We start from the raw sequence: 461,719 nt of genomic DNA, 5'->3' as shown, positions 1-461,719 counted from the left end.
GAAACAGCAAGCTCAACCTGGCTTTTGTGGCCTACCTGTACAACATGCATCCCACTCTGCAGACAAATAAGCTTAACACCAACGGCATAGAGACCGCGCACATAGTGGGTAAGAAACCAAGATTAAATACTGACTCTCACACACTCAGTCAGGAGCATCGTGTGAATATACAGGGAAATGGACGCTGGTCATTCAGTTCACAGGCAAATAAAAAGTGTAAATGAATGGAGGTTTCAGGGTGTGACGGGTTACATCTGCCATAAATCTATACCAACTGTATGCAGGCAATAACTCAGTGGTGTGAGAACAGCACGTCAGAAATGTTCACAGTCATCTTGTCTTTTCAGGTGAGTCCAAAGAAGAGAAAACATTCCGCAACTGGATCAACTCTCTGGGCGTCTCTCCGTATGTGAACCACCTGTACTGGTATGTTACACATCAGTGTGATCAACTTTGTTGCTGAAAAATATGTTTTTTATATATATATATGCATGTTTGTTGCTTTATTCAGGATTGTTTTGTTTGGACTTTCTCTTTCAAAACTGAATTAGTTTTGAAAGGTGTCAAATATAAATAAAGAATAATACAACAATTATTGAAGCAGCAGCAGTGATAGTAATAATAGCAGTAGCACATTATTCTATTCAGACATTTAACAGTGAGTTAAGTGTTTTGGTCAAAGTTTATATCTGGATGTTATCACTTTTACAGCTGCACGTATCAGCCTCCTGTTTGAAGTGGTTATTGCTTAGTTCATCAGAATTAGTGATACAGAACCAAACCTACACAACAAAGTAAAAATGGAACACCGGTGGCAGCCAGGGGCCGGAGGCTTTATGTTTTTCAGGTTGTCGGTCTGTCCCACTCTTTCTTCAGATTTGGTATAAATTATTTGGACTCACAAGTTGTTTTTTTCTTGTATATATATATATATTTATATACATTTTTTCATTCTTTTTATTTGCTACTGCTGCAGTGATGGTGGGAAAGTTGGTTTATAAAGACGGAAACATGAACTCCTGTACCTACAACTCCAGTTTCAGAATATTCTATCTTAAACTCTGTTCATGGATTACTGTTGTGATCGTCTTCACAGCTCCTGAGAGATTTACAGATTACATACAGGTTATGAAGTTTTGTGTGTGTTTGTCTTTTGCAGTGACCTGTGTGATGGTTTGGTGATTCTGCAGCTTTATGAGAAAGTTAATGTCCCTGTTGACTGGAAGAAAGTCAACAACCCCCCTTATCCTTTCCTGGGGGCAAAAATGAAAAAGGTACAACAACGTACAAACACACTAGATCAACACAACATTAAAACATTTTAGTTGTTAAATTACAGATTTTTTCATACATATTTTAGCTGGAGAACTGTAACTACGCCGTGGACGTGGGCAGGAACATAGCTCATTTCTCTCTGGTTGGTATCGGAGGACAAAACATAAAGGAGGGCAGCCCCATGCACACCCTGGCACTGATCTGGCAGCTGATGAGGAGGTACGTGAGTCACGGGACATTGCAACGGTTGTGGAAATGTTTTTTTGGAAAAACAGACTGCTCACTCCTGCTTGTTGTCTTTCAGGTACACAGTGCTGGTGTTGTCAGATTTGGGCGATGGAGAAAAGGTTGAAGATCATATCATCCTCAGCTGGGTCAACAAAACGCTGAGCCAGAAACACAAGGACACAGAGATCAGAAGCTTCAAGGTGTGTGTGTGTTTGTGAGAATATATTTTATTGTAAAGAAGATGGCTGCATTTAACCTCATTTCCCTTTTCTCTGCAGGACAAACTGATCAGCACCAGTCTGCCAGTGATTGACCTGATTGATGCCATCGCTCCCGGTACAGTCAAGTGGGACATGGTGAAGAGAGGAGAGGAGAGAGCAATGAAGAACGACGATAAACTCAACAACGCCAAGTAAAAAAAAAGTTCTAATTGTTGTTGTTGCCTTTTCTCTTTGCATTTTTCACTCAATCATTGTCTCCTAACTCCTCCCTCTTCCTGCTCTTCTCAGGTACGCAATCTCACTGGCCCGTAAGATCGGAGCTCGTGTTTACACGCTGCCCGATGATTTGGTGGAGGTGAATCCCAAGATGGTGCTGACGCTGTTCGCCTGCCTCATGGGCCACAGTTTGAAAAAGGCCAGCCGCTGAAAGAAAACCAAAAAACACACACGAACAAGCCTGGGAACCAAAATATCAATATGATTCATTCAAAACATTTTATTTCCATTCTCTCTTTACTCTTTCCAAATCGTTGTCGTTGACCATGTTGAGATCACACAACAGTTTGTATTCTGCTCAATTTCAAAATAATTTCTCTCCAACAAACCCTCTGCATTTGTTTATCTGTGATTAGGCTTCTTATTGTTCTTCGCTGAATCACATTTAATACGTCATGACATCTTCTTTCTGCTGCAATACACATACATGACCCTCTTCTTTAAGTCTGTTGTGCATTCATTGTTGCTATTTAATTATTAAATGTTTTAAAAATGTTATGAGTATCATTGTATATGTGTGTTACTTGAACCTTTAGAGGTTTATAACATATGTCAGTACATAAAAACATAATTGATGCCATGTGTCTGTAAAATTAGCTCATACAAAGTTTCTTACACAACAGGCACAGTTCACCTGAAAATCTAATCAATCTCTTGCTTAATTTTATTTAAACAGTTTGTTAATATGTTGTTCTGCATTTGGACTGAATTGTATTTGTACTATGTGGTGTGAAAGCTGCCAGTCGATTTTGGTCAATAATGCAAGTTTAATGACATTTTTCCCTGTTTGAATAAAGAAAAAAACATTTGCTAATGTCAATTAAAAAAATCTCAACTGCTTTTAGAAAGGAGGTGTGATCTTTGGTCCGGTGTACAAATAGTTTTGTGTATTTGCTTGCGTTGTGACGTTCTGCAGCTCCTGTGTCGTCAAAGTGATGAAGCTGTTTTCTTAATTTGCAGGTTTTTCTATTTATATGTGTCTTTTCTCACTTGCACGTTTTTTGTGTGTTTTCTTGATTTGCAATTGAGCCTCTGTTGTCACATTAACAATTACATATAACATATAAATGACAAAAAGGCCACAAAATATTTGACTTATAAATAAGTCGTGGCCAGATCGCGTTTGAGCTGTTTTGACCCTCGCGGGCTGCCGTACCAAAACCGAAACGTCACTTTGGAGCGAAAGTTTTCGAAACGCTCGTCAGGGTCGCGTGCGGATGCTCGCGGACCTGCAGCTGTTTCACTGGGGAAAGTTACCGGACAGATCCTCAAAGACAATGTCTTGAAGAAGTCCTTCAACTACCGACGCACCGAGCTGCCGAGAACATGGAAGGACTCGAGATGTCCGCGATGATTCCGGCTCTGCAGGAGCTGGCGAGGTCAGTATCCCCCGGGCTACACTTCGCTAAGCTAATGCTAACAACATGTCAGAGGCTGCTTCAGGTTGACACTGAGCTGCTGAGGTTGAATGGACGTGTGGTTGTGTTCTGCAGCTCCAGCCCCGCAGAGTACGAGCAGGCGGTGCAGAAACCTCGACAGATCCTGTGTCAGTTCATTGACAGGATACTGACGGATGTGGATGTCGGTGAGTGTCAGGTTCACAGACACGGTGACAGGAACAGCTGAGATTCTTAAAAAAACAAAAACAGTATATATATAGAATTCAATTCAGTTCAAGTAATAAAATATACACATAAATGATAAACTAAATAATGACTGAGTGTCATTTAGAAGAGTTTGGCTTCTAATATTAATTTGAGTAATTACCAGAAATATATTTTTCTCCCATTTCTAATCTGGAATCTAGCTTGTGACTGTTGTGAGAAAGCCCAGATCTCCAGATGAGAATAACCAGTTTGATAATCGGATGTGTTGTCTGTATTCTTCTTCCAGTTGCTCTGGGTCTGAATAAAAAGTCCAGTTCAGAACCAGCCTGCGTGATGCTCCTGGACTTTGTGCAGCACATAGTCAAATCCTCGTCTCTGATGTTTGCCAATCCTGCCTGCCAGCCTGCGGAGTATCCAGACACCACACAGAGCTGTAACGGTAGGAGAGCTGCAATATTAAGATAAACATTTCTGAGGTAAAAATGTTCATAGATAAAAGTGTGGTTATTTGTTTTTATTTCTTCCTTTCCCCGTTTGATTCAGACTTCAGTAAGTGGGTGGCTGTGCGTTTGCTTCGTGTGGCAGCAGCTCCGGACTGTGACGTCATCCACGGCCGCGTCTCTGCCGTGTTGCGCTCTTTGCTTCACACTCTGAGAGTCCGAGCACCGTTCATCTTCAGCCACCTCACTCAGGAACTCATATATCTGGCCCAGGACCTCGGCAACATTCTGTACGCCCACGTCGTCGCACTCTCCGGACAAGGACACTCTTTGGGTGTGCACGCACAGAAGCGATGGCCCGTAACACTTAAATGCTTCAGTATCTCCCCCGGTTGCGCTTCCTCGTACCTCACCCCTTCTCCTCTTGTTCTCTCTTCGCCCGCTGCGCTGGAGTCGCTGACTGCCGTGATGATCGGTATCATTACTGACGCCCTCAGGGGTGTGGTTTCTCGTCATGACCTGAGTGCGGCCTGGGAGACGGCTTGCTCCATCCTCGCCAACGGCAACACGAGGCTGAGAAAGCTGTCCATGGTGATGCTGAGGCGACTGGTGGAGCTGGGAGGGTTTCCTGAGAGGCAAGGCCATGAGTTCTTCACAGCCTACCTTCAGCTGCTGGAAACACACGCTACAGCAAACACAGGCTCAGATGAGAAACAACCCTATGGAGGGGAGCTGCTACACCTGACTCGCTGTGTGTTTCAGTCGTCTGGTGCCTCTCACACACACTTTGAGCCCATCTACCTCTCGCAGATGTTTGAGTGTGTTTGTACTCATGGAGGAACAGGCGTCAAGTTAGGGACAGAGATGACCGAATCACTTTGTTTGCTGTTCAGCTTCTTATTGTCTGTTGCCCCAGTTTATGAGACTGTTGCGTCATTAAGGAGGCAGCGAGTCACGGAGGTCTGCAGGATGCTGGCACGCACCGTTGGGACAGAAAATCAAGCTGAAGTATGATTTAGTTCTTTGAGTTTATCTATTATTTGTCACAACTCTTTACAGTATCTGTTTTTCATGTGATCTGCAGTGCGCGGAGGGATTTCTCCGAGCCGCACTAAAGGCTGAGACAGCTCTGGTGATGCAGAAGTCAGGAGACGGAGAGTCCGCTGCAAAGAAATCCTGCAAATCAGCCACTAGCTCTGTCGGTAAAACAACGAAAACATCATCACCGTAAGTTCAGGGCTCCACCTTATTATATAAGATGCTATAGTGCATCATATCATATCGGACTATAAAATAAAACAAAGTGGATTATCCTCAGGTGGTTTCGAATTTCCTGATTCTTGTGATGTAGATGTGAAGAGGCCTGTTTGTGGCCACGGTATATTGTGCCACAATTCGTATAAAGTTTTATATGGCATAGATTTTAACCATCACAATTACAATTAATAGGGTTTTTTCAGGCAAAAGCAAATGAAATGCTTTTGTGTATTTGCTCTCATAGTGTTAGTCGGAATTGTCACTATCATAAATCAACACACCAGCTTTCCTCTAAAGTTCTTTACATTTAATACACTGTGTGTCTCTGTGTCCTAAGGGAAGTGGACATGCGTGTCCGGAGCGAGGTGTGGGCTGTGGTGAACAGTCGGCTGGAGGAGCTGCTGACGCTTCTGAACTCGGACTCTGCTGAACCTGAGGCCCAAGAGACTCTCTGTGCTCTGGAGGGACTCGCCCTCACCCTCCACCTGGCAGCCCTCTGCTCCTCGCCCACCAGGTCATACACCAACATTTACACATTTCCCACTCTAGTGCACTTTTATTTTTATCTTTTGTCTCAGAAAAAACAACTTTCTCTGAAGTGACTTCAATGAATTTTTTCTCTTCCTCTGTCAACAGTTCCTCTCCTCTGCTCTGGGTGTCCACTGAGACTCTGGGCAGAGCTCTGAAGAGCTGTCAGTCAGTGTTAGAAGGAGGATCTCAACCTGTCACAAACCAGAACTACTTTCAATCTGTTCTCCAGACGACTGTTGAGGTCCTGGACTCTATCGTGTTCCTTAAGAGTACGGACAGACACATGCAAAACACATGTTAAACTTTTCTCGTGGATTTATTCATTTTATGTCACAATGAAAACATATTTTCAGTTATTTGTACCAATAATATCCAACATTGACTTTACGCTCTCTAAGCTCTAGCTTTACTTTTGTCCGCCCTGCTGTGTATGTGTGAGTATAGTGAGCAGTCAGAGTGAGGACGGACTCCAGCGACGTGTGTGTGCTCTGTTATCACTTCCCTGGGTGTGTGAGAACAAGTCTGTCTCCATCTACAAGAGTTCAGGTTTCCCCTCCTGGCTTTCTGCAATGGCTCAGAGACTGAGCTTCTGTTACTGTGAGTATTTCTTCTGCATAACAATACAATTTTAGATTAGTTTGTTGTCACCTGTAGCTGATGTCTCAAATCGATTTAACAATCACTCATTAAAATACAGATTTTAAATCATTTTAAAAAGCCATGACATCAATGTGAAAACCTGACGTCAAACCGGTTTGTCTCTCCAGCACCTGAGGTCCAGGTGGACTGTGTGTCGCTACTGGCCCTCCTGCATCGTGGTGTGTGTGAGAAATGGCGCGTGTGTGTGTTTTCCAAGGCGCTGCAGAGTCCAGAGGAGGTGGTGAGAGCGGCGGCAGTCAGGGCCTTCCCTCTCCTGCTGCACCACCTGGGAAACACGCATCACAACCTCATCAGCAGTACTCTGCTGTAGGTAAACTCCCAAACTTTTCATTCTTGAATTTATCTTTCCGGTATGATTCATTTCATTTTATAAACATTTCCAGTTCCAGGTTGGACGACAGTTCGGAGCAGGTGAGGAAGGAGCTTGCCAGGATCATTGGTCAGCTGAGCTGCATCCAAACAGAGCTCTCCCTGCTCAGTGACACTCAGGTGGCGTCCACCTCTCCTCCCAGAAAACTTTGCCTCTGCCTTAGCCTCGCAGCAGAGCATGCTGGGAATGCTTGTCCATCCCTCAAAGCAACTTTTATCAGACCCTTTCTGCCATTGCTCAGAGAGGAAACTCCAAGTAGTGTCAAACAAGGTATTTCAACTTTTTCCATTTCATATTTTTATGATTTGAGTCTATATAATTATTCACAGTAATAAGCAGTACCACTGAACACTGTTTGTCTATTATTTAAAGCTTCATTTTTAATGATGCATTTCACTGCCCCAGCTTTCCTAGAAGCTCTGCCTCACCTCTGCCAACATGTAAATCTGATTGGTGGAGACAGTGACTCTCGTGCAGTTCTCTGTGCTCTGATTGGTCTGATGGAGGACAAGGATCCAGTGGTCAGAATACGTTTTAGCCAATCAGTATGTTTCCTGCTGATGGAGAGCAGCAGAAACTCAGAGCAGAGCTCTCTGAATGAGGTGAATAATATGAGTCTGTGGTTGACACTCGGTCATTATACATATATTATAATGAACACAAAATATTCCGTATAATTTTACTTTTGGGACTTTAACCATATAAATACTTGACAGTGAGGTTGATTGTGTGTATCTTGTGACTGGATCAGCTCCTGGTTGCTCGTCTTAAGGAAGCTTTCAACAACGCGAAACTCAACAGAGATGATGACCTGCGCAACACTCTCATCCTGACCACTGGAGAGATTGGCAGGTATAGATTTTATTATACAGTATTATCTTGAAATACCACATTTATGAAATGACTGGTTAAATAAGTTTGTTCAACAGTTTTTCCGTCCCTCTCCTCTGTCAGAGCGTCTCAGGGTAGTTTGGTGTCGTTCTCTCTGCTGCGGCTGCTTCACTGTCTGCTCTCCAAGTCGTCCCCGGTGTCTGTGGCCGCTTACGCTCAGATCAGAGCTCTGGCCTCTGCCAAAGGCCTTAAACTCCAAACTCTCTTTAGTCAGTACAAGAACCCAATTTGCCAGGTATAAAATCAGCTCATGTTCAAAGCAGAATTTACTATTGGAAAGATTTGAGATCCCAACAGCAAGAAGTCCAAACTGTAATCAACATCCTGCCAATAATTGTCTGTTCTCCTCTGTATGTAGTTCCTGGTGGAGTCGTTGCACTCACGTCATGCATCAGCCCTGCGGAGCACACCTGACCAGGGCAGCGAGTCAGCCAATCAGAAAGAACTGGCCCTGGACATCCTGGCTCAGATCGCTCACGCTTTTGACTTCCCAGACCTCCACCGCTTCCTCACAGTATGTGCAGTTCATGCATTATAAACATTCTCACAGATACAGTTTGCCTGAATGTTTTTATGTTTATGTGTATTTGTAGCGGACGCTCCAGGTGCTGCTGCCCTACCTGGCAGCAAAGGCGAGCTCTACAGGCTCCTCCCTCATCCGAACATTGGCAAATGAGCTTAAGGCAAACAGGAGAGAGATCCTGATCAACAACTTCAAATACATCTTCAGTCATCTGGTGTGTTCCTGCACCAAGGAGGAGCTGGAGAGGGCCTTCCACTACCTACAGGTGTTAATAACACTCAACTAAAGCATTACACAACTGAACCATAATCCAAAAATTGAGATCCAAGAGTATCAATCATATATAGTTATACTTTAGCAGTGTTGTATGGCTTTCTCTGATAATGTTTTATAAATAATGCAAATATTTCCCGATGGTTGTCCTCCATAGTAATTAATGTGATTGCTAGACTGATTTATATTTGTTTCCCAAATGTTCTCCAGAGTGAGACAGAGATTGAGCTGGGCTCCCTGCTCAGACAGGACTTCCAGGGCCTCCACAACGAGCTGCTGCTGCGTCTTGGAGAGCACTACCAGCAGGTCCATAAACGTTTCCCTTCAAATTCAACCTTTTTCAGTCTTGTTGCATAACTAGTACGTACAAATCAGTGACAGTTTTTTAACTAAACATTGTTAACCCGTATGTTTTTACATTTCTACGTACTGTAGGTATTCAATGGTCTGGCAATCCTGGCCTCCTTTGCATCCAACGAAGACCCGTACCAGGGCCCCCGAGACATCACGACCCCAGAACGCATGGTATGTTCCCATAAATACAGAAGGACAGGAGTATTTAATTTAATTGAATCCATTTTTAACAGACACGGTCAAACTTAATAATAAAGGAACCCCACCTTCCTCTTTTTTTACTATATTTTTCTGTATGTTTTCCTCACTTGTCTTTTCTTTGTGGCAGGCGGACTACCTTCAGCCAAAGCTGCTGGGAATTCTTGCCTTTTTCAACATGCAGCTGCTCAGCTCCAGTGCAGGAGAGAAGGATCGCAAAAAGCTGGTGAGTCACCCACTGCTAATTAAACAACTGCAAATCAAAGAATGTAGCTCTAGTAAATAATTTAATGAGGCACTGAGAGATAATAATATATATTTAGTTTTACTGTGGAAAATAAATGTTTCAAAAACAGCACTCACCTGTTTGTTGGTTTCGGTTCAGGCTTTGACAAGTGTGATGGCTCTAATGCGACTCATGGGCTCCAAACACATCAGCTCTGTCAGAGTGAAGATGATGACGACGCTCCGCACCAGCCTCCGATACAGAGAAGACTTCCCTCTGCTCTGCTGCCAGTCAGTACACACACTTTTGTCACATCAATGCTAACCATCCTCTCAGATCTTCAGACCCTAACTTTTACCACATCAAACCTACACTTATACTTGACTGTAATGCTTAAATGTCTTTATTAATTTTTATTACACCCACAACTGCGTAAAATGACCAAATATAAGGAGTGTTTTACTACGTGCTGTCCTCCATAAAACCTTGAACAAATCAACTTTCTCTCTGTCTCACTCGTGTGTGACCAGGACGTGGGATTGTTTTGTGAGGAGTGTGGAGCCTGCACACCTGGGTCCTCTACTGAGTCATGTCATTGTTGCTCTCCTCCCACTGATTCCTCTGCAGCCCAAAGAAACGGCTGCTATTATCCGCTTCCTCATCATGGACAACAGGTAAAATGCACAAACACAATTGTACACAGAAAGTTAAACATAAAACTAAGTCAGCTGAAGACTAAGATGTATTTTCCCCTTTGTTGAAATACTATCGATCCAGAAATTATACAGTGACCTGTGGCTGCATAAACTGTTCGTATTCTCCCTTTTTAAAATTGATATCATGAAATACAGTTATTCTGAATACAGTAAAAAGGCTTTCATCTCTCTGACAGACTGTTGTGAATGTGTGTGTTAAAGCGACTTGTACTGAAAAGCCTTTTGAGTGGTCAATCAGTCTGGGGAAAGTACTATATAAATACATCGCTTTAGTATTCTAGAAAATACCTTACTTTTATGTAACAGCTGTGATTTAAGAGAGTCAATCTATCACAGGGAAGAAGTCAACGACTACCTCCATGAGATTTACTTTCTACCAGATCACCCAGAGTTAAAGGACATCCACAGCGTCCTGCAGGATTACAAGAAGGTCAGTATGGACACACGGTCATGATCATGATAAGTAGTAGAATAAAGGATGGTGCAACAAATGGGGAAATGTCATGTCTGACTCCAGCTGACAGCCAGCAGCAGCGACCTGGTCGCAGCTCTGCAGCTCTCGATGAGAGCCGTCCAACATGAAAACGTTGACGTCAGGATTCATGCACTCACAAGTCTCCGGGATATGATGCACAGTGATCAGGTACACAAACTCACCGACACACACACTGTTAGATGAGGTACACTTGTTGATTGTATACCACTTGCATGCCTGCAAATGTTAATTGAGCCGTTCTGTGCAGTAAAAGTTTTTTGTTTGCGCTGTGGACTGCAGGAGTGGCTGCTGCGGCAGGTGTGTGCGAGTGAGGCGGTGGAGCCAGTCATCTCCAGCTTGGTGTCGGTGCTGCTAAAGGGCTGCCAGGACTCTTCCCCAGAGGCTCGGCTCCTCTGTGGGGAGTGTCTCGGGGAGCTGGGAGCTGTGGACCCGGGACGTCTGGACCTGTCTCACACACACACCCATGGCGACCGCAACACATTTGTGGTATTCTTCATTCTTCTCTATGCCATTAATACACACATAAAGAGTTTATTTAAAGTTTAGTGTATTGCCCAAAAAATAAAAAAACACTTCTTGAGAAAACCAAACGTAAATATTGATTTTCCGTTAAAGAGTGGAGTTGATGATCCCAATTTTGCCCACGACCTGCTGACTGAACTCACCAGAACGTTCCTGGCTTACGCTGATGATGTGAGAGCACAGGACTCTGGTGCTTATGCAATTCAGGTACACACACATACACACGCACATGTGCATGCTCTTACTTTAGAAATTCATTAGCTCTGATTTGTTTGTCAGCTTTTGTGCCCTTTGCTTTGCCTCTCACTTCCTGTTTATGCTTTCATGTGCACTTCAGGAGCTGTTGTCCATCTTTGAATGTCGTGAGGGGCGGAGCGACTCTCCAGGTCGTCGTCTGTGGAGGAGATTCCCAGAGCAGATCCAAGAAATACTGGAACCTCACCTCAACAGCAGGTATTCAAGTTTAAAATCACTTGACTCAAAGTTACTGTTCTTCCTCTTTTATCTCCCCCCTCCCTTCCACTGTGTTACCTTCAATCAACAATTTATTTTTTTATTCCACCGTCTCCTTTTCTCACTCCTTTCTTAATTTCCCACTCCATCTTGTCCCCCTCCACCTGCAGATATAAGAGCAGCCAGAAGGAGGTGAACTGGTCTAAACTGAAGAAACCAGTGTACTTAAGTAGCAGAGGCAGCAGGTTCTCTGATTGGTCAGCCACCTGGGCTGGATATCTCATCAGCAAGGTTAGCAGAGTTTGTTTTGCATAGAGCAAAACCAAATGGCTGCTCCTTCATCTTAACAGCGACGTGAACTTTTCCATCATGTCTGAGGTTTTAGGAGCTGGTTCTGTGTTTTTCCAGGTGAGACATGAGCTGGCCGGTAAGGTGTTCACCTGCTGTAGCTTCATCATTAAGCACGACTACAAGGTCACAATCTACCTGCTGCCTCACATTCTGCTGTACATGCTGCTGGGCTGCACACCTGCAGAGCAACAGGAGGTGAGCACACGTCTCACACACACACACACACACACACATGTACATGTACAAGAAATTAAGAAGTTGCTGCAATAATAACACGTCTTCATCCAGGTAACGGAGGAGATGCTGGCCGTACTGACGGAGGGTGATGGTCGAGGGAGGGTGTGTGTCCAGGAGACGGCCTCCAGCCTATCGCAGCTCAGCATTCAGACTGTGTTCAGCATGTTGTCTCACCTCACTCAGTGGAGTCGCCACATCCTCTACTCCAAACCAAAACACAATGGTGAGACACACGCTCACACTGATCTCTAGTCTGTGAGGTTTTACTGAACACAATATTTTATTTTAAATTATTAAACCCTTTTGTTTGTTTTTGCAATTATGTAAATGAATCTCCTCCATTTTCCCAGAGAGTGGAGATTATCAGCGTGTGGTGGCCTTCCTGAAGGGTATTCCACAGGACGTTCTGGCTAAGGCCTCTCTGCGATCCAAAGCATACACTCGTTCCCTCATGCACTTTGAAGCTTACATCCTGGAAAACAAAGAGAACATCCAGGACCATCTCACCTTCCTGCAGGTCAGTCACTAAAAATCTTCCTTTTATTTTGAAAGTTTGACCGAGTTGTGGTTGAAGTTGAATGTTTTATTAATTGGCTGCTGCAGACGCTGTACGCTGCGATGCACGAGCCCGATGGAGTGAGGGGGGTCAACGCCCTGAGGAGGGAGGAGCCTTCACTACGGGAGCAGATACTGGAGCATGAGAGCATCGGCCTGCTCCGAGACGCCACGGCCTGCTACGACCGGGCGATACAACTGGAGTCCGATCAGGTACACACACACACACACGCAGACACACACACTTGTTTGTATTTTTCTGGAAGTCTTTCCCTGTTTGATCATTTTCATTCTGCCTCTGTGTATAGATTGGTCACTATCACGGGGTGATGACTTCTATGCTTGGCCTGGGTCAGTTGTCCACAGTCATCACTCAGGTTAATGGAGTACTGGCCAACAAGTGAGGAACACACACACACACACACACAAACACACACACACACACACACACACACACACACTTTAAAACAAAAAAAACATTTTGTTGTGGCCCAGACTCCATGTTTGTCATCATGCTCATGTTAATCAAAAAGGACATGAACATACATTATTGTGCTGAGCCATGAAACTCGCTGTGATATAACTAACGTGTTCACACTTAGGCACCAGTGGAAGTCGGAGCTTAACACTTACAGAGTGGAGGCAGCCTGGAAGCTGGGAAAATGGGACCTGCTGGAGGATTACTTACCCTCGGGTGAGAAAAAAGCAGTTTGAGTTATCATTGCTGTTGACTTCTTTTAACACAAAGCTAGAAAATGATTACCTTTGTGTCTGCAGACCGTCACTCCAGCACGTGGGGCGTGCGGCTCGGCCAGTTGCTGTTGTCGGCTAAGAAGCTGGACGCTGAGACTTTCTACGAGAAGCTGAAGCTTGTAAGGAAGGAGCAGGTCGTCCCTCTGTCTGCAGCCAGCTATGAGTGTGGAACCTACCAGAGAGGATATGAATATCTTGTCAGGTCGGTGTGTTCATTCATGGAATCCAAAATATGGGGTGTTTAATTTGTCTTAGCAAAGATTTGTGATTCTTAAAAACTGTCTGTGTGTTTAGGCTCCACATGCTGAGCGAGTTGGAGCACACTTTTACTGAGCTGCAGAAACAGAGAGAACGCTCTGCCCCCAGTCTCAGCCAGCTGCCTCCCCATTGGTCAGATCGTCTGGAGATGACCCAGAATTCCTTTAGGGCCAAGGAGCCAATCCTGGCTCTCCGTCGTGCTTTGCTCAGCCTGGGATCAGAGTAAGCACACAGCAACCTCTGCAGGAACCCAGACACACATTAAGAAACCACAATTTATTTCCGTCTTGTGCATTTTTTCTGACTTCTTTTCTTTTCTGTTGAGTAAAAGCTGCCAAAGCTCCTGAACATAATCAGTGTCAGGTAGTATCAGGCCTCAAACCACAAACCTGGTCCTTGTGTTCGCTCTGCAGATCTGTGTGTCAGGAGCTGGTCGGCGAGTGCTGGCTTCAAAGTGCCCGAGTGGCCAGGAAGGCAGGACACCACCAGACCGCTTTCAACGCTCTTCTGAACGCAGAGAACACACATCTGGCCGAGCTGGTTACAGAGAAGGCCAAGTGGCTTTGGTCCAAGGTATTAACAACCTTTAATATATATTCAATCATACAGAGTACAGACCAAATTTTCAATAAACAATATTTAATACTTTTATTTTACTGTAAACTATGGTAATGGAACTTTTAACACATTTTGAATCTATCAGTATCTAGTGTGTCTAACTGACCCTGTTATGTACCAACGTTTGTACATAAATGCATGTCCATATATTAACAAACACTAATAAAGCATTCTGTATTCTCAGGGCGATGTGCACCAGGCTCTGATCGTCTTGCAAAAGGGTGTGGACCAGTGTTTTCCCGACGACGAGTCCCACACAGACCCCCGCAGCCTGCAGACCAAAGGCAAGGCCATGCTGCTGGTGGGACGCTTCATGGAGGAGACGGCTAACTTCGAGTCCAACGCCATCATGAAAGCGTATAAGGTAACAGTCCCACACAGGAAGTTAATGCTGACAACTCATTACCAAAAAGGTCATCATGCATAAGAACGCTTCATGATCTGCTGAGTCGTGCTTTACCCACAAACAGCAGAGGCAGTGAATATTACAGGCCACCGCTCATGTTCATTTTTAGATAACAAAGTATTTTAAGTGTGTGTATTGTGTTTTTAGGACGTGACAAACCTTCTGCCTGAGTGGGAGGATGGAAACTTCTATCTTGCCAAATACTATGACAAAGTGATGCCAATGGTGACTGACAACAAGCTGGAGAAACAGGGGAACCTGATCCGATACATTGTCACGTACTTTGGAAAGTAGGAACAGATCTAATGTTCATTTATTGTGATAGAAGCTGAATCAGTGCCGTTCTAACTTTATTCAACTCTCCATCACCCATTTCATTTGGATTGTTTCCTCTCCAGAGCTTTGCAGTTTGGAAACCAGTACATCTACCAGGCCATGCCTCGCATGTTGTCTCTCTGGTTGGACTTTGGAGCCAAAGTGTGTGAATGTGAGAAAGGTGGGCGTGATACTTCCAGTCTTTGGCTAACTCACTTTAGCTTTTCATTGACTGTTAACGACGATATTCTACCCACACATTTCTTCACCTCAGCGGGCCGAGCAGACAGACAGATGCGACAGGAGCTGAGTAAAATCAACACGGCTGTGACCGAGCACTGTGCCAACCTGGCACCGTACCAATTCTTGACTGCTTTCTCCCAGCTCATTTCCCGGGTGTGTCACTCCAGCGACGAGGTCTTCACTGTCCTCATCGCGATTGTGGCCAAAGTCTTCCTGGCGTACCCCCAGCAGGCCATGTGGCTAATGACTGCTGTCTCCAAGGTGTGTGTGTGTAACACAAACTGACAAGACAACTAATTTGCTTTTCTCAAAGTTATTACATGAAGTCCTACCTGTGTGTGTGTTTGTTTCTTCAGTCTTCCTACCCCATGCGTATGAACCGCTGTAATCAGATCCTTAAAAAAGCGATCAGTCTCAAAAAGTCGCTGGAGAAATTCATTGGAGACGCCAACAGACTGACTGACAAACTGTTGGAGCTCTGCAACAAGCCGGTATACACACACAAACACACACACACAGTATATATTAAAATGACAGTTACAATTACAAACGGGTTATTTGACCCTTATGAAAGTCAACTAAACTGTAGGGTTTATAGATTTAGAATAATTAGAAATCTGTAATTATTGTCAACATGGATAACTGTGTAATAAAATTCAGAATCTCACTATAAAATCTATATTCATGATTGAATGCGGAACAAAACATTTCATTGGTATAGACGATATTCGATTCGATTAGAAGTCTCTGGTTTTTAACTGTGTCCTCCAGGTGGACGGTAACAGCAGCACCCTCAGCATGGGCGTCCACTTCAAGCAGCTGAAACGTCTGGTGGAGGAGCCGACCTTCAGCCAGATTCTGATCCCACTGCAGTCGGTGCTCATCCCCACGCTGCCCTCGACGGGGGGAGCAAACAAGCAGCACGACGCCTTCCCCGGACACTGGGCCTACCTGGATGGCTTTGAAGACATTGTAAGAGAAAGAGAGCGGAAGTGTTGGTTATATATTTTGGTTGGAAGGTGTCTGAAGGCAAAAAGAGTTACAAAGGCATTTTTCAACAAAGGTTTACAATCACAAAGATCATCTTTACATTTGCAGCGTAACTCTAGTCTCTGCTGTACGTGTAGGTGGAGATCTTGGCCTCCTTACAGAAGCCGAAGAAGATCAGTCTGAAGGGGTCGGATGGGCGAAGCTACACCATGATGTGTAAACCTAAAGATGATCTGAGGAAGGACTGCAGACTCATGGAGTTCAACTGCCTCATCAACAAGGTGTGTGTCCCATTTCATATTATAATTGTATTAAACTGAACAGTGACAAACAAATTAATCAAGAAAGAAAAACAATATACAAGAATGAATACATAACTTTACGTATAGTGTTCATAGCTAAATCTCTCAGTTCTCGCATGAACAAAACCTGAACAATACCAGAGTGGTTTTTGTACAACAAGTGTGTCTTTGTATGTGTAGTGCCTACGTAAAGATGCTGAGTCGAGGCGGAGGGAGCTACACATCTGTACCTACGCTGTGATTCCCCTCAATGAGGAGTGTGGCATCATCGAATGGGTCAACAACACCGCTGGACTTCGACACATTCTCACCAAACTGTATAAGGAGAGAGGTACGTGAATCCTAAAAGTCAGGGTAGATGTAAACAAACTCTCTGTCTTATAAATATCATTGATTCACATTTGTGTTTTTAGGAATCTACTTGTCAGGTAAAGAGCTCAGGAAGCTCATTCTGCCAAAGACGGCTCCCTTTGAGGAGAAGCTCCGAATCCACAAGGAGGTACTGTGTGCTCGACACCCCCCTGTCTTCCACGAGTGGTTTCTCAGGACCTTCGCTGACCCCACGTCATGGTACGACCCGACCAACCACTCTCTTACAGTCACAAGTGAAAGGGCCACATTTTAAAAGCCATGTCTGAAATCTTTTTACGTTATGTTGCCACTTTTGAGAGGAGAAGTTTTAGTTGTGGAACATTTGTTTGGTTATAAATTTGATAAATCACATGTAGTTGTTTACAGGTACAGCAGTCGCTCCGCGTACTGCCGCTCCACTGCTGTGATGTCAATGGTGGGATACATCCTGGGTTTGGGAGATCGCCACGGAGAAAACATCCTCTTTGACTCGTTCACTGGGGAATGTGTTCACGTCGACTTCAACTGCCTCTTTAACAAGGTTTGTCTGTGAAGAAAATCTGCTACATTTAGTGAACTGATGTCTGTGAGTGCGTCAAATTCGGTTCAGCTTTGATTGAATTTAAGGTTTGGCCTTTTATACATTTTCATGTTTTTCCGACTGCATGTCTCCCTCATGCTCCTTCTGTCCCTCTCCACTAGGGGGAGACATTTGATGTGCCTGAGGTTGTTCCCTTCCGTCTGACCCAAAACATGGTCCACGCTATGGGACCCATGGGCACCGAAGGCCTCTTCAGACAAGCCTGCGAGGTCACACTGAGGCTGATGAGAGACCAGAGGGAGCCGCTCATGAGGTTTTGAATCAAAGCATCAATTAACAAACTAAATTTAGATAATAGATCATATTAAAATCAGTTTTTATCATTTACTTGGCACTTGACTCTTGATACAACATTATTTGTCGACTCTGATCAAGGTTTCTAAACTCCAGATGTCTGTATGTATTTCTTCCTCTAAGTGTGCTCAAGACCTTCCTTCATGACCCGCTGGTGGAGTGGAGCAAACAAGCAAAAGGACTTTCCAAAGCTCAGGCCAACGAGACTGGAGAGATAGTTAATGAAAAGGTGTGCACATCAGGGAGTATATTTATATGCAATCACAGCAGCGCGCAGGTCCAACATAACCCATTTGTCCCCCTCTCCTTCTGTGCCAGGCTAAAACCCACGTGTGTGACATCGAGCAGCGTCTGCAGGGAGTGATAAAGAGCAGGAACAAAGTGCTGGGTCTGCCTCTGTCCATAGAGGGACACGTCCACTACCTCATACAGGAAGCCACAGACGACAAACTGCTGTGTCAGATGTATCTGGGTTGGGGGCCCTACCTGTAAAACACACATCTACATTTACGAAATGTAAGAGCAGCATTTTGAAGATCGGGAGAATCAAGGATTCTTTGCTGTGATTAAGTTCTTGTAAGTACATAGAAGTATTTGCACATGTTTTGCAATAAGAGCTAAATATTCCCTACGTTAAATAACATAACATAATAATTCATTTGCAAGTTTCCTGTTTTCTGGAAACCAAATGTTTTTGTTGCACTCCTGTACAGTCTCTTGTAATAAAATACGTTTTCCTTATTTGATTTTTGCAGCTAAATGTGTCTGTAAGTCGGGCGTCTTCTAATCTCCTTAGAATCACTGAAGCAGTCCGACTGTCAGATGAGTGTTTAATCCCCCCCCCCCCCCCCATATATATATGTGTTGCTCTCTTGAACACTCACACTCGTCCAATCCGCTCACCTTTTCCACACAAGAACCAATTAGAGCCAAGTGTTTGCTCGTGAAAGCCTTAAGAGGCTGAAGACGGCTGGACGCTGACACCAGTGTAAAGGAAGTCTTCTTCGCTTAAGGGATGTGTTCGTCCCTCAGTCATGAGTTCAGACAGTCAGAGGGTCGCTGTATTTCTGATCGTTATTTTTCTCCTTTTTGTCAACACTTGGCTTATGTTGGAACTTGCTCTCGGATAGAGGCCTTCGATACTGGTTTGAGATCAACGAGAGCTTTCCAGGCTCACACTTTGGACACTTGGCTTTTCTGTGGCTGGAAGGTAGCGGTCTGACTTCACATTCTGCTGCACGATTGTCTTTGCGTGCTTTACTATGGTGGGAAAACACCTGACCAGTGAACTCTACAACGCTTATCAGAATATCCACTTTATCCTCTGATAGATAAAAGGCATTAAAATTTTACTACAGCTGTTACTACCACAGCAAATTGCACCGGATAGTATTAGTTTGGACTCTGCAGCTAATTAGCTCATTTTTCCTGCACGTTTAGTCGCTGAATTGCACAGGCGTGTAGAGAAGTAAAGCTTATCTCCTCAGTGTCGAGAATTTTTACAATTTTATACACTATGACATGAGAGCTGACTTCCATATTTTGCCTTTTTCCGTTGACCTTCTTGACTGTTTTCTGTATTTCGTATTCTGCTACAAGATCAAGAAAACTACCGACCTGTGAACTGTGCAATCAGAAAATCCACTTTATTACTATAGTTATCACCACACAAAGTGTGATCAGCTGTATTTTGCCTCTGAGTTGCTGTTTTTCTGCAGGTTTTAATCGTTGAACTGCGTGAGTGTGGAGATTATGCTTTTATTTTGAAAACCGGAAATGAAGGGTAATCTTCTCTTTGCAGAGATTTTAGTTTGTTTTTGTTTCTTTTCGCACGATCTGAAGAGAACTGACGACCATAGTTAACCTTTTAAATTGATACGTAGCTGTTTAACATTTCTATTTGGAAAAAAACGAATTGAATGAACCGGCAAAGTCAAAGTTTAAATAAAGAAAAAAGGGATATTAAGTCACCGGAAGCGAGAAGCTGTGAAGCAGTAAACACAGGGAGCTTGATGGAGGAAGCTGTCAGGAACATGGCTGCGGGATAAACCGTCAATAAGACGACAGAGCCGGTGTTAGAGGACCGTGCCCGGCCTGAGGGTCGATGGAGGCTGGAGGCTGGAGGCTGACGCCTGTGGACCGTCGGACCGTCGCTGGTTGTTCACCGGGCCGTTGACGGAGCAGCACCGGGCACAGAGCGCGACCTTGGCGGACGTTGCCATGGATCTGACTCGCTTTGCGTCGGATGCTGGTCAGTTCATCAACAGAGCGATTCAGGTAAAAAAGAAAAACACATGAAGTCACGTTAATAGTGATGATGTGTTAGTGTTGATTCTTTTAATTTAACTGATCTGTTCATTAACACTAATGAAATCCAGTGTTTTATTAGGATCCTCGTGAACTCATATAATAATGATAGTGATAAACACTAAGACTTATTTATTATCTATAAATCTATCGATACATCTATATTGAGTATCTATCTATGTATCTATCCATCTATCCATGCATCTATAGTTATTTACTATCTGTACTCTTATTCTCCATCCATCCATCACATCTATCTGTCTGTATTTATATTTATATATCTGAACCACTCCCCGAAATGTGTATGCGTTTGTATTTATATCTGTGGATTTGTTTAGTTATCATTATTATTATTCATCCAGAGGTAAATTTACTGTTAATAATGATAATGATGTTAATAATGCAGCTCTCATATTGAAGGTAGGCCGGTTGCATTAAGGGCCGTCTCTAAGGGCCACCAACATCAAACCACATCCCTCTGTGTGTGTATGTGCATCATGGGTCCTTAGGCAAGGCCTCAAATGCTGCCAGTCTACCTCCGACATGAGTGAGAATATATATGTGTGTATATAACTGTGCGTGTCTGAATGTGTCTATTGCTCCACTGTTATCAATGAAGAGGCTTTAATGGCTTTCTGTTTGTCCGCTCCAGTACACAGGGGAGACTATCGGCCAGGCGGACAAGACAGATTTGGACCCTGGTCTGGAGGAGCTGCTGTTACTGGCAGACGCCACCAAGACCTGCACGGACAAGATAATCTCCCAGACTGAGGTTTTACTGCAGCCGAGCACCGGTGAGACACAAGTGTTTATTTATATCCAAGTCGGTCTTTGTGTGACTAAAAGAGACGCGGTGAAAATTCAACACTGAAAATTATTATTGCAGTTTCTTTTCTTTTGCATTTTATTCAAGTGTTTTATAAATGGCTACCATCACTGAAAAAATGTATTGTATAAACTTCTCTTATACTTCAAACTACTTCATACGATACTTTGTGGAGAAAGAAATAAACTTGTATTCATGCAGAAGTAATTAAATGTAATTCTTTGATTTCAATGAGGATTCATATCATCACATTAAAACCAAAATATAACCTGGTTATGTTGTTGGTGTACGAGAAAACTGCAAATATAGATAATTTACTGCCCAACTTCATTCTGAGGCTCTGTGGTTAAACTACTGAATCATGACCTTGAATATTTTCATCTGGGTCCATACTTCAGATTTATTTGCTCTCCCACAATCCATCTCTCTTGTGCCCTTCTGTTTGCCCTGACTGTTACTGTCCTGCTCAGATGAATAGGTCTGGTTTTGCTTTTGCCTGTTTGAATCCAATTACCTCGGCTAATGGAATTATGAGTGGACGTGACCTGTAATCTATCAAATAATGAGAGTGTTCAGCTGCCAGAAACAATAATCATGCACATTGTTTATCTATCGACTGAGGGCTCTTAGTTCTTCTGCAGAATGCTTTTTGTTTGCTTTACATTCACCTATTATGCATGGACTATAGGAAGGACCGGCAATTTGCAGGAAGCTGTCTATTGTTCTGCTCTTCAGGTTCGGTCAGTTTGATATTAAATCAGTGAAACTACTTTTAATCATAAGTGTCAACTTTTATATTTAGATCAGTATAGAAAGAAATGTACCATAAAACCTACTGTCTAAAGTATCGGCATCCAGAAGTCACTGGACAGATCAAACAAGTGTGGACTCTTGAGAGACTCTTTTAGGTTTTCTTTCACCTTTTTTTGAATTATTTTTAAGAACTCGAACAACACAGAAGTTTGTTGGATTTTAGAAATGAAAACCCTTAAACCCGAACTGACCCCTGACCCATGATGAACAGGAGCACGGCTAGAGGACCGGCTGTATGAGCATCTTGAGTGGAGCGCTCCACCTCGGCCTCGTGCCCTCGAGGTTCTGGGGAATGAGATGTCCCAGGCCGGGCTGGAGATTGGGTCCAACAATCCCTATGGTGAGTGCAAATTATTCTCAATGTTGTTATTATAAAAAGTTTTATTTTTACACACATCTACTTAGCGGTTAAAATGATGCAATATATTTTCCTAATCATGTGGTATTAGCTGGTTGTCTCTTTGTCAGAGTGTGTAATCTTTTAAACTGCAGTGTGCTGTGTATTTAGGAACGGCTCTGCTGAGGTGCGGAGAGGTTCAGAAGCAGCTCAGTGAAGCGGAGAGAAAGTTTGTCCAAAGCACCAACATCCACTTTCTCACCCCTCTGAGGAGTTTCACTGAGGGAGAACACAGAACCATACAAGTGAATCACACAGATGCACACACCCACAGTCTGTATAACCTACTCTATATCTCTGCTCCATGTTTGTTTCTGTTGTGTGTGTGTATGAAACAGGTTTTGTGTGTTTGTTGGTAGGATGAGCGCAGGATGTTGCTGAACAAGCGTCTGGACTTGGACATAGCTAAAAGTAGACTGAAGAAAGCCCACGAGGCCGATCAACAGTCCAGAGTGAGTGTCAGTGATTGATTTCAAACTGTACCCTTCAAAGTACGTATCACTCTCCTTTAATAAGTTGATGACCTCCAGAATGCAAAACCCAAACCAAAACACTTTTCTTTTCTTTCTTTTCATCAGAACCTGAATGCAAACCCGCTGGACGATGACTACATGTCTCATGTCTCCTACATGTTCAGCTTCCTGCGTGTTAAATGGCTGAAGGTCAGTGGTTGGATAAAGGACACAGAGATAGACGTGCTGAACATGATGTTTGGTCACTGAGTACGTTTCCTGTTCTCCTCTGTCCCTGTCCTCTAAACAGGTTTGGGCACAGCAGATCACGCAGGTCAGTCACGTTCATCTTTGTTTGCACGATCCGACAGAAATAGTTATAAATATATATGTAGCTTGTGATTCGCTGGCGCCCGGAGCCAATCCTGCCCAATGTCAGCTGGGATTGGCTCCACGACCCTGGATGGAGAATTGAAAATGGTCCTGACAATTGCATTAACATTTTACTTTCTATTGTTTAGTTGATTGAGATTTTTTTACTGCTAATGGGAAATTTCCAAACACAAAGCTTCTAATATGAGGATGTAATTGAAAAGATGGTGTGTGTGTGTGTGTGTGTGTGTGTGTGTGTGTGTGTGTGTGTGTGTGTGTGTGTGTGTGTGTGTGTGTGTGTGTGTGTGTGTGTGTGTGTGTTTGTAGGCTGAGATGGAGCTGAGAATCTGTCAGAGTCTGTTCGATCGACAGACAGAAATTACAAGACAGCTTCTGGAAGGAATCAGCAGCACTCATGTATGTACACACACACACACACACACACACACACACACACACACACACAGACACACACAGACACACACAGACACACACACACACACACACACACACACACACACATACAAGATTGGAAAAGAAAATTCTGTTTTATTGCCCTCTTCATTTTTTCTAATATGAACTCTATACACACACACACATATATATATATATGTGTGTATATGCATATATAAAAACACCCAATTCCCAGTGAAATTCATTTGGAATATAAAAAGTTAATATTTAAAATCATGGAGATTTATGTTTATGGTGGTTTCTTTAAAACAGCTTTAGAACCCGAGCACCATCTGCCTCGTGTTTTATGTGTCCTGCTTTGTTTTTTCAGACCAACCACATGCGGAGTCTGACTGACTTTGTGGAAGTTCAGGCTTGTTACTTTGACCAGTGCAACCAACATGCTCAGGAGCTGCAGAAGCAGCTGTCCAGGTCTGAATGGTCCAGGTTTACTTCACCTTAAAATAAATCTTCACACAACTCAAGTCTCTCGTTGATTCTGCATCCTGTTCGAAAAAACGTATCATGGATTTCAATCAATGTTTTTTATCTGAATTGGGAAAGAAAATGAATTACTGACATTAACGCCTGTTATGATTTTGTTTGTCCTCGCAGCATCCCAGCAGTCCTCTGCTCCAATAACTGGCATTCAGAAATAAGTAATCAGCCCTCAACAAGTCACCATGTCGCCAACGAGCCCACTGGATTAAATCAGGTCACTCCGATTCCAGTAGTCCAACAAATTCCAGACTTCGATCAGGACTCGTGGACTGCACATCCATCATCAGACACACAAAAAATAACAGCAGGTTCATCTGCACACACCGAATCACTGGACCCGACAAATAACAACAACAACAACAACAACAACAACCACCACTCAAGTGACAGCCATGAAATCAGTAACCATGCAGCGGCCAGTCAAGCATTTCACAATGTCCGTGCTTCAAATTCCGAAAATCACACAACAGCTCAGCCGTCAGCGGCCGACAGGACAGTCAGCACGCACGTAACAACCAACGCAACGACTGCTGTGTCTTCAGCCACAGCTGCAGGAGCCAATGGTGCAGGTCATGCAACAACAACAACGTCGTCTCAACCTTCACAACTCAGTGCAGCTGTGTCTGATGAAACCATGACAACCGGCGCCGTGGCTGATGAGCCCCAAACAACCGATGAAACGGGTCATGATGAGCAGCGCGCCGTTAATGGAGAGGACGTCCAGGAGTCGTCATCGTCAGCCAGTCAGGATGTGGTTGAGTAGAGACTGATATCTGTTGTGGGCTGTGACGCCGGGCTCGTCAGCTGGGAATCACTGTAATGGAGGTTCGGCTGAATTACACCAGTGGAAACTGACGTCGCAGAGCTGAGGATACAGACGCTATTAGAATGATGCAGATACTCGATTATTATCACGTGTGGTTGAAAATAAGAAGCTTTAATTAATCCCATAGGGTCGATTCTGCAAAGTGGTTGTAAAAGTGCTTATTTTTCTAGTGCCACAATAATTTCAGCCTGTAGGATCATTCATATATTATTAACGTTGTACGAGCATAATGACTGTTGAGTGTCAGTCCTGTGTCGTCGTAGTAGAGGTAACTGGCCTCAGGCTGCAAGTCAAATCAATATTTATAAAAATGTTGTCTTTATTTTTCACATTCAAGTGAACAAAGAACAACTAATCTCTCTCCGTGCCAAGTGTGTATATTTGTTTGTGTGAATATGTGAATTCATGTGTGTGTGTTCATGTCTGTCTGTGACCAGTGTGCAACCCGTCACTTGTGTTTACAGCTCCGCCCCGAACATTCAACACCTTTAGAAAGAAGTGTGTGTGACTTTGTACGAGTTGAAGTCATTTTCCATATGAAAACTTGTGTGTGTGTGTCGCGGAGCCCAGCGAGGCGACAAAACACCCGGACTGAACAGGATCTTTATGCTTTGGCATGATGCAAAATATTCCTCCTCGTTCCTGCTCTGGGTGTGTCCCCTGTGCACATGTCAAATCACACTCTCACTTCCACCCCCCTGTGAGTCTCCGTTAGGTGAAATGGGTAGAACTTTCCGTGGCCAGATGTTGTTAATTTTCTCAGTGAGGGCAGCCCCTCTTTACTGTGGCGTGGATCCACTCTGGAGACCCTGGATGGAAACATGTTGCTGTAGCGTTGGCTCTTGACGTAATCACTGACTAAGCTCTGTGCTTTTGTCCCAATTTGTAGAGATGTGTGTGGGTTTCTGCAGAGCTTCAGTGCTGCTCTGTGCCAGTTTTAAACTGCGCAAGCATGCAGTCATGATCACGTTGACGTCAGGGCAAGTATTGAATGTATGCATCTGAAAATGTGCAAATAAATATGCCAACAGTGATGTTACGTCCATTGAAATCAAGAGTGGGGTCTGTATTTCTTTCCCAGTTGAGGTTTCTGTGTTGTTTTCTCGTTTAAATCTTCTGCTTGTCGTTCCCTGATATTCTTTCCAACCAAACCCGTCGTCACACAAACACACACAAATTATATCCAGGTTAAGGTCAACTTTTGTAATATATCACATCTCACTAATTAACACCATCCCCACACTGTAAAGCTTGGCACGCTTCACTATTATAACCACACAACACTTTATGATGTCTGGTGGAGTATGATACACACCTCAACCTCTTTAGCTCATTCACACACATTGAAACACGACTCCGAAAAACACTCTCAAAAGTGTGATTCTACTGTTTCCTGCTCTCACTTCCTCACCTCTCTCCAGTCCGAGGCTGTTAAAACTGAATCGATCGATAAAGCGCAGGTTATGTGATATTGATCTCAGTAAAGTCCAGAGGCCTGTGCTTCAATATCTTCATAAACTCTTATATTACACCACTATATCAGCGCCACGTTTTTTCGAGGGGCCTCACAGGAGGTGCAGTCAGTGCTTAGAGACAGATTCAACTGTGTTCTGTCCCCGCAGCTTTCCCCATGACTCAGCCAAACAAGAATAGATTCTCCTCCGATTCCGTCCCTCGCTGCTCATCAGTGTTTTTCTGCAAATGCTCGTTACATTTCCGTCTTTTTAAAAAATGTTTTTATCATTTCCAGGAATCTGTCAGTAAATGCGGCAACTCTCTCTCTCTGGTCCTCGTGTGATCCAGGAAGGAAGGGGAAGCTGGAGTCGTGTTTTGCAGACTGGTTGAGATGAGTGAGTTATGCGAGAGCTAATAAATAGAGCTGGGAGGCTTATAAATACATTTCTATACCTGAGGGGACACAGACACATATATAGATACAGTTTATTGTTTTATTTTAGTTTTATTTCACAACATCCATTACCTTAAGCGGTTTATTTTAAGGTCGAGGCGACTTGCTCAAGAGATATGCTCAAGACAGCAGAGTAAATTAAAACCATGATAATCACAACTATAACTAACTTCTCTGTATAAATAGGCCAATAAAAGTTGTCTTGGATTCAAAATATCAGTTTGCATTCCTTTTGCAAACTATTCCAAATGACTGAAGAAGAAAATGTGGATGGTTGTTGTTATCTCTACATATCTACAGCCAGAAATAAGAACAAGTCTTGTGATCTTAGAAAAAATATGTTCTAAAAATAGTATTAAAATGTCCTGAATGGTTTTATAATAGCTTTAGAAATAGTCCACATCAAGACTGGGGTAAAGCCTGATATATGGGTGTCAATACATTTGAGTTGTTAAGCAGTAGAGAAATTGAAATGCTGATCTGATGATGGCACCGGATAAAAAGTTATTAGATAAGTTAGTATTCACTCCTTTTGCCTTAAAAAATAAAAGCAGACCAAGCACAGAGCCTTGTGGAACTCCATTTACTACAGTAGAGCAGTTTAACATGTGCTTACTGGTTTCTACTGTCGAACAATCAGAGGCCTTACTCAGCTGTTCTCAGTAATAGATTGGTAATCAGTAATACACCATTTATGGACTGATATTTATACAAATATTTCTTACAATTACTTTTTTGTTTGGCTGTTTGCTGTATTATCATGTCTCCATAGTTTTCTCTTCTATATTGGGGACAAAAAAGGGAAACACCCAACACTGCCACACAGTTCTAGTGAAGCCTGTGTTTGCTCACTTTATAGCATCAGAGTCAGTCTGTGGTTTGTTCATAAGTGAAGTCCTGTTGCTGTTTTAAAGCATCTGTTTTTTAGCCAGCGTAAATTCGAATGACTACACCCACTGTCCCAGTTGCATCTCTGGTTTCATCAGGACAACCCAGAAAACAAGATCTGTTCCCTCTCTGGTCTGATTAAAGCTAGTGGTGTACTTTCCACAACACCCAACTTATATCACCTCTACCTCCGTCTTTTCCCTTCCCATCCTCCTTTCTTCACTTGTTGTTTTCTTTTTCTGTTCATCTCAAATCACTCCTCCCCCTCACTGTCAGCTGCGAGTGTTTTTTTGTGTGTGACAGACAAAGTGTACGTGTGGTGGGCAGGTTGGTAAACAGCGTCTGGCGGCTGCTGATGCATTTATTTTTTTCCCCGTCTTCTTCAGTTCTTTGAAAGATGTTAGGGATCATTGACTTCTAGGTTTGGAACCCAATTAAAGTAATTAAAGAAAATTTAAATCTGGATGGCAGAAAATGTATTCTTCAGAACAAAGAACAAATGTAACGTGATGGGTCTGCAGACTCAGAGATCTCTTCACACTGCATGCTCCTCCTGGAAGGATGAAATATTGATTGACACAGAATTGTCTGATTGGTCTAAATGTTTCCCAGTCACCTCTGAAGGGGTTGCTAACAAAACAGTGAATTATCTGAGCTGCTCGTTATCAATGGGAAATGCCGCTTTGACCCAATTGGTCTTGAAATGCAGCCTCCGAAGGACGCAGCCCCTGAATTGAGGCACAGTTTACTGCCTCCTCAACCGACCTTGAAAGATATCAGACCTTTAATGATAATTACGAAAAATATGTAAGAGGGGCACCGAAGAGCAAAAGATAAGAACAGCTTGTGACATGCACCAGATTTTACACTCTGTGCACCTTTAAGTTTTAATTAACATCTATAGCTTTCATGGAGGGATCCTGATTCCATTCATGTCATGGAGTTAAGCCATGGAGATGCACACACACGTGCACTGTGGGGTATTTTTAGTGCAGTGAAGAAAGGAAAATGTACGCAGATATCCTCTTTCCTTACCAGTGTTAACAGTCCAGCTCTCCATTCCCATCCCTCCCTCTTCCTCTGCAGGTTCTCCCTTTTTCCTGAGATAAACCTGCCGGCTCTCGCTTCAATTAGTCCCTGTGCTACGATTATAGCTCGTCAGAAGGACAACATCAGACATAGTTACTGGCAGACTGCTGACATGTGCTGTTGGGAGCTCAGTCTGGACGTCTGCAGAGAGAAGGAAGGTCAAGGCTTTTCCTCTGACCTTGACATGTCCTATTTCTGCTACTTAACCCCAACACCTGTTCACCAGAGCACCGTTGTCCGTGAATGAGATCATTTGTCCTAAATGAGACGAGGGAATCTGCTGAATCATCTTTACTGAATGTCTAATCAACAGTGTTACCAGGCAGCAGAATACGATGACAGCCACAGAGAACATTTACCGTGTTGCTATAACAACTGCATTTCATCTCAAGTGGTAAAAAACATACTCATTGCAAGATTAACATTTAATCCTGACTCTGCGATGTTGCAATTTATTTTTCTCTTTATGTTAAGGGATTTGGTTTCGACCCACAGAGCAGGGAGTGACTCTGAGTCATCAGTGAAAAGGTTAGAAAGGCAGACTGAGCTAAAGTGGTAATTGAAATGTCCTGGAAACAATGTAAATGCGAGTGGACGTGACTCTGCAAATACAAAATGAAGGTCGGTACAGTGGTCTGCTTCCAGTAATGCCACAAAAAGGTCCCATTTGTAGGGATTTTTAAAGAGAAATTAATTTTATAAAGCACATTTGTGGGTGGGCTTCTAATTTAAATGTTATATATTATGTTATTTTTTTCAGTGTTGCTTCTGCTGAGGCATTTTTTCTTATTCTCATTCTCTAATTTCTCCTTTTTTTAATAAGCTTATATAGTATGTATTTCTTTTTCTTGGTATTATTTTGTGTAAAGCATGGAGCTGAATTTTAATGTGTTATCCCGTCTTGTGTCTCAAAAATAGAGCACGTACCTTGAACTCATGAATCTCTCTGAAGCACAAAAATCAAATTACATATAAAGTGAAAAATAGAAAAAAGAGATTTATTAGAGTGAAGGTTTGGTTACTTTACAAGTCGAATAAAAATCTCTGGAGTAATTTTAAGCGTTTCCCCTGACCCTGAGTGAATGTGAGTGGAAAAGTAAAAAGTACGTTTGTGCTTCTGTTTGTTTTTGTCAGTATTTAACATGAATTCTTTTTAAAGTTCCCTTTATTCACCCCAGTTCTCCCAGTACCCCTGTAATTCTGCCTCTTTCCTCACAATGCCCCTATTTCCCATTCAGTTTGACTTTTGACAAAGTACCTCCACTGAAGCATTACTCACCCAACCTACACAGCAGCACCCCCACATCTGTCCCACCCTCCCTCACTCACCCTCCTTCTTCCCTCTTGCTGAGTTTATAAGTCAGCACCCACAACAGTTGGCTCAGTGTTAAGAGCTTTACATCCAGTGGAGGGTCAGAGAGGACATCTGATATTATTCACAGAATATTTTTGCGATATTCTTACCAGGCACGCATTCGAAGCTTCATCATGCATGTGTTCAGGGTCTGTCACATGCTGTGTGCGCTTGTGGCTGCGTCCTTATGTATGAACGAGGTTGAGTATGAGGGGAACTACGCAGACGACTATGAAAATGAGATCTCTCAGGACCAGCAGGAAAGTGAGTTTTCTTTGCCTGTTCTTTTTCCTGCTTGTTCAAACATATGGCTCATTGTGAAAAACACTGTCTCTGATTTTCCTGCCTGATTTAATCAAGCCAATTTTTTTATTTTTATGTTTTGATTCAAGATTCATTCAAAGTGCTTTATTAGAGTTTGATGGTAACGCTGGTGTCCCGCAAGGCTTTATTCTTGATCTACTTCAATTCTCTGTGAAACAAAGATGCAAAATCACTTTGTAATGTAAATTTTTTGTGCAGATACATCTTTATCTCCCAGAAAGGGTTTACTCATCTAAAAAAGGTCTCTGCTCTCACACCAAATCACTTATAGTGTACATTTATGGGACATTAAAGCAAAAACAAACCAAGCTATGGGGAAATTAATTTGTTTGTTTTTCGCAAGTTAAAGTTAGAAAACGCTTTAAAATCACAAATCCAATCACAAAGATTTAAATACTATCCTCAATTATATTGAATGCCACATGGAATAGTTTTCTTTAATGTGAAACCATTGTATTGTGTATGTAAATTGTGTCTTGAGAATTTCTGTCTTATTCCATGATTATACTATACACAGTATAGTGTACTATATTCCAAAAATACTTTCAATAAACCACCGATGAGATGATTTCCAGCTCTTAAATGTATGTGTATGGACAGTGGAAGAAGGACATCAATGGGGACTATGCTGTTTTGTGTATTGTACCTTTTCCATAACTTAAAGAATCTCATGCTGTAGTCAATCCAGAGAACATGAGCTGGTTGGCTAAATCACTTATAGTCACTGGGCTACCATTTAACTATGTGAGTTTATGAAGTAAATATTTGTACTCTATGAAGAAGTACTAAAAAAAATTTGTTACGTATGATTCCAAGATTTGTATAGTTCTCTTCAATTTTCCATCACCAAAAGTACTTTGCTGCACCGCAGTATTAGTGAGTTCCGCTGTCTTGGCTCTGGAAACATTTGTTCTTTATGACCATAATCTTTTGTTGGTTTACAAGAATATCTGTGTTCAAACCAAACTTTTATATAAAAATGTTGTATCCTTGAAAACATTGATTTATTTCTCATTTCCTCTAAATTATCATCCACTTATTACCTGTTGTCTTGCTTAATACATTTAAGTACCAGAACCAGTTACTACACTGATAGTATTTGATAATATTTGGTTTACATAAATGTTTATAACCTTATAGTTGTCTGTCAGACTTTATAAGTGACGCCTCCCTGTGGTTGTTGTCTACAGCGGAGTCTCAAACTGCTCAATGCCAGCCTGCAGATTTCTCACGCTGGGACAAGCTCTTCATCGCTCTGGAGGACTCACACATGAGGCAGAACATGCTGCTGGCGTCTCTGGAGCAGTGTCGTGGAGGAATGGTCTCTCTCAGGACCCAGGTGGAGAAGATGGCCAGGGGGACGTGCCAGCAGTGTGTACCCAGCGTGGAGTCAGCGTGCAGGGCCCAAGCGGAGCAGGCGAGTCTCAGTCTGCAGCGAGGTTTGGTGGAGCTCAGGCAGGAGGAAGCAGAGAGGGAGAGGAGGTTGAACGCCACCATGCAGATGCTCCTGCACAGCAGCCGCGAGGAGAACGCCTTGCTAAGGCGGCCTGAAGAGGGCAGAGGTCACAGAGGGGTGTCATCAGGGCCGGCAGACACTAGGACCAGACACCAACCGACACCAAGACCTGGAGGTTTGGGGGCAGTTTTCAGCTCGGGGACGAAGCCTTACCCATCTGGCCTGAAGGAGCAGGAAATAACTCCACCACTGGACATGGCCACGATGGAACGGGCCCTGGTCGCCATAGCAACAGAGCTGCAGAGGGTTCACCTGCAGCTGAGCGAAGTGATAGAGCAGGCGGGAACGTCGAGGAAAAACAGTGGAGACACATGAATCCACGAGAGGGGAAGAATAATGGAAATAGACTGGGAACACTGCAGTGATATTGATTTGCACATTCTCATTTTTATGTTGTTTTTCTTAATGGCCTTTTTTAAAACAATACAATTAAATTGTGGTGAGTTCATTACAATGAATAAAAGCTGATTAAACCACCTAATCAGACACATGGAAAGGTTTCCTCTCTCCTCCCACACACTATTCAACTGCATATTCTTACACTGTCCACACTTTCATTTGTCTCAGTGGGTGCATGTGCTTTGCAGAGTTTACACCATCGCCTCAGAGTTTGTGTGGTTGTGGTGATTGTCTGCAAATAACTTCAACCACAAGTGAGTGTGTCAGAGGATTAGCACACTGTTTAATTCTGGGCAGGTCTCTCTCTCACTTATTAGCTGCTTTAAGAGTCTGAATATAGGAGACCACGACTTACAGTGCTCTGGGTGTTTATGATTTATGAAACCATGCCAGAACCGCCGCCCGTCTCCCCTGCAGCCGTGCACACACACACACACACACACACACACACACACACACACACACACACACACACACACAAGCACACATATACTGTAATAAAACACATAGAGTGGCTCGTCTTGACCAGAAGTACTTTCCATATATTTTACAGTTTCTGTAAAATGTTGAGCTGGAGCTTTAATTTAAATAAAGTAAAAATTCTCCATTACAAGTATTATCAGTAAAAGTTACTTCAAGGTTAATGTGCAGCAGAAACAAACCTGTCAACGACATTTTATATATTACTTTATATTTATTACTGATGGAATAACCACAATTTTAGTCTCAAACCGGGTCAAAGAGGAGCTAATATCAAATGATTCATATATTTTTAGTTTACATAAATCATAACTCTATGAACTCGACCTAGTTTTTTATGTAAAATCTGTATCACGGGAGCATTTGTTTTCATTAAAAGTCTCCATCTGTGAGGATTTTAATGAATGGGTGCTTTGTCGTGTGTTGCTCATTCGTTTTAATGGAGAGACAAAGCAACAAATGGTGAAAGCAGGAGGCAAATGATGAGGAGAATAGAGGAGGATAGAATCAGGTACTATCGGACAGGTATAGTTATTACACATAATGACAGTTCCCAGAGTTCAGAACAGGGTTTTTATCAGCCAGCTGCCCAGACACAGCCGCCATCACTCTCGCTTTCTGCTCCCTTTCCATTCCAACCCCCTCTTTCATCCCTGTTTCGTCATCTGCCATCACTCTCCTTCCCTCCCTCCTTCTTATCTGTATGCCAATGCCATCATCTGCTCGCTCTCTACCCCAATTTATCTGTCGACCAGCAGCCGAGCAGATAGCATCAATCCTCGGCCAAACCTCAGCTGGCTGCTAGAAAGTGACCGATATCACGCTCCTGTGAAATCTTGACTACAAGTGGCTTCAGGAATGCATTGTGTTCATCAGAGAGATTTTAATGTCACATCACATCGTCACTAAAACAGACAACACAATATTGGCACTTTCCCAAAAGCAAAAGAGGACGATACAAAATAGATAAAGCTCCGATCATGAGTATAGCAGTCTCTTATGTACACTGGAAATGATCTGTTGATGGAGGGAGTGAGAAGAAGAGAACATGGACGTGTGAAGAGAAGAGAGACGGTGTTCATTTGATGGGCGAGTCCAGAATCTCTTCATATTCCTCCCGCTGGCGCCGCCCGCCCCCTCGGGAGGGCAGCAGCTTCATCACCACCAGCCAAACAACGCTCAGTATGACCATCACGTTCCCGACGACCTCAGGTGCAGTGGGAACCAATGGCAGCACGGCCAGATGCAGCAGCATGGCAATGGGTACCTCCAGGCTCTGAGAGGCGGACACCAGAGCCGGATGGAGGCGTGTGAGCGCGTGCGTCATCCCCAGGAAGGCTGCTACCGAGCAGGCAACCAGGCCCAGGACCAGGCCCCAAGCTGTGGCACTCACGGGCCAGGACCAGCCCTCCTGGAGCAGAGCCAAGGAGGCTGGGGCGAACAGGCAGCCCGTCCAGCTTACTGTGAACAAAGCTGTGCCCACTCCCACCCTCTCCTTCAGGGAACGATACCCGACCAGTGCCAGCGCCATCCACAGTCCTGCGAGCGCAGAGAGAGACCAGCCAAAAGCACCTCTCCAGAACACAACCGGGTCAGTCGGTGAATCTGAGTTGCTCTCATCTACTGTGGGAAGTAACACAAGGCCCAAACCACACAGCCCTGCAGCTATGGTGATCCCATCAGCCAATCCCAGCCTCTCCTCCAGGAGCAGGAAGGCCAGTGTTGCCGACAGCGCTGTGGTCGCCAGGCGCCAGGTCGTTGTGGCGTTTCCGGGAGAGACGAAAGTTAAGGATGAGTAGGCGCAGCAGAGGGAGAGCGAGTAGGCGATGCCGTAACAGAGCAGCCGCAGGCGGTAGCCCTCTGGTCCGAAGGGGTTCTCCCCCTTGTGCAGTGGTACAGCCACAGAGAGGAGCTGGACGATGGATCGAACTAAGAGCAGAAACAGGGGGCCCAGGCTGAAGCGTTCGGAGGCCAAACGGGTCAGAACAATCAAACAGCCGTGAGCCAGAGCAGCACAGAGCAGCCCCACCCAGGTGAGGCGAGACGCAGACACAGACGCCTCCCCAAAACTGGCCAGCTGTTCCCCGACCCCTCTTCCAGACCCCTTTGCTGCTTTGGCCGCCACCTCGCTCCCATCTGCCCCCACGGCAGCCTGAGGTTTGTGGGCCGTATCCTTGTCTTTGTCTCTGGAGCTAAACAGAGTCAGGGGCCACCTCCTGCTCTCCGTCAGCTGTTTCTTGTCTGACGTCTCCTCCAGGAAAGAGCCAAAGTCCTCAAAAGACGGGGCATCGTCATAGCCATCGTCCCCGGGTTGAGGGAAGTGTGTGTGCACCCCAGGCTGAGGGGAGTACGGGGTGTGCGTGGCGTATTTGGCTGTGACAGTGTGAGGGTGGATCTTTACTCTCTTCTTAGAGCTGCCCAGGAGGTGAGTGGACTCCATTTTGAAACGTCAGAGAAGAGAGACACCTGTGAGGAAAACAAAGAAACATGTTTTTAGAGCGACATACAAGATACGGTATATTTGACTCATGCTCCCTCTGGCAGTGTGTCTCTCTGGGATGCTGCTTGGTATCTCATTCATCTTTAATATCCAATATAAGAATAGCAGGAGAATGAAATGTACACAAGCTCTGAGGAATCACAACTGGTCTTTTCTGCTTAAAGTCAAATCAGGTCCATGTCAGGAGAAACATATGGAACATTATGACAGATGCAGCAACGGTATTATCCGGCCTTTCAGTCTGCTGGGATGCCAGAGCCTCCATGGGCGGCGTTAGAGACCGTTGTCAATGACAGTTACATAACCAATGGCTTCCTGGCTAATTTGTCTTTTATCGCTCTCCGTCTCGTCTCTTCCCCTCCCCCTTTCTCACTCCATACACCCAAGCAGGGAAAATAGAAAAAAGAAAGTCTCTGTGCACATCAGTCTGTCAAATTTTACTTTTCTTAAAACAGGTTCATCTCCCTCCTCCTTTCTTTCTCCATGCCTCCAACTTTTCTCCTCAGGGTCCAGCTCCACGGATGAATAACTTATAACTGACGTGGTTTGAGCTCTGCAGCAGAACAACATGGCCGTGCAGGTGCTATAAGGCAGGCTGCTGCATTAGAGGTTGTAAAAGGCTCAGCAGTCCACTGGTTACTGTGCAACTGGAGGATAATTTCACATGTCGTGGAGTTCATTCACACCAAAGCACATTCAGCATAGTGCTCAATTATTTCCCGGGTTTTTCTAGGTATTACTCAACAGTCATTTTTCTTTTTCATCATTAATCTTATTGTGTTAACGAAGAATTATACATGTGGAACAAATATGCAAAAGACAACACTTTATTGTCTTTGATCAAAATTGGATGACGAATGAATAAAATGTCTTATTGTTGAGATATGTTAGTCTATGAATAAAAAATGTCCCCAAGTCTAGTTTCTTGAGGTTCTTGACTTTATTTATTCATCAGTTATAATACCAAATAAGGTAGTAAACAGAGGCTAATGATAAATCTTACCTATATTTTACCCCAAAACTTGGTTGAACAAATTCCTATTCTCATGGTTTCACTCATCATGCCACCCAGCCTTGACAATTATCCCACATGTATGGAAAATGTGACTGATATCAGGTTTTAAAAACATCATTGCAGGTTTGTAACAGTTAACTGAGCAGTTTAAATGTCTGGGTGAACGTTCTGACTGCGGCAGAATTAGCGGCGGACTCTGCTCTCTCCAGAGATGTGAAGTATTCTCACTTTTAAGCCTGAATTGCACCGTTGCAAATTACAGCAGCGAGGAGGGTCACGGTGCGAGTGCTCTCTGCTGTGAGCTTCTCTCCGGTAAATGGCAGGTGCTTATAAATTATTTATTATAAAATGGGCTGTAAATACCTGGCTTTAAAGATATAGACTCTGAGGATATTATCTGTGGATGATTTAAAAGTGACACTTTCTTTCACTTCCTCAAAATGAGACCTAAAATGCATGAGATGTGAATCTGGATTTGGATAAAATGCTAAACTGCAGCTTTATAATTTCACAACTTCACTTCACTCGTTCATCAGAGCAGGGGTAAATAGCCAGAGGCACAGGAAAACATTTGAGAGGCTCTATTCATCTACTTTCACCAAAGATCAGATGAAATCTGACCGGCTCAAAACACAAAAGGGCGAAAAAGGGATCAGGATGTTCCTGTCTGGCTCTTCTCCGTCTGTAAAATTTACTGTTGTGGCTGTCGCCTGCCTCTGCAATGCTGCTGCTGCCACTGCTGCTCCCCTCAAAAGCTGGTTTCCACACCTTATGAGCCGTTAACACCCAAACCCCCCCCCCGACCCAATGAGAGGGTGAGATGCAGGAGATAAAGCTCAGAGGAGTGAGGATGCTCTCACTATCAATTAAACAGTGGACAATGTCCTCCCTGGGGTGTCCACATGCATCTTCTACTATACTTATTTTATTTTATTTATATTTTATATTTATATTACTATTAATACGAATGGTTATGTTAACAATTGAACAGTCTGATCACGTTAACTGTCAGTGCTCGTACATTTCAAGTTGATCGGAGCAATGATGCTGTATAATGTGTTTTTATAGACGAGAAACCTGTGTTTATCTTGCTGGAGTGATGTTACATGGTATTATATAAATTTGATGTTGGTGTGTGTGTGTGTGTGTGTGTGTGTGTAATGTTATTCTCAAGGTTATCTGGGTTCCTCTGTGACGCCAGAGTGGTAGAAACACACACACACACACACACACACGTGCTGCATATGTTGCCACATTGAGATACAATCAAATAATCGTTTTACATCATGGAACATCATATTGTATCAAATTATATCATAATGTATCTTATTGAATCATAACCTATTGTATCATATCAGGTTGTATCTTATCTTGAACTATCCTATTGTATCGTATCATATCGTAAACTATTGTATTGCATTATCATATCGTATCGAATCATCTATAGTATTGTATCGTGACTAATCATATTATATCCTCATCTATTGAATCATATCGGATCGGATCGTATCGTAACCAATCATATCATACAGTATCGTACTATTGTATTGTATCGTATCTAATTGTATGTTATTAGAGAGGTTAAATTAGCCTCCATCATGTGTGCATGTATTATGTTGTAACCCGTGACCCATGCCCAAGTCTTGAATGGAGGGAGGCGCGCACTCGCTCATCCTGGAGCCGTGCGTCAGTCATCTGAATCCAGACGGTTCCTCAACCAGTGCTGTGCGTAATGTCGTGTTTTTACATGTTATCCAACCAATAAACCACCAGTTATTTATAGCACATGTTGTGTGTAACACACAAACACACACGCACACACAATGTCTCCTCTCACCTGCTTTACGCGCAGACCAGCCGATCCCACCGGGTTGAACCTCACTTTCTCCGTCAGCCCCAGTCATTCACCGAGCATCTCTCCGGCGCTCCATCGCCTCCTCTCGTCCATGTATTCTCCTGCTGTCTCGTTCACCCTCTCCTCCTTTATTCCCCTCTCCTCCTCCTCCTCCTGCTGCTGCTGCTGCAGTCGGGAGTGTCCCTCCTCAAGGGCACCGTGGCGCGCCTCAGCCCGGCCAGTCAGACCCGACACCAGCGGTCACCACAGGCTCTCACCCTCTCTCTCTGCTGCTGCTGCTGCTGGAGGAAGAAGATGTGTTTTCACCGCCTCCTGTCACACTGAGCTCTGATACAGATGCTGAGCCGAGAGGGAGGGAGCGTGAGTGTGTGTGCGTAAGGCACAACTATAATATTAGGGATGAGCATGCGTGGCAACCCCTGAACACCAGCACTTATCACTGCATGTTACCTTCCTCTTATAGACCTGCAACAGTGAACACTCCAAATCATATCATCACGTACACATTCCTACAGTCTGGACCACTATTCCTTATTTTGAAATAAAAACATAAATACAAAGTATGTATTCTGTGCAAAACTTATTTCAAGAGGTGAATGCACCCGACACACAAAGGTTATCTTAATGTCTTTTACTGTTTAAAGAGATACTGCACTTCACTGTGTTTTTGAGCTGTAAATTTCAAATTATATGACCATTCTTCGATGAAATACATTAACAGTGGTTTAAATGAACAATTATTACCAAATTTAAAATATATCTCCATCTATCGGTTTCAAACGGCTCATATCACCAACTACAGTGTCTCAAACTGTCTTGCACCTTGCAGGGCATCAACTGTTTGGGACATCTTGATATTTATCTACATTGAAAAGGTTAACACCTTCTAATCAAAGGTGGGTGGCCCGCCAGCGCCCGCTCGTGAGTGGGAATCTGGAGAGCTGTGTTAATTTTCATATCTGTCCAGAACTAAATCACAAAGGGAGAAGTCCAAAATGGATGTGGCCCCCAGACTGGGAGAGTGGCACCAGCTGATTCGGGATACAAAACTAGAAGTCTGTCCGGAGGAAGCAATCTGAGGAACATGTATTTATATACATGGTAAGAGTCTCAAGAAGAGATGAACAATGCAGAGGCAGCTTTTCAAGAAGTTTCTCTCTCTTTGTCTGAACCTCTTTGTCTCACAAAACCTCAAACACTTTCATCTCTTGACAGCCCGACAGTAATTGCCTTGGCATTTTGCAGCCACGAAGCCGGTGTGTGCTGCTCTATTTCAAGCTGTATTAACCTTTTGCCAGTTGCAGCTGCGTTGGCTGTTGTTAATCTGGACCATCGCACTGTCCAATAACGCACATCCGGCTGCTGCTGCTGCTGCTGCTGCTGCTGCTGCTGCTGCTGCTGCTGCTGCTGCTGCTGCTGCTGCTGCTGCTGCTGTGGTTTGAACAGGAGGCCGACTCTTCTGCTGGGACTCTGGGAGATGCTCGGTGGTCAATAACAAGTGTGTGCTCATGAGGATATGATGAAAAGCTAAAGACGTCTCTCCGTGTTCCCAAATCGCCTCAAAAATTTTGATTATATAAATAATACAGTCTATAAATATCCACACCAATCTCTTGGGTGATTTCCTTAATTATCTTTTTGTGAAGAGGATGTGCCAGACTTGATATCTTCATAAACCAGGACATTAGACACTTGCAAACACTTTCTTGGCCTTTTTCACAGCAGATTTTTTTACTGGTTAAATACAGATGTCACTAACATCATCACTCATATTCTCATCTAAAGTTAAGGACAATAACTGAGAGGACTATTTTTCAGGGGAACTTTTGAGACAGTCTGAAAATAGAAGACAATTCAGCAACTTACTCACCTCATTTATTTTAGAAAAACTAAATCTGTGTTCTCACATATGATTAACCTACTTTAAAACTTGTTTTTAAACTCTCTCTACTTTCATGTGTCACAGGAACTGAAATCTTTGATTTAAGTGGAGAGTAAAATTCACATTCATGAACCTTTTAGCTTTTGTGGATCTAAAAACAAAAGACAGAAGAAGTATAGTCGTATATTTTTCAGTTTTTGATGGTTTGGCAGGTTTGAAGAGTTTGTAATGGTTATTAAACAAAGCCATAAATTCAATAGGTTTGTGTGAGTTTTGCCATGAAACCCTGTTGATAAACTTTGGTGCACAGTTGAAACTGTCCCTGAGGCTATTTTTATAGTGGACAGTTTTTCTTTCTTTCTTTCTCTCTCTCTCCATCCCTCCATCTAATCTATATATTTGCTTCGGGCTATTTCTCTGAGGACGAATATCTAGTGTTTCCATGGTTACAGCGAATACATCGGACTCAGCTATTTAGAGTCCCATCACCTACTCTGCAGCCAGGTTTTGGGAACATAGGTTCATCATATTTTGGTGGAGTTGGTGCGTAGCTGTGATAAGAATATGCTGAGAGCAGCAGAGCTCAGCCGACAGCGGGGAGGACAAGAAGAAAAAGGAGGGAGACGACAGAAGCGTGAGGAGAGGCAGGGAGGGTTTTGATGAATTCAAGTGTGCGTCAGAATAAAGAAGCGCTCCGTACTTTCTGCGACTCTCGCTCCATCTCTGCTCGAGAAGAGATGAATTATAGAATATAGACAGAGTGGCAGCAGAGTTGAATTTGAGTGGAGTAAACTTCTTCAGCCTCGTCTCTCTTTTCTCCTTCTCTCTCTCAAACACATATTCTCTCAGTGTATTTCTTATTTATACTTGTATACACAAAGAAACGCCTATTTCACAATTGGATACATCACCATTTCCAGTCTGTCAGTTAGATATTACCATTCAGACACAGTTTATTTAACAGTTTATTGATTTTCAGAACAAATAATATCCTGATATCGGTTTCTTATTGGCATCAATCCATATCTGGGTCTGTGTACATGGGCCCGGTTTGGGGCACTAGGTGTTTCTGAAGTATTAACAGGATGTCATTATTCAAAGCTCGGGGTCCTCGGTTCTCTGAACGACTTGTTCTCATTACAGCAGGAGCTGATGAGAGCAGAAATAAGTGAACCGCAGCCGCAGAAGGGACACATTCATCACCAGGCATCCATGGTGGAGGGGGAGAGGCGGGGGAGTCCAAAAAAGAAACATGGGGGAAAGTGCTGAGATTAAGATGGGGTTTATGATGAAGATCTGTAACAGGAAGTGGGAGCGTGGGCTGCATGGTGGTGTATGACACACACATGCACATTGCACCCAATGTGTCCACCATCTGTGTGTGTGTGTGTGTGTGTGTGTGTGCGTGTGCGTGTGCGTGTGCGTGTGCGTGTGCGTGTGTGTGTGTGTGTTCCAGAGAGCCCATGTGACAGACGATGACTGTCTGATTCACATGTAAGCTTGTGATAGCCTCTAATAGTTTTTTTTCCCTCCCGCTAATAGGACCTCTCATACATTTTTCAATACCTCAGTGGTGAAGAGGGAGACGGGGGGGAGGGAGAAGCAGGAAGAGATGGGGGGAGGCAAGAGAGAGGTTGCAGAGAGTTGTCAGAGAGGTAGCCGGTTAAATCTGAATGAGAAAAATCCTCCGGAGTGAAAACATTGCAAGCAAGGTCAGAGGAAATAAAAAATAGATCAGGCGCACAGACGTAAAACAGCCACATGAAGCCTCTGTGTTAGTCAACAGCCTCAGAGATGTGAATGAATAAAAACCTTTATTGCGTAACCAAGAAGTCAAATGATGTGTTTCAGGCTAAATGAAAAAAACAAGGTTTCATATGAGTCCATGTAGCTGTCATCAAAGCTCCTGTGAAGTCCCTGGGGCCTGTGTTTTCCCACAGATGGAGAATGTTTGACTGTTGCAGTAATAACCTGTGATTACTTTGACTCTCTAAAAGTGTTTGCTCTGGCTGATGGCTTGCCAGACAGCCTCTGTTTCCATGGTTACAGCCCTGGGAAAAGTTTTTTATACATTAAGCGGTGATGTGCTTGCAGCCAAGTGCGTCCTTGTTTGCGTATGTATACGTAGACAGTTTCACTAAAGGTCGTATCACTCTCTAAATTGGGGCAATAGGAACACAAAAAAAGGATCCAGAACAATTCTGACGCAGACGCCGTAGAAGTCTGGTGGTTATGTAAGTCAGCACTGCACCACGCATACTTAAAGAGGAAGGTGTAGTCTCGGGGAAAATGACTCCGTGAGCGTCAGTGCTGGGCAGAATTTAAAAGAGATGAACCTGGGCAAGTGTCTGCAGAGGACGACACTGTCAGAGGGCTGTGAGGGAAAAATAAACCAGAACAAAACAATGTAATTGTAATAAACTGTAAGCACCTGAACTGTTTTTCTTATGAATGTGGTTGAAAAGAATTCAACGTGCTAGACAAAAGGATAACCAAGCAGACAGAGATTTGAGCGTGTTTCATGGCTTGATTGTGTAATAGCATAAATGCAATCGATAAGGGAGCAATGTAAAAGGTTTGAAATGCAAAGTTATCCAATTACAGTGTTCCCTCATATTATGTATCTACGGTTCAGAGAGCTCATGCAATGCAAATTAAGAAAACACATGCAAATTAAAAAAGAAAAAAAGACGATAAATAGCGAAAAACAACACAGGAAGTGTTTCCAGGGGACCCAAACAAGTGATGAACCACCGATCTTGATGAAAAACAAAATTAGACATGTTTGGATGACTGATATTTATGAGTGTGTGCAAACACAATGTGGATCTAGTGAATTACTGAGTGCCGTTTTAGTTATCTATACAATACTCATGTTGTAAGTCAGGATGTGTGAGGTATATGAGAGCAATGATAACCTCAAAGTCCTGAATTTAGATCGTACAGTATATAAATAATTGAACGCACTCAAATCCTGAGAGGAGCCGTGACGTAAAATGAACTTTACAGTTTTATACAGGTCAGTAACCTGGGTATCGCTCTGACTCAGCACAGACGCACTCCCACAGTCGTACATATTTTACTCTGGTGTAAATAAATACATGTAAATGATTCTGACGGCATCGTTTGTGGAAGACTAGAAAACAACTAGATATTCTTCTTTCTAATCAGTGATACTCTGACATGCACCAGATCCTCCTACAAGAATAAGATTCTATCTATATTCTCTTTCCATGTGTTTTGAGGACAGAGACACAGTTGTTCCCTCCGTCGTCTGTATACTGCTCTGACCTAGTTTTTGCATCTTTGACTGATGCAGGTGATCTTCCCGAGCACACAATACCTTTCTGTTGAACTCACTGTAATTGGATTTTTGTCAAGGTGCATCGACCACGAGACGGCAAAATATTCATGAAAAACTAAAAAGACAACAAGACGGCACAGGCTTCTAATTAACACATCATCCAGGGCGTTGACCTCTGACCTCCTGTGTTGAGCTGTGTGAGGTCGCTCAATTACTGATCTCTGGCCTCTCTGGAAAATACAGTTTTCTATGTGTGGATCAACGGTGAACCTAAACAGAATTGTTCCTGGTGCTTGGATCTCCAGAGCAACTGTGGATGGGGACTGAAGTGTCACTTTAGCGAGACACTAATGTACATGTACGACTCAAGAGCATTCTCATGTGGGAATGTGTCTTCTGTGTGTGTGTGTGTGTGGAGGTGAGTATGTGTACACAGCAAAAACACAATAACCAGGAATAACACAAAAATGATGATGATTATTATGCTCACATTCTCTGAGTGTCACTTAAAGCATGTGTTGGGACAAACAGACGAAGGAAATGTGTTTGTTTTTCCCTGTTTTTAAAAAATGTAATAGGTCAAAACATTTCAGCACAATTCAAATTTCACAAATTGTTCCTCTGAACAACTATTTCAAAAACAATTATGAAACAATTGGGCTTCTTTGTTGTTTGGATACAAATGGCACCTGCATCATTACACCAAACATTACAGGATGATAACGCCTGAATATATGTGTGTGTGTGTGTGTGTGTGTGTGTGTGTGTGTGTGTGTGTTGTTGTGCAATAACCCTAAGGGGAGGATCTGGCAAAGCTTTTATAGGCAACATGTGCTGTTGCTATGGCAAACAACAATGCGTCCATCAGATAAAAACACCACCCGGTACATTTGTGTGTGTGTGTGTGTGTTTGTGTGCGTGCATCTCTCTTGTAGCTATCACAAAGATGCAGAAACACACAAAATGATTTTTAATCATTCTTTTTTTCTGCACTCGCTCATTCTCTCTCACATACACACTCATGTCTGATTCAAGTATTTGATATCCTCAATCGGGACTAAAATAATTAACCGACGCCACTGCGTCTCCTGCCCACCCCTCTCTCTCTTTCTGGCATTATCAGGCCACAGCGAGCAGGAGTAAGTAATCCCAGTACACATCCAGCCTCTATAATTGGGTTTATGCACCAACCGATATCAGACCACGGCCTTCATGGAGATGCATGGCTCAGGAGGTCAGGGCCATGATGTGCACACACTCACTCTCACTGTGTCTCGCTCTCTGCCTCAGGCAGAGAGGTAGAGGTAAATAAAGAGGGGGGTGAGAGGTGGAGAAAGCATCAAATATAACCAGAAGGTCAAAGGTCATCGATACATTCTGAGCTGTGTGACTCAGAAAGTGACTGTGATGTTACTCTAAAGTACAAAACAATAGTTATAACCAACATACACTTCATAGAAGCAGGATTTAATACAGGATACGCTACATGTACCTACAGAGAGTGAGTGTGAGTGTCAGCGTCATATCTACGCAGCTTTCAATCTCCAGCTGTGTTAGAGAACTGTTTTGTGATACATTTGAAGTCCTAATGATTGTTTTACATTTAGTCTTGCTGTAATGTGCATATTCCTCCAAAATGTAAGTATTAATGTATTGTTTTGGAGATTTGACACCCAGCCTAAAGCTTTAAGAGAACGGTTTTAACAGACACTGTCAAAATAAGATGTGGTTCTGGTTAAGCATTAGGACTGGAGTGCTTCAGTTATGGCTACAAGTACCTATAGACAGGGATATGTCATATTTATTCTTTTTTTATATTTTTGTGATGCAGTTTAACTCATACAGATTGCATTACATTTGAATGTATTGCTGTAATATGTATATTCATCTAAAAGGTATGTTGTGTATGTGTTGTTGGAGAATTTAGCTTTAAGAGAGCTGTTTAATCTATATAGTAATAGTCAGTTAGTTGACACTGTACCTATAGACTGGAATATAATGCACCTTCTAATTTCCTGTGGTGTTGTATAAGCATTTTTTGACATTGCTTTAGTTTTAGCTTCATCCACATATGAACTGGAACATGTGGCATTTATTCTTTTGGTGTTATATAAGAATTTAGCGATGCATTTGAACTCACAATGGTTTAGTTGCATTTGAATGTCTTGATGTAATGTGTGTATTGATCTAATGGACAGTATTTGGTGTTTTGTTTTGAAGAATTTAAATCCTGCAGAACGCTGTAAAAGCACTGATTAGTCTATATGAACAGTTAATATTTGTATTTGAGCTCATACTGGTTGCATTGCATCACTATGCTGTGATGTGTGTATTGATCTAAAGGAAAGTATTCATGTGTTGTTGGGGGAGTGACTCTTGTTAAGTCTGGATAGTAATACAAATTTAAAAGACAGTATACCTATAGACAGGAATGAATCGATTAATCATTAAATAATGATTTACATCCTGCACAAAACTGTAAAAGTGCTGTTCAGTCTGTAGACGGCTAATACACAGTCAAGAGACAGTCTACCTGTAGACAGGAACATGTCATATTAGTTCATCTTTTAGTTTCCCGTGGTGTTAGATCAGTATTTTGTGATGTGCAGGGTTTAATTTGAATCTCTCGCTGTAACACGTGTGTTGATCTAAAGTATGTGTTTGTTATTGGAGGGTGTTACATCCTGCAGGCAGATGTATAAGCTCAGTTCTGTCTCTACAGTAACAGACAGTTAAGAGACAGCGTGCCTACAGACGGGAAGAAGTCACATTGATCGATACTGTGATCTCTGGTGGTGTTATAATCCACGCATCCTGCACGAAGCAAGGGTCTCGTCAAAACAAACAGGGGAGTCCCTCTGCTCTCGTGCGCGTCCCCGTGAGCGCTGTGCTGGCGGGCCCCTCCCCTTCCCCGTGCCCGCCCGCCCGCCCGCCCGAGGCGCGCGGCCGCCTCGGCGCGGTGTGTCCGCCAGGGGGCAGCTGTGTGTCGGTCTGAGGCTGCGCCGCTCCCGCTGCATCACAGAGACGGAAAAACCACCAGATGGCGGTTTAGGATTGCTGCTCTTCTCCGAAGGCGCGGTTCCGCTCGCTCGGCCAATTTTCAATATTAAAATACGCACGATATTATCACGAAAATCGATTAATCGTTGCGGAGGGCGCTAATCGATTCGGCGATGGTCGCTGAAGGTGAGTGCTCGGGGTTTTTGTCGTGTTTTGTGCGGCGGGCAGGGAGACGGGGCGCAGATTAAAGATGGTGGACGCAGACAGGGGAGGCTGGCTGGATGGGGGATGGGCGCTAGCGGCTAACGGGGGTGAATGTGCTTTCTCTCCCTCCGCTCAGTTACATTATAGCCTAGCCGGAGCTGTTAGCATGTAGCTACCTCTCCTGGAGCAATCCGGCAGGGCGACCCGCCGGAGGGGCGAGCGGCTGCCGCAGCGCCGGCCCCCGCTTTGCCCGCACGTCCCCGCCCGGCGCCGGGAGTTGGGCTTGTCAACAAATAAAGAGCCATGCGGTGTGACGTGTTTTCTCGCTCTTTGCAGCGAAGCATCCACAGCATCACCTTCCCTCTGCCCTGCTGTGATCGCCCTGCTGATTTAGCTCTTGTCACCTGCTCACATGAGATTGCCACGTTGCTGTTCGACTTTTGTTGTTTTTCTGCCTCTGGCACTTTCTCCTCTCCGCACATTGTTTGCTGCGAACGTGCCACTTTTTTTTTCTCTCTCTCTCTCCCATCATCCCATCTTCCTCCTTCAAGTTTTGAACAGTGGTGGTGACTTTGCACGCGGCCAATGAGCCTGTTTGTGTAATGAACGACAGCACGTGGATGCATTTGTGAACGTGCTTGCAGGACGGACACCGTGCATGTTTTTCAACAACAACATTATGGCGCTTCTCGCTCTCTCTCCCCCTTTCCCGCCCCCTTCTGTGCGGGAAGCAGGCAACACTGAGCGGGGGAAACATGAGTCACATCAGTCTGGGGGGGATGGGCTCCACCAGCCAGCCCCACAGGTTCTGGCTCCTCTCCCGCCCTGACCTGCATGTAGCTGGGGGGCAGCTGATTGTGGGTCAGCCTCCTGTCAGTGTGCAAATTGTTGCATAACTGCTTTGTTTACAGTCAGCCATGTGATTTCTCACCTGGGCTGTCTCTGCTGTGCTATCTGCAGCTCGCGTGCCTTCCATTACCATATATCCTGCAGAACAAGTTGAGCAATGCATGCTTAACATGGTGAGGATTGCAATTGTGGATGAAGTGTATGAAGGCCCTCGTTCAGAGCTTTGCACTGTTCTTGCCTCTGTTGACATGTATGGCTTCTGTCTTTATATAATGAACACGTTCAATCTGCGAGTTCACATCTTTGAATGAATGAACCATGAGAACATTGTGAATGCACGTGTGAAATGCATTGCAGAGCTGCAGTTTCTATAAGGTGTAGATTTGTTACAGCTGGAACCAACAGTCTCCTTCATATGTTCAAACCCAATACTTAATCATTATTTCTTAACGTGATGTTGCTTTCTATTTTCTATTGCTCCACACAAAGTGGCCTTGAGGGAACACTTCTTCTGATCGAGCTTGCTCAAGTGGCTCCAGTCCATCTACAGAGGTGGAATTAATTAAATCTTCTTCTGTTCTATCACACCATCAACTGATATAGTGATATATGTGTATCCTTGCAAACCAATTAATCTTGGTTGTCTGCCTGTTTTGGTGAATCCAATAATTCAAAATCATTGATTTCTTACAAATTTATGATGTCTTGCACAATAAATCAATACATTTCCTCCCCATAGCAACATGTATTGAGTTTAGTTTTCATGAAATGTCTAATTCTACATGAAATATTACTATGTGAACAATCTCAAAAATGCTATTAATAATTACAGTGGTGCTACAGTCAGTCAAGTGCAGTGTGTCATCTACTACTGTTAAATTTTAATTTGGTGTAGCTGATGATGAACCAGTTGATTTCATACCTAGAGTTTATGATGGCATCTTGAAACACAAATGGATGTGTGGTTTTATTGGAAATAAATTATAAACTGCAACTATCAGATGTTAGATTTGAGTACATCCCCACTGGTTGTCAAATTGTGTAAAAGAGATGAACAGAAAATATCATTCCTTTCTTTGCTTCATTGGGATCATTTGGTTTGTTGTGTTGTGTAATTTGAGCTCCTCAGCCACTGCAAGCAAAACATGCACACACACACTCAAACACCATGACCTTTGGCTCTCGTCCATGTGAAAAGTCACCACAGGCCTAATGCACTGATGCCAGACTGCGTTGTGGTCAGCTCGGACTGTAGAGGTTGTTCCAGTGAATAACCATATCCATTGCTTTAGTTTTTTCACTCACTAAAACACATAATTACACTTATAATCCAGGTATCTACAGAGAAATGTGCATCATTTTCAAACTCTTTCAAACTGTGTGGCTGGTGTGGAGAACATGTCACATTTCAAACCTTTACATTACATTGACGGTTAACAGGAGTGATGACTGGTCCCTCCTCCTTCCTGTAGCGTTTCGATTGCTTGGCTCTATGCCCTTTCTCTAAAGGCCAGAGATCCACATAATGTTTCTCATTAGTGATAGTAATACACGTAACGTAGACTGTTATTTTACAGGTGTTCATTTGAAGCAATGAATATGGAATGATTGTTTGTTTTGAGAAGAAATTTGTTCTGTTAAGAAAACCAAATGTCTTGTCTGCATTTACTTCATAAATGTATCCTGATGTTTGAATTATTCTCAACATCCTGTAAAGCTGAGCAGACATGCTTTCTGTTATTAATTGCGTCATTTAATGGTTCCTAAGCCAGAGGCTCTAACCGCTCAGTTGCAGTGTGCTTTGCATTAGAGCTATATGCTTATAATGACACAGCTCAGGAGATTATGTAATGGCTTTGACATTTGTCATAGCCTATTACACGGTGACCTTGATTCAAGATGTGGGCTTTAGAGGGAACGTTTCCCGTGCTTATTGTTGTCCAGCCTTTTCAGAGGGTTCAGCACAGCCAGAGGGAAGTCAAGAGAAAAAATATTACTGCAATCTGCCTTTATTAGTCTGTTTAAATGTGTGTGTTGAAAATAAAACTTCTTGAAGCATTACAATACTCAGTGTAAGATTAATCCACTTTACAGTTTCATTCATACTTAGGTCTATAAAAATAATAAAATCAGGCAGAGGTGCATTTACCTCAATGTTCTGAATGCATTTATCGTACCAGAAGTCCCAGGGGTACCCCATAATGCATTATTAGTCCATATCCATGCATTTAATTCATGTATGCTTAAATATTTCACACCTTGCAAGGAAAGGAAATGATGGTGCTACAGTAGTGTTCAGTGTGTTTTTGTTGTTTTTTAATAAGGGAAGCCCTCCAGTCTGTTCATGTCTCTATGCAAAAAATCCTGCATAACACTTTGTAGAACAGTTTTGTCACCTCTGGCTGATTTAAGGCTTTCATTGTGATGTGGTTTCCTGTTGTGTGAATCTGTTTACTCAACTGTAGACTTGTGCTGGAGCAGAACTGAATATTTTGTAAGCCTGTGAATCAGTAGAGTCACTGTGATACTTGTGACGAAGCAACTAAGGAGAGAAAATAATAAAGATAGAAATGACATTAGAAGGATGATAAGCACATTAATAACTTAGAACGGCAACTTGACCTAAATCATCACATTACCCTGTTCTGTTTTTGGACTGGTTTGGTCTGACTTGTAGAAGCAAGTCAGTTCTTGCCATTTAAGGGATATCTTGAAATGACAGGACTGTAGAGTCTCTGGTTGCTGTGGTCGGACCAGAGTTATTCGAGACAGTTTCCCAGCATAGTGTTACCACTCAGGGATAATATTTAGATTCACTGGTCATATACTTGCAACAAAAAATGATATTGCAGCCTTATCACAGACATTAAAGTTGTGTCAGCTACAGTAGTTTGTAGCAGGGAACAACAGGAAACTTAAATGTTGATTGTTTGGAAATGTCGTGCAGAATGTAGCGTTTAAAGATGAGGAGCTTCTGGCCAAGTGTCAGAAGTTTGCAGCTTGGTGGTATCAGATATAGTAGTATCTGAAAATAATCATATGCAGTGCCAATAATGGTTCTACTCTAATTTCAGATGCCAAGCAGCTGTAAAGACAAAAGGCCCATTCAAAATGAATGATATATGATGCAACATGCATGAGTTATTGTCACTCAGTTATCAGTGTTCAGCTCAGGAAGATAAGAGTACATAGAGCCTCATAGACCTTTAAGCTCCTCTCGGACATACACTGAACTCCTGATAATCTCCTTTAATAAATTATCCAGAAGAGTTGTATGTGAGGAAAAAATTTCCAAGTCAGAGGCTCTGGATAATCTCCGAAGTCTTTCTAGTAGTAGAAACACTACATCATGTCCAGATGATCTAGAAAATACAGCATTAGATTATTGGGAGTATTCACTGCGAGGGGGACGCAGCGATGATGTTTTTATGACGAGATGGACAGTAAAAATCACAATGCTAGCTGTGCTTTATAGTCACCATTAGCATGGCTAATGTTTTACTTCCTGTTGGAAATGTCCAGGCTAATTTATCAAATAATGTGATGCCAAGCGGTTGTAGTTCCAGCACCATGAGGGAGGTTTCCTCTGCATTCAGAGGGTATTTGATAACGTGATGCTATTCAGCTGTCGGAGGGAGCATTAATGAGACCAGGTGCGTCATGTCGTGCGTAGTGTATGTGTGTTTTGGAGGTGTGTGATTTCTCTCTGGTATTCCTACACGGCTCAGTGGTTGCTACGCTGAACAAGCAGCTTCTACCTGCAGCTGAAGCACAAGTGTGTTTGCTGATGCAGGTTATTGACTGGCTGTGGCTGTTACTAGTTTATTAGAGAGTCAAGAGTGTGAAGACGACACCAAGACTTTACTTTCCAAGATGCTTCTTTCCCAATGTCAGCCCACTGCTTTAATGAAGAGTATCTCGGTCTCATCTTGGATCTGACAGGAACATACTTGAATTTTTATCACAAATACAATTGATACCTTCTTTACAAAGAGCGGACCCCTTGTTTTCTTCCCTACAGCATACAGTCATTGCTTTTTCATTAAATGGTGTGAAAGACTGATCACTTGGCTTTATACTGATCTCCCTGGAGAGGCTCTGTACTCAAGTAATTGTGTAAAATCAGACATTTATTTCAGTGCATGTCAAAGCTTTGACATCTCAGGATTTATTTGACAGCTGTAATAACTAGTCACATAGTACATGAAGGTTTTATATTTGAAGCATGAGCTCATAAAATACAATGGAGTTTGTAGTAGAAGCCGTTTGTAGAACATGTAGATCTGCTGCACCATAAAAGTAACTGCCGACATCTTAAAACAAGTTAGAACTCTTCAAGGAACATTTTGTTACGTTATACTTCAGCATTTTCCGCACAAAGTTTCTGCCTCTCATCCACACACAAACGAGCTTTTTCCCAAATGCCTTCCAAAGTGTAGATTTTCAAAAACTCTGGTTTGTGTGAATGCCTGAGGATTTGGGAAAGGATGTCACAGCTTACTTTTTACACAAAATCTCACAGTTGTAATTGTCAAACGTTAGAAACAACAAAAAAGGCAGCTACACATACTAGTTGCTCTACGTTTAGCACTGCTAGGGCTAACTACAACTTTAGCAAAACCTTTTTATTCTGATATTTAACACACATTGATGTCAACTATTTAAATAATGTCTAACTCCAACTGTGGCATGTAAATCGAGGGAAATGCAACACAAAAGGAGCGATTGCCTTCATACTTGATGTTAACATAAGCTGTGATAATTAGTTAATTTGGTGTCTCTTCTCAGTCCAATTAAATCAGCATTTTAATTGGATCAGTCCAATTAAAATGCCAAACCAGTCGTATTCTTTTATAGTTGTGTTTGTATGGTGGAATGAGATAACTTCTATTACTGGCCCACTTGCATTAGAAATATGTTTTTTCCTAAAGTATTTTTCAACAGATTATAAATTTAAATGACTCATTATTGTAAAAACATTGCAGTTTGGCATCCACCTCATTACCCAGTATATTATAGGTGTTATATAGATGTTTGGATGGATGTGTTGTTGTCTGCTTTCTAATGTGTGGACAGTGAGGAACTGCTGCTCCCACCTGCTTTGGAATTGCCTGCACTGTTGATACTGACAGCAGTTCATCTTTACACCCTTGCTGCAAAGCAGAGCGTTGTAGGCAGGAACACCTTATTAAAGACTGAGCCTTAGACAGTCGGTTAAAAAAAAAAAGATCGCCACCAGCACTTCACTCACGCTGAATATAGGGCCACAGTTTAAGGTTGCATGAAGTAGCAGATGCAGGTCCCTGTGTGTTCACATTTTTGCAAGGATATAAAGCCGACATCAGAAAAAACTGTTTCCAACCTCTCTTATTTAGCCCTTAAAAGATGATGGTTTAGCACTCTGATGTAATTATAAGCATATGCATAACTCCTCATGTGAGGCACTCTTTGGAAATAAATGCTGGATGACAATATAAAAAAACCATGGTAACATTATATACATTTTGGACACAGGGTCTGACAATAACAGGGTTCAATGCTGAGACTAATGCACACAAGAAATAAAATGAAGTTAGGATTTATTGAATTAAACAAAGAATAAATGAATGTACTAGAGGGGGCTCGGAGAATGAATACCTCTGCCAAGGCTAATGTCTTTATCTCGTCATGTTAAAGAGCACCTTGATGGAGGAAATGACATAAAAAAATTAACACAATGAAATAAATTGAAGTAAACGATGGCTATAAGACAGCGCTAACATTGTGAGTGTCTGTGTAAAGAGCTTTACACTTTCATCTGCTTTGAGTCATGGGCAAGAAAACTAATAGTTGTCTCACAAAATAGTGTACTTTTGTCAGTTTCTTGATTCTTAGGGGCAAAGAATTTCTTTTCGGGGCATTGACCAACTTTATGGTAGTAAAATAAAAGTCCTAGATTTGTATGAGCATTGATTGAGAGATTAATTTATATCTGTGTCCTGCAGGAGTGAAGTCCGTAGTTTAGAGAGGATATGATACATTATTGATCTCTTTATGAGGCATTTAGCTTTGCCTCCAGTTGCAAAGGCAGAGATGGATATCCTGCTCATAGAGGCTTGGAGGGTGGTTGTTTGAGGGATAAGATAAATTCTTGCCTTAGCCTGGTTGGGATTTGAGTGGTAATTTGGAGTTTATGTCTGTTCACGGCTGCCAGATCTAAATTTGGCACCAGACCAGACCCGCAAATCCTTTAGGTGTCATTTATACAGGCGAGGTTAACAGCCTGCTCCAAGCAGCAGCAAGTAGCACCCCCTCAGCATCAGCTGTGGCAGTGTGTGTCTCAGCGGTCAGTTCTATTTGTACACACTCTTACTTAATATTGATTCGCTGCCCCGTGCCAAGTCAATTCTGTGGCTGCACAGAGCGGGAATGAAGTAGCTGCAAATGGGTGGAAAGTTTGGCAAATGGGAGCTCACGTAGTTTGCCAAATCTTTATTAGCATTGGCAACACACATCATGACAATGTTCTTGCCATGACACAAAATGATAGTCTCTCTGAACAGTCTCTGAAAACAAGGTCTGGAAAAATATTTTACAATGTAAAAAGTATAAGTAGTTAGAGAGTTTAAGCTAGATATTGATTCTATCCATTTAAATATACAGTTTGCATGGATTACCCTCATACAAGTGGACATGTGACGGGCTGGATTTACTGATCTTACATATGTTTTGATTTTGTTCAGTCATTAATCCCATCTGCTCTCTTGGCCTATGCACAGGGGATTAAAGGGTTTCCCTGCCTGCACCGCTTTACTGCGACAGATTATTTACCCATAATCCTCCCTCTTTATCCCCTACTGACTGCATATTATCTTATCAGCTTTATCCACAAAATCAAACAGCTCAACACAGTATCAGACACACCCAGTGCAAACTGCTTCCTAAAACTGTTCATTGTTTGCAGTCAGGGTAAGTGGACAAAAGCCCTGTTTGAAATCATAATTGCCTTTTATACAACATTATCATAATTTACTTAAGTAGAGAAGTAATGACCTTAGTGTACCACAACCAATTTACCCATTGAATGGAAGCCTCTATGGTCATTTTTCATTTAAATCATAGTACTTGTTGCCAGTGTGTAGTTGTATTTAGTTTTAAAATACATGAATACAGTAGTACAATATTACAATTTTCTGATCCTTAAGGATTTTATTTTGTAGCCTGTTAAATGTAATACAGTGCAATGCAAAGTTTAGTCATTATCATGGCACCATTGCTTTGGTACACCCATAGACTGTATATAAAGAGGGTACACCACAAATTCAAATTCTGAGTACACAAGGTGACATCACAGAATGACCAAAAGTTATTTAATTTAAAACGATAACAAAAACCAGCAAATCGTCACACCACTAAAATGTTGCACTTTTGCCTGATTAAACAAGTCCTTTGCTTTTTTCTGTCCATTGACTCATCTGTTAATGAACTATAGATTCTTGATGGCAGCATTTGCTTCTTTTGTCAACAGCCATTATTTATTTCCATAGCCTCGCAGTAATTTTGTCTTCCCTACTTTATTTTGTGTGAAGCAAAAGTTTTTATTATTTTATTACTGACATAGATTACGAAACTATTATAACATTTTAATCAATTACATGTTTCTGTAATTTGACTAATGGCTGAATGGAAATCACACTCAGAAGTGATGCTTTGTTTTTGTGTCGTCTAAAGAACCTTAAACACTCCCCAGTAGACAAAGCCATTGTGCATCCCTCAGCAGGATTGGTTCCTCTTATGTAAACAGTATTTAATGCACTTTATTCTCCTCTGATTCATTGTCTTCTCTTTGTGTCTGACACCTTGCTGGGATCTGCATACACCAGCTCTGTTTTAAATTAGCCATCTGCCTCTGTCAAAGTTCAACAGCCTCTTTCTTCTGACTCCCTCAGCCTCAGTCTTTATCTGAGCAGTCATTATTCCCCTCGGCTGCCTGTACTTTATGACTACATAACGGCAGGAGTTTTTTTTTGCTTTGACATCTGCCTTCTCAGATTAGCCGGCCTCTCCCGCTCCAGTAAAAATCCTCGACGTGCCACAAGATCATTAGGAAGTAATAATGGGTGTGAGGGGACTAATAGCCTCCGCAAGGGGTGTGTGTCTGTCTGTGTGTGTTTCTATGAGTGTGTGTGTCCTGCCCCGTCCTTCACCGTCCTCCCTCCCTCTGCTCCTCTATTAGAAGTGAATATGTGGCAGACTCACAAATCTGGGCCAAGGTGAGAGAAGGAACACAGACAGATGAGAGAAGAACAAATGAGTCTTTTTCTCCTCCTCTCCCTCCCTCCCTCCCTCTCTCTCCTGCTGCCCTCTCCCCCCTCTGTGCTGCTGTCACACTTTCTCCCTCTCTCCCCCCTCCTTCTATTTGCCCCTCGCTCCCACCTCAACACCCCACACTCTCGTCTCCATTTTGCGTCAGCTGCAGCCAAGCAGGCAGCCATTGCACAGAGAGGGGGGGAGAAACATTGCCTCCTCTCTGCTTTATTCTTTCCACAGCCTTGCCCTTTGCTTTTTTTTCTTATGATCTATTTATCGTGTATTCACAGAGGTAGTTCTCAGGAGATAGCGTAGAAAGAAATATATTTTTCAGCCGAGGTCTTATCAGATTGTGCAGTTCACACATCATCCTTCTCCTTTTTGCAAGGATCAGGCTTTGTGTGCTGCTGAGAAAAAAGTGTACAGTGGCAATAACAGATGGCTGTGCGTGTGTGTGTGTGTGTGTGTGTTCACTGGGTACGTGGCTGTGTCTGACTCTGACTTTTGTGTGTCGGATGGGTAATCTCCCGTGTGACATAATCATAATCTGTTTAAACCAGGCAGCCACAGTTGGCCTCAAGGCTGTTCCACATTACAAGGCCATGGCTCTTTGGTCTCAGTATGTATGGAAGTTGGCAGCATGATAAAGTGCAATTACTCTTGTGGTGGTTCAGTTCGTTGCGGTGGCCCAGAGGGAGTGTTTGTGGTTCAAGTTCACAAGTCATGCTCTGGTTGGTCTTCAATGTTGTGTCATTTTTAAAAAGCCTCTTCTTGTTCTTTCTTTGTTGTTGTTTCATTAAACAGTTTCATTAGATTCTTGCTGTTTTTTGTGACTTTTTGTGAAAGTCCCTCCTAGTTTTGCAGACTTTGTATTGATATTGATCAGAGCGCTCACCAAAAGCCCAATAACAATAAGATATTTGCCTTGGTTTTTCATTAATTTTTTTAATAGTTATTCATAATAGTATTATAAAAATTATTATTAGACATTGCGCATTTTCAATCTGTATTCCAAATAACATGCTGTACTGACAAGCCTGAAAATGCAAATGACTTGACACCACATACACTGGATATGCCGTAGCTTTATAATCTGCAGAATTTAATTGCAACTGTTGCAAAGACGACAAGGTCAGCAACTCTTGTATTTGGTTATATTTTGCTCTCATTGATCCTTATGCTGTTTGTAGTAGCTGAAGAGTTGGTGGAGCCCAAAACAGAGTTAACATGACAGTATTTATATAGATAATAAAGTGATTGGGTGATTGTAAATCAATTTTGTCACTACGGGTAGTTTCTGCAGTCCCCAAAAAATCTAACAAAACTACAATATTGTAGCTAAAAATTACACTTGATGAATCAGTTATTACAATTTCTGCCAATGACTTTACTATTGATACACCTGTCTAGTAGTAAACAGGATAGTGTTACAAATACTTGTTTTTACAGGATGAATCTTCTTCACACCCCCTAACTGAAGGAAAAGCACATGTGGAACTAATGACATTAACAGCTCTGTTCTATTCAAGGGTCCCGGTGAGCTTCTATGCACAATACCAGGAATCCAGGATATTATTTACATCTGTGATCTTTCCACTGGGACATGTTGAAATCACTATTCGGTGGAAAATGACCTATCATGAGATCTGATCCAAAAGGTTTCAGAGAAATGCAGCTCTGCACATGTTTGTGGAGCTTTCAAGTGGCCACACACCGCTCATGAGAGCTCAGACACTTGAAGATAATGTAACGAAACAGTTCCCACTTCAGGCTTCCAACGTCATAAACAAATTCAGTGTTTCTTTTTAGCTTGCCTCTCTCGTCTCGTTAAGACGAGAAAGCAGTCGGCCACAGGATCGTTGCAGGAGCAGAAAGTACCGTTTTTATGTGTTATTTGAGGTAATAAAAACTTTTTATAATGTGGCTGATGCTGGGCTTATGGTGATCTATGAAGTGTGCATAATAGAATGTAAAGGAATATGGACGATTAACCTATGGCTGACATAACACTATGCCCCAAAGCTTTCTTTGAGTCAGTTTTAACGATTCCATTTTGAATTGTGCAGAACTCAAGGACATGCATTTCAATTATTTTTTTGTCTTGGGTTGCAAAGGCATTGATGTCACTTTATTGCCATTTTCATTGGAGCTGGCAGGTGCTAGATTGAATACATTATCAGACCAAGTTGGAGCTTTACCTCCTCTGCCTTTCTGCATTTGCCAAGAAAGAGCGTCACGTATAACCGTATGTATATATATATATACAGTATATATCTGGTGAGAAAGAACTAAAGACATCATGGATTTTAGGTTGCGGTTAACTGCCACACTACAGTTGTATGTTGCTTAATTGCTGAGGTTAGAAAAGATACATACTGTCACAGTCCTAGCATATGCTTGCCATCATGCTTATTTTCATCGGGTTGTTCACAGTAAACAAGAGCATGCAAATATATTGCCTGACTTTTTGAATGGAGGAAGAGCAGCATCTTGCCTTCTTGCTATCTACCCATCTTTGCTGCCGTGGTTGGTGTTACATTGTGTTCAGGTACAAAGCGATTCCATAACTTGTTCACTGGCTCCATCGTCTGTTTAATTGTTCTATAGACGTAAAACTTGTGTATCATTGGTAGTACCCACGTTCATCAAGTAAAAAAACTCTTCACTGATGCTACATTTATAAAGTGAAGGTATTTCCCCCATACATCAGCAGAGTTACATCAGAGTAGCAGATTTTTATCACGTGACAAGATGAAAGTTGACTGACAAGGAAAAGGTTTAAGTGTCAAAGGACGCTAAAAACATTATGGATGTTTTGACTGTTCACCAACTGAACAACAGCAGGGTCTATGTTTTTATAGCGGTGCAGAGTTATGCACAGACATCTTTTATGTTGTTATGAGAAATGTAAAAAAACCTTTTACATCATTATGTCAATGTGTCTGAACAAATTAGACTCTTGCAGACCGACTCAGTCTAATTAGGCTAATTATTAATGTCTTGTAAAATATCTGGCATCACAAGTAAACTACCAGATGGGAACATTTCCACACCATTGCATACATACTCAAAGGTGAACACTGACCTTTCAGTAATTCAGAGGCGTCTCTGTGTGTCTCTGGTTTTCCTCTGAGTGTCAAAGCCTCTAAAACCACATCTGAAAGATACTCTTACTTTTCCCTCTGCATTTGTCCCGCTTTATGATTTTTTTCCTCCCGCTTCCTCTCTGATGTATTTTGCAGATCTGAACTGTGTCTGTTTCAATCAGATACCAGCATGTAGCGTGAGCGCTGTCCTATCTGATGCAGCAGGACTCCTGGCTGAAGTATTTTCAGCACAGATGTCGCTGGTGTGACAAGGCAGACAAAGGGTCCCAGATGACTGAAATATTTAAAGTTGACATGTTTTACTAATCATATTATTGGCTGGACCTCGTTGCCACTGCAACTCAAGAATGTTCAAACCAAGCAGCTTGTTCAGAGTTGAGCTGTTGACTGGATGTTGGCCCTGCGCCAGTGTTTTACAGAACAGCAACATCCTCTGATTTATTTTCTCTAGTGGTTTGTGATCACTGGCAGTGCTACTGTTATTTTTGATTGTAGAAGTAAATCATATGTAAGTCAGAACCAATCACAGCAATCCCAATCCATTCCTGTGAGTGCTTCTCCCTTAATTATATTTGTGTATATGTACTTACAGCTTCTCACTTAGTTCTGCATTCATAATGGATGTGACTTTAAAGAAATTCATTATATTTTTCTTCTTCCAGTGTACGGCATACTAAGAGATGTTAAAGCTTTTATGATTTATGATAATAACTATGACAATAAAACTATAATTATTGTTATTGTTGATTAATCTGATCGTTATTCTCTCCGCTTGTCTGGTAAACCAAACATATCTAAAGTGATATCTAAAATCCCATAAAAGATTTGTTATGTCACTCAGCCTTGATCACAGCCTGTGCGTCTTACTTTCAGCTTCTGCGATGAACTTTATGACACTTGAACTGTAGATGCCTGCAGGGCTGCATGAAATCTAACCAGGTGTTGCACACAATTACTCATATCCTGTTTTATATTCTGTCAGCTCTCCATTCTGTCATTTGTAGGAAACCACTAATTCCATTCTGACAGATATTATTAATCTTTTTTATATTTTAAAGCACCTTTTTGTTCACACTTTGGTTAAGCATTGTTTTCCCTTAAAACTCAACAGCAATTTAACATACATTACATATGCATTCACTCACAGTACAGTCTGAGGTATCTGTTCAGTTGAGTTCAGTGTATTCAGGATATTCTTGTCAGTCACGGGATGATCCCTCAAGTCAGCAGGTCCACCAAGTTTCAAGTTAATTGAATCCATTTAAATTCATCGTGGCTGAACCGGTCCGCTACCTTCGGGCGCCCTGTGTTCACCTCTGACACTTCAGCTGTACAATTTGAGAACAAACCACAGATTAGTGTAGAGATAAGACACCTCTCTCTGCCACTTCCTCCTTAACCTCAAAAAAGTGAAGTGGTAAAAGTACACTCCAGTCATCAGTTTTCGGAACACTTAGCAAAAAACTGCTAAAACCAATCCACTCTAATACAACAGTCCTGTTATAAATCCTCCCTTGAAGGCTATAAATGTATTTTTGTTCTCAGCTGCATGTGTTTTAGCTAAGCTGCATCCATATTATTACGTCTTCATTTTAAAATATCGTTATGAAACTAAACTGATCTCTGGAATGTGTTTGCTGCTTTGAAAAGAGGAAGTAAAAGGTACGAAGAACGAGGAGAAAATAAAAGCATTGCTTGCATTTTAAAATTAAGACATAGTCGTGTGGATGTCTTCTGAGTCTACCTATTAAAGTGACAACTGAGTGTACGTTAATGAGGAGACCACAATCTGTTTGGGGAAGAGAGGAAACAGCCTGGTTTATGCTCACTGATACAGGCTGAGGCTAATAGGCAGATTCCTCAAAAGCTCAAAACCTAATTATATATATATATAAAATTGTTTTATTAAAGATAAGAGCGGTAAACAGCCATTAAACAGCATATTGCTTATTTGAGGTCTGTACAGGGCATGTTGCTAAGGGAACTAGCCTCGTAAAGAAGAGTTAACATCTGTTTGTGCAGACAGAACCTTCAATCAGTTTTTGCCTTCCACTCCTTATTATAAAGACCAGTTGTGAATGCAGTGACACAGATATAAAAAAAAAAACAGTGTTAAAAGTTAAGCCACTTCAGTCTGAGCTCAATGTAACATCAGCTCCGCAAGTCAGAGGCTGTAGAGCACAGAGCCTGCAGAAACAAAGTTAAGCAGCTTTAGCTTGTGCCAGTGAGTTGGAGCTCTGCAGTGGTTCATGTGCTGAGCCTGTGGCTGTAGTGTAAAGGGAGAAGAATAGGTCTGCAGTTTGGGCCGGTCACCTCTACTACAATGTCTTATTGCCTTGTTTTGATTATGGACTTATCAGCTCATTAAGAGAGAGGATGCTTTTCCCTTAAGTGGCTTTACCCAGCTTTTTATTTACTTCAAAGCCAGCAATATTATTTTATTACTGAATTTTAGTCTAGACCTACATTTAGAGTCTGCCTATCTTATTGATGGTGGGGTAAGTACACCCTCTCATATTAACTCTCTATTAATTAGGTAGGGAGATGGTTAGCTGTTAAGAAAATGTTTCATACTAAATTTAAAGTTTTCAGCGGAAAATAGTCTGCACTTACTCTCCCAGCCACCCTGTAAGACTCTTGAAGTTACTTCTGGAGGACTCAATTGTTCATAAATGGGTAGAGTGGGGATCATCTTCACTCAATTATTAGTTATAATTCTGGCTCTAAAAGCCATTGCACGTATTCCAGGAGGAACATTAGGGAGCACCCACACCCTACCTCACTTTCCTGTGTCCATATCGCCCCACCTTTCTTTCACCAGCAGCTCACTTTGATTCTCAGCTTTGTGCCAGACACCTACCTGCTAACTGGCTCCACCGACACTGGATAAACAGGTTCAATTAGCATCACAGTAAAGCTTTTGACTAGCAAACAGCTGGTAACAGGTAGACAGAACAAGTCCTAACCAGCTGTTTTATTAAACCTCTACACACCAGCACAATCACAATGATTTATATTAATAATGCATAGTGGACTTCAGAGCATTGGGCAGTCATTCATCTCTATCAGGTCTTTTTCCTGCTAACTTTGTTCTGACTTAATCCCATTTCATACTTTTACATATTCCTCTCATAGGTGGCCATAGTGGGACTTGTTAAAACCCAGCGTTCCCCACTAGCATCAGATCACTGACTCATATCATATAATATTGACTTCACACATAAATAGCACAGAGATCTCATCTGGATTTATTTATGGGACCGCATAGGACATGTACAGTAACGTGGGGTAACCACCCTTTTTTAAATTCATTGCTTTTTCCCACCTGGTATTATTAGTTGTGAAACCAGTCTTGTGTTGTTCTGCCTCAGAGGCTGAACAGTTGTAGCCCTCAGTGGTGGAAACGGGGGCTGACTACACTGGAGTCTCTGGAGATTGTGGCCAATTATAGCAGATGCATCACAGGTTACTGTTGTAAGGAGAATCAGAGAATCGGCCAACAGGGACCACGACAGCAGGGAAGGTGTGTGTGTGTGTGAGAGAGGGAGAGAAAGAAAGATTTAATATTTGCAGAGAAAAAGACCGTGCACAATGCAGGTGAAGGCAAATGTCAACCTGTTAAATCCTCGTTGTGTTGCTATAAGCAAGTGAATGGAAAAAGTGTTGAAAACCAAGTGCAACTCTGCATTAGAGAGTTGCTTCAGGTGTTGTTTGTTAGTGCTGCAAACCCCGTTTATTGTGTCATATCTGCCATGTGGAGATGTCTCTCTGCTGTATATGAAGCTGATGAACAGGTGACGCTGAATCATTACCAGCACCAGTGTCACCATCTCATTTCCCTGTGGAAGAGCAAGGGGGGGGGGTTTGATGGTCGTAGCATGTAGTTTTATTGTGTGAGCATCTTTTATAGAGCGCGACATTGACCGGCCACTTTTAGAGCAGCTCTGGTTCCAGAAAGAAGTTTCCCATTCATTCTCTCTGTTATCGACGTTCCAGAAACTCCTCGTAAAAAGAGTTTTAAGGTTGGAACCAGGCCGACCAGCCACAAGATGGATCTTGAATATAAAACATTCGATTCGGACTTTGCAAAAAGGCAAATATACAAGACTGTGTACAGAATTATTTGAAAATTGGCATCCCAGAAATCATTGAGAATCATCCCGTTTCAACGACTGTTGTGACTTACGTTATTAATGTAGTGTTTCATTATATTGTAGTTTGGTTCATTTATGTATATAGAGTTTCATACAGTGTGCAGTATAGTGATCTGGGGTAACGCTGAACAATCCGACTGTAGCCGACATCGTTTGATGGGTTCATAGATGTGGTAAACATTTCCAAGATAACAGTGAGCTCCCCCAACCAGTTTCTATGACCCCTGAGGATTGTGGGTAGTGTAATACTTCTTGACCATTTGAATAAAACACTTTTTTCTTAAAAGCAGTTGATATCATACAGACTTTTCTTTTCTACAATAGCAAACCACATTGTTTGACAATCTTGTGGTAACCTTGGATATATACAATATTACGGCTGATAATCAGAATCTCTTTTCATAAAATGAATGGGATTTGTAGCTATGCTGTTGAGCTCTGTTGTTTCCATTGTTAGGTTATGTTGTAATAGTATTCTTTACAAAAGAGTCATTTTCATAATTGACACATTTGCTTGTGGGAAATTTCTGCCTTGAGGCAGGAGCAGGTTTTTTAATTTCATATTTGTGAGAAATGAGAAAGAAAGAAGCTGAAAAATAATCTGATCGGCTGTTTTTAGCCCTCAGAATCTCTCTCTCAGTCGAATGAAGTATGAAGTGATCATGAAAGACATTAGCTTAGGTGAGAGGTGGTGATGGGAACTTGATTCATTTTCTATCAAGGTGTTTTGTCTGTCTCGCCACTAAAGCCTCTGGCATTGGAACTGATTTATTACTTTGCACACTATTGCATCAATTAACTGTTGCAGCACCACTGCATCGCGTGGGTACATCACATTATCAGGTTGTGTATTCATCCATTGAATATAACCTGCATAATTCTGTTTATAGCGCAGTGATGTAACCTGGTGATAAAGCTTCGACTTTGGAACTTGTTTTTCTTTCTAGAGAACAAGTTGTATATTGTATTGTAATAACATTTCTGTCTCTGGTGGTGAAGTGACCATAAAATTTGAATTTTTCTTGTGTTAATGAAATAAAAATTACTGAGCATTTTACAAGAGACCGATTTCTGAAAATAATTGGTTGGGCATTGGTGAGTACGCAAATCAATGTACTAGTCCGATACCATGTCAAGTATATTAGTTTCCCCCAAATAAAACAGGAAACACTTCTTATTGGCCACTTCATGACGGCAGTTGCACTTGTGTTGCGCTGTATTGCCACACGCATGTGCTGCTTTTACAGTGGAGGAAGCACAGCAGTGTTTCCGTAGTGTAGCGTTAGCCAGAGCTAGCTGAAATATCACAATTTGTCAGTATTTCACTCTGGAAAGTCAAGTTAAACAGGGACATATGTTGTTTGCAAGACTTCAGTTTTCAGAGGGTTGTTGCCAGTTATGAAGCTAACAATCTCCTAAACTGAGTCAGACCAGGCAACAATGATGGCCATCATTGCTTATAGGTTACATTTTTGTATTGTTACTGAGCACGTTGAACCAAGTAGGCAGCAGTGACAGATTATACTTTATACGTTCATTCTTGAGTGTTTGGCTCAGTTGGTGAGGTTCCAGCATCTTTCTGATGTCAGGATTTCTTTGCCATGGAAGGAAACACCACAAACTGATCTGATGTAAGTCTGTGAGGAGAATCCAGACTGATGGATTAGGGAGGATGAAGCTGATCTGAAAACTTTCACCAGCATTACAGGGGTCCTGTAAGAGTGTGCAAGTCAGATTTCATGATTGGATCTGTTACTGTCCCCCCCCACCTCGTAGTCCCTCCTGTCTCCACTCAGCCAATCAAATATGCCGTCAGCGCCGGTCTTATGACCCACACCAGTTGCTATAGCAACGTAGGCCTGCCTCCTCGAGAACATGTCATGCATGTTAAGTGGTTTTCAGATGCTCGCTCGTTGTCTTGCGCTCTCTCTTAAGTAGACATACACACACACACACACTCTTGCTGTGGCTGAAGTGATGTCGCAGACCACTGATAGTTAACATGAGGGTTTGTCTCAATGCCTCTGACGCAGCCCTCGTAACGACATGGCCTTGACTCTGGAGCGCAGCTCTCTTTAAAAAAAGTGGCCACCGTTATGTATTGAATATCTCATCACTAAATAAATGTTTTACCACCTAGAAAATAAAGTTTTGTGGTTGCAACTTGAATTAAACTCAAACCCAGGACATGTTTATAGGTGTAAGCAGCTCAGACAATGATGAAGTCACAAAGCTTAACAACCAGCAAACTGAGAAATCAGTGCATGTTGAATTTTATATGGCCACTTATTCATAATGTTCCCCATAAATCAGACGGTTTCAGTTTGCCCAGTTTTTCTGTGGAGTGGCCTAATTACATTTTATTATTCTAACTGGGCTGTGAGTCAATTTTATTTATTTTTGAATTATTTGATTTGGTGTCAGTCCGCAGTTGAAGTTTTCAATCATTTGGATAAGAGATCGAGTTCTCCTGATACTTTTTGACGTCTTGTCAGAAGAAATCTACACATGCAGAGAGTCTTGTGGCAACATCTACAATGTCTGGGCTGATGTTTTGAAATGATGTAGGGCAGCTTCCCTCCAAGCAGCCACCAGAGGAGTAACAGCCAATCACCACAGTAAAGCAGCCACAGAGGTCAGGACATTTCCTTGAAATTTGAAAGGACGGACTTAATGTTCACATGCTGACCTGGCAGCTCCGACAGTAAAATATCCAATAGAGTCAATGCTATACACTTGGAAGATGTCAACCTGGAAAAATTGCAATATTCTTGAGTTTGACTCGCACAAACTTCATGTCTGCTAAGAAAAACAAGACCGTTGTTCCTTGTGTTTTTTAATGAGGATAGTTAAGTTTTCATTATTTCTCCTTACTCCTAAACACTGTTTCAATTAATCTGGGATCTCCACACCACTGTATCAGCTCTTCACCAGCTGAATGCAGCGGCTGCTTTTCTCCTTTGCAATAATGAAAACTGGTCCACTTGCCAAAATGAAGAGCTGAAAAATGCACTCACTGTTTGAAGTGGATCAAGAGTGAATCAGAAAACATGGAACTGTCTTGTGTTAGATTAGAGCAACATAGTCTCTTAATTAATTGCTCAACTCACTGGTTGTGGCATCTCCACTGTGAATCTCGGGCTTCTCTGATAGTAAATGTAATGCCTCTGGGTTTTCGGCAGCTAGGTAAACCAAGCATAAGCATTTCCTCTTTAACCTGCATCACCACACATGCTCAGCAGTTTACAGTGACGCCACAGCTCAGCTGCCATCTACAACCACGTTATCATTGTACTTTTCTTCTGCTGTGAAGAAGCAATAAAAGAAATTCACATGATCACAGTTCAAAAGAGCAGTGTATCGAAGTGACTGCAAACAAGAAAAGACGACATGTATAATTCATAGTTCTGCTGTTTTAAAATTGATATTTATTTAATGGGACAGTTTATTTTCATTCTTGCCGTTGAGTGGAGAGAGGAAGGGACGAGAGAGGTGCAAAGTAAATGCATTTGGCAGCTTCTATCCAAAACTGAGGAAGAGTTCAGTAGATTCGCTGCAAATTATTCATAGCCTCCTGTTGAAGCTGCTTCAATCTGTGTGTGTGTGTGTGTGTGTGTGTGTGTGTGTGTGTGTGTGTGTGTGTGTGTGTGTGTGTGTGTGTGTGTGTGTGTGTGTGTGTGTGTGTGTGTGTGTGTGTGTGTGTGTGTGTTAGAGAGAGAGAGCCAGTGTGTTGACAAAATGAGGAAAGTCAATGTGTATTGGGGATAAATTTAGCTGTTGGTCAGTAACCGGTCAGGCAGGCTCCATAGCTTTCTCACACACACACACACACACAGCCTTTTCCTGTTCCTCTATGCGTAGATCAAGACTGAGAAAAAACATCTCAATCTGTCAATGAAGGGAACATAGATGCATGTTGGTGGGAAAAATAAGATGAGATATAACATTGTGACATGTACAGAGGGATGATGGTGGAGGTTGGGTCTCCAGAAGCGGTCAGTGTTCCGTGGCAGCTGAGAGTTGCATGCTCGTTCCGTGCACACGTACATAAACATGGTTCCGTTCACGCTAAAAGGATGGTCTGTGTCAGTCTGGAGTTCCACACATGCATACCTGGTCCCACACTCCAGCTGTACAACTGTGGATTAAATCCAATACCTTTTGCTGTGATTGCTTCTCATTTATCGATTTATAAGTGCTGACTACAAGTCTCAGTTATATATGATCGGAGGAACAGTATGATTTCACTGTGCTTTGTTGTCATCTGGAGCTGCTTATTTAAACCACATGAATTAATTTTTATTGGGAATGAACCGCAAATGAACATCACTCAAGATAATTACAGACAAGATTAAACAAGGTGATGACACATTAACATCTCTGGGAAGTGAAAGACTGTGAATGTAGTTTATAGTTGACAAAGACCAAACATCGTGTTTTCCTTGTGGTTTGTTTTCGACTCTATTTCTGTTCAGACCCTCTGGCATTCCCCACGTGGCCCTGTCTCCACATTGTTTACCTTCACTGTCTTTTTTCATCTGTTTGTTTATTTGTTCAGAAAACATCCCTATGTCCCATAATCCTCCATTTTTTATAGCACTGTGTCTTTGCCCCCCCCCCCGGCTATGTACTGTATGTACTGTGAGAAAAAAAATTTCAGCAGTCAATACTTATAAAGTACTTTTTTGTTTTACATTCTCAAAATGTTTGAAAAGTTATGTTGCTATTTTCCTGTTCTATTTAACATTCAATATCTTTAACCTTAGAAAGTGCTGTTAAACAAAAGCCTGCATGGAAGATATTATTCACACCCACTTTATTTATACATTTAAAACCTTCATTTGCATGTACTTGAACATATAGTATATTTATATGGTATTTAAATACTGTAATTTTCCCCATATTCCAGCATCTAAAGCGGTTGTATATTAGAATTTGCACATTAGTCGAAACGGGCCTGAATTACAGCAAAGTTTCTCCTGGTTCACCCTGTTTTGCAGATACATCCCTGCTCCCTTTGTATTTCTGACACCCATCTTATTCATGCAGAAAAACTCCTTAAGGTTGCATGAAATCACTTGTCAAGCAGTGATCCGCCTCTTTCGAATGCTGTTTTAAGCCTGGTCAGCAGTTTATTTCCCTCACCATTCGTACAACATGTGCAGCTGCGTCTGCACAGTCTTGCCTCTCAATGCTTTTGCAGCTTTTATGTCTGTGCATTGATATCAAGTGCCAATACTCATCAGAGGCTTAGATGTGTGCAGGCAGGTGAAGTCCCTGCTGTTTACACCTGTTCAACCCGTTCTGTGGGCTCTGCTTTCCCACTGTGGAGCCTCGGAAAAGGGCAACTTCTGATTTGATCAAATATCATTACAATAACCTAAATATCACACAGGCTTTCAGACCTTAAAAAGAAACTCTGGGCTTGTAATGACTGAAAAGCCTGAGTTGACTTTTTTCCCCCACAGTCCTGTCATGTTTTCAAATGATGGGCTGGCTGTGTGGGAACAGTGTGTGTATATGTGTGTGTGTGTGTGTGTGTGAGAGAGAGAGAGCATTGTGTGTGTATGCCCCTGCTACTCCTCAGTACAAACACTGTGGAAGAGAGTATTTAAATACACACTCTCTTAGCCTGCCCCCTACTGTTGCCCAGACCTACTTTCAAACACACACGAATACACTCACACACACTCTGGGGAAAATAAAGCCCTGAACCACTCGTCAAGTGAACAGAACTGGACTGGAACTGAGCGCTGACTTTAATGAGCGTTAGTTAGAATTTTCTAATCCCACTCATCCCAGTTAAAACCCAATTAAGCAGTTTGCAGATAGGCTTTGGGCAGAGGACTTTGTGGATCATACTGCCTCTTGTGGTCAAGAGCGGCATTGCTCCACCTCTGCTCTCATTAGCAGATGAGCAGGTCAATAACTAATGTTATAATTATCTTTGATGCCACTTTTTAGAAAAATAAATTATCCACATTTCCAGCAATGGCAACAAGGCATTGTGGGATTTTTTTTAAATATTTTGTTGCATCATTCCTGGCACCTGGGATTTGTTTACACTTTGGGTCATATTTTGCCAGGAATCATGTTAAAAGACCATTTCTCTTTTTACCCAGCGGGCAATTCGATGAAGTCACAGCGTGTCTCTAATTTTTTTATCTACACGTCTACTTTTACAAAAATTAAAATAGTACAACGGACACTGGAAATTAAAATTGTTTAATGTCACATGTTGAAATTTTGAGTAAAACTATATGAACCTGATCATGTTTATGATGCATTTGTAAATGTGAGTGTTTTTGAAATAATGTGTCAACAACTCTCCTGTGAGCCAATCCTCTCAATATTTTTGCTGTTGTAGTTCTCAAAGCGACCAGTTGGTGTCCTCCTCTCCCCACTTTGACCTCCACAGACTGATCCATCACAGTGAAAGATTGAGCTTCTCTCTCTGCTTTTTGTGACATTTCACAAATGTGACACTGACATCAATACGAACTTTAAAGTGTGTTCTAATGTGTAAAGCATGCAGAGGAATTTTTTTTTTTTTTTAAATTGTGAAATCATCAGTTTTAAATTTAATCCTCTTATTCTCTGTTTTGTTTTGTTTTTTTTTACCTCAGGAGCTGAAGAGAGTTAAGTGCCAGTTCTGAGTGTCGTCCGTCCTGGAGTCTCTCCTCCCTGCCATTCCAGACCTGCCCCCCCCCCTCCCCCTCAAGTGATCTGCCATCTCGCACGTCCATCTTTGGACTGGAAACACACTCAGTCCTGAAGACGCACACAACCACAGTCACACAACTCACCACCTCCCCGTCCAGCCAGGATGATCACCTCGGAGCTCCCTGTCCTACAGTGAGTGAAACACATTGTCTCATAATGGGCAAGTTACTGTATCCATATCCTGCCACTGCCCATATTGTACTCATTTAAATAAAAACCATATCATAATATGTTAAAAATATATAATAATTATAAACAATAATATTTAATGGCTATGAAATAAAGTCTAGGACGTGTTAAAAGGGTCTTAAGTTTTAGATTCATGTAGAATATGTAGATAATAGAAAATTCGTAACTCCTGTGGCCTTTATTGAAACTTTCGTTATAACCAAAACCTTTGTTTTAGATTTTGAATGGTTCTCAGATGTGTGTGTGGTCGAGTTAAAAAATTTTTACTTTTGCAGAATATGTGAAAACATGTGTTTGAAGATAATCATCAGTCATTTTGGAGCTGATGGAGCTCTGTGGATAAAATAAAGCTTTGATCGCACATGAATCATTTGTGTTTTGCTCTTTCAGGGACTCATCCAATGAGTCTGGGGCCACGGACACAGTGGGCTTGAGTATGAGCATGAGCGAGATAGAAGATCCAGAGGTGAAGGGGAAGAAGAAAAGAGGGAGGCCTGGAAAACAAGCCGCGGTATGAGTGTGTGTTCGGACAAAGATGTGCGTTGGCAAGTGTGTGTTGGAAGAAGCAAGTAAACAAGCTCTTACACCCCCGCTGTGTAGAAGTCTGTGTTTGTGTATACTGTGTTTGTTTGTGTATATATGATTGTCATTGTGAACATGAGTGTTTTCATTATTCATTCCTTAGTGTGTAATTGGCATTTCCCTCCCCACAGACATCCAATAAGAAGCCTCGAAAGACGCCAGCGGACAAAACAGTGGGACTAGCGCGAGGGCGAGGGAAAGCCAATGGTGTGGCTCAACATAATGGAGACAGCGGAGACCCTGTTACCCTGTTTGAAGTGGTCAAACTGGGAAAAAGTGCCATGCAGGTGGGTGAACTAGTCGTGTTTGTATTTCCAGAAACATACAACGTTAAAAGTTTGTCCTGACAGTGGATGTTTGTGTTTGCACCTGTTTGAAGTCTGTTGTCTCTCCAGTGTAGCAGGTTAGAGTTTGTGAAAAAGTTCTTCAGCGGAGAAGGAAACCTTTAAAATTCTCACTGTTGTGTGTTCGTTTCGTGCTCTGTGTGTGTTTGTGTGTGAACAGTCTGTGGTGGACGAGTGGATCGAATCGTACAAACAGGACAGAGACTTGGCGCTGCTGGACCTCATCAATTTCTTCATCCAGTGTTCGGGGTGCAAAGGTACGACTACATCAACTTCTGCAAGCTCAGTGTAACTACGATGGTGCTTCACTGTAAACCATCTCTATGTGTGCATGAATAACAACTCTGAGTCTGGTGTATTTCTTTGTAACCAGGTACTGTGAGGATCGAGATGTTCAGGAACATGCAGAACGCTGAGATCATCCGCAAGATGACGGAGGAGTTTGATGAGGTAAACGTCTGCCTCTGCCACAGAGAATCATCAACATTCAAGTGAAAATAATGTCAGGTGTTGCAGTATAGTATTCATTAGCTGTCTAAATATATCACCTGTCTGTCCCCGGGGTTCAGACTTAGCATTAACATCCATCAAGTCTCAATGCACTCAGATGTTCTTGATGCTTAATGCCCAAACCCTGACCACATGTGGAGAGGTGGTCTGAGCGAAGGACCACCTACACCGCTGACATCACCTACACCACAGTTTCACAATGATTCAAACGTATTATTTCACTTCTCACTGCCCACTCACCCCCACATGATGATATGAAATTATACTTTTCTTAAATAAAATAAAGTTAAGTATGTAAACAAAATCTCTCTTCACAGCACAAGATTTATTCATCTCCTCCTGACTCCTCTCTACCGCTACCTTTCTCTTACATGGACACACACACACACACACACACACACACACACACACACACAGTGACAGCAGACACATCTGTAAATTCAAACTGAGTAAAAACAACATTATTTGGTTCCTGATTCCTCAACACAAGTGTCGCACTTGTTTATTTGCATATAGGGAAGGGAAATTCTATCCTATCACAAGTGGTTACTCCGGACACATTTTAAGTGAACACACTTACTTAACATTGTCCACTTGTGGTCCGATCTCTCAGGGTCTGAACAGGGCCAGTGTGTTCTGTCCTCAGGTTCTGCTCACAGCAAGAATTAATCCTCTCCAGGATTCTCCAAATGGGTTCAATACTACTTTGACTATTTCAGACATGCAGCTATAATCAGTTGGTTAATACATTCAAGGTTCGGACAGAAAACATGTGGAAAAAAAAGGATATTCAATAATTAATTCAAATCACTCTCACATGAGTTTTGATTCTGCACGTTTTTCACCAGCTTCTCACCACATGACACATTCCAGGCATTACGCTACAAAAAAAGCACAAAGAATACCAAACAAATAGCAGCGGTGGAGGAGATGAAAGGGACTCTAGTTTCCTTCATTGGGAACAAATGTGATCCCATCCCAAACAGAAAATTGTAACAAGGAGCCGCAATGAGCAACAGTGTCCATGTTACTGAAAACATTGTCCCTACTTGTGAGCATCTGTGCCTCTGAGAGGATCTTTATTTCATGGTTTAATGGAAGCAAATTATGAAACAGTCTCAAGACACAAATCAGATTAGATCACTTGTAAATCAAAATCTGAAACTCTTAAAGTTTGAATTTCTTCAAAGCAACTTTGACACTGAAGTAAACGATGGAAAAAACATTCAGTTTGGGTCAAAAACACTTCAGCAGGATGAGGAACCAGATGAAGGTGGACACAGCCTCTCTGATCCTTTTTGTTTTCGTCAACAGGACAGTGGAGATTATCCTCTCACCATGCCGGGGCCATTATGGAAGAAGTTTCGCTACAACTTCTGCGAGTTTATCAGCGTTTTGATTCGTCAGTGTCAGTATAGCATCATCTACGACGAGTACATGATGGACACCGTGATCTCCCTCCTCACCGGGCTCTCTGACTCCCAAGTGCGAGCCTTCAGACACACCTCCACGTTAGCAGGTAATGGCACCAGCTATTATCATTCAGCTCTTATCAACAAAATTTTTTTTTTTTTTTTGACAATTGATTTCACAATTGTTAAAATTAAACCACTAAATCGTATTATTTTTATACTGTGATTTAATATTTAAAAAATGTCTGAAGTGTGTGTATTCCTTTTTTTAACGTAGCGATGAAGCTGATGACAGCACTGGTAAATGTGGCGCTGAACCTCAGTATTCATCAAGACAACACACAGAGACAGTACGAGGCGGAGAGGAACAAGATAGCCGGCAAACGAGCCAACGAGAAGCTGGAACTGCTGCTACAGAAGAGGAAAGAGGTGGGATAATGTTGGATGTGACTCTATTCAGATTTGATTATTTAATTAAGGGTGTTTACAAGTGTGGTGAAGAACCTGCAGTATTCTTAGAGTAATCTTATTGGTTCATCAGCAGCAAATATAGAGTTGAAGTTGAATGTTTTCATGACCTCGGTAGAAAATGCTTAAATTCTCCAACAAAATGAGATGCTAATATTGAGGATTATCATATTCTTAGCCTGGATCTTGGAGCTCTGCTTTGCATCAAAAACATTTGCAAGATTTGCTAAAGCTTGTTTGTTTTTCTCTTTTCAGCTTCAGGAAAACCAAGATGAAATAGAGAACATGATGAACTCCATCTTCAAGGGAATCTTTGTGCACCGCTACAGGTTTGTTCATTCATTATTGATGTTGCAGTTTCTAAAAGTTGTGCTTTTGCTGTGGATGCTTGTAGTGATGCGTCACAGCAGCCTGCTGTTTTACACTGTGCCAACTATTCTCTTTGATCGTGTGGAAGTAAGCCCTGTATCTTATGCTGAATAAAATAAAAACTAATGGTCAAACATGTCTGCTTGATTCTTCTCAGGGATGCGATTGCAGAGATCAGAGCCATCTGTATTGAAGAGATTGGAGTGTGGATGAAGATGTACAGTGACGCTTTTCTTAATGATAGTTATCTGAAATATGTTGGCTGGACACTACACGATAGGGTGAGTCACACAACCACGCAAACTCAGAACACAAGGTCTTTTATCCCACCAGGGTTTGCTTTGGTTGGAAAGGTTCTTAATCGTCTCTCGCGTTTTCAGCAAGGAGAAGTGCGTCTCAAGTGCCTGAAGGCTCTGCAGAACCTGTACACAAACCGAGAGCTGTTCCCTAAGCTAGAGCTTTTCACCAACCGCTTCAAGGTAACACCTGCTAGAATGAAAATTTGATTCATGACTGAGTAATGATTTGATTTGATCTTTTCTTATCAAGCTCATTATTCAGTTTCTTAGTCTGAACACTTGTGTCTGTTTTGACAGGACCGCATAGTTTCAATGACGCTGGATAAAGAGTACGATGTGGCTGTGGAGGCCATCCGACTGGTCACACTCATTCTGCAGTGAGTAACTCTTTTCACATGGATGCACATGGAACTCTGGGGTATTGCACTTCTCTCTTATTGGTTCATTTGGGCTTGATCTAATAAAGAAAGAGAGAAAATGGTCAATCGTCAACTTTCTCTGACCTTTTAGTGATGCGCTGCGTCGGCTGTATGTAACTCGTATTGATCGTCTGTTTCAGGGGCAGTGAAGACGCCTTGTCCAATGAGGACTGTGAGAACGTGTACCACCTGGTCTACTCTGCCCACCGGCCTGTGGCTGTTGCTGCCGGAGAGTTCCTGCATAGGAAGTGAGTCTCCTTGTCCTTGAAGTGTTGAGGGCTTTACTTGAATCCATATTCTTATTTTTAGAGATGTTGAATGTTCGAGGTTTCTGGTGAAACAGTTCTGATCCCTCTCTGTTGTTAAATTCATGTGTGTCTCTCCTCTGTTCTGACTCGCTCTTTCAACCTCTCCCTCCCTCTGTCAGGTTGTTCAGTCGTCATGACCCACAGGCAGAAGAAGCGCTGGCGAAGCGCAGAGGGAGGAGCAGTCCAAATGGAAATCTCATCCGCATGCTGGTGCTCTTCTTTTTGGAGAGCGAGGTAACACTCACAGTTTACTATTTACACATGATCCAGACTGACTCAGCTCTAACTCTTCTCACAATTGCCACAAAAACGCAAATTAAAAGAATATGTGTGTGTCTTTCTATGTGTGTGTTTAGCTCCATGAGCATGCAGCCTACCTTGTGGACTCGCTGTGGGAAAGCTCTCAGGAGCTGCTGAAAGACTGGGAGTGTATGACTGAACTTTTGTTGGAGGAGCCTGTGCAGGGAGAGGAGGGTAAGACACACACACACACACACACACACACACACACACACACACACACACACAGATCCTGAGGTCTTGGCTTTGGGCGTTCTTCATGTCAAAACACCACTTCACCACTCCAACTATAAGAGATGATGTAATAAAATCTAGTTTCTTGAAACTCTGCCTGTTTATGAACTCTCTCTGTTCTCTTTGTATCCTTCTTACGATCTCTCCTTTTCTTCTGTCCGTCCTCGCAGTGTTGTCAGACCGACAGGAGAGTGCGCTGATAGAGCTCACGGTGTGCACCATCCGACAGGCAGCAGAGGCACACCCACCTGTTGGCAGGGGCACCGGCAAACGGGTAGGTCAAGTACACACACATACGCCGTGATATTCAGTGATACATTTTTATAGAATATGAGACACCAGGTGAATGTAAACCTGCCAGCACAAGCCTGGAGCAATACCGCACACTTCCTGTTCAGATGTAATTTTTTATATGAATTTCTGTTCGAGGGCCAAACTGGGTTATAGTACAACCATATTATTACCATTGATCCAGTTGAAATAGGGGTGAAATGTGTGAATATGACATCCATGACTCTTTGCATGACTCAGACATCTGTTCTGACTTAAACACAAGCCAAGAGAAAAAAATGACATCCTGTTTATTCATGGAAAGATGTCAAATCCAAAAACACATAAAAGACTCAGGCCTTGTCTCTGATAACGCTCACTGCAGATATAACCTTTCTGATCTTAGAGGAAAGGGACATTTTTCTTTTCACACAATCAGTTTTATTTCCTTCTCTCCTTCCTGTATTTTACATCCCAGCAACATTTGACCTCAGCTGTTGTGTGTGTGTTTTGTCCAGGTGCTGACAGCAAAGGAGAGGAAGACCCAGATAGACGATAAGAATAAACTGACAGAGCACTTCATCATGGCTCTGCCCATGCTCTTGTCCAAGGTAAGACTTTCCCATCTATCTATCTCAAGCCTGCAGCCGGCACGGGGCCAGTAACGGGCACTGATAGATGAGTGCCAGGGTGACTGATCTGTTTGTCGAAAATAATTGATCCAAGTATTACTTATGTGGTGTAATTGAATATATTTCACTCTGGACTAGACTGCTGGCTAAATACTTAAAATGCAATTGACCGTTTCACTAACTGAGAAACAGAAACAAAGCATCGGCTGTTGATTGATGAGTCGTTCGTCTGCTTGTGACTGTTTTTCCTCATGTCTTCTCTGTCTCTATCTCCTTACCCACAGTATCAGGCAGACTCAGAGAAGGTAGCCAACCTGCTGCAGATCCCCCAGTTCTTCGACCTGGACGTGTACAGCGCCGGGCGCATGGAGAAGCACTTGGACGCTCTGCTGAAGCAGATCCGTCTGGTGGTGGAGAAGCACATCGAAACCGACGTGCTCGAGGCCTGCAGTAAGACCTACAGCATCCTCTGCTCCGAAGAATACACCATCATGAACCGCGTGGACATCGCCCGCTCGCAGCTCATCGACGAGATGACCGACCGATTTTCACACTCGGTGGAAGAGCTGCTGCAGGAGGTATGATGGGGATGACTTTTTGGTGATAGAGGTGGCATGCTGAAGAAATTCTGTCTCAAAATGCACAGAAAAATAATAAGAAAAACACAAGACACATACATATAACCACAACATCCCAGGTTAGATTTCAAACAAGCCGAACTCCTTTCCTCCCATTTGTCATTTTTCTCTCCTTTTTATTTAAAAGAAGATAAAATACCCCAAAATATGATTTCTATTGTACATAATTTAAACAAGGCTTTAGTGGAACCGGCCGGCACACCTCCAGTTCCCCACACACTGTTCTCTAAACATCTGATAACTACATGTGATGGCTGTCAATCCAAAATCAGGAAAATGGAAATGTATGGAATTGAACAGGTTGTGCGGCAGTGTTTGCTTTGGAGTCGTTGTCTAGTACAGTTCAGTACTTGTCCAGTCTTCATGCACTAACTGGTGTTTGTTACACTGCAGGCTGAGGAGGCAGATGACGATGACATCTACAACGTGTTATCTACTCTAAAGAGACTCACGGCTTTCCACAAGTAAGACTCACCTCACTTTTTACTTTCAGTTTGTTCGGGGATGAACGTAAAGATGATTTTAATTTTGACCAGACGTTGATAGTCTTTGTCTGGCCCCAGGTGGTGTCCCTCCTGAATCTTTAGTCTACCTTCAGACCTACCTTCAAGACAAAGAAAAGCAGCAAATGTCCACAGTTTTAAAGATGAGAGGACACAATGTTTTGTAAATTTACAGAAACAATTATTTAATTAACAAAATTATGTTTTTGTTACATCAGCTGTACATCTCACACAATATACCAATAGAATAAAAGATGATTTTGAAGTTTTGAATTCAAATCTCTCTGTGGCAGCACATGTGCAAACATCCTGTCTGAAGGTGCTACAAAGATGAAATCTCTGGATATTTCACTAATAGGATTGATGGATAATTGAACTAACTCTGTGAACTCTAATGTGTTTTCCTCTTGTTTCCCGTGTCAGTGCCCATGACCTGACGCGGTGGGATTTATTCGGGAGCTGTTACCGGCTGCTGAAGGCGGGCATCGAGCAGGGCTCCATGCCAGAGCAGATCGCCGTCCAGGCCCTGCAGTGCTCCCACTACTCCATTCTGTGGCAGCTGGTCAAGATCACAGAGGGCGCCCCCAGCAAGGTGTGGCTCTCCCTCACTGATGGAGCGTTAACTCTCAGATCCCAGGTTTATCTTTGGTCGGGGGCTCACAGTTAAGGCTGCCATGTCTTAGCATCAGTGGCCCAGAGGGACTGAGGCTTATCTGTAGTTCTGCAGCTTAGGTGTAGAAAATCCATTTTGCTATCGGATGATGATGATTACACCTGATCCAGGGGCTTAGCTCCAGTCTATCTCATTTCACTGAAGCCTAAATGTCTAAGACACATCAGAGTGTCTATTTCCCACAGTGAGGAGTTTAAAGTCAAAAGCTCAAGATCAGGGGTTCTGCATAAATATTTTCTAAATTGATCTATAAATGCTATGAATTCCTATAAATACTAGGTTTGTATGTATAAATCCAGCTCATTAATAGTTTTTATTATACAACCATGATTCATATTTTAGAAGCTCAGACCTGTGAGTTTTCTTTTGCTTTGGAAAGTGATTTTCATGAATGATCAATTTTCAGCGAAACTTTTAACACAGATTCATGTTTTAGTTACATGTTACATCCTGTGCAATGAAATCAAGCTATACCCAGGCTATTGATGATGAATATTTCAACTCTGCAGATTGATTTGAAATACAATCCTCTGTCCTGACAATGTGTGAAGAATAAAATGAGACACCAAACACAATCATCAATAGTTTATGAGTCTCAAATGTCTCGCTGTGCTCTCTGACCTGCTGCAACACAAGAGTATTGATTCTCATGCTCCAATAAAGGATGTAGATGCTGAATTGTGTTTCTTTGTGTGTGTGTGCGTGTGTGTGTGCATGCAGGATGACCTCGTGGCTCTCAGGAGAGTGGTGAAGTCTTTCCTGGCGGTGTGCCAGCAGTGCCTGTCCAACGTCAACACACCAGTCAAAGAACAGGTAACAACACACACCTGATGTGACCTGCTCCCACCTTCACTGTCGAATCTAACAACGTGTTCTGCTGATTGTGTCGACATTATTGCAAACGTTTTCATACTGGACAACAGACGTTTGAAATGGTGAAAAGTGAGCACAGTTTTGTTTGTTTGAACAGCATCCATACAAAAATTGATGGAAACATTTATGTAAACAATCAACCAGTACAGTCCTTCACTCTCAACACCAGCTAACTTCTCAAAACACAAGAGTGATCTTGACATGATGCTTAGTTAAGTAAATTGTCCTCTGGTCCTCAGAAAATGTTATATCAAATCTGCATCCCTCTGATTTCTCATTGAAAAGTTAAAACGGTCTGTCTCTCTGTTTTCACCTCTCGCTCAGGCGTTCATGCTTCTCTGTGACCTGCTGATGATCTTCAGTCACCAGCTGGTTTCCGGTGGCAGGGAAGGCCTCCAGCCTCTGGTCTTCAACCCAGACAGCACTCTGCAGAACGAGCTGCTCAACTTCGTCCTGGACCACGTCTTCATCGACCAGGATGATGAGAGCCAGAGCATGGGTGAGACAGACAGAGAGAATCAACTTATGTTTTGCACATGGGATAAATGCCGCCATTTGTTAAATTTAATCTTCTTCGTCCATGCACCTGCAGAGGGAGACGAGGAGGATGAAGCCAACAAGATTGAGGCTCTTCATAAGAGGCGAAATCTGCTCGCAGCTTTCTGCAAACTCATCATCTACGACATCGTGGACATGCCCGCTGCTGCCGACATCTTCAAACACTACATGAAGGTGTGTGCTCATCTGTACCAGACAAAAACACTGATCTGTCTGATATTAAAGATCTTCTATGTTATGAGAAGTGTGTCAAATCTTGTAGAATCACAATATATCTGATGTAGGATAAATTGTACTATGTCAGGCTGCCACAGTCGAGGTTATTAATGAGATTGAATTTGCTGAATTGTGTCGTGTTTTCTTTCTCCACCTCAGTATTACAATGATTACGGAGACATCATCAAGGAGACTCTCAGTAAAACCAGACAGACGGACAAGATTCTCTGTGCCAAGACACTCATCCTCAGTCTGCAGCAGGTGAGGGACCAACACACGCCACCTACATGCTTTAATAGTGCCTTCTACATGTCCACACCCACAAACACTCACTGTCAATGTGCGATTCCGTGTGTGTTTGTTTCAGTTGTTCAACGAGCTGCTGCAGGATCAGGGTCCCAACCTGGACCGAACATCGTCTCACGTAAGCGGCATCAAGGAGCTGGCCCGTCGCTTCGCTCTCACCTTCGGTCTGGACCAGATCAAGACCAGAGAGGCTGTGGCCACGCTGCACAAGTAAGAACCATGACGACTCAGTTCTCTTAGTGATACCGAGCTAACAGCTGGAATAAAGATAGGAAGGAGGCGAAGCAAAACTGATCTGAGGTTAAAGACGCCGACTTATATCAGGTCAAATTAAATATCTAGTATTATTATGTAGCAGTTGTACATGTACTGTATGTCATCTCTCTCTCTGTCTTTCTTGTGTCTCTGTCTCTTCTTTGTCTATCAGGGACGGAATAGAGTTTGCATTTAAGTATCCGAGTTCTAAAGGACCAGAGTTTCCTCCCACCAACTTGGCCTTCCTGGAAGTCCTGAGCGAATTCTCATCAAAACTAATACGCCAAGACAAAAAGACAGTGTAAGTACCCGGTCATATAATCCCACTGTATTGTTCGCATCTATCTATTCCTATCGTGTCATTGTAAGATATTCATGAAAGAACGGAACAAGTATTTTCGATGCTCTGTGCCTGCGCAGCCACTCGTATCTGGAGAAGTTCATGTCGGAGTCCATGTCAGAGCGTCGAGAGGACGTGTGGCTGCCGCTGATCTCCTACAGGAACAGTCTGCTGACGGGAGGAGACGAGGACCATATGTCCGTCACGTCAGGCTCCAGCAGCAAGACCGGCTCAGTCCGCAGCAAGAAGGGACGGCCGCCAATACACAAGAAACGTATCGAGGGTGAGTGGACAGTACGGAGGGTTACTGGGTTTGTTTAGCTTGGGAGACGTGTGCATGGTTAAATAACATCCTGTTGCTGATGTGAATCGTCTCTGTCTGTGTCCAGAGGAGAGCAGTGTGGAGGGCTCGTGGATGTTGCGTAATGACACTTTACAGACACCGGGGGCGCTGCAGACTCCTCAGCTCACCTCAACAGTCCTCAGAGAGAACAGACCAGCAGAACACATGCCAGATCCGGACTCAGAACCTGGATCAGAGAATGACTTCGTACACAAGTTAGTTCATTGATATTCACACTGTACATATACATGTACTGAAATACTTTTTACATTCACACAGGTCATTACTTTATACTACATTCAACAGAATAGTTGTATGAAGACATGGAGCATGTCGACCTCTGATCCTCTTTGTGTCTCCAGTCCTCAGATGCAGATGTCGTGGCTCGGACAGCAGAAGATGGAGGAGGTGAGCAGGAAGGACCGGACGGGCATGAACTACATCAAGTCACGCAGCAATCAGGGCGTCCGGCAAACTGTGTAAGTGTGTTTCACTTTTAATCTCGAACAACAGACCTGTGACGAAAACTTTCTCAGAAACTGAATCACTCTTCGTTTTAACCTGAACAAGTAACAAACTAAAAGTACTAAACTTAATTATTCTTCTGCCTCCTCTCCTCAGGCGTGGGTTAATGGAGGATGACGCAGAGCCGATCTTTGAGGACGTGATGATGTCATCGCGAGGTCAGCTGGAAGACATGAATGAGGAGTTCGAGGACACTATGGTTATCGACCTGGTCAGTAACGTTACTTCCTGTCGCTACATCTGAACTGTTCTTTTCCACAGGGGGAACTGAAGGTTTAAGAGCCAGTTCATCATGTTTTATTTTATTTTACGATTCTTCTTTGTTAATCGTTTTTTATTCGGGGTTTCCTTCCAGCCGCCATCGAGGAACAGACGTGAAAGAGCAGAATTAAGACCAGACTTCTTTGACTCTGCAGCAATGATTGAGGACGAGTCGGTAAGTTAAATACTCATTTAGTTGATTTATATAAGTAGAGCTGAAAACATGAGTCCTTCAGTAGGTGAGTCATTTAACAAAATATGGAATTTCATACTGAAACAACACAACATCTAAAATATGAGTTGTTCTGTAGCCTTTAACAGTAGAAATCTGCTATTTATTGGGTTTTAAAGTTATTTAGTGCTTTACAATCTGCAGATTAATCTACAATCACCAGTTACAGCTTCAACAGTCAATCTCAGTTGACAAACAAGACTGATGCTGTTTGAAAGTGACTGAAACTAAACGTTCACACGACACTTTAAACTGGCTTTATGTGTCCATCTTTCTTCCTGACATTGTCTCCTCTCTGTTGTTCCAGGGATTCACCATGCCCATGTTCTGATGGAGAAAGAGGCAAAGATCCTGAGATCAGGATCCTAATCAAGAGTAAACAGATGAGGGAGGGGGGGGTGTTTGGACGTCTGATCACCAGATCACCTGCCAACCAAACTCTTAAGAAGAAGAAAAAAAAACACATAGTTGAAGTACTTTTCTCTTTCTGTAAGACGTGATGGAAGGATGTTTTGTCGACTGACGGATCCCACGTCGGCTGGATTTCACCTGGAAGCACTGAGCGAGCCGCCGCTCTGTTTTTATCAGACGGGCCGGAGGATCCAGAACCTCGTTGGCTCGTCGTCCTGCTCTTATTCTTCCTCCTCTTCATCCTGTCGGTTCAGCTCTTCTCAGTGGTCGCTCTGGCTACGTAATCCTGCAGCCAGCCTTTGAGCACCTGCAGTTTTTTCCGGTTCTCTGTTAAACAGATGTATAGTTGTTTGTTTCCTGGTGCGATCAGCGGCACAGAGCGACATCACACTCTGTACAGCCCCACCCACCTGCCCCGCCCCCTTCTTTTGGTGTCCCAATTCAATTCGTCTGGTTAAATCTGACATGGGGAGGGTCTCAATACTAAATGTTCTGTATCTTTGCTCTTACTACCACCCAATGACCCCCCCCCCTCTCTCTGTTCACCATCTGAGTCCTGTGTGTGTGTGTGTGTGTGTGGTGGTGCTGGTGTGGTGACGTGCGTGCTTGCGTGTGTGTGTGTGTGTGTGTAGTGTTGGTGGCGGTGACGATGGTGACAAGAAGCCACACGTGCACACGCAGAGGTCAACAGGCGTAGTCCGACCTGCAGGAAGTGATGTAACTTGTCTTATGTGTGATGTCGAAGCGAAGCGAGTCATTTGACAGCGAAGCCACGCCCTGCTGACCGACCTCAGACAGAAGCCCCGCCCTCTCCGATCTCAGAAACGTTCACATGCACACACCTACTCACACATTCTGAATAATGGCTTTTTGAAGTAAAAAAAAGTTTTTAAAAAAAAAAGACAATAAACATATTTTGAATTCTGTAGCTTTAGTACTAAAGTTTTAAATCAAGTGTGTTTTTGTTTTTGTCCGATGTTTGTACAGCTTTTTCTTCGATATGTATCTTGTTCGTTGCCAAATTGTGGCCTACATATTTACAGTATATTCCAGCCCCTCCCCCCTCCACCTGTAATTCATATCTAACGGTTACCAAGCGCTGAGTGTTGCCGTGGGACACCAGCTTTCGAAGCGCTGTATGGTCTGATTGTAGTTGTTTCACGGTTCAGTATTACAGCAGTTATGTTTGGTTTGTTCATCTTACAGGTCAAATCAAGTTTGTTCTTTTACACCTGCTAACAGCAGTGTTTACTGATGGAGATTTGTTGTCATCATTGTTCATATCCAGTGCAGTGATGGATCTTTGTGTCTGACAGATTTGTTTGAATGTGTTTTTGAATGTGTCCAGCCATATTTTCACTCACGCTGCTGTCGGTTAATCAATCATTTACGTTTCCTCATTGGCTCGTCAGTCGTTCATCGGCCGGCTCGTCAGTCGTTCATCGGCCGGCCCTTCAGTCCTCCTGTGAGTATCAGAGACAATTGGATCTTTTCTGCAGTGCAGTTGACATCAGTTGCCCTAAAATGCTCTAAAAGCCAGTTTTTTTTTTTTTCTGTGAACCTAAATTCTTTTTAATAAAATAAAATCTGTAATCGATTTATGGACCAGTGGTTTGTGTTGTGTTCATAACAGGTGCATCTTTGTTGAGTACAAATTTCGGATCTCCTGCTGTGTTCTCATGTTGAATGCTGACTTTTTACTGACTCTCTACTAGGAGGCCAGACGGAGAACCTGCGGAGACATTTGCGTTCACACAGGCACGTCCTCCAGAGAAAATACTTCGTGTGTGAGTATCTGCGTGTCTGACAGCAGCTTACAGTGATCATGCATAGAGCGACAGCAGCTTATTTTCTGCTGCGCCACATTTGCAATTCATTAGAAGTGCTTCAATATTTAAGACCGTATACCTTCAAATCTTCACACACACTGTGGAGAGAGCAGCCATCCACTTTCAAACCATTTTATTTTAGTCTTAAAATCAATTTTCATTTATAGTTCTTTTTAAAACACTGTAAACTGCTGCTAACATAAAATGCTGCATTAGAGGTAAATAAAACGCACATGGGGATGATTTCATGGTTTATTTTACACATGGCAGAACAAAGTCTGCCGGAGAGAGAAGGCACAGTTCCAGGGTGAGAGGGCGACTTTTTCTTCACCTAAACAGACAACGACTAAGACAAGTGATTGCGTCTGAAAGTGCAAACTACAGTACAACCGAGAAGAAAACTAATTTAAATGGGACATCAAAGGGTTTGGAAACAGACCTGCTTAAACTCTAATGTTGATGGTTGCCTGCATTTTCTCAGATGCTCAGCAACATGTAATCTGCCCTTTAAACGCAGCCATCTTTTATCAACATCAGATCATCCCATCAAAAGTGACCAATATGGTCACTACTGACATGACAATCTTGTAAAACATGTTTCGAGGTGTAGTAAAATGTGTTCTTGCATATAGATGTAAAAATACTGCACTCCTGATTTTGTTCACATTTCGCCCAAACCCAAAAAACATTTTCCCACAGCTGGAGGTTGATGCTTTTACAGTTTTTACAAAAAATAAGCTGTGCGCTTGGAGGAAATTGGATTTGGGAATCTGGAGCCACTTTTAAAGCATGAACAAAATCAGGGAGTGTATCTCTGTGCTGCTTTTAGCGGAGTGGAAACTGACAGTTTTAAAATCAACAGCAATGAGAAACAGCCAAAAGTGACGACTAACATCTGCTTGGCGGGCCACCAAAGTCGTCATCACGGGGAATCGCTGCATTTATGTGCAAGTTGAGTCGACACACAAGAAGAATCCCACAGCGAGTGCCTTTAATAGTGTTAATGTGGAAAAGTGTCTGGGTGTGTTTTCACAGAGGAATGTTGGCGTGTTTCTTCCAGGGGTTGACTTGCTTCTTGCTGGCCAACACGTCCAGATCTCTGCAGATCTTCCTGCGAGTAGTCGACGGCTCGATGATGTCATCGACAAAACCTTAAAACAAACATTTTGGATGGTGGAAGCGTGTAATGTGTTTATATTAGTTTTTTCGTGACAGCAGAGTTTTGGGAAAGCTGTGAAGACACTGGGAGGTTTACCTCTAACAGCAGCTGGGAAGGGGTTGGCGAACTTTTCCACGTATTCAGCCTCGGCCTCTGCCTGGTTCTCCTTCCCTCTGAAGATGATCTGAACGGCACCCTGGGAAGAAATAAGAGAAACGGTTCTCACACAAACTGTCAGGTCAAACAAAGGGAGAAAGACTCAGACAAATAAAAAGAACAAGAGTTTGTACCTTTGCACCCATAACAGCAACCTCAGCTGTGGGCCAGGCGTAGTTCACGTCTCCTCTCAGGTGTTTGGAGCTCATCACATCATAGGCTCCTCCATAAGCCTGACACACACACACACACACCAAAACCTTAACCACAATTCATATCTTAACCAGGACCTCAGACCATTAAGCCTCTTTAGACTGGGCTTTGGTCCACATGAGGTGTACTGGTCCTAACAAGCGTCTCGAGTACACACACACACGCACCTTTCTGGTAATGATGGTAATCTTTGGGACGGTGGCCTCAGCAAAAGCAAACAGCAGTTTGGCTCCGTGTCTAATGATGCCTCCATACTCCTGAGCAGTTCCTGTTGACAAGCATCAGAGTGACATCTTATCATTCGACCCTGTGTTTCAATGCAAAGAGAAATTTCTGCTCCACAACGTGTTGAAAGGGTTTTTTCTGTATGTATGAGCATCTCGTATCGATCCTGCTAACTGTTTATTGATAAGTGCACAGTGAGAGCCAGAGGGCAACATCTTAACCTGACTCAGATGTAAATTAGAGTATGTCCGACAGCCAGTGAACATGCACAGTGGGATTTTGGGGGATACCTGGCAGGAAACCTGGAACGTCCACAAAAGTGATGATGGGAATATTGAAGGCGTCACAGAAGCGTACGAAGCGAGCGCCTTTCACTGAGGAGTTGATGTCCAAACACCCTGATGCACAAGAGACAAATTAACCAACATTCAAATACACCAGAAAAGTAAAGAGCAACCTGAAAGTAATCTGATGAAATGGTGTGTTACTTTTGTCCCTTCTGCTTTTTTCTTTTCTTTTTTTTTCAAAACTCACCAGAAGCCACTTTGGGCTGATTACCCACGATGCCCACAGTGCGTCCGTTCATACGGGCGAACCCCACCACGATGTTCTTGGCATAGTTGGGCATGATCTCGAAGAAGTCTCTCTCATCCACGATCTGAACAGAAGCAGTGAAGTAAAATATTTCTACTTGCAGAAATGAAATGGGATGTAGTTGCACTGTGTGTGTGTGTGTGTGTGTGTGTGTGTGTACATACTGACTGAATGATGTCCAACATGTCATAGGCTTTGGTTGACTCAAACGGGACGATGGTGTCCAGTGATGGTACCAGACGATCGCTGAAAAAACGACAGAGGTATCAGACAAGTTGAAAATAAAAAGATCTGACAAAGAACATGGTTTGGAAGAAGCGGGGGGGGGGGGGTTAACCTGGGGTCGTGGCATTCCCTGATGGGGGCGGGGTCCTGATTGCTGAGAGGCAGGTAGTTGAAGAACTCTCGCAGGTTGAGGAGGGCTTCAACGTCATTCTCGAACGCGTGATGAGCGACGCCTGAGGGAATCAAAAGACAAGATTCTTTTTCGACAAAGTTTGAGTTGAAGAATTGAAGAAGTCGCAGATGAGCCACGGCAGGATTTACGTGTTGATTTGACAAGTAATCGTGGATCAGAATTCACTTTTTATTGTTAATGACATCCGGCTGCTGCTAAGGCCAGACCCTGATTTTGTATGTGAAAATATAGCAACAAAACAAAATGAGGAGAGATGAAAGCAAACTAACCAGAAACAGAGGTGTGTGTTTTGGCTCCACCGAGCTCCTCTTGAGTAACATCTTCGTTGGTGACAGACTTCACAACATCAGGTCCAGTGATGAACAGGTACGATGTGTCCTAAACACACACACACACACATTAGAAAGTGGCCTTTTGGAAACACATTGCCTACTTTTGCTGAAATATTTATTAGATTAAAAAAGCAGAACAGTCCAGGATTATTTGTGTAGCTCTTTAATACCTTAACCATGAAGGTGAAATCTGTCAGAGCGGGGGAGTAGACAGCTCCTCCTGCACAGGGACCCATGACGAGGGAGATCTGAGGGACGACTCCGGAAGCCAACACATTCCTCTGGAAAAAGAAAAGACAAAGCTCCATATATAGAGATGTGTATTTCAAAAAAAAAAAAAAAAAATGCAAGGTGCCGATTGTGGCAAACTACTTAAATCAAAGTTAAGACTCAGATCTTGAGGTTTTATCAGTGTGATTTTAGATATTGAATTTTCAGTGACCACACCAGGAATATATCTGCATATCCAGCCAGAGACTCCACTCCTTCCTGGATCCGAGCTCCTCCAGAGTCGTTCAGCCCGATGACTGGAGCTCCCACTGTCATGGCCTGGTCCATGATCTGAGCACAGCACAATGAGAGGAGGTGAATTAAATAAAATACAAGAATGTGAGGAGCCACTGACAAAATGTAAATACAGCGACAGCCATTTTAGTCTCAGAGCGCACAAGGAAGGCAACAAGTTTAATTAAAAGTAACTGAGCATAGTTTTAAAAACACATAATTTAACACATATTTCCTGTGGTTTCACAGACCTTACAGATCTTTTGTGCGTGAGCTCCAGACAAACTGCCTCCAAACACTGTGAAGTCCTGAGAGAAACAAAGAGAGAAAATAAATATTACACAGGTGAAACAGCTGCATTTAAAATCCCTGCAATGTAATTAAGTCTTGTACCTGACTGAACACATAGACCAGCCGGCCGTTGATCCGTCCTCGGCCTGTCACCACGCTGTCACCTGGGAACTAAGACAGAGACAAACTGCTCAAACCAAAAGGGGCATGACCTGCTACTTAATGTGGACAACGTGCGATACGTGCCGTTACCTTGTTTCTGTCCTGCTCCATGCCGAAGTCGGAGCAGCGATGCTCCACAAACATGTCCGTCTCCACAAAGGACTCGGGGTCCAGCAGCAGCTCCACGCGCTCCCTGGCAGTCAGCTTCCCCTGAAACACACACAGGTGGTACAGATTCACAAACACCGCCGTCATGCAACATAACACAAAATATGAAATTCAGCTGCAACATAAATCTTCACCACTAGATGTCACTAAATTCTACACACTGAACCTTTAAACCTGCGAGCTACAGCATTAACTTGTAACTTAAACTGGCATAATGAGCCACTGTGGTGAAGTTCACTTTCACGTGTGTTGAAAGTGAGAAGTGACACTCCAGCAGCAGCCACTGACGCGAAGCCTTGGAGCCAGGCATTTCCCCCGTCCACCACTCAGGCTGCCACAGTTGTCACAGCAGATTAAACTGTTTTAATACTAACAGCAGATTGAAACAATGATAGTCAGGGTTGGCTCGTTTTACCCTCTTGTGCTGAGCATCTATTCTCTTCTGACCTCCACCGACCAGCGCCGCCTGCCGCTTCTGGTCGATCCGCTCCCTCACGGAGAGGTGAGCGACCGAGTACCAGCGTCTGTCCGGCCGCAGGCTGGTCCGCGGCACCGAGGCTGCGGCTGCGCCATGTTTCACCTGCGCCAGACCCCTTAAAGAAGTCCGCAGCCCGGTCAACAGTCCGCAGCTGTTACGAGCCACAGTGAAGGCCGCCATCTTTACTGCTGCTGCTGCGCGTGTCTGAAGACAGGAGACAAGGGGGGGGGTGACAGGCAGACGTTTGAGCCAATGGCGAAAGGGGGGCGAGTTCTCTCAGCCAATGAGAAAGAAGGATTTTCTATCCTCCCAGTTCAATGGGCGGGGCTTGGATGGGATGAGATTCCCTGTGGTTCACTGAGGCCTTTATTCTGAAAGTCACGGGGTGTTTCTGCCCTGGATTTGGTTTGTCAGGTGCAGCTGCGATCAGACAGGCGCTAAACTCTGCAGATCATCCGGACTTTCTCCGGAGGGGCTGTATGTCTGAACGCAAATGTCCGAGTGAGAGCCTCCGGACTTGCTCCTGACTTTCTCCGGCCAGTTCCCCTGGTAAAATATTTCTTGTGGCCCAGATCTGGCAAACAGAAGCCAAATCAGCTGTGCTTTGTTCGCTATTTTCAAATCCAAACATTGACCTAATCGCACATCTCCTACGTGGAAATGTGTTCTAGTTCATGTTGCGAAACAGGATGTTTAACATGACTAACATGATGATATTGACTTACACAAGCACACATGGATATAGGTGACCGTTCGAGTGACATAGTGTTTAGAATATAGAGCCTGACTTATATATCGGTTGGCTGACGATATCAGCCGATATGAGCCTTTCACAGACATATGGTGTTTTTTCTGTGCCAATATGAAATTATTTATTTTACAGAATAAACAATGCAGCAAAGTGCATTTATGTCAACATTTTACGTGAAAGTATGTGTTACACATTTTTTAGTATAGTACATATATACTATACAGCCAACTATATATACATTTAGTTGGTTGTATTTGTTTTTTCTTTTCATTTAAAGTTATTTATGGTAACTGTTAAAATATCAAGTCTCAAACACATGTCATTTCTTTGCTGTAAGGTTTTGATGATGACACATTAGGAATAGATTGTTAATCTGGAAGAGAAGAAGATGATAATAACAATAATAATGATGCAGATGAAGACTTGTGTTACTCAGACTCGGGGTTCAGATAAAACACAACATAGTTAAACTCAGATTAAAATAAAACAGTTGTTTAGCAAAGGAAGTGATCGCGGGCACGAGCAGACGCTGTGCAGCCCTCGCGCACTACAGTAACCAGGGTAACTGGGGGGGGGGAAGTCTCGCGTGGTTCTCGTGCTCGTCGAGAGGGGTTGACGCGAGGAAAAGTGGAGGATCGAGTGTTTGATGCATTTCTTAAACGACCAGTTCGCCATGTTCCGGTCACCGCTCGTTAAGTTTTACAGCAAAACGTATAGAAACCGAAGGATTTCACGTCGCTGCTTCCGCTTCCCTCCCGCGTGCGACGCATAAGGCGGCTCGTTGATATGCTTGATTCTTCGCTCGCTAATTGTGGCTAGCCATGCTAACGCTAGCCGCTTAGCTTTGTTTACATCAAGTGCGCGCCTGTGATCTGTTAGCTGATTGCTAACCAAACACATTTGCGATCTTAGCAGCGGCTCGTCGCCCAGTTTGTCACCGACGAGGCCGAGGCTGTGCTGGGGATAAGTTCACCGGCCCTATGGCCAACATCCACCCTCTCTGCTCCCCAACGTTTGGCTGATGCCGTGAGCTAACGCTAGCTACATAATGCTAACCGTTTTTTAAATCATGGGTCGTGTGATCGTTTGACTCGCCGCAGGCTGTCGGGCACCGTGGGGGGATAATGTGAGTGATTGCAACACGGGGTCCGAATTCACTTTATTCGTGATCTGGGGAATAGCTAACCGGTGGTGCTTTCTGTGGTTAGCCGCTAGCCAGGCTAACAGTGTGCGCGTTTACCGCTTCACCATGTCCGCTGTGTGTTATTGTGTGTGTTGTTGATTCGCATGTGTAAAATGACACACCGGAGCGAGTGATCGCTGCAGCACCAGGTCGGTTCATATTTCCTCCATCCTCCCCTGTGACCTCGGCTCTCTTTAGCTGCATCGTAGCCAGTGGCTGGATTATTTTTTTTTTCTTCTCCCGGGCCGTGTTTCCCTGAGGCTGCGGAGTGCACCGCTATGAACCCGGTCAATGCAACCGCTCTGTACGTGTCCGCCAGCCGGGCCGTGCTGCAGTGTGACCCGCGGCAGCCTCACACCTTCGCAGAGATGTACACACTCCTGCCCTTCTTCCGACAGTCCCTCGCATGCCTGGTCTGTGGTAAGCATCCTGCAAAAAAACAAAACACCAGCGTGTGGCAGCAACACGTAGCACCTGCTCTCGTGCTGCTGCGTTGTGTTGCGCCATCAGTTTCCCACCGCACCGATCTGAATTCATCGCTTTTACTATTCACATGGACCGGAGTGTGTCCGTGGGCGTGCGTGTGCTCGCAGCAGTTGACACGATCTGTCGTGCTCACCACCGTGGTCTCCCGTGGCAACCGAGGACGAGCCCCAGTCATCTGTCCCCTCGTCAAGACAGATGACTCCTCTGTTGTTGTGCCTGCTGCAGAGCCATGTGTTTGCTATTCACGCTTTATGTGCTCAGCTTAGGGGCATCATCCCATTCCAATCAGCACCTCGAGATGGGAACAATCACGTTGCTTGTATAATTGTGTTTGTGGTTATTTTTGATTCTTTGTACAATATTTAAACAGGACTACAGGTTGGATAATGTAAGCAGCTGAAACCAACACAGTGAGAACATTAATTCAGAAGGTTCTGTAGGAGGACAGTTCTGCTCCTAAACCTCCAGATGATTGATAAATGATGTCATTAGTCTTTATTGATTTTCTCTGTATCAGTTTGGTACATGGAGCAGAAACAGCGAGTTCATCAATTATTTAGTCACTTCACAGAAAAGTCTTTTGTCATTTGTCAAGCAATCATTACAACAATTATCTGGTTGCTGAAACTCTTGTGAGCATCTGCTTCCTATCTGTTTTTGTCTGTCACTGTAAACCTCTGATATTTGAAGACTTCTCTTAAATCTCTGGTGAAGCGTGATAGGCATTTAAATTTGTTTTGTAATGTTTAAAATTCCAATGTTTAATCCAGGAAATAGGGGGTGATTTAAAGGTAATTACAACAGTTTGCACAGAGGTGTGGTGGGGAATATAAATGGCCTTAAATGACTCTAGTCCAGCTACATTATTGATTGTCTCACATTTGCTTTGCTTATGTGCAAAGTGGATAAACAAGCGGATTAACAGCTCCCTCTTGTTTTTGTCTCAGGTAAACTTCTTCAGGATCCCATTTCCCCAACACATGCAGAGTGTCAGCATTACGTGTGCCTGGGCTGCAAAGGCCAGCAGATGCAGCTCCGGCCGTCGTGCAGCCGCTGTAAGGACTATTCCTGTTTCCAGGAGAATAAACAGCTCTCCTTGCTGGTTCAGTGCTACAGGAAGCTTTGCCTATATGTAACTCATTCACCGTTGCTGCAGATGGTCAGCAGTCACGTGGGAGGATCTCCAGAGGTTATGGCCTTGTTAGAGGAAGTGCTAGTGTCACACGAAGAGGATATAGATACAGAGGACCCAAGCCTAGCGCAGGCGGACGTGAATCCTTCTGCGCCTGAGTCACTTACCCCCACTGAGGCGCCACCTGTTCCTGCAGAGCTCTCGGCTGTACCCCAGAGTTCTTCCTCAGACCCTCCCTGTTCCAATGGACCGCAGGAATGCAATGGAGAAGTGCTGGAGGATCTAGATCCCTCTTCTCCTGAGCTGGAGGTATGTGAGCTGGTAGAGGAACAGCCACAGGGAGGCCTGTCTGTCTCCAGTACTGGTTGTGGTGGTCTGGAACTGAGTCTGACCACTGGACCTTTAGCTCCAACTCCAGGCACTGTGTGCTCTCTCAGGGATGGGGAATCAAGCAGCAGAGAGCTGGAGGAGGGAGAGGTGTTGCTGCTCAGCATGGAGGAGGTCTTACAGACTTTGGATCCTCTTCAGCCCAGTCGAGATCCCTCTCACACACTTCCAGACAGGACGCACACTCATACGCACATAGCCACTGACAGAACGCACACTCAAATGTACATTCAGCTCGATGCTGCTCATAACTACACACAGATTCAAACAGACAGGACTAACGCAGTGGGAAGCCATGGTGCTCATATACACACATCCTCCTACAATCCTCCTCCAACCACAAAGCCCCCACCTGTCCGCCTTAACCGCAAACGATCTCGTTCAGAGAGTGACAGGGAAAAGGTGAATCCCCTCCCTATCACCTCCATCCTACAGGGCTCGTCCTCACATTTACACACTCCAAACCCCTCTCATCTGCTGCACACACAACCACCCACACCCTCCTTGACTGTACCAGCACACACATACTCATCCCTTCCCAACGGGGGGCCTCCAAAGTCCAGCCGACCTGCCCCCATCCACAATAAAGGTGCCAGGAAACATGTCGATCCAGCCCACAAGAAGCCACATGCCAAGGCCCGCAGCGGTGGAGGCTCCAAGACCAAGGACCGAAGCAAAGACCAGCGGTTGATGACAGGCTGCCTGGTGCCCCCAGCTCCTGCCAGGCCTCCATACAAGAAGCCAGTGGAGAAGAAGGGCTGTAAGTGTGGCAGGGCCACTCAGAACCCCTCTGTGTTGACCTGCAGGGGGCAACGCTGTCCCTGTTACTCAAACCGCAAGGTGAGACAATGATCACTGCCTGGATCAATTGTTTAATGGTTTCTGTTGTTCTGTTTAATCGGCTCTTTAAAACTGCAAGGTAATATTATGAGATTGAATATAGATTGTTGATGTAATATTTTTATGTAGTGTGAGTAAGCACTACATGATATTTTTAATATGAACCTCCGTAAGAGAATTTGATGCCAAGATAACTCACAAATAAACACGCTATAAATTATAAGACCATTCGTTGACCTGTTTTAAAGCTTTGATTTGAGGTAAATACGTCTAAAGGCTTATTTAGATTCCTATTCATTCCGGTCGACAGTCTTTAGTTGCAGATTTCATGTGACATTGGTGTGATGCATATCTCCTCATCTATTCTCTGTCACCTCTCTCAGGCATGCTTGGATTGTATCTGCCGAGGTTGCCAGAACTCCTACATGGCCAACGGTGAGAAGAAGCTCGAGGCCTTCGCCGTGCCGGAAAAAGCACTGGAACAGACGCGGCTCACGCTCGGCATCAACCTCACCAGCATCACGGCGGCCGCGGCGCTACGCAACCCGCCGACCTCCAGCATCCGAGCGAACACCCTCCTCAACGTGGCCACAGCGACGGGAACCCCCGTGACCACAGCCTTCCTGTCCCCGAGCCCCCCACAAGAGCCCAACTACGAGGACAGCCTGGAGCTGCTGATCGGATGAGAGGCTGGGACTCCAGAAACAGACAGCTCTGTGCTGAATGAATGTGACAGCTGATCTTTGTGTCTGACAGACAACCCCGTACCTCCCACCCTCCGCAGGGGAGGCAATCTAAGGCAGCTATGGGTCTGTCCTGTCATGTAACCTGCTCTTCTTCTGTGTTGGAAAATGCTGAGTAGTAAGACTAGCATGGGTGTGCCAAAGCCTCCTGTATTGTGCCTGTGTGCCGGTGTGTGTTGTTGCCTGTCTGTAGATTAACACTTATACTCGGTTCCACGGCTGTTCTGTACTTCAGAGGTGCTTTTTTGTTTATGTATCACAGACACACTGTAAGAGGCAATAGGAACCCATACCAGGTTTTGTGTTTCCTGTGTGTGTGTGTGCGCATGCATGAGTGCGTGTTTTGGTGCGTGACGGCATCAAAGACTGCATCATCATATCTCAGTTACTTGTCACAGCATTTTTCCACGAGTATTACTCCGTGTGTGTTTTTAAGAAATGCATAATTGGCATCAGGACGACCCTTACTAATCCTCAACCGTGTGTGTGTTCACACTTGAAGTCGTGAATGATTCTTGTGACTAATCAACGGAGAACTTCTCACATAAGACTGTATGCCTTTTTCTATCTCATCAACTTACTCGATCCAAGTACTGTTGGCTGTAAATGAAATTGTCTTAATGAACTCGACTGATGCAGACGTTGTACAGGCAGCGAGATAATGTCAAAGCACTTGGCTGGCTCCACGGTTTCCCTGTATGTTTGTATGAGTGTATATGTGTGTGGGTGTGTGTTTATGCTCCTCCAGAGATTTACTGTAACGTCAGTGGGGATGCGGATGGTCGGCTGTGAGCACTTAGTCTAATTGATTGGCAAAATTACAACTAAAACCATTATTGGTTACCATAGCAATAGGAGCACCAATGAGGAGCCTCTCCTGTAAACATGCAGTTGTTTACAGTATCGCCATTAATCGACTACAACTGTCTTCTAAAAGAAATCACACCGTTATGTTTTGATTGTGTGTGTGTGTGTGTGTGTGTTTAGATAAACTGAAGCCATAGGTTGTCATTAACAACACAATATAATCAGCGTATCCATTTTTCCCCACAGGTGTATGTGTCATGACTGATAAGAGACCAACTCAGAGACTATTTTTGATACCAAGTGTTTGAGATTTGGTACCACTGTCTTTGTGAGTGTGTGTATGTGCGTTTTTGTTAAAGCACCTTGAAGCCCTCCTATAACCTACGAGGCCGTGTGTCATCTGTGTTTGTGTTTACAGTCTCAGCTGTAAGTTCCACGTGTTGTTCAGTTCAGTCATGGCGACCAAAAACAGACTGAAGGAGAGAGCGAGAGAGGGGCGGGGGGGGGGGACTCAGACTGACCAAACTAACACCTTGGTTCTCCGCTCACAGACCAGGAGGTAGAAGGTGGATTACAGTGTGATCGGCTAATATGATCTATCTTCCTGCAGCGTGTGTGTATGTTTCAAAATGTATTTCTTTTGGGCATTACTTGAACCCTGATTAGTTTTTGGTATTGTTTTTTTTTTTTTAAATGTAAAAACTCTTGTTTGAGGAGTGACTCTTATTATTGCTGAAACATTCACTGCCATAATATGGAAACATGTAATACAACATGAATTAAATGATAGTTTTTTACTTTTTCAGTTTTGTGTCGTTATTTGTGTAGAGGGGGAATCCAACTGGTTAAAAACCTGCAACACAACATCCTGTAATTTGTTGGTTTTTTCTTGAAGATGCCAAAAATCCAAAATGATCAATTATGTTATTTGATTATTTTTTTTAAATTAAGAGAATTATTGTTTACCTTAATAAATGTGTTAGAATAAGAACTGCAGTCACCTCGCCACATGTTGATCTCAACAGTGAAGTTTTTATGATATTAAATCTTGAGTAAAGCATTTGGTTATAAAAGACATTTTGTTTTTTTAGGTATTATGAGTGGAGAAATTTCAAATTAAAAGTTGGGAGGAGTAATTTTTACACACCATGACATGTCAGGCTGATGGGGGCGCTACAGGACAAGTCGGGATGATTTAAGTTATCATTAATCATCTGGGGAGTCATCTTTTATTACTATCATTGACCTGGTGAAGTTTTCTTATCTTAAATCTGTATAGAATCTAATTGTGAATGATTGAATCCAAAACTAAAACTGCAGAAGAGTTTCTGTGGAGGAGTTTGCATTTCAAGAATGAACTGGAAACATTGAGAATCAAGTCAATCAATCAAATTTTATTTGCAAAGCCGAATAAATTACAATTTGCCTCTCGGGGCTTAACATGGTGCAACATCCTCTGTCCTGAACCCTAGACTAGAGTTCAGGGGGAAAATAAACCTTTTAAGAGGATTTAATCAAATTATTCAACTAAACCAGAGGATTTTTTTGGCATTAAAGTGGAAGTGGTGTGAATAAAGTCGACTCCTCTGCTCCATCACATCAAGTCAGAGGATCAACAGTTTTCTGTTCAAAGCCCAAACACTGATCACCACACTGTTAATGTCCTGAAAGAGAAAGAATTTCCTCGTTACTAAAACTGATTCTGAAGAATAATTTCACCAATCCCTCTAAACAACGTATTTTTCTCATATTCGCGAACATCAGTAATTTGATATATTCTTAAGCTTATACCCAAAATTTTGATTTCAATTTTAAAGTCAAATTTTTATTCTCGATCTGCAAAATTAAACAAAGAAATCTTCCTCTTCTTGTTGTTTTTTACTTTTCCATGACCCTGATACTGAAATTATCTACTGGACAAAGGTAGGTTCATGTGTCACAAAACAGTTTTAATATTTCACATTCATTGTCACACCACAGATTTATTCAAGAAGTTGCACAAAGAGAGAATGTAACAATCTTTTAACATCTTGTGGCATCTATTCACTTTTAATAAAAACTCCATTAAATGTCATTTAGTCAACACGGCTGTCTTCTCTCAACATTTAATCTGCATCTATTGTCCTCCTCCAAATCCCTTGTGCCCTGAATGCACCACACAATCTGTTTGCTGTGTGTTCTGCTCTCCGCAGTCTTACAGACAGAATAAATATCCTGTGTGAGGTTTAGCTGTAATCAATTAACTGGTCACTGCTGGAGTAAATACACCCCAAATGGCTCCACTTCCCCCGTCGTACCAGGCCGCTGTTGGTCTGTCTGGTTCGATCACATCCCTGCAGCTCGGGTCCCACTCCCCTGGTCTGTCCGTCTCCAACCCTGCATCCTCAGACAGCTTCCTCACATTCACCAGAGCAAACCCTGACATTTTGGTCAACTTCTGTCAGTGTCTAATAAAACAGTCATCCCAGTGCTGGACTCCTCCGCCCAGGCCTCTCTCTCTCTCTCATTAGCCCACGAGGAAGGCCCCGAAGTAGCTCGCCCTGCCGTCCATCTCCATGGCGCTGGCGTTGCTGACCGTGACAAAGAGGCGGTCAGCAGGCTGGAGAAAGGCAGTGCCGGCCTGGTGCAGGGAGAAGAGGCCGGGCTCCTGACCCCGGGGCCAGCAGGCACTGCGAGACGACTTCATCAGCAGGATGGGCACCGTGTAGGAACTCATCTGAGGGCCCACGCCACAAAAAACAGATCACAACTTTATAAATCAAATGATAAAGACTTTTTTTTAATTCAATCTGAAATCAATAACTTTATAAATCAACTCTAGAGCATTTAAGGACACGCTGACATTTGAGGATTAAGAGTTCACTTGCACTCACAAGTTGCGTGTCATCAGAAACATCACTGCCCTCGGCGCAAATCTGAGTCACCGTGTCCAGTCCTGACATTGTGTTCACATTAGCTCATTTCTGTTTGGTTTTTTTTTCTGGAGAAGTTTTGTTTCGTGTTGCCCTGACCAATCAGTAATGAGTCACACACTTTCCTCCCCCCGGTGGTAGGGAAGACTTGGAAACCCACTTCCTCCCTCGCTGCTGATGAAAGTAGCCTGTGGTTGTTTCACTGGCACTTCCTCTCTCTTCATGACACCGGTTGGTTCTGCGGCTTCTTCTTGCTCCTCACTGCAGCGGTAAGTTTGCTTCAGGTAGAAGCTGCGTTGTGATCAGGTCGATAACTGTGGGTACTGCTGAAGTTTCTTTACCCAGATCTTCCACTGGTGCTTCCTGTTTGTAACTCTGTTCACGTGGTGCTGAGCAGGGCCTGGACACCTGGAGGATATTTCTTCTTGCATTGTTCTGCTGCTTCCCTTTTAATTCAAGTGCTTACCAAACATGTGTTTTAAGGTTTTAACTTTAGACACTACTTTTTAGGAACAGTTTAAAATCAACTCTCCAGCACTTTGATGAATTGTCTTCTTTAATTACCTTTGTTTGTAGTTTCCACTTTCGTTTTCCGTGGTTAAAGTGCTGCTTTAGAGTTTGTTTATGGTTCAGGTTGATTTTGTTAATTTAGTTTTATTCACTTTCACTCAGTATGAATTGTTTTGTTTTTATTGGCCCCTCTAACCCAGGCTGACAGCACACAGAATAAAGTCAGAGGAATATTACACATATTTGTGTTAATACGATTAATAATAGAGACAGAGGACACATGGTTTGTCGAGATGAGCCTATGAGAAGATGTATTTGTCCAACATAGTGGCACCATGTGAAGACTAATGACGCGTTGCCACTGTGACTTCTGAGATTATGATATTCCTTTTTGTAAGGACAGCTCAGGTGACGACCACTGTTGACTTGTTGACTGTTTGCTGTTAAGTAGTATTAAGGTTGCTGTGATAAGTGGCATAGAGTAATTGGTGGATATTTGCTTGGTGCTCAACTGTGGTTCAGTCTTTCCTTGGATCAGGAGGTTGCTGTCATCGGGAAAGACACAGCGTCCACTCTGGACACGTCCAGTCTGACATGAACCTATTCTCAGATGTGAACTTTGGAAAACTGAAATCCAGACATCTTCCAGAGTCTGTCTTTCACATATGAAGAACACAGCAGGAGACTGTTTGTGTTCGACAAGCTCATGACCACAGGAAAATGTCAGCAGCTCTAGAGATAAACAACCAGAGTCTAATTAACCAAAGCAACATGTTTGTGGGGGGAAGGCAGAGAACTGGGCACTTGGCACAGAAAGGCCCCAGATGGGTTTGACCCAGCAACCTTTTTGCTCTGAGTCGACAATGCACATGCTGCAGATAAAGTATCTCTCAATTCCAAGTATTGTCCTTTAGGGCACACAAAGCCTCACCTTCTTGTAGATGTACTGCACAAGCTGAGCTCCTTCCTCCTCTTTTGTTTCCCCTGTCTCGTCCTTTGCCTCCGTCTCCATCTCCCCCGTTGAGGGCAGCCTGAAGTAGGTTTGTGCGTAGATGTAGTAGAGGCCAGCTGTGGGCACCAGCAGCTCGCCTCCCCTCAGCTCCATGTTCTGCAGGAAGGACAGACCCCTGTGGCCCTCCCACCCTCTGATACGCTCCCCCAGGTACCCCCTGCTGCTCCGCGCGCCTGCAATCACACAAACAAGCAGAAACACATACATGCTCAACATTTAAGACCGTTCGCTGTGACGCAAGAACTTTTTGAGATTGCACTTTGAGTGTTGCTGAGTTTAAACAGTCACTGCAATTCAAATGAGAAACAAATGTTTAAAGAGTGTGTGTAAAGTAAATAATGCTTACAGATGTGCCCGCAGCGGCAGCCCAACAACTGCTCCTCTAATGGATTATAATAAACTCAGCTATGTGTTGCTTTTCAGAAATGTTTTGTTTTCTTTCTGCCATGGTTTTTAGTTTTCCTTAGTTCAGCAACGACAGCCACATGTTGATGATCTCCTGCCTCCAGAAAAGGAAAAGATAACAGGCCTTTTTTTAGATTTGTTTTAAGAAACCGGATCCTTATGGACAAGATCCTTGAAGCCAAAGCTAAAATAAATGTATTTGCCCGAGATATAAAAAGTATCAGAGCTATTTACGCTGCAACAACAAGAATAACAGAGAACGACATTGTTCGTCTCATCATCAACTTAAAGCCTGTGCCAGTTTTAATTTGGACTGTTTAATTTGATCAAACAGAAAAATGTGCAGCATCAGAAGTTTGTCCAGTTTCCAGCGGCTAAAAACAAAATGAATCTCATGGAACAGAATCCGTGGCTGATTCCACAAACTCTAAATAAAACTTCACAGATCTAATTGTCCAAACTTTTTAAAGATTTGCTGGAAAAAAAAATCTGTTAATTTGGAAATTTTGTTTTGCTTCCCCTCGAAAAACTTTCAAGACCAATCCAGACAATATACTGACGACTCTCAGACGTACAAAGATTTAAAACATCTCAATAATATTTGGGTCTAGTATCCTACAACTAATTAGAACTTACGATAGAATCGTTATCTGCTGGTGCTATGCTTAAGTAGGTGAGATTCTGTATCATCAGAGCCGTTATAGAGGCTGTGGATCAGGAGTTAGAGCGGGCTGTCCACTGACCATAAAGTCGGTGGTTTGATCCCCGGTTCCTTTTGTTCTTTTTGGGCAAAATACTGAACCTTACATTTCCTCTGGCAGCTGAACCAGAGTGAGTGTGATAGAAAATGCTCAGCAAATAAGTACAGAGTGTGAATGTGGCTTGTAGTCGAAAAAAACCCTTTAAGACTAGAAACCTGCTATAAAATACACTCCATACAGAAAAGATATATATATATATATATATATATATATATATGTATATATTTGGTTTTCTACAATTTCTACTTTATGTCTATGTTCATCTTTAGACTCTTTGGAAAACATTCTATTCTTCGGTTTTGTCCCTCGTTCTCTTCTACATGTATACTTCTACTCACTCTGCGATGGAGCGAACTATTTTAAAGAAGGAGGCGTTGTACTCCGGTGACTGTATTGTCCATTGTGACTGTGGTGATGTATAATAGTTGAAGTGGCTCTGAGCTCAGCAACTTAAAAGAACTTTGCTCAAGGCCCCGGTGAGGTCAGGACCCTCTCTGAGAATATTGGGACAAATCCTAGTGGGCCTCTGGATTGCAGATGGACTGTCAAAAAAAAGAAGTCCTCAAAAAAGCTCTTCTCTGCGGACCTGTCATCTGGGTTGCATGTGAGAGAGCATGTTGCTTGTGAGGTCCAGGAGTGGGCTCGTGCCAAAAGTGGCCTGCGCTCATTTGCTGGACAGTGATTAATTAAGACAGTGACTCATCCTGTGCACAGCAACTACAGGACGCTCCAGGTTACGCAAAAGCAGCTGCACATCTGCAGGTCCTGACAGACGTGTAGGGAGACGTTATTGAACCTGAAAGCAGCCTGGGAAGCCTCGAAGCACATTCCTCACCTCTGGCACTGGGAAGGTGCAGGTGAAGCAACCTAAGCCTCATCATTAGACCCTTGTCTATACACATAACATACCTATTATTTTGTTATTTAGATTTACAGTCCCACAGATGTCCTTTAATCTGCTTTCCAAGACGATAACCTCAGAACGACTGCAGATACTTTTACATTCGACTCCTGCACTCACCCTCTGCTATGGGAGAGTCTGTGGAGGAGACTACACCCGTCACATGGGCTGCGACTTTAGGAAGAGCGACCCCGGGGCTCAGGATGGGCAGCGCTCCCGTCAGCTTATCTGCGAAAACACAAGCAGATAAGAAAAACTCACTGGACATTTTTAGTGGGAAAAGTCATACTTTAAGTCCATTAGAAGCAATTGACTGTCAATGGAGGCATTGTTCTTACTTCTCATAGTGGACGATATCTCTTTCTGGAATCTGTCCGCCATTGTCTGAAAGAAAAACACAAAGAGAAACAGAAAAAGAGACGAGGGGAGAAGGGAGGGAGAGAGAATGGGTCAGTCGGTTAATATATCTTGTCTTTTACCTTTATTCTGACATTTGTACGCATCTTTAAAATCTAAATTAGAAACAATCAGTAATTTATCCTGTCACCCTGAGAATCCAGTCACTCCCAGTCACCCTGGCTCTACAAATTTCATGTGTTGACTTGTAATAACGGTTTTCCCCTTTTGGCTGAGTCAGCGTTAGATCATTTTCCAATTTTTGCCGGTGACGTCTGAGTGACTGCATGTGAAGTACGATAGGATCACTGATTACTGCAAATAGAAACATTTGGCCTCTGGTGGGTTTTTTTTCTCAAACACCAAATGAACCTTGCACCAGATCTGGGTTTCTTTTCTTTTCCACACAGAATTATGTAAATGAGACAAAGAGAATAAATCAAAACCTTCTCTATGTGGTAGTGGAGCTGTTGCGTGACTTGCCAGCAGGGGTTGCGTTTTCTGTCCTCGGCCGTCGACTCTTCGAACTCCGAGTGCAGGTTTGCGTTTATCAGACAGGAAACGCTGCTGCGGGAGAAACTCTCCTGCATCTGTTAAGAAGAATAGATGCAAAACAAATGATGTAAGGCTGAAACTAAATGATCGAATGGTCTGATCTGACAAGGACTTTCTTTAGCAACAGTTTTTTCTGTCAAATGTCAAAGTGAAAGTTGTCTCCTCATAAGTGAGGGAAAATAATTTGAGGTGAATATTTGCAGATATTTGGTTTGTTTCTTTGAAGATCACTGAGGAAAAATGATTTTAAAGATTATAATTGATTATCAAGTTAGCTGCAGATTAATAATAACTCACCTGTGACTTAATATTTGAACTCTCCAAAGCCAATAATAGTCCAAATGTATAAATATTAAATTGTACTTATGTACTTATTGTACTTATCTAACTTGTCATATTGTAAATATGTTAGTTATTTTTTTACATACTGTATATTTATGCTTATGCAGAAACATACCACAACCAATTACTTGTATGAGTAAACCCGGAGTCTGAGAAAAATCAAACTCTTTTTAATAGTATATTTTTATACATTTATTTAATCTGGGTCGATTTAATAACCAAAAAATATGCTTCCTCAAAGTAAAATAGTCCCTGGTTACTTTGCTAAATATCAATTATGCTATGTTCATTCATCAATATGTGATCACAGTTCATATTTCCATTCTGCTGGACTTGTTCATGTTGACTTAAAAAGTGAAGCTCGGAATTTATTCTGCTTTTAGAAAAACAATATCTTTTCAACTTTTAACAATATATTCTGGACAAACATCCAAAAATCACATTTTAACATATTTGTAATCAGGATTCATTTGAATCATGCTTCCTCAAAGTAAAACATTCCTTTGGTTAATTATAGGTTTAAGTGAAGGTGGTTATCTATTAATGTGTTGAAATGCACTTACAGTCACTCGCAGGTAAACAGCGGGTGTTTCCTGTTCCTCAGCCAATCAGAGCTCAGGAACAGGTCTATCAACTTTTATAAACATGTTTTATCAGTTTTTATTGATCAGGTCTGAAATGATAAATGTTGCTCGACGGTATCACAAACTCATTCATAACTAGTGTAATGTCCTGACATAGTTTAAACAACTTTCTCTTCTCCTGTCCAATGGAAAATTCCTGCACGATTTATGAAGGACACTTTCTTTTTTCTAAAATATTTCAAATGTATTTTTATATTGACGGTCCAAATAACAAAGAATGTATAGAAAATAAATAAATCATGTACCCAGCAGTATATAAAGTAAGTCAAATTGTACTTTAATGATACTTTAATAGTATTTTAAAGAGGATTTCCACTTCTGATGCCTCTGTTCCCTGCAGTCTTACATCTCTGTGGGGAAATAATACGTCTGTAACTACTCAAATGATGTTATAATGTTATTTCAAGGCAAATTTAATCGTAAATTAACTTTTACTTGAGCTGCATATGTTTCTGTGCCAGTTCAGGATGTTATTTTAATGTTGTCCCAGTCCTGTATCCGTACAGAGTCGGTTGTAAAATTGTTTCAAAGGTCTTACATTCCTCTGAAGTTGATCTCAGATCACTGTGAAATTATGATAAAGAGAATATGTCATCATTTAAAATACATGTCCCCAGTTAGAAGTCAGTTAACTCACTGTGCTCAGGACTTTGTTGAAGTAGATGAAACTGATGGCCACGGCGATGGTCTGGATGAGGATGGCTGCAAGTATGATGAGCCCCAGACTCTGCAGGGAGATAGAGATGGCCATGTCACAGCGGCGTGAGAAAAGCACCCAAATAAAGTCCAGAAGAGAGAAGAGAGAGTGTGGAGAAAATGCTTCCAGCAGTCAGGACAAGTCAGATCAAGCTCTGCCGCATTTCTGCTCTGGAGGGGGAGAGAGAGGAGGAGGAGGAGGAGGCCGGAAAACAGAGCAGCAGTTTGTAGGTGGAGCAGAGAGGAGGTGTGGAGGATTACAACAGCCTCAAGATGTCACTGTTATTAGACAGAAATAAGCAGGCAGATTTAATGCAACCCCCGGGTGCCTTCAGGGGCCGTCGAAAATAAGGAAACTTCGAGGTGCTGCAGGCAAATGTATTTGATCTTTGCTTTGTTGATATTTAGCTGTAACCTGTTGCAAAGATGGTCCAGAGTTTGATTAAACTGTCAAGCAGATTATTTTCTTGACAAATTAATTTCAATTCAAGGTTAATTTATTTGGCAGTTCTGGAGCTTTTGATCAACACACATGAGCTTCATTAGCAGGTAGAGATGCTCAGATTTCAATTATCTCAACTTCTTGTTCACTCAAAGCGTTGTTAATAATAATAACTTTATTATATAGCACATTTTAAAGCAGCTGTTACAAAGGGCTTCACAAAGAGGATGGATGAAAACAAGAATACAAATCATGAGACAACAAGGATGGATAAAATAAAATAAATCAAAAAATAAGTCAAAATCAAAAACAGCAGATAAACTAAAACAACATAATTTAAAAGTAATGACTAAGGAGAGGAATAAATGAGACACACGTAATAGCCAAAAAGAAAGAAAATCAAGTAATCTATTCCAGAGGAACGGGGCATCGACAACAAAGGTCCCGCGAGCTCTGGTCTTCTTTCAAGAACATCTTATCTTATCCTGATATTATTGATAAGTTGAACAAAATCAAATGTAAACGATATTGGAATGAAACTGATAATCGAAAGGCTGCAAAGCATATTTGACTTTATATGAAAAACATATGTTGAGTCTAAAATCCCAAAACATCTTATTAGCACGTGGTGACAGGACTTTGAAAAGGAACATAACAGAGACCGTTTTATTTTATGAGACCCTTTTAGTTACTGTGCTGCAGGTTAAAGGTGCAACTGTCTCCTTCTTTCTGCAGTTCAAAGTAGCTTTGGCGACATTTTAATCCTGATTTCCAAACATCAGCCAAAGTTTTGTTATGGGCTTTATTTCTTTATTACTTCCAGCCAGGAGCACTTCAAAAGCTTCACAAATGGTTTTCACGACTTCCAGTCTCCCGAATGACGAGCGAGTGAAGGCAGCATTAGATAACTGTTGGCTGAACGAGGCTTTTAAGAAGAGCACAGAGCCTCTGGAAACAATAAATCTCAGCAGTTTAACACCGATGAAGATATTTGAGCTTTTTCTTGGAATTAAATTCCATTTTCACTTTGTTCAGCTTCTCTATTTTAACAGTAAAACACCTGTAGATAACGTTAATATAATACATTTTATATCGCAGTTTTCAGCCTTATACATAAAGAGCTTTGCAAGTATGGATTAAAATGAAAGCTCTCTTGTAGAACATAAGTCTAACATGACAGCATATATATATATATATATAGATATAGCTCCACCAAGCCCATACATAATCAAATGGATGCACAAGTATTATATTTTTATAAATAAAATAAACAAAAGACAATTGGGACCAAAATTATAGAAATGAGATCAAATGTGGCTGTAACTAAACATGCTCCATTAAGTTAGGTGGAATGAAAATAAAGGAAATGACAATATATAGTGCAATTATTTATTATATACTGTGTATAAAATGAAAAGCACAATTGAATACTGTGTATTTGTATATATGTTTGCAGATAGGAGTACCTTCAAAAAAAGATGTCACATTGTCATTTAACCAAAAGCACTTAAGTGTGTAATGATTCACACGAGCGGAGGACACTATAGCTGTGGCGCAGGAGGTAGAGAGAGTTATCCACCATCCAGAATGTCAGTGGTTCAATCCCAGTGTATGAATGGTGTGATAGAAAAAGATCTGCATGTAGAAGCAATGGGGTGAACGAGACTTGAGCTGTGAGCGCTCGATAAGACTGGAAAACCTCTATTCAGACCATTTACCACGAACGCAGCATCACTGCAAACTCAGCGTCTGAAAGCCAGATAAAGAACTTTTTTTCTCTTCTCTTTCCTGCTATTGTGAAATGATCTGAAGAGAATGCTCGCAGATTAGTGCCAAGTGACCCGCCATTGTTAGTGCAGCAGCGTAGCACCGAGCAGGATTTGTCACAGGGGAGTCATTCAATCTGCACGACTTAACCTTGAGTGATTCCTGTACTTTCATTCCTTCACCTTTCACCCCGGCTCCATTGTCAGGGTGAGGAAGTGGGACGACCCTTCCAACTACCAGAACCAGCATGCACGCAACCAACAGAGTCATGCATGTGCACCGTGAATTCCCCAGCAGCTCTCACAGACGGATGTATGTGTATGCAAATCACTCTGGAAATGAAGTCGTAAGTGCGAGCGTCACGTCTCGAGGAAAAGAAGTATTTACTTTGTCCCCATCGGTGATTAAAATCTCAAAATGCGGAAGAGAAAGTGATAAGAGTTTCCTGCGTTCCCCTGAAGTGAATCAATTCCCAGGCTCGCAGAGAGGGAGGTGGAGTAGGTGAGTGATATATTGAGACAGTCTGGCCTCAGGCGGGGAAGATGACACCCTGAGAGAGATGCCTGTCTACAATCCCATGGCAAGCAGAGAGAGAGAGAGAGAGAGAGAGGGACCATGTGTGAACATGTGTTTGGGGAGTTATTGTGTGAGTTGATATCATGCCACTTGTTTTTCTCCACCTATTTCTTCAGTCCAGTCAGCTGTTGACCTTTGACCTCAGCAGGTTTTAATCACAGATGTGTAAATGCTGCTGCCACATTGCACCGGACAGGACTGCTCAGTAAACAACTGTATGTCAGCTCTGTATGTCAGATGTGTTTTATATTTAAAACTCACAAGCATAAAAAAAGATTGGCGAGAGGGGCATCTTCATTACCCAGAGTGCAGTACTGTGGGGAAACACCAGGGGGCAGCAACTTCGTGACTGCGCAGTCAGCGTAAAAAAAAAAAAACACTGCAAAAATTGAATTTTTGTTTACTCTGCATTTTTACAGAAGAGCAACGCCCAGGCCACATTTCTGACGTCACAAAGTTCTGAGTGTGTAGTTGATACTTTATGGTTACTGCCAAAAAATGCAATAGGATCAAAAAATCTATTTCATTTTGTAACTTACAAAATTCCTTTTGTTTTACACAAAAACCTTCCGAACCTTGTGTCCCTGTGTGGAACATGTGCACAGTTGAGCTACTGAAACTTTTATACATGGTGACTCAAAACGTGAAGTTTGGAAACAATTGGAAACAGGAAAGCATGAGGAGAACTGCTGCTGCTGCTGCTTCTCTGGGAATGAGAGCTGTTTCCCTCTGAAGCAAAGGGCTGGAATTATACCCTGAAGACATAAAATGGCTTAGAAGGATGGATCACACTCCGTCCACCTTCCTCCGCGTTCCACTCCTCTTTTCTCTCCCTCAAGGCTTCTCCTCCCAGCGTTCCACTCGCTAAAGTCATGGAATCTCCCTAAATTCCCGTCTGAGTTTTACAGCTGCTCATTGTCTCCTCTATAAAACAGCCTGATGGTGAAACTGCTGCTGCAGCACAAAGCACACACACACTGTCACCAATGACTGGGCCTGACAGTGGGGGGGTATTTCCTTGACAGGAAACTACACAATGTGTGAATGTGAGAGCACAGAAATGTTTTTTCATATCTATCAACTTGTAGACCTGTAGACTTTCTTTTAAATGTTATGCTTAAAATCAAATCAGTACCAGGTATTCATTTAGGGTCATCATGAAATTTACATTTATGTGTTAGGAAAGGATGAATTAAAATAGCGTATATAATATTTTATATAGAGATTTGATAATATAATATGAAAGCAGAATATCCCAAACACAGGGGACGCCATCTTGTGCTGATGACATCATTCGGAGCCAGATCCTGCGTAGTGGATTATTTAAAACCAAACTTATAAGAAAAATTTACAGATGCACATAAACCAACATGTTTGTCATTTTCTTTTAAGTTTGGCCCATATACAGTATATATATAAAAGATTGGATGTTGCAATGCTGCAGCCAGCCACCAGGGGGTGATCCAGATCTTTCAAGAGGCTTCACTTTAGTGAGCTGTCTTCATATAGAGTCACTGAGTTAAAGTAGCAATGAAATAATCCCTGCATATACTTTTAACTGGATGAATGGATATAGCAGCAGAAATATCTCACTATATGAAATATAAAATATAAAAACTCAAAAACTATACACAATATAAAGAATGAAAATATAAAAAAATACACATATTATATGTATATATAGAGTGAAACGTACAATACATAGACTATAGATATACACTTAGAGACATCAAATGTAAAAGTATATTACAGCATTTGTCATGCAGACAAATGGGAACTATATGTATTATTAGTATTTCATGACTATGTTTTATTATTGCATCTCTAAAAAATACAACATTTACATCTGAACTATTAAAAATAGCAAAAACTAAAAATAATCACGTAGTATTACGGTTTTGAAGTAAACCGTACTTGAGTACTGCTGTTATCAAACCACTAGAGGACGCTGCTGTATTGATTTTCGATGCTGCTGCGTTTAGTGACCCAGGAAATCACTAACCCCTCAGGTGAGAGCAGAACATGAAAAGTGTGTCTGATCATAAAAACTGAGTGAAGCTGATGCACCTCTGAGCGGGTTTGTTCTCTACACAGTAATTATGTATTTAGCAGCTGCGTCATCAAAACCACAGTGACTTCCCTTCCTGTGTATAAATATATGTATTTTAAATGTAGGTGTGTTTGAAAGAGGCCTGAGGTTAGATACCACTAAAGATTTGTGATTGGAAGAAAATCAATTAGCAACCCACAAGTATGTTTATGTATTTATACATAAATCTTTAAATGTGAATCAGCTAAAGGTGACACATGAGAACTGTGGTTGGGTTAAACAATGAATTTTAATAAAATATCCAGGACACAATCATTAATTTCTATTATTGACATCTTTTAATAAGTTTTATCATTTTAATTCTTTGTATAAATTAAAGTTTTGCCAGCAATCTAACTAGTTTCTCGCCACAACAATAAAAAATCAACCACTGCCAACATGAACCTTTTGATTTGGGGATTTTATCGTAACTTTATAAAAAGTATAAAATCATTTCCAACCCCTGTGACACAAACTAAATGTATGAATGAACCAGCTGAATGTTTTATGGAAAGCTTGTGACTGTGGTGTGGACGTACATGACAGCCCTGAGCTCAGATCAGATATTTTAGCACAAAGAACCAACGTAAAATCCCTTAAGCAAATCTATAAGTCTCAAATAAATCAGAAATGCACCCATTACTCATTTACACAAACACACTCACAAGTTGTTCTGCAGCCAGTGGAGGTAACCCTTGACTGCCCTCCTCCCCACATCAAACTCTACTGGCCAGACTATAAAGCTGAAACATCCGTGGAAGCCGTCCTCATAGTGGTCATTGGTTACTGTGACCCCTGCGTCCTGCAGGCGCCGAGTGTACATGAGCCCATCGTCCCTCAACACGTCATGTTCGCACGTTAGGATGTACGTCCGGGGGCATTTGGCCAAAACCTCTGGTCCTGCCAGCAGCGGCGACGCCCGCACATCCAGCAGCCCCGGCACCTCCTTCAGAAGCCCCGGTGAACCTTTACTGACAACGAGAGGCCTGTGGCTCCTCTTGTATTTCAAGGGCAAGAGCACAGTCCAGTCTGATCGCGCCCTCACCTCTGGGCTGACAGCCGAGTGGCGTGAGGAGCTGTGGTTGTTCACGAGCAACTGGGGCTGCAGGGAGAGGTCAGCGCCGAGGTACCGCAGCCAAAAATGAACCATGAGGGGGCGGTAGAGGACGGGTATGTCCTGGTTCTGCACATAGGAAGGTGTGTTGAAGTCCAGGGCTTGGAGCGCCGGGTAGATTAAAGCCTGGATGCTGAACTTCACACTCACAGTGTCGTCAATGGAAATCTGGAGAAGATACAGAAACACATAATTCCCTGCATTGTATTTACATTGTGATTTCTACAGGCGACCGCTCCAGTTTACCTCCTGAGCGACTGCAGCAGCCAGGTTTCCTCCGGTACTGGCCCCTGACACGGCCACTCGCTCGGGGTCAATCGCATACTTGGTCAGAACCTCTGGGGACAGGAAGTGTTTGGCAGCAGCGAGGCAGTCTAAATATGGAACGGGAAAGTGCACCTCCGGATAAAGACGATACCTAAAAGACAATGGTTGCACATGTTTCAGTTCATGAGCATGCAATTATATCCACACTCTGTAGTTAGAGGGGAACTCCAGTCACAACAGCATAGCACCAAACCTGTCATAACACTTCCATAATATCTCATGTGGGCCTGAAGAAAACTTTCTTAAGTCTAATGTAGATCAGCATTAGCAGTTGGTCTCATTCCTTTATGAGCAGAGCAAACGTTGAGAGAGTTGATCGGTGTTGCAGGAGACAAACTTACTCAACACAGACCACAACAGTGTTGAGCTCGTCCGACACCATGTGGCTGAGGGCATCGCTTGAACGTCTCTCTGAGGAGGTGAGAGGGAGAAAAAGAAGGATGGAGGAGTGTGGAAAAGCCAAATGAACAAAAGTGATACGCTGTATTCACAAACTACACTTGATTTTGAATATGGACATGAAAATACAATATTTCAAACAGTTTTCAAACAATTAACCTCCTTAGCAGAAAACAGAGTTAATAAAAAAGCTCTTAAAACTAGACTTTTTTTAAACAAAAAACTGAGCGAATAGCACGAGAATACAGGGAATTGATTAAGAAAATATTAGCATATTGTATTACCGACACTGTTGAAACTATCTGCACCTGTAGTGCAAAGAAGGTTGCACATTCGTGGTAAAAACAAAAGCCTGGTCTTTCTGTATACCCTCGTTATTCTACATTAAGACAACACTGATGTCCGTACTCACCTGTGCTGCCAAGGGCCCAGTCTCCTCCATGGAAATACATCAGCCCTCTCCTCAGGTGACCCTCCCCTCCAGCCGGGGGCTCGTATACTCTGACCGGGATGCCTGCGAAAGTGATGTCGCTGACCTTCACTCCGGGCACGACACCGCCGCCAGACTCGGAGCTGTCCCCCACCTTGGACGTGCCATGGAAGCTCTCCGAGGGCCACCTGAGAGACTTGAAATAAGAGTCGCAGCCCAGCCAATCCCTCAGAGACGCCTGAGGACAGAGACAGGAGGAGACGTAATGTTACTAATTTGAATTAGTGAACCCATAACATATCTCCCGACTGGCCCTCGAAGGATGTTATAAAATTGAAATGGACCTTGATAGCTCTCGGTGCGCGACAGGGCCTGTAAAAACTTTATGGATTTTTTAATGAACCTCCTGCTATGTTATAGTATTAATAATTTAGCATGGCTGAATACTTCCCGATTATTATTTACATGGACATTTACACTGCCAACATTTTAAATGTAATATTTAACCTGTAGTCAGAATGAATCCATTAGTCCAGACTCTGATCGTTGCTGCAGCTGCACCGCGCTGCATTCACGTGTTTCTGATATTTACAACCATGCATTCACCAGAGTTGACTCCATATTTACCATGAAATCATTTCTCTCTTACCAGATGCATCGATGTCCTGAAGGCAGCAGCCACCAGCATCAGCCTCCACGGCTCCTGGATGGAGTCGGGCAGCGGGATGTAAACGTAATAAGCGAGAGTCACCGTGAGAGTCAGTGTGAGAACAACCGGCCGCAGCCTCATCTTGAGCCGGAGGAGAGAGCAGCACATCTGTCTGCAGCTGGAGCCGCTGATTGGTCCCTGCAGGTCTGAGGAGGACTGGATGGACCAATCAGAATCCAGATAAGATCCCCGATCAAACACTTCCCTTACACATCTTCAAAATAAAACGCATTAGTAGTAGTAGTAGTAGTGGTAGTGGTATTATTATACACAGTATGTTTATATGTTTTAATTAACTTTCTTCTGCCAAAGCTTCTGAAATGTTTTCATCATTTATCTATTTTAGGAAATTTATTGCGAATAAATAAATGTGGAAAAAGTAAATATGGTTATTTCAATTTACATACAATATGTAAATAATATATTTTTTTGTAATTATGTTTTCTTCTTCAGTCCAAAGCCTAAGGATACGTTTTCACTTCAGAAATGTTTACAAGATTCATGCTTTTATTTTTAAAGTGTAGTATAGTTGTTTTTTTGTGTGACAGCTGTTGGTGGGTCCAAAGTTGTAATACACACGTGTGACCATGATGGGGCAGTGTAGAGCTGTATGATCTATATACAGCTGTTAGATTTTGTGAAAAGATTAAAACCTCTTCAAGTCCTTTTTTAAAAGCTCTGAACAGGAGAGTAAATTATTGAGCATGAAGTAAGTGTTAAACCAAGAGAACTATTTTCACTCACTATTGATCACTTTGTAAGTGAAGACAGTCGATGCTGGACTGAAGTCCCACTAAAAGGCTTCAGTGATGCGTGTTACTGAGATCAGACTCATCTCTCTTCTCAAGGTATTGAACCGTCTACATCAGGGTCAATCTTTCTCCTCTGTTTTTAGATAGAAGATTTATTTTTCTTTCGGGGCTGACGGGTCCAATGAAGTCAGCAGTGTGGAATATTTACACTAGGCCCAGAGTATAGAAAATAATTAAACCTGAGTTCAAAGATAGAAAAGTGAGTCACTGCGAAGAAGATCAAATCCTTTGAGCCGAGGACGCTGTGTTAACACGGTTTACATCTCAGACCACAAAGGCTGCAGTGACAGGTTTTAAAGATTGGTCTGAATCCAGGTCACAGAAAAGCAAAGACCAGCACATGACAGTCGACAGCGTCACATCCTGGAGTGTAGACAGGGAAGAGAGTCTCAGTATCGCTGTCTCACTCTCTCTGGGATATTCATCACCCTGTTTCTTCCCACGATTCCACTTTTAAATGGCCACTGTCTGTCCCAGGCGGCCGAGTGCGAGAATGTAAACAATCATCAGAGCCGATGAGGATCTGACCTCTGCACTGTGCTGCTTTTCCAAAACATAGCAGGCCGAACCACTAGACCATGTCAGATTAGCCTCATGGAAGAGTGGGGTTCTCAGGAGGACACAAGGCTGCAGAAAGTCACAGCGATGCAAAATCAAAACAATGAATTGTTCACATGTGGTTGTATTGGAAATTGAAAAGCATGTACCTCTGTGTTGTTGTCGAGTTGCCCAGCTAAAGTTGTGTGGCACCATGACCTCACACTTAAACTCCACATGGCCGTCAAGACTTAAATTAGCTTCTTAACTCTCTTGCCAAGAGTAAGATGAGAAGATTGATGCCACTGTCATTGCTGCGCATTCAACACAACAGTATCAATCTCCTCATGCAACTCTTGGAAAGTTGTGATGAGGACATTTTCTGAAATGTAATGTCATTTAGTGCACTCTTGTGTTATCTGTTTTGATGAGGTTGAACCTTTTCTGATATTTTCTTCTCACGTTTTCTCCCATAAGCATCATCAAAGCTTAGATCTTATCACATGGGGTGTGGGTGCATTATGGAAATATATCCTAATACACAGATTTATGCTTTAGATAATCCCACTCATGATATAACCTTGTAGAAGAGAGATAAGAAAAAAGACAAGAAATTAATAAAATAATCCTTTATTAGTCCCACTAGAGAAATGTGCAATAATAATACTGACGTGTAAGAAAATATAAAAAAACTAAAAAAATATGAATGGAATAAAAACTAAGATACACACAATGATGCATATTATGGTCGAACTGACTCTATGGCTGAACAGCCTCCTGCTGCAGAACTAGTTTGGACAAGTGCCACTCGATGCTTTTAAAGTTTTTTGCAGTCATCTTCGACAGGGGTCAATGTTTTACTCTGAAAAGATCACTTTGATTCATGCACAGATGCCATACATGCTTTCTAAAAATCCTAGGGAAGCTTAAATGTGACGTTAATATGATATATGTGTTTTCGTGTGTGTGTGTGTGTGTGTGTGTGTGTGTACATGTGGTGTAAAGATTGTGCATTAAAATTCCATCTTCCTGCCTCCTCCCTCCCTCCCTCCCTCCTGTGAGTGTGTTCGTCTGGCGTCTCCCCCCAGTCTGTGGTATGGAGGGCAGAGAGAGGGCCCCTCTCTTGTGTCGCTGACTGGAATTACACTTATGGTCATTTAACATGACTAAACGCACGAGGCAGAAGTGGAGGTTTTCTATTTCAGACGGGCCTGTTCTTGTTGATCAGCATCTTTCTTGGCACAGAACTTTTAATGAGCAGATCATTGGGTCGAGTGTGGTAAGAAATCAATGAACAAACCACAAATAACAATAAACACTTTACGAATAGAAAAAAAAATCCCACCTTGAAGTCGCGTCTCTGCATCTGGTTTTCTGATTTTAAAGGGCGCGCAGTTAAAACTGAATTAACCAGGACTTGGATAAAAATAGATTTTACAACATCTTGCTGAGTAGAAATGACAACATACAGACTAATTGCCACAGATGAAAAGACCAAACGTGCACACAGTAGTTTTACCACTTGTGTCTGTTACCGAGCACAGTTTGGCCAATTAGCTCAAGCATGACATTTTCGTCTTCACTCCATTTTAATCTTTTGAATTGGTTTCAGAAGAGATGAAAACTCCTTTTGCACAATTAATGACATCACGTTGATGCAGTCACTGTGCATGTAAAATCAGGAATGTTCTCCTTGAATATGTCAGCGAGGACGAGACCCTTCAACTGGGCAGCTGACAGGGGGGGGGGCTTGACGAGCTCGAGAGCTCGGGGATGAAAAGAGGAGAAAATGAGAAGAGAGGTGAACTTTCATCAGCTGTGCCCAGGTTAAATGTTTTCATTTATTCTTTGAAATGTCCATCACACTCTGAACTGTTGTTCTGACTTATTCAACCTCTTTTCAGGTTGTTACTTTTGGAGAATCACGGAGAACATGGAGAGATCATTTTAACGTCTGCGACTGGAGCTCTGAAGTTTGGCACGATGGGGTCAGATGTGTGGCTCCTTCCCCAGTTGAAACCACAAGAGGATAAAGGGACATTTCAACTTCAATCCAACTGACATGAATTTGAGTCGACCTCAGTTTAGATCCAAATAAAAAAAACGGATCTGGTTGATTTAAATATGGTTTCCTTAGCGGACTGTTGAGCTTTGGTGGAGGTATGACTGACTGGAGTGTTTTTAAACTCTTCTGTTGTCACTTTTACTCTAATAAATCTCTCCACTGCTGCTGGGAAAAGGCTCAAACTTCAGAAACTTGCATTTTCCTTTGCATTAGAATGCAGTGATGTTCACAAAGTCAGGACAACGGACAGAATCTGTGAGGAAACACATATTTATCCAGGTTTGATCAGATCTAATTCAAAATGTTGATTTTAACCAGTTCCTGTTTTATAATCAAATGCTTGACATGTTAAAAATGTTTTAATTGTTCTTTTAAACAAACTTCACAGAGGGACACAGTGTTCAGTGTGACAGGACTCACACACACACACACACACACACACACACACACACACACACACACAGGGTGACAGTGACAATAATGTATTGTGGTATTCAGGAATGTCATGGACAGCGGGTCAGCTCGTATCCTTCAGCTCAAACTCAGACTCTATTTCTGAAATGACAAACAACCTGTTGTTATTTGGTTTTCTGCAAAGCAAGGTGTCACATCTGAGAGAACAGGAACACGCCGGCTCAGATTTGTACGTTTTGAGTGTTGTGCTTTTGTTGATGTGAGACGTTCAAGTACGCAACGCTCTCATTTGGTTGAAGGGTATTTGCTCTGCTGCCGATGAAATTGAATCATCTTATTCTTCATTCTTTATTATTAATCTTTATTACGACACTTACTTCTCTGCTACCACACAACAGACTTTGTCCTCTATAGTCTCGACAGCATTATGGTGTAATGTTGCTAATTTGAACAGTTCATGGGAATGTGAGTATTCTGAGATGGACTGTGAACTTAATTCCTGATTGTTCCACTCCATCTGAATCATACACACAAATGATTCAACCCAAGTGGCCCCAGGTTGTCGCAATTGCTGTTGCACCATGGGCAAAAGCTTCGTTCCCATGTCGGCGAGGAAAAGAGGATGTGAAACAGAGTGATAATGACAATCTCTTGGCCTGAATCCTCACATGATGCTGAGCTATAAACACATTTGTAACTTGGCTTTCATTTCCTTTATTGAGAAGTCGCACTCCCAAAGAAAAAGCCAGTGACGTGCACAGATTCCAGGAAAGGACCGTCATCTGCAGGTTCACACTGTTTTCTTATTGAAATGTATTGACAACCATTGCATGGATTGCTATGAAATTTGGCAAAGAGCTTAGCTTAAAGCTTAAAGCACTGCTCTGATTAAAGATAATTCAATTCAATTCTTAATTAAAATACTTATAATCAACAAGACGTATTATATATTTTGTTGACTTGTGTTTTTCTGTTATCCAAAAATGTTCCAACAATATTCAAACCCAGAGAAATCCCCAATTCTACTGTGTTTTAACGGGACGTTTTGGTTTTGGCCTTTTAATTGTGTCATATCTGTTCTGCTTGTGGCTTTGTCCGTCTGTGCTATAAACTTTCACAGGAGAACCAGGTGACCCAAGATGAATATGAGACACGAAATGGTGGGTGAACTCCCATGATCCCATGCTGCTTAACAACATCATTGTGTAAGTAAGTAAGTGACCCCTAGTGGCCAAGTTACATATTGTATGTTTAAGTGGCGACACACAGAGACGCTAGGAATGGCTAAAGACTGATTTATTCTCCAGAACATATTTAACGCCTTATAGCTGTTTGTTTTTCAAGGATAACTCTATGAGTTAATTGTTAGTCATAATTCACACACCAGCTATTTTTCGAATCTCATTTACTTTCCTGAATGCCCACGCAAAACAGCCCGAAGCATAGACAGCCTCTGACTAATGTAATCTTCTGGAATGAGATAAACCTTTCCTTTAAGTTTATTACGTGTGGAGGAACATTTAAAGTGAAAAGGCATTAATAGTTGTTAGAGGAAAAGTTTTCACATCCTCTCCATCCCCAGTTTTGCTGTTTCTTTCCTCATTCTTTCCATCAAACTCCTCCCCTCCCCTCCCAACCAAATCTTTCCAGCTCCATCTCAGAGCCAGCTCATATCTGGTTGCTGTCAGACTCAAGTTTTCCATCGGTCCCCTGGTGATCCCACCACTGGACTTCAGAAGACAAATTGTATAGACCACGTCCACATGTTGCCGACAACACATAAGTTTCCTCAGTTTTATGCATCCCACAGTTTGGAAAAAACTGCAGGCTGGCAGCCGGCCCAGGCGGAGAGAGGTCAAAGGTCAAGTGTCAGATAGGGACTGATGTGGTCAGCCGCATGCCTCAGCTTTGACCTTTGACCCGGAGATGCAGGAGGACAGTGCTGTACTGTTCTGCTGCTGAGGACAGAAGCACAAAAACACACAAACACACACACGCTCGCACACAACCTCAGAGTCTTTGATGGAAACGGTGGCAAATACAAACAACCACATTAAAGACAATATACACACGAAACATGCAGATGGACACGCTCACGCACACACATGACCTCCCACTTCCTCCCCGACATACTCAGCCGACACCCTGTCCCGCTCCCATGTGCCTCTCCATGGTCTAAATGGGATCCTGATGTTCTGTTAACCAAACCCCCCCATCCCCTACCCCTCGCCCTGCGTCCCCTTCGGCCAGAACCACGGCAGTTAAACGCGATTTTGCACTCCTCCCTTCACCCTCAGCTGCTGCAGAGCAACGCTGACAAGAGGCAGCTGTTGCGGTTGTGAGAGGGTGTGAGTGATGCGGGAGGCAGCGACCAAAGCAGATACATAGATAAATAGGCAGATACTCAGACACATGGCGGGGGGGGGGGTTAAATCCAGCATGTACGTCCACATTACACTGTAAATATGTGAGCTGTTGCAAATTTATTAGCACTCAAGTCTGTGGTTTTTGGTTTGTGGGGATGCTTTTAGCTAATTTGTAATTCGAGTGCTTCAAAGATGTGAGGATGAGAACATATGGACACGAGAGCAGCGGTGCAGGACCGTGAAATGTTGAGGCCGCATGTGTGCACATACGCTGCAGAGCCTGGAGGGAGCACAGCGACAGAGTGTCTTGGTCTGGAGAAGGGAGCCACTTCTGACAGCTGGTATCACGTAGCGCCCTAATAAAACTCTTCCTCTTTTACAAAGATTTCCCTGTGGAGATGAAACCCAAACTAACAAAGATGCAAAGTTCAAGCAGCCTGCTGATAGTGAGCGCACACACACATGCACACACTACACACACACACGTAAACAGGCGACCTCACCTTGTAAAAATGCACATGCAGCCAAGGGTTTTATTGACTTGGGTTTGGTAAGAAGCTCGGCTCTGTCTGCGAGATTAAAACCTGCAAACTGAGCTGTGGTGTGAGAGTTTGAAAGTGAATATGATTGTGTGACCTCGTTGTCCTTGGTTCTATATGTGATGCTGTATTTCTGGCATCTGTTGCTTTCAGCAGAAGCTCAGATCCAGGTTGCATGTCCTTAAGGCAAAGCTTGCATGTGCAATATGCATTTGTGTGTGTGTAGTGTATGCACATTGGTGTGTGAGGTGCTGAGTGGCACTCCCTGTTCCATTTTGTCAGGATGTGTCAGCACCCTCATTGCTTTTCCTTTTTATCCCTCCAGCCTTCTCTCCTCCGACTCTTTTTCACCTCTGTGCTGCAGCTCTCTCCAGCTCAGAGCGGCCTGGTCTTTGAATTTGAGTCAATGTATGTTTCTTTTTTGGGGGAATAAATATGCGACTCCACTCCTCAGGCATTTCTTCTCTCAAAAGGTTGTTTTGACACATCATGAAATAAAGTTAGCCTACCTCTGCTTTTTGGTTTAAATGTGCGATGGTAACAATTAGTTTTAATTTTATGCTCGACGTTAGATACATTTGGGAACTGGACGTTTTCTGTCCGTTCATTTCATCCGTGTGTGAGCATGTCTTCTAAAAGCTTTCGGATAAAGGCCAAATAGACAAAATGGAGCAGTGCCATCTGAAATTGTGGCGCAGTGTCTTCAATAGTTCAAGCGAGATGACCACAGACACGAGGTACTACAGGCTTCTATGTAATGATACTTTAGCATGGCGTAGGGAAGAAGTCTTTCTTAGGTAAGACTTGTTGTTAGAAACTCTTGTCTCTGCACTGCCCTCTAATGCATGAATGGCTGAACAACAATTCCAACGTTGACGACCCAGATATATATATGAGATATGTGTGCAGTTTTTTTGTGGTCATTTCATTTGACGGTAAGCGTGAATTGGGAAGAGAGAGCAGGAAGACATGCAGCAAAGGGCCAGGAGGATTCCTGGTTGAATTCCCTGTGAGGAAAAAGGCCTTAAACCGCTGGTTCAACCAAATCACAAAAATATGTTCTCACTTAGCCCATGAGGAATCACATTTTGGTTTTATTTGATCCAAAGTTTAACACATAGGTCTCAAAGATTTCTGCAGTCAAAGCACTGCAGGGTATTTTGTTTGTAGCCAAATGGAAACATTTTCCAATGTGCCCTGAGCCCACTGATATCTTGCCATTAGCTTGTTTTACCATGCTCGCTAAAATTAGCTGGCTACTCTGAAGAAACATGATTCTGTTTGCAATTTCGGTTATGCATAACCAATAAAAATTATTTCAGTGAAATGAAATTTAAGGTTTCACTTTATTGCTGCTCCTCCCCGGGTGCTCACCGTATCTGGGAACAAAATTAGATACAAGGGTAAAACTGTATTCCGCTCTCTGCTGCCATCGGGGACCAGTTACGCAAGCGGTCTAAAATGTTTGGGCGATTTCTTGTCATCCCTCTGGCTGGTTTCCTAATGCTGGGTGTTACTTGAGTGTTGGTGTTTATTTTTACTCCTCGGGCAGAACAAGGTACCGTCCAGGAGATATGTGGATGCACATGTACACACAAACAGGCCCCTCTTGTCATGTGATGTGGGCCTTGTGATAGTTAATGTTGTTATAGGAGACACATTCCTGCAGGATTTGGAGGGGGATGCTAGGTGTGAGTCGGTGTGTGTGTCTGCGGAGTGTGTGTGTGTGTGTAAAAAGCCGGTGTGCTTTAATTTAAATCCACTGCACATCGTCCATCAGCAGGTCTTACTCTCACTCATCAGCATGGTAACTTCACACCGCCAGCGATGTGACCACAGACCAGATCCCATTTTAGCTGTTTTTCCCCCTCCCGGGTCATCTGCTAAAACTGTGGTTTAAAGTCTATGATCAAGTGGCGCCGGCGTCATCGCCGCCTCTCATAACATCGATGGAGGACACGGAGTCCCACACACCATTTGATAGCAGCGGTCATGCATGTGTAACCAGGGAGGGCTCACGTCTCCATAGGGCAGATTTAGCAAACACAGAAGAGCAGCGTCTTCCACCTGAAGTCATTGTGTGGGTGTTATTTGCAGCCACATGTCCAAGTGAAAAGAAAATCTTATCTTCTACTATCGTAAACTCAAACTGTCTCATGATCTGCAGTCCACGCTGTGGCCGACTACCTGGTCTCCATAGAAACACACATTTCTAGTACAGAGGTCTTGCACTTCACCAAATTATTTGTTTAGTTAAACTACACACGCTGCTGTTTTATCATGTATAATTTATTGATCACTGAAGGAGGCCCAGGGCATAAATCTCACTCAGACTGTGGTTGTTTTATCTTGTTCAGTAATGAACACTTCTTCTGGAGGCTACACTCAAAATTATTCATGGGCCTGGAGAAGCTGCACATTCGAGCTCAGGCCATGAAACAAGATATTCTGTTGTTGATTTAGTGTAAAATTGAAGACAATGTCTATAATGTACATTGAGAGAGAACACAGGGAGCGAGTTGTCATCATTCTTCTTCAGATTCTGAAACTGAAAGAAAGGACATAGGCAGGTGTGAGAGCAGCACATTAACTGACCCCTGAAACGTCCCCCAACTACGAGAACCAGTTGTACGTCCTTCACACCTGTCATTATTCTGGAATACTCAACAGTTTATACCCATGAGTCAGGACCATATGTTTATTCTATTTAAAACGAGGTCGCAAAACAAACTTCTACATTTGGCTGAGTGCAACATTTCACTGAAGCATCCAAAACATTTCACAAAGCAAAACATGTTCCTTCGCCTCTTTAAGATGTTGTGATGCTCAGTAATAATAAGTGGGTGAAGATGTATTCGGGTTAAATTGCAGGAACACAAATGTAAATATATACAAATACGGCTGAAAAGTTCAAATAAATTACTGACAGAAATGTTCAAAATAACCTGAAACCTAAACAATGTTCATATTTGTAAATTTGAGATCATTTTTTAAGCATAAATTCCACAAGCCTCCACTTCTAGCATCTCAAATGTGAATATATGCTGATTTTATTCATTTTCTATGATGCTATGTTCCACAAAAGCATTTTAAAGATGTCACCTTGGGCTTTGGTAAGCTGTAAATGAATTAACCTTTTTTAACATTTTCTTTTCAAGAGAACATTCATCACAAATAATCACTTCTATGTCCTTGCAATTTATACACCACGTTATATAAGTATAGAGTGAATGGCTGATATACAGTATATATATATATCACACAACAAAACGTCGGTAATGATTCTTCTGATGTCGTTGAACCTGTTCGACAAATAAATGGAATCGAGGCTTGATATATTCCATATAACCACACGTGTTATTATAAATAACTATGAATAAACAAGTTTAACCAAAATTATAACTTTTTTAATGTAAAATGTAAATACTGTGTTGATCAAATTGACCCCCCCCCCCCCCACCCCCGTGCAAGTTGGGGCCCCCTGGTTCAGAAGAAGCCTCGATCCGCCCCTGCAGCATCTAAACACATGAGCACAGTTTCACGCTTCAGTGGAAGAATCTGCTTCTGAACATGTGCTCGATGCTTCTTCACGTCCAGGACACACGCGACCTGCGGAGCTGGGACGTAGTGAAGCCCGTCACTCTGCTCCAGCCCCCGCCCCGAAGCTCTGCTCGACGGGAACTCCCCCTGAGTTCCCCCGGTCCTCCTGCTCATTCCCTCCACACACACACACACTCACACTCATACACACACTCACACTCATACACACACTCACACTCACGGTCACACAAACACACACAGGGAGTAAGCTGCATGTTGGAGCATACGTCCGCGCTCTCTCCCCGGTAACAGAGGCTCAACAGCGGCTGTTCAGGCTTCGCAGTCTGCGGCGGAGCTTCGTCGTGACAGAGTTTGGAAGCGGCTGGAGGAGGAAGAGGAGGAGGAGGAGGAGAAAAGAAAGGTAGGAGATGGTGTCTTCTTCTTCTTCTTCTTCCTCTCGTGTTTGGAAACTTTACCGTGAGCTGCTCGTCTTCTCCGCCGGAATTCGTGGGCGCGTCGTGGTCAAACGTCCCCGCGGAGCTGCAGGGTTTTACTGTGATGATGAACCGGGGCGTGCGTGTGCAATGCTTTTCTGCTGCTGCTGCTGCCGTGCATGTATGTGGTGCGTGTGTATGTGCCAGACCAGTCCACATTAGAGGTAGTGGTGTGCGTGTGCGTGCGTGTGTGGTGTTGGTGGTGGTGGGGGGGTCCTCCTCCTGTTGTGTCAAAGGAAGTTTGGAGCAAATCACTGCAGGAAACAACCTCATGTGAGTGAAGTCTGTTTCATCTCTTAGAATAAAGGTTTGTCTTCAAACTCCTCTTGTTAAACTTTAAACTCTCAGTGTATATTTGACTGGATGTAAGATTCTGTCTCATACCTGCCGAAGAAGTCCTACAAGTCGTTTGCTTGGATACTTGGCTTCTTTTTTCCAGTGCACCTTCGGTGCAGGGTCATATCAATGTCTCTAAGTGTCCAATATTTGAGATAAGATAAGATAAGATAATGCTTTATTGGGCCCACAACAGGGACATTTGAAGAGGAAAGTCAAAATATAGACACGAACCAAGTAGTCAAACGCAAACATGCAACATAAACACAAGGAATATCAAATCAATTATTCTTTAATGTCCCATTGGGAGATTTTTCTCTATAAGTGCCACAGCAGCTGCAGAACAGTACATTGTGCAACAACAACAACAGACAACAGAGACATGTAGGACCCAGAATAATAATGACGCTGAATAAAAGGGAGTTGAATATTTCACCTGCCTGAAAAAACACTGAAAGGATAAAATAAGATGAAAAACAAAAACTGGCATTAAAACCAATGACAAAGGGCAAAGGTTATTGAGATACATGGAAAATATATTTAAAATAGAAATAATGAATACAGTGTAAAGAGAATATAAACAGTGAAACAGATGAGCCAATGAATTGCACAGAGGTGAATAGTGCAGTTATTTGACTTTAAAGCAGTTTAACTAAGGCCTGGTGAAATTATTCATGAGGTTTATATGAGACAAAGATTAAAAACACAAGAAACAAGATGAAAAAGTCGACGGAGGTTTTTCTCCAGCCGACACGCACACACGTGTGTTGCCATAGTTTTGCTGCGTGTCTTCTGTGTATGAAGGGGTGTGTGTGTGTGTGTGTGCGTGTCCAGTTGGTGATATCTTGTCAGATCCTGTGAGGTGGGGGTCAGTCACAGGGTCTCCCCTCTGGAATTCTCCTAGAATAGATGTAACTTGCGCGTTCACACACACACACACACACACACATACTTGGAGCAACATCTCCTGTCAGTTCAATGTCTTTTCTGTTAACGACGCCCCGTAATGACCTCCGTCCTTCTGAGCGGTGTAAAAGCTGCTGTAGCCCTGAAATCCTCTTTTATTTCAAAGCTTCACAAACAGCCCGACTATAATAAGTGTGTCACTGTGCTCTTAAGTTGGAACTCTCTCTTCTCTTTGATGCTGACACTAATTTAAGTCTCCTTCCTTCATGCATCTCTCTGTTTCATCATTTCATTCCACTGCCTCCCAGTTAAGCCTCTGACTCTGCAAGTGCATTTATCCCCGTCTGTGTTTTTTTTGCTTTCTGAGCCGAGTTTTGGACATTGCTGCTGATTCAACTCATGACTTCATCGCTATTTATGTTATTTTATGTTATTTTCCGAACGAGACTTCGTCATCTTCCTCTTCCGAGCACAGAGGGCAGAAGGACGCTGTGTCGGTGCAGATAAACCTGGGATATTGGGCAGATTCTTTTTCTCCGTGACCATTCATCCTCTGCTCTCACAGACAGTGTGGAGTGACAGGAATGAGTCAGACAGGACACGTCAGAAGAGCAACAAACCACAATCTCTGGTCGCTCCCCGGGCTTGTTCAGGAGATGTGTCTGGGAGATGATGGATGCTTCAAAGCGAGTGTGTGCGTGAGCGATAGAGAGAGATGGAGTGAGAGAGGAGGAGTGAGAGGATTTCGCCTGCTGTAACTCGAGCCTGGCTGAGCACACTGACTCCTGGAGGAACACAAAGACCTTGTTGCATGAACTGTGGAGAATGTGGAAGTTGTGTGTGTGTGTGTGTTTCAGTGTGAGCGGTAGTGATGCTTCATTCTCTTGACATCTATTCTCAGAATCAAAAAGTATCATCATGATTTCATTTCGCAAACAGTCTACAACCACAGTCTATTCTTAATTCTTACATCAGTATTTTAGATTGTGAGTTGGACAAGATGCCACCCGATAAATTCTGAGTTATTTTGTGTTATACAATAAACAATCAATCAATTAATCGAGACTATAATTGACAAAGTCACTAGAATGGCACTCAGGAGAAGCAAACTTCCGCCAAAGCTTAGAATAAAAGGTTTGTCTTGAAGTGCGATCAGGAAACTTCATCTTGTTGGAGCAAGTCCCCTCATATCCTTCATCTTCAAGTGTGATGGTGGTGATGCTGCTCTGACGTGACGCAGGAAACTGTCTGGTGCAGGTCAAGTTTGTTTGGATACTTGGCATGGAAAGCAGAATTCTCCACTAAAAACTCTCTCAGTAGTTATTCTCTTACCGTGCACTTTTGGCGTAGCTGGCAAACCACACAGCATCATGTCAACGAATCTAAGAACCTGATATTTAAGATAAGATAAGACGAAGGCATCGACTGCAGATCTGGTGACGTGTGACCGACACCACTTTCTGACATTTCACACACAAACAGATCAATTAATTAACTGAGGAAATGAACAGAGAAACTAATTGATAGTGAAAAGTCTCATTAGTTGCCATGTGACATCTCAGGTCAACAATAACAACAGATGGTCGCGACTCAAGTGTCTGTGTGTGTGTGTTTGTGTGTGTGTGTGTCTGTGTGTGTGTGTGTGTGTGTGTGTGTCTGTGTGTGTGTGTGTTTTCTACCTTCCCCTTCAATTTGATCAGAGACTTTTTGTACGTCACAACCTGCGTGTTCCGCTCCTCGTCGCAGACAGACCGATGGAGAAGAAAGCTTTACTGGCGTGAAACATGATGTTAAAGTAGCTCGGGGCCAGACATGTTCTCCACGTGTAAACATATCCAGGAATCTCAACCCACAGGGGGAAAATTAATAAATTCACACTTTAGGAGAGAGAGTGAGAGAGAAGGAAGATGGGTGGGTGGGGGTGTTTTACATTCTTCCCCCAGTGATCATCGCTGGTTGTGGTTTTCCTCTTTGGGATATCAGCCCTCATCATCTAATCTGAGCCAGAGCTGCCGTTCTTCATACAGAAAGAACAGTTCACGAGAAGATGCCGCCTCCTCCTGTCGGTATGAATTTTTTAAATGGCCACTGATACCGAGTTAAATGGCAGGAACATTTTAATAACTGTCTTCCATTTTATTTGAACACCATTAATCTCCCTGTCAAAGACAGAGCTTCTCCTCTCTCTCTCGTCTTCTTTGCGGAGGAGGTCGTTTTATGGTGTTTTTCTTTTTTCAACTTGTCGATTTGCTCTGTGGGCGGACGGGTGGGCGGGCTGGGTGACAGAGTGTGTGCGTCCGTTTTGGAGCAGTGTTGGTGTGAGCTGTGGTTTCTCTCAGTCCCTCACAGATGTGCGTCTTTTCACAGCTGCTTGTTGTTCCCCAGCTTTGTGTGTGTGTGTGTGTGTGTGTGTGCAAAATTAATCTGGGTTTTATGCACTTCTCACATAGGTGTGCAAGGACAGCAAGTGCCTAGCAACAATACCCCATTGGAATAGATTTGTTGGGAGTGTCCTGAGGTAATTTGGCTGTGGTGGTTTAGTTCAGACAGATCTAGGCTGGATCTGTGGGTTGAGTCATGAACTCACAGCATCTTCCCCTCTGTCATATCTCTGCTTTAGAGAAAACGCACAAAATAATGTATTATCTCCATGAGAATAAGACAAACATGACAAATTGATCAGGTTTATATGAGGTGATTGGATTTTTAAATGAGACAAGATTTCAAACTAATATGTTGATTTATGTTTAATTACCTAGATGTCCTGGAGAGTCATTGGTTTGCCTCTTTCTTTATTAGGATCTCCATTAGCATAAGCTTTAGCTATTCTTCCTGGGGTCGTAACACCTCACCCTTTTCTTTCACACAGCTAAGTAATAAATCTTAACAAAAACTCAATCTATCTGTTTATCTTTATTCTGTAGAATTGCAACACTCGTGGGAAATAGCCTGTTTTCACTTTTTTAGTCAAGGGAGCAAAAATACTGAATCTGCGAATGCAGCACCAGCACAGACATGCAGGATTATTTACAATAGGAGCTCAGTCAATAAAACAGTTATGCAATAGCAGCGTGACAGAAGTGTAGTTGGAACTGAAATGGACAGACACACACCTTTTTGGTTAAGTCGGAACAACTCCCTGACTCTGTGTTTAACTCAGCTACTGAGCAAGAGTGTGTGTGTGTGTGTGTGTGTGTGTGTGTGTGTGTGTGTGTGTGTGTGTGTGTGTGTGTGTGTGTGTGTGTGTGTGTGTGTGTGTGTGTGTGTGTGTGTGTGTGTGTGTGTGTGTGTGTGTGTGTTATGTGAGCAGAGTGATAAAAAAACAAAAACAAAAATTCAGAATCCAGTTGAATCCCAAATTTTAATTATGTTTCATTTTTGGCTTTCTTTCATTTGTAATTACGGGCTACATCATACCCACACCCTAACTGTGTGTGTCTGTGTGTGTGTCTGTGTGTGTGTATCTGTTGGTGTATGGGTGTGGTGTGTCAGTAATCAAGCCGGCATTAAACTCTGTACCTCCGACTGCTGTAGGACTTCTCACATTTATGCTTTCTAATTGATTCAGAGTGAGATTTATGTCCCTCTCTGCAGCCACATGTGCCAGCCTGCCCTTCACTGCACAACATTCAACACACAAACACACACATGGACACGCAAATACTTTGAGTTACTCATCACTGCAGCACAAGGCAGTATTGTATGGGTCGTCTTCAGTGCACTTTTAGTGACACAGTCATTCACATTTCCCAGCAGCGTGCTTGTGTGTGTGTGTGTGTGTGTGTGTGTGTGGGTGGGTGGTCGTCTCATATTCCATGTAACGCTGCCGGCTGCTAAAAATGAAGACGTGACAGGGAAAGTGTGAGTCTGATACTAAGAAGTGTGTGTGCATGTGCATGTGTGTGTGTGTGTGTGTGTGTGTGTGTGTGTGTGTGTGTGTGTGTGTGCGTGTGTGTTCTGGTGGACACACACAGGGCGGCATCTCAATAAGCTGAGATAAATGCTCTGCTTGTTTATTGTGGCATTTTGCCATCAGGTGTTAATGTCTGCTAGATATGTTTCTACCTATTTATCACATTAATTAAATAAATGTGATTCATTGAATGTGTCAATTTAGCATTAAATGTTTATTATTTTTTATATATGCTTACTTATGTAATGCTTATACTCTCTAAAAAGCGAATCTACATTGAATAGTAATTTTTATATAATTATTCACTTGTAACCTTCACATCACAAATCTCATTTTGCCATAGAAAAAGCTGTTAAAGTTAATATAACATCAACAGACACAACTACTTTGACCTGAGTTTTAATTTTAGAAGGCAGTCGACTTTCCTCTCACGTTTTCTCTGAATTTTGAAAGCTGAATGAAAACGTAGGAAGTCAGTGATACAGTGAGGAGATACCCGAAAGTTAAGTTGTAAGAAGTTCACCTTTTGTTTTTGCACGCTGTGGTTTGTGGTAAACCATAAAGTGGACGACTCTCCCGGAGGAAAAGGTTGGATTAGGTCGACGACTCGATAGTTGTGGTGGCGGCCTGAAGCTGGTTTGAGGCTTTTCCTTGATATTGATATATGATGACATTTACTTTAACCTTGTAAAAAGTAAAAGTCGTTGGCATCTCATTGAGATAAGTGTCTTACTACAACATTCAAACTCAATAGTTCAAGAGAAATTCCATTTTGTTACAGATTTATTGTCTGAGTCATTCATCTCTATGTATATCTATGTCTATATAAAGTTTATAGGCTCTGCACTTATCACACATTAACAGAAGCAGCTTTATAAAACAGAACTGAGACATGTTTTAAATATGCTTCTCAGGAATTGAAAGAAGGTGTAATTACCGCCCTAATGAGGAAGTTCAACCCCTGTAACTGATAAAGAAATTAACTCTGTAAGATGGGAAGAATAAGACTTTGTGTGACCGGTTGAAGTCGGAGTGAATAGGTGAGTTAATTTGAAAAGAAGAGGTGCAGACATCCTTCTTTGAATTACATTTAGTACAAAAAAGCACATGTTTTCATGTTGCGAGAAGTCGAGGAGCTCACTGGCTGCGAGGATGATTCACAGAATGAGAGCTCGCACAGACATGTTGCAAACAAACCAATGTTTCCTCTTCGCACAGGAACATTTTGATCATGCACAGATACAGTTGTCAAGGAGGAACCAGGACATTTTCAATATGCAGTTGGAGCAATGATTTTACTTTTTAGGAAATATGTATATTGTTGTGTATCTGCTTGTTTTTTTTGCACCCTGTAGTATTTCATTAAGATATGACACTGAAACGGATGTCGTTAACATTTCACTCATCATTTATTAACAGTGCAGTGCCTGTTGTAAACCTGCCTGTTTGGAATGAGCTGTTTGTTTGGCCTGTGGTGATGAACTCTGAAGCTGCACCACCGCTGCTGCACAAAGAGCTGTTCACCTGTTTATTCAAAGTTCGCTGAAGCTCGACTCAGTTCGCAGAACTGTGATCGACAACGTCGCCTACGGTGATGAGGCTGCAGCTGCTGCAGAGGTCGCCTGTTTAAAGTTTAGTATTGAACGTATCACATGTTCAAATCGCACCGAATTTGACACAGCACTTCCTTGCAGCCTGAACATTACACATGCCAAGTATGAAACAGAAAAGATTAAAGATCCTTGAGGTACGTGAGCTACAGACAGACAGACAGAGAGACAGACATGACATGAATAAGTAAATTGTAGTCATGTAAAACCTGTTTCTTCATTTATTAGTGCTCATTGATGTGAATACAATCCAATGTCATGTACGCTGAAACTGAAAATATGTCCAAAGACGTGCGTAATCTTGCTGGGAATCACCTCTGGATGACTTGCGTCCTTTTTAAACATGGGCTAGAAATAAAAATAGCGATAATAATAACTCACTGGGTAGTTGCATGTGGTCGTCAAAATAAAGCCCATAAACAGAGAACTCCCAAAATCTAAAGCAAACCAGTGTCAGGAATCGAACCCTGCCCACAAAGGGCTGATTCATACATGAGTGTGTGGGAGGGGGACTGTGCCTGATGGCCTCGCTCTTCTCACCACCTTCAAGCCGAGCGCTTTGATTCACGGATGTCCCATGGTCCTCTGCTGCTCATTGACTGGCTCCATTGTGGCTGCGCTGATTGGCTGCTTGGGACTGAATGTCACTGCTTCTTGTCCGTGGACACTGGAATTTGTGTGTGTGTGTGTTTGTGTGTGTGTGTGTTTGTGTGCCATGAATTAACAGCTACACATTTAGTGGCTGATAGTGCTCTGTTGTCCACACTGGCACTCTTTATCTAGATTCTACACACACACAGACACACACAAGTGTATATATATCACAACTAAATCTGAACCAGGCATTCCTCCAGTGGCCGGGCACTTGCCAAGGGAGAAAGAGAAAGGATGAAAGAAAGAGAAAGAAGGAACAAACTCACTAACAGTGCCATTCAGAGTCATGGTGGCGTGGTTCTCCTTGGCCCCGGTTTGAGACATGAATGAGTCTGAAGCTAAAAATATTTTATTGCTGCTTGTTACTCCTGCTGCTCTATTCATTACGTCTCTCTTGTGTTTTTCTTGCAGATGAAGCCTGCGCTACGTTAAAGGGATAGTTCACCCAAAAATCAAAATCCACTTATTATCTACTCACCGCTATGATTTTTAGGAGTAAACAGTGTTGCAGCCAAAATCCAATATCTATCTATATATATGTTTTTAGCCATGTTTGAGCCTTAATAGGCTAAAAACATGATGTAAATGAAGCCGTTTCATGCATGGAGGCATTTTAAGAACAGAAGTGAGATGTGTCAGTGTTTGTATTTAACCCTTCCTGTTCTGGGTTGTTATGGGCTGTTTGTTTGGCCTTTGGTGAGAAACATGAAGCTGCGCCACTGCTGCTGCTCAAAAAGCCGTTCACCTGTTTATTCAAAGTTCAGAACTTTATTTACGTTGAGTCCCAGCCGTTGCTGCTACAGACGCTGGTCGTCTGGTTAATTAATATTAGTTAATACTGCACGTCTTAAGTTGCACCAATCGACATTGCACTTCCTCAGGCATTCAGCAACACCAGTGTCAAATTTGAAGCCAACAAGATGAACGATGCTCAATGATATTCGAGCCACAGTTAGACGGACGGATGTTTGAGGAATCAGCAGATTCAGTAAATAGCAAAGACGAGGACGACTTTCAAGAGAGGTCATGAAACAAATCCAGACCTGTGACATCACAAGCAGACAGTCTGGGATGTCCTGGCCTTGCAGTGTCCTGAGCTGTATAACAGACGATCTGACTAGATGACAGAGGCGAAGGGCTGCTGTTTTATTGGTCAGTGTGGGTAGACCATGTGTCTCACTGCCCACCACAAAAAAATGGAGAAATGACGAGATACAGCAGGAGGGAGGAGTAAGGAGACATGAAAGGGAGGCGGCACGGAGACAGAGACTGACGGTAATCCAGCAAAGCTCAGAGACACAGAGAAGTAGAAAGACAGAGATGTGGGTAAATGATTTGATCCAATGCTGAGAATTAGCTTTACCACAGAAATACCTCCAGTGCAGCTTGGGAAATGGGGGGAAGAAACTATTTCAGGCTCCGCTCCTGTTTGTTATGCCAGCCGGCATCTCGGGGCAGAGCGAAGGTTTTTTGCGGGGCTGTAAGTACATTAACATGTGATGTGGGAGGAGGCGGGGAGGTGGAGGGTAGCAGTGTCTCCCAGAGGGGGAAATAATGACCCTATTGCACTAGTGTGCCCTTGTCTTGTTGTTTTATTTAACCCTCCCTCTCTTGGTTTAATCTAAATCCATTCAAGAAGCTTTATTGGCAAGATAAGATCGTCGTGACAGTGCCAAGGCTTAAGTGCATCTCTGCCTCTTTCTGCTTGCACGGAGGAGGACGTAGGTTGGTGGTGAGAGAGGAATGACGGCCTTTATCTCGGTCAGTAAACACAAGCCAAGGGAGTCCCTACATTGTTTATATTGTGTCTTCAACTCCCTCCTCCCATACATACACAGTTAGAGGACAGTGTAACACAATCGCTAACACAGAGACACACAGTACATGTGGATACAGAGGCCTGTGGTGCACACAAATACCCACAAAAAGGTCACATGGATAGAAGACATAGACATACATGTATGCACACAGTCACACACACACACACTTGCAAGCTTTGGTTGGACTGAACCGTGTGTGTGTGTGTGTGTGTGGGTTGTTGGCTGCCAGTATATGGTGAACCGGTCAAATCCCAGCACACTCGAGCTTCCCTCCTGCCTGCCAGTCTGACCACTAGTGTGTGTGTGTGTGTGTGTGTGTGTGTGTGTGTGTGTGTGTGTGTGTGTGTGTGTGTGTGTGTGTGTGTGTGTGTGTGTGTGTGTGTGTGTGTGTGTGTGTGTGTGTGTGTGTGTGCGCGCTCTACAGCACAGCAGAGTTCAGTGCGACTGAATTTACCATAAACCAGGGATAATTCCATTCAAAACCTTCCTCACCAAGTGGTTCTGCTCTGGATCTTTCTGTTGCAGATGCTAATTTGGAAACTTTCTTGACAGTTGTGGAATATTTGACATGACATGCACAGATTTTCTGTGTTTGCAGCTTCTTTCAAAGTCAGACATGCTGAAAAAAACTAATTTCTGCTGCTGTTGCATCTCGATAAATTCTGTCTCCTTGAAATATAACAAATGTGTCATCGTGGCCAGATCATGTTTTCTGTTAAAATGAATCAAAGATGGATCTCTTGTACCTGGAGCACGCGAAGTCGACATGCAGTCCTTGGATGGATGACAAAAATTACGTCACAAGAACCAGAGCGGACCTCGGTAATCTGATGGACGCGGAAACTATGAATTCACCAGTGTGTGCTAGTAGCATCTTAAAGTCACGGAGACATTGTGGCATCAGTTTAACAGCAAAACATTCTTCAGTGACTTGAAACGTGAGGAATGATGTGTTTGTTAAAAACATCCACAATCCAGTGCGACTACCTCCCTGCGACTCAACAGGGCGAATGTAGCACAATTCATTAAACCACTCATTTGTAGTTGCCACAATAAAAAACAATGCAGATGTTAATGTAATTCATAAGAGACACACGTGCCTCAATTGTAGGTCATAACCCGTCTCTCAGTCTCTTTTTCTTTCTGTGCCACCTTCTATTCCCCTCTTTGCCGTCTCCCCCGTTATCTGTCTTCTGCTCGACCAAGTGAACTTAATCCAAATTATCCCTCTGTCTCCACACAGGCTTGTAACAATTTGGGCTTGACTCATCATGTCTGTAGTACAGTGCAGTTTATTACCTTTGGCCCTCGTTAGATACGGCAGCCCACGTTCACAGCGTTTTAATGAGGTCGTCTGGAGTGATGTGAGAGGGCATTAAGTTTAATCTTATGTAACATACGTACATGGCATGAGAGCTAATTAGCAAATGAGGCCTCAGTGGTTGGTATTTGTGGCTCGGAGTTCCTGGGAAGAGGTTTAATGTTGGGTCGCAGGAGCCATAGGCGCAGATTCTGTATATGTATTGACTTGTTCAAACTACCATAAAGACGGAACTACAATGGTGAGGTGTGGGTTTGTGTAGTTTTTATTTTCAGGTTATTATTGGCAAGGGGGTTGGGCATTCAACCGAGCACCCGCTTTCATCTGCGCCCATGAGTGTAGCTGCTGGTTTTGGCTCCTAAACAGAGGATTGAGGGTTTGACGAAGGTATAGACATAAAGTCAATAGGTCACGTTGCTCTTGAGCAGCATGTTGATCTCAAACCAGCTCTTGTGCTGTTGCTGCTTCTCCGACAGCAGCAGACGTGTGTGGGTGTGTTGATATGAGGCGAGAAGCTGTTCACCATGAGCTCAAGTCTTTTCACAACTACACAACAAAGTCCTGTCAGGAAGATGATTTGCTATATATTTTATAATATGCCTTCCACTTTCTATGACTGCTAACGCGACATCCTTGTGGTTTCCACGGTTACAGGCAGGTCTGGATCAGTGGGGATCAGACACCAGACAGATGAGGGTAGCTTCGACTGGTCATTAGAGCAGAGTCGTGCTGAGACCGAAGAAATCCTCAAACAAGGGTCTATTTTTTTTCTTCTGATGGAGGGTTGAGAGACACCAGAGAAGATTTCCCTGTCTGAATTAAAGCAAGGCTACAATTTAGATCAAATCTTCACGATCACGCAAAACATTTTTCCAGCTTTAAGTGGATTTGGTTTAAAATGTGTTTAGTCACCAGCTCTGTTTCTACACAGCCCGCAAATGTCTTGAAGTGTTGTCAGACTCTTTGAAAAACCTGCAGGAAATGTCAAACCTGTTGCTTTTCCACTCTGTATGTATCAGTTTGTGCATCAGCATTTACACATTTAACGTTTTCTTCTTCATTTGGATGAAATGTGGAACATTCTGTGAAAATGATGGACAATAACAACTTGTCTCTTTCCATTTGCCCTGTGGGTTTTTTTCCAGGAACTCTTTTTGTTCGTTTCAGCCCAGTTATTGCCAGTGTGGCATTTTAGCATTTTTTTGTGACGTTTTCAACATTTACCGAACATTTCTTTGGTTGGACGGAAACACAGCTTCTTTTTTTCTTTTCTTCTGGGTCTTAAACATGACTGAGAGGACCACGTGTTAGAGGAGCAGCAATTTCTACTTTTCTGCCCTCACCTCTTCTTTCTTTCCATTTTCCGTATCTACTTCTACCAGCTTCTGATCTGCTCTGACAGCCCTGACAGCACTTTCTTCCTCTCTCTCTGCCCCACATATCATCTTCCTCCTCTGTCTTCTCATCTGTCCAGATACAGGCCCCTCAGGGACCAGACACCAGAGATATGAGAGGCACCGTCTATGATCCAAAACCGAATGACTGGATGTGTGTGTGTGTATGTGATTATAATGCTGATATAAATATCTTAATTCTCTCACCATTACTCTGAAGATTATCCTTTCTCCTTTCCTTGTGTGTGTGTATGTGAGTGTGTGTGTGTGTGTATGTGAGTGTGTTTGTGTGTGTGAGTGTGTGTGTCAGTGCCCCATGCCCGGCAGAGCTGAGATGTGATAGTTTGATATCATTGGCGTTCTTTCATCAGTGAGGTGATTCTCTTGCTATGCGTTTGAACTGCAGTGAATCAAAGGCTGCAGCTGCGGACACATCACCTGCACATTGAATCCACTCACTCTTTATTTTCTGTCTCTTTCTTCTTTTCTTCCCAACGTTTTCTTTTCGGTTTTTTTCTCTTCAGCTTTCTGAACTTCGTTTATATTTTTTTGTTGCCTCTCATTTTCCAATGCTGAGTGATGTGGGCCTCAGAAACAAAATCTGGGCCGATCGCTCTTTAATCTCCACAGTTAACAGGCTGTACACAATGTAATCTGTCCAGTGTTATAGATACAGATGTGTTGAGCTACCAGTTCCCTCTGTGTGCTAATCGGGGGGGTCTAAATGGTTTGGCTTCACTTTTGCGGAGCAGTCGTGTCATCCATCTTTATAAACAGTCTATGAGGGACATAGTTTATAGATAGTGTTTACCTGCTGAGTCATGGTAGAGGCGTAGCCACACAAAATGGGAATGATGAAACATAAATGCACAGAAAAAGTGTGTTTATGTCCCCAACTCTGAAATCACCTCAGAGAAGTCAACGAGGACAAAGTCTTTTTTCCGTATGGGACATGTGAGTATTATTTTAAGACTTGATCAGCGGCGCTGTGACCATTAATTGTTGTTATAATTGATTATTGTTCGATTCTGTCTGCTGATACTGACCTCTGATCTGATACAACCACTCCTTTATTTCTCCTTAATCAGGCTCCACGCCACATTGTGGTCTCTTTCATGTAGGATAACTCAAGGTCATGGGTTGTTGTTGTTGTGGTAAATAAAACTGTGTCAGCTGTGTAGTGTAACTGAGGAAACATCATTGGTGGCTCGTATTAACGTAGTTAAAGATTAGGTTTGTGATCGGTTATCTCTTATCTGACACCTGATCAGTCGGTATCAGCACCACATCCGACCTGCTGCACCACATGAGTGTATCCTTGAAAGAAATGCTTGAGCCTGTAATGTGTATTTATGAAGCTTGAAATCTTTTTTTTTTAGCAGTTGGAGTTTTGCAGCAGGAGAGACTATAACTTCTTCTTGATCATTTACTGATTCATCGTGGATGCTCGAATAGCTTTTTGCTCATGAAGTGGCTCTTTTCTCTATTTGTTATGTTTGTTTGTTTTTTTCAGACTTTCAGACATTGTCCGGACATTTAGCGTTTTTAATGTAACGCAGCAGGAGATTCTCAGGTTAGACGTGTCGCCAACAACAGGACAATCTGGGGAGAGTTCAGTTGAAAGGTGGCGCCTGTGTAGAGCGGCAGGAAGCAAGGCATGACGTATAAATTCCTGAGATATTCCTGAGTCATTCTCCAGAGGTTTCACTAGGAGCCTGGCAGGAAAAATTCTCGAGATTCTCGGGAGCCTCTGACTCGGACATTTATGTTTTCAGTTCCACCCCTTTCAGATGATTTCAGGAGATTATCAGGAGTTTGGAAACAGCTCAAGTCACTTGCTGTTCCCTTTTATTTCTCATTACAAGGGTGTGCATGCTTGATTCCTGAAGATCAATGATGTTTCCCTGCTTCCCTCACTATGAACTGCACATCAGTTTATTTTAATTAATATGCAGAAAGATTTTTTTCTGTTGGGATTTTACACTCATACATCAGTGAGTAGAGCATAAAGTTATATTCAGAAGTTACAGTGGGTGTAGTGAGACAATATACTACAAGGTCAAATTAGTAACTATCTGTACTTTTTAATTGTATCCTGATTAGAGACTGAGTTTTAAAGCATTCATCTCAGGAACAGAGAAACTACTTAGATGTGGTGTGTGTGTGTAATGACACTGTCATTTCATCATTGTAACGCTGTGATTAAACAGCGACTTTCTGGTTTATTTGTAGCGACATTGTGTTGAGTGAGAGTCACAATAGAAACCAACACAATCCAGTGGCAGGCTGAGTGGGCCGAGCACTCATGGGAACCAGAGTGGCTTTTAGTGTTCATGTCCTTAGGGACGGCCGCGACTGTGTGTGGTGTTGTTGTTAATAAATGCGCTCCCACAGTTCTAGAGCCAAAATACACACACACACACACACACTCACACTGGAAAATCACATGCCATTATTGGGTGAAAACTTAATGTAATGTCAGGAAACTAAAATAAAAAGTAAATGGCTGTGTGTTTGCACTCGGACACACACCTCCCATGTTTTCGGTAATGATTCTGTTCACATGGCCCCAGATACTCATCAGATACTGCATGTACTGTACGAGTACACACACTGTAAGTGCATCAAAACACATGGACGCTGAAGTTCAGAGACGTGGATCAGAGCCAGGAAAAGTACAACAAACAGACCGACTCTTCCTCCTCCGTCATCCCTCCGTCAGCTGCCCTTTCAGTCGCACAGGGAATATTCTGCAACTCTGTAGTTCCTCATTTTCTGGATTTCTCTTTTTGCCTCCTCGTTCTCTCTCTGGTGGTCTGTTTACAATCAGTAAACAACCTCAACCAGATGTTTTTATTCTGCAGATGATTGTATGCAGCCGTCTCTCACAACTTTTTTGGCTAGTAGCGATGGTACAAGTGGCATTAACAAGTGATTTTCTTTTTCCATCTTGCTGATCATCTCACACATTTTTCTTTCGACTGCCTGATTGAACCAAATAAAAAAATAAATATCAGGGAGTTCCTCACCTACTTTGATTTAAATAGTTTTCTATAATTATATGTAAAGGCTTTTGGACTATTGCTTGGAGAAAACAAGACATTTGAATGTTGCTTTGCAGTGAAAGAAACTGTATTTAGTTTTAAGCTGTTATTTGAAAGACAAAATGATTCATTCATATGAAAACTAGAAATCAAACATCCTATCTCACCATGTCACAGTTCTCTCTCTCACACAAAAACTTGTCTTTCACTCTTGAGCCCGTTTGCTTGGAATCTGTTAAGCGTGAGAGCGACGCCCCTGCACCCCTGCTCCTGGCATAAGTTGCGTTCTGAGTGAAACGCTGCAGAGAAAGAAAAACAAAATTCCAGGATCCGTCCATTTATTCGGATCCGCACCAAACTTTAACGGGCTCTTCCCTGACCCATACCGCATCCTTCCACCAAGTTGCATGGTAACACATCCAGTAGTTTTTGTGTAATCCTGCAAACTAAAACCAAAACACAACCTCTTAACTGCCGTAGGTGCAGCTGCTTCCTGAATATGTCCTTCTATTCCCTGTTTTCTAAATTGTATGATGAAAGGTCGTCCACTCACATGAGATCACACACAGGGATCAGGTGGCACATTTTCTGGCACCCACAGTTATTGGGGGGGGGGCAAAGGAGGTGAAGATGGAAGTCTGGTGTTGAGATTCCCCCCGAGGGCGGCTGTTAAGAGACGAGAGAGCGAGGGTGACGGTGAGGGAAGGTATCTGAGGTATCCATCATTGGGGCTGAATCAGGGGAATGCAGGCTACTTTACCCCCAGGCGTCATGGCTTATATATAGGCCGTACACCTCAGCGTGCCAGCGTTGCCCTCTGGATTCCCTCCCTCGTTCTCCTCCTGGACTCACCATACACCTCCAGCATATTAATCACACACTGAAGCCCTGTCACACCGTGCTCTCATGTTGTAATGCCCTGCCTTTAAAGTCTTCTGTCTTTGTTTTCACCTGGAATCCAAAATCTGTTTTTTTTGTCATGATGAAAAGGGGATGATGATGGATTGCAAATTTGAAGATGGTAAAAAGAGAAGCCCTTCTGAGGTGAAGATGACAAATCTTTACTTTTTTCTTCCCCTTTTTTCCTTCTCTCGCTCTCTCGGTCTCGTCTTTCGTTCATGTGGATGTGTGGCTGGCATTGTTGGCCCTGAGGATTTTTCTGATTTTCGTCGAGGGATGTGTGTAGCTATAAGGATGTTTTCTCTGCAAAATGTCAGAATTTCTTTCCTTCCTTTCTGTATTTTTAAGAATGATGGACTTCCCCAATTCCACACATTTAATTCAGAATATCTCCTCTGCTAAAACCCGGAGTCTTAATCCCAAACAGTGCAGTGTGTCACTGGGAAAAGGAGAGTTTAGATGATGGGAAGCTGCAAAAAAAAAAAAAAGGACTCGGACTGATGCTTTTGAAATGAGCGAGCACTTCCCAAAAGGAGATACAATCTCTGGATTTAGTTTAACACAAAGGCCCAGAGGCTTTTTGAATAGATCATTATAACCAGAGGCTCCTCTCTTGACTTTATAATGAAGCTTTTCGAGAAGTCGCTCTTTAGCTGCAGACTGAGGGGTGGAGACGAAGCCAATTTCCCAGAGGTTTACTGACTCCTGACTTCAAAAGCCCAAACAGTCAGACTGTCACTGCTGCTGGAGCTGCCAAATCCTGAGGGATCAGACGTGTGTGTTTGTGTGTATTTCCAGTCAGGGAATTACATCTTGAGATGTGATGCTACTTATGTCAAAATGGCAAATATACAGTCAAATACGTCTGACTTGTTTTCTGAAAACCTGAATTTCAGAGATGAGTGAATAGAATGATCATTTACAGTCGCCCACAGACATCTGAGTCTCCCTGCAGCGGCCCCGGGTTTGGCTCTGAAGTGGCCCCCTGCACGTCTTCTTTGTTGTCCTTTTGTAATCTTTTGCCTGTTGTCCTCAATAACAGCAAAATGACCCCAAGTAAATCTTTAGAATGACTATTGAAGATATTCTGGTATTATATAGATTTATGTGGAGCCAGTTTTAATTGTTGCAGCCTGGTGCTAGTTGGTATTTTTAGAAAAATGTTATGACATCAAGTCAAGTACATGTTATTATCTGTGCAAATGAAGAAAAACTTTGTTTGTCGTTTAGTTTTATACATCTTCAAGAACCTTGAAAATGATGCTGGTGTTCAAGCATTCAGTCTTTTTTCTTTTTTTTAAACAAACTAAAATAATAAACCTCATTTATCCACAAAGAGTTTTCAGAGTACGCACAGTTTTCCTGCAGCTGTGTGGGTGATCGTGTAGGATGCATAGACCTTGCACCCAAACATGCAAGTGTAGGTGTCGAGAGTGTCTGTGTTTCAATGCAATGGACAATACATACTGTGTGTGTGTGTGTGTGTGTGTGTGTGTGTGTGTGTGTGCCTTAGTGTGCGTCACAGCAGACAGATGTGGAAGATCTGGCCGTGTACCTTCGGGATGACTGTGTGTCTGTCTTCTATGTCTGCCAGGAGCTCAGTAACACTAACTGGAAAATCTGGAATCATCAGCACTGCCTGCTCCTTTTATATGGAAACACACACACACACACACACACACATACAAACACACACTCTGTCTCATTTACATTTATAGTATTAGTTGGCAGCTTACCGTAAGAAGAAAGACACCCACACGCCTACTTGACATAAAGCATTTACTGCCTTTTCAACTTTTTGGGGAATATTCACACACACTCACACACACTCACACACACACACACACACACACACACACACACACTCACTCACTCACTCACTCACTCACACACTCACACTCACACACACACTTAAGTTCTGAGATATGTGCCAGTGACACATCCCAGCAGTATATGACATGCCGTCATACCAAATAAATTAGGGATTTGAGGAAGCTGAGGACTTGGGTTTAGTAAGAGAGGGGCTTCGTCTTACACTGTGTGTGCGTGTGTGTGTGTGTGTGTGTGTTTGTGTGTGTGTGTGTGTGTGTTACACCACTCCAGATAAGGCAAGGCTAACAAGACTGTTGGCCTTCCTCTGACCTAACTTTCTGCAAAGCATCTCATATAAACTCACAGGAGAGATATCCAGTCTATTCTTTTCCAGACTCACCTCAATGTAACTTTAACTCTGAACACATTTATAATGTAGAAGTGATTCAGTACATAACAGCACAACCAACCATCTGGGATGTAGCTCAGTAAGATATTGTAATAAGGTTTATTTTCTTTCAATGTTTTGGTGTTTTCCCTGTGTTGAATGTGGCTGCACAGTTCAGCCTCTTCTAGTTTTTGACTTTACACGGTCACTTACTGATGATCCAGTAATAGTCTGTAATTGACATCACTGTTGGCAGTCAGCATGGCCGTGTGTGGGTGTGTGTGTGACTCGCTGGGCTGTTGGTCAGTGTGTTAGTATGATAAATAGTGACAGTAGTGACTGTGATGGTCCAGGCTTGCAGCCAGTTAGAGCCTTAGTAACAGCGCAGCGTTCCCACTGTGACTGTGATCTGCTGCTGCAACGCCGCGATAATGAGGGAATGCTCTTTTCTAAGCCTAACCCAAGGGAGGCTGTGTGTGCATGCTTGTGTACGTGTGTGTGTGTGGGGGGCATGGTGAGTCATACAAGCTGTGGCCATTGTCTTTGTACTTTTGACATGCTGCTCTTGTTATTTTCTTCAGGTGACAGAAACAAACCAGGAACAGTGTGTGTGTGTGTGTGTGTGTGTGTGTGTGTGTGTGTGTGTGTGTGTGGGTGTGTGTGTGTGTGTGTGTGTGTGTGTGTGTGTTTGCCTCTGGGTGGATACTTTCCACATATACAGAACAGTCTCACATGAGATCACCATGTTGGTTCTACTTTGTAGACTGGGCGGCCTGTGCGTATGTGTGTGTGTGTGTGTGCGTGCGCACGCACGTGCGTGTGCATGTGTGTGTGCATGTGTGTGTGCATGTGTGATGACAGCACAGGCAGGTAGGCCCCTCCTCAGCTCTCTGTTAAGTCCTGGGTTTGACATTATTGCAGTCTAATAAGCTTCACTCGAGTCAGCTCATGTAGTAAATCTTTGCCATTGTGCTGCAATATTACAAACAGATGTGCACACACACACACACAGTGTAGATACACATAAATGCAGCCTGCAGCTATATTTGGAAAGCAGCAGAAAAACACCCTGTGCCTCTCCTTCTCTTCTTGTGTTTACTTTGAATCTGTGGTGAAACCAAACCCAGTTTTCTAACCTGCGCAGACAAACGAGCTCTTTTCATTCCATCGTATTATATTATTCTCATTCTACATGTGCTTTTGTTCTGCTTTCTTATTTATTTGCACATTAACCGTCTTTTCATCATCCGCCGCTTCACCTGTTGCCTCTGGCCTTAAAACCTGAGCTTCCCCCCATTTTATTGCTCACGCTGTTTTGTTTTGTTTTTTCTTCGGCATCTTTCATTTTTCTCCTTTTGCTCACCTGAATTGAGTTGCTTCAATTATTCTGAAATCCATCTGTCTGTAGTTGTTAATAAGTGTTATAAATACTGTTTTATAATGTTTTAGCTATTAAAAGCATTTTTAATTTAACAGCTGCTACAATTAAGTGATTCAGTGAAAATAATTGAATCATTTGAAGATGTAACGACCAGATTTCAGAATTGGGATGATATCGCTATTTAGCCCTTTAGTCATGTGAGTGATATTTAGTTTAAAGTAATTAATTATTAAGAGCCAGGTCATTAGAGAGATAACGTTACTTCCTTCAGTACGAGTAGATACTGCAAATACCTTATATTTCATCAGTCACAACTCACTGAACAGGTTTAAGTAGGTTGACTGAAGAGGAGTTGGTGCGACCAGCTCGTGGCCGGATGTTGAATTGTTCTGAAGCACTTATAAATGTCTCTGTTGTTATTTGTTTTCAGCACACTTGCCCACAGATGCAGCGATGTAGATTCATGTATGTAAAATTCCAGACTCCCACTGCGGCATGCTATACAAGCAGGCTGCTTCTCATTAGGAAAGTCTAGACCTAAACCCTCGGCTTATGCAGCTAAACCCACATCCCAGCCAAAGCCTGTATATGCGCCTGGCATACGCTGAGGGTTTATGGGTAAGGGAATGAAAAACCCTGCTGTGCGCTGATGTCTCAAACAGATGGAATTAGATGTCAAGTAAGGGAAGAGCCAACATGAGTACACACCAGAGGAGAGTGAGGGGAAAGATACTGTTTGTTTTTCATGAACCCGAGGGGGGGGGGGGTGATTCCCAGGATGAATAAAGCAGGATGAAATAAAATAGTTGAAGTGCTGATTAAGGCCTCATCTACGCTACTGCGATGTTATTTCAACAGATATTTTCCCCTCTGTTTTAAAAAACCTCTCATTATTATTACACAAATAAATAGTGGGCATTCTCAAAGTAAGCTGTGAAATCTGATTTTGAAAATCGGAACTTTGGAAGACAAACGGAAAAACGTCTTTTGGCAAAATATCTGACCCGTGTGGAAAGGGAGACAAGAGATGAACGAGGAGAAATGGTCAGATACTGGGAGGAACTGGGAGTGAGTGATGGCGCCAAACGTGTCAAAAAAGGCCCCTTCACATTGGATAAGGTTGTTTCTGACGCACACAGAGACACTGAGACCCACAGAGACATGTGCACACATACGTTACCCTGACATGAAAAGGCAGCGGGAAATTCGACCGTGAGCAGCCACCGGGGTCACATGCACAAACACAACTCCGAAAATAGACTCTAAACACTGGGGAAGAAAATAACCCAGTAACAGAGGATGTGGCGTGCGTGTGTGAGTGTGTGTGTGTGTGCGAGAGAGAGAGAAAGAAAGAGAGGTTTGTGTTTTTCATTCCGTGTTCTTGTGTGTATTTGTGTTGATGCATTTATGTGCAGGGTTAACTGTGCTTATAAAGAAACAATCCAGTTACTTTCTATTAGAGCTTCTCTTTCATCCGTAGCTGTAATAAATCCCATAAGCTGTTTATTATCTACTAAACCTTTGTGTTATGTCTTTACTGTTGTTCCCACAGAGCTCCCTCCACGCTGAGGTTAACGCACAGCCGCACGTTTAATAGAAGGACGGAAGGAGAGTTGAGGCAGAGGTGAGCGTGGTCCAAGTTTATGGTCTTGTTTGTATGTTGGGTTGTAAATAACAGGCTTTTAGTGACAACTGGTCCCGTGTGTCACGGTCGCTGCTGCTGCTGCTGCTGCTGCTGGAATCGAACCATGCAGTTAAGACACGGCTCCCAGGCCAGTCAATGAATGAGGCCTGTGGTGGAGAAGTACAACAATAACCATATATTACAAGGCTCTGAGTCAGGGTCCGTGAGGGGGAGAAAATCCACTAATAGCAGGGATCACTTAGTGGACTTCTGGGATGATTGATACCAAATTACCGTCCCGGCACACATCATGGAAGTTTTGATTACAGGGTTGGTTGGAGCCAATGGTCAGTAAATCGTGGTGGTATGAGGTGTCTAGAGTTTCAGTCTTGACCATCAATCTTGCGGACTTATTTGAGCGGCTTTTAAGTTTTGATCGTCAGCTCCACATTTAGGATTAAAATCCCAACAGAGATACCGAACCCGCCACATCACGGCAAACGAAGACAGGAAACTCCAGATCTGACTTCTCAAATATGATGATGTTCAATTTTATTTATTTATTCTATTCCATTTTCTGTGGATTCATTCGGAAAACCATCAGTATTGATAATTAAAGCATTATCATTGGTTGCAACACTTATTTAGATGATGGCGTCAATTTGTGGGGGCTTAAACTGATACGACTGGTCGAGATGTTCGGGCCGGAGAGGGGTCGAAGAAGAACATGCTGCACCACAAAGTCCTGATTTAGATGTGGTTTTCGGTGTGTGTGTGTGTATGTGTGCGCGCGTGTGTGTGTGTGTGTGCACATGGCGGCAAGATAAGGAGGGATGAGTCAGTGGTGGATCGGAACACGATGACTCTCCTCACCGTCTCCGTGACGATGGGCCATGGCGACAGGGGTTTGCGGTTAGAAACCCTAATCTGCTCCTCATATGACCCTCTGATGGACAGGGACAGCAGTCAACTCACACACACTCACACACACACACACACACACTCACACACACAGATAGATGGCCCTCAGACTAGTTAGTCTGGCCTCAGCGCTCCAGTCTAAACATGTTCTTATATGGCTTTCTGTAAAATCTGGATATCTCTCCTCTTTCTTTCATTATAAACAATAAGTCCTGCAGCCTACATGCAACTGCCCCGTGAGCACAGACCCGTCTGAAAAGACGTCAAGCTTGGACATTTTGAACGTCGTTACAGGAGTGAGAACGATTTGTTTTGTCTTCCCATGACATTGGAAAGATGTCTGTAAAATGTTGCTTTCAGACATTCAGACATTACATTTCCAGTGAGGCCAGGAGATGGTTCTTTAAAATGTAATTGTTGAGTGTAGTCTTGCTTTGGTTACTTACCTTGATGTCTGGTATCTGGGGAATGTCTGCGTCCAGAACTTTGACCAGCATTGAGTCTGGGATTGGATCTGGTTCATTTAGTTTACACATCTTCCTTTTTGGAAGTTGTTTAAGTAATTTTTCACTGCTCAAGCTGTGACATATATAACTAAATATAAATTAATATGCAAGGCTGATGAGATAAAACCATTGCTCGAGCATTGGTCGCCAACAAATCCAAATTCGACACTCTACTTCCTTGGACCTTTAACTATGCACAAGGTGATAAGATAACCGGGCCTCAACATATGCGATCCAAACACAGACAGAGATTTCTAGAATCAGCAGATAGAAGTTACACAATGAGTCAGATTGGCTGTGTCAGTTGTACAGTCGGCTGATATGGAGCTAAGTGTGTTGTGAGCAGCTGCAGGAGAAGATGAACTTTGGCTCAGAACTAAGTTTTGGCAGAATCTCAGTTTTAAAGTATGATGTGGATCAGGGATCTAGAGAATCGTTTTTCTGAACAGACGTCCAGTCAGAACCACTGGCTGTGATGATTATTTCTTTTCTCACGTCTTAGACAAACAAGTCTATGGATTTTTTATTCTGCTCAGTCTTACGTGCGCTGAATGTTTGATGGATTTGTTTAGGGAAGTGCATCGTCCTCCGTGATGATTCATGCTTTACGCTTACTGCACAAAACAAACTTCTCCTCTCTAGATGATTTGCTCACGCTCGTGCATGTATTGTGCGTGCACTCAGCTGCTGCCTGGTTGCTGTGGTTGGTGGAAGCTGGTTGCCTTTGGGGTCTGGGTTGTAGGTGGAAGCAGGAATGAACAGTTGACTGACTGAAATCAGGTCAGCTGTCTGTGCGCATCACAATAGATTTATTTGTGCATCCTTCGTCTTCTGTGCAAGCATGTGTGTGTTTTTGTGTGTTGTCTGTGTCCTAATTGTGTGTCTCCAGAGAAGAACATGAACAGAATCATGACATCACCCAAAATGTGCTTTTTAAAAAAAGGCATTGGGTCATAGTGAGCCACAGGCAAGGCAGGATGGAGTGTGTGTGTGTGTGTGTGTGTGTGTGTGTGTGTGTGTGTGTGTGTGTGTGTGTGTGTGTGTGTGTGTGTGTGTGTGTGTGTGTGTGTGTGTGTGTGTGTGTGTGTGTGTGTGTGTGTGTGTTCTGCAGGTTTGAATGTATTGAAGCCAATGCCAACTTTCATTATCATCTCATGAGGCAGACAGTGTTGTGTATTTACAGTATGTTTTTGTGCTCACTGCAGAGGAACAGCAGGATCTCTGAGCGTGTGTGTGTGTGTGTACGTGTGTGTGTGTGTGTGTATGAGATCAAGATTGTGTGTGTTAGCCTTATAAGGTCAAGCTGTTTTGACCAGGAAATATTTAAGGATAAGAAAAGATGTGAGTCACTGTTTTTCCTCATCTGCTCAGAAGCACAAAAACATCCTCTATGCTGCCCTCAACACAATCCCTCCGGGGGTGTATTGTGTTTTTTTTTGCATTTGAGTGTACATGCAGGTGTGTGTGTGTCTGTGTGTGTGTGTGTGTGTGTGTGTGTCCTTGTGGTCTGTAGTTACTGTTTTGTTCCTGACGAGGTGCTCAGCTATTCACACAGCCCAGTTTCCTGAGACATGAGAGGAGCACCGAGGGGAACAGCTGTTACAGCGCTGTAGGTGTAGAACCGTGGTGGAGTTCCTGTTCCATCTCAGCCTGTAGAGTCGGAGCGTGTGGCCAGTTACAGACGAGGAGGAAAGAATAAAGCAAAGACAAGAGGGGGGAGAGGTAAAAGAAGCAAGAGAATAGAGCGAGTTTTGCTGTTGAATCTTAAAGAGGCCACAAGACTAATCACATCCTTAATTACATAATTACCAAGGAAGTTATGTTTTCGGCCCTGTCAGATTATGTGTTTGTCAGCCGCATTAAACTGTGACTACTAAACAGATTTCCATGAAATTTGGTGGAAGGACAGGACATGGGTCAAGAAACAACCCAGTAAATGTTGGTGCAAAAATCAGTGTTGTTATTTTTCGCTAATTCTAAATGGATCTTGATGAAAACAACCAGGCATGTTTAGAGAACTGATATCTACGTGTTTGGGATTTGGTGTGGCTTGATTGAGTTAGTTGACTGTTGGGCCTTGGCGGTGGTCTACTCTGTGTTTTGGTTTATTTCATAATTTGCTACATTGCCGACTTACCTGATATAAGTCAGACCTGAGGAAGCGTGTCATGTTAAATGTGGGGTTAGCCTAGCTTAGCTCGATTTCATTCAGAAATACTTCAAGGAACTGCACAATCATAGCTGCAGCATATGAGCATGAAATGTTTTGTTGAATAATGACACAAAACTAAAATGTTGCACATACGGAGGTTGAGGTTGTAGCACAATTTTAGATAAATTGATTTTTTATCAGATCAGAAGATTTGTTTTTTGTTTCTAAAGATGACCACTTCTCTAAACAATGTGAGTTGACCTGTGGCATTCCACAAGAATCCCTTTTAGGACCACTGCTTTTTTAATTTATGCATGTGTCCTCTGGGCAGTGTCTTAGGGAGGCTGGAGTTTGTTTCCTGGTTGGAAAAAGTAATAGAAAACACATTCATCAGCTTCTGTCACAACATCAAGATGAATATGAACCGTACCGATATAAATCACCTCTTTGTCCCGTGTTTCGTTCTTTGTTTACGGTGAAAATTCCTTCACAGTCGTTTCATAAAACTCTCCCTATAGAGGCTGAGACCCGTTTACCTTATTCAACCCTGACTGCTGTTCTGACCTATAAAGGGTGGTGCCATTAATGTGGTGTGTGCTCGATCAAACCTGCAGACGTGATTTCATCATGAACAGCTGTGTGTGTGTGTGTGTGTGTGTGTGTGTGTGTGTGTGTGTGTGTGTGTGTGTGTGTGTGTGTGTGTGTGTGTGTCTGTGTGTGTGTCTGTGTGTCTGTGTGTGTGTGTGTCTCTGGAGTGCAGTGATTTGTGCTCTCAGCCTAGGTCTCATCCAGACAATAAGTTTGGCAGACATAACCAGAGATCCCCCAAGTCTCTGCCAGACACACACACACTCCCCCCCCCCCTCACCCCTGAACAGTCTTTCAGTTTTCATAACCAACATTAACTTCTTCTTCAAGATCCCACCCTTCATTATGGAGTTAGTGTGCATGTATGTGAGGCTAAACATACGACCCATTGGCCTCATAAATATTTCCTGTGGTCTATGAAATGAAACCATATGTAAGAAAATGCATCAGCTGCAAACCTTCTAGAAGGGCCTGCCCTCCGTCATTCTGCAGATGTTCTCTGTCCATAGATGTATGATGTACGTTACATATTTTATTTTTACTCGAGGGCTTATGAACATCTGAAGTCAACCTCAGTTGTGTCTCGTGCACACGTTTTTTTCCACTGCCTGTGCTTTGGCCCATGTGCAGATGTCTGGTTTGCAGAGCAGCTCTCTGCTTCTCGCTAAGTGAGACGGACCTGCCAGGGCTTTTTTTTTCTTGTAATCCAGACCCCCAAATCTCCAGCCCTTCTCCTCAAGATAGACTCATGACCTTGTGCATCTGGCACATCAACAGAGACCTCCTTACTTCAGGCTCTACTTGATTAGACGTCATAAAGAGGAAAATGAGAGAGGAGATGGAGGAGAGAGGGTTTTTGTTTGTTGGATTCAAACCTGGTTTAATGGATTGGACTTCACTGATGTATCTGCTGAATTTAATTTTTTTTGCAGTTCTTTTCATTCTCACAAGTATGACAATTGTTTCTCCTCTTCCTGTTTTGGACAGTCTGACTGCCAGCTTGGCCATTTTCCTCCTTATTTCTCACTCTGATTTTCTCTGCAGCTGCAGCTGACACACAAAATGATTATAATTGAAGTGTGGCCCATGCAGGCTTGACAAGGACAGAGCTGTTAGCCAGAGCATCCCTCTGTCTCTCTGTCTGTCTGCCAGCTCGACAGATGATTGATGCCGAGCTGATGGACAAATTCTGCAGCAGAATAAGTTTGACTCAATTTTCAAGAGAGTGAATGTGTCAGTGTCGTGTGTGTGTGTGTGTGTGTGTGTGTGTGTGTGTGTGTGTGTATGTCAGAGTAAATAATTCATATGGCGATTACACAAAGAGGCAGAGAAGTGGGTCAGAACTGCAGTTAATTCATATTAAGATCAGAGTGTGAGAAAAAATGTGAGAGAATGAGATGATTAGAGAAGGAAATGGTTTAAAACTGACATTGTAAACAAGTGATGAAATGTATTTATGCATTTGTTGATGATACTTTGCATTTTGTTTCCACCAGACTGTGTATTTGTGTGTTTCCTTGTGTGAGTGTGTGTGAGTGTGTGTGTGTGTGTGTGTATTTGTGTGTGTGTGTGTGTTCTCAGAGGAGAGTAATGGTGCATAAAGCCCAGTAATCCCTCTTTTATAGCTACTGTTGTCCCTCATTGTGGGGCAGCAGTCAATTCACAGAGCTGCTATGCTCTCTCTCTCAGCTCTGTTTAGTATGTGCATGACATAGCAGAGCTTTCTGTTCTCGCTGTGTGATCTCTGAAGTTATGCATCAAGCTCTGTGTTTGTGTGTGTGTTTGTGCATATACAGTGACTGGGTTTAGACCTGTTCCCACTCTAATGTTTGGGGTTACTATTTGGACCCTCTTCCTCACAATGACCCACTTCCCCTGGTGGGCCCCCCTGGCCCCTTGATGTGTTCCCTATTGACATACACATGCACACACTTGCATGCAGCATAAGTTGCAGAAACTACACAAGCTCCCTCTGTGCACATTTGCAGATGCACACACACACTCATGCACATGAACCAACATACTTTTAATGGTTGGTTTGGAAGTTGTGACAGAGGTGGCCCCCAGTGATTTACTGCTTCCTGGTGAAGGTCAGCTCGAAGGCGAGATTTTTTTTAGACTGGGTAAAAAGAACGCAGGGTGGGAGGAAAGAAAGGGAGACTTTGGGAGGATGGGAAGATTAGAGGCGAATAAGGAGGTTGTCACAAGTAATCTCATTTTCTCTAACAAAGTAACTCAGGAACACAATCAACCAATCTACCTTCACTTCTCTCCTGTTGTTAAATTGATTCAGCGCAAAGAGAGAAAGTAAAACTTGACAATAAATAAATAGAAATAGAGAAAGCAAAGTATTATCACACAGATGGTGCCCCGGAATTCACAGTCAAGGAGGTTTGGTCAAGGGTAAAGTTCAATCTGAAGAAAATGTGTCTTTACTTGGAGTTAATATGTAGTTGTTTTTTTCTTCTGCGTGTCTTTTTCCTGAGAATGCAAAGACCTCGTAAAAATAAACCTACATTTTTCAGGTCCAGAGACATTCCAGATTTGGACCTAAAGCTTTGACTTGTTGAAAGTGAAAGCTGATACCTGCTCGCATTCTCATCTGACTCGTCCATAAAACACGTCAGAGGAGAGAAAAAACAAAACGGAGCTGAGCTTCACTAAATCAGGACAGAGCCTGAAAACACACCTCAGAGTGTGTGTGTGTGTGTGTGTGTGTGTGTGTGTGTAGGTTGTTGAGCATTATAAACACCAGTAGAGCTGTTTACATGCTCAATATCACTGTGGGAAGCTGTCGTTTACTATGATATATACACGGATACTAAGTGCGTGTGTCTGCTACATGGAGAAAGATGTGTGTGTGAGAGTGTGTGTGTGTGTGTGTAATTGTTATCCTAATAGGCTATTTCAAACTATCTGTTGAGATTTCAAGTGCAGCTTACCAGGAAGTGTAATTTCCTGCTCAAGAGACTGATTCAGCAGCATCCAGCTGTTGTGTGTGTGTGTGTGTGTTTGTGTTTGTATTTGTGAGTGTGTGTGTGTGTAGACTCTACACACACACACACACTGTAGAGAAAGCAGAGAGAAAGCAAGATGAGGTGTCTGCCTGTTGTTTCCATAAAAACTCCTAATAGTTGTTTTTCCAGGTGCCACAAAACCCCTCTCCCCACCTTTCCAGCTGCTCTCCCTCCACCCACCAATCATCCCTCCCCCTCCTCCCCCATAGTTGCTCTTTTTCACACGTTTAAGTCGGAAACTCCGGCTCCATAATTCCTCCGGAGATCCCTGCACAGATCATATGTCTGCGCCCGTAGCCTAAGTTGTAATAACCTCAGTGTTATTCTTTCTGTTCCAGTGGTTATTGTGAGGATCCTGCAGCCCACAGCTATGCATTCCTGAACTTATATAAACTCATCAGCTGTGCGTGTTGTGTTTGAGAACTCTTAAAGTGAACTATTTCAGGGTAAGATCTTGGCCCCTTTAGACTAGAATCTACGATGTTTGTATAGATAAGACTGAGATAAGATTAAGTTTAAGGTGGTTGTTGCTAAAGCAGTATAAATGGAAATGCATGTGTAGGAAGATACAGGCTTGAAGAATCTGCTGTTTGTATGATGGGAGACTTAAAAAAGTAAAACAGGGAAAAAAGAAACTGGTAAGAAAGACACAAAAGCATCTAAAACTAACATAGAGGGAGAGAGATCTAGATAAATGAGAAAGAGCAATACTGGAAAAAGAGAATGAGAGAACTCCCATGTTGAATTCTTTTCATGCTTTTTCACACCTTTTAAATAATTTTACTATTCAGTCACGCTCGTAGTGTTACTGCACACAGTGTTTACCTTCCTGTCAGGCTCTGTTAGCTCCAGGTATGTTCCACATTAGTGGTATTTACATATTGTCTTAAGTGTATCTACAATTCATCGAAGCTTGAAATTCTTAATCGAAAATTATCAACACTGAAATAGGCACCGTAAAAACTGGAATTCAGAAACATGCTTCACTGTATGTTTGTTTTCAGTCGTACAGATTTAAACTAGAGGTGAATCTGTGGGTGCTAAAGTCAGATGTTAAAGCCCCAGAAGGAGAATTTGTTATATCTTAACATATCATCAAGTTCAAGTGAGCTCTGAGTCACAGTGTTCTATTTCACAATATTTGTCTTTCACTCTTTTTAATGTGCGTTGGTCTGTTTCATTCTTTTCTGAGTTGAATTGACTCAAACATACGTTGCCTTTACAAACAGAAAGTGTGTCGGAGCTTTGGACAGAAATGTGAAAGCAACAGGTGTTTTCTCTTTCGTAAACACCTGCCTTTTATTTTTAGTCATGATTTCTCAGCAGGGTCTGAGACGACTCTTTGTAGATCTGCTGTGATGAAAGAGGGAGTCACATCCTTTTTCTGCTCAGCCTCTTTAACCCTTCACTCTTCTTCTATCTCCTGCTTTTTATTTTGAACATGCATCATGTTGGATTTGAGGTTGATATGGTAGGAAGCTAAGTGCAGTTTGGAAATTGTGATGGTATCATTGCACGCACATGCTCCCTCAGCACATCACTTTCACAAGTATCAACCGTCTTAATGATTTACCTTCTCTTTCTCTGTTTTCCTTTCCCCTCATTCTCACACTCTCTCCTCCCTCCCTCCCTCCCTCCTTCTTTCTCTGGCTCGCAGGTGGTGTCCTCCTGTCAGAAACACAAGCTCCGTCTGACACATGGTTGACAGTGGGAGACGGAAGTGGCCGAGAGAGACGGTACAGGAGTGACAGAGATCCAGACAACCACTCAGAGAGAGAAGGAGGCAGTCGGCCATCTGTGGTTGGTCCCCTGCTATTCTGCAGCTGTGCCGGATTTCAGCTCCTTCTACAGTTAAAAAAAGACACAGTGAGATAAAGGGGTTCATTCTACAGCTGATGAGCCCAGACTGGGGCAATGATAAGGTCTCAATGGCCTCCAATTAAGCCCCTGAGGCTGCTTCTGTTGAGGGATGGGTGATACCCCAGCTGGATGTTCCGCTGTCAGCATCCTCCACAGCTATCATTAGTGGCTAACGAGCTCCTGCTACAGAGGAAAGGAAGAAGGTGCCTGTGGAGAGAGGAGGAACCTTACAGCTGTTGTTAAGAGGCCCGGAGATCAGACAAGGAATTATTTACCTCTGCAAGAGACAGAAACCCTTTAAAGATTTTTCTGGTGCAAGAAAGGATTTTGACTTTGAAAGATATAGCTACAGACATTTATTTTCCCGTTCCAGCTTCTTGTGTTTTTGCTACACCATTGTGTATACTGTACGTTGTGTAGTTAATCGTCACTATGCAGAACATCATTACTTCTCACGTGAAGGAGTTTCAGAAAAACACTATAATCCACTAGGTTTTTTGTTAAAGTTATATTATTGTTTTACACTTTGACATTATTTTGACCTTCCTATGCCCTGAAGCACTTGGACACCATGGCAGCAGCCTATCGCGTAGTGGTGAGCAGCGTGAGCTGCTACAACAGTGTGGTAGTGGACCGGCGCACTCACTCCCATGCTGTGCACTACTGCTCAGGGCCATGTGGAGCGCTGTCCCAGGGACTGGACTGTACTGTCGCTCACCGTGGCACCTGCTCTGAGCTGCTTGTTGCACCTGACCTCGTTTACAGTGACACAAATGACTCACCCATACACTCTCGTAACATGATCACTCAGCAACTGCCTAACCATGGTAAGATTAGTGTTTCTATGGATACGAGTTATAATGGTGGTCTAGAGAGGGCGGGGAGCAGTGGCAATTTGTCTTTAGGGGAGGACAGCCCCACATGGCGGGGTAAAAAGACCCAAAGTTGTGGAGGATTGATTGGAAACCTGAGCTCCTCAAGCAGTCTAAAGGACATAACTGAAGAGGCCATCAATCTTGCCAGTGGTAAGCTCAAAGAGTTTTCTTTTGACAAGCTCCGCCTCTCGTCCTCCAGCCACGTTACCTTCCGGAAAGGTCGTAAGGTCCGCCCAGACTCTTTTAGCCGACGCTCCACTGACCTGGAAATCATCTATGGCCACTTCAGTTCCAACATTACCGCTAACGGAACGACTAATGGCATGACAAATGGCACCGCCACTTCTAATGATGAGAACGTGCCACCATTTATGATGGGGAAAGGGACAGGACTGGAGGAGACAAAGCTAAAGGGCAACTCCGGCACCATGACAGCCATCACTAAAGCAGGTGCTGGCTCAACAAGCAGCCTGTCAAGTATTGGGTCATTAGACCAAAGTCTGAACACAGTGGCCTCCCTGTACCTCAGCACCCTTGGAGAGGAGAACCTGATTGCCCGGCTGCTGGAGAAAACACGAGCAGAGGCGGGCACTGGGGGAGCAGGCGGTGAGGACATCCGCGCCTGCCTCGACATCTTGCTTAAATGTTCGGAAGACCTAAAGAAATGCACTGACATCATCAAGCAGTGCATCAAACGTAAAGCTGGTGGAGGGCCAGCGGAGGGAGGGGCCAGTCCTGACAGTGTGTATCGAGCTGTGATGGCCAGACTCAGCACCTACCTGAAACGACTGCCTCTGGATCTGGAAGGGATTGGGAATTTGGGTAGCAGTGGGCAGGGGGGTCAGGGTGCACCTGGGAGTGGCCACAGTGATTTGGCCGAGCTGGTAAATACCCTTCACTCTATCCAACAGGGACCTTACTCTCCAATATTTGGCAATGAGCAACCACCTCGCTATGAGGATGTGGTGCTGTCACCTCCCATCCCAAAGACTGTTCCTCATTCTGGATCTTCTAATCTGTCCTCTGTCTCACCTTCCTCCTCATCTTCCTTAAAATCAGACTCCATACATACCAAACCAATCCAAAGCTTCCCATCCAAAACCAGTGCCCTTACCAATGGACTACAGCATCCAAATTCTTCGTCTATCACACAACACACACTCTCTCCCCCCTCTGTGACCTGCACTTCCAGCTCCAGCTCTTCTCCAACACATTCTCCCTCCCTTCTTCGTAACTCCCCGACCCCACCATACGCACATACTCCTCCAGCTTCCCCCATGGAGGCTCTTTATATTGAAGAGGAGGAAGCAGATGTGAGTAAGACTCCAGAACAAATATCACAACAGACATTAACTTCAACCAGAGGGATGAGCAATATCCAGAACAAAAATGGGACTGTGTTAAGTCAGTCCATGAACCTATCCCAACCATACACACTCCACAATTCTTTAAACATTTTGCCAGCCAGCACAGGCTACATCCCCACTGCTTCTTTAACAGTCTCAGCACCCAAAGCTGTCCCCCACAGGAATGATGACATCGACAAGCTGCTGATGGACTTAGAGAATCTGTCTCAGAGTATGAGCCACCCCAGAAATATTGAGCCTCCTCTTCCAGCCAAGACCAGGAAGAGAGAGGGCAGCCAGGGGATGACGTCCAATGACGCCCTCACTCAGCAGAAAATGTCCCAGTTCAAAATCCAGAAGCCACTTAGCCACTTGACCATGAACGGCCCTAGCTCAAGGACCTCTCCAAGTCTCACTCCTCCCCAGGTGGAGAACACTGAATCTCCAGTAGGAGAGGAGGAGGATGGGGCACTTCTGCTGAGGATCTTGGAGAGCATTGAGAGTTTTGCCCAGGAGCTGGTGGATTCTGGGGCGGGAAGCACAGGGAGTGCTGAGAGAAAATGTGGAAAGGAGCGGGAGGTGATGAGGCTTCTGCAGGATACACTAGCCACCACCGGCAGGGCTGATACCCCACCTGCTGCTCCGACTGCTCCATCCGTGCACATAAATGCAGTCCCAGCGATCCCACCAAAACACTCACCGCCAAATACAATTGCAGTTTCAATTACACCAACACCTGCTCATTCAACATCTGAAGCTGTGTGCAATGCTACACCCGAACCTACCCCTAAACCTACACCAGAGGTTGTCCCCAAACCTCTGCCTACACCAACACCTGAGCCTACAACAGAAGCAACAGATGAAGAAACAGAGGCCTCTACGGATCACATCCCTGATTCTGTAACATCTGCACCTACCAGCTTGCATTCCACCGCACACTCCACAACAGTGGCTGCACCTGAAGCTCCAGCACCTGTTGCCGTCCCAGCTGCAGCAGATATAAGAGATGCTGACATTGCGGTTGCTGACCCTGCTACTGTTAGAGATACCGGCTCAACACTACTCATCCAGCAGACTCCAGAGGTGATCCGAGTAAGTGACACACACCTTAGAACAATTTCACTTCTAGTATGAGGAGTATGGTACCTTACAAAGTCATGCAAATCAGTGCCTTGAGTTGGAAAGGATCAGTGGCGGTGGGACATGTGATTTTGGATTTTCTGCAATATTCACATGTGAGTTGAGACAAATGAGAGGTTTGATGTTGACAATTTGACACGAGAGTCTCTATTGTTTTCAGTGTGTGTAATATGAAGTGTGCAGAGGAGGATTGCTGTGACACAGCAGGATTGATGTCCCTGTAACTGAGGGGCGGTGATAAATAGAATTCAGTCACTACAATGAACACACCGATACAGTTTCCCTATCTGTGCTTGAATATAAAGGCTTGTGCTCTGAATCATGGAAAAGAACAGCTCATTGTGTTAGGAGTGGCTCTTTGTTGACTTTTCCCGGATTCAAACTTGTGTTTTGTTTTGTGTGGGTGCGTGTGTGTGTGTGTGTGTGTTTGTTCTACTTGCTTCACTCTGAAATATTTCTAGGTAATTTAGGGTTATGCTCCAGAGGGTGAGACAGAGAACTTGTGTGTGTGTGTGTGTGTGTGTGTTCACGACCTTTTCCAGCATAAACACTGAACAGGACCAATGGACCTCGTGGGGACCAAACCTGAGGCTAAACTTAATTTTGAATCGTCACGGTCAAGGTTAGAGATTGGTTAGGGTTAGTTAATCAATTAATGAAAGTCAATGCAAAGTCCTAATAAGAATAGCTGTTCAAACGTGTGTGTCTGTACAAGCTCAGAAAGGGGGTGTTTCCTCAGTCTGTCTGTGATGTGGCTGTTCAGCTGTGGATTTATGTAATTATGCATGACAGACAAACACATTAACACTGGCACCGAGTATCAAATCATTACTGTTGCCAGTTTCTCTCTCTCTCTCTCTCTCTCTCTCTCAGCCTCACTCGCTAATTTGCTTACTTTCTGCTCTCCCTCCATCTCGTCTTCCCCTCGACACTCTCCTGCAGCAGATTGTGTGTTTGAGTGTGTGTGTGTCTGTGTGTGTGTTTATTTACTGAGCTGTGTAACCTTATGCCCTGCTGATATGTAGGGCACCTATTTATGAGGTTACCATGGCAGCTGCCATAGTCGGAACAGAAGAGCCAGCACCCGAACACATCATTACACAATCTCATTCCTCCTCCATCCTCTGACTGCTTCTCCATCCCTCCATCCTCTCTCTTTTAGTTTTTTTCTCCTCCCCCTCTACATTTAATTTCTTTCCATCTTTGCATCTTTTATTTGTTTGCTTCAGTTTTTCTTTTCTTTTGTGCCTCTGGCTGACTTTTCGTTTTTCTTCCCAGCGTCCTGCTTTCACCTGTGGTTAAGGAGGTGGTCTTCGATGACCACTGCTCCTCTTTCCTGCCCTGTGATTGGCTGCCATGTTATTTTTGGAGCAGGGAATAACAGTTGTTGCTGTGTGCAGGGCAGAGCAACCCAATAAGAGGTGCTGATTGGAGCACAGCAGGAGGATGGTTGAAGGGCGGGGTGAGGTTAGGTGGGGTTGTGGGTAGGAGTTGGGGTGGGAGCGCCTGTTGGCACACTGAGTGTTAATGGTATCGTTACCCTCCACCCTTGGCAGAGTTAGGTGTGAGGGAGACCTAAATCTGTCCACCCCTCTGTACTATGGCATCCCGCTAACAGACGCACTGTCGCCACAGTGTAAATGGACCTGCATGTGTGTGTGTGTGTGGATGTGTGTGAGGAAATGTGTGTTCGTTGGCGTGTTGTGCGTCCATCCAGGCTTCCTGACATGTCCAGATGTTCATGCATATGTGCGCATTTACATACGTGTCCATGCACTTGTACATGCATAAAAATGTATTCATACGGCGAATGTGTGTGTGTTAGAGGAAGCGTGTATGTGTGTGTCTGCGTTTGTTGGCCTATGGGTAAGTTGACTCCGTGCTACTGTGGGTCACAGCTGAGTTTGGGAATAGCTCTCTGACACCCAATACCACCTCTGGCACTCTGGGAATTATGCTAATATTCCTCGGCGCCAACCCCGCCCCCTGCCTTTGTTGCACATTAAACTGCCAATCAAACTGTAAACAAGACAAGCCCCCCCCCCCCCCCCCCCTCACACACGACCACTTCCATGCTCCACCTCGAAGAGTTGTAGCCGTGTTTCATTTGGCCCTGTTTGGACTTTGATGGGAAGTTCTGCTAAGCCCCTCAGGCGACACTGGCACATCCTGATATGTGTGTATGAGTGTGTGTGTGTTTGTGCGCACACATGTTTATTGTTTATGTTGTTGCTGACAGACTAATACAGGCATTTCTACACCTCTCAAAGCAGAACCATTAATCTGCATAGAGACAAGGAGGCCAGCTGATATAAATCCACAACAGTCTCAGAGCGGGGCAGCAGTGATGATGGGGGGGGGGGGTCGACTAAATCTGCCTGTGGTACTTCAGGTCATTGCCTTCCACTGAGTGCTGGTCTCTCTTCCTCCTCCCCTCTCTCAGTTTTTGAGAAACATGAGACCAGAAATTTGAGAGCACCTAAATTTGACCCGAATGTTTTTGTTTCAGAGCAAAGTGATTTTACCCGCATACACTCCTGGCTGCCATTCTGATGGCTTCATTAACCCACTGATGATTTGAGTGTGTTTGTCAACTGCTGGGGACGTGTTTCTAGGCCACAAAAGCACTGGTGGGTTACGTGGTGCATGATGTCCTCTGGGAAACTGCTGAGGATGTGGTAGAACTCCCGTCTTTACTTTGTCAATAAAAAATGCATAAAAACTGTGAAGAAAGAAAATGATGTGCTCAAAATACTGCAAGACATCGGGCCTCCCTGGCTGAAGACGCTGGTCGCACCCACGGAGAGCGCAGGCAGTCGGGTCAGTTAGTGACAGACAGGTACAGCAGCCAATCGTGTTTATTAAAGTCCTGCAAGAGCCACAGGCACCGGATTTCAACAAATAAGATGAAAACTGTGCCAGAAACAACTTACCAACCCTAGCTTAAGCAAAGTAGAAAGTCTCCACCTGAGTGTGTCTCAAGGACAGTTTCATCCATCAGGCACCTAAAATAAGCATCACTTTGTGGCTATGCCGTCATTTCACACAATGGTGCAATTTCAGTTTTCTCCTCGTCACACCGAAGTGAACTGCTGATCTCTAAGAAATAAACCTGCTACTTTTTTGGCACAGAAAGTCTTGAAAACAGATGGAAGCCGCAGTAAAGATAAGTGTGGAGACAGAGAGGAAATAGCAGGAAGACAGAAAAGCCGAATGAATTAATGTCTCTGCGAGACAGCAGGAGAAGTCGGCTCGGAGAAAAGAGGGATTCATTCAGTGATTTGGAGAAGAAGAGGAGAAAAGAGAAAGAAAAAGAAGTCATGGTGCTGTGTGTGTGTGTGTGTGTGTGTGTGTGTGTGTGTGTGTGTGTTGGGGGGGGGGGGCAGTTGTTGACTCTGGGTTGAGTAAGGATGATGTCATTCCTCTGAAGCCTCCACAGGAAATAAGGTCACAGTAGGACCCTCAGCCAAGCACAGAAAGACGCCCGTTTCAGCCTAGGTGCACAAACAGACAGATGAATACGCACACACACACACACACACACACACACACACACACACACACACACACACACACACAAATGCACTCTCAGACAGGGACTGGTGTTGCTATGTGTGAGAGGAGTTTTCCAATACAGCTCATACCATCCAAGGTTAGGCTGGACAATGGATTATTCACCACCCTGCCCTGTGACATGCACACTCACACACACACACGCACACACACACGCACACACACACGCACACACACACACACACACACACACACACACACACACACACACATATACAGAGAGCGAAATGGTGGAGTTGTTCATTAACTTCACAATTTTGGCTGGGAGATATTTTCACACACATCTACACACACAGCACTTTTAAGCCATTGACATCATAATTCACCACTCCCGGTGCAGACTGGGATATCATCCAACTGCTGTTCCCCGTGTGCTTTGTTCACACACACACACACACAGGCAACAACCTGACTCTTTTATGCAAGTTACTTTTTTTTACCTCACTGCTGAGTAACTCCCTGGGCCTCCCTCTGTGTCACCATGGAAACCACCACAATATGTTTATTAGGAGTAGGTGTTCAGTGGAACTCCCCTACCCCAGAATGTTGTGCAATCTGACCGGCTGATGGGGGCTCCGTTGCAGACTCACGGCACCAGGGGAAATCAAATGGAGACTGGACGTGTTTTAGTTTTTTCATAATACAGAGTACGTTGAAGGAGTCGTGGCTGCTTGTGCGTACGTGTCTGAGTTTTGTGCGTGTGTGTTTTCCCTTCCAACAATCTCAATACGGTTGTTTCCTCGTCTAACTCCGCCCTCCCCTCCTCTCTCCCTTTGAACTCACCCTTGACCCAGCTCCACCCAAACTGAGCCGGGGGTTTTCCTCCAGAAAACTGCCTCAGCCTCTAAGATGCTCTCACCAAGCCTGTCAGGATTTACCCCCTGAAACTATTTATGTGCTTGTGTGAAGCTGCAAGATGTTTGAAGTGTAGACCTTTGTTTTTCTTATTTCTTGAACAAATGAAACTTTAAACACTTCTTAAAACATGTATGTTGGTACAAAACTGATTTATGAGGCTGGGATTCAGTCGTCTGTGAAAAATATATAATCTCTATCAAACATGATTTTGTCAGCCAAGGTGATTTCAGAATTTTACCTGTTTTGAGATGAGGAATCTGAAGTTCCAGCATCTTCTTTCAGATCCAGACTCACCTGTGTGTCAGACCGGTCAGACACAGTAATATGCGGAGAGCTGCTTCCCTCTAGTGACTCTCAGCGCCCCCCATATCACAGGGCACAACTCCTCTTGTTTTATATTAAGAGAATTAATAGCTCCATCTACAGGATGATTGTTGAACTAACACTGATTTAAGAGTCAGTTTGATTTTCCAAGCAGGTTTTCACTTGAGATTCTGCTTCATATATTTATTACTTGCTTTAAATTAAGTCGTCCACTAACCAGAGGGTCAGTGGATCAGTCCACGTGCCGAAGTGTCTTTGGGCAAGACACTGAACTCTAATGGCTGCACCGGCAGTGTGTCAGTGATGTGTGATAGAGAAAGTGCTGCACATAATGCGTGTGTGTAATTTAAAGTGCACTGAGTGGTCATCAGAATGTATAAATACAGAACGTTTATATTTAACATCTAAAAGCATTTTTATGTTGTATGTTGGAATAACATATTGTTTAAGAAAGGATGATGCTTGATGCTTCTGATCTAAGTGGTAAAAACCTGATGGATGCAACAGGTTCACCCTTTTTTAGCTTCAGTACAATCTCCTCCAAGGATTCATCATGTATATCATGCATTTTGCAGCAACATGGGAATCCCTTGTGCAGAGGGTGCTTATCAATGTCGACCCTTCTCTCTACTAACATTCCTGCCAATCTTTGCTCCTCCCTCCGGAAAAGAGAGGAAGCGGAAGTTGAGTCTCTGTGTCGTTGGCTGTGTGGAGTCTCTTGCTGCACTCTAGTGTCAGCTCTCACACTGCAGCTCCAGGCTCAGGGCCGTCACTGCTGCTGATGTAGGATGAGCTCACTTACTCGAAACACTGAGATAGCCATTAAACAGTAATACAAAACTAGCACAACCTGATAGGCGTGTGTATAAATATAAAAATGTCAGGCTGGCCAAGTGGAGTTTGTTGTTATGAAGCATCACTTGTCGACAGGCTGCTGTTCCCGCTGAGGGAGATGATTCACAGGGAAATTTTTTCTGGTGATGTCGCCGGGCATCGCTCCCAGAAATAGGCAGTAAAGTGATACCACAAGTACGTGTATCTACAAAGAAAGCCCCCCTTCGTTCTTAAAGTGAAGTTACATGTTTTCAGAACGACTTCCTGTGCGGGTGGGGTGGAGGTTGATATTAACAGCTGATATCAATCCCAGATATTGCAAAATTGGTGTGTGTGTTGGCAAATATGCACAAATAATGGTGGAATTCTTGTAGTAACTTCTTTATCAATTCAAATTTGACATAGTTACGTCCACCAAGAGGATTAGGTCTGGATGTGGTACGGGTTGGTTATTTTTTATGAGATGGAGATCGTGCTTCAACATTTTCCTTGATTTCTATTGGTCTAAAACATCCAGTACCATTCAGGATCGTATGTGGAGTTTCAGTGGCTTGATAAAAAAGATGGTACTGTTGCTGCTGTGGCACTTGAGCCTGTGACAGTTTTACTACAGCGCAGCCTCTGTTTCCACCCAGATGTCCACAGCAGCAGCAGCAGCTGTGTTTCTGACTGTTCCCATGTTGTCCTCCTCGGATTCGGATGTGATGTAGACCATGGCCAGCAGTGATCCACTTCATCAGCGGAAGCAGCACTTGAACTGCGGGTTCATTCTCCCCCAGTTTAGAGAGGAGGCTCCCAAGGCAACTGTGTTTATGTGTGTGTGTGTGAGTGTGAGTGTGTGTGTGTGTGTGTGAGAGAGAGTGTGAGTGTGTGTCTTTCTTGAGAGGAAGTAAGACTGGGAATAAAAAATAGCGCAGCAATGTGAATTGCGTTTCCTGCTGTTGGCACGGTAACCCTGGGAGCATTCCACCCTCCACTCAATCCAGGGAAAGGGTTATTGCCATGGAGATGGCATTTGGCAGGCATGGTCTAAACTCTAAAGTGAGTTTGTGTGTAATAACAAAGAAGGGGTGTGGGTGGGTGGGTGGGTGCAGCTTTTTGTCGTGTGAAATGTTCAAGTTTAGTTTAGTTTTCTTCATTGTTTTAAAAGTATTTCTGCATCACAGAAAGTTTGTATATCAGACTGTATGTGTGTGTTTGTTGTCACGTGTGCATCCATATGTGTGTGAAATCTGCCTGGTGCCCGAAGCAGAAATAAACATGAAATCAGTGGCTATATTTACACAGAGCAGACAGCCAATTTCACAGAGCAGGTGTGTGTGTGTGTGTGTGTGTGTGTGTGTGTGTGTGTGTGTGTGTGTGTGTGTGTGTGTTTAGGAAGTTGTCATGTTCACACTATTTAACTGCTCTGAAAGTCTGGAGGCAGCAGTTCCTGTTAAGTGAATTCAACGAGATACGCACATCACACTGACTTACATAGATTATCTGTAGACTCTGACCTCAACCATAGTTTCTTCTTGCCTAACCCTAAATTTACCCTAAATCATAACCTTAAAACATATCTTAACCCTAACATGTCCTTTTCCCTCAATATGAGTAAGATCTGCGCTACACACACACACACACATAAATCACATGACACATTTGACACATGTGCTTGTGTGCTAATTAAACCCTGTTGACGGGCCTCAACATTTATTTAACAGTTAGATGAAGACAGCAGTTGTTTGACAGCTGAGCCTCTGCCTCCGTCCCTCCGCTCTTCCCATCATGCATTTAGTGGTCAAAGTAATGAAGGCTGCTGACTCACCTGTTCCCGTAGCAGCAGGGTTGGATTAGGGTTGTGCAGTGAGCGGAGTACTTTAAGACATTACACACACACACACACACACACACACACATACACGCACCTGTTGCTGACCACCTAAACCCTCCTTAAATTTCCATTAGCACTTCTCCTCTTCCGTCTTTAACCTTTTCTTTCTGTCCTCTCTCATGCTTAACCCAGCATCACAGGGAGATTCGCATTTTATTCATCATTGTTTTTGTTGAGTTTTTTTATTCATATAAATTACAGGTATAAGCTCATAATAAGGATTTAAAGTGGCTTAAAAACTCATAAAGGTTTGTGCTTCTCTTGCTTTTTAATTTTTCAGCTTTAGTACCAAATTATGTCTTTACACCGTACCAGTCAAATCTTCACTGCAGAGAAAGCTGAGATTATCCAGAGGAAAGTTATATAAAACACATCACGACGCAGTTTTAGGTCCACTTAGGGAAACAAGACCTTGAGAATCAAGTCATAATACAAAAAGAATAAAATTACATTCTTGTCATATTCTAACTTTATTTTCTTTTTTCTTTTGTAAAACTGCCCTTAAACCCCAGTGTGTTAAATATCATCTGTTGCAAAAAGGAAAGGCCGTCAGTTATTCTGTCTTACTCTAGTTTATCTGTAGTTTATTTGTCTCTATGTTGTGTCTTGCACCAACATCGAATATTATGTCTTTATCTTGCTTCACCAAACAAAGAAGGATAAAGAAACGATTTAGGCCACAAAAAAAGCAAAAAACAATGGTTGCTATGCACGTGTGTGGCCTTGGAACTGGCCAACACATCAGTGCTTACCTTATGTGAATCTCCCAGTGGGAACAGTCTGTCCCACTTGTTTTTCCTGAGCTACTCACCCACATGCTATCGTGGAACACCTGAGAATCTCTGAAGGAGCTGTCTCCAGTTGTTTCTGGAAAGTCTCCATCTTTTCACAACTTGGTAAATGAACTTGTTTTTCATTGAGGTGTTTGAAAAGCATCGTCAGGAAGACGTGGCAGGTTTTAGGACCGAGTGGAGACAGTCTGAGGGGGCGGGGTTTTACACATGCCTGTCAGTCAGACAGGAAAAGAGCACACAGCTGCCCAGTGGCATCTGCTCTGGCTCACACACACCAACGCTTACATGCACACGCGTACATCTCTTTATCCAGAGTTCTATGATATCACAAGTGCATCGCCGCAGTCGACGAGGTCGTGCAGAGTGAGAAGGGGGGGGGGACTAAATCAGACTGAGGGCAGCGAAGAGAGAGAAAAGAGAGCGAGGAGGGGGGAAGAATGAACATGGCATGAGCTGCTGGTGTGAGGGCAGTGGTGCGCTCCCAAGATCATGTTCATTTGTTGATCGACATGAGATACTGTTTGTATTAAGTTTCCCTCTGCTGCTGGGAGGTAATAAGTGACCAGAAGTGTGTGTGTGTGTGTGGGATCGGTACGTGACCTTGGGTTCAGTACAGAGTCCAGTTGTTCCAAAGAATTCAGTACAGGGAGCTGAGAGGAGTCATCCTAAAACACAAGGTGACTCACTTATTTTTCTGAAAAGTCACTCACCCACTCTCTCACACACACTCTCACAAGACGTCATGTGTGAGGAATCCCTGTTGTTCATCTTTCACACACACACACACCCACACATGTTAGCATTAAAGACACACTCCTGAAACATAGGTCACAAGGACAAAGGTCAGATCCAGATCAAGGTCTCCAAAGGATAGAAAAGAAGGGGATATGCATCGATATCAAAAAAACCACTGCACCAGCATTTGTTATGTTTGTGTTGGGGAAGAGTTCATCAGTATTTATGGCCCGTTAAGATCTTTGGCATCTTGAAAATTAATTTCCTTAGTTTCCATCCCATCCACTGATGCATTTCTACTCAAACATCTCCCTCTGTTTTAGGAGTTTAATTGCTCCTGAGGCCCAGTAGATGGCACTACACTTTCCATCTGTGCACCAGCAGATTCTGAGAAATCAACAGTTTCCTGTTCTTTGACAGCAGCGAGCGTCGGTTTAAAGTTCAGAATGTGTAAACAGTGAAATGGAGTAGTACTTGGAATAAAATAGGCCGCTCCTGATCCCCTCTCTCAGGTCGCTCTCTTCTTGGCACTGAGGGGGAACTGGTCTGATTCGGCTGAACTGGGATTTAGGGCCGACTCTTGGCTTCCTGGCGGATGAAGGATGTTGTATGGTATTTGCACCAATTTATTCTGGCAGTGGGAGATAAACATAAATTCTTATCATTGTATTTAAGTCCAGTCATTGGTGCCAATGATTCAATTCAAATCTAATAAACAAATTTAATAATCAGATTGTTTGCTCCTGGTCTCCAGCTTCTTGAATCTGAGGATTTTCTGCAATTGATCAAGAGTTTATAAAGTCATTTTAATGTTCAGAGGGAATGTAACTTTCCATCAGTGAGCTGCAGGTCCAGTTAAATGACTGTATGTCAATGGATGCAGGTGCTTTACTCGCTGATATATCACTCCATCCTGAATTAACTCTACGATAATATAATATAATAATAATAATATAATAATTTAATATCAGCTTACTCCACTCACACCGAAGCACCGAACGAAGCTTGCTGTCTGCTGTGAAAGTATTTCTATCAGAGTTGTAAACTTCCCTCTTTCGTCAAAGTCAGGGACCCGAGGAGTGCTCGGGTCCCTGCAAAACGCTGCACACAGATATGCAACATGGCCGAATCCCCTCCCCACCTCAACCCCCACCCCCAGGACAGCCGGTTCACTTCGTGTGTGTTGCCAGACCCCGGCGTGGCTCATGTTTCTCTCCATGCAGTTTGTCAGAGCGCACCAGTGAGAGGACACCAAAATACATACATCCAGAGCTGACAGGGGGAACACCGGAGAGTCTCTGCCTCATATAGAAGCTGCCGTGCGGGGGCTGCGATTTGCCATTAAACAGCACACGGTACCATGGTGCTGTCGTCCGGCCCTCACGGTTGCACGGGGGTCTCGAGGAACTTCTCTTTGCACAGATACGCTGCTGGATTACTGCTCTACAGGACCCTGATTTGGGAGTCGGTGCATTCAAGTGGGATCTGGATGTGAGATTTTGTGAATGTGTGTGATTGCCAAAGGACGTTTTGAGTAAAACCCCCCCACATGCTGGATACTCTGTCACTTTCCCGAGGTGATCGGCCGTGTTTGAGTTGCTGAGCTGTTGGACTTATTCTCCTCAGCCCGCTCGATATCCTCTCACTGGTTGTGTGGTTGCTGGGTGAACTGGTCCACCTGTAACCTCTGCGTCAACACCCGCACCGGTGGCCCTGTCTGGTGGGGGGTTACAAGTCTCGGCCCCCACCATGATGATCAAGGAGACGTCGTTACGCCGAGACCCTGACCTGAGGGGGGAGCTGGCCTTTCTGGCCAGGGGGTGTGACTTTGTCCTCCCCTCGCGATTCAAGAAAAGAATCAAGTCCTTCCAGCAGCAGCAGGTCAGTCGGTGCAACAGGCAGGAAGGACGAGGAGAGCGAGACAAAGAACTCCCAAACTAATAAATCTCATTCATTACACACGTTCATACATGAAATATACACATACAGTACATGCAGCTTGTTGCTCTCACACACACACACACACACACACAGTGACATGCTAGGGACGACTGTCTATTCTGAGGCAGATACCAGCAGTGTATTAATAGGGCAGGAGGTGCAGGAATAGAGTGATAGAATGAACGCTGTGAAGGAGAGCGACAGGGGGAGGACCACCACAGCTGTCCTGCTCAATACACACACTTTGGAGAACACACACACACACACAAGCACAAACACACACACACACACACACACACACACACACAAATACCACAACAGGCAACAGAGAGTGACTGGTTTTTATTAAAATAGTTTTAATAGTATTTTCTTACTTTTAAAAAAAATCAAATTTCACATCTTTTTTATCATCCCCTCTGTTTCTCTTGGTTGATCGAAGATTACTCTGCATGGTGGTGGATGAAATTAGTACGAATTAGAGTTACAGGTTAGATAATTAGATAATTAAATTCAGATAATAGTAGTAGAATAGTATAAAGTGTGGGGATAAAATCACTCATTAAACATTTGATATTTATGTGTGTGTGTTCTTCATGCAGCAATACTATTGAGTGAGATCGGGACGGATTAGATTACTGCTTTTTTTCTTGCCACAGTTTCAAATCAGTTGTTAAGCGTGGACTAACTTTGACTCACGGACTGTAACACCTCTCTCCGTTTGTCCGCTGTGTGTTAACGACTCACTCAGAGTCTCCGGCACATTCCTCACATCAGTGCATTATCCTCATGAAGTGAAGTCGAGTCTTGTTGTCAACTCCTCTGGGGAAAGTTAGCTCTTAAAGTGAGAAAATTATGGACTTTCCTGCACTTTAAGAATTCATGTTAAATTGGTGCAAGTGTGGTCTCGGTTCTCAAAATGCAGAGCGAGATAAGTGGTGTCAAACATTCCTGGATTGTGGTGTCATGTGTCTGTCGTTAAAATTGCAGGAATAGTTTCTATCTTTCATTTAAGATTCAGTTCACAAATGAAAGTAAATACATTTTTATTTAAAGCAAGAAAATATGATGAGGTGTGATCAGGTAATCAGCCCGGGCTCTGCCCCTCCACCCCCACACCTGACCTCCCTCCTCTCTTTTCAGGTCCAGTCCAAACCAGGCACGCCACCGCCAGCCCCCGCCACAGCCCCGGCCACACCGACCCCAACGCCGCGCTCGCCCAGCCCTCCTTCGTCTCCGGTGATCATCACCCCTCCTCCCCCCGCCGTCAACATTCCCAGGTTCTACTACCCCCGTGGGCTCCCTGCCCTGGGCCCGGCTGCCAACCACGACTCGGCCATCGCTGCCATTGAGACGGCCTTCACAGAGTTCGAGGAGGAGAAGGCGGACATATATGAGATGGGAAAGATCGCAAAGGTAGAAAGTTGAACAGCAGATGTTATAATGTCTGAATAACATCTCCAATCTCAATATTTACTTGTTAACATCAGACTCTTCATCTGCTAAACAGCAGGAATTTCCAGGAACGTTTTCTTTTTTCTACTAATCACTGCACACACGGTCCCACTCCTTTCTTAGCAGTGTCATCACTAATCGTAGGAAACACACTCCTGATGTCCAGCACACAATCATTCTTGAAGTTTAATTAATGGTTTTGTTACTTGTGTCTGTGCTCAGGCTTGTGGGTGTCCTCTCTACTGGAAGTCACCCATGTTCTACGCTGCAGGAGGCGAGAGGACGGGATTCGTCTCGGTCCACTCCTTCATTGCAACCTGGAGGAAGTAAGACAGGCGTCATCTTCATCTGACTTTTCATTGTCATTATTGTTTTGTCTGTCATCAGGTTGTGAAATTGTCTCCTTTATCGTCTTTTATTTTCTTGACTTTCTCCTCTTGCCTCCTCTTCCTCTCCTCTCCTGCAGGTTGTTGCACAGTTGCCATGACGATGCATCAAGGTTTATTTACCTGCTGGCCAAACCTGGCTGTAACTACCTGGAGCAGGAGGATTTCATTCCTCTGCTGCAGGTAAATGTCACATCAACGTTGATTCTGTAGTTTTCTCTCTGACTTCTAATATTCAGTCTAAATTCAGATTTTTCTGCTCCTTCCTGTTTGTCTCGGTCTGATTAGGACATAGTGGATACTCACCCTGGACTCACCTTTCTGAAGGATGCTCCTGAATTCCATTCCCGCTACATCACAACGGTAACTGGCATAAAAAATGATAGTAGCTTTAAATGTTTTATTTCATTTCATTTGTTTATTGTATCTTTTACTTTTCTATGTATATTTAACAGCTTTAGCTTTACAAATGACTGATTTTACAGATGTTTCATTTAATTGATTGGTTTAAAAATATAATAATGAAGATTAAACTTTCCAACATGTATAGAATGGTTTAAATAAATCCAACTTACCTGATTACAGACATAAAATCATCAGGTCAGTATTCAAAAACAATAACCTCCTGTGTGTGTGAATATGTGTGGATGGGGACAGTTGGTTGAGGGTTTGATGTGTAGAGGAGCAGAGGTGTAGAGGAGCAGAGGTGTAGAGGAGCAGAGGTGTAGAGGAGCAGAGGTGTAGAGGAGCAGAGGTGTAGAGGAGCAGAGGAGGCCGTGCTGTGGTTGTCAGTGTGAAGTGACATCACGGAAACACTGATGCCCCCTACAGCCCACTGCAGCTGCAGCAGGGGCCTCGGCCTCTGGCATGTCCATATTAAGACACTTCCTCCAGTCTGGGCCTGCTGACCCACTACTGTAGGAGGCATTAGTAGCCCAGGGAGGTCTGGGTACCAGGAAATAGGCGCTAATCTGCTCTGTACTGAGTTTAAGTGTTGTATGTCAGGGACAGGAAGTGCAGACCAGACAAAAGTATCAGTTGTGGAGCGTTGTTGGTCGGTCCAGCTCCGTTTTTAAACTGGTTAAAACCAACTGAACTAAACCAAACATCTGACATCAGATGGATCAATTCACAAGCCAAACTTAGATTCATGATCTTTCAGGCATTTTTTATCTGAAGTTAATTTGGTTGCCTCCTGTAAAATGCACTCATGCAGGTGATCCAGCGGATATTCTACGTGGTGAACCGTTCGTGGACGGGACGTATCAACATGATTGAGCTGCGCCGGAGCAACTTCCTCCAGACCCTGGCCCTGCTGGAGGAGGAGGACGACATCAACCAGATCACAGACTACTTCTCCTACGAGCACTTCTACGTCATCTACTGCAAGTTTTGGGAGCTGGACACAGACCACGACCTCTACATCGACCCCAAAGACCTGTCGAGATACAACGACCACGGTATGAACAACTTGAGCCGAGGATTTGTTGAACTGAAATTCATCGATGCCAGATGCATTGGGGACTTTTCTATAAAACACTTTAAAGAAAGAAATCAGACCTTGAGGGGAAAAAGGAAAATTTGATTCCAAAACATGAAATTTATGGTAAATGACAAGAAGTGTATAAACTTTTTTTTAATACGCTGATTTAATATGAGTTGGATTTCCAGTAAAGATCCAGAATTCGAAGCAGACAAACTTTGGTTTTGCTTATTTTCCATTTGTCTGGCCTCCACAAGCACTGGTGCAAATAACAGCAGCTGTTTGTCCTCGACGCAGCATTTTCATGCTTTCAAATGTGAAACAGCATTAAACTGTTAACTGCATTATATGACCACTCAGCCAAAGTATCATTCACTGATGTGAGTCACTACTTACACAAGTGACTACTGTACTTGTGCTTGTACTTGTCTCTGTGTATTTGAACAAAATCACATTTGCGTATTTAGTATGTATTTAGTGCTGACGCCTCGTTCTCTCTTCTGGCAGCATCCTCGAGCAGAATCATTGAGAGATTGTTCTCAGGCGCCGTCACTCGGTACGTGGAAACAAAGAAAACACAGACTAGCTGATTACTTCACCGTAATGGCAGCACTAAATGTGAATGTCTCTCTTCCTTGTTTTCAGGGGTAATGCGGTGCAGAGAGAAGGCAGGATGAGCTACGCCGAGTTTGTCTGGTTCCTCATATCTGAAGAAGACAAGAAGAATCCCACCAGGTAACAGTCGCTCCGTTCTGTGTGACTGAGCAGGTGTTTGTGCGTTTTTAAATCTTACTTGTGTTGTAACTTTACTTCATTTCTCTCTTTAGTATCGAGTACTGGTTCCGGTGCATGGACGCAGATGGCGACGGTGTCCTGTCCATGTTTGAGTTGGAGTATTTCTACGAGGAGCAGTGTGAGAGGATGGAAAGAATGGGCATCGAACCTCTGCCCTTCCAGGATTTGCTCTGCCAGATGCTTGACCTGGTCAAACCTGAGAGCTCAGGTTGTCTATTCTATCCCTTTTATAATCATGTTATCTTTTATTGCGTCTTTTTTATCCCCCTATCTGAACATAACATAACCACCTGTTTGTGTTCTCCAGGTAAGATAACTCTGAGTGATCTGAAGCGCTGCAGGATGGCCTACATATTCTTTGACACCTTCTTCAACCTGGAGAAATACCTGGACCATGAACAGAGAGACCCGTTTGCTGTGCAAAAGGTGTGAATCTGCAACACAGTTATCTTGAAGCAGACGGTTAGGTTTGCATGTTCTTCTCTGGTAACTCCAGCTTCCTCCCACAGTCCACAGACATGCATGTTACTGTGTGTTAACTGGTGACTGGTCAATGTGAGAGTGAATGTCAATCAGCATCAAACAGTATCAGACATTAATTGGGGCATTTACCTTCTTCATTAGCATTAGATAACGATGGGATACTGGTTTCGGGTTCCCAGAATTATGAGCATCTTCTCATTCTCACGTATTTAACTTCTCTTACCTCTTGTGTTTTTGTCTTCATTGCCTCATGTTTGTGTTGTGGATGTTATGTTGCAGGACATTGACAGTGAAGGTCCGGAGCCATGTGACTGGGATAAATACGCCTCGGAGGAGTACGAGATACTGGTGGCGGAGGAGACTGCAAACGAACAGCTACATGAGGGGTACAACACACACGCAAATGTGTTTTTGCTTGTATGACAATGAACTGAGGATTATTTACAGAGCATGGAGGGCAGAGAAAATAAAAGTATAACGTATTTGCAGCCACAACCAGTTCAACTGTGTGTGTTTGTTCCAGGTCTTTTGACGACGACTATGAATCTGAGGAGCTTCAGGTCCCCGGAGAGATTGGGAATAAAATGGAAAAACTGGTGATATCAGATTTGACAGCATAGAAACTTTGTCCCTGGAATTCCTGGGCCGTACATCCTGGAAAACAGATGGGGAGCGAGTGACAGACGTTCCCCTCAGGATGGATGGACCGAAAGATGCAAATGGATGTAAAATGATTCTGGCATCTGTCGTACGATGACTCTGGAGTGTTCCTCAGAACGGACTCGTCAGTTTTGTTGTGTGTGTGACTGTAAACCAGTACTGTTCTATGTCCGGTGCAAAAATAATGCACCTGTATTCATGCAGGAAACAATGTCACTGCCTCCGAGAGAACAAAGCCAGCGATGGTGGGAGAAATAAGCTCTAAGCAAACCTTCACTGTAAAATAATGTAATTGTGAATTCTCCACTGACAATCCTGCCAGACGACAATCACTTGCAATCTCAGTCAATGCTCTGCTGAGGGCGGACTGACACTGTACCACAAATAGACGGTTGGAGTTGGCAAACGTGCACACGGAGACACTGCAGATAAGGATAGTGATATGCATCGCCTTCCAAAACCCCACAGTCACAACAGTCAGCTGCTCAGTTCTACCACACACAGACAGACACTGCCATCAGAGACCGGCTGCCCGAGCATCTCGCCCGTCACTGTTTTTTCTCGTAGAGGAAGTCGTTAAAACCTCTGTTCTCTTCAGGGAGGACTCACGTAAAACCCGTCCGACAGGTTGCAGCAGCACCTCTCTGTGGCCGGCCCGCGTTACTGCACGTCATTGCTCGTCGTGCACGGCACGTAATGACTGGCTCAACCTTGCCAAGAGGGAGCTCAGTTCACTGCACAGCCTGAGCTGCTCTATTCTTAGAGAGGCATTATCGGCGCCCCACCTCTGGACTCGCTTTGAAGTCGTCTCTTAACCCTGGAAAAAATGTCTCCGACTGCTCGGACCGTCATGTTCCGGCCGCTGAGCTTCAGCAGGGCAGAGGGAGAGACGAGAGAGTGAGGCGTCTCGACAGACATAATCAAACTCTCTGGTAGAGTTGCCCACACATTTCCACCTGTAACATTTGTAATTATATATATGCACATAATAAGAACTGTGAGCCGTTCCTGTCCATCTCATGCATTTGTCCAGCACATGGTATGTATTTTATCTGGTAACTATTTCATTTGTCTCTGTCGTTTATGCCAAAAATGCAATTTTTCTGCCTGGAAGTCGATGTTATTTACATTTTCCCTGTAACACACACACCCCTGAGGATGCCTCCAAATGAGAAAAAAAAAGATATCAGTCCAGCCTCCATCTTATATAGGAAACATAGGAAAAACAACATCAATGTTTAACGGCAGCCTCTCTGAAGCAGTGCCCCTGTTATGCTAAAACAAACCACACAACACACTTTGAACAGTTTCCACTAGGAGCTGCTTTCTATCGAGGAAACTGAGGTTTGTGGACAGTAACGGGACACCGCGTCTGACAGGACGTGATGCTGTTGAATTTCTGAAATGTAATTTCGTTTTTTCATGCTTTCCACATGAAATCCCACTCGCTCACCATTGTACCGAGAGGGGGACAGAAATCCTCAGCGATAGATTTATGTTAAAATGCAAATTGAATCCATTAATTTGATTGAACCGATCCTTCACCTCTTGTTATTTACTGTGCAGGTGCATGTGTGTACACTGCCCTCACTGCAATAGTTCAGAGCGTGTCTTGGCTTATACATCACTGATTGAGCGTGTTTTAGGGACGTGTGATCTGTTGCTCTCAGTTTATATGTCCTAGTCGTTGCCATGGTGATGATGTTCCTGTGTTTTATGTGTGTATGTAATGTACGCAGACACACTCGTACGCACACCATGTGATAGTTGCAACTGAAAGGGAGAAAGAGCTCGTGGATGACCTTGAGTTTCCCTCCTCTGCTCCACAGCCATTGTAAATGTGCCTGACTGTATTAAACTATATTATTATTATAATAACAGTGATAATGAGCCATTATACATACAATGGCTGTTTTCTTTTCTTTTCTATGTTGATGGCTTGTATTGCTGTGCCACTGTGTGGCTCGTGGGGCGGGGGGGTAAATTATGTTAGATGTGTGTATGTTTGTGTGTTGGATCCACAGTGGATTTCAGTGGGGGGAGGGGGGTCCTCTGAAGCTCCGACCACCTGACAATCAAAATATATGAGATAACGTGTCATATAGAGAACCTCTGAGACTGATGCTTCACTGCTGTGGTCACAGACACACTCGTGGAGACGTTTTCAACCAGACGTTGAAGGTGATGGGACGTCTTCCTGGCTCTATGCAAAGTGTCCTGATGCTCACATGTGCAGCATCGGGGAGGAGAGAAGCCATGTGGGACTTTTACTTTGAAACTATATCTCTGCTGAGACGTAGAGAAGAGACTTCTATTTTGTGTACTTCCTCTGTGCAGAGAGATGTAACGCGAATCCAGAGGGTTACAATATTGGCATGGTTTTCTTTCTCTTCATCACTTTGTCTTTCTTTCTTTCTTTCTTTCTCACTTTCTTTCTTTCTTTTATTTGTCCTGTTCCATGTTATTTGTTGCTTTTGTCTGAAGTTCAAAAGTTTAAATAAAGATGTTTCAAGAATATTAATTCTCCTGGGAAATTCTTTATGGCTGCTCGCCACCTGTCTCTCACACACACAAACACACACACAGTGTATGTACGTCATCAATCCCTCCTTGTGTACACACACCATGTCCTGTAAGTGTGTTTGTATGTGCCAGTGTTCAGTAGTGTGTACTTTATTGTCTTTGAATCTGCTGAGTGTCTGAGGCTCTGACCTTTTTACCTGGCAGCTTATACACCTAATAAAAACATCTCTTCTCTTTTTTTCTGACCAGCATTAAGCACAACTTCAGACTTCAATTATCTGCTGTGGATTTTTAAACAGCTGAGCTTGTTTTCTCTTCGAAGACAGGAAATGAATTGATGCTGGTTCACTTCATAGCTCTCAGACCCACATGGCTTGGACTGCGACTGGCATACATGATGCAAGCAGCTCTGTACTGAATCACTGTGACTGGCGTCACTGTTGTCATGACAAACATGGGCCAACACAGGAAGTCCCTGGTGAGTGTGGCACATTGTTTATTGTTCCCCAGAAAACATGTTCAGGAGTTTCCCAAGAAAACCACAACTGATCATGATGACGATAGAATCAATCAGTGCCTGGAGCTGATCGGATTCAGTGACGTCATTTGTCTTATTGCATTGTCATGTCGTAACATTTCAGTTGTGTAACTTTCCATGTGGAGCCTGTTTGCCTCTGTTTTCCCAGCTGGGGAACATGGTGCTGGTTGCAACACCATTGCAGTTAATGTGCCAATATGTGCTATTATATGACTGTGTAGCCTGGATCTCTGTGCAACCATTCCAGCTTTGGAGTTGTTACCACTGGATACACTCCCAGGCTGCTTTCTAGCAGTGACCTCCAGTGGTCTTAGCCCAGCAGGGGCCAAGTGGTACCATCTGGCATTACTAACCTTTTCAATTGTACCATTTGTCTTCATCCGCTCTCTCTTTTTTCCTCACTGTCCTCAGTCATAGATGAGATGAACAACATGACAACGACCACATCGACCAAACTAGAAAGTCAAAATACAAGTCAAGTACATTTTTCTTAAACGTTATTTCTGCAATATTAGGTAGCTCTTATTAGAGTGCAGCCTGGGAGGCAATTTTCTGTCCAAACCCATCCAAGCCCCAGAGAAAAGCATCTGAACCGAACCCGGCAGGCATTACAGTTTTTGAGTCCGAACCCGACCTGAGCCTGATGTTTTCCCACAGTCACTTGCACGGAACCTGAACCAAACACAAGCCTGGAGGGTCCCACTGGATCTCGATTGGATCAGGTTGGGTATCCGCACCTTGGTTCTTATCTCACTCATGTCCAAGTGTTCATGTTTAGAAACTCAAAGCAAACCAAACATGATTGTTGCCAGGTTTTTTTGTTGCGGTTTGCTCTGAATGTAATGGTTGTCCTGAGTGGTGTAATAGTTGGCATTCCACCATGTTGTGATTTGTACTTGAGCAATTTGCCTCCACTCGAAGGTCAGAGTTGACTGGTCATTGTTTGAAATGGCACTCTGCTTGTTTTCCTCAAATGTCAGGGACAAAGTCATCAGCCAGCCAGATCGCCCTCCCACCTCCCCACCTCCTTGAGTCACGGACATTCCACTGCCATGATTGCCCACACCCACCACCCAATGGTGATGGCGGTGGTGGTGGTGGTGTGACCCGGCAACCATGATGTCACAGGATGGGATGTCAGGATTGGAAGGTGTTGTCTCAGTAGGAACACATGACATGATTTATGTTAGAAAACATAGATCTGTCCTGAGCGCAGAGCTTTAGATAAGGCTGCTGACTTTAAACCCCCTCCCCAAAAAAGTAGCATGGAAACAACTGGAAACAGATTCATCTTATCAAAGAGCGGGGAGCAGCGACAGGGTGAAGTGCTCTGGAACCTGAGGGACTTAAATTATGTGGAGTTTCTTGCTCGTCCCAGACAAACTAGTGATTCCAGAAACATGTGCTTTGGATGAAGCTGGCTGGAAAAGTCCGGAAAAGTGCGAGAGAGGAAGCAACTGGAAGCAATTCATCTTATCAAAGAGAGACGAAGAGACGAGCTGGAGCACAGAGGGATTTTGAATCAGGTGTCCCGCCTGTTCCAGACATACCAGAGATACCAGATCAATGCCAAATAAAATATTAAATATCAGTAGCAGATATGTAAAGTCGCTACCTGCAGACTCTTGAGCCGTGCTCGAGGTGCAGCTCCAGCGACGGCAATGTTTCTCAGATGGTTGGTCAGTTCAGCACTTTGGCCCAGACTGAAATAATTACTGGATGGATTGCCTTGGAATTTTGTGCCGACATGCATGACACCCAGAGGATAAATTATACTGACTCTTATAATCCCCTGACTTTGCTCTTATTTCCAGCCTGAGCTTCATTTCTTGTGGCTGTGGTGAAATATCTCAACAACTGCTGTATTAGATGCATTGTTGTGGGATTGAATACATCAGTCCAAGGACCCCAGATAATTAATCCTGCTACATTGTTGATGTTGGCTCTGCCACCACCACCTCAAAGATTTCACTTTTACAGTAAAATATCTTGAGGTCTGTTAATATGATGCACTCTTTGTGATTTGGGTGTAATATCTCATAATGATTTATGGGAATTAACAGGGTGGAACATTCTGACGCAAAGCAGAATGAAAACATGATATGAAATATACATATCAGCAAATTCTGTGACCTAGCGACATTTAGCAAGGTTTTGAGCATGCTAGCAACTTTCCGTTGAAAATAGTTCTTTAGAGTTTTTCCAACTACTTCCTAGTTTTTCAACCACGTCCCCAATTCTGTATAATAGGATTTGACATTGTCTTGTCAGGTGACCAAAGCATATTTGTAATTTTTGCCACAATGTTATTTTCTTCACTTTACCACTGGGGGGCGCCAAAGGGAGAAAACTGCAGTTCTTACAGTGTAGCTTTAATCAAGAATAAAATTAATATAAAATTGAAATCATAATAGTACGACTTTTTCATTTACAGTGTAAGTTTATAAACTGAAACTCTAATGTTCATGGGAAAAAGTATGTGTTCCTTAAAATGTGCAACTTACTTAAACTATTACAGAGGAACATAATGAATTCAGTGCATTTTACTACTGTACTGTATCTTGTATATATATACAACTGTAATTGTATTCTTCTTCCCACATCCATTTTCTTTTCATGTCTCTTTTCAGACAACACACGTCTGCACCTATGGTCTACACACATATAAGCCCCTATCTATTCCAATGAAATGCAATTGACGACATGCACATACAAACATGCACAGACACACCACAGAAACAGGCAAAGTGTTTGATGGTCCAACCAGCTGCCTTGCAGAACTCGAAGAAAAAAGAGAAAAGGGGGTCGAGAGACGTTGACAAACAGACGGGAGAGAGGAGAGAAAGAGAGAGACGGAGACAGAGATAAAGAAAAGAGAGGCACGTCTGCTCTTGTTGGTGTGCTCAGATCTTTGAACTCATGATGAGCCAAATACATCTACTGGAGGAAGAACCTCACACACACACACACACACACACACACACACACACACACACACCCCACCAAATTCCATCCACCTTTTCTCTCCGGCCAGACATCCGTTATCATCAGTCACCTGCATATCTAGCGTTTCATTCCACTTTCTAGTGAACATATGCACACACGCTCTTATGTAGACACAACATGCACACAACTTTATAAAGAAACACATACACACACACACACACACACACATGCAAGTCAGAGTGGAGCGAGGGCGTAATTAACATCTAGAAAACCACACTTATTCCGCTTTCTCTTCTTTTCTCTGCACTACAAGAATATACAGTGCACACTATCATATGGCTGGACATATTCCACTTACTTCAAAGACCTGTGCTGAACTGAGTGTGCATGATTACAGGGAGGACTTGCTTTAAAGGGCTTTGGAGAAGAGAAAAAATCTGAGAGGGAGAGACGGGGAGAGAGAAGGGGGAGACAGAGAGAGAGAGAGAGAGAGAGAAAGCAGCTGGGTTGGTGGTAAACATCTGGTGGCTGTGGAGGCCTGACCCTGACATACAGGGGAAATAACTGCATCGCCGTTCTAAGATCGGCCTCCTTTAGTTTGTCCTCCACTGATCCGATGGAATGTGACTGGACGTCTGTAAAAGTGGTAAAGATATATGTCACGTAAGGCTGCTCCACTGTGGCTTTGCTTCCATTCATCCAAAATCTATAATGTTGTTTAATTCACACACACAAATGTACAAAACTATTACACAACATATGAAATATTTTCAAATTTTCTGTAATATCAATATTAAAAGTTGTTTCTGTATTTTAATCAAACAATCATATATTAGACAATTAAAACGTAATGAATATGGATAAATATTGGATAATACTCATTCACTGCAGTAGTTCTGCAGTTAGGGGGCTCCACAGTCTGTCTGTGCCCACTGTGTTTAACCTGACTTGTGTTTGAGGTGTGAGAGCAGGATGTTTTCTTTACCTGTGATATCAGCTGCCTCTTTAAGATGATTTCTAATGTATTTAAATTCAACAGAACTGAATTGAATTCCTCGCTGACACACCATCCTGCTGCAGGGCCACTTTTTTTTTTTTTACAGGCTTAGAATTATACCAGTGGCTGTTTTCTCAGAGCAGTTGCTGGAATGTTTGTGTGTGGGTGTGTGTGTGTGCCAGCAAAGAGAAATCTAGAACTCAAGGGCAATGAGTGTATTTGGCTGAGTGTACTTACAAGGGAAGAGGTTGATTACAGCTGAAGACGAACAAGTACATAACGGACGGAAACACTGCTGCTGCTCAGCTTGTTTTCGTATCACTTGCACTTGTTCTTTATGCTGATGTCAATCAAAACCATGATCCAGAAAACTCACCAGGTTTTAAATCAAAACATCCAAGTGTGGTTCAAGCTTTCTGTCAATGGCTGTCTTTGTTTTAGAGTTGATTTTAAAACATAGCGCTTGCATGGCTTTGGTCTGCTGAGCTACTAAATCAGTCCTGACCAGCCCACAGCTTGAGATAAAGCCCCGCCAAATATTCCTCAGTCAGGCTGAAGACAAAGGGGGACAGGGCCTCTGCTGACGGAGCCCTAACTGTCTGGATGAGTTTATCTGAGGAACTCGGAAAACTCACTTTTACAATGACTTTTACATAAAGGTTTGTATGTGTCCCTTTTGTTCTTCTCTTTTCAGTGTGTTTTGCGTCTTCTTTGCCTTTAAAGTTTATTTTTTCACTCTTGAATTTCGATAATTTTTTCGTCTCTGTCTGTGTCAAACACTTTGTAACAGTTGTTTTGAAATGTGCTGTAAAGATAATTTTATAATTATGCAACAATTGCTTTGTCATTTCAGCTGAAGGATTCTTTAAATTCTTCAGTCTGGGACCAAAATCAATAAACTCCCATCTGGAGTTCTCAAAAAACCAGAAGCTGTATGAATTGTAAATGATTCACTTTCTCTTGAATTCACCTCATCGGTCTGAAATCTGAAATGCATTCAGTGTGTGGTTATGTGGCAAAACCTTTGTACTTGATGTGAAATATTTCTAAATTATAAAGCATCTGATCTGTAATTTTACTTCTGGTTATTTCAACAAAAGTTTTTATACGTTTGTGATGGAACTATTTAAATTATGCATTTGGCAAGGGGACACTTGTTGGCATTGATAACGCAACACACCCAAATAATCTCCTCCTCAGATTAAACTGTTCATCCATGCAGCTGTGCAGCCAGAGGGGGGGGGGGGGGAACTGAATGTATGTAAAGGTACAAACCCAAACACAGTCGAATATTTGTATTATCTTCTATCCTTGTGATGCTTTTCCAAACCCCTACATGGAACAGATTCACTCCTGTTTAGCTGTTTTGGACCTTGATTCTCAGTTTTTGACCTAAACATTTTTTTTATCTTAAGCACCAATGTCGGATGTGTGACCTTTGGACCTGTCAGCTGAGGGATGCCAGGTTTCAGTGCAGCCAATAGAGGGACTTTGCTCTGTTGTCCGAGTTGTTTTGGTGGCTCTGCATGTGATGAAGCTTTGATTCAGCTCAAAACCTGATACAGGCAGATTATTCAGAATTATCAAAAAAAAAATCACTGTACTATTCTATAAAAAAATATATTTATCCCTCATACACACTTTTATTGTAATAAATCTTTTTCTTCTTCAAGTGCAGTGAACACAGATAAAACTGAAGTAACCGTTTCTGGAGACAGGAAGGAAGCTGGAAATCTTGGTGTAGTCACTGACTCAGACCTTCAACGGCCACATTAACACAACCCCCATCTTGTTGCAACCTAGACAACCTATCGAGGATTGAGGGACTAAAATTAATGTTCTGTCCATTTATCTGCAGCCGACCTGATCATAAGAACTGCGGAGGTTCTCACTCTGACATTTACCTTCACACATGCACCACCTCTGGAGAAAACACGGAGGATCTGCAGAGTCCAGTGCATTTCTGAAAGCAGCTTTAGTTCTTTTAAATCAATACTGAACACTCTCTGTTTACCACGGCCTTTCATCAAATCAAATACTTACTCATGTCTTACACTGCACTGTTATTTTGACTCTTTTATTTCTTATTATACTTCCTGTGTGTGTTTATCTCTTTTAATAATCTTTTTCAATATTTGTTTTGGTATTGTCTTATGTTGCTCTCACAATTTGTCATGATGCCTTTGGTATTTTAAGTAAACTTTGAATTGCCTTGTTGTTGAACTGTGCCAAACAAAATAAGCTCAAGCCCGTTGTCAGTTACCACCAGTAATCCACTGTTTGTTCTCTTGCTGTAAGAGCGGATAAGTGACCGGAACACACTCGGGGACAGTGCAGGTAATTTGCTGCTGCAGGTTCTGACATGAATGATCCTCTGTGGCCCCCACGATGGATACATGTGAAACCGGCCTGGACTGGATTCAGCCTTAATTTGAACAGCTCTTTATTGCAATGACTAATCCACCAATAGAGAGAGATTCAATATTGACACATCATGTTAATAAATCACAAAACAGCAAAATGAGATGTTGCATGTAAAACACATAAAAAAGTCCTTCTCTCTCTCTCTCTCTCTCTCTCTCTGTTTTGGCTCTCCGGAGGGCGCACGGTGTATTACGGTAATACAGATTTTTTTGGGGGGGGGGGTGGATTGGAAGGGGGCGGGCTCTAACGTCCATGTGCGTCGCGTTTTGATTGACATGGCGGAGTCTCCCAGTACGCGTCGCGCCGCGCCAGCAGACAGGCAGGACCCGACCCTGGGAATAAAAAAACGCGCAGCTCCGTCTGTTTGAAGATTATTTTATTGCAGCGAGGTGAGTCTCCTTTTATCTCTTCAACACGACAACTCACAGACCCGCGGACAAACCGAGGGGAGAGAAGGTGGAGGGGGACGGGCGGGGGGGGAGAGACGGGAGAGAAACGGTGAAAAAGTTTTTTAAGAAGTGCGTGCGTGTTTGTGTGTGAGAGAGTTTGGAGAGCTGACGCCGGCAGTCTGGGCCACTTGGCGAGCGCGGAGGAAAAGAGAAAAACTTCCCGCGGAGTGAAGGAAGAGGAGAGAAGCGAAACTTTATTGTTTCACTGGCGAACTCGGTTTATTTTAGAAATAAAAAGCGTCTCATTAGTCGTGTTCGGATCCTTCGCAGCAACAGAGACACTGCGTCGGCCCGTGCGCCTCGGAGCCCCGCTGCCTTTGTGGTCCCGATTCCTCAGCTTTCACGAAAGAATGTGTTTTGTCTCCCGAGGACTTCAGATGGAGCGAGTGCGCAACAGCAGAAAAGAAAAAGGCGAAACAGGCTTTTCCTCTTCTCTCCTCTCTTCTTCTCTCTTCTCCTCTCCTCTCTTCTCCTTCTCTGGCTTTTCTGTAACAAAGACGCGCCAGTTGTTGCGAAGTTTGCTTCTTGAAATAGTCGCTTGTGTTGTGGCTGCGCACAAAGTAAAAAATCAGGAAATGGCCACTTTTATCGCTTGAAAAAAAAAAAATCAAGTTGGAAGCGAAGATGCTGAGGCAGTCAGATTTGACAGAGGAGGAGGAGGGGGGGGGGGGTTGCGAAATCATTGAATTGATAGTATATAGATTGGGGAATGGTGGTGGTGGGGGGGGGGTTGGTGATATGGCACTGTTGGATAACTTTCCATGAAGTGTGTGTGCGCGCGCGTTGCTGCTGCTGCTGCAGGAAAAAGGCTTTGGAGAAGAAGAAGAAAAAATAATCTCAACTCCAGCATATCCTAGCATTCCTTCCAGCCAGTCTCTCTCTCCTTCTCTCTCTCTCCCTCCCTCCCTCTCTCTCCCCCTCTCTCTCTCTCCCCCTCTTTCTCCCTCTCTCTATCAGAAACGACTACGTGTCTGTTTGTGCAGGGAAGACAAATCTCTCCCTGCCTCGCTGATGCAGACGTGGAAATCAAACATTGGGTCTCCTGCTGTAAAAAACGATCGATTACCTGCCCTCCACACACACACACACACACACACACACACACACACACACACACACACACACACACACACACACACACACACACACACACACGGGGAGATGTGCCAGAGAGAGGTTGGAAATTTCAAGATGCAAAAGATGACTTTTATTTTGGAAAAGAAAAAAGTTAATGACAGGACTGAGTGGTTAATTATCATGCTGTCATGATTAGTGGTCGAGGTGGTGGTGATGGTTGGGGGGGGGGGGGGTATAATTGGAGTTATGATTTTTGGGAATTTCATACTCCTCCTCTTCTTCTTCTTCTTCATCCTTCTCTTCTCCCTCCTCCTTCTTCATGCTCTGTGGGCTCTGGATCCAGTGGGCACGTTGGAGAATATAGGCGAAGGGAAAAAATAACCTAACACTTCTCTGAAACACACACACACAGACACACACAGTCTTACTTTTTCAAGGAAGAGAGAGAGAGAGAGAGAGAGAGAAGTAGGAGAAATCTGATCCCAAATAGATGACGTCAGATGACATTCCTTTGGTGGAAGGCTGATGTGGCCATGCGATTTTTTTCCTTTCTTTGAAAAACTGATATCCGACTCTTTTTTTTTAAGGGATGAGGGGATGGGGAGTAGATGAAGGGATTGGCTACCAGCTGAAAAGGTGTGTTTACGATTATGGTTGTAAAGGAATTCTCCCTGTGGTGCATGAATGGGCAATTTATTTAGCTGCCACAAGTCAGGGCCATTAAAACGTCTTGACATGGAAGTTTTTAGGCTGCAGCACAGCAGGCCAAGGTGTAGACCCTGGGAGGCAGGTAAAGCTTCAATTACACTGAAGTCCAGTGACATGCAGTTTTTGGAAAAATCAGAGGAAAGGAGCACGTCACAAATGATTTAAGTGTAACACCAACTCAGATTTCTGAAGTTACGCAACAGGTAAACTAAGGTTTCGTTTTGGGAAGGCACCGCTCCACAGCCCCAGGTCGTGTCTTATTGTTCCTTTGGGTTTCAGTCAGGGATGGTAATCTAGGCCCACAGCTCACAGCAAGTGTTGCATGTGAAAGAAATGCTGCAGAATGAGAGGAAATCGCTGCAGGTCTAAATAGCTGATAGTCAGAAGGTGCTGAACTGATCACCCCCTAAAAAGTGTGTTTTCCCTGCACACCTCCTCCTCAACTCAAGCTGGACGGGTTAATACCAGTGAGCAGTGTTCTCTGAAAGCTGAGCCGCTTTGGCTTCAGCATTGATACACAATAAGAATGTAAACAAAGCTCACAGGCAGGAGAAGTTACGAACCCCCCCCCACATGTGTTGGTGCTGTGTTAAGAGCAAATTAAATGAAATCAACAAGTTTGGATGAAGGATTAGTTTGGCTTTTTTTTTTTCTTAAGTGGCAGCTTTTACATCGTCGTGCTTTATGTGTGTGCTGTGGTGGAGCGCCTGCAGGAATGTGGTGCTGGAGACTCAAAACTCAAGTCTTGAGAATGTGGTGCGGGAGGAATATACAGTGGTGTAATGTAAGCAGGAATTTGCACTCAGAACTGATGCAATTGCGCGCAAGCGATTTTCTGTTTGAGCAAAATTTGTGTTTGTGTGTTGTTTTATTTTAGTACGCTGCAATTATGTGACGGAGGAGGAGGAGCAGTGTTTAGTTGGGAGTCAGGTTGAAGGAGGGTAACAGCCATTGTTGCTTTGGCCTCTTTCTCTGTCTTTCACAAGAAGAGCCAAAGGGCTTGAATAAAGCTTTATACACGTTAACGACCTTGGCTTTGTAGCCGCCGCAGCTTCATCACACAGGTACAACTCACTCTTCTTGATCAGGGTGATGGTGCGTCATCGCCCACACTTGGCTCACTCTGTAACTTTCCCGCTGCTTCGTCTGATCCCACTTAATCAGTTTGTCACTTGGTTTTATTCCACTTAAGTGGTTGACCGAGGACAGAAATAATGAGAACTAGAAGTCAAAAATATGTCACTTCTTCGGGGGGTAAAAACAACCTGGTGTTTCGGATGATTTGCCTCTGACATTGTGAGAGAGGTTATTCTCAGCCCGGTGAGGAAGTTGTTCCAATGTTTCATGAGGACTCGTGATGCATCCGTCCCTGCATCGCCTCAGACGTCATCTCGTGTTCTCAGCTTTCCACCTGCACCAGCTCTTGCTTTGCTGTTGGCCCAATAAAACCTGCAGGTTCGCCCGATCGAAAAATGAGGTCAGGGCAGGGCCAGGATGATGCTCACCGCTCTGTGTGTGTGGATGCGTGTCTGACTGGTAACCTCGAACATGTTATCCGAGGTTTACTGTTACAGAACAGCACTTGTGTGTCGGGAACAGAAGCTAGAGCAGCTATAGGGTTACACAGACAAGACAATGCATACCCTGGATAGTGTGTGAGAGCATGTGAAAGAGAGGCAAGAACAAGAGGAGGGCTTCGGATAAACCTCCTCACCATTTGTTTCCTGTTACATCGGCTTCCAGGAGTTAGGGCGCTTAACTGTGCCACTCGGACGTCTCAGAGCTGGTTACAGCTGCCAAACCTGGGCACATTAAATTTTACATTTTGAAAGGTGTTGATTGATTGATAGAAAATAAATCCTCATGTCGTTATGTGGACTGCGACAATAAACAGAATAACCGTGGTGTAATTTCAGATGTGTTATAGACCAAACGAGAAATTCACGAGTCCAGAAAGTATCATCAGGTTAGTGAAAAGAACTGTTCAACAAATCAGCAGCTGCAGTTATGATGCATATTTACTGATGGTGAAATGGTCTGTTAGTCGCGGACCATTTGCCCAGATTTGGAATTTTTCCACCCAGTAATTGTTCGGCCTCTGCATCACTGCCTCGCGTCTGCAGTGTGTATAAAGTCTGCTCTCGGTCGGACCATCTGTTTTCTCTGAATGCAACAGGTGTGTTTCCCAGAAAGATCGCTGCCTTCGCTGTTACTGTAAAAAAAAAAAAAAAAAGAAAAAGAAAAGTGCAGTTCAGCAGAGTGAGTAATAAAAGGTTTTCTCATTGGAGGGTTGGATGTGAGGTGGAGCCGCTCCACTGTGAGGTCAAGGGCCTGACACCTGGAGAGCAGGAGGAGAATTCTGCTCTTCCTCTCGTCTCTCTGTCGTCCTCATGATGCTCAGTGAGGAGACGGGTTTCTTTTCCCTGTGGTGAGAACAGAACTGCTGCTGTGACATGTGATGGAGTGCAGAGGAGCTCTTCCATTATCTAAACTTACATCATCCAATGTTTTATGTAGCTTTAAAAACAGATGGAGAGCCACTCTTCATCCATGTCATTCAATTATTGGGGCGACACCTCACTTTTGTTTTCATTATTGTTATTGAGCTTTATTGTGTGACCCTTATTTTCTCAACTAATTAGGAATTATTCATTATTTCTTTTGTCAAAACAGTCATGATAGGCAACCAGCACATTTTTAGAATTGATGAACCAAAATAGCTTCCAAAAAAAAGGAATCAATTACACGACTAGTTGATTTAACACAATGTTTCTGTACTATTTGTATTTATCAGTTCAGTTGCTCCTAATGATGCTGCTTTGCTAACCTGCTGTAAATAGGACAGTAAATTCCCTCTTAACTCACAAAACGTGGATCATACAGGATTTTCTAGACCTCGTTCAGACAGCTACGAAATTTAATTCCAACGATTTAACAATTGTATGATAAAAAGCATCCGATATGAGTCTTCCGCAGACATGTAGGCATCAGTGTTTGTTTCCCCCAAATGCACTGGTATGAAAACTCGAATTTTGCAGATTAAACAATCGAGAAAAAGATTTACCTTTTAAATTTTACATTTATAGTTCTATATAAATAATTGTATTTGTGTTTTCTTTTTATTAAACGTTTATTATAAAGTTTATGGTTGTAAAACATCAAGCCTCAGTTACAAGATAAAGACATCTTAGGAATCACTGACAATTTTCTTAAATAAGTAAATAATGTCCGATATATTATTATCGCAGTTGTTTTACTGATTTATCGTAAACAGTTTAGTATAGAGGTGAAGGAGAAGTCCTGTATTAGCAGACTTATCAGGATTTAGGTTATGACTCAGAAAGTACGTTTCTTCACAGACTCGTCCTCCCTTCAAAACAGAAAACAACGGTATGACCTATCTCAATACAGCAGCTGTTTATCTGCTCGACACTTTCACTTTCCATTTCCCAGCTTTTCCCTCCACACTCTCTCCCTTTCTTGCTGTCGTTTTCTCTCCCATATGAACGGTGGCTTTTTGTTGAAGTATCCCAGCATCTCATGTTTGCTTGGCACAGAGCTGTAATGTTTACCCTCCTCCTCTCATTCTCTCCGTCTCCCTTCCTCCCTCCTTCCCTGCCTCCCTCTCGTTCTCCAGAAGCCCATCTCCCCCCGGGGTTTTTTTTTTGTCTCCCTTGATAATTTCCTGCATTGTTGACAGTTGATTTAGAAGAAGATAAAAGAAGCCTTTCAACTTCTCTGCCACCCCACCTCCGTCCTCCGTCCTCCGTCCTCCTGCCTCTTTTCCCCCTCATTGCACACTCCTCTCCTCTAGACTCTCATTTCTGGTTTTAAATCTAAATCTAAAAGAACAGATTTACTAAACATTTAGAACAAAAAAAAACTTGATGACATAATTCAATATCAAGTAAAAGGTTTCATAACAAATAACTCTGCTCGCCCTTGACTTTTTTGCTTGCTCATTACAAAAAGCAATAATTTGTTGTACAGCTACAACTAAAAAACATTAAAAATATTTACAACATTTTTAAAAATCGTGAAAAGAACTGTCCTGCATCAGACCAAGGTCTTTACATGTCTCGTTTCGTTCGACTGTGACTGTGCAAAAGACGTTTTTATATTATTGTTGAAATGCTTTGAGGAGGTGTTATTGGCTTTTTCTTCTTTTTCTTTATGTTTTCCATATTTTATTAGGTCACTGTAATGATGTTAAGTTCCTGTTGTTGAATGGAGCTCATGCAATGATTATTAAAGAAGATGTATCTCTGTGGTAATGATGCTCATCTTATCCTCTCTGCGCTTCCTCTCTCCTCTCTATCCTTCTCTTTCATCCCTTCTTACTTTTCTTCAGCTGAACTATTATGTGACAAGCAGTTTGCTGATAACATTTTGTTGTTGTCTGTATCACGGTTTGGTGGAAGGAGCCCTCTGTCCAGTTTCTTCGCGTTGTCACGTTATCGAACCACTATGCTGAGTAAAGATTTTGCCTAACGACGAGATTAAATCACCATGGCATGATGCTGGTGATCAGATAAAAAAAGTTGTGATCTTATTATAGAGTTATTTTTAGGTGGTTACAGAAGGTGTATTATATAACTATACCTCAGAAAAATACAGTATCCTCAATGGAGGGAATCTCCATGGGAGTCTCGAATTCAAAATCCAGTTATAGAGATCCCATGCCATATAATCAAATATGAATATTAAGCAAAATTGGTTATTTCAAGTCAGACCAGTTATTTAAAATCCTTCATACTTGACTGATGTGTGTTCTGCACGTCTGATTGGCTCTTTGTATGTTTTGGTCACCATTGTCACAATAACAGCAGGGGGTGTAGTATCAGATGGCATTTTAAAATGTGCCTGTCTTTACTGTCAGTGATGTAAGTCAGTAGGTGAATTGTCGCACTTGATTCCATTTAAGGTCAAGCAGACATCATCCCTCCGCTGCAGCTTTGAGTCATTGCTCATCGCTCTGTGTCATTTGAAAGTCCTGACAGCGGCTGCACGGCGGCTGCAGCTGAGGCGACAGGACGGGCAGACCGATGTATGAGGAAGAGAGCAGATTATTGAAGGGAAAAACATAATAATCATGATATTATATCTCTGGTCTTGTGGACACAGGCCTGCAGGAAAGCCGGAGCGATTCACCACCGTCAATGTGTAGCGCTCGGTCACCCTGCCCCGCTCGTGCCCTCACACAAGTTCCTCGGGGGTATCGTCCATAGAAATAGCTTGTTGAAGAGCTGTCCACTAGCGTGTGTGTGTGTTCAGCTGGCCAAGAGGATCAAGCGTGCACCTGTACACACACACACAACACCATCTTAACACACATGCACCAAACATACGCTCATGCAGAGTTGACTTTACGTGCCTGCATTAGCATGCCAGGCGTGTTGGTGTTGCTTGTTGGCAGGCCCATGGAAAGTTCCGCCACTCGTTAATGGCTGTTTCTATGCCTGACTGTGAGCGTTTCGACTGTGTATCTCAAGTGTCCGCTGTGTGTGTTCTAATGTGTGTGTGTTGGATCGGAGGAACTGAATCTATATCTGCTAATATTTCAGATCGTCCAATTGGAACCGTTGCATGGGGACACTTTCAAGCATTTTCTGTTTGTGTGACCATGTGTGTTTGTGCATGTTTTACACACTGTCACATGTTGCCGGGTTTGAACGTCCAGACTTGATGGTTCATGGAAGAAGTCGGTGTTTTTAATGCAAACCCACATGTTTTATTGCTTTTCCCTCGTTACAACACCCACCTCTGTCCCCCTCTCCAGAGCATGCAGACACACACTGACCCCTCCTCACATCCGGCCCCTCGTCCACCCGGCCCTGGCTCCGCATACCTGTCGTCTCTACCTCTTGTCCTTTTGTCCCTTACAGCGTATTTCCACAAAGTTAATACGGTTAAAAATGCCGGTCGTAGTTTTCAGAGGTTTTCATAAAGTTTCCCCAACCGTGTTAGAACTCAGAATCTAGAGTTGAATTGTTAAATCTCGTGTTGCATAAGGAAGGGGGGGCAAACACAGTGACTGAAACAAACTGTTAATGCTGTTGTATAAAAGTTTATATAATAGAAATTTAATCGCAACTCATAAATGTGACTTCTCAACCAAATCAGCAGGAATCCAACATTGTCTTTGCCGGCATCATTGAACTGGAAAAGTTTTATTTACCTACTTATAGGTACCTTACCTTACTAAATATTTTGATTTGAAAAGAAATCGTTTTTCTGATTATCAGGCTCAATGTGGACATCACCTAAGTTCTCCCATTTTCCATCACCTCTTCCCTCCTTGCCCTCAAGCTGGACCCCCCCACAAATTGCTAAACATCCCAAACACACACACACACACACACACACACACACACACACACACACACACACACACACACACACACACACACACACACAGACACAGACAGACACAGACATGCGGGTAGGCAAGCAGAAACACACAAAACCACTCTCACACACCCACATCCCTAGTGTGTGAAATCCTGAGGCTGATTGAGGAAGAGGAATGTGACCTTGTGACCCCAGGTTGTGGGGAGGGGTGTTATAAATGTGTGTTTGTGTGTGTGTGTGTTTGATGTTTGGGAGCAAGTGATTGTTTGTACACTTTCCATTGGTTTGCTATTCCTAGAAGCGTCCTGTCTGGTTTTTCACACCAATTCAGTTTTGGTCTAATGGATTAAACTCTGCTGCACGTTCATAAACACATCTGTGAATCTGTCATAGCATTAAACCTCTAAAGAGCCATTCATTCACTATTTGCTCTGTTGTACATTTAAAGATTGTGTGGGAGAGTGTGTGTGTGTGTGCGTGCACATATCTCAGACTCAGTTGCTTTCTTGTCTATGAGAGAGGAGATAGGTTTCTCATGTAGGTGTGACTAAATACTCTTTCTTTCTCAGCGCACACACACGCACACACACACACACACACACACACACACACACACACACACACACACACACACACACCACCCACTGAGCAAGCTTTTTCATGGCTCATAAAACTGATCATCTGAATGTCTCTTGGTGTTTCGTGTGTTCGTGTGCATGTAAGAGAGAGAAGAGGGAGTAGAATTTACTTATTGACTTGGCATAGCTGTCTTAATTAAGACTCATGGCATGCAGCCCTGACGGTGTAGATGCCGTGCTGTGTGTAGAGGGCCGGACGGCAGCAGGTCCACTCGCAGTGAATGTAGACTCATTGTCTGGACTCTGTGGTTGTCCTCATTCGCTCCTCTTTACGCCACGCTCGTTATTTAGAGCTGATTGTGCCGATTGTCGGTTGTTGCGTTGAAATCTGCGTTAATGCAGAGGTCTCGGGATGGAGAGACGGTACAGCAAACTTCACAGCAGAGATAAAACTACCAACATAAAGTTGGTGTCCTGGACGTATCTGAATACTACAGAATTGGGAGTCTCCCTCCTGTTGGGCTGTTGACCGTCTCATCAGCAGGTAACCTGGTCTAACGCTGGTGGTTAACCGAGTTACGAGTTCCCAAACACCTCACGCTGTAGCTGTGAGAATTGGAGCGTCTAAAAGAAACAAGTCACACACTCTCCCACAACATCTAGAAACATAAATAAACACATTTGTGTTTTTACATTTTATATACTGTATATATACGTGTATATATAAGTCAAGCCAATTCTGCACCTCCGGCTCCGAAACCATCATATACAGTGATTTATGAAATAAATGTTTTATTTTATTAGCATAGATTCAGCTAATGTTTAAAAGATCAGAAAACAGTTGTACATCACACTGTCATGGAGCACATCAGATGTCATGTTTTGTTTGACCAAAAGATTAAAGTTGAAAAAATGTTAAATTTTTAAGTGAAGTTGTCATTCTAGAATATTCTCAGTGAGTTTTGTAACATTCTGGCAATTTTCAGCCATAATCAAGACTCAAATTAAAAGTTAAAGTCACAGTTGTGCCAAGTGTAACTTTATTTAAGTTACTATATAACTTTATATATTTCTTCTGAATAAACTCACACACACACACATGCAGTATTATATTGTGTCGAGCGTCTGATTCCTGCGCATTCTGTGGTACAACTTTGGGTTTTGGGGTCAGACTCCAGGGACCGATTAGCTGAGATGTTTATCGTGGATTTTACAGTCAAAGCCCAACAAAAGTTATATTTTTTCCCTCAGTGTAACCCTGAGCCAAATCATACTCTAAACCTGAACGTGCACGTGAAACCGCTCTTCACGAGGAACCATACAGTGAGGAATCTGCAGCTGCAGTGTTTTGGTTTGGAGTCAGGGCTGTAAGTTTTCTGGCTGCAGTGTGAGACTGAAAATATTCCCCGCTGCCTGCCAGGGTATACAATGTATTGTGTGTGTTTATGTATGTGTGTGTGCTTGTTTTTGTGTATTGGAATTCAAGCATGCCTGTGTGCACCCGAACGATGTGTTTGTGAGGCCTGTGTCTGTGTGCCGACGTGCACACCGAGGAGGAAGTGGCTGTGTTTGTTTAAACTAAGCACGCTCAGCCATGTGGGACAATTTAGCGGGAATGAGAACCCCCCTCCAAGCATGCATTGCTCTGCTCCCCCCACCCCACCCCCAAAACCCTCTGAATGGGTGGCTGTCTTTTGAAAACTGAGGGGTTGTTTGGGAAGTCGGGCCAGTAGGTGGTGGTGATGGTGGTGGGGGTGGGGGAGTAAGGATGAAGGGCGGAGGAAGAGGGGGAAGAATGAGGGCAGGGGGAATGCTGAGACAGGTTAAAGCTGGAAGTGGGGCAGAGGAGGGGGAGAGGAGAAGATGACATAGGAGGAAGGCAGAGAGTAAGAGCGAGAGCGTAGAAATCAAAGTGTAATCGGTGCATTGGAAGTTTGTTTGTGGTTTGTCCGGATTTACTTACGTCCATGTCTGTCCGTCCCATACCTGGACTTCGATATCTCAAGAATGCCTTGAAGGAATTTCCTCAAAGTTGGTGCAAATACCCAAAGATTCGTTTTTTGGTGGTCAAAGGCAAAGGTCCCATGATCATGCGTAGTTATGAACTCAGTGTATCAGGAATGCCCAAAGGGAATATCATCAAATCTGTTGCAAACATCGACTTGGACTCAAGGATGACCTGAATAGAATTTGGTGGTCAAGGGTCAAGATCATGGTAGTCTCACAACGTATGTTTTTGTTGAACATGATATCTTAACATCAGTTTGAGGGAAAGTCTTCAAACTTTCACTTGGACTCAAAGACAAAACACTTTTTAAAAAACTTTTGATCAGTTGTCACTCAGACTCAAGATTAAGTGATTATTTTTCAGTTGTCAAAGGTAGTGGTCACTGTGACCTTATATGAATCTAGAAAAAAAGTATGTATAAACCTGCACTGGTTGGCATACAACTGCAGTGCAGTCATTTTATTATGAAAGGCATGAAACCACCAAGTCATACACACACACACACACACACCCTTATCTGAGCTGCCACTTTAAAAGAATCCAGCTCTGCGTGGAAAAAGCATCGTATCTACGCTAAAGGGCTGAATTACATGGAACCAACTGCATTACACAGCAATAAGGAACGGACCAGCCTAGGCAGGAGGTTGTGGTGGATGAGGACATATAGAGGAGACATGAATAAAGATGTGGAGCTCATGCAGAGCGGTCGCTGTGTACTGTCATGCTAGAATAATTTTGTCATGTCTGGGATGCAAATGAAAGTTTGATGAATGTTTTAAGGCCCCTGAGAGCTGCATCCTTTATGTGTGTGCATGAATTAGAAATGACAAAGAGGGAGGGTTTGGACCTGAGTTCACTCTGTCCTCAGATGTCCATGGCGACAAGGAGAGATATTACAATTCCATGTAAAACAAATGACTTGCTTTTCCTTTATATATTTCTGTTTTCAAATTTCTTTTATCAATGGCTTATTGGCGTGTGTTTTTCTGCTGTTGTGTCTGACCATCTTTGACACTGACAGATAAAGGAAACACTTGCGTTTACTTGCACAACCCATAGCAGGCATTTGGTCAACAGGTTAAAGATCAGAACATCAGTGGTGCCGTGTCTGTGAAACTTTGCCCTAAGGCTAAAGTTATAAAGACAATCCCTGCAGGAATGTTTCAGAGATACTACACCCCTTGTGTTTATTTTAGCTGTATCTACGTTAATGTGTTGAACATGGCTCATAACGCCACCTAGTGTTTCAAACTGTGTCGGAACTTGCAGGGCCAAAGCTTACGCAGAGTCAACATTCTCTTGAAAAGTGGGCACTGACTCTGAAATTTGCGTTCACACATGCACGTCCTCCCGGGAGAATTCGGAGGATCTGTGGAGTTCCGTTTATGTCTGAAAGCAGCTTTAGCGAGCACCCCAGCTGACTTGTGTGTCCACAGCCCCACCATGCTACCTCCCCACCAGTCAGCCCAACTCAGCTTTTAGTCTACCGGCTTGTGGGATCAGCCTCCCGGTGTGTGGCCAGACTGAGCCTTGGAGATCCGAGGTGTTAGGGAGGGGTTTTGCTGAGAGCTTACCTCAGGCCTGGTACTCCTCTCTGGGCCGCAGAGTGCTCAGCCCTCAGCCTCTCTGGATCTGATAGAGAAACGGCTCAACTGTGTTTGTGGGAGGAAGTGAGGGAGGGAGGGATGAGAGAGGGAATGAGCAACAAGGAGCGCGGGGAGGGGGGCTGGAAGCGCTGCCATGAAGAAGAGTGAGTCATGTTCATGTGCTTGTGGGAGAATAGCCACTTCCTCTGTGTTGAACACACACAAACACACACATACAGCGTGTTCTCAAGGCGTTGGGATGTTAATAGGGATAATGAAGACGGAGGTTTTGGTCGGCATCAGCCTCAAAGATGGCGGCGGTGTTATGGACGTTGATGAGGCTGATGGAAACAATTGATGACAGTTACAAAAGGTTTAATGATGATTATCAGGGCGGGGGAGGTTTTGTGTTTGTGCAGGCCTATTAGTGATTCGTCTGGTGTGTGGTCCGCGCAACCGAACCTCCAGCATCTGTAAATCAAACGAGTCTGGCCATCCTGGCTGATGTAATTGGTGGAAACGTCAGTGTCTCTGGGCGAGATAAACGATATCGCAAAGTCACTTTGCCCCCCCCCCTCCCCATGTTAGAGTGTTTGCGTTAGATCTGTTTATGCTCTGACTCCCACACAAGGTCCCACATCATTCCATTTTATGATTTTCTCAGTTGTGTTTTTGTCTCCTCTCCTCTCCTCTACCAAGTTGCGTCGCTGCTACGTGGCAAGCGTTGGACTGTCAGGGCCTCTACTGTGGGTTTACTGCCTGCTGGCCTCTGACCAAACACACACACACACACACACACACACACACATATATACACGCAATCACACACACAAACACATGGCCAGCCCTCAGCCGTACAGCTGCAAGAGGGAGGGCTCACTGGCAGATGCACACATCTGTTGGAGCTGTGTTAATATGAAGCTAACATAGACCTCCAGAGCAGATTGTATGTGCTGTGCCTCCATGAATGTTTCAAACTGGCTTCTCCCGGCTCTTAATTTGCCGGACTCATTTAATTTACTCTCACCCTATGTCTCACTCACACACACACACACACACACACACACACACACACACTGCCTGCCGTCTGTGGTATGACAGACAGCACTAATGTTTGTTCTGGAGCAATAACACAATTAGAATTCCACACATTTCTCCCTCCACACACACTCAACCTCCGGCCCCATCATCTGCCCCCTCCCCAACTCCTCTTCCCTCTCCTCTCCCCTCTCCTCCTCCTCTTTCTCCTCTTCCCCCTCATCTTTCCAGCCTGCCTCCCTCAGTTAACAGATTGCTGTCAGTTCCACCTTGCACAGACAGACCACAGACAGTATTGATTTAATAAAACTGCATCGCTTTGTTTTTCACCAAACTGCAGAGCTGTGTCACTCACGTGTGTGTGTGTCTGTGTGTGTGTCTGTGTGTACTTAATCTTAGGACGGATCGACTTCCACTTAGGATTTGATGCATGATCACCTGCATACACACACACACACACATATACACACACACTGGAAGTATACTCCCACTGCTCTTGACCTGATAGCCATTTCCTCTTCATTTTGTTCTCAAGGAAAACCGATGCCTCACCTACCCCTCCCTCCCTCCCTCTCTTCCTTATCCTTTCTCACCCTCTCCTCCCAGTCTCCTTTTCTTTCTCTGCAGTCCCTTTACAGTCTTTCTCCACCTTTCTTTCTCTGTGACCCTGTTTTGTGTTCCTCTGTGTGTTGAGGGTGTTGTCTTGACCCTGAGAGAGTGTGTGTGTGTGTGTGTGTGTGTGTGTGTGTGTGTGTGTGTGTGTGTGTGCATGTACGTTATGTAACTGTAGTCTCTCTCTGGAAATGGGCTGCCGCTTCTTTGAGCTACGCTTGTACTTCCCGCCCACTGCTCCGGCTGCAGCCTATGAGCAGAGCCAACAAGTTCCCATCAGCCAGTGGGAGAGGGGAGCTGTGTTTTGACAGGGCAGTGGAATGCGAGGGAAGGCGGGGCCTTTCCAGGAAGTGGATGGCAATAGAGTCAGATCCTGGAGTCTTTGGCTTAGCTACTTATTTGGCACCCTGGAACAGACTGAAAGTCATTGCACTCTGTTAGTGTGGAGACAAGCTGATTGAAACTGTTAAAGGTTTGTGTTTTAAGTGTGTAAAACAGCATCCTGCTTCGTTTGTTCCGTCTCAGTTACTGAAAGAGGAGTTAGACGAGTGAACTCTGCCTTTTGAGTCATTTTAAGATATCTGACGTTGGACTTTGTGACAGCGAGAAAGACGAACAGTCCACTGAGCTGAAGTCTTTGGCTCATCTGTTTTTGGCCTGTGCTCCTGGAAACCACCCCTGATGAGAGGATTGGATGGGTGGGTAGATGGATGAGAGAATGACAGGGGAGAAAGGCTTCGCCCAGGGTGCTCATTTTGTGTATGTGGAGGGCGAGGGAGGGATGGATGGGGGAGAGAAGTGCTGAGCTGGTCGTTTACCAGGCTGAGTCCTGACTTGTCTGTGCTCAGGCTGCACACAACAATCTTCAGAATGCTTGGCATTTAGAGGAAACTGGGAAAAAAATTTGACAAGAGGGAAGAGAAAAAAAAACACGAGAGAGAAAAAATAGTTCTATGGAAGAAATAATCCAGGAAAAAGATTGAAGAGATTGAGTGTTATTTTTATGCATCTTAAACTTGAATTAATTAGATGCAGTGTGATGGTTCAAGATTTCATCAGAAAGTGACACTGAGAGTCGGGGTGTTTTCTGCATTTCTTCGAAACCAACTGCAGATTCTTAATAGCTCCACATCTGCCATGAGTTATGTGTGAGATTCAAGCAACAACCACAGCGTAACCTTGGAGACTCGTTTGCATTCTGTAAAAGTGGAGAAATGCTCGTTCATGCAGGGAATGTGGGACGTGGCAATGACAAAACTTCCAAAACTGCAGCATTGTTGTGATAAGAAGAGCAGCAGCCAGAATCTGGAGGAGAAAAAAAGGCCCCTGGCAACAAAGCACAGCCATTTAGACTCATGGACTGTTTTTGTTTAATTCTCAGTTGGGGACATATATTTTCAATTCAGTTTTTTCATTGATATGCTCATTCTATGCACATACCCCTGGTTTGGCAGGTTTGCGTAGTGATGCAACCGATCGCTCTGCACCCACCCCAGTCTTTCAGAAATTCAAGCAATCTTACATCGAAGAAAGCAGATTTGTTAAGAAGAGTCTTGTTTTTGTTGATATTACAAGGAAATAGAACAGAATAGAAGCAAATGACAGCTGTTCAAATTTGTGATGCAGAGGTAAAACTGCCTTCAGAAAAGACTTGCTTAAAATCAAATATAAGCCACGAGCAGTATCTGGCTGGTGAAAGTCTTTCGTTCACCATCAGATGTGGTTTCATGTGGTGCTGGATCTCATCTGTTTCGGGGGGGAAAGGTGCCCTACAGGCCTCAGTTCAATGGGTTTGGTGAGGAGCTTGTTCATACATGGTTTGCAAGTGGAGTCTGTGTGTGTGTGTGCGCTTGTATGTGTCCATTGCATTCCACTCCACCCGTTCCAAGTTCTTCTTCGTGGATGACATGTCATTACCGCAATTACAGGGCAAGAGGACTCCGACCATACACACACACACACACATATGCACATACAGATTCATACATATCCAAACCAAATGCATGCAGTCATCCTGAAGAACGAGCTGAATCTCTAAATTTTGTTTTAGGACACTTCCCCACTGTCCCTCTCTTTCAGCCTCTCAATGCACAACCTCTCACTCACTCACTCACACACACACACACACACACACACACACACACACACACACACACACACACACACACACACACACACTGGCTGCATATGTGCAGGAAAGCTGCTGGGCCGACATGGGAACACGAAGAGGTTCCATCTTTTATAAATCCCCTCTCTGTCTTTCCCAAGTGTGTGTGTGTGTGTGGTGTGTTTCTGTCTGTGTGTGTGTGTGTGTGTGTGTGTATTCAGGCTCCCCTCACAAGTCCAACATTCCTCTTTGCCTTCCTCTCCACCTTTTTTTCTCTCTCATCCCTCCCCCTCCTCCCTTTTCTGCTTCTCCCCCACCTCCACTCCATCTCTCTCTCTCTCCTCTTGTGAAAAGGTACTCAATCTGTGTGTGTGTGTGTGTGTGTGTTTTAGAGAGAGGGTGAGTAGGGGAGGAGAGGGAGGGAACAGGTCTCTCATGGAATGAATACCTTTTGTAAAAGGAGCTGGGGTTGAATGGGAGTGGTGTTGGTGGCAGTTTCCCACCATATTTAGAAGCTACCCCCTTTTCTCCACGCACACACACACACACACACACACACACACACACACACACACACACACACACACACACACTGCTGTGTGTATGTGTGCATGTGTAGTGAATGCCAGCACAGATTCAAGTTGCCAGCTGATAAGAAGGGACTTGGATCGATCCCAGTCGTGTTTGGTTTACACTGTGTTTGTGAAATTATATTCTTATGCATTTTGTGTGAGTGTGTGTGTGTGTGTGTGAATGTGTTAACTGGAATGAGTAAACAACTCCTGAACTCCGTGCTTCACACACCCAGGATGATCAAAAGGACACCTACATCTCTCTCTGTTATCTGTCTGCTTTTATGTCACTACATTTACATGCACATTACATCCTGATGCTGAGAACAGTGATATGAATTATCTATTTCTGTATTGATGCTGTTTCTCTACACTTGTATGATGAATGTGCTTCCAGAGTGTGACTGACTTATTCATTAGTGATCTCAGGTTCATCTGTAGTTGTCACTGATATCCAGGCTGCAGATTCTCATGACTGTCCAAGCACACGATCACAAAGAACGTTGCCTTGCATTCCATTTAATGTTCAGTCTCACTTTCAATTCTGCTTTTCAAGCTGTTTGTCTTTTTTGCTTGTTTCATTAACTTCAGGAAAATCTCCAGTTTTATTGGAAGCTCAGAAAGTTCAGCCCAGATCACATCGATGCAGGGTAGAGAATCAACCAGCAACTTGTTAAACACGCCATGCATTTATAATTTAATTATTCCAGTGAATATAAATGTGTCATGCTTTTCTGCAGTCTTTATCTCTGGATCGGCTGCCTTTGGTCTTTCTCTTCTCTTTTTTTTAGAGTACTTTTGCAACTCTAGAAACTTCATAAACTAAAAGGTTCAGGAACCAAACATTTGCAGTTCATATTTGAGTTTATTTTCTCTTCACTGCTTCCTAGACCTAGGAGATGTGAATGTTGGGCAATCTAAAGCTGCTTTCAGACATACACTGAACAGGACGTGCACGTGTGAACGCAGAAGTCTGAATGTGAGCCTCCGGATTAGCTGCGGCTGCCTCCTGGCCCCCTAGTGTAGAATCTCCAGGAATCCAGGAGACTGTGGTGTGAGAACACAGCAGTGGATCCACCGCAAGTGATCTCCTCAGCAGCATTTATACGCTACATCCTGCCTCTGTCTGCTGCACCCGGCTGCTACAGCACTCCTGAGGGTAACGTCCGTATCCAATTCTCTGGACTTCTCTGAAAACGACTTAAGAAGAAGAAATGGCAAAAGTCCAGCTCCCAATAAGACTTGTCAGAATAGTGACACTACGGAACACAGCACTAGTTTTTAAATCGGCCTGATGGTATTTAAACTGGTAGTTATGTAAGATTCTTGCAAAGCTTATGTATTAACAGCCAAGAACTTTGAGTACTGCAAACTCTGTCCCTCTATTTTGCAGCTGAATCAAACAGTAATATGTTGGGTTCAAAAACAAAACCAGCTTTCAGCTCCTGAGTATGATAGAGTTCCAGAAAAGTCAGTTTTCTGTATAAAAGAGTTTTAATTTCTTCTTTCTCTCTGCTTGTGGATATTAGCGGAGTGTGTCTGGTTTTGGTTTCTGTGCTTAATTGTTATCCAGGGCAGGAAACAGCAGTTCTTCTTGGTGGTCTGACCACAGTTGGTCCGAACAGGCCACAGTGAAGCGTCTCGTGGAGCCATGAAGTTTGTATTAAGTGAGATTTGATTCCCTCACATGATGTGTTTCCCTCTTCTGCAAATCAGTGTTTTTGTGTTTATCACTTCAATAACACAGTTATAGATGTGTGACAGCTTATAAATGAATGCTAATATGAAATAACACTCAACAAAAGAAACATAAAACATCTGCTGCTAAATGCGGCACATTTAATTCAGAATTTAAGCTCAGGACACATACACTTATTCAATATTACTAGAAAAGCACCATCTTGTCAGTGTGTAACTGAGACAGACACATTCCTCAGATGAAAAACGTTTCCAACTCTGCCTTCAAATCAGGTTTTTATGGCTCAACCTGCTTTCAGCAGGAGTTTCTGGACTTTTATAGATTTCTATCATCTTCCCTTCCTGCCCGCTGATGATAGTGCTTTTGGGAACTGAAGAGTTATATCTGAAATCAATGCTTGTCTCTTTTCTAAGAAGGACTCGTCACATCTGTCATGTGTGAATCATGTATCATGCTTCCAGAGAAGCAGAGACTGACTTAAACCGTGAGCTAAGTTTGGAATAAAGCAGTTTGCCAGCTACACAGGATAAAAGTAATTGAGAAGTTTATCAGTCAGTGACTGGTGGTGAATTGTGTTGAAGGCTAAGGAAAAGTCAACAAACAATAGCCTGTCATGATTCGTTCTCATATCTAAATGTGCAGAAGGACAAAAAGAGCTTGAATAATGTTAGAAACAGCCCCCTCGAGCCTAAAAGGAAACTCCAGGGGAAAGGCTTCAAGGCTGTTTTCATGGCCATGGGGATTTGATATTATTATGATTCTTCAAAATAATAATTTCAGTGCTTCCATAGACAAAGGCAATGGAATATTGCATCTCATATTTGAGCTTTTGCTTTTTCTTACTATGTAGATCAAACAAATCCATTAACTTTAGAGGAAAAACACAAACGAGGAGAACCAGACATGCTTATGTATTGATTCAGCATTACAGTGCATGAGATTTGCCAGGAGATGACTAACTTTCACCCTCACAGCTGCAGAAATTAAAAAGCAGCAGTCAGCTTAAGCAGCAATTAGACGGGCGGGAGGTGCGTGCATGTATTACACCAGTGTGAGCATGACTTCTTCATAAAACTCAGTACTAAGCTATCTTAAAGGTCCAGTATGCAGAATTTAAGGCGATCTGATGACAGAAAGTTCTCTTATAGCTCTTTATATCTACACAGGGAGGGGTTCCTTTTCCACAGTGTCATCCATGTTGCACCACCATGTTTCTACAGTAGCCCAGAATGGACAAACCAAACACTGCGCTCTATAGAGGACCAGATTGAGTTTGACTTATGTTGTGTTAAGGCCACAGTAGGGGATCTGGATAAGGATAGGTTGGCGGAGGGGTTTCTGTTGGTTGCAATCTGCACCCTCACCACTAGATGCTGCTCCACTGTGCACACCCGGTCCTTCCTCTCTCTTTCTTCCTATTTGTTCTTTAGTCCACGTGTGAGTCCACTTCCCACATTATTGATCTTACATTTGGCGTTGTTTGTGATTTCATGACAGTGCAGTGCGATGATTTTGCAGTGACGAGCCGCTGCTACGCCGGCACAGTTTAGTTTATTTTTGTCTTTGCTCAAATTCAAGACTAGTTTCCAGGACCAAGATCTATTCTAGAGAGGTTTTCGCCTGTTTGGAGGTTTCACAAATGTGTGCTTGTCTGAGTGTGTGTGTGTGTGTGTGTGTGTGTATGTGTTTGTATTTCTATGACTGTGTGTGTGTGCGGGTCGAGAAAGAGAGAGAGGTGTGAAGCAGTCGACTGGAAGTAAGTCAGACAGTCTGCTCGGAGGTTGTGAATATCCTTTATGCTTCATCAGGATGGACACACTCTTCGGGTGTGTGTGTGAATGATGAATGACTGTATGAGTAATGAGTGTTGTGTTATGAGGTCAGAGCTGCCTCTGCAATTCTGGTGTGTGTGTGTGTGTGTGTGTGTGTGTGTGCGTGTGTGTGTGTGTGTGTGTGTGTGTGTGTGTGTGTGTGTGTTACATATAGGTGTGTGTGTGTTTTAGTCTATGCATCTTTTATGTCCAAGAGAGGCAGTTTCCATGCATACACAGGGCTTTCTGTGTAATGACCCTGACATACGCATGCGCATATATACACAAACACACACATGCACACTCATGCTTTTTACACACATACACACCAAAAACATTCATAGACTTGGACAAGTGGGTGATTGTCTTCTGGATCCAACATGGAATTTTTCAATTTAACACTGTATCCCTGTTGGGAATCGACACCTTATTCCTCCCACATTCCACTGGGGAACGGAAACCAATGTGTGTGTGTATGTGTGTGTGTGTGTGTGTGTGGTCATGTCTGAAGCTGTCAACAGCAGCATCCATCTGGTAATGATTCCACTGGAAAACAAAGGTCATTATTCATTCATTGATACATTAAATTCCCAGTTATGTGCATTGGATCCTGTTGGAATATATGCAACACACCACAGAGAGCAGCTGCGAGGGCGAAAGTGTATCTACATTTTCTCCACATCTCACTTCCATCATGACTGAGCCTTAAGGCCAATTTATATCTCTGTTTATAATCAGCGCCATAGTTACGGCGTGCAACAGACGCTGGTGTGTAACATCCCTAGAAATGTAACCTCCACAGCATCTGTGATTGGTCCAGTTGGTCGTATGTAGCATCACTCATGTCTCTCAGTGGGCGAACAAACTATTTAATTCATCCTCCCTCTGCCTCCGTGAAAAGTAAAAAGTTATTTAAGTCTCCATTGTTTGAACTCTGCACACTGCGGCATAGAAGTGCTCGCAACTTGCCTAGACAGAAGTACAAGTATCAGAAGACAGAAGTATCTTTAGAAGGCAAGTATACAGTCGGTGCAGAAATGGAAGATCATAGTTTTTTTGCACTGTGCAATTTCATACATCAGTTGCTCCAAATTGCAGTGGAAGGTTAAGTGTTTAAATTTAGAGAAGTGATCAGTTTATCTCGGAGTCGGTCTGTAAATACTTTAAAGGGATAGTTTGATATTTTGGGAAATACTCTAAAGTCTTCATGTTTTTACAGAGAGTTAGACAAGAGGATTGATACCAACATTATATATATATATATATATATGTTAAATATAGCATATAGTAAGATATCTAATTATCTCTATCATGTAGAGTGGAAACAGGACACTTAAACATAAAAAGCCAAGAAATATTCCGTTTAAAACTTCTTGTTCTTATATTTAAACTTTTTGTATATATGGTGTAAATCCAACTTAAGAGATGTTATGGGTTTCAATTTACCTGAATGTTGTGGTCATTTCTCTCAACCTGTGCAATAAAAACTAAATTTATCTGCATGGCTGCCTACTCCTGAAGGTTTCTAGTTTTAAACCAGATGAAAGAAAAACACAGGTAGACTAGATGCAGTTATCCAGTATTGTATTCCTTTTAAATTTGGTGAATTATACAGTGTGGATTTTTAGTAGAAAATCCTCACTTCCTGTATGTTGAAGATGGATTCCTGCTGGTTACCGTAGCTCACACCAGAATGTCTTGAAATGTGGGTGAACATTATCGTAATCTCACTTCTATCAGTGATTCAGGCTGATGTGTGTTCATGAATAGAACGAATAAATGTGATAAGAGTTATAGAAATTCATGCCTCATACGTCCTCTTGTTCATTCACTTTCTTTTTATCATATAAACCAAACCTTCTCTTCCTCCCTTCTTTCTTCTCTGTCTCGCCCTCTCTTTTTCCTGGCAGAGCTGAGAGTGGTGTTACCATCTGTCTGTGATGTGTCCTGGATGCAAGTGTGTGTGTCTGTCTGTGTGTGTGTGTCTGTGTGTGTGTTCAAGGTAGGATGGCCAGGCTGAGCTGGGAATGGGGCTCAAATGGAGGAAGAAAGAGGGTTTCAGACAAAGGGGAAAAATTAAGAATTAGAAGAGGAGGTAGAGTCCGAAAGGCACAAAAGACATCAAGAATGTGTGTGTGTGTGTTAGTGTTGCAACAATATGAGCCACAGCTGTGTGATCCACTAACCCTCTCAAAGACCTCGACAGTGCGAGAAGACAACCAGCTGAAAGAAAAGACACAAAATGACACACAGCTGTTTCCAGAGGGACGATGTGTGTGTGTGTGTGTGTGCGTGTGCGTGTGTATGATACTTAAAGCAAATTCCTAATGTATGCTGTATGTGTGTTCATGTGTGTTAATAGCAGCTTTGAACTCGTAACTCTTTAGTGGTGATTTCACTCAGCACGTTGAATTAAAACGCCCGCCTCCTTCAGTAATCTGTGTGCATACATGTATGTGTGTGTTAAGTTGCTGCACATTTCAACTGGGGTTTGCACATATACAGTTTGTGTGTATTCCCCTGAGAGACAGTGTTTGTATTGTTCTGCTGATGTGGATGAATGATCAGGATAAATGCCCGTGGCTGCTGCTTTTATTTATTCTTTGACGGTTGTGCTTTTTAGTTTTAGCGCTGTCATTATACAGGCAGAGAAACCAGCTCCAGATTTAGCTCTGGTTTAATCTCCAAAGAGCGCAGACACAGTTGACCCCAGAAGACCTCATAGACTTCCCATCCTCTCTGTATGCTCGCGTGCTTATGGAGAATACTAATCTGCTGTGTGCTTTATTGACAAAGCTAACGGCAGGTGCAGTTATCCCCATTCACTGATCAAACTAAGACCTTCCTCAGCCGAAATTTCTTTTTTTTATTAATCCTCCAAACAGGGTATTCACTATATTCCATCCTGTATTTCACAGGACTATTGTTGATGATGAAGAGCTTTGACTCAGCCGCTCATCCCTGTGCTTCTCCGTCTCTTTATTCTTTTTTTCTTTCCTACTGACATGATTATTGACATGATGTGACTTGTCGTATTTTAATAAAGCTGATGCATTGCCAGTTTTTAGAAGGCATTAATGTTCATTTGTTAAAAACACCCCAATAATATAACGTCTCTATGTATGTCGAGGTTTATTTTTTTCTTACCTTTCACCGGAACAATTATCTGCAACTTTCCATCTTATTATTATGATTATTATTATATTATTGTTATTCTTGCACATTTGTCTCTATATTTCAATCATATTCGTGTATTATTATAAAATAATGTTACATTATTATGACATATAAGTTAAAAGACTGATTTGGAGTGAAGGTTGTGGTTTTTAACTCTTCTTATATATACTTGTGCTTCTGCCTTCCATCGCCGACACTTGAGAGATATTCTTCCAATTCTTAACCTCTGCTCAGGGACGGATAACATTTTAAACTGCGTTTGCTTTTAGTTTCCTCTCTCCAGTCCTTCGTATACGTTTCTTTACTTATTTGTTTTACTCTCATTGCTGTTTTTCGTCTCTCTTTCTCTCATTCTGTGTATTTCCAGTGTATATGTGACTACATGTCATTTCACGTACACCTCTGTTATTAGATATATCTGGGTTTACATCCAAGTACTTATCCCGGTTGGGATTGAAACCACATGAAAACAGTAAACCCGTCGGAAACAGACACATTTATTAAAAGTTCCTCAACGATGCGAAAGGTTTTTACGCTCCGTTGAAGCAGCAAATTGCTTTGTCATTGACGAACCTGCACAATAAACTGATGGTGACACATCAGTAGTTTGGCAGAATGTACGGTTCACATAAACTGATAGATTGACATTTGAGGGAAATCATTTGCTTTTGGTAAGTAAAAAAAAGTTTGGCACCACTTATAAATGCCTGTTTAGCATCAGACGGTTTCCCCAGCTTCAAGCCTATAAGCTAAGCTAACTGGCTGCTGGCACCAGCTTCATTCTAACTGTGTAGACATTAAACCATCAGACTTTTGCCAATGTCCAGCTAGGTTTTCAAAAAGGTTTGGATGTAAGGAGATTAAAAATCTCTCCAGCTGCAAACTTTGTAACATAAAGCCATCTTTAAGTTTATGTTTATCTGTTGGTGAGTCAACAGCTTAGCTTTTTATCGTATTTTGTGTTTTGATGAATCCCGCTGGTTAAAGCAGCACATGGAAATATACCTAATCTGTTATTATGTGATGATAACTGTCTTTATATATTTATTTCTAGTCTTATCACATACTATTCACATGTGGACTGGAGGAGCTGGGAATCAAACCAGTGACGCTCTGGTTTGTGGTTGTCAGCTATAACTCCCAAGCCACAGCCAACCGTTTGCATGACATTCCTGTGAACTTCACCCGATGACACAATGGAAATATGTTTCTGTGCGTACATGTAGTCATGACGAGAACAATACTTAAGTCCCCTGTTTGTCATTCTCTCTCTGTGCTTCCTATAGGTAGGGCAGTTCAGTGAATTTCTCCATGAATGTACGTCACAATGATGATGACAGACCAGATTCCACTGGACTTGGCTCCGCCCCCCCTCCTGAACGGGGAGGTCCCTCTCATGCCTCACATGGTTAACGGTGATGCGGCACAGCAGGTAAACACCCACCCACACACACACACACACAAGAATAGACGACAAACAACCATGCACTCAAATCTCTTTGTTGTCATTTCGTCACACGCCTCATGCGTGGCTGCCACAGGTAATGAGCAGCTGCCAAGCTGTTACGGTTCTGACTTTGTCCTGTAACACGAACAAGAATAAACACAAACACACTCTTGACTCATTCTGTCCTACAAACGTGTCTTTAATCAGCATATATCTGGCCGCCTGGCTCCATTGATGGATCCCAGGCCTTAACTCGAATTACTTTGGGAAGGGATTCAAACGCTTATCTGCGCTCGGCTGATCTTATCAGACGCCGCAGAGCCGAAGGGATCACCTTCAAAGTACCAAACCCCACCTTAGCTCTGCGCAGGCAAAAGGAAGAGATCTATGTAATTAAAAACATCAGTTAATTCGAGCCGGGTGTAATCCTGTCGTCGCAGATATTTATATACGCTGTGTGCTTTTGGTTGATGAGGGATGATGATGATGTGTATGTATCGTCTCCAGTGTCTCCAGTGTCCCCTCTCAGCTCAGAACAGTGGGAGTGTTTTGGCTGCGACACATAACAGTTAGGGAGGGTTTTGGCTGTAACACACAGCAGTTAGGGAGCGCTTTTTATTGTAACACCCTGCAGTTTAACCCCGGCTCTCAGTGTGGGATCAGAGATCTAGACCACTGATTATATAGATTTGACTCTTCATATGTGTGAGTCCATGTTCGTGTGTAGTTGTTTTTTTTGGGTCTGTCTTTCACTGTGTGTGTGTGGGCACTTGAGTCTGAGTACATACTTGTCTGTTTGTGTCTGTGTGTTTGCTTCCTGTCTGTCTGTTTCTACCTGCCTACACCTGTGTGTGTGTGTGTGTGTGTGTGTGTGTGTGTGTGTGTGTGTGTGTGTGTGTGTGTGTGTGTGTGTGTGTGTGTGTGTGTGTGTGTGTGTGTGTGTGTGTGTGTGTGTGTGTGTGTGTGTGTGTGTGTTGTCTACGTCTCTTCCTCAGATACATAATGGAGAATTTTACTTAAAGAAACAATGTGCTCCCATCGCGTCTGAGCTGACTGTGAAAATAACTAAATGGAATTTCTCGTTGAGCGAATTATTAACCTATTTAACATCTGTCTGGGTTTTCACTCACAATCAAAACAACTTTTTGGGGGGGGGGTTTCGACTATTGTAACGGTTTCTCACATACGTTTTAATTAAACGTATCAATTCTGTTGCATTTGGAATATGGAACATTGCATCAGTTACATGATGAAGTGCAACAATGCAGCCAATCGTAAGTTCCATATTCTGTTCCATTATAACACGGAACCCTGCACTGGCTAAATAATGATGTGGCCAATAAAAAGTAACTTTTTCTGTTCCATTTAGATCCTTTTATTGGCTACGTTGTTTTCCACTTCAATATGTGATCACGCTCATTACACCAGTTTTGAATTAGCTCCTGCTTATCCTCTTCCAAATCCAGCCGCTTCACCAGCCTTGATGTTTAACACGTAGTGGATTGAGATTTTGTGTTTTTATTCCAATTTCTGTGAAAACAAATTAAGTGAACTGCCTGGAAAACTGCCGACCAGTGTTGCATGCATATAGATGTATTTGTTATTTACTACTTATTTTAAAAGCCAATGCAAATCAACCCTTTATTCAAGGTGTTACCTCTGGAACAGAACTTCTGGTTCTGCTTCTGCTCTCGTGTCAGTTTTGCTAACTCACTGTGTTTGTGTACGTATTTTTGTATTAAAAGCCAAATGGCACAATTGGATGACATCAACATTGTGAAAAGTAACAGCTCTTATGTGCTGCATGGAAATGTTGAATAAATAAGAACCCTCAACTGGAGAAAAATGTAGTTTATCAAAATAAATATTTGTAGCTTGGACAAAAAATGTCTTAAGAGAATGCAACCAAGCTAAAGTCAATTTTTTTTAGTGACTTGACTTTAGACTTATTTGATTTTTGTTAATGCTGCAACTGTATTTTACACGAAAACACTTTTTGCCAATTCCAACAGTGCAAAACTTTGTATGGTCATCGTTTGATAAAATTTCTAACTTAATGTTTAACCTTTTGTTTATCAAACCACTAGTTTATTGCATGATTGCAGCTTCAGGGACCTGCCATGCTATCGAAGCACAACATTAACGCTACATTACATTATGACATTACAGGATCTTGGCTTGTGTAGGTTTAAACATGCAACATATGTGCATTTACTTCACATCACACCCACCCACAAGATCTGATACGGGGGTTTTCTCAGTCCTTAGGAAACATGGGTCGCCCTGTACTATGCTGTGGTTCCCATAGCAACAGCAGCCGCTGCAGCAGACAGAGCAGGAAGTGTGTGAGTGTGTGTGCGCGTGTGTGTCTGAGGGAGCGGAGCAGGTTAGGGCTGAGATGGGAGAGCATGCAGGCGCTACGGGAGAGACGAATGACTATGAGGATTTTACGACGGAGCACCTGTAGAACGTAGACAGGGCTGCTCGTGTGTGTGTGTGTGCGCGTGTGAGCATGAATACATGTGCGCGTGTGTGTGCAATGGAGGGTCACCTGTTTCATGTCTACAGCCACGTGTACACTCTCAACAATCTCTATGCGGAGAATATGACGGTAAGTGCATGCATACTCCCTTCACGCACACTCAGCAGAAACGCTCGGAAAAGAAAACATTGTCATGTGTTGGCTTCATTTGTACATGCTCTCCTGCCTGTGTGTTTAACTGTGCTTTTATATGTGTGTAATATTTGTATGTATTAGTTTTGTTACATTTTTGGGTTTTGCAAGTCAGTGTGTTTAAAACCAAGTCTTTTGCAAAATCATGGTACACGAGACCCGATTATCAGTTTATTTAACACCTCATTTAAACTGTACATGTGTCCGCCCTACTCTGGGATCTGTTGGTTACTGTGTGTTATGTCATCTCTGCAAGACAACTGAAAACCCAACCTGGTTTGTAATAAAAGCCATCATAGTTTCTGTTTTGAATCAGTTCATCTGATCCATGCTCTCTAACCATGTGATCCGTGTGTGTTGATACAGGTGATCTTGGTGCAGGTGAACCCGGGGGAGACGTTCACCATCCGGGCAGAGGATGGATCACTGCAATGCATCCAGGGTCAGTCCCCTCATCATTTCTTTAACTGTCATATGAACACGTGTTCACTGTGAGATTAATCCCCATCACATTTATTATCTGCTGGCACATAAATGACACAAGAGCTGCTGTCTTTCAGAAATGGTTTACTTTAAGCCAGTTCTATTTATTTCAGTTGATAATCAAAGTCTGATGATGGAGACTAAGCTAAAACCCACACAGTGAAAATCATGCTACTTATTGATTTGAGAACATAGGGAACACAGGTGAAAGCATGTCTTCAGTTCTATTTCCAAGTGTGACAAAGCACAGTGGTGTTTTCATTATAGAGATTGGAGAAATAAAGGCTATGGGATGTCAACAGCATTACCACACAGCAGTTTTGTGACATTTTAAAAAGCAGAAAATGTAAATGCCGTGACCTCTGAATCAGGTTTGAAGTCTGAAACAATGTCTGCCGTCACCAGTATATTGGTTTTACACTAATGTAAACATGCAAAAAACTTCAGAATAGCTCTGAGTTGTCATCTTTTATGGGCACAACCAATTAGGTTTGGAACGCTTGCACCAGAATCTCCATATTCTAAAATGTTAGTTGTAAGCATAGTCGGTGTCAGTGTCTCACTCTCTGGTTGAATCTGATATCAGCACATGAAAAGACTGGAAATGTAAGCTACTTAGAGGCTCTTAACCAAAGGAGGGGGCAGTTACATGGGAATTCCCCCAACTCTTGTGGAATCGTGTCTCACTTTGATGATGTCACCAGTGTAAGCTGTTACTCAGAAACTTTGAAAGGGCGCCTTTGTTTTCTTTCCAATCTCCCTCTCTCCCCCTCTGTCTGTCTGTCTGTCTGTCTGTCTGTCTCTCTCTTCTTCTCTCGCTCTTTCTTTACCCTCAGAGTGAAGGTTTTCTTTTAGAGAGAGTGAGAGAGTGCAGTTTTGGCTCAGACGCTGACTCCCCACCACCGCTACCTCCCTGTAGTCTATGTTGTAACTAATTACAGCCCGCCTCCTTTTCTCCACCCGCCATGTAATTCAATTTTCCCCTGAAATCAGAGGGATCGCCCCAGACACACCTATGGGCAGAGATAATGCTGGATGCAAATGGCACACGGTCGGATGGATGGGTTCAAAGATGTGCAGATATGGTAGACGGAGGAAAAGTCTTAGATATGCCTCACTGACTGGGGTAAAGATGGATTAAAGACAGATTAAAGAAAAGTTTAATGTGCACTCTGATTGGATGAGTGGGACACTGCACGCTGCTTTGCAATAGGAGTCTATTGATGTAGCTGGCGTCTGGCGGTTGTCTGTTTATTAGTGTGGGTGCACGCATAATTTGGCATTGAAGGCACAGTGTGTTTGTGTGTGTGTGTGGTTTTTTTGGGTGCCTTTTACTTTGGTTGACGATGTTAATTGGGCGAGTGGTCGGGGGCTTGGGGTCATGTTTGAATGCACATATTATTAATGTTGAGGGACACACACACACACACGCTCTCTCTCCCTCTGTCGCTCTCTGGAGCAGGTCAGTGGGTTTAATGAGAGGTGGAGTGTGGCAGTGTGTTTTGAGGGCTAACTGAGTCGCTCTTTAGTCAGAGGCTTGGTGTGATTATCGAGACCTCAGAGCTCCGTGTTTGCGCCTGCTTGTGTACTCGTGTGCGTGCGTGTGTGTGTGTGTGTGCGTGCGTGCGTGTGTGTGTGTTTGCACGGCGCACTTGTGTGCAAGCGTATGGGAGACAGAGAGCGAGATTACAGAGACCTCAGGGCACAACCAGGAACCAGCTTTTATATAAAGTAACCTCTGTTTAGCTGCTGCACTGCGGTGCATGCATGCAGACGTGCACACACACACACACACACACACACACACTCACACTAACAGATGCTCTGCCAAAGCACAACCAGTCTGGAGACGTCGATACAGCAGCCATAAGAGATTCTTTCATTTGAAACTTCAGCCTCTCTTCTCCTCTGCTCGCTGCTCTCTCCATCTTTTTTTCCTCCCGCCTCCCTCTTCTTTCCTTTCCTCCTCGTTCGTAGGCCTCCGCTGGTTAAAAACAGAACCTGGAGCAGAAAAGGGAGTTTTGTATTTATTGGACTAACGTTAAGTGCTGCTCATTAGCCACAGCGCCGTTAAATGGCATTGGCTCAATCATGTTCTTTTATTTGGACTGACAGTTTGCATAGAATATTTTTATCCTTAACAAATTCAAAAACCTCAGGGCTCGTATAAAATCCCTTTAAAACAGCAGCTTTTATGTTTCCAATAATTTATGCCTACTCTGAAATGCAGAACATTTTCAGTTACTCTGTCGCTGTCAGTGATGAACTTCACCTTATTTGCTCTCTTGTTATTTGTTGCTTTGTGCTACTTCTATAGCAGCATATCAGTCTAACTCAATCGGAACCTCTTCTCTATCAGTCTGCCAACCAGCGTGTAATGTGTGTGTGTGTGTGTGGAAATCTGTCTGACCCCTGTTTAAACACACTGACCTCTCGATGCTCCGGGGGTCAGGTTCAACTGACCCTCCCTACTTCTCACCGAGTTTCTCTCATGCGTACACTCTCCTGCATCCACTCCCCTCCCCCCCATTCCACCCCCCTCTCCCTTTCTCTCTCCCTCCCCCACTAAGACCATTCCCCTGAGCTTTCCCACACTCACATCAAAGCCCAAGACTCTAGAGGGTGTGTTAGAGCACCCTGCTCTGGAATGTGAGTGTGTTAATATGTGTGTGTGTTTTACAAGGCTGTGTTGATTTACTGTGTTGCTTGCTCTTTGTTGGACTTTTTATGAGGGATGATGATGAGGCCAGGCGGTGAACGGCAGGAAGTGGTGTCCTGCCAGGCAGGATGTGACGTCACGACACTCGGGTGGCAGCAGCGAGATCCCTCCTGCGGTGAACTCTCTTGTCTCAGCAGAGATTAATAACCGTCTATTAGCTGGTCGGCAGCAGCTACACCGGAGGTCCTCAGTTCATTGTGTTTCAAATGCAGTTGAAGAAGTGGTTGAAACATCTTGTATAAGTGGCACAAACATTATTTTCTCTTTGAGACACTACAGATGGATGATTTATGATTTGTGCCGTATGAATTCATTAAGAAAACTGTTGGAGACAGAGTGTATGGCTACATCAGCACTAATTTGCATACCATTTACATGCATCAGTAATATTCCTGGTCCCATAACACACCTGAAAATGTATATCACGTGACCATTCATCGTAGAGAGGAAGCAACTTGTTTTCTCTGTAGTTGGTTGCTTATTTATGGAAAAATGGGGAAAAGTAAAATGAGGGATTCATTTTCTTGGACTGATGATGAGGTCGAACTGTTACTGACGCCACGTTTTGCATTCAGCAATGGTGGTCGAATCGTGACTGGTGAGAATCAAGCACCAATCAGACATTATTGATTTTATTTGATTACCATGCATGCAAGACACAGTCCATTCTGCGAGCTTGCAGCTGCACAGTGGTGTTTGTTCCAATGTGGAACTACAGTGACATGTAGTCGTGTATTTTGCTGCTCTCCAGTTAGTCTGGGCTGTATTTTCACTGCCAGTGTGTCCTCGGTGCACCGGCTGTGTGCACACATTTCTTTGCCTGTGTGTCATTTGGACAGTGCAGAGTGTGAATCACGTCGAGGTCTGTTTTGTGTCTTGCCGGCAGATGTGTGCTGGTTGTTTCCACTGCTGTTTGTGTGTGTGTGTGTGTTTCACTCACTGCTCCTCTCTGTCTTGTCCCTCAGTGGCTGCATCCTAATTCTCTTTATTTAATCTCATCTCCATGTATACCCTGACATAAATCAGATGTCATTAAAGACTTTCCACTTATCTTATTTCATCTTGGAGAAGCTTAAATGGAGGATACACAACTGCATCTTTGGTGAAAGTCTGAAAGGAAACTTCAAGTTGGACATTTGGACCAGTTGAGACCTCTATGCAGGATCATGGTGAAGCTGTGCACCCCCCTCCATCGCCCATTTTGAACCCTGATGTGCACCTCCCTTGTAATTTAACTGCATATGTAGATGATGCTGACCACCATAACTATAATGTATCTGCTTGGTAGCATCACATTTCCTACTCCCATGTCTCAGTGGCCAGACAGACAGACGGACACACCCACCACCTCTTCCAACATCCTCTCTCTCTCTCCTGCTTTCTGGTAATTTCAGCAAAACTATAAATGTTTTCAAGATGCATCGGGTCCAATTCCAACATGATCCACTCCATTCTGTTTGACACACATGAGGAAACTCAGCACAGTGGCAGAGAAACCTTAAGGTTATCTTTCGTCTAATTTCTGACGTGGACGAACAATTACCAACAACTTGGGTCAGGTTTATCCTTTTTTTTTTAGATACTTTTGTTTTCTTATTTAAGTATTCAAAGTTGAATGTGGGGCGACTGTCTGCTTGAATTATTGTTTTTACAGAATTCGCTTGTATCACTAACGACAACATTTGGCTGACGTCTTATCTTTTCTACGCGGCCTGTTCAAGGTCGGATCTGGGGACTGGTCAAGTGTATCGGTCTCACACACTCGTCTCTGCTACTATTAGGCAGCAAGATTATAAACATGGATTTATAATTGAAACCAAAAGGATTTTTGTGTGATCCGTGTGAATCCAGATTATTGTGAGGCCCCTGCTTGCATATCAACCTCACATCTCTTCCAAGTGGCATGAACTTAGTGATGTGTGTTGTTCTTCCCCTTTTAAGTTTTTCTCGTAGCTCCTTCCTGTCTATTTGTGTCTCTCTGCCTTTGTCTCACTCGGTTCCCCCTGCTTCGGTGTTGGTCTCAGTTGGATGGACGATGCTAATATTCCCCCTCGCTGGTTTCACTGCATCACTTCGCTCAGGTTCTCTCTCAGCCTCCTAACGGGGTGTGCGCTTATAAACTCTGAGCCCTTTGATGTAAATGGAAATAGCCGATTGAGAGGAATATGGTGGAAAGTGTCGCAGTGTGTGTTTACACCCGGCCAGATGGCTCTAAACAAGCCGGAGGAGAAGGCACAAATACGCTTCTTTCTTAGGGTTTAATTTGGAGATATGCGTGGGATGGTCCCGTCGCTGCTTGTGACCAGAGGTGGTTGTTTTCAGGAGCTTCCTTCAAACGTGCCTTGGGATCTGAATCTCCTCTGTCGGAGACAGTGAGACAATCACATTGAAATGAAAATTGCAGTGCGATGGGAAAAAGGCTGGTTGATGTCTGTATTTCCGCGGTGCTGTCAGCAGAAATGATTTACAGTGTGTGTGCATTGAAAATTAACTGTGCAACATACTTGAGGATTATGTGTAATTATCCCTCTTTTAGTAAAATTGCATGGAAGTACATTTAGATCCCTCGTGCCAAATGTGTGAAAAAGCATGCACAAAGTCTGTGTGTATGTGTATGTGTGTATGTGTGTGTGTGTCTTTCCTTCTGTTTGTGTTTAGGTGAAAAAGCGTGAGACTAGATGAATTAAGGATTGTGTTGTTATTGTGGTGGAAGTTGTTTGTAGCCCCCGGGCATTATGAAACCAATGTAATGTGCAGTGCCCTGCTGTTTATTATGTGGATTTTCCAGATTTATTGAAGTTCACCTTAACATCGCTAAAGTTTCTTAAGTACAGTATGAAGGTAAAACTTTAGAAACTCAAATCAGTCAAATTTCTGTATCTGTATATGTACATAGGCTTCTAACAAACAAACCACCGTATTTACTTTCCCGATAAGCTAAGATGAACTTTATGACCCAGCAGATAATCAGAATGAGGTAAACAACGTGAAAGTATGAAATAAAAAAATAAAAATACACACAGCGTGTACATATTTGTGAAGAGGACACTGATGTGCTTAGAGTTGTAATATGGAAAACATTTATTTTACATTCTGAAGCAGCACCGTGTTGTCTGTCACGCTCGGAAAGCATGAGAAAGTTCTGCTACTGCACGTTTAAGAGCTCAGACAGTGAAGTCTCAGTCTGGTGTTTTCAACTCACCACTGTAGAATTCTTTCTGTTTAAAATTGCTTCAAGTTGACGACTGCTGAGTCTGTGTTTATGGAATATGCCTCACATTGTGCTGAAAAAGTGGTAATGGGATGTGTGTGTCTGTCTGTGTGTGTGTGTGTGTGTGTGGGCATTATTAGATTGACAGCCAAGCAGAGGAAGACAAGTTACCTGCAGGTTTTCATGCCCTCAGGCCAAATGTAAATCTGGATGTATTTTGAGTGCCATTGTGTGTCTTAAGTTTGTGTTGCGTCCCTTTGGATTTGGGGAAACAGGTCACCATGGGAACGGACTCTCACTCCAGGTGGTGTGTAATGGAATGTGGTCCCTCTGGGCACAGATTGTGTGTGTGTGTGTGTGGCATACCTGGCTTTTTCTATTTCCAGTTTTTTCCACTCAAATGTTCTTTGTGAGAAACAAAAGGACAAGGAGGACTGGCTTGGTTCATTTGGCACACGGTAGTTAAGAGCCTGACTTAAGTGTGTGTGTGTGTGTGTGTGTGTGTGTGTGTGTGTGTGTGTGTGTGTGTGTGTGTGTGTGTGTGTGTGTGTGTGTGTGTGTGTGTGTGTGTGTGTGTGTGTGTGTGTGTGTGTGTGTGTGTGTGTGTGTGTGGTGCAGAGAGAGAGTTGATTGTTGTTGTATGCCCTGCCCAGTGCTGACTTATAAACTCAATGCCCTCACACAGTAGGGCATGAGCAGGCAGAAGTAGTGAAGGAGGGAGGGAGCGAGAAGCTGGGTGAAAATCAAATGACAGAATAAAGGATGGTAAATAAATGAATAGGAGAAGAAGAAAAAGAAGAGGGATAGGAGTGAGACTGAGAGAATCAGACGCTGCATGTCTGGTCGTGTCTGCTGCCATGCATTCCGGGCGAGGCCACTTCCTTTTACGTGATGACCCCAACCACCCCTTCGCTCCTGACTTGGTCCGTCCTGCCAGCTGCAGACTCGCTGTCGGGACTGGCCCACTTCTGGCAACTAGGGGGTGGGAAGGGTTTTGAGGACGGGATGAAACGAGTGGGCACAACTCTGGAGAATACTGTGTCTGTCTCTGCATGTATGACTGTGTGAAAGTCCGTGTGTGTGTGCGAGCAGCAGCTGTGTATTGGAGAGAGAGCTCTCCGAATTTTCCAGAGCGAGACAGAGAGAGAAAGAAGGAGAGCTTTTCCAGGGATGAAATTCTTGGCTTCGCTGAAGCTCAGGGTACAGCTGGAGCACTTTTCTCTCCCTCCACCCTCATTCTCTCCCTCTATTCCTTCTCTTTTCACTTCCTCCCTTGCTTCTCTGTGATTGTATCATGTATTTTTTTTTTTTTCGTTTCAGCCTCCCCATAACTCTGACTCAAGTTTTGAGGATTTGCCTGCTGTTAGTTCCCCCCCCCCATTTTTAATGAAATTAAACTCCATCGTAACACTCGAGGGCCGGTTTAATATCTTGAATCTCCTCCACATGTTGGTCACGCTGCTTTTCGATTGGATTCACTTAGATTTGATGAAGCTTTATTGATCACATGAGGCTGTTGTAGCTGCAAGTGGTGATGGGATACATCGCAGAAGAGCGGTATTTAAAAAGGAGTAATGCAAATGGTTCCTCTCGCAAAGCTGCATAAGTCACACATTTGGTTTGTATATTGCAGGTTTAGACGACAGCTGTAGCTTGAGGCTTTAACTTTTTCAGTCTGTTTGTCGTATTTTTTGAAAATATCTCCTGGTTAGAAATTTGTGATGAGGTTTTGTCAGTCAAACATCAACGGTCAAGGTCACACTCACAGTATAACAAAATGTCACATAAACTTCTAATAGCATTCCATGATTTAGTGATGACATCGTCTATAAGCAATGTTAAAGGTCAACTTCACTGTGACATCATAATGTTCTGCCGCAACTCAGAAACAGAAGGGAAGACTGTGACTGAATTTCCTGCAACAGTGACTAATGGGTAACGGCAAATTTTCTTATCCTCTGATCTGATTGGGTGGGAGGAAGTGTGTGATGGTTAACGAGCAGGTCGTGGTTAGGAGGAAGTCGAGGAAGAAATTAGTTTGATCTAAAACAGAAGTTAGTTGGACCAAAATACTTTGTCTCATTATCACATATGCACACAATCATCAACTCAGCTAATAGACACACACACACACACACAAACACACACACACACACACTTTAATACAAATACATACACACAAACCGTGGATTCATTGGAGTTGGGGAGTGGGGGGAAAGTCCCTGCTAATCTTGGACTTCCAGTCTTGCCTTGTTCCTCTTTACTCCACTCCTCTGCTCTCCTTTGCTCTCCTCTCCTCTCCTCTCCTCTCCTCTCCTCTCCTCTCCTCTCCTCTCCCTACACCCGCACACACACTTTCTCAGCTCTTTGTGGTGGACACAAACTCGGTGCTGTTCAGACTCTGACTCATACACCAGGAATGCCCCACATTAACATGTGGAGAGATAGACGGCGGAAAAAGAGGGGAGGACAGGAGAGGAGAAGAGAAGAGGGGGAGCGGAGGATTACATCTTGGGTACAAATGTAGCGAGTTCGGTACAGATGGGGAAAAAATGAGTAAAATGACTAAAGGCCTTGCTGTTCCTTTAGCGGGTCAAGGTTTGAGAATGTGTTTCGTCCTGAGGATTCAAGGGGGTGAGAGAAGGAGAAGGGAGCAAGGGAGGGAGAGCAGGAAATGATTATGAGACTCTGGGTTTGTTTACACACAGACAGCTGTTGCACTTCATTGCTCTCTCTCTTTTCTCACTCCCTCTCCTTTTAGACATGTACAGTTCATTAGGGAATGGATGCAATGAGTCATCAGTGTCTGGATTGTGTATATTCACAATGTGCACGTGCATGCTTGCACATGTATGTCAAGACAGTCTTTGCCCATGTGCACATGCATGTGAGGATGTGTGTGTGGATGAATGGATAACATGAGAAGTGAAGTATGCTGCTCCATGCATTGTGTGTCGCATGGTTACCAATTCCACAACAATTATATCTACAAGCCCAAGAATAGCATCGTGTGATGATACAGGAAATACCTTGTTTGAGAGAGAGAGAGAGAGAGAGAGAGAGAGAGAGAGAGCGCGTTCAGAGTAGTTATGATTTGTTGAATGTCGTTTGTGCTAGGTGACCGTGATTTCTGTAAACTATTCCAATGTCAGTTTGTTCCACAAGGTGTGTGTGCGTCTGTTTGTTTGTGTTTGTGTGTGTGTCAGCATGACATCTTAAGAGTTTAAGCACATATGCTCAGGTGTTAATCTAGGTCACTGTGCTGTTTTGAAATGTTTGTCTTGGTCTCTGTGAGCCATGTACATCTGTGTCCATATGTAGGATTGTGTGTGTTATGTTAAGATCCTGAGAACAAAGCACGGCTGGGCCCAGGATCCCTCCAGACGTTACGTTTCTCTCCTCTGGAGTGAACCCAGCAGCAGAAGTAGGTCGGCTGACAGCAGCCCTCCTCTGGGTGGGTGGGGAGGTGAAGCAGAGAGAGAGGTCTGGGTGGAGGTACATGGGGCTGGCACCCGGGCTCCACGCTGGACACTAAACAGATCAGGGCTTGTCTGTTTTCGGGCTGTTTACACAGTGGTAGGATAAGAAGGTAACATCATATTCTAAGAAATTTAACCCTTTATGTTTTCTTTTCCTCAACAAGATGTTGGACACCAGAGGATTTGGTGATTTAGAAGAAAAGCTATTATATAATGTTTAGTGTAATCCATTTTCACTAAAAGATAAACCTCAGCAGAGGTCGTAGATCACTGAAGATCTTGGTTGAAGAATTATAATTATTATAACCTGGGTGTTGTGAGACTTACGGATGACGTTTTACGTTTCCAGTTCCTCTCGTAAACTGGGTGTATCTCTATGTGGAGTCGAATCATTGTGAAAATCTAAAAAAAGGCGAGGAGCGCTTGATTTATTAGAGCTTGGATGTTTTTCACTGCTCTGCTGCTACTGAATTTGAAGCCCTGCTGCTGTCCTGGCCACTTCTCCCTTGTTCTCCCATACTTGACCTTATTGAGACCATACTGGATAAATTCATGTTGAATAAAATAACTTGAGATGTATTTTTCACGTTTAACTTTTCTACTTACTAACACGTCTGTGCAGAGAACCTCCCTCTGCCTTGTGAATGTGTGAAAAGCAAACTGTGGCTAAACTCTGTATCCAAATTCTCTGGAGTTTACCCGCAGGTCATGTCTGAAAATGGCTGAAGGGTGAGGAGGTCTTCAGGTAGCGCCCCTTAACCAAAACCCTCTCTGGTTGGTGGGTCTGCAGTGGTGATCACCTCACTGCTCCTCTCCTCCTCCAGACTCCCAGCTTGTCTCCTCCCTTTTAAACCAGAGCCAACAGAAGGCTCTTTCAGTTCCCTCCCCCCTCCTACAGCATTTCGTCTGTTCTGACCTCTCACTCTCGTCCGAGTAAGAAGGTTCCACACAGACTGTGCAGGGAATCCCCCGGCAGCCCACCTCCCACTGGGATCACCAGAATGAACATTGTTATTGTATTTTCTTTGCAAAGAAAATAGAAAATATATGATGTCTTTGACCAAAATCTTCAGTGGTGATTTTATTCTCGAGACAGCAGAGAAGCTGAACAAAGGTTACAATGGGATTTAATCCATTAGCCAACCAGGGACAGGGATCACAACCACTGCTGCTACCTCTGGGCAAACAAACGAAGAAGAAACTGAAGACTTCAGTCTGGCAGTTTTGTTCGGCAGCAAACCTCCTGCCATCAGAGCCCGCACATCATTTGGCCTGAAGGGGCTACTTAAGTATTGTTAAAGTTTGAACTAGTGGGCTTTTAAAATATAACACTGGTTTCACGAGCTCTATGCTGTTGATACTTAACACACTGATGTCAGATGCTGATGAAATCATTGTGGTGCTGATAGTTTCATCATCTGCTGATACTTCCTCTTTGTTCTCTTACGAAACTCTTCTGCAGCTTTGAGGTAAAAATGCTGAGGGGCACGCTCATTCAGAGGAATGTGCTTATACATACCTGCACACACACACACACACACACACACACACACACACACGTACAGTAAGACCCAATGTTCAAACATAGCAACACTCTATGTTATGATTTACATTCCAGCCGCCCGCTCAAATTACAGGCTGTATTCTGGAGCACACAGTCGGGATCAGAAGCGTGTTTCTTGATGCACATGTGTATGTTGTGAGGATGGAGATGTGAATATCCAACATCATCAGCTGTGTGTGTTTGTGTGTCTGCATATACAGTCTATGGTCTGCACGCCTACTCTAGTTTCAGCATCACTCTGCAGAGTGTCAGTGCTGTTACTGAGGGCAAGGCAGCGCAGGAAGTCATGACTTCCTCCTCCATCACTGGACCTCACCCTGCCCACGGCAAATATGTCAGCCAGACTTGACTCACCGGAGATGGACCAGAGGGCGTGTGCGTGCGTGCGTGTGTGTGTGTAGCATCACGTTTAACACCAATCTGGGAAGTGTGTATAAAGTACACTGTGCTATTTTAAAGATGTCTCCCACATTTCCTGCTCCAGCAGAATCTTCCTCTTCCCCCTGCATGTTGTTTTTTAAACTACATTTCCCATCATGCTCCACATTCTCTTCTTCTCTTTATCTTTCCTCCGTTTTCTTTTTCTTTTTTTTTTTTTCTTCTCCCACAGCTTTTAATGGCTGTATCAGATGGCATAACGATATATGAAGATTTCTTTCAGTTTTATATCTTAGGTATGACAATAGCCCATGCTCTCTCCACTGTGTGTATCTGTGTCTGTGTGTGTGTGTGTGTATATGTCTGTGTCTGTGTGGGTGTCTGTATGTGTGTCTGTGTTGGCCGGGCTGTAGAGGAAGCTGTCGTGGGAGTGTCTTGCTCTTGGAGCTCCGAGGACAGATAACATTACCCTGCTGATGCTTACATAACTTCCAGGCAGCACAACGTCATAACTGACCCAGACACACATGCACAGATGCGTGCACACACACACATGTGCATGAATACAGATTGTACATTCAGAATCTAGATCAGACAGCAGCCTCCACGGGGGCTCTGGTTATACAAAGATTGTGTGTGTCTGTCGGGGTGTTTGTGTGTCTTTGTGTCTTTGTGTGTGCTTTACTTTTAAGATCATTTTTAAGTCTTTGTATTAACTAACCTTATGTGTGTTTTTTTTTCAGTGTATTTTTGGGAAATCCATCGAGTCTAGTTGTTTTGTATGTAGGTCAGATCACAAACAGACTTGGTTTTACTCCAGCACCGCAGACACACACACACACACACACACACACAAACACGCACGCTTTCCCCAAGAGGTTTAGTGTTTCCTTTCAATGTGGCGACCACATGTGCAGTCCTGAAATGAGGGGAACGGGAGAAAGTTTTGCACTTCTTTTCCAAAAAAATGAACACTGCCTCAATCTGAGAGACCAATTCTAAACTGATATACATTCAATACACACTCTCACCATCAGCATATTCCATTGATAGATTTGTGATCGAAGGCTGTGTGTTCATGCCGTGCACAGAGGTATGGGCATTATTACGGATGCGAGTAATTGGGTGTGTGTGGGCCCAGGACTCTCTGTGTTTGTGTGTGTTTTTGGGGGCCCAGTTGCAGCTGCCTTTGACAGCTGCATGATGGGAAACATCTGATGAAAAGTTGCGTCATCTCCTCTGTCTGTGTGAATGTGCGTACAGGACAGCTGGACTGTCACTGCATTTTCTGCTCGTCTGAAATTCCGTGCGTGTGGTAAAGTGTCCGACAGGATGTTTACCGTGTACATGTGTGTGTACTTCTTGTGTAAATCTTTAGCAACTTAAGTTAAACTTAACGAGGCGAGAAATAAATTACTTCTTGCATCTGTAGGTGTGGAGGCAATCCTGTCTTTTTCTTTGCAAATCACAGTTACCCGACATTTCCTCCTTCAACGAAACAACTGTATGTATGTTGCACTCTTCTTCAAATGGGAATCTTAGTTTTTTTCTGGTTGGAGTTTTATTGTCCTCTTCAACACGTGTCTATCTTTCTCTCTGCTCTCACCGCTGTTTGTCAGTGTTGTGCTTCTTCTTTGTTCACAACACAAAACATAGTTTGTCATCATTCCTGTGGTTCTCTTGGTTGCTTTGGCAGTGGCTAAAATATGTCGACACGCTACTGACCCCTGAGTGAACGAACACATGACCAGGGGTGTAAGATTTATGTCGGTGACTCTTACAGTAGCATTGTTTGGTCGCAGATGTAGTTTTGTGAGATTAGTAAATTCAAAGGCACTGGGACCTATTATCAATTTAATGATGCATGCAGCAGTTTAACATTGCATTTTTAATCTACTGATCTACATTGATCACTGAGCACAAGGCTCTACATGTCTCAACACAGCATTTAACATCATGATGGTGTTGTGGCTTTCCTTTTAAAGTCCCACCGCTGCAGGGCTTCTCCTGTTGGCCCACATTCGAGACAGTCTGAATCACAACAGTCTCAGACTCATTCATTTTCACTTTTAACAAACAAAAACATATTTCGACACATGCAGAAACTTAACATCAAGTATGATACACAGAAATTGTTAGTCACTTATAAGTGTACAACACAAAATTGTAGTTCATCATTGTATATTCATTGCATGTAAAATAATTAAATTGATGTGTGCCATGACTTAATCATGATTTTCAAGACATTGGTAATTTTGCAGAATTTCAATACAATTATGTAATTATCATACAACACAGTTGAAACATGTATGATAATATTGAATAATGATAATAATATTATCACCAAGCACGTGTTCTTATGTGTTTTTGTTCATATTAATGCAGTAGTAGAAACAAAGTACTTATCCAGATCCTCACAGGGGGCCAGATTACGTACCGACGCCCCTTCAGTGATTCAGGTAATTCAGTGATGTCACCCCAAATGCAGGATATGAACTCATAATTGATCTCTGACCATCAGAAGCGGAAGAAGCAACAGATGGAAGATGAGAAGGAGGGGTGTGTGGTGTGTGTGTGTGTGTGTGTGATCTGTGTTGTCTAGGATTCCAGGAGGATTAGCCAGAGGAAGTTGTGACTCTATTTGTGGTACTTAAAGGGCAAAAGCGGGAGGAAAGACCGGAGAGTGACGTTACCACAATGTGGATCAAGGAGCACATTGACTTAATATGTGCACGTGCAAACACACGGGGACACACACACACGGACACAATTACAACCACTCAAATCCACAACTGCTTGATTATCCCAAACCTTTCTAAATGGCAGTCAGTCTAATACTATAAGACTTATAGCAGTGTCTGTGTGAGTGTGTGTGTGAGTGTGTGTGTGTCTGTATGAGTGTGTGTGTGTGTGTGAAGGTTTATAGGACAAAGACTGTCTTGTATGTTGGGGTGGGGTTGGGGGGCAGTGGGCCTGTTGGGTCCAGTCCTGGGGGCCAGGGATGGGAATGTTCACCGTGTGTGTGTGTGTGTGTGTGTGTGTGTGTGTGTGTGTGTGTGTGTGTGTGTGTGTGTGTGTGTGTGTGTGTGTGCGCGTGCGTGCGTGCGCGCACGTGTGTTTGTGTGTGAGCAGAGGAATGCTGCTGTTTGCTGAGTGAAGAGCACAGAGGCAGCAGAGTCTGTCCAAACACACGTCTGTTTGCTGAGAGAGAGAGAGACGGAGTTTACTGAGATACAGGGAGTGTGTGTGTGTGTATGTGTTTGAGTCAGTGTGTGAGCAAGAGGAAAAGTGGCTATGAGCAGTGATGGAAAGAGGTTAGGGGAGAGGCGTGTGTGTGTGTTCTCCACATGCTATAACCTTCTACTCAATGAGGACTTTCATATCCCTCCTCATTCGTCGGCATGGTGGGGAGCAGACAGGACTGAAAGAAGTCTGTCTCTCCATACCTGTGACACACACAAACACACACACACACACACAGTAGACTTTGCTCAGGTTGTGTTTATGTGTGCATAATTGTGCGTATTTACTGTACGCTTGCCTATTTGTTTTTGGCTGGTGAGAGGTCAGGAAAGAGGGGATGATTCAGGGAGGCTGGCAGAGAGAGGGAGAGTAACGAAGAGGCAAATAGGGAAAGGATGAAGCAAGAAAGGGAGGGATGAAGTGAGTAATTGGAATTAAAGGTGCAGGAGTGAGTAATAGGTGAATAGAGGGAAGTTCTTGTGGGAGGAATTCCTGATCTGTGAGATGGAGGGATAGAGGAAAAGGGGAAAAAGACAGAAAGAAAAGCAGAGGGAATGGTATGGGAAAGGTATAGAGAAGGATGGCGAGAACACAAAGAGGCTGAGAGAAGCAGAACGGATGAAAATAGAAGTAAAATGATCCGTCCCCTTAAAACACAGAAGGAAATATAAACATATTTACGCTCTTGTAGCCGGTAAATGAGAAAACGTGAACGTTGTGTCAATGAGGTGAAATGGCCCTTTAAAGTAGGAGCCTGTTTGACTGGCGTCTGTACGGACAGAAAATATTAGTGGGTCTTGCATGTGTTTTCATAGGTAGCGGGGGCCTCCGTGTGTGTGTGTGTGTGTGTGTGTGTGTGTGTGTGTGTGTGTGTGTGTGTGTGTGTGTGCTCTCTGTGTGATTTATTCTGAGGCCAGGTCTGCCTCCAGCTGTCCCAACGGGGTCCCAATGACTTTACCAGCCACAGACCTCCATCATGGAGAGACGGAGAGAGACGGTGGTGCGGGGAGAGATATGGATTGTGGAAAAGTCAACATCATCATTATCAAGCTGCAAATTCTATTAGATTTTCTTGCTCCTCGTTGGAGAGATTAATTTTTTTCCATGTGCCATCACGTGTCGTTCACACAAGACACATGCAACTTTTCATTTACGTTTAGATTCACGTGTTTTTGAGGCCAGACATGTTTGTATGAAGGGAATTTGACCTGCTGAGGTTTAGATGGGTATTTCCATCAGCGTTTGTTAGTTAGCAAGATTACCCAAGAAAATAAATACAGAACCGATATCCATGAAACTTGGTGGAAAGATGTGGTTTGGGTAAGGGAGGAGCCTGATTTGTTTTGGTGCGGATCTGGATCAGGGGGGCGGATCCAGGAATTGTTTGCAATCTCTTGAACATTGTGAAATAGGATTTTTCTTTGATTTCTCATTTCATCGATCTCGATGGAAATAATCAGAGGTATTCAGGTTAATACTAATCTTTAGAGTGTGGACATTTTGGTGCAGATCAAGATCTAGTGAGTTAAAAAACAAAACAAGATAACATACTATTTCAATATATATATAATATCAAAGTGAAGTAATTTCTGGACCTTCTACATAATAAACTTTACTCTTATACAAACTTAATTAAGTAGATGAATGTTTCACATCTGTGTCGCCCTCCCTGTGTCACTGTGTGGCCGTGTTTGTGTCCCTCAATGTGTTCTGTTGATTGACAAATGCAAATTAGAATTCACTTCAATGTGAGCTGTCTGGTTAAATAAATAACCCCCCCCCTCTCTCTCTTCTCTAGGTCCTGCTGAGGTTCCCATGATGTCCCCAAATGGGTCGATCCCTCCCATCCACGTCCCCCCAGGATACATCTCACAGGTTAGTTTGTTTGTCTTTTTCCTGAGTCTGATAGTTGCAGACGTTTCCCATGTTTATCTTGTGTTTGTGTTGAGTTTCAGGAAAAATAAGAGACTGTGTTTGATTAGCCTCTGGTTTCTTTTGCTAAAAACAGTTTCTTAATCTCGTGATCATGTGATGTAGTGTTGACTCATGTAATCACATTGTTTATAAGTTTAAAAGGTGTAAGAAGTTGTTACAGATACATTCAAGCTTTATTTAATTTGCATGGGTGCTAGGTGAGCAGTTTGCCTTCTGGTTCCTGAAACGCAGAGAAGAAAATAAAACTCAAATGTTGTATTTAACAGCCGATAAAAAAAGCTGCTTTGCCAGGATGAAGTGAATCCAGCTGCCAGATAGCTCATAGACTTTTAGCTCTTGTACTTGTACTCTACGGTGTTTGTTTTTGCTGAACAACCATCAGAAGTGGGTCAAGTGCTCATCATAAAGCATTAATATGATGGACGTCATCCGTCCTCTTCCTGCAGTCTGCAAGAAAGAGACGTATCCAAGGTAACCTCCTCCCTAAGCGGAGCACCGAGCAGGAATGTGCTGAATTTTGGGAGTCAAGGGGGCTTTTGTTTCTGCGACTTTCTCACGTGTTTGTGTCTGATCGTTCTCTATCAGATGCCGTCGCAAAGATAAAAAACCAAGAACATTTTCTCCATTTAATCTGGATGTTTTGGAAGATTGTGATATAAATAATTGGTTCAAATGAAATTCTGACATGTTAGTGTTGTGGTGGTGATAAAGGTCTATGGACTGTCCGCACCAGTGTAGTGTTGCAAATACATCTGTGGCCTGCATGTGGTGGGATTGTGTTCCTATGCCAGTGGAAGTCAGGTCATTGGCTCACCGTGGGTGTGTGTTTGCTTGTCAGTGGGGATCGAGCCAAGGATGAGCGGGAAACACTGTCATTCTTACATAAACAAGCCTGATAGGAGAGGCAGGCACAGGGTGGGTAGGTTTTTTGGGGGGTGAGGGATAGATGGAGAGAGAGAGAGAGAGGGAGAGCACTGCAGTGGCGGATGGTCGTGCGTTGACAGATGGATTTCGCACATGTTTTGGTGTCCTTGGTGGTTTGGGCTGATGGTTGCTTTGTGATGGTGGGTGTGTGGGGACAGATGTGCACACATGTTTGTGTCTCCCCACTTTTGTATTGTTTGCGATGAGTGTGTGTCTCCTTGCCAGTAAATGTTGTGTGGGTTCGCAGGTCGGGTCCACATGTACTCACGCAGGAACTTTGCCCTTGTTTTCCTGTAAACTTGCTGTTTTTCTCCTCTACAGTGGAGGAGGGGATGAGGGGCTGATAGGGGGCCTCCTCCTCCTCCTCTTCTTCTCCCCCTCTCTTTTCTCACTTGGAATAGTTCTGTAACCCTCTTCCTCCCCTCCTGACCCTCTCTAATACTCTCGCTTCTTTCTCTCTGTCTCTCGTATTCTGGCACTGAGTTTGTGGGGGGTTTTAGGGTTGCGCGTGTGTGTGTGTGTGTGTGTGTGTGTGTGTGTGTGTGTGTGTGTGTCTGTGTCTGTGTGTCTGTGTGTGTGTGTGTGTGTGTGTTGTTGTTGTTGTTAGGGACCAGCAGATGACTTCCCCTCTCAGTGGGGAGTGTGTGTTTGCTCTCTGCTTGGAATGCAGGCCTGTGAAAGTGTCTGAATAGTTGTTGCTGCGTGTGTGTCTGTGTGTGTGTCTGTGTGTGTGTTCATGTGTGTTCCGGTCCGGGAATGTGAAAGTGAATACATGTTAATTTGACACAGTTCTTTGAAACTTGTTGTTATTGAAATCTGCCGACCATCTGATGACAACATAGCAGAACTTGTTCTCATCGCTATAAAGGACAAAGAGTTCTGTTGGCACCATGTTCTCATGTGTTGAATACATTGTGCAATTCATTTATTAGATTTCCATCACTCCACCACAGGACGCTCACTTTCACAAAACTATACACAGTAAAGTACACTTTATTGAACTAGAATATTCGAATCTTTAAAATAGCTTGAACAATGATCGTAAAGAGGATTTTAAAGGAATAGTAGGAAGAGTTTGATATTTGGGGAGTTATGCTTTTTCACTGTCCTGCCTTTAAGGAGACCACCAGCAAAAGAAAATGTTAAACCTATTTCTTTAGGACATTTTGGGGAAATGTAGGTATTTTAGATTAGATTTTATCATATGTAGAAACTAGATCCTCTTCAATTATGTGATAATATGAATAAAGAATCTAATCTATCTTTATTTGTTCTTCCTGTCACCCTCCTGCCTCTTTCTCTCCTCTCTCCCGCAGGTGCTGGAGGACACCACAGGGGTCCGCCGGGTGGTGGTGACGCCCCAGTCTCCAGAGTGCTACCCTCCCTCCTACTCTCCAGCCCTCTCCCCCACACATCACCTGCCCCCCTACCTGACTCACCCCCACTTCATCCCCAACTCTCACTCTTTCTACCCCCCTGTCAGCCCGGGAGAGCTGCCCCCCCACCAGTACTACCAGCACCACCTTCCCCCCATGTACGGCGACCCAGGTACTGACACGCTGACCGGACTCTGTGGCTACGTCCAAAAAAATCAGGGGTTTAATGTGGAATTATTAATCCAATTTAAAATATGCTTTGCACAGATTTTTTTGTCTGACATACTGTAAATCCTCTTCCCCCATCTTCCTCTCCTCTTCTCCTCTCTTCCTCTCCTCCTCTCCCGCAGAAATCATTCCAGTTTATGGGATGTCTAACTACATAGGCAGAGAGGAGTACAGTAAGCCACAGCCCAAAAAGATAAAGGAACAGAGACAACTGGAGCGACAGAACCGCCTCAACTCCCCTCCCTCCACTCTGTATAAGGGCAGCCTGGGGCCAGCACACAACGGATACAGGTGACCAACTTATCAATGGGGTATCAGTGTTTGTTGATGTGTGCCCATGTGAAAACTTTTATTTTATAGAAACATTTGTCGTATTATTTCATTACATAGTTTTTCCGTCACAAAATATTTGTGGTTTTATGATGATTATCATTTATTTTTTTGCTCATGTTTATAAAATGTTGAAAAAAATATTTTAATTTTTTTTTTAATTGATTTTGTGGCACAGCAACAAATCACACGCCCCATTGCTCGCGTCATTGGGGTCAGGGGGAGGAATCGGCAGTCCAGGAGGGAAGAAGCCGGAGAGACGACTCCGCAGCAGTCCACGAAACGGTGACCAAGAGATACACGCACAAGGTGGGACGCACACAAACACACACAGTTAGAGGAAACAAGACTTACCAAGCACTTTTGATGAAAATAACAACTGTCAATGAACAGCAATGTTTCACAAAATCAAAGAGCCATGCTGCTGTTGGCGTTTTCTTTTGTGATTTTAAACTTTTGCTCTAAAACCAACTGCTCATCATCACTGTCGGTCCTTTCTGTTTATCAAACAGTGCGTATATCTCAACGCACCACACAACCGGCTCAAATCTCTCTATGAAAGAATAACTTCTATCCTCTCTGACCTCGTGCTCTTTGTCTCTGTGTGACCGGCTTTGTCCTCCTCAGCGAGATGAAGGGATCCAGTCGGGAAGAGTGCGGGGGGGACTGAAGGTGGGGAAGGGGGCGAGAGGAGGGGGGTTGTCTGGGTAACCACATAGCTGAACCCGTCCCTGAGCGCTATCGTTTTACCCTCACTACAATACCGGCCTTGTTGGTGAAGGCTGAACCACAGGGGGGGAGGTTGGCTGAGAGAGTGGGGGGCAGATGTAAGGGGGAGACGGGGGGGTCGCATACCTGTAGAGTCCTGCTGGAGATGAAGGAAACCTTTGAGCTCCAAGATTCAGACGTTGCTGCTCAGCCTTATCACACGTGCACATGAAAAAAAGTGCACACGTGCAAAGACATTAGGGTGCACACACACTTCCTTGTGGTACTTTTCCTCTTTAATGACATGTCTTTTGACACGTCAGACGTATGTATGCGTTATTAAAAAGAGCAGACCATCTCATTTATACTCTCGCACAGACGGCACACAGGGCCATCTGTAGAGGTGATGACAGGGGAACGTAAAGGGACGCATAAATTCATCAACTCGATCACTGTAACTGTCAGAGTCTTTTTTACTATTTTTAAATTTACTGTCCTCATAAAATGGTGGTTTCGTCTCTCGCAGCATGGCGTCACATCAGAGGAATATTTGATCTCAGCCAGGTGTGGGTGTATCTGCGTTTCCCAAATCCATGAGATCTCAGCAGAAATCACATTCCCACATATAAGGAAAGTTTACGTAACCATGCCCTTATCTACTTTTACTGTTTTGGTATCGGAATTGTTTACCGAGTGTTTGTTTGGACTTCTTGTAAATTTTTGCCTCTGATGGTACCTAGACATGGAAATAGTTGTAGTTTTATTCACTCCTATTTTGAGATATCCGTCTTTGAGATTTCTGCCTCCACGTCAGAACCTCTGCAGTGACTGGACCTTTGTTTGTGCTGCTCACAGAATAAAAATGTCCCGGTCAATCTGGATTATAAACATGACGCAGTTTTCATTTCAGACTGTTTTTACAGCAGAAAGTAGATCCTTAGTTAAATTGTTTCTTTGGAGCAAAAACTAAATGTTTTCACTGGCGTTTGTTTATTTAGCAGGATTATGCAAAAAACTACCGGACCGATTACCACAACATTTTTTGGAAGGGTGCGGAAAGGGTCAGGGAAGAAGTCATTACGTTTTGGTGCAGATACAGATCAGGAGGCAGATACAGGATTTTTTTTTCCGCTTTCTTTAACATTGCACGATTTTTCATCGTAATTCCTGGATCTTAATGGGAAAAATAAGGCAAAATAAGCTTCAGGGAACTGATATGTGTGAACGTTTAACTTAAGTGTAGGGAAAGATCAGATTAACTAACAGTGTTGATAACTGTTTGAAGATGTTTGGAGACTTTATCAGCGAAACAATTTACCAATTAAACAAAAGATAAAGACGTCTGTTCATTGTAAGGTCTGCTGGGTATTGAGATTAATGAGGATATCGCTTTTTCAAAGACATGTTGCATGATCGTATTATTCATTGGGGTTTTGCACAGTTTTGGAGATAACCTGCAAATTAAATCAAAATTAGAGTTAGAGTTTTATTAGAGTTAGAGTTTTATTAGAGTTAGAGTGACCCTTTAAAAACATCTCCTTGATCATTTTGGTGGAATTGGTGTCATCACACTAAATAGTATTTAAACCTACTAACACTTACTCATGAAGAGAGAGTTTGCAAATGCAAACCGGCACATACAGAGGAGGCAGTGTTTGACTGCACAGCTTCTTACACTACTCACACACACACACACACACTCATGCACATACCAGACTGCCACAGAACACAACAGAGAACCGTCTTAGAGGAGTGCTAAAGGAGGAAAAGAAAAGCAAGGTCGGCAGCACGGCTTATGAGTCTCACAGCTTCATGTGGCTCGAACAACAATAACACACTGTAACAGTTGAAATTATGAAATGTGCATTTAAGATAGTCTGAGTTCCGTAGATTGGCAACAACATGACACTGCACGTTGTATCCTTTCAGTTAGTTAAGACGGGCGCAATGCAGGACCCTTCTTCTCGCTCCCGACTCATTAGTGATGGTTTAGGTAACGAGCAGCCTCTGTTTGATTCATGCATGATAGAATAGTCACCTTACAGTTTTTTTGTTATGAGACATGACCGACGGGAACATGTCAGCATGTTGTCGGATGTCTGTTCTGGTCTACGAGGGTCTCAGTACAAGGGTGGAGATCAGGCTGAGTCAGCTACATGTACCACACACATACACACACACACACACACACAGGGAAACACACATGCACAAACACCCCGTGACTGGGCTTCCTGTAAAACAATCAGAGCATGAGGGTCCAGAGGAATGGTGGGAGGCAGGGGTTCAAACAGAGAGAGTGGAGGAATGCAGGATTTGAAGGACAGATGAGAGGAGGAGGGAGATGGATGGAAGGTTTGTAAAGAGAAAAAAAATAAAATAACCAGAACTCCTACATCACAGGGAACAGAGAGATGGAAAGACAGAGAGAGTTTAAGAGCAGAGTACAAACATTCAGACAAAGTTGCTGCTTGGCCCGGTGCATCCATGTATGGTCCAACCCAGAATACCACACACACACACACACACACACACACACACACACACACACACAGCTCCGCCTACGCTTTGCCCTTGATGCCCTTGGTCTTGTGTGCGTCTCTGTCTCTGCATGTGTGTGCGTGTGCGTGCGTGTGTGTGTGTGTGGCTACTGCCCCGGTGCCAGTGAGGCAGCAGGCTGACTTGGCGAGTGCAGTGACCGTTCCCCAGTAAAGCAGCTCTACAGGCCCCTTTTTCTCCTCAGAACTGTGCTGCTCGCTGAGCAGAAACAGATGTGGGCCCCGTCCCCTCTGTTCCTCCATCTTGGCTCCGCATCATCACCACCGCAGATCCTGTCTCTCACTCCAAGAAAGTGGGATTTCAGCAGAAACAGATGGAGCAGCACCTTCGGCTCCTCCATCTTTGGTTCTACGTCACTGCCGAGTGCTGTGAATTCAGGAGAAAGCAGATGTGAGCGGTGGCTGCTGCGTCCACCACGTTGGCCCAGTGAAGAAAATAACAAAGGTCTTAGATATTTCAATGGTCTGCTGTTGTGGTTGGAGCACAGTGGAAACATAGTTAAGTAAAAAAAACTACTTATAACTAGCTTTACTTTCTTTTGTGAAGCATTTAGATTCCTCAAATTTGATTTTCAGTTCCACAATCTTTGTCATCTGTTCTTGGCACATTCTTTGCTTCAGAATTTTTAATCATATATATTAGAAATTGTTATTTCAATCATTCAAATTCATTCAAATTATTTAAATAACCATGTTATAAAAGTGCCAACAAAATTACCACCATCAAGATTTCATTAACCCCAGAAACAGGATTATCATAGAAAATTTACTACAGAGAAGAAGTTCCTCATTTCATTTTTTCCTCATCTTACATCATACATTTCTTTCTTTCAGTTTCTTCTTTTAAAGTAAATATCACTTCCACAATTAAAACATTATAACATTTAAATCCCTGATCTGTATTTTGCCTTTAATTAATTAAAATGGTGTTATTCACTTAGTAATTGAATCAATGCTAGATATTAAGAATTACTCAAAAATGAATGGTTGTAGTTAATGGTAATATTTGTAGTTAATGGATAACTGAACCGTGGTTTAAGAGTAAGGCTAACATTGGCTCAATATAAACTTCAATACTAATAAAGCAAAACAAAAAGTTTGCAGGTTTCTCACTATATAAATTACTGAACTCTATACTTGTATATGTAAAAAGCTCAGAAACAGAAGAGTCCTGCTTTTCTCCAGAAGGTCGGAGGTCAAGAGGTTCATCGTAGGATCAATGAACCATTTGACTTACAAAGCCGGTGTCCTGCTAGAGGATGATAAACGTTATCCACAGGCATTGTTTACAGTGTGGAAATCCAAAACCACATCTTTAGAGCAATAGGAATGTATTTCATGAGTTACTGCTCGTGAAGCCTTTATGAATTCTGCTTTCCTAGAATGGTAAATCATTTTGTAACTATGAAATGTAACAGGAACAAGAGACAGATCCTCCACCGTCATTGACTCATGAAATCTTTGACGTGACAGGGAAGTAACAGTTTTAGATCAGTTGTCAAGAAGAAGCTTTTCAATGCTCTGTAGTTTTGCAGATGTCATCCTCATTAGCTCTCGTGGCCTTTGACCGAGTGATGACTCAGCCTTTACTTCTACATCAGTTCTCCCAGTTCTTCGGCTGTAAACGAAGCAACAGGCCTGGAAATGTGTGAGCACACACCCAGCCGTCCCCTACCGGAGTGTTTTGATGTGGATCACCATGGCGATAATCTCAGCCCCCCCCCAACCCGCCGCTGCCCTCACAACAAACTCCAACCCCTTTCCTCAAATCCAAATACGGCTATGTTTGCAGGACAAGATGGAGGGCAGCGGGGTCGGAGCGAGGGACGAGGAAGAGCAGAGGGAAAGATAAGAGAAGAGAATGGGGAGAGGAGAGAAATGAAAGGCAAGAAACTGTGGGGAATGAACGAGCCAGAATGGGGGATGTACAGAAAATGGAAAGAGAACAAGGGATGGCTTCACCAGCAGAGGAATGTCTTTCCCGCTGATATCATGTAACAGGACTAGTGGGATTAGAAGGGGAGGTTGTTCTGCCGGTTACAATGAGCACAGCAGACATTTCCCTCATTCAGCTGCATGAACCTTGTGATACAAGCGATAAACGCACCACGCCATCGGACCGCAGCAGCCGGCCGCTCCGTATCAAGCAGAAGTGGGTTACATAATATTGAGTCTGTTTGACTGCTTCATCCGGGTTGAATTGAGTTTATCCCAATCAAATTAAGTAATTCATTAAACGAAAGGCACAAACCCTCAGACGTCTAAGGCAGATCGAGTCGGACTTGGAGCTCATGCTGTTGGAATTCGATTGTCGTTGATTTTGAGACAATCAAGCTCTAGTTTTAGTTTAAGATATCCCACCAACAGAACAGAACATTTGAGTTTAGGGGTATTTATAGTCAGTCTAGTCCGTCTTGGGCCTTCATCATGTTTGATGATCATGATTGTTAAAATGTGCTGATGTCATGACAACATAATGGTTATGAACAAAGAAAATAGTAAGGTAGGAAACAATACAACCACAGATGAACAAATCTGATGTCAGGAGTTGATTATATAAAATAACAACATAAAGTCCAGCAGAGTCAGAGTTTGACAGTTTGTTGCGTTATGTGCAGACATCGACTCCAGTCAGAACACAATTTGAGCGCTTGTTAAATTCGTGCAACTTGGCGACAGTGGATGCTAGCAGCTGTTAACCGTATGAACCAAATCACCATGGTAACCACAGTAATTATGAGCATCATCCCTGGATGGCAACATGTTTCAAGTTCTGCTTTCATGTGGATTCTGTGGATAATGCAAACAAAAGATCAAATGGTAGTTTTTGTTTCCCGTGTCCTCAGTATTTAACATGTGGACTTAAGTGACCTTGCTCCGTTTTTATTTTTGTCCCTATAACTCCCACAGTCTGCTGCTCTGCCCTCTTATGTCCCTCTTTGTTCTCCTGCCACTGTCACTCTCCCTCCTTTGCCGTCTGTCTGTCACACTGTCCATTTTGTCTTCCGCTCCGTCCACCGATCTGCAGTCACACTCTCGAGACGTTTCATCTTGGGCTAAGCGGGGTCGGATGGGGTCAGGGCTCTGAGAAACCCGTCCCCCCCATAATCCCTTCCTGCCCGGGCCAGGTCTCTGCATGCGCCTGTCGCGGCACGTACATACTTGCGTAAACACTCGTGTATACATGCGCTCGCTCCTCGTGTTCTTCTTGGAAAAGCGGAGAGAGTTTTGTGTCACTTGGCAGCTGAGACACTCATCTCCATCCTTAGTGAGACGGCTGCAGTGGACAAGGTCTCTGTGTCTGTCCTAAATCCACATTCACACATGAAACCCAGTTATTGAGAGAAGTGAGGTTGAGGCAGGGAACTGGTGAAGGCCGTTATGTGTTTATGCTTTGTTTGATTTCCAGCCGAAGTTGGACTTTGGATTTCATTATTTTAGGCACTCGGGCACAAGAATAATGAGCTTTGTTATTATGGCTGTGAGTCGCTGCAATAGAAATAGTTTCCTTGGACTTTTGTCAGGCAGACTTTTAGAAACCTGGTGAAACATCAGGTCTCTAGAGCAGAGATCAAGCTTTTTTTTTTACTTGATTCTCTCAACCCCTGATTCAGGAAAGTTGAGCTTGAACCCTAATACGTCATGTTTCTGCAGAAAGACGACAATAAGCGTGTTGCTCATTGCGTGTCTGCCTTTGAATCTGCGTCCTGGTGTGAATTTTTGGATTTTTAATGTAGATTTCCTCTGCTTGTGTGTCAGGCCCTCTGTTTGTCTCTCCCTCTCTAATCCCCTTTATAAACCATCAGGACTCTGGCCATGAGAACCAAACCTTCACCATGACAACCACAATTTCAGGCATGTCCCCAACGACTGTGTCTAGTGTGTGTCTAGTGTGTGTCTAGTGTGTGTCTAGTGTGTGTGTACGTGTGTGTGTGCGTGTGTGTGTTTGTGTGTGTGTGTGTTGCCCAGCTGTTGAACAGATGGAATGCTCGCTATGCAGCAGATGATAATAGTGTGGAATTCAAGGTCCGTGCCCTTTGCTTCATCCATTTTCCTCTTTTCTACCCTCTCCTCCCTCTCTCTCTCTTTCTCTGTCCCCACTCCTTCCCCTCTGTCTACTTCTGTCTGTCCTCCCTCTCATCTCTCCCTCTCTCTCCTGCTCCTTTTCCAGCTGAGTGTTCGTCACTTTGCTTTGTACTCCCTGATTAGAGGCTTCTGAAGATGGGGATCATATCTCGATTCGTTCTTTCAGGACTGCACTCACACACACCCTGTGGCTATGGCCCTGTGTGTGTGTGTGTGAGTACGTGTGTGCAGTGGGGGCTGAGCGGACCGTTGCCACATTTTTCAAATTTTTTTCCAGGCCTTAAAGGTCTTTTTCTGTCCCAGCGCAGACAGACTTTGTCTAAGAACCACAGGCTGTCATGCAAGAGGAATGCAACCTCAATGCAATGTTAAAGTGACTCAGTTTTACTGTAGCTCTTTCAGCAAGTGACGCCATTAATCCTGAACTGTGTAGGTGTGTGATATTTAAAAAAAAAAAAGATTCTTGTAAACATGCCTCTGTATTTGCGGACTGAGGAAGGGAAGGAAAGGAGAACTGGAGAATGGAGGAAGGAATTAAAGGAACAGAATGACGGCCGTGTTCAGTATTTATGTGAATCCATGCTTATAAATAATCCAGTGTGTGTTCCCCTACTTCTTTCCATGCAATAGAGCTGCTGTATTAAGTTATTTCAGATGCCTTGGGCTTTGTAAATAAAAGTCCTATTTGTGGACTGATTTAAGTGACTGTAAGCTGGAATACTTTAGAGGCTGAGCTCACCATCAACTCTCCTGACAGAGTTCATCAGGAAAAATGTTGAGCGACTATTAAAAAGAAAAGTCTGGTTCTTTGTTCCAATTCAAAGCCAGGACAAAAGTGTTTGGAGAGAATTTAATTACAGTACAACAAATACAATATTTGTTTTATTTTATTCTTTCATTTTTGTGACTGTCGCGTGTTAGAAGCATCATCAACCCCCCACTCGCTCCAAAACATAGTTACAGAAATAGTTTGACATTTTGGGGAAAAACATTTATTTGAATCATTGTTGGGAGTTTGTTTAGAATTCAAGGAAGACCTGGCAAATACAAAATTAGCACATGGCGCTAGGCAGGTTCTTTGCGAGTGGTATCAATATCAGTAGCTGTGATTTGTGCCTCTGAGCAGCTTCTTCTCAATTAGCAATAATATCCATAGTTGTTACCGTAGAGATTACCCAGCAGACACCTGTGTTGCTGTGTTGACAGTCATTTAAGTAACAGCAAAGATACTTTACATCCAACAAATGACCTTAATGACCTCTAATACATTTTGTTATCATATAAAATATCCAATGAAAGTGAATAATGCCTCACACAGCCCCACACAGCCTCACGGGGCGTCGTTAGATCTCGCTTTGTTTTGTTTTTGTGTCGGTTGAAGACAGTGACTGTATTTAACTGCAACCACACTGAGATGAGAGGAGCTCATCTGCTGTGCGCCCTCCGATGATGTCACGTAAGGTTGTGTAATCCTTGCCTCACATCTTCCTTAGCCCTCACCTTCCTCTCTCCTTTCATCCCTCCGTCTCTTCTCCTCTCTGTTGATTCCGGGCTCACTTTTTGTCTCTCAATTTCCTTATGTTTCTGCACCTAATCTCTTACCCAGAGTCCTCCTGCCTGTCCTCTCTCTCTCGCTCTCTCTCTCTTTCTCTCTCTCTCTCTCTCACTCGCTCTCTCTCTCTCTCTGTGCAGTTTGTCCTTCAGTGTCTATCGTCCTTCCTCTAAATCCTCCTCTCGCCTTGTTTTGCCTCAGCCCGCTGCTCCCCCTTCCCCAATTCCTCATTCCTCTCCTTTTTTCTTGCTGAACGTTGCGCTCCCTCGCTCTGTCTGGCTGTCCCCGGTAATCAAACACAGGCGGTCAGACACAGACAGGATGTGAGGTCAGACAAGGAGAGGAAGTGAGGGTGCGTGGGCAGCACATAAACAGAAGAGAGAGGAGGTGAGGGACACTGAGGACAGAGAAGTGTGTGTGTGTGCGTGTGGAGTTGAAATGGGAAGAGATTCAGTTTCTGTTTCAGCGTCAACTCTTTGTGGTTCTTTTCCGTATTAAACACTTAAACAGCTGGACTAAACAGCCACAGCGAGTCATAACACTCAGCGGTGAGGTGAAGCAGTCGTGTTTTTCAAACGTTATTCCCGTTCTCCTGAAATATTAAATAAATCTTCTGTCACAAACTGAGTTGGTAAGTTAGCCAATGTGTTTTCAAATCTCATATGCAGTGTAGAAATGTTGGGGCCGTAACCAGCAGAGCAACGTAACCACGATTCAGAACAGAACCAGTGATTCACTCTTAAATAAAACAGTTTAACCAAAGTGGACGACCCCACTCCGCCTCTTGAAATAAATTAAAATACAGAGAATATGTTCATCTAGTGTAGAAGAAAACACGAGAGAAGAACAGAAATACACTAAAACACAGAAAGGAGGTCGGAGCTGCTGCAACTACAGCGGTGCAATCTCTAAAACAGTGATCACAAATTTTCTCTCTATATAATATATATAAATTAAACATCTCTGAGTCAAATAACTCCTCAGCAGCCAATTTCCAAAACTCATCGCCAAAACTGTGAACTCTCAGAAACACCGTTCATCAGTCTGGGTTATTGTTTGATTCTGAACAGCTGTTGTTTGCTGAACGTGACGGCTGCAGCGATGCGGTCATGGAATCCTCCTCTTTTCTTAGCTGCACTTGACAAGTAGCTACAGGACGGCAGCGCTAAACGACCCATATTCTTCTTTTTCACTCAGCTGTGATTAATGGGTGGAATAAGCTGGGTCAGCCTATTAGCTGACAGAGCTGCTCACGTCTGAAGCTGTGAGTCAGGGTGTGATTTTATTCCATAAAAGAGAAAAGTTCAGCTCGGTCCAAATGGATGAAAGGGGATAAACGTGAAAAAAAAAAAAAAAAAGTGCACTAATGAGCCAATGTGTCTATAGCAGTGATGCAGAGTGTCTAGTTCACCTCTTGAACTCTCCCAACACACACACAGACACGCACGCAGACGAACACGTGCGCATGCATACACAGTAGTTTAACTACCCTCCTCATATCACCCATCACCAATCTCCTGTAACCCGATAGTGGGACAAGAGACACACACACAAACACACACACACACACACTCGCAGTTTCTTTGTAACACACACACGGAGGTCAAGTTGAGGCTGTGCTTCCATGACATCACTGTTGCCATGACTCATAAGTGTACCCCCAGGCACAGTAAGGCTCTCTCCTCCACAGAATCTGTCAAAGGGACTTAGCTACTGACACATACAAACACACACACACACACACACACACAAACTCATTCAACACTTGCTCTAAATATATAGTGACGTTTGAAACACAAACTGGTTTGTCTTTGTTCATGTATGTGCAGTTTGTCGTCGTTAGTCTTGTATCACAGTAACGCACTTAGATTTGTGTTGCTGACACACACACACACACACACACACACACACACACACACACACTCACACACAGTGTCCAGTGTGATTTACTGTGTCAGACTCAGATGGAGAAAGCAGACCTCCTCTGGTTGGAAAAATCTCAACTGCGAGGATCACACAGGCGGGAAACTTCCATTCGCCACACACATGCCCACACATGCACACGCCCACACGCTCCCCATCAAAGCCACCCTGAGGGCAGTGTATGAAATACCCAGTGTCAATTAATGATAATGTGTTATTAATAACAATAACAAAGTAAATATCACTTTTACCCAGATGTCTTTGCTGTGCGTGTCACGTCTTGTCTCGTGTTTTGTGTTGGCAGTTGTGCGTGCTGCAAAAATGAGCTGTATACCTGCCTACCTGATACTGGACTCTCACATTACATGACAGACATCTAACAAGTGACCTTTATAACCTCTTTGGCCGCTATTGCTTTATAACTACTGATTATGTTCATTGTTTATTCGTGTTTTTATTACTTTTTCAACTAATTTCTTAGTAATTTACTGTATAAAAAGTCTCTCACAGCCACATGCAGCAACTTTAGAATGGTTTTTTTTCATTTATCCATTTTGCAACAGTATTTTTACAACCTCTTCTCAACCTCAATCACATCCTGTTACAGACAGAAAAAGCACACAGGGACAAACCAGTAGAGAATTTACCAACACTTACATATGATTTAGAAGAATTACATAAATCAAGATTATCAAATTTGATAATTTAAATCTTTGCACCCTGAAAATGACAAATAAAATACAGTTCTATTGTGTAAAGAGAGAAAAACACATAATCATACACATGTGATAAGCTAGAGCTTGTTGTGGCAGCGTTTTTGCATCATTAATCAGTTGATAACCAAAATCATTAATAGAAATAAAATAGTAATATTACTGCTGAGTTTCAGTGGGTACATTTTAATTATCTGGTGTCGTACAGCATGTTATTATATTCTATATTAAATATTATAATGCCGTTTTTCTGTGAAAGTCCAGCATTATAATATGCAGTCATTACTCAGATAATAGCTTTATATTCAGTATCATCTCAGGCATAACAAGTCGTCCTGCAGAGCTACAACAACACAGCTGACGTCACGTCATTCTGTGGATGATTATTCTCATGTGTAGGGACGGTGGATTGAAAATGATCCGTAATAATGATTAGGATAATGATGTCTATGAACTAATGACTCCAGAGAGCAGAATAACCACCGTGGGGTACAAGTCATTATTATACAATATTTTTTTAAAATAGGTGATCCCTCTTTTATTTGCTCCAAGTCAGGAATTTACCACAAATGTTTTTGTGTATGAGCTCTGGATAATTCAGGGATTTTTTTTCCAGGCTGTGTCCTTCATGACTCGATGAGATGAAATAGGTGGAAGAAAATGTGTTGCATCACACTGCATTAGACAACAGAAGAATCTAAGTCTGTCTTGAGCTATTGCTGGGTGTTTTTTTTCCACAGATGACCGAGTTGGATGAGATCTTTTCACAGTCAGATATTAGGGGTGATTAGGGGGTCAAAGTGCATTTAATTTGACTTTTTCTCCTCCCTGTAATCTACATGCAAACCTTGGCAGACCCTGGACAATAATTAGACATAAGTTAGATTTTTTTTAAAAACAAAAAAACATTACATAAAAAATCTCTCCGTAACAATCAACAGCTGTTTTGTGTTGTTTTTACTCGGCACTGCCAACATAGTTGATGTGCATCTGTTCTGAAACCGGGGATGACGGAATGAGTCTTTTCTTTTTTTATTGAAAACCAAAATGTGCAGACAGATTGAAAGTTTTGACTCAACCCGTGTCTGCCCCCACGATCTTCATGTGTCACACACACATCGTCAGTCTCTTTTTCTGCTGAATGAAACATTAGACAATCCACTTATAGTTGTGTTTTAATAATCAATGTATTTTTCCTTGTCTCTGTCTCCTCAGATCATGATTCAGAGGGGAAGCGTGTTCAAGACATGCTGTCTACAATCGACAAACCACAGGTTGGTACACATCCCCCCACAGCTACTGCTCACACACACACACACACACACACACAAATTCAACCCATTAATAACCACTTTCATAAATCACCTCCATGTCTGGTGCAGTCATAGCTGGCACCAGTTTTGATATCTCTCCCATATTTCCACCCTGTCTGTGTGATTAACACAAAAATCAGACGAAGAAAAAAAAAATCTGTTGTGACAGGCTTGTGCAGCTTTATCTTTTTTCCGAGCTCTGCACGCCCTGGCCACACGAGGGCAGCATCTGCTCATCCATTTGCTTCCTGCTCTTCCTGCTGAAAATCACTGTAAACACTGTAACAGCCCCTTTCCCCCCCCCCCCCCCCCGGGGGAATGTGAATGTGAATGAATGAGCTGCAGACATGGTTTGCCAGAGAGGAATCGCTCACTGCCGCTGTTGAAGCGTTGTGGTCAGCAGGCTGTGCAATTGGACCATTTAATATCTGTGGGTTTATATCAGGGGTTGAAATAGAATGTGAGGACGCAGCCACAATAGGGGAGAAAATGGAGAATCGAAAGAGGAGAGATATTATTCCGTACACGAAATAGAGCAGAAGTAAATGTACAGTGGTGGTTTATCTACTGTAATTGCCTCAGATTGGCTTTTTCACTCATAGAGCAGCATTACTATAGTTGATGGTCGGAGGGAGAAAAGAGAAAAACAGCAATTTTAAGATGTTGTTCACTGCCTGATAGTTTGTTTGTGTCATAAACTTCATTTTGACTGTGCAGTGACTCTAATGCATTTATATAAGAGGCAGTAGTCTGGAATAGGTCGTATGCGGCAAAACTGTTCATTGATGGAATCTACCGACAGTTATGGTCGCAGGTGTTGCAGAGACGGAGCTTATGTGACAAAGTTCTTGATTTAAAAATCTTATTACGTTGCTCCTCTGGTTGTATTGTGTGCTTTTATATTTAAAAGGTTTCTCAGGAGATCTGGTCTGCACCATTTTAACTCTTTGTGCCTGAAGGAAGGTGCAGCAGTAGCCACATTAGCATGCACGTAGCAGCCTGATCATTGCAGACAGTCACTGTAAAGTATTATGTTACATTAATATTTCTAATCCCATGCTGGCGTCCAAACATAGACTGATTGATGGGTGAATATGCCTCCTCCAAATCAGATTGAGTCAAAGGCCATTCCTCAAACTGATCTCAACCCACCAGCTCTTCAATACAGTCATTTTTATGTATAAATCTCACTGACAGTTGTGGTGGGTGGGCCACTTCACTGTAGGACCCAGAGAAAAACAAACATCTGAATATCTTAAAATAAATATGCACTTTTCTTTAATAAATCCATGATTATTTGGTTAAAAAGGTAAAAGTGTGCTCGGACAGCGCATACGTCCGCAAAGGCTTCGTTGGCATGTTAAAGGTGGAGTAAAAAAAATAAGGGATCTACCAGTTTATCTGGATCCACTTCAGAATTTAATGTTTCTTCCTTGGCCACCCTTCCGTTAACTTCTAATATAATTATATGAGTAGTTTTTGCATAATCATACAAACAGGAATTTGTAACGTAAAACTCCTTTTGCGGAGATAAAAATGCAACTCGGGACAAGGTGACAGTTTTTTCTCATTTTGCTGCACTCTGTTATTTTAAACTCACTGTATTAAAGTTCAATTAGAAAAGTGTATCAATAGATTCATGTGTATGACCACATTAATGTAAAGGAATTCAATTGAAATGATGATCCATTACCCTGGACCGCTACTGATTGATTGATTGATTATACAATCTTTCCATTCTGTCCTCATCAGTTGGAACAGATGGGCAATACAGATGCAGACAACATGGATACAACAAAGGTGTACTTCAGTATTTAAAATGACATATTATTTGTTGTGATGCTAATGTGATGTGTGCTCTAAATGCTGCTCTACAGTGAGAATCATAAAACTGAACATTACATTTCTAACATAATCAGATTGTCATTGTGAGTGGGCCAACATTGTGCATGTACATAAAAGCAGCTATTATGTGGGCGAAGAATCAGACAGTAATTAATTTACAAACAATGAATAGAGGATAAGGGATGGTGATAAAGATACGCAGTATACTGTATTACTCTGTGTGTACCATACTAAACAGAATACCCCTCAACTTTCCATGGTCTCTGCGCAACCGTCTGTCACACTTGGATAATTCACAGGCTTCTCTCAGGGTCAAAGGGTCACATGAGAAACAAAATGGTTAACTTGAAAAAACTGAAAACTTCTGGGTATTATTGTCTGCTCTCTTTTCTCTCTGCTTCCTGTCATTTTGTCTGCGTCAAACTGTCTTTGCACGTCAGGTTTTAAATTCCTTCAGATTCACAGAAACGTGATCTCATAAAAACACGCAGGCGGGTGCACAGCCATGCTGTTCAACACACAAACATGGACGCCTCTCCTTTTTTTTGTGTCTGTCAGTGTTGATTGTCATGTACCTACCTGGCATGGAAAGAATCTGGAGTAATGCTTTCAAAGACACACTAGTTCACTGTGACGCACACAGACACACTTGAACAGTTAGATATGCATGTACGGTAAAATCACCTTGATTTGATTTTACTAATTTGTTGGGTCCTGAATTAATATTCCCTCGGATAGAATACTGTAAAATATGATATAGTAAAATATGATAAATTGAATTGCCATTAAAGAAAAAATATTTTATCACCCTTTGTTATTGCAAAACAAAAGTTACAGTTAAAACAAGGTAAAAATATTGTGTTACATTCAGTGTATATTTTTTGCGTGTGTCTTCAGGTGTCCAATGTGCAGGCGCGGGCTGCACGGCTGTCATGGGCCCCCCCGGTAGGGCTGGTGAACAGGCATAGTAACGGGATGCCCGTGTCCTGCTCCTACGAGGTCTCTCTCTCGGATAAGGGACGAGATGGAAAGTATCGCCTCATATACAGGTAGGAAGCACAAAGCTAGAAGAACACAGCATACAGACGGAGTTCAGGTCAACTGAAGTGCACGCTTTTCTGTGTTTGTTTGTGTGTTTTAGTGGCGAGGAATTGGAGTACCACCTGAAAGACCTAAGGCCAGCGACAGACTACCACGTACGGTAAGAAAGTGTCTGACCTGACTCACCCGCCTGCCTTTATTTATGTTTTTCCACTCGCACACCTCTTCTTCTCTTAGGCTTCTTTTAAATGAATTTGGTTTTTAATCAAATTTGCCCAAAATTAGTAGAGTGTAACTCTGCAGCTACAGGGTCCACATGAATAATCTTGATATCTGTTTAAAGGTGATTTGGCCCCATCTGTGCCATTTGATTTTTCTCACAGCAGAACTTATTTCATCTCACTTACGTTGTAATGCTGTTTCTGTGTCTTGCTCCAGGGTCTCTGCGATGTACAACTCGGTTCGAGGCTGCTGTTCAGAGGCCGGCTCGTTCACCACGCACTGCAGCGTCCCCGACGTCCCGCTACCCCCGAAATTCTCCCACCGCACCAAGAGCACCCTCACCCTACAGTGGAAGGTATAGCGCCACGGACATCTTTATGCCGAGCCGCCCGTGTTTTAATCTTGCAGACAGCTGAAAAAGCATTTTCTCTCCCAAATAAAAATTACAGTTATTTCAATTTATGGTTTGAATTAATTTTTAATGGAACACACACTATTCTAATATAAATCTAATGCCTCCTGAATTTTATTGACTTTATCTTGAACTACAACTGAATGCTCTGATGAAAGGGTGTTTTCTGTCACCTGGTTTATCTCCTTGAGACACATTCTAGCATCGTTGCACAGGCTCCGTCCCTGTCTGTCCTCTCTGACCTTTCTCAACACAAGCAAATTCTTTTTATCCACTCACACAGCACAGTCAATGATAAAGAGTGACATCAGTCGCCCAGACAGGATATGAGGCCAATCAGAAAAACACGGCAGGTATTTTGTCTGCCTCCATGTCAGAGTCTTTTATCCTCAGCTAATCTCTCCATCTCTCTCTCACCTCTTGTCTTCCTCACTCGGTCCATTTCCCCGCCGTCCCACAGCCCCCAGGCGACAACGGATCCAAAATCACAAACTACCTGCTCGAGTGGGATGAGGTGAGTCCTGCTCCTGATGTCCATCACGTCACTGAATAGACATTAACATTCAGTTCCTTTAATAAGATGTAATAAGTCTGTGAATTATGAGTTATCAATCTTTGTCTCCTAATTTTTTATTCAATCTCTTATTGCAATTAATCTCATACCTCTCCTCCTTCCCTTCCTTGTGACCTCTTGTTTCTTCTCCTCTCCTCTCATTTGTTCTCCTCTCATCTCCTGTATTCTTCCTCTCCTCTTTCTTTCCTCTTCCTCCTCCTCAATCTACACCTCTCCTCCTCCTTTCTTCTTTTCCTCTCCACTTCCTTTCCTCTTCCTCCCTTCTTCTTTTCCACTCCTCTTCCTCCACTTCTCCTTTCCTCTTGTTTCCTCTACTCTACTCCTCATCCCTCTCTTCTTCTTCTTCTCCATCTCCTCTCCTCTTGTTTCTTCTCCACTCATTTCCTTTCCTCTTCTCTCTTCTCCTCTTCCTCCTCCTCTCTCCTGCAGGGAAAGAAGAACAGTGTTTTCAGAGAATGTTACTTTGGGAGCCAGAAACACTGTAAGGTGACACGACTGTTTCCCGCCTGTGGCTACACGTTCAGAGTGGCTGCGCACAACGACATCGGCACAAGGTACAGTTGCCTGAAAACACAAAATCACATACAATGCACTCTGCACAAATCATCATCATAAAAAAACGAGCACAGACGTCATAACTCTTCTTGTTCCTTGTTGTAGGAGCGCAGGTTTATTGAAATACATGACAGCTTTTCTACCTGACACTTACACCTGTGAGATCTCAGCCATATTTTTAGAAACCGCAGATACTGACACCTATGGCAGCCGAATGAGTCAGTGTCACCACATCCTGCACTGAACCCCCTGCACCAGCTAATCTATAGCTATTACTTTATTATTCATGTGAGACGGGTCCTCTCTCCACCATTTCCCCTCGTTCTCTCCTCCCTGTCATTACCGTGCGGAGCATCTCGTCTGCAGTTGTTAGGGGAGGAGGAGGGGGAGGGGAGGGGAGGGGAGGTGATGTGAGCTCAACTCGGAGCGGCCTTAATGCATCCTCCATCCCGAGTCCCCTTTGAAGCCGCGGACACACACACACTCGTGCAACACCCCCCCCCCCCCCCCCCCCCCCCCCCGCCGGCGCTCACAAGATTTTTGTTATTTGCTATATTACTAAAAATCCAACAACTCCAGCTTTTTAAAATAAGAGCAAAATGGGAATAAAACTGGAAATGTGCTTGTTTTTTTCATGCAGTGGCTTCAGCACAGAGGTGGTGTTTTACACCATGGGCACCTTGCCTGCTCTGCCTTTGGCGCCACGGCTGGTCAGGGCCGGGGTGTCCTGGGTGACCCTGGAGTGGGGGCGTCCCGAGGGCAGTTCCAGCGAGGAGCAGCTCAAATACACACTTGAGATCCAGGAGGACAACAGCGTGAGTACCACACACAGACAGCTCCCCCATTATAAACACGGTTTATGTGATTGGCACAGGTTTTTTTTTTCCATCACATTAAAACGGCCCTTATTGATTAGAAAGTGGCAGGAACAACATAATCCATCATAGTAAACATTAAACCTACATTTGTTTTTTCTGAAACTGTCAGTCAGTTAAATCCAACAGGAGGAGAATCAAATTTTGATGTACTGTAATACAACAGTTTACAGCAAAGCCAGATATACGCACAACATGCCTCCACACACTCCCTCACAAATATATACAGCATATAATGCAAACATCCACACTTACTGAAGCTATATGTGCCAAAATGTACTGTGATCCAAGTGCACACACGCACACACACACATACACACACACACACACACATACATGCACACAGACGACTGACACTGTTTATCCTACAGGGAACAGACTTTCATCCAAAGTACACTGGAGAAAACTTGACTTGTACTGTACAAGGCCTGAAGAGGAGTACGCAGTATAAATTCAGGGTAAGTGATGACCGTGTGTGTGTGTGTGTGTGTCTCTCTCTCTCTTTCTCACTCCGTCCCCACTCCTTCCCCTCTGTCTTCTTCTGTCTGTCCTCCCTCTCATCTCTCCCTCTCTCTCCTGCTCCTTTTCCAGCTGAGTGTTTGTCACTTTGCTTTGTACTCCCTGATTAGAGACTTCTGAAGATTGGGATCATATCTCACTTCGTTCCTTCAAGACTGCACTCACATACACCCTGTGTGTGTGTGTGAGTGTGTGTGTGTTTGCCCCTTTGTGTTTGTGGACTCTTTGCATAGAAAATAACCATGTTAGGGCTGTGTATTAACAATAGTCGCACATCAAGAGCTAGAGGAGAAGATTGACACCACTCTTACACCTACTTCTAAAATATTTACCTGTGTCCCCCCCCCGACCTGAGGCTGGTATCCACACTCCAATATTCTGCCCATTTCAACTCACCTCTCCCATCGTAACCCCACTTTATGTATCGGCTTATTGAAATGGAATTTTGACTTCATATGAAGTACGTTGTAGTAGTACTTCTGCTCAGTGAAGGTAAACAAATTCTTCGTCTCTCAAGAAGAACGATGATCTGCAGGAGGCTCTCGGATTCATTCGGAAGCTTCTGTACTCATGACAACTGCGCGGGTGCACGACTGCACATTTGTGCTCCGAAAATGACAATGTTGTATGATGGGAACGCCAAAGTAATCTTCAAAATAAATTCCTGCTGTGACCCTGCAGGGCCTCCGAAGATGAGGCTCAGCTGTATATTGAAGGTGTTATTTGATTTCAGGTGCACTCTTTCATAGAATCATCATGGCTGCCTCTTTTCTGTCCAGATTTTCTCGGTTGATCAGTTTCCTCCCTTCAGTGATGTGTATCCAAGGATACCAGCATATCCAGGTGGATCCAGTGGCAATATAACATCCATCAATCATGGAAGGAATACAGTATATTACCAGCGGAGGATTGGCTACAATTTAAAGAGTAGTGAAACAAGGCAATTCAGCAGCCATTTAGCGAGCGGAGACCACAGTGCGGCTCCACTAAAAGCAACGATAGCTGATCATAATGTGAGGACATTGTGAAACAAAATGTTCAGACTGGAGATCTCTGCCAGTGTCTGCATGTGTGTGATTCCTTGTGTGTGTGTGTGTGTGTGTGTGTCTGTGTTTGTGCACCTTACATGTGCTGTCATACACATGTTGTCCTCACTCCCTCCCTCAGCTGAGGCAGCAGACACGCATGCTCAGACACACAAGATTCAACTCTGTGTTCTCTGAGATGTTGGAAACAAAGTCGTTTGTCCATCAGATGTGTAAATGGAGGGAGTAAGATGGAGGTGGAGGAGCTGGGAGAACCACGGGTGAAAATCTTGAGAGTAATGGCTCCTCATATTTAGTTATTTTATTCCTCGATAGATTTCTCTGTAGGTTCCATTTTCTCGCCTGACCGCCGCTCGCTGTGAATCTCTTCCGCTGCACCCTTACTCATTTTGTCTCTTCATATCCCTTTCCTCTGCTTCTCACCGCCCTTCCTCTGTCATCCTCTTCCTCAGCTCATAGCATCGAACATGGAGGGAAAGAGCAGTCCCAGTGAAGTGTTGGTGTGCACCACCAATCCAGACAAACCAGGCCCTCCATCCACACCCTGTGTCACCACAGCGACGCCCTACGGATTCACCGTCACATGGGGTAAACACAGACACATGTACTGCCACACGGATGAAAATATTTTTATAACACACATACAAACACACTCAAAAGATGCAAGTAAAAATATAGACACTAGCATAATTTCCCCCATCTAACGCACAACCCAACATGTGAAGCTCATTGACCTCTGACCTTTATTCTCACCAGATCCAACATTTATGTCATTTATGTTTATTATATTATATTATATTTCCTGAAGCCATACAGATTATGTGGGAAAATGTTATATATTCTATCTAAATTGTTGCTCCTGATATTTATATGTGACTAAACTAAATCCATCAACAGATCCTCCACAGGACAACGGGGGCTCAGAGGCTCTGACGTACCTGCTCGAGATCTCAGAGGGCTGCTCTGAAGGTACGATTTCCATCCATCCGTCTGTTTGTTTGTCCGCCCGTCCAGCAACTCCATACATTCATCTAATTAATACGCTTGTTCTCAGTCTGTGCTCTTATAAAACAAAGCACAACATGTACCATGTGTCCCCTCTCCACTGTACCTGTTCTCTCCATGTGTTTATTTCCCTCACTTACTCCCCCTAAGAGGAATAGCGTCCATGATTCACTCTTCGTTAGCATCAATTTAACACAAAGCATCACTTGGATTGCCTCAGATCTGCTCTTCAGGAAACTAAGTGTTCTCTTGTGTCTTTGAGTTCATATCGCAGCGAGAAAAACGGGACATGATTTACTTTAATTTGTGATTTTCCAGAATCAACAGGAATGCATCTTTTTAAGTTACGACACTGCTTTGGGCCTAGTTGGTTAATTAGTCTAGGTTGATGTACTTGGTTAATTCAGTTTCAAAAAATTTTTTCTAACTCTGTGCTTTTCCATCAGTGACCGGATATGATATGGTTTATTTCAACTTAGTCAGCTGTGCATTCGTTGATCAATACCAGAAAAGTCAAGACTATTTTTAGGGATCACTTAAAAATCTTAATCATGAAACTTCAGAACTAAGTGCACAGCCAAACATTTCTTGGCCTCTGCTTCGGCGACATCTGAGGGCGGAGGCATTTTGTGATTTGAGATTTCGACCATTTTTCCAGCAAGCTGATGGAGGAACCATGATTGGCCTCTTCTCCATCAACTGTCTATTGTTCCTTTTCGCTCCCCTTTTTTTCTTTGTCCTTTTTCATCATCACTCTGACTTCCAGAGCGGTGGTTAATGCTCAGGATGTCTCTGATTCATCCCATTTTACTTTATGCGATTCTGATGAGTGTGTGTGTGTGTGTGTGTGTGTGTGTGTGTGTGTGTGTGTGTGTGTGTGTGTGTGTGTGTGTGTGTGTGTGTGTGTGTGTCCACGTTGGGAAGTTTACTTGAATCCACAAACAGCAACACAATGCGATGTAGGTGTAATGAGGTCAATGAGGTTTTGTTTGTGGGAAAATAATTAGGGCGGCTGCAGAAATACATACAGCAGGAGATGTATGCACTTCATGTATGTTTGCCTTTGTACACGATTGGTTATGTAATCGTGCTTCTCTTCTGTTGTGTGTGCAGCGGGCCAGTGGGAGGTGGCGTACAGCGGTCCAGCAACAGAATGCATGTGTGAGCGCCTGACACCCTGGACCTTTTACCGCCTACGTGTGTGTAGCATCACCACCGGAGGACACAGCCCGGTAAGACACACACATCTACACACAAACGCACATGCAAATCCACAAGTCTGAAGTGGTTACCTGAATTGAACTTTGATTTTCACAGTGACGCATCAGCATTTTGAGAAAATCTAAAGTACGCAAACACATATTGAACAGAGTTCCTCCTCTTCTCTTTTGTTCTCCTGTGTTTGTCTCTGCTCCTGAAGTGCACTGTTGGTGTTCCGGTCCGTACGTCAAGCGTGCTGCCAGGCCCCTGCCAGCCGCCAAGGATTGTGGGTAAAGCCAAACACAAGGAGGTGCAATTAGAATGGGGTGAGTGCAGACACACACGTACGCCGCGTTTAGCTTTAGTCTCTATAAAGTATTTACGTTAAGTCCGACAAATCGCCCTCTGGCAGTTGAATATGTTTCCTGGCCAGCTCTAATGTAACCTTGGTCAACCATGTTTCAGCCTAATTGAGCCTTAATTTAGGCCATTAACCGCCTTTACTTCACCTCATATCTGACTTCACTCCCCTAATGTCGGCCCATTATTGCAGATTAGTGCTGTTATTTGTTGGCAGGCAAAGTCTCCCGGCCTGAAACGCAGAGGAAGCTCTTGGTTGAGCCGGTCTAATACAGCTGGACACAGCCCTAATCAGCTCAAATTCAGGCAGCGCTGCCACATTTTACAATTGGCTGGAGCTGAAGGTCAGAGAGAACGTGTTGGAGGGGTTTCCCTCACTGTATCCACCATTTATAACCTTCACCATACTGCGGACAAAATAAGGCATCTGGAGGGAGGAAGTTTGGAAAAGATTGATAAATGTATCTGATAAACTGATCCTTAAACACGTGTCCCTGAAAACCAAACACAATCTTGAAACTTTTTTTTATATCCAAGAGGTCACGGGAGTAGATAGGGAGACCGTCCACATTCCATATATGGTCAGAATTGGTCAAACTAATGGCGGCCTACTGTCAAACTGTAATAATAGTATAATGATTACTTTTATTTTACCAGGAAATACACTTAATACCTTTTATTCTATTCCTTCAAAGTCTTCAAAGTTTCGAATAAGTGTCTTCAGACCACGTTTTGATTCTCTGCCTCTGTGCTCAGACTCCCCTGTCTCCGATGGAGTGTGTGATGTGTGTGTGTTCAGTCTGGAGATGAGCGAGGGCGACACCAAGCCAGCAGAGGTGTACAATGGGTCGGAGCTGCAATGCACGGTCAGCAGTCTGCTACCTGGGGCCACGTACAGCTTCCGACTGCGGGCTGCCAACGAGGCGGGGGTGAGGAAATTCACACGTGCACACAGCGGGAATGTCTTCAGGAATTATCAAAAAAAGAAATGGAAAAGAGACCATAAAATCCACAAATATATTTTCCCTCAATCACAAGTCAGCCTTTTAAAAATATGTCAAGTCATTATTTTCCGTTTAGAAGCATTAAATACTGTTTAATGACCATTCGGGCCCCAAAATATAAATGTATATACAAACAGGGGCCAGCAGGTATTAAGTGTCCCAGACAGTCTTAACAGTGGCGGTGTTTGGATTGGAGTGAACCACAGACTGGAGCTAACACTTGATTGATTATTCTCACAGACAAGAGTCAACTGGAGCTCAGACTGGCTGATTGGCACAAACACAGTGTACACACACACGCACTCTAAAATAGGAAGCAGGGAACACCGAACAAACAGCTCAAGTAACCGTACAAAAACACACAGCTCACGTGTTCACACACACAGACTTCTCTAATTGTTGATGTGTGTCTCTCTCTTGCAGTTTGGAGCATACTCTGACCCCACAGAGGTGACGACTGCAGCGGGTCCTCCTGGCCAGTGCGGGGCGCCACTCATCACTCTCACCAACAACACTTGCGTAACGCTTAACTGGGAGGTGAGACAGACACAAACACACACAAACACAGACACAAACACACACACAGCAATCACGCCCATATTAATCAAAGGAAAGAAACGCCTTATATGGGCATAGAAAACAAAGACAAGATGGAAAGAGACAGAGCGGACACATTTTTACAATCTGTCTAAAAATGCCCAAACTCCCCTGAGCTCAGAACCTGCAGCTTTAACTTTGTCTTCATGGTGTGTTGTTAACTAGTTCACCCAGCAGACCAATTTATCATGGGCTTTCCTGGATGACGCATTGAAAATGAAATAAAGTCCTTGGTGTTGTATCTGAAATTGGATCAAGCCTGTCTTCAGTATTTCAGATTAATTTATGGCGGATTTGCTTTATTTTTATTCCGAGTTCCCATTGATTTCTCTGAGCTGTGTGTGTGTGTGTGTCTCTGTGTGTCGCAGAGTCCCGAGGGTTCGGGTACAGACATCTCCGAATATCGTTTGGAGTGGGCGAGGGAGGAGGAGCCCATGGAGCTGATCTACTGTGGATCAGCCACACAGTGTGAACTGTCGGATCTGACGCCTGCCACAGACTACTGCTGCAGGCTACAGGTGACACAACCAGAAACACACACTTCAACACAATCATGGGCGATCACGTCCACTAACCTGCATTCATGCACAGGCACACAGAGATGTTTGCATACAAGAAAGGGAAAGGGGCATAAATGATGCGTGAACACAGATATGCAGAGAAGAGCCCAACTGTCAACAACATTCAATCAACCCACACAAAGTCACACACACTCACACGTTTTCAGACATGAATGCTGGGAAAAGTCCAGAAAATTGGAGTTTGCCTAAATCACACATGAACAATGCAGCATGAGATGTTGTGGTTAATAAGCGTTCACAATTAGAGGAAAATCTCTGGAGCGGTCAGACGAGGGTTGGCACAGCAGGAGGCAGGACATGACGTATTGATTCTACTGTGAAGTTCTGTTCACAGCACATCAATACCGGCGTCGGCCCTTATTGCTCTCAAGTTGCCATATTCATCTGCGTCTCTTTTTCACCCTGAGATATTTGTATTTGTTTAGTTTTTTTCAGTTTTGCATCTGTCGCATCTTAGAAACATCACCACATGCCCATCCAGCCATTTTCCTGCTGTGTTCTCATTTGGAGCTTCTGACTTGGACATTTGCTTTCTCACATAGAGCCCCTTTGGATCATTTCAGGAGCTTATCATTGCATGTCTGAAAGCAACTGAAAATCTCAGTACCCTCAATACGCCTGATATTATTTCATCAAGATCCATGAATTATTGACAAAATAAAAAAAAAAACGCCCTATTTCACAATGTGAAAGATTCCCGGGTCTGTCCCTTTGTCCAACTAGGTTGTTCGCCAAAGTTCCATGGAAATCAGCTCAGTAGTTTTTGCGTAATCTGATCGCAAACATTTACATACAAACATCAGCCAAGGGAAACATCAAAAGTTAGAAACACACACAGACGGACAGAGACAAGGGGGAAAAGACTAATAATCGATTTTGTTTGTGCCCTGACTCTTAATCTTGTGCATCAATATCTGCTCTGTCGTGTTCCTCCTCTGTGTAAAACACACACACACACACACGCTTGCTAGCTCCAATAAATGTATGTTTTATGGCTCTTCCACTTGGTTAATTGGTTAATTTATATAGTTTTAAGAACAGGACAAGTTCATCTCACTGTCCTACTCAATTATTTGATCTTGTGTGTATGTACACACAACACATCTACATGTCCTTATGTGCATTGATACAGCAATGTGCACGTGTGTGTAAGAAGAAGAATGGTCGAACTGGATGTGACCCGTCATGTTCTGCAGCTGCAGGTGATGCTTCAATATTGTTTCATGTGTCACAGTTCGACGTGAACTTGTTTTACAAGAACACTTGAAATAGCAGGACACTATAGCACAGACGAGATAAATCAAGAGGCTTTGTTTATTTATGCCTCGCTAAAATATATATTTGACGGCTGAGGATAAATCAGAAATACTACTTGAAAATACATTTCCTTGTCTCTGACCCTCGAAGTATGTCGACTGTTTACTGCCAAGACAAAGAAGTAAGTAAAGACTTCTCTGTAAGTGGTCACTGGAATTATTCCTCAACTGTGTGTTGCATTTATTCATTTTTTTAAAATTACAATAAATCACTTTAAGGACAGATTTCTGGATTTTGCTCAAGTGCTCATTTTGCATTCAGATTAAAATAAAAAACATTTTTTATGTAGTTTAAACTTTGAGAATGAAGGGGCTGTATTTTAAAAGCAGCTGATATACTTTTTCTCCTGGTTTGTGTGAGGCAATAACGAAGGATATTGCAAATCAAAAATGATTGAGGGGCATTTATGAGAGGAGGCTTTAGTGAATATAAATGTGCCACACAGCAGTTCTTTCACAACTAATCTGAATTCATTTCCCTCTGCAGGTTTTCATGTTTTCATCCATTTTTCTCCTTCCTCCCTCTTGCTCTTTGTTGGATCTTTGTCTTTACTCATCCTCCTCTTTTCATCCCTCTCCTCACCTCTCTCTGTCCACAGGTCGCTCAGTCCCACCTCTGTTAATAATAATCCCTTCCCCCTATCTTCATCAGCCATCTCACATTCTCAGTATTTTCTTCTTTGTCTCCCCTGCTCAGGCGGTGAATCAGGCAGGCGCTGGCCCTTACAGCGAGCAGGTGAGTTTCAGGACCCCAGCGACGACTCCCGATCAGATCCCGCCTCTCATCCTCCTGGAACTCCCCACCTCCTCTGAGTCGGGGCACTCCCCGTCTACCTGCCTCCTGCTGAAGTGGGAGGAGCCGAACAGCAACGGGGCGGACATCACCTCCTATGTCATCACCCTGGATGAGCAAACCATCGCTGTGGAATCAGGGACGAGTCACCTGGTCACAGGCCTGCAGCCGGACACCGAATACAGGTACTGATGATGGTCACTAATCATGAAGTTGACACTTTGTAGAAATATTTGATCGGATGTCCCCGGATACTTTTACCACTACGACGCACAACATGCTAACACACATTGCATAGTACTTTTCATTTGGTGTCATGCACCTGGCCACCCCGATGAATATAAGTCTTTTAAACTCTATCTTCACATTTTATGTTTTAAGTTTGTTATCCGGAGGGAACCTCAGTCTTCATGCTACATTAACAGTGACTTTAAAACACAGCGAGGCAAAGGCAGCATATCACATATACTTACAGTATATTGTAGTATTTCTCTTTACTTCAAGGTTGAAAAAAACATGCCAGTATACATATATACGCATGCCTTTATCATATATACAGTATATAGCATAAACAATGAGAAACAAATATATATATATACTCTGTCAGTATAAATCATATATTTATATCTATATCTGTTTATTGGTGGTAGTAGTAGTAGTAACTAGGAATAGCTTCTGTGATGTTTGCTTGAGCAGTGATGGCAGAACTGAAGCAGCAGTATACAACCACTTGGTAACATGAGTAACTGGCTGCTGCTGCCATGTCCCTGTAAACAATTCAGTGATTGTGTGTGTGTGTGTTTGTGTGATTGTGTACATGCATGTGTAGTGAGTTCTTTGAAGAGGGAGGAAAAAGACAGGGTTTCCAAGGTAGGGGGCCGCGTAAAGAGGCAGGGTGATCACACACACCATTGTTCTTATTCTCAGGTTGTTTTTGTCCAATGTCACTTTGCTCTCTTGTATAATCGCTGCTACTGAGGCAGAACACAGTGTGTTTGTGTGCATGTGTGTCTGTCAGTGGGAGTTTGTGTGTGTTTGGTAGTGACGGTAATGCAGGTTGTTATTTACAGCAGTGGGGTACTTCAAATAATAACATCCACATTTTATTTGTGTGTATGGTTTTGTGAAGGACCACAGCAAATGTTGTTTGCTCTGTCAGAAGTGGAGGCAGACCATTGCAGGATGAAAATATCTCCGTTCCTATGGAGCTTTTTTTCCTGTCTTTATTCAAGAGCGTGGTCTTTCAGTTTGAGCACATGTCTTGTTGAATTTATGTTCAGATTGTGTTTTACTTTTCATCAAAACCCTGCCCTTGCACTAAAATAGTTATTATTGCTCAGCACGAGACAGGATTACCTGAATCCTCGTGGTTGTGCGGTGATCACGTTTTTGTTCAGAAAACGTTCGTCTTTATTTTCCTTTGCATCACGATAACACAAAAGATTTATGAAGCATCTGTTTGAAACCTTTTAACTAAAACTCTAAAAATAGTCCCTCTTCATCAAAAGCCAAGATTCTTTACCTTTCAGTCCCTTCCTTTTCAATCTCTGTCCACCTACCATCTAATTACCAGGTGCATAATTACAGACGGATGGATGGATGATAGATGGACGAACGTTGCCCTTTCTCCTCTGTCTTCACTCAGACGAATGGATTAGAACGAAAGGTTGCAGTTACACAGAATCTGCAATTAAATGTCAGATGGTGGATCCTCTCGAGCCAAGCGCATCTGATATGGATGCTAATCAGACATTGACAGAAAATAGGTGTGGAAGTTAGACAGATATCAAGAAGAAAGGCAGCAGGGTAGAAATGCCATTAATGTTAGTGATTTTCAATAAGGAGCAAATACAGTGACACATTGGACCAAAGTTCTTTCCAAATCATATACGTAATGTTTTTCAATGTTTGTTTTATATATAACGGGAGAAAAGCTGGGCCAACTAGTCTGACATATTAAGTCTGATCCCCGGCGGGTACAGTGAATCGTAATGAAAAGGGGGGGGGGTGATGGGAGGATGGATCCAAGGTCAAAGCTAAAACACTGGATCGGCCTCTTTGCTGTAAATTACCCCACCATTAGACAAATAGGTCTGTAAACACAAGGAGACAAACATGGAACAAAAAGTTCAGTTTTGGGTCATGAACTTAATCCGTGCTCACAGTCCTAATAACATAATACGCTAGCACTGGCAAACATGTTCCATTTTCACCATTTAAAAGTCTGTCGCGAATGAAATCCTGATTCTTCTCTCTGTGGTTTTTGCAGCGTACAGATCCAGGCGGTGAATGCCATCGGCTCCAGTCCCGCGAGTCCCACCCTGCAAGCAAGGACACGGCCCCTTCCCCCGGCCCCGCCCCCGCTCGAATGCTCGGCGGCCGGCCCTCAGAGCCTGAAGCTGAAGTGGGGCGAGAACGTCAGCCACACGCGCGCCCTGCTCGCCGACGACACGGTCTACATGCTACAGATGGAGGACAAGAACCACAGGTGGAGTACACGCAACTTACATGATTGTGGTGACTGAGAGAGGACGTGGCTTATTATTTCAGACCACACGGAAATGTTAAAGATAAAACGTCAAATATCCCAAAACACACCCCGTCTTGTAGTCTGACGCCCTCTATTACATCAAAGTCTACTCTACACACAAAATTAGAATCGTGGAAACGGCTGTAGTTTAAGTCATTGGGTTGTATAGTTAACTCAACAAGGAGAAAGCCCCATGAGAACAATTAGCATCAAGGGATATGGTTGAAATCATCCAAGCTTCATCATCATCACACCGCTTTTTACTTTGGGGGTTGCGAAATGGCTGGAACCAAGTTGACCCTGGACATGTAGGCAGTGTATCACAGATCCAAGACAAATGACTCCTGCGCTCCTGCTCGACTGGAAAAACAACCTTAAATGAATTAAGTCCCTTTTTTACCCTAATTGATGCCTCACTAAAAAAAGATGTGATGGTGAGTTCTGCTTTTAGGTGAAGGTTTGGACCCAGATATGGATTTTATACATCACGTGTGATGTCACAGTTAACAAGGGGGATTGGAACCATGGAATCTAGTGAAGCCACATTGAAACCATGATGTCCTGTTTAGTGGATCTGCATTCTAACCTCTCAGCCACCTTCTCAGACTCCTTAACCCATAGCTAATCAACACAGCAAATCAGCACCCAGAAGGTCAATACTACACACACACACACACACACACACACACACACACACACACACACACACACACACACACACACACGCAGTAACCAGATGTACCAGGGAGTAGACACGTTGAGGGCATGTAGAACCAGGCGGGATACAGCTTCCAACAATTAACCCTCCATTTAACCGTCTGTTAAAGGCAGGAGAGAGGGAATTAGAAGAATAAGGAGGAGAAGGGGCAGAACATGACCACCGACTAAAACTGACAGAGTTAGAAAGAGCATGAGGAGGGTATTTTTGTATTTTTTTTATTAATGTTAGAGCCCAGAAAACCGTGTGGAAGAGAACGAAGAGGCAGGAAAACAGAACAAACTGAGCCATGTTTGTCTCCTTACGTTTCATGTCAGATAGTGGTGCTCCCTCCCTCCCTCCCTCCCTCCCTCTGCCTTTATGGTTGGGCGGGTATCAGTGTGTGAATTAAGGCTTTGCTGGCATCAAGTCCCAGGTACCTTGGCACCCCTGGAATGGGCCAGAGAGCAGCAGGCGATCTGTTAGCCTCTGCAACACACACACACACACACACACACACACACACACACACACACACACACAATGACATATGCATGCACGAAGGCACAAACACACTAGTTAAATGAAAATGGCTTTCACAGCGAAGAGAGTTTAATCTGCTGTTTTAATTTGAACTGTGATGTGTGGTTATATTTGGATGCATCTGTTTGTATGCTTACGTCTGTTCTCTCCAAACCTGGTGCTCATGGGGTTTTCTGAACCATCCTGTTATTTATTTTTACCTGCAAATGATTTAAATTGATGTTGATGATGTATGATTTTCTCTTCATTCATTCTGATTATATAAATATTATGGCACATTCTGGACTCATACACGTTAAAAGAGACGATAATATTTAAATATATTACGAATTTAACTAAAGTGGCTATTCACAGGAGAAGCTGATTTATCGCTGATTTCTAAGTTTAGCCCGGTTTCATTTTTCTTTCCTCTTCCACACGTGTGGCTTCCTGCTCTCTGATAGTAAACTTTAATACGTGTTTCATTCAAGTGGGAGTCAGTGGATTAAAACTTGCTGTCACTGTTTGATTTATCTTCACTTTTATATGGAGCAGACTATGCCGATGAATGAAAATAGAGAGATAAAATTTAATTGATTTAATTTAAAAAGTGAAATTTTGCAATCTCAGTTCAAACTGGATGATTGGAAGTATATCAAGAGTAATAATAGGGAAGTATTTGATCTTTTCACATTAACTGCAACTTTTTTATTCAGCTCAATATTTAAATTGATTGAGTTTTCATAATGTGCATTAGGATCACAGCGAAGGTTTCATAGAATTCACTTAAGGAAGGTAATCACTCAGCAGGGTTGAATTGTGAGCGTGGATTTTATGTAGTCAGTTACTAGAAGGCTTATTAAACAAGAGATGATATATTCAGATACAAATTCTGTTAATTTAGTAAAGAGGCACGTAGCAGCGTCTCCACTCAGCCCAAATACACAAATATACACACTTTTTCGCTCTCTCCTTTTCATCTCCACCATTTTCTCCATGAGGTAACCGTCCCTCAGGTCTGTAATTGGCGGAATGGCTCCATAATGACAGCGTGTGACTCCGGACTGTTTCAGCCTAATTTTCTTTACTTAGGATTCATTAGTCGCAGCCACTCGTGATTCTGACAAGACGTTTAGGCATATTCAGAGCTGTTGCTTCACTCTGTGCGTGCGTGCGTGTGTGTGTTTGTGCGTGTTTGTGCATGTGTGTGAGGCCCAGGTTTTACTCATGTTTAGTCACTTTATAGGGACGAAAAGGACGTCCCTATAGGTAAATCATACAATTTTAAGGTGAAGGCATGTTTTAAATTTAGGTGAAGGTCAGGTTCATGTTCATGCCAAGATTAAGTTTAAAGTTAGGGTAAGGGTAAGGTAAGTAGTAAATATGTTTGTGCGTGCATGTGTGCGTGTGTGAGTGAGTGAGTGTATTATCAACAGCTCATAACATCGAGCTGGTTTACTGCACTATACTCCCTCTAAGCTCGACCTCTTTCTCATCCCACTTAGCAGGAATTATTATTAATGGTGAAATTGCCATGGCAACTAGCTAATCATATTAAATGCCAGTAGCAATTTCTGCAAAAATAATTTATTTATAGATTTTTTCCACAAAATATAATTGTATTAATTTTTCCCCAAATAGCATTAGTGTCTGTTTGTGTTTTTTGCATGTCCCAGACCGTCCCTGACTGATGAAATTCATATTTATTCATCTTGTTTTATTGTTGGAGAGGTGTCTCACCTCTAGAGGATCTCTGAAAACATGCGCACATCCTTTCATAAACGTCCTCCCTCCCCTCTCTGGTTGTCCCCTTTCCGTTCTGCCGTGTCTTCTTTATTACTGCAATAGCTGATAAAGAAAGCTGTTTTCACAGGTTCACAATATTGAATCTGTCATTTTTTCATTCTCCCACCCCTCTTTCTCCCCTTTCACTCTTATCTCCCTGTATGCAGACTTGTTGCTGGTGTTCCATCTTCCCTCGCACACACAGCTTTTGCATTTTCCCTTGTTTTCCTCACTCCCCCGTTGCCCGGTTGTTGCCCTTTAAAAGCCGATGAGTTTGTTTGATTTTTCTCATTTCGCTTGATAAATGAGACTCACTTTGTATTTACTCAAAATGCCTTCTGGCAGGGGTACTGGCAGTGTAAGGGTGCCATGGCAACATGTAAGAAAAAGGATTCAACCTTGTGACACAATGGATTTTTTAGACAGATGCAGGTGGAAGAACATGCACTGAGGGAAAAGCTTAGTTGCTGTCACTCATAAGAACTATTCATCCATACAGCCTCCATCCATCCATCAGCCTTTCCTAAATTCATCATTTCATCCACCCAAAATTGCTTCTTTCGTTTTCCATCAATACACTTCCACCCATCCGTCAGTCAGGCCAACCATTTGTTTGTCCCTCAGGCTAAAAGTAGAGAGATATCCCTCTTTAGTTTTATCCTTGTTGTTGTTTCATCCCTATTTTCCCACCGAGTCAGCCAGTGAGCAAAGTTGTTTCTCTGTCAATATTATTAACGGCATGAATAATTAGCCAAGTGCGAAAGAGTGTGGATCCCCGACCCAAGCCCGCAGGGACTCCTCGAGACCAGAACTCGTCCTGTCGAGACTCGTCTGGCTCCAACTCGTGTTAAATTCAGGACTTGGTCAGTTTTCTCTCGGGCTTGGAAACATCCAGAGAGAAAATTGCAGCCTGAGCCCCACTCTAATGTACGATGCACGGATATAAAGCAACAATTAAATAAATCATGTGAACTAAGTTGGACTCAACAACAAAAAGCTCATTATGACATTTTTATTTTGGATATAGCATCATGGCAAAATAAATGGCGTAATCTTTTCAGCCTGAGTTGAACGATTGCGGCGCAGGTGGAGTTAAAGAAAGATGTCTGCATCTCTATCACGGCAGCAAAAAAGGCCAATCTGACAAAATAAATACAATTCTATTTCTTGATATCCGATATTTACATTCTAAAAAACATAGGCGTTAATAATCCGAACAAATCACATCTTTGTCTGTTTCTCACCTCCCGTGTCCTCTGCTCCTTGTCGTGGTTAATTGCTCGGCTGGTTGGCTTCAGCCCAGGGACGCGGTTCATCTCATTAAGTGTGGCCTGGTGATTTTTATGTGTGTGTTGTTTCCAGTCTGCTCTGCACTGTGCCGAGCGTTAATTGTTTTTGATACTCTGCCACTCAGCTCTGGCCAAACGAGAAGAGGTCATGACTCATAACGATGGAAAAGCTGACACGTGCGTTTGCTTCATAATTGTAAAATTTGCGAATGCTTTTTTTGGGCCGTGCAGTCGTTAGCCGAGCGTCCACAGAGGGTAAACAAGTTGAGGCAGGAGGTGTCTGTGTGTGAGGAGGATTAATGGCGCCATACATCAGCCAGAGAAACACACCCGAGCTCATCTGGAATTAAAACATTCTACTAAACAATGGCATCCGTCATCTCTTCTTTCTCTCAATGCACATCCTCCATCATGGTCTCCCCTCTTATAATCAACCCACCCCCTCCTCCTTTATTTCTTGCCTTTCTGCAGAACTTATTTTGCCTTCCTTGCTCCCATGCTGCCTCCTCCTGTCTGCTCGCCTTCTCTTCTCTCACACGGCTTTCCCACTCTTTAGAGACCTTCACCTTTTTTTGCTGAAAAGCTGATAATGGAGATAAATATACCCTCCTCAGCTAAAACCCCCATTTATCCCTGACTCACTCACACACAATTTGTCTTTCCGTCAGTCCATCCGTCCATCAGTCCATCCATCCAGCTCGCCAGAAACTCCTCTGGTGCTCTTTTCCATCAGATTTGAGACAATGGCCTGTCAGTATTCATCCTGTTTGTTAACAAATCACCACTGTCTTTTTGTATTTATTTATTTTTAGGATGCAGCCATCTCCTCTCTTCCCTCCAGAAACCCTGTCACTTTTCACTACTTGTTATTCATGTCAGTCATACCTCAGGGCAACATATACTAAGCCTATGTTGATGCTGCAAAAGCCTTTTTTCACACCTGACATTTACATGTGTTTCAGGAGCCTCAGTGTTTCCTGTGGGGGAGATGAGCTCCCTTTACAACGCACTTGCTTTTTAACTTACAAGAAAACCTGCACAACCCACAAGCGGAATGAAAAACTGAAAAGGCATCATATGTCTCAGTCAAGGCTGAACACATCAATCTTATAATCAATTAAGTCTAAATCATTTCTGATTTGTAAACACCAGATATCCATGCCTCATTTTTCACTGCTTTTGTCATCCAAGTTTTCAACTGTGAGTTTCTCCAATACGTCTTCCTCTGATCTAATCTCAGCACCATTACTCTTTCTTTACTCCCCCTTTCTCATGCCATCCTCCTCAGATTTCTCTCTCTCTCTCTCTCTCTTTTGGTTTTGTGACTCATTGTCTCTTTCCCCTCTTTGTGATGTTTTCTGTCCCAGGTTTGTGACGATCTACCGCGGCCCCAGCCACACCTACAAGGTCCAGCGACTAATCGAGTCCAGCAGCTACAGTTTCAGAATACAGGCCATCAGTGACGCTGGGGAGGGTCCGTTCTCTGACACACACACCTTCTGCACCACCAAGTCTGTGCCCCCTGCCCTCAAAGGTAAACTCACCCAGGCAAAGTGGGGGTTTTGCTGGATGATGAAACTAATTCTTTTATCTTTTACAATTTAAGACTTAAGCAGTGTGTAAAAATACAAAAACTAGAACACTCAGTAGAGCGTGCTGCGCACATTTCTAGATATCAGTTTGCCAAATATGCCTGATGTTTTTTTTTTTTAATCAAAATTTGCTTTGGTTCTTGAGAAATTCACAAAAAAACTCTTAAACCTTAATTGCTGATCCCTGAAAATAAAATAGTTTTGTGTCACAAGTGCATACAGCGAGAAATGTCCCGAAATTGGCCCAATACATTAACAGGCCAAAAGAAAGTCAGTACATTTGTTTTGAGGGCGTGTTTGGACAGTGTTTGGTCTTTGCTGTAAACTGAGGTGACAACTTGTTATAGCACAATAACGTTCGCAGTAAAGCGTAGCCTCACTGGTGATATAACCCCAGAGCATTATGGGTATGACTGTAAGGCTGTGATCGTGCAGCTCAGCATTGATGAATCAATAAAAAGATTAATGGCCACCGAGGATCCAAACGGCTACGGGTGGAAGAGGTTGAGACAAATCAGGTGAGCAGGTCCCTGGTTCTGAATGATCAGTCAAATGTGAAGCTGCATGTAGCACAGCTGCTAATGCACTCCATCTTTGTTGTCGTATTATTTCCAACATTATCTTCCAAGGATGTTATTGCTTTGCAGAAAAACGTCGCTTGAAAAACAAAATTATTTCACATGACTAATGTCTTCATTTTGTTGTTGCTTAAAACCAGGATGACGATGCAGGAGCTGTGCAGTTTAAATAGCTTGACGCTAAAAGCCATTAACAGGACTGTAACCATCAGTGCTGATATGACCAATTAGACTCCAGCAGGGAGGTGGATGTTAGAATTCGATGCTATATAAGTGGCTTGTAACGAACTATGGACATATAGATGCAGTACAGATAGGTTTGCAATTATAGTGTTGAACATCAGGTAAACATCTCTTCATGCTTTCAATTCTGAAAATCTTTCATGTGATTAATTTCATGCTTTGACGCCAACAGCTCCCAGAGTGCACCAGCTGGAGGGCAACATGTGCGAGATCACATGGGAGACGATCCCACCGATGAGAGGGGATCCTGTGAGCTACGTGCTCCAGGTGCTGGTGGGCCGCGAGTCCGAATACAAACAGGTAAGCCTCAGACACACACACACACACACACACACACACACACACACACACACACACACACAAAGAGGTTGTATGAGGATAGGTTTGAGTGGTTTGAGAGTTCTGAAACTCACAAATATCGTTTATTGAAGAATGAACACTTTTTCCCTGCTCTGAGAGAAACTGCCTTCCTGGGTAATCTGCCGCGTCTGTAGTTTTTATTGAACTGTATCTTAACGAGAATTACAACACAGTGAATGTTTTTGGCTGTGCTTTATATGATTGAATTCATTGTGTTAAGATATATGGGATCAGGTGAAAGGCAGGTAGAGTGATGAGTGCAGTAGTAGACCAGAGACAGAAAGACATTTGCCTTCAGGGCCATTTTTCTCTCTCTGATTGAATTACTGAATGGTAACAGAGAAGAACTGCTGAGTGCAGTGTGTGTGTGTGTGTGTGTGTGTGTGTGTGTGTGTGTGTGTGTGTGTGTGTGTGTGTCTGCAATGTTGCGTTCCAGACGTTTTGTGTGCCGCTGCTCTCTGCTCTCGTCTTCTCTTAATGACACAGCGAGCAGAGCATTATACATGTATTTACTTTCTCTGTTTTTAATCAGCAAATTGAATTCACGAAAAAGATGAGCAGGAAATTCTAAATGCTAAAAAAAAAAAAAAAAAAAAATCGATGTGTGATTCTTTAAAGCACATGTACTCTTACAGTCCACCTCGTGCCTTTTTTAAACAGAATGACAAATGAACAACCTTGTCATTGTTCCTGATCAGCAACAGGCGGAATTAATTTTGACAATGAATGGGTAAGTCCGCAGAGAGCAAACAATACAAAGTTTCAAGGTTTCAGAACTTTTTTTTTTTACAGCTGTTTTCATATCAGCATTCTCAAGGATTCAAACCTGTAAAACAAATTACACTTGGAGAACAGAGACACATTTGAAAATGAGTTGGAGAATGCTGCTGTTCAGAAGAATGAGATCAAAACTTAATTTCAATCATGTGAAACCTTTTTCTAATAGATTTCAAACACTAAGTTTCATATTTATCCCTCAAAAAACAGGAATATGTGTGTGCCAGCTCATTTCTCTACACACAACATTGTTTGGTTGCACTTGTTCTTTCACAGTTACAGAATTAAATGGAGGCTGTGTAACAGTGGGATCACAGCAGACGTGACCCCCACCAACATGTTGATGATTAGACCCGTGAATGCACACATCTTCCATCTCTGCCCTCCTTCTGATGTGAACTACACAACCGTGTAAAATGTATTTTCAATGGTTGTGACGCTGTTGCGGTGATAAAATCTGTCCGCAGGCAGACGAACGGGCATATTTTATAACACCTGATTTCCAAAGTACTCATAACCACCTCTACAGTCGATGTCTCCAGATTTACATTCTGTCACAATGACCCAACCACAGTTGCACAAGGTGAAAACAATCCCGGTGTTGCTTGCTGCTAAAAAAGAAGGTGAACTGTCAAGAGAGTAGAATTGATTGGGTGTCCTTGAGCTCGTCATGGCATCATAATGTGATTGTTGTTATCTGAGACGGCTCCAGGAGTTATGAAGAAGAAATTAACAAAATGGGCTCAAGGCCTTTTCAACAAGAGTCTAAAAACAATACCTGTGAACGTCTGTCACCTGCTGGTGTTGTTGTCACCTCCTCTAAGTTTAAAGGTGTAGTTGAGATCAGAAAAGATCTGGTTCGAAGAGGAGTGTGGTGTGACCCATGATTACTGAGTGAGCAGGCAGCGGCTGTTCTGAGCCCGTCCCTCAACATAGATCATCTTTTTAACTCATATTCAAAGCAGCAACTCTCCATCCTTTTATATATTATCCATACATTTTCATTTTCATTTTGTTTTTTCCTCCCCTCAGGTTTTTAAAGGAGAAGAGGGTGTGTTCCAAATCTCTGGTCTCCAGGGCAACACAGACTATCGATTCCGCGTTGGCGCCTGCCGCCGCTGCCAGGACTCGTGCCAGGAACTGTGCGGACCACTGAGCCCCTCCTCTCTGTTCACGCTGCGTCGCCAGGAGTCTGCGTCATCCGGGGAGCTGTGCGCCGTGGAGACGGGCAAAGGGGCGGGCCTGATCTCCAGCGACGAGCGCTTCGCGGCGCTGATCGTGTGCGTGTTCGCGGGCTTCTCCATCCTCATCGCCTGCCTGCTACAGTACTTCTTCATGAAGTGAGGGAATTTTAACTATAGGAAAGAAAGAGAAAGCAAAATCACAGAGAAACTTTAAAAATATAACGTCTATGAAAGAACCGAATGAAATCAAAACACTTGAGATGAACTTCTATGTATGTTTTGTTTTTGTTAGTCAAAGTATCGATTCAGGCTTTTCCTCACCTCGTTCCTGTCGTCTTCTGCCTTCGCTCGGTTTGGTCTCATTTCTCTCTACGTCTCTGTTGTCTTTGTATCATCGCCTGTTCCGTTCGTTGTGGACTTCTGCCGAGGGAAGCCTCGTCTTAGCCGAACCTCGGTTGGAAAAGAAAACTGATAATCAAGCCTTAAAATAGCTGTGAGCAGAGCAGTTGCTCCTCAGACTGACTTGCATGTTTTTACTTTATATTTTTTTTTAAAACATATTCGATTAGAGAACGTGTATATTTCTTGACGGTCATTGCCTTACAATAGGTTTTTTTCTTTGTTTTTCGATGTTTTGATTTTTGTTTTTGCTGCAGTCTTTATTCATTCAGCCATATTCCAATGTAGGCCTTCAAAGCTTTAGCCGTAATTATCCAGTTTGTTACTACTCTGCAGGCTGTCGGTCCAATCATGCAATCTGAGTCGAGACTGACAGACACGCGCAACGTGCAGACTTGCGTACATATACGTGCACACGTGTACAATTTCACTCATGCAACGACAATGACATAACACGTTTTTTCCTCCTACGAAGGCAATCACTTAATCCGCTCAGCTTTCAACGTTCAATCACTCACTCATTCAGCTACCAAAGTGATGCAATCCATGTGTGGTGTAAGATGCTGCTATCCTGTGATTTTATTATATCTAAGAAAGAATGGAAAACCAGTAATCTAATATATGTACACACAATATATATATATTATAACAAATATCTATGATGCTATAGAAGTGATGTAATATAAGTGATGGCAATGTAAGGTCTGAAGTACAGTGTAAAAGCGGAGGAGTTTTACTGTAGGTGCTCACGCCAGCAGCTCTGAGGTCAGTTCAGTAGCTCGTGCGACTGTTTGAAGGAGCCCTTAAACGCTGGCCTCGGATCAGCGCGTGAACCCTTGTAGGTATTGAAATGTTGGGGCGTAAACTGGCTTTGGCGTCGAGGAAGCCGCGGGCCTGGTTCGTGATCGGCTGCAACTTTTGCAGGAAAAGGGCTGGGCAGGCGAAAGGCCCTCCGTCAGTCCTACCATCTCAAAAACACCATTTCTCCAGCCTATTAATCCGTAGCTTTAGTAGCGATGTGCCCGTAGTGTCACAGACCCAGAGGTGCTAACAGCTAGCCGCCTTTCTCAGAGCTGTGTGTGTGTGTGTGTGTGTGTGTGTGTGTGTGTGTTAACCAGGAAAGCCATTAGGAGTTAGCTTGAGCTTTACCCTTCTGAAATGTATCCAGCTGCGAGCCAGAGCTGAAGCTGTAGTTTCCTGTCGGCTCGTCTGTGAATCGATTCATTTGAAGACTCTGCGCCTCGTTTTTCTCATTTCCTGCACACGATTATTAGTCAGTACCTTTTTACCTTGCCTTCCATCCGCCTCCATCTCTCTCTCTCTGCCCATGCACAACTCTCTCTCCCCCCTCCTTCTCTTCTCTCCCTTCGCTCTCTCTTTTAAAAGGTGCTTTATTGACATGTAATCAGAGCAGTAGCACGTCTGCGGTCTCCTCCTCAGATGCACATGTTCTCTGGGGACTCGAACTAATGTTCACTAACCAAACAAGCCTTTGACGGAACACAACTCAACAACACAGGGCATTCTGACACTCGTAACACCCCCCACCTCCCTTCAGAACCTTTTTTTTTGTTTTACCCCAACTCGGAAAAACAAACAAAGCCAAGGTACAGCCCAATACACACACATGATCCAAAGAAGTCACCCTGACCCGCATGGTTAAAGCGTCCACTTTCGTCGGGTGCGGTTGTCGGGGGAGGAGGAGGAATCGGGTGGGGAAAGCGGGAGGTGGAGGGGGTGATGATGAGCTCTGATTGGCAGCCTGTAACGTACCTCAGGGAAAAGGCCTTACAGAGGGGAGATCTCATCCCGTCTTCGTCCCCCGTCGCCGCCGCTGTCGCCGCCTCCGTTTCTCTCCGTCTTCCTACCGGTCCTTCTCTCTCTCTCTCTCTCACTATTTCTTTTTCTTTCTTTCTTTTTTTTTTTGGATGCTGTATGCTGTATCTTGTCCTCTGTCTATGCTGTGCCTTGCTCCTGGATGTCAGTAAGCAAAGTGGTTTACTAGCTCAAAAAATACTTTTGCCAAAGTTGATGGGAAAGTTAAGGTAGAGTTCTTTTCTAGGTTTTTATTTATACTATATATTTGCATACAGTACTTTACATGCCAATTACAGTGCAATCTTCATTTATTTATTGTTTAAAGATTAAGAGACAAGTGTAGTTATATACTAATTTTTTTTTCCTTGTAGCATGTTTTTTTTTCTTTTCATTTTTTTTTTTTTGTAATGGATGTACTTTAGATTGTATGATTAAGGCCAGCATTCCTTATCTCAGTAACCCTTTAAGTATTTCTCTTACAGCTGTTGGGAACCTGTAGCTCATCAGACATGCCTTGCAGTTATCGTTGCCGTTTCAAACATGTAACCAAATGTAATTTTCATGTTTCGTTTCATCTCCTGTTTCGGCTGCACCCAGCCGAGCAGTCCTTGTAATGCTTAGACAGACATGTAGCAAAGCCAGGCCTTAGGGTGAGTTCAGAGTCATCGGTATTGGGATAAACGTGGCTGCCTTTGGCTTTTTGTTATTTTAATTTTTCCTGATTAGTGTTATAATGAAGCTTCTGATATCCTTCTACAGTTTTATTGCCAAAGTGCAGGCTTCTCGTGTCCACTAGATGTCGCATTTGCAGTTGTCTAAAGGGTTCCTGTGATGTTCTTCTGTAACGACACAGCATTATTATTATTATTGTGATTATTATTCTCTCGAAAGGAAAAAAAAAAAACATTAACGTGATCTGTGATTATGCTTCTTTTCATATTATCTTTCATTATTTTGTTTTGTAAAGCAAAATGTGCCATTTTGAAATGTGTAGCCCCTTTTGGAGGAGAGTTTTTAACACAACCTGATTTCACACTGAAAGTTCAAATGCAAAAAAAAAAGAAGAAAAAAAAAGGCAAAAACAATCATTCGATGATTTCAGGCAAACGATATTGACGATTCCTTGTTCAGACTAGTGCTGGTATAGCAGCAGTGAGTATTTTGTATCCAGTATTTTGCTAAGAGATGATTTACAGAGATATCTATAGAGCTATAGAATGAGATGGTAAATACATTATGACTAACAGAGTTGAAGCACTTTTTTTATGCCGAGCATTAGTCTTGATGAGGTTAATGAGAGCGGGAGGGGAAACGCGGCCCTCCGCTCGTTTCCAAACACTACTGCCAACGCCACCTGTTGCATTCATTGGCATCGTCCTGTCATTGGCGTCACTGTGACATTACGGCATTACTGGAGCACGCTTCTGTGCTTCTCGAATAGCGCCCTGCTTCCTGCAGCGCCAAGGAAGTGCGGCGCCTTTTTCCTCAGACGTGCTCGTGGTGTCTCTCCCTGCAGCCCCGTCGCATTGTAGTCGACGGTTGCCGCGTGAGGTGTCCTGTCCTTAAAACCCGTGATGTTATGTTGCCCACCCGCGGCCCCCTTCGACCCCCCCCCCCCCCCCCCCCCCCCCCCCCCCCCCCCCCCATGTTCAAGCCTTAACGCCTTAACGCCCCAGTGGGAGAGCGGAGGTTTTGCCTTGTGTTTGGCCAAACCGAGGCCAGTTATGTTAGCGTTGTATAGTCTGAGGTTAACGCAGTGTTAGCTGACAGACTGCGTGTTTGCGGGCAAGGTACTCCCCTTTTACGTGCTTTGTTGTTTTTGTTTTGATTTTCAAATGCTGGTGATTCTATAGACAATACCCCCCCCCGACCCAAACGCCCTCCCCTTCCATCGCGCAGGTCCTGCACATTTGTCGGGTGATGACAAGAATGAGAGACTTTTTCTTTTTAATTTTTTTACCCAGCAACCCCCACATCTGTGCCTTCTGATCAGTTTTTTTTTTCTTTTTCTTTTTTTAATGTTTTGTACGTTTTACAGTAAGTAGAGATTTTGACTGAGAGATTGGCGATTTGACAAACACAGAGATTCACAGGTATTTAACTATTTTTTAAGCGAGACAAAAGAAACATATTTTTACCTCACGATTTAAAAAGCAAACATTCCAATGTTGTCATGGTCTACGAATTGAATTTAAAAAAAAGAAATTCATGCATTTCTTCTTGTATTGTAAATGTTAGACAATTTCATATGCATTATATAAAAAAAACTGCCATATCAATTTTAATGTATAGATTTTTGCAAATACTACCCTATGTATGTAAGACGTAACTGTATCGGTAGCGTATATATAATATATTTATGCCCAATAAATGTTTTAATTTTTTTCTGACTTTGATTGAAACTGTATGTTTTATTGTGTGTGTCGTTACCTAAAGTGCAAATACACTGTTCTACATTCAGTTAGTGTTAGAATGTAAGTACATTTACCTAGTTACTGCACCTTTTTCTGCATTTTCTTTTCTTTGATTTATTTTAAAATTTATTTTTGGGTACTTCTCCCTTGTTTTCCACTATAAATATCAGCAAATAAAAATAAAGTTTCTACTCTACTACATATTTTACAATGCACTGCCTTACATTGTTTTTTATATTTTTAAAAGTGGCTACAGGGGAACTGATTCACAGATCCAGTCAGATCGGGCAGGTGACATTAGACTCAGTCATAATGACGTAGTAAACGTTTGCACCAGGCAACTTTTACTTTTACTCTAAGTTTATTTAAAAGCAAGTACTTAATTTCTCTTACTCAAGGACAAAGCGTTAATGTGCTACTTTAAATTTTACTTCAGTACATTTTTCTTCATTTATTTTACTTTGACGTTCGAGTTCTTCCACCTCTGAGTGACATGGTTCACTGAACAGCTGGATGGACAGATGCACGGTGCAGCGCCGTCACTCCCAATGTCGATACACAAACTGATTTCCTGATGTTTATGGCCTTGTAGCGGTATTGATTTTTATCTTCCAGATTTAATAAAGAGGAATGTTATGTACTGTTGCACTGTCCCCTTCATGGCCCCTGATTTAGAAAAACCTTGATTGTTGTTGTTTTAGATTAAGTTTAACTAAGCAGCTATACAACAAACAGTGGCAATTCCATGACTTGCTCTTCCATAGAGTGGGACGCTATTGGATGAAGTGTTCTGACAGCATCCCGTGCATGCGTGCACATGTGAGTCAATGCTATCTGAGGCCAGTCCCTAAATCCACTCATTTCTCTTATTAAATCTGTTTCTGGTTGGTTTTTTGCCTTTTGTTTTATGACACAAGTTCAAATAAGACAATCTATCAATCAGCCCTGAAAGAGAAAAGTGATTTCTGATATTGTTTCTTCAGCTGAAGACTTTCTCCCTCTTTCTGCATTTCCATTAATCACCCTGTAGTTGAAATGTTACCATCTTGTTCTCCGTTTACAAAGCACTTCTGATCCATTCACACAAGACAAAAGCAAAGAGGAAGTGACTTTTTTCCTTTTTTTACTTATACAAGACTTAAACAGGCACATTACCCAACAGCAGATATTTACAGACATTTTCAAAATAAAGAAAATATCAATCTTTGATCAGTAAATATCCAGCGGATTCATAAATATTAAGTCGTGACATCAGTATGTACAGTCAGAGGCATCGATTGACAGAGATACATTCCTCAGAGCCAGGCGGCCGTGCTTTGAAATGCAGAGTGGTGGAGGCTGCAGCGGGGATTTGGACGTCCGAGTGTGCAGCATCGAGTGAAAAGCATTACAAAGCATCTATTTACATGTTGGAACAAACTTAACATCACAGATCCTCCTTATCCAAAAGGGTGCACGATACACAAATTACAAAACTGAATCACTTAAACACTTTTCCCTCCATTGCATCAGATAACATATTTAAAGGCTCTTTTAAAAATGTTCTTGTGGGACGTTGTTGTGACATCTTGGCACATTAAGAATATTTTATTTCAATACTGGGCAATCAAGCAGGCTGACCACGTCCTTTGTTGGCAAATCAATAAGAAATACCAGACAAATAGAATACAATAAACCTTGTGCGTGTTTGGTTTGACCGTTAAAGACGTCACAGCCTGCTCACACTGAACAGGTCATGTTCACGTGTGGACAAAAACACTGTGATTCACATTGCAGCCGATAATCCAGGTTGAAATAAACCATGTCAAATCAGACAAATGACAAATCTGCTAACATCTTTCATGCGGATGTTAAAAGCAGAGAAGCATGTTGTCTGTGTTGTGTGAACCGAGATAACTTGTATCAGTACACCTGAGATGGATGACACACGTGTATGTGATCAAATCAGCAACGTTTCAGTGGTGCACAGTTCAGGAGGCTCAGTAGCTTTCTTAGACTTAAGTACCAGACTGATGCTGTTTGCATTGCACTGTTTGTGATAACCTCTCACAGGCTCCTCTAGAGGCCTGAAGGATGAGTAATGTTTATCCATCAACGAGAATGAATAATAGCCACATAAAATAGAGACGAGACATTGTGCAAATGTTTGCATTCTGTAAAATGTCTCAGAATCACACTGCTGTGTCTTATTTTGATAGAAAAGTCATTGTCTTCATTTTAAGGACTGTTCACCAGTTACTTCGACCCTCTTTGGCAGCATCAACATGGCATGGACTTGAATTTCCAAGATACAGGGCACTGAGCATGTCACACATTGATAACAGGATCATTTCACACTCTCTCAAAATAATTACATAAGCATGAACATGTACACAAGGGTACACACTCACACACACACACACACACACACACACACACACACACACACACACACACACACACACACACACACTGCACCTGTGCCCCTCTCTATAGGGTACAGAGCGGTGCCACAAGTTCTACAGTGCTTTCTTTGTCATCCAGAATATGATTACAATATAAGGCAATTGTAAATGTCGAGAATGTTTGTGTAGGAGCATGTGCTTCCATGTTGTTCACATTTAACACCCACTTCAGGCCACAGTGAGAGTATGTTTGCCCTCCACCAGATATGCTCTTCATAATGCTGCTGAGTGACTTGTAAGAAAAGGGAATCCATCAAGAAAATGCTTTGAAAAAATAATCGGGTTTCTCTTGATGACGAAGGGAACTGAGGTTTGCAGTTTTTTTGTGGCTCAGGCTTTTGTCTGGTTCTTTTGGTCTCAGTCAGGAGTTGTTCCTCGGCCTGGCAGAATTAATGGCTTTTATATGTTGGTGTTTTCAACTTGTGATAATTATCTTATTACGCATGATATGCAGGAACCCTCTGACAGGCGTGCAGTGCGTTCAGAAGCTGACTGAAGACACCGTCCAGCCGTTCGAGCCGTCTCCCTTCATGGTGCTGGCTGTGCGTCCTCGAGGGGGCTGGCTGTCGGCGAGGCCGAAGAGGCGAGCCGCTGCCCCCCGGTACTTCCAGGACATGGTGTTGTAGAGGATGGGGTTGATGGCGGCGCTCAGGTAGAAGAGAACCACCGACACCAAGCTGCAATACTCTGACAACACCGAGAGCAGAGGAGACGGAGCGTCCAGTGAGCGGAACTGCAGGTAGCGACCCACGTGGAACGGCAACCAGCAGAGGACGAAGGCCAGCACCACCACCACTGGAGGGAGAGGAGGATGGAAGAAGGGGAGCAAGTGAAGAGAATGATGAAGAGGAGGAGGAGGAAAGGGAGGTGGTGAAGTGGAGAGAGGGGTAAATAAATAATTGGATGAAAGTGGACCAAGCTAAGACAAAGGGGCTCAGACTAAATGTAAATTGTGATTTTTAAAGATGTGGCTTGATGCTTAAGCTAAAAACCAGACAATCATTCATTTATTAGCTGATATTTCTTCTCTGAACCACAATATGAGCCGTGCGTAATTTGCTCTCTCTCCAAACTCACCCAGCATCTTGATGGTCTGTCTGTTGCTCTTGTCCCTGTGAGCCACGCGGGAGCTGATGCTTGTCTCTCGGTGTCTCTGCCACAGTCGACGGCCTATGAGGCTGTAGAGCACAGTGAGACAGAACACTGGCATGAAGAAGAAGACGGAGCTCAGCCACACCATGGCACCCATCAGACCTGACTCCACGGCGTAATGCGTCATCTTACACTCCCGGGTGTCCCCCCCGCCCTCCAAGGAGAGGCCAGTCTCATTCATGTCCGAGCTGAATGGTCCCATGCTGTCCCGCTCCACTCCCACCATGACAAACACAGGTCCGGCGCTCAGGAGAGACACTGTCCACAGCAGAAGAATGAGAGCGCGCACCCGCCTCTTTGTAACCAGAGCCTTTGCGCGTAACGGGAAGCAGATCGCCAGGTAGCGCTCCACTGAAAGCGCAGTGATGCTCAGGATGGTGGAGTAAGTGCTCGATTCTGACACGAACTGAAAGAGCTTACAGAGCACGTCCCCAAAGCGCCAGGGCCTGTACCTCCACATGCGGTACAGGTCCAGAGGCATACAGAGGAAGATGAGCAGGTCTGACACAGCCATGCTGCACAGGTAGAGGTTGGTGGTGGTGCGCATGTCCCGGTACTTACTGACCACCAAAATGGTCATGACATTACCGGCCATCCCGACCAGAAAGAGCAGCGTGCAGGCGACGGTGATGGCCGTGAGGAGAGGGATTGAGTAGTAATTGAGAGGAGGCAGAACGTAGTCATCATTCCATGTGGCGTTGTGGATCTTCTCCCAGCTGCAGTTGTGGGAGAAGCACTCCGAGTGATTGGGCCAAGTGGGCATGCTGTCGCCGCGCGGTTATTCACGGGGCCGCGCCTGGCCCTGAGTGATGATGGCACCCCGGGTCTGGGACTCATCAAGCCCCGTGGCGCTGCGCCTCCCTGCCATTATCACTGTCCGAGTTCCAGGGAGGCAATGACTGAGGGCAGGGGGAGGCTGGCAGCCGTGCGTAAAACCAAGATCCTTGCGCGCGTTCAAACCCGTTTACAATGAAGTATTTTTCAGAACTCTGGTCTCAAAAATGATGTCTGAGACTCTCCAGGGAACGTGTTGTCATTTAGAGAATGTAACAGACTGGATACTTCAAATTTGATCCAAATTGTCCTGTTTATTAAGAAGTGGTTCGATATGTTTGAAGAGCTGAAAACACTTGTTCAAAAGAAGAGTAGACGAAGTTACATTCTGGATGAACTTAAGTGTACTCCAAACAAAACAGATAGAGGAAGATAAATACAAACACGTAAAACATCTATTGTCTAAAGATGCAAATAATAAAACTCAAACATAAGCTATCTTCGTTTTCTCTCTGTTTGTGGCGGTTACCAGAAAATGAAACACGATGATCCATCATGCGTCAAGTCCCAAAGAGTTTCCATCACCAGCCGCGCGTCCCTGCGTTTGAGCGTCAGAGAAAAAAACCCAACCGTGGAGCAGAGGACGTGTTGCAGCAGTGAGCAGAGGCAGGGTCGTTATGATGCAGCAGCAGTGAACATCTGCCCTGAGATCCCACTCAGCCAAACACAACGGGGTAAACAACGACCACCGTGAAAACAAGCACCGTGTGACGGAACGGAGACAGTTTTATAAAAGTCACAAAAACAAAGAAGGAACGACGCGTTTTCAACATCATCATTCAAACAGATCCTCCAAAAAAAAAAGGATTTAAGTCAAAGAACCTGAGAGTGATAGAGAAATTCACCTTGTCTCTCCAAATCTGCACCTCTGGTTATGGTGCGCATCCAGTGTTTGGATCCAAGACTCCCAGTGCGCAAAACAGCATATACACTGATGGTGTGTGGTGGTGGGGGGGGGGGTCCACAGACAGTCAGTGCTGCAACGCCACCTAGAGGAGCAGCTGGGGCAGTGATTGCTGGGGCTGAATGCTGATCAATTTCAAATAAATACTTGTGTTTACCAAGAGAGCACATGCAGAGGGGAGGAGACAGTGACCCTGTAGAATCTGTGCCCATAAAATGTCCCTTTGAGTATCAGACTCCGCTGATATGTCCTCCAGAACAGGAGATGAGAGAAAAATATATTTCCCTCATGATCAGACATCCTGTTTGACTTTCGCTTCTTAAAATTATGCACATGCAAATAGAGTTACTTGGGGAGAAGGTTAGGAAATTACAGTTTTTACCAAGTGGAAGGTCACATCTTTTGATGATTGATATTTCAGAGCTGCACTCTTGCCCAGACAGAACTGCCTAATTTCCACAGTCACAACGAATTCAATTTCATTATAGCCAGACGTGAGCACAGATTTAATTCCAGGCTCCAATGTGGCCCCAGCAGGATGAAGACAGGAGCCGTGATGTGGCAAATAAGCATGCACACTATTCCTGTGCATTCAAATGAAAAACGAATTCCACCTGCTGTCTATATTATTGCAAGAATGTTAAATGCAGGTTTATACATTTTAAAGTGTAAATACAGTATTATTAGAGTGTTGATGTTGCAGCCAGATTCAAAGTATTGTATTGAGATTACACGAGTCAATCAATCAGTCACATTTTATCGAGTCACACAAGTAACATTCTTAGAACACATTTCAACTCATAAACGCCAATAACTGTACTTCTGCTTCTTCAGTTCAGGGAACAGAAACCTAAAATTGAAGAAAAGGTTTTGAGTTTGAATATTGTTATTGGAAACATGTTCTTTAGGCGTATTGTTGCGGACCTAACACTGGACCGGCACCCAGCAGAGCACATACCTCCTCCAAGGCCCAACAGTCTCAGAGCTGCAACACATTTCACATGAGATCCATGAATAATTTCCTGGGAAAATGTTGAAAAGCACCAGATCTCACAATGTAAAGAAAGTGATATTAAAAATCCTGAATGTTTCCCCTGATCATGATGAGCACCAACATTTAAAAAACTAAGTTTTGTGGTAATCCGTTCAGTTGTTTTTCTGTCATCTTGCTCACAAAGAAACAATCACACAAACCAACAATTTTAATAGAAACAAAACGGGAAAGGATGTGATGTAATAAAGGTAATAAAACAGATACTCTGCTCAGACGGTGATTAAGAAGTTTTTTTTTTCTTTAATCATGTTCTAAATACAGTTCTGTGATATTAAGATGCCATGATTGCATCTCACTTGAAACCATTTGAGTGTAGCTGTCACCGGAGGCCACACACTCAGCTGTTGCTGCTTCTATGCAAACAAGGCTATAGTTAGAATAGTGTTGATGTATCTGTTGCTCTTTTTCTCCACGTCGACTAAATATCATCTTCTGTCTTGCTGATGTGGCTGAACAACCTCGGCCTCTGAGATATTTGAGAGTAAAAACAGATTTATCAATTCCAGGAAATGTGAAAAAGTGGGTGAATTAGCTTTATTGGCTGCTTTGTCAGAATTAAATCATTAAAGACAATTCAAGTGTAGATTATTTTCTCTTCCATGTGCTGGAGGCTTCACTGTCTAAAGCAAATGGTGATTTAAATCTCATCACAATTAGAGCGGCGATGTGTTTTTATTGCCCTGATGTCGTCCCAGTGCTTCAAATATTGTTATCTCTCTGCCCTTTGCGCCGTGTTTACCCACAGATACCATGATGTTTATGACCACTGAATCATGAAGTGAGGTGTGTGTGTGTGTGTGTGTGTTTGTGTGTGTGTGTGTGTGTGTGTGTGTGAGAGAGAGAGACAGAGAACAGAACACAAGCAGGACACTGGTGAGGACAGTCGTGTCTACCACGGCCTCTGTGAGACCTTTTTCATCACATCTGGTTCGTATCTGTCTCCTGTAATGCGATGTTGATGTGTCCAGACTCCAGATGTGTTGCTGTGTGTTTGTGCCGGTGTTAATGTGTATTCGGGTCATAGGCCTATTTTTATATTCAAGAAAAAGCCTTAACCTTCGAACTTCTGACATATTGTGTGATCAAACTATATCTCATGGGCCTGCAAGTGCTGAGATAATACAAAAATGCCGTCCAGTATTAAACCAGATGTGCAAAAAGCCTTAAAGAACAGAATAAGCACAGAATATGACACAGATGTTCCTGCTCATGTCATTGTTAGATATTTATTTATGATTTCATTGATCCGCAGTTTCACTCTTGTATTTCCGGCTGGTTGCGGTTCAGGAGTGAGTCTGGCACTGGCAGTGTTTTGTCTGAACTATGCATCCAGGGTGTGGTGCTAGATTACAGGGTAAAGTCTCTGTCATAATGACACACACACACACACACACACACACACATATTTGACAGCCAAGTGTATGATTGTGTTCCAGCCATGAGAAGGTGCAGTACATCCATTCAGCCACAAGATAGAAGAAGAGTTCTCTAGTAATTCTGGACTAGGTAAAAATGGAAGTATATTTGGGAATAACAGGTGATTTATTAAACAGGTGAGATTTAAGAGGAAAATTCATTATGTTAGAGCTTTTCAAGCATCAACAAAGAACAGTTATGTATTCATCGATATGAATAACCCAACCTCTATATCAATATCTTATACTGCATGCACAGATACAGTTTACATCCTTGTGCAATCATCATGTGCCACTGCACTTTACCCAGTTTCTCTACAAATTATATTTCTGTCTGAAAGTTTATTTTCTGTGTTTTAATTGTATTTAAATTAAATCTGTGTTCCTCCCCCTCTGGTTGAGGTTGTTTCTGAGTGAAAGGTCAGGATCTTCTGATGACATCAGGGCAACAATGCCTTAGTTTAGGCAATCAGGCCAATCAGTTGCACAGGATTCAGCGTGATCAAGGTAACATTGTAGAGATTCAATCATGATCAACATATAACATTTCCCTTACACCCACTTATCAATTATGTCTGTTCTCATGTGTTCTCTTGTCTAACTCATAACTGACCCAGTGAATTTCTCCAGTTAGGGATCAAAAACTATCTTATGTCTTATCTTATATCATCCTATCGTGTCTTATTGTATCTTATCATATCTTATCTTATCTCCTCTTGTCTTATCTTATCTTATCTTATCTTGTCTTGTCTTATCTTAATTTATCTTATCTTATCTTGTCTTATCTTAATTCATCTTATCTTATCTTGTCTTGTCTTATCTTAATTATCGTATCTTATCTTATCTTGTCTTATCTCATTGTATCCCATCTTGCCTCATCTTGCCTCATCTTGTCTTGTCTCTCTAAATCAACAGTGATGTATCGCTCTTCTTTTCCACATTTGTTTTATTAAACTGACACATACACATCATGATTATTCATCTTATTATTTACCACTTATATTATTAACGTTATTGTTTTGTTACGTGTGCACATAAGGATGGACACACACACACACACACACACACACACATATTTTGGACAATAAGAGTAAAGTAACGATGAGATAATGGGAGGGGCCAGCGCCAGTGTCTCCTCCCTCTTCCACATCCGCTTCTTTTTTGTCCTCCAATGAGAGACGCCTGTGGGAGGGGCCTCCTGCATGTGATTGGCCCAGAGTTGTGCAGACACCTCCCTCTCGGAGAGTTGGTTTTCTCAGCCACAGTTTCCAGAGTTGGAGAAGAAGCAGCTCAGAGTTGTTGTGTGTCTGCAGCTCCACAGACTGTGTGTGTGCGTGAGAGTGTGTGTCCGTGTGTGTGTGTTAGTGCTGCTGTCCACACACTGAAGCCGAGTGGATTGATAGATAAGACAACATGTGGCCTGTGCGTCCACAGACAGAGCAGGTTGGTGAAGTCTTCTTATGTTTGTGTGTTCTATTTGCGTCCATAGTATGTGTATGTGTGAGTGTGAGTGCTGGGGGGGTGTGACATGTGCCTCTGTGTGTGTGTGAGACCCTCCTCACTTGTAGATCATGTTTTCCTTATTCCCATGCTACTGTTCTGACATGGATCTGTGTGTGTGTGTGTGTGTGTGTGTGTCTGTTGTGTTGCTGCACAGAGTGAATATGTATCTAACATGATCAGGTGTTTATCTTTGTGTCTGATCATGGCAGCAACATTTCACCTGTGTGGGTTTCCAGAATGAAAATACTGCAGCAAGTGCTGTTTGTCACTGCACAGGTGTGTGTGTGTAGCCCCCCCCCCACCCTCACACCCTGTTGTGAAAGTTACAGCTGGAATGCATGGGAGATATTTTGCCTCCCCTCCTTCCTTTTTTTCCTTCTCCCCCTCTCCCCCTCTTCTTATTCTTCTGTTTTCTTTGCAACTGATACACACCATCCTGACCTCTGGCATGCGGTAGTCTTCATCTTGCACATGTCAGCGACCTCAATTCTTCTCTGTTGAGCTATTGCTGTTATTCCGGCCTCAGGCTCCAAGTGTGTGTGTGTCTGTGTGTGTTTGTGTGTGTCTGTGTGTGTGTCTGTGTGTGTTTAAACCTCATCGACCCGTTCCAGGTGGTGCCATCCTGCGTGTGATGGATGTCAATCATTAATCTGAGGCAGAGTTGAAAAGAGTCAACTCAAGTTCAAGAAATAAAGTTATGTAAAAGGATTTTTTAACTTTATTGGTTCTCGTTCTCAGGGAGGGTGGGAAGTATTTGAAGCATTTTTAGCGCTGCTCATTTACTGCAGACGGCAGTGTTCGGCTCTCGACCCTGTTGGGATTGGTGGGTAATTTAAACATTATGTTTTGGATTGCATAGTAGCAAACTGTCACTGTACCGTACAGTCTACCACAGTCATAAATAAACATTAGTAGATGAAATAATAATTGCCTTTTTAATAACGATCCATTAGCTATGTTTGAAGATAGTGCTCTGGTTGTTATGGCTGTAATGAATCCAGAATGGCAAAAACACTGCGTTCAGTGAACTGGTGGAGACGTTTGAATAATTGTGGCAGACAGCAGATGTGAGGAGGAGTCAGGTTTATGTGTCAGGACCAATGTGCTTCAATCAATCCACGACTCTGCCTTAGAAAATCATAATTATGGTGTAACAGGATATTTTCTGTAGCTTCCCCAGTTACAGATGTTCTTTAACCCTAACCACAGAGCGCACGGCAGAGACGTACGAACACCCCACCGAGCCCTAGGTAATGTGCATCATGCTTTTTTAGAAGCTGAATTCATGGATCATATTTGACCCCTTTTCACTTGTAACCACGCAGAAAGCTTGATAGTCTTAAAATATATAAGAGGGCCCTCCTGCAATTCCAGAGCTACTACTGCACATTAATAGAGGGGAAAAAAACAGGTTTCTCTTCAATTCAGTTAAATTATTTTTCTATTGCGCCAAATCATTAGACTATGAAATTATAGAGAAACGCAACAGTTCCCACCCTGAGCAAACACACTGTGGGTTCTACTGAACCCAGTGTTCCTCCAGTCCGGAGAGCCATGACTTTATTTGCTTCTAACCTATCTTCTCACGTGGTTCTCTCTGAGGTTTCTCTGAAGTTTATTTTCCTGTTATTGTTAATATGTTTTTTGGGTCGTTTTCCCTTCCTCTTGTTGAGGGTTAAGAACAGAGGATGTCGCACCTTGTTGAGCCCTTTGAGACAAATTGGGATTTGTGAATACGGGCTATACAAAAGTTTAATGATCGATTGATTTGATTTGTCGAGGTTCTGAAATTATTACATTTAAATAATCAACAGCTCATCTGTTCTGTGCGTTATAGATAATCCACAGAACTAAACCTCCCTGCAGTCTGTCTGGATAACAGTAAGACATGTAGCAGATGTTTGTTTTTATTGCTGTTGCCATCACAATCGAAATACCACTCATTGCATTGGAGTGGCGGAATGAAGAAGACATCTCAGGGACAAATATCTTCACACCGGGTAAATAAAACCAGAAACTACCACAGTGGCCTCACAGTACTCGAGGTGGTCATTTGGACTGTGACTGTTTGGGTGATGCTCTCTGCCCTGCTCCTGTAATTTTGGTGAGTCAGAGTCGTTTTAGCGGGCATGGACACGAGTCATAGTTCGGTAATTTCCAGGCTCAAACGTGGCTGCCTGGGTAGGGCCGAGTCAGGCTTGGATGAAATAGAGAAAAAGAGAGAGAGAGGGAGAAAGCTCTCTCTCCGTCAGTACAATGATGCCTTGTGTCACCGCCAGCAGAATGCCACTGGATGATGACGATTGCTGCTCTCTCTCTTTTTCTGGCGTCTACTGTGTGTCTTGCTTTCTCTGCCTCTCTCTGACAATCCCCCCCATCCATGGTGTGAAGGATTAGATAATAGGCAGCTTTAGTGTGGGCAGAGAAAGAGAGGTGTCACAGACCTCTCTCATTGCTTCTCCACCCTCCACCCTCTCTCCCTCCTCGCTTCGTACCATCTGCGCCACGGAGAGCTTGGCACCGCATGCTCTGCGAATGCTAGAGCCGTGTTTACGTTGTCTTCACGTTGCTGGACGGACGTGTGCGGGCGTCTGAACACCAGTTTCCTCTGTTACGCAGAGAACCTGAATCCACGAGGTCTGTAAAACGCTAAAAGTCCTTCACTTTGTAAATGTCCAGCCTTACACATCCATAAATAGACAAGCATCTCACTAGTTGTGTTCTTCCTGACACTCGATGGTTTACTCAGTGACTCTGTTGATGTTGACATAGATGGTCAGTCCGCCTCCAGTGTTCTCTTTAATCATTTGGCACCACTCAGACATGAGTTGTAAACATGTTGTTGCACATGTTTTAGTTCGCCTTTTCTTTAACTTCCTTCCTAACTTCTTTCTTTTGGCTGACATATTTTTCTTTGGGAATATAAACGTTCTCCATGCAGCTCTGCGTGAGGACAACCCCACTGTTTCCCTGCAGACGGTCTGGATTTGATTAAAGGTTCATATGTGGACTCAACGCAGCAGCAGCCACAGCATAGAGGGATCCCACCTTACAGAGAGAAATAACTCACTTCTCTCCCGGACTCGATCTGAGTCCTCACAATTCACTTCCTACCTTTGTGTGAGATATTTCTGTGGTACAAGGAATACAATTTATTATAAAAGGAAAGAGTTTCGGCAAACGCAAGCCCGTACATGATCATTTCACAGGTGACCCAGCGGAAGTGCCTTCTCCCACCAGTCAGATAAGTTTGGCTTGCGGCTGCAAGACACTCAACTTCCGAGCTAAACTTAATTTTGGACGACAGCAGCTACACAGCAGAGACAACACATGGTCGCAGTGACCCTTTCTTCCCTCCCATGTGTCTCTTAAGGGTCCTTCCAGTGCAGCACAAACAAAGACAAACCAGAGGATCTGCGAAAACAGACCAACTAGTGCATCCTCTCTTATTTCAAAACCACAGAGGGAAATTGTTGTGTTTTAGATTTAATCTCAGGAGACTGGGTGAGGCCAAATTAGGGACAATAAGTCCATCGCAGCCAGCACACCTTGTCCTACATCTTCCTTGTTGCTGCCGTCTCAGCGGGACATGAGTGGGTGTGACAGTTGAATGAATCCACTGCGTGTTGTTGAATAAATTCCACAGTATTGATGGGTGCTAACCCACGATCAATACTGTGGAACCTGGAGTAATTATTAAACTTTAAACATCAATAATTGTTCTCATATTAAAGTTTCATCATTTATAATTGGTGACTTGTTAATAAATCAATAATAAGTCTAAAGTACATTGGAGAACTTCCGCTGCTTCTCAGAACTCCAGATTTGACACCGAGGTTTCACAGACCTGAACCGGAGTGAAAACAACTATCTACCGTCACTTTGGTCCAGCTTCTCCCACCCCCCTGAGTGGGCTCTGGGCCTGGGCTTCTCTGTCTGCTCGGCCCGGGAGAGGAACCAGGCGAAGAGGAACCGGAAAGTCGTAGACTGAACAACCGAGGAACCGGGAGCTCGCGGCTTCCGTAGCGCCTGGTGCACGAAACTCAGAGGCCGCGTAAACGTGCAGGAGGTGTGTCCTTAGTTTTCAAAATAAAGTTGAAACTTTAGTAAGCACAATATTTTCAGAAAACTATATTTATTTCAGACTTTCATATATATCCATACCATTATACAAATAAATATATCTATTATTATTTCCACTATTGATTCATATTCAAATTATTTTCTGAATTAACCATAGGCTGCGTATACAAATGGACGATACGTCTCCACTGAGTCTCACTGTCCAGATACGAAGCCAAAAATATCCAAGACATGAACGCCACCATCTTGCATTTGGAATCTGTGCAGCCGCGATTAGGGGAGGTAGTGAGGTCCCACCCATTACGCACACACACTCGCTCAACTGAAACGCTGATCATCCCCATTCAAAGCGCATGAGCAGCGTTTTGGTCGATGCATATACGTGTGAGACAAGCGTTACCCTTTCCTGGAAATGTTTAGAGGTAAATCAAGTTTTTTTCAATCAAAAATCCAAGTGAAGTTTTTTTTTTTTTAATCTAGAAGATTAATACCAAAGACACGTCTGTCCGTTAAATATGGAGCCACCACACACATTGTTTTACATTTTAGTATATAACAAGATATTAGATGTTAATAAGGGATCTTTAAAGTTGCTTAGAGGGTTGATTTTAGTAAAGTTGGATGAGGCAAGATGAGCAGATCCCAGTCTTTATGCTAATCTAATATATTTGCTTCCTGTCTCTGGTTTAATATGTAACATGCGACCATAAACTGGTGTCAACTCTCCCAAGGGCAATAGTGCAATAAGCATATTTTTAAAAAAAGTAACGCTAGTTTTTAAAAAGTTGGAAACAGACGTATGTTTTTACAGATGTTCTGAAACATAAAGAAACAGAAACATAAAAAACAGAATAAACAGTCTTGAATGAACACACTTCTCTTTCCTCCATTGGGACACATTCTGATCCCAAAATCAAATTTGAGGTCAATGTCACATTCCAGTCATAGATGGGATAATGATGGTTGGTCCCTGCATGGAAAGTGTTTTTTTAACAGGAACAGTAGCAAGAGACTACAGTTCCCATGTGTCACATACAGAAAAGGTTGGCGAGTTTCCACTTTGCGTTTATTATGCCATCTTGTTTTTTTCTCCGCCTGCCAAACTCCACCAAACCTCTACAGTTCTTCTCCCACTCAACTTCTTCTTTCATATCTTCCTCGGGATTTCACAGCTTATTGATTCTAACTAAATCATCATTTTAAGAGAAGCACATAAAGGAAGAGGCGGACGCTCCCTTAGCGGCTTCTCTTGATATTTTTTTGTACGCATCTCGCTGGCTGTTATAACCATTGCCATGACAACAGGACAGGAAGCAGGAAGTATTCTATGTTGAGTGGAGTACAGAGATAACTCCCCCAAACACCACGTGTCATCAAGTATACTTGTCTTTTTTCTGCACAGTCCCATCGTGCTGTGTGGACAGAGTCTACACATGCAGACATTTAAAGCACATGCAGAAATCCAGCTTCCTCTGCAGTTAACCTCTGCAGGTCAGGCCTGTGGAGGGTCATGGGTATTTTTAGAGCAGGGAGATAACTGCTCCGTCATAAATTCTTCTCCTTGAGTTTGCACACACTCTGCGTTCAGCCATTGTACTTTGCTGAATTTAAAGATTTAATGCATCTCGTGTCTCCAAACAACATAAGTCATGTTCCTTTTTTCAAATGATACAAACATTTTGAGTTTCATTTTTATGTTTGGATGCTTTCACGTCTATGTTTCATGTATTTGATGTAAACATTCGCTGCACAACTGTGTGATAGAAGCCTCAACGATTCAACATTGAAGTTTTCCTGCAGTTGTTCGTCAAAGGCAAATAGGGAAAAACTCTGTATAACGTAGACACATTTAGACATGCCACCATTTCTAGCTGTTTAAAAGTTTTGTTCTGACACTGTTATCCCTCCACACAAAATGTGACGGAGCAAAGTGAAAGTGAGAGCGAGTGGACACAGGATACTGATTTTTTTAAGTGTTCACGAATTTCCTGAAATGTGAACTGCACATAACGGTATTTTATCACAGTGCTGACGGTGATAAGTGTTATGGGCTTGTTAAAAAAGCTTTAAAAAATTGCAACGGCCATGATTCATACTCAGCTATCCCTTTCATAAAATCTAATAATGATTGTTTGAACCTGAGCATGAGTAAAATCAGCCCAAATGAGAAAATGAATGAACGAGGAGACTTCACAGGGACAGAAGTGGGAACGGACAGACATGCAGTCACTTCATGCAACATGGTGACTGCTTGTGACTCCTCTGACTGTGCAAACGTGTTGGATCTTGTTCAGCTGAGTGGGAATGTTTGGTGTTGAGCTGTTGCTGTATATGGGCTCATGTGTTATTTACTTGTCACAGACATTTTTAGCTCCAAACAGAAGAATTTAGCACTTTGCAGGGGAAGAGGGACGTCGCTGCTTTTCAGTTGTGTCTTTTAAAACAGGTTATATGCAGTGAGTTTACTGTTTGTTCTAAAACTAATTTATCTAAAAGATGGAGGAGAGATATCTCAAAGTTACAACAATACGCTATCTCACTGTTTTCACAAGTTAGGATTTATCTGTAAATTTGTTCATTTCTTATTCTCTTTTTAACTATTGTCTGTTTTGTGCGACTGCACTGACACTATTCTATTTTATTCTAACCTGTGTGAGTCTTGGAGTGTTTGATTTGTGTTGCCTTCACTGACAGTACAGAAACAATTGATTTGTGTTCACACGTTGCTCCGGCTCCAAACTGCCTCAGAGAAAACAGTCTGGAAATCTGATGAATCACCAAAACCTTGTCCTTTGGTGCTCCCCCCCCCCGTTAACCTTAAAGTAACAAGACAACACACTGTTCCACTTGTAACATGTTATACATCAGAACATTATTACCAGCCTCATCATAATACTTTTCATTCTATGTACAAGATAATTTCTAATATATGGATAGGTTGTGTGGGGGGCACTGTGGAGGTAGTCTAGAATGAAGCGGGGGGGGCCTGTGGAGCTGTAGCCCCAAACTAATGTTAATTGGAAACAATAAAAAAAATTGGATTTGGCTGCAACACTGTTTACCCTGAACTCAAACACTTCCCCCACCCCTCCATCAGTACAGCATAGAGGAAAAGTAAAAGTCAAGATGACAGAGTGCAGAAAATGGATCCATGGTGATGTACGGCAATAACAGACGTATGAAACATTACAAAAACACTCAAACGTCCTTTTCCTAAAATCTCCTGTCAGAGTCTTATCTGCTGCTGCAGCTTCCCTGTCTCGTCTTTCCTGTCTCCTCCTGAGTCTCTTTTTCCTACAGAGGAGGTTTGTGAGCATGGGTCGACTTGGACGACTAAGCTCAGTACTTGGTTGTATTGTATGAAGATGTTTTTCCCCTTTGTTAAACCCTGTGACTAGAAAGGTTGAAGACATGACCTGCAGATTACTGTGTGTTACTGTTCCACACCTTGTCTGTGCCCGGTCTTAGTGATGCAGGATTTTACACTCAGGGCGAAGCTAAAGTTGGATTAAATTCCTGTCATACAGGTTTTTGAGATTGTTATTTATTAATACAAATACACATGTTGTCAGTTGGTGAGGTAAAAGTGAAACTAAAGCAGTCTACTGTATTTAGTGTGAACTGGTGCTATGTTAGTGCAGCGTGATGACACAGGTGTAGGTGAACGTATTAACTCATATAGGGGTATAATGGCTGCTTGCATGTGTCTAACTCAGCAGGGTGGCGACTTACACAGCAAATCGCCAACATTGCTTCATCACCAACTTGCACTCCCACTGTGCTCAGAAACTAAGGAGTCATTCTTTAAGGTGTCGTAATCAACATCTTTTTTCCTCTAAACTCATGATTATATATCTGCTTTGGATGCATTAGTTATGATGAACAGGACTGTCTAGTCAGACTGTTTATGTCACAATAATGACTCACTTGTGATTTATTATGAAATTACATTCCAGTGTAATTTACCTGCACACGTGGGTTGGAAGGGTAGATAGGGTAACTGGGCATGAGAAGGAAGCACAACATGTAATGGAATAGAAGAATGTGACTCAGTCATCATTGAGAAAGTGGCCACGCCAGAGTTTCATGTGCTGCTCATGTTCATCTTTTCAAATCTCAAAGTCAGCACCTCAAGCACGAGTGCAACATCTCAGAAAATCATTGACTCACACACCAGGGTTTAGGTCTCTGACCCTCTGACGGTCTGACCTTGATCTTTATCAAATAAATCCCAGAACAAACAATATTCTAACTTCTTTAAAAAGACCAAATATTCTTTCATTCTTTCTCACTGATCGACATGCAGGATAGGTTCATTGCTTCAGACAACAAATGTAGGTGTGAATCGTTTGCATCTATCTGTCACACCTGTGATAAGACTGGCAGGTCTGTGTTGTCTTCACTGAATGTCAGCTGAGATGGGGACAAGTGACGTTAATGTGATCAGTTGACTTTGAGTGCAGTTTTGGAAACCTTGTCAACCACTGTGTCTTCATGTCTTTGTATCATAGTCAGAGTCTGAATACCTGTGGTTCTCTGTGACTCTGATCCAGGTCTTGTGTAACCGGTCATGATAGGATCAGTATTCAGTGTAGGATCACTGGAAGGTTAAAAGTTTAGACTCCTCACAATGTCATGATGAGTTTTTGATTTCAAAAGAAACCCCTCTCTCTCCTCTAGGTGCGCCCTGCTCCAGGGGCTGACTGCTAAGCATGCTGGGCAAAGCTCAGCCAACGACCAGCAGCCTCAACCTTGTAAAATTGGAAGTTTGTGACACCGCGGCGGCCGCAGACGCACACGACGGTATCAAGATGGCTGACCTTGTGGAAAGCTTGGACACCAGAGAGCTGGATATGGGAGAAGGAGAGGAGACCGACTATGATGGAAACTTAGGTATGTGTGTGTGTGTGCGTGTTTGTTTTACGCTAACGCTGCAAACTACAAAAGCAAAGAAATCTTCAACATAGGCCAACTTCTCTGTTGCAGCCTCCTCTCATCCTCAGCATCCAGAGCTACTCCTACATGCTCAAACAAGAGAAACCACACTAACCAGCCACCTCTCCTCCTTCCTCTCCTCCCAGGGGACTGTCGTATCCCGTTTTCAGCCGTGTATGCCACTGTGGGCTTTAAGGAGGCCAGCGCTAAGGTTTACCTGCCCACTGTGCCCATCACTGCCCGGATCCTGGAGGTGGAGAGATTCACCACCGCTCAGGACCGCTTCAATCTGTCGCACCAGAGGAGCGTCAACAAGGTACTGCACACACACACACACACACACACACACACACACACACACACACACACACACACACACACACGCCTATACAATCAGAAGAACACTGTTTTGATATTTTCTTTCTTACTGGTCACAGTGCAGATAAATGTGTTGGCAAAGTTTAAAGAAATATTACTACCCTTTCTTTAAATGCTAAAAAGCTTCTCCTGAGTTGTTTTTATGATGGAAAATATGGAATGTTCATATTAATTATGTGTCAAATGCTCTGAATGAATGAATTTTGTGTTTGAACATCACTATTCTCCACACATGTCCACATTACGTACACACACTAACTCGCTGCTTGCCGTCACCCCTGCGTGTTGTGTGTCTGTGTGTAGTCTCTGCCAGCCGTGTTTAAGATTGAGCTGAAGCACGGCGAGTTCACCTGGGTGGTGAAGAGGAAGGAGAAACACTTCATGGAGCTGCACAGAGAGCTGAGGACGTACAAGACCTTCATGAGGATACCGCTGCCATCGCGCAGGTTGGCGCCCACACACACATGCACAGCGTGACCTTCCCACATGAACATGCACACGTGCAAACGCCAACAAATGCGCACGGCTTGTTGCACTGACTTACATTCTTTTGCTGAAGAGTTGTGCTAAGTTTGAGCTAAAAAAAATTTTTATTCTGGAATTGAACAAATGGGAGGTGAGTGACTTCGTGAAAGACTTTTCACACATGCACGCACGCACACACACACACAAACATACACACACACACACAGGTACATAGACAAACTGAATAATGATTAGCATTTTAAAAGCAAAGTGTTCCAGTTACATAATTTAGACAGAAAGACAAATACTACTTAAGAAGCTGAACTTGGCTTATTTCCCGCCTCAGCCACACAGTGAGGAGAAGGACGGTGAGGAAGAGCGAGGTGAGGGAGATGCCCTCCCTGCCGAGGGGCGGGGGAGACGACCTGGTGCGAGACGAGCAGGTGTCCAGCAGGAGGGTACGTCACAGCGTCTGCAGCTTCTTGTGATATCTCAAAGGGATAGTTCACCGCAAAATGAAAATGCACTCATTATCTACTCACCACTAAGCCGATGGAGGGGTGGGTGAAGTGTTTGAGTCCACAAAACACTTTTGGAGTTTCAGGAGTAAACAGCGTTGCACCTGAATACAAAACAATTGAAGTAATTGGTGACCACGTCTTCAAACAAAATTAAAACAACAGAAAAAAAACATAAAATGCCTCCATACTGCTCGTGTGGTGTCATCCAAGTGTCCGGAAGCACTGACACTGAAATTCCACTCGAACCAGCGTTGTTATTTTTCTGTGAACTATCCATTTAATGCAAGGAGCTCTCCAAGCAGTCGCTTGTTGCCATTGTAATGAACTCCTTGTATACAAATCCATGTAAAAGCTGACTGAGTGTGTGTGTGTGTGTGCGTGTGCGTGTTTGTGTCTGTGTGTGTGTGTTTGTGTGTGTGTGTGTGTGTGTGTGTGTGTGTGTGTGTGTGTGTGTGTGTGTGTGTAAGGTGTCAGTGTTTATATGCATGGATGTTTTCATAAAAATACTCACAGTGGCCAAAACAGAGTGTGTGTGTTCCTACAGAGACAGTTAGAAGACTATTTGAACAAGCTGCTGAGGATGGCCATGTACCGCAAATATCACCATACTGTGAGTAATCATACTAAGCACTGCAAGCTGTCATACATGAACATAACCTCATCATCAAGGTTATACTCATTTTATTTATGTTTTAGGTTTCTCTAGTTATGAGCCAATTGTGTCATTTTGTCTACTATAAATACCAGAAAGGGACTTTTACAGTAAATCATATTCATCATGATTTATGGTTTTCTCCATTTCACTCTGCACAATGTGGTGGAACCTTGAGTGTTGACCCAACTACTCATGTGTTTACCCATAGCACGGTGTCTGCTTTATGTTAACACACTCAAAGAAATTAAGTATATTATAACCATGTGGAAACAACCCTCCAGCCCAATTTGAACATCCTGGATAAAAACAGATCAGTGAGAAACATATGACGAATTGTCTTATTTTTAGTCGCTTCATTTTAATTGAAATGTGACACAACACTTGCCGGACGGTACTTTACACCAGCCCCTGATACCAAACCACATCATTCCAATGAACAAAAATCTTCTTTATCAATTTAAAAACTTAAAAACAAAGTGCAGACTGTGCATACACACATGCTCATGGTATTCAGAGTTGATACAGCCATCGTTGGTGGCTCAGCTCTTCCTGCTTTGCTTACCCTGTAGCAGCGCCCCTGAACAAAGCCAGGTGACTAGATTATCAGATCCATGTTATATTAAAACACATCCTAAGCTTTAGTGTCCTAAATGTTATCGTTATTTACTCTAACTTACTTTACCCTTGTGGTTGAATGAACCTGAAAATAGAAACAATCATTACTGTTACAATATAACTGCCTCATTGTTCCCATCATGTGCTGAGATATCAATATTGTGCATCATTAAAACTTAATATCCACGCTGAGATCATTTCAGATGAGTCACGTCGCCTCCAGGTGGATGTTGTGTGTATACCTCGACATATGAGAGTCAGTGTATGAAGCCTCTTTTTGTCTCTTCCTGTCTTTTCTCAGATGGAGTTCATTGACATCAGCCAGCTGTCTTTCATTCACGACCTGGGACCCAAAGGACTGTGAGCATTCTCTCCTCCTTCAGTCCCCTCAGTTCTAACAACCGCTCCATCAGTCTTCAGTCAGGACGACAAACACTAAATCACAATAGAGCGAAGCACTTGAGCTGAAATCTAGAGAATTAGGATGAAAATCAGCCTCCTGAGATACTTTTCTTGAAATGTGTTAATTCAGATATTTGACCATTTTATTTTCTATCTCCTCCAGAGAAGGGATGATCTATAAGCGTTCAGGCGGACATCGTATCCCTGGCATGAACTGCTGTGGTCACAGCCAAGCCTGCTACCGTTGGTCCAAACGGTGTGTGGCTACCTGTCTTTCACTTCCTCTATCTTTGTCCTTGTCCTTACACGTTGTACTTACACAGATGACATACCGTAGGTATTTATTTGCATTTGCTTACAGAGCAGGTAAGTGAGATCTGATCACATTCAGGACGTATTTTAATGCCAGGCGTGAACACATGTACTCAGCGCTGGCCACTTGTGATCACGTCTCTCAGGACGGAGGTTAAAACCAAGTGTGCACAGGGCCTTATATTCAACCTCCTATTTATTTAGCACCTGTTTGTTTCACCACATACACACATACTCACTATGATCGAATTGCCACTTGAGGGATGAACAAAGGATTTTGAATTTAATTGAATCATGATTTTTTTTGCTGCAGCCACTCGTTTTGATTTTGTAATCATGCAAGTAGACGACAATGAAAATATTGTGGGTTTAAATCTCAATTCTTTCAATACAAAGAAATGTGTTATTTTAACTGGCACACTTGTCAAAAATGTAGGTGTGATGGATGTTGTGCACAAAAGAAAAGAATCATTCCAGGCTCAAATTTCTGGCAGGAAACTGTCAGGGTGTAGGTGTGAAAACACAGCCGCCGTTCATTGCACTTTCAAACATATTATAAATATTCTAAGTATAAGACAATAGTGTTTTTGGCCGTCATATGACTTTTTATCCATTTGTTGTTTGCTCACTTAAAACTCTCATCCATAAACCAAGCACCTTCAACCCAGCTGTATGTGCACACTCTCATCTCTCTCTTCATTTGTTATTTTCTAAAGAAAATACACAAAAAAAAAGATCCCACATGTTTGAAATGCTCGGCCCATCCACCTACATCCCCATGATAGTTTTCTTCCTACACTGTTCCTTTAAACAAGAAAGGTAAGAAACAGTCGGAGATCCGGAGAATGCTGCAGATAAACGAATCATAAATCCTGATGACAAGCAGTCATCATGATAACAATGACAACTGTGTGTGTCTGTGTGTGTCTGTGTGTGTTGTGCAGCTGGCTGGTGGTGAAGGACTCATGTTTGCTGTACATGAAGCCAGACTCAGGGGCAATCTCCTTCGTCATGCTGGTGGATAAAGAGTTCAGCATCAAGATGGACTCCAAAGACACAGAGACCAAACATGGAGTCCGGATTGATAGTCTCTCCAGGTTATATGTCAGCCATGAACCTATTTGTGTGGTTTACCTGTAGTCGAAGATCATTTCATTAATATGAGGGATGGAGAAAATTAACTGACTTAACTTTAGGTTTGTTGATTCTGGACTTCCAGTGAAGCAGGTGCCTCAACTTGTCCCTGTTGGTTTTTTGAAACGCCTGCTCTTTAAATTTTAATCACTGGTACCAAAACCAGATGATCTGCTGTTAAGGGGTTAACTCATTTCCTTTTTAACACTCTTAATCAGAGGATTATTTATTTATTTAAATGAACTTTGAATTAGTTTTTGAAGAGGTCGGTATGTGGCGTACATGTATTATTGTTTTCAGGATACTGGATCTCTCGGCACAGCTCATAAATAAATGAATGAAAGTCCAGAAGAAAAAAACAACCGAGAAAAAACATCATCACTAGAGGATCACTTATTCATAGTTTAAACTCATGATCATTTATCTTCCGTTTTAATACAACCCTAGAACCGGGTGCAGGGAGATACTCCTTCCTCCTGATCACCACATCTTCTCCTGACTATACATAAAAACACACTTTTGAAAAAGAAAAATGCATCAAATCATCATCAAATCAGAAAAAAGTTATTGTTTTCACCTGTATCAGTTTGTGTGTGTGTGTGTGTGCACAGGTGTGTGTATGTTTATTTCACTGCGTATGTATCTGTGCACACCCTCCCTGCAGGACGCTCGTGTTCAAGTGCATCAGCTACAGACACGCCCGCTGGTGGGGTCAGAGCATCGAGAGCTTCGTGAGGAGTCACGGCAAGGCTTTCCTGCGGGATCACCGCTTCGGGTCATTTGCCCAGGAAGAGGAAAACATCCCAGCCAAATGGTAACTACAGCCTCACGACTAGTGGAGCTGGTTCGTGATCAGAAAAACAGATGCAATCCTACAAGAAAGCAGCACACTGGAGAAAAGTTCAAAAAGAAAGATTTTCAACACGTCTTATTTTTATCTGCCTTCCCCTGTTAGTCGTTCACTGGTAACTATGGAAATGTATCATAGAGCTCTGAGCAGTCAATTCTCTGTTGCCTGTTTTGCCAGGTTTCAGGTTTTTTTGCGTTCTCTCCCCCTCAGCTGGCAGATTCTGCGATATTGAATCATCGGTGTGATAATGTCATTACGCCGTCTTAGTACTCATGGAAAAAGCCATTTGTGTCTAAACAACAGTTATGTCACGATGACACTGTTGTGGGCCGTAGCTTGAAGCCTGTGAGAGTGTTACAAGGTTGGGAATGTCATCAAACTGAGTACAAACGAGTCTTGTGGTATTTTTTGACTGAATCTATGAACAGTGAGCTCTGAAACAGCAGAAGTAGTTTGCTGTGTAATCTAGAAAGAGATACGCTGTGCGTTTTTTAACTTTCCGTTTTTTATTAAAAACACGTTAAGATTTTCTTTCACTCCAAAACCCTGCGCTCACACTCAAATAGTACCTGCTTGTACATATGCTCAAACTGTGCTTACACTCAGAGAGTCCCTCTCAAAGAAGTAAAGGTAACACACCCACAACTACACCTGGCATTCTGTCGGTTGGGGAATTATTGCAAAAAAAGAGTCCAAGAGCGTGAGTGCGAGGAGAAAAACTGAAGCAGGAGCACAGGAAATCTGTCAAGCTATTAAACATCAAAATATTTCAGTCTGAGCACAAACAGCAAATCCAAGCACAAGCTGGGGCTGTTAGAGTGCGAGCGAGGGTTTTTGTCCTGCTCTGAAACTGAAGGACCACGCTCTTGAATGAATATAGAAACCAACCCTCTATGTGTGTTTACATTTGTGCATGTGTCAACACACACTCTGGGTCATTGTTACATTTTATTGCAGGTACGTGAATGGAAAGACGTACATGGAGGACGTGGCTGACGCTTTGGAAGAGGCTAAAGAGGAAATCTTTATCACTGACTGGTGGTGAGTTCCAGTGTGTGTTCTGTGTTTTGTGTGCACATGCATGATGTCGAGGGTTTCGTGTGGAGCATCAGCACTGAGGCGTGAGAACACAGACAAGAGGGAAAAAGAGAAAGCGGCTCAGTGAGGCCCCAACTTCTTTCAAAGAGGAAAGAATGTGACATGAAGTTCAAACTCTCTTGAATCTCCCTTTACTGTAACTTCCTGACTGACTCTTTGGGACGTTGATGTTTTGATTTGATTCTCTGAACGTAGGTTATCTGTGCAGCATAGGTTACCATGGGGACCTACCTTGCTTAAAAATGAGCCAGCTTTGCGATACCAGAAAACCTGAGTTGCCATATGAAGTCTGCTTCTTAAAGAAAATAAAGGTTATGTTTTTATTAGAATATATAACCTTTCTCATAAAACACACACAAAGACAGTTTTACTTTGACTTCCACCACAGAGGTTATGTTTTCATCTTGTCAGTCTGTCTGTTAGTTTGTAGGATTAGGAATAAACTGCTTGACGGAGCACCACACAACTTGGTGGGAGGATGTGATACAGGTCAGAGAGGAATCCATAACATTTTGGTGCAAATCCGGATCAGGGGACAGATCCAAGATTTGATTTACCCCCTTTCTTTAACATTATGAGATGTGGCGTTTATCCAATTCCTTGATTTCTTAAAAAATAAATCATGGATCTGGCATGATGTGATCTATGTGATCTAGCTGCACTTGTAGTTGGAATCATATAAAACTACTGGCTAGATCGCTTCCAACGTCACCTCTGTGTGCAAGTATGAGACAAACAGACAAAACAGGAACCCAATAAAAAAAACGCTTCATAAAGCAAGAGATGTCAACAACTCCTCAGGAACGCTGCACAGTACAAACATAGGAACGTGAATCATCTGTTTGATAAAGAAGCCGTGTATCACTGCCCAGTGATATAAGGTGCTTCCAGCTGATGTCTGTCTCCGCGGTGTGAGAATGAGATGTATGATGACACTATTTATAGTAGCGCTGTGTGCAGGTTGGAATGAGTGAGTGTGACTGTAAAGTGCCTTGAGTGGACTAGAAGAGCACTTTATAAACGCAGTCAATTCACCAGTTACCATGTAATCACATCGTTCACAGTTCAGTTATGGCCTGGAACCTTTAATTCAATTTCGCAACCACTTTCTATTTCCTCCTATTTCCAAATCGCTCTGCTGTCAATACTTGAAATAAAAATAGAAAAAAGTCCCCAAGAAAACGATTCCTCGCAGGGCAGGGTGAGGTTTACGTCAAATGACCCATCTGCTCAACAAAAGTCTGTCATCAGACATGTTTTTATGTAATTTGCACATGTTTATTATACTTTAAAAACAATATATACAGATAATGCTTTAAGAATAGTATCATGCAACAGATAAACATGAATTAACACAGTTGTATTGGTTTATTTCAGTAGTTTGGTAACATCATCAGACTTTGCTCCAAAGAACAAGCTGATAAATTGACACTGACACCCAGTTAGTGTAGCACATGCTGTTACACATTACATTATGTATTACCCACAAGTCCTGGCTCTCTGCACGGCTCTGCGATGGTCCGGGCTCTAATTACAGCCTCATCCACACACTGAGAATAGAAACGCAGTGACAGAAAGACACAGCCTCCATATCTGTTTACGCTCGCACAACATCTCCTTTGTCTCGCTCTGTCTCTACTGGACTGCCCGTTGTTTTTCATATTACTCGCAAGGAGTCATGTTCGCCATCTGAGAAATTCTTATTCAGCCCGTAAGATGAGCTGAAGTGTGGAAATAAGGAAGCACAAATTTCAAAACAATGAAAAAAAAATCCAAATGTTCTCATGTAAAATCTTGTTAAATGGTGTTTACACATGTTTATAATAGTTTATTATACCATGAGGGTACCCTGAGAAATATTGTTTCAACACACAACATGTAAATCTAATGTAATATCAACTCACATAGTGAATTGACATTCCCTTGCCTGTATTTGATCTAAAACAGATTTTATGTGTCTTGTATTTAACTTTTCTAATTAGAAATAAACCCCTGTACTTGGCTCCACTGGCACAATTACATTGTGGCCATTGTAATTTCAAATGTTTGACGTGGCTGAAATCCCTCTGTTCCTAAGCAGTAATCGCTGAGCTTAAGGTCTTAACCAATGACGGCCTGTGTAATGTGAGCCAGTGGCACTGCAGACATGTAAGCTCGGGATGCCAATGTGAGCGACTCATGAGACTATATCATTATGTCACGTCAGTCATATGGAAAGTGTAGAAAACTCGACGTTTGCCATAAAATGGTTTTTGTTTTGTTTGAAGTAATGAGTCATTTCTCTCAGTCCGTTCACCTCCGTCTTTCCTTGTGTCCGTCGCTCACTCTTGCTCAGGCTGAGTCCAGAGATCTTCTTGAAGAGACCTGTGGTGGAGGGCAACAGGTGGAGACTGGACTGTATCCTCAAACGCAAAGCAGTGAGTGATTTAACCAGCCTACGCTGTGGGCTTGTGACAACTACTTGTTGCTTTGCAAATTAAAATTCACACAGAACACTTTCAGTCCCATGATAGATTCATAAGGATTTACTGCCCAACCCCAAAGTATAGAAGGTAGTTGACATTAGACTAGATTCAAATTATACCAAAACCAACTGCAATTTTCAAATTCTGCTCTCAGTGCATCTTAAAATATAATGTGTTATTGAAATATATGACTGATAGTGGTAATTATGCCATAGTCCCTTATTTTGATGCTAGTTTTTCTCTTAGTTTCATATATATCGTTTCTATTGCTTCTTTTACTCTAGTAAAATATCTTATTACTTTCACTAATGCTAATATATGAGTGTTCATAAATTATAATATATGAATATCTTGCCAACAGCAACAGGGAGTGCGCATCTTCGTGATGTTGTACAAGGAGGTGGAGGTCGCCCTGGGCATCAACTCAGGCTACAGCAAGAGGACGCTCCTGCACCTGCACCCCAACATCAAGGTGAGAATGGAAGAAGTTTCTTTTGTAATGAGTCAATGAGTTTATTTTGTCTTGATGTGTAAATGCATGTGTGCTGTGTCCAGGTGATGCGTCATCCCGACCACGTCTCCTCCTCCGTCTACCTGTGGGCGCATCACGAGAAGATCATTGTCATTGACCAATCGGTGGCTTTCGTGGGCGGGATTGACCTGGCGTACGGTCGCTGGGACGACAGAGAGCACCGTCTGACGGACGTCGGCAGTGTGACGCGTTCTGTGGCCCTGGAGCAGGTTAGACACACGAATACACACAACAAGGTAAAACTGCCTGTTCACTCTGTGGATCAATAAATTTACCTCCACACAAAAGATTCAGATATGGAAATGGAGAAATCAGTTTCATCCCACACCACTGATCTTTACTCATTTAGCCTTAATCAAACAAAAGATTTGCCGTCCAAACGTTTGCGGGATGCAAAATACAGCAAGTTTGGTTTAGTCCCAAGGGAATAGATGTTGAATTGTGACTTTAACCTGTCTTTATTAACCATATTAACCTGCACTATGTAACCTATACCTCTGTTTTCTCCATGGCCACAGGCTGGATCCACCAACACTTCTTCCAGTAAGGGTGTGTCCGCTGTCGATGGCATCTCGCAGCGCAATGGACAAGGGACGCTGCCCGGTGACCCGGTGGAATTGCCCAAGCTGAAGGGGATTGGCCGCAGCCGGCGGTCTCGCTTCAGTCTGTACAGGCACCTGCATAAACACACCCTGCAGCAGGCAGACAGCGTCAGCAGCGTGGACAGTGCTGGTATGTGGAAGAAGCAGAGCGTGAGTGAGTGAGTGAGTGAGTGAGTGAGTGAGTGAGTGCTGCAAGGAAACTTGAAGCTCCTCAGATTTGGCAAAAACACCCTCTACTACCTCCGCTGTGACATTGTTGTGTTGGTGTGGGTGAGAATGGATGAATCAGAGGCACATTGTAAAGATCTTCAGAATAAAAGCACTATAATGTGACTGCAGCTCTTTTACCATCATGTTTTTATTCTGTGTGTGTGTGTGTGTGTGTGTGTGTGTGTGTGTGTGTGTGTGTGTGTGTAGGGAGTGGTTCAGTGCAAAGCCTGAAGACAGGTGTCGGAGAACTACAAGGCAACACTCGCTTCTGGCACGGAAAAGACTACTGCAACTTTGTCTACAAGGACTGGATCCAGCTGGAGAAACCTTTCGATGGTCTGATCACACACAGACACACACACACACACACACGTGCACACACACACTTCATTATTTAGGTCTTACTCTGAAAAGCTCCTTCTTTTGCCAGGTTCAAATTCTTTTCCGTTCACATACCCGTACTAAGTCTTATTCTTATGAGTTTTCCTCTCTGACATACAAATGTGATGAAATCTGGAGTAGACCTGAGTAGCATATGAAACAGATCTTTTTATCCTTCTTTTCTCATGTCTTCCCCCATTTCCACCATATCTTCTTTTTTTTGCCTCTCCTCCCCTCTGCGCAGACTTCATCGACAGATACACCACTCCCAGAATGCCTTGGCATGACATCGCCTCGGTGGTTCATGGCAGAGCCGCCCGGGATGCGGCCAGACACTTCATTCAACGCTGGAACTTCACTAAGGCACTTGAACACCCACACACACACTATGCATCTCAGCAAACACACACAGGGATGTAGAGCAGGATTTAAAGCTGAACTTGTTTAACCAGCTGAAGTTCTGTCGACTTGTTAAGGTTATTTGATTTTTTTTTTTTACAGCATTGCAAGTTCAGGGTTGTAATTACAGGAAAAGTGAGGAGACCAATGTGAAATTGAAGGGAAACGCTAAACTGGCTACATCATTGCACATGTTTGGCTGGATCAGTGGAAAAAAAGACTCAAGTATTCACTCTCTTGTTTTCCATGGCACCAACTTCCCTCCCTGCTTTTTCACTTCTCCTCAAACCGCCTCTATATTTACCCTCTCTGTGCTGAAATTCTCCAACTGTCCCTCCTACAGATCATGAAGCCAAAGTATCGCTCTCTGTCTTATCCATTCCTACTGCCCAAGTCCCACTCCAGTGCCAACGAGCTCAGATACCAAGTCCCTGACTGCACCAATGCCAAAGTACAAGTAAGCGGACATGCCAAGTACACACATGCACCCACACGATAAAAAAAATATGGTGTTTTCTTCCCTTTTAAATTACACAAAATGACAAACTGGGACCTAAAAGCCAACCATGGACCAAACCCCAGAAAAAACCCACTGGTAGAAAATTACAGAGAAAAGACGAGAGCACATCGAGCTCCCATAAACTCCCACTTTCCCACTCTACCCTCTGCATCCCAGTCAGCTGGCACTGCTGGAGCGAGCGTTGAAGGCCTCTCCACGGGCCAAAAACTTACATAACTCCAAAGATTTGCTCTCGCCATTGACTTTGAAGGTTTCTTAGCTGAGAGGAACTGACCCTCGAGTGAGATGTTTGACTAAAATAAGAAGCGCATGCAGATGCCTTCAGTAATGGGTCCATTGTGTTCATGAGAGAGTGTTTTTCTCTCCCTCTGTGTCACTTATTTGGACAACTTATCTGTTTCTTTGAAACTACACCTTAAGAAACGCTTTTTTAAAGAAAAAACACGCGCTGTAACTTTACTGTATCTAATTTTATATATGATTTATATCCTTCTACATAATATAGAATCTCTATAAACAGATTCTTTATGTGAATTTGCAGGATCTATTGATTAGAGACACGATTCTTGATCGTTTGATTGCTCGCAGGTAAACAGCTTTTTATTTTATCTGCGTTCATAAGGAAATAGTCGGGAAAACAACTGAGCCAAAATTGGACCTTAAAAACCTACAGAAAGTGTGACTGTTTGTGTTCTGTGTGGAGAAATGTTTGGTTCTTGTGAACTAGTTGAACTGTAAAGAGTGTACTGCTAACAGAAGATGGAGTATTGGAATATTGGCCATTGCCAACAGAGGCTAATTCTCCAGGCTCCAGAAAATACATAAAACATTGAAGCTACGACTATCCAAGAAACACTGTTTGCATTTAGAATAAATTCAAATGCATGCCAGTACTTACAAGGTTTTCCTGAATGAAAACCCTGCTAGGCTGGATATGTTGGTCTGCAGCAACTTCAGGGGTCTTGTTCACGATACGCCTCAGTTAGTTCTTACTCTGTTTCAAAGAGATGCAAAATTCTGTCTCCTGCTCTAATAATCCTCTGTCTGTATACATAAGGTGTTGCGCTCAGCAGCAGACTGGTCGGCAGGCATAAAGTACCACGAGGAGTCCATCCACAACGCCTACATCCAGGTCATCGCCAAGAGCAAACACTACATCTACATAGAGGTAAGCAGCTTTGTGGCAAGGATGCGAAACTACACGACATTCTAGTGCTTTTGAGACGTGTATTTAATTTTTTCTGTTTGGTGGGAAAGAGTTGTTTCCGTCTGGGTCATTTGGCAGCACTGCTGAAACACTGATGATGGGCTGCTTCCTGCAGATAACACCAGTGACACGCCATTAAGAGCGACTTCGTCGTCTGTATTTATTTTCATTGTGGAATAAAAACAGCTTCATTACTTAGTGACAGAATTATTGTCCTCTCCTTTCAGAACCAGTTCTTCATCAGCTGCGCCGACAACAGAATGGTGTACAACAAGATCGGAGACGCCATCATTGAGAGGATCATCAGGGCGCACAAGTACTTACCCCCCCCCCTCCCCCGTTTCAACCTGTGTTTGATTACCTGTGATGATGCTGCGTCACGCAACAGCATTGAACGTGTGTGTCTTAACTCAGGGAGGGTAAGAAGTACCGCGTCTACGTGGTCACGCCGCTGCTTCCTGGTTTTGAGGGGGACATCACCACAGGAGGAGGGAACGCCCTCCAGGCTGTCATGCACTTCAACTACAGGTGAAACCACGTGTGCTTTGTAGAGAGAGGAAGAGCAAAGGGAAATGAGAAAAGAGTATCATTATTGGAAGTATCATTAGAAGTCTGCTGCAGTTCATTTATTTTAAATCCTGATTCACTTTTAAGAGATTTCTAAACTTTGTGATTGGTTTAAATCTCCTGTCTCCTCAGAACCATGATCAGAGGAGAGTTCTCCATCATATCGCAGCTGAAGAAAGAGAGTCAGTACAAGAATTAATTATAATCTTCACTTTTTGACACCTGATGATGGGGTTGGATTTGGAAGTGTAATGATATCCCCCTGATTTCCTCCTCTCCCAGTGGATGACCAGTGGATGAACTACATCTCCTTCGCCGGGCTGCGGACTCACGCTGAGCTGGAGGGACGCCTGGTCACAGAGCTCATCTACATCCACAGCAAGATGCTCATCGCAGACGACAACACAGTCATCATCGGTTCGTCCGTCTCTCATCTGCGTTATCACCTCCTTTTGTTTTTTTCTTGCGCTGTTTTCATCAATGCTTATTTCAGGCAACTATACTCGCACACTTGACACCAGCGAAATGTGACGGAGCCAAAAATCTGGCTCTTTTTCTCTTTCTGTCACCATGTGTGCGACTGAAGAACGACTTTAATATGTGTGGTAAAGAGAGTGGCATGTAGCTCGGTTACGCCACCTGCTGGCTAATAAGGTGCAGATCACTGTTGTAGAATTCCACAAAAGGCTTTTGTTTATATGCCAAAGATAGAAGGGGTGTGTGTGTGTGTGTGTGTGTGTGTGTGTGTGTGTGTGTGTGTGTGTGTGTGTGTGTTCTCCGGTAGCCTCTCTTTTCAATTATTTAGTATGGTGTTATTCACGACTTGATAAAGACGTGACACCAACAGCAAGTCGGATAAATGCGGAGACTCTGTATTTTTTGTGTTTGTTTCAGGTTCTGCTAACATCAACGACAGGAGCATGCTGGGTAAACGTGACAGTGAGGTGGCGGTGATTGTCGAGGACTCTGAAAAGGTGGCGTCTGTGATGGATGGACAGGAGTATGAAGCTGGACCCTACGCACTCCAGCTACGCCTGGAATGCTTCAGGTGTGTGTTTGAAAAAGAGAAGCGCTTTACAAACTTCTTACATTTTAAAAACCTGGTGATTGTCATTGTATCCTCCCCCTTTCTGTCTCTCCGTCTTTCTCCTTCTCTCTAACCAGGACCATCCTCGGAGGTCACAGCGACACCAGCATTGACCTGTCTGACCCCATCAGCGATCGCTTCTACAAGGAGGTGTGGATGACCACAGCCGGCCGTAATGACACCATTTATGAGAAGGTGGGTTGGACGCGATGGCTCAGATAAAGTTCAGCTTAGATTGATGAAAGCTGAACTAAAGTCTCAGTTAGGCTCAGGCTCAGTCAGAGGTTCACTATTTCACAAATCAAAAGGGAATCTCCACTAAGGGTATATGAAATGGACAGAGAGTATATATGAAGACGTATGTTTACCCATTTGATTTTAATAAATGCAACTGCTGAACCCTCATTTTACTTTGACAATTAAATTTACAGAATGCGGTTTCCTCCCCATCTCCTCTGCTTGACGCATTTAACAAGTTCACGTTCAATTCAATTCAAAATACGTAACTTGAACTAATTGAACTTAAAATTCATCCACACGTATAAAATACAAGACTTCATTCTATCGCATCTAAAAATCATACAAATATAGAAAAAACAACAACATACTGACTGAAGGATGGATGAGGTTAAATCTTGCGTAACAAATGGGCACGTGGGTGTTTCATTCCAATATCTTGGAAGTTCACCCAATAGTTGATGATATATGTCAAGTAATGGGCTTTAGTCAAAGGCAGCAGTGTGTTTGCAGTTCAGACGTGTGTGTTTCGCTGCAGGTGTTTCGCTGCCTCCCTTCGTCCCTGGTGAGGAACATGTCCGAGCTGGAGCAGTTCCAGTCCAAACCGGGCTTGGCCCAGACCGACACGGCCCGCGCTCACGAGGAACTGCGCAAAATCCGCGGCTTCTTGGTCCAGTTTCCTCTGGACTTCCTGTCCGAGCACAACCTCATGCCCTCTGTAGGGACAAAGGAGGCCATGGTCCCAACTGAGATCTGGACGTAAAGGACAAGAAAAGACCGCCACCTACTTTTGAATCGTATTTCATCCTGAGTGACGTCTCTGGACTGCGTCGTCATCATCAGGTGGATTGTGTAAGAGATCATTTCTGATGTGTATGATCCAGAGATGAGAGGCAGGTTTACGGCTCTGCCGGGCACCGACAAATCTCTAGAATCTGTTGCTACTGAAAAACACTAAACGGTGGCAAGAGCTTGAAGGGGTAAGCACTTAAATTTATGAAGAAAAAGAAGACTTCACATTTGAGGAATGCATTGTGGTCGCATTCAAATTGTGGAGATGTGAAGAAAAAAGATTTTGAAGGGACCAGGGTGAGGGACGAGTCAAATCTTAGACAACACTGCTAATAAATATTCAACTCTAGGTTTAAGAGTGAATTTTAAATGTTCAATTTATGCTCGTTAGGTGCATTAGTGCTGAATGTGCCATACATGAGCAGACAGCGGAGTCGCTGAGCTCGTCTACGTGCTGCTTTAGATGAATTTCAAAACTTTTTTCATCTCAAATGTGTCTTCAAATTTCTAATACGAGATGTGTGCTCACTCTTCACTGTGCTCGCACGCGCACACAAGACAATGTTTCTAGTTCAACGGTGGTGCATGATTTACCGATCTTGATAACTAATGCATGTACCAATCACAGGAAACTTAAGATGTAAGATGTTTTGTGAAAGATAATTATGGACACAGCTGTATTCTGTGAATCAAGGTGTTGATTCGACATTATTCAACTTTATTTGTCGTAAAAACGCTTGTGTCTGACATCAGAGGCTGAATGAGACAATCTGCCCACAAGTTTAAAACAGCAATTCCTTCTTTGCTCAACAGAGGGTGCTAGCCTCTTAAAAATACAGTGTGTGTACAGTAAAGGAAGAGTTTGAGGTTTTCTATCAAATGCAGAAACACAGTCTTTGAAACAAGGTAAACAGTGAAAATACAAATAATAATATATCTGTCATGAGACAGCTTTTTTACATTTCCACTTCTCCGGCATATCCAGTCATGTGTTGTTCTCTTATGCAACCTTTTAAAGTTTCCCAGTTTGTTTTGTAAATACAAAATGTCTGGCCTGTGTGTTTTCGTTTTTAATATCTGTCAGAGCGTCTTCTTTGATCACCAACCTCCTCGAATGTGAAGTTAATTCAATAATCACTCGTTTGTCTCATTTACTGCGACAAACACAGCAAACAGATCGTCGCTGCGGAAACGAGTCAAGGCTTGGTTTGGAAATTCCTGTGAAGTGATGAATACATCAGAAATAAAGGCCTTGCATGGAACCATGATAAAATATAGATTTCTTTTTAATGGGACCAGGAAAGTGATAAATGTTAACTGAAGCGATAATGTTCTGAAACATTGTGCTTAGTCTCCACAAAGACAAGACTATTATGTTAGCTTTTATTGATTTTGACAATATTGCCTGCATTGTTTACCCCTCGCCATCTTTGTCAGTGCAATATTCATGGCATATCAATCATTCAACATTCTTTAAAGATTTATCATCTTAATGTCATATGGATGTTTGCGAATTTGTATATCAGCCTCTTTTTCTTTTTCCTAACCACGACGTGACAAGTCTTTTCTGTTTAGCTGATCTCTTTTCCACTCTGTTTATCTTCAACGCCCTTTTTGTACAGTTGATGTTTCTAATTTGTATCCGCACATTTACAACAGCGTAACCCAGACATTATGTGGCTAATGACAAATAAAAATGAACTTTGAAAGGTTTTTATTTCTTTTTCAATTGAAAAAAAGACAAACCGAACAAAGATTTCACTTTACAACAGTTCTCGAGAAAATGTTGTGCAACAAAAGTTTTCTTAATCTATTTTTTTTTTTTTACCTGTGAAAGAATGAATCAGAAAATACTCAAGAGGATTTAACCTGAAGTAATTAATGTGGCGTACACAAGGAAGCAGGTTGTTTTTAATCCGGCCTACACCCTTGATGATTTTCCATGTTATTTCGTTATTGTACTTTTTGTTTTTATATGTCTGTAAAATACACAAAAGAGTAAACGCATGAGTAACAGCGGGGGAGGAAAAACTCCCAGGTGGAAGAAACCACCGGAAGAACCGAGCTCGATGTGGATGGCATCCGCCAGGACTGGTTGGGGTGAGTGGAAAAAGAAAAAAAAAAATACGGGAGAAAAGGAAATACAAGGGGGGGTGGAGTCACAGTCTCAGCTCATGGGCTTGAATCCAGCCCGGGAATCTCCACGTGGACGTTGGCATGGTCTTCCAAGGGCGCGTTGGTCCCCCCGGGCACTTCTGCCTCCCTCATGGTCCAACATGCGCAGTAATAGGACCCATGGCTCCAAAGGTGAGGGGTCCTCAGGTGAGAGTGCTGGTGGTTGCGTGACCCTCCATGTCAGCCCTGCGACAGACCGGCGACCTCCACTAGGTCCATCCCTCATCAGGAACCGAGCCAGGACGGGCTCCGGTGAGCCGCACAGTATGGACCAAGGAGAGGAGGAGAAGACCGAAGAAATTAGAGACATGTAATAAGATACAACAAATAAACAAGGCAGAGAGTGAAGAAGGGAGAAGGTGCTGGTTTCTGGTGCCTGATGGGTGATCCCCCAGCAGTCTAGGCCTATAGCAGCATAACTATGGATGACTATGGCTCAGGGTTGAGCCAAAAGCTTTATCAAACAAGAAGGTTTTAAGTCTAGCCTTAAATGTAGAGCCCGTGTCTGCCTCCCTCACTGAGAGTGGGAGCTGGTTCCACAGGAGAGGAGCTTGGTGACTTAAAGTTCTACCACCCATTCTACTCTTAGTAACTCAAGGCACTACAAGGAGACCAGAGTTTAGGGAGCGAAGTGGTCTCTGGGGGCAGTAAGGGGTTATGAGGTCTTTAGTGTAGGATGGGGCCTGATTGTAGCTAGGACAGGAGTAATGTGATCCCGTCTTCTGGTTCCTGTCAGTACTCATGCAGCAGCGTTCTGCACTAGCTGAAGGGTTCTTAAGAATCTGCTGGGACATCCTGATGAGAGTTGCAGTAGTCGGGCCTAGACGTGATAAAAACATGAATCAGTTTTTCAGAATCTTGTTTTGTCAGGATGTGTCTGATTCTCTTGATATTACGCAGATGAAAAAAAGATGGAAGTTTGACTAATTTGTTGGTTAAATGACAGATCTTCATCAATGATAACCGGAATGATTAATAGTATTTTTAAATTCTCTTACTATTCATAAGAGAGAAACCATTAGCCATCAGGATTCAACCATCAACTTTTGGAAAGCAATTTAATCTTAAAGTGTATTATCTATATAATGTTTTATAGAATTTTGAGGCCTTGTTTATGGATTTAAATGCTTTCATGCTTCTTTCAAATTTGGCACACATGTTCACTTTATTCATTAACTGACAAGTTTTTGGTCGCTTCAATGTGACAGAATTAAACTTGAAGGTGATAATGTGGCGTCGTTTACACCAAGAAGATCGCCTTGAGGGAGTTTTATCAACTTCTGATCAGTTGTTGAAGATTAACTGATTAGATTTAATTGGTGAAAAGACAAAAACAAATTGTGCAGTAATTTGGAAACTGCGCTGGTCTGTGGAGGCATACAACCTGTTTGGTATTTCTATTTTTTGTTCGTCTTAAATCTGAAGCTCTGTCAGTATTTGGCTCAATTTTGTTTGTAGGAAAAGAAACCTTCAATATAATCAATGCAATAGTATCAAATACAAAAGCTGTGATGATATAAAAACATTAACACTGGGTTTAACCACAAGAGCAAACTTTGTACAGAATGGAAATCCCAAAAATACTGTTGCAAGCGAATAGCGTGCAGTTTCACAAACGGAAAGACAACAGTGAGTTATTGTTGTAAATCACTGTCAAACACCAACAGGTTGATTCCAGAGAAGCTTGAAGCTGTTCTCCCAGATCCTGTTCCAATTCTTACGTAAAATGTTTTCCTGGAAGAGGCTTTGTGAACCACAAGTCAAAACGGCTCACATTCCAGAGCCACGCAGTTTAAGATGTGATATTAAAAGTTATAAGAGGTGGTGATTATTGAGGTGAAAGGTACTGAGCTGTCTTCTGGCCCTCTGGTGTAAAACTAGTTATATGTCATAAGTGGCTCTGGATGGTAAATGGTTTGTATTTATATGGTGCTTTTCTAGTCTTGATGACCTACCCATTCACACACACATTCATACAGTGCATCTATTAACAGCACTTTCTTGTTCTATGAGGGGCAATTCAGGGTCCAGTATTGCCCAGGGACACTTTGGCATGCAGATGGGGAAGACTGGGGATTGAACCGCCGAACTTCTGGTTGGAAGATGACCACCACCCTGGATGGTGCCAAAAATCTTAGAGGTTTGAGTTGGAAAGAAGTGAGGTCAGAAAAAAGAAACATCCTCACCCTTCAAACTAGAAAGTGTGAATTGTTTTTTCAACATTTTGATTGATTTCTCAGAGAATATTTGATGGACATTGATTAAAAACAACAGGCTTGTTTAGGGGACTGATAACTATGATTGTGTACTATGAGTTTCGGCCTTGGTGGATGTTGTTGTATCTATTTTTAATACAAAGCAGGAATTTATTTTTAATGATATGACTCCTATTCCGCAGAGCTCTACTTGCTGTAAGTTTATAATACTGCCAGGTCCTGTGCTCACTCAGGATATCCCAGCTTCAGCTGCGTCAATGTTCACCATTAATTTAAAAACAATCCGTCTATTGTGAGTCCGAAAACTTTATATAAGAGCAGAACTAAATTAATGGAGAGCCTCGTGAAACATGAGATTATTTGGTTGTCAGAGGTGAACTGACTTAAATCCTGTGATCATTCACCTTTCCAACCTGATCATGTGACCATTTTATCACGTGACTATTCACCTGGCCACACATTTAGTGGAGTTGAGGAATCGACCCTTGGGAAACCATTTGAATTTGCCCTGAAGAAGGCCTCTGTCGCTGTTTGCTGCTTTACCCTATGTGTGTGTGTGTGTGTGTGTGTGCAGGCACTGTTGACTACTCTCCGCCAAACCTGAAGCCTTACAGCACCAAATTATAGTTGTTAGGATTCATAAAAGTTGAAGGACGCATATCGCTTGAGGATATCATTCCTTACATCCGTACATTATTCAAAGGGTTTTTTTATTTTCTCAGGAGACAGTGGTAAACATGTTGGATCTTGAAGCAGCAGAACTCCAGAGAGCACATCGTTCTCCTTGCTGCTTATTATGGTATATACAAAATGTTTGGTTTATTCTGGACATTTTTTAACCTATTTAAGCTTTGACTTATTCTTTATTCTTCAGATATTTCAATGGAAAATTAAGAAAGTTCAAATGCAAAAATTTTTTTTTTTTGACATTTCGACTTTTTTCTTGAACTTTTAGATTTTATTCTCGAAATGGAAAAAGGGAGAAAAAAAAAAAGAAGAAGTTATTTCCTCTTATGACCCTGATGTTCTTCTGGACTTTTTAACCTGAGGGGTCGTCACAGGTCTGAGGTGAAAAAGTTTTTGGAGTCCCATGGTGCCTCAGTAAACTCCGCCCAGTGACAGGCGTGGTTTGCTGCTCTCCTCCCTCCTCCCTCCGTCTGAGTATTAACCGGCTGTCACAGCAGCGGCTGTAAAAACCACCACCTCCTCCTCCTCCTCCACCATCACCATCAGTCTGCTCTCCACTGCCCTGCACCTTTTCTCTGTAGCTACCGATCCCGCAGACATGGAGCTGGAGGGGCTGATGTACCCGGCGCGCTCTCTTCCCTTCTAGCCGTGCGCTCCCGGCCCGTGGCGCTGCAAACCAGAGAGGAGGCGGAGGAGGAGGACGGTGATTTTCTTCTGTGTCCTGCTAAGGCATCGCTGTGCAGGAGAGAGAGAGAGGGAGAGAGAGGGAGGTGGGGGACAGTAGAGGACCCACACCGTCGTGACAGCAGAGGCCGTCTCAGGATATCGGGGCAACCGGAGAGCGGCTCCTCGCGTCCTCCTCCTCCTCCTCCTCCATCATGGCGAGCGACTCTCCGGCGCGGAGCCTGGACGAGATCGACCTTTCCGCTTTGAGGGTGAGAAGATGCGACTCTGAACATGTTGTGCATTTTATTTAAAACAAACTGGTGTGTGTGTGTGTGTGTGTGTGTGTGTGTGTGTGTGTGTGTGTGTGTGTGTGTGGTTGCGTCTCTCCTTCCTCCCCTCTTCTTTTCTTGCACCTGACTGCGCGCTCCCCTGAACAGCAGCACCCGGCAGGAGCGCACGCGTGCAAGAGGCGGATGTGTGGGAGACGAGCATCCATCCACACTGTGTCAAATTATAGATCCCAATTTTTATACATGCATGTATTTATAGACATGCACTGCTGGTCTGGAGCCTCATTCAAGTCAGTGGCAGGAAGGTTGGTGTGTGTGTGTGTGTGTGTGTGTGTGTGTGTGTGTGTGTGTGTGTGTGTGTGTGTGTGTGTGATTCTGCTGACCTGGATAGGGGGGGTTTATGTTTCTTCTTTCACTGAACCAGGCCTTGATTCAGACAGCACAGGAATTTAACCCTCATGCACACACTCGTGTGAGAAACTGTCTCTTGATTTCAAATTTCAAGTTGTTATTTGCTCACATTTGTCATGTGCTGTTTGCTGCTTTACCCTGTGTGTGTGTGTGTGTGTGTGTGTGTGTGTGTGTATGCGTGCAGGCGCAGGCACTGTAGACTACTCTCCACCAAAGCAGAAGCCTTACATGCTGCAATAGCCAGTTCTTTTGTTCATTGAATGTGTGCTGTCAACACACACACTCTCACACACAAACACTCTCACACACAAACACACACAGATTCTCAAAGGCTGATGTGTGAGAAGGTGTTACTTGTTTTCACATTTCACAAGTTTTTATTTAAAGACATCTGTCCTGTGTTGTTTGCTGCTTTAACCTATATATGTGTGTGTGTGTGTGTGTGTGTGTGTGTGTGTGTGTGTGTGTGTGTGTGAGGGAGTGCCAACCGACCTGTAGTCACTGTAGACCACTCTCCACCAAAGCAGAAGCTTGGATGCTGCAAAATCCAGTTCTTTTGTTCATTCAATATGTGCTGCTAACACACACACACATACATACACTCTTTTTCTGTCACACACACACGTTTATGCCTGAACACCCATGTTTTCCGCTTGGCTTGGCATGCTGTGTGGCATTCTTTGTGTGTGTGTGTGTGTGTGTGTGTGTATGTGTCTCTACTGTGTAGGTGTCTGCCAGGCTGATACACAAGTAAGGGATGCTGCACATGAGAGAGAACAGCTTCAGCTGCAGACCTGTTTGCTGCTCAGAGACACCAGACCACATCGCACAGACACACACAATGCAGTTGTTGTCTGCCCACCCCTATTTACCTGTGTCCTTGTCGGGCTGGATTGTCTCTGCTTGTCTGCTTTTACAGCCACCGCTCTCGTCTGTCTCTTTCTGTCTCGGTGTGCCTGTTTGCGTGTTGCTGTTACTGCTTCATTTACAACTACTCATCTGAAGCAGGGACGACATGCAGGTATACATGTCACTCCTGCTGTCTTCCATCAGTTTGATCACCTGTTCTTCCAGCCTCTTGTCTGACTGACTCAATCCACTTCCTCGTCTATCTGCCAGCTGCTCCGTCTTTAAGAATTATCTCTCCCTGCCCGAAGGGTAGCGTTCACCTGGGAGTTGAACCGAGTGTCGACAACAAACGCCACTTTTGAGGTTTGCACCTACTCTGTGTTCTCGCTGGTGGGGGAGAGAACAGAAAGGAGTACATGAAAGAATAGGATGAGGAGGAGGAGGAGGAGATGGAGGATGATTCAGAGACAGTAGATGAGGAAGAGGAGGGAAGGGTCTGTGTCCATTATTTCAGAGGAATGTGAAGTGCCTGTCTCAGCTACGAGGACACACGCATGTACGGTCCAATTTTTTATTTTTTTTAACTTCAACATGACATATTTCTGAAATAGTGTGAATTTGTATGAGATGCTGCTTCGTCTTTACGGTTGTCAGTACTTTTGAAACATGACGTTTTTTAGAACCATGTTATTTTTCTCTAGAAGAAAAAAACATGAGCATTTTTCCCCCTCACAACCCCCCCTGTCCTGCAGATGATGGGTGACTCATTTCCAACTCTTGTTGTGCAGTTGAGCTTTGTTTGAAATTTAGAGGAGAGCCCAGTGACTTTTAGAGTTTGATGTTATAATTATAATAAATAACGGTTCGAATATTGCGTTTGATCCGTTTCTTTCTCTCCTGCCCAAACATGTATCCTTACTTCTTTGGAAATGCTTTAAGTTGATGATGGCGCCACAACAGTGTCTGAACAGGCCTGTCTCCTTTCTGCTCCCCTCCTTCATATTTTATTATCTTTGCATTGTTCATTTTTACTCATCGTGACACACACGCTCATATGACAGTGTGCAGTCAACTACTGGAGTGGCTAGACAGGAAGTAGGTCAGCTGGCTGGTGAGATGGGGAGGGGGTGGCTGATTATAATACTGGCATTGGTAGTGATGATGGGGGATTGTGTTGTTTGTGTGTGTGTGGGGGGGGGGTGATCACTGGGCAGAGCTAGCTCTTGCACTCTGCTGCGTTTAGGAACACTGACCATCTCTCACATGCACATTTACACACACACACACACACACACACACACACACAAAGAAAGAAAGAAAGAGCAGACACAAAGAAACAGACAGAACTGAGTGGGAAGTCGAGTGGGGAGAGAGAAGTGGTTTTTCATGTTTGCTGTCTCTGCACTTTTCCCTTCTTCCCTCCATCTTCCTCCTTATGCCTTCCCTGGTCTCGTTGACATTTGGCGGTGTCACGCATCAACCCCGGCAGCACCTGTGCAGACGCGGCGTGTTTCACTCGAGTGGGAAAGGCCAAAGTTAGAGGCGCTCGCAGACGTGTCACCGCTGTTTCCTGTCTTGCCGTGACTCGCGATGGCAGCCAAAAAGACCCTGAGAGGTTGAATCGCTGTGGTCTTCGTACAGACGGTGGTTTTGATGTGAATAACGATAGGTGCACGTGTGCACACACGCAGGTCAGAGGCGTCAGAGGCACGGGTTTATCCAGTCAGCTGACGAAAGCAACAGATGGTAAACCAGCAGGAAGTACAGCCACAGCACCACATACACATACACATACACACACACACACACACACACACACACACACACACACACACACACACACACACACACACACACACACACACACACACTGGAAGCAGACTAATGTGCTGTGAGGGGACTCAGGTGTGAGATCTGTGATGAAAGCAGGAGCAGGTGAGGATGAAGGGATGGCGACACGGTCAGAGGGAGACAGAGACAAAGAAGCGGTGAGAGAGGGAAGGATAGATGGATTTGAAGGGAGGAACAGGACGTGTGAAGCTCTCGGGGGAGATGGTGAGAGACAGAGAGAGCATGGGAGAGAAGAAGAAAGCGATAGAGCCTCTGCTAAAGGTGGAGATGTGACCAGTGACCAAAGTAGTCCGAGGCTTAGGCCCCTCTCCAGAACCCCCTCCCTCCCTCCTTCTCCATTCCTTGTTGCCCAGTAAGGCCACATTCCTCGGCCCTCCACCATGGACGCCATAGTAACGGGGCCACAGCAGTGCCCAAGGCTTACACAGAGCTTATTCATGAATAGTCTATATACTGTATGGCAGTCTGTCGCTGAGAAATGCCCCTCTCCTTCCCTCCCACCCTCCTCTCCACTCTGCCTGCCTGCTTCTAGTTGACCTATTTCCCCCCCAAGTCACTGATGGAGCCACATCAAGTCTTTAACTCTCTGCCACACACACACAAAAAACCCCCATGTTGGCTCTGAAATATGAAGTTGATCATTTAAAGCTGCCAAATTCCATCAGTAATCCCTGACACTGTAATAGAAATGTATATTTTTCTTCTTGCTATAGTTGATTTAAGTAAAAACATGTAGCATGAAGGCAGGCTTTCCTTGGGAAATGTTCCCATGCATGGGAAATGAAGTACTTTATATTCCCAGCAATATCACCAGTTATTTTTAGTGTTTCTGTGCAGCTAAAATATTGTAAATCAAATTCAAGGAAAAAGTCATCGCAGTGTTAGCCACGCTCGTTTGATCTCCCAATGAATGTTTCAAAGTGCAGAGCGTAAACAACGCGGGCTTCTGCAAAAAAATGTTGGAACATAAAAATATAAACAAACACTGTGATCCTCTGGAATATAACTTTAAAACATAACATAGTATTTCAACAAGGGATTTATTGATACATTAAGCATAATATGCACACGCATGCTCGCTCGAATTCACTTTTATTTTCCTCTCATGCTCTAACACACAAAGAATACACTTGCACTCCATCTGAAGCGCTCGGAGGAATCATGTGCACGTAAACAAGTCCCTAGTAGGAGCTGATTCCCTCTGTTGTGTCGGACTCACACGGTGCAGGGCAGCAAGGCAGTAAAGATGCATAGAGCGACAGAGGGAGAGAGCGACAAGACCAAAATTGCGGAGAAAAGATGAATGATGATGGGGACGAAGGGACGGAGCCAAGAGGTGACAGGAAAAGGTGTGAGCTGACAAGCTTGGCAGAGACGGAGCGAAGGCGAGGAGCGGACGGGTTCATCAGCGTCGCTAGAACAAACTCTGTGGGGCGCGGATCATCTCCTGCAGGCTGCAAATCTGTGATTAAGAGTTGACTCCTGTTAGTGTACTGTACGTGTCTGGGTGAGATGTACTGGGAATTAGGCTACCACGGCGTCTCCTTGTAAAAAGCAGGCAGTGGAGAGCCATGTTGTTAAGTGTAAGTGGTTTTAGAAGAAGCAGACCCGGCCCCAGCTTGACTCCCATCATCCTCTTAGGGTCTCTAATTCAATCCCCCTCACTTCTCTGTAATTCACTTTCTACAGACACTAACAGCAGCACTCACCTGGCTGCTGGCTGCTGCACTGAAACATGCACTTAACATTCACACTAGGCCAACATCAACTAAAGAAACGATCAGGGTGAAGGGAGACCTTATCTCCCTGTGACTATCACATCACTGGGTATTTTACTGCGTTAACATAATTAATGGAGCACCAGGTAAAAGGATCCACACTGTCTAAAAAAACGCTTTCACTCAAAACCCTGCGCTCACATTCAGTAGCACCTGCTAGTACTTAGGCTTGCTCTGCTTGTGCTCAAACCAATGCACTTGCTCTCACATATTTTGTTGCTCGGACAGATTTCCAGCGCTCCAGCTCTAGCTCTTCTCCTCACGTTGTTTCTGTGCACGTGAAACACTGGCAATTGTTTTGTGCAACAAGTCTGTCAAAACTCACCAACCAATAGAATGCCAGGTGTATTGTTGCCAAATGAAATAGCTGATGATGAGACAAAATGTGTTGAGACTTGTATTTTTAGCAGTGATTGGATCACCTGAAACATAGTTTTGAAAGTAGTTTGTCCTTGTTAGAACTAGCATTAGCTTGTGGTTGGTTAAGAGTTAACGTTCAGTGGTGAGGATTCAGGTGAGGTTGTGGAGTCAAAGAACAAAGGCAATCAGTGCAAGTCATCACACATGTAAAGAGGCCTTCACAAGAACTCCATGCCCTGCACTCTAAAACCCATTATTTCTAATGGCTTACGCTGCACATGGGCCGATATGATCCATTGTTTGAAAATAATGGATCCAGCGCTGCATCCATCTCCGTTTCTGATTCTTCTTCATTCCAGTTTTGCTCGAATGATGCTTTGAATTTGGCAGCGAACGCTGGAAAGATAATATTGTTGTTCCTCACACTTTGAGATAAGTGGTGAGTGAGGTTAAGCAAAGCGAGTCGTATTTTTCAAAAGGCAATTACGATACACATCGTGGCTGTTGTCGTGTAAGAAGCCCTGCAAATCAAACTTTTCTTTAAAGCTGTTCCAATAGAATTTGAAGAGAGTCATGTCACTTTGCGGGTTTGGAAAATGTTCAGATGTTTGTAAGATTTTGAATGCTGGTGGATAAAGAAACAAAATGTGCAGCGTCATAGTGATGTTTGTCTGTGTGTTCGTCACGTCTCGATTCCTTCCTCTCTCAGCAATTTTAATGTTGTTTTTCTGCGGCTATATTTATCACGTTACTGTTATTCAGCAGCACTGTGATTCATTGGCCACCAGCGAGGTCATGTGGCAGTCATGTGACGCTCAGCAGGACCACAACATAAAAAAGAGGAAGGGTCTCCAGTCTTAGGGAATTCTTAACCACAGGGTTAGGATGTGGATGCATGCAGACGCTGATACTGACGAAGCCTGGCTCACGCTGAGAGCTCATTCTGCAAGTGGCCGATGAAATATGAATGATATCGTGCTATATTTTTATCAGCGAGCCTGAGGACATGTATGAACTGGAGCAGCAAAAACTGCACTCATTCTGTAATCTGTGCGTGGAGGGAAGGAAAGCTGCACACGCAGGCCTGCGTCATGTGTCTCTCGGTGCTTGTGGTTCCTATATTTCCACTTGCATTTACAGAATGCGTTTGTATGAGTGTGTGTATATGTGCATGACTTTAAAAAAAATTTGGTCTGTTGAGTAAAAGCCAAAAGATGAAGAGAGCGCATCCTATGACGTGTCTGGGGAGTTGCTGTCAGGACTTTGTATGCAGCTCTGAGAGTTAATTCACACAGCTGCCAAACACACACACATGCACACAGAGGAAGTGTGGGGAGGAAAACTCTACCTGCATAAGCTGAAGGTCTGATATCAAGGTGAACACTTGCGCCGCTTGCAGAATGCTGCTGTCTGCACTCCTGAAAGTGATCGCAGTTTTTCTGACTGGCTCTTTTAGCACGTACACACGCATTTGATACGACACACTCTTCATTTTGTGCCCACTCATACTTGTTAGAACATTTGAACACTAGCCCTTGTGTAGGAGTGTGTCTTTGGCATAGCATGTGTGTGTGTGTGTCTGGTTATGAGAGTGTGAGAGAGCGAGACAGCGGGAGGATGTACTTGAGACAGAGTTTGAGAGATAGAGTTTGTTGTTGTTTGTGCATGTGTGTGCTTTGTATTTGAGATAAATTTGTGCGTGTGTGTGTGTGTCTGTGTCTGTGTATGCAGCGCACAACAAAGAAAGAGGAGAGAAATAAAACGACAGGAAAAGGAAAGAGAGTGCAAGAAAAGCACAAGGCCCTGTCTTCAGAAACAGCTGACAGGTTGACAGGTCTGCTGAGATGCACAGAAACAAACAGAGAGAGACAAAGTGAGGGGGAAGAGGGGGAGAGACAAAAACCGAGGGAAGGGAAGAAGGAAAATAAACACAAAAATATATAAGAAAGACAGAATTCAAATATACACGTTAAAAAAACCTTGAAAATGCAAATGCGATTGCACTTTTTTTCATTTTGGCCACAATCCTGTGTCATTTCCTTCTCTCTGCTCTGCGACGGCACACACACAGATCTGCATGTTGTGCCAGTAAAGTCAGCTGAAAGTTCAACTGAAAGAATTCACAGATGTGGCATGAAAGAGAAAAAGCGAAAGCTACAAAGACACTGATATAAAAAAAAAAAAGGACAGGCCCTGAATGGAAGAGGCAGCAGAGCGAAGTGATGAGGTTAGAGGAGAGAGACAGCGATGGAAATCGGGCGCATGTGTGGCTTTTCAGAACGGAAATAAAGTGATGCTTTATTGAGAGGGGAATGGTCTGTGAGAAGTGTATCGTGTAATATCATCTGTTCTCCAGTGGTTTATTTCGGAGATTCAGCAGAGAAACGAGCTTGTGTAGCTTTGCTGCTCGTTGAAGATCTTATTTTTAAACATCTTCTTTTGCTCGTCCCTCGATGATACTGCAGAGCCATTTTCATAAACGGGGGGGGGGTTGAAAAATGACTTTGGATATTGCTTTATCTTGAGCTGGCCCAGTAGAAGTGGCCGCAAGTTTAAGGTAACCTACATTACAGCGTGTGGTGGAAACTGCATGAGCCACATCTGCCAACAAAACCCAAGTGTGCTCCTTGATCATTGACAGTGTGAGGTTGTTGATAAAACACATTAACAGACGTTGTGGAGATGCATTTTTAAGTGGACTGGGCTGAAGACCAGCTTCGGACAACTCCGTCAGAAAAGAACTGAGTTTTAAAATTGAAAAATGCTGCGTAAAAAACATTTACAAACTTTATAATGGCACCAGGGGAATAGAGACATAACAGAAGCTGGTGAAAGGACCTCTGTGTTTCTGGGGATGGTTGGAATGAGAGGGGTGTTAGAAAGAACTCGTCCGGCACTCTGACGTGAATGAAGGAGAGAAACAGATAAAAGAGTGAGAGAGACATAGACTTGGGATGGTTGGAGAACAGAAGCTGGTGGACCAGAGAGAGTGCGAAAGAGAGAGAGAAGGGAAGAGAGGGTGAATACCGGCTATTGTTGCAGCAACACGCAGCAGAGAGGAAGGGGGAGGTGTGTGTGTGCATGTGTGTGTGTGTGTGTGTCTGTTTTTGTGTGCACAGGGGTCAGTGGGTTTTATTCACTGTTCGAGCTGCTACTTGTCGGAGATGAGTTGAGTTTCTGTGTTGACAACCCAGCGACTGTGGACTTAAATTATTAGCTGTTCTGGACACAAGCAGAAAACAATCCAGCGCTGCATCTCAGACCAATGTATCAACAACTAGAGATCCAGCACTGCTTCGGTTAGTTTGGTTAAAATTGCAAGTGTTCAAGTGTTGTAATACGGATATTAAGACAGAGGGCTCTGTCTAATACCTGGCGCGAAGCGGTGCAGAGTGGGACACAAGTTTCTTTGACACCAACACAGTGGATATTTTCTGCTCAGGCGCTAATGTTGTTTGTCACAAATACTCCTGCACCCACCTGAGCACCCACTGTTCTTAAAATGAGGTGTGGTCAGGTGCGGTGCTTGTGCATCGAGACAGAACCTGAACCTGGTCTGAAGTGGGATCGGGTATTATAGTACTAACCGTACTTTACGTTTGTGCTGCCAAAGCCTCATGGGGAGTGTTGCCACCAGCATTAAATGCAATGTTAAGGAGGGATGCATCGGCCGTGAAGGAACCGAACCCATAGTCTGAAGTCAGCAGCATGGTAGCTGACTGTAGCTTTAACACATTACCATTGGCTGCACATCCACCGCTTCTTAAATGATTTGCTCGTCTGTGTGAACCGAAACCATTTTTCTCTGTGTCCTCTTTTGCTATCTGATTAATCCACCAAGGTGCGAGCACACACCTGCTTTTAGAGGAAATGTGAGATGGTAGATTTAATGCATGTTAAACCCAAAACCACACCTATGATTTATTATTAGTTATTATAGTAAGCATTTCATTTGTTGCACCAGGTGCAGCAAGGTTTTTTTCTTCTGTTAAACTGACAAAAGTTGATCTGGACCAGCCCTAATTACGCTTACATCATGTACTTTAGACTATGTGATTAGATCGTTAACAGCCTGTGAAGCTTCTGGGCACACACCCCAACCATGCCCTGGTTTAGGCAGGGTGCGGTTACGGAAGAATATCAGGGTAACCCAAACAGAGGCAGGGTCCCTCCTGACGACCCTGCTGCTAGATTGGCTAAAGTTGTCGTGCCTTCTCATACATGTGATTCTAACCTTTTTCAACATGATTTTGACTTGAATGTTTCTGTGAATGCTCGTCATCAGGATGCTAATAACTTCGCTCTGTTCCACCTTTGTCTCTCCAGGATCCTGCTGGCATCTTTGAGCTGGTTGAGCTGGTGGGAAATGGCACCTATGGGCAGGTGTACAAGGTAAGAATATACACAACACACAGTACTTCTGATAGCTGGCTTGTGTATTCCCTCCAAGTAGCCTATGTGGAATAAAGAATATGTTCACTGTGACTAAAGGAAGAGGAGAAGACAGGAGATAAAAGCTTGAGAGAAATGGAGCGAATGTAAAAGAGACTTAAATGCAGAGAGGAGAAGTCGAATCTGGGACACATTCAAGTGCTTTTAGGAGAATTTCTTTTAGTCCTTTTTGTCTCTTTCTCTTGTGTATTTACATTTATTTCTATACGTCTGCGATGGTTTCTTTGTTTCCCCCGCTGAGAAGAGAAAGAGGCTGTTAGGGGAAGTGTTTCTGCAGGACGCAGGAAGTGCCTGTGCTGATCTGACGTTGTGACATCGCTGTGGTCTGAGGTCGTTGCTGTCAGCTGGACTCGGCCGTCATTTAAACACTATCTCTCCATCCATGCCACAGTCTGAACTTCCTCCCCCCTCAGTGACGGCCTGTCATTCTGTGGTCGTCGCTTCCCTTTCCTGATTCTTTTCTATTTACCAGCCTGTGGCACTTTGTGTAATTACCTCTGCATGGAGTAAACACACGTTTGCTCAAATATGTGACAGTATGGACACGTGAAGGCCTTCCTGAGTGTATGTATTTAGTGTGTGTGTGTGAGATGGTGTGTCTAATGGAGCAAAGAGTGAAGGTCAGCTGATGATGGAGACGAACCGCTCTTACAGCTGATTGGACCAGGTAAAAGGTCAGGACGAGGTCGGGCGTGCGTCTCCATGCTTCTAGAAATAATTTGACATCCTCACGTGTGTGTGTGTGTGTACGATTGTGTGTAAGCGACACGAGACAGGAAAAAACACAAAGGGAATGGAGAGTTATGTGAATCCATTTATTGCTGACTCCGCTGTCTTGGTGAAAGTCACGGCTCATTTACTGGCTGACATTCAGCCAGTCCGCTCCTATACATTACTGAGCCGCAGATTGCCAATGGTAACCGCACCAGCCTGTTGGGTCCGGAGCCCGTGCAGCTGATCCACTCTGGTTTTTGATTGTGTGTCACACTGTGTATGAGAGCAGAGTTGGTACTGAAGTTTAATCTGTAATCGGCTCATAGATATGACACTCTCACTGTTTTATCTTTCGGTGTTTTCTATTTAAGTTTCTTTTTTGTACTGAATATAATGAACGCTAAACCTACAAAGCTCTAAAAAAAATCTATTTCACACTTTAAAAACTGAGGAGGCGTGAACTAGAAAATGAAACAATAGAGCTGAAATGACTGAACGATAATTCCAAACATTCCATTGAACCTTTCGACTGCGATGATTTGCTTCTGTTATGTCGGAGGAAACCAAATATTGTTGGGTTTTACGCTGTTATTCAGACAAACCATGCAATTGGAATCTGAGCGACAGAAACTTGTGATTGTGCATTTTCCACTATTTTTTATATTATTTTTCCCTATTTATACAACGGACCTGAGGTTTAATCGAGAAAAAAGTCTCTGTATATTAATTGATAATTGATGAAAAGAATCATTTCCCAGATATCAATATGTATTTTTTAATTCACAACAATGGCAGAGCCCGTGCCGAAAAGGTTTCACAGTTTCAAATATTGCCCTTCGGTGCAACAAGCAGATACAGATGTAAAGTGGAGACGATTGGACTCATACATACAGATAAGGAGCAGAGTCACTTGAGCAAAAACACCATCTATTTGAAATTCCTCATGCGACTCAGGTCCTTTGTGTTCACCTGAAGAGAATCAACTTCCTGTGAGCAGGTTGAATCTCCGATTCACTGAGATAATAAATTGACCTTCAGCCTGGTTCCTCCTGAACATTTTCAAACTCTTGTAAAAGTGACACATAAGAATAACATAGCGTGCATATTGCTTTATACTGTACCAAACTGAATCAATGATCCTTGCCACTGTGATGTGGAGTGAACACATGAAGGTGCAGTTTGACGTTGAGAGGCTGTAAACATGATTTCCTTCTCAGTTCTGATTCCAGAAATAAATTCATTGTGTTTGGTGGCCTGGGGTCAGTTTTGCTCTTTAATCGTAGAGTTCGAGTTGTGCCCCATTGTATCTATGTGTTTTTATATGACAGCGTTTATGTCTAAGACAAATTTCCCTTGGGACATATAAATTAATCTCGAATCTTGAAGTTTTTGATTTATTTGGTTTAGTTATTTTTTTCTTTTTTGTTTATACTTTTTCAAAAGAAAGTTTATCGGGAAATAAACCATGAAATATCAGGCCTCAATTACAGTTTCCTTTTTGTAAGGGTTTGATACAGCAAATTAGGACTCTAGGCCAATTATTTGATCCCATCATCCTAAATGAAAATACTTTTTACATAAGTATAAAAAAAAAACAACAACAACCTGGCAACTTGAATACAACTTTAAGAAGCTCACTAGCAGAGGTAAAAATGCATCAGTTAAAGCTTAAAACATTTGAAATTTAATTTAACAAATATATATCACGAAGGAAGAAATAGTAATGTTAAAGAATCTGATACTTTGGTTCTTGGGTATTTTTCCCACAGCAGAAACATGACTCTAATCCCAGTCCAGTTCATTCTGCTGCTGCAGTTTTTCCTGAGTGCTCTATGTGCAGTGAAGCTAAAGGTTTGTGTGTTCCCATGCGTGTGTGTGTGTGTGTGTGGTCAGGACAGTGTTTTATGTTATTGATGATTCAGGGCCAATAATGTACCACACAGCTGCAGCTCTGTGAGTCTGGGAGAAAGAGATAACAGGTTTATCAACAATTCCACAAGCCCATCTAGTTAAATGATACAGATCTGCCCCTCAGTGCTCTTTCCTCTCTTTCCTTCATCTCTCCCTTTCTTTTCCTTCACATGTGAACCTAACATCCCTCCTCAATTAAAAACTGGCCTGAAAAGTTCTTCCAGGTTTGGGTTTCTTTTCTTTTTCTTGCAGTTTCTTTGTCAGCAAAGAATAGTTTGTCTAAGAACAGTGATAGACGAGTAGCCGCAGCGTAAAGTTAATTTTAGCTTCGACTTCTGCTGCCGTCTCCCTCTCTCATCTTACATCTCCGTGGCTGCTCACTCTCTCCTTGTTCTTCCTCCTCTGTCTAATCATCCTCCCTCCATAGCGCCTTCATCCCTCCCTTCTTATCAATATGTAATCACGTTTTTCTTCTAGTTTCCCCTGGTTTTTGGGTTGAAAGTTCCCCTGCGAGTCGTACTCAGGGGAGCAGCCTCTGCCTACAGTATGTGTATATATAGCTTCCAGTGGCTGCTCTAAAAGGGCCATAAATAGAGAACATGGGTAATGCTGAATAATTAAACACATTCTCTCTCCTCTCCGTCTTCCACTCTCTCATTTAACTCTCTCCCCCTCCCTCTCTTTCTCCCTCCTACTGTTGACACTTTCTTTTCTCATCATCTGCCATCCATCGCTCCCTCATTGGTATTTCCTCCCTTTATTTTGCCACATCTCTTTCCTCAAATCTCATCTTTCTAGCCCTCGCTCCCTCCCCAGGCCCACTATTTTTTTTTTCTTTTCCCCCATCTCCCTCTTCTCTCTTTCATTCCGAAGCCTGTGAATATTTGATGAGGATTATGGGAATTGCAGTTCTCTGAAGCAACTGCACTCACACCACCGTGGCAGAGGCGGGATCGAGAAGCAGCCATTGGCCAGAACGTTCAGCGACCGACTGACATGACGACTTATTGAGTGACAGACTCATTGATTGACTAATTGATTAATCGCAGCTCCTCATCGTCCCCCTGCGAGAGAAGTCATTTTTCTCCTTGATGGACGCAAGGACAAACTGAGAGGACAACTAATCATATCTCAGTCACACGAACACAAACGCAGAATCGATGCACACAATCACATACATGGAAACACAGAGGAACAAAGACACGTTCAGCCCGCCTTCTCTTTGGCAGCAACAAAACGTGTGTGTGTGTTGTTTTCACATTGCACTCTCTCCATGACTCCGCTGTCTCCATGCAGGAGAAGGAAGAGGGAAGCAGGCGACCAATCTTTGTTCCGACGACGGAACACATCCACTCTGCTCCTCCTCAGGCAAAGTGCTTCGTACACTCTTGAAATATTCACCAGTCCCTCTGACTCACACACACACACACACACACACACACACACATGCACGCATGGTAGAGTGAAGGTGACGGTTGGGGACCTGGGCCGTATGGGCTTTTATGTCTTCACCCACTGTGACAGCGACTCGGTACAAAGTGCACCTGTGTGGTTTCCATTTACCGCACCGGTGTGTGTCTGTGTGTGAACCTGCGAATGTGAACAAAGGGTTTGAAGCAGCATGTGTGTGGTGACATGGCTTTATGTTCGTCTACGTGTTTGTTTCATGCAGGCAGGAGAGAGTAAGGATGTTGGTGTTTGTGTGCGTGTTTGAACAAGTCGCCTTGTTATGAGTCACTGTTGTCTATATCCTTATTCAGACACAGCGTAACGACAACCTTGGCCCCAACCTGCACCATGACCAATTCATACCTGACCTCAACCTAACACAAACAAAACAAAACAAAAATGAGTATAAACACACACACACACACACACACACACACACTGACAAACAGTGTCCAGTTTCGATCTGCGTCTCTTCTGATAATCTTGTTACCATGTTGTTGTCTAGATATGTAAACAAATGAATTGTATTACTATTTATCTCATCGGCCAATCACATTCTCCGTTTAGTTTCGAGTCTACATCTCTTCATCATTTTTAACTTGCAGTGTTTTCCACCCCGACCCACCTCTCCTCCTCCTCCTCCTGCTCTTCATCCTTCTCCTCCTCCTTCTGCTCTCTGAAGAAAAAAATACAACTTCAAAGTTGTGTTTTTTTTCTCTCTTCCTTATCTGCTGGAAGTCACGCTGCAAAGGACTTTGGGAGATTTTTCTCTCCACATGCTCACCACAGCTGCCCTTCCCCTGCATGTGTACACACACACACACACACACACACACACACACACACACACACACACACACACACACACACACACACACACACACACACACACACACACACACACACCTCAGAGAAGCAGCATGATGTGTGAAAGTCTGGCATAAGAGATGCTGAAGGTGGATGGATGATGGAGAGACTTCATTTATTCTTCTCCCTTTGATGCTCTAACCTCTTCCAGCTCATCTGTTTGAAAGTATAGAATATACTGAAATGGTAAATTGATGAATCACTGTTCAGCTTTTACTTTTTGTATTGAATATTTTATTCCCTCCCTTGCACTTTATTTCAGTTTAACTAGTTTTTTTTTTACCACAAAGGACTTAAAACATGTACATTTTAATTGTTAAGTCAATAATTTACTCAGTAGGAGTAACATAAAGGTTAATCAATTAATGGTTTCCTGGTTGATAAATGTTTCCAGCACCACTAAGAACCAGAGCCTCTTCACCGCCCGACAACCTTTTCACTGCTCCATGGTGCAGCCGGTGATAAAATACTTTATTAAAAATATCTTGGCTGGTCACATCGTCTTAATGTCTGTTTTATCTGCTCGTTTACTGAAGTTGTTAAAAAAGCAATTAGTGGACACGGCTTCTGATTAGATTCATCACTGGTTACAGGTCTGTCAATTCTTTTTTGATTAATCAATTATGAGCTACGATAAACTAGAACTGCTAAAGCAGAACGTTTAATGAAAAATGACCATTGTAAGTTTGTCCGAAGTGGTTTTTTGAGACTGTTTGTTTTTGTCCAGTCAGCAGCAAAGTAGAAACAAAGGAAAAGACATAAACTCACCTTTAAGACAGTTTGACCTTTAAGAACCAGCCCTGTTGATGTTTTAAGAACGTTTCTTCAGCCAGTTTCTGACACGAACTCCTGAAATTGTCAGGTCAACAGGGTTCGGACTTTCTCCAGATTTTCACTTTCACGTATGAAGAAGCAGGAGATTCTCCGGTGAAACGTGTTCACATCAAGGACATCACCTGTTTTTGTCTAAAAATGTTTCTTAAAGAAATGGTGGTGATAAATAAAAACCCATATGCTGTAGTTAAGGTGGAACACAGTAGAAATTCCTCTTTAATGCTGTAATTTGTGTGAGACTGAGACCATTACTTATCCTCAGCCTCTCATGGAAAATGTACGGGCTGGTCATGCCCACTGTATCGGTAATGTACAGTTAGCCTGATAAAGCGCTGACACTGGTAAATGAAGAAGGAACGTGGGACTGTATGGTCACATTAGTGCTAATGGGGGTGCTGTCAGGAGGTCTCAGCTGGGAGTGTCTGCGGGCTGCAGGGCTCAGTGATGGTTTGTGTTTAGCCGTGTGCACACAGCAAGTGGATATGTGTTAGTGTGTTGCCATGTACGGCACAGGTCCCTGGTGTTGGGTCATGGCTGCAGTCAGTTTGTCGCTGTGTCGTCACCTCATAGAGTTTTTGTTGTTCGGTTACACACACACACACACACACACACACACACACACACACACACACACACACACACACACACTCCTCCATCTCTGGAGTCCTTATGAATGAACTTTGAACCGTGTCTGAGGTGGAGGCTGCTTGTTACCGTGGGAACAGCAGATGTGCTCGTTCTGCCCACATGTGACAACGCACACATGCGCAGACGCACGCTCACATCTGGCAGTGTGTTCATTAGCCTACATTCTCTCTCTCTCTCACTCTCTCTCTCTCTCTCTCATCCCCAAGGCCACACGCCCCACTTACCCACAATTCACTCCTGCCACAGCACCCGGGGTCAGTTACCCACGCCTGATGTCAACAACAATCTCTCTCAGTCTCTCTCTCTCTCTCTCTCTCTCTCTCTCTCTTTGTCTCTCTCATCCTCTCTCGCTCTGCCTGTATATTTTCCACTGTGATCCACCACTCTTTAATTGACAGTGTGTATTGTTAAGAGCTATTTAACCCTGGCTTTTTTCCCACTGTGTGAACGACTGCTCATCAATAGTTAAATCAATAACTTATACCGGCCCTGACTCTCTCTATTACTCTTTATTCCCTCCGCCCTCGCCTTTTTCTGATGGACTTAGTTTTTCCACAGCCTTTAGCTGCTCATTTGTGTTTTCTATCCTCGCACTCCATCTTCTTCTTTTCTGTCCTTCTCCGTGCCCTCGCTCCGCTGTGTCTCTCTCTCTCTCTCTCTCTCTCCCCCCGTCTCTCTCACACCGGGTCTGTACAGTAAATCAGCTCAGCTGTTCGTTTGACCTCCAGAGCTGCTGGAGCGTGATACCGATGTGCTGAACCTGCCGCTTCTGCCTCCTCGCCCCTTAACACTCCTCCTCCTGTGTTGTTGTGTTCTCTCGCTCGTGCACGCTCTCTGACTCTCTCCAGTTGTGTGTCTGCTTGTTGGATCGACCACAGCGCCGAGGCCAGGCCTATAAATTTCACTGACTGACTGATGAGGTCACACCATTGGTCAGCCGAATGCCGGGTGATGAGTCATGACGTGACACCATTGGTCGGCTGGCTGAGTGTCGGAGTAAACTCATTGGCTGTTGCTCTTTCAAAACAGCTCGGTGAACAGTTTCTATCATGCGTTTCTGGCTTGGTGCTTTTTCTCACAACATTTACTGACACTTTGAATGATTTATTTTGAGACTTTTGAATTAGATTTTTTATTTTGCGATCGAGAGCTGCACCTCACTCTCTGCTCTGAGGGAGACAGAAGTCTATACAGGCGAAGTCATTGGCTTTGTTGGCCAGGTATTTATACATAAGGAATATATATAAGGAATTTCACTGTGATCTCACATTGCTCCGAGGGTACTTATAAAGAAATAAACATAGGGATGAAGACGATGAAAAAAATAAGTTGAAGAAATAAAATTTGTTAATTTGTCATGGTTATAAAAAAGATTTTTTGCAGTGCAGACAAACATAATGATTTAAAAAAAACATGTCAATTAGAGCAGCTTTTTTTTGTGAAACTGCATTAAAATACTGTTGAGCTACAGAGAAGGAGAGAAACCGATAACATCACGAATCAGTTGTTTACAGCGTTTCCACAACACCCTAGATCCTCATCAACGGCCAGACGCAGTATTCGTCTTGTGTGCCTCATTGTTTTGTCTGTGAAGGTGAAGACGCTCAGATTTTAGAATTTGATTTTGGAACAGATTAAAGTGGGTGAGTGGGTGGGTGAACAGCCAACTGTGTGAATTAATCATGAAGTGCATTAGTTTAGTCAACCTTTAAATGATTTAGAGCTTGAATGAGGGAATATGTTCACGATGTTAGAGGAGATCCTGCAGCTGTTTAAGATGCATTTCAACAACATAAAGCAAAAAAGCAACATCAGTGTACAAGTTTGTATGAGTGGGTGGTGGGTTAGAATTTCAGTCAATATGAGTCAGCCCCAGATACCCAGCAATAATAACACTGGGACACACACACACACACACACGTTCATCTGTAAGAGCTGATTGACTGTATTTTCATCAAATCAACTGATGCATGCCAGTTTTTCTGTCTCAGACTTTATACACACATGCACACACACAATTGCACACATGCTTTTTACATGAATAGCTTTAAATCACATTTCTATATAGTTACATGAGAATGGACGTGCGCTGCTTTGAGTTCTGCAATGTTTTGGCCCTGTGGTGTGAAACACCTTCAAACCACAGTGTTTCCTGTTTTGTTTTTTCAGACCTGAGCTTCTCGGACTTGCACCCGTTTTATGTGCCTGAATTGGTGATTATTTAGCACTGCGCCAAATCCCTTCCCTGACCCCAGCTCGGTCTGATTCTTGGGCACTTGTGTCTACAGCGAGCCTGTTAATTAGCTTGTTGTACTGTGAGCAGGCAGGTTAATGAGCAGCTATATTTCAGACTGCTGATAGATTATTGTTTCAATAGGCTTAAGCCGATAAAACCAGTTCATTCAGAGTCGAATCAACACACGCCGTCGCAAAATTCAGCATCTCTTTCCTGCAAACACCCCTCGCCCATCAATAACAGCCCTCTGGTCTATGCTACAGATCATTGCACTCATCCTTCTTCTCCTCGCCTCTTTTTTCTTTCCTTCTTTCATCACTCCCTCCCTTTCTTTACAGCCTCCTTCTCCCACAAACTCTCCGCTTGTATATGTCTCCCTCATCTTCACTGGCTCTCGTTATAACTTCTCTCCTTTTAAATCTCTTCCTGTCTCAATCTGTCTCTCTCTTTCTTCTCTCATGTGAGAGAGCAGCCTCGGGGTGCTTCTATATTTCCTGGGCAGTGCACAAGTAGATTGGAATGGAGGCCTTTGTCACTTTTATTTACTGCCTCGCTGATTCCACAACAGGGTGTGCGTGTGCACTTGGCTGTGTGTGTTGGCGTGTGTGAGAACAGAATGATTGCAGGTGTTTGAACAGCAATGAAGTGTGTCTGGGAGCATTGCCCTCTTATTTCTTTGGGGTCCTATGAGCAGAACTGTGTTCGTAACATTCGTTAGACCAAAGTAGCTTTAATTCTGCATCCACCTCTGCTGCTGAGGATGCTGGGATTGGAAGCCCATGGACTAGAACCAGTGTGTGTTGATACGCGGGCACAGACTGAAACCCTAGCTCTCTAAAATCCTTCAACCCTAATACAGTTTGGTGTGTGTGTGTGTGGTGTGTGGTGTGTGGTGTGTGGTGTGTGTGGTGTGTGTGTGAGACAGCAGTGGGCAATCTCCCCCCAGGGCCTCCCTGTCAGAGAGAGAACCTAAATGTATAGAGTCAAAGCCCAGGGGCTCGTCCCGTAGCCCACTTCTCCCCCGTGATACGGTTACCATGCCGACAGGCCCTATGCGAGGGAAGGATGCTTAGATGACATCCAGTCACTTCTTGCCTGATGTCTGTCTGTGTGTGTGTGTGTGTGTGTGTGTGTGTGTGTGTGTGTGTTTGTGTGGATTATCATGACGGCAAAGATTAGGATTATAGTGTGACCCATTTACGTTTTACAAAGGATCAGCAACACAATCTGGCAATTTATTCCCAGTGTAGTGAGTGTGTATGTGCAAAGCATTCATGTGCTTTAGCTCCTGACCTCCTGTTTTCTTTGCAAGCACCGGACATCTGGAGGGATGCAGATTCGAACCAGGTTGCACCACACTGCCAAGTCCTGACTGATGAAAAATGCGTGGAGAATACATTTGAACTTCTATGGTCTCTGTTTGGGGGAAATGAAAATAACTGCAAATCAATTATACCTTAATGTAAAAGCATGGTGGTTACTGAGTAACTTGTCAGAAAATTAAATTTGAACGACAAAAACCAATGCCAATCAGATTCTGCCTGTTATTGATTTACAACAATTTATAAAAAAAAATATGAAAAAAGGCAGAAGAAGAAAAATTCTTCTTTTGATACCCAACTCTCAAATATGTCTTGACTGTACCAACATGTTGAACAGGGTTTTCCCACAGGAAACAGTTACGCAGGTGTGGTGAACCACAGACAATTGTTTTCTGTGAAATGTATGTCATAGTTACACTCATCACATAAACAGCAGTTATTCTGTTAACTAGTTGTTTGTTTTATTTTTCGGTTAAGTTCGCATGTCACCGAACAAATGCAGCCACTGCATGCGAGGAACCTTTAGTGTGTGTGGAACTTCATTTAAAACTCAGTTTGTCTACGAGTGCAGAGCAAACCCAGCTCCCCGTGGTGTTAGAGCAGCCTCTTGCTAACAATGCAGAACGGGCCAAAAGAATAACAAATAGAATGTGTCTCGGGGCAAGATATTACAAGATATAACTAAAACTAACCGAGCCCGACCTGAGCCTGACAGGTTTACAAAGTAGAAAGCCCCAGCCAACGTGATCGACCGGTTTGTGCATTCACAATCTTATAACAAACGCCATAGGTGTTTTTATAGCAGTGGATAAGTGGCCATACTTGTGAGAACACAGGTTTTCAAGACATTCAGTAGGTTGTAGTTAGTTACAGCAGTTTTATAGACTTATAAACAAGTAAACTAGTGTTTGATTTTTGTGCCCAGATACATCTTTAATTTTACTTAAGGAAATGTGGCCCACCTAATTAAAACTGTAAAACACCTGTAATTCTCTAGAAACTGCCCCTGCAACTATAATTGAACAATCCACCATAATGAACTTTAATGTAAGTTCCTGCAAGGTGATTTTTAATCTTTGTGAAATGCATAAAACCAATGGCTCCCTGGAAAGTATGAAATTAATCTTAATCATAGCAGGCTTTTGAAAATGGTCCCCAGTAATGAGATTTGTAGTTAATGGGCTAAAACTCTGATTAATTTTTTTCTTAACATTCACCATAATTTAAACACCTAAATCTTAGTAAGGGTTATTTTTTAAATCAGAAAGCTTGTTTCCTCTCAGTCATTTTAAAGTGACATGTTGTTGATGCTCATCCACTCCTTCATTTCTCAATCACTTCTTCTTCATCTTCCTCCACATAACAACAGTCTCATATTCCCTCTTTCTTTATGTGTGTGTGTCTCTGTGTGAGTGTGTATATGTACATTTAAGTGCACACTGTACTCTGGCCATCTAAGACTGTTGCTAGGCTACAACAGGAAGTGTCCTGCATAGTAAATGTGTCCGCGGAGGGGGGTCTGTGTAATTGACTTGGCAAGGGCATAGACGTGCATGCAAAGAAACAAAATACACGAATACACACACGCTGGAGAAGCACTTCATTCTCACACACGCGCACAGACACACACACGTACACACACACATCCCAGGGTATCATGACATCCATCAGCAGGTTGTATTAAGGCAGTGGTTTAAGGCAGATTGGTCTCGTCTAACTGAGGCTGCAAGAGAGTGGGGAAAATATGCCTCCCCTGTAGCCTGTAGTGTGTGTGTGTGTGTGTGTTTGTGTGTTTGTGTGTTTGCGTTCCTGCAATGATTCTCTTTTACGACCTTTCTGCCGTTATATGGAGCCGAACACCAGAGAACCTCCTCTTCTTCATCTCAAGACACTCGCACCAAGTGCTCTGCGTGCCTTCCACCGCCTGAGTTTTACTCTGACTTGGCAAGTGCAATTAATCATAATTAGGTGTAGATGATTTCACCCACAGGCATGTCAGCATGACGCCTCCCTCAAGCTGCACATGATGAGAGATGAGACAGAACTATTACAGGTACAATATAAACTTTTATAGACAAAATGATGAGCAGTGAAAATACACAGGAAAATACTCAAAAACACACGTCACATTTCAGAACATGATTTATTTTTCATTTCAAGAACAAGGTTTTTCCTGGCCTTAAATTAGGCAGGGACACGGACCCAGGGACCCGGGTGAGCTCCACTGCCCGGGCCAGAGGGCTCACAGCCCGGCCACTGCACCATCAAGCCCAGGCAGCTGCCGAGAGAGCAATGCACAGCTCCACAAAGTTCACTTACTGTGATCATTTAGGTTCTTTTCATCCACAGGTTTTACCGGCTCTGTCAGTAATTTACTGCTCCTCTCTTTGTCTCTATCATTCGCGCTGTGCTCTGCCAACAGGCGAGAGAGGAACAGAGAATGAAGGATACGGAGGTAGAGCAGATTCGTTTTTATTTACACTGAAACAAGGAGTTGATTGAAATTTTTACATGCAACTTTGACAATTAAAAAAAAACAAAAAACAAGATGTGGATAATGAACACAATCAGCAGTCGTAGCCTGAACTTCCAGTGGAGAAGCGCTTCTGTAACAGACATCTTTCAGTTTTAAACACGATAATATACAACACCTGTGTCCTCTATAATGACAAATACAGATGTCATGCAACATGTATGTAGCTTGTCAATCACCTTGGTTTATTAATGCATACTCTTATATTGTGTGTTAAAAGAACTGCAGGGAGGACTCAGAGTAACGGTGCGGCCACCTGGAGGCTGATTGGAGATGAGCTTGGTATCAGTTTGCCAATCGAGCGTAGCAAACATAGTCAATTTGGTCTGGTATCGCTCATACACACCTGGTCTGGTGGTGTGTGTGTGTGAGTGACAGATGTGTCATATCACATTTGGTCAAATTACCTCCGAGGGATTAAAGAGGGGGGGAAATATAGCGGGATTGGACACGTGTGAGATCATTTCATTTAAAGCGTCACTGCGATGATTGAAGGTAATGCATAGCATGCTCAGTAGAATTGATGGAAGCGTTTGTGTGCAGCAGCAAACAGTATGTGCGTTTGTTTTGCTTTGTGGAGTCACTGCGTCAGTGCATTGCGGTTTGCAGAAGATGTATTAGCAGAGGCAAAGTGAAAGGGCCGCAGGAAGTCCACGCTTTGTGTCATATTTGTTTGTCAAGCTCGCAGCCGATCGCTGTTTCGCCGACATTAGCGTTCAGCTCAGTCATGTTCACGTTGGACCTGCTTTTCACAGGCCACTGGTCTGAGCTGTGAGGCATGAGAGAGGAGGAGGAGACGGGGAGTGCGAGGGACAGGGGAGACGAGGACGTACGCGAGACATTTAGAGGGAGGAAGGGATAGAATAATGAAAGGCATAAAGAGGAGATTGTGAGAAGTTAAGAGGGTTAGATGGTGAGCGAGAGAGAGAATCAGAGGGATAAGAGAGCCAGAGAGCCAGAGGGAACGAGGGAGAAACTGCAGATCTAGGTCAGAGAGGCAAAGCAGGCGACGGACGAGTGGAGGAAGGGATGAGCGGGCCTGTAGGGCTCAAAGATGCTCGTCCTGAATGGGATGGATAAGGGAAAGAGAGTGAGGGCCTTCCCTACCAGGGAGAGAGAGAGTGGAAAAGAATGAAATCCTCTTTTTGTCATTATTTATCACACAGCTAACGATTGTTTCCATTTTTAATTAAGGGACTAGTTCAAGATGAGACACCAACATTTAGGTGTTAAGAAAGGAGCAAGAGCCTGCAGCTGGTTAGCTTAGCTTAAAAACAGCTGGAAAAGATAGAAACAAGGGCGACAGAATAATTTAGGGGCTGCATCCTTTGGGAGCCGCATTTTAAGACCAATTACGTCACAGTGGCGCTACTAATATTGTTTTGATATTATTTTTAAAATGCTGTTCTTCTTTGGAAACAATATTTGATTTGACATTTCTGAAACCAAGGCCCACCTCTTTCCTCTGCCTTATGAATTTGAAAATAAATGAAGAGGAAGAGGACAAAGAAGGAGCGAGAGATGAAGATGAACAGACGGCGCCAGTTCTTTTCTGCTGCTCCTTTCACACTGGGTCATTTGTGATGTAAGGGAGGTTTGTCAGGTGGCTCTGAGTAATGAATCTTTACACGGCTCTGATAATATCCATATCCAATATCTATTCGACACATTCTCTCTCGCTCGCTCTCTCAGTCACTCTTGAACTCGCTCAATCATTATCTCTCTCCGTATTTCTGTGTGCAGATGTGTGGGTGTTTGTAAGGCTTCTTCTGTGTGAGTGAGCAGTGGTTGAAAAGAATGGGGAATATCTTTTTTTGTATGTGCATGTGTCTGCAAGTGTGTGTGTGTGTGTGTGTGTGTGTGTGTGTGTGTGTGTGTGTGTCTGAGTTTCTGGTTCACAAGTGGCTGTAATCCCTTTGTTGGTCGCCAACAAAGCCAGTCCTTGTGCTTGTGGAATTGGGGCAGTCTGATCCTAATGAGAAATCCCTGTTCAATCTTTCCAGCTCTTATACTCTCACAGAATATGGACTGTGTGTGTGTGTGTGATCACGGTGTTCAACCATGCTTAGTTTGCATTATGCAGAGCTGGATTTTGACAAAGTATATCATCAATATAAAACTCTAACTTTCTCTTTAGCAATAAATCGGCAAGTTTAAACATTTTTTTCTTAATTCCAGATGACCAATGGAGAAATGTGTTCCTCCTTAAACAGAGAGCGTATTTTCTATCAGATTAAAACGATCCATGATTATCTAGATAATCTAGCGTTTTATGTTTTACAAGACATAAGGGCAGAAAATGACTTAACTTCAGCAAAGCACCATATTTCTTTTTCAATTTCAATTTATAACTTAGTCTTTGCTTTGAAATCCGAGCCCCTGTCCAAACACCAGGGCGGCTAATGGTCAATGACATCACATTTCAACCTCAGCGGACAGTGTAAAGGAGCAAGAATTTGAGTTTCCTACACTATTTCACAGTTGATAACTTTATACAACGAATAACCTCCAACCGCTCACAAGCTATTCATCCAGTAAAGTGAGTGTTGGCGAGCGTTTGGTGCACTTGATCTGTTAAAATGACATAAAAAAAGAATGTGAAGCGGTGGGAATGACAAATGACTGGCAGCAGGGCACAGAGACTGTCTGCTTACTGTAAAAATCACTCCTTCAAATGAATTGCAAAGCAACGACTGCACCAAGTTTTAGCCGTGGACGGAACATGGCTGTGTTGTTCCTCGCTTCTGTTGTGGCTGTGCTGCTCATTATCAGAATGGCCCTTTGATTAAAGCCCTCAGGAGGCGCTTTAGAGCCAGACCCTTAATGCCATCTGGTTTATAACAGATCCACCAGGAGAACAGTGTGGCCCTTGTTTAGCGTGTGTGTGTGTGTATGTATTTGTTTGTTTGTGCCACTGCTGCTGAGCTGTTGTTCTCAGACTGTAACATGCTAATCAGTTGAGTCCAGACAGGTGGAAGTAATGGCCGTCAGTGGTTTTAGCGTCTCCAGTCCTGTTAGCTTCATTAGCGCTCCACAGCCGCAGATGCTCTGTTGCAAACAAACTACTCGGGCCTTCCTTTTTCGCCCTCAGCTTCCAGTCTCCTGGTTCCTCGCCTCTTCGCTCCCCCAGGCATCCTCCTGGCCTCAATATTACACAACCAATGCACGTCTGTGGATTGGGATCTGTGTTTGATTGTTCGTTTGTCTTGAAGTACAAACCAACATTTTCAGATTGACGCTGGTTCGACATTAGGATGTCACATCGTGAGTTCTGTCACCTCTTCCACTTGATTTTGTCAGAGACAACAACAAAGTCTTCTTGTTCTCAGGTGCTGATTAGCATTGCCTGATTGGGGTTCGTACAGTGTTCACACAGAATCTATATTTCCCTCTGATGCTTTCTGTTATATATTTTAAAATGGGGCTCAATATTTGACTGAAAGAGGAAGAGTCGCACTAACTCTTTTTATTGTCTCCCTGTCTGTCCTTTTCCTTCCTCCTCCGACCAGGGACGCCATGTTAAGACTGGGCAGCTGGCGGCCATCAAGGTCATGGATGTCACCGGGGTAAGAAACACAGATATGTGCACTCTGGCACTAATTCACACGCACGCACGTTCCCAAGCAAAGTAAATAATCTCAAGTGATTATGCCAGCGTTGACCATGTCATCTAATTATAAGTGATGAGTCACTGCTGGTGTGTGTGTGTGTGTGTGTGTGTGTGTGTGTGTGTGTGTGTGTGACGTGGCAGAGAGGAAATGAGGACAGGCCTATTGCCATGGTAATATTACTTGGAGTTATTAGAACAGCAGTGTGGTCTCAGGCGTGTCGGTTTAGCAGGAGGGAATCTCAGCTATATTTAGACATCCCTTCACCCTACGTGTCCCACTCAGCGCTCAGCTACCAGCAAGACAATGAAGGTCCGCAGGAATGAAGCAAACAAAGGAACCAATGAGCGAGTGAGGGCGCAAATTAATGAACGAATAAGGAAATGAGCATACTGCGGGCAGGAAGGTGTAAGGAGATGAATGAGGAAGAGAAGAGAGGCAGTGAAGAATGAATGAACTGTGTGTAAATGACTCTGTGTAAATAAATCTGCTTAAATCCAATAAAATGTAATGACTGTGTTAATTAATGACGGAATATTAAATAAAGGCCAAACACATGATTGCAAAGTGAATGAGCTGCTACTGTACAAAAATCAGCTTGTTTTTGTTTCCTTCATCAATCAGCTCTAGATTGATCAATCAACGCATAATTTCCTGACTTTGCAGATAATGAATAAGAAATTAATTTCGGTAATCAACTGCCACCGTAACAACTTGTTTCAAGCTGCTGCTTCGTGCTTAACCCTCTAAAATCAAAGCAACTGAGCAGTACTGCGGTTACTGTGGATAATTCATGGTCGAGCTGTGTGCATGGCAGAAAAAAAAACATTTAGCAGAATTTAAAATGATTCAAAATGCAAATTCGTCAACAGATGGAACTCTGTTTGCTCCGTCACCATCCTACTAATGTGTGTGGGAGGGGAGGTCACACAAAGAGGTTGTGCTTGAATACCTGTTGATTTGTCTCGTTCCTTGTTTGTGTGTGTGTGTGTGTGTGTCAGGATGAGGAAGAGGAGATTAAAGCGGAAATCAACATGCTGAAGAAATACAGTCACCATCGGAACATTGCCACCTACTATGGAGCGTTCATCAAGAAGAACCCTCCTGGCATCGATGACCAGCTTTGGGTAGGACTTTACTTTAGTGTGTTTGTGCAAGTTTTTTTGTGAAAGTGTGAATTGTACAGTATTAATAATTATCAATATAAATTTCATCAGGAGCAATATAACAAAAGTTCAGTGTATATATGGATTTAATGCTTATGCACATTGTGTAAGCAGAGGGATTATGTGTAACACAGAATTGATCGACCTCAGATTTGAAAAGTTTGTCATTTTCTGCACTCAAGGAGAAAATTCTGTCTTTTAACTTAAAAGAAATTAAAAATGACTCGTGATAATTATCAAAATCGACCAATTGGTACTTTTAATGTAATTTTTGCCCATTTTGCTGACAAAGAGAAGATTGTAGGCTGTTAGAAAAAATTGAGCAAAAGAGAAAAGAAAGTTTCTATTTTATTTTTCTCCACCGTTGTCTTTAACATCTTCTATTGTATTTGTAGCGATGCATGTGGTGACTACGTTTGTTTGTAAAGGGAGTATATATATATATATATATATATATACTTAGTGTGTGAGACATAAGGGATATGAATGAGTACGTGGCTGACTGGTTACTGCAATAAATCATGTGTTAACGTGATCTGAGGGAGCTCTCTCTTCTCTGATCCTGTAGCATTCATCACGCAGCAATGAGAGGACACACACACACACACGCACACAAACACACACACACACACACACACACACACACACACACACACGCATACACAGTAGCCAGATCTACTGCCTGCTCAATTCCCACTGACTCAACAGCCGCCTGTTTTCTCTGTGTGTTTTTTAGAGAAGAGTTTTATGTTGGTTTGTTTTTACATTTGTCTCATTGTGTGTCTGAAGTACTTGTGCGTGGCCTGGATGAGAGGGGTTCCACTATTACTCACTGACTTCCTCTCTCACTTTAATCCTGATCGATGATGAAGGGAGCTGGAAGCAGGGCCAGAAGTGACCAGCTGTAATTTTGGCTGCAAACGGATGTGAGAGAGGAGAGCAGAGGAGGGAAAGAGAGGAGAGGAGAGGAAGAGGGGTGGATAGAAAAGGACACGTTGTGTTTGGGTCAAGAGATGGACGCAATTCATTCATGTGATCTCGTGACCCTGTTGAGTCAGTTCATACCAGAAGTCTCTGTGGAGTGAGTGTTGGAGAGAATGACAGAGAGATTGTCTGAACGTCTAACATGGCTGTGTGTGTTTCAGTAATATGAGTATGGGATTCTGTGTACTTCCTTTATAATGTGCATCATGTTAAAGAAATCACTTTCCATTCTGTACACATGCATTAGTACAAGCCACCAAAAATGAATACATCCAAAACACAGTTTAATTTAGACACAGTCTGATGAATACCAGGCTCAATATGCCTTGAACAGTATCGGTAACTCAGAATCATATAAACAAAATAAGTTTATATCAGCCAATCATTTTTGTCATGAAGATGTTTTCATGACATCAGTTGAGATATTTTCTAGTTAAAAGTCCGATTTAAAAGTGGAAAAAACCGAGCAGCGAATAACCATCCTTGTACGTGTGCAGCTGGTCATGGAGTTCTGTGGAGCCGGATCCGTGACGGACCTGATCAAGAACACTAAGGGGAATTCTCTGAAAGAGGAGTGGACCGCTTACATCTGCAGAGAGATTCTCAGGGTACGTTGTCACAACTCACAGTTTTTAGAAAATGTGTCTTTATCTTAGAAGATGTTGCTCAAAAATAAACAGACACGCTAGAGGGGAAATAATATTGTTAGGTCAGGAAAGTGGGAACATATCAGGAATGATGTGAATTCTTCTAATTGAGGCGTTCTCCAAATCTCACAGCAAAAACTATATAGACTCATGATAGTATATTACTACTACTGCTACTGCACAAAGACTTTATTTCTCTAAAGATAATTGCAGTAATAATAATGGTAATGACTTCATGGTGTGTCTTTGTGACTGTCTGCAGGGTCTGACTCATCTCCACCAGCACAAGGTCATCCACAGAGACATCAAGGGGCAGAATGTCCTGCTGACGGAGAACGCAGAGGTCAAACTGGGTCAGTCCGTCATCCAACCCCCTCTTGATAAAAAACGGCTTTAGGATTGGGAGAGGAGTGGTATAAAGTTTCAAATGGCTCGGAGGTGTGCGTGTGTGTGAGACTCCTCTTTTTTCCTTTTTATGCTGAACACCAGCCGACTCATCTCTCTGTAGCTCTGCCACTGCTCATGGTGCAGACTGCTGAAGAAGGAACTCTCTCTCTCTCTCTCTCTCTCTCTCTCTCTCTCTCTCTCTCCTCTTCTCTTCCTCTGTGTCTCTCTGTCTCTTTCTGTTTTGCTCTCCCCTTAAGGCCCAGTGGGGAGGGGATTATAAAGTGCGTGCGTGTGTGTGTTTTTAAATCGGCAAGCTATTGCAGGTTGGGTAATGCTTTCCTGTTTAGTCCCCATTATTGAATCCACCAAAGCCCACAGGTATAATTGTGCATCAGTGCACACAAAAAAAACACACACTGAAGACAACACGCATCAAAGAGCACCGCACAACGTAACCCGAAATTGTGTGTGTGTGTGTGTGTGTGTGCGTGTGCGTGTGCGTGTGTGTGTTTGCCGTGCAGTGGACTTTGGTGTTTCGGCCCAGCTGGACAGGACAGTAGGTCGGAGAAACACATTTATTGGGACCCCATATTGGATGGCGCCGGAGGTCATCGCTTGTGACGAGAACCCTGAAGCCACGTATGACTTCAAGGTGCATTAATGACCACATTCCCTCTGATAGATGTCTGTCTGTCTCTCGAGGTCGTCTTTTAATCATCTCGAGTATTCATGCCCTGTGTCTGTTTCACTGCAGAGTGATTTATGGTCCCTGGGAATCACGGCAATCGAGATGGCTGAGGGAGCACCACGTACGTACCCACTCAATTACCCCACACCCTTGCTACACATCATTTCTCAGTGCAACTTCAGTAGATCACTAGTACGATAATTTTTCAATCCCGGCCAATGCAACTTATCTTAAGCCATAATTTTAATGAAGGCCAAGCAGTGAGTATAAAATTAGTTGTTAAATTACTGGGCCTCTGCCTGAAATCTCTGGACGATAACCTCAGTGTTTCCTGCTTTGTCTCTTCATAATCTGATTCCTATAGGTGCTCGCTCACTGTCTTTTTGATTAGAAGTAAAGTTAATAACCAATTTCTCGTTAAACCTGGACACGCTACATTGAGTAATTTATGTTTTTATTCAGAATCATAAATCTGTACGGGAATCAAAGACTGTACCCTTGGCCGACTCATGCACCATCTGTGAGAGTGATAACCATCTTAGGTTTTCTATAGGAAGACAAGACCAAGTTGACATTATCAGTATGGACAGGTTATATTGATGTGCGGGCTAACTCCAGTTGGCTTTGACTACATGACGTGATAATGTTTGCTACAATTAGCCACAAACGTTTATCAGCAAACTGTGATATCTGACTCTTTAGCGCTGTGCGACATGCACCCAATGAGAGCCCTCTTCCTCATCCCACGCAACCCTGCGCCGAGACTCAAGTCAAAGAAGTGGTGAGTGTATATCTTGATAATTGTGTCGCAGTGAGAGCAACATAAATAAAATGAGGACAGAAACTCAGTGGATGCAATGCGACTGACCATGGATATATACAGCCTGTTGTTTCTGTTGCACCAACCTTACGAGAAAAAAATATCCCATTTTAACCTCATGTGTGCAGGTTTATATCTGTTAAACTGTCTTTTATTAGTCGTTGGACATACATTAATCATTCATATCATGTATGCACAATGACGGTTCAAGTTTTTCATTTGCGTAACTGCTGTACGCTCGTGTGGTTCCAGGTCAAAGAAGTTCCAGTCGTTCATAGAGAGCTGTCTGGTGAAGAGCCACGGCCAGAGACCCAGCACAGAGCAGCTGCTCAAGCACCCGTTCATCAGGGACCTGCCCAACGAGAGGCAGGTCCGCATCCAGCTGAAGGACCACATCGACCGCACCAAGAAGAAGAGGGGAGAGAGGGGTGAGAGAACGGCAGACGTGTCGATTTTTGGGGAGTTTTATTTACGCAATGAATCACTGGATCCTTTATGAGTGACCTATCCAATACGCAGACGTGGCATATCGGACGTTCAACACACAGAGGTGGAGCTGTGAGGTTGAGATGTAAAAGACATTTACACTCAGATCCATATTCTCACACATTAATAGTTAATGAAAAATAAAAGTGACAGACTTCATTCCACTCCACTACGTCACACAAAGTGTCTGAGTGATAGATTGACACTCGCACACAGAACAGAGCAGCAAGAACCACATTTTCCGCTTTAAGAAACGACACACTGCGGGGTTGAAATGTCTTGTGATTGCTTTGTCACATTCGCAGCACCAGTCTCAGGAAGAGCTGGGACGCTTCCAAAGCCGTTACGCTTTCAGCCCCGTTTGCCTGAAAGAGCTCAGAGCGAATGTTCTCCATCTCGCTACACACACAGTAAAATTACAATTTATACTCTTATTCAAAGTGGCTAAAAGAAAGTGCCCTGAAGGAGTGAGGATCTGGGAATGCCAGGATCGTGAGCTGTTTAGTAATGAGCGGAAGGAGTTCAAGTGAAACGTGCAAATAATGAAGTGGAATGGCTTCGTTCTCTGTTGGATTTTACCTAACTTACTCACTCTGGCTTTGTTATTTAAATTCTTTCCGTCTCTCCGTTCCCTCAGATGAGACAGAGTACGAGTACAGTGGCAGTGAAGAGGAGGATGAAGAGAGAGACATGGGTGAACCAAGGTCAGTATCTTCACAGATCTAACACATTCGCCATCTCCTCACTGACTCAAACTCACACCTGTCTTCTCATTGGGTCCAGCTCCATCATCAACACCCCCGGGGAGTCCACCCTGAGGCGGGACTTCCTGCGCCTCCAGCTTGCCAACAAGGAGCGCTCGGAGGCGCAGCGGCGGCAGCAGCTGGAGCAGCAGCAAAACGAGGAGCACAAGCGCTTACTGTTGGCCGAGAGACAGAAACGCATAGAGGAGCAGAAGGAGCAGAGGCGGCGGCTGGAGGAGGTAACCAGGAGGAGGTTAAAGTGCAGCCATGACCGATGGGTGGAAGCATGTATTTACAGAAGCTTCCACAGAAACCCGACATAAGTAAATACAGTATATTTGAGTTTGCAGATTGGCTTTGCACCAGATAGGATCGGTCATTAGTCACAGAACAGTATCGAGGATAACTTGAAAATAACCATAATCAAATTCATCAGAACATTGAAGAGCCAGTGGAAGCTCTCTGCTCCGCTCTCCATGCTGTCGTCTCTATTGCACTTTTAGACCTATCTGCAAACATTATTTGTCCTAGTTCTGGTTGTTGAAACTTAAAAAACACTACATTCACCATTTGGTAGAAGCTGAGAGAGGGAGCGACACACACACACACACACTCACACACACGCTCACTAACACATACACGCAGCCTTTCCCCAGCATCCCTCTCTTAGTTCCAGAAAGCAGGCTTACAGAAGGAAATCCTCTGCCCATAATCAGTGCACTCTCTCTGGGTTCCCACCAGGGTTTGCCTCCCAACGCACGGCTAAGCACCATGACTCGACTCAACCAACATGACCTCTCCACTCAGGGCCAAGTGACTGTGGTTTTAAGTGTGTGTGAGGCAACACATGTTTGTGTATTTGGACAATTCCCTCTATTGTTAATAGAAAAACAAATGTGCACATCAAAGTTTCAACATTTGATTCTGCTGCGACTTGATTTCTTAACTGTTGAAATGGACAGTTCATTGTGCGCCGCGATCCTGAATCCCCTTGTGCTTCTTGTCTCCCGACAGCAGCAGCAGCGAGAACGCGAGCTGAGGAAACAGCACGAGAGGGAACAGAGGAGGCGCTACGAGGAAATGGAGCAGCTCCGCAGAGAGGAGGAGAGGAGGCACGCGGAGAGAGAACAGGTTGGTAGATTTTTGGGGGATTTTTAAAAACCTATTGTAAATATCCAGAATGATGTCACAGAAATGTGCAACGTGATGATGTTGATTCTAAAATCTCTCATTCGCCCTTAAACTCTTGTTTTCCCCCGTCTCTTCTTTTGGCTTCCTGAGTCACTTGAGCACTTGTCTCCTTAAATTACCTCGGGGACATATTTTTCTAACCTCTTTTTTTTTTCAATTTCTGTTTTAGACACATAGAACTTGAACATTTTCAATCAGATGTGATACAGTTGCGCAACACAAAGCCCAGGGTCCCATTTCCATTAGTCGTTAAATGTCACTTTCTGTTTTTCAGCTGCGGGGTTATTGCACAGGAAACATTGAAACATTTCTATCGGATTAAAAGATTAATTTAATTTTAATAATTTTAATTTAGCCTAATTTTAGTCTGGCTGCAAATGAAATGTTAGAATTTAAATGTAGAAAAGGTCTGTGTCGATCATTTTTGAGTTTAAGAAGTAATGATCCAGAAGAGGAAATTAATGTACAGTATATCTTAATGGTTCAGTGTGTAGAATTTAGTGACATCTAGTGGTCAGTTGCATGTTGCAGCTGAACACCCCTCACCTCACCCTCTCTTTCCAAACATAACAGAGTGTGGAAACCTTCAGTTGTCATAAAAACTCAAAAGGTGTTTAGTTTGTCCGGTTTGGATTACTGTAAAAAAACATGCCTGCCTCAGTAGAGAGGACCCGCTCCCGATTCAAATATAAAGTATTTCAATGTAAAGGGCCCATTCTGGGGTAAAGGAAACAACAATTAGTACAATTTAGATGAAACATAGTCGTGAAAACATCACTATGATTATTTTATATTCAATTTCTGCCAATAGTTGTTACTGTTCTTTATAGTTATCAAATTTTCGTAATAGTTCATGTTCTCTGATGAGGAGAAATGCACTCAGTCATTGTATTTACTATATAAGGTCTCTAGGACAGCCCTCTTCCACCTGCCCAATATTATGAAAATGAGAAACATCCTGTCTCATAAGTATCCTGACGATCTGTCCATGCTTATGTTGCCTCTTAAAACGTTCCTCTTGATCAAGCTTCCTTTAGTTATGCTGCTTTAGGCCACTGCTGAGGGCACTGTACATAATGAGGCCAGACAAATGGCTGGACTCCATGACACTGCTCGTGATTAGATCCGCTGAATGCTGTGATATTTTATGATCTCTTCAAAGCCAAAACTGTTGAGCGTTTGAGCTGTTCTGAAATAACACTTCAGTAATTCTCAAAATTATATTGAATTAACACACGTCTCTTCAGATTAGCTTCTTGGATTTTTACCCTCACGATGAAAAGATAAATCAACGGTTAGCATTATTGGATTACAATACTTCATTCACAGTGTAAAATGATTATAACGATCCTATTAGGTTTTTATTATTATATGTGCAGACCAGAAACCTTTATAGATGTAGAGATTTAAATATCTGCTGGTCCTGTTTGTTTCTCCCACTCTGCGGCTGTATGAACTGTAGTTTGATGGTTCTGTTGTTCATCTTTGCCGCAATTCTCTCTCGTGTCCTCTCATTGAACTAACTGCTGCTCTGGTGTGTATGTTTTATCTCTTTCCTGCTTTATCTCTGATACTCTCCTCCCACGCTTTACTAGTGGTTTAGAAATATATCCTCAAACCTCTCTTCTTCCTCCATCTCTTTGTCCTGTTGCCTTTGTTTTGCATTACAGTTGTTCGAGAATGCAAAGCTTCATCGTGGCTTCTGAGTCTCATCTTCTCTCCTCATTCGCAGCCACCTCTGGAGATTATCTTCTCTATTTCTCTTTCTATCTCTGTGTTCTGATGTTCACATTTCCTGATTTTTTTACTATTTCTCTGTCCTCTTGGTGCCTCGCTGCTCAGGAGTATATACGTAGACAGCTGGAAGAGGAGCAGAGGCAGTTAGAGATTCTCCAGCAGCAGCTACTGCAGGAACAGGCGTTACTCATGGTAACCATAGTCCTCCCACGTCACCACTGCCCCCCATCTGTGCTGTGTGATCCCCATATCCCCACTGCATGTGCCCGATTGGCAGTTGAGGAACTGACTGTGAGGGAATTCACAGTCTGAGTCCCTCAGCGCGATCGCTACAGATTTTTAGGAAAAACATGAAGTTGAGATGCTTGACTTGTGTTCATTCGGATCACTGATTGCATGTACAGATCCGTTTAGTTGGCTGGATCTCAAAAGATTCCTCAGAGGGTGAAGAAGAACAGTTTTGATCAGCCCCAAATTATCTTGGCCGAGACAACCTGCAGAAATTGGACATTGATGTTTTCCAGAGAGGATGTTTCTTTCATGGCCTTGTCTGGTCCAGGACATAGGGGGTCCAGGGGGCAACAGTTTTGTGCTTTATTGGTGCAAGGTATACAACAGAGAGTCTTGCAGTATTTGTCCACTGCTCCTTTTGAGATCCAACCCAAACAAAGGATTGATTCCAAACACCAAAACCCAGGGATGTGTTGTGGCTTCATTCTGCCAACCTTCCTAGTAACATCCCGAACCCCAAAAGTACCAGAAATGTTCTACCCGACTTTAACTGGTCTATCATTTCAATTCTGGGACCTGAACCTGTGCAGGACCGAGAAATGCTGGAGCCGGGAGACACAGACCCGATCAGCACCAATATTAAATTTTACATTCAATACCAAATTTTTTAAATTGTGTCCCTAATTTTTTTTTTAAGTGTGTGTTTTTTTTCATGTTTTACCCATATGTGTGTTTATCTGTCTTGCATGGTCTGTGAAAGGGAGATACAGTATTTGCAAATATTTGAAAGATAACACAAGTCCATCAAGTATCCTATTGGTAATTTACAGCTTATGTGTATACTAAGCTGGTAAAATCCACACATCTAGCATATTTGAGTAAATACTGAGGATTATTTGCAACTACTAATTTTCTCACTGCTGATCATTAATGGGTTGAATATTGTGTAACAATAACTTCTCTGTGTCTGTGTTGATCTGTGACTCCCTCTGTGTTTCTCTCTTATCATCTCTTCCTCACGCTCGTAATCTTTCTTTCTCTCTTTCCTCCCTTCCACATTCTCTCTCTCTCTCTTTCTCTCTGTCTCTCTCCCTTCCTCCCTCCAGGAATACAAGCGTAAGCAGATAGAGGAGCAGCGGCAGGCGGAGCGGCTACAGAGGCAGCTCCATCAGGAGCGAGCCTACCTGGTGTCTCTGCAGCAGCAGCAGCAGCAGGAGGGAAGGCAAGCAGAGAAGAAACAGCTTTACCACTACAAAGATGTCATCAATCCTACAGACAAGCCTGCCTGGGCTAAAGAGGTAAGTCTCCATCGTGCATGAAATACAAAAACATGCATGTGGATCTGAAGACGTGACTTATCTCTTAAATGTTTGGACTCCTTGTGCACATTCACATACCAGTGGACTTTTTGTGTTGTTAATTTCTTATTCCACAGGTCTCACGAGATGCCATGTTCCTGTAAGAGTCTGCACATACTTGAGAATTAATGCTGCTGCTTACTGTGATGTCTATATTCTAAGTGTTTGTTATGTCACTTACCTTCCTCTGACTCTGACTTCTAGGTCCAGAAGCAGAAGCATGCTCATGGTAACCCACCCCAGTCGCACCTACGACATCACCAGTCATTCAACCAACCAGTTTCATCATCTTATTCTCAAGGCCAACCCAGATCCCAAGCCCCTAGGCGAACCCAGTCCCACCTCTCCACCCACGTTCCCCATATCTGTATTTCATCTGACCCCAATGAATCCCCAGAACTGGCACTGAAGCAGGAGATAAGTCAGCAGGTCAGGGAGCTGAGGGCTCAGGAAGTCAATAGGAGGAGCCGCAGTCCAGGGAAGAACCAGATACAGAACCATGCTGCTGACCAAGGACCCATTAAGGGCCCTACAAGGAACTATTTACATTCTAGTCCAGGGCCAATGAGCCAGTCTTATTCAGTGCACAATCCTAGAGAAAGGGCTATCTCTGCACCCAGTAAGGTAGGCATCATGGGGCAATTGTCTCCAGACCAACACTTTAAGGCCCTTCCCCTTCATCTTCAGGCGCAAGGACAGATCCAGATACTCCAGTCTGGATCAAAACATGTTTCCGACCCTGCTGTCAAACCGGTTAGTCGCTTTACTCGTGCCCGGTCGCACTCACCCTGCCTTAGAGTAGATGTAGATATAGAACCCAATGATCAAAAGTTGGAAGGGGGGAGGCTGGCTGTCAGCCTCACCAACATCCACAACCTCAATATTCCCTCTGAGAACAAGTTCCCAGTTTTTTCCTCTGATGAATCCCTCTCTGAATCCTGGCCTGAAAGCACTTTCTGCTCATCCCCTCTCAGACAAAATAACTCCCTCTCACCTGACTCCAACTGGGGCAATCTCCTCGCCCCTGATTACAGTCCCCGCTTTTCCCCTACATCACCTAGAGACGGAGGAGCTAGGAAGAGAAGTAGCTCCTCTATGTCTGACCTCTCTCCCTCAGAAGCGAGTTTCACACTGAAGCCGTCTAACCGGCAGGACATTTATCGAAAATCCTCCGAACACATATCAGTCACCCCAACAAACTCCCGTGTCAGGCCTTTATCCGCACATTTTCCACATCCCATAGTTCATTAAAACCTTTTTCCCTTCATCTCTCTTTACAGCCTTTCCTTTGAATTATAGACCCTTCTTGAAAGCAAATATAAATAAGAACAACCACAGACACACATACACATACACACACACACACACAAACATGTTTGTACTTCTATAGTTGTGATTGAAATAACTAATGCAGTGACGTTTTAAACCTGCCTGTTTGGTATGGGCTGTTTACCAAGGACCCATAAACTGCATTCTAGTCCAGGGCCAGTGAGCCATTTGGTGACGCTCGACTCAGTATGCAGAACCCCAAACTGGAGACCCACTTGTTGTCGTTATTAGTGTTTATTAATGTTAAACATATCGCCTGACTACATCACACTTAGTTTGTGCATCCCACACACAGACAGGCGGAGTGGAATTCGTAGACATTTACATTTACATTTAGGGCATTTAGCAGATGCTTTTGTCCAAAGCGACTTACAATAAGTACATTTGTCACAAGACTGATTAATTCTGCAACTACACGATGAATCCTGACACTGGGATTCATCCAACACTTGGGGTGAAGTCCTCATAAGCAGAAATATACATCCAGTGCATACAATTCACAAACATACACACTTTGTACATTAAAGATCTGTAAACAAATATATCCACATTTATCTCTATCAAGCTTGACATTACGTTTGAAAATACTCTACATTGAATATATTTGATGCTGGTGATTGCAGCCTTTATTCTGAAACCGTAAAAGGGACGATTAATCGGATAAAGTTTTTCGCTCTGATTTTATATTAAATGTTTTTCATGCGTGCAAACATAAGTTTGAATCATTTACTTAATTGCTGTTTTTCATAAATTGCTAAATAAAAACTATTATTCAGCACAAGGCATTGCAGCACCCGTTCCCCATTGACTGCAAGGCACTGCCCGGTTATTCACATTTTATTAAACTTATTGTGCATCCAGATCGCACCAAATATAACACTACACCTCCTCAGGCCATTAACAACACACAAGCCAAGAGTGACGCTGATAACAGTTTGCGAGATATGTTCCACATACATACAGAGAGACATTGTTATAATAATCTACTGGGACGGAAATCCAGAGGAGAGGAGCAGGGATCATCTAATATCCCCCAATTAGTCAACCTCCGCCCTGTATTAAGCCCACACCCTCCCAGCCCCATTGTGACCCTCATCACCCCATACCCCACAATGCACCATGGCAAGCCCTGCTTCCTGACACTTCGGTGTCTGTGTCATCAGGGACACCCACCCACACCAACTTCCTAGTAGGTTAGTCAACCACTCGATCAAATCCAGGCTTGGTGATGGGTGCTGGCCAATTGGTGACGGGATCCTTCTAACAAACAATGAAGCCTTTGTCCTCCATCTCTTTTTCTCTGTCCTTTCTTTGCGTAGATGCAGCCACGGCCATAATTAACTTCCTCCAATGCTCTTTTTTTTCCCTCTCTTAGTATCTCTACCATAGCAGAAAAAGCTTTTGGGTGGTAGACTTGTGACAAAGACTGAAGCAGCACTACCCAAAAGGTTTTTCTCCTGTGAAGGGTTCCTCTAATACTAATCTTTCTCTCTCTTGTAGGTCAGCTGATGTTAATGCTAACTTTGATCACACACTGCGTCCACAGATCAAACTCTTCGATCGCCTGAATCACCAATTGTTTCTTTTCCATCGGTTCTCCGTGCGTTGCTCTTCCAAAATGAAGAAATAAAGTTCCCCTGAGTATTAGATGTTATAGTTGCCTAAATGTAGTTGACTCCCTAGTGGGTAACTAACAAAGATTTGAGGAAGGACACAGTATATCATACTTGCTCTGACCCAAGTCATAATCTTGAGTAATTCCTCTAAATTATGAGCTCATGTGGAAATACAGAAAGCTTCCGAAGGGGATAGTTCTCACTGCACACGCATGTTTACCTGAATGGCTATTGACATTATGCTCTACTGATCCATGACTCAAGCCTCCAAGGGCCGTTGAGTAGATTGGTTATAGTGAAAAGTGTGATTGGGGCAGCTGGAAGCATTCCTCGGAGCCTTCTCTTGCTGCACAGCAGATAATCTCATAATCTGATTACCCTGGCAAGAGGAGCTTTTTGCCTTCCTCACACACAGAGATACGGTGCGTGTTGGATTTGACACACATGCGCACTCCCAAAACTTGTAGGAAACAGTCAACTCAAACGTTTAAGTGCACAAACAGTCAATGGTTTCATATGTCTGCCCTTGCACCCGCTCAAATCCATGATTGTAGTCTGAATGTGGTGTGGTGCTGTAGGAGATTAGAGATCAGTCTTGACCTTTCCTCACAGCCACCAGACGTTCTTACTCCTCAGCTGTATGTGGGACACATTAGTACATAAACAGATGGGGACAGAAAACAATCAAAAGACAGATGGTGGTAGAAAAAGAGGAAAATCTACAGCCAAAACACATTGGCACCCTCAACTTCCGAGTTCTATGATCAGGGATTTATTTTACAGAATGCTGGGGTTGTGTTATTCCTCAAGAGATACTAAGACAAGTTACAACCAATATTTCCATTGAATTCCTCGGTTCAAGTTCGATCTTGAGTCACAAACTTCTAAGTATTTATATGCTTCTTTATTATAAAGCCGTGCAGTAACTTGCATGGCGGCTTCTCCTTCATACACCATGGCATGTTTATAGTTAGTGAATCACCTGAGGCAAAAGCATCTGGCAAATGAATAAATGCAAAATTAAGTTCAAAGATGATTGAAAATACATCAGGCAATGTGAGAAATCATAAACATTCAGTCCAGATCTGTTACGTGTCACATTGTGGTTGTTGTCCCACAGCGCGCGGGGACGTTGAGACGGTCTGGTGGCTCGTAGGGATGCATGGGGTGGGGGGTTGCGTTGATGCCCAGAGTGGATCGAGCGTGGTGATTGGTGAAGTGCTGAAGTGCTGAGTGAGTGACAGTGGTATGTGACCTGTCCCAGGTGGAGGAGCGATCTAAGCTGAACCGACAGAGCTCCCCAGCGCTGCAGCACAAAGTGTCCAACCGCATCTCCGACCCCTCCCTCCCTCCCCGCTCCGAGTCCTTCAGCAGCGGGGGCATGCAGCCCGCCCGCACCCCACCCATCCACCGCTCCATCGAACCACAGGTGTGTGTGTGTGTGAGTGTGCAAATGTGAAACGGTGGGTGTGTTTCCTGGTGACCACAGTGTTTCCAAGCAAATAATAAACATACTTCCTTGCTCCTTGTGCCTTATAATTATAAACGTTCTTGGCTTCATATTCGTCAGTCTCTCTCTTTCCCTTTCTCTCCTTTTCATCTTTTGTCTCTTGCATGTCTTCTTGACATATTCACACATTTTAATAATTATCCTGAAACTCCACCCCCCCCCCTCTGCTCTGTTATCTATGCCTTTTTTTCTGTTTCTGTCTCCATCTTTACCATTTTCTCCCGAACTGTCTGGCTCTCTCTCCACCTCTACTATTCTCCTCCATCACTCCTGCCTTTTTCCTTTTTACATTTTATTTATTTCCTTTCTCTAAACCATACTCCACTCAATATGGCTCCATCCCACTTCCTCTCCTTTAATCCTCTGTTTCTCTATCTGTGCCATGCTCAACCTCCTCCAATCTACCTGACTCCTTCCCTTCACATCTTCTCTCTCCCTCTCCATCCCTCAGATGGCTCACCTTGTTCCAGTGAAGACCCACTCCAGCTCCATGTCCGGCTCTCAGTCTCTCCAGGAACAGACGGGTTCAGTTCTGAGTGAGGGCGTCACTGTGGGGTCCCCCAGGCCCGAGATGCCCCGGCAGAACTCAGACCCCACCTCTGACACCCCGGGACCACAGCTGCGCATCACTGGCAGGGAGGAACGTGATCGGGAACGAGACAGAGAGCGCGATCGAGAGCGGGACAGGACTGCGTGGCTGAGAGAGGAGGACATTCCACCAAAGGTGAGTCAAATTCAGAAAGAAGATTTCTGTAGGTGTCACAAAAAACTATGTAAATGTTGTTTATTTTATTCATTCAAATCAGCCATTACACATACATCAAAGATTACAACAAATAATTTTAGATCAAATTCAATCATCCAGATTTAAAAAACATTTTGCTGGCAAAAATATGAAATCGTTAATATCCAAACAAGCCTCATCATGCACATCAAGGTAATCACATTCCAGTGCTGATTCGATTACGTCTAGTTTTTCATCATTTGTTCGGGTTTTGAAATTGACTGAGGCTGTGATGTATAATTTCACACACGTTATCCTCTCCAGTCCGATGATGTAAATTAAGTGATGTTGAAATTACAGCGAGAGGAGTGGGCTTTGCAGGGATTTAACAAGCTTGTGCAGAATTTGAAAAATGCTGCCGGGATTAAGCTGTTGACTTGGAAACACAAACACGATATGAAATGCTTCATTTTCCACCCCGTGATTTTAATTCTGATTAGACTTTGTTGGCATTCTCAACCGGGGCAGGTGTATCATTTACAAACCAGTCAACGGTGATATGATATCCCTTTTGGAAAACGTCATTGATCCGAGCTCTGAACTCATTACGAGGGGATTAAACTTTGTCTGGGTGTATTTGCGTGTGTTCAGGTCCCCCAGAGAACAACATCCATCTCCCCAGCCCTGGTCAGGAAGAATTCCCCGAACGGAGGAGGGGGTCTGGGCCCTCGCACAGGTTCTCAGCTCATACGGGCCAGGTAAAGCTCACATTAGCACACTCACACCTCTGAAGTCCAAACTAAATCTGAAGTCACAGTTATAGCATCAATCATCCATTAAGCCACTTGCACCTTTTTTGTATATCTCAAAACACAATATAATGAAATATAAAAAAGTGCTACTTTTACAAAGACTATAAAAGTGAACAAAACTGTTCATAAAGAGAGAAAACACTTATCTCATTCCTCAACTGGTGATAAAGAAGCAAATGTTCTGTCAAACTGCCTAAATCTGTTTTTTACACCATAAAAGTTGCAGTTTATCCATCTTTTGTTTTTATGAAATAAATCCTCTGCAACTTTATTATATAATAACAAAAAAGGGGCTACATTAGCAAATACTTGCATATTATCGAAAGCGTTAGAACTATGAAAACATAACGAAGGCGGTAAATCTTGCATTTCTACATTGTATATATCTGTATGTTTTATAGAAATTGGTATATCATTTTAAAGGATCTGAGAATTAGTGAAACTAATATTTTCTTCCTGTTGCAGTAACCCAGACCTGCGGCGCTCTGAGCTCTCTCTGGACGCCATGCTGCAAAGAACCTCCTCCAACTCGTCGTCTTCCTCCTCCCCTTCATCGCAGGGAGGCTCAGCTGAGAGGAGAGGTACAAACACACACTCTCTCAAACTCTAAAACACACACGCACTCACCCAAATACACCTTCACCCTTGTTTGCGAACAACTAAAAACTGGTGTGTGTACGGGAAACACACACGTACACCGACACGGCGTCGGTGTGTTTCAGAGACTATCAGCAGGACTTTGTCAGTCGCAGTTCTGCTCTGATCAACCTGTCTGATGTGCCCTGTTGCTCTCCGCCTCCAGAGAGACAGGGGAGAGGAAATGAGGGAGGGAGATAGAGGGAGGCGTAGAGCGATGTGTCAAACACCAGGCCGGAGAGATTTCTAAGATATGCATGGATCTCCCTCTGACAAACACGTGGCATAAAGAGAAGTAGAGGTGTGGTCAGGCCGTAAATATTCCCTGAAATGTAAAAGATGAGAAAGATAGTTTGAAGAAAAATAGTAAATAGCCTAAAATTCTTGATGATTGCAGTGTGATTTCAACAGTAACAGTTTATTTTTAATGAAATCATATTATAGGACACATTTAGACTGAAACCTTTTAGACAGATAAACGCTTGAACCCTTTTTAAACTAATCTCTTCAAATCACCACTCACTTTTGCTGATTCTGACAACGCTTGTTTTGTAGGTCGAGTGTGTAATTACTGTCTTGTTGTTAGGTCAAACCAAGCAGGAAGGATCCCCTCCAGGAGCCAATCAGGAGGCAAAGTCCAAACAGGAGGAGGGCCGTGAATCAGCCAGACCCAGCAGACCTGCAGTGAGTCACACACACTCACAAACAAACAAACACACACTCACACACACACACACACACACAAACACACACACACACACACACTCAAATCAAAGCAATCTCCTCTCCGGGAATCTTCTACAGGTCTCTCATCCACTTTTTCCTGCTATTCATCTGGTTCTGTCTTGCTTTCTCTCCTCCTCTGCATCTCTCTCTTTCTCCTCTCGTTCTTCAGAGCTATAAGAAAGCCATAGATGAGGTTAGTGACACTCGAGTCCCCTTTCTTTTTTTAATCCTGGTTTTTCCTTTTTGCCTCCATCTTCAGAGACCCTCTTTTTACCCTGGCATGGTGGAGTTGCTTTCACAAAACAATGACAGTAACTTTGAAACATCAGGGGGTGTGATTGGCGGCAGCGGTGCATGTGTGCTTCTACACACGTACCTGAGAGAGTGTACGTGGGCGCGTGCTAATGCGGGTATATCTGCGTGTGTGTGTGTGTGTTAGAGACCTGTTCTGACAAGCACCTGAACACTCTCTAAATCTCTTCTCCTGTTTTTTTGGTTTGTCACGGTTACTTGTCAGGAGGAGCTGGTAAGCCCACCGTGTATGACCCCCCCCCCCCCCCCCCCGCCCCCTGCCCCACCCACCACCTACACCTCCGTCTGCATGATTTGGTCTGATCCATCGGCAGGGTTGAATGGGGAGGGAGAGGGGGGGGCCACGGGTCAGTTGGAATGGGAATGATTGGGTGGGGGGGGGGGGGTTGCGGAGTGATGCTGCGCTCCAGTAGAACCTCCAGCCTGATTATCTGTCTCGTTTCTTTTTTCTTCTTCTGACCTGCTTGTGATGTGGTGAGGGAATGAAAGTGCTCGTCTGTGATCACTCCGCATTTCACAAAAAAATTTGTGTCGCTAAGCCCCAAAAATAAAGTGGTCTCAGATAAGCACTCTTGTTCCAGGAAAAGCTGTTTTTACAGGCCGGGATGTTTTTGTGTGACGACGGATCAGTCGGGTGTGTCGAACTCTTTGCCCTCCTCTGCTCCCCTCTCGCTCTTGAATGTAAATCGGCCCCTTTGTTTCTGATGATGCAGAATTGAATGACTTTGCTCGTGTCTCCTCTCCTCTTCTGTCTCTACAGGACCTCAGTGCATTGGCGAAGGAACTCAGAGAGCTGAGGGTAGAGGAGGGCAGCAGACCTCCAGTCAAGGTAATGTATGAGGATGTATCTAATAACGATAAGAGGCAACATTTCATAACCTAATATATCTATATCAAATGATTCCTTAAATATCTCCTAGTAACCGAGATTTTACTATTTCACCGTAATCTTTATTATAAATAACCATAAATAGAATTAAAAAAAGAGAATGAAATCTATATTGAACTCTGAGTAAGAAATTAAACATGTTTTTTACTAAAATGTAAAAATAAAAAATATTTTCTTCATTGTTGTAAAACAATCAAAGATTTCATATCAGCAAACATAAACGGTGAAAAGCTCATTTTGACTCATTTTCATAGGGCAACCCAAAATCTATAATGGATACCATGTTGGACACAAAAACAACACATTACTTCAAACTACTCTACTCTTGGTTTCATTTTTTCTTTACAGATCTCTGACCAGCCGTATCTAAAAAGGTTGTTTTGCCTTTTGAACTTTTGCAAAATGATGGTAATCTCTGATGAATCTTAAAGAGAAATCCCAGAGTTTGCAGTACTTTGTACATCCAACTGTAGATTGATAACATCTTGAGATCAGCTGCATAAAAATATATTTCACATTTTGTGTGTGTGCCTGTGTGTGTCTATGATGCAAAAGCGCTCACTGGTAAGAATTAGCTCCATATCACTACTAGTGGTCAAAAACTTTAATCATCTGAATGATTCCAGTGTCAAAGCACAGAGATTTTGAAAATGAGTCCAAATGAGTTTGGGATTTAATTTAACTACAACCCTGATAAATACAGTCTTATCACGGAGCTGTATCCCAGAGGGTTTCTGAGCTGTTCTCTTCATCAGACATTCATTTTTACCTGCTCCTCTGATAAAGGTGACAGACTACTCGTCCTCGAGTGATGAATCAGAGAGCAGTGATGAGGACGGGGAGACAGTGGGGCATGATGGGACAGTAGCTGTTAGTGACATCCCCCGCATCATGTAAGTCGTCTTTTCTGTATTTTTTTTACAAGCTGGACCTGTCAGTGTCCATTTCTGTTAAGATACCTATGTCCATCCCACTAGCTTGTCACGACAGATTTTAACAGGATTGCTTTTGCAAATGATCTGATCTATGTCTATTTTTTTTGTGTGCGTGTGTGTGTGTATTTGTGCGTGTGTGTGTGTGTGTGTCCTGCAGGCCAGCGGTGCAGAGTAGCGGTGAGTCGTATGGAGGGCTGACAGAGGACTCTCTGGGAGATGCCTATAATAGCTCCAAGGACGGCACTCTAGTGATGAGAGAGGTGATGATATGTGCACACACACACACACACACACACACTTACACACACAAAAGCCACCTGGACTTGAATGAATCAAACAAAATGTCTTCATTCACACATCTTTTATTTCTACTCATGTCCTCACTTTCCTGTAAACATATATGTGTGTCTCTCAGGCAGAGGAGAGGAGACGAGGCGCCCACACTGAGAGCAACGGGTTTGGGAATCACAGTAACCACGGTAACCTACCTGACCTTGTCCAGCAGAGCAACTCTCCGTCAGCCACGCCCACCTCAGCCCTGCAGGAATTGAGCGACATGGCCGAGGTCAAACAAACAACGCACGCACACACGCAAGCGCACACACACACACACACACACACACACACACACACACACATTAACACCCTTTCCTGGATACAGACCAATGAATGAAACACAGGTTAATAAAAAATAAATCTACAAATTCAAATCAAAGACTAAATTTTAAAGGACACAAATTTGAAAGAAAATGTCTGATGTTGATTAATATCAAAATGTTTTTATTTGCAGTTCGGCGTGGGTGGGTCCAAAGCCTCTTTTACCCCATTCGTTGATCCTCGTGTCTATCAAACATCCCCAAGTGACAATGACGATGAGAACTCGGCGGCAGGTACAGAAAACCTACGGAAGCTTTGGTCACATAGTTCACTAGCATCTGTTTTATAATAAAAGAAAATCAAACATTTCTTCATCTCTTTTCCCATATTTCTCTTCTTCTGTGGTGCCGCAGCCATGTTTGAAAATGAGCTGCTGAGGCAGGAGCAGGCTCGACTAAACGAAGCCAGAAAGATCTCCGTGGTCAACGTCAACCCCACCAATATCAGGCCGCACAGTGACACGCCTGAGATCCGCAAATACAAGAAACGCTTCAACTCGGAGATCCTTTGTGCTGCACTCTGGGGTGAGAGGCTGCATCTTCTGTCCTCTCCACCACAGAACAACATCCCCACCTCTGTTTGTGTGTGTGTGTGGATCTCTCTGTGCCTCTAACTCTTGTATGTACTGTGTGTGTGTGTAGGTGTGAACCTGCTGGTGGGGACAGAGAATGGTCTAATGCTGCTTGACCGGAGCGGACAGGGCAAAGTCTATAACCTCATCACCAGAAGGCGCTTCCTGCAGATGGATGTGTTGGAAGGGCTCAACGTGCTCGTCACCATATCTGGTAGGTCTGACACACACTTACACACACATCCACCATATCTGGATTGATTTTTATGCCTCTGTGCTGGCAGAAGCCAATTAGTTATGTTTTCTGGTTGTTGGTTCTATATTTGCGAACATGATGTCAAATGTCAAAGGTCATGGTCACTGTGATGTCATTTTTTGCTTTGTGAACATGAGATCTCAAGAAAGCCTTGAGAGAAATTGCTCAAATTTGGCAGAAATGTTCACAACATGTTTTTGGTCTTTTGGACATGATATCTCAAGGCTGCCTTTCTGGAATTTCTTCAATTAACTGATAGATCTCAGTGGTCAAAGGTCGCAGTGACCTCATATGAATCTGGAAGCAAGATTGAAACAGCACAGGTTGGGGGAGGCATACAACTGCAGTGCGACATTTCTACTTTTAACAGATGTTTTCTATTTAACCCCAACAATGTGAAACATAGATATACCAAAGGAAAGGCATGAGCACTACCGTCACCTTGTTTTTCTTTTTTGAACCTCCTGTCTACCACATAAAAGACAGACCATAGCATATATTATTACCTGTCATTATATGAATATTCCCAGGAAAAGAAAAGGCCTGTGTATTTTTCTAAAAGTAAAAATCTAGGAAAGTCCTAGGAAATCTGCCTTTGTTTGTGCTGTTTACGTCTGAATACGTTTCTTATTGACTTTAGGTTTTGCCACTTCATCCGAGTGAATTTGATCTCGTGTCTCTTTCTCCTACTGTCCCTCCTCTCTCAGGGAAAAAGAATAAGTTGCGTGTCTACTACTTGTCCTGGCTGAGGAACCGAATATTACACAATGACCCTGAGGTAGAAAAGAAGCAGGGTTGGATAACAGTTGGCGAGCTGGAGGGCTGTGTGCATTATAAAGTTGGTACGTGTTTGTGCATGCTTGTTTGTCTATGTGCTGACACGCTGATTCTTTTAAGTGAGTATATAATATTCTGCATTCAGGAACATACACATTTATGCATTGGTGTTAATAACGTAAACACACAAAGACTTCATATATAGGTAAAATGTAAACTGTGAATTTAAAATATAAAGCAGCTTTCAGAACAGTTTTTTGTTGTTGTATAAGTGATCTATTTTTCTTTCAACTGCATTTTACCTTTAGTATTTGATGCATCTCAGTACGTTTAATGCTGTAAAGGGAAGTTGATTTGCAGCCCAAAAATGAGCTTTTAGAATTATATACTGGTTATTCTAACAAATTGACTTTTTGGCAGATCTTCCCCTTCATGTTTTTAATCTCATCAAATGCAAAGAGATTCAGACCAGTTACCCCTTTAGCTTTAGCTTAAGGTTTACAAATATGGTCCTAGTGTTAAGAAGCTTTCAACTTGAATAAATAGTTTAATGTGCATGACGCTTTTCTCTGTTGAAACAAACATTAAAATAAATCTGAGTGAACTCAGCATGTATATATACGTCTTTATGTTTGTAGTAAAATATGAGAGGATAAAGTTCCTGGTGATCGCTCTGAAGAACTCAGTGGAAATCTACGCCTGGGCTCCCAAACCCTACCACAAGTTCATGGCCTTCAAGGTATGAAAATGATCACTTCCCTCCCCCCCATCTCCTAAACTCCTTCATCAGCCTCCAACCATAGGTAACTGATACATCTCTTGCTTTCCAGTCATTCACCGAGCTGCAGCACCGTCCCCAGCTTGTTGACCTGACGGTGGAGGAAGGCCAAAGGTTAAAGGTCATCTATGGCTCCAGCGTGGGCTTCCATGTCATTGACGTGGACTCGGGCAACCCTTACGACATCTACATCCCCTCACATGTAAGTGCGGAGCTGTGTGTTTGTACATTTCTATGTGTGCGTCTGTAAATCTTCAATAAACTGTAAAATAATAATAATCCTGAAATCAACATATTTTCAAACATTTTCCCCCCATGTCAGTTTTCATTTAGTTAATATTATTGTCCCTTCGTCACTCATGGGAGCGAGGTAGATCATCGGTACTTTTTCTGTTTGCGTGCTTGAACACATCAGTTTTTGGTTCATGCGTGCAGATTAGTGTTTTTTCCATGGTGGCATCACTAATCGCATGCTTTTACTCCAATTAGTTCAAATGCCAAACTCCTGATGATTTTATGGCCAAATTTCAGTAAATCTAAACCACTTATTACAAAGATGAGGACACGCAAATGTGCCAACCTTCCAAGTGGACACACCATGGAACATGTATTGAAATTTTTCATGACCTATCATCCTTGCTTCCTCTCTCTCCTTTCCTGACTTCTCTCCTCCAGTGTGCCAAACAGACGAAGGTGACGTCCTGCCCTCCACCTCGTAGACTAGATCGTTAGATCCTTAGTTAAACCTCATAGAAGATGCAGAGAAGCACTGTGTCCACCTCCAGTACAGTTCATTAGTGTAGACATTAAAGGATTAACTTCGCTAGATTTCGGTTTGTGTGAATAAAATTCATCTTACCCACAGCAGACGTCACTTTGACACATGGAAATATGTCTTTGCTACGAGGAGATGTTTCAGTAATATTTATTTTATTTAAAAATGTTCTTTTGAATCTCAGCAACCAATCAATAAGTTACGTTACAATCTCATATTTAATATGTGTGCAGTAAGCTACTTTATTAAAGGAGACATATGATGCTATTTCAGTTGATCGTTCCTCAAATGTGTTTTTATCTTCTTCGTGTATGTGTAAGTTCTGCAAAGATAAAAAACAAAGTATGCGGTAAAAGGAAGCTCCTCTCCTCTGCAGAAAAGCCTGAAGCTCCAGAAACACCTTGTCAGTTGTCATGTCGATACTTGTGCAACATTCCAACAAAGTCATTTAAGAGCCGTGTCTTAATTGACTGGGCTGCTTCCATCAGAGGACGCTGCATGTGAAGACCAATTGCGTCACAGTGGCACATTAAGACTGTCCCTTTTTGAAGGCTTCAGTCAAATGTGTCCTTCGGTCCTTGAGAAGCAAAGGCTCCAGTGGGCGGGTCCCTCCGAATCTAAGATATCCCAGAACTCATCACTTCGGCGACAAACCGTTTTTAATGGCATTGGCAAGCAACGAGATGTAAGAAGTGCTTAAGTATCTGGTCTTCAGCTCAATCGAACAGCTTGTTAAAAAACAAGGAGGCATTCAAGTGTTGTCATCACATCCAACTGCAGCTCTGTTGCAAGGCAACAAGAGGAAGGGCGGGACGAGCTGGTGACGCCAATCACAGAAATTCTCTGTAGATTAAGACACAGCTACAGCCAGAGCCGGGGCCGACATCACAACAGAGAGCGCCAACTGGCCAATCAGAGCAGACTGGGCCTGAAGAGACAGGAACTAAAACCAAGTGTTTCAAACAGAGGCTGACAGAGGAGCTGCAACAATGGACAATATGAGGACAGTGATGTGTTTTCTGAACATTAGAGCCTGTTTCTTTTTTTCCTGTAATAACACAATTCAAAATTATGAAACTGAAAATGAGCAGAATATGTCTCCTCTAATGTGGTCAGGGAAGCAGTACGTATATGTGCCATTTTTAAAGCTTCTTGTGGGCTAAGATTAGTTTTTTTCACAACCGTGTCACTAATTTTTTGTACTTACTGTATATGATACTTGTCGTGCTCCATATCTAACGTTGCTCTGCTGGCTCAGAGAATCAGGTTTGTCCTACACTTTTAGGTGCACAGAATCCATCACTGTCCATATGTGTGTGTTATCCTTCCCTCCTGATGTTACTCCTGTTAATTAATGTCGTAGAAAAAGTGCCATCATTTGTCGTTTAGCTTATTTTACGGGACAAACGCGTCTCAGGTAACGATCCAAAGTTTGGACCTTTCGATGCTCCTGATATTTGGCAAACTGTGGATAGCTCTTTAGAGGATTATGCCACGCACATAGAAAATTAAATGTAATAAAAAAAGCTTTCTATTGCAGTGCTGAAACATGTTGTACTTTAATGCAGATGGTGGCAGATGGTGCTTTTATGTTGAGCAGATGTTATTGAATCCTGACGAATCTTGTTGCGTTTGTATCTGTTCTAGATCCAGAGCCAGGTGATGCCCCATGCCATCGTGGTGCTGCCAAAAACTGATGGAATGGAGATGCTGCTGTGTTATGAGGACGAGGGTGTTTACGTCAACACCTACGGTCGTATCACCAAGGATGTGGTGCTTCAGTGGGGAGAGATGCCTACCTCTGTTGGTAAGTCCCCCCCGTGTATTTAACTGTGTTTGGTTCATTGAAATGGATTCCTATAACAGGGGGGGGGGGGGGTCATTAAAACATCTTACAGATACACTGTTCAAAGATCAAACTCTTTAGTTATGAGGTTAAAATAAGTGCAAGGACAGGCCATTACTGATTTCAGCATCTGTGTGGGTGCGCCTGTGTCGCAATACAAAGTGTTTTGAGGTATCTAAGAACTGAGCTTATAGGGGTTCATTTAAAGTTACAGTGTGAAGAATTTTGTGATATCTAGTGTTGAAATTGCATGTTGCAGCTGAACACCCCTCACCTCACCCGCTCCTTCCAAACATGACAGAGAACCTGTGGTAACCTTTAATTATCATAAAAACTCAAAAGGTGTTTAGTTTGTTCAGTCTGGACTAATGTAAAAAACATGGCGGCCTCCATAGAGAGGGTCCCCTCGATGTAAATATGAATATATTTGAATATAAAGGGCTTTTTGTGGGGTAAAGAAAACTACAATTCATACAATTTAGATGAAAGTAACTAGTGAAAACATCATGAGGATTATTCTATATTAAAGTTCTGCCAATAGTTCCCTTTCACCTAAATCTTACATACTGTCCCTTTAAGGCTCAGAAGGAAAGGCCTCCAGAGCTGCTTTGCAGGCGTAAGAAAAAAGATTTTAGAGGGACTGAGGGTGAAAGCTCAGTGAAAGAAACAAGGATCTACATAAACATTAGCCAATTATAGAGAAAACGTGAAGGAAACACAGGAAGAGAGAGTTTGCAAGAGTCTGAGAGATGTGGATGAGCGCTGGATCAACAGAAACTACACTTGTACTTTATCGTCCTCATGTGGCTGCCAGGGGTATTACACTTTTATAATTACCTCTACTGCCACTAGCCTTGGTGTTTCCAGATCGTATAATGTTCGTGCATTTGATTACGATACAACCACTGTGGATAGACAGGTCCCATGAACTGACCTGCTGCTTAGTAGTCCACCCTGACTTCTGAGTAAAAAGCAAAGAATATTACCTCATTGTGAAATACATTACATCATCTTACAGCTTGACATTACTAAAACCTAGTAGGAATAATGAATCAGAAGTCCTCTTAAAAACATATATATCAGTCTCCTAAATATGTATTTTTATTTCATCAAGATCAATTATTTATTCCCTTGTGAACACTTTATTTAGCAACATTAAAGAAAGTGAAAATCCGGATCCGAATATGGAATCCCATATGGAATCCTTCCACCGAGGTTTTGTGGTTGTGTGTCCAGTAGTTTTTATGTAATCATGCTGAAAAACAAACCAACAAACCGACAAGGACAAAGTTATTGTCATTAGCAAGAAGTTGTAATTTTGGTTTTATTGTTTTGTTACTGACGCCTTGTGTTTTCTCCTCTCCAGCCTATATCCATTCTAATCAGATCATGGGCTGGGGTGAAAAAGCCATAGAGATCCGCTCCGTGGAGACGGGTCATCTGGACGGAGTCTTTATGCACAAGAGAGCCCAGAGACTGAAGTTCCTCTGTGAGCGGAATGACAAGGTAAGACCCAGTCGGAATGTGCTCTTTTGTTTCTCAGGACCTCAAGGAAAATACTGAATACTGGGAAATACGTGACCTGCTCTGGTTTTGACTTGCGCCCTCTAGTTAGGTCGATGTCATCACTGCTTCGATGATATCACTTAAAAATGATATGTGTGAAAGAAGTAGCCTTTATGAAAAATAATACAAATGAAATAAACTATATTATTAATTGCCTGTTTTTTATTTATATTATTACAAAATAATATTAGATAATTATAATATTCAGAAATTATAGCTGAAAATAATCATTTGTAATATCTTCTTCCTCTCTAGGTGTTCTTTGCATCAGTGCGTTCGGGAGGCAGCAGCCAAGTCTTCTTCATGACCCTCAACAGAAATTCCATGATGAACTGGTGAAGGCTCCTCCCACACTCTGCTCTGCCTCGCTCTCCCATTGGCCAGCCCGGCGACCCACCCCGGCCCACGACACGTCTCACAAAAGGATCCGACTGCCCGCGTGGCCGCGACTGAACTCTTTTAACACTGGAGAGACTAAAAACATTTAGCTAACAAAAAAAAACGGATATCGTAGAGAAAAACAAACAAAGACTTTGTTCTAAATAAAGAGACGTGTTACCCTAGATCACATCAGGGTCATACAGAAGCCATCTTTCCTCAGCTGACTGGCAAACTAGTGCCACTGACTTTCCAAATATTCTCTCTTTTCCCCTCTTTCTGTGTCCGTCTGTCTGTAACTCTTCTACCTTTTTTGTCCGTCTCTTCTCCGCAAGAGGACGAGCGCATTCAGCAACTATAGAAAACACTTTGGACCCGTCTCCCCTGTCGCTCGTCCTCTACCTTTCTTCTTCTGCTCCTTCCTGCTAGAACAAGTGATCACTTTTCCAGCCCTCTGACACCTCAATTTCTCCCTCCCTTCCTGTCCGCCGTGTGAGAACTGAGCCTCAAGGGATGGAGGACGAGCAGATGAGTGATGTTTAATATGAATTTAAATAAATACTTCTGGATATGACAGTGCAGGGAGGGCGGCTGAGAGGGATGACAAATCTACTCTGGATGTCGGGGGGGGAAGGCAGACAGCCTGATTGATTTTCTTTCTCCTCTGTCACTCCTCCTCCCCCTCCTCCTCCTCCTCTTCCTCTCGTCATCTTTGGTGACTTGGTGTTCGATCGCATCTCACTGATAGAGATGCGGTGAGACCTTGCCGTCACGGGCAGGTCGCAATAGTATGCAAAGATGATGTCTGTGTCCCTTTAAAATGAAACCACTGGTCCGTTGTGTGTCACACCCTCTTCATCATCACACTCTTTATACTCTGAAGGTGCTGCATCAGATATACTGTAATATTCAACGAGGGAGTCGTTCTGCTCGTTGTGTTTATTTTTTCTGTTCCTCTTCCTCGTCAGTCGGTCGTTGAAGCTCGATGTACAGCACGTGTCTCTGAAGTCAGGAGCGTGTGTTGATATGTGTGTGAATGCGTGTGTGTGTTTAACTCTGTCACAATGACTCACGTTTGAATCAAAGTTGGATGTTTGACGTCCACGAAAAAAAGGTCAAGTAATTCTGTCTCTGTGCGTGAACTTCTACTTTAATGAGATCAAAGCACCGCTGAGTGTGTTTACAAGCAGATTTACTGTATTTTCTTCCTAGTATGAGTTGGTGTTTGCGAACACCATGCATTTTAAGAAAATAGGCAATATTAGTGGATGATTTGTGTTATGTTCTGTCGTATGTTTCTGTTTCCTTTAACATTTTGATGTTACTGGCTTCTCACGCCTGCAGCCGTGTCGCTGTGGTAGATAGGATGATGCACATGAATATACGACCTGAGCGGGTTAAGAGCCGTGATCCTCAACATTTGTGCGCACGTGAAAAAGCACTCTTCGTCAAAAGCTGTGGTGTCATGCTCCTCCCTGATTGGCTCTTCTGACTTTTGGCTCCTTACTGTTTGCACAGTGCCTAGCATGAAGTAAGCAAAACTAAAATGAGGCCAAGAGATTACCACTCATCATGAATAATGATTTTATTGCCTATGCGGTTACTTTACACAGTTTTTTAACTTTAACACGTGATGTAATTTGTCTCTTCTGATGAAGATGTGACTTTAACAACTTTTTAGACTTGATTCATTCTTTGAAAGGAGTAACTGAATAGAACTCTTTGCCATTTCTCTCTCGATATCTAGCACAGCTCAGTCATTAATGCATATTGTATTAAATTTGCAACACTATCAAGGGTGGACGGGTTCCTGCTCATCCTCATTGTCCGAGAGCAATGAAATGCAGATGAGTGTTTTATCCCCTGGTGGATATTCTGCAGGTCAGTCAGCATGTTGGCCTGTGGTTACAAGAAATGTACGATGGCACAAAAATAGGCTCATTCCGCAGTTATGTAACGATCATTCGAATACATTTTTCTGTCAAATTATTGAAATCATTCTGTTGTATTTCCAATGACTTTTCTACACGTCCATGCAGTAGCTGTTCCTGCGGAGCTGTTAGGTTCACTGAGAGCAGGCTAACATTTAGCAATAAAGAGCCGAGCTGAAGAAACCACCGTCTTCCCTGTGTGTGTGTGTGTGTGTGTGTGTGTGTGTGTGTGTGTGTGTGTGTGTGTGTGTGTGTGTGTGTGTGTGTGTGTGTGTGTGTGTGTGTGTGTGTGTGTGTCCATTGCGGAATTCACTCTTCCACTTAGAAAAAGATGGTCATTACACTGAGAACTCTCCTTTCAAAGACGAAACCACTGTATTCTTTTGTTCTGTTTATTTCTTGTTTTCTTTATTTTGAAAAAGAGCATTACTAATGTCCTGTTTGGGGATTTATTTGTTTTGTAAAAGAGATGCTGTAAGAGAGAAATAAATGAAACTAGAGCATTATGCCTCTGAAATTGTCTTTCCTTTTTTTTGTTGTTGTTGTTTTTTTGCATGCACACACATTTGTATCAGCGCCGACCCTCAGACTTTGCCCCCCCCTGAAGTATATCATTAACAGCTTGTGTACTTCTGTGCATGTGAGAGAGAAAGAATCCCATTAATATATTCAAAGAACATAAATAAGAATCTACTCAACAGTAATTTTGCTGAGGATCAATATATTTCTCACTTTCAAAAGTGGCTGTTTGTGCAAAGAGGATATTTAACGTTTGACTTGTCTTAGTGTTTGAGTGTGTGTGTGTGTGTGTGTGTGTGTGTGTGTGTGTGTGTGTGTGTGTATCCATGTGCATGTGTTCATGCATGTGTCGGGCGATTAGTGAGTGGACACGGCGTGATCGTGCTTGCAGCTTCATTGATCATTACCCACCTCTTGGCTGACACTCTGGACCCATCATGGACTCTGGGAAGGTAAGATCGTTCTAACTACATTCTTTACATTTTATTAAATTCAAAAGGTTACCCATGTGCTACATGTTTATTCTGAATCAAGATGAGGAATATTTGCAAATGTGTTGCTTTTTTTATGGCTGCTACAAAGTAGTCTAAAAATTGCTGAGACGCTCAGAGATTTTTATGAATTGGTGTGTTCTCTGGTTTGCATTGTCTTTTTGCTCAGGAGGATGTCATACATGCATTTATGTGATGTGTTTTCCATGAGATAAAATATTTAAAAGTACAATTTATCAAGTAATAAATAAAAACATAATTTAAACACCTTTACCCTCATCCACAAAGCAGTTCTAAATCTGATAAAGCCTGTCTCTGTACTTTTGATTTGTGATATCATCATGTGAGTAGAGGTTAGCGTCTGTTCAAACAGCCACGTTCTTGCTTGTCTTGATTACCTCTCACCACCTGCAGCAGCTGACAGGTACGCTGGCATTTGCCGTCTTCACAGCAGCTCTCGGGTCCCTGCAGTACGGATACAGTCTTGGAGTTATAAACGCACCACAGAAGGTACTCTTTACTTTAACACTGCTCCTGTACTGGGTCATTCAATCATCTCGGATTACTTATATTTTCAGGCAACTGAACCAAATGCTTACTCCAACCTACAGCCATGATGCTCATATAATGTTTCTGCAGCACCGGAGTGAACATAACAATCAGAGAGAAAAAAATATTTGCCTTTTCTCAGTATCGACAAAAGCAACTTTTCCTCCAATTGCCTTGTGTAGCGGTCTGAACATCGTTGGCCTCTGCATTGTGGATTACATCTCTGTCTGTGTGGAGGACCTCAGAAAGGATAGACAGAAGCTCAGGCTGTGTGGAGATGCTCAGGACATTAAACTTTTCCACTGAGTCAAGGATGAAATATATGAAAATGTCTCTAGCTTAATTAAACCAGAGCAGGAGGTTATATTAATGCACATCACCTGAGCTTTGCAGGTGATAAGGTTGAAACCTTTTTGCTTGGAAAAATGTCAATATGTGGTAATTGCTGGCAGGTATGGCTAGGTTAAGAGCCGTACTTTAAAGAAGTAGCATTGGCCTGTAATTTTCTGTGATTGGTTGTGCAAATTGAGCTTGTATAAGGTGTTCCATTACACTATGTTCTGATCCGCACCTATAATGATGTCCCTGTGCAGTGTCACTGTGCAGACATGGCCCCAAGATATAAATATATATATTTATATCAGCAAGCTGAAATAGAAACAAGTAGAAGACACCAAACATACACAGGCTGTGAACCAAGTACGCTCCTTACCTATTAACAAGTGGTTGGTGCAAACTCCAAATATGACATTAAAGTGACACAGCGACATGTTCTTTGGACAGGTTCAGACCTAGAACCTTTTTGCTTGTAAGGCAAATTTAATGTTACATAATGAATGTCAGGACTATGAAACATACTTGCAGCTGAACACCCCTCACCTCACCCTCCCCTTCCAAACATTAAAACGAACCTGTGGTAGCTTCAGTTGTCATAAAATCTCAAAAGGTGTTTAGTTTGTTCAGTCTGGACTAATGTAAAAAACATGGTGGCCTCCATAGAGAGGGTCCCCTCAATGTAAATATGAAGTATTTAAATATAAAGGGCTTTTTCTGGGGTAAAGAAAACTACAATTCATACAATTTAGATGAAACAAACTAGTGAAAACATCATGAGGATTATTCTACATTAAATTTCTATCAATAGTTCCCTTTCACCTAAATCTTACACACTGGACCTTTAAGATGATTGGAATGGATCCATTTACGTTTCTGTTTGTGAATATTTTGTTCTTGCCTTTTCTTTTCCTGTCTCTGGGTGCACAGCTGTGATTGACATGCCTCTATCATAGGTCATTGAAAAGCATTATGGACGCTCCCTGGGGGTCTGGACAGAGAGGACCACTGTGCTTCCAGAGAACAGCACAGAAGAAGAGGAGCTGCCGGAGGTGGGAGACGACCCTGCTGTGGTCATTTACTGGTCCCTGTCGGTGGCAATCTTCTCCATAGGCGGCATGTTATCCTCCTTCCTGGTAGGATTTGTGGGAGACCTGAAAGGGAGGTGAGAAAGGAAGGATGTAATAATGAGGCTGAAAATGGGAGATGGAGACAAGCATCAGTGGGAGAACATTGACAAAATTGAAGATAAACCAGGATCAATGTGGAATCATGCCACAGCACACATATCCCTCTACTTTTTCTGTGCATCTCTCTCTGCCACCTTTCTGTCTCTTTGTTTTTCAGGGTGAAAGGCATGTTAATGGTCAATGTTCTGGCTGTGGCTGCTGGTCTGCTGATGGGTCTTTGCAAGATGTGGAAACCTCACATTATGGTCATCTCAGGCCGCGCTGTTATGGGCTTTTACTGTGGTACAGTGAAACATATACTACAACCTGCAAACCAATACTCATGTGAATTCATTGGAAATCCCAGTGTTTATGGATTATACACTATAGAAGAGGCAAGTTGTCCTCATTATCACCAGTTATTTCCTTGAAAGCTAAGTATTTAACATACAATATGAAACATACAAATCTACATCTTTCTGATTTTCTCAACAACCGTTTATACGACTTCAATCTCGCCAAGTGCATTTCTGAACATACCAGGAATTGCTGCATCAACTGTGGATTATTATCATTGTACAAAAGAAAGCAGTACAACGAAATTAGAGTTGCTACTCTCAAAAGGTTCAGTGTATAGAATTTAGTGATATCTAGTGGTTAAATTGCATGTTGCAGCTGAATACCCCTCACCTCACCGTCCATCCAAATGAAAGAGAACCTGTGGAAACCTTCAGTTGTCATAAAAACTCAACAGGTTGTTTCGTTTATCTAGTTCGGGCTACTGTAAAAAACATGGTGGCCTCCAAAGAGAGGACTGTAAATATAAAGTGTTTAAATATAAAGGGTCCAATTTAGAGTCAAGAAAACAACAATTTGTACAATTTTGATGAAACTCACTAGTGAAAGCAACACTAAGATTGTTTTATATACAATTTCTGCCAATAGATCCCTTTCACCTAATCTTACACACTGGACCTTTAAAACAGTGTAAATTTATAAGAGATATCAAAAAGACAAAAAACAATAAACATGAGACTGATAGATATTGAGTGGCTACACATTTGTTATAGCACAAAATGGATGTTACACTTTAAAAGTTGATGATGATGATGATGATGATGATGATGGCGGGGGACAGAAACTGTCCTTGAGTCTATTTGTTTGAGTTTCGATGCAGTAAAGTGCAGTCAAGAGAACATTTCATGATGGAGGACGGGAAGGGTTTATTAGTTTCCAGGCTTTGCAGAGACAGAGCTGGAGATGTCTTCCAATGATGGCAGAGAGCAGCCAATCATTTCTTCAGAAGTTTTTTTATCACATATCACATACTGCAGAGCTCTCCTATCTCTCTAAGTTGTCAACAGTTGTCCAAACCGCAAGGCTAACCCTGACCTGCCTATTTATTTTAAAATCAGTGACATCATGGATTTTTTTGGCTTTGCGAGAACCCATTACTCGCAAACGTAACTATTGACAGGCACATTTTGGCACAAAACAAAGCCTCGTGCTGTGAATAGTGTTTGTTGAATATTGCTCAGCACGTGATGTGTGTGTTTCAGGGTTGACATCTGGACTGGTGCCTATGTACATTGGAGAGATTGCACCCAAGGCCTACAGAGGGGCTCTGGGAACGTTACACCAGCTGGCTATTGTCATCGGTATCCTAATCAGCCAGGTGAGCTGCTCTCACACGTGCACTGCAGTCAGCAACATATTTGCTGACAACAAATCAAACATATTTAAAGTGTGTGTGTGTGTGTATGTGTGTGTGTGTGTGTGTGTGTGTGTGTGTGTGTATGTGTGTGTGTGTGTGTAGGTAGCAGGCTTGGACTTTCTGCTTGGTAACGATGATATGTGGCCGTTGTTGCTTGGTCTGTCTGGGGCTCCGGCAGTATTACAAACGCTGCTGCTGCCTCTGTGCCCCGAGAGCCCGCGCTACCTTTACATTCTACTGGGCAAAGAGCAGGAGGCTCAGAAAAGTAAGAACTACACACAGTCCTCACTTTCATCTGTGTGTGTGGTGCTCACTGAGTCAAACACTACACACTCAGTCATACAGACATGGGCTGTGTCCAAAATCACTCACTAATCAATATATAGTGAGTTCACCATTTTGTAGTGGTGTCTGGATGTTTAGTGAAGTTTTTAAACCCTATATAGTGCCCTCATTGTTTCCCACAGTGCATTGGGAAAAGTAGTGCTCAGCAGATGTTTACAAACTAAGCAACAGACCATCATGCACTGCGTTGGTGGTGGAGAGGAGTTTGAGGCCGACCTGTCATATAAATGTAAATAGAAGCCGAGCGTAGCATCATGGCATGAACTGCGGAAAACAAGTTTATTTCTTAATTCAACTTTTTTTTTACCTTAAAGTATAAATACTAAGGGGAAAATAAACGTTCAGAATTTTCCACTAGCTGACACTGTTGTTGCTGTAACTATATGGTGAAGAAGGGAATAGTAAGTGAGTGAGTGATTCCGGACACAGCAATACAGTTTATACTGTAGGCTTCACAGGATCCTCCATACCTCTCTCACGTCTGTTTGTTAAATTTACGACCACAGCCAGGTCAAATAAATATGGACGACATGAGCAAAAACATCTTGATCGCCCCCTGGTGGCTGGCTGCAGTAAATGTTAGTGGACACTTGAGCCGAACTAAGCAGTAAGAATACACTGAGCATGTGTAATGGTGGGGCTTCGCTTCCTTATTGTCAGTAATGGTAGAGTATCTGAGTAGACATATTGTATATCAAGCAGTATTGTTGTAATCATAGTCCACATGGCCACCATGATCAGGATACGGCATCATAATTCCTCGTCATGAGCCACTGCTGCCATAAGGATCCACCACCAGCTGCCACCTCGATCATGGTCAACCACTACGGTCAGATGCCAGCACGATATAGGATCCGCCGACTCAAGCTCCAAATGACATCACTGGCACAAGATGGCAGCATTCGTATCTGGAATATTTTGGCCTAATTTCTTGATAATGGGAGTAAGGGGAGAAGTGTCATCAGTCTCTTTACAGTCTGTAGGCACAACACAAAGCTGTGGGAAAATCAAAATGTAAATATGTCAAATCAATGTTTAACTATCGACAACATTTCTTGGCAGCCAACAACTCTCACACCTTTATTGAATATACAAACAAGACAAGATACATGTTGATTAGTAAATTGATGAAGTTGTTTTCTCTATATTTGCATATTTTCCTAATTTGCAGTACGTTGAGCACGCCGTAGAGTATATTTTGCCAACCCTACATGAATACTTATACTCTTATACTCCAGTACATATTTGAATGTAAAGCTTTTGTTCATTTTTTAATATTGGAGCACAGATTACTGTTACAGTGCTGCCACTTTATTAAAGTAAATGGAAAACCATTGCAAATGAGTCATTTCTGAAGCCTCTTGTTTCCCATCACTGTGTTTGGTTGCAGGTCTGTGTCGTTTGAGGGGGCCGTATGACACAACGTCTGATCTGGAGGAAATGCGGAGAGAAAAGGAGGAGGCGGACAAAGAGCCCAGGATCTTAATCTTCTCCTTGGTTGGTCTCCATAGAAGAAGGAGGCCATCTGAGATATATCATCACAACTCATTAAATATTTTACTTAAACTTACATAATGAAGAAAACTGCTGATCAGATTTTTAAATTTAAAATAAAAAAAATGTCTGTTTGAATCTGAGCTGCTTGACCACTGTCAGGTTAATAGTCCTTAGTGCAATGTAAGATTCCTTCTCAGGAAGGAAACAGATTAATGAGCAACCAATGTACACTGACAGTTAATGTTAAATCATTCATTAGATACTTTATATAGTAACTTGTTTGGTTTTAAATGGTAATTAATTAATGAGAAATACACTTTCTGTCACACCCTAAAAAAGATGCGGTTGTTTCTTTCAAGAACCTAAACAATTTATGCACTCGAATCAAATATGTATTTCATGTGTAACTACAGACAATGAGCTAAAGCTATAAAAGAAACAAAAGCCTATGTGACGTTCAGAGACAACATTTTGCTGTTGTGCATTCCCTCGTAGATCCGCTCCTCCGTCTACAGACAGCAGCTGTTTGTTGCCCTCATGATGCATCTCTCTCAACAGCTGTCTGGCATCAACGCTGTGAGTAGCTAATTCCTTTCACCTCTTCCTCATTCATTTACTGATCATTTTCAATCACATTAAAGGAGACATGTTCCGCTCATATTCAGGTTCATACTTTAATTTTTTTTCTTTATATTATATTATATATATTATATTATATATATATATTAAATGTTATCCTTGTATTGTCTTCAAGATCTTTTATTACTCTACGGCCATCTTCGCTCAGGCTGGTGTCAGTCAGCCAGTCTATGCTACTATAGGAGTTGGGGTCATCAACACAGTCTTTACTATGGTGTCTGTGAGTAACTGAAGATACAAAACACAAAAACACACAAACGCATGTGGAGGTTATACATTTACATATGATGGTATTCTCTTATTTCATCTACACACCTACCCTTAACACATACATACAGAGATAGACATTGTACTCTGTCCCAGGTTGCACTGGTGGACCGGGCTGGTCGACGCAATCTGACGCTCATTGGTCTGGGAGGAATGTGCTGCTGCGCAATCACCATGACAGTGGGCCTCGCACTCCAGGTTTGTTCAACCAGGTGTCAGAGCTGTAACCTGAGCTGAGCCTCCATCCAATTATGGGGTTGCCCCTGCAATTTCAGTTTGTTAAGGAGTTGTGCTGTTTCTGAATGCTGCTTTTGCTGTAACATCGGAGAGGCAAGTATGTGAATGAATCGTATGTATGTTTTCAATATGAGAATTAAAGGTAGGTTTCACAAAAACAAATCTACTTATAGACCATATTCACAGGTCCATAAGTGATCAGCAACTGAAAAGACAATGGATAGTTAAAATATGGAGGATTATGAGTCCATGTATCCAGGTTAAACATATTTGACAGCTCATTAGTCATACCTCAGACAGCAGACATCAGCTTACATTAGCATTCAACCACTTCTTAGCCACATGGGCTGTTTTTACAAGGAAATATCACGGCACATCCTGGAGACATTTATTTCAAGGTTCAGTGTGTAGAATTTAGTGACATCTAGTGGTGAAGTTTCCTGTTGCAGCTGAATGCCCCTCACCTCCCCCTCTAAACATATGAGAGCACCTGTGGTATCCTTCAGTTGTCATACAAACTCAAAACCTGTTTGGTTAAAAAACATGGCCACCTCCGTAAAGAGGTAAATACGAAGTATTTGAATATAAAGGGCCCATTTTAGGTTAAAGAAAACAACAATTTGTACAATTTAGATGATTGTGTTTAATTTAGTTTAAGTGTTTAATAGCTTCTCAAAAAGCTACGGCCATTTTATGTCTCCCTTTAAAGTAGCAAGACTTAGCTTTACTGAATTACTCTTCCTTCCAGAATCAATTCATCTGGATGACCTACGTCAGCATGTCTGCCATCTTCCTCTTTGTGAGTTTCTTTGAAATTGGTCCTGGTCCGATTCCATGGTTCATAGTGGCTGAGCTGTTCAGTCAGGGACCTCGGCCTGCGGCCCTCGCTCTCGCTGGCTGCTGCAACTGGACCAGCAACTTCATCATAGGCATGACCTTCTCCTATATACAGGTAGGCAGAGGGGACACATACACAGAAATGAGCACCTGAATTTCTTTCCTTCAGACAAACTGTCCCACCTGAGACATCTTTTTACCTACTTATTTTTGTGTTTCAGGTTTGGCTGGGTTGCTACGTGTTTCTACTGTTTGCTGCGCTGCTTTTCTGTTTCACTGTGTTTACTTATCTCCGGGTCCCTGAGACCAAAGGGAAAACCTTCGAGGAGATTGCTGCTGTCTTCCACAAGGGACGAAAAATCCCACAGCAGATTCCTAGAGACCATTCTGAACTGCAGCAGCTCAAAACATCCACAGATGCCTAAATCAGTATTTCTTGTGTTTTTCTCTACAGTATTATCATGAGATCTATTAAAATTAGGTTGTTTACACAGGAGAAACTGACGAATTTTCATTACATTAATACAAGACCTACACAAAAGCAGTGTAATGAAAAATGTTTTACTGGTGTATGGAATGTTTAATCTCTTGTAGATGGGGTCACTCTTATTTTCACAGGATAAGCTACAGGATTTTAGTGTTTTGGGTAATTTCTACCAATGGAGTCCCGAGCATGAAGTAACATTCCCCTCTGTGTGTGTGTAGATATCACAGTGTCTCTGTTCTGTTGTCGTTTATGGTGTGCGTTTATGTAAATCACAACTTCTGACTCTATTAAATAATGTATTTTGTTCACTGTAACTTGAACGTTGAATCATTGACTGTCGGTATGTACTGTACATGTAAGTATGTGTGCATGAGTTGGAATGTGTTCACCTGCTGAAGGGGGAAGTTGACGTCCCATTAAATCTGAGTTCAAGTCTTTTATGTTTGATTAAGTCTTTTTGACATTAGAACTTCTTCAGAAGGATTTGTTTAGGCATTGGTTATGGAAGCTTAAAAACGTGCACAAACAAAGAACATTTTAAACATCCAGTGCATGTGTAGAATTCTGGCAGAAATCAAATCTAATATTTATAAACAAGCTTTCAACAGTTTAATATGAACTGAAGCTTAGAGCTGTTATGAATTAGCTCTTTTCATGTACATCTTGAGCAAGTCCTTTTCCACAGTCTGTCGTTGCACCAACATGTTCCTACGGTGGCCCAGAATGGAAAAACACTGTCTAAAGAAGGCCTTTCCCATGTTTATGTTATCTGAAGGACCATCAGTTCTTCCCCTATGACTCTCTCACATTCTTTGAAGGAGAGGGGAGAGTTATTCAGTTACTTCACCACTAGGAGTCAACAGTTAAACTCACAAAACAACAGATATTTCAGTAGATTCTGGAAATGCAATGAATTAAAGCAGTTGACGTAATTTTAAATGAGATAACTTAAATTTTGGGGGGAAATAAAACGTATAAAATTACTATTAATAAATTACAATTTTGGAGTGGAATTTTAAGGAATAAAATATACATGTGTTTTTATCCATTCAATTCTTAGAATATCCACATTTCTTCATAGCAGCTGAGTTTTAAAGACCAAATGATGGAAGTTTCAGACTTGTCTCTTTACCCTAGGAGGCAGCCCCTCCTCCACAGCCCACAGAAATGCTTCGGGACTTATTTAAGACTAATTACAAACTGGTTGTGTTGGCCCTTCCCAGTCAACGCTGCATATTAGCCCTGAGCTAAACAGTCATGAGTTAACACAATGCTGGAAACACAGAAAACTTGCAGGAGGTTGTTACATATTGTTACATATTACATATGTAACATGTAATATGTAGTTATGTCGGAATGAATGACCTGTGCTTGTCATGTGCCTTTTTTTTAATCCACTTTGTTGCACCATGTGCTCTGCTTTGTAGCTCAACACAAATTTCAACGTAACATGGACATTGAGGTTTTCTATTCAACTCCACATGACAGCTAGTCTGACTAAACAAGAGAGCTCTGTATAGTTTCTACATTTGCAACAAAGAGAAAACAAATCAACACAAAGTTACACTAACACAAAATATAGTTAATATTTAACCATGTCAAAGTGGCTGATGATCAAAGTATTATTATTATATTATTATTATTATTATGAGCACTGTTCTGTTGAACTGTGCTGATTGCAATTAACCACATAGCTGCACTGTTTACTGTATATCATTATAGATCGTATCTTGCAGTTTGTTACTCTATGTTTTCTATGTAAAACCTGATGTGGAGTTAAAGTATGGATGCAGAAAACAAAAATGCTTTCGTTAGTGATTACAAGTACAAGTACTCAGTCACTGTCCAGCTGTTTTAGCTGCAGATGAGTGTCTGCCGATCGTCCTCCCTCCTCCCGTCTCCTCCCCCATACTTCCCCCCGCCTCCACCCACCTCTGTCACCGGAGCCCGTACCTGCCCTCTCCGCTCCTCCTGCCGTACATAAGCTCCACGCATGCGAAGTGACGCTCCCTTTATTTCAGCGTAAGCAGAACAAAGGTAAGCCCAACTCTTGACTTCTTCTCCGGCAACAGTTGTCGCTAAAACCCGGTGGGGGCGAATCTTCCGGGGTGTAAGTACCCGCTGAGCTCACTCGCGACGTCGGGCAGCGAGGTTTGTCGTCCCCCGCGGTTCGTTGATAACTTGTGCGTAGCGATGTGAAAGAAGTTAGCACGACGCTGTGGCTAACGTTAGCATCCGCGTCGACGCCAATGGGTGTTGGTCGTTTTAAGCTAGCTAGCTAGCTAGCTAACTCGGCTAACGGCAGAGAAAACACGAGGTGGAACCTGAAGCTAGCTGCTCGTGTGGCCCAGCTGCCACGTAACACGGCTGCTTAACAGTGTTTGCTAGCTCTTTAGCCCAAGCGAGCCACCTTTGCTGATATTTCCAGCTAATGTTGTAATGCTGCTAACGTATTAAAGCACACAGGAAGCAGCTCGAGGGGAATCCATTAGTTTTTTAAAATTATTTAAAAAAAAATCTTGTATTAGCATTAGCTTGAAAAGTTGCACTCGGACGGAAGCATGAGATGGTGAAGTTCGAGCTGTCATTTCTCTGTTTTTAAGCTCTTACAGCCCGAGCAGCTTCTTCTTCCGATCGGGGGGGTGACCACGTAGACACTTCCCCGGGATCCAGTGTCCTTTGCTCGAAGAGGGACAACACATTAGACGAATAAACAACGCTAAGTGCGGTAGTAAAGTGTCGAGTCACCACTTGCCATTAGCTCAGCTTCACTGTGTCTCTGCTGGAGCGATGAAGCGCCATTCCTTTCCAAAAGATACCCCCCCCCTTTAGTGTTTTGATGATTCTCGAGTTGTTGATTTAGCACACGGATCCAAAGTCTCCCCTGGTTTGGGATCTGCTGGCCAACTCCACTTCATTTCCTCACTCTTCAAACCATTCAGCGACCTCCTCCATCTTGCCTACATTATTTCTTGAATTACTAATTTCACATTTTGTTTCATTACCCATCTCTGTGTGTGTGTGTGTGTGTGTATATCTGTTGTGGAGTACAAGCTATGTTCTGCATCTTATTTTATTTTTTTGTCATATGCTGTTTATGTTCACAGCACAGCCTGTTGACCACCATGGCAGAAGAGGATTTCTGCACCGGACAGTCCGGGGCTTCTCAAACCTACCCCGTGCAGTGTTCTTCCCTGAGGAAAAATGGTCATGTCATGATAAAAAGTCGTCCCTGCAAGATCGTCGAGATGAGTACCTCCAAGACTGGCAAGCATGGGCATGCCAAGGTAAAGCAGCCTGTCATTTGGAATGCAGAGCTAAAGGCATTTTAATGAATTTGTGTTTCCCAGTTTAAGGAGTTTCATACGAAGCTGACTTGGCCCGAGGCTGAACCTTATTATCTGTGGTGTCTTCCCAGATTCACATTGTTGGAATTGACATCTTTACTCAGAAGAAAAATGAAGATATCTGCCCATCTACCCATAACTTAGATGTCCCACATGTTACAAGGACGGAGTATGAGGTAAGAGGTCTATGTCTGAGCTCTTGTTGTAACTGAGGGGCCTCAGGGGGTAAGTGGCATTTGTAACGAATGCAGGGATCTTGTGACCATTTTTAGACCAGTTGGTTCTGGTAGACGGTATTTGTTCTGCTCATCTATGTTGGTTATTTAGACCACTAGTGTATCCACTGACCATATTGTTTTAGATTTTATAAAACTTTACATTGTGGAGAAGGTGTAACATGAGAAGTGCTATCTTGTTAGCCAAATGGGTGTGTCACATGTGTCAGAGCTGAGCTGTGTACTCAGCAGTTGTGAAAGGATGTACAGGTTATAAACTAGTTGAACAGGTTTATTTGTTCCTCCCTGATTTTTGGACCAATATTCTCAAAAAAAACACGCAAGGAAACAGTAGCTTGTATTTTAACATTGTCTTGTTGTAGTACTCAGCTTTTTTTAAGTGGATACCAATTCTGTTAAGTAAACTTTATTGATTTATGTGATCAAATTCTTGTGAATGAAAATTTGAGAACTATTGAGTTCATGGTATGGAGCTTACAGATTTACAGCAGCATTGATTGGAATAAAAATTACATAAGATGTTTTCTGACATTAACTGGAATGTCCAGAACATTAGTTCTGGACATTTTGTCTCTTGCATATGAAGTACGCAGCAGTAGATTGTTCAGGTCAGATGTGTTCACAGGAACATTTGGACAAAGGATGGTGTTTGGGTAGAGCATGCATGAGGCAGGACATGATTTATACATTTTCTGCAGAATGTAGTGTTCTTGTTTACAGCACAGCGACAAAGGGCATCAGCCAAATTGTAAAAAAACTCTTAAAATCCAGTGTCTCTCCAAATTGACATCCTTGTGGCTGACTTCTATGTGCAAACCTTTATTCATTCTGAAATATTTGTATTCTCCATGTTTCTCTTGCGTGTTAGAAACATCAAAACACTTACTCGGCCCATTTGGTTTCTCCAGCAAAGTTCGGGAAATGCAGTGTGTCTGAAACCTTTGATCACTGAAGTTTTCTGTTACTACCAGTCTCCCATTAGCAAACATTTTTTTATTACGGTTTTTGAGTATCCATAGTTACTCTCAGGTCTGCCACTTTCAGTTTGGTATTTGTGGACTTGGTATTTGTCTTAATGTCGAAGTAAATGTTTTAAACGTTTATCATTTCTCTCCCTTTTCTAACGACACATTCAGGTTATTGATATCTCAGAAGGTTACTTGACCCTCATGAATGATAAAGGAGAACCTAGAGAGGATCTTAAAGTTCCAGATGGTGATCTGGGCAAAGAAATCATAGAGAAAAACGAGAAAGGTGAATCATTTCAGGTAAGTTTCTGAAGTGAAAATAAATCTTGATCTAATTGTCTGAATCTGAACAACTGTTAAAAAACGTTTTCATAAGTGGTTTATCCATTTCGGTTTAGGGTTTTACTATGTTTACTGATATTTACCAAAAATGTCAATTTCTGTCTGTAAAATTGCCTTTATTCATTCATTATTTTGTCTCTGTGGTGGATTATTGTAGACAGAGACTACACTGTTGATTAGGTTATCATCTGCCTTATCTCCTGCATAATGTTGCACGATATACTTATACTAGAAAGGTATTGCATTAACCACTCGTTACAAAATTATTGATAAGAGCAGTCAGGCGGCTCGCACGCAAATTTGCCGCCTCCGATGTTTCCCGGGCGTTATGACGGTCATATTTACTATTTTTGCAATTTCTATTAAAGGCTTAATGTACAAGCATAAATAAACACAAAGTAAGGCAGTTATGCAACTTTATTTATTCAGTACACAATATTCACATTGAGTTCATATTTACAGCATCTGTTCGATGCATAATATTTAGCGTCTCAGTTCAACAATTTGTTCTGCAGAGGAGCTGCTACTGCAGCACAATGTTTTTACACAGGCTTTGTCTTGAATATGGCCATAAATGACTCCTTGTAAAAGTAGTCCTGTCTACTCAAATAGAGAACAATACTAGACAGTTTGAAGCTGTGCTCCTGCAAATATTTCACGATAAACCCCTCCTACTTTTTCCTTAAATTAACAGATTAATTAAAACACCCTTTGCATTTCTAAACTTCTGTTTATGGTGATTGAAAATACTGGAGTAGTAAAATGAGGTGGGACATCTGGTCTCAGATATTTGTCTTTCCTTCTTTTTCAGGTCGTTGTGTTAGAAGCTATTGGTGAAGAGCATGTCATCTCCTGTAAGAACTTGACTAATAAATAAGTCAAGGACAAAGCTGGAAACCATAGTCTTATCCTCCATTATGGTTTTCAAGCCTCTCCAAAGCTATTGGCCTTCACCCCTCCACCAGTTTCTCTGCTGGTCAAGTAAAATCCAGATTCCTGGACTGGCTCGGCTTCTTCAGCTGCACCTCTGGCTCGGGACTGCCTGCCACTCTCTACAATCAATGAAGTTTTCCTCCCTTAGCCATCACAGCTTAACTTTGTGGGTATTGATATTATTCCAGGAATTCCTTGCAACATCCCAGTAATTAATAACATTCCTTTTTATAGTATTTGTTATATGCTTTTGTTCCACTGTGTGCATTACTTAAAATCAAATCATTCTTTCATTTTTGAGTTTCCTATAAACAAGTATTTCAAGTCTCCTTTACAATTGAGCTACTGCACCTTGTGTTGAAGTAAAATTTCCCCTTGAGTGATTTTTATTTCTGCTGATATTAAATCTTAAATAAGCTTCAGATTTTTTCTGTTCAACCCCAAAATACAACTTTTTGTATTGTCTTTTTGCCCTCTGACAAGTAACACATGCAGTTACATGCAAATTACAAATTACTTCCGCAGTTTATTTCTGTAAGCGGCATCATTTAATTTACTCTTGTGGGCAAGTTTTCCTCTGCATCTAGCTGCGTCTCAGTAAGACATCCTTTTCTAGCAGGGGACTGTCTCAGCTGATGGGTTTTGGGTGTGGCCATTTTCTCCTCTGCACTTGAAACCTTTTCTTTTCACTTGAGGCCTTTTTATGAGTTGACAATTGTATAGAAGCTGATTTTGAATGAACAAGTCACTGAGGACCTTTACTACTCTAGTCTGAAAACAACTGTCTCAAAGTTAAGTTTCAATAATAACATTATTACAGTGCTAAAGCTATTGACACTTCTGACACAAAATGGTGGAATCAAGAAACTGTTGAGTCTTGATAGCGCAAAATCTAGGTGGTCGATATCTTGCAGTTTATCCGTGTCTTGTGATCGGAGAAATTGAAAGAATGGATGTTAGCATTGAGCTATATCCTGGGCTGCAGGTGTGGTAGTTAGATAGTTGTCAATAAATTTGGGGGTGGTTGCTGTTAATGGGATTTTAAGAGTTTTGTGCTGTCTACTCTCTAAAATGGTTTGCGGCTCACATGGAAGATGATTCTCTAGCTTCACATCCACACAGAATAACATTTCTTGAAACATTGACAATGGCAAGTAGTCATTGTGTTCACATGCAGTGCGATGAAGTTGTTGAACCTGCGTCTACACGCTCGGCTGTTTTCTCCCCTGAAATATAAGTAAATCCAAACAAAGGAATATTTTAGGTGTATTGGCAACATATTTGAAGAACTGCAGAGTGTTTGTTTCGTTTATTTCTCATCACAGTATTTGGACTGAAGAAGGCAGTTTTTCATGAGAGAACCTGATGTCCTCCTGAAATGACTCAGTTTGACCTGCTGAATTCAGTGCAGGTGTAGTTTGACATTCAGTTACAAGGATGAATCATTGAGTTGCATTGTCGTTCGACTGTCTGCACTTCTCTCAGCAAAACCCTTTAAGTTTTTGTTCAGGTGATGAACCTGTGACCGATAGCAATTTAGTTAAATGTATGCATGAGGACATCATGAAATCTGATTTCTAGAGCAGAAATTCCTTAATGGAGGGGGGGGGGGGGGGGATTAGAGAAGTGTTAACATGACAATAATGATATTCCTTAAATGTCTATAACCACACTGTAGTATTGACATTGAATAGTATTCTGTTTTAGCTTTCAAGTTCTCCTTTGTGCAACGGCAGCCGGTCTGTTTTTGTTCTGACCTCAGTCCACCTCAAGTACTTTTTTTTTTTTTACTTCTGTCAAGACACCAAAGGTATCCACTGGGTTTTGTTTTGTGTATTAAGCTGTATGTACATTTCCTCCTCCCTCTGTTCTTGTTCAGCATGTCCGTTGCCACGCGACCATAGTCAAATGTACTTCAGGTACATTTCATGCTTGAGAAGTCATATCTTAAAGCAGGAGAAGTTGTTTGACAAGCGAATGACCACTCTGGATTTGTATCTGTTGGCTAAGTGGGTTTCGTTTTGTGGCAAATAGGTAGATGTGCAAAGATGACTTGAAGTCCTCTACAGCTTCAGGCTACAGGCACATCATCGTTATGATTCTCAGGGAGAAGAATGTGTGGGCGGGGGAAAAAAACAATCTCGATCATATGCAAATTGCAGGAAATGCTGATTATGTGGCAGTAAAAGCTGGATAAAAGTTAAACAAATTTTCGCATTTAGTGATGTATTGAGTTTTACTCTACTTGCTCCTTTAAATGCATGTGATTTTCAAGATGATACTTATATGTTATCAGCTGTGAGGCATAATATTTGCCCACCATCTCTACAGCTGTAATAAAAGACAAGTCTTCCGTAAGCCATATTTTAGCCCTGTTACATTTGTTTATAACCAAGGTCAGATGCAGGAAAATGGACTTGATTCTCACCCACAGTTCTCTCTCTGGACTCTGATATGTAGCACTCAATTCCCACCACACATCTCATTAATGATCCTTTTCCCTTAAAGGCGTCTCCCACACAGAGATGGTTGATAGGACTGACCTCTGATTCCACTTAAGACAATGTTTACACTATAAAGGGAGACAACCCTGACCTTGTTGGCTTCACATGCCAATCTAGGATCCAGGTCTGCAAGGGACATAACTGGGGGAAAAATAGTCTGTCATGAGGTCAGATTTTCTCAGGGCTTCAAATTGAGTATTAGGAAATCTGTTACGTTAATGGTGTCAGTAGTGAGGATAATACAATTGTTTTTATCCTTTTTTTAATTTTTTAAATATTAAAAGCCCATATTGTTCTGGTGTTGGAGTTTGTTAAATTTCTTTTTCTCTCCTCTCTGGCACCTGTTGTCAGAGACACTATTCCCTTCACAATTTCACTCTTTCTTTTAACTATTGCTTCATTATTATTGTGAGGAACAGTGGCCTATATCTTTGTTTTCGACTTGTATTCTCTTTGTGTTTGTTGTGTATTCTGAGGAACATGGGTTTATGGTATTTCCCCAGGTTGGTTGTAATGGCTTCTGAGGGGGAAACTGACTTTAAGCCTCTTCTGGACCATAAAGATGCATCTCTTCTCTATTCTAACAAATGTATTGCTGCTGTCTTAATAATCACAACGGTTTTTATTGTGTAGACAAAATAAAGTTACTGGCTACAAGACATTGCCTGTTTTCTCATTTAAAGTGTTTTAGTTTAATGTTTCCCCCCGTGGACAATAGCAGCTGCAATAATTGCCACATTGTTTGCTAAATAAGTCATTGAAGGTTTCTCAGTGCTCATCTGAGAATTAAATGTATGTTTGTACAACACCAGAACATACCAGTAGATGGACAGAAGACAAGACTAAGGGTGAACTTGAGAGCACACCTGTCAAGGCCCAACAGAAACCGAGCAGCAGCACCAATGTGTGTAAAGAATGTGAGTACTTCTGCCACCTCTGCCTGGAACACCCGAGCACAAATGTGAGAATGCTGGTCACTTTAGCTCTGCTTTTAATACAATCATCCCAAGCAAAATGGTTTCCAAACTTCACGATCTGGGTTTCAGTGAGCGTACTTGAAGATGAATTAAGGACTTTTTAACAAACCACCCACAGTCAGTCAGACCGGGGTTCCATCCCTCCCCGACCCTGACGCTTGGTACTGCAGGGTTGCGTGCTGGGTTCTTTGCTATACACTCTATATACCTACGACTGCAGACCAACCCACATCACAAACACAATCATCAAGTTTGCGGACGAGACAACTGTGGTTGGGCTGATAAAAAAAACAACAAGTCTGCCTACGGGGATGAAATCCAAAAACTGACTGCACGGTGTCAGCCAACAACTTGGCACTTAACCACTCCAAAACAAAAGAACTTCAGGAGGAAGAGACAGGAACCAGCCCCACTGGTTCGGTCCAGAGGGCCACTAGTGCGTCAAAAAGCCGACTAGTAGGGGCTTTGGTGCTGCTAGTGCGGCGTACATCGTTACTAGGTTGCTGTTGGAACTAGTCGGACAAAAGTGCCACTAGTTGCCGAAAAAGAGTGACTAGTACGAAAAAATGCCGAACTAGTGCGACCACATGTCCAACTAGTGCTGACAAAGAGTGAACCAGTGGAGGGGACTGGTATATGATATCAAGAATATGGAATAAATGCTCAAACGGCTTGCCATAAGCCCCTCTATACAGCAACATAGGCATGGTGGAGAGAGTCAGCGACTCCAAATTCCTGGGAACACACATCTCCCAGGACCTCTCATGGACTGTTAACACCACCTGCCTGGTGGAGGAGGCACAGCAGCAGCTTTACTTTTTAAGGACACACAGGGGAGAGTAAACCTGTCCCAGCAGCTGCTGCTGTCTTTTTACAGATGTTCTGTCGAAGGTATCCTCTCGCACGACATCCTGGTGTGGACACATACAGAGTTCGATGCCAATGTCGGGCCACAAACATAACCCAGGACTCTTCCCGCCCAGTTAACCACCTGTTCACTCTGCTGCCCTCTGGGAGGCGCTACAGGTCTTTTAAGAGCCACACCTACAGATTCCTGAATAGTTTTTATCCATCTGCTCTAAAAGAACTGAATTCACTGTAGAACTGTGAAACGAGCCCGGGTCTGTGCAGTATCATGTAATGTGTTATATCATAGTATCCTGGTGTGAGTGCTACACTAATTTATCTTGTCATCTATGCAATATATTTATGACTGTTTTTTACATGATGAGTTGTTGGTCGAACTTTGATCTTTGTTTTCTTTTAACTGTTTTTATTGCTTTTCTTTATTGTCTCTTTGTACCACTGAGAGGAGTTGCACTTAAGTTTTGCTGTGCAACTGTTCAATGACAATAAACGCTTGAATTTGGATTTGAATTGAGAGCTCGGCCAGGGATGCCATCAGGTCCAGGTGCGAGAAGAGCTGTCGGAGAACTTGAGACACGGCAGCCGTCCTTGGCGCAATCCGAAATTCCATACATACCTTTAATACCATCCGACATGCTGTTCGTCGTAAACTCTGAGAGGAAAGTATGTGAATGAGCTCATATCCATCACTGATTGCACCGTCTCTGTTTATAATAGGAAGGAAATGCTGAGAAGGTGCATTTTGTGATTTCCATTGTGGTGCCAGGGTAACTTTCCCTTGGAGAAACCTTAGGATTAAACTATATTACTTACAAATACTGTAACATGCTTCCAATTCAGGGTTGTGTTAGTTTATTTCCTGTGTGCGAGTGTGAGCGTGTTTTCTCGTCTGCTTGACTCCATGTATATGAAGGATGTCTCTGTGTGTGACAAATTGGTTTAGGGTGTGTTACTGTTTGAATATCTGTTTGTGTAGCCTGCGTGTTTGAGTGTGGATGCATGTGTGTGTCTGTAGAGGGGGCTCTCGGAGTGTCCTTGAAGATCTGTGGATTTATTGAATCCAGATTTTGAAAGCAAAAATTTTAAGAAATGGGGAGAGGGAGCACTTCATATGAGCCTCTGACAGGATTTGGATGACAGTTGGAGGACAGTAGGAGGTGTTTTGTCGTTCTTTCATGTTCTCAATCCCACTGAGAGAGGACCCGTAGGGAAGGATTCTGTGTGTATGTGTGTGGCGTGGGGGGGGGGGGGGATGAAAACATATCCAGCAACCATTTGATGGATTGTTGTCGACAGAAGTGTTCGTGGCTCAGTAGTGTGACTGTAGGAATGGTATTTATCTGCCTGAAGGCCGACCCACCTCTTTGGTGTAGATTGAAATAACTACTAGATAGATTGTCTAGAATTTTTCTAGTAGTTATTCCTCAAAAAACTGGCTGCATCTTGCTCTTTCAAGACATGAAAAAAAGTAAAGCCAAATCATCTTTATCGCCCCCTGGTGGCCACAAACTCACCTCCACCTTGTTAGTGGATGGGACATGGATAAGGGAAAAGGTCAATGTACACATCGGATACATTTCCCCAAAAAATGATGTTCCTAATTTTAGGTAGTTCTTATAACACTGATGTTCGAGTTCTACGTTTGTTTGGATGACATTTGTTATTTGATATATGTGCTGATGATATTTGAAACATCATGATTGACAGCTGAGCCTCGCGATTGGTCAAGTGCGTGTGTTAGTGGGACCTCAATAGTGCAGCTCCACTTCAGGATCACTACTGCACACACTCTGGCTCCAAATTATATCAAAAGTGCAAAATGGCGGCACCAAGATATTTTAGCTTCACTTTTGTACAAGAGCAAGTGTCCCTCCTTTTACAGGCTACAGTCTACGTTTCAATACAACATGGTGTTACATACAAAATCTAAGCTTTCAACTGTTGTCCAATGTTATGTCCTCCATCATAAAATAATAAAAATCACATTTACACAAAATGTAAGTTCCTTGTCCAAATGATCACTAACATTTATGAGATAAATTACCTAAATGAGAAATACTTACTTTGAACCAGCTCCTTAGAACCAATTCAGAACGATTATAGCCAGAAAATGATGTTAGTAGCAGCAATAAGCAACTGGAGACATCATCTCCGCTTTTATTTTGGGATTTTAATGTTTTACTCACAAGTGCAGGCTGTGGTCAAGATCTGCTTAGTGTCAAAATAGGGGCTGGGAAAAGAAGGGATGCTGTGCGAGTCTGTGTGTGTGCGCATGTGTGTGAGAATGTGATTAGGAACAGAAGTGCAGGGGAGTTTTCTGTCTTTCGAAGCAGTTACGCTAACAGATGTTTTCATTCGAGAACGGAGCTCAAAGCGTGTACTTTCTATTTCAGCTGACAACCTTCTGCACACTCGTACCCATGGGATGACTTGCATGTCTTTGAAAAAAACTTCCCTGAACAAATTAGTGAATCACAGACAAACAGTGGTGGCTGTTCGTTATTGTAGAGTTTGAGGGAATAAAAGATTGTTGTTTGTGGTTCTTCCCTTGCATTTAATTTAATTGTTTGTATGTTCAGTGGCTGCACCTCACATACTGACAAAACATTGTGGTTTATAGGAACCAGTGCTTGTGAGGAAATATACGAGTTGCAGATCTAGGATTTTTCTTAATCAGGGGCCATAAGAGGTGACAATTATATGGCCAACATCTGCGCACATCTGTTTGAGTAAGGTGCACATTTAAGTCATTCCTTGTTTACTGTTAGCTCTGTGGCAAAGACACTCATCATTAGAAAAAATTTGAAAATTGATCCATGTTCAAACATTGTGAACTTCAAAAAAACATAGAAAATAAAAATGTGTTAAAAAACGGTCATTTTTCATGTTAGTATTGTCAGTAAGACTACATGACATGACAGGGAAAGCTTTTGAGCAAATCCCATTTCAGCAGAGGCCAATTATGGAAAACAATATACTACAGACATATAACATACAGACACTTCAGTCTTCAGAACTGTGTAATCTAATGTGGATTCTTAGCTTCTGGCCAAAACAAGTCATATACAACAATGTTCAATACACACACGCACTATAATTCATTCATTCTGAATGTGGAGCCCCTGTCCCCCTGATTGGCCCCGATGATGTGGATGAATGGTTGAACGTCCAGCCTCTGACAGACCTCTGCTCGAACGCAGAGTTGTTGTTTCTGGCCACCTGCCCCCCCCCCCGGCACAGCTTTGAACTTCCTCGTTTACGTCCGACATACAGCGTATGTGTTGATAAGGTTGCGTCCAACATCTGGAGGTTGACTCCAGCAGGAGGTGGAGAGGGGGCGGGTCGTTATTCAAACCAGATGAGGACAACTTCATATAGCGGAGGAATAAAAACATTGCTCTCCATTCTTTATTTAATCAATTTTAGTGTATGACTTTCTTTTAGTCATTTTCGTCTTTTTAAAAACACTTTACCTGCCCAACACTGATTGAATCTCATCTTAAAATGATCCCAAAGAAAAGCAACAAGGCCACGAAGAGACACAAACCCAGATAAACGAGTACAGTTTTCAGTCTCTTTTGTTCAGTCAGTGATATGTACGATTACTCATTCGAAATAAGTGCTGGTAAGATATGCAGCATTCTACATATTACTACACAAATTGGGCCTTGGTACTACGATGAGAAACTTAAAAGTTCACCAGGCATCCTCGGAGATGCCATTCTCCCTATTACAAGTTTGTGCACCATCAAAATGACTTTGAAGCTGTTATTTTAAGGTACAAAAACGACCTGGTGTTGCCTTAATAAGGCCTGAATGTGTCAAAAACAGAGCATTTCATTTTTTTAAAGGCCCAGTTTTCACGTTACAAACACCAGGGGGTTTTACAGACGATACAAGCTGAGAAAAAAAACACGGGACATGATGAATGGAACGGTTTAATACTGACAGCGATGAGGTTTACAGGAAGACGAGATGTTGTAAATCAACAAGCAGCGTCTGGATTGTTTCCGCGTTCGTCTTATGACTCGTGCTGATGTGTTGTGGCAGAGGGGGCTTCTGGGAGGCATCTGGGAGTGGTGGAGGAATGTTGAGGCAACGCTATCATACTTACAAACAGATGCCTGTCTGCTCTCCTCCTACTCCTTATCGATTTCCAGGACACAGCTGGACCCGCCTGACAGCTGAGAACTCGGCGTGTTATGCTATAGGAAGCCACTAGAAACAAACAACACTTGTCAGGTGTCTTGGGACCCGACACAACGAGAGTTTATGAATGATAATGTTTAATAAAAGCTTTTTTGTTTGCTGTTATGTAGAAGCAGATCCATAAAGAATAAACATTTAAAAAAGTTAGAGGTGGTCTGAAACACTTGCACTGTGATATTTACAGATCAGACGGATTCAACTTGAGAGCACTGTTCGTCGATTGAGATTCAGAAACCAAACAGAAAGAAATGTTTGTTCCAGAAATAAAATTAGCTCCTTGTCCTTTAAATAGCCTCAGTCCCAGCATGTGTGTCAGAGTGTGTGGGTGTGAATTATTCCGAAAACATCCCAAGGACACCCTGAGACACTTTGCCAGCGTGTTGTTTCTTCCTTTTTTTTTATTTTGATGATGTCCCCATTTTCTGCCGGCTGTTTGTAAAACAGCTCGCTCGTGTTTTGTCTCATCGCTAAAGAGAAAATGAACATTGTTTCTGACGCATAGATTCCTATCTGTCGTCATGGTGATAAACACACACACACCCACTTTGCCTCATCCTCCTCATGATCCTTCATACACCAACGCACACCTGTCTATTAAAAAACACCACGTTTGTGATATGTTGTTTGTTCGTGTGTGTGCTTGTACTACGACCATGTTTCTCTAATAACTTGCTTTTGTAGCTTTTGAGGAAGTGTATCAACCCTGTTTAGAGCAACAGTCAAGTTTCACTCATACTTTGGTGTGTTCCGTGTGTGTGTGTGTGTGTGCTTCAGTGTAATGTGATACGTAGGGTTCTGTGTGTTTGTGAACCGAGGACTGAGAGTGGTTATGACAACAGCAGTTACCCAGAGTGCAGTTTTCTCCTGGATCACAGGTTACAGCCCCAGGGGTTTGTGGGATAGGCCAGGCCACTGTAGTGAGGGAATGAACCCGAAAGTGACTGTAAGAAAATGTCTGTGTGTGTGTGTGTGTGTGTGTGTGTGTGTGTGTGTTTTACTGACCTCAAAAGCAGACTGACGTAAGTGACATCATCATAAAGCAGAGCAAGCTGTTTTTAACCTGATGCTATAATCACCTCTGACATCCCTATTCATGTGCGTGTGTGCGTGTGTGTGTGTGTGTGTGTGTGTGTGTGTGTGTGTGTGTGTGTGTGTGTGTGTGTGTGTCCACAATCAAGACCATATGCAGTAAAAAGCGAATCACAAATGCATGTGTGAGATCATCATCTTTTGTGAATTTCAGTATTTTAATCAGTGGAGTAGCTGCCTTGAAATGCATGTGATGTATTACAGAGCTGAAGTCATGCAGTCCCCATCTCGTACACTAGATGGCGCTATGATGTCTACAAAGAAAAATTAGGGAAAGCAGCAAACATGACAAATGCTCTTCAGTTTTTATTTCAAAGTGGAGCAGCTGAAACTTTGAGCTACTTTCTTTGTGGCTGAAGCAGTAGCAGCATTTTAGAATCTTGATCTCTAGATGGCAGTTTATCTTCCTTACATTTTATTATGATGCTGTAATAATAAAACACTGGACAGGTCAAGTATGTATCACCAACACATTTTAATTTAAAACAGCTGATGTTTTATCCGACAAGCCAAATAGTTTGTCACACAGAACCAATTGAGAAGAATTTGTTGCAAAATATTTTGACGGACCATCTGTCAGTCTCCGTCCATCACGGTTGCCAAGCCAATTGATTCTTTGCTTTCAGGGTTTTGAGCCAGAACTCCTTTTGGCTTCAGTTTTCAGTTGCTGTCTGGTTAAGTTGAGGCAACATAACAAGGTTTAGGAAAATCTTTTGGAATTGATCAGAGTAAAAATGGCTCCTTGCACAACAATGACTATGTGCAAAGGCTTTCTATAAGAAAATGGAAAGCTTAACTCTCTTCAGCCGTAACTGTTAATGAACAGTCCTATCTCAAATGCCTGGGACCACAAGCTCAGTTGGGGTCCCGACAGCAGCGGATCCACTGCAACGACAGTTTTGTGAGAACTCACTTAAAGTCTATGATTGATGTACAGGAGAACAGGTGCAACGTCACCAGTGTAAACCCATTCCTTCTTTCTGTCATTACTTTTCTTAATCCCTCATGGTCTTCTCTAATTTTCTCTGTGTCTTTCATGGTTCTTATTTTCCTCCGAAGCGTCCAGTACCACTACAGCTCTTGACATCTGGTGTGCACCTGTGAGATCCTTATTGCTGCGAAGTTAAAAATACACTACAAATTTAAAAAGCATTATATTTACCTGCACCTTATTATCCCAAATGTTTTGAGATAAGAAGAGACAGAGACAGATTTAGAAGTTGTGACATTGCGCACCAGCTTCCTCTCACATCTGGGTTGTGTTATCCCAAAAATATCAAACGCTATCTCAAAATCACAAGCGATATAAATTAACAAAATAAACACAGTTTGTTTAATCAGCAACAAGGAAAATCAACACATTTTCCAAATTACATTAAAAAAAATTAAAACATTTTTCAAATGACTGGTAGAAGCACCTGCTAAACAAGAAATGTTCAATTAAAGTTTATGATCCTTATAAAGTGCAATACAATCCAGTAAGTTCTACAAAAAAACATTTCTCAAATATTAAGATGAAACTAATTTAAATAGGTGATCAAATGTAATATTTGCCGAAAAACTGTTCAATTAATGAATTTAAAGATCTACAGAGAAACACTCTTATTTTACAGATTTTTCCTTGAACAGTACAAACACCTTTAATTTCGCGATAAGACGAGACATTTTGGAGAATCATCAGAGTCATTTTATACATTTTCCTTACCTCAAGTTACATGTCACTGCAGGAATCAGCAGGAAATGGGAGGCGAGCAGCTTTGACACAATTTCCTGTCTCATACACCTCACGAACGTCCCTGAGTCGACAGACAGGAGACACAACTCTTCCGGCACCTTTTGACGCTTGGATGCAAACATATTTTCCAGTGTGTCTGACAGTATTTGGGAAGTACCTTCAATAGGTCCAAGTTCATTGATTTACTGATTTAATTTGGCCTCTGTGCATTGAAAATGTCTAAAGTGGGCAGACAAAACCTTTTCAAGACCAATTGCCAATTCAGACCAATAAGACGGGTTTCAGTTGCTTGTGTGGTGGCTGGGTGCTGCAACCAAATCAACTGCAGGCCTTAGTGGGTGGGAAGCCAGGGAGGGAACATCGGGTGTGACAGTCACAAGAACTTTTATCTTCCTCTAATTCTCGTTGACGATAGTTGCTGTTGATTTTACTTTCCTCATCTGCGTAACAATCACCTCTGCAGGCGTCTTACTGATTTTCACTGTTTACTGTAAATCCAAGGATGGCGGTGCACTCTGTTGAGTGCAGGGCAGTCTCGGCTGCTGTCGGAGGGATAGACCGGACAATCCTCCGAGCTGATCTGAATCATTGTTTCCAAAGCCTGTTTCTGTGGCAGCGAGAAGACGAAGCGAGAAGACCGAAATACAGCCACATAAATCTCCACTTAAAAGAGAACTGCCCCAGTCGTCTTGGTGTGTGTGTGTGAGAGTATGTGTGTGTGTGTATGCACTTTGCAAGCCAACCTTAAAATATAATGCCTATATGACAATTACAAATATGTTATTAATGACGCGTAGATGGTGGGAGAATTTGCTGTCAGCATTATGAGATCTATTTGAGGGATTAAATTCAACACCAAGTGCAAACAGGCAAAATGGTTGTTTATTGACTGGTTTTGGAAATCAATCAAACAATATCCTTCTCCTCTCCTCTCTGTTCTCTGTCTCGTCTGTATGCGAGAACATAAACCTGGCAACCATAAAAAACAGAGGGAGACACGGAGGGCTGCAACTTGTTTCTATTAAATAAGGGCCAGGGTTTTGTTCTCTGGGAGGAAAGATCCACCACTTGTGTGTGTGAGTGTGCGTTATCATGGAGACACCAGCTTTCTAATGTGCAGAACATCGTAGCTCTATTCGGACGACTGGAAAGGTGGGCCCCCCCCCCTTTTTGTTGAGCTGCCAATCTGTCTGTAACCAATAATAAACATTGTGGGGTGTGTGTCCATGTGTGAAGCAGAGGTCACTGAGCAGCCGCCTCTTCTCTGTGTTCAATAACAAACATGAAGGCGATGCTGTAACAGTTTGACCACACCCACACGATCACAGGTCATGTCTTCCAATGAGATCTGGGCCTTTTTTCCCACGGCGCTGGAAAAGCACTAATGAGGGAACTGGGCCGGATCTCTGGTTAAACGTGCACATGCACACGCAGTTCAACTTTGCTGTATTTTTACAGTTATATACCACAATTGTGATGACTACCTATAGTCATCACAATTTTCATGGCATTCTGGGTAAAATGCATGATGCAATCATACGTTGTACTGTTTGCTATATTTTTCAAATTAAACTTTATCCACTTTGCTTGTTTTTTTTTATTTTAATCATTTTCTCTCAGGACTTTATTATTTCATTTATTCATATACATTTTCTTTGCTGTTTTCAATTATATAAATAAATTTTTTAAACGTCTCATTGGTTAATTAGGCCTTTTCTTAATATATATATATGATTATTACAACTTAAACTGTGAGTTGGCCTGTGGATGTGAGGGGTGATGGTAAGTGCAATAAAGGTTTCTCCAGGTCATCAGTGTTGAAGCTGGGGGACTCACAAGAGAAGATAAAAAGAGGATGATGAAAAACAGTCAAAATACAGACGAGAGCAGAAGCTGCTTTTAGCTTCACATGCTGGTGGAAAACAATGTTTCTGGCCAAACTTTCTAGTGTTTCCAGGTGAGATGTTTCATAGCGTGAACCCTGTAAAATAGGCCACATGTGGTTACATTCATGATAGTTTATAAGAGACTGAGGTTAAAGTGGTGTGTCTTCCTCACAGGTTGAAGATTCAGGTGTAAATAAAGAAGCAGTATTTGCATATTTCAGTGTATTAGAATGGAGATATTACCCTGTTTAGCTTTTAACTTTCAATGGGAAACATTTTCATGGTGACGACTCTGGAGGTTCTGCAGGCTAAACAACAGGGCTGGTAACGTTAGCCATGTAGGGGCTCTCTCAGTCGGGAATGCATGGCTCCACAAAAGAGTATTTTTCTTCTTGTGACCTCTGACCTTTGGAGATAACACTTGTTTATGTTGCTACTGTTCCTAATAAGCTTGGTAGCTGGAGATGTTTGCAGCTTTCGAGCAGACACTCTGTTTATTCCTTAGTCTTTCTTGTAGTTTTGTGACATGACAGCTCCCCAAAAGTGAAACCAAGTTGTCTTTATCACCCCCTGGTGGCTGGTTGCACTAAATGTCATAAACCCCTTCTCCTCCGTGTTAGCAGATGGGATGCAGGTCAAAATACACAGCAAACATGGTTTCTGTCTTTTTAGGTCGTCCTTCTTACAGCAATGTTTGTTCAGGTTTCTGATTCAAGTTTGGTTTTAATTAATTAATAAATAAAATGTATTTGGTGGACTGTCATTCACAAGGAGAAGTACTGCATTGACTGGCTGACAGTAAAATTCTTGCAGGTTTAAAGGACAATAAGCTTTGTCGTTATCTTTCGTTCACATTTTGAACTATAGTTGTATGTATAGATACTTCAAGACAGGAAGAAAAGGTCATGGGGTAGAATGGGGCGTCCACTACCCAGAATGTCAGCGGATCGATGCCCTTCTCCCTTTAATCCCGTGTGCCAAATTATTCTTCGGCTAAAGACTGAACCCCTAATTGTTGTTCCGGCAGTGTGTTATTTGTGTGTGATAGAGAAAGTGCTGCCCACAGATGTGCTGTATGAATGTGTGTGTACAAATCTGTACTGTAAAGTGCTGTTAGTGGTCATCAAGCCTAAAAAAGCTCTGAAATACAGACCTTACTTTTTATAAAGACATATTAAAAAGATAGACACAAGGCATCTGAAAGAGGTTCCCAAGAAATGTCATCATCGAAGTAATTTGTTCTGAGTTGCAGAATATTTCAATGAGACTCAAAAGCAATTCTAATTTTATCATGTTTCCCCCAATGCCTTTTATTGTGTTCTACTTTTCACAGTAGTTCTCATGTCGGGCCAACAAAGCAACCACTGAACTGAACTGGCAGATTGAGCGTGAGAGGAGATACGTTGCAGACAATGAGAGGATTTAGTACGACCAAGACAGTTTGAGTGTGAGGATGAAAGAGAGCACTGAGATGTGAGAGTGGGATTGAGAAAGATGGTAGGATGTCAAGGGGGCTTGACTCCTGGTGTGTGAGAGTCCTAACTGAGTTAACAGACGTCAGACATGTCACAAGCAGAAAATGTGAGGGAAATTAAACCACTGACTGTCCACGAGAAGAAGGTCGCTGACCTCTGGAAACACTGCAGCAGCCTCTTTTTTTATTGGAATGTACTTTATCTCAGAAATTATTTGATTCAATTTCACCAAAGGGAATAAAAAGGCTGCAAAAGATGCCTGGTTGACGGCACTAGTACTTTATTTAAAAGTTGATGCTCACTGTCTCAAATGGCCACACTCTTGTCTTCAGCATCAGTCTCATCAGTTGAATCATTTATAGTATATAAAGATGGACGAAGCATGTCTAAGCATCACTAACTATGACCTCAGTGTGGAAACATCAGATTTCATTCACACCTCTTCGACAGTTAACTCAAATCCGAATGTCTGAATATTTATTTTAAGGCGGTTGCATTAGACAATTGAACAGATTCGCCCTTGAAAGAAAAAATCCTATTGGTTGAGTTGGTGAAACAACAAATAAACCTCCCCCACCTCTGCCTGATAAAATCCTCTATGGATCACACCAACAGTTCACGTCCCCTCGGTTTATGTCATAATTGATGATTATTCAACAGAGTAAGACCTTCCATGTTTTACTAAGTCATCTGATCTATTGTTGATTTAAAGATATTGATTAGTGCAACTCCAAGGACTCAGGTAACAACATCAGGGCCAGAAGCTGTCAGCATTAAACAGGACTGAGTGTATTTTGAAATCAGATTATAAAAGACAGAAAGAGAAACATGGCGGGAAAGTTTTTTTTGTGCCAGATTTCTCACAATTTTACATTTGCTTGTATAATGTTAATTATGCAGTTTAGAGTATCCATGTATTTTTCATGGATAAATAAGCAACAACTAAAATTGTAAAATGAATAAAGCAAGAAAAACAGTGCATGCACATATGTAACATACACACATACATGTACTGCATGTCATACATGCTGCGTATTTATACATTTACACGTAAAAAAAACAGACATGCTTCTTCTGGGCTGTAATTATTAAGTGGTCATCCATATATTTAATCATTTTAATCTATAATTTCTTGACCAGTTCTAGATTTTTTTTAAAGTAAAGAGTATTCTTTCCATTTCTAGAGTAGGTAGAGTTTGAGCAGGTTTTAACCAGTTCCTTCTGGTTAAATCTGGTTCATAGCTGCATTTTGAAGTATCCTGGTATCCGTCTATTTCTAATGTGAGTTCAGATGCTGATGATTCATATTAAAACTGAAATTTTTTTGGGAAAAATGTGGACAGGAGTGTTCTTTTTTGAAGAACATAATGTTGCACTGAGTCAGGGTTTGGAGGCGAGATACAATTCCATGCAGACTGTGCTTTGTAGGGATTTTATGTGTGGAACAGGGCTGGGTCTGTGTGTGTTTGTGCATGGAAAAGGGTGTGCCTGTGTGTGTGTGTATGTGTGTGTACGTGTGGTTAGGTTAAGGTTAGGGTAAGGCATGAATTGTTAGGGTTAGGGATACGCTTTTTATTTTGCTTTCCACTTCCTCAATGGAAGTCAATGCAAAGTCTTAATAAGGATAGCTGCGCAAACCTCTGTGTGTGTGTGTGTGTGTGTGTGTGTTTGCGTACTTATCTCAATAAGCTCACTATGAACATAACACTCAAATTCAAAACATGTTTTTTACTACTGTGTTCTGGCACACATGAGAGATAGTGGGACAGAGGACAGCAACACACACACACACACACACACACACACACACAGTGTGTACACAGTGTAGTTGTCGGTTAGATCACAGGATCTGCTGCCAGTGGTCTTGCTTACTTTGGCCCCTGTCTCTCTCTCTTTGTTATCCCTCTCTCGGTCCATCCTCTCTCCTTACCCGACGTCTGGCTGTCTTTTATACACGATCAAAGCCTGAACCCCTCCCTGTGAAACATTCATTTTGATCATACCATTCGACAGAAGTCTGCCGTTTACTCCCCCATACACACACACACACACACACACACACATACGGAAAAAAAACAATTCTGTGAAAATGCTCTTCGGGCTGATTTGCTGCATTATTCATACACAAAACATTTGCAGTAAAAAGAAGAAAGTCCGTGGGTGGGATGGGCGGGTTTTGTCCAAATCTATATCTTGTTTTTAATCAGCAGATGGTGTGATGACTCCCAGGAGACTGTGAAAAACCGATCACCATCACCCTCTGCATTCTTTCTTTATTTCATCTTTACTCTCTCACTCTCTCCCCTCGCTGCACTTAGCCCTGTGCTTAAACCTCCGTCTGGCTTGCTCCGTAAAAACAAAACCTTTTGGCTAATCAAATCCGCACCATCTGTTCTCACGATCCCTCCAAACTTCTCCAACTTGCCATCTCTTACGATCCTGCCTGCTCTTATACCTGTAACAGGAGGTTCATTTTAAAATCTTGATACTCGCCGAGCCCAGAGCAGCTGTGTTCATTTTAGTGTGGACGGCACAATATTGCAGTCAGTGTCGATGGTGAAAGATATCCCTGCTGCACTGCAGACCCATACGAGCCAATATCAAGCTGGTATAGTGGTGCACATTAATGGTGCAATGGTTTTTAACGGTTTTATTATGACATCTGCCGAGGAGGTTATATTTTCACTCCCAGCAGGGTTACGTAAAAACTTCTGAATAGATTTCTATGAAATGTGGTAATAAGATGAGATATAGGCCAAGAAGGAACCCATCAAGTTTTGGTGTCTGTTTAGTTTTTTTTTCAAATTTTCACCAATTTCCCATTTCCCTGTTTTAAGCAGACTGATGTCGATGAGTGTGTGAGATTTTAGTGCACGTCCAAATAAACACCCAGGTTTAGCATGATGGTTTCATGGGTCGTGGGCTTTAATTTGCTTTATCTTTTTTTATCAACCTATCCCTCTCCCACAATGATTATGATTTCATGACCTGCTCTGTTTTCTTGGCTCAGCATTGAGGCTTGATTGTAATTTAAGGGACTGTTGGGCCTTGGTGGAGGTAGCACCAAAGCTTATACTAACACTTAGAAGAAATGGGTACAGTTAGTTTTAAGCAGTCATCTACCAGTACAGAGAAGCTGGGATTCTAACATGTGGCTGTAATACAGTATAATGCACCACTCTACATCTGTGTATGTGTCCAGTGCATGAGTGGGTGTGTGTGTGTGTGTGTGTATTCAGTACCTCACTGTTGGAGGTTCGCAGAGTTGTATTTTCTTCTTAGTAAGATGAATACTGCACTTCCTTGCACAGTTTAAGTAAACCAACCTCTTTCTAATCAGACAGAGCAATCGCAGTGTTGAGGCAGACAGGTATGTGCACATTCAGCACTGAGTCTCAGAACACACACACACACACAACCACAACCACACACACACAACCACACACACCACCACAGTAGTCTTACAGAAGTCTGTTCACTATTATTACCTCCTGACACTATCTACAAGTTTGGGAAATTTGGTGCTGCTTAATTCCATTCAAGGGGACTGTTGGGCTTTGGCAGAAAAGCTCTCAATGGACGCATGGTCACCTCCAGCAAAGCGGTTATGTTTTCACTTGTATAATATTTTTTGTTCATCAGTTTGTAAGTAAGTTTAAACAAAAACAACAGAACGGATTTCTATGAAACTTGGTAAAAGGATGGACCATGGGTCTCGGAAGAACCCATGAAATCGTGGTGTGGTTCCAGTTAAGGGGGCGGATCTGAGGTTTTTATTTTCCCTTTCATTAACATTGTACCATTGTGCGTTTTTCAAAATTTCGCTATTCCCTACCTTATCCCTTAACCAAATCTCAGCCTTGAATTTTCCCCTCACAATCCATCAGTGAAACTCAACCTGTGCACCAAACCTCAGCTCCTATTTTTACTGTCATAGAAGTCCTAATGTCAGTAGTGTAGTTTTATTCTGCAGGTTTCCTTCGAGGTTATTCCTGCTGCAGAGACACGTCGTGCTTGATTTGACGACCAGGTCTAAAAACCCGAAGAAAAAATTGAGCCAACAATTTTAATACAGTAAATTACACCATGATCCTGATAAGTAATCATGAGTCCCAGGTCTTTGGAGCAGTTTAATAATGATCCTTTGTCTGAGGAGTGTAAGTGTGAAGAATCCAGCACTCAGCAGTGGTGATAGCATCTCAACTTGGCAAGCTTTATCTCATGGGTGTGTTTAAGTGTCATTGTCATGCAAGTGTATGCTAAATACTTTTGTCCATTTATATTTATGAGTCTGTGTGTTTATTGGCTTGTGATGCATTTTTTTAAGGCTCACTTGTGCGAGCGTGCATTTCTTTTGGTCTTGTCTACGTTGCGTGTGCGTCGAAACGTGTGTGCACGGACATGCGGAGTGTGTGGTTACGTTGGCAGCGTGTGTGTTGTGCTAGTCTGGCCCCAGCAGTTTTTATGATGTATATCAGGCAGCTGCTTGGCCCAGCACCCAGGAGATCAGAAAAAGAGCGGTTGTTCTACCAGAATGGTAACTGTGAGGTACAGTTTTCTCTCTCTCACACACACACACACACACACAAACACACACACACACCAGTTTACTGTACATACACAAGTGAGTCATCAAACATAATACAGACATACGCAGACACAAACACAGCTATCTTTGTATCTGCATAATCACAACCCTAGCCCTAATTACTAACCCACATCCCTAAATTCAACCATAACATAGATACAACCCTTAGCCTAATTACTACCCCGATTAAAATCCTAAACCTCAACCCAAACTTAACAATCATTTACAACCCTAACCCTAATCACAACCCTAACCCTAACCACAACCCTAACCCTAACCCTAACCCTAACCCTAAACCTAACACAACCCTAATTTCAGCCCTAACCCTGATCACCATAGGGTGAATAATTCTGCGCTGCTTGAAGTGTGCTGAAATTTGGTGTGGGCGTGTGGCAGGATCCCCTTTATTAACCCTGTAATGCCCAAGTCCCTATGACGTTCAGAAAAAAAGTTATTTGAAAATATCTTGTACTTTTTTTTTTAGATTTGGTGGTTTGACCCTTTCCGAAGGTCGTAGAAGCTCTGGGATGGTACCAATGGACCAGGCACACCCACATTAGCTCAGATGGAACCAACTCTCTATGACCTTCAGAAAAAAAGTTATTCAAGAATATCTTGATCTCCAATGGGTTTTCATCCCTAACCCTAATCACAACCCTAACCCTAGTTTTAACCCTTACCCTAACTACAACCCTAATTCTAATTACTACCCAGATTAAAATCCTAAACCTCAACCCAAACTTAACCCTCATTTACAACCCTAACCCTAAATTCAACCCTAACCTATTTACAACCCTAAACCTAGTTACGACCCTAAATTAAAACCTAACTGTAATTACAACCCTAAATACAACCCTAACCCCAACCTTAGCTTCAGCTTAAACCTAAATCTAACCTTAAATCAACATTTAAGGGTCTTGCTTTTTGTCCCCATGAGGAAGAAAAGTCCCTATAATGTGTTTGTATAAACTGGTTTAGGTCCCCACAACATGAGTAATATCTGGAACACACACACACACACACACTGCCAGTTGCTTCTGTTTCCAGCTCTCTGGATGCATTCCTGGGTCTGCGTTGACCTTTCAGTTCAGAGGTCAGATACCATCTCAGGGGATGTCCTCTACCGGCTGCGTTTTCCTTGAATTGTTGACTTAGCAACAATAATTAGTTTGAATTGAACTTCATTGAGGCATTTCTTGGAACGGTATTCAGCGCAGATATTTCTGACTCAGGGGCTTGAAAGGGATTTTCTCCCCAAATATTTTGGCTTTGTTCCCTTGCCTCTGGCTGTCTAACGGAGGAATGTACTTGCATATATGAGCTCACATTTTCAGAAAACATAATGTGTGTATTGTTTTTTTAAATGTTAGGACCCAAGTCCTTGTTTTTTGTTTTCAAAGATGAATGTCAATCATAAAATAACATTTCTTTCCCTTCATTCCTAAGAGAATAAAATCAACAGAGAGTGTACTTTTTTATCAAAAGACAGCGATATTTAAACACACACACACGTGGACACACACAGACACACACACACTGAGTTGAAAGTCATGTCTCAATCAGTGTAAGCTGATCCTCGTCATCTGGTTTTGGTTTAGATAGAGCCCATTTCAAGAGTGATTTGATCTAAGTTCACCCTGTGGTGTTTCTATTCGTCCAAGACCTATATAACTCACTCACACACTGCTTTCTTTTTGTTGTACACACACACACACACACACACACACACACACACACACACACACACACACTCACACACACAGATATGCTTACACCGACAGAGAGGGAAAGACATACATCCTGCACTCCAGTCACTTGACCCTTCGTCCCAATATGTTAATCATTTCCTGCTGTATAATCCAATGAAACGGTTGAATTCACTGACTTATTAGATTAGTCAGACTGGTGTCCATGTTGGGGAACCAACAGCAGATCTGGATCTGGACTCAATTCAGTGGAAGAGTGCTTCCTGCCGGTACAGCCAATATTTTGCCCAATGACTCTTCGGTACACTGAATGAGTTAGTGGTTAGTGGACAACCCACTCTACCCCTTAACCACAGCCGCCATGAAATATAGTACAACAGTAATGTGCAGCAAAAGCAGAATGAAAGATGGAAAATACATTTTTAATGTGTTTGATGAAAACGTCATCACATGTGCTTTACACAACAGCAGAGTGAGATATAATATTAGCGTTCTCACGGCGAGGGGGTAAAAATCTGATGTTCCCGACCCTTATGGTTGAGTGAAGTCTGACATGCCTCAAAAGTTCACTTTGCTTGAAAACAGCACTTAAAAGTAATTACATCTGCACAGAGATTTTCTGTTCCTTTCAACTTTGACATTCAAATTCGCATCATGGTCCGACAGCAAATTGACTGCTGACCTTTTGAGGCAAACGAGTTAACTTTTGGGAAGGTGGCTCGCTTTGAGAATTTCTTTTCTCTCTCCTCCATCATATCATTATATCGAGTGAAATGTGTTAAAATCCGCAGAACAAAAAATCTGTGGGACGCCACATTAGTCTGATGTCAACATTTCAGGGAGAGAGAGCGGAACAGCAACGAAAACCTTGAAGTAAGACAGACAGCGGATATCCATGTTCATTTGTTCACATTTAAACTTTGACCCACGCGCTGCTTTCACTTCACCTCAGGGAAATGTCTTCCTCCTGTCGACAAAACACTGATTGGGATTCCAGTCGTGGTGTCCCCCGAGGCTAAAGAAGACAAAATGGACATGCTTCATAATGTTGGATGACACAGCTGTGGTGAGGAGCAGATGCTGCATTAAGGTCTTCGAAAGAAATTCTGTATTTTTCGTATATGCCAATAATAATCGTCACGCACACAAACCTTTAACCCGACGTGTTTTAGTTTTCTATTCATAGTAATAGATACAATAGAGTCGAGCAGTGAGGATGGGTTTTTTTCCCTCTCACCTAAGAAAAGGAAAAAAGAAAATATTGTGTCCATCCAATCGACAGGAACAAGGAGAATTTCATCTACTGATTAGGGAAACTGTGAAAATATCTTATTGTACAAGATACAAGAAAATAGTTAAATATATTCCTGTGTTGTTGTAAACACGTCTGAGCAGAGAATCTCCTGCTGCACTGTTCATGTGTGAAAGGCAAACTCCTGAGAAAGTCCGGACCCAGTTGTGTCTCAGAACATTTATTTATTAGCACAAATTGCAAACAGGGAACAGAGTGCTCAAACAAATCTGTGGAACGCCTTTGACAAATAAACCCAGCAAATCAAACTTTTGATGACGGACAATTCGTAAACGTGATTGACTTAACGTGAGGTCATATTAATCTTTTAAGACCTTTATCTCTCATAGCATGAACTTGCACACCCTGCTCAATATTTATGGACTGAACAGAAGTGTAGCTGCACTGGGACGGAGAAAATACACGACAGCCATTTACCCTGCAGTAAATTCACCACTTTCATGTCCCTATTTTACTGCTCTCTCCCCCTCAACTCCTCTTTAGCCCCTGTTAAACTCCACAGCATCATTTATTCATGGACCCCAGTTTGCAGGCCTGGAATCTGATTGGCCAGTTACTCCTTTTTGGTCTGGTGGTTACAGCTCTATCAGGTCTGTGTCTCACCATCAGGAGTGTTTATGTGTGAATAGACCACTGGGGGTTGAAAAGAAGTGAAGGAGAACATAATAAAAAAAGAGGCAGAGGACAATAAAGAACACGGAGAGAGCGATATTGTGTGAGTGGGTGAAACAGAAATAGGGATAGAGTGTTTGTTCTCTGTAATGAGATCCTGACGGCTCTTTGTTTGTCCTCCTGCACCTGGCCGGGGGCTGGACGCAGGCCTGAGAGGCAGATGTTGAACGAGCCCTTTCCTTTGTGTCACAGTGGGTCCGTGTGCGTTTGAATGTGCGAGTCCTTGAAGCGTCTCAGACCTCATATGATCCCCCCACTGCGCGTCTGAATGAGCTCACACAATCATCCGGAAAAGAGGAAAGATGACACACAGCGTAGGATGAATGTAGTTTTCTCAGAAAAAGCAGAGATCTTTAAATCAAACAATTTTTTTAATGACCCTTTATCACCTACATTTTAATGCCCTTTCAAGCTAATAAAGCTAAGATGTAATTACAAATCAATTGCTCGTGTGTAAGGGGAATCACGATAAGTTAAATAAGCTTAACTTTCCATTCTAGCGGCTGGTGTCTATTGACTCACTGCCAAAGATGGAACTTTCCTCCCCAACGATATCGGCACCTCAGCGTACATGTAAGTTCATTGAGTAATTCAACCGAAAGACAAGATTTGAGATATTCCAGAGACGAGTGCAGAAATAACATTTAGGTAAAAACCTTGAGCTCTTCAAATTGGGTCGTCTCCGTCTCCTCTTCTGAGTGTTTCAGATCGTGATCAAGGACGCATGTAAACATGCACACACACACACACACACACACACACAATCTTACAACTTGTTATGTTTTCTCTCCACTAGTCAGAGAGAAGACACACACAGACCTGCATGCATGAATGCACACACGACTGCGGCACTTCTCCCAACAGGATATGAAACTAAAACTGACTGAGCAGATAAGGTGGTTACTACTCTGAGGCAAGAGATTTCACCAGGATTCAAAAATCATTTCAACACCACCATTGTTTTCATGTTGCAAAGTCGGAATTAAAGAAGAACAAATGACTTTTCTTTTGAGCTTTTAACAAAAACTAGACTTTGAACTTTTCACAAAAGTGAGTAGCCAGTTTTGGTTTTTGGGGGTGAGTAAAATCCAGAAGGTTTTTGCTCCACAGTCTTGCTCTTGAGAAGATCTGCTGCTGCTGGGAAATGGAGTTGATTAAAATGGAAACTGCAGGAAATGAAACCAAAACAAATAAGCTACAAAAGCTACAAAGTTCCCTTTCTGTCAGATTTTTGCAATCATTTATTCCTCTGACATTGTGTTTCATCCAATTCATTGTTAAAATGAAAAACTAAAGATTACATTATGATTTTAGAAGGATGGGTTTTTAACGTCTCCACCAAAACCTTACTAAATTCCACCTTAACAAGAGGAAGAACAAAACTCATGTTCTTATCATGGAGGAATATTTACAAATCTATAATGTCAGGCCTGAGGAGCAGGTGTAACCTATGTTGGGCCATGATTTGACTAAAAATAGATCATAGATGTGATGGATATTCAAAATGACCCATGAGAAAACCCTGTTACCACTAATTACAGCACAAAGATGTGTGTTTGGTTTGTGTGTGTTCAACATGGATGTTGAGGACATTGTGTCATCACCCAGAGTAAACGCTGTATGAGTCATGGCTGCATTTCATTAAGGGGCAAACAGCGTCTATCTTTATCTCAACAATCTGAAAAAGGAGATGAAGAGAGTGACGTGGAGGAGAAGGAGGAGACTCAACCATGACGATGATGTCGAAGGTGACGACGTGGCTGCTGGGAGCTGTGCAGACCGTCAGAGTCATGGATGTTTCAGAAAATTGAGTGAAAGAGGGAGAGAGAGAGATAATGAAAACGAGAAGAGGCAGCATTTTCATTAATGTAGCCCCTCCCTCCATCTACTCTCTCCATGGTGATCTTTGTGTGTGTGTGTGTGTGTGTGTGTGTGTGTGTGTGTGTGTGTGTGTGTGTGTGTGTGTGAATGAGCGCAAGAAAGAGAGAGAGAGAGAGAGAGAGAGGAACTAAAGGTACAAACACAAACACACACACACACTCCGGGTTTTATGTAATTTAGCAAATTCTGCACAATTACTAAAATGCTCAACTCCGAAATTAAAAATATAGTTTCCCCTCGTTTCCCATTTTATTTTTCACACATGGCTCGATGAGCAAAGTGTCTGCCTCTTATTATCAATGAGTCCACTGTCAATTAATTACGCTGTAGTTTGAAAGAACACTGATAAAACATCCCTTCGGAGCAAAGACATATTTTGTAATTTCTACTCATTATTCCATCATTTGTTGGGAAAGCATATGAGGCTCTGGACAAATAAAGTCTCTGGACGAGGGGTCTCCAGTGAGGACAGTCTGACAGCAGTGGTTTGACAATGTGAAAATCTAATGACAGACATTTAGTGTCCAGTCTGCACAATGTGAATTCAAGCTAACAGCTGATCTGTTTTCTCCAGTTTGAAAAAAGAAACTCAGCCATTTATCAACCCTGTATAATGTCAGTATTAGTATTTCAAATTAAAAGTGCCCACTATGCTCATGATATGATGATCTTATTATCCTGGTTTTATCTTTCTTACCATTATTGATTCTTTAATTATGAATGTGGACAGATGTGTGTGTGTGTGAATGCATCATTTTTTAGACAAAAAACAGCTTTTTAATTTTTTATTCTAATTCTAAAACAACTCTCACTTAAATCAGCTTCATGTTTGCAAGTCAACATTTTTCCACACTCGGATTCTACCTGTTGTAACTCTTCACAAAAACAAAACAATGAATAAAATATTCATATCCAACACAAAATGTCTCCACAGCAGCATCACATAATATATCTTCATACATGTGCATGAATGATTTGTGTGATAATCTTTAACACACACACACGTAGACTGAATGTAATGAGCGCTAAGTCGATAATTAATAAGGATGTAGATAATCATATATGATTAAGATGTAATTCACAGCCTTCAAGTGCCCCTCCCATGGCAACACAAACACACACACACGGAGTTACCATGGTTACCCCCTGTGTGTGCTCAGTAGGTTTCTCTGGTATCACAGATCATCTGCATTTCTGAATGTTGAAGGCAATTAGCATAAAACTGACCTCTCTCTTAGTCACATACACACATGCACACACACACACACACACACACACACACACTGCAACTTCATTTTCAAGAAGTCATCAGCATCTGTCAGAAAATGAGGTCAGTCGTCTTGTCTCTCAGAAACATGAATTCATGGAGATACAAGGTTTTCCTGCAGCAGCTGTGAACTCATTGAAATTCACTGACGCGCAGAGACACACACACACACACACACACACACACACACAAGCACAAACTTCCACTGGATGAGCTGCATTGGAAACTGAACCCAGTGTTCGAGAATAGATCTGAGATATGTTCATCTGGGAAATGAACAAAGTACACTGATGGTGTGTGTGTGTGTGTGTGTGTGTGAGAGAGAGAGAGAGAGGGAAAGAGAGAGAGATGGAGAATGATGAACAGAGAGTAAAAAGGAAGTGAGAAGATTGTGAAACAGTGAAGCTGCGATATGGAAGATGAATCTGTCCATCCAGTGCAGATACTGATGTAAATGTACAGAACGCACAGCGGCTGCAGGTGCACGGTCATGATCCTTCCACAGATCTGTTCTGTCCCTCGCTACAAAACAAACATGGGAGGAAACTTCTAGATGCTCCCTAACACCTGAGGTTTCCTTGTGCTTTTACCTCCTCATCACAATTATAAATCTCACTTCTTCCTACACTCCCTCCTCTGACATTCTGACATTTTAAGGAGTGAACAGACTCTGCAGTTTCCTCTCGGCTGAGTTATGGCCACAGAGGGAGACATTAGTCAGACAAAAATGTTCTGTTAAAACCAGGGCTCTCGCTCCTGAGTTAGAGGAACATATAACATATAAACACTCTCTTACACACAATATAACACAGACACACACAAATCGATACACAGTTGTAAATTTAGAGCGTGTGCTCTATTTAACTGGTTTGGGTCCAGCTGTACAGAAGTGTTCCTGCTGTGCTGCAGAAGCTGTTTATTCGGCCTGTGTGTATGTGTGTGTATGTGTGTGTGTGTGTGAGTGTGTGTCTGTGTGTGTCTGTGTGTGTCTGTGTGTGTGTCTGTGTGTGTGTGTGTGTGTGTGTGTGTGTGGTTGTGCAGCTGCAGAAGCAAAGCACAGGTGGAGGCCGTCACTAATGACTCCATCCGTGGTGCGAACACCTGTGGGAATGAATGGTCAAACGCAAAAAAGCTGCAAAGGATCATGGGATGGGAGCCTCAAAGAGAAACCATTAACTCACAGCACGGCCAATTAGTGGTGTAAACCTAGAGATCTGCTGTGGGCAGACCCAGTCCGTGTCGGAATTTATTGGTAAAGTCTGAAGCAAGTTTGTTTCAGCTTGTTTAGGGAACAGCAGAGAACCGTGCAAAAGATATTGAAATATTTTCCAAGTCCATGTTGTTCTTTCCTCAGAATACACACAGTTCCTCATGATAATATGGTAATTTAATATGATGCTCCACATGCCTCATGTTAACGCGTCTTTATTCTCATAAGATTCTGACTTTATTCTTGTAATATTATGACTTTTTTCCTTTAAAATTAAAAATATTTTCTTGTAATATTACATTGTTATTCTAATATTATGACATTTTTCTCATAACATTACAACTTTATTCTCACAAAATTCTCTTTATTTCCGACTTAATTCAGACCCGTAAATGAATTTCATCCTTGCAAAATGATGACTTTATTCTTGTAAAATTTAGTAAAGTATTCTTTATTTTCCCTATAAATGGTCCTAATACTATGTTGTAATATGTCCATGTAGGAGGTGACGGTGCCGAAATTATTATTAGTTTGGAAAGTTCCAGCTCTGGCTGGGGTAGCATAAAGACTCGGAACAGAGGGAAACAGCTACTGTTCAAATCCAAACCGCCGTCAACATCACTTTGTAATGAACTCTATTATGTTTTCAGTGGATTCTTCAGAAACATCCAAGTATAGTGCATTAATAAAACACGTGGCTGGTTTTAGGTCAGTTTAAAGCACTTCCATAAAAGCCCTGCAGAATGAAAAGCAGCAGAAGCAAAAAGGAAAGGAGACGTCACAACAACAACCACAACACCTCTTGGAAATAGAATTGTATTCGTCACAGGCTGTTCCTTTGTTTTGCCCTTTTTATCCTTCCGTCTATGTCACGCTCCGTTCTCATCTTTAACTCATCCATTCCCTCTCTCCTTCTGTGTTGATCCCTTTCCAAAGCCTTCCCTCTCTTCTCAGGCCTCCTCCCTCCCTCCTTCCTCCTCCTCGTCTGTGTAGCAGAGGGAGACGCAGAGAAGGGAGGAAGGCTACTTATGGAGACTGCGTTGAATAATACATGTCTTCCAGAGCGGAGGAGGCTGACATGGATGGAGGAGAGACTATCGAGCCAGATATAAAGTTTTGATAGTGTGTGAATATGGAACATTTACTATGATGAGATATGGTTTCAGTGGCGGAAATATGGAAACGAATACATCTAATATAACTTTAGATGGACCTTCTTACTGCTTATGCTGCCTGCACTCAGACATGTCCACCATTATGGTTAAACCTCCCCTCTATATGTGGTGGAGTGATGGACCCTCCCCACCTCTGACATGAGGGAGCAGTGTGTGTCTGTGTCCTTTCATGCAGATTCAGATTTGACAGATATGAGGGGTCATTCCTGCCCTGTAGCCCACTGACCTCATCAGGTAGTGAATTATGGGTAGTGGCACCGAGGTCTCACAGCTGTCTCTTTGCTTAGGGCGCTGTGATCGTGAGTCATCTCTCACTCACACACACACACACACACACACACACACACACACACACACACACACACACACACAGCGGTGCCACCACAGGGTAGATGACATTTAGCAGTGGAGAGAAAAGCAGCCGAGTCAGAGCTGGAAAAAACAAGAAGAGAGCTGCTGCCACGATGGTATCAACACTGCAGAGTGAAGCAGCACGACGTATTTGTATTTACACTGAACAAACTGTACTTGCTCTTTAGTCTGTCATCACTTTCCATGCTGCAAACACAAACTGTGATGTTTCATGTATAAAAAGGAATTCTTTGTCATCTGCTAAGCTCTGCCACTTTGGTTACTGTTGCTACACCTACATCTTTTCTCCATAGTCTTCTCCTGACCTATTTTGACCTCATGGTTGTGTTGTCTTATCCTGTTGTCGTGTTTCTATTCTATTCATCCCTCACACATTTTTCCATTTCCTTTATGTATTTCTGTATTTATGTTGTGTTAAAAGAACTGAACTAAAAACAGTCCTGTACCTGTAGAAATTCTTACAATTTTAATTTTTAGACGGATATCTTATTTATCTCACTTCATTTTAAAAAATAAAATGTAAGATAAAGAAGAATTGCTGCGGGGCATGTGTGGTATAAATAGATTATGATGAGCAGGGAGGTGTAATCCATTGGAAGTTCTAAAAAGACACAACCCTCCAAACCCTTCATATATTTCACATCTCTGTTACTGCAGCCTCGTTCGCATTGTTTGATGTACATGTAGCTGAAACATGTCTGGTTATAACCTTGCAGGTGTAAAGGTATAAAAATGATTTAGTGAACGTATATTATATCATGATATCGTGGCTGAATATTTGATCAGGAACCAATTTAATAGTTTAATAGTAGACTGCTGCTTTCGGGAATGAATGGTGGATGTTGGGGGAACATCTCCTCTCATGGCATCAAACACATGCTGAGCTCCGAGACCCCCCTCAAGTCTTTGCATCTGTGGGAAATGCCACATGCCTTTACGATGATAGCTGTCTAAATCTGACATGTCTGACATAGGACACGGCCCATTCCGCCCACTTTGCACCAGTGAGGACGATTTGTTGCTGCAGCTCCGAGTGGCAGTTTTATTGATCCTGTCCATGACTGTAAAGCAATTACCAGGTAAACACTTGAGTGAAATTGTGAAAGAGCAACCATCAAAAAATGCTACGGTTGTCAAACCAAATGAAGCTCTGTGGTCTGAAGAAAATGAGACTTGAGGTTTTCCTTTTGACCTTTTGAAGAAAATTAAACTGAGGGTGAAACTGTTTACCCCAGGATTATTCACATATATGTTCATCCTAGCCAATTATTTTATTTTAATTTATCCAATTAGCAAGCATTTATTTTGTACTTTTTTATTTTTAATTTAGAATAATTGCTTGATATTTTCTTCGACTAAAATACATGAACAAAACCAGCTCAACTGCATTAAAATGTAGGATTTTATTCCTCTAAACAAGCTATCTGCTCTTTTATATAAATCAGTTTGTGGGTCATTAATCTCTTTAGAAGTTCTGAATGTAAAATTACAGAATCTGTAGAAGAGGGACAAGATTGTGAGACCAGACGTTTCTGTATGAGGAGCTGCAAGGTTGGTCTGGTCTACTTTGATTAACCTAATTTCACCACGACCTGGATCTGGATGATAGATGAAGAGCAGAAAATCATTTCTTTTGGTGGAATACTTAAAAATAAATCTGTATAAAACTGGTGAACTAAACATTTAAGTGATTACTCAGCCAAAAATGAAAATTCACTCATTATCTATAGTCACGCCGATGGATTGGTGGCTGGTGATTCTCTCTGTTGTTTTTTTATGTCTGAAGAATTGGTTGCCATTTACTTCAATTGAATGTGTGCACTTCAATGTAACGTTGTTTACCCCTGAAACTCTTCCCACCCTCCATCAGCATAGAGGTCAGTCGATAATGAGTTAATTTTTCAGTTTTGGGTGAACTATCCATTTAAGCTACAAAAAGGAATGACGTGTATCAGGCTCCACTAAATACAAGCCAGAAATCGTTGGGGGTAATAATCCTGAGGTCGTGGCTGGAACAATGAAGTCCGCTCATGCAGCTCATCCAGGCAGGTGGAGGAGGACGACCAGGAAACAAACCGGATGAATAATACACTGTGTCGGCGGTCACATGTCGTGCAGCGGGCTCCTGAATGATTTAAAGCGTTTTACATCATCAGCCTCTCCCTCCCTCTCTCCCTCCCTCCCTCCCTCCCTCCCTCTCCCGGAGATGCTGCTGCTGCTGCTGCTGATGCTGGCGACCGACTGCAGCATCCTCCGACATGGGCATCCTTTAATCCGGCCGTGACACAGTGAGTGTTTTCCACCACTTTATTTTCCTCCCTGTCTCCCTCCTCTCGTCGTCGCGGATCACCCATCCACACTCCTTGCCCTCGATAACGCCCCCCCTCCACCCCCGTCGCTCCACATACTCCCCCACCTCCCCCCTTGTGTGTGTGTGTGTGTGTGTGTGTGTTGTCTTCCTTTGTGTTTTTTTATTTTCCTCCACGGGCTGTGGCGCATGACCGTGCGTCCTGGCAGGAGCGATGGTTAGAGACTGCGCGCAGATGTCTGGGAATGGTCCGGCCACCTTGATGGTGTGAGTGCGTTTGCGTGAGAGAAGGGTGGAGAGAGTTTAGGGCGGTGTGTCGCTTCTCCCACCGGACTGGAGCTGCAGCAGCAGGGTGCGTTTGGAGGGTCGAGGGGAAGCGAGAGACAGAAGGGATCCGACAAAGAGAGGGTGGGACGTTTATTGAAGTGGGACTTTCTCTTTTTTGCAGATGGGAGCATGTGGTTATTTCTAAGCTTATATAGAGAGTCAGAGACAAACAAAGATGCCATGGTGAGTTTCTTTGCTGTTGTCGCTCCTTAGCTTTAAGTGGTATAATGTGCAATAAATATGTATCTATCTAATATGTATCTAACATCTATCTATCTATCTAATATCTATCTATCTATCTGTCTAATATCTATCTATCTAACATCTATCTATCTAACATCTATCTATCTATCTAACATCTATCTATCTGATATCTATTTATCTATCTATCTAATATCTATCTATCTAACATCTATCTATCTAATATCTATCTATCTATCTATCTATCTATCTAATATCTATCTATCTAACATCTATCTATCTAATATCTATCTATCTATCTATCTATCTATCTATCTAATATCTATCTATCTAACATCTATCTATCTAATATCTATCTATCTATCTGTCTAATATGTATCTAACATCTATCTATCTATCTATCTATCTAATATCTATCTATCTATCTATCTATCTATCTATCTAATATCTATCTAATATCTCTCTCTCTCTCTCTCTCTATCTATCTAATATCTATCTATCTATCTATCTAACATCTATCTAATATCTATCTAACATCTATCTAATATCTCTCTCTCTCTCTCTATCTATCTATCTATCTTTCTATCTATCTATCTAACATCTATCTAACATCTATCTATCTATCTATCTAACATCTATCTAATATCTCTCTCTCTCTCTCTCTCTCTCTATCTATCTATCTATCTAATATCTATCTATCTATCTATCTATCTATCTATAAGTGTTGTACTGTGTTACTGTGTGTGTCTATGTGAGAGAACTCACACACTGAAAGCCTCAAGCTGTGGAACTGGGCTAATCCCTAATGACAAGGCCACATCTCTCTCTCTCTCTCACTCTCTCTCTCTCCACCCTCTCTTTCCCCCCTTTTCTATCTCTTTATCTGCTATAAGGTCTCGTCCCTCTTTTTCTTTTCCTTTCTCTCATCCCCTCGTACTCGGCTGCGATGACGTGCTGTCCGTGGTGCTGAAAACAGTCATCAGCAGATTTGTGGCTAATATGCTGGAGCTTGATGGGCCTGTCAGCGCTCAACAGGTGCCTATTACTCACTATGAAAAGGGAGCGTTCGGGTGTAATCCAGTCGCCTTTAGATGGAGGGTGTGTTTGCGTGTGTTAGTGGTGGGCAAACATAGGATTGTTGATAGGTTTGGTTTTCTCTCATCCATTGGGCAACTTTAAAATGGACATTGGATATGAATACTGCTTAATATTTGAAAATATAGGGTTGCTATTACTAAGAGTTGATTTAAAGTCATACAAAATAGGAAAACCACACACTCACAGATTTTCTACGCAAGTCAAATTGATGATGATTCAGATGACGATGAAGATGGGGACTGTTAAACAATAACAAGAGGTAACCAGAAGATTACATAACTGACCGATTTAGCAACTGCTGCTTGTCTTCCTGCATTTTCCTCACACACAGACTCACACAGCCCCCAAGACATGCAGGTCTCACACAGAGTCACATGCAGACACCACTGGAGCGCCAGGACACTTCAGCTGTGACAGTGCATGGGCACAAACTGCACGACAATAGCATTGTTAGTTTTTGTCAGATTGGCCGATTATCTTATTGCAATCTTTTATTAAATGACATGGTTAGTGTAGCGTTGGTTTTGAGGGATTTTACCTTTAGTTTTTTAATGCTTTACATTTAGTGGTGTCATTAGTTAAGTTTGAATCATACAGATACACACACACTAACACACACACACACACACACCTTTATATTTATGAATGGCTGTCTGGCCCCCACCACCCTTTTTCCATCAGATGCTGCTCGGCACTGACGTCAGTGAACCTGCTTACGCAAAAAGGCTAAAATAATCAAAAACACACACACACACCTTTCATCCTTTCTTTTGTCTCTGTCAGTAGCACACACTCACTCTCACACTCACACACTCACACACACACACACCTCTGCCTTGGTTCAACAGGCACAAAAGCAAGAGAAAACCGACAGACATAAAGAGATGGAGGGACAGTGTGTGGGAGGTGGCAGCCTTGATCACTATCATTACAGTGTAATATATGATCTGTGTGTTTGCTTCCCTGTAGGTATATCAGTCATTTAGCTTATACAGTTCTTCCTTTGTGACTCTTTCTAAACTAAATACATTCAAAAGAATCTTTCCTCAAGTGGGTTTTTATAGATGCTAGGATAATACCTGTTATCATTTCCCACTGCATGTAAGAAAAGTCTGTGTTTATTGATGTATTTTCCAACAGCTACATTGTGTGTTCTAAGTTTTAAATGTCATAGGTTTCCATCCTTTATAAGAATATATTGAAATAGCAAACACAGGCTTTATATTGTACTGACAAACAGTCAGTCTTTATGCAAGTGGACATCACAGTTCTAATATGAAAAATAGCGTCTCTCTAAAGCTTTGCCCCGCATGTCCTCTGTAATAGTCCTCATTAGTTCAGTGTTTGGACTCGTCCTTAATGAAGTGGGCGATCAGAGTTAGAGGTAAACAAACCCAGTATTTGCATCTTCACCTCCTCCAGAGGGACGTAGCTGTGCACTGTCAAAGAAAAATAAACTTTTAACATCGTCCTAATTAATATGATAATTACATAAACCTACCTGATGTGCACTTTTCAGCACGATGCATTACTTAAGTCGATGCAGCAGTGAACACTTGCAGTGTCTAGGAAAACATTAAGCCTTTTTTAGACATGAATTTAAAGTCTTGACATTTGGGTCTGGACATTCTTCTGATTTTGTCTTTCACATGTGAGGACGGCAGCAGGAGATTCTCTGGTTCAGACACAACCACAGGGAAATCCCTGGGGCGCTCAGGCGAGGGGTGGGGACTGGGTAGGGCATCGAGGAGGCAGGACATGACGTATGATATCCACTGTGGAGATCACGTGTTGTGTCCACGTGTTTGGCACGTCGATGCTCTTGCATCTCCTTGTCTAAGTTGTCATCATGTACGGCGCCTCTTTTTCACCCTGAGATATTTGCATTCTTGCAGTATTTCCCTCACGTGTCAGGAATGACGTTAACACGCCCCTCATGTAGGAAAGAAACGTCCCCAGCGACTGACTTAGACATTTGCATTTTCACATACAGCTTCAGGAGATCGTCCAGAGTTCAGTGCAGCAGCTTGACAGACACTAGCAAACTTAAGAATAAAGTGTAAGTGCTTTAAACACAAGATATGGTTTCTTTTATCTATTTCAGCCAAAGCATTATCAAATATCAGACTGAGTAATATTTATACATTAAGAAACTGCATTAATCGCTCATTAATTCAACAGGAGATGAAGAAATGTCCTCATCAAACGACCTCTGGCACCTTTCACGCCACAGGAGAGAAATAAAAAGCCAACACTCGAGAACTGGTGAATCATGTTGACGCTCACTATGCTAATCTTGAAGTCAAAGTTGTTGTTGGAACAAAAAATGTGTTGGACAAACTCTAGTCCAGGGAATTAATTTGGTTGCCATGGTGAAGACCTTCAAGGCTGGCCTCTGAGAAGACTCAGAGAAAAATAATTATGTATTCCTCTGCCAACCAGTGAAGGAAACTCAAATCTTCCGATCCTGAGCTGCCGACCTTATAATACCGAAGGGATGCTCATTTGACAATAGTGACCACAACAAGTGCAGGGAAGCGAATCAGATCGATACAGAAAATACTGTGGGGGGAAATGTGCTGGGGCAATATTCCCTTTCTCCATTATGTCTGAGTGTTGCTAATAGTCTGCAGGACAAGTCTGGAGCTGGAATCACTGAGACAGTTTTAGAGCCAGGTTTTAAGATTTGTCTTAACTTATCTCCGGTTGAGGTTCAGACATCAAGTTAGTTTACAGCCGGGGTTAGTTCCTGACTGTGTGAAATGTTCCTGTTGTGTTTAGAGCTTAAGGCCACACAGACAGAGATGTCATCGATATGGCTGGTTAGCCAACGAGCTAGTGGGAGTGACAGGGCTGTTTTTATTTATCTGGCAGTCTGGAGCCAGATCCATTGTGCTGCAGGCTCCCACTGTGCTGCATTAGGCCGAAGATAGATGGGGCTGCGACAGGCCAAACTGTGAGTGAACGGGGCTCGCTGACAGGCCAGTCATGCAGAATGTATCTGTGCCCTGGAGTCAGAGCCAACAGTTTGCACCTTGGCAACTTTTGACAGTCAGTGGATGATACACTTTACTTTTATTTCTGTACGCTTCTTACAGATCAACGTGTTGGAGCTTCGTGGTCAATACCTGAAATGAGTCAGCAAACCAGAAAATGAGCCAATCAGTCAGTAAATGAGTGAAGAGCCAACAAACTGAAGCTCAGGGCCGTCCCTGTTTGTGTTCATATTTGTCTATTACCTGGTGAAATTGTATTTGTCAGGAAGAACATGCAGAATCTGAAAGACTGTGGTCGAACCCAGAATCAAACCGAAAACCTCTGCTGGGAGATGACAGGGCTGACCTTGTTCTATTTAAATCTCAGGCTGGACCATGACTACGTAGATAGATATAAAACCTGTCATTGGTTAAAAGGTTAAAGAAACCTTGGTCACAGGTTTACAACATGCTTGTTTACCCGTTGCCAGATGGCTGCATGCATTCACCCTGTGGTCTCATCTATAACAAGGTGAAGGGAAATTTGTTGTGAGCCTTCGTGTGCCTGAATAAACAGCGGATTAACGGTCATATAGATAAGAAGAAAATTAAATTACTGCATGTGAGTCAGACAGACACGGCTGGATTTAGACCTCCAATGTCACAGAGGAAAAAAAAAATCTTAAAGGGCTCGGAACAAAACAGGATCTGTTTTTCTCCCGAAGTCACAGTTCTCATTATGTCTATGTACAATAAACATTTATTTAAATAGTGTCTGTGGATCTCTGTGAAATAAGTCTACTTTTCTCTTTTGCTCTCCACAGAGCTTTTATTACATCATGGCTCTCTGGTTAGTTCACTAAACCAATTCAGGGGCACATGGGGGAAGTTTTACTCAATTATTGGGAAGCAGAGTGTTCTTTTCCTGTACATGACTCCACGCTGTGTCCTCTGTGCACACCGAAGACACTGGGCCGGTCAATTATAGCTTGGAGATTGATAATTTCACATCATCAAATCAAACCAAGGATCTATCAGAAAATTATTGAAGCAGTCGTGCAGGCAGCTCAGTGAAACCTCAATGGGAGCATTACAGGTCTTATTTAAAAATCTCTGGACAATTCAGATGGACAGGGATAGCTGAAGTGTGATTGATGAGAGACGGACTCATCCCGGCAGGCGGTAATTTCTCTTTTGTGTCAAATGAGGAATCAGATTCATTAGAGACTGTGGCCAGCCAGGCGAGACACTGAGTCAGCCAGACAATCTCCAAAGTGAAGTCAAGCAAAAGAAAATTCATTTAAGGCTCAACATCTCCACCAGCCAATTACTGCTGATATCTGAGAGACTCCTCAGCAGGGCGTGGTATTTTGATGGATGGTTTTCTGTGTTGTAAAAGTTACTTAGGAAGAAGTGATATTCAAATATTTCTGTAAATCTATCTATCTATCTATCTATCTATCTATCTATCTATCTATCTATCTATCTATCTATCTATCTATCTATCTATCTATCTATCTATCTATCTATCTATCTATCTGCCAATGAATCCAGTGATTGTTGGAATGGCGAACTAACAGACTGTTAGGATGCACTTTTCTTTAAAAGCAGCCAAAACTTCAGTGAGATTAATGCATCATTGACTGAGATGAGGAGACTAAGAGAAAAGAGAGGAAATTAAATAAATTCACGATGTTTGACACATTTCCCTGACTCAGGTATTCTGCTAAATGGTGATGACTTGGCTCTTTCCATATGAGAACAGGGCCAGGGCCACTTGCCAGGTTCGTGTTTCCTTTTTTTTTTTTTTTTGCGGGGACTATGCGGCCACGTGATGCAGGCCGGTTGCCAGGTTGGTTTTGAGGGAGTCAGAAGGGCTCTCAGCTTTATTAGGCCGATGTGGCTCTTAGTGGAGAGCCAACGAGAGCTCAATCAGGTTATTCAACCAGTAATTCAGACATGGGCAGGGGCGGACACAGAGACATTAGTCATAGCTGATTAGACGCAAGGATGGGTGTCCTGACAGCTCTCTCATCTGGAGGGGACACACACACCGCACACATACACACACACACACACACACACACACACACACACACACACACACACACACTGATGTTGAGCTGAAGGTGGTTGAGGATGGCAGGGATTCAGCTATTGATTTCTAAACAGCAGCAGATAGTGTGTTTGTTTTGTGCTGTAATACTGAAGAGTCTTGTTTGAAATTCTATTACACTCCTCGTCTGTGTAGAACAGCGGCGCTGTAAAGACAACAGCAGTGTGTTGGTTACACGCTGGGAGAGAACAGCACTTTCTCTTTCTTGTATTCACAGCTGGGTTTTTATATGTTCCTTCCGTTCCGCTCACATGCGCAACGCTATATTTGCGATGGCTCGTGATGAAATAGAGAAAGCAAATAAGTTCCATGGCTAAAAGTTTAAATACATGTGAAAGTTACGGCCTGTGCCCACACTCCATTGAATTATTCAATAGCTAACATCACTGCTAGCACTTCAGTTTTTGCTCTGAAGGCTGAGGAGAACAGCAGTGTCACTTAATATTTATTGTTCCTTAGTTTATCTTCCTCTCTTTTTGCTATAAGTAACAATGCACATGTGTTTATATTTGATTTTGGGTACGTAGGTTTATGAGTTTGTATATATATATATATATATATATATATATATATACAGCCTTATAATTTATGTTGTTTTTATTATTGCATATATTTTTTGTACATTATATACAACATATTTAATTTTCTGATTTGAGTTTGACTGTAATGGGCTGTAAATGTTTTTGTTACTGTACTGATATAAGTTGTGAACACATACTGGTTTCACATAAACTCAGTTTCCAGAAAGTTTAAGGGCTCTCCGACAAACGTTCTTCCTGAGAAGTACTGGTAATAAACTGAAGTCAGTTTTCCAGCTCAGAACAGATGGAACACCTGCTGCAACCGAGCTTTGTGTGTCTCTGCTCTGTTGCTCCACCACTGTTCAAATAGTGTGCACTCAACACAGGGCAGGTGGTGATCACTGTCAATGAAGCCGGCCAGAGGATATAGAAATGTTTCAAAACATCTGTGTTGTGCGGATTCTGATTAGATTCATGTATAGTTACTAATGTCTCCAATTTAAGCCATTAAACGTGTTTACCATGCTGCTAACTGAACACACGTTTATTTCATTAGTTGCAAAAGTCATTTTAAATTTTGTTAAAGGATTATCTTGATATCAGTAACGTTAGCAATATCACAATTCAAATTCAATTTAGATTCTCTGCTATCACAAGTTGATCTAGAAATTTAATGTACTAATATTTTTTTTTCCTCTTGTGAATGTGCCAAACCATTCGCTCTGCATTGAAATGATAAAATAATAAATTAGGTTCAATCTTAGTCTGGAAAAGTAAACAGCAGTAATGTGTAAATACATCACAGTCCTCTGCCTGTATAGGAATAATAATCAAAGTCGACTCTAGCAAAAAAATGCTCTGCTATTTGTTGTTAAATCTGATTTTTATTATTTTATTATAATGTGATTATACCAATCTCTCACCATCACATGCAAATCAAATCACCTTCTGAGCTTTTTCTACTACTTGCTCGCACTCTAAGTAAGTGCAGCGACCATAGCAGCCCTGGCCTATATTCTGGTTAACCAGCCGGGTAATTGCAGTCATTATTTGAGTGTCTCATATTAAAGCTGAGAGGGGATGCGAGTGCTGCGCATGTGAGTGTATGTTTGTTCAGTAACTTGCACATGTTGTTGTAAGTGGATGATTGCCGAGTGTTAGTTCACTGCCACTAAGAGAGAGAGAGAAGAGCGGAGAGGTGGACCGGGCTGCAACTGATGATTATCATGTCTCTCTTCTCAACAGTGTCGCTTTTTATACTATCACTCATGTGACATCAGAGACGTGACTGAAAAGCTGTGGAAAAGTATGAAGACTGTGGAGATTTAAAATATTCTATCATTTGCAAAAAATCATTGCTTCAAATTGTTTCACTAATTGCTTACGTTCATATTCAGGCTGGGGTCGTATTTTATAATAATGTGGAAACATTTTAATGGTCTTTTGTATTGCTACAGTGTGATTATAGACTGTTTTGGTAATTTCTAATCACCCATCTATCCATTATATATACCTCTAAACCTTTGAGGGTCGCAGGAGGAACTGGAGCCAATTTGTAATCATGCATCATAAAATATGTTGTGTTACGATTGTATCAGTAATTTAAAATTTATTACAAAAATAGTAAATATTATATTATATCTAATTTATATATATATATATATATATTTGTATTACTCTATAACACATTCTGTTATTATAATATCTCGGTTTAGTTATTTTTGTTCAAAGAAACAAACTGTAAGACGTGAAGTGAAATTATTATGTGCGTATGATTACACATGACTCTCCAACAAACCAGAGAAAATTATCTAGCGTCCACTGCCATCCCTCTTGAGCTCAGCTACCATAGCAACACAGCCACAGGGAGAGGACTGCTAATTAGCTGCTTCCTCATTCAGGTACACTTAATTTGCGGAAGAATGTGTAACACCTCCCCACCGGTCGGCTCCTGTGTCTTGGTGTGTGCAGTGGAAAATACGCATTATCTCAGAAGGCAATGTGCTGTGAAATGCTTCAAAAATAAACCCCCCCCACCTTTGTCTTTCAGGTAACGCTCTCTCTCGCCATGTGGAAAAGAACTGAGATGGTATTTGACTGAGCCAGGAAAGAGAAGAAGCAGAAAACTTCTTCCATCATCTGGAGTGGGAATAATTACTTTTCCTCTGTGCTCTGTTTGCTGTTTGCTCAAGAAAAACTGTGAAGGAACAAAATAAGGAGCATCAGAGAATCCGCATCTTCCTACTCTTCCTTTTCCAGTTCTTCCCATTGACTGTGACCTTTAGCTCCCAGTATGAGCAGTCTGGTGGGAAAGCTGGACCCTCGCAGAATACAGTGGGGCTCGACATGGAACACCTTTACGTCCCGCGTGCTGAGGACCAAGCCGGTGGAGTCCATGTTGGATTCAGCCATGTCAGGCACCAGCTCCCACGGAACCAGACTGGCCCGGGTGCTGTCCACGGTGGACCTGGTGTCACTGGGCGTGGGCAGCTGTGTCGGGACGGGGATGTATGTGGTCTCGGGGCTGGTCGCCAAGGAGATGGCCGGTCCAGGGGTCATCGTGTCTTTCATTATCGCCGCTGTGGCCTCCATACTGTCAGGTGGGACACGCATTCATGTACTGACGTCTTCTAACTTCTGACATTTTATATGCCGCAGTTTAGACGTTACTGTCATTTCACAATTACAATGATGTGATGTATGTGAAAGACCTTTTAATAACTATGCAATTATTATAAAGTCAAAGACATTGCACAGGCAAAGCTATAAAATGAGAGGCACTCAAGGGATATCTTAGAACTACATTAATGCTCCTATCAATACCTTCAACTCAGCCTTGCACTTGGAAGATAATGCAGTCAAGTCACTGATACGTGTGTGTGTCTGCATGTGTGTGTGTCTCCACCTCATTGTCCCACAGGAGTGTGTTATGCAGAGTTTGGCGTGCGCGTGCCTAAGACCACAGGTTCGGCCTACACATACAGCTACGTGACAGTGGGCGAGTGCGTGGCGTTTTTCATCGGCTGGAACCTGATTCTGGAGTATCTGATCGGCACGGCGGCGGGGGCGTCAGCTCTCAGCAGCATGGCCGACTCTCTGGCCAACCACAGCATCAGCAACTTCATGATTTCACACATTGGGACGCTCAATGGATTGGGTGAGTGGAGCGTGGCTGTGTAACTGTTGCGAGAAAGCAAGATTTATTTTTTTGTTTGCTTCTGATTTTGGGTTATTTTAAGTTCAGGCTTCAGGGTTTGGATGAATATTAAACAAAGATAAAGATTTGGATGCACCACAGGAGTTAGTGATACAGAGTCGGTCAAAAGGAAACATGCCTTTTGGATTTTCCCTTCCTCTAGTGTGTTTTTTTTGTGAATGCAAAAGTAAAAAGCAGACAAAACTGCTCCTAAAGCTCCTGAAAGACGTCGTCCGATACTTTTTCTGCACCACTGTAATGTCAAAATATCACTTTTGTATAGTTTCACATTTGCATAATGCACGCCCAGCAGCTAGTCTGACACGCCCCCTAACAAGTCCAGGTAAAAGGAGGGTGGAGGCGGTCGACCAATCACAACAGAGTGGCCAATCAGAGGAAACTGGGCTTCATCAGGAGGAGGGCCTTAAAAGGAGACAGGAGCTAAATCCAATGTTGAATGACAGTGACAGCGATCTCTTGGCCCAGAGGAGCAGATTAAATAAACCACAGCTTTGCTGTCGCTCAGTATTTTTGGGAGAAATCTCACTTTGGGTCTTGAATTACGTTGTCAACAGAACCACTGCTTCTCCAGTGGGCTACTCTCTTTGAGTGCCACCGTCTTTTCTCCAGGGAGAGTCTAAGTGATGCGTCACTGATTATCTTGGAAATCATCTTGTTATGGGAAGTGACATCATGGATTTCTAAATGATTCATGCAATACATTTTTCCAGCTCATACACTGTCCTGACAGTCTCTTCCTGTCGGAAATGGACAAAGGAGTGGTAATGGTCACATGACGAGCAGCAAAGCCAGCTGTTCCACAACATAATGGAAAGTTTCCTCTTCCTGCTTGAAATAATAAAACAACTTCACACCCCACATAAACTGTGCTCACTCCTATGATACCATGCTGGGTGACAGTACTAGTACTTTTTAAAGTTGGAGCTATAAATAGCCAACTTGAGCTCGGAAATCCAAAGAAAAGTAACACAATAAACAGCTTAAACTTGCTGCTTCCAAAGTTTCAGACAGAAAACAACTTTGACACAGTTCCAATAATTGATTAATTAATTCAAGTATTCTGCAAAAATGCTAAATATTTGCTGGTCAACCGTTCTTATTTCAAGATTTGCTGCTCTGTTATTTTAGGGTTTTAGAGTGTTGGTCAGAAAATATCAGTGTGAAGATTTGAACTCTGTGGGATTCTAACGACCATTATTTGTCATTTTATTAAATTTAAAATAGAAGAAACAAGTAATCAAGATACATTTTTATTCCAACCCTGGCCTATGGACATTCTAATGGTTATGGGTTTATTTTTCCATGAGCAGTTTGATGTTTACCTTCAACCAAAGTGACATCATTCGTCTGTGTGTGTCCTCTCCAGGTAAAGGGGAGCAGTCGTACCCAGACCTGCTGGCGCTGCTCATAGCGTTGCTGGTGACGGTGATTGTGGCTTTGGGAGTGAAGAACTCTGTGGGCTTCAACAACGTGCTGAACGTCATCAACCTCATTGTGTGGGTGTTCATGATGATCGCCGGGCTGTTCTTTGTCAACGGAGAGAACTGGGACGAAGGCAGATTCCTGCCCTTTGGCTGGTCTGGGGTACGCAAACGCAGACAAACACAACGCATTACAAAGTCGCAAAGTCAAAGTACGACGTGATGTGAGGAAGGATAGTAAACCATTATTCCTCCTGGTTCCTCTGTGTGTCAGGTGATGCAAGGCGCAGCCACGTGTTTCTACGCCTTCATTGGATTTGACATCATTGCTACGACAGGAGAAGAGGCCAAGAGTCCCAACACCTCCATCCCCTATGCCATCACCGCCTCGCTCATCACCTGCCTCACTGCCTACGTCTCTGTAAGTTACACTGATAAACACATACACATGCAGAAGTACAAACAACAAATATCTTATATCGGAAAATTCAATTTCTTTAACACAAATAAGTAAATAAGGTCAATTGTGGGTTTAGTTTTGTTTTCTGACCATTTTGAAATCTATGTGTGATTTAAGAAATCTAAGTTTCGATAATACAATAGAATTTCAGTTATTTCGGTTTCCATGGTTTTTCCTATTTCTGTTTCACGCTGACATATAAAACAGCTAGACTTGGTGGTGTTATCCCAAACCTGACATCGATACGCGACCCCCCCTGCACTCCGACTGTGTGCATCTCATCTGTGATCTTTACGTATTCAGCTCGCACACTGACCAGATTTCTGACTTTGACACGTTTGTGCCGGATGGTTGTTGCTATGGCTACGGCGAAACATCGGCCTATCAGGAAGGAGAATTCTGTCGGTATCGCCTGGGGGAAAAGATTGCGTCAACTTCAGAACTCAGCTACTCTTTGAAAACATTCTCTCTGTGTCTCCGTTGAATTTGATCCTCCACATCAGCCCTCTCAGCTTCTCCGGATCTTTATTTGATTGATCTAACTTTTGAACGTTTCTGCTCCCATCTGGACCAAATCATGAAGATCCCGAATATTTTCAACACACTGCAGTTTCTTTAAAAATGACTAAATTAATAGGGTCTTCCCTGAGAGCTTTTCTGAAAACCCCTCGATCCCAGAGTTGTGTGATTGTCTTATGCAGTTTGGGTTTAGCTTCACCCTCTTAACAGAGACATTTAACCAGGATTTGTTAAAGGATTCCACCAAGATTAGTCCCATAGTCCCCTTTAACTGGTTCACACCGTCAACCAGCCTGTGCCTGGTTTGGACGAAGGGTCAAAGGGCACCAGGCTACGAGGAGAAACCGATCTCTGCGTCTTCCGCTCTGCGAGCTTTAGTCTTTTTATTATTCCTGTGCTTTCCTGTAATCTGTTCAAGCAAATCCCTCTCTTTGCAGCACAGTATCTGTGACAGATGGCCCTGCATGATTTCACACGTCAGCGATGAGAATCAGGCACACACACACACACACACACACACACACACACACACACACACACACACACACATACACACACACGCAAACACACACAGAGAAGCATGAAAAATTTACATCTTGCATGTGTAGAAATGTTTTGCAAAGCGAGGTTATAAGAATCAACACTTATTCAGTGTTTGAATGTTTGTGCAATAAGAGCATTCACTGTTACTGAAACTTTCATATGGTCTTCATCAGCAAATTTACTTTTTTTTGCAGTTGTTATGGATCGTTCGTGTTCGAATTTCCATTTTTTGTGAGCACTGTTGGAACTTTTACACACTGACTGCAAAGCAATAATTAATTGATTCAACACTAATTAAAAGATTGAAAGAAATGTCTGTTTGGCAGCTTTTCTGTGGACTCACTCATTCTCTCGAGAACTGTAGCTCCCTTCTCTCTGGCAGGAATCAAACGTCACTCTTTCCAACTAGTTCAGAGCAGCTCAGCTTCTTACTGGTTTTAATAGACGACGTCACAGTACACTTATCCTGGAAATTGTTACCGGTCACTTTTTAAGCCTTGGTCTGGCAGAAATGTTGACCCCCCATATGAGCCAGGTTGCAGCTTTAGATCCTCAGGTGGCCCCTCGGTTTCCGAACGACCTGCCTGATGAATTGAGGCTTGCCGATTCAGAGACTTCTTTTAAATAACTTCTTGAAACCAATTTTTACAGATCCACCTCCATCTAATGTCATATTTAAAAAAAAATCTGTTTAAGTTTTATTCTTTTATGTGGATATATTTGCTCTTACGTCATTTTCTTTTTATGTTCCTATTCTTTTTAGTTGTTATTGCTTCATTTACATGACATCATCATCTAAATGCTTTTATTTATTGATGAATTGTTTGTATTTGTCTGGCAAATCCTTGTTATTTAGAAACGCTATATAAATCTAATTATTAACAATATTGTAGAGATATTTCTTGATGAATGTAAAGACACTTTCTTTTAACAACTGAAATCCATAACATGTGACTCAGGTGAATTACCACCTCTGTGTTTGTATTTAATTCTCCTCCGTCCAGGTTTCTGTGATCCTGACTCTGATGGTACCCTACAATGAGATTGATGCCGACGCCCCGCTCATGGAAATGTTCGCCGTGCACGGCTGCATGTTTGCCAAGTACATCGTCGCGGTCGGCTCCATAGCCGGACTGACCGTGTCCTTGCTCGGGTCCCTGTTCCCCATGCCCAGGGTCATCTACGCCATGGCGGGGGACGGCTTGCTGTTTAAGTCAGTGAACGCAGTTATTTTAGTGCTCCTCGCTTTTCATATCAGTCTCCGTGATGATTGTGTTTTAATCTACTCATCTTTGTGTTTAGGTTTCTGGCGAACGTGTCTTCCTTCACAGAGACCCCTGCTGTTGCCTGCGTGGTGTCGGGCTTCCTGGCCGCCCTGCTGTCGCTCCTGGTCAGCCTCAGAGACCTCATAGAGATGATGTCCATAGGAACCCTGCTGGCCTATACCCTGGTGAGCGGTGGATAATGAAGACCCACACATACGTATGGACCATATGGACACTTGCTGGGGTGTTGCTGGCTCAATATTCTTAGCTCGCCGTGTTAAAGAGATTTATTCTCACTGCTTTAGAACCTGTGGACTCACAGGGAGGCCAGTGTTCACACAGCATGGTATTTCTTGGAAAGGCCCTGAGGTTTCTTACATCTAATCCCTTCAACACATGAATTACACAGAATGATGTGACAGCTGTAAACATACATAAAGTGTGGGGATTAATATATATACACATGGGGTTTTGGTAATGGAGGGAGCTGCAGAAACAAGCATTGACGTCATGGGAATTCCTCCAACTTGTTAAAAAGGCTCATTTTTGCTCTTGCATGAATGTGATTGAATAAAAGTGAACATCTGATCTGCTGATTTTTAAAAATCTTTTCGCTATTAAGTAGTTTAACCTTGTGTTCCCCCGTCGGTTGCAGGTGAGCCTCTGCGTACTTCTCCTACGTTACCAACCCGAGGGCGACATCCACGGCTTTGTGAACTTCCTCTCCGAGGAGCAGAACAGCAAGAAAAAGGAAGGCGTTCTGGCCGAGTGCGAGAAAGACGCCTGTTCGCCAACCAGCGAGGCCGACGAGTACGGAGGTCCGCCCACCAACACCTGCGGAGCCAAAAACCTGCCGTCGCTGGGTGACAACGAGATGCTGATAGGCAAACCAGACAAGAACGCCTACACCGCCAGTCACCCCAACTACGGCACAGTGGATATGACCACTGGCATCGAGGCAGAGGAATCAGAGGGCGGGGTGTCCCGGCGTTTAAAGAAGCTGATTGGACCACGCTACTACACCTTGAGGATCCGATTGGGCCTTCCGGGAAAGATGGACAGACCGACTCCAGCCACTGGGAAAACTGTCACCGTGTGTGTGCTGCTGCTCTTCATCTTCATTTTCGCTTTTTGCTCCTTCATCATATTTGGTGAGAGCACGCTATCAGTACTAGCATTTGATTTTATAGTAAACTATAACTATAAATGTAATCTCTCTTTTTTTTTCTGGACTTCTCTCCCTCCAGGAGCGAGCTTCATCGGAGAGGGTCACTGGTGGGCTTTGATGCTATTAATCGTTTTCATCATCGTCCTCGCCCTGCTCGTCATCATCATCCTCCAGCAACCGGAGAACCCTAAGCGGCTGCCCTACATGGCGCCCTGTGTGCCCTTTGTCCCTGCTTCGGCTATGCTGGTCAACATTTACCTCATGCTCAAGCTGTCCGCCATCACCTGGATACGATTCTCAATCTGGTGCTTTGTGGGTAAGTGACAGATTCGCTGAGTGGAAGTGTGCGTTAAAGTCATGTGTCCGTCGCTCCCAGAGTATCTTTATTTCCACCAACAGATGGGGACTGCCCATATAAACAATGACTCACCTCGGTTGATCTTAAACAATGGAGTGATAACTTTCATTACTCTCGACAGTGACTCATTCCTCCGTGAGCCAGTAAAACCAAAAGCTCACTTACTCGCTTTGTTTGTTTTTTTAATGGAAGAACAAGAAGTCTCATTTCACTTTTATTTCCTGTCTGTGTTATATCTTATCTGTGCATCTGTATTTGTGTGTGTGTGTGTGTGTGTGTGTGTGTGTGTGTGTCATTCATAGTGTGATTTAAGTTGAGTGTTTGTGGTTTTTAAAGTTACAGTTGAGCTTTTAAAATGAAACAAAAAGAACTAACACCCTGCATCTCCCTGATTGTAATGGGTTTGTTGGCCTGGGGTGATGCTGGTTGCAGCTTTCTTTCTGAAACTTTAAAATTGACCTGCAGTACTTAAAGGTCCAGTGTGTAAGATTTAGGTGAAAGGGAACTATTGGCAGAAATGTAATGTAAAATAATCCTCATGATGTTTTCACGAGTTCATTTCATCTAAATTGTAATGAATTGTAGTTTTCTTTACCCCAGAAAAGACCCTTTATATTTAAATGCTTTATCTTTACATCGAGGGGACCCTCTCTATGGAGGCCGCCATGTTTTTTACATTAGTCCAGACTGAACAAACTAAACACCTTTTGAGTTTTTATGACAATTAAAGGCTGCCACCGTTTCTCTCTCATGTTTGTAAGGAGAGGGTGAGGTGAGGGGTGTTCAGCTGCAACATGCAATTTCAACACTAGATATCACAAAATTCTACACACTGTTCCTTTAAGTCACGGCGAGTAAAGCCTGACTGTGGGACTCAGTACGCAGAACCCCGAACTGGAGAATCCGTTGTTGTTGTAACTGTTGTGAATTTGTAAAGCTTGAAAACTTGTTTATAATGAACGTATTGCATGACTCTACCGTGGGCCCTTAACTGTCTCAAGATATCCCACAGAGATTCGGGGAATTAGTTGATACTGTAGAAGTGTGTGTGTAATGATCAATCAATCAATCAGTCCATCTGTGTCCTCTCAGGTGTACTCATCTACTTTGGCTACGGCATGTGGAATAGCACTCTGGAGAAAACAGCCCGAGAGAACGAGGTGCACGCCTCCACCTACCAGCGCTACGACACAGGCGTGGACGAAGGCTTCTGCGGTTTCGATGACGATTTCTACCCGCCCACCACTGAAAGCTGGGGTGCGTCTGAAGGGGGGGCGGGGCGCGCAAAGCCTCCTCAGGCAAAACCTGAAAGTGAAGGGATCTCACCTAAAGGTGGTGGCAGGACCGTGGCCAATCACGGCCTCGCCGAGGAGGATCCCATGGATTTCTGAAGGGACTGACTCTGTGTTAACCCTGAATGTACTGCCTTGTCTGCTGCCTGGGGGACGGGAAGGGGAACTGCAGTGTGTGAGTGCATGGATGGTTGTTTGTGTGTGTGTGTGTGCGCGCATGCCTGCATGTGTGTGTGTGTGTATGTGTATATATGTTTATGTCTAACCCTTGGGCTAGATTGTTTCTCGGCAGTGGAATGGCTTTTCTTTCACCGCAACTCCCCCGCTCTCGGTTCCCCTGCTCACACAAGAAAATGTGGATGTCAAGGTTGTGAGTATCTCATCACAGTCACTTGTTATTCACTTAGCAGAGTCCACATCCCACACAAGGAGAAAGGCCAGACAGAAAAGTGCGGACACAGCGAGAGATTAAACACAATGTGGTGTATGCAGCAATCACTGTTAATATCTATGAGTTCATGGGATACAGGAGAGAAGAAGGTGATGAGCGAGGGACGGTTGAATCAGGACCTCGTTTCCTGTTCACACATAGATGGGCAGGAAAGTTAGAGAGCATGCCAAGCCCAAGTTATTTCCTACATCCAGGTTAGACTTTCTTCTGCTTGTTTTATTTCCAACGAACAGAACAGGGCAGGACAGGACAGGACAGGACAGGACAGGACAGGACAGGACAGGACAGGACAGGACAAGACAGGACAGGGCAGGACAGTCTCACATGCTGCCAAATGCCACAAAACTCAAAAACATACATTCTGTGCATCTGTGCAATGTTTCCTCTGACCCCCAACATCTAGCCCAAGGGACTCTGGAGTGCATCGGGAAAAGGGTGTCGATGTTTTTTTGTGACAAAAAGTACTTTTGGACTTTGCTTGCAATAGTGCCTTCATCTACTGTAGGTGTACGTGAGTCTCTGATTACGTCTATTTTCTACTTTGATTTTGCGTCGTGTACGTGCGAGGGTGTATGTGCAATCGAACTCCACTTTTACATCGATTCTCATGTCCGTGTGTGTCAATATAAAGCGTGTTCTTCAGATTATTTTGCTGTGGACGTGCATGTATGTGGTTCTTTTTCCCGTTCTTTCCGCTCTCTACCCCAGCATGAAGCTCAAAATCAATCCACTCGCAACAAAGCAACTCGTGGTGCAAAATAACACATGCTTGTCGGCTCCTGAGTGCAGTGGCCAGGAGGAGAGGAGGAGAGGCTGTAACACACGCAGAGAGAGAACAGGTTGAATCCTAACGTGCATGTTTTGTTCTTATGAACGTCATATTTTCTGTGCACTTGCTTTTTACCAGAGCTGTGAAGGAATTCATTTTGAGTTCATTCAGTTTGGAAAATTCATTTTAGATCGAAAAGAAAAACAAAATTAGGTGCGATCAGGACTTTTGGAGGAGAAAAGTTAATTTTATCTCACCACAGATATATATTTTTCTCAAAAGAGTAATTGTATATTGTTTTAAAAAAAGAAATTGCATTATTATTTTCATACATTGGGAGTATTTCAGTGATGCTGTGAAGGGAAACATATGTTTCAACCGGCCTCCCTGCACTTACAGTCTTATTTAAGAGTATTTAAGCCATATTAAAGAAAAGAAAATCTTGACATTTAAAGAATAATCGCTAGAAGTATAGTATATATAGTATAGTATATATAGTTTAGTATATATAGTATAGTATATATAGTTTAGTATATATAGTATAGTATATATAGTATAAGTATTGCTAGAATAAAGTCGTGATAAGAAAGTTGTGATAATATGACTATAAAGAAAAAAAGTTCTTTCAAAGTCCTGATAATATGGTTCAAAGGAGCCAAAGGACCAAGTATTTTGCTATTTGTAAAATCTATACCAAAATTTATAAAGTTATAAAAAAAGATTTTCTCTGCCATAGAAAAGGAATGTGTTATGAATACGATGGATTTTTATTTTCATATTGACTGAACTGAAATTTAATTCCTCCTCCATCCCTCCCCCTTCCTCCTCCTCTCCTGGTCATCGCTCTTTTCCCCTCCACTTCCCTGTCCACGTGTTTTTTATACTTCCATCACTCCTTCGCTCTTCCGGCTCAACTCTTCCTTCATTTACTTGCCGCCTCACCTCCCCCTTGACATCCATCAGGCAATGTCAGCAGGGAGTTATCACTGCACGTCACAAACGATACGGACAAGATCGGTTTCCAGTCACGACTCGAAGCAGCGATCCCTCCGCGGCCTGTCGATCCATTAGCTACTGTTTCACCTCAGGGTGTCTGCTATCCGTCTTCTGATTTCTCATGCGAGCATTTACTCCCCTCCCTCTGGCTCTGCTCTAAGCCCAAAGTGGTCGGACTGAACCCTCTGAACACTTCAGTTTCTTATGCATGTAGCTAACGTTGACGTACAACTTTACACGTTACACCTACTCTGTCGCTGCACCCTGAGGTATTGTGAAAATCAAATCAAATCATGGTCCTGTACAGCTCACTGTGTGGGACACGTAAATTAATGCTGCCAAGGTTAGAGGTTTGACTGCATATCAAGAATGTATGCACTCACGGCACTGTACGGGATTCTAGCACACACCAAATAGCATACCGTCGAGGGTGGGGGGGGCACGTCGACTCTACTGCTGCTGTCTGCCCTGATTGTCCTCCTTGTACCTTCTCCTCGTGCCCCCTGTTGCTGCATCTGTCCCTTCCGGGGAAGCCTTACTTGTCTAATGCACTAAAATCAAAGGATGCCACGCAGAACCCCCCCACCCTACCTCTGCTCCGCTCACACTCACTTCAAAAAAATCATCCTTCCTGTATGAATAGGTCAGAGTTAGTGTCGTCCAGTGAAAAATTAAAATAAAAAACAGCCCTGAGGACTTAGTCGCTGTCGTATTGGATGATTCTGCAGCTTCACACAGCAGAGCAGTGTGAGGGTGATCTGATGAGGTTCCTGTCAAACACCAACCATGACTGGAGCTAATATTTAAGGTCATGTCATGAACAGTATTTTTAAACTCTATATATTTCTGGTATCTCCCCTGACCCCAAATTGTCTCTATTAACCACTATCGGGATATCTGTATATTCCACCTCTTTTGAATTTTACCTGGGTGCAACCAAAGCCTGCTCAAACGTGATTGGACAAATCAGAAAATGAAACCAGAAGATTTCCCCAGATTGCCCCAAAATCTTTTCCTAAGGATATTGTAGATATGGATATTCGAAAAAAAACAGGTTTTGCAGAATCACCCCATATTGACAATTTCAGCTTGCGACAGGGTTGCAAAAGAAGAAAAAAACCAGCACAAACAGGACGATTTCACATATTTACTGTTCTACTATTCAACCAAAATACCTTCCCCACCCACCTCACCTCCCAACTCAGCCAAAAGACTTTCAGCCACCGCTTTGCATTCACATCTCAGCAAAATTAAGGCGGCGTCACGCCTCCGACACTGAACTGTACAGTAACCTTTCTGTACTATATCTGCTTCGTGTGGATGCATAAGAGTGCGTGAGCGCATGTACTGTATGTGTGTGTTTGTGGTCAACGCCTGCGCCTCAATGTGACTGTCCGGTGAGCATGCTGTCATGCACGAGGCTGAACTGTAAAATGTTGTACTTGCATGTGGTGACTGAGCGCAACAACGAGACATAATAGAACACAGAACTGAACCAAACGCAGGCTTCGGTCTCATATCTGGGAATGTGCACGTCCTCTGAGACTCAACAGGTGTGTTACAAATCAATCCGCCATTGTTCAGGATCTTTACCGGTGCAGTGAACTAAAAGACAACGTGTTCGCTGCACACAGAAATCATTTCTATTCAGATTCAAGCCTCAAACTATTCTTAAACTTAACAGCCCAAAGTTATGCTTAGTGAATTTTGTGAAGCAAAAGATTAAATCCAAAACGTTACATATTTTCTCCGGTACTAAGCTCTTGATGTAGTCTCACCCAGGTATGGGAAGCAAGGCCCCGTTTGGAAAAGGGAGTCGAACATGTAGCAAACACTCGGGTGTGGGAGCGACTTCTCTCACATCGTCCCTGCACCACTTAAAGTAAATATCTACTTCCTGAACATCCCTTTGAACGATCACATCCTCTGCAAGCCAAAGTCCACAATCTCTGTCTCCTGTCCACGTACAGGAGACTGTAGATTCTTTAACGACAACACTTAAGATACAACAGAGCTAATTTTCCTGCTGATAAGCTACTAATCAGAAGAAGACTGACTTCTCTTTCTTCTCTCACAGTGCAATGGTCATTTTAAAATAAAATCCTAGTTGTATTTCTTTGAACGATTGAAAGTATTAGTTTGGACTCATCCAGCGGCGATACGACACAGAGGGAAAAAAAAGTTTGACACTGAAAGAGGAGTAAACGAAAAGAAAAAGTATTTTTCTACAGCTGTTTTTCCGATCCACAGACCCTCCTGGGGAAAGTGTGCACAAAAGGCCAGGGTGGAGTTTAATCAGCCTTCACTCTGTTTCCTTTAGTCACGAGGAGGCCTGGGAGAAACTGCTAAAAAATTTATTTTTAACAACCGTAGTTTAAACTACTTTGTAAAATCGTAATCCTTTCCTTTGAAGGATTTTGAAAAAAGGACGTCAGTAGGACTGTAGAAGGTCTAGGTGTAAAAGTACCACAGAAAACATGCAGAAACTATTTTAATACAATTCTATAAAGGGTGAAATACAAACACAATCTAAAATCGCCACCACTGTTTTTAAAGTTGTTTATTTTGTCTCGGAGAAGACGTGCCATGTTCTTCCTGTGCTCTGTGCTCGCTGTGGCCGAGTGTCCAGTCAGTGTGTGTCGGACTTGTTGAGATTGGCTTCTATATACAACTATAGATATTTGTTTTCTCTTCTATATATTTTGGCACAAAGTTGTATAACGTAGTTTTTTATGTTTTGGTTTTTTTAATGGTTTCTTCCATACGTGTGGTTACTTTGCTCCTGAGTGCACTGTTTTTGCTGAGTTGTTGATATTGTTTCCATGCAACAATGAAAGTTATTTATTGCAAATACCAAAAAAAAGGCTTCCTCATTTATTTACACACAAGATGAATACGCACATAACCCGATCGCTCAATACTATCATTTATTATTTATTCATTTTGAGCTAGAATGGCTCTCAGTAGCGTGCATATACCAACCAAGGCCCAACAGTCCCCTTAAATTCCATCAAGCTGCACCAAATTCAGCCCACTCATAGACGTCAGTCCTCTAAATATGGCTCTTTGAATTAAGATTCATGAATTAGTCCCTGGGACAAATCTCTCTTCATGGATCCACACCCTGATGTTGATCTGCACCAAAATTGAATAGGTTCAGTTTTACAGTGAGATTTACAGGTGTTTGTTAGAGTAGGTAGCAGGTGGTAGTGAGTCAGGATAGTGACAGACATGCCAGTGTGCATGTTAAGCTAAGCTAACTATCTTCATTCTTACTGCCCGTGGGAGCGGTATTTATCTTCTCTTGGCTGAAGAGCAGAAAAATGCACGTCCCATTTCAATGACTCAAATGTTTCGCATCTGTAACTTTTCAATTGTGCTAAATGTAAATTCAAAACATATCTAACCGATAAAAACAACCGTTCTTGAGCAACTGCTTGTGTCTTTCTGGAACTGTGAGAAAAATCCATCATTTAAGAGGCAGAAATCCCCCCCCCCCCCCCCATAAAACCTCCAGCAGCCTGGAGCTACAATAAACCAGAGCACTACTGTGTTTTGATAGGAGGACTTAACTTTCACTCCCTCCTCACTGAGAGACTCACTGCTCAAAAAGTATTGCTTTGATTTTTACTCTGTCTAGCTTCACACACACACACACACACATGCGCGCGCACACACACACACACAGGGGAAAAAAATTCATGGAAGTTCTCCAAGTGTTGCTGAGTGGTATTCTGGGCAGAAGTAGAAACAGACAGGTTGATGGACCGTGGATACCCAAGAAAAGAAAATCAAATACTTAATCAGAAAAGAATTGCTGGAATAGATTGAATATCACGTAGTAACAAAGCAGCTATAAAAGAAAAACTGATTTTAAACTTCGTAAACAACTTTTTTGTTGTCGTTGATTCACAGCAACAGTTTAGCAAATCACATCATAACACTACAAGTTATGTTTCAGCAATACAGGACAGCTTGGCTGCCCACGACCCTCCCACTGGTCTCCTGTGGACTGGATGGCTCTACGCCTGGAGCAGCATCACATTACAGGGAATGCACACAATGACATGATTTCACACACACACACACACCTGCACACAGACGTGCCAGGAAATTCAGAGACACAGTGTAAACCGACAGAATGATGTGTGTCTGATTCTGTGTGTTGTGAAGATAAGCCGAGGACAATGAGACACATAATGTTTCCAAAGTATCATGTAATATCTGAGACATGCCTCAGTGACCTTGATCTGAGCAGGGAAGCACCACACTGGACCAATTTATCTTTCTCCAGTGCACGCTGTGCGTGCGTGTGTGTGTGTGTGTGTGTTTGGCCTCTACAGACTCATAAGGACACACACTCTTCTGTGATGACCTAACTCAAGGTCAATGAGTCACATAACAGATATGACACAGTAGCGACAATTTCTCCTTGTTCTCGGCTTAGTTTAACACAAACATTAACACAACACGCACAGTTGCTAATCGTGCATTTTCCAATCTGCATTAAAAAGCATAACAAAGTTGTTCCCGTAAATCACACACACACACAAACACACACACACACACATACACACACACACACACACACACACACACACACACACACACACACACACACACACAAACACACACACCCCCTCCTGTCTGCTGCGTTTCTACTGGTGTGTGACGTGGGAAAAATCGTATCTTCTCACGGTGAAAGATTACAGACAAAGGCGGTTTTGATAATTGTATCTTTTTTATTGTATAAAATCAAACAATAGCTCATCAATGAAACAATAAATAACCAGCTAACACTGCTTCCACGTGTGTCTGAGGTGGAAATATCCAGTTTGGAATACAAGGTTCCATCTGTGCAGATCAGAGCACGTTTGAGAAACTGAACATTCAAGTCATCGCGTTCCTTCAAGAGAAGCTAATCTACATAATACTGATTCTTAAACGCATACTAGTGGTAAATACCTTTTCAAAGAACAATTTTATGGAATTAGTTACAGGATAAGCTGCTGTTTTGTCTCTCGGTTGTTGTCCACATCTAAAATGATTAAGTAAGTTAGTCAAAGATGAATGTGTAAGGTGATTTTAGATAAGGAAACACTGTAAAATGGCAGATCTGGACAAAACATGAACGTTTTCTTTTCTAAGTTGTTTTTGCCTGGTCAGTGCACATATTACGGCTCTGATGCAGACTGTGAAAATGTAAAGCTAAAGCTCTCCTGGGATTTTAAGTTCTCATCATTTAACTTGTTGTCCTTAAGAAGATAGATAAAAAAAACAGTGCCACCCTTCTTTTCATCACTCAAGAAGCAAAATGCACCGGAGAGTTGTTCAATAGACATAAAAAGAGGAAGATAAACAATGTTAACACTGTCATACCCTGCTCTTTTCAAAACAACAGATCATGATTTGAAAATGTGATTATCAACAAAGCCGCTCATGAGATTTCTTCTCAATAGATGCATAATAGAAAAATAGAACTAATATAGAAGATCAATATTTGAGTCCACGAGACCTCAGGTGATTATAAACTTGATGGTTTGAGTCCGCACTCAGGACAAGGCCGGAGGAAGACGAGCTCTGAGATGCAAAAACAATCCTTTGATGGAAAAAGAGCTCCAACAAAAGCAGTCTTTGTGTGTTTGGATGTGTGAATGTCTCTTTTCTGTACGTGTTTGTTTCCCTTCTACTTTAAACCAACAGGAGTGAGTGTGTGAATGAGCCTCCTCCTACAGTACAGGTTTGCATCTAATACGTACTGTGCTGAATGTGAATATGTGTGTGTTTGCTCTTATGTATAGGTCTCTATATACAGACTATAGTTACAGTCCCCCTACACTTCCACGAGAGATCCTGAATCTCTCCCGGCTCAGACGTGGGCACTCTTGGCGTGATTGGTGGAGGGGGCGGCTGGCTGGTTGCCTCCTCCCTGTTTGGAGTAGTAGAAGCGGTTGTTGTCCTGGTAGGAGCGGGAGGAGGAGTCCGATGAGCAGCAGGTGAGGATGGAGCCGCCCGTCAGGGAGAAAATAGTGCCCACCCAGCCGGTGTAGAGGGAGAAGCCAAACGACATGAGGCCTTGCTCCTGGTGAGCACCGATGGGAAACCAGACCGTGGAAACCATACCGCACAACGCTGAGGAGACAGAGACAGAGAGGCTGTTAAAAGTGGTGCCATTTAAATACAAACAACTTTCAAATCGGGATGCAAAATGGTGACGATTAAAGCAACCTATAAGTTTAATCTTGCTACGTGTGCATGAACAAACACAAACTACAGTATGATGAGATTTGAAATGGTACCGCTGAATAGAATAGATACACACATTCATATTGCTTGCATGCACGGTTATGTTATACAATGACACACAGGATGCAAAATAGTGCAAAGAGACGTTTCTTGTGCACATATCCATGTGGCAACATACTGTGGGGGGGGCAACGAGGCAGAATTCAGATTGTAAAATGTAATCGTGAAACTTAGGAGGCAAACATTGGGCAGCTAAAAGCACAATTTTATTATTATTATAATATGTGATGGAATTAAAAAGTACGGATATATATTGGAAATGAACTAAACTGTGGCCTCATTCTGTTAACTCCAAGCAGTAGTTAACGCCCATGTTTAAACTCCATCCACTGAGTTTCCATTCAGATAAAATGTGAGCTGTCAGGCATCTTATATCAGAACTTCACAAACTGTCTGACCTCAGAGTGACTGTACTGAAGATAAGATAAGAGCGATTTGACAATGTCTTCAAAAGTTAGAGCAAGAATAGAGGGAAGCATTTCAAAAAATCAAGCTGTTAAGAGTTTGATTATATTTTTATAATCTTCACTGCAGGACTCCAGAGAACGACGGACTGAAAGAAAGAATGTGTAGAATAATATTTGTGAGCAGTGAGACTTAATGGTGTTATTAAAACTTTGCTTTGAACTACAGAGGAAGTGCTTAGCCTCTTTCAAGACCTGTACAAATATTGACCTCCCCTGACAGGGACACATCTCCTGTAGTACACGTTGGACTTCTGCCAGTGGGCCTCAGAGGACAACGCAGGACAACAGCATCAAGTCAATTTACAGCGAACACATTTTTAATACTGCACTATAATGGGGAAAAAAGTGAATCGAAAGCTTCCCAATGGATCCTTCAGAGGAGCCTGTAAACAAACATAATTAAAGTTGAACTCAGACTAATTGTCGCTGGCATCCTTTTTGCTGCCGGCGCAGAGGCAGTGAAGGGCAGGAGGACAAGTGGATTTTAATTCTGCTGTGCAATTGCGTAAACAAACATAAAGTGTTCCTCGGGACAAAATCTTTTAAGAGCTTTAGCTAATTTGTATATATGGTGACATTTGAGTTTGGGGGATATAGGCTGCTTTGGAAGTTGGAAATAGTTTTGCTGTGACAAAAATGGGGAGTGGAAGTTTCATTTGAGGGACACGCGCTGGAAAAAATGCTGCAGAACTCAATGTTTTTAAGCAAAGTAAAAGTGGACAGTTCAGTGGGCGAGTTTCCATGTGGTGCAGGACAAAAGCAGGGTGTGGATGAAAGTAGGTGGAGGAGAGGAATGTGGTGGGATCTAGGGGGGGGGGGGGGGGGGGGGTCAATGGAACAGGAACATATAAGTGTGTGTGTGTGTGTATGTAAGTGTGTGCATATGTGCGCACCCCAGGGAGGAAGACAGTCATATCCAACATCCTCTGCTCTCTGTTAGCATTTGAGGTGGGGTTAAAAAAGGTCAGCATCAGGGGGGTCAGAGGGGATCTTGGTGAGTACATGTGAGTTCGGCTCTAATTGACATTTTTTTGGCCATGGCCTTCAAGCTTTGTCCGAATGGGTTGAGTTGCCCTATATGTGAAGCTTCTTACCGACTATGAGTATGAGGACTCCTCCCAGGATGGTGCGTCTGTTCTTGGAGCTCTGCGGCTCGTTGCCAAGGTTGATGCAGGGCATGGACATGAGGAGCATCCCCACAGCTGGGAGACCCAGGATTGAACCTGTGACCATCAGGGCGCGTGCGGTCTGGATGTAGGCTGTGGAAACACATAGACTGTATGAAACATATGCAATACCACAATAAAGAAATACATGAAAAACTTCACTCCTGAAGTTACAACCTAAGTTAAATAAGTATGAACAGGAGCTGGGATATCAGATTGAATAACATCAAGTGAGAAATCAAACGCTGTATAAAACAAGTATGTGCACAGAAGAACTTCTACCTGGCAGTTCCAGGATCTGCGTCAGGGACACGCAGTGGTACAGTCCTGTGGAGATGACGCACTCCGCCCAGGGTCCCTTGACTCCCAGCTCATCCATCTTCTTGCAGGTGTTCAAACCGTATTTACACAAGTTCACCCATTCGTTGGTGGCCGTCGCGATGATGATGCCGAGCCAGCCGAGGCAGCTGATGAGGAAGCCGCTCAGTTGGAGACACGAGTTCGCCATGGCGCAATCTGGGCGTAAAGATCACTTGCTCCCGAGTTCAGAAACCGTTAGAAAGATGATAAACTGAGAAATTTAACCCAAACGTGAAATAACAGCCTTAACTCTGATGTTAGAAGTGATAGTCCACAAGTTCATCCAGCTTTCAAAGTTGACTTTTCCTCTTGCAAATCAGTAATTCCATCAATTTTTGCTCTGCTGCGCACAAAGACTGAAGCTTTCATACCATCATAGGTTTTTATAGAGGGAGGTTTAGCAAGGGGGAAAAAAACTGACAGCCAATCAGAGACTTTGCGTGTGTGGACGAAAAAAAAGAAAAAAGAAATCCCTCATTTGTTTTCCCAAAAGTTGGATTGAAGCACTAATGCATCAGATGAGTCGGTGACGCCTGTGCAGGCTGAAGTGGGTATAATAGAAACTGTAATATGGAATCTGCTGCCATCTACTGGTCACTGAAGTCAGTAGAAAGTGCAGTGAACACGGGATTTCCTTCCTGTAAAATACCTATTTTATGGATAATTTCGGTTCAGAGTAATACATTTGATTTTTTATTGACTCAAATTGTAATATTGTCAATAAAATGTAGACTAATCACTCATTCTGCAGATTGGCTTTGATGTTCTTTATTACAAATTAATTGTTGAATTATTACTAATTATTATTGATGTTCTTCCAATGCAATTGACAGAAGTGTAGATGTAGTGAGAAACCACTCTGTGCTGCCCATTACCCAATAAATAAACTCTATGAACAGATGCTGCATGTGAATCTGCAGAATCTGAGGGCGAAGGACACGGTTTGAAAAAAACAGTGGAGCGCAAATGCATCAGCTCTCAGGTTGTTAATTGATATGGGTTCTTGATTATGATTATGAGATTGATGTTAAAAGAGAAAATCAAAATTCACGATAAAAGAAACTAGTTTGTAATTGCAATACAATATTAATCCACTCACACACACACACCCAAAAACACACACATACACACACACACACACAAATATACAAGCCTGTGATATTTTGCACGTACTCACTGCTGGTGCAATGAATCAGCCACAGTGCACAACTATAATTGACCTTTAATTAGCACCACAATCCTGTTTCTGTTTATTCTACTCTCCGATTGTTTCAGCTCTAATTCAACAGCATAGAACTCCTGTGCAGTAGCTGCACTTTCACAGGAAAAGTTGCTCTGCCATATTTGCATTGAAGTTGCCTGAGAGCAGCTGTTACATGTAGGAGACAGTGGAGGTCTGTGTACTAACGATCACCAACAGAGGGGGATATAACACAGCAGTGGTCCACAGTTGACATTCAAGTGTTGTAGGACATAGTGTTTCTTTCCTCCTGTCCACGGTGGAAGGAGTCGTGTGAGACCCTCCATCACTCACATCCGTCCGGTGACATGGCAGCTGCTTGGCAATCTTTATTTTCAATGAGGGAGACGGAGGAAGAGACCGAGACACATTGAGATGCTTCAGAGAGCTGCACAAGGTCACTGTGTCTAATGGAGTGTTTGGCCCACTTCCTCCTGCTCTTGTAAGTTGTCTGGTCAGATTTAAAACTGCAGCTACACTGTGTCAAATTCTGATTAGAATCAGATTTGATCTTATGTGATCAAAAGGAAAACAATTTGTTCTAAATCAATGTTCAGGCTTTACACTTAAAAAGAAAGTACTTTTTGAGAGTGGGTGAGTTTTATTGAAGTCCATTGCTCAGATGTAGAGCTGCAGTGACTTATCTGAGTTATCTAACAAACATCAAGTCCCTGACACTCTGAACAGGACAAACAGCAATTAACTGTTTACTATTGGGCCTGGGTCAAAGTTAAATCCATACATGCATCATGTGTCAACAAAGTGGAAAATAACATATTGAAAACAGTCATCATGAATTTGATGGAGCGTGTGTGTGTGTGTGTGTGTGTGTGTGTGTGTGTGTGTGTGTGTGTGTGTGTGTGTGTGTGTGTGTTTGCATGGTGTCACATCGAGGGTAAAAGTGGTAAGATGCAAACTCATTATAGATCATTGGGGTAAGTGGTTTGAACCAGTCAGCCATGTAAACACTGTTACACTTCATCTCTCCCAGCATCGCTCTGCACCTCATTCATATACCTCTCCATGGATAGATGGATAGATAGATGGATAGATAGAGTGAGAGCGAAACTAAGTGAGAGTGCATAGGGTGAAAGTGAGCGGGGCATATCCCACCATGATTCTCAGAGCAGTTCGCCTAATACCGGAGGAGTAAGTCGCCAAGGGAATTGAGATATCATGCTAATGAAGTTAGGTGGCGCGTCTTTAGGCCCCCTGGAGAGGGAACGAGGGGGTGGAGGTGCATGTAGACTGTGGGTACATGGATGGGGTATCGGAACACAAAGCGGATCAGGAGTGAGACATGAAGCAGAGCGATGACTCTCCCATCCTTCATGCTGTCAGAGCCGTCAGTCGGCCGGTTGAAAGAGATGAGCAGCAGTGACACACTCTTCTTCTCTGCAAAGCAAGACAAGTGGTCCAGTCCAGAGGTAGGGGCAGGAGATGAAGAGGAGCAACGACAGAGTGATTGGAGGATGAAGGAGTAGTGATGGACTGGCAGGCATACGCCAGATGAGTCATCCTGGCCTGGGGGAACGATGGGTACTTTTTCAAACATCTGTCAGGTCACATTCTTTGATTAACGGGAGGCTGAAGCTGAGGAGAGGAGGATCAGTTTATGATACACTGCACGAATGAGGTTTCTGTCAAAATGCCACACGACTTGGCTGTTAATGAAAAAATACAGTGTTCATTTAATTCTGAAATACACATAACATCTTCTGGTTCGCAAAAAATAAATAGCTGGTTTCTCAGTTTGTCTATGTGCACCAGCAGTTGCTATTTGCTAACATGCCCTCTGGATTAGTGTTTCTCATAATTTGAAACAGAAAAATCAATTCAACTTGTCGCTTTTGATTCTTTCCCTTCCACAGACGTGTCTCAGTCGGGCTTTTGTGGGTCTGGTGGTTGTTTAACGGCAAATAATTCACACTCCGCTCTGTGAAGCGTGCTGAAGTTCAGTAGAGGCTTGATTTTAGTTTTACTTTTTGACATATCCAGGTTTCAATGTGGGGCATTGTCACAAAAACCATTTTCTTACAAATGTATTTAAGCTCCGGGCTTCCACCATATTTAAGTTATGATTCTTAGTTAAACTGTTGGGAAATTGTTTTATATCCGCGGCTCCATGCCTGCTGTTAACTTGCATCTCTTGTTGGAATTTTGCATAGAAACGATTAAGATGGATTACACTTAAATCTTCTCCTCTATTGCAATATGCATATCCATCGTTCACACCACTTCCTGTCATGTTGCCACCTGTTTGGCAAATATGATGCACTTTCTGCTTGATTTTTCTCTCTCAGGACCTTGTGGAGGAAACGTACCCTGCATTATTGTTCCTGCTCACAGTTCATTACTTTAAAGTAACATTAGGTATTTTTTAATTAACAGCTTCAAAATCATTTTGATTGGACACAAACTAATATTAGGGAGAATGGCATCTACATGCCTGGAACTGTACTACGTAGCTCGTAACGACCCACTTTACTGCATACACCACATTCCAAAAACAAGAGTCAAAGTTAGCAGCTAGCTAATAAGAAACAGAACATTAGTGACCTTCAGAGTATATTTTGTTGCCGATTGCTAAAAGAGGCCAAAGGATGCAGGATGGATGTGCTGTTGTTATTGGACAAATAAATAATTTGCACGTTTGCTTCATATTGTGCTGTGCTGCTTGCTTGGCTGTGTAATTCAATTTTATTTGTATATCGCCAAAACTTAATATACATTATCTCAAGGCACTTTACATAGAAGGTGTAATTGAAGTTGTCGTCTCCCTAGAAAACAGGAAAATCAATTTCAATAGAGGTTTAGCAAGTTAGCCGAACAAGATGTGATTTGATACACATCATGCTCGGATATCGATAACTGTGTCAGCTGTTTGCTTGCTGTGTTAGCTTGTATGCAGCTGTGCTACTGTCAGCTGAATGCAACAAATGTGCAATTGTGTCCCGCCAGATGCCAAAAACCTTGTCGGTCAACTTGATTCTTTGGCTCCTGAGGTTGCTGCTTCATTCTCCGTCAGCTAGCAGTGGAGCCCAAGAGTGAATCTTGCATTGAAGCGCTTTGAAACAGAAAACAGAGCTCATACCCAACAGTTAACGCTGCTTGAGTGTAAGGAGTCATTCTGCATCATATCAGTTGTCAATTTGTGGATTTCACAGTTCAGACCAAAACCCTCCGGTCAGGGTAGCTAGTGTCCGACGAGCTGCTTTATGGCTCCACACAGCTCTTTTGTTTCAGACTGTAGGTGACAGAGCAGACGGAGCGAGTTGCTGCAGTGGGAGCAGAGTCGCGACTTGATTTGTGTCTGCGGCGTAGCAGCCATCACTCACCGCTAACTGTGTTAGCCATTAGTAACAATTAATCTCGACAAACTCTATTGGCCATTACGCTCAATACATCACACCACAGACTCTGCTAACTACACACCACACAGAACGTGGCGGCGGCACACGGCCCCGTCGCTCTGTGGGAGAAGATGAGAGATACATGTGTCATTCCACATATGGCTAAGTGGGAGAGAAAGAGAGTTACAACTGGAAACAGGGAGGGAGACAGAGGCCGGGGGAGAGGGTGATAACTCATGCAGGTCCTGTGGGACAGAGGAGCCTCTGTCAACACAGTAAATATATTCTCCGAATTTGTCATAATAGTTCATTAGTGCTGGGGAAAGATTTACGCTGGTGGCAGGGGTGAGGAGGGTGGATTAGGAAAAGACGCATTTTGTTTTTCAAAATACATGTTCGTGAAACTCTCATACATAAACATATTTTAAAACTGCCTGACAGTTGGCACTTTACCACATAAACTTATTTCCATTAAGCCTTAAGTCCCTCCTTCCCCTTCTTTCTCCATCCCTCTATTTTTCCTCTCTCTCTCTCTCTCTCCTGCAGTTTCAAACAGCTTGAATTAGCCCCCCTCATCATTCTGCTCTTTATAATCCTCCCCTCTTCCCCCTTTCTCCTCTGTTGTCACCATGAATGGAATAATCTATTGCTCTTCACATGGTGGGCTGTGCATTATCTAATATAGGAGATGGGAATGTGTTGGACAGTGAGACAGAGAGAGAGAGAAATAGAGAGAGGCAACGTGTCATGACTCGTATATCATGTTGATGAGAGGCTCTGCAGTGCCGGACAGAGTTGAAGTTGGGCCATATGTGGACCATAAGAAATCATTACTTTACTTAAAATGATAGTTTCAACAATTTTTTGGGAAATGCGGCTTTTCTGTTTCACTTGGAGAACGATAGAAGAAGATTGATGTCAACCTTGTGTCTTTCTGTTAAATATGAGGTAACAGTCAGGAGGTGTTTGGAGCAGGAAAGCCTGAAAAGAAAGTTCCTATACAGCGTGATGGAAAATTATACCACTATACTATATATTATCTCTGCTTATGCAAAGAAGCTGAGTATTTATGCTGTTTATCTCGTTTTTTTAAACCGCACATGAAGATAATCTAAAAACAACAATAAATGATTTTGGTGTTTGATTTCAAACATTGGGTGAGAGAAGCATCTTTGGCTGTAAAATCATTTGTTCAGTGAGCATCATTTTAGTTGTACAATCATAAACCTGGAAACTTTACCGTAACAACTTGACTGTGAAGAGACACAGTCACCAGATCCATCTGTTGGTCGCCCAGAAATATTTTCAGCTGAAAACTTTTTGAAAAAACCTTAAATTATCTAAATGAATGCAGTGCCCATTCTATCATGCCAGCTTTTCTCATTCTATCATGCCAGCTTTTCTTTCTGAAACTGTAAAAGTGACCTGCAGTGATTGAGCTGAACCCTGAACGCCACTGCTGCTTCACAGAGCTGTTCACCCGTTTATTCAAAATATGGCCAAGCTCGACTCTGAAGCTGGAGAATCAGATGTTGTGAATTCACCTGTTGTCCCTCACAACAATGTCACTTACGTTGACTGGTCCCTACCGCCCCTAATACAGAGCGCTGGTCGGTAAAGTTTATTAATTTTGAACGTATCACGAGTCCAAATCACACAAAATGTAAAACTGTTCTCGTGTAATGCATCCCACATACAGACAGACAGAGATTACCGGAATTCATAGATATACTGTATATATTTGGACATTAAACAAATGAGAAAGCATTTACTTTGGACTTTCCCTGCCTCAATTATTTATGCTAAGCTAGGCTACACACAGACCCGAGCTCCTTAAGGAAGTAAGTAGACCATTTAAAGCTGCACTAATTAATATCTCTGTTTTAACAATGGGTCAAATGATGGTGTAATGTGCAACGGATCACTTCAAATGACATCCACAGAGAATTATCTTTCGCTCTGCAGGTCCCCTCAGCATTTTAGCATTTTTCAGCTCATTGATCTGGTTTTATGGTCCCCATTTTGCACTTTGCTTCACTCTCACTGCTCCCATCAGTCTCCGTTTCTGTCTCTGCAAGAATTAGTTTTCGGCAACAAAAAACAGCTTGGATAAAGCCGGGCACGCTACATAACCAAGTGGATGTAAGTTGCACTTGCATTAGCCAAATGCATGCTCGACCATGTTAACAGCATGTCTGCCAGGTGCGTAAATCGGCAGATGTTTGCAGACAAGTTCAACACATCAATGTTGTGTTTACAGTTTATTCCACGAGCCCCAGGTGGCAGAAAGAAACTATTTAAAATGCTTTAAAGACAGAGGAGGAGGCTGACAGACAGTCTGAGGTCAAACAGCTGCTCTGTGGAAATCAGATGTCTTTTTGCTGCCTTTAAAGGAGGCAGCGATCAACACTTCTTAGTGCTGACACATTGGCATGAGCGCTGATCCGCTCCGGTATTGCCTCGTATAGGTGTATTTCATTATTTATTTCTCAGATTAGATTAACCGTAATGGACGGGGTTCAATGACCCAAGAAGATCATTACTTATCCACTGACTCGGGCTCCGGCCTGCACCTTGCTATTCCTCAATTACCAACTGACAGACAGGTGCGTGGAAAAAGGGTCACGCCAAAGCCTCAGCCTCCCTCCGTACATTAGGCTGGATCTCCTTCCGCTCACCCGCCACCACTCTCCGGGACTCTCTGGGGAGGGTGGAAGAGATTGAGTGCTCCATTGTTTCTGCTAATGCGGTTTAGCTGCCTGTCAAAAAGGGCAGTTGGGAACCGCTCCAGTCTTAACCCACCGCTTGTCTCTGACAGCGACTGTGTATGTTTACGTAAACGTCAGTGGGATTAAGTGTTGCAGTACACACTCCTGTATATAAATTATATACAGCATTCATATTCATTTCCCCCTATTTTATTTAATAATCTACTTTCTTAATATTTTCTCAAGCTTTTCTTTACTGTATGTTCATCTGCCTCTATAATTTATTCAGTTCTCAATAACTTCCCCCATTGCATCCTATACATACAGTATATATGCTTAACCATACAAATGCATTTAAATGTATTTACCCCCTATCTGCCTTTGCTCCCTGACTGCCAACCTCGCTCTCCCCCTCTTAAATAAACCAATTTAATCATGGAGGCTGCTTTGCCCTTGTGCATTCTCTCTCTCTCTCTCTCTTGCTGTGTGTGCCTGTGTTTTGTACTTTGTGCCTACAAGTGACTGTGTGTGTGTGTGTGTGTGTGTGTGTGTGGGGGGGGGGGGGGGGGGGGGGAGAGAGAGAGTGTCCCACAGGCTTGTGTGTATGCTTGCGAGCGTGCATGTGCATCCTCCTCTTCCGCTGTCAGTGCAGGGTTCAGTGATGCCCGCCGTACTCATCCAAAATCGGTGTGACCTTGCCAGTCCGCCAGTCACTCAGCCATGACGGGGCATCTAGTACACCTGCACTCTTTTGGGCTTGTGTGTGTGTGTGTGTGTGTGTGTGTTTGCCTGCCTACATTACAGTATGTGCATGATATGTCCTCCTCCTTCCTGTCTTATTTGTGTTGCTTCAACTGTGTAACCGGCAAACAAGACCCCATTTTGTCCCCCAACATCAGATGATTAGCATCTGATTGGCCCCTTTAATCCTAATGACTTCTTCCGCCACACGCTTTAACATCAGCCTGCCTTTGTCACCCAGTTGCAGCCAATAAACATTCTCCTTGCAGCCCTGTCCCGATGTGACTGCAATGATTGCAGAATGTCACATTTGGAACATGTTTGAATTTGAGATCACAAGAAAAGACGGGAACATTTGTTTCTTCCCCATTACCACTACTATCAAAATGTCCTGAAGCAGTTATCAGGTGCTTATTCCCTTGTTCTCGATGAACGTCTAGATGAAAATATTTTTTTTAACAATTTGTAAGTGTGGAGCAGAGTGCTACTGCGAAAAGACCCTAAGTGCTGAGCAAACCGTCTCTGGATAAATAGAGATTAGACACACACACACACACACACACACACACACACACACACACACACACACAGAGTTGTCAGCGAGTCTCATGTGAAACAGGCCAGACTCAAGGCGCATACCAAACAATGCAGCAAGGAGCGGTGATACTATAATTTCAGGACAGGCCCGAGTAATTCTGCCAAAGCAAATCCTGATCTCGCATCTCATCAATCATTTCTTCTTGGAACAGCAGCACCAGTTTTCTTCCTATTCTGTTCGCTTCTGTAAACTTCCTGTCTCCTGTGTGTGTGTGTGGGGGGGGGGACATTGAGCTTAATTCATTTCTGCAAAGAAGAAATCTGGCTGCCGGCCCTTCAGTGGCAAACCAGAGCAGCATCTCCATCATTCTAATATTAAAATGGCCCGCATCCCTCCCTCTGCCCCTCATCCGCTCTGGCTGGAACGCCCCGGGGCCATTTGTCACACAAACAGCATCTCATATGGGAGTGGGGTTTACATCAGTCCACCAGGAAAGACAGATGACACATTTCAATACACCTTTATACAATTGCCAAGGCTTGTCCGTCAAACTACTGCGGAGAAGAGGGATGAGTGAAAATCCAGAGGGTCAAGGCACAAATTAAATGAATATTGGTTCTGATTAATCAGGGTTTTTTTTTTCTTTCCTCTGCTCTTTACTCAGCTGCCACCTTCTTTCCTCTCTTCATTTTTTATCTCTGTAATGGCTTTTACAGACCCAGCACACCCACTTCACTGTTGGCTCAGAAGCCATTATATGTGGAGGCTAGATGTGTTCTTGGATAAGACATCAGAGATCGTATTTAATCATTTTTGCGTCCTGCAATGCAGTCCTGATATTGCACTCAGACGAACACAGCGGACACTGGTGGGCATTTACACTGTGATCACCGCAGATGACTTTATCAATTAGCAGACTTGTCAGATATGTGGATCTATACTTTTGAAGCCTGTGTAATCCTAATTGCTCACCCTCGTTTTACAGATGTGACTTGTTCTTGCAGAAATTGCACAAATCTGTAATTTTTCACCTCATTGAATACTGATTTATACTTATAAATTAAATTTGTAAAGTGGTTTTTGTGTGTTTGAAAGTTTAGGCTAGATGTCAAAATGATGATTAACAAATTAAGTTATTTTTTTTAATTCAACAAACGATGCAGAACCATGAGAAAACCTGTGGAGAAAAGGATAATTTTAAATTGGCATCACTGGTGTGCAGATGAGGTTTTTTCTGCTTTAGTTTTAACTCTAGTTCTTTCTTCTTCTGCTCCCTCCATCCTGCAGACCGATATAACTGATGGAGGTAATAGAGGGGCCGGTGAGGAGGAGGAAAAAGGGCAAAGGGGGAATTGTCTAAACGGGAATAATGGATGGACGGGCAGGGATCACGAGGAGACGTGGGAGGGCCAGAGAGCTGACAGTGGATCGTCTGAATCAGGGTTTCTCAAGGACTTCTGTAATTCACAGTTTGATCTTGGCCCGGGGCATCGTGGGGAGACGGATGGCGGTGGAGAAGAGCAGAGGAGGGATGTGGTGGAAAAGACGGAAGGGAGGAAGGAGGTTCCCACCGGTGCTAAATAAATTGAGGGAGCAGTCTGGTATTTTAGGAAGGGGAGATGGATTGGTGGCTAATACAGTGCAACTATGGTGACAAATTGAGCCTTGTTGTTTATCAGGAAAGCAGGTGATACTTGATGCTTCCCTGTTATTAAAGCGTTCGGCGACACCAGTGCTGACAATTAATGAGACCGTGGGGGGGCGTCCAACACAGGAGATTAATGTTGGATTTTAAAGCTAGCAGTGTATAAATCAAAACTCCTGTTGCTAATTTGAACTGCATAGACTGAATGGCATATTAAGTTAAAAACAACCCAAATGTTTCTTGGCACACCCGTTAAAAAAGCTCTTGTATAATGTATTTCCTCAAATCGTGACTGGGGCTTTTATTTACCTCAGCTGTGGAAGGTGCCATTAGAAGCCAACCTTTATTTCTTATTCCCTTTGCTGCTCCAGTTTGCCTTGTTAAAGTTATTGCATCACATTGTTAATACAAACACAACACACCGTAAGCATTTCAAGTTAAAAGCCCTATAGCAATTCAGGGGAGAGAAACCTTTCTATTCTCAACAGGGCTTTTATTGTGAAATAGCTGCAGGTCTAGCATATGGATCGAAGGACGACGTGTGGATACACACATTCACCCCAAGTGACTGAAACAGAACAATTACAGTTATATACGTGGTTGGGGACATCCTGCCTCTAGGTCTCATACTGACCATGAGACAATTTCATCGAGAAAAAAAATCTCTTGACAGCAATAACGTTTTTATGTTAAAAGAAAACAGTTGAATAACATGAATAATCTATATTCTGAAAAGTCAGAAATTTAAAAACTTCCTTCCAGAAGAAGATACAGGATACACCCTCAGCAGACAGAGACATATTTATGCCATCTTTTATTCTGACATCATAGAAAACTTTTGTGTGTATGCTGAAACCCTAAACTTTTTTTAAAATGGTTTCAAAAAATAAAATGATCTAAATCTACATATGTATTTTAAGTTCATTGCACTAATTTAACTTTTTTTTTGATTGTACTAATTATGTTTCAGTAACTTAACATTTATTTCAAGACATATGTAAGGTTGCGGACAATTGAGTAGAATTCAATCTTCTCACTGCTCATATCGGTCGAGCCGTTTAATGTGGATCCAGGAGTTTGGAGTTTTGATTTTTCGGGCCGGCCTTTATTATTTTTTGTGTTGGCCACGCCCCCAGCCATTATTGGAGACCAGGCATTGAGAAAATAGTTTAAGTGTCCACAGTGACAACAAGTGACCTATCATCATACTAATTCAATAGTGCTCTCTGTTTTAACTGTGCTGCAGCAACTTTATTGATTGTAAAACAACGGAGCTCTAATTGTCTCTTCCATTCGCAGTGTATTTAAGTCTTGAGAGGATCACGTCCTTATCAGCGCTGAGCCAGGCTCCAGGAAATGGTGCTGTAGCCTCGCACAGCGGCACACTCCAGTGGATGTATATACACAACTAAATGGGCGCATGAAAACAAAGGCACGCAAGTATGTTCACATATCTACAGAGGCTGCACATGCTGGATAGATGGACACACAAAACCCCACTTGAACACACAACGGCCTACTAGGGAGACGACCACCCCACGAGCTGTTGCACTGGTCCGGTCTATGCATGTGTGTGTTTGAATACCTCAAAGACTCGTAGCCGTAGCCCCTCAACGCCGCTCGCTCTGCAGCCCTAAGCTGCGAGAGGCAAAAGAAAAGGGATTTGCGAGTTCACCAATGCTGAAATGACTGCGATGCTTTGGCGAGTTCTGCTCGTGTGGGATTTAAGGGGCTGAGAAATTCGAGGACAGTTTTTACTCCTCTGATTCAATCCACCGACTGATCTGTCTTTGGCAAATCTAATACACGAATGCAAGATTTAAAACCTCAGGGGGTCTCGACTACTTCCCTTTCAGCTGGTTGTAATAAAAAGTGTCATTGTGAGGGAAAAAATACCTTCCATAGCCAAATGGGTGCAATTTACAATGTATTTGTATATCATGAACCATGCATGCACAGCCACTCCACAGCCTGAGGTGGAAAAAAAAGTTTAACTCTATGTATTTAAGAGGCAATTATACCATATATATGGTGAAATAGCAGAGGTAATCATTTATGGCGGCAGAAATTCTACATTACGGTGTTTTTTCCCCCATGAATCTACCCAAAGTGTCAGTTCCAGTGGATTTGCTTATCCTTAAGCCCGGACCAGCTTAGACTGATAAGAGGAGCTAGCCGAGGGTCATCAGCCTCTTAGCCTGTGTAGCCACCGTGTGTGTATGTGGGTCCATATGTGGACGTGTGCAACCGAGCATTTCAATGCGATACGTTATGTGCATGTATGCATGACGATATTCATTATGTGCCGGCATATAGACAAGCATTGAGTGTTTTGTCAGCAGTGCTGATGTGGAGCATATATATATATATATATATATATATATATATATATATATATATATATATATATATATATCGCAGAGGTTAGGGATCTGGTTTATCTCAGCTCTCCCTTGCTATTAAAGAAATCCCTCCCAGACCACATTCAGGGGCCAATGGTATAAACACTGCACCTACACTGACATATGGTCACTTACAGGTAAATAATATCTGGCCTTTTTCCCTTTACTGAAATCTCCCAGTGTGTGCATTCCTCCGTATTACTGCTCTTGTGGTCTGTGCTGAGGTTTATGACCCTATTTACTGCACTCAGCTTTTGGTTTTACTTACTTTGAGTTTCCCACTTCCACTGTTATTACAGTTACTCTAATTGTTTCTTCTGTGTTCTCCACTGTACTATTCTTTATTATATGTCAGTCTCTCTCTGTTATCTTCCTCCATGTTTCTCAGCTCATCAAAATTAGATGTCGAACAAGAAAATGAAGATGACATGAAAACCGTAGGGACCAATGTGTAAATCTGTGCCCATGTTTTTTTTGTGATAATAATGGGTAACGATTGCAAATCCCCCCCCCCCCCTCCAACCCTGAGGGGGGTCTCTGTAAAACTCTGAACAAATTGCTAAAACCACAAGTTGTGCTGCGGGCCTAATGTAGAACTTTTATTTGGTCTCAAACTCTTTTTTTTTTGCTTGTGAAGAAACACCAAATTCAGTTAGTTCGGGGAGTTCTGGGGAAACTTGTGCACAGAAGTTAGTTAGAAAAGGGCTGAGAGACAGTTGGAAGTGTTGATTCCACACCAATGACATTATGTCAGGGAGAACTTGTTTTTAATCAGACATACAGTGTGTTTACCAGCCTGAACACAGTGATGTGGGTGTAAGTGCTGTAACTGTTTCTTCCAAGTGGGGGAGGGCAAAAAATCTTTAATCTAATGTGACCTTCTAAAGTCATCTTAAGATCTGATTTAGTGTATCTAGTAAATGTAATAACATTAGTGACCATTTAACTTGTTCACAATGAAGTTTACTTTTTTTAAAAATGTTAACTGTACAAATGAGAAAGTTAAAACGCAACATGAGGGAGATCAAGGTGACTGTGAAATATTCTCAGCTCTTTTGCTTGTTTTATTCAGAGCACTTAGTGGGCCAGCCAAGAAATGGACCACCTGTAAATTTCCAAATTGATATTTTTATGCTCCATCCTTGATTAAACAAATAAAATATGTTTTGTGAGTCTTTAGAGGTGCTCAGAAGTGAATTCTGTTACATATGAACCTCTGTTTCCAGTCTTTATCTATGCTAACAAGCAGCTAACCAGATTTTTCCACAATTATATGTCCAACATACATGTGCAATCCCTAATTCAGCACATTTAAGTCATTACTTTACCGTTAGCTCTGTAGCTTTAAGCAAAGACACACAGCATTCACAGTAAATTACTGACAGGCTAGGGGCACTTTTGGTGCCAATCTGATTTGAGATGGGACCAGTGCCCCCCTGGTCTCAACCCTAGCTCCACCCCTGTATCGATCTTCTTTATCTCACACCCAGCAAGAGAGGAGAGGAGAGGAGGGGAGGGGAGGGGAGAAGAGAGGAGAGGAGAGGAAGAGGAGAGGTCTTGATAATGTAATGGGGAGCTGAGACTGCAGGAGAATGAGAAGCAGCGATGGCCATAAGGAAATATATTGGCTTTTAGATGATTTAGAATTCCTCCTTTTATGGCATTTCAGGACAATAAGATCTTGTGTAAAAGTTATTTACGGCGCACTTGTAAATCTCGTCCCTTGTATCCGCAGATTATTTACTGTGCAAATTCATCTAGGACTCAAGTGTCATTATTCTGGAAGGATTATTATCGAAGGTGTTACGAGGTGTGAACCGGCTCCCCTGTTGGCTGAGCCGCGCTGCACGCAGTATGATAACATACTGGACATAAATTACATCAAGTGTCATCGCACAAAACAAGGTGGCGTTAAGCGACACACAACTTTATAGTGTGATGAGTATCGTCAGATGTGAGTTTAACGCCGATGCCCGTGGTTCATTTAGCAACTTTCAAAGTGACTCTAACATCTGAACTGCAGGAATTAATTGCATTGCAGCAAAAAAAGTATATCAAACAGATCTAGTTTATATTCTTTACAGTAGAGAAAGTCTGTTTGATGTAAGAATTTCCATGGCAGGATTATTGATTCCCTTTAACTCCAGCTGTGCATTGGGTTCAGCGTGACGGGAGCCTCGCGACTGAATCTGAATGCACTCAACTCCCTCTCCTGTTCACTTATTCACCTCCACACATTCATCTTAAAGGCTTCTCAACTCTGTTTAGGTGACTAATAATTCTTTTTCCAATGTCAAGCAAGATTCCCCAACTTTGATTTGCCGGGATGGAGCCATGCTTCTCATTAGGTGCGACTTTTATCCGCCGGGATCGGTATTTTTTTTCTGTCCGTCTGACTGAGTGAGTTCACACCAGCGGATCAATACATGGCTCTGTTTGCTATGTGGAATAAACACACTCAGAAGGCCATTATTCTGTCTCGGAGCGCGATAGTAAAAATACATCATAAACTACTTCCAACTGGCCGGATGCCTGGAAATTGATAATGGTTGATGGCCCCTGCAACATGTCCTAGCCATGTTAATGACATGAGGAATATCTCCTTCTTCTTTTTGTCTCTAACATTTGACCTTGACTTATGTTTAGATTTGGACACAATTAGATCTCAGTTAAAAATGAGTCATGATATTGATCTCTTCAAAGCGTGATGTGTTGGTCATGTATGGAAAATATTGACTGTGAGTCCTCCTGTGGGATCAGTTTTCACTCAGTGTCAGGTTAGAACTTAATTATGAATAGGTATAATTAATGCCCTGCTCGTATGATGAATGGTTATCATTTTCCTGGGTGACGCCGTGCGCCGGCGGCAACAGCGGTTTACAATATCATTTCTCCTCGGAGCCCTTGGCGAGTTCACACAACCTGTGACCCTGCGCTGCTCACACGTCTGCCCCAGCAGACTGACTGCTAATCAATAATCTAAGTTGTCTCATGCATAAGATGTGATGCAGCAGCGCCTGAAGGTGATGCATCACAGATGGAGGCTTGTCAATTGAAACTGATGAATCTTTTTGTCTTATGTTGCGTTTACAATTAGTCATGAAGGCTTTTGTATTCTGTGTAAAGCTCAGTGAAATGCCTTGTTGTTGAAATGTGCAAAACAAATAAACTTGCCTTTTGTCACTTTTTCTTTCTGATTGATTTGTATTGATTTGTTTGTTTAGCATTGAGGCAGAGAACGAGGAGCTATTTTAAGGGATCCGGGGGAACAGCAAAGTTCATAAAGACACAGATCCCACCCAGAGGTCGTGTGTTTGGAAATTCAGTCAATAACTGGATTTATCTGTGGGTGGGGTGGGGGGAATTAAAAAGTCACAGGGACAAGTTTTACTACATAAATACTGTACTTCAAGAGATCAAGAAGATAACTATTTGTATTTATGCAGAGTTTATTCTGCATTATTTCATATTGATATGTTATCAGCTTTCTTTTACATGTTGTGTTTTTATGATCATGTTGGTTTAGTTTCATGACATGAGAGAGGTACAGAGGAAAGTCCCAGGCGAGAATCCACTATACTCACCATTCATGCACTTCAGACTTATGGCCATGAGATATTTCACCCCTGCATTGTTATGCTAAGTTATACTGAGGATATCTTATCGTGAATATTTTGAAATAGGAATTTATGGAGCGGAAAATCTTCCAGACCCAGCAGCTTGTTCCTGTTTGCCAAAGCAGGTCGTACAAGGTGCAAGTACGAGAAATCAAAAGAAAAGAAGAATCCATGTGATGAGATTAGATAAAGTTTAACAATTGAATTAAATCTTAGTTAGAGTTAGTACGCACGGAAAGACATGAGGATGAAAAGAAAATCGGACGATGGAGGCTGGACAAAGATGTCTGGACATTTGGCGAAAAAAAGTGGATTTCCATTTCAACACATGTTGAAGAGAAATCAAAAGATTTGCTGCTTCCAGATTCCAGATGTGTCTCTAAGCCGAGTACTTGGAAGGAAAAGCTGTCAACGTGTGCAAGGTAAACAAGTTAATGGGCTGACATGGGACCTGTACCCATGTGCGTTGGTTCAGGTATGTTGTGCTTTCTTCTTCTTCCACCGCTCTAACATCTGACTCCAGACATTTCCTGCAGCTTTAGCTTTAAAGCTCTTGATGTGTGTTCTCCGGCAGGGAGCTTCATTTAGGATTGTCCCGGGAGATTTCTGAACTTTTGTGGATTTAGTGGAAGAACTGGTCTTTAAATGAACACTGACAATTTCTTCCACCTCAACGAGTTATCAGTCACCATCAGCTGTCCCGAGAGCACCAGGGGGTTGGATGTGTGTGTCTGTGCGTGTGTGTGTGTTTGGTTCACTGACACCAGCAGAAGGACAGAAACACCCTGAGGTTAAAAAGAGGATGTAGCATTCTCTGATTTATTTTCATTTCTGGGCCGTACCTCATATGAGTACCTTACACACACACACACACACACACACACACACACACACACACACACACACACACACACACACACACACACACACACACACACACACACACACACCGAACAGAAGCTTTTAATCCTTTGATTTCAGTGAGGCTGTGCATATGTGTTTACTGTGCAGCGTGCATGTGTTGTGTGTATGATGGGGGGTTGGGATTTTTTGGCAATGTGCTGAGCAGAGAGAGGTTCAAAGCTTTGGGTTTTTTATTTTTTTTGCTGTCGCTCTGCTTCAGCATGTGCAACACCAACGACCTCAATTAGCTCGGTGTCTGATAGACACACACGCACACACACACACACACACACACACACACATATATATATATATATATATATATACAGACAGAAACAAATACTGGGATGTAGCATAAAGAGCCAGGGGAAGAGAGGTGACAGTAGTGTTATATAGTTAGATTACATGAAAAGACGACAATTTGAATGTGCTGCTCGAACATATTTGTGCATGTCACATCATTTGCTATAAACCTTAATTTCCTGGGATTTGCTGCCTGGCGGACAGAACAAGAAGGAGTGTGACAGCTAGTGAGAAAATGGGAAAAAATAAGTAGAAAAACAGAGAGAATAACAAACCCTACAAACAATGAACTGGACGAGACAGCGAGTGGAACTTTTGTTTGGAGACAGGAGGGAGTCACAGAGCCGTAAATATAAAGAAAGCAAAATGGAAGGAAGAATGACACATAGGAACATGGGAGTGAACATAATAGTAAGGAAGACGAATTAAAGAAAGCAGGCAGTGAAGAGAGTGAATAAAAAAAAACTGAAAATATGGAGATAGAGGAAGAGGAAGGAGGGAGAAGACGAAGAGGAAGACGTCGGCTGTGCACAGATGTAGATGGAGGAAGGAGGGATCTGTCAAACTGCAGGCACACTGAGAAACAGTGCTCTGACCTTCACGGGACAAGCTGCTGCTGCTGACAGGAATTTATGTGTGCTCTCACTTTATATTATGACCCCAGAACACTGAGAGTGTATGCGAGTGCACAGTCATGCATGCGTGCAGCTTTTATGTTATGTGAGAGTTGTGTGTGTGAATCAACACGTGTACGCAGTAGGCCTCCGCATGAGTAAGGTAAAGATTGAGGGTTTTCCCTTCACATCACATACGCACCTCGCTTTCCTCTCTGCTCTCTCTGTCTCCTCCTGCCGCCCCACTCTCTCCACGGGAACTCCATTAGACCCTGCACCATGTTATCTTCTCCCGGAAAAGTAGACAAACCGCCCGCAGTTCAGAGCAATTATTGTACACCATATCTCAGGAGGTGTTACAAATTAAACATGGCTGGGGTCATGCACGTTTAGCTTTAAGCAACAGCCTACTGTAACACATGTATTAATAAGGATCTCATTCCAGTGGGTTGCACACATTACTTCATTAATCTTTCCTACAAGTAAAAAGTTGACGGCCCCTGAAGTGTAGAATATAAGAAAAAGGTCTTGCATGTTGATTCATCACGTGCAGAAGGATATTGTTAAATACAAACAATCAGTGAGAAATGATGCTCTCTGACATATTAAATATTAAGGGATTTCTCTCTGAAGGGTGTATGGCTGTGATATAGCTACTGTTTTAATTCCCTTCTCAACCAGAACAAATAAGGCCTTGAGTGAGGCAGCGGCTGCTCAGTGATCATCTCAGTGGTCAGACTGTGATATTTTTTTACCCCTCTAGGATTAAAAATGAATAAAAAAAAACATCATGTGGGCTCAGTACAGCTATAGTAAAAATTAATGACTGGTGGATTCAAATCAGATTTACGCTCCTTAAACAAGCGGTTCACTTGTGGTGAAAGCCTATAAGCAAACAAGAAGATCCTAAGTGAAACGAAGGCCCACAACAAATCTTCCAGAATATTTAGCAGGTGAACAACGAGTCATGAGATGCGACTGCTCAGTTCCTTCAGTTTAATAAACTGTTTGTGACATTTCTTATTAATTTGCAGTGTGAAATGATACAAATTCATCGTAGCTTATTCAGCTTATTTGCTAAATGTTTTCAATACGTTTTTGGAGGTTTATGAGCTCAACATTACATAACTGAATTAAACGTAGCCCATGGGGCTGAATGCAGATGAACCAGGGAGGACACATTTTAGATTCTTTCCGCTCTGCTGCCGTACTTACGGGGGAATACTGTAACCAAAACAAATTGCTTCCTTGTAGCTATCCTGCAGTACTAATGCAGGATAGATGCACGCAAGGCAGAATTTCTACAATGGCCAACACTGCAGGCTCATTTTTAGTGAATTTAATAAATATCTGCTGCACAGCTCAAAATGTCAGGCAACTTAAATACATACACACACCAAGGAAGCAAAAAAAAAATCCTCTTTGCAGACTCTGCTTTTTTATTGTCTATTCCCTCTCTGCTGTCTTTCCTGGTCTGAGTCGGCATGTGTGCACATGTGTCTAGAGCTCTGGATGTGCACTATTCCTCAGAATGTGTATTTGTGTGTTTGCCTGCAGGTGATTCACGGTGTGTTATCTTAATTGCGGGAAGCTTGAGCTCGCAATCTGGCTACTTGAGCATCTGCATCTCTGACGGCAGCCGTCCACCTGTTGTGAATGCTGACAGCACAGAAGGTTTTTCCAAGATCTCAGAGAGAAGAGGGAGAAATCATCACAAACACAGACTGATCACTTCTGATGTCTCGCCATGATGCCAGTAGGAGATTTGTGGCCGCACCCCAACGTGAGATCCAAAAAAACTATAGAGGGCAAAAACTTGAACTTTCTCCTCCTTTCACTTCTTCTGGACAGCAAAGAAAACACACACACACACGCACACACGCACACACACTTACAGATACCCGCT

The 461,719-nt window shown here is 42.8% G+C and overlaps 19 protein-coding genes and 1 long non-coding RNA gene across 47 annotated transcripts in view; 14 read left to right on the top strand and 6 right to left on the bottom strand.

Moving 5' to 3' along the window:
- LOC109640848 (plastin-1-like) overlaps nucleotides 1-2,840 on the top strand; it is an 8,827-nt gene extending 5,987 nt beyond the window's left edge. Inside the window, exons 10-16 of the mRNA XM_020105047.2 lie at nucleotides 1-108; nucleotides 348-426; nucleotides 1,160-1,274; nucleotides 1,361-1,494; nucleotides 1,580-1,703; nucleotides 1,782-1,915; nucleotides 2,013-2,840. The exon at nucleotides 1-108 is cut by the window's left edge and continues 94 nt beyond it. Coding sequence (XP_019960606.1) covers nucleotides 1-108; nucleotides 348-426; nucleotides 1,160-1,274; nucleotides 1,361-1,494; nucleotides 1,580-1,703; nucleotides 1,782-1,915; nucleotides 2,013-2,151 — 833 coding nt within the window. The 3' untranslated portion in view covers nucleotides 2,152-2,840. The remainder of the gene's footprint in view (nucleotides 109-347; nucleotides 427-1,159; nucleotides 1,275-1,360; nucleotides 1,495-1,579; nucleotides 1,704-1,781; nucleotides 1,916-2,012) is intronic.
- Nucleotides 2,841-3,174: 334 nt separating this feature from the next.
- atr (ATR serine/threonine kinase) lies at nucleotides 3,175-18,532 on the top strand. Its single transcript, XM_020105055.2, has 48 exons — nucleotides 3,175-3,379; nucleotides 3,494-3,585; nucleotides 3,894-4,046; nucleotides 4,151-5,055; nucleotides 5,132-5,274; nucleotides 5,642-5,818; nucleotides 5,941-6,104; nucleotides 6,280-6,432; nucleotides 6,603-6,801; nucleotides 6,879-7,135; nucleotides 7,271-7,467; nucleotides 7,617-7,717; nucleotides 7,820-7,991; nucleotides 8,115-8,270; nucleotides 8,350-8,544; nucleotides 8,763-8,858; nucleotides 8,988-9,077; nucleotides 9,235-9,330; nucleotides 9,490-9,620; nucleotides 9,861-10,004; nucleotides 10,383-10,476; nucleotides 10,564-10,689; nucleotides 10,822-11,028; nucleotides 11,158-11,271; nucleotides 11,402-11,517; nucleotides 11,688-11,808; nucleotides 11,926-12,063; nucleotides 12,157-12,328; nucleotides 12,456-12,622; nucleotides 12,709-12,873; nucleotides 12,969-13,060; nucleotides 13,263-13,354; nucleotides 13,438-13,615; nucleotides 13,708-13,893; nucleotides 14,085-14,244; nucleotides 14,474-14,653; nucleotides 14,843-14,985; nucleotides 15,094-15,191; nucleotides 15,285-15,514; nucleotides 15,610-15,744; nucleotides 16,025-16,225; nucleotides 16,381-16,524; nucleotides 16,726-16,876; nucleotides 16,959-17,115; nucleotides 17,284-17,437; nucleotides 17,599-17,750; nucleotides 17,915-18,020; nucleotides 18,110-18,532. Exons 1-48 carry the CDS (start codon nucleotides 3,327-3,329, stop codon nucleotides 18,281-18,283), a joined length of 7,827 nt encoding a protein of 2,608 aa, XP_019960614.2. The 5' UTR covers nucleotides 3,175-3,326; the 3' UTR covers nucleotides 18,284-18,532.
- Nucleotides 18,533-19,466: 934 nt separating this feature from the next.
- On the top strand, nucleotides 19,467-25,789 carry LOC109644413 (endophilin-B1-like). The gene is made up of 10 exons (XM_069535664.1): nucleotides 19,467-20,068; nucleotides 20,751-20,892; nucleotides 21,949-22,077; nucleotides 22,246-22,379; nucleotides 22,494-22,586; nucleotides 22,713-22,796; nucleotides 22,897-22,920; nucleotides 23,286-23,375; nucleotides 23,743-23,843; nucleotides 24,027-25,789. The coding sequence occupies exons 1-10, from the start codon at nucleotides 20,012-20,014 to the stop codon at nucleotides 24,673-24,675; spliced, it is 1,503 nt and encodes a 500-aa protein (XP_069391765.1). The 5' UTR covers nucleotides 19,467-20,011; the 3' UTR covers nucleotides 24,676-25,789.
- A 4,192-nt stretch (nucleotides 25,790-29,981) lies between these two features.
- LOC109644416 (pentraxin-related protein PTX3-like) lies at nucleotides 29,982-32,304 on the top strand. The gene is made up of 2 exons (XM_020109788.2): nucleotides 29,982-30,242; nucleotides 31,493-32,304. Exons 1-2 carry the CDS (start codon nucleotides 30,113-30,115, stop codon nucleotides 32,131-32,133), a joined length of 771 nt encoding a protein of 256 aa, XP_019965347.2. The 5' UTR covers nucleotides 29,982-30,112; the 3' UTR covers nucleotides 32,134-32,304.
- A 1,252-nt stretch (nucleotides 32,305-33,556) lies between these two features.
- Nucleotides 33,557-38,186, bottom strand: slc35g2a (solute carrier family 35 member G2a). The gene is made up of 2 exons (XM_069535665.1): nucleotides 38,050-38,186; nucleotides 33,557-35,163 (listed from the first exon to the last, which is right to left on the bottom strand). The coding sequence occupies exon 2, from the start codon at nucleotides 35,135-35,137 to the stop codon at nucleotides 33,776-33,778; it is 1,362 nt and encodes a 453-aa protein (XP_069391766.1). The 5' UTR covers nucleotides 35,138-35,163; nucleotides 38,050-38,186; the 3' UTR covers nucleotides 33,557-33,775.
- Nucleotides 38,187-46,242: 8,056 nt separating this feature from the next.
- Nucleotides 46,243-83,646, top strand: stag1a (STAG1 cohesin complex component a). The gene is made up of 32 exons (XM_020098139.2): nucleotides 46,243-46,439; nucleotides 69,483-69,711; nucleotides 70,159-70,279; nucleotides 70,482-70,637; nucleotides 70,855-70,951; nucleotides 71,068-71,144; nucleotides 72,519-72,723; nucleotides 72,894-73,045; nucleotides 73,340-73,413; nucleotides 73,611-73,734; nucleotides 73,834-73,932; nucleotides 74,050-74,129; nucleotides 74,312-74,419; nucleotides 74,599-74,713; nucleotides 74,836-74,953; nucleotides 75,184-75,287; nucleotides 75,802-75,894; nucleotides 76,200-76,493; nucleotides 76,947-77,017; nucleotides 77,480-77,648; nucleotides 78,450-78,542; nucleotides 78,927-79,101; nucleotides 79,195-79,334; nucleotides 79,536-79,637; nucleotides 79,744-79,892; nucleotides 80,110-80,238; nucleotides 80,358-80,560; nucleotides 80,667-80,835; nucleotides 80,983-81,099; nucleotides 81,242-81,356; nucleotides 81,501-81,581; nucleotides 81,946-83,646. The coding sequence occupies exons 2-32, from the start codon at nucleotides 69,683-69,685 to the stop codon at nucleotides 81,967-81,969; spliced, it is 3,783 nt and encodes a 1,260-aa protein (XP_019953698.1). The 5' UTR covers nucleotides 46,243-46,439; nucleotides 69,483-69,682; the 3' UTR covers nucleotides 81,970-83,646.
- A 470-nt stretch (nucleotides 83,647-84,116) lies between these two features.
- On the bottom strand, nucleotides 84,117-88,809 carry pccb (propionyl-CoA carboxylase subunit beta). Its single transcript, XM_020098222.2, has 15 exons — nucleotides 88,516-88,809; nucleotides 88,023-88,142; nucleotides 87,873-87,941; nucleotides 87,731-87,787; nucleotides 87,423-87,536; nucleotides 87,146-87,256; nucleotides 86,913-87,021; nucleotides 86,563-86,683; nucleotides 86,390-86,471; nucleotides 86,166-86,289; nucleotides 85,922-86,029; nucleotides 85,574-85,674; nucleotides 85,328-85,426; nucleotides 85,134-85,233; nucleotides 84,117-85,029 (listed from the first exon to the last, which is right to left on the bottom strand). Exons 1-15 carry the CDS (start codon nucleotides 88,756-88,758, stop codon nucleotides 84,908-84,910), a joined length of 1,680 nt encoding a protein of 559 aa, XP_019953781.1. The 5' UTR covers nucleotides 88,759-88,809; the 3' UTR covers nucleotides 84,117-84,907.
- Nucleotides 88,810-89,898: 1,089 nt separating this feature from the next.
- msl2a (MSL complex subunit 2a) lies at nucleotides 89,899-95,712 on the top strand. The gene is made up of 3 exons (XM_020111345.2): nucleotides 89,899-90,932; nucleotides 91,946-93,357; nucleotides 93,741-95,712. The coding sequence occupies exons 1-3, from the start codon at nucleotides 90,791-90,793 to the stop codon at nucleotides 94,041-94,043; spliced, it is 1,857 nt and encodes a 618-aa protein (XP_019966904.1). The 5' UTR covers nucleotides 89,899-90,790; the 3' UTR covers nucleotides 94,044-95,712.
- Nucleotides 95,713-96,835: 1,123 nt separating this feature from the next.
- LOC109640849 (tumor necrosis factor ligand superfamily member 10-like) lies at nucleotides 96,836-104,304 on the bottom strand. The gene is made up of 6 exons (XM_069535262.1): nucleotides 103,983-104,304; nucleotides 102,251-102,394; nucleotides 101,747-101,792; nucleotides 101,529-101,636; nucleotides 99,261-99,514; nucleotides 96,836-97,623 (listed from the first exon to the last, which is right to left on the bottom strand). Exons 1-6 carry the CDS (start codon nucleotides 104,094-104,096, stop codon nucleotides 97,414-97,416), a joined length of 876 nt encoding a protein of 291 aa, XP_069391363.1. The 5' UTR covers nucleotides 104,097-104,304; the 3' UTR covers nucleotides 96,836-97,413.
- LOC138412174 (uncharacterized) lies at nucleotides 97,950-112,278 on the top strand. The gene is made up of 2 exons (XR_011244655.1): nucleotides 97,950-98,088; nucleotides 111,838-112,278. It is a non-coding gene; the product is annotated as an uncharacterized lncRNA (long non-coding RNA).
- On the bottom strand, nucleotides 109,433-112,002 carry nceh1a (neutral cholesterol ester hydrolase 1a). The gene is made up of 5 exons (XM_020105052.2): nucleotides 111,835-112,002; nucleotides 111,168-111,423; nucleotides 110,698-110,767; nucleotides 110,276-110,447; nucleotides 109,433-110,197 (listed from the first exon to the last, which is right to left on the bottom strand). The coding sequence occupies exons 1-5, from the start codon at nucleotides 112,000-112,002 to the stop codon at nucleotides 109,577-109,579; spliced, it is 1,287 nt and encodes a 428-aa protein (XP_019960611.2). The 3' UTR covers nucleotides 109,433-109,576.
- Nucleotides 112,279-122,312: 10,034 nt separating the features above from the next.
- ppp2r3a (protein phosphatase 2, regulatory subunit B'', alpha) lies at nucleotides 122,313-174,880 on the top strand. Of its 3 annotated transcripts, XM_069535649.1 has the most exons (14): nucleotides 122,313-122,588; nucleotides 143,693-143,764; nucleotides 152,606-156,121; nucleotides 168,245-168,517; nucleotides 168,779-168,882; nucleotides 169,023-169,125; nucleotides 169,231-169,305; nucleotides 170,159-170,402; nucleotides 170,933-170,981; nucleotides 171,071-171,160; nucleotides 171,253-171,428; nucleotides 171,528-171,646; nucleotides 171,983-172,089; nucleotides 172,227-174,880. In XM_069535649.1, the coding sequence occupies exons 3-14, from the start codon at nucleotides 153,380-153,382 to the stop codon at nucleotides 172,321-172,323; spliced, it is 4,179 nt and encodes a 1,392-aa protein (XP_069391750.1). In that variant the 5' UTR covers nucleotides 122,313-122,588; nucleotides 143,693-143,764; nucleotides 152,606-153,379; the 3' UTR covers nucleotides 172,324-174,880. The 3 variants fall into 3 exon arrangements, with proteins under 3 accessions (XP_069391750.1, XP_069391751.1, XP_019953730.2); XM_069535650.1 differs by lacking the exon at nucleotides 143,693-143,764; XM_020098171.2 differs by lacking the exons at nucleotides 122,313-122,588; nucleotides 143,693-143,764; nucleotides 152,606-156,121 and adding an exon at nucleotides 166,781-167,044.
- Nucleotides 174,881-182,047: 7,167 nt separating this feature from the next.
- fndc3ba (fibronectin type III domain containing 3Ba) lies at nucleotides 182,048-268,521 on the top strand. Of its 3 annotated transcripts, none has more exons than XM_069535941.1 (27): nucleotides 182,048-182,180; nucleotides 206,851-206,996; nucleotides 210,052-210,127; nucleotides 226,561-226,637; nucleotides 228,938-229,169; nucleotides 229,348-229,516; nucleotides 229,734-229,864; nucleotides 242,308-242,366; nucleotides 245,148-245,299; nucleotides 245,392-245,451; nucleotides 245,730-245,868; nucleotides 246,386-246,439; nucleotides 246,929-247,053; nucleotides 247,695-247,869; nucleotides 248,301-248,387; nucleotides 249,947-250,082; nucleotides 250,392-250,463; nucleotides 251,613-251,731; nucleotides 251,920-252,025; nucleotides 252,816-252,988; nucleotides 253,487-253,600; nucleotides 254,029-254,178; nucleotides 256,255-256,535; nucleotides 258,620-258,838; nucleotides 264,541-264,707; nucleotides 265,759-265,886; nucleotides 267,756-268,521. In XM_069535941.1, exons 2-27 carry the CDS (start codon nucleotides 206,880-206,882, stop codon nucleotides 268,065-268,067), a joined length of 3,630 nt encoding a protein of 1,209 aa, XP_069392042.1. In that variant the 5' UTR covers nucleotides 182,048-182,180; nucleotides 206,851-206,879; the 3' UTR covers nucleotides 268,068-268,521. The 3 variants fall into 3 exon arrangements, with proteins under 3 accessions (XP_069392042.1, XP_069392044.1, XP_069392043.1); XM_069535943.1 differs by having other exon boundaries at nucleotides 242,308-242,368; nucleotides 245,234-245,299; XM_069535942.1 differs by lacking the exons at nucleotides 182,048-182,180; nucleotides 206,851-206,996 and adding an exon at nucleotides 209,397-209,622.
- Nucleotides 268,522-275,331: 6,810 nt separating this feature from the next.
- On the bottom strand, nucleotides 275,332-277,030 carry ghsra (growth hormone secretagogue receptor a). The gene is made up of 2 exons (XM_020105053.2): nucleotides 276,060-277,030; nucleotides 275,332-275,777 (listed from the first exon to the last, which is right to left on the bottom strand). Exons 1-2 carry the CDS (start codon nucleotides 276,895-276,897, stop codon nucleotides 275,464-275,466), a joined length of 1,152 nt encoding a protein of 383 aa, XP_019960612.1. The 5' UTR covers nucleotides 276,898-277,030; the 3' UTR covers nucleotides 275,332-275,463.
- A 4,580-nt stretch (nucleotides 277,031-281,610) lies between these two features.
- On the top strand, nucleotides 281,611-308,004 carry pld1a (phospholipase D1a). Of its 2 annotated transcripts, none has more exons than XM_069535940.1 (26): nucleotides 281,611-281,784; nucleotides 290,608-290,820; nucleotides 291,009-291,178; nucleotides 291,544-291,686; nucleotides 292,052-292,163; nucleotides 292,771-292,836; nucleotides 293,798-293,856; nucleotides 294,062-294,154; nucleotides 295,155-295,307; nucleotides 296,009-296,158; nucleotides 297,152-297,235; nucleotides 299,628-299,709; nucleotides 300,119-300,229; nucleotides 300,313-300,498; nucleotides 300,808-301,021; nucleotides 301,309-301,437; nucleotides 301,727-301,845; nucleotides 302,225-302,338; nucleotides 303,459-303,569; nucleotides 303,836-303,924; nucleotides 304,023-304,136; nucleotides 304,308-304,357; nucleotides 304,458-304,592; nucleotides 305,070-305,223; nucleotides 305,340-305,457; nucleotides 306,038-308,004. In XM_069535940.1, the coding sequence occupies exons 2-26, from the start codon at nucleotides 290,640-290,642 to the stop codon at nucleotides 306,260-306,262; spliced, it is 3,162 nt and encodes a 1,053-aa protein (XP_069392041.1). In that variant the 5' UTR covers nucleotides 281,611-281,784; nucleotides 290,608-290,639; the 3' UTR covers nucleotides 306,263-308,004. The 2 variants fall into 2 exon arrangements, with proteins under 2 accessions (XP_069392041.1, XP_069392040.1); XM_069535939.1 differs by having other exon boundaries at nucleotides 300,313-300,525.
- Nucleotides 308,005-311,637: 3,633 nt separating this feature from the next.
- On the top strand, nucleotides 311,638-368,116 carry tnika (TRAF2 and NCK interacting kinase a). Of its 22 annotated transcripts, XM_069535917.1 has the most exons (36): nucleotides 311,842-312,304; nucleotides 321,901-321,966; nucleotides 338,050-338,106; nucleotides 339,150-339,275; nucleotides 340,796-340,906; nucleotides 341,208-341,298; nucleotides 341,854-341,984; nucleotides 342,087-342,141; nucleotides 342,723-342,801; nucleotides 343,093-343,268; nucleotides 343,964-344,030; nucleotides 344,110-344,308; nucleotides 345,084-345,200; nucleotides 347,103-347,189; nucleotides 348,335-348,526; nucleotides 348,791-349,339; nucleotides 352,796-352,960; nucleotides 353,493-353,765; nucleotides 354,417-354,523; nucleotides 355,043-355,158; nucleotides 355,800-355,897; nucleotides 356,109-356,132; nucleotides 357,012-357,080; nucleotides 357,927-358,033; nucleotides 358,233-358,335; nucleotides 358,491-358,640; nucleotides 358,866-358,965; nucleotides 359,086-359,256; nucleotides 359,374-359,517; nucleotides 360,267-360,401; nucleotides 360,975-361,075; nucleotides 361,167-361,316; nucleotides 361,790-361,807; nucleotides 363,537-363,696; nucleotides 365,102-365,241; nucleotides 365,557-368,116. In XM_069535917.1, the coding sequence occupies exons 1-36, from the start codon at nucleotides 312,248-312,250 to the stop codon at nucleotides 365,638-365,640; spliced, it is 4,575 nt and encodes a 1,524-aa protein (XP_069392018.1). In that variant the 5' UTR covers nucleotides 311,842-312,247; the 3' UTR covers nucleotides 365,641-368,116. The 22 variants fall into 22 exon arrangements, with proteins under 22 accessions (XP_069392022.1, XP_069392029.1, XP_069392023.1 ...); XM_069535921.1 differs by lacking the exon at nucleotides 347,103-347,189 and having other exon boundaries at nucleotides 311,638-312,304; XM_069535924.1 differs by lacking the exon at nucleotides 348,791-349,339.
- Nucleotides 368,117-368,321: 205 nt separating this feature from the next.
- slc2a2 (solute carrier family 2 member 2) lies at nucleotides 368,322-377,134 on the top strand. Its single transcript, XM_020098001.2, has 12 exons — nucleotides 368,322-368,581; nucleotides 369,035-369,130; nucleotides 370,459-370,667; nucleotides 370,850-370,974; nucleotides 372,231-372,346; nucleotides 372,488-372,650; nucleotides 374,121-374,227; nucleotides 374,723-374,803; nucleotides 374,982-375,086; nucleotides 375,230-375,331; nucleotides 376,119-376,322; nucleotides 376,429-377,134. The coding sequence occupies exons 1-12, from the start codon at nucleotides 368,567-368,569 to the stop codon at nucleotides 376,630-376,632; spliced, it is 1,527 nt and encodes a 508-aa protein (XP_019953560.2). The 5' UTR covers nucleotides 368,322-368,566; the 3' UTR covers nucleotides 376,633-377,134.
- Nucleotides 377,135-378,590: 1,456 nt separating this feature from the next.
- Nucleotides 378,591-385,683, top strand: eif5a2 (eukaryotic translation initiation factor 5A2). Its single transcript, XM_020098002.2, has 5 exons — nucleotides 378,591-378,731; nucleotides 379,802-379,981; nucleotides 380,113-380,217; nucleotides 381,414-381,545; nucleotides 382,399-385,683. The coding sequence occupies exons 2-5, from the start codon at nucleotides 379,820-379,822 to the stop codon at nucleotides 382,462-382,464; spliced, it is 465 nt and encodes a 154-aa protein (XP_019953561.1). The 5' UTR covers nucleotides 378,591-378,731; nucleotides 379,802-379,819; the 3' UTR covers nucleotides 382,465-385,683.
- A 27,903-nt stretch (nucleotides 385,684-413,586) lies between these two features.
- Nucleotides 413,587-434,663, top strand: slc7a14a (solute carrier family 7 member 14a). Of its 2 annotated transcripts, none has more exons than XM_069535615.1 (10): nucleotides 413,587-413,733; nucleotides 423,042-423,591; nucleotides 423,912-424,148; nucleotides 425,575-425,792; nucleotides 425,904-426,050; nucleotides 428,156-428,364; nucleotides 428,454-428,601; nucleotides 429,072-429,567; nucleotides 429,664-429,900; nucleotides 431,035-434,663. In XM_069535615.1, the coding sequence occupies exons 2-10, from the start codon at nucleotides 423,285-423,287 to the stop codon at nucleotides 431,331-431,333; spliced, it is 2,298 nt and encodes a 765-aa protein (XP_069391716.1). In that variant the 5' UTR covers nucleotides 413,587-413,733; nucleotides 423,042-423,284; the 3' UTR covers nucleotides 431,334-434,663. The 2 variants fall into 2 exon arrangements, with proteins under 2 accessions (XP_069391716.1, XP_069391715.1); XM_069535614.1 differs by lacking the exon at nucleotides 413,587-413,733 and adding an exon at nucleotides 413,917-414,263.
- Nucleotides 434,664-438,172: 3,509 nt separating this feature from the next.
- cldn11a (claudin 11a) lies at nucleotides 438,173-442,202 on the bottom strand. Its single transcript, XM_020097868.2, has 3 exons — nucleotides 441,672-442,202; nucleotides 441,318-441,482; nucleotides 438,173-439,582 (listed from the first exon to the last, which is right to left on the bottom strand). The coding sequence occupies exons 1-3, from the start codon at nucleotides 441,895-441,897 to the stop codon at nucleotides 439,320-439,322; spliced, it is 654 nt and encodes a 217-aa protein (XP_019953427.2). The 5' UTR covers nucleotides 441,898-442,202; the 3' UTR covers nucleotides 438,173-439,319.
- Between the last annotated feature and the right edge of the window lie 19,517 nt (nucleotides 442,203-461,719).

The sequence above is a fragment of the Paralichthys olivaceus genome, chromosome 12, assembly GCF_024713975.1.
Source record: "Paralichthys olivaceus isolate ysfri-2021 chromosome 12, ASM2471397v2, whole genome shotgun sequence".
Lineage (NCBI taxonomy): Eukaryota > Metazoa > Chordata > Actinopteri > Pleuronectiformes > Paralichthyidae > Paralichthys > Paralichthys olivaceus.
The sequence above is the reverse complement of the archived record's forward strand: the minus strand, read 5'-3'. Positions and strand labels throughout refer to the sequence as shown.

Coding starts and splice junctions, on each gene's coding strand:
- nceh1a (XM_020105052.2), bottom strand. CDS start 112,002: ATGTGCTGCTCTCTCCTCCGGCTCAAGATGAGGCTGCGGCCGGTTGTT. Junction 111,424..111,834: donor TCAGGACATCGATGCATCTG/GTAAGAGAGAAA, acceptor CTCTGTCCTCAG/GCGTCTCTGAGGGATTGGCT. Junction 110,448..110,697: donor ACTGTTGTGGTCTGTGTTGA/GTAAGTTTGTCT, acceptor ATTGTCTTTTAG/GTATCGTCTTTATCCGGAGG.
- slc35g2a (XM_069535665.1), bottom strand. CDS start 35,137: ATGGAGTCCACTCACCTCCTGGGCAGCTCTAAGAAGAGAGTAAAGATC.
- cldn11a (XM_020097868.2), bottom strand. CDS start 441,897: ATGGCGAACTCGTGTCTCCAACTGAGCGGCTTCCTCATCAGCTGCCTC. Junction 441,483..441,671: donor GCAGATCCTGGAACTGCCAG/GTAGAAGTTCTT, acceptor GTGTTTCCACAG/CCTACATCCAGACCGCACGC. Junction 439,583..441,317: donor AGTCCTCATACTCATAGTCG/GTAAGAAGCTTC, acceptor CTGTCTCCTCAG/CGTTGTGCGGTATGGTTTCC.
- ppp2r3a (XM_069535650.1), top strand. CDS start 153,380: ATGGCAGCAGCCTATCGCGTAGTGGTGAGCAGCGTGAGCTGCTACAAC. Junction 156,122..168,244: donor AGACTCCAGAGGTGATCCGA/GTAAGTGACACA, acceptor CTCTCTTTTCAG/GTCCAGTCCAAACCAGGCAC. Junction 169,306..170,158: donor ATTCCCGCTACATCACAACG/GTAACTGGCATA, acceptor GCACTCATGCAG/GTGATCCAGCGGATATTCTA.
- pld1a (XM_069535939.1), top strand. CDS start 290,640: ATGCTGGGCAAAGCTCAGCCAACGACCAGCAGCCTCAACCTTGTAAAA. Junction 294,155..295,154: donor TGCTACCGTTGGTCCAAACG/GTGTGTGGCTAC, acceptor TGTGTTGTGCAG/CTGGCTGGTGGTGAAGGACT. Junction 301,438..301,726: donor GCTGGAGAAACCTTTCGATG/GTCTGATCACAC, acceptor CCCTCTGCGCAG/ACTTCATCGACAGATACACC.
- LOC109644413 (XM_069535664.1), top strand. CDS start 20,012: ATGGATCTGACTCGCTTTGCGTCGGATGCTGGTCAGTTCATCAACAGA. Junction 22,380..22,493: donor GAGAACACAGAACCATACAA/GTGAATCACACA, acceptor GTTTGTTGGTAG/GATGAGCGCAGGATGTTGCT. Junction 22,587..22,712: donor AGGCCGATCAACAGTCCAGA/GTGAGTGTCAGT, acceptor TCTTTTCATCAG/AACCTGAATGCAAACCCGCT.
- slc2a2 (XM_020098001.2), top strand. Junction 374,804..374,981: donor AGCTGTCTGGCATCAACGCT/GTGAGTAGCTAA, acceptor ATTGTCTTCAAG/ATCTTTTATTACTCTACGGC. Junction 376,323..376,428: donor TGACCTTCTCCTATATACAG/GTAGGCAGAGGG, acceptor TTTGTGTTTCAG/GTTTGGCTGGGTTGCTACGT.
- atr (XM_020105055.2), top strand. CDS start 3,327: ATGGAAGGACTCGAGATGTCCGCGATGATTCCGGCTCTGCAGGAGCTG. Junction 13,061..13,262: donor AATGGAGTACTGGCCAACAA/GTGAGGAACACA, acceptor GTTCACACTTAG/GCACCAGTGGAAGTCGGAGC. Junction 18,021..18,109: donor GAGAGATAGTTAATGAAAAG/GTGTGCACATCA, acceptor CTTCTGTGCCAG/GCTAAAACCCACGTGTGTGA.
- fndc3ba (XM_069535941.1), top strand. CDS start 206,880: ATGTACGTCACAATGATGATGACAGACCAGATTCCACTGGACTTGGCT. Junction 250,464..251,612: donor CTCAGAGGGCTGCTCTGAAG/GTACGATTTCCA, acceptor TTGTGTGTGCAG/CGGGCCAGTGGGAGGTGGCG. Junction 256,536..258,619: donor CAGCCGGACACCGAATACAG/GTACTGATGATG, acceptor TGGTTTTTGCAG/CGTACAGATCCAGGCGGTGA.
- slc7a14a (XM_069535615.1), top strand. CDS start 423,285: ATGAGCAGTCTGGTGGGAAAGCTGGACCCTCGCAGAATACAGTGGGGC. Junction 426,051..428,155: donor GCCTCACTGCCTACGTCTCT/GTAAGTTACACT, acceptor TCCTCCGTCCAG/GTTTCTGTGATCCTGACTCT. Junction 429,568..429,663: donor TTGCTCCTTCATCATATTTG/GTGAGAGCACGC, acceptor CTCTCCCTCCAG/GAGCGAGCTTCATCGGAGAG.
- eif5a2 (XM_020098002.2), top strand. CDS start 379,820: ATGGCAGAAGAGGATTTCTGCACCGGACAGTCCGGGGCTTCTCAAACC. Junction 379,982..380,112: donor GCAAGCATGGGCATGCCAAG/GTAAAGCAGCCT, acceptor GTGTCTTCCCAG/ATTCACATTGTTGGAATTGA. Junction 380,218..381,413: donor TTACAAGGACGGAGTATGAG/GTAAGAGGTCTA, acceptor CGACACATTCAG/GTTATTGATATCTCAGAAGG.
- tnika (XM_069535917.1), top strand. CDS start 312,248: ATGGCGAGCGACTCTCCGGCGCGGAGCCTGGACGAGATCGACCTTTCC. Junction 341,299..341,853: donor GAACGCAGAGGTCAAACTGG/GTCAGTCCGTCA, acceptor TTTGCCGTGCAG/TGGACTTTGGTGTTTCGGCC. Junction 344,031..344,109: donor AGAGACATGGGTGAACCAAG/GTCAGTATCTTC, acceptor CATTGGGTCCAG/CTCCATCATCAACACCCCCG.
- pccb (XM_020098222.2), bottom strand. CDS start 88,758: ATGGCGGCCTTCACTGTGGCTCGTAACAGCTGCGGACTGTTGACCGGG. Junction 87,257..87,422: donor GATATGCAGATATATTCCTG/GTGTGGTCACTG, acceptor TTCTTTTTCCAG/AGGAATGTGTTGGCTTCCGG. Junction 86,684..86,912: donor AACACACACCTCTGTTTCTG/GTTAGTTTGCTT, acceptor TGATTCCCTCAG/GCGTCGCTCATCACGCGTTC.
- msl2a (XM_020111345.2), top strand. CDS start 90,791: ATGAACCCGGTCAATGCAACCGCTCTGTACGTGTCCGCCAGCCGGGCC. Junction 90,933..91,945: donor CCTCGCATGCCTGGTCTGTG/GTAAGCATCCTG, acceptor TTTTTGTCTCAG/GTAAACTTCTTCAGGATCCC. Junction 93,358..93,740: donor CCTGTTACTCAAACCGCAAG/GTGAGACAATGA, acceptor CACCTCTCTCAG/GCATGCTTGGATTGTATCTG.
- stag1a (XM_020098139.2), top strand. CDS start 69,683: ATGATCACCTCGGAGCTCCCTGTCCTACA. Junction 81,100..81,241: donor CAGGGCGTCCGGCAAACTGT/GTAAGTGTGTTT, acceptor TCCTCTCCTCAG/GCGTGGGTTAATGGAGGATG. Junction 81,357..81,500: donor ACACTATGGTTATCGACCTG/GTCAGTAACGTT, acceptor GTTTCCTTCCAG/CCGCCATCGAGGAACAGACG.
- LOC109640849 (XM_069535262.1), bottom strand. CDS start 104,096: ATGGCCATCTCTATCTCCCTGCAGAGTCTGGGGCTCATCATACTTGCA. Junction 102,395..103,982: donor TCAACAAAGTCCTGAGCACA/GTGAGTTAACTG, acceptor TCTTCTTAACAG/ATGCAGGAGAGTTTCTCCCG. Junction 101,793..102,250: donor TCCACTACCACATAGAGAAG/GTTTTGATTTAT, acceptor TTTTTCTTTCAG/ACAATGGCGGACAGATTCCA.
- LOC109644416 (XM_020109788.2), top strand. CDS start 30,113: ATGCATGTGTTCAGGGTCTGTCACATGCTGTGTGCGCTTGTGGCTGCG. Junction 30,243..31,492: donor CTCTCAGGACCAGCAGGAAA/GTGAGTTTTCTT, acceptor TGTTGTCTACAG/CGGAGTCTCAAACTGCTCAA.
- ghsra (XM_020105053.2), bottom strand. CDS start 276,897: ATGCCCACTTGGCCCAATCACTCGGAGTGCTTCTCCCACAACTGCAGC. Junction 275,778..276,059: donor ACAGACCATCAAGATGCTGG/GTGAGTTTGGAG, acceptor CTCTCCCTCCAG/TGGTGGTGGTGCTGGCCTTC.